The sequence below is a fragment of the Pipistrellus kuhlii genome, unplaced genomic scaffold (genome assembly GCF_014108245.1).
Source record: "Pipistrellus kuhlii isolate mPipKuh1 unplaced genomic scaffold, mPipKuh1.p scaffold_m20_p_4, whole genome shotgun sequence".
Classification (NCBI taxonomy): Eukaryota; Metazoa; Chordata; class Mammalia; order Chiroptera; family Vespertilionidae; genus Pipistrellus; species Pipistrellus kuhlii.
The window spans coordinates 29944609-30497447 of NW_023425540.1; the positions used below are offsets into that span (position 1 = coordinate 29944609).

At 38.1% G+C, this 552839-nt stretch overlaps 8 protein-coding genes, 1 long non-coding RNA gene, 1 other non-coding gene and 2 pseudogenes across 27 annotated transcripts; 6 read left to right on the forward strand and 6 right to left on the reverse strand.

Moving 5' to 3' along the window:
* Positions 1-84570: 84570 nt before the first annotated feature.
* On the reverse strand, positions 84571-277124 carry ADAMTS6 (ADAM metallopeptidase with thrombospondin type 1 motif 6). 2 transcript variants are annotated; one of them, XM_036410424.2, is made up of 25 exons: positions 276518-277120; positions 268323-268461; positions 267030-267394; positions 259026-259194; positions 254515-254714; positions 253897-253980; positions 253011-253156; positions 207715-207758; positions 203520-203625; positions 191898-192044; positions 183205-183346; positions 174189-174296; positions 164512-164657; positions 162315-162378; positions 150846-150948; positions 143997-144130; positions 141633-141759; positions 140366-140446; positions 136151-136314; positions 135685-135823; positions 115439-115568; positions 106366-106570; positions 101360-101536; positions 98189-98345; positions 84571-87062 (listed from the first exon to the last, which is right to left on the reverse strand). In XM_036410424.2, the coding sequence occupies exons 2-25, from the start codon at positions 268417-268419 to the stop codon at positions 86953-86955; spliced, it is 3345 nt and encodes a 1114-aa protein (XP_036266317.1). In that variant the 5' UTR covers positions 268420-268461; positions 276518-277120; the 3' UTR covers positions 84571-86952. The 2 variants fall into 2 exon arrangements, 1 of the variants encoding a protein (XP_036266317.1); XR_004983049.2 differs by lacking the exons at positions 84571-87062; positions 98189-98345; positions 101360-101536; positions 106366-106570; positions 115439-115568 and adding an exon at positions 134963-135017 and having other exon boundaries at positions 135417-135823; positions 276518-277124.
* On the forward strand, positions 272716-273078 carry LOC118703059 (annotated as a pseudogene).
* A 15271-nt stretch (positions 277125-292395) lies between the features above and the next one.
* On the reverse strand, positions 292396-309084 carry CENPK (centromere protein K). 3 transcript variants are annotated; one of them, XM_045571596.1, is made up of 10 exons: positions 309031-309084; positions 305713-305859; positions 303365-303421; positions 302685-302757; positions 301957-302003; positions 297600-297682; positions 297415-297507; positions 296957-297083; positions 295074-295127; positions 292396-293101 (listed from the first exon to the last, which is right to left on the reverse strand). In XM_045571596.1, exons 2-10 carry the CDS (start codon positions 305818-305820, stop codon positions 292943-292945), a joined length of 801 nt encoding a protein of 266 aa, XP_045427552.1. In that variant the 5' UTR covers positions 305821-305859; positions 309031-309084; the 3' UTR covers positions 292396-292942. The 3 variants fall into 3 exon arrangements, with proteins under 3 accessions (XP_045427552.1, XP_036265673.1, XP_045427553.1); XM_036409780.2 differs by lacking the exon at positions 309031-309084 and adding an exon at positions 308358-308501; XM_045571597.1 differs by lacking the exons at positions 295074-295127; positions 309031-309084 and adding an exon at positions 308358-308502.
* A 115-nt stretch (positions 309085-309199) lies between these two features.
* PPWD1 (peptidylprolyl isomerase domain and WD repeat containing 1) lies at positions 309200-330765 on the forward strand. 5 transcript variants are annotated; one of them, XM_036409773.2, is made up of 11 exons: positions 309200-309413; positions 312011-312113; positions 314478-314578; positions 314753-314873; positions 316865-317312; positions 322394-322584; positions 323444-323633; positions 325726-325907; positions 328152-328233; positions 329356-329538; positions 330476-330765. In XM_036409773.2, the coding sequence occupies exons 1-11, from the start codon at positions 309218-309220 to the stop codon at positions 330617-330619; spliced, it is 1941 nt and encodes a 646-aa protein (XP_036265666.1). In that variant the 5' UTR covers positions 309200-309217; the 3' UTR covers positions 330620-330765. The 5 variants fall into 5 exon arrangements, with proteins under 5 accessions (XP_036265666.1, XP_036265667.1, XP_036265670.1 ...); XM_036409774.2 differs by having other exon boundaries at positions 330419-330644; XM_036409775.2 differs by lacking the exon at positions 309200-309413 and adding an exon at positions 311075-311212 and having other exon boundaries at positions 312009-312113.
* A 3924-nt stretch (positions 330766-334689) lies between these two features.
* TRIM23 (tripartite motif containing 23) lies at positions 334690-359712 on the reverse strand. Of its 3 annotated transcripts, XM_036409268.2 has the most exons (12): positions 359558-359712; positions 353987-354149; positions 352840-352961; positions 350312-350590; positions 349415-349597; positions 348333-348548; positions 347673-347807; positions 339448-339577; positions 338529-338639; positions 337239-337363; positions 335585-335690; positions 334690-335255 (listed from the first exon to the last, which is right to left on the reverse strand). In XM_036409268.2, the coding sequence occupies exons 1-12, from the start codon at positions 359636-359638 to the stop codon at positions 335197-335199; spliced, it is 1710 nt and encodes a 569-aa protein (XP_036265161.1). In that variant the 5' UTR covers positions 359639-359712; the 3' UTR covers positions 334690-335196. The 3 variants fall into 3 exon arrangements, with proteins under 3 accessions (XP_036265161.1, XP_036265159.1, XP_036265160.1); XM_036409266.2 differs by having other exon boundaries at positions 334690-335690; XM_036409267.1 differs by lacking the exons at positions 349415-349597; positions 350312-350590; positions 352840-352961; positions 353987-354149; positions 359558-359712 and adding an exon at positions 343072-343102 and having other exon boundaries at positions 334690-335690; positions 348333-348470.
* On the forward strand, positions 338523-339346 carry LOC123651160. The gene is made up of 2 exons (XR_006739669.1): positions 338523-338657; positions 338942-339346. It is a non-coding gene; the product is annotated as an uncharacterized LOC123651160 (long non-coding RNA).
* Positions 359713-360280: 568 nt separating the features above from the next.
* On the forward strand, positions 360281-364376 carry SHLD3 (shieldin complex subunit 3). Of its 2 annotated transcripts, XM_036409275.2 has the most exons (3): positions 360281-360420; positions 362032-362313; positions 362909-364376. In XM_036409275.2, the coding sequence occupies exon 3, from the start codon at positions 363026-363028 to the stop codon at positions 363779-363781; it is 756 nt and encodes a 251-aa protein (XP_036265168.1). In that variant the 5' UTR covers positions 360281-360420; positions 362032-362313; positions 362909-363025; the 3' UTR covers positions 363782-364376. The 2 variants fall into 2 exon arrangements, with proteins under 2 accessions (XP_036265168.1, XP_036265169.1); XM_036409276.2 differs by lacking the exon at positions 362032-362313 and having other exon boundaries at positions 360282-360420.
* Positions 360281-388175, forward strand: TRAPPC13 (trafficking protein particle complex subunit 13). Of its 4 annotated transcripts, none has more exons than XM_036409269.2 (13): positions 360281-360420; positions 367048-367116; positions 367666-367765; positions 369752-369836; positions 373429-373556; positions 375554-375626; positions 376766-376810; positions 379914-379931; positions 382150-382283; positions 383549-383747; positions 385139-385239; positions 387636-387786; positions 387905-388175. In XM_036409269.2, the coding sequence occupies exons 1-13, from the start codon at positions 360375-360377 to the stop codon at positions 388010-388012; spliced, it is 1257 nt and encodes a 418-aa protein (XP_036265162.1). In that variant the 5' UTR covers positions 360281-360374; the 3' UTR covers positions 388013-388175. The 4 variants fall into 4 exon arrangements, with proteins under 4 accessions (XP_036265162.1, XP_036265163.1, XP_036265165.1 ...); XM_036409270.2 differs by having other exon boundaries at positions 387639-387786; XM_036409272.1 differs by lacking the exon at positions 379914-379931.
* A 4017-nt stretch (positions 388176-392192) lies between these two features.
* SGTB (small glutamine rich tetratricopeptide repeat co-chaperone beta) lies at positions 392193-416584 on the reverse strand. 3 transcript variants are annotated; one of them, XM_045571226.1, is made up of 11 exons: positions 416452-416584; positions 415175-415296; positions 411113-411216; positions 409454-409523; positions 406793-406892; positions 402433-402537; positions 398081-398207; positions 397913-397975; positions 395825-395862; positions 395295-395378; positions 392193-393967 (listed from the first exon to the last, which is right to left on the reverse strand). In XM_045571226.1, the coding sequence occupies exons 2-11, from the start codon at positions 415272-415274 to the stop codon at positions 393856-393858; spliced, it is 903 nt and encodes a 300-aa protein (XP_045427182.1). In that variant the 5' UTR covers positions 415275-415296; positions 416452-416584; the 3' UTR covers positions 392193-393855. The 3 variants fall into 3 exon arrangements, with proteins under 3 accessions (XP_045427182.1, XP_045427181.1, XP_036265303.1); XM_045571225.1 differs by having other exon boundaries at positions 398069-398207; XM_036409410.2 differs by having other exon boundaries at positions 398069-398207; positions 415175-415297; positions 416485-416574.
* A 41-nt stretch (positions 416585-416625) lies between these two features.
* Positions 416626-487380, forward strand: NLN (neurolysin). 3 transcript variants are annotated; one of them, XM_036409408.2, is made up of 13 exons: positions 416626-416915; positions 444517-444776; positions 446781-446929; positions 449464-449571; positions 452056-452158; positions 452692-452852; positions 456551-456686; positions 458982-459348; positions 460830-461031; positions 472011-472197; positions 472796-472924; positions 474394-474530; positions 485900-487380. In XM_036409408.2, the coding sequence occupies exons 1-13, from the start codon at positions 416641-416643 to the stop codon at positions 486032-486034; spliced, it is 2349 nt and encodes a 782-aa protein (XP_036265301.2). In that variant the 5' UTR covers positions 416626-416640; the 3' UTR covers positions 486035-487380. The 3 variants fall into 3 exon arrangements, with proteins under 3 accessions (XP_036265301.2, XP_045427179.1, XP_045427180.1); XM_045571223.1 differs by lacking the exon at positions 485900-487380 and adding an exon at positions 481608-481652 and having other exon boundaries at positions 416638-416915; XM_045571224.1 differs by lacking the exon at positions 416626-416915 and adding an exon at positions 417593-417708.
* On the reverse strand, positions 454313-456353 carry LOC118702951 (annotated as a pseudogene).
* Positions 487381-503223: 15843 nt separating the features above from the next.
* Positions 503224-503330, reverse strand: LOC118703985. The gene has a single exon (XR_004983224.1). It is a non-coding gene; the product is annotated as a U6 spliceosomal RNA (small nuclear RNA).
* Between the last annotated feature and the right edge of the window lie 49509 nt (positions 503331-552839).

Consider the following 552839-nt stretch of genomic DNA (forward strand, 5'->3'; position numbering starts at 1 on the left):
TTCTATTTGCCTTAAACTCAACTTATTCTAAATCTTTTCCCAAGGACATAGGAAAGGAAAAACTTGGAAGTGTTCTATTGAGGCCCTTCATGACTTAAGGTGACTCAATTAAAAGACAAACATACTTTCAATGGACTTTGAATGATGCTTTTTGAAACACATCAAGGATTTCATGTGTAAGCCTGGTGGTTTGGGTTGAGTAGTGATTCCTTTCCACTTAACCATTCTCCTGCCACCTTCAAATCCCATCTGGCAACCACCAGAAATGGTCTCTTACCCTAGTGTGAGTCAATTAGGATCAGATAGAACTGGAAAAGAAAACCCTTAAGAATTTTCAGAACATATAAAGTATGTGCATTCCGATACAGGTTAAAACAGAAGGATTCATTTCCAGTGATCTCTTTCTTATCTCCCACATAAAAAATGTTAACCTTCAATGCTTCCATCGTAACCATAGTATCTACGAGGTAAGGAATAAACAGATTCTTCTTTAAAGTATTTCATTCATTCTACTGTTTTAATAGCATTTGTTGCACAGACTGTCTCTGAATATTGAACATTTTTACCCTCAAGGCCATCGCTAGCCACATGGTGCCTTCATGTGAATTAGAAAAAGGCAACCATCCCCCAAGACCCTTTACTTCCATATGTCAGAAAACTGGCAATGTACTGATTTCATTTGAAAAAGACACTAGAGCATCTGCAAGAAAAACTGTCATTAAAATATCAAATCTATGTTGCTCATCATGTGAATCATGTTCTCTCAGACATGGTACCCTTGTGTATGCTCAGTGGCATAACTGTGGGTGATGGCTCTTCTTTTCTCGATTCCTGGTAGGGGGTGTATAGGAAGCAGCTGATTGATGACTCTCATCTTTGATGTTTCTCTCTCCAAACCCTCTCTTTGAAATAAATACAAACATTTTTTTTTAAATAAAGGAAAATTGCTATAGAGTAAAAAATAACTGTGGTGGCCATTGTCCTAACATGAGTCTTGTTAAACCTGAAGGAAACTGCTTCCAATATAAGTATATCTCATTTTATTGTGCTCTGCAAATATTTATTTCTTTTCTTTCTTTTTTTTTTCTCCTCAGTTGGTATGTGTGGGTTTTTGTTGTTGTTGTTGTTTGTTTGTTTGTTTGTTTTTAAATTTATTTTAGAGAGAAAAGAAGGGAGGGAGAGAGAAAGACTGATCAGTTGCTTCCCCCACACACGCTGACTGGAGATAGAACCCAAACCAGGCATGTGCCCTGACTGGGAATTGAATCCACAACCCTTTGATGCATGGATGATGCTTCAACCAACCAAGCCACCAGGCCGGGGCCAGATATTGCTTTTTATGACAAATCGAAGGGTTGTGGCCACCCTGCATCAACCAAGGCCCTTTTCCCAACAACATTGACTTACTTCATGTCTAGGTAATTTTGGTAACCCTCACAATATTTCACACCTTCTCATTATCCTTGTGTTTGGTATGGTCATCTATGGTCAGTGAGCTCTGATGTTAGTGTTGTAACTGTTTTTGGCCCACCAGGAACCCCACCGATACACTAGTAAGACTGTGAACTTCACTGATAAATGTTGCCAGTGTTCTGACGGCTCCACTAACCTGCCATTCCCCATCTCTCGGTCTCTCTCCCTCTCCTCTGTCCTCCCTATTCCCTGGGACATAATATTGAAATCAGGCCAATTAGCAACCCTACAATGGCTTTTCGTGTTTAAGGGAAAGGAAGAGTCCCACATCTACTCTTGGTGAAGATGCCGGGAAGAATATTGAAGTGACAGCAAATGATTGAGAATATTATATAAGCTTCATAGATCCAGCCAGTGGCAGGGTCTGAGAGGACTGACTCCAATTTTTGAAGGAGTTCTATTGTGGGTAAAATAATTTCCATCAGCATCACATGTTTCATGAAAAGAAGCGTCAACTGGTGCAGCAAACTCCATTGTCTTATTTTAAGAAATTGCCACAGCCACCCAGGCCTTTAGCCACCACTATCCTGATCAGTCAGCAGCCATCAACATCAAGGCAAGACCCTCCATCAGCAAACAGGTTACAACTTGCTGAAGGCTCAGATGATGGTTATTATTTCTTGGTAAAAAGTATTTTTTTTTTAAATTAAGGTTTGTACATTGACTTTTTTTTTTTTTTTAGACATAATGCTGTTGCACACTTAATAGACTTGAATATAGTGTAGACATAACTTTTATATGTGCTGGCAAACCCCAAAAGTTTGTGTGACTTGCTTTAATACAATATTTACTTTATTGAGGTGGTCTGGAACTAAACCTGCAGTATCTCTGAGGTATGCTTACATAGGACTTAGAAACTTCAGAATTTGCTGGATTGTGGTCAACAGAAAGAAAAAAAAAAATCAAATCCTGGTTTACTTGCCTGAAGAACCTCCATGAAACAGACTCTATACAGGAAACAAGTCCATCTTCCAGAGTGAATATTCACTCATTTGCTTTTCAAGCCAGGAGTTTGGAAGAAGCCAGCAGGCAATGTAGTCGTTTGGTAATGTCCTTCCCATTGCCAAGATAGATTAATGCTGGGAGATCTTACAACTGGTGAGTAATCTGCAGACCCTCCAAGATCCCCAAGGTGTGATTTATTTTCATACGTAGATTTCTGTCATCATCCTCCAAAGGGTGCTTTGTCATTTTCTTTGCTCTTCCCTCACCGTACTCTCAAGCCCATATTACAAACATGACATGGTTTCAAGTCATTGCCAATCTCCTCAAACCAAGTGGTGAGCACTTCAGAGACACTGCTAAATTGTGAAGGCTATATTAATAAAATCACACCATTTCCTTTTAAGTGATTCTGGGAAGGTATGAATAGTTGTTTATTAAAATAAGATTTAGAACCGAATCATCCTCTGGTTTTTCCAATTTGGTTTATTAGGCTCTTACCTAATCCTCAGGTTGATATTTATGTCATGGACCTGAAATCTCAGACTACAAGTAACCAAGGTATAGCAACTTCAATTATGTGAGATGTGAGTTTTTTAATTAAATACTCTTTGCGTCTTGTAGCATTGACTGTCATTTTTCCCTACACATCACAACTCTTCAACTTGTATTCAAATCCATTTTAGACTGAACAGACCTGTGAAATAAGAAGTCTGAAAAGAGTGCTCACCTTCTGGAGTCGAACAGCCTTAAGACTGAGTGAAGGCTGTTTCTGCCACCCACTACCTGGGAAGCCTTCCATGATTCACGTAAACGTTCTGAGCTTTGGTTTCCTCCTCGGTAAGCTGGACGTATGGCCTCCTCAAAAGATTATCTTTTTGTAAAAATATTTTTTATTGATTTTTTACAGAGAGGGATAGAGAGTTAGAAACATCAATGAGAGAGAAACATCGATCAGCTGCCTCTTGCACACCCCCTACTGAAGGTGTGCCCACAACCAAGGTACATACCCTTGACCAGAATCAAACCTGGGACCTTTCAGTCTGCAGGTCAATCTCTATCCACTAAGCCAAACCAGTTTCAGCTCAAAAGATTATTCTGAGGGGCTAAATGGCCTCATCCTTGTGAAGTGTTTAGCAAGGTGCTCAATAAAGACTAACCACAATAGCATTTGTTTTTGTAATGGTTAATACTCATTATCTCCTTCGGTTAAAGCTTTACTGGTACTACCCTTGTCTAACCCTGAGTTCTAGGCTGCTGTAATTTCTTCCCCCCTCCCCCACCTTTTAATTGAATTTATTGGGGTGACATTGGTTAATAAAACTATATAGTTTTCAGGTGTACAGTTCTGCAAGTCTTCATCTGTATATTGTCTTGTGTGTTCATCACCCCAAGTCAAGCCTCCTTCAGTCACCATTTATCCCCCTTCTACTCTACCTCCCCCCTCACCCTTCTTCCCTCTGGTAATCATCATACTGTTGTCTGTGTCTGTAAGGTGTTTGTTGTGTGTGTGTGTGTGTGTATGTGTGTTTTGCTTAATCCCTTCACCTTTCTCAGTTGGCTACATGGGAACCAAATGGGTGTGTGCTCGGCACATCCCTTCAGCACTGACTCCCAAATCTTAAGGTCATCCCCACAGCGAGGCTATAATTTTGGGAAACAGGGCCAAATGTACTCCTAGGACCTCCTAAGGTCTGGTCAGCAGTCCCACCCCCAGACACTGCGTTGCCTAAGCGGAGTGCTTCCCCTGACTCACAGCAGCCCAAGCCATAAACCAATGGGCCCTGCCTTGGCTGAGGTCAGTCACCCAAGAGCTTTGGAAAACTCAGATGTCTGTCCCACTCCCTGCTGTAGAGGTCTGTATTTTTAAGTTTCCTGGGCGATTCTGATGAAAACCCCTGTCTGAGAAACTCTGATTTTAGCAGCTACCAAACATCCCTGTCTGTTCCTCCCCTGTCTCAGAGCTGGATTCTCTTTTCCAAGCTACATAAACCTGCTGCTGTTCCTCCTAAACGCAGCGAGTTGTTGACTCTGGTTACTATGAGCTCCAAACAGGTCAGAGGGACTCAAGCTGCTGATTATGGCTTAGGAACCCTCCTCCGTCTTCTCAGCTTCTTGGGCCCAAAAGACAGAAAAGACATCGCACTTGAGCCAAAGAAATATAATCAAGAGAGCGCCGGGGTTGAGGAATCGGTAGCAGCTAGTGTGGAACGATGGATGAGTTCAAAAGATTTAAAGGCCCGAGACTCCAACAGTGATCAAAAGCAGATAAAATGCCCTCTCCCTGCCAAGGCAATCTAACATCATGCAGCACTGACTTGTATTTGTGAAGTTCATAAAACAACCCGAGAGAGACCTTTGTTTTGTAAGAGAGAGAAAGAAAATGGAAAAAATTGATTGTGACAAGCCCAGAGGTGACTAAAACAAACCAGCAGGGAAATGAGTGCGTTGGGTGTTTATGGAGGGGTATCAGTTCTGCTCACCGGGACCCCACCTCTGGCTCTATGTCCGTTCATCTCGAGATCCCAGGTACGTCCGTGCCCTCTGCCCCTTGCCCTCTGCCCCTTGCCCTCTGCCCCCTGCCCCCTGCCCCCTTCCTCTGCCCCCTGAGGTCTGCAGCCCACTGTTCAGCATTGGCCTCATAAACTAGACAGCAAGCACAGGAGGAGGGAGCTGAGATCCTGAGCTGCAGGGTCTCCAGGGGGAGCTCCTTCAAAGTCCCCAGAAGTCCATGGTCACGTAAGAAACACTGTGACTGTTAAACCGGTTTGGCTCAGTGGATAGAGCGTCCACCTGCAGACTGAAGGGTCCCGGGTTCCATTCTGGTCAAGGGCATGTACCTTGGTTGTGGGCATATCCCCAGTAGGGGGCGTGCAAGAGGCAGCTGATCCATGATTCTCTCTCATCGATGTTTCTATCTCTCTCCCTTCCTCTCTGTAAAAAAAATCAATAAAATATAATTTAAAAAAGAGAAAAAGAAACAAGAAACACTGTGAAGGTAAGATGGAGGTGTCCCTCACGCCATCCGATCCTGGCCACTCTTGCCAGCGTTTCTGAGCAGAGCCCATTAGCTTCCCACTTCAAATGCTTCCATCCCTCCTCCTGCTTGCCCGGCCTAAACACAATGCATGTGGCCTTGCCCAGAGTTATTCTTAGACGATTTTACAAATTCATTCAGAAGAGCAACATATTTCACTGCCAGGTATCTTTACTGATATCTCAGACACACACACACACACACACACACACACACACACACACACAAACACACACACCCGCATCTTGAGTCTTTTGATCACTCTCTCCTTCAGGGCCCAGACAGCTTTGATGCAAATTCTACTAGTATTTGGGACCAGGGTGAGTGCTTTCTGCAAGGAAAATTGATGGACCCTCGGGTTCCTGAGCCCCCAGAGAGCCTCTCCAGGCATCAACAGCCCCTTCCCCAATGCTGCCGGGTGCCCACTCTCCTTTCCCTGCTGGGGTCCTCGCGGGGCCCGTGGGGAGGGCTGGCCTCCCGCTCAGCCCTGGAGCCCAGAGCCCAGCAGCCATCTCCTGGCAGCGAGCCGACAAAGCCCCGCTTACTCCCCAACGCTGCAGACTGCGGTGTGTTAACAGTGGGATGAGATCGTTAAAATAATTGCAATAAAAATAAAATCATGGATACTATGTGACTGGAAGACAGGGCTGTTTCAAGCAGGCGGCTGGAAACCCCCCTTTCTTTAAAAAACAAGAAGAATGGCCTCCCTCTCGCAGGGTCTTCCAATTGCAGTCCAGGCTCTAATTTACCCTTCTTGGCTCTGCTACTGGAACAGATCCCCGCCAAGCAATTGTCTCACCGCCTGGTGATAGTCATCTTGAAGATACACCATAAAGAGTCCCGGCACAGAGTGAACCTGGCCCGGGTCCGAGCGAGACAAGCCGGGAGCAGGTGGCGGCGGGGGGGGGAGCAGGCGGGCTGCGGGCTGCACGCGCCTCTGGACCCGCTGGAGGGACCGCCGTCCCTGGGGCAGCGCGGGGGGCGCCCCGCGGCGGGTCTGAGCCTGCGACCTTGTCTGGGGCGCCCTGTCGCCTCGCCCCGAACCGAGTTCTGCTCAGGGACGAGTCCTGGCTTCGTGACTCATCAGCATTTTCTGGTTTTCTTGGGGGACATCAGTCCACTCCGGGTTCACACAGGCTCCTCTCCGAAGGCTCCAGCCCAGCGGGGTCCTGGGTCCGAGAGACGGTCGGGACCCTCCTGCCCAGACAGCCCCGCCTAGCCATCCGCAGCCCCGGGCGCTGGGGCCTGGTCACTGAGCCTCTGCGGTTGATTGCTTTTGCTCCCTGGTTACATGCCAAAGCTCAAGGTTTTCTTCTTTTTTCTTTTCTTCTTTTTCTTTTTTTCATAATTATAAAAGTAGGATGTGCCGGATTAAAAGGTGGGAAATTATAAAAAGAAAGGGAATCACCGAGGTCTCATCCTCCGGGCTCAACCTCTGCTCGTTTTAATGCATTTCCCTCCAGTCTTCTTTCTCTCTTTCTTTGCAACAACACTTTACACTTTGAACGCTGGTCAGCTGCAGTCACCCTACATTCTACCATCTTTTCCTCAATATTGTAGCGGAAATGTCTTATGTACTTTTAGCAAATATCACTTTAAAGCTCATAGTCTCCATAGTGAGCATACCATTAGTTACTTAAGTATTATTTCAGTTTATGGGCATCTAGGATGTTTCCAAGTTCTACTAATGCAGTTGACTTTTGATCAGCACTGGAGGCCAAGCAGTTGAAAATTCACATAATTATTGACTCCTCAAAAACTTACGTGCTGGGGGATAGGGGCGACCGGGGAGAGATCAATTGGGGGGGGGGGAGGAGATTTATGTAATACTTTAAACAATAAAGAATTTAAATATATATAAAAAGCAACAATCATCCAGGGTATCCACAGGGATTGCTTCCAGGACCCCACAGATACCGAAATTCTCATTTGCTCAAATCCCCTATATAAAATGGCATAAAACAATGCATACAGCCAGCTGCCCGCATTCACGAGTTCCAGATGCAGGTTAAAAATATTGTTTTCCGACCTAGCCAGATTGGCTCAGTTGGCTAAAGTGTCGTCCAGTGGACTGAAGGGTTGTGAAATCTATTCGGGTCAAAGACAGGAACCTGGGTTGCAGGCTTGACTCCCACTCACATCCAATCAATAAGTCTCTTTCACATCAATTTTTTTCTCTCTCTCTTTCTCTCTCTGACTCTCCCCCTCCCTTCCACTCTCCCTGTAAATAAATAAATAAATAAATAAATAAATAAATATCAATAGGAAAATGCCCTTAGGTGAGGATTAACAAGAAAAAAAGAAAATACTGTTTCCAGCTGAGGTTAGTTGAATCTGTGGGTGCAAAACCTGGAACTATGGAAGGCTGACCATATACTTACTGAAAAAAACAAACAAGCGAAACCCCCGGAATACATGCAGACCGGTGCAATTCAAGCCTGCGTTGTGTAAGGATCACTGGTAAGTAGACCATCTGTAACCTTCCCGATGTTTGCCCCGGGGTTGTTGGTTGGCCAAGTATATAGGAGTTTCACCCTGTCTGTGGTCAAGAGTGAGAACCCTTGGAAGCTTCTGCTCTTTTCCGCGTGCTGATCGTAGAGAACGGGTGAGGGCTGAGTGTGTGCGGAGCAGCAGCATGAGCCTCTGTGCCTGTGAGGCCGGAGGTCACAGGCTTTGCCATGGAGATGGGGCAGAGAGGGCCGCACCTCCCACACGGGTGAGAAAGAGAGGCCAAGAAAAGGCGTCAGCTGGCCCTTACAGGGACGTTAAGTGGCTAATCATTTTAGAACACTGATGATGCACACTCAATTTTAATTCCGTTAGTTACACACTCCAATGTATTATTTAAGAAAAACACTTCTTAATCTTGTTTTCTTATCTAAAATAATCAAAGAAAAACAGGAGACAGGATTGGGCCTGCGTGAAGGAGGAGTACCAGCCATTGGAGCATTTTCCGCCTCGCTGTGATCTGCCCCTCTGCAAAGCTCCTGTCCCTTTTATGAGAGACAGGTGTAATGTCTCTCATATTTAGGATTAGCAGAGCCCATGAGCCACTCGCAACTCCTGTGAGCTCTTACATAAGCCTGCTTCTATTCATCTCCTGGAAGTCACTTTTACTAAACTTGTGATAGTAGAAGGAGGTGGTGGAAGAAAGGTGGTGGTGGGAAAATAAACTCAACCTCCAGAGCAGTTTTTCCAGATCTAACACACTCTCCTGTATTAGTCTGGTTGCTAAAGAGCATGCAATCCTACTGGCTGTGTGAATGCCAGCACTATAGGTCCTGCTGGCGGTAGTGTTGTGACTATCTGTAACCCACAGGATGAGCAGGAATAGCCAGCCCTTGGTGTCTCCCTCTCTGTTTGGTCTGAGAGGAAATGTGGCACTAACCCTGTCTCTGGCTGAGCCAGTTTTCTCTACACCATCTCTGTGAGGGAAGCTAGACTGACCAACTGGTCACCTCCTCGGTCTTGATTTATGCACCACAAAGCAGGTTCTTTGTGTCCCTGGCATATCCTTTGCGTAGTAGCTGCCAATGCTTGAGCCATCTGAGAACTAGCAGTATGGCAGTGATACGACTTCAGAAAGATGGAGACAGGCCATGATGGCGTTCTTTCCCCCACTGAACCCAGAGGTGCCTGCTTTCCCCCCTCCCCCCTCCCCCTGCCCCTTTCCAAAGCAGCCCCCTCTCCTGACAGTGCAGCCAGCCCCTCCTAACCGACTGTCTTCTCTGCACCCTCCACTTGGAAGACAGGTCCTGTGGAGAGCCCCCAAGGGGTATTTGCTCAAGGAGTAGCCTTCTGAGGGCAACACTTCAGACCTGGCTGCCAGCAACCAACCTACCAGCTCCCAAGTCCCACATCTGCTCCTTGATTAGTACCCACGGATTAGTACCCTTTCAGCTGCCATTTCATAGGCCTGGGGGAAAGCCAGCTCCAGTCTCAGCATGGTCAGTGAGGTCAGACCCTCCCAGCCTGGCCTCTCAGCATCTCCTTCTCCAGTACCGCATTCTCCAGGCACTGGCTGACCCTGCTGGGTTCTGCCTGCTGAAAGGTCACCTGCCTTTCAAATTCTTTCCACTCTCCTCCCAGTTGTTTGTGATAGCTTTTTAGAAGCTTAAAAATAACCTTTGCTTCCCCAGTGGTTTTGTAGATTTCCATTTGTCAAATTTCATTTTGTTCCATGTATTTCTAAGGGAACAGAAATTAAAATGGTTTACATCCTACTTCCTATATTGTCCTGTCTGATGTTGTCAGGCAGGAATTGTCCTTCAGCCCAGGGTGGGTACTCGCAACCATAAGCTGGGCCTTGATGCAGTAACTATATAAACTATAGAGACAATGGACATTGTCTGGCTATTGGAAAATCTACTTCATTGTACTTCCTTTAATCAAGCAGAGATTTTTTTCATAGATTCAAGCCATTTGGCATGTATATAATAACACTGATATTGATAATTATATAAAAATGGGTTATACATTGTATACAATGATGCAATGGTACAAACATAGATAATAATATAGAAATGGGTTACATTATAATCATGAGCCAATACACTATGTCCTATTATTAAAATAAAACTGAGGGAAATATAAGAGCCAAATGGATGTCTTGAGTTACTGGAAGGGGTGCTTTGGGGGTCTACTGGGGAAAAAACAGATGCATAAAATGTTCTAGAATGTTGCAGAAAATATGCAGAAAACATTGAAGATCCAGGTGATAGTTCCATAAATATGTCCATTTTGTGAAGATTCATTGAGCTCTATATTTATGATCACATTTTTCTTCATGTATGTTTTACATTAATAAAAAAAAGTTAATTTATAATAAGCAAGTACACTGAGGGGTTTTGTTGAGATAAGCAATGAAGGTAATGAGTCCTTCATTCAACAAATATTGCTTTAAGTGCTCTTTCAGTGCTCATTGGTAAGTATGAACTTTGTACATACTAGCATTATAGAAATGAGTAAGTTAGTGGCCACAGGGCCTGGCTTCAAGGAGTTAAGAGTCAGCTACAATATAAGTTAAAAGTGCTCAATGTGTGTAACAACATTGGACTCTTAGTTGTGGCTAAAGTACCACAATAATGTAAGAGATGAACATTAGGGAAACTAGCTAAGGGGTCTATGGGAATTCTTTATACAATCTTTGCAAATTTTCTGTAAATCTAATTCTATTCTAAATAAGGCAGAGGTTACTTTTGAACTGAAGGAATCAGAGATGATTGTAGAAGAAAAGATGTGTAAACTGGCCCTTAAAGGAAGAATGGGGTCATAATAAAGGGAAGTGGGGAAGAAATTTTCTAGACAGGGGGAAATGATATTAATATAAGGAACTGTGGGCTCAATAGGCAAGATATGGAAACAGCCTAAATGACCATCAATGCATGAGTGGATAAAGACGCTGTGGTGTATGTATACTAAACTGAGATATTATTCAGGCCACAGGGGGGAAAAAAGAAAAGATATCCTGCCATTTTGACAACATGGATGGGACTTGAAGTGAAATAAATCGGATAAAGATAAATACTGTCTTATATCACTTAACTGTGGAATCTAAAAAAGTGAAACTCATAGAAATAGGGAGTAGAATGGTGGCTTCCAGAGGTTTGTGGGCACTAGGTAATCAAGAGGTGGTCAAAGAATACAAATTTCTGTTTCAAAATGAATGAATTCTGGGGATCTAAGCTATAGAATGGTGATTATACTGTAGTTAATAATAATATATTATAGACCTGAAAGTTTCCAAGTAAGTAAATCTTCAATGCTCTCACCACAAAAAAAGAAAAAGAAAAAAAAGAAATGGTAATTATGTGATACAACAGCACGTCAGCTAAGCTATTGTGGTAATCGTCTTGCAGTACATAAGTATATGAAGTCAACCAAAAAACCCTGCCTGAGTGAGTAATTTGATTAGTACAGGGTTCTGTAGACTAGTGGGTTGGGAGCATGAAAGAAGTGGTGTGATGTAGGAACAACCTTAAATTGTAAAACTTAATGCACAAAAAAATTAACTCTGAATTGCTATTAAAATCCATTTTACAGCGAAGGATAAGTCAACTTATAAGTCAACTTAAAACTGATAGAAATTAATGCATTTAAATTGCCTCCCAGGTCTGTGCACATCTACCACAGAGCTAAAGGAATTAAGTTATAAGATTAATTGAATACTTACACTGTACCCAGTACTGTGATAAGCACTTTATGTCTACTATCTTATTTAATCATCTTAAGCCTTATGAAGCAGCTGTTACCATTTTATTTTACAGATAGAAAATCAGGAACTGCTTTCCAGCAAATACAGAAGAGTCATAAATATAAAAAATAGATACAGCCACCTGAGATCATGTTTGTTTCCAACAAGCACAAAAGTCATAAACATCAAAAATAGATAGAGCGCTTAGTGCCAGAATGTGCTTCAGCGGTTGAAATAGAACTCTGAGTTGAAAATCTGTTTACATTCACATTTTATTTAAATTTATTTTTTAACTGCAAGGAAAGTCATCTGGGACTAATTTAAGTTCTTCGAGACCTAATGGTCTTGATAAGTCCATTTATCAAGTGTGTTTTGTGGAATAATTCAGACAAGCAAGTTTGGCAAGCAGTAATTATCACACGGAGTACCAAAGACTGATAAAGTCTGGCCTCCACAGATGAGACTGGACACAGCATGGGAGAGCTGCTTTCCTATTGGGTTGTAAACTCTTGTTCTGTGAAGGCAGAGACAGCACAGCTATGCTATCGAATACATGGGCCACATGATGGACATCCCAGCTCCGAGCTGTGAATGTTTCCAAATGTTCCCGAAGAAAATGGACAGGATTTAACTTTCCTATCTTAGAGTTTCAAGAAGCATTGTGACTTGCCTGCACATTTCTAAGTGTTAGAGTCACTTGACTCCATATTTACGTATGTCGTTTTCTCCCGTCTTATAAGACGCAGTAAGAAACAAAGTAGGTTTTAGTTTGGCTTTTAATAATTCTCCAATCATGAGTTTATCCAAGATCTATAGTTTCCATTGAAACATTCCTTCTTTTGTTTTTTCCTATGACTTCCCTACAAAACACCCCCCCCACCTTTTTTTTTTTTTAATCTATTGCAAGAGACCTAAACTTTTGAGAGGAAATTTTGTTTTCCTTTCATTCCTGACAAACTGTGTCCTATACCTGACCACCAACAAGGTAAGGGAGGCAGCTGAGTTACTCCAAGAAATGTTTTGTTCTTGATCTTGCCATTCAATATCACAGGGTGTGATGAAAACTGGAACAAATATGGAAATCGAGGAGGTGCCAGAACATTACATTTAAAAAATGGAATTATTTGAGTCAATCTGGAATGTCTGGTTCTTTTGGTTTAGGCCTCATGGGTAGCATTGTGCTTCAAAAACAACTTGAATTGGCTACCAAGATTCCAGAAGGGTAACATAATCTTGTACCTTTGTGGAAAGATGCTTATCTTTGTCTACTGTGAGCAGAGAGAGGTTGGATTCTTCTACCTTTTTGCGTTTCAAAATGAAAATTGTCCAAATCAGTTTCAAACTTGAAAGCAATTTGGAAACAAGAGTGGGAGGTGGTAATTTCTCAGGTCTTTTTCAGTTTGTGTTGTTCTTAATTTGAAATAAACACCCCAGCATGAATCAAATCCTCTACAGCTACAGAACTATGAGTGTTGGGGTGGGGGTGGGGGTTCATCATTACCACTTTCCTTCACGTGATTTGGGAATTAAAGAAGAGATCTCAGAGTTTGTAATCCCGAATACAAGACTCAGACCTGCTGCATAGACAGACACTTCTGTGAGACCCAGGCGCAAGCAGGCGGTAGCTCAACTCCCCTCCTGGAAAATGCAGTTTGGAACCTGGGGATCTGCACCCCCTGGGAACCATGCTGTTACAGCCACAAAGGCCCCCACCAAGAGCTGTGAACACAGGACTGGTCTCACTCCTCCCCTGTAACCAACACTCAAAAGTTACAGGGGTGTGTCTGACCTCAGTAAAGCATTGGGGAAAACCAAAGGGAATTACAACATATAAAGGAAGGAATTTTAAGCTGTCATCTAATAAAGAGGGGAAAAAAGCCCCATCGAGTTGAGGGGACCCAACTCCTAATCTTGTTGACGTATTGTCCCATAGTGGGAATGAACCCCCACTGTGGGGCTCTGTTCCTTCTTCCCATGGGGTGAGTCTGACTCCAGCTTTCTCGTTTCAATGCAGTTCACATAGCCATGCTTGGCCAAGCCTGCCTAGAAGACTCCAATGGCTCCAGCAGGACAACACATAGCACTTCACAAGAGTCAAGGGTCTAGCTCCCTTGAAGGTCTCACCTTCAGACATGGCTCTGCATTTTTCCAATGGGAAAGTGTGCACATAACACACACACGCACACGCGCCCACACACACACACATACACACAGGCAACAGTGATGCTATAATCTTGTCCAGTACAGTGCTTCTCAACCTTTAATGTGCATGTAAATCACCTTGAGTGGGAGCTGAAACTGTACTTTTGTTTGTTTGTTTTTAAAACACATATTTTTACTAGAGGCCCTATGCACAAATTTGTAGGAAGGGCTCAGCCCTCACAGCCCCTCGCAGCCCTGGTTTCGTCTGGAAGGTCATCTGGATGGTCTTCTAGAAGGATGTCTAGGTTGTTCTGCTGTTCGGTCTCATTAGCATATTCGCTCTTTATTATATAGGATTGATTTCAGAGAGGAAGGGAAAGGGAGAGAGAAATAGGAATATCAACGAGGAAGAATCATTGACTGGCTGCCTCCTGCATGCCCTCTACTGGGGATCGAGGCCACAACCTGGATATATGCCCTGACAAGGAATGAAACTGTAAACCTCCTGGTTCCTAGTCAACACTCAACTACTGGGCTGCACCGGCCGGGCTGAAACTGTATTTCTAACAAGCTCCCAAGTGGTCCTGCTGCTACATGTCGCATATGCTGAATAGCAAGGATCTAACTAATATACAACCTATAGTCAACATTATTCAGTTGCTTCAAAATATCTTTTCCAATGCAGTTCTTATTCTTTTCCAATGCAGGATCCAGTCAGGAACCACTGCATTACATTTGGCCATCTTGTCCCTTTAGGCAGAGGTTGTGAGCTTTTTATTGACTTCTCACTTAGTTACAGAGACCTAGTGAAAGTGTTATTTCCCCCTCCCCCCGCCAAGAGACCCTCTCCATTAAATATCTGAACAAGGACCACGCTCCTCACAATCGCAGTGAAGAAGAGGCAGAGGACAGAGTGATGTCTTGTCCAGTTACATCTGGAAGGAAGCACCTGGAGATGACACTGTAATAAGTAGGTTCTATTATGTGTGTGTTTTTATGCAAACATACGTAATGACCTGGCAAGTGCAAGGATATGGTGCCTAACTCAGAATAGCAGCACAACATTCAAACACAGCTGCAAAGCTTCTTACTACCCTTAGTCCCAGACTTAAAGATCTTATCCATTCTCTCCAGAGAAAATTAGAATCCAATACTACATATAAGCATGGTAACACCCAGTGGGTGTTCAAACTTCATTTCTGACTTTGCAGAGCTTAGAGTTTGTATCATTTTAATCCCTCCTACAATAACTCTCCCAAGGACTCTGACAGGATGGGCCCTAGGAATATACAACTGTGCAAATCCCACTACAATGTCCAGTGTGGGCTGTACAATCTCCCTCGCTCAGGGTGACCATCCCCACTCAGTGCAACCATCATCTCTGCTTTCTCTTCCCAGTGGCCTCTACTAAAATGCATATATTGCCTAGAAGAGAGGATGATATAATAGACTAATTTTTCTATTGATCTGGCTAGCAAAGACTAAAACCTGAAGAATCAAGAAACAGGATTATTTTTCAAGTTGATGGGGGAGAAGGATTATGTGACTTCATAAAGACTCCTCTACGTAGGAGGAGTGTTGAGGCAGGGAACCTAGATAAACTAGAAGCACAGAAGATCATCTGCACCTGGCATTAGAGTAAGCATCTAAAAAAAGGAGGCATTGAAAGGAGATCAAGAAGTTTCTTGTTCACCAGCCTCACACTTTGTCCTCAAGTCAACACATCATGCTCCCAGGCAACACAGGAGATACTTCATAGAATGGAAAAGAATCCATGATTAGAAAGTTTAAGAGCCAGAACTCCTCCCTAATATGACATTCCCACACAACATTTTTATAGAAGAATTTTAGTCTCTGCTTGAGCTTTCCCTCTGTGATGTCCACACTATGCCCTTACAGAATACATACTAATAATAAGCTCATGATTATTGAGTGCATTCAACATGGGCATCATTCTAAGGGCTTTACCCACATTCATTCAGTCTTTTAATATACACAACAGCCCCAAATTGGTGATTCTATTACAATCCCCATGAGAACACTGAGGAACTGTGATATTCAGTAACTGGACCAGATGACACATGTCTAAATTGGCCCTACACAGTGGGATTCCAAGACCAATGACTTTAACCACTTCTCTAAACTGCCTTCCAAGAAGACTTGCTGCCTTGTGGAAGTTTAAATCCTAAAATATGCATCACATATATACTCACTCAACTCACAATTTTTAAATTCATAATGCAATGATTGTGTCTTGCTTTTCCTATTTTCTATATTTTACTTGTGGTAGGTTCAGCACAGATGTCCCAGAGAAAGTCTTGTGCCAGAGAGGAAAGATAAAGATTCCTTCTATAATTCATCCATGACAGGAAGCTTCCCAAGGCTGCAGGGGAGAATTTGAGAAGGGATTTGGAGGGGAGGGGAGGAAAGAAAAAAATGACTAAATACTATCTCTGAGATAGATGATGACTTCAAATTGATAAACTTTGTCCCAACCTTTCCATTTTGGTGTCTAATAGACATCTCCAACTTAAGTCCAAACCAAAATACTTGATTTCCACCACCACTCTCCAAACCTGCTCTCACCCACCTCATTAAATCATATCACTGGTCACCTAATTTCTTATGTCAAAAACATAGGAGTCATCCTAGATTTCTCTCTAACATTCACAGCAGTTCCACTGACAAGTCCTATTGGTTGTACCTTCTAAAGATACCCAACATCCAACTATTTCTCACCATCTTGCCATCCCTGTCACCTCTGTAGTCTAGGTCACCATCATCTCCTGCCTGGATTACTGCACGAGCCTCCCATTTGGTCTACCTTCTTCTCTTGCTCCCTAAAGACTCTAATCCACTTGGCAGCAGGGATCTTTAAAAACATAAGTCTCATCCTTTTTCTTTATACTCAGGACCCTCTAATGGCTTCTCATGAAACTTATAATAAAATTAAAAATTCTCATAATTGTCAACAATGTAGATGCTATGTGATCTGGTCCCTGGATGTAATAGAATCACCAATTTAGAGCTGTTGTACATATTAAAAGACTGAATGAATGTATATAAAGAGGATTTTGGTCACCTCTCCAAAATCATCTTCCACCACTCTCCCCTTGCTCATTTTACTCTAGCTACATTGCCTTCTTGCTGTTCCTAAAATGCCCTAAGTTTATTTCCCTTTGCATCTACCAGAGTGCTTAAATTGCTTTTCCTTGTTCCAAGATCTTTGTAGGGCTCAGTCCCCGATTGCATTCAAATATCACCTCCTCAGAGATGACTTCTCTGGGCATGCTTTCTAAAATAGCTGTTTGATATTACCTCTAACCATCACTCTTTATCTCTTTAATTTGCCTTATTTTTCTTTGTAGCACTTATCACTCCTGAAATAATATTTTGTATTTATTATTTATTTCTAACTTATCCCTTTACATTATAAATTTTGCGAGACCAAGGATCTTGTCATATTAACACTTGTTTCCCCAGTGCCCAGCTCATTGTAAGTGCTCAATTAATAAAATTTACTTTATAAATATAGTCTAAAAGCCCAAAATGTGTTTTTAGATTTTCTTTCTTGCTGATATCAAGATCCATATTTCTCACTGTCTGTGACATTTATGTTCCAAAGGAAACTCAAACTCAGCATGTTGAAAACTGAGCTCATTATTACTTCCCACCTCTTCCCCAAGCTGTCATTCACAAGCATAATTAACAGCACTAGTCTTCACTCAGGCCCCCAAGACATAAATCCAGGCATCATTCTAGATTTCACTCTCTCCCTCGCCCCTAATCTATTACCAAAGTCTGTCATTTCTACTTGTATCAGAATTGCTCTTAGTTACAGACAGCAGAAGCCACTGTAGCTGTGTTAAGAAAGGAAAAATTATTAGGTAGCACACAGGATCTTTAGGAGAGCCCGAGAGCCCAACTTGGAGGATCTTCAGACAGGAACATTGCCCTTCACCCTGTCCAGTGAAAATACTGCTGCAGCTACTGCTGGTGCAAATCCTTGGATCGCAACAAACTCCGGGTGGAAAGTGACTGCTAGGACCACTGTTTCTCAAGTCGCAGTATCCCACTGCCATCCTTGTCAGAATGGACTTCTAGCTATCTCCTTCACATCTTTCTTTTCTAAAACGAAGTCCTGATGGATATCTGAGAGAAAGAGCCCAGATCACATTCCTGCGCCCCAGCTGACAAGGAGGCTGGGAAAGTGTGGTAATGGCTTCTTCTTTGAGGAGGTGGACTCAAAGTTGGGAAATTCCCCAACCAAGGAAGGGTGTTCAAGAAACACTGGGCAGCCACAGGCATCACCCACTCTGCTATTGCCCAAGTCCGCCTACCACCACTGACTCAGCACAAGTCTTCATAGTTTGTGGTCTTGACTAATATGACAATCTTCCATCCTCTTTTCTCAACTCCACACTCATGCTAGAGCAATATATCTAAAAGCAAATCTTACCACATCACTCCCTTATGTATCATCCATTATTTAAAAAAAAAAAAATTCCTCAAAAACTTCATTGACTAAAAACGAAGACCAAATCCTCTTGATGACATCTAGAGCTTCTTGTGATAGAGGCCTGGTACACGGGTGGGAGCCAGCTGGTTTGCCCTGAATGGTGTCCCAGATCAGGGTGGGGGTTCCCTTGGAGTAGGGGGAAGACTAGATGAGGGGCCTGTGGTGGTTTACAGGCTGGCTACACACCCCTGGCTACCCAAGCATAGGCCAGGGCTGGCTGGAATCAGGTATCTGGGATTTATTTATCTTCTATAATTGAAACTTTATAGCCTTGAGAGGAGGCCAGGGCTGGCCAGGGTAGGTGGGAAGCATGGCTTCCTCCATCACTGGGGGCAACCCAAACCTCCTGCTTGCTCCAGCTTCATGGTGGCTGCCATTTTAATTGGGTTAATTTGCATACTCCCTCTGATTGGCTGGTGGGCATAGCAGAGAGATGGTCAATTTGCATGTTTCTCTTTTATTAGTGTAGACTGTTTGCTTGTGCATCTATCTCCATGAAAGGATGGAGCTTAACTGTGAGTTTCTTGAAGGCAGAAACCATCACCTTATTTTGCATCCCTCACAAGGCTGGCTCATGGCAGAAATGAATGAGTATGTGGAAGAAAGAATAAATAAATGAAAGTGTGAAGCTGTGTATTTTACTATATAGTTAGAATCACTATCTACCCTGCACAGCCAGAAGACTTTCCTTACCTTTTTAAGTTTTTATTATTACTTTACTTATTTCATTCTGCTTGAAATACAACCGCTTCTTTCCATGAATTCAGAGACAGTAAGCTCCTCGAAGGCAGGAAGTTGTATCTTTTTCACTTCTATGTCTGTCTATTTGTACTAGTTTTCTAGGGTTGGCAAAATAAAACCATACAAATTGGGTGGCTGAAACCACAGAAGTGCACTGGAGGCTGGAAGTCTGAGGTCAATGTGCGGGCAGATCTGTGCTCCTTCCGAAGATACTAAGGGAGGGTGTGCTTCAGCCTCTCTCCTCGCTCCTGGTAGTTTTTTGGCCTGTGACAGCAGAACCCTAATCTTCACATGGCGTTCTCCCCGGGTGCCTGGTCTCGGGGTCCAAATTTATCTTCCATAAAGACAGTCACTTTGGATTAGAGCCCACCCTAATGACTTCATCTTAACTTGATCATCTGCAAAGACCCTATTTCCAAATAAGGCCGCATTCACAGAGACTGGGGTGAGGACTTCAACATATCTAGGGGGGGGGGGGGGGGAAGAGCACAATTTAACCCATAAATATCCCATGTCCAGCAAAGTGTCTTACAGTTATCAGGTGTTCAGTTAAGGTTTGTTAAAGACCTTGAGGGCCTGAGTGAGACCTGGCTTCTAGCCAGTGTGTTTGAGACCCTCCACTCACAGGCAGGGATGAGGTGCGTGAGTGTTGTCTGGTGGGCACACCATTCTTTGCTAAATCTCTGCAGGGCTGGTGGGTGGAGAGGGGTTGTAGTGAATACAGGTTATCTTCTCTTCAAAAACAGTATTTTTCTCCCAAGAAGGTTATAATATCCTTGGGCTCATCTGTAGATAAGAAAAAAGGGATTTGGACTGGCTGTTTGTATGGCAGTGGTGTTGGGCCAAGCAGTTGTAAACATGCCATCTTGTGGAATGTGTCTGCCTGCTTCACTTGGCAGATTCCTCAAGGACTGGATGAGCTCCAGCCAATGTCCGAGGAGTCTCTGCCTCCTTACTTGGGGCCCAAAAGAATCTATCCTGCTGTTCAGAGTCCACTCCTCTCTGCCTTCTTATCCTGCCCTCCGTACTGGCCTCAGGGAAGAGTTCTTTTATTCTGTTTTTAAATTTTAGATACATATCTTAGAGACCTGGTACTTTCTGCATCTCATGTCATTTGATCTTTACCATAATACCATGAAGCAGAGTTCTCATTTAATTGCAGAATACATCATATATAAAACGAATGAATTTTATCCGTAGAACTTTAAAAATAGTAATGAAATTGGTAATCACTGCCCAGGATAAGAAACAGAACATTACCAGTATCTTAGAGGCTTCTGTGGACCTCTCTTCAATTATATTGTCCTTCTTCTCTGCAAGAGAAACATCTGAATTTTATTAATAATACCCCTGCTTTTCTTTATAGTTTGCCAACTATGTGTATGCATCTCTTAGAGTATGATACTTAGCTTTGCCAATTTTTGTTCTTTCTATAAATGAAATCATATATAAACAGAATCATACAACTTTTTTCTTTTGGTCATCATTATGGCTTTTTTTCAATTCTTCCATATTAATACCTGCAATAGTAATTCAATTATTTTCTTGGCTGTGTAATTTTCCATTGTATAAATATACCAGCATCTATTTATTCTACTCTTTTTGGACATTAGGAGTGTTACCAATTGGAGCTATTATTAAAAATGTTTTTAGGGACATCTTTCCGCATGTCTGTTAGTGTATAGACAGTTTCTCTAAGCTACATGCTAGGAGGTATGAAGGATGAGGTCAGATTATGAACATTTTAGTTTTACTAGGTAATGCCCAAGTGTTTTTGAAATGCTAATACCAAGTTAAACTTATAACAATAGGTTAGAGGTTTCATTACTTCACAGACTTGCCAATACCTGGAATTATCAGAATTAATATTTTGAACATTCAGTGGGTATGAAATTAAAGTTTAAAAAAAATTTTTTTAAATCTATTTCAGAGAGGAAGGGAGAGGAAGAAAGAGAGAAACATCAATGATGAGAAAGAAGCACCATCGATTGTCTGTCTCCTGTATGCCCCACCACCACCACTGGAGATAAAGTCCACCACCAGGAATTCAATCGTGACTCCTGGTTCATAGGTCAATCTCAACCACTGGGCAACACCAGCCAGGGTAAAATTATAGTTTTAATATGTATTTCCTGGATTACTAAAAAGAATAAGTACTATTGAAGTTTAACTCCTCTCTCATGAAGTGCAATTTTTGTCCATTTTGCTACTGGGTTCTATTGTCATTTTCTTATTGATTTACAAGAATTCTTAATATACTCTGTAACCTTTTAGATTACTAACTGTATGTGTTGAAATATCTTCTTCATATTTTGACTTTTTTATTTTTTTACTCTCTATACGGAGTCTCTTGATGACAGATATTTAACAGAAGTGAATTTATCAATTTTTCTTTTATGTTTTTTTTATCTCTTGCTTAAAGAAATTTTTCTTTACCCTTAAAGTATCATAAAGTTATTCTAATTTATCCACTAAATTTATACCTTTACCTTTCATATTTAAGTCATTATTTCACTTGGACTTAACGTTTAAAGCTTTCATTGCTGCTGCTGAAAAGAGTCAATTGTAACTATTGGTCCTCTGAAGGTGACCTATGTTTTCTCTCTGATTGTTTTTATAACAGCTTTATTGAGATCTAAATTACATACAATAAAATTCACTTTATAAAGTGCATAATTCAGTGTTGTTTTTGTTAGCATATTCATAATCATACAACCTTCACTTCTATCTAACTTTAGGACATTTTCATCAACTCACCCCCACAAACCTTGCATGCATTAGATGTCATTTCCTATGACTTCCTTCTTTCTGCTCCTGACAACCACTAATCTTTCTGTCTCTTTGGATGTTCTGGAAAACATATAAATGAAATTATACACTAGATGTGGCCTTTTATGACTGCATTCTTTCACATAAGCATAATGTTTTTTGTGATTTATCCATGTTTTAGTGTGTATCAGTACTTCATCCCTTTTTATAGCTAAACAATATTCCATTGTGTGGATATACCACATTTTGTCTATTCATTTATCTGTTGATAGACATTAGGGCTGTTTACTTTTGGCTATTATGACTAATCCTACTATGAATGTACAAGTTTTGTGTAGATGTTTTCAATTGTATTCAGTATACATTTAGCAGCTGAATTGCCATAGTAATTCTATGTTTAATATTCTGAGGACCTGCCAAACTGTTTCCCAAAGTGGCTACATTATTTTCTCTGGTAGCTTTTAGTTTATTTCTTTTTCTTCTCTTTTATTGTTTAGAGTATTACATATGTCTCCTTTTTCCCCCATTGACCCCTCCCCAAGATAAGCTCCCACCCACCCCAATGTCCATGTCCATTGGTTATGCTAATATGCATGCATGCAAGTCCTTTGGTCGATCTCTCACACACACCCCTCACCCCTACCCCGCCCGACAGTCCCCTGCCTTCCTTCTGAGGTTTGATGGTCAGTTCACAGTTTCTTTGTCTCTGGATCTATTTTTGTTCATCAGTTTATGTTGTTCATTATATCCCACATATGAGTGAGATCATGTGATATTTATCTTTCTCCAACTGGCTTATTTCACTTAGCATAATGCTCTCCAGGTCCATCCATGCTGCTGTAAATGGTAAAAGTTCCTTCATTTTTATAGCAACATAGTATTTCATTGTACAGATGTACCACAGTTTTTTAATTCATTCATCTGCTAATATGTATTATTTTTTATTCTTTGGTAATCTATAGTTTTACTATTATAGGTGGATTTTTTTTCAAATTCTTCTTCAGAGTCATTGAGATTCCTGAATCTAAAGATTGAAGTATTTAAATTATTCTGAAAAAAAAAATCTCTTCCATCACCTCTTCAAATACCACTTCCTCTGCATTTTTTCTATCATTTTCTCTAATAATTCAAAGTATATTAGACCATAGTCTATTCCCATTTGATTTCTTATAATTTCCATCTCTTTATCATTCTGTGCTGCATCCTGGGTAATTTCTTCACTCTTGTCTTCCAGTTCATCAGTTTTCTCTTCAGTTTCAGTGCCTTATATGGCTCATCCATTCAATTTTAAATTTCAATCAATAATTTTTTATTTCTAGAAGCCCTTTTATGGTTCCTTTTCAAATTCACTCATGTTCCCTGCAAATGTTTGCAAGCTTTTCATTTTTTCTTAAAGCAATTAAACATAATTTTTCAATATTGAGCTTAATTGTTCTGATTCCTGAAAACTGTCGTTTTGCTTCTGCTCCGCGCCCCCCCCCCCCTTTCTCATTCTTAGTGGCCCATTTTCCTAGGGTGCATTTTGTATTATTTTACTGTCAGTTGCTCATTTTCTAAAATTTAGCTGAAAATGTTCTTTAAGGCCTGGATTGAAGTTGAGTTCCTCTCAGAAGATTTGAATTGCTTCTGCCAGTCTCCTGGGGGCACCAGTCTGGTCTTACTTACTTGAATTCTTCACTCAAAGTGTTTTGACCACACAGGTGGCATGAATTTAGGCTGATAAATCCTTATGAAGGCTCCGTCATGATTTCAGTCTTGAGGGAGAAGTTGTTTGGTCCCTCTGCCCAGGAAAAAGGTCAACACAAGCAAGTCCCCAGGTCCTCTCCTTCTATGTGGCAGGTTTTTCTCTTGTTTGTGCCTTTGGGATCTTAATCGGTGCCAGGGTGTCTCATTCCGTCTCCACTTTGGGGAAGCTCTAGGTGCTATTTCCTTCCTCTGGAGTCCTGTACATACATCAAAGTGGAAGTTCAAGTTTCCTGGCCTACGCCAGGGAGAAATTTACCTTGTTTCTCGGTGACCTCTGGGTTCCTGCTGTTTACTTCCCTTTGGGGATTTATAGAATCTTTACTATTAAGCACTTTAACAATGTGCTTATTAAAAACAAACAAACAAAAAACAATGAAAACCAACACACTTTGTTTTCTCTTTCATTTTGTTTGCTTTGGTTGGCAGGATCACTCAAGGGATCCAATTTGTTACACTGCCGAAACCGAAACCCAGGTGGTCTTCTCCAGATGAGGGCCATGAGGATTAGTATCTCCAAGTCCAAAAGCCAGCAAGGGGGTAGTGCCAACACCTGGGCGCAGTCACAGGCAGCCTGACCTCTCACACAGCACTCTCCCTGGTGGACATGAGGGGGACTTGATTTAAAGCTAGAGACTCTCAAGGAACGGAGAGGGAGGCTTCTGTATTCCCTGGGGAAATCGAAGTTGATATTGTGTCAAGGGAGAGTGGCAGCTTCCCTTTGCAGTCCCCTTTTCCATGTCATCTGCCCTTTACTACTAACTTCATTCATGAATCTGGCAAGTTTGTATATTTTGTGACATAGGAAGAGGCAGGGGGGTAGGGACCTTCATAGAACCAGCCAAAGTCAGAACTTTGACCTAAAGGTTATCCTTTTATGTCCTCATTCAATCAATAGACGTTTATTGAGTAGCGTGTTGTTCTGGGAGGATTCACTGAAAGTGAGACCCAGTGTTTGCATTCATGGAGCTTACAGCTGGTGGCAGAGCCAGAGGAGAGGGCCAGACTTGTATGGCTAGCATGGCTGCCTCAAAGAGGTAAGCACTGGGTGCTGTAGCAGCACTAGGAAGTGAAGGGTCAGGGAGAGATTTTTGGAAGAAGTGACATCGAAACTGAGACCTGAGGGCAAGCGGGAATTGGCCAGGCAGAGAGAAGAGGCCACAGGGTTTCACATGCAGGGATCCTGGGCCCAGGAATTAAGGTGAGGGGTGGCAGGAGACAAGGCTGGAAGGCGGGCAAGGGAGATGGAAGGGTCTTGTCTATTGCCTTAAGGAGTTTGGACTCTGTCTGGAGGGAAGGTGGAAGCTATAGAGGATTTTTGCTTTTTTTTTTTAAAAGGAGAATTAATTTAGAGAAATTGCTCTGGCTGCATTTTGGGGAATGGGTTTTAGGGGAGAATACAATCATGGTGGCAGGGGACTGAGACATGGTATTTAGGAAATGGGCTTTGAAGCAGACATCCGAGTTCCAATCCTGACTCTATCACTTTAGGCAAATTACATAACCTCTTTTACCTCAGTATTTTCTTCTATAAAGCAATAGTACAATGGGATCAACCTTATAGAGTTGAGAGACTTAAATGACTTCTCACACGTATAGTACCTTTGACAATACTTAACATACATTAAGAGCTTGAACCTATTGTTACTGGAATATACAGGACTTCGAGGGTGATTAAATAGAACAGGTGGGGGAGATAAGAATCCAAAATGGTTGATAGAGGTTGAAGCCATAAGGAGCCCAGATGGAGGTGAAAGTTAACTCAGTAAAAGGAGCCAGTGGGGCACTCATGGAGAGATGCCTCCTATCAGCTGGTGTCCTTACTTTCTTCTCTTTTACCCCTGAAACAAGAGAAGGACATGAAGAATCGGGGGACGTGATAGTAAGATTCAGTTTCTGCCTTTCAGGGGCTAACAGAACTGGTAATGCTTTGCTAGAAGAAACCACAGGGTGCAGATGGGATGGTTTCTACCTGAGGTTAGGTGGCCAGGAAGAAGTCCCTGCAAGGAGTTGCTGAGCCAAATTGTGAAGGTGATGGGGAGCAGGAAGAGGAATGAGGCAGGAGCTGTTCTAGGGAGTGGAGAAACATGCAAAAGCAGAGCAGCAGAGGACAAAGCAAAGGTTGAGGAGGGCAACAGTGGGAGATAAAACAAGGAAAAGGCCGGGGTCTGGTTCTATAAATGGTGCTATGGAATTCAGAACCTTTCCTCCTCTTCTCAACACCTACAATGAGCCGCTGACTTTTCTTCTTTCTCCTTTACCTTTTCTGGAAAACCTGAATGCCTCCAACATGCAAGATGCTCTTGCCCATTGCAGGCACATAATGAAAATAGTCAATAGCAAGTCTGCTTTATCAATGTGATGGGTCTGTACACCCTGTCTTTTGGGGGCCTGGACTCCTCTGTAACTCTGCATCAAAGGGGTTCACTCCAGGGAGCGGAGTCGAGGCCTGGCTACCTTTCTCTCTGTGGGACCCCCAGGGCGGGCGACAGGCTGTGATGGCAACGAGAAAGCCTCTCTGTTCCTCATCACGTGTTGAGTCTGTGGCAAGGAGCCAGCCAGCACCCTGGACTTCGCTCACTGTCCAACTCACAACATAATTTGTTCTTTCCGCCTTCGAGACTTGGTAGAGCCACCCAAAATTTCAGCCAAAAATGTAGCTGCAGGCCAACGCTGACAGAACATCCTCATGATTTTCCAACATGAGGAGTGCAGGTGTGCTGGTCCCGGCTCTCTGCAGACCTCAGTTATTGTGAGCTGCCTGCAGCAGCCCATAACACCCTCCCCCACCTGCACCCCCAGATTCAGCAGTGAGTCACGGCTGCTCATTCCACGTGCCCAGTGAAATTTCCCCAGAACTTGCATGTTGATGTGTGTCAAATAGTTGGGCAACCTGGAGTGATGGTCAGAGCCAGCCAGGGCACTTCCCAGAGTCGCTGATATTTTCCTGACTCCACCTGCTCACTCAGTATTGGGGAGGCAGCAGGTCTAGTGGAAAGCCAGACCTGGGTCCAAATCCTAGCTCAGCCACTTACTGGCATGACCTCAGACAAGCTAAGCCTCTATGTCCTCACCAGAAAGAGCCCTTATAAAATAGGGATGATAATAACCACTTTGAAGCATTATTAGAAAGATTAGAAATAATTACATAAGAGCCTAAGGTGTAGTGAGTATTCAGAAATTGACAGCTACGTAGCATTTGATATGTTCGTAGCATTTGGTAAGATTTGCACCTTAGGGCATCGGACTGCATGATCTCAGAGTTCCTGAGAGCAGAGCTAGCCATCAGTGCTGGCATGCCCGGTTTCCTGCCCAGCCATGCGATGAGGTAGGTTGGTGGTAGGGAAGTGATCATACCCTAGACTCCAGTGTTTCTCCTAATTCTTAACTCAGGTCCCATCAGACAGCAGGGAAGTTAAAGGGCACATCTTTGTCAGTGGGTCACCCTTTCTTTGGGCAGAGACTCACGATCCCCATGTTCAGAAAACCCTTCTGTCTTCTTTATGAACCACTTTTATAGCTTCCCCAAGGCTAATATTTAATATATAATTTATAATCAGCACTTCCCAGTCACCATCTCCAACTGGTCTGCAACAACCTCAGGAACTTCAATAGGATGGAATCTTTAACACTCCCTTTCCCACCCCACTTCATGCACACACCTTCCCCCCTCATCCTCTCCCTCATCCGGTGGGGGGAGGGGGAGGGAGTTAGAGCAGAATTGGTTGTGAAGGAGGTTGCAGGCTGAATTTGTCCCCTCATTCCTGGTGGATCATTTCCTCACTCACTGTATCTCAATCCAGCTGCAGTCTTCTGGACCGATTCTGGACAGGGGTGTCAGAAGTAATGCACATGTAACTCACCTTTCCGGTCTGCAAACTTACAATCCCCTCCACAGATTTGCCTGAGCGGCCTGCAGGAATGCCAGGAGAAAACAGGATGCTGCAAGGCTCCTCAGGATAATCCTTTGGGATTTGAGCAATCTTCCAAGCCAGACGTTACAATGTGCTAACACCCTTGTGAGTCATGAACTAACTCATGGTCAACTCTGTTTGGAGTACAGGATGAATAATTGAGAGTAACTGGGTGTTTGCCTGCATCTGGACCTAACTCAGTATTTATTCTGTTTTCTTGTCTGTTTTCGCCTAAAACAAACATGTCTAGTTTCCCATCTTCCACATTTTCTGCCTAATCCTTCACTGGCTCTTAGAGGAAAGCCCAACATGTCTCACCCAGTCTAAAGACTCCATTGGGTGGTCCTGCCCACTTCTCCAGCATCTTTCTACTGAGCCAGAAAAACTGGACACGAGGGCAGCCACATCCTTTGGGTGAAGAGAGTGGTATACATGCCTAAAAGCCATAAACTTCATTTTCTTTTACTTTTTCCTTGAGAATAAGTTTAGACTTACAGAGAGGTTGCAAAAATAAAACAAGTTTTCCCACTAACATCCTTTCTTTTTTTTCTGTTCCAGGATCCAATCTGGGATCCCACATTGTATTCCGTCTCAGGCCTTTTTTGTTTCTTTCTATCTGAGACAGTTTCTCAGTCATTTGTTGCCTGTCATGACCTTGACTAATTTGAAGAGTACTAGTCAGTTATTTTGTAGCATGTCTCTCAATTTGGATTTGTCTAATGTTTTCACATGGTTAGATTTTTGGCAAAAATACCGCAGAGGTGATGTTATGTTCTTCTCAGTACATCATATCAAGGGGGACATGATGTCAGTATGTCCTATTTACTGGTGATGTCAACCTGGATTCCTGACTAGAATAATCTTCTTTTTATGCTTAGCTTCTAAACATACTATTCCTCCATTCCTCTTCTCCAATTATCTTTATCCCTTTGGTGAGCTCATCCTTTTCCATGGGTTTGAGTATCATCCATTTATAGCCTAAATATACCAAAATTTTTATATATATATATATATATATATATATATATATATATATATATATATATAAATTGATTTTTTACAGAGAAGAAGAGAGAGTGATAGAGAGTTAGAAACATTGATGAGAGAGAAACATTGATCAGTTGCCCCTGCACACCCCCTACTGGAGAGGTGCTCACAACCAAGGTACATGCCCTTGACCAGAATCGAACCTGGGACCTTTCAGTCTGCAGGCCGATGCTCTATCCACTGAGCCAAACCAGTTTTGGCCCGAAATTTATATTTTTATTCCAGATCTCTTTTTTGAACTTTAAACCATATGTCCAATAGTCTACTCAATCTTTCCACTTGGATATCTAATAAGGATTTCAAGCCTAATATTCAGAACCAAACTGCTGAATTTCTAGTGATTGGGTTGGATCATATATGGCCTGAATTTCTAGCAGTTTTCTACATCTTAGTGAATAGCAACCCATCTTTCCAATAGGGCAAGCCAAAAATCATTTTTACTTGGTATCATCCTTTTTGCCTCTCTTTCTTTCTCACTATATCCAGTTCACCTGAAAATGTTGCTGCTCCTATATTCAAAATTTATCCAGGATCTAACCACTTCTTATCACCTTTTTATTAACCACACTGATTTATACCACCACCACCATTCTTCCACTTGGATTATTATAATTGTCATTATTGATGTCCTTGATGTTGGCCTTGTCCCCCTAGTGTCTTTTCTCATTACAGCCACAGTAATCTTTCAAAAGTGTAAATCAGATTATGTAATTCACCTGCTCAAAACCCTTCAATAGCTTCCTAGCCCACATAGTTAAGAGAAAAAACTTTTTTGCAATGGCCTACCAGGCCATATATGATCCAACCCAATCACAGCTCTATCATTTCATCTCTTACTGCTCTCACCCTTGCTGTCCCTTGAAAATCATCAAGGGTGCTCCTGCTTCATATTTTAAGTCCTCTCTTCACTAATCCCCCACTTAGTAAATGGTAGCTCAGAAAATCCAGTGGTACAAACAAGCCCCATAATAATCCTTAACAATTCCCTCTCCTTCATGTCCAATTCATCATCAAATCCTGTGCTTTTTCCCTCACATAAACCATGCTCGAAATTCTCAACTTCTCATCTCCTCTCCTAAAACCCAGGTTCACATGATCTCTTCTCTCTGATCTCTCTGACCACTGCCAATCGCTTCTTCTACTGCAGCCCAAGAAGACATTTTGAACTGAAAATATAATCAAATTGCAGCCTACCTCCATCCTCCTTCATGGCTTCCCACTGCTGGGAAATGCAAACCACAGTTCTCAACATGGCCGACACAGCCCTCCTGGTGTGGTCCGACCTCTCCATACCTCACCCGTGCTGGCCTTCTCTCCATTCCTCACAAGGCACCCTGCCTCCCTTGCTATGGCCTGCTCCTCTGTTTGGAAAAACACTGCACCCAACCCACCATGGCCCACTCTCAGCCCTAGTTGAGACCAATACACACTCACACTGTAAATAAATCATCATTTTCCCAGAGGAGTCTCCCCAAGTCCTCGGTCCAGAGGAGGTTCCTTTGTTTTACATTATCCAAAACCTCCCTTCTTTCCTGTGGAATGCATAGATAGCTTATAATTGCATGCACACAGTGTTGGGATTACCTATTAGATTGTGAATCTTATTAGAGCAAGGAGCAACATGCTTGACACACAGTTGGCATTCGATAAATATTTATTGAATGAATAAATAAATCAATGGATTAATGAAAATAAAATCATGCTTTTAAAAGATAGGTCTGGCAAAACAATTAATACAAGGAAGAGATGATGAAGGGAAGGTATTCTGCATTATTAGGAGGCTCTCAGAGTTACACTGGCCAAGAAAGAGGAAATTAAGTTTTCATCTAGAGTGCTGAGAGGGGACTGTCTCTGGGGGACTGTGTTGTGCTACTGATATACCAGGTCACCCACAAACAACCCAGCAATGCTGTGCTCAGTGCTGGCTGCTCCGTGGTGGATGGTTACCACATGCCTGGCATGTCAGCAGTCTCAACCCTGAGGGGAGTTCTGTGGCAAGGACAAAAGACACTTTCTAGGACCTCTGGTCTGCTAAAAAGAAAAAGCCATTTGAGTGACAAAGAAATTCTAGCACCATTTTGCCATCCTCTGGACACTGAGGTTTCATAAATAAACCGTTTCCTGTGTGTGTGTGTGTGTGTGTGTGTGTGTGTGTGTGTGTGTGTGTTCTGAACAGCCTCTGATGTAGTTGATTATACTTTTGATTCAAATGATTCCATTACTACAAGAAGCAACTTCATTACCGGGAGGGCCCAGAGCCCAGACTATACTAGCTCCCTGTCATATAATTTAGCCTCAGTCATACCTCAGACAGTATTTATACAAGGTCACTTCTTCAAACCATGTCTAGCCTTCCCAAATGACAATATTATTTATGCCAAATGCTTCTCCGAGGGGATGGAAAACTGCCAGCTCTGGTTTAATAGGCTATACGGACAGGCTAGAAAAACATCATTTGTAGCACACACAGTTTATGCATTTAGTGTATAACTAGGAGCACAGACTGATCATTGGAAACATGGCCGAAAGCTGGCCTCAGGAAAAAAAGCCACAAAAGCACTAAGGTTTGGATCTTTCCTCTCTGATATTAGTTTTGGAAGCCCTACGTTCGGCCAGAATTATGAATGCACAAGAGAGAGCTGCCTCCGTCTTCAGTGGCTACCTGAATATCCAAAATAGGAGGGAAACCTGCAAAAGGAAATTTAACTTGGGCTTCTGTGCCCAGCAGCCATCCTCCTGTGGTTGCAAATTAATGTGACCATCCAGTGGAACAGGCAGCCCAGGGGCCCTCGGTAACAGAGAACAGTCTAACCCATTGATGTTAATTTACCAAATTATTCACATCCCACAATCTGGAATAGAAATCAGCAGCCAAAAAAATGCCTCCTCTACACCTCAGTCAAAACACCTATAAAAATCTAGATACCAGGAGGCAAAGTCTGGAACATAAACTACTCCATCCTGTTGCCAATGAGTTATTAAAATACAGAATGATGGAGCTGCCAGGAGTGTCTGGGCTAGGAACAAGCTCCATTCTTGGTGGTGTCTTTAATAAGACATTTGGTCAAAATATGTTGGTGACAACTCCTTTCTCTTAAAATCTCGTTAACGATGCTAGTCATACATTCCGCGTATTACCTTGTGGACCACTGGGACTTGAAAATTTCTCTGGTAGAGAATTAACGAACTTCAGGATACTTGAGCTTTTAAATAGTGTAACCTGTCTGTCCAGACTCACGTGACTTGTTGATGATGTATATCACCAATAAACAATCTATTCACTGTTGTCCTCCAAATAGATGCTTATTACTCCAACATAAAACAAGGCTACATCTAAGCCCTGACCATTGTGCTTCAGTGTTTAGAGTGTTGGCCCACAGACTGAAGGGTCCCAGGTTCGATTTCTGGTCAAGGGCACATCCCTGGGTTGCAGGTTCAATCCTGGCCACAGTCAGGGTGAGTGGAGGAGGCAACCAATTCATGTGTCTCTCTTGAATTGATGTTTCTCTCTCTCTCTCTCTCTCTCTCTCTCTCTCTCTCTCTCTCTCTCTCTCTTGCTCTTGCTCTACCCCTTCCCTCTCTCTGTCACTCTCTCTAAAAAATAAGTGGGAAAAAATTATTCTCAGGTGAGGATTGACAAAACAACAACAACAACAACAAAAACTGCATCTACTTTAAGTTTTAGAAAACAAAAATGTCAGATTATGAAGATGTTTCAAAAGGACAAACTTGGAGTGGTCTTATTCTTTAAAATGAATTTTAAAGGCTGTTGTATTTTTGTTTTCAAGAGCTATCACCAAAGGAATTATTTCCCATCGGCCTAATATTCATTAGTACTTAATGTCATTATCTACTACTAATCATAACATTAACACTTTGTGATGAACACACCCTTAGCCAACAATTCCATGCCCAAGAATTACTTCAGGACAATAATTAAAGAGCTATCCAAAGGTGTGTGTGCAAAGACATTCACCACAGAATTATTTATTATTGGTATCAAATGTACAATAGAGAACTGGTTAAATAAATTAGCCATGTGATGAATTACCATACAACCATAAAAAAATCATATTACAAAAGTTCACCATATAATAAGTAAAAAAAGGAGACAACAAAAGAATACATACCAAATATATGTCCAGACAAAATGGTATCAAAGTGTTTACCCATGCCCGAGCATCCCGGGCTCCCCCCCATACCCCTCCCCCACCCAAGGATGCGGGTGGTCTCTGAGAAGGAAGCTGAGGAGGTGACATTGATGTGACTTCATTTGTGTCTGCAAACAGGTGAGACTTAGGGACATTTAGACAACAAGAACTACTTCCACTTTTATTGTTGAAGTAATTTGCTTCCTACCTGACAGCATCCAGGCAAGGGAAGGATGGCAGGAGCATTTTTTTTATTTTATTTTTATTTTTATTTATTTTTGCAGGAGCATTTTTGCACTTCCTCTCCCAGTGTGGTTTGCAAAGGCCTGTGTGAGACTTTGCCTGTTCCTCCCTTGGAGTCACTTTCCCTAAGTGAAGAACGAGGAGCCGACTTCAGTCGCATAGGAGATCCCCGTGTCCGCAACAGGAAAGCACTGCCATATGGTTTCAAACATTACAGCACTCATGGGTAACCCCTGAAACCATCTTCATGCCCATAGGTTCCTACAGCATTGAGATTTATTAGAATATTGTAAACAACAGAAGCATGAAGCCGCAGACCCCACAGACTAAAAAAAAAAAAAGGAAGGAAGAAGTTGGAAAAATAGACCTGTTCCATCATCCTCTCTGGCAATTAGATGTGGCCTATGATTTATTAAAACAGGAGCTTTTTCAAGGCATGATTATAGGGAAGAGAACATTGAATAAAGCTTTTGCTTAAGAGCATCTCTGTAGGCAGCTGCTCAACTTTGCTATTTCAATGTCCTGTGGACTCCTCGAGCTCAGGACTTTTGAAGCAGAATCGTTCTCCTCTTCTTGCCTTAGTGTCACTGTTTGGATGGCACCTGAACGGGAAAGATAGGTGGAGCAATAGAGGCGGCTAAGATCTCTGCAGGCAGGAGCATTGGTCAGGAGCATCGTAAGATTGGGGGAGAGTTCCAAGGACAGACCCTTGGGGACAGGCCCCTGTTTGAGGAAGAGGGAGAAAAGGTCATCTGAGAATCAGAGTATGCATGAGTGTCCTCTGTACTAAACCATATAAGCATCACTTGCTTAAAGATGGAGAGTTTAGTCAAAAATACAGCTTGAAGACAACATAGTTTTGTTTTGTTGGGGGTAAAATAACCAGATGTACAGGTAAAACAAAAATATGCTTACATTTTTCAAGAGCTCAACTATTTCACTTGGGAGCAGGGGGTGGGGGTGTGTGTGTGTGACTTTTCAGGCGGTAAGTGAGTAATTCCAGGCTGATAAAGGAGGTCCAAAATGTTGAATGAATGAATGAAGAAAAGCTTTGTAAATGGGTACACCTTGAAAGGCCCCTACAATCTGTGTAGACTGAGTATTTGCATTTTTTAAGGTTAAAGTGACTTTTTTGCTTGAACATGTTATTAAATGGCAGGAGCTAATGAGAGCTCACTTTTGTTTCCTAGGCCTTAGGGCTGTCTGGCTCCCTCTGCTTGGAAATAACCACAGGGCTCCCTCACTCAGCAGCAATGCAAGAGCATCCGACAGGACTGGAGGGAGAAAACTGTTGCCTCTGTGGTTGCGAGGCTGGGATCAGACTGGAGTAATTGTGCAGTCAATTTGGCCCCTCTCGGGGACGTTGGCTCTCGAATGGCAGGGCTGTGCAGACTAAACTAGAGGTTATTTTACAAGGACCATCAAAATCTTCATTTGCATGTGTGAAATTCCTGTGGAAAGGCTGGTTTTGAATCAAGCATGTTGGGCCAGATTACAAATTGAATCTGCCAGTGTGAATGTGACCGGCATCAGCTAGATCTCAGCTCTTCCCACCCCGCCTTTCTCTTCTCTGGCCCAAGGCACTAGCCAGTGGTTTGAATTTCGACACTCTTGACCCACAACTTCTGCCATGTGCATTCCAGGTAACAGGAGGACATGAAGCTTTCTTAGAACCAGAAGTCATCAGCAGCCACCACCACAGCAATGCCGTTCGTTGAGTGCTTGACCTTGTGCCAAGTGCTTTACATGCATTGTCCCTCAGATCCTCACAACAATCCCATGTGGTTTGGTAATATCACCATTTTGCAGGGGAGAGAGCACTGAAGCTCGGAGAGATTAGGAACAACTCATCCCAGCTCACGAGAGCAATGGGTTGAAATGCAGATAGTCTAGCTTTCACATCTATGCTCTCTGTCCTTTTTTGCCTAATGCCATGTCGCTTCCATGTTAGTAGGCTAGCTTCAATTGGCAATTACTGGCAGCAATGAACACCGGGGTCAATACCAGAAGATTCTGAGATATGATTAGAACTCAGTTCCCTTGGTCATTTTTGTCATATAATGGAGCTTTGTGAAATACAGGGAGCCCTCCCATTTGTCAGTGGTTGATTCTAGTTCTTAAAATATGGACATTATGCCCTAACAAGTTTGGCTCTGTGGATAGAGCGTCTGCCTGCGGACTGAAAGGTTCCAAGTTCGATTCCTATCATGGGCATGTACCTTGGTTTCGGGCAAATCCCCAGTGGGGGAATGGGCAGGAGGTAGCTGATCAATGTTTCTCTCTCATCGATGTTTCTGACTCTCTGTCCCTCTCCCTTCCTCTCTGAAAAAAATCAATAAAATATGTATTTAAAAATATGGACATTATAGCAGAGTATCTGCTTCATCCCTCTAACTCCCAATAACAGTTGACTCCGTGACTGCCATCGTTTTTGTCTCTGGAATTTAGAGCTTTCTTGGTAGGAGCTTGGGAAAAAAGAAAGCAGCCCATAAACAAACTCCTAAATTTGACTGTAGGGAGCAGGTGCCCATAGTGTCACAGCCCCCTCGTTAGCTCCTCTTTCGGGGCTCATGTGAAGGATTGTCGGGGAAATGGGACCACTTCTTCTTTGGCTTAGAGAAACCCAGGTTTCTGTCGTGCCTTCCGAGAAACAACGTAGCACAGTAGTGACACATTTCCCAGTGCTTGGTCCCTCCAGACATACGGAGGGAGGTGTTCTGTACTCATCACCTGGACAGCAGTCTGGCAACCAATGGCCAAAGTGGTTTATAACATCTGGGTAACGGTTTCCAGATGTGGCCTTCCGCTGAAATACTTGATTAAAAGTTTCACACTCAGCATCTTGAAATAACTGGCCTATGCACAGAGAGTTTCTATCATCTGGACCCAGAGTGGAAGCAGCAGGACCCTTGCAACTGTGAGAGCAAGAACAGTTCATAGAATCTCAACAGCCCACGAAATCCATGAGGCCACGTGTCCATGAGGGTCCTCATTAAAGTCAAGCCAATGGAACTAGACCTGAGCCTGGAGGTAGTGAAGTGGACTGGGCAAAGCAAGAGCTCTGGAGTCACACAGATGTGCATGCAAACACGGACTCCACCATCACCAGGGAGCCTCAGGTTTCTCTTCTGTAAGATGGGAATGCAGCAGCCCTCAGGGAGGGGTTGGGATGTGCCTGGCACCTAGCAGGCACTCAATACATGGCTGTTTCTCTCTTTTTAAAAATTACTGATTGAGTCTATAAATTGAGTCTAACACCATTTTATTATTATTCCAATTTTACTGTTAGCAAAACACCCGTAGGACTAAAAGTTTCTGTTCACCCTTTCTACAGAACATTAAGATGTTTAAAGCACAAACAATAGCACCCCATGTTTATAATGTGTCCTTTTGAGGAGGAGCTCAAACTATTTCCCATTAAATAAAAAATTTTTAAAAAAATCCCTGAATTTGACTTCAAAACAGATTCAGACCAATCTGCATCCTGCAGTCCCTCACATCTGGAGCTGCACAGCCTTGATGTCACAGAGAAACGGAAGTCCAGCTAGACGGAAGGTTGAGACTCACCAAACCTGTAAATGGACCAGATAAAATTATTCCCATGCAGTAAGTCCAGGGCGGTTAAGGTACATTTTAAGTGTTGGGTTGGAAGTTTAGTCCAAATGAGTAGGCTCGTTTTATTCACGACAGCATTCCCCCCTTTATTCTGAAAACTTTTATCAACCTAATAATGGCTATAATTTATGGAGCATCTGCCCTCCTCCACGGCGGCCATACACACTTTTCCTACACTCTTTCCATCCAATCTTCTTTACGGCCTGCCTGTAAAGCAGGCATTATTATCATCCCCATTTTTCAGGTAAGGAAATTGTAGCCCAGAGACGTTAAATAGCTTACCACAGGTCGTAAAGCCAACCAGCAGCAGACATGGAATTTGAACCCGTTAGTCTAGCTCCAAAGGCTTCTGCCAACAGCTTTGAAACGCCACCTTACCGTGCGGTGAGCAAAAAGCTCGCGAACACGGTTTTCCCTACTCGCCTGAAATCGCTAGAGGAGTTATTCTGGGGTGTCCCTTGTTCACTGTGTCCACAAACTGGGCTCTGTCCACTGTTGCTTGTGGCCTCAAGAGTACCTTTTTTTTTTTTTTTTTTTTTTTTTGTCCCGAGGGCTGGACAGGTGTGCAGTACAATGGCTCCCTTTTCTCCCATCTGCTTCTCCCGGTGCAGCCAGGCCCCAATCCGTCACGGGCGGCTGCTCCCCACATGTGCTTGCAGCCCCATTGATGAGAAATGGCAGAAGCAGGTATTAAAGGTGGAGGTTCTGGCTTACTGCTCTGAATGTATTAAAAACCGTTCCCAGACTCCACATAAAGAGTTTTACACACGCAGCACATACGATGCAAGGGAGACAGAGAAGCAGACATGGGATAACCACAGTGAGACAAGTAACCACAACAGAAGTCTGGAGAGACGGGGGCAAGGAAAAGCTACTTTCACAGACCAGGTGATGGATCGCCTCCTCCGCAGACAGACAGACAGCTAAAGATACTTATTTTTATAAAAAAGTTGACAGAAAGAACTCCAGACATCCAGGCCTGCTCTCTTCTCAGCCCTGGTCCCAGAGCTGACTCAGCCCTCTCTGTTTCCCTTTGCCGGGCGTTGAGTTATTCCATGCATTCATGCTAATTATCCACATCCCGCGCCTTTCTTTTTCTCACAGGTCGTTTAAATGTCTGCCCGTCTGGGTTAGAAGCTGGGCGGGTGCTGAATTCCCTTCTGCAGTCCTCCCCAGCGCCGCAAGTTGTGGGGGAGATGCTTTCCATTTAAAGGTCCTTCAGATGGTTACCCCAAGGAATGTGTTCTGCTGCATTCTTGAAGACAGTGCCTGCTCCATTGATCGAGTGCACAGTAGCCAGATAATGTCCACAAGCTATCTCCTTTCACATTCATAATGATCATACCAGGTGGGGATTAGCCCCATTGCACAGATCAATGGCACATAGGACACACGCAATGAATGCGAGGGACGAGGAAACAACATTGCAATTGACTTCTCAGGGATTCTTCAGCCTCCAGGAGGCAGATTCGGTGCAGGGAGCTACTCCTGGGCCAGGGCACCTGAATTGGTGGCCTGCCTGGACACCAAACAGCTCTGTGATCTGAGCAAGACTCTTTACCTCTATGCATCTCTGCTTATCTCACTAAAAATTAGAGGCTAGACTAGGCGATTTCTATGTACATGTGACTCCTTCTTCCTCTCACTTTCTTTTTTTTCATTTAAAAAAAATATATTTTATTGGCAGAAACCAGTTTGGCTCAGTGAATAGAGCGTCGGCCTATAGACTGAGGGGTCCCAGGTTCGATTCGGGTTAGGGGCGTGTGCCTTGGTTGCTGCACATCCCCAGTAGGGGGGGAAGGGGAGCGCGGGAGGCAGCTGATCAATGTTCCTCTCTCTCATCGATGTTTCTGGCTCTCTATCCCTCTCCCTTCCTCTCTGTAAAAAAATCAATAAAATATATTTAAAAATAAATAAATAAATAAATAAATAAATAAATAAATAAATTTTATCGATTTTTTACAGAGAGGAAGGGAGAGGGATAGAGAACCAGAAACATCAATGAGAGAGAAACATGGATCAGCTGCCTCCCGCACACTTCCTATTGGGGATATGCCTGCAACCAAGGTACATGCCCTTGACCAGAATCGAACCTGGGACCTTTCAGTCTGCAGGCCGGTGCTCTATCCACTGAGCCAAACCGGTTAAGACTCACTTTCTATGGCTACTGACAATTTTCATATTGTCGTGAATATTAACAATGTCAGACTCTCAAAGAATAAAGTTCAAAACATGGCTAGGCCATCTGCCTGGAACTGATGTCCTTCAACCAACAATGTGTTATAGCAGATTCAAGCAGCTGTAACACGTTATCCTTTCCAGAGTAACTTAGCATGTGATCGCTTTTAATGACTAATTAAAGCAAAACATCAAACCCTTTGGCATCATCTCAGATGCAGTTGTGTTGCCTCTTTGGACCTGAGAGGTTTCCTTTTAGAAAATAGATACTTGGTTTTAGTTACTTATTGCAAACCACCCCCAAAACCAGTGGTTGACATTTACTATGATCTTTCATGGGTCTGGGGCTTTTAGGGCTCAGCTGAGTATCCTCTTTTAGGGTTCCTCATATAATTTCGGTTGCATGGAGGCAGAGGCTGGAGTCTTCTAAAGATTTCTTCATTCCCATGTCTGGCATGTGGGCTGGGATGACTGTGGACTTATGGGTCATATCTCTGTCCAAGTGGCTTCTCCCTGTGGCTACCTTGAACTTCCTTGCAGTGAGGTAGTCTTGAGGTACTCAGATTTCTTATGTCTTGTCTGGATTCCCCCAGAGAAAGCATTCCAAGAGAGCCAGGCAAAAGCTGTAAGCTCTCTTATGACCTAGTGGCTAGCCTCACTTATGTATTCTACTGGTCACAGCATCCACAGGTCAGCCCAGTCTCAGAGAAGTGGGGCATAGATTCTGTTGTTCGATGGGAGAATGGTTTGTGCATCCTGAAAGGGATTGATGACAGCTCTCTTGGGGACAAGTTCCTGCAATTGGCCTGTCTCAGAGCAGAATGAACTCTAGATTAAGGTCAGTTTCTCTCTCTCTCTCTCTCTCTCTCTCTCTCTCTCTCTCTCTCTCACACACACACACACACACACACACACACACATACTTTCTCTCTTACAATTTCAAATGATGCTTATAATATTGTGCTTGACCCCAAAAGATGACTCACAAAATGGGACTTGCAGGGACTCCCATAAGGAAGAGTAGGCCATGGAAGGCATTCTTCCACTTCTTTGTGAGATAGCGTTAAGCTCTGTTATTAATGGAGAGGGGGAAACAACTAAATTAAGGGAAATGTCTTCAGGAGAAACAGTAAAGGCATGCTAGTGATCTAGTCACGTCTGTCAGGATAGATGTTGCTGTCCCGGTAATCTTACGACAAATCCAGATATCCATTTGAGATCATCCGTCAGTGAGGGTGAACCCAGCAGGACGCAGTTGCCAGACTCCTTCCCAGACATCCACACCGATAAGCAGGCCTGCTGTGTGGCAGTTTTGACGGGCAGGCTTAAGAACACTAAGAAACAAGCTGAAGATCTGGACAATATCACTCTAAGGGAAACAGATCGTACACCTCAAAGTGAGACATTGTCCCAATAGCAACCCAGAGGCCAACTAACACCCTGGAGATGCTGGAATAGAAAGCAGGTGAGCTACAAGAGCAGCAGTGGTGAACTGAGGAAAGTCTGGATAACACATTGGGGTGCAGGAGGCTGGCATAAGGAATTAGAGACCCTGGAAGGCCTGGGATTACGTGTAAGAAAAACAATGTCTGCGGCTCCTGGGGAGGAAACAGGACTTAGAGGGCCATCGAGGAAGCAGCCCAGGGATCCTCCAGGTTATCGATGCCAGAATAAAGCTAGAATTAATGAGGCTTGGAATGTAAATGTGAAGACGTTTCTTTCTTTTCATGGCTCAAGAGAAAGTCGGGAATGAATTCCCTGAACATGAAACGTAAGGAGGCTTCTGCCTGTATCTGGAACATGTAGGAGTTGTCAGCCTTGCAATCTGATGGGCACGTCAGGAAGCTCCGAGTCTGTGGGGCAGGAGGTAGAACAAAGTTACTTTCCTCTCCGGCTGTGCCTCCACATGGGAATATGAGGCTTGTTTTTTACACTGAAGGACGTTTAACACCAGAGTGACCCAGCAAGTCAATCATAATCCACCAGCCAATGGGGGGCATGAACTGGACCTATATTTAGGTTACACCCACCCCTCTGCCTCTTAAAGCACCCACCTGCAGTTCTGGTCGACATAAAAATCTGTGAGTCATTTGAATTCATAGTCTCATGTCTGGGAATTGAATGCAACTGAATTAACCACAAGCAGGGGAAATATATTAATATGTGCATGAAGATGTTCCCAACAGCATTATTGATAAGTAAAATAACTTGGTGCTTCTCGAACTTTGATGTACTTCACTTGGAGATCTTAAAAGACAGAAACAGTAGGTCTAGGATGGGGCTTGCAACTCTGCATTTTTAACAAACTCTCGGTGATACTCATGCTAGTGGTCTGCAGGCTTACTTTATACACATCTAAAACTTTCAAACACTAGCAAGACATGGCTAAGTAAATCGTAGTTACATCACCTTGAAATACTGAGATAATTGTTAAAATTATTCTGAAAACCAGCAACATGAAAAATTAGGTATAATATTACATTAAGAGAAAAACACAGGGCCCAAAAAATCACATACACATTAGTCTAGCAAACGTAAAAAGAAAAGCACTGGGGAATATTGGAAAAGAATCCAAAATTATTAACAGAGTGAGTGGTTGTTTTAGGATGGTAAGATTATGTTTTTTATACCCAAGTTTTTAAACTTTCCAATGTGTTATTACATTACCCTCATAGTCTTAAATACTGGTAAAATGAGAGAGAGAGAGAGAGAGAGAGAGAGAGAGAGAGAGAGAGAGAGAGAGAGAGAGAGAGAGAAATTGAAAGCTGAACTGAAATGCCTGCGGAGAGGGGGTAAGGCATTTTCTTCTTTAAAAAAAAAAAGCCGAAACCGGTTTGGCTCAGCGGTAGAGTGTTGGTCTGCGGACTGAAAGGTCCCAGGTTTGATTCCGGTCAAGGGCATGTACATTGGTTGCGGGCACATCCCCGGTAGGGGGTGTGTAAGAGGCAGTTCTCTCTCATCGACGTTTCTAGCTCTCTATCTCTCTCCCTTCCTCTCTGTAAAAAAATCAATAAAATATATTAAAAAAACAAAAAAAGTTGTTTTTTAGAACAGTTTAGGCTCACAGCAAAATTGAGAGGAAGTTACAGAGATATCTTATATACCCCGTTTCCACACGTGCACAGCCTTCCCCATTACTATCAGCCTCCACCAAGGAGTGTGCTAGTTATAATTAATGAACCTGCACTGACACATCGTCATCACTCAAAGACCACAGTTAACATTACCACTCACTCTTAGTGTTACACAGCTGATGGGTTTGGACAAATGTACAATGATATATGCCCACTAACTATAATTTCAGATGCAGTCATTTCACTGCCCTAACAATCCTCTTACACATTCTCACTTAAAGGTATATTTAGATTGTGAAATTCAGAAAACACCTGACACAAGCAAGGAAGCTAGAAATTCTAAGACAGAGGGCCGAGGAGGTGTGATCAAACTGCTGGGCTTTTCTAAACTCTTGCTTCTTCCTTAGTCCTTTCTGACCTTTTCTCCTTGCTGCCTGTGAGAAGTCACCTCATCAGATGGTGAGCTGTACATCTTAGGACAATGGTTTTTTCTCCTGCCGCTGCTGATTCTCTCAGGGCTAGACAACGTTTGAAAAAATAAGTAAATAAATAAAACTGATGGTTTAGTTTGATTCCTTTATGCTGCTTTGGGAATATTCCCTTAGGATATTTTTAGAATCTTTGCATTGACATCTTAAACCCAATTAGATCTTTACTTTATGTCTTATCATAAACCTGGCTAGAACTAATTCTACTACTCATCACTTACATTTTTAAAAAAATATATATTTTATTGATATTTTTTACAGAGAGGAAGGGAGAAAGATAGAGAGCTCGAAACGTTGATGAGAAAGAAACATCGACCAGCTGCCTCCTGCACACCCCCCACAGGGGACGTGCCCGCAACCAACGTATATGCCCCTGACCAGAATCGAACCCGAGACCTTTCAGTTCACAAACCGTTGCTCTACCACTGAGCCAAACCGGCTTCGGCTCATCACTTAAATTTTTTTAAAAGTATTATTTAAGAGAAAATTAGAACAACAATTGAATGAATGAAATGCAGACCAAATTTGAAATACAAAGCAAAGCCTAAGGCACTATTCCAATTTCATTGACTTGGAATTTCATTATATTGAGTATTATTTTAAAATATATATGAACTTCAACTGCAACTTGGAAAATATCTGATAAATATAACTTCTGTCATATTATTTTGTTCAAATTGGATTTTTAATTTGCAAGGCCATTTCTCTTGTCTTCTATGAAATTCATCAATTTCCTTTGTTAAACCAGAAATCAATATATATTTCACACACATAGCCTGATGTGAAACACTTAACTCCTGGGCCTGAAATGTTCATTGTGCTGAGTCTTATCTGCTAGTGATTAGGTAGGTGGGAGCTCAGAAAATGATGGTCTTTGTTCTTTCGTTTCCTCTGGCGTATATTCTATTTCACCTGTACAGAGCTAAAATTACACCCCAAAGGACAAATGACACTGGGTGGATGACAATAGGTGACCCTAATCTGAGAACAGCACTTCAGTATGGGTGTAAATTCTGACTGGGGGTGCTTTTATAAACAGAAAAAATAGGAATCCTTGGAGTGGATATTGGACTTCAGCTTTAGGTCACTTTAAATAATGGTGAAAGAAAGATAGAAAGGGAAAGAGATAGGGGCAATAGTGTGCCTTCTACGGAAATAAAGAAATTAAAATAACTTCTTAAAGTATGCACACACACACACATAAAAAAAGGAAGAGTAAAATGGAGTGTTGAACAAACTCAAGAAAAAGCTTTTAATTATTTAATGCTTAGGGGACAAAGTGTTACTAAAGAAAGGAAATTCTAGCTTGTGAGACTGAACTTGAAACAAAAAGATAAAAATCCTTTATACAATCAGCAAACAAAAGCAAGGAAATATAAGTTTTCAAATCCCACGGAAAGCCTGGAAGGGAAGTCGGCGAGACAATGCAGAGCATGTAGTTGGGAGGATAAATCAATTCTCTACCTCTTTCTACACAAAAGGGAGATAACAGATGAGGGTGAGAAAGGTTTTCCAGCAGAAGGGTGAGGAAGTGTTGAAATGTTTTTCCCTTACCACAAAAAGCCATGGAACACCCAATTCAAATGAATAGGATTCTCACAGAACATCAAAGTCCATTTCTATAGTAACATGGGTGTACCTACATGAGTATGGAAGAAAAGAGGCTATCCTCTTTGGCACCAATGAGATATTTGTTTATTCATTGATGAAGGGAGATCAATAAGGACATTAGAATTTGTTGGAGCAGCTTCTCTGAAGAAAGATTTTGGGGTTTGCTGGGGGTGTCCTCAGAGTAATTGGAAAGTTGGATTATTGGAACACTAAGACCATGAGTTTCTCACCCATTACCACAATTTTGAGAGGGAAGTAGAGTTTGTTTAAACAATCAAGTTTATTTAAAAACATTTACTTAAATGATTCAGCATCTACTTAAAAACAACACAAACACAATCCAAAACCCTGGATTCCAAGAAAAAGAAGTCTACCAAGATCTTAGAAATTTAAGGGGAAAAAATGTCCGGCATGATATTGAAGCCAAACATATTTTATCCTGGCCAAAAAACATTTAAAGGTCATTTCTTATAATAAAACACAACACAGAGGAAGTGTTTAGCAAATATATATAATGTTTATTTTCTTTAATAGGTGGAAAAATAGGTAATCAAAGTGTGTAGTGTCGATGATACTTAATTTTCCAGCACCAGAGATATGCAATATGCCAGAAACAATCACATGACTGACATGACTATTCTCACAGCTGGATTTCACAATCTCAAGTAATTCTTGTTTTTAACATATTGTCTGTATTGTCCATCTGAAAAATAGACTGTGTGATATTGATACCATTGCAATTAACTAATCTATACTAATAAAAGAGTTATATGCTAATTAGACTTGGAAACCTTCCAGGAGACCTTCCTGATGTCCTTCAGGACATTCTTTCTGACAAAGCCAGGACCAGAGGGAAGCCAAATGGGGTCCCAGGTGCCTGCGGGTGGCCAGAGAAAAGCCAGTGCCAGCAGCCAGGGGAAGGAAGGCCTACTCTTGCACAAATTTTCTTGCATCTAGTTATTAATAATAATTTTAAAAAAAGAGCAAAGGGGAAAGCAGATATTATAGGCATGTCATTTGGGCAGCTTCATCAGGAAGTTGCAACTTTGCACTCCCCAAGGAACCATCAGCCTACTTTCTGCAAAACACTGGGGAAAGAGATCCCACAAAAAGAAGACTGATGCAGGCCCAGTAGAGTTGAGCGACATGGGGAAGGTACTTGCTGTCAGTTATTTCTTGGTCAAAAGATCATTGGCCAGAATGGGAGTGGCCACAGCAAGCATGGGAAAATTTGAGAATACATAATCTCCTGAACAAAGGAATTCTACCTTGTGTTGCTCTTGTTGTTCTTGTGCTCTTTGCTTGCTTTTGGCTTTCTCACATTCACGGGTGCTTTCTCCATAGCCATGTGGCCCTGTAGACCCACGTGCAATGGACTGATAGATTACAGCGGGAAACAAACTATTCTAATCTGAGGCCGGATTGGACTTTGCTCCAACATGGAAAGGAAATTGTGAACACTGACTCTGACTTTAGTTTTACTGAAGCCCCAACTACACTTTTTTTATGATTGGACAAAGAAAGTGGAACTTTGAAAGCACGGGAATTTAATTCCACAGAAGTAAAAATCACTTGTTTTCCTGTGCAAGTCTCACAAATTTCTTTTTCTCGGGGTATAACAAGAAATCCATCCCCACTAGCGATTGAGGAAACAAGGACCTCTCCCCTCCCTTAATAATAATACCATTTTTATCTACACTGGCTTTTTTTTTTATTTAAAACTTCTGTTTGAATATATTTTTTAATGCTCCCAAAAAGGTCTGAGCTTCTCTAAGAAGTCGTTTTTAATATAACTGGGAGCTTAGGAAGCCAATGTAAATTATTTTATATACAAACTTGATCTTAAATGATATATAGAGAAAAGGGAGTTTAAAAAAATAAATAAACCCTGGCCAGTTTGGCTCAGTAGACTCAAGGGTCCCAGGTTCGATTCCAGTCAAAGGCATGAACCTTGGTTGCGAGCACATACCCAGTAGTGGGTGTGCAGGAGGCAGCTGATAGATGTTTCTCTCTTATCGATGTTTCTAACTTTCTATTCCTCTCCCTTCCTCTCTGTAAAAAAAATCAATAAAATACATTTTAAAAAATTAAAGATTAAAAAACAAATAAAAGTCATTTCTTGAGAATTCTTTTCCAGTTAGAAAGACACCTTCCTGGAGTTTTTACAAGCTATGAGGACTCTTGGCCAAGTTTTCAGCTCCCTGGAAGCAGACTGTAGGATGCCTTAATTGACCTTTGAAGTAGAGGCACAGTGAAAAGGTCACTGCCCTGGTCTCAGAGATGACAAGGGCCTTAGCGAGGGCAACGTCAAAAAGGATGCAGAGGAGTGGGGCAAATGAGAGTCACAAGAAAATGGAGATGAAAGCCAACCCCCAAGCTTGTTGAAATCCTATTTTTTACTCTGCTTGTGTGGGGGTCCCTTGTCTCAAGGGGAGCATACCAGCCTTGGGATTTGTGTTCTCACAAGAACAGAAAGTTTGGCCCGAAGAGAAAGCAAGACAAAGGATGCTCCCTCTCTCTACCTCTTCACCCCTGGGAATCAACCTAGGGGCACATCCTCAGAACTTACTGGTGATATTCAGACCGAGCTGTGGCAGGAGAAACACCCAGCTCTTCTGGGATTCAGATAAAAAAACAAAGAGGAAGAACTTGGATTGAAAGGCAGTCTCTATCTAACCAGAAACTTTAGGAACTGATTTAGAATCTTATCTTCCCCAAACCTTGGAATTGGGCCAGCTCTGAGAGACGGTTATTGGAAGAAAAACACCCAAGTATCAAATGGCTCAAAAGATCTGATAAACATATGTGCTCTCAGAGCGGCCGGGCAGATCTGCAAGCACTGTCGTGGATGTTCGAGCTATGTGTTTGCAAGCCCCCAGTTCTCCACCCAATTAGCTACTGAATACAAGCTGACAGCTTTTGATTGTGGTAAGGCCTACCGGAAAGGAGTGCAGGAAACCTAGAAACTAGATGTAGTTCTCACAGAGTCCTCGTCTGGGCCGACTGACAGGTGAACTTGGAGGGACAAAGAGAAGTGATGCAGCAACTGGAAATGAGACACTTCTCATCATCTCACCCTGATGGCTTAAATTTTTTTTCTGGCCCTGATTGGTTCCACTCAGTGGATAGAGTGTTGGACTGCAGACTGAAAGGTCCCAGATTTGATTCCCATCAAGGGCACATGCCCAACTTATGGGCTCATGCAGGAGGTATGCAGGAGGCAGCCGATCAATGATTCTTTCTCATCATTGATGTTTCTATCTCTCTCTTTCTCTCCCTTCCTCTCTGAAATTAATTTTAAAAATATAGGTTTGTGTTTTTTTTTAATAAAGTAAAATAAATTTTAAAAAATTTTCTGAAAAAAGCCAGATAGTAAATATTTTAGGTTTTGTGGGCCATAAGCAATCTCTTATAGTCTTTGCTTTCAGGTGTGTTTTGTTGTTGATTGTTATTTTGCTTGCTTTTTTGTTTTTAGCAACCCTTTAAAAATGTAAAAATCCCTTTTTATTTGCAGTCTATACAAAATCAGGCCATAGTTTGCTGACTTGATCTAGGCCCATGATGCCAGTCTGTTTTGCTTAATCATGTGAAGACACTTGGGTTTTTTCCACACCTCTTCCCACCAGAGTCTGATTAATTGGACTCCTGCAGTTAGCTGACTTGTTTGAGGGTTCTCCAAAAAGTCAGGAGCAGAGCTTGTGTGGCCTGCCTTCTGAGGAACATACCCTGGGGTCTTAGGTCTGTGGTGATTGATGAGCAGGAAGCAAATGGCCTCTTGTCTTCCACTGACTGTAATAAAGCCATAAGCATTTATTAAGAAAACAAGATCCCTACTGAGGATCAGAAGGGAAAGGCATGCCTCTGAGGTTATACTTCCCAAATAGTCATGGGTTGTTCTTCCACTCTGTTCCAATCTACACAGCGACTCTTGGCCAGTTTACACATGTCAAGTGTTACAGTAGTAACACACATCACACTATCAATGCAACAGACCTGGTGGCTGCTTCCTGACTCATGCACATGATTTCCATGGAATTGCAAGAGGTATCCCCAACAGTGCCCAGCCTGTTTAAGGTACAGACACTTTTAGGAGTATCTGGTTTAAAGCAATGTACAAAACAAAAGTAAATAATCTGAGAAGGATAAATTTGTAAAAGAAAAAAAAAAAAAACATTATGAATGGATCTGAATTCTGAGCCCAGATCTCTACACCAAGACTGTCAGAGGCAGATATAATTATACTTACATTGATACAATGGAATGAATTATACTCATTAGACATTCGCATATACTAATGTACAAATAGGATGATATCGGATATATATCTATGTCCCTTGGTCTGGTAGTATTTATTTTACTCCAGAAGCATTGACAAGGAAGTTGACTTGAGTGATCGTTGGATATTTGTCAAGAAAAAAGAAACCCATTGTGTACTTCTCATGCTGGCGAAAAAAAGTGAACAAACATTTGGGGCATTCTGTTACCTTTTAATCCTCCAGCTCTGCTTAGCGAATTTTTGACACATGAACCTCGACAAAGCCAGTCTGCTCCAGGGCTATGTACATGGGTGATTCCCTCAGAACCCCCTCAAAATGAGCTCGCAATTACGTTGCCCAGAAAAGTATCAGGTGAAAAAAAAAGGCCCACTTCCCTTTTACTGTCCTGCTGGCTTGTTTTATGTCCAGAATATTCTATTTAAATAGGGCCTTGGTAGAACCTAATATAACTTGGAAAATATTCACTCTCATTCCTAAAACATCAACATAAACCTCTTGACTTGAGATGTAAATACACCCAGGAATTATGAAGGGACTGCACAAGTTGAAAATTGTCTACAAAGAAATAAAACTGACCAGTATGGTAGGAATGGACAACAGTACAAATGCTGGAAATTAAGTTGCCTTTTAAATTGTGCTCATTTAATAACTGAAAACAATGTACTGCACAAAAGGGATTTTACAAGCCCTAGCATTTCTGCTGCTGTTTCTAAATACAGCTTCTATCTGTTCCATCTCTTTCTAAAATGCCATAACCCAATGTCCTGCAAGTGTACTTTCTTAAGTACAGATCGGTGAGTTATAATAGTTGTGATGCTGGCTCTTCCATGCACAGCTGCCTTCCTTGGCTGGTACAACCCACTGCCAGGATAAATGGACAGCATTCTTTGGTGGGACTTACTGTCAGAAAAGCTCTGGTCTCACTTCTGCAAGTTTGATTGGTAACAGAAGCCACTCAAGGAAAAAATATGTGATGCCTGCACTCTGCTTAATAATACTGTCTGTGCATGTGTTATTTCAGACCCGGCTTTTCTTAGCAACCACGGAACAGGCAAAACGAATCTCGGGATCCCAGAGTTAATTAACACCAGCTCATTTTGATGAGAAGCATTGTAAACAATCTCTAGACTTGTGTGGGAGCCTGATAATTTTTATCCCTTGGAATTAGGAACAAAGTACAAGTAGACAGATGAGCTCAGGTTGCATTCACCAAAACACGATTGGTAAGAACGGGTGCACACCTATAGGCTACTGGATGGAGGAGCATTTTTATTTGTATCATATCACACGAGCAGCAATATCTCACTTAAAGGCAGACAGATGCCCAGGCCTTCCCTCCATGGAGAAGGGGTAACTATCACAGCTCTTGGGCAGGCTCTTCAGAAGTCCTAACTTCCTTTTGCTAGATTTTCTTCTGCACAGTTCTTCAAGAATAACTACTGCTTCGTTGTTCTCCAAGTGATTGTGCAGTCAGCTGGATTCAACAATTCATTAATTGCTTCCACGTTGTTCATAGTGCCCTGATACTTCGATGGCGCTGCATCTTGCCAAAGATAGACCTCGTGTTCTCCCCCAAGCTACTTACTTCACTGCTATCCACATCATTCCCCAGCGCAGCCCTGTCTGTGGTGCCACAAAAGCACCCGTCTCCCATCTGACAACTGCTCAGTGAGGCTCAACCGCTCAGCAGTGACAGAAACCAGGCAGATTCTAGTCTCAGAAACAAGAGTGGATTCGGTGGATTTTCCTTTTTCCGGAGGTTGAAAGCCCAGGTTGCGGCTCTTCCTCTGGCCGCCTGCCTTTGGCACTCGCTGCCCATTCACACTTCCATCAGAGCCTGGGCAAGAGCAGGGAGTGAGGTTAGGATTGGAATCTGCCCATTTTGTTGCTCCTCACACACCGCCTGGTAAAGGAGTTGGCCCAAAAGAGGGTTGACATGTCTAAACCATTTAAAAATAGAGATGATCTGTTATAGAAAGCATCCATGTTAGGGACTAAAATAATTTTTATGCCTTTTGTAAATGAGTACCTTACTCTAACAACCTAGGAGGGATGTAGACAAGTTGGGATCCAAAGAAAATGAATCGAGAACCAGACGATGAGGAAAGTCTGGAAGCGGTGTCTCTGCATCTGGACAGGGAAAGGTGGATGCTGACTGTTTCCTGACCTGTAATATGAAGGCGTCACACCGGATGGCAGCAGTAGTGCCTTCCAGCTGTAACTTTTTACAATTTTATAGCTATGTATAAGGTGGCGTATTATTTGTTCCCCTATAGGGTGGACATTACAAGGAAAACCTATGCAGTAAGGGCAGAGCTATTCGGCTTTTCTTCTGCCAAGAAACAGCTCTTTCCAAGGTTGCTAAATATATTCTAACTAAAGGTCCGATGCACAAAATTTGTGCAAGAGTAGGCCCTCACAGCCCCAGCGGGCGACCTCGGCCCTAACAGCCCTGGCTTCATCCAGAAGGTTGTCCAGAAGATCATCTGGATGGTCATTCTACTGTTTGGCCACTCGGTCAATTTGCATATTACAATTTTACTATTATATATAGTCACTAAGAATCCACCCGTCCCTACGGAGGGCACACCTACTATGTGCCAGGCACTACTGTTCTAAGAGCCCAGCATACAAAGATGAATAGGACCCAAACTCTGCTGAGGGATGCAAATGTAAACACCACCCCAGTAAAATGGAATAAGTGCTTTGCTAAGCGATGGGGCATGCAGTATGGTGAGTTGCTTGAAAGAGCAAGTAACTCTAAGAGGAATCTAAACAAGTTTCTCCTGACATTTTGGTCAGGTCTTGAGGAATAAGGTGAGTGTGTTTCCAGCAAAGAAAAGGAAGAAAGGGCATTACAGGGATAAATGGTGAGTGAGCAATGGGAGGCACAGGAGCAGCTCGTGTAGGTAACATGGAGTGAGAAGGTGAAAAGAGCAAAGTGACTAGAGAGAAGTCTGGAAACACTAGTCCCAAGAGTTTAAATAGCTCACACATCAGGTTGGATGCTCTCTTTAGGGCAGTGGTTCTGGGCCGGTGGTAAGTAGTGATTGCCAAGATTACAAGAATCCATTCATTGACTATAAACTAAACACATCTATATTTCTGATATATATGATTATTGGTCAAATGTATTCCAGTGCTATATTTATTAACAACAAAATAAATTTAAAACCATTGCCGAATTTTAAGTAGCTTTTGGTTTATGCAATTTCTTCATTAATAGGTACTAAGAGGATAGCTCTCATGTTTCTTGTCAGAAAAAGTCTCCATGCAAAAAGGTTGGGAATTACTATTTGAGTTAATGATAAATAATTATACAATTTATATCAAGAATGTAGGATGGTTTAAATAATTCATTTTTTAGAAATGAATGCATTTTGGAATGGTCACTCTAAAAGCATTTAAGGATGGGTTTGAATAAAGTGAGAGAAAAGCAAGGACATCAGTTAGAAATCTGGCCAAGGTGGATGGTCATTAGGACCTCCAACAGTGACAGGGAGAGACTAAACTAGTGAGATATGTAGAAAGTAGAAATAAAGGATTTGTTGACAGATTGGATGTGGAGGAGAGAAAAGAGGGAGTAAGAACCACTCCCAGGTTTCAAGTTTGGACTGGGAAATGGAAATAGAATATAGGAATAGAATTGTTGCAAAAGATAATACGTTTGATTTGGATATATTCACTTAGAGGTGCCTGAGAGACAGAAAAGTGAAGTCCTCCGATCGAGATGGGAAATGTGAGTGGGACCCCAGGAAGGAGGCAGGGGCCACAGGGAAAGGTCTGGGAATCACTAGAATAATTAGAAAGGGTAACTGGAACCTCAAGAGTAAATGACATTACGCAGTGGTGTTGATTGTAAAAAAGAAGTTCAGAAAAGAAAACATCCTAGTTCTTGTGATAGAGACTAGGGAAAGTGAATAAATGTGGAATAAACTAATTTCCAGTATCTCCCACAAATGAATTGTTTCCCTTCTAAGCCAGCATATCCCAAATTAAAATAAAATTTGCTATAAATTAGATTGCCAACTCTCTTATTTTTCTGCAGAGGCAATACCATTCTTTTTGTCAATCAGAACAACAACAACAACAAAAACTTAAATCCAACTCTTCTCTCTCCATTGACTGTCTCATTTTTTATAATGACTCGATGTTTTGTGTTGTTTTTTACAAGAATGGTTTTGTGGAAATGCACTTGCCAAGTCCCATTGCCTCAGGCTGAGATTGTTCTGATTGCCTCTGAGCCTGTCTACATGCCTCTAAACTCAAACTCTTCCAACACATCTTCTATAAGGTCAGGCATCCTTCATGACTCTAGTGACCTCAACTTCTGGTAAAAAAAAAAATAAATAAAAAATAAAAAATTAATTATTAACAATAGAGGAAAACACGTGGTGTCTGATTAAGCAGCTTTAATATAACCTCTTCCACGAGCTAACAGACCCATGAACTGAGAAAAACTAAAAACCAAGATGTACAGTCCATCTAGTATTTCTAAAAACTGGGAGGAAATGCCGCTAAATACAAAAACCTTTGGAACTGAACAGAGACATTCTATAAAATATGACACATTTCCCACTTAAAATTGAACAAACTAAGGCCTACAAGAAGGCAAAGACATTGATTTTTCCCTCTCACTCTCTGCTCTCTCTCAGACACTCAGGTATGTACCTTAGAGCAGTGTTTCCCAACCTTCTCTCATGATGAGAATCACCTGGTGGAGTTGTTAAAACACAGATTCCCGGATCCCAACTAAGAAGTGCTAAACTAGAATTTTTGGGAACATATAGGTAAAATTGTATACTTAACTAGTGCTCTGAGACAGATTTTATATACAGAGCACTAAGTTAGGTATGCAATTTTACCTATATGTTCTCAAAAATTCTAGTTTAGCACTTCTTAGTTGGGATCCGGGAATCTGTGTTTTAACAACTCCACCAGGTGATTCTCATCATGAGAGAAGGTTGGGAAACACTGCCTTAGAGCATCAGGCAGCTGTCACTGCTCTGTGTGGGCACTGCTTTCTGGAGGAGCACGTTCTACTCCCTCACAGTTGTTTCCCCTCCTGCATCCTTTCATGACCCTCACCTCCAGACTATAATGGAGTGGAGGTACAGGAAAATGGCTGTGGAAGCCACACCTCCCACACTGGAAGGTGCCGAGGGTCAGGTGGACAAGAGATAATAGCTATCACTGTGGCAGAGACTTCTGGTTGTCCTCCTGTGTCTCTTCTGGCCTTCTCTGCATGACGAGTGTTTAACTAGATGGTGGCTTCCAAGAATGAAGACTACATATAACGTCTTCCCCTTCCCCCAGGTATCCTCATGAACTGAGTTCTGACCAGCGGCATAAGGAGAAGATACACAAGTCTCTTTAAGAGGCAGCAGGTGCATTCTCTTTATTCCCTTTGCTTCGTCCCCTTTTCCATTCTATTGCCCAGCATTCTGATGGTCACCGAGCACCCTGAGAATGATAACTAACCCTGGAGATGGAGAAGCAGAAGGCTGGAAAGAGCCCAGGTTGTCAAGGACTTTGAGGAGCAGAACTCTCCTACCAGCCTGGGTTTGCATGTCCTTGGACTCCTATGTGAGAGGGAAAGAAATGTTTATCTTTTGTAAGCAGCTGTATTTTTTTTTCTCTGTTTCATACACTGAACCTAATCCTAGTTAATACATAGTATGTGCTGGGAATTATGCTTTTCAAGCACCATATGTTCAGGGTATCAAGGAATCAGAGCGTTGAGAAAGGAGAGGATAACCATTCAGCCTTCTAGGAAACTGGGCTGGAAAGTGTATCTCTCCAGCTCACTTGGGTAGGACTCTACGGAGGGGAATTCTTCTACCCCTGTGAAAAGGACAAAGGAACCACCAGCCAGTCTGTTGGCCAATATCTCTTGTTTCAGGATACATGAAAAGTAAAATAAAATAATTTCTGGGATCTGCTTATATAAAATTTTTTTAAAATATATTTTATTGATTTTTCACAGAGAGGAAGAGAGAGGGATAGAGAGTTAGAAACATCAATGAGAGAAACATCGATTAGCTGCCTCTTGCACACCCCATACTGGGGATGTGCCCGCAACCAAGGTATATGCCCTTGACCGGAATTGAACCTGGGACCTTTCAGTCCCCAGACCAACCCTCTATCCACTGAGCCAAACTGGTTTCGGCCCTATATAAAGTTTTAAACCACAGGAACTTAATAGATAGTGACAGCAGTGAGAACATGGTTACCTTTGGGGGTGGTGACTGGGACGGGGTATGAGAAGTTCTTCTCAGATATGGGTGCTGTTCTCTCTTTACTCAGGGGGTGGTCTCATGGGGGTGCTCATTTTGAGAAAGTTTAATGGAGCAGCTTGTATATAATTTATGTGCTTTTATGTAGGTAAGTTATTAATCAACAACACATTTTCAGAAATAAGTTTAATAGGAAGAAAATTACTGAAGAATGAGAGGAAGAGAGCTTCTGACTGAAATAGACATCTGAAAACTATCGGATAATCATATGAATACTTGGTAAAGCTGTTTGGTATTATTAATGAGACATAAGGACACATGTGCTTTATGAAACAAGAACAGAAAACTGTGAGTAGCAAACAGGCTGCCATGACAAGGAAACTCCTTGAGATTAAAAAATATCTATAATTTAATAGCAGAAGTGAAATATGCATCACAGCCTAAAAACTGCATAATAGGCATTGCTGAGAATGGAGTAAAAGACATAAAAACAAGCTTAGGGCTTTTTATTCAGTTTTATGATGGCAAACCAGTTAGAAAAAGATGAACCTAACTTGTCATTTTAGGCCATGTGCAAAATTCCTTTAAAGTACACATAAAATGGACAAATATATAAAAATCAATGATAGCTATGAGGACTTGAGCCCAAGATCCAGTCATGTTCCTGAAAATGGACCCAGAACAACCATATAAAATAGACTGTATATATATCTGAACAAAACTTTTCTGAATTGAAAAAGACTTACATTTACAGATAAAAGTCTCGTTATGTTCCAGGCAACACTAATGAAAGGAAACAGAAATATAATCATATCCCAGCAAATGTTTATATGTAAAAAATACATAAAATTAAAAATTAAAGGTTTATTTTTTTAAAAGAGAGAGAGAGATGAGACCATCATTCATGGTGAAAAATAGATTTATGTCAGAACAAAATTCATGCTGGTCCCCAATTCTTTTCTGTGATTCTACAAATGATAGTTCAGCAATCTTTATAAAATTTTGAGGGGAAAATTCAATTTTTAATTAGATTGAAATGACAGTGACAGAAAGACTTAATGCCCTTTATTCATTCCTTTATTTGAGAAACATTTGTTGCACACTTATTATAAGATGGACACTTGGAAGTAATTACTTGAAGGCATACTTCAGTTGTCTGAATGATAAAACAAAATTAAGAACTCAAAAATGACCAATAAGGACCAAGACCAATTTAACACTTAATATTAAAATATAGCTGTAAAAATGACTACTATGAAAATATCTGCAAAATAAAATTGAAGTTAGGCAATGATTTCGTAGGTAAATACAGACACCAAGCCCTGACTGGTGGCTCAGTTAGTTAACGCGTCATTCCAATATGCCAAGATTTTAAGTTCAATCCCTGGTCAGGGGCACGTACAAGAATCAACCAATAAATGCATAAATAAGAGGTCAACCAAAGGACTGTAGGCATGCATAGGAGCAAAACCAATGGACACAGATTGTAGGGGGGTGAGGGCTTGTGTTTGGGAAGTAGGAGGGTGGCAGGGGAGAGGTCAATGGGGGAAAATTAAAACTCATATAATAATTTAAACAATAAATAATTTTTAAAATAAAGAGAACAATGAAATTGATGTTTCTCCACCCTACCTCCTCTCTCTATAAATTTTTTTTTTTAAAGACAAAAAACAAAACACAATACAGATACCAAAACCAAGGATGATAGTATTAATTTTGAACTAAGTGGAGTTAAAGCAAAAAAATTAGTCAAGGGTCAACTTATTATTTTAAAATATGTAATTAAAAAAATAAACAAATTTAAAAGACAAATACTATACTAGAAAAAGTTATAATAAATATGACAGACAAAAAGATAACATCCCTAATATGTAAGGGTCTATTAGAAAAATATATAAAAAATACTAACATTCTATGCCAGTTCTGTCCAGCTGAACACTCTGTGATGGTGGAGATGTTCTAACTCACTGTCCATCATGGCAGCCATGAGCCACAGGAGCACTTAAAATGTGGCTAGTGCCAAGGTTGAAAGGATTGTATTTGGGGTTTATTTGGCTAACTAAATATTAAGATTTTCATTATAAAAGTAATGTTATTGTTAACATTTGTTTTACTTGTTTCTTTTTATTTGCTTAATGTGGCTACTAGAACATTTAAAATTACATACATTACTCTCATTAGGTCTTAATTGGACAGTGCCATTCTAAAATAATGGTCAAGAAAAGAGGAAATTCACAAAGGAGACCTTTGAAAGGTCAATAAACAATGAAAAAAATAGTCCTTCTCACTTTATAGTCTAAGAAATGCGAGTTAAAAACACAACACTATTTTTTCCTATAAAATTGACATGGTTAAAAAGAAAAACTCATTGTTGGCAAGGGCTCCCTTACATGGGCACTCACACACTGCAGAGGGAGTATAAATTAATTCAACCTTTCTGGAAAGCATTTGACAGTATGAATCAAAAGCCCTAAAAACATTCTCTGACCAAGTGTCTCCATTTCAAGGAATGCAACATAAAGAAATGGTATTTATAAAGTTTTTAGGTATGAAGACATTTATCACAATGCAATTTCTAAGAGTGAAAGATTGGAAACAACATAAACAGCCAATAATAGAGGTTCTGTTAGATATATTACTTCTACCTTATTAACAGTCTATAGCCTTAAACACATTTTTTGAAATATTATCTAGTGTTGAGAAAAATGTTCACAACGATGAGTGATAAAAGCAGAGTTTGTTAAACAGTATAATCATAAAAATAATTATTTGAATAGCCAGTACCATTGTTTCTCATGCCAATTCCTGGGCAAACTTTTCCACAACATTTCATGCAAGGAAGCCCTGGATGGTGGTCAGTTGGTCAGTAGATTGGAGCATCATCCAAACAGCAAAAGGTTGCGAGTTCTATTCTCAGTCATGGAACATACCTAGGTTTCAGTTCAATCCCTGAATGGGGCAACTGGCCGATGTTTCTCTCTCTCTCTCTCTCTCTCTCTCTCTCTCTCTCTCTCTCTCTCTCTCTCTCTCGTAATTTTTCTTTAAAATCGATTACAAAGCATATCCCCAAGTGGGGATAAAAAAACAAACAAAAATGTCATGCAGGTGAGCAGCAAGCCATGTGGACTTGATGGCGGTCTCCCAAATACATGTTTTCATGTACCAGCCAAAAATAGAGAAGAGAACCGTCCATCTGACTCAAGCAAACCTAAACTACCCGCAGGCTACGGTGGCATAGATGATACACACGCTGCAGTAATCAGCCATGCTCCCAAGGAATATAAATTTTCTAACAAGTCTCCCTCTTCCCATCCCAACCCCAAGCACCACATGCTGGATTCAGTGAGAGACAGCATCTCAACAAAGAAACTCATGTTAGGGGTTTCTTGGGACAAGCCAGACCTAGCCCTGGGTCAGTGTACACTTGCCCCATCTCCTGCAGGGCCTCTGGCTACAGGACTCCTCACCAGGCAGTCATAATCCAAGATCTAATGTGCTATAAGGTTTATAATCATTCAAGAAAAAAAGCAAAAAAAGAAAAAAACCAGCTTTGTTTAGTGCAGCATTATTAAAGTAGTATTGATAACAGGTATTTGATGAGGTGAAAAAAAGTTTGCTTAGGGATAATAAAAAAATGAATCACCTAGAATATCTCATCCTCAAATAGATTCCACAAATGTTTTCTGAGCATCTGCTCCGTGCCAGGCTTGGTGCTAGACACCAGGCAGACAGCAGCTCCACTGTCGTCAGCTTCTGTGTGCCCCACCCTTGCCATCCCCAGCCTCTTCACCCCCAGCGATGACTCAGAACCCACGTTCACCCTCAGGCCTGCCTCTCTGGACAGCTCAGTGAAGAGGGATGTGGACACAGTAGGAAATCAACAAATATTTGTCCAAGGAATGAAATGGAAAGGAGTCCAAGCCATAAGCACAGGACACACAGAGTGAGAAACATTCCCTGCCCCTCTCCCCACGGGGGGCCGAGGGGAGGCAGGATCACAACCTCACCTGCCCCCGGGGTGCAACCCCTTCCCGGAGGCGCTGCGCACACGTGCACCAGGGGGCAGCGTGAGAAGCACTTCGCGGGTTGACGGAGGGCCTTTTCCACAGGGCCCTCCTGGAGCTGTGTGAGACCTCCCAGTAGAACAACATGTTTTCTGTGCTTCTTGGCACGTTCTTGTTTCCAGTCCGAGCTCTGTCTTCTTCTGTGGAGATGCTTTCTCACTGAAGCCCAGGATGGGGAGGGGAGGAAGGCGGTGATCCTTAGGAAATGTTGATCCTTCATCGTACCCTTTGGTTGGAGAGGCTGAAGAAACAGTGGCTGCTGGGAGATTGTCACGGAATTCCACCATCTCGCGGGGCCTTCCACACCCTGTCTGAATGGCCAGCCCCATGAAGCCTACCCAGTCAGGGGGAGGCATGGCGAGTGTTATAGGCCAAGAGGCATGTGTACCCTGTAGAGGACAGTGAACCCCAGACCCACTGCCCCAGTCCTTCTTCCTTTCTAGGCACGAGGCACCACGCAGGCCCCAGAGGCCTAGCCTTACCAGGAACTCATGCAGAAATGCACACTGAAGGAATTCTGCTGCAAGTGGTATTTATTACTTCAAAAGAGAGAACTGTTTTTTTTCCCTTTTATGGTATTCGAGATATCCATTTTTTTGAAAATGTTTTCCCAGCACAGTACAGATTATTTCAGAGTTGGGAAATGCTCCTTGCTAGCGAGAGGCTGTGTGCTCCGAGGATCCGTCCCGAATCCTGATTGAAAATATTGTTTATTTCAGGCAACTACATTCTTCTGTCAGTGAGGCCTGGGGAGTTTACTATTAATCCCAAATATAAATCCCAGTTAGAGTTGCTTCTGACAAAAGGCAATTACCATTTAACTCTTCACAGCACAGCTCATGAAGGCCTTCGATCAATGAGACCACAGAACTTAACTAGTAACGTTAACTCACGTGGGAGATCCGTTGCTGACTTGGGTGACCTACATTACAGCCCCCTTGATCTCGGCCCTCACCTCAGCTCTCTTCAACTGCCGCAGAAAACACCTGAGCATTTGGCCTAAAGCTAAACTTGCTCCAATTTTCAAGGGAAGAAGGAGGAGGCAGGAAATTACACCTGGTGGCCGCCATGGTGAGAATGGGCCCCCTTCCTGCTTTAAAAGAGTTGCTGTCTGGACAGGAATTGAATTAGAAGAGTCATAAAAACATACTAAGTGGAGGTTGCCAGATTTAAGGAAGCAAGCAAATAAAAAATATTTTGGATGGGACATTTTTATACTAAAAATTACTCCTTGTTTAGCTGACATTCAAAATGGAAGCCTTCAAAATCTCAAAGAGAGAGGTTCTCACAATTTCTTTTCTCTGCCATCCTCATCCTCAAGGACGCAAAGTAGAACTTGGGAGTCTGGGGCTGCTTGGGGGACAAGGGGTGGACTAGTCCATCAGCCTGGCTCATTGAAGGGAGATCCCTTGTTGAAAGAAGAGTTGAGAAAATGGAAAGAACCAGACTTACACCTGCTTCCTCTTCCTCCTCCTTCTCCTCCATGGCCCTCTTTTCTCCTCTTCCCTTGCCCCAACCCACCCCCCCCCCAAAAAAAAAAAAAACAAACAAAAAACTAGGATAACCAAAAACTTTTCACTCTAGTGTCATGTGCCTGAGTGTAGATGCGCCTGAAGCAATTTACATTAAGGTGTGAGTAGCCTGCAAAGCTCCATTTGGATTTGCAGGGCCCCAGCAGGAGGATGGTGCCCACCTGGCCACACACCTGCCTCCCAGGACATCGCCCCTGTCTCTGCCACTCCTGCAGCCTCCTGGCCAGCTGCTGCTGCTGTTTATTAAACTGGCCACATAAAGGGCTTGGGATAAAAAACATCAGCTTTCCAGGCTCAGTGGTGCAGGACCCATGGCCCTGGAAAGTTCTGGACACCTGGGGCCTCCCAGGGCAGCTGCACACACCTAACAGTTGTGCCCTTTCTAGCTTATGATTTCCTTTATAGACAGACTTCTCTTTCTGAGCCCCCAGGCATTTTCTTCCTCAAACCAGATGGGCAGTACCTGCCATCCACCCAGCTGCTCTTCCTCCTGCAGCAGGAACATCCATCTCGGGTTTTATTTCCTCCCGACACACCAGGGGAAGCCTCAGGTGGGTTTCCATGTCAACCTTCACTGAAATCCAAACATGTGGCTCTCTCAAAGGCAGTTTAACCTCTGCCACCACATCCTCAGAGTGGCAGAGGATTTTTTTTCAAAGCATAAAGAAAAAAAAAAAAAAAAGACTAGAGCTTTCAAAGGACTCAGGCTTCTGGGGGATTCTATACACAGAGTGATAACACATCTTGAAACAGGATATTTATAATTTGTTTGGTTTCACGTTTGTCCTCCCAAAGCTAAACAGTGATGGCTGAGAGCTATGAAAATGCTTAGGTAAGGAGAGGGGCCAGCGCAGAGATAAAAAGGATAATTGGAAACAGAGAGGCAGCCTCCCAGTTGCACCTTCTTGAATGCTCACAGCTCTCGGGCCAGAGCTCATGGCAGGCCGAAGCATCCTTCAGTTCTGGGCACTCCACAGCCTCCCCTCTTCCAAGGTTTACATATGCAAGCTTAGCTGCAATTTTCCACAGATCCTCAGCCTGGTCCCGGGCCACCTTCCCAGTAAGAGAGAGACCTCCTGGGATGGGAGCTTGAGGGAGAGCACGTGACCAACTTAGGTTCCAAGCTCCAGAATAGGCCACCTGGAAATGGGAAGATAACCTGTCGAGATATGGGATTTACCAGGGCCAGGGTGCGCTGTGAGGAGAGAGGAGAGCCCTGTGTGTCCAGCCATCAGAAGTTGAAACTGGGAGGTAATATATGGGTTTAGGGAGGCCACACATGGAATACTATGTTCCTCATGGCCTCACAACGAAGATGCACATACTGAGTTGGCCGCCATTCAGGGAAGAGCAATTAGGATGATTAAGAGGCCAGAGGGAGTGACTTAGGGGGAGAGATTAAAAGAATTAAACATGTATACCTTGGCTAAGCTCAAAGCAAAGGGAATGTGGAAACTCTATCAGCATCCTCAGAAAATAAACACAGGGAGAACACGGAATTGTTTCACATGGTCCCTGAGGGATATAACTGGAAGTAATAGGATGGAAGAAAAGAAAACTGAACTACCTGTTGGAGGAAGCTTCTGAGCAGTCCCAGATCAACTTGGACACTCACGGAGTGTCAGAGTCACACTGAATGTTCTTTAAAACAAAGGCAACAAAGAAAGACACAACATAACAAGAGAGAAATAAGTGTATAAGGCAGGGGTGGGTCTGACACGGATACTTTAAAGGGATGGGGGGGGGGGAATAATAACACAGGACAACTGCTTTAAGGGAATATCCAAAGCATTGAAAGTTCTCTACTAACAAAAGTTTATAATCAGATGTCTTAGCTTGACATTCACAGTCCCCTCCATCTGGTCCAAGCTCCCCCTCCTAAAATGATCTTCCATCCATCTTCAACATGAGCATGTCTCCTGAATGGTCCTGATGTGGTTCCTCCTTTGTTCATGAAATCTTCCAACCTGGAATCTAACCCCACACCCCACCACCCCCTCAATGTCTAACTATTCAAGATCTATTTAAATCTTGCTTCCTCGATCTGGCAACCCCATCCACAGTGCTCCTTTCTCTACCCCTCCCTCCCAGAACTCATTATGTCAGCTGGTCTTTATCTTGTTAGAGAGACTACAAGCTTCTCCTGGCCACCAGCTTTTTGATCTTTCTGTGCCAGCTCTTCCAACCATTGTGAATCAGAATGAACACAATAACAGGATTACCTCCCAGTTTCCTCTCCCTCCTTTATTTAGGTCTTCTTTGATTTCTTTCAATTATGCCTTGTAGTTTTCAATATACAAATATTGCACCTTCTTGGTAAAATATATCCCTAAATGTTTTATACTTTTGGTAATATTTATAAATGGAATTGTTCTCTTACTTTTATTTTTTGGTTGTTCATTTCTACAAGCATAGAATTGCATATGAATAACTGGGGCTAGGAAGAAGTCAGGAGTTTTGTTGGCTTAGGACTCTTCCAGTTCTAAAGGACTGTGGAAGCAACCTGAGTTATGAGCTCTGTAACTTGTATTCAAGCCCATTCATATCTGCTGCTTTACATGGAAAGAACTGAAATAAATTTTATATATATATTAAAGGCTATCAGCTCCTACATCATATTGGGAATGACATAAAACTACATAGGATATCAGGTACAAAAGATGTGAGAATCAAGATACAACCAAGATTGAAGGCATCAAGAAAAATGTAATACAGATAAGGAGTATAAATTTTACATTTCCAATAATACAGGAGAGGGGTGACATGGCTCGATACCAGGTCACAAGGAAGAAATTTAATGAGCTCAATAGGAGAAGTGACTGTGAGAAGAGAATTCTATCATTTGGATCACAGAACGTGAACTAATGTATTAGGCACCACATGTTCAAAACATTGATCCTCTGGCCGCGAGGCTATGAAAGGTCTGGAAATCACACCACACGCAGAGAGGTTGGAGGAACAGAATCCAGAGAACAGAGGACAAGTGGCAACATATTTCCTCAAATATTTGAAGACCTTTTAATAAAATAATAATAACTTGTGTTTTGTTCCAAACTACCGAATTGAGACCAAGAGCACTTAGTGACTGATTTCCAATAAACAATCCTCCCCCAGACCTATTCCAGGAGCACTGAGAGAGTAGAATGTAGGACTGGGAGCTGGAGTTTGATGTTTGGATTTTCATATTCTTTGATTCCCTTCTATCAAAATCTGCTCTCACATCCTTCATTCAATCACTTAGGCATAAATAATGAATGATAAATTTGGAGCTTCCTCAATCCCCAGGTACCATATCAAACGGTTAATTGGCTAGCTATGGCATTTTCGTGAACAAGGGAGGGTCTGGCGCCCTGTCCACAGCCTTGAATTCCCATGGACAGAGCAGCTTTCCCCTTGAAGCTCAGGTCACTTTGCTTTCCTGGCACAGGGGAAATTTGTGCAAGAATAATGTATTTGTTGTTAAATCCGCTCTTCCCGCAGAGGCTGTCATTGCTTCCCAGGGAACATCTTTACATCACAAAAGCATTAGTCTCCTTTTTAAAATAAATGAATGAGTGGACAAAAAATGTCAATGCTTTCATTTCCTTTCATCAAAAGCCATGCTTACAAGTAATAAAAGATGCACGGGGCAACGGAATATTATGGTAAGGAGGAGGAAGTACCTAGACACGGGGACATTAGAAACGCTCCCTGGCTGAAAGATTTGCCTGTCTAAATACAACATTGGCATTTCAGAGCCGTATAATTTATGTAAACGGTAGCCACTAAGATAGTTTATCTTGGTCATGTGCATAATCTGCAAAGAGAAAAACTGGGGATCGCCCTGGAGGACCATTTCCTGCTGGAGCTTTCCAAATGATTTATCAAGAGGCTGTGCATGAGGTCACCTCTTTAGGTGGCGGACACTTTAGATGGGATTATTATTGTCATTATCTGAGCAGGGCCCCGAGTCAGCCTGAGGACCCCTCTCCAGCCTCTGCAGGCCGGCTGCCTCCTCCGTAACCATGGCAGACAGCTGTCTGCACACAGCCCTCCAGCACCCAGCTCGCCGCCGGGGACTGGGAACCATTAGCCTGTCTTGACGGAGCTCTTCCCCCCACACAGACTTGCTGGCAACGCTTTCCTTGGGAGATGGCCATGTGTGTTGGCGGCTGTGTCTGCTGATCCCCTCCATGTCTGGGGAGCCTGGACATCTGGGGGTTCTGAGCCATGCTCTAGAGCAGCGTTTTTCAACCGCTGTTCCGCGGCACACTAGTGTGCCGCGAGATGTTGCCTGGTGTGCCGTAGGTGCAGACAAGACAAGAATTTTATAATTTTTCACTATTTTGTTTACTTAATATTTCATAATAAAGTAATTATAAAATACTTTCTTTGTGTTTATTTGATTCCTATTCAAGAGAATTACTTTATATATAGTCAATATAGGCACAGAGTTAAATTTTTTAACATTTTCTAATGGTGGTGTGCCTCGTGATTTTTTTCATGAAACAAGTGTGCCTTTGCCCAAAAAAGGTTGAAAAACACTGCTCTAGAGTAGTAGTCGGCAAACTCATTAGTCAACAGAGCCAAATATCAACAGTACAATGATTGAAATTTCTTTTGAGAGTCACATTTTTTAAACTTAAACTTCTAACGCCACTTCTTCAAAATAGACTCGCCCAGGCCGTGGTATTTTGTGGAAGAGCCACCACACTCAAGGGGCCAAAAAGCTACATGTGGCTCGCTGAGCTGCAGTTGCTGACCACGGTTCTAGAACAAACGTGTTTTTGGAGGGAAGTGTGGGGCATGGGGGCGAGGTGTGTGTGTGTGTGTGGTGTGCGCGCGCGCGAGCACACGCGCGCACTTATTGATGTTGAATATAATTCCATGCAAGAATGAGGAAGCAGTAGATACAGGGAAGTGAGTAGATACAGGGAAGTGGTTGGTAGAGAAGTGAAATGGACCCTGGGCAGTGATATAGCCAGGGTCACCTGGGTCCCATTTCTTTGGTCTTTAGGGAAGTTCAGGTCCTCAAAGGACTTCAGAAGGCCTGCTTAAGAACAGTGTCATTTTAGTTTCCCAGCGGCCTCTGGACAAACTAAGAACAAACTGGGAAGCAAAGGCCACCAGGAAAAGGCCTGGGCAGCACGGGGGATGGTGGCGTGGCCTTGAAACTTGCCCACCTTCAGAGCTACAGGCACTGCGAATGCGTACAGGCAGATAGCCGGGAGCTGCTGGCTAAGTGTCAAAGAGACTAGTAAGATGATCAAGGGCATTTCTACTTAACCAATCATTGCCTTTATTTATTTATTTGTTTATTTATTTATTTATTTATTTATTGAAAGGAAGCCTAGAAATTTCTAGACTATTGTTGGCAATCCTGTGTTTCTGCCAAGAGCTACCCAAACCACTGATTTGCTTAGAAATGGAGAGATCCTGTTTATTGATTCTTTACTTGGGTCTAACAACTCTGGTTCACACTATGGGAGGCCTTTAGCAGTTCCCAGATAGTATCTGAAAGCAAAAGAAACAACCGAAGGGGTGAAAATAATTTGGGAGTAACCTGAGCCTGTCAGAAAGTGATAAGATCCAAAAAGCTTAAATCCCTAATAACATGGAGGGCAGCTTGTTAATTTATTTACTGGCTACAAAATGGTCTCTTATTGGACAGTTCTTCTCTCTCTGTCTCTCTCTCTCTCTCTCTCTCTGTCTTTCTCTCTAGCATAAACTTCTTGACTGTTAGCAACTTGTTTTTAAGTGACATTAAAGTGCCCACTTAATTGGTGAAACACAATATCTTGCATCATGAAGGCTGAGTCATTACAGGGCCCAGACGTCCCCTCAGTATCCAGTTTCCTCCACAAACACTTAGGTAGGAAAGTGGGTCAGAAGAGCCCATCATGCCAGTCATATTTTTTCTCGTATGTTTAATTCACCGTTGTTTTGGACTTATAAGGAATTGTTACACTAATCATCTTTTTGCCAAATTGGCCATAATATAATCCACCTACCACTGACCAACTACAGAAGAAAAATTAAACAAACGTTTTGCTGTTGTTATCCTTTTTTTTTTTTTTTCAGGGGGTTGAGCTTCTGAAGCCAGGAGGTCACTTGGATTATGTATACAACTTTGGTAATTGCATTCCTAGATTCTACGAAATGCTACGGCGCTCACTGGAGCCCAGAGTAGCTGTTGCAAACAATGACAATTACTGCCCAGACATTTTCAAACACAGCAGGTTATTGGCTGAGGCCGTGATGGAAACCCTAAAAATATATGTAAATATTTTGAAATGCTCTGTAAATCAAATTGATGCCCCAGACACAGAGTGGATTGTCTCAGAGAAGCTGAAGTCATTTGGAGGCTGAGAGACTTTGCGGAAGGATGTTGGAAAACTTTGAGCTTGTGAATATTAAGCCCAAATGTCATAATTAAATGATGTTTCAGTGTGTTTTTTTAGATCAAATTTCTGTCTGGTCATCCTCACAACTCACCTGATAAAGGGCCTCTATAACAAACAAACAAACAAACAAACAAACAACGACAAGTCTTCAAATTATTCCCCCACGGCTTCCATATGTCCAGTATTTACAGTGTCCAATGGATGTTATTTGGATGGTGACTGACAGCTGTTTTTGAGGTGGTGAGACCTGAGACCCTTGCCTTGTGGTGATCTGAGAGGCCTCTGGATAGCCAGGTGAGGTCAAAGAACAACAATAATGGCTGCTAACGTGGCTAATGCCACACAAAATCTTGCTTAAACATTTTAACAGTCTTGCTGAGACCGGTTTGGCTCAATGGATAGAGCGTCGGCTTGGGGACTGAAAGGTCCCGGGTTCGATTCCGGTCGGGGGCATGTACCTTGGTTGGGGGCATATCCCCAGTAGGGGGTGTGCAAGAGGCGGCTGATCGATGACTCTCTCTCATCGATGTTTCTAACTCTCTATCTCTCTCCCTTCCTCTCTGTACAAAATCAATAAAAATATATTAAAAAAAAACAACAACATTTTAACAGTCTTGCTGTCCTGGGTCAGCCTGTTGAGGTGCAGCTTGCAGAGTCATGGTGGTTTCTGTTTGGGGGTGGGTGGGGCTAATTTTACCATGGCTGATTTCTGGGCGGAAGCTCACCTGTCTTGTCAAATGTAGGGCTAAGACAGGAAATCTGACACTGATACAATGTCACAGCAGCAGGACAACCTGCCAGGAGAGCCAGTCCCATCCTGGGATTTGAAAGAGCCTGCTTCAAGCGCTCCCACGTGGCAGGCCGCCCTCCACCATCATCAGGGAAGTAGAAAATTAGAACCTCGTCCAGGGGACAGCCTCAGTGAGCTTTCCTCCAAAAGGAATAGTGGAACTGGGGTGAATCCAGAAGATTTTCTTTTTCTAATAAGTGTATACTATAGACTGAATGTTTGTATCCTTCCCCACTTCCCAGTGTCATATGTTGAAGCCCCAAACCAAATGTGATGGCTTTGAGAGGGAATTGGATTTAGATAAAGTCATGATGGGCCCCCATGGTAAGATTAGTGTTCTTAAAAGAAGAGAAGTCGATGTCAGAGCTCTCATTTTCTCTGCCATGTGAGCACACAGTAAGAAGGTGACTGACTGTCTACAAGCTGAGAAAGGGCCCTTGCTAAGAATGGATTCTTCCAGTACCTTGATCTTGAACTTCCCAGCCTCCAGCACTGTGAGAAATAAATATCTGTCATTCAAGCCACCCAACCTATGATATTTGGTTATGGTAGCACATGCTAAGACAGTGCGCTTGGTAGATTAGGTTAATTTAAACTATCAAGTAAGTAATTTCCTTTAAATGCTACAAACTATTAAAATGAAACAAATATCTACCTGTATTTCAATTCTTTAAAAAATGTTTGTGCCAGATCCTGGGATATAGGACAACAACAAATGAGAAAGACATGGGCCCTGTCCTCAAGGAACTTACTGTCCAAGAGTGGAGGTAGATGTTACTGAAGAGTAATACATTTAAGTGATGGTTTGAGGGTTTACTGACTTACTGGCTATGCATTGTCCCTGCTGCTTATGGAATAAAGTCCAAATGTCTTTTTTAAGGCTATCCAAATTGCAAATAATAGAAATGAACTCATTCTAGTGTGAGTGAAAAAAGGAAGATGTCATCTAAGGGTTCAGAGTGTCTGTGAAATAGCAGGGAAGGAGCTGAGCCCCCAAAGGAACCGAAATCAGACCTTGGGACTCTGTCCAGAGCTGAAGCTTCCATATGTACTCGAATCTCTGAATGTGTTTGCTTTCTCTTCTCTCTCCTCAGGCCAACTTTCTCTGCACCTCCATGCATAAGGCATAAGATGTCTGCTCCACAGAGCACAAGTTTCTATATCCCTCAGGTCCAGCCATGCCCAGAGTCTGGATACACCTTGAATTCCAACTCCACATTCCCAGGGAAATTCCACATCAATATTGCCTTTCTTATGCCATCTAAACATTACCAGATGCCAGAATATATAAACATATTCTGAAGATGTGTTACCTACAAGAAATGGAGGCCCCCAGGCACCATTTCCTAAAGAACAGATCATTCAGTGTATTAATTCAGTGTATTGATTCTTCCACACCAAGGTTCCACCTGAGTAGCTATAGCCAAGGAAGCAGGGTCACATGACACAATGATGACTGTGAGGCTCTCACCTCATGGATGAGGAAGCCCTTTTTCAGAAAAGAGAGGCTGAGCAATACCCCAAAATGTATCAATTTTAGCCCTTCACAATATGACTTCAACTCACGATTTCCATGTTTAGTAGTTTTCATGCATTCACAGTGATCATCTCAAACATTGCCTCTCATTAAGTGCTGCATTTCAGTTTTCAGTCTTGGCTTCTCAGTTTTGTCCTCTAATATGGAGAAAATAGTACTGATTCTCAGGATTTGGCAAATGATCTTCTGTAGGATTGATTCTTGGGGGAGGTTTAGGAGACACTAAGCATTGGCAGAATCTTCAGCATCTTTATTTGGATTGGAACCAACACTAGATTCTAACAAACATGTTCTAGGAACAGGGGCATAGGCTGGGGGTCACTGCCATGGCTAGTTATAACCCGTAGAAATATCCAATGATACAGCACACTCACATTCCAAGAATCGAAGGGCAAGTGGTAGGTCAAGCCCCTTGTGTGAGTGAGATTCGGGACAGGACCACCTTAAGATCGACCACATGCCAAGGCACTGATGGAATAGCCTTAGAACACCAATAGTTTGGGACCTTGCATTTTAGAATCACATAGGATATCAGACAGGTGAGAGGCAGAGGTGGCATTCACTCCTTCTGAGCCATCCTGTAGTGCTTTTTCTGATAAGTATTATCTTGTGCCCTTTGGTTGACCTGGGCCTGGGAGATTCTGTCTGTGCTTCTAAGTGGGCAACAGCTAGGTTTCTGAGGCACAGGGCTTGGACTACAATGCTTTTTTAGTATTCCAAGGAACAGATGTAAACAACTGTGATCGGGCCATGACAACACCATCCAAAGCCCTTCTCCCTAGAGGCCCATACCCATCAACAACAATCCTGTCATCTTGGACAGCTGGTCCACCACACTCAGCATGCCAAGTCTCTACCGACTGGCAACTTCTGTTTTGTATTTTATCCTCTTTTGTGATGTCTGGTAAATATTTTAAAAACTAAGCATCTTACCTCTTCGGTTTAGTCATTTGATTTCCATTTCATTCTTTCAGGATAATTCAATGTATTGATTCTTCCCTTTGCTTATAATCAACTTGGCAGCCATGCTTATGGGGAAGCCGTTTGCTTTAACTTGGTTCTAGGCATTTCAAACTGTCTCAAACTAGCTGAATGGAGGCAGCAGCTCCTGTGAACACTCATGGGGGGTTTTGAGCCATGTGCTCAAATCCAGAGATAGGTCTGAGCTGAGCCAGCCTAAGGTGGAGACTGTTATTTGCCAGTTGTGTTCCACAGCATTTCAGATGGCAATCTGAGCACTGGGGGGTGAATCTCTCCTGTTTGGTGTTTGAGGGGCAATGCATAGGGACAGCAGAGGTGTCTGATGTCTGTCTGCTTCCCTCCCGCAGAGGACACTGATCTGAGCCACACTCTCTCCTGCTCTGCTGTTCTCCTGCCCTTTTGGGCAGGTCTCTGTTTCGTGTTGCCAATTCTTTGCCAACTTGAATTCAAAGCCAAAGCCGTGCTGGGCAGTAGAATTTTTTGGATGTTTGGCGAGTGACATTGTATCAGAAGAGTCATGTGAAGGAGGCAAGAGATATAAAAAATGCCTCCTTTGGCTGTGAGGCAGAAAACCTAACTCTGGGACTCTTTGTACCATATGATGTTGGAAAAGCTAACTCACGTCTCCATAACTCAACTTCTCCTTCTCAAAAATGGGCTTCAACCTGACTTTCAAAGGTTTCTGAGACAGGGTCAGGAGCTGTGTTCAAAAGTCTCTGAGTCCTGTGGTATAAAAAAAGCTCCCTGCTCACAGAGATGACTATTTATCATGTTGTTACTATTTCTCAACTAGGCCAGACTTGGATTTCTGGCAGAATCCCATGTCTCTCTTCTTGGACTGAGTGCTTAAACTACTCAGAGAGCCAGTTTGTCCTGCCCTCCTGACAGACTGACTGCCAGCTCATCAAGTAATATGTATTGACCAGCCCCATGCACAGGGCATACCACTGGCAGCGTAGACTGCAAACTCTGAACACAGCCTGTTTCTAACTCCGTGTTCAGGACAGCAACTAGAAATTAGCAATCAAGAATAAGTTGAGAACACCATCTTGGGCTATTTTCTGTCTGGCAAGTGTGTGCATACAGGCTTCTGCCATGGGCCTTCTTAGCAAAAACCCACTCTCATTCATCGGTCTGCTCTGGAGCCCCAGGACAGCAGCCTGCACTCCGTGGGCAGCAGCAGCTCTCATAACTGTACCTATTTTGGGCAGATACTGAGGGAACAGGCAAGAATTCCTGTAGAGTTACATCGGGAAAAGATCTGCCCCAGATTTAGCAACTCACACATCTCCACTAGGAGTAAAACAATGTTGAATATTGGGATAGGGAAAAGAAGCAACAACAGTGGAAGGTGCGTTTATATCAGCTAAGGAGGGAAGTTGAGGCCTGGGCTCTAGTGGAAAACAGTCTCTCCACTCCAGGTTTGAATATTCCTGTCTGTCTGGAGCAATGGCTTTTCTTCTCTGATGCTCTGGCAAGAGCTCCAGGAATTTCCCAGGAGCTCAGAAGGATGGGCTTTTTTCACTTCTCTAAATCCATTTGGAGGAAGACAGATTTCACAAGAGAATCTCAGAATTGTCACCATATTGGGAAGCAGTCTTGTGGCAGAAAAGAACATTCTACCCAGGCCACGATTCCAGGAAGCATTCCTCCCTCTCAGGACGTGAGAGAGAGGATTACGGAGAAAAAAGAAGACAGGGAAAGAGGATTACTTCATTGCTACATGGAATATGTACTCACATGTCAACACTTTCTTCTTATTCTTAGTGCTTCTAATGCACTGATGTGAACATCCAAACTGGACATCATCCAAGCAGTGCCAGTTTTAGACAAGCCAATCTCATGGCAGAAGGGGAGTGGGGGGAAGAGCCAATCAATAATGGCCAGAATATAGAGTATATCACATTTGCTCAGATTCCATAGCCTAACCACAATACGTCATATGGCCAAGCCCAAAATTAAAGGGGCAGATATGTAGACTCTTTTCCATAGCAGGGGTCACTTCAAGTCACATGGCAAAGGGCAAGGATGGGGAAGGGGAAGAGCAGCTGGGAAAGACAAACATTCCCCCACAGTCCTATATCATGACCCTTTTATAAGTGGGATATCCCTTTTTTTGGGCTTGGGATCTTTTTCCCAAATCTGCACAGTGTTTAGGAGATGGCAAGTTCTTGTGAACTTTCTTTGTTTCTTTAATTATGATAAATATATATATATATATATATATATATATATATATATACAATTATATATATATATATAATAAAATTTACCACTTAACTATTTTTAAGCATACAGCTCAGTAGCATTAAATACCTTCGCATTGTCTTACAATCATCACTATCATCCATCTCCAGAACTTAATCAACTTGTCCAACTGAAACTCTGTGCCCATTAAACTCTAATTCTATACCCTCTCTTTTCCTATGACAATCACCCTTCTATTTTCTGTTTCTATGAATTTGACTACTCTAGGTACTTCATAGAAATGAAGTCATCAATATTTGTCTTTTTGTGACTGGCTTCATTTCACTTAGCATAATGTCCTTAAGTTTTATCATTCTTGTAACACATACCAGAATTTTCTTCCTTTTCTAGGCTGAGTAACATTCCATTTTATGTATGTTCCACATTTTTTTATACATTCATTTGCTGCTGGACAATTAGGTTGCTTCCACCTTTGACTATTACAAATAACACTGTGATGAGCAAATATCTTTTCAAATCTTTCCTTTTAATTCTTTGAGGTATATACCCAGACATGGAACTGCTGGAATATATGGATATCCTGTGTTTAATTTTTTTGAGGAACTTCCAACTGGGCATTTTTGGGGAGAAGTGTTATTAATCTTGTCTGGTTTATAAGAACAGGGTAATAAATATACTTCAAAGACTTTTATTTTAGAAGATTGTTCTCCATATTACTTGTGAGTGGTATAAGTATAGAATGAAAAGGAAATATAGTATTGATGCTAGTTGGCTAATGATGATAAATGGATGTTCAACTGGTTGTCCTTCAATTCATGTTAATGTTAGTATATGCTATTAGCAATCAAAATAATCATTGACTAAAGGATTGGAATATTGTATTCAGTTGTTGTGATGTATGAAGTATTGGGATGATAGCTAGAATAGAATGGAGAAAATTAGGCCTAGTATGCTCCCTAATTTCCTGGGAATGGATGGCAGAATTGCATAAGTGAATAGGAAATATCATTCTGGCTTAATGAGTGGATGAATGTTGAAGCAACTGACTGGAATATAACTGTTGGGTCTCCTATAAAAAATAATACCCCAATTAAAAATAAAAGTACATTAGAATATCTTTAATTCTGCATTATAGGTGGAATGCAATTTTATTATGTCAGGTGAAATTTCTGATGGATTGTTAGATCCTGGTTCATGAAGAAATAATAGAAGAATAATTATAAGGACAGAAATAATGAATGAGAGGATGAAGTTGAAGGTGAAGAATCAGGTAAATATAGCATTATCAACTGAGAATCCTTCTCTGATCCATTCAGCGAAGCTGATAGTTGTTAAGGAGATGTGTAAAAGCTGCTATGCCTCAGAAGGACTTTTGACCTCATGATAAAACATAGCCTTTGAATGCTGTGGCTCTCATTATGAACAATAGGCTAATTACAATGTCTCATGTTTCTAGGAAGGTATAGGACCTGTAGTATTAGGCCTCATCCTACATGAATAAATAAGTAGATGAAAAATATAGATGCCTCGTTGGAATATAAAAATTATATAATTCAACCATAGATTTCTAGTAGTTCTCAGAAGATATGGGAGATAAAAGTAAAGGCAATTATTGTGTCTAATATATAGTGTGTAGCTAGAAATAGTCCTTAAGAATTTGTAAAATTAGGCAAATTCTTAAAAGGGAGACAAAATTTATCATAATGAAATAATTGGTGGGGCTAGTAAATTCATAAGTGAATTGTTGATCATTTTGATTTTCAGATGTTGGTCATTAATATTCTTAGTTGAAATCCAATAATGTTTTTCATGCCATTATTCTATGTGGGAATAACGATGATGTATACTGTATCTATTTTAAGTGATTGTTTTTGTGATTGGTTTTATACTAGTAGGAATTTTTTGTGTGTTTGTTTTTCAAAACTTTCACCTATTTATGGTAGGTCAGAGCTCATTGTAAGTGGCGACATTGGCCATGGCATTGTGATGGATTTGGTGGATCTCCTTTAGGTATAAAGGTTTTTAAAATTTATTTGGAAAGAATGTTGGTGGGTTATGGTTATACAATGGCTATGGCTACTGAGCAATATCCTGCGGTTTGAGATTCTAACATAACTGTCTTAGAAATATTTCTTTTGGGGCCTTAATAGAGGTTATGGTAGTTTTATATGTCTTGAAAAATGATGAGGTAGAAATTATTTTTAAGTTAATGGCTGGAAGATTGGGTGATTTATGATACTGAGATTCTGGGTTATTTTTAGTGAAGAGTCTATAGGAATTTCTGCATTATATAGTTATGGGATTTGACTGGTAGTAGTTAGTGGTTGAGTTTTGCTTATTGATATTCTAATATTCTGAAGATTATTTGTGGAAACTAAATAAATTACATATAATTAATGCAATGAATAAAGACAAAAATATAATTTAACTCGGGCTTTTTGGTCAGAAATCAGTGTAAACATTTTCATTTGGAAGTGAGAAATGGATGTTGGTAGCACACTTTCTAGTCAAATTAAGTCTAATTCAGCAATAATGATGCTAATTTTTGGTTTGCTGATAAATTAATGAATGGTGGGTGGTTGTAAAATATCTGAGAAGGTTTGAGAGTATGACTAGGTTTGAAGATAATCAAATTTTTTATTTTGTGTTGCAAGTTTGATTTCAAATACCAAAATAAAACCTAAAGTAGCTGTGACAAGGGCCATTAATTTTAAGTAATAGAACATCTATTACTATGTGGCTTAAGCTGCTGGAATAATATTGTTGGAAATAAAAACTGGAGAAGATGCCCCCAATTAGAAGACAGCGAATGGAATTCATTAGGAGAGGGTGGTTTCATTAATTATAATTAAAGTAGAAAATTGAAGTTGTCTTAGAATTTTGAAGAAAATAATATGGGCACTCTATATGTCAGGGAAGTGGCATTGTGAGTGACCAGTAGGGCTCAGGGGTTGGTGCTGGAGGGTTCCATAGTTTAGAGGTAAGCCTGCAGGGAAAGGCATGCGTGTAAATGCTAAATTTCCAATGATGAGTGAGGTTGTGGCAAAAGGTAATATTTTAAATAGCCCTTGTTCATTTTTAAGGTTATAAATAAAACCCATAACATATAAACAGTATGACTTTAAAGGAGGCATGTATGCAGATGTGAAGAAATGCTAAAATGATTGATTAAGTCAATTAAACTTAATAGTTACTATAATTAAGCCTAATTGACTTGAGGTAGACAAAACAATTTTTTAAACATCATTTTGTGTGCGTGCAGAGATTGCTGTAAATAGTATGGTTATAGCTCTGAAGCAGAGCATTATTGTCTGAATAGTTTTATTATTTTCTATCAGAGGACAGAAACTGATAAATTGAGCAAGAAAACACCTGTTATGACTATTGTACTTGAGTGAAGTAGGACTGAGACAGGATGGGGCTCTCTATGGCTGAGGGAAGCAATGGGTAAAGGCCAAATTGACTAACTGGCCAGTTGCAGCTAGAAGTCCAATTGATAAAAGATGAGTGTGATTGAGGCTAAGTATAAAATTTTTAAGTTTCATGAGCTTGAATTATATACTACCCAAACATGGAAGTGCTGGAACATACGGTAACTCTATGTTTAATTTTTTATTAAAGTCTATATTGTTTTTCATAAAACATGGCCCTTCTTATCTCTAAAGTTGTGCTAGGCAAGGACTTCTGCCCTAGATCTCTTAGTCAGTTTCTTTCTTTCTTTTTTCTTTTCCTTTCCATATTCTTTTTACTATTATTTTTTATTAAGGTATTACATATGTATCCTTATCTCCCCATTGCCTCTCCCCCCCCCCACGCATGTCCTCACCCCCCTGTTGTCTTTGTTAGTTTCTTCCCATATTTGAGTGAAATATGGTGAAAATGTTCAGGATTTTGTTAACTCACCTCCTTTTCTACCATTTATGATGGGTGGGTGAAAAGTTAGAAGCTGTGTCAAATTGTGGGCTGCATAAGATTTTTCTTCTACTACCATTTTTCAATATTGACAGCAGAAAATTATTCTGCTTCTCTTGTTTGTTTGCTGCTGGTGATTTTTGGGGGGGCTTTTTATACTTTGTGTTTTGTTAGAGTGGAGGAAGAGAGATTCTGTTGTTATTGTTTCCTTGTATCATCATGGAAATATTTTCTTTCAGTTTTTGCTTAAAATTGTATTATCTTCTGTACAATTTTAGTGATGGGACATGTCATGAAAGAGACTTTAAAAGGTTTTAAAAGTATTTGAGGGTTATCACATTTTCCATACCTCATCAAGAGAGTAAACAGTTCGTTGTAATTACACTAGCCCTCACCAAGGGCTGCTGCAATTTCCTTTATGTAGTAATGGAAGCCTAGTTCTGTGGTTCTGAATACCTTTGCTTTCATGAATAATTCAATAAGGCAGTTACCAAAGATGAGTAGTTGTTCCTATGCAACTGGGGGTGAAATGATGGGAGATTATTCAAACTTTTTCAGCAGAGCTCTGATATCATTTGGCTAGACGAGACTTTGAGAGTTATTTACACAAATCTCTGCTCTACACTTGGAAGAAACTAAATAAAGCATTTCCTAGACTGTGGATATAGGCTCAGCAGGCAAGGAAGACATCAGCATAGGATTCACCTCACGATTAGCTCCCAAATATCAGCCTTCAAACTCAGGTTAACCCCAGAGGCAGCTTTCAGAGACCCCAATGGGTCCCAAGGTCCTTACAAGAGTGAGTCCCCACCCCTGGTAGCAGAGGCAGCATCCAGAAGAGGAGGAGAATCCTACAGAAGCTCTCAGCCTCCCTGGGGCCAGGCACAGAGTGCGCTCAATCCTGGCCACTGTGTCCTGAGGGCAAATTTGCTGGGGGCTTCTGGGAACACTTCTTCCCTGACAGAAAGTGACGCACCACAGAAACAGCCTCTGCTCTTTGCTGGCTGCTGTCTCTTCTGCATGAGTCCTAGAACTACTGCTGTCATCTCACTATGCAGGAGCCATGGTTACAGGGAACTGGGCAGAGGGGAAGACAAGGAGGAGCCCAGTCCTGCAGAACCTGGGGGGACAGGGGTGTCCACTCTGGAGTGCCCCTGCATTTAGTGTTTAAGTCTCTTAGTTAGCTTTGTATACTTGCAGCTAAAGGCCTTCTGATTAAAAGATGTTAAATAGAAATATTATATAAGGACAGTGTGGTAAACTCTACTAGAGTGAAATGTACTCACTTTGGGGTGTTAACATGTACTTGCTTTTTGAAAGGTACCTTGTATGGTAATAATCAATGGCAACTATTTAAAAATGTCCTTACTTGGCAAAGTAAAAAGTTAGCCTCTCTCTATCAGCCTCCAACGTAGTTTTGAAATTTCACTGGCCCATGAAATGTGAAAGTCTGGAAGCCACTGCTATCACTTGAGAAAAACTCGTTCTTGGACCAGGATTTGGAATTGGTTTATAGCCCAGTTGCTCTCCTTTCTGGCAACTCTGAATGAAAGACCAGTGACTCCAACGCCTGCCCTTCGCTGTTTACAAAGAAGAAAAAAGAAAGAAAAGAGTCATTCCCCAAGTTTTGACTTTTGACTGAGATATAGACACAACATAGCTCATTCTCTCTGTTTTCCTCCCTTTCCCTGCTCCACTTGCACACACACACCTACACACACACACACACACACACACACACACACACTTTCTATGTACCCATTACCTATATTCACCAATTATTAACATTTGTGACATTTGTTTTATTGCTCGCTCTCCACAACCCTCCTCCCCATTAAAAAAAAAATCTGTCCTTTTGAAACCTATTGGCAGACATCTTTGTACTTTCCTACAAAGAAAACTCTTAATTATACACTTTAGTCCACAGTTGAGCCTGGTTACAATTAATTATTCATTACTAATGGTTACAGCTGGAAATTTTGCAGCAGAGTTGGGGACTGCAGGGGGAATTCAAGAGAAGTTCATTTGGGGGTGGGGGGGGCGAGTAGCGTTTGACATGCTGATTGTAAAGAAAGTAAGGATGGAATCATTTGCAGCAAGAAGGCTGTTGTACCAAGCTGTCTTATGTGTCACATCAGCCATGATCCCGGGGGCCAGAGAAGGAGCGTTTGTTACTTGTTTTTACAACACTCTTTTGGGACCAAGAAGCAGAGATCAGTGCAGGGCGGTCCTCTACCTAAATGTGATTTGCAACAGAGGAATCAGACAGTCACTTGGAGAACTGCTTTCTCTTAAAGCCAGGTCTTCAGCAGTCCTGTCAGGCTTGACTTGCTGGTGGGCAAGTGTCTCAATCACTCTCAGCTTCAGTCTCCTCTTCCATGGAATTAATAAAAATGATGATAAGATAATAGAGAGAGACTGCTTACTAGACTGCTTGGAATAGAGTACAAAATAGGAATATACCACATTAACTGGTATATACAATCATTACTACTTTCCCCAAGTTTGATGACAGTATTAGAGCAAACTCAGTTTCACAATGAAAATATAAATATCTTGTGAAGAGGAGTAGAGTCATTTTTTTTAAAAGCACTTTATCTTGAAATCTACCTTTAAAAGATATCTGCTTAATAATCCACAGTACAGGAATATATATGGAAACAAGATTGGCCATGAGTCAATAATTGATAAAGTTGGATGAAGAGAAGAAGGAGTCATTAAATCATTCTTTCAACTTTTGCACGTTTAAAATTTTCCAAAATAAATAAAAACAAAAATTAAAAAGTTTACCATTTACTGCTTAAAGCAAAGGACATTGAATTAATGTACTTATTCAGGGGCAAAAGAAAGTTTACAGTTGTTCAAGTGAAAAATAATACAGCAAATAATTAATAGTAAAATAAGAATAAACTTTGTGTTTTGCTTACTCACAACTGTATACCTACTTTTACCCAACTGTACAACTACTTTTGCCCCCCACTGTATTTTCAACAGTGTAGGAAACAACTTCATTTCTCAGCATCCCTCACTCTTATAAAAAACATTCTATCAAACACATAGGTAATCCTTTCTCTTCTCCATTAGAACTCCATGAAGGAACCCCACCTGTCTTCTCAGGGCACTTCTCCTAGTCAGTTTTCAGGAATTGAATTATTTTAAAGTTGACCAAATAATCAATCTGGTTAGACTAGTTGGGGGAAGAAAATGTAAAAACCTTTAACGTGATGTTTTCTTCTTGATTCAGAGTGACAGTGGACTCCAAGAGTGCCCCAACCATAGCTGTCATTACTAATTTTGGGAAACAATAATTCCTGATCTCCCAAGGAGACTTTGTGAAGCTATTTAGAGAAAGAGGGTATGAGTTTAACATGATTTGGGGTTTTTTTTTGAGGGGGGGGGCCCGGATAATATGTAAATTATGATTTTTTAAGGCACATTCCAACAAAAAAGTTGAGAAATATTTTTTTATTTGTGTCTCGATATATGTTTTATTTTTTTAAAAAAAAACATAATGAAACCCTAGCCAATTTTGCTCAGTGATTAGAGCAGTGACCTTGGACTAAAGGGACTCGGGTTCCATTCTGGTCAAGAACATGTATTATGGCTGTAGGCTCAATCCCAGTCCAGGTAAGAGCACATATAGGAAGCAACCAATAGCTATGTCTCTCTCACATCCATGTTTCTCTTTCTCTGTCTCTTCCTGTCTCTTCCACTTTCTCTAAAAATCAATGGAAAAAAAGATTAACAACAACAAAATTGGTGAAAATCACACTTCAAAGTTAGATAAATAAAGGAGTAAAAAAAAAAAAGATGTTCTACAGAAATTGAACATTCAGGAAGTTGTGGGGCAAAGTAAAAAAAAAAGTGAAGAGAGTAAACAAACAAAAAAAACAAACACAAAACTCATAGACACAAAAAGTATAGTGATTACCAGAGAGGAAGGGGAGTTGGGCAAGGTGAAGGAATGGAGATGGAAGGAGACTTGGCTTGGGGTAGTGAGCACACAATACAATATACAGATAATGCATTATAGAATTGTACACCTGAAACTTATACAATTTTATTAACCAATGTCACCCCAATGAATTCAATAGAAAAGTTACTAAAAAAAAAAAAAAATGGGACACATAATTGTATAAATCTGGGCACATCAATACGGCTGCCAGGCCTCAGTGGTAAGGCAGCCGAGCTCCTGGCCTGGACCACTCAGCAGCAGCCTCGTTAATGTCTCTGAAGGACCTGGATTAATTAGCCCCACTGGAAGGAGCATTTTTACTCGAGATCCCAGGACAGAGAATCCTGTAAGAACAGCTCTTTACCCACGTCTGGGGCCTGGAGAAGTGGTTTGGCTTCCTGGACGTAAGGTTCACTCAATCCTGAAAGGTCAGAACTCTTTTCTCCCTAACAGATAACAGGCCACTTAGGTGGTCCAGGCTCCAGCTAATTTTAGACCTGGAAATAGAAAAGCATGCAGTGAAATGTTAATATTACGTCAATTTTAAGTTGGGTTATAAAGTAATGCCAATCACTTTTAAGCAAAACATTGTACACAAATGAGTGAAATCTAGTAAAGTTGTCACTCAAAGCACATTTGGAGGGTGTTTTTTTTTGTAGTATCACTTGGGGTCAATTGTAAGACATAAGACATTTGCAGCCAAAATGATTATACCCAATTTACTCACCAGATTTGGTTTTAGACTTCTGCAACAATCAAGCCCATCCTATACTGGAAAATAAACAAACAACTTGACACATGTTTTGAATGACGACTTTACTCTGAGAATGAGTACAGAGAGAACCCCAGCACTTACATTTGGAGAGTTAAGTTCTAACATACTGATTTAGAAAGCCAGACATAAGGGGCAGTTGGTGCCTATGGTTTTTGCAACTAAGATTAAATATGGGACAAAGTAAAACAGTGGGTCCCCTACACTTCCTCCAGCAGGAGAGCCCACGTTGTCGGGGGCGTGGACCCTGAGTAAGAATACATTGACATCTTCCTGGCTCAGCAAATACTTTCTCTTTTTAATCTCAAAATAAAATAATTTCTCAATTTTGCTTTTTCCTAAAGTTTAAGACTATGAATCAGATGACTTTTATTGCAATTAATTTACTGTAGCCATGATAACAGTTTTTGCTACTCACTTTAATTCAAATTCATGTTATATTTTAGCTACTTCTGTGGGTATTGTTACAGAATAGCACAGAATATCAAATAATTCTCTCTATTGTCTAGAATCCTAGAATTCCAAGATATTACTATTTTTTTTTTGAAGTTGGAATGTCATCAACCTTTGCCTTTATATTTATATAGATACATAGCATCAGTATACTTTTATTCTAGCAATAATAGACCCAACAAACAGCAGCTAATTTTCTATTAATTTTCATCAGGTTAGTTTGAATGATTGAAATAAAAAGTCAAAATTAATTATATTAAAGGAGACAAGAGCTTTATGCTTTTTGATTGCCTTTGAACCACAAAAGCAATTTTTTAGTGTATTTAAGCTTTGGTTTCCCTTCTGTTCAACCCCTCGAGTGACCTGGCTTGGGGAGGAGTTGGGGCAAAGGGAAAGAGAGACATGAGGTCCATCATGCCAGGCTGGGCCAGGCCAGTGCAGCTGCTGGCCTGGGCACAAGCGTGGGAGGCCACCTGTGGCTCCCAGCACAGCTGTTTGGTAGAGGGCCAACCAAAGCCCCGTCGGTGGGGTGGAGGCAGGTGGCCAGTTGGGCGGCCAATCCATTCTGGCATGAGCTGAAAGAACACCTGGTTCTACTCTGTGGACCCACCACAGAAGGTCAAAGAATGTGCCTGCTGGCAGCAACCTAATGGCCCAAGTTTTCAAGCCCCAGTGGTCCTGCTCTGACTGAAACAGAGGAAAACCCACCTTTCTTTCTCAAAACTTACCCCAAAGCCAACACGGGAATCATCCGGCTCCAGTTGTGTTGAAATAGGTCAGTGAGGCCACCTGGCATGTCTGGAAATGGTGTTTTGTGTGTGTGTGTGTGGGGGGGGGGCGCCTGTCAAGCAGGAACAGGCTCTGTGATTCAAAGCTGGACGTTTCAGGAGGCGAGAGCCTTCGTGTTGTGTTTGGCTGCTAACTGCAGACACAATCCTCCTCCAATGTCTCTGATCTTCCTGCTCCTGCTCTTCCCCTGAACTCTAACTACATGCCTGGGAACCACTGTGGGCCTCCACTAGTCATTTTATCACTGGACATAGAAACTTTCATAGTGAACACCACCGCCTACTGAGACAGGGAACCAAAGTTCTCCCTTTTCGTGACCCCTGAGCTCCCTCCCAAGGCTTTGGGCCCACTGCTTCCCAGGAAGAAGGACTCCATTTCCTCTGGCCTGGGGAGTCAGTGTCTCTCTGATGGAGGAGCATCCTTCTTAACTTCCCTGTCCCAAATGCAGATCAGGCAGCTCCCTTCCGAGTGCCAAAGAGGTGACGTCCCCCTCCTGGTTCTGTGGCCCTAGGCAGCTTAGCCTCTCTGAGCCTCAGTCTGGGTACTTACTAATGGGGATTGATAGCATTGTCCTTACAGTTTCGTTGCCACCCATTCAATGAGAGAACATATATCAAGTACCCAGCACAGGGCTTTGCACAACCAGCACTCAGTAGATATTGGTTGTAGGAATGAATGACCATAGCTGATACCACTTGCAGACACAGAGGCCACTCCTGGCCCTCAACTGGCAATTCCTGCTGCTACATTTGCTTGGCATTTTAGGGGCTTCATCTCACAATTACTGCTTACAATTGCCCTTGCTGGGGGACACAGATCAGGCCCCTCCAAGACTTTTATTGGCCTGGAGCTAGTAGAAGCCACCCCTGCTGAATCATTGACCAGAGGAAGGCATTTTGACTTCTAGGAGGTCTGAAGCTGGTGGGTTAACTTGCCCCTTCTCATGTGCAACTTCTCCGTAAGGCAAGGCATCCAAGTCAAGATCCAAGAAGAGACCTCTTCTTTCTCCTCTCTCTCTCTCTCTCTCTCTCTCTCTCTCTCTCTCTCTCTCTCTCTCTCTCTCTCTTTCTCTCTCCTTCCTTCCCTCCCTCCTTCCCTCCCTCTTTAATTTTAGAGAGAATAAGGGGGAGAGGGGGCGGAGGGAGGGGCAGAGAAAGGCACATTGATTTGTTGTTCCACTTATTTGTGATTCATTGGTTGATTCTTATATGTGCCCTGACTAGAGATTGAACACACAACCTTGGTGTATCAGGGGTGACACTCTGACTGAGCTACCCAGCCAGGGCCAAGAAGAGACTTCTTGATCAAATGTCACAAGCCTTAAGGTCTTGGGCAGTGGATCTGACTGGTCACGATGTTCTATTACCCGGGGAGCTTGTTCCTGCCTGGTGCTCCCAGGCCTTTGTGTAACCACAGTGTCGTTCCAGAGAACACAAGACACTGCCATGGACACTAGCTATCATTACCTGCACAGTTCAAGTGCGCTAAGGAGAGCCATCCACCAAAAGACAATACAGGCCTAATCTTGGTTCCCTCTGAGAGTGAAGCCAGTCCTCAAAACTGTTCCATTTCTGGCCTCAGGTACTATCTATCTGAGAGGGGCAGGGAATGCTAGAAATAACCCCATCAGAAAGAGATGGGAGAAAAGAACATTTTTCTTCTAAGTCCTAGCTTGAGGTTTTCAAGTCTGAGGCATAAAACCATTGTGAAATGGCTTTTCTTTAAAAAAACAAACAAACAAACAAAAAAAACATACATTCTAATCATAGATACTAATGAGACAGAATTTCAAATGCAGCTTCTCTCTCACTTTTTTTTATTCTGTGGTTGATCTTTTCTCTTGCCTGTGACCATTTACTTAGAATCTTCCAGTCCTTGTGGTCTGTGACCATTTTTTTCCCCTTCTTGAATTACACTTTTCACCTTCTTCAATGATTCTCTCTCTTCATTGATGTTTCAATCTTCCTCTCCCTTCCTATCTAAAAATCGATAATAACAAAACAAAAAAATAGGTGCAATCTCTGGGGAAGGTGACAAGAATTCAATAAATTAACTCAATCCTGGCTACTCCCTGGAAAGCTTGGATAATGTAGCTGTGGTATTCCAAGGGATAGCCCCTGCAAGTTTAATGCCAGCTGTTCAAAAAATAGACAACTTCCAACGGAATCATTCTTATAAGCTGAATTTTTATTTTTCCTAAATTATCTATGTTAATAAAGAAATCTGTGCTTGGTGTGGAATTTCACTCCATCAAGTGTTACAATGACTTTTCATTTTCATTACAAGCAGGAGAATGAATGAAGGACAAGTGTTAGGAAACATGGCAATAAATTAGAATATAATTTACAAAAGCAAAAAAAAAAAAAAAGTAACAGTGTACCACATTAATACTGAGTACAAAATAATAAGCAACAACTAATCACAATAATACAAAGGTAATTTCATTCTGTATTATTAAGGATACCTATGTGACATTCACTCAAATAAAAGATTCCTAATGAAATGAACTGATCTAGGAGTCATGTGTGTCTCAAGGGGTTTAATCAGTTGGGGATATTTCCTTTCAGTTTTGGGTAGGCTTTTCTGCCAGTGGCATATACCACTCTCACCCCCGGGGTACCAGCTTCCTTGGGGTTCCCTAAGTAGTCTATAGAGCTCACTATTTTTGGAGGGCCTACCATGGGGGCTCAGCCTCCACCGATGATTCTGCTGTAACCATTTAGGAAAAGAGCATTTGTAGCCACGTGGTTGACTACAGAGCAGCAGCGGTATTGTGATGTGCTGTGGAATGTGACATTTTCCCTCACTTGGATTAACTCAGGGCCTATCTGAAATGTTTAATCCTGTTACGTTCCATGCTTGGTTCCTTCTGAGAAGGTGACCTGATACTCTGCACACCCCAGAGGGCACTGGCTGCCCTCCTCTTCCACAACCAATCAGGGGTGCCTGGTGCCTGGGTGGATGGCCCTTGCAATGTTCGTTTCCAAATGAGGTAAAAAAAAAAAAAAATAGCCCTTAATCAATAATGTAAGAAATCTGTTTAAATAAACATATGAGCTGATATTTATATTGGAGAAAAGCAGATCCTGATGGCAAACCTGTGCCTGAAATGCCACAGAAACCACTCATCTTTTGTCTATTTCACCAGATTAGCACCAAGTTAACCGCTCTTTGCAAAGCACCATGGGAATTCAGTGCTGAGGCCCCTGGCCCTCCCTTTGCTGAATGGCTAAGAAGGCACCTGGGCAGCCATGAACAGTGGCCCTGACAGCAACTCTCAAGTATTGTCAACAGCTCTCCCTGGGAAGCACAGGGACGTGAGCTAGTGGGGTTGAGAAAGCAGGTGATGAGAGACACATGAGCACGACTGAGTGTGCAGAACCCTATCCCCTGTTGGCTCTCCACAGCACGACTAACATCTAGGTTGGTTTTTGGAGCCTGTGAGTCTCTCTTCCTTTCTGAAAGCACCTAATCACCCCCATCAAGTCATGGTCTAGGACTCTAGGTCATACACCTGACGTGGAGTCTCAGAGCATAGTGATGGATTAAGCCAGATTTACTCTTCAACTTGCAAGTAGCACCTTTACAGAGGAGCCATTTGGCTGAAGTGTGAGGTGTCGGTGTAGCATGGTGGACACACGTGTAGGACACAGAGCACATTCAATGGAACCTGCTGCAAGCTACAAGTGTTCAAGTATAACATATTCATATAAACAAGTACCCTCTTTTTCTTTAAATTTCACTGTCATGTATTTTGATGAGCGTGATGTGAAACTTGTGGGTAGGGAATGTGTGAGCTAGTCAATTTAAATCAGGTGGATTTGATTCTAGAATTTGACCTGCTCAAGAAACTGGGTTTCACATTTAGTTGCTGTTCAGAACAACCATTAAAAAAATTATAAAATACTTGGTTGAATGACTATTAAAAATTAGGCTTTATAATCTCTAGTCTTCATGAGTTTTTCTTCTTTGGTTGTTATCCCTTGCCTACTTTAAATCTCAGAGAAATACCACGCTCCTCGACTCACACACTCAAAAGCGCCCACACACACACACACACACTTGCTCCCATATAAATAAATGCCCTTCTGCCATATCAAAGAAGGGACATCTGGAACCCATCGTAACTGTCAGCAACAGGGTCTGCCTGGTTGTTACTGAGCCGGTCTATCCTTTTGGCCTGGTATGGTCTCAGTCAGCATAGTGTGGGTGCAGCCACCCAGTGGGGCAGGAGCCGTTCTGTGGCTGTAAACACAAGTGAGTTGGAGTGACTCCTGTTAAGAGCTGAGGCATCCCTGTGTGATGGCAGCAAAGGATCTGGTAGTACTTCGGTCTCCACCCACTCCCCAGGTCTGGCTTCTGCGTGACATTGAAATGTTTTTCTCTTAAAGTGTTAATGGGAATCTCAGCTTCACTTGCACAATGGCAGGCAGGCCACAGTTTTCAGCACTGAATTTATAGGCTGCACAGCTGCAGTGACTGAGGCACTGCTTTCAACTAAGTCCTTCACTGTCGTTCAGCTTAATGTAGTTTTATGTATGGCTCACAGCAGTGTTCAGAACAGGGGGATTATTCCTAAGGAAATTAAGTAGAAGGAAGAAAAAAAATCATACAAACTTTCATTAGTCTTGATTTATAATTGCTCCTTAAATTACAGGTTAAAAGCCCAGTTTAGAATTTAAAAGATGGTGCTGTTGTAGTGAGATAAAGTACAGTAAATATTTTTTTTAAGCTATGATTTAAGATTTCTGAATCTTCTTTACTTCCATAGTTGACCAAGTCATACCAACTACATCTTAAACAGTTTTAAATACACATGGATTCAGTGTCATTGCTAAGTCTATAATAAAAATTATCTTAATGGTCCAAGGAGGTAAACAGGCTATTGGATTTACTCGAAAGAACACAAACGTTCCACAGTAAGCAAGTCTCCCTGTGTTGTTTGGATCTCTCCAATCTGGCATTCCCTCCCAAAACTGTGTCCAGCACTTTGGATCAATAAATCCTACTTCACAGAAGTTAAAATAATATTGAAATCCTGTCAGCGAGGGCTGACCAGTGGTTACATTTTCCACAGGGTAATGCATCTGCAAGGACATCAATCCTCTTCCTCCGGGTGGCTCCTCTGTGATGGACACATTTCCAGGATGAAATGACAAGCTTTCTCTCCGGCTCTCCATGGGTCACTGTCCTTGGCAGGTCTTACAACATATCTGTCTGAAGTATGCTCGATTGCAGAACTGGAACTTGTGCACCAGCGGGCAGTAAGCCACTTTGCTCACATCTTTGCACTCTAATGAATGGGGGCAGAAAATGGAAAACAATTAGAGGCACATAAACAAGGATATAAACAAGCCAACGAGCCCGGATGCTGGGCAAGGACTCCCTTTGCACCAACCCACCTTGGCTTTCGCATGCATGTGGTTTTTGTTTTTATTTTTAAGCATACCCTGTCTGGGACAGCCTACCAGAAACATTCTTTTGATATATTTTAACACAAATTAAAAAAAAAAATTTTTTTTTTTTGCAAGGCTTTTCTCCCAGACTTTTATAAGTATGGTGCATGCCCACTATGTCTTGAAAGAATTACCATTTGTTTGGATAAGTGATCACTTCAGACAGCTTCGAAACATGAGTCATTTTTCTTACAGCGCTTTTATTGCTTCTTTCTCAAGGGTTATTTTATTCACAGCGCAAGGTTATCCAAAACCAAACATGAGTTGCATTGTTTGATACCAAAGTACACATGTCTCCAGGGAACCTCTGCATCTGTGAGGCGCGGGGCTGGGCCCGGGTGAATGAAAGGGATTGCTGACAGTGGCCTAGATTCAGCAACTACACTAGACAAAGAGGGAAACTCTGAGGGGTTGGCCTCAAATGGCAGCAGTCTGTGGGTTATGGAAACATGTAGAAATGTCTTTTTTTAATTTGGAAGTGAGACATGGCCTTCTTTTTTCCTATGTGTATTTTCTCCTCGGTGCTAGAATTGCCACAGCTGCAGCCTGCACTTCTTGCAGCCAGAAGGTGAATAAATGATTCTTTCTCCGTCTCCCCTCGAGGCTGGTTGCAGAGGATGGGGCTGAGAGCCACCCCATACACACACACACACACACACACACACACACACACACACACACATACACACACAAACACACACACACACACACACACACACACACCACCCCACTGCTGCGAATAATGATATTCCTCTCCAGTCCTCCGGTCACTTTTATCTGGGGATTTTAAAATACTTTGTAAACCTAGTAATTAAATTTCCATATGCCTCCCAGAATCAAAGTTCCACCCTCATTTTTCCAGGTGGTTACACTGAAGCATCCTGGGTAAATTGTTGAAGGTAATTAGAATCAGACAGAACACTGGGTCAGGTTTAGCGGAACAGAACAGTGGCTGGTTGTTGTTGTTTGCTCGTGTTTTTTTTCCTGGCTTCAGAAATTCTCTAACGTTCTAAGAGATTGTGTCTATGGTACAGAGCCACGTGACAAGCCTGGAAAATTAAATGCAAAGGAATGGGCAAGTTTACAGTTGTTATTATTGAAAATCACACTTTCAAGGTTCTTTCAGTGAAAGACTTAACACTTTAAACTGTAAGCCTCTACCCTCTGGAAATGTAAGCTCTGCTACCACTGAGCTCGTAGTCAAGGTTCGATTTCACAGAGAGAATACCAATTAAGACATTCAAATTAAAATTTTCCACCATAGGCTTCTCAGGTAGCACAGGCAGAAAAGCTTTCTGTAAACATTGCACTAGAATAGAGATATCAGTCAATAGTTGGTCTATTGAGTTTGAATTTGAGGTGAAAAGACCCCCATGGGTTTTAATTTGGAGGTCACTTGTTATTTTAGTGGGGGGTTTTTTTTTCTTCTTTTTTTCCTTCCTTTTCCCCTCTGTCATGACCTTCCAGAAATATCCTAAGAAAGTTTGGACTAAGAATATTTTTTGTGTGCCGAGACTGATTTGGCTCAGTGGATAGAGCGTCGGCCTGCGGACTGAAAGGTCCTGGGTTCAATTCTGGTCAAGGGCATGTACCTTGGTTGCAGGCACATCCCCAGTAGGCGGTGTGTGCAGGAAGCAGCTGATTGATGATCCTCTCTCATCGATGTTTCTAACTCTCTATCCCTCTCTCTTCCTCTCCATAAAAAACCAATAAAATATATATATATTTTTTAAAAAGAATGTTTTTGTGGAGCATATTGTCCAGGTAATGCAGTTATTCCAGGGGTGAGGAACGCTGGCACAACTCCCCGCATCGTCAGTTCCAAGTTACCATCCTTGTGGGCAGCCCGCCTCGGAGACTACTGCGCTCACTCTCCGCGACAGGGCTCCGTGAGCTGCTCGAAGTACCAAACACACTTTAGCGTTGGCCTTCCTTGCCAAAATATAAAAATGATTTAGTTGATAATCAGATAGAAGAAGACTGGTTGTTTTAATAGTACAAGGAAATAAAATTAGAAGCCAGACTGCCTGGGTTTAATCCTAGTTTTATCATTTACTAACTTTATGGCTCTGAACAAACCACTTAACCTCTCTGTGCCCAAGGTTCCGCATTGTAAACAGGGGTGACAAGAGTGCCCACCCCCATCTGGAACAGGAAGAACCTGTGCTATTGCCCAGTGCAGGGAAAGCCCTCGGGAAGTGTAGAATATCGGATTACTGTTACTGTGGCCACTGTTAGCTACTATCTCTTACTGCCTGATGACAGTGAGGGGCGCTCAATGAGGATGCAACATTTAGATTGCTACCGAGAAAATGCTGTTCTACTGGCACACGCCAGTTTGCAGACCAAACAAAGAAGATTTCCTGGGAATATATACAACTTTAATGGGAGACTCATTACTCCATTTTTGGAGGAGTGGCTGCACAAGAAACTTCACAGATTTTTTTTCTTTTCTTTTAGATTTAGACTTTGAATTCTGATTCAATAATAAATAATAAATGCCCAGTCAGTGTGGCTCAGCAGTTGAGTTCTGACCCATGAACTAAGAGATTGCCAGGTGGATTTCCAGTCAGGGCACATGAATGGGGTGCAGGCCTAATCCCAAGTAGGGGGTGTGCAGGAGGCAGTCCCTGGGTGATTCTCTTGCATTGATGTTTTTATCTCTCTGTCCCTTTCCTTTCCTCTCGCTCTAAAAGTCAATTTAAAAAAATATATAAAACCAAAAATAGATACAGAGGCAAAGAAGTATTGAACAGACTGTCAAACTGCAGCGGGAAGGCAGGGGAGGGTTGTGGGGTTGGTTTGGAGATCAACCAAGGGATTTGTATACGTGCATATAAGCATAACCAATGGACACAAGACAATGGCAGGGAGAGCGGTGAGGGCAGGGCCAGGGGGTAGGAGAGGCTGCGGGGAGGTCAATGGGGAAAAAGGAGACATATGTACTACTAATGATAAAAATCTATTCACTGAAACTCAGCTATTAACTGGTCTTTTATTATCTCGGCCTTTTCACTCCACAAGAGTTTAACCTTGTAATAATAACATTAAAAATAATTTGCCAAATGCCTCCTAAGTGCCAAGCACTGCCTTAATCCTTTTACATATATAGAACATCAGCTTTGCACAGATGGAAAAACTGAAGCTCAAAAAGGTTAAGAAACTCATGCTGGGTCACACAGCTAGTTGGTCTAAGAACTGGGACCAAAACTCAGGTTTGTCTGATTCTGAAATCATCTATTTTGGCAGCACTCTTAGCATCTAAACGAAAAAAAGGTTTCTGCCTGTCAGTGCTTCTGTGTTCTTGGCTGATACCACCGATGATAAGTAAACCTTTGGGTACACTGTCAGGAGGTCTGTGCTGCCACCTTAGAGAAGGGGAAATGTTTTTGAAAGAGGGTTCTATCACAGGCATTCAGAATAGCCCAATACTTTTCTTCAGCTATTCCTTTATCCCTAACTGTTGTGAAATTATGTGAGTTAAAGGTGATTTGAGACACACCAAGAAGCTGTAAGGTCCCATCATTACAGAAAGCTAAATGTGATCTTAACAATGTTAGTATTTAAATGATATGGGTGTGGTCAGCCCATCTGTCACTTTTGAGCTTAGTGAGAGGATTGATTTGTTGAGCACTTGGAATAACTCATTGACATTTGCTAATTTTGAGAGGCCTTAATTATAAAACTTATTGTTTACTAGTGTGTCACATCATCAAAGCCCACTGAAAATACAAAATAGTCTTTTTACACCAACCCGTGAGCACTACACAGCTTACAATGGTGCTAACACCATTCTGGAAGAGTTAATAAATCACATTTTCCCACTGACCATGAAACAACAGGAAAGTTCTGCTTTAATTTCTAAATGATCTTTAGTTGGCATAGATTTCTAGCTAATATCTAAAAAGTAAAAGTCTCTCTATACCCAAGTAATATATAATCTGAAAATAATTAGACTAGGATATCTGTTTAAAGGAATCCTTTAGTTGACATAGACTCTTTTGTAATAAAATATCTCTGTAATTGATATATTTTGAAGATTGGGTCTTTACTATCCTATTTTCTTCATACAATACACATATGTCAACTGCTTTTTAAGCAGTGGATTCTGAGCCAGGAGGGTCAAGGATGTTAAGATGAAGGAAGGAGCCTGATTTCCTCTGCTACTATCATCATACAGCTAAGTACTTGCCTTTTCTTGTGAGGCTGCTGGAAGGGTGAGAGGTCCTTACTGTGTGGTTTCTACGAAATATTTTGCTGATCTAACTAGTCTCTCCTTTTTTAAAAAAACACAAAACATATAATCTCTCCAATCCAAAAATAAAGTGTCACTTTACCCATGGCCAGAGATTTCTGATGGGAATGACAACTTAAGGAGTATCTCTAGCCCTAACCGGTTTGGCTCAGTGGATAGTGTCAGCCTGAGGACTGAAGTCAAGGGCATGCACCTTGGTTGCGGGCACATCCCCAGTAGGAGGTGTGCAGGAGGCAGCTAATCGATGTTTCTCTCTCTCTATCCCTCTCCCTTCCTCTCTGTAAAAAAAAACAATAGAATATATATATAAAAGAGTATCCCTAAATTCTTCGTAGGGAGGCTTGGGAATATATCCAGGAATAAAAGCCGCCCATTAGGCCCTGCAATGTGAACTAGAACCATTCCTATAATCTTAAGTAACTTGCCAGGTATCCTGGAGTGGGTCTCCATAGTAATCTGGGTTTTGGTAGAGTTGAATAATAAAAATTAGACAACGTGTTTCACAGGCAACACATGACTCTACTTATCATTGATATTCCAGTGGGTTTTTCCCCCCAGGTGCTTTACATTAATCTTTCAAAACCTGGACCTAAAAGACATAGTTTCAAAATACTCATACTGAACAGAGGCTTATGAATTTAGGATGCTGATAGATTCAGATTCATTGTGACTCTGATGGCTTGGCTTTGTCCAAGAAGTACCAGGACAACTCCCAAAATGCAGTACTCTTGTATTTAATTCATAAAACACTGCAATGCCTGCCTAAACTGTATCCTTGGAGTGAGCTGGGATACACAGACACATCCTCCCATGACCCAGTTGGATCATTCAGCATCTTTCTTTGGAGAATGTATGTCCTCTGTACCTGTTAAGTGGTTTATTATATTCAGAGAAAGAACACAGTGAGTAGAGAGTCATGACTTAAGCACCTAGGGATCTATCTTTTGGATATCAACCTGTCCATGGAGATTCAGAGCTCGGCGAGAAGGGAGACAGCAAAGGCATTGCCTGTGCATGTGTGGTATTTGTGGGGATGTGAATTCAGTGTGCTTTTCCTAATAAAATTGTACTTGAGCCCTGGATATTTTACATATTCGGATTGGAAAAGGATGAAATAAGTTGTGCTTGTGAATTTGATATTTATGATGCAATGAAAATGGTGCACTAACTGTATTCTCAAAGCAAGGTAGTATCAACTACAGAACATTCTTCTTATTTCATCCTACCAAACTAAGCCTCTCCTTTCTCTTCGCTTTCTCAGCTTCTTTTCACCCAGTCTCATTCCCTGGTTGCCACCTACATTTAACCTCAAGTTGATATGACCCCAACACAAATCCAGAGTTCTCTCTAAACCAGACAGCCAGGAGTGTGTACCAGAATGTTAAGGGGGGGTTATGAGTTCTTTAAAATGGCAAAGAAAAAAACATGTCTACCTCACCTCCTTGAAACCAAAGTCTTCACTTTCATTATACCTTTCACTGTTTTTAATATATCAGATGCCATTTAAAAAAACCAAATTCAGTAGATGTTTTGTCATAGAAATTTTGTAAGATTTCTGGAGCTTCCCAGGTTTTTCTCAGAGTAATTTCCCTGAGGGAGACTGAAACCCACCAAAGCCACCAATAGACAGCTGGGCTGCTAAAGCAATGCACATTAGCCACACCTTCCCTGGGTTGGTTACCAGCTCACAACGCGCCATAAATCATGACCTGGCAGCAATAAATACTAGATGACAGCGTGCCTTGTGCTACTGAAAAGCTGAAAAGACTCATCATATAAACTACAAGGGAACTTGAAACTGCATCAAGATGAATAAAATGGCATTTGGGATAGAATTTCAGGTGAGCTGGAGTAGGCCAGTCCTAGCTGCCAGATGTACTTTAAAAAATTACTCTGAGTAGTATTTCAAATGCAGTGATACCCAGCATGCCTATAATTCACTCTCGGCAGCACCGCCGTGTTACCCTCGCCAGTGGCAGTCTGTCAAGATCAAGCCTATAGCGCTTTAACTCTCAGCTGAAGGCTTTCAGAAATAGAAAACTAAAGCAGATGTGGAACATGGCAGATTTTGTCTTCCTCTTCCTCCTCCTATTTACTTTTCATTTTTATTTTCTTTCTCTTACTATCTATCTGTCTTTTGTTGCTTAACTTCCTTCCATTTCTTCAACTTCTCTCCATTATTTATTTTTTATTTATTGTTTTTTACTTTTTAATTGAATTTATTAGGGTGACTTTGGTTAATAAAATTATATAGGTTTCAAGTATACAATTCTGCAATACATAATCTGTATATTATATTGTGTGTTCACCACCCCAAGTCTAGTTCTCCTTCCATCACCATTTATCCCCCCTTACCTCTTCAACTCCCTCTACCTCTTTTCCCTCTAGCAATAATCACATTGTTGTGTGTCCATGAGTCTTTCTTTTTTTTCTTAATCCCTTCACCCTTCTCACCCAGCCCCGAACTCCTGCCCCTCAAATTCCATTATTTTATAATAGCTTTGGGATACTATGATGCTTAATTTCCTTATAGATGGCTAAATTCCTTATCATGATTAAAAGTACCATGATTAATGAGTGAATTTGAAACTTGGAAGTCATACTGACCACCTTTGTGTCTACTTGTGTATCTGGTTCTTTTTATTCTCCTTTCTATTCATTTTTCTTATTTTCAATTTGTTACCTTCTTTTTGACCTGTACTCAATCTGCTTTAATGCAAGACTTCATCAACTCTACCCTGGTACCTTAGAACAACTTTCTAACTCTTCTCCCACACAAGGTTGCCCTCTCTCAGCTCCCTGATACTCTTGCCATCCTAAGGATATCATTCCCTAACTTCCTGTACTTGTTTCCTATGACTTGTAGGTAGAGTGTCCTAAATTTCTTCTTCTGCATGCAGGACCCTCCAAAACTAAGTCTCCCTCTCTTTTTGTGACTTCATTTTCACTGCTGCTCATTGGCAACCCATGATAGCAATGTTGAACACACTCCACACCACCATGCCTGCATACTCATCCTCTGCCAAGAATGCCCAGAATCTCAACGGCTTCTCAGCAAACTGTCTCATAACTTCCAATGACCCGCTTTCAAAGTTTATTCTTTATAAGATTATGAACTTATAAAAGTATTTGAATTTTCCATAATGAAATTAGGCAGTAGGCCACAGCAAGCATTCAATAATTAGCTATTGTTAAATAAACAGATAGTTTCAGGTATTTAAATATATTCAATATATGCTAATAAGAATCTAAAGAGATCACAAAACAAGTTATAACAAACATATTGTTTATTGTTTGTACTTTAGTTCTAGTTTTGTAAAAAAGAGTGATCCTCTTTTAAAGAAGTCAACAGCTTTAGCTGAATAACAATTTTGAGATTAGTCATACATTATAGGATTAATAATTTTCTAAAAGTTTCCTCCTTTACTGAAAAAAACTAAAAATATTGTCTTAACTGCTTATTTCACATTAATATAATAAAAGGTTATTTGTCCGGGCAGATTAAATGATTATGAGATGTTTCTCTAAATAATCCGAGTAACATCACATTAATATCTATCCACTTTAAGGTAATTTCTCTAAAACAGAAAGAAGTGAAATTACAAATGATATTCTGCCAACTTATCTAAAAAGAGCATTTCATCTTCAGCTGCAAGGCTTATGTGTAATAATTATTGACTATAGATAAACTTTTGGAGAAATTATTAAAATGGCTGAAAATGAAGGATTAAACATAACCTCAACAGATATTATTGTGGGCATGTTAAAAGCCAGTTCTTTCAGCAACGATTAAGCCTTTATCCATTGAATCAGGTTAATGGTAATGCCAGAAGTATGTCTACTTCATAACCAGAAGCTCTGTGTTCATATTAAATTACCCAATTTTAAAAAGTGAATAACAAATAGCATATAAATGTAGTTGAAACTGACATACCCTTAGACTCTGCCAAATTTGGGTTAAAATACTGACTGTTACTTCTGAATCTTGTGATTTAGGCAAGTCATTACTTTTCTCTGTGCCACAGTTTCCTCATCAGTAATACATACTCTTAGAAGGCTGTTATCATAATTATGTAATATATATACTCTCTCTCACAGGTATTTATGTATGAGATATATAAGATGGGTAATAAATACAAAGGGCCTACCATAATACCCAACAGAAACAAATTTTATATTATAATTATAGCCTCTCTTCCATTTTAATGTTTATTTTCCAACTCTGATAGAAAAACAGATTCCCAAATCCATTTGATTGATCACTAATAATTTATAATGGATAAAAGTTTTATTTGCAAAAAAAAAAAAAGTTACTTGCTGCAGTCCTATAGAAGATATTTTTATTTAGATTATTTAGAGTCAGAGATTTTGCAAATTAACACTGTAACTTTGAACTAATTAAAAATAAGGCTATATTTCTTCAAAAGCGTTATACAAGAGGTATATTGTGTTGAGATTCTGATATAAAAACCAGACAATTTGTAAAGACACAATGTTTCTGTATCCTGTCATGCAAGGTGATTGGTCTTTCTAAAATCAAATTCCTATGGAACCATTAAAAAATAGGACTTAAAGAAAATCCTTCTAATTGAATAAAGCTGGTCAAAAGGAATATATCTCTTTTTAACAGGCTTATGAAAATATAATTTTCATTTGAAAAATATTAATGACTATATTTAGGATAGTTAGTTACTTCTGTTTTACTTTGTTTTTCAAACAGAGCCCTAGCGCTGTGATTCCAACATAACTTAAATTCATGGCTTCAGATGTTCGTGTGTATGTATTTGATCATGCCTTTATTTTCAGATGAGAAGGCAGTCATATTTGTCTCTATACACCCCAGTTTCGGTTATAGTGCCTTGCACAAAGTAGCATTCAGGAAATTTCAAAGAAATATCTAACTGAATAAATCAAGTATAGTTAATTAAAGACAGAAGAAAATTTAGGATTTGGGTGGCTATCTGTTGTTAGTAAAGAAATTTCCCAATATATAACAAAGAAATTTCAAAATCTAAAATTTGCCCTCCTATAAAAACTGCTATGTAATTATCTTTTTTACTTTTCTACAATGAGAAAATTAGCATTTGAAACATTAGTTTCAAACATATGCTTTCATTATAGGTATAACAAGTAGGACTTTTCATCTTCATGATGGCAGAGAGCTATAGTTACATCCACAAAGAAACAGAAGTTTTCACTCTTAAGCATAGCTCATTAGAAATCATGTCTATATTTCTAACACCAAGTGAACATAGAATGCTAGGCTGGATGTGACCTTAGAGATCATTAGTCCAATCTCTCATTATATAGATTAGTGTGGATGAAAAAGAGGCCACGTGCTAACCTGACAAATTTAAGGAAGGCCTGAATGGCAATCTTGCAATCTCAAGGACCTAAAGTAACAAAGAATGGTCTGAAAATAAAAACCTTTAATTAAAAAGCACTTACCGTATTTTTCGGACCATAAGACGCACTTTTTTCCCCCCAGAAGTGGGGGGGAAAAGTCCCTGCGTCTTATGGTCCAAATATAGCCTACACATATACTTTTAAAAAAAAGTTTTTTTACTTGCCCGGCTCTGTGTGGTCTCTGTGTGTTTGCCCAGCTCTAAAATGGTTCTAAATGCTGCTGTTTACTTTACAGGGTTGATTACATGTGTTTATGACTGTGATGTTGGGTTTTAATGCACATAAAATATTTTAGGACACTATTTGTTTCAGAATCTTTTTTTCTTCATTTCCCTTCTCTAAAAACTGGTGCGTCTTAAGGTCCGGAGCGTCTTATGGTCCGAAAAATACGGTATATACTGGCTAGTCACATAGTAGGCCAGTATCTCCCTTGACAAGGATGAACTTCTGATCTTTACCTAAGATAACATACCTTTGAAAAGTCAGGATAATTGGTAGCTTCCCTTTTTCCAGAACCAAATACACCAGGGCACCAGGACAGAAACCACAAATCCCTACACTGTTATTGTTATGCTAACTGTTGAATGTTAACTATCCTGTATGTGTCTATCATTTTATTAATGCCTTGCATCCAATCCCAGGGGACCGCCTCCTCCTATCCAACCCCTCTCCCTTTTGCTTTCTCCGGCCTCCCTAATCTATTACCAATGGATTTCATGTAATCCACTTGGGTCTCCACCTTTGACTGTAATGTATAAAATAAGGTGAAAACTGCCATTCTCTGGAGCATTATTCCAATACATTGAGATCCTGCTTCCCGGAATTGCTGGGTTTGGCTCAAATAAACTCCCAAAAATTTTTTACAAGTGTGAATGCTTTTTACATTAACATTAGTAAAATTAACTCCAGAAAGATTAAATGATTTAACAAGGTCATACAGTTAGGGAAAGTGTCCGAAGACACAGCTCAGCTTTCATAAATGCTCTATACCAGTGGTCGGCAAACTCATTAGTCAACAGAGCCAAATATCCACAGTACAACGATTGAAATTTCTTTTGAGAGCCAAATTTTTTAAACTTAAACTTCTTCTAACGCCACTTCTTAAAAAATAGACTCGCCCGGGCCATGATATTTTGTGGAAGAGCCACACTCAAGGGGCCAAAGAGCCTCATGTGGCTCGCGAGCTGCAGTTTGCTGACCACGGCTCTACACAAACAGTGTTTACATGGGCTCTTCAAACACTGGGAACCAGTATGCGTGCGTCACTAGAGACCACAGGCTTCTTCTTCTTGGGAAACTCACCTTCAGTATTGGAAGTGGGGGTACCGTCACATTTGCTTTCACACTGCTGCATCGATGGAGGCCGCACAGTTTCTGGACAGTCTCTAGATGCCTGCCCAGTGAAGGAGAGACATTGCACGATCCGCATTTGCTGTCCAAGGCCACACTGAGCAGAACACTAAACCCAAAGACAGAGAGAAACAAAACGCCGATCTCAACAATTTTCAGGAGGTAAAAAAGATATTATGTCAATTCAAATATCACATATATTTGCATCACATATATTAAAGCCCATATGTAGTTCATCTTGGAGAGGTGCATGATTAGGTCATTCTACTATAGAACTGGTTTGGCATCTTAAAGGTCATGCCATTACCCTAGAAAATGGAAGCAATATAGTTCCTAGAAGATAAGAGATGAAGGTTCCTTGTACTAGCATTCCATAGTTCCAAGCAGTGCTGGTGAACTCTTAATAGGAGTATAATAAGAAAACTCTCATGATGAAGTAGAATGGCTATCACTACTTATTGCTCACTACTTATTATAGGCTTGTGGGCAAACAACCTAATGGTCTACTTGTGTGCTCTGAATCTGTCCAAAGCATTAGTTCAGTGTAACAGTAGTGACTGCTACGAGGCCTGGTTACACAGCCAGTTAAAAAAAAAAAAAGAGAGAGAGAGAGAGAGAGAGTTTGCCTGGCCAGCATGGCTCAGTGGTTGAGCATCCACCCATGAACCAGGAGGTCATGGTTTGATTCCCAGTCAGAGCACATGCCCAGGATGGGGGCTCGATCCCCAGTGGAGGGCATGCAGAAGGCAATCAATGGCTTTTCTCTCATTGTTGATGTTTCTATCTCTCTCTCTCTCCTGCTCCCTTCCTCTCTGAAATGAATTTAAAATATTTTAAAAAAAAGAAAATTTAAATAAGTTCCACAAATTTTGTAAGGTACTATTAGCCACACAAGCCTGAGAAGCTGTTAGCCAATTAGCAATGTGTCCCTCTCCTTCTTTATCTGCTCAGGGATTTTGTTATTTCAGAATTGAAGTTATTCTCTGAGCGGCTTAGTTTCAGCTGGGACTGATCAGCTGTCCAGGTTAAAGAAGGAGGCTCCATCTATTCTTTGGGCCTGCCACCCAGAATACCGGAAAGCTTGTGAGATCTGAAATCAAAGGAATGAGGAGCTAAAGGGTGCCAAGACAGGCCACGGGGATATTTACAAGGTAAACAAACCAAGGCCTGTAGGTTTTGTTTACAAAAACTCTCAAAAAGCACATAGAGAACTTGCAAGGATATTCACAGACACTTTTACTTTTAAGTTTCTTAACACAGAATGACAAATAACTGCACTGTAGAAATGTAGTAGAGCATCTTTGCTTTTTTTACTGGTTAATTTCAATTTTAGGAAACTGAATTGAAAATATAGATGAGAAGAAAAGGATTCAAAAACATTTAAAAGAATAATCTCAAATTGATAACTGTAAATTTCAGGAAATCACTAACATGCTAAAACTTTCTCTTTTTTTTTAAATATATTTTATTGATTTTATACAGAGAGGAAGGGAGAGAGATAGAGAGTTTGAAACATCGATGAGAGAGAGTCATCGACCAGCTGCCTCTTGCATACCCCCTACTGGGGATATGCCCGCAGCCAAGGTACATGCCCTTGACCGGAATCGAACCCGGGACCCTTCAGTCCCCAAGCCGACGCTCTATCCACTGAGCCAAACCGGTCCGGGCAACATGCTAAAACTTTCAATGGGCCTTTATATAACAGTTCATTGCAATGATGAATATATAAGGAAAGAAATTCCTACCTTGTTTAAATAAAAATGATGAGAGCATGTTTGTACTGATACTTTTTTTTTTTTTGCAAATATTTATTTTTATTTATTTATTTTTTTCTATCACCATTTATCTCCCCTATTCCCCTACTACCCTCCCCCCAGCAATTACCATACTGTTGTCCATGTCCTTGAGCTCACTCTCTCTTCTTTTTTCTTTTTTTTGTTCAATCCATCCATCCCTCCAACCCCCCATTCTGATTCATTAATAGTGTAATATCAATTATATATTGTGACACTGTCTTACTTCTACAATGAAACACTTAATTGCATACAATGCTCATGTGTATTCCACTTGAGTACTTTGTAAATTAAACTAAATACTGTTATAGAAAACCAAATTATTAATTATTTGCTATACAAATGCAAATGTTAATTACTTTATGATCATACTTCCTTTATTGCCTCACAAGGCTGAGCAAGTATATTAATTTGCCTTAATGAACACTGAAAATCTTTGCCTGCTCTCCAATGTGACAGAAGAGGTCTATAGGATACTGCTATACTCTAGCAATACTTTGAATTTTGGAATTTTGGCCAGAATTTTGGTAACAATTTCTATGAAGTGCCATTTTTAATAAGTAACGGTAGAAACAGAGCACAAACAAAATGGTGCCAGTGTAGTTATATGCCATTATAATTTATTTTGGTTTCAGATATTTAAAAAATGATTTACTAGAAGGTTAACCATAAAATCACAGAAAAAGAGCATTGATAGTCTAGTAATTTAATTTCTGGAGTGTCATTTTTAACATAACCTAATAGATTTTCTTTTGTACACTAAAAAACAACAATACTTTAACTTTCCTTCTGTGCAAAAATAACAAGTTGCTTTTAAAGGATTTTAGGTGCCTTTTAATGGGTATAATATAAAAATAGATACCAAAAGCCCTATATACTTGTTTCCCAATTCATAATGTCCATCAGAAAAATCCATAGAAGAATAAGTATTAATGACATCTCAAAGACTGTCAATCAAAACCCTCCTATCTTTTCTGCGAGGTTAAAAGGATTTACTTTGCAAGTAGGAAAATTAAGACACTGGTGTTAACTGACTTGTTCTTAAATTAGTTGAGAAAGTTGGGATTAAAATTCAAATTTTTGGTAGTTTGTTCAAATCTCTGGCCATCTAGACTATTTTGCTTTTAATTTTAAGTTAAAATGTCAGGATCCAAGGAGTTGGTAGAAGTGAGAAGTATGTAGGAATGGAGAAACATAGCTAAGTGTGTCTATGGGTGGATGCTACTGTTTGTGCATTGCTCCACACTCATATCTCACACCTAGATTTCTATATGTTGCTACCTGTGTCTCAGGTGCTGCCTCAGAGGAGTCCACAGTACAACTGCCTTACCTGGCCCCAGTCTCCTGTCACCCAGCGAGCAGGAGGGCAGCGACCCAAACTGCAGCGCATGCGGGTAGGGGGTTTGCTCCCGTATGGACACTGCGCAGCTGACAATGTTTTAGAAAGGTCACTGCTCTTGCACAGAACAATCCGATGCTTGAATCCTGAACCACACTTGGGAGTGCACTGGAAAGAAAACAAATATTAATGAACAACGACAGTTAAAGGGTAGAGGAAAATTCCAAGAGAAAGTGTTTCTTAAAGTAAGTATGTGTTAGGATATACAGTACATGTACACACTAAATCCTAGGCAAAGTCTTTCAGATATGAAAATTCCCTAGGTTTTTAAGCAGAAGTACTTTTACCTTTTTCCACAAGGTCTTGAAGAACTAAACCCAAAGGTTGCTTTTCTTGGCTAACTTAGTTTCTTTTTTTTCCTTTTTTTTTTATTGTGGGTAGGTTTATTCCTCGATTCCTCCCTATCCTTGGCCACATTCAGCTGTGATAAGATTCTGCTAGTTTCTGGAATATGGAATTGTTGGTTTTCTATTTGCTGGGTGTAGTCTTCTGAAGAAAATTCTTATGTTATTAGTAGACCACAAGAACTTATCTGTGTGAAGTGAGGAGTTGCTCACTTCCTTAAAATCTCTACTTTCTCTCAGCCACATGAGAACCTTACCTACAACATTTTGAACCTGTTTACAGACCTTTCACTTAAAAAACCAAAAACATTTTCATATTTTCTATAGTTACTAGACTGAGAAAAGGGGGACATAAAATTGAATGATAGCCTTTTTTAAAACATTTTTTATTGATTTCAGAGAGGAAGGGAGAGAAAGACAGATAGAAAGATCAATGCTGAGAGAGAATCATTGATCAGTTGCCTCCTGCACATCCCACACCAGAAATCGAGCCTTCAATCCGGACATGTGCCCTGCTGGGAATCGAACTGTGACCTCCTGGTTAATAGGCTGACACCCACTGAGCCATGCCAGCCAAGCCATATCTGACACTCACTGAGCCATGCCAGTAAGCCATATCATGAGAACTTAACATTTAAAATCTGACCAGATCATTTTTTTGTCTTGTTTTCATCTCAGTAGGATATAAGAAGTGCTTTTTGTGAGAAATGCATTTATGTTTTTGTTTAATGTTCTATGATTGAGAAAGAAAAACAAATTTTTAAGGAAAAAAAAGTATTTTAAACTACACCAGGGAAAACAATTTGGCTCTCACATGTAAAGGATAGAAATGTTCATATTTTGGGGTTAGACTGAGTTCTCTCTGGAGAGGTGGGTTTCATTTGCTTAGTTATGGGCCAGAGTGGAACCTGGGAGTAAACAAGGTGATATCACAGTTGTCTACAAAGCAAAGCACAGTCCCTTTTGAGTAGATCTCCCCATCCCTCTCCCCGGCCCTCCATCCTTCTTAAGAAATGCAACCCAAAAGTAAGTCCTATAAAGTCAACTGATTATGATGCCGGTCATCACTTGTCCAAGAGTAAGTCTAAGAAACAGAACATTCCCAATGGGTGCTCTGTGAGCATGAAGAAACTATCCTGATGCATCAAAAGAAAGGTTTGGGATTGCTGGAGCACATCCACAGTATGCTGTTAAGTTAGATGCCAAGACAGAGAGAAACAGAAAACTATTTAAGTCCAACATGGCATGGGTGATCCCAAGAGTGAGGCTAGATGATAAGGAATGGGAAAACTGTGGCTTCATTTCACAAAAGGCTTCTGAAGAGCCATTTTCTACTGAGGTCATTTGGCTTTTTTTCTTTTTTTTCTTTTCTTTTGCCATAAGCACTGGCTGGGTTTCACTGACGGAGAAAACAAAGAACGGGTCCTGGCCTGGCAACAACGGAAATTTTATATTAGAACGGCCGGCAATGAAAAGAGAAAGGTCAAAGGGTACATTCCTCTTCCTGCAACATGTTTCCACCAGTCGAACCTCACCCTTGTGATGAGCAGAGCTCAGACAGCTGATAGTTGGACATGGGAGAGGGCAGAAAAAGGAGGGAAGTTTTCATGGGCGTGTCAAAAGAAATATGGTGTGAAATATTTGCAAAAGTTAACTGAAAGAGATTGATTGTCTGCCCTTCTGTTGGCCGAGGCCTCCTTTTTTCTTTCTTTCTTTTTTTTTTAATTGATTATAATATCACATAATTGTCCTCATCCCCCCATTCCCATCCCAAACCCCTCCCTACATATGCCCTTACCCCCCTGTTGTCCATGGCCACTGGCTAGGCCCATATGCATGCACACAGTCCTTTGGTTGATCTCTCCCCCTTACCCCTCCCCTCCCCTACTTTCCCTCTGAGGTTTGAGAGTCTGATTGCTGCTTCTCTTTCTCTGGGTCTGTTTTTGTTCATCAGTTTCCTTTTTTTTTCACTAGTGGGAGGAACAGGCTCCTTGTTTTCACTTTGTTTTCCATTTAATGCTCTTTACTTTCACCTATTTTTTAACCCATCAAGGGAAGAGGTGGGTTTCCTGGTAACTTAAGGAAATGAACGGGAGAGAGTGCATTCCTCTTGTGGAAAATAAACAGGACTGAATAAGGTAAAAAAAAAAAAAAAATCATCTTTCCTCCTGAATAAAGGATGAAGATGATAGTACCAATGAATATTTGAGATAGTAATGAGTAATGGCTGCATTTTTTGACTAGTGCTTACCCTAGGATCATTTTTCTGTATTGTCTATGGAGAGACATCAGCGGCTACCAAGATTCAAGGTGACTGTCCCAACACATACACTTGACACCTTCAGCACAACTTCTTTCCCCTAAACTTTGACTCAGCTATCTTAAAAAAGACAGCAGCAATGTGATTCAAAGCCCCTTTAGTTTACACATACTTCTTCAGGCAGCTCCTAACAGTACCTAAAAGCCTTTAAGACTGGATAGATAAGAATCAAACTTCTAAAAGAGGGTAACTACAACCACTATAGGTTGAATTAGGAAGAAAAGTTTAAAATGCTATTTGGAATGGAAATGTACAGTAATATAAGCAGCTATTTCTCAATGTAATTAAAAATACAATTATATAGAAATAGGTAGGTCAAGAGACAATGTGAAATGAGTCTGCACATGAGAAAGGCTTTGGTGTTTTAGTGGTTGGTACAAATTTTTTTCTAGTGTCTGCATATGAGCTTGTCAACTTTCTCCACTTTCTGTAGAAAAATGATGTGGTATAGAACTTTGTATTCAAGCCTTCTTATAACCTAGCACTACTTTTAGACAATCTTATCATCCATTTATTCTTTAAAACCAACCCTTTTCTCCAACCCTGCATTGTCTTTGTGTTTCTATTGTTTCTCTTCTCAGAAATACCTTCTCTAGTTTCCCAGTTCTCTTTCCTACTTCAAATCCTATATTCCCTCATCATTCAAGCTCAATTCCCAAGAACTGAAAAACCTTCCAATCCTATTTCAGGCCATTCTGACCTTCTCAACTCTGAATTTCTATATCACTTACACATTTATACTATACAATCCACCATTTTATTAAATAGTCCCTTATATTATTCTCCAGTTATTAAATGGGTATTTCTTCTTTTTCCAATCTTATAAATTCTTTTGTATTCTCCATAGTGACTAGACTAGTGTGTTTAATAAAACTCAATAATGCTTGCTGACTTGACCTGAAACCCTCAAACTGCTGCAGTCAATCATCAGGCCTCCCCAGTATGATTCTAGTCTTCAAAACCAAATTTGTCATCATTAATCAAAGACTCTTGATGGACTTCTTGGGTACTGAATTAAAGTACTAATGTGTACAACTCTGCAGAACATCTATTCTTTATCAAGAGATGTTACCTTTCTAATGAATTTAGGAGTTAATTCGGCCACTGTTAGGGAACAGACAAGTTCATACTATTTTTCATAACCACAGAGTGAATAATACCAAGAATATCTCTACATCTGATTGGAACACAACTAAAATTTAGGTGGGCAGAATGTAATTACTAAAGCTGGATTACGGCCAGGAAATTTGGGAAAACACTTCCAAATCCTTGCCAAAGATTGTACATGGATAATCACAACTGGTCAAAATCTCCATTCCCACACCCTTCTGTGAGCCCCATACCTCTAGCAAACTAAGGCCACTCAAGTAGTAAGAGTCACAGGGGGAAAGTTACATCCAGAAGTTTCTAAATAGCAAATCTGTTGTTTATTTTTTAAGAAATTTATGAGGTTTATAGAAAACATCTAAAACAAGTAGATGTTTCCAAGAGGAAATGCATCTTGTTTTGCCAACCAGAAGAATGACTATTAGCCATGTAATCAGGTACTCATCCTTCTTGCCATTAACCGACACTACAGAAGAACTCAGCTTTCCTTTGGGAAATGTGAAGAATGGTGTAGAGTGTATATGTATATGTCTCCTACAGAATAAAGAGTTAAGAATGAACACTACCTCTTACCTCATTTTTCATGAGAGTGTTTTTTTGAGACCTCTAACTTATTTTAGGCTCTTTTCTATTCATGGCTGCCAGAAAAACATTATTTTAGCCAGGTCTTCCCCAATGACCATTTACATGGAGGTACTGATAGAATCTAAATTTGACTTTTTGGTGTGTTACACCTCAGCTCCAGGTTTCTCCTCTTTGTATAATAAGTGATAATAAATTGACAAAGATTCATATCTGAGTTATGTAATTAGGCTAGAAGATTACTTGGGAAAGAAGATACATCACTAATTCTAAGCCTATGAGGCTGTTCAAGAATAGTAAAGAAGAAAAACCATGTAGAGAAGTACTCACTATAATATTCTTTCAAATTCACTTGAGGCTTATTTCGAATCAGACTAGTTTCTCATTGATTTCCCTGACCCCAAAAAACTTACTTCCTGATAAGCAGCAAAAAAATATAACCTGGCCAAATTCACTGTTTAAACCCCTTATTAATTGAGTTCTAAGATGCTCACATGCTCTTAATATTAAGGTGTCCTTAATATGAAATGCTTTGATGTTAATAGTTAAGACATCTCAAAACATACAGCTTCCGATGTCCTTACCTCTGACCAGTCCAAAGCCACCCACTGAGGCGGACATGGCAGGTTGTTGCAGGACTCTATTTCAGCGGGCCTGTGTGTTAAGCAAGCACTGTAGTCCAGTGTCTTCTCCTCAGCAGGCCCCATCTTTCTGATGCAGAGCACTGCTCTTGTACGCAATCCACCGTCACAAGTCTTGCTACACTCCGACCAATCTCCAATGAACCACCTGCAGCAAGAAGTGGGAGAAACCCAGAAAAGAGATTTTCAGCTGACTGAAGGCACTTTTGTCAAATGGACTACATCCTTTTCCTAGAACAGCTGACATTTCAGTGTTGTTGATGTGACAAATAACAAATGGAAGAACTTCTAAGGAAAAAATAACTCACTGTCAGTTGCCTCCTAAACTGTAGTGCATGAGTTTTAGAACAGGCAGAACTATATTCAAGTAAGCAATGCAGTAAGTATTTTTTAACCTCGTTGATTCTTCTCCTTTTTTATTAATTTCTAAAATGAGGATAATGATACAATTATGAAACTGCTTTAAGGATTAAGTAAGGCAATATATGAAGCTGTCAGTCACGTGTTATAAATGTTTAATGACTGGCTCTTCATAGGAGAGAGGGAATTCTGATTTGTTGCATTTGCCCTTTTTTTGTATGACAACTTTGAGTTACCACAAAGATAGTGAACGTGAAAAGAGAAGACATGCTACTAATGGGGTTTCAGGAGACAATGCTAGCTGGCCTAGCACATCACAGAGAGCTTCTAACAGAGGGTCTGGCCTCCGACAGTAGCTGTTATTACTAATACATTGAGGCTGCTTCTCTCACAATTGAGGATTTCATGCTAAAACTTAGAGATTTGTTGTGATTCCCAGACACGAATGTCAGGCTCTATAGGAAACAGAGAGTCTTCCCTTCCTTATTGGGGTAGAGGAGGCTCAGGCATCCACCCTGAAGGCATGACAGTCTTAAACACCTGCAGTAAAAGCAGAGCCCTGAGGCCCTTTACTCCTAAAAATAACTTCCACACAGCTAAAGAGGAAAGAAACTGAAATATCTTAACAAGGTGGACATCTCCCATTTATGGGTATATTACTCCTTTTCCCTAAAGTTCAGGGAATTTTCATACATATAACTTCAGGACTGTGTGTGTGTGTGTGTGTGTGTGTGTGTGTGTGTGTATAAAACTTCCATAGGACTCACTTTTGAGACACATTAATTGGTCCAAGGGTGCAAATCAGACCAATGACAGTTTGGCTTTAGAATTTTTATATTTCAACTAGAGCAAAAGGAGCCCCTTTCCTTTCTGATCACAAAGGTAAGAGCTGCAGGTGGCCTTAAAGAGCAGCAGGTAGCTGGTTTGAAGGAATGCAGAGGAGCGAGGGTCCTAATGGTGTGTGTGCTCTTGATTCTAGCTATGCCTCAAGCTAGGTCCATTCCTGTAGTTCCCCTGAGACTTGTCCTATAAACCAGCAAACCCTCTTATCTGCTAAAGCTAGCTGAAACTGAAGTTGCATTATTTCCAACCAAAATCCTGGCTGACATATTGTTGTATTTAATTTAATAAATATATGCTGAATGCCTACTGTGTTCAAGGCATCGTGCTTTGTTTTAGGGAAGAAGAACATAAAACCCTGTGTTAGGAAAATGGTTCTCCAAAGTCATGAAAAGAACAATGATGGAACTAGGAGATTCCCCATCAGTTGCTATTTCCACTGAATTTCACTTTTAATATAGTTAAATAGTAGAATCTTGGTTACAAGCACGAGGTCACAAGGCATTTTCTTCAATCCATGACTACAAATCATGCAACTATCAATGGATATGCTCATGGTTTTGGGTGGGCAACTACCCAGAGAGGAGTCTGAACGCTTAAGAACAAATTTCTCATTATTTCAGCAACCTTAGATCATTGTGCCAGTTTTATATGCGGAAGATGGTTCCTTAGTGAAGTCCGAGTACCAGCAGCCTAAATTTGAGCCTGCATTTAGCCAAATATGCCACAATGCCCTTTGCTTATTATTATTTGAATTATTTTTATTTATAGAGGGAAACCAGCATTTAGGGGTATCATAATTAAGCAGATTCTCAGCTTCTTGTCAAAATCTAAAAATTTTCAACCTAAAATTGATTTTAAAAATAATTTAATCTTTAATTTAAAAAATCTGACAAAACCTTTTTTTCTAAGTCATTTTCCAGAGAACATTTAAAGTGGTTTTCATCTTTCTGTTTTGTTTTCCACAGATGAGCATGATCCCAAGATATAGTACCATTTTTGGTAAAGAGGAAAATGTGTACTGAGAATAATAACTTGCATGCCAGCCGTAGTGAAACTCTGATTCAATTCGCAACAGTGATTTCATCACCAAGATTAGGGGATAAAACAGAAATGTGTATACTCAGCCACAAAATGTTCAGTCATACCACCTCCAGCCATGATCTCATTAGGTCTCATAATGTAAGAGGGATGGAGGCCCTCAAATTAAACACAGGTGCTCAGAATAACAGCAGTGATTCAGGGGGTGTTGCTGTTCTTTGTTGCACGAGGTCAGGGCCACCTCCGCCTTTTTATTCTTCATCCTCTCCTTTATTGCCAACCATCTCTTAGCAGAGATGTGTCACTCCAGCATTTAACTTGGAATGCACAAAAGTAAAAGTTATAAACCACCCTCCCTATTTCCCTTCTGACTGTAACTCTGATTCACAGTCAATTCCTGTTGCATATTTATTGCTCAGAAAATCATCCCTCCCCAGGTCTCTCTGAAGGATTAAATCAAGTATTTAATACTTGATTTAATACTCCAAGTATTTACATAGTTTTGCAGCTTTGCCACTACATCTATTGATTCAGTGTCTCCACCCCCCTGTCCAGTTGAAGACAGACAGCTTTCTTCACCTGCATTCTCCACGTAGTGGACCCTCTGGTGACATTCCCCCTACTCCTTCTTTTCCTCCTCTAGATTCGGTGGGAGCCATCTAAACACCAAAGTTCTCTCTGGGAATGCCACTCGCTGAATTGTTATAGCCTGAACAACACCGAAGCCGTTTCTCTCTGAGCTGAAGACCCGGTGGTCAAACTGTCTTCATCCTCACAAGCACCCTCATATCCATGAGACACTGACAATTAGTGGATTCGTATTTGAGTGTCTGGAATAAAAGTGTTTGGTGCAGCCTATGTAATTTAATTTGCAGTATCCATACACTAACAGGTCAAACAATAATATGGATGGGAGGAGGAAATAAGAGAGACACTAGAAAAAACTTTGCCCCAACTTTGGTTAATCAGAATATTTTAGAAGAAAGAACTCATCAGAAAATCAGAATATTATTTTTGCTTTTTTAACTTAAAGGGAAATGGCAGAGCACATAAAAATAAATTTATATTAAATATTTGGATTATGAGTGAAAGAGATTGAGAGGTTGAAATGCGTATTAAAGTTTTCCAACCTTTATCCCAGAGTCAAGGGTCTAGTTATCAAAAATTTTTATAAATACCACATCACTAAATGAAAAAGAATCTTCAGAATTTGACCGTAACATCTTTACTCAGAGAGGTTCAAGTATGTAACCTATTAACTACTTGTAAATAGTGAAACTTTCCTAGGTTTTTTGAACAATTTTCAAAACAAAAAGTTGGTTTAAAAAAAAGAAAGAAAGAAAAAGAAAAATTGTTCTTTCCTCAGCTAATTGGCAAGTGAATCTAATATTAAGCAGAAGCCTCTATGCCCTAACCATTTTTCTAAAAAATAATAATAATAATAATAATAATAATCAATGTAATAAACATCTCTGAAATTGTGGCAATTGAGAATGTGTTGATGAAACAAAACTAGAAGTATTAAAATGCCAGCAGACGTTTGATTTGTAACTTAGAAAGTTGGTGATGTCTGGTATAATGGGAAAAACATCGCTAGAGATCAGCTACCTCAACAGTAAAATGATAGGAGTTGGCCTACATGATTTCTATAATTCTTCCCAGGTCTTAAATTTCGGAGTTTTATAGAGGACGCTGATGAATCTTTTTCTAAACTTAACCAATTATAATTGTCTATGGGTGAGGCACAATGAGTCAAATAATTGTTGAACTTTCTACCATAAAAGATACCATTAAATTAAGCCTAGCCCTTTGGTAAAAATCTCTCTCCAGCCACAGAATCCTTTAGCACTTTTGCTTATAACTCTCTAATTGCTCTTTGCATATTTTGTCTTGTACTGTAATTATTTTTATATGAATCCACCCAATTAGATTGTCCTTAGAAAAGGAACCATTTTGCCCAAAGCACCGTGCCTTCCACACTAAATACTGTGACGGAGCATTAGAAGGCAGTTTTGACTTATGTAAAAACTGTCTTCTAATGCTCGGTCACAGTATTTCCACAATGTAGAGCACTCCACTGTTTTCACCTTCCTGATTTTCTCAATTTAAAAACCACAGTTTCATACTGGAATAAGATTCAGTATATAAGGATTCTTCACATGTGGCCATTTATAGAAATATTCTTACTATTAAAAGAAAACATGGTCAAAACTGATCTCTAGGCCTTTCTCTCCCGATTCCAACTCAGCATTATTTCCGATTTTAGGCGGAGTTTCAATCAGTTATGCATCCTATCAATCATATCTTTAATATCAACTCCTCCTTTTCCCTTTTCCAATTATTTCAACCTTTGTCATGAATTCTACCATTTTTCATTCAACGTTTCCTCCTGTCCCATGTCATTTCTTCATTACTATATTCTTTCTTATAAAAGAATTGCTGCTCTGAGCACATTAATTTTCCCCAGCAAAGCTTTCTCTGACCCTTCAAGATCTTCCAAATGAATAATAGTTATTGTTATTAATTCTCTACCAATGTCTCTTTTATCTAGTCTTTCTAGTCCCCTGCATTTTCTTTATACAACAAATCCTACAGCCTTTTATTTTTCAATATTCTACTTATAAACTCTCTAATGTGACTTAAAGACATTTAAAATATTTCATTATTTGAAAAGATTGTTTTTGATTAGAAAAGTACTATTTAGGATTTTAAATTAATGGTATTGAAAAAAACAATAATATGTGAAGATAAATGAGGATCCTTTCCTCAAAGTAGAAAAATATATTTTAGATAGATCAAAGGGTACATTTAAAAAATTTGAAAGTATCTTAGATTGGATAAGGCCTTCCTAAACATTATATTAATGAAAGAAATATTTTTGGGAGCTTTTCCATATAATATTTTAAAACTCATAAATAAAAATAGATCATAACACTATAAATAATATGGAAAACATACGACAAACTAGGAAAATTATTTGGAGCACAGATAAGAGTGAATATTCTTAATCCATTAACAGCTCATACAAATCAATAACAAAATGATAACACTTCAACAGGAAAATGGGATAGGCCATGAAGTAGAAAAAGCAAAAAAGAAGTAATGGCCACTGGTCACAATTTTTTTTTTTTTTTTTTTTTGATGTTCAGCCTCATCAGCAATCTGATATACAAGTGGAACAGCAGTTAGATATCAAGGCTTTTTTCCCTATAAAATAGTCAAAGTTAAGTATTAAAGTAATAATATCCAGGGTTGTTCAGTTTAGGGAAATGACATTCTTATATACTATTAATGGGAGTATGTTTTTTTTTCTAAAGAGCTATTTGACAATGTGTCTAAAGGACTAAATTATATTTCTATTTGAACCAGAAATTCTATTCTTATGCATGTAGCATAAGGGTATACTGACAGAGAGCAAAGTTTTCATAGCAAAAATGCTTAATACTATGGTTTTGTAAAGGATTAAGAGCTAGGACACTACCAAAATTGTTTAATAGTGGGAAGCTAATTTAAATAAACAATGACATATCTACTAAATATTTAGTGGAAGATATTTAATGTTCAAAATAATGGTGAGAACTTACTATAAAGTAAAATAAACATTATTATTATACATTTTGTTATATACTCATGCCTATGCAGACATAGAAAAAAGTCATAAAATATATACATCAAAGTATTAACAGTGATATTATAAGTATTATAGGTGTTTTAATTTTTTTTACTTATCTGCATTTCAAAACCTTTGTTTTAATCTGTGTTAAAAAAAAAAAAAAGCAAATACAATTATCACATCATCTGAAAAAACAAAACACCTATCTTCTTTCTTCCACACTCATTTAAAGTCTTATTGAATTCAGCCCAGCTGGCATGGCATGGCTCAGTGGTTGAGCATCAACCAATATGAACCAGCAGGTCATAGTTCAACTTTTGGTCAGGGCACATGCCCAGGTTGCAGGCTCAATCCACAGTGTGAGGCATGAAGGATCATGCTACTCAATGATTCTCTCATCATTGATGTTTCTAGCTTCTTCTCTCTTTCCCTTCCTCTCTAAAATCAACAAAAATCAACAAAAAAATATTTAAAAATTTTTTTAAAAATAAAGTTTTACTGAATTCAATAGTCTTCCTATGATTTTTATCTCTATAATACAATGTCTACTGAGAATCATATACAACCATTCTGAAGACTTAGAGGTGTGTTTGTTTTTTCCCCGCAATCTGAATTCAAGGAATAAAGAATAAATTTAAAAGGAATTAAGAAAAAAATGAACCAACAAAGAGTAATATTTTAGATGTTCTTTAATTCCCCCCCCTCAAAAAAACTGTCAGCCTAAATTTTCCTCTTCTCATATCCTCTTTACCTTTCTTTTTCAAATCCCATCATCTCAGCTTCAAATTTTAAAGTTAATAAATAACTTTTTTCAGAATTCAAAAAGAGAAAATCTAATTTTAATTATGTATGCCAATTCAAATAAGCCAATTATCCTTAAAGTGTTACACACACACCCCCTCATGTAATAGCCAAGCCTAAAATACATGGGATGGAATGACCAACCACTGAAATCTCAAAGGACATTTGAATAGCATTTAAGCTTTAACAAAATAAAACAGCTGAGGCCAAAATAGAACAGGTGTGACCAGACCCACTCAGATGCCTTAAATGGCTGATCAAATGCCAAACACAATACTTAAAATCCTGAGTGTCAGGGAATTAAGTTGATGGGTTGAGACTCATAATTATATGAAAATATGTTGAAGTTACTGAAAACTTAAAAATTTAGCCCAAGGTGGTTTTTTTTGTTGTTGTTTTTTTTAAATATATTTTATTGATTTTGTACAGAGAGGAAGGGAGAGAGAAAGAGAGTTAGAAACATCTATGAGAGAGAGTCATCGATCAGCTGCCTCTTGCACACCCTCTACTGGGGATATGCCTGCAACCAAGGTACATGCCCTTGACCGGAATCGAACCCGGGACCCTTCAGTCCCCAAGCCGACGCTCTATCCATTGAGCCAAACTGGTCTCAGCTTAGCCCAAGGTTTTTGAGCATCATTTTGTTTTATATAGTTTTTCTTTTTGAAATAAACTTGTAATTGGCAAAAGAGAGGGAAAGTGAGAGAGAAAAAAACACGCAATTAAATATCTTGTCTTTACAATACATCTCATGGGTCATATTTATATATGTTTCCCATGTCTGGATGTTAAGGAAAAAACGACAGTGATCATATTTCATAAAGAAGAGACATAAAAATTTTAAATTCTTAAAATAAAAACTTCTATCACTCTAGAGTCCCGTGTCCTTATTCTGTAGCCACTGCCCTGAATAGTTTCAAGAGATGAGTTGTAGTGAACATCAAATATTCAGGCAAATATTGAGTTTGGATAATGAAAGTTCATAAGGCATTACTGCTTTGAAATAAATATTGAGAAATACATCTTGCTTTAACTATAATGGGACCTGAACTCCTTACTCATTGTAAGTCCCTGTTTTTGTAACTATTGATAATTGTAATCATTTCTAAAAAAAAGAAATTACTTTTATCCTGGGGCATATAAATTCATTTGCTTACTCTCTCCTTCTTTATCAAGTTCATGTTGGAGTAGTTAGTTAACCAGGAGGATATTGGTTACTCTGCAACAAGAATGCAGTGCCATTCACACAGACTTTGTCTTGCAGTTGTCCAACAGGCAAAATCCCTATGAAGATCAGTATTTACATGATCAACTCAGAATCCTTGTCTTTTTTCACACAGTCACTGCCTTTTGCTCAAACAAGAAGCCTTTGTGTTCTTACAGATTATAAAATGTGGCTCACTAACAGGAGATTTCATATTTCTAAGTTTTAATTCTTTAAAAGTAATCGTTAAGATGAATGGTTCTCTCCATGTGCCTCCCTTTACAGTAAGCTCTAATGGCTACATCCATCAGCAGAAAGAGGCTGAAGTTACACCTCAGTGTCCAACTCCAAAGACAAGATGCCTAGGATGACAGAACTTAAAACTGGGCCAGAAATTAAAGCACAGATATTCCAATGCAGAATATTTTTAAAACCACGTTCGAAGTCTTTAGACCTTTAGAATAAATACCTGGAAAATATTGAACTGCACTTTATCTACTATATTTTATTGAATCTCATATTCCATTATTTTATGTACCATTAAGAAAGAAAAAAAAATAGCCCTAGCCGGCTTGGCTCAGTGGATAGAGTTTTGGCCTGTGGACTGAAGGGTCCCAGGTTCGATTCCCATCAAGGGCATATGCCTGGGATGCAGGCTTTATCCCCAGAAGGGGGTGTGCAGGAGGCAGCAGATCAATGATTCTTTCCATCATTGATATTTTTCTCTCTTTATCTCTCTCTTCCTTTCCCTTCCTCTCTGAAATCAATAAAAATATATTTTTTAAAATTATGAAAAAAATGAAAGAAGAAAATGATTATTATTGTAAGACACAATTGGTTGCAAAATAAATCCTAATGTCAGAGATGTTAAAATAGGAAAAGATGTGTGCTTTAGCAATTGATGAAATATGATAGTTTCCAGCACTGTGCCAGGATCAGCCTACTGAAGTTCCTGCATTAGAGGAGTTAACGGAATCCTGTGCGTAAACAGGCATCTTTGCTCATTGAAAGGCTCATCAAAATTCTACCTGCTGTGATGTTTTATCCCCTTTTCTCTGTTTAACTTAATCACATAATATGAGTACATGTTTCCAAATGTGAACACCCAATGTTTTTCTTTTTTCACTTGAAGAAAATAATTATCTTCTTTTACTTACTCAGGTGAGCAGGGCTCAATATTGCAGGCTCTTCGCTTTTCAGGTGGCTTGGTGTCAGGGTCACAGTAATTGTTCTGGACAATAGAGCTGTCATCCAGTCTTTTGCAGACCACCTCCTGTCTTTGGACACCTTGAGAAAAGGAGGACATAATTAATTGAAGAGCAGTTTACCTTCCAATAAGTTAGGTATGCACAGCTCTCCTCGGTGAGGAATTAACCTCACTGGGTCACTGCTGCCTTTTCTGTTCCAAAAGCACTTGACTGCTTCTCTAAAAAGGGAGAGAAGTCCTGGTCATTATACTGCACATTTAGGAAAAAATTATTGTTCTCATGTTTAGTAACATAACTGCTTTCAAGTTCATAACAGAAACTATTGCTGATTTTAAGTAATTAATATTCCCATGTGTATAATCTTCTTCATGCTTTCCTTTAAAAAAAGAGAAAAAAATCTTCATTTTTCCCAAATATCATCAGATAAAATGTGTGAATATCCATTTCAATGAAAAACAATGGTTGTATATCTATTTTAAAACAAAACAATGGGAATGCATTTACTTTTTGATATTTTGTAGGACAAATCCAATTAATTTAGTCTTTGTTAGCAGTGCATCACATTCACACATTTCATTATTTTCTTCTATTTACAGATCTGTTTTTCCAACAGTCCACAAAGTCTATAATTTAAAGATTGCAGAGAACTTCTGGATTACAACCCGTTAATCTACTTTAATGGAGTTGGCCCCATTGATTATACCATTGTCAAACAGATATATACATATCCCACAAAATCTGAACTTACAAAATACTTATCTCATTCTTAAAAACTCTTATAAATGTTTGCCATAGCTAAAACATTCTCATAAAATATATAAATTTCTAAGTATGATTGTTATTTATTGGCAAAGGCATCCACCACAACTTGCTCACATATCACAAAGCACAAAGACACACACAAACACACTGTTATTTGTGAACATCCCTGGTCAATAGACTTCATACAGGCTCAAAAAGAAGAATCAAAAGCAGCAAAGGTAAGTATATCAAAATGTCGGAGAAAAGGTCAAATGACAAGACAAATATTTCAGTTGCTATTGAGGTGGCAGGTTGCTCCTGGAATTGAAACCAAAGCAGACTAACCTATGCCCCTACTCACCACCCTGTCTCAATAACTAGGTAGGCCACATTCCCCAGAAAGAGTTGTAAAAGGAGCATGAGCAGTACCTAGGGAATCACAGCTGCACATTTAGCTAGCCTCACACAAACCTCCAGTTTTGCTTTATTTTTATTACTTTTAGTAGTAGCCTAAAGAAAAGAGTTTAATCCCAAATTAGGAAAACCAGGGTGAAATAGGATCCTTCAGTAAAGAAAACTGTCACTGAAAGAGCTGCACACCAAATGCTCCCACAAGGTCCCTTAAGAGTCATGGACTTGTGAGCTGGGAGTGTCTCCATCATGCTTTGCACACTTTTAACCAAGTTGAATTTAAAGATAAGAAATCCCGATCAGAAAAGCTGGTAAGTGCTGTAGTCTCTGGCAGCGATCAATGGAAGAAGGTGTATTTTATTGCATGCAGTGGCCCACGACTCTCCCTGATGACCTTCAACAAGTTTTTAGGCTCTCCTAAGTTTAAAGGCTTAAATCACAGCCAAATGACTTACTGACAAATGTCTTAGAGTAGTGGTCAGAAAACCACGGCTCGCGAGCCACATGTGGCTCTTTGGCCCCTTGAGTGTTCTAATGCCACTTCTTCAAAACAGACTCGCCCAGGCTTGGACCACGAAGTTTCAATCGCACTGTACACTTGCCCGCATGTGGTATTTTGTGGAAAAGCCACATTCAAGGGCCCAAGAGCCACATGTGGCTCACAAGCCGCAGTCTGCCGACCATTGTCTTAGAGTATGTGTTGTATTCATTCCCTCCCAACTCCTAAAATAGGCCAAACATCTTAGTTTATGGGATAACAGTTTGGAATTTTTTCACTATTAAACTTTAGATTTTTGAGGGAAGAATGATTCACATCCAGGCATAGCTGTGACGCATTCACAGATGTTTCACAATATTCATCAGATATCTCCCTGCTATGTCATTCCAGTGGGCGGATATCTAGGTCTATGTGATCAACCTTGACAAAAATCTCTACCATTAGTCACAGGATTCAACTACCAACTGCTACAGTGGCTCAGAATACCCATACACCGGGGTTCAAGTTCCTATCAGGGAGAGCAAGGGGTTATTTTTATTGGTTAGCATGACTCATTTTAGTTCAATCATTCAAACCGAATGATTATACTTAGAATAACATTTTTACCCAACATTATAAATGTTTGATAATAAAAATAATGTTATTATACTTGCAAGAAGAAAGTTGGCATTCAACTTAGTATCTTGCTTGTTTTTCAGAAAAGGATACTACAAAATGGAAGTGACATTGCTCTATATATTTGGCAGGAACGTTAATTCAGACTCTTCAGGTTAAGATAAAAGTCTACTTCCTTTAAGTTAATCTTAGACACATTGTTTGGCTATAATTACATTAATTTTTAAAGTAGGCTTTAATGTAAAAGCAAGGCCTCTGTAATTTATATCACAGATGAGATATTAGATATGAGAGGTGAAATTTGTATTTCATTTTAAGATAGATTTTAGTCATGTATCTTGAAAATAGTTAGCTATATAACATTTTTGTTAAAAATTTGAAAAATGCACAAAACGAGAAAGAACAAAATAAAAAATTATCCACAATTTCATATCTTTGTTGCGAACCTTTCTTTTTAAGGCTATTTTGCATAAAATACTTTTTGGGGGAAAAAATAAGCATAAAATAGTTTCTGGTGGGAATCCGGTAATTAGTTTAAAATTATATAGTACATAAACCAAAAAAGCCAGTTAAATGTGGACAGCAGGTTATTCACTCATTCATTCATTCATTCGCACAGAATAGTTATTAATATAAGGCCCTGTGTTTCTTGTGAGATACCTGACTAAGTGCTAAGAATTACAAATTGACTTAATTTTAATTTTGGTCATGCCCCTCTGACTTCTTAAAAACTAAGAAGTAGGGGATTTTGAAGTGCATTTCAGTTTCATAATTTTAGAATACTATTTTTTATAAAGCAACAATTTAAGTCCTTGAATAAACAGCTGAAATTACTCCATATTGTCTGAAGGAAGATGCATTTTTCTTCACATTCATCTTTTCTTAATTTTCTTCTAAAATGTTATATTAGACAGTGTGGTATTTCATAGCCAAGAAAGGACTACACTAGCAATCTATGCCAAATATTTCCACAACAATGAACTGTCTTCCTCCAACAGCACAGAAGTCTCCTTCCAATTTTTACCCTCACACTTTGTTGGTGAGTTTACAGAATTTTTCTTCTTGTTAACTGAATAGCAACAGGATAACTCTCTAAACCAATGTGCCTAATTGGACAGATTTTTAATCACATGCTTTTGGATTAAGAAAAAATCGGCATTTAACTTTAGAAAGTAGAAGATTAAAAAAAATAATAAAAAAAAGAAACTAGAAAATACAGATCAACTGGAAATAGTATAAACTAAGTCAACAAGAGAAATTACTGAATTTAGAATCTTTATATTACCAAGCCTCTTATACACAGTTTCTTTTAATCTGTAAAACATTGCTAAGACGTTTATTTAAACCCTGTTGAGTATAATTACATCCAGTTACACAAAGTCACTCTGCTTTTAAATCTGAAGATTTGTAGTTTGGACCCAAAAACATGTCCACATGACCAGTCAATATACGCCTAATTGAAAACAAAATTCTAGTGGCTTTTAGTATCCATATTCTCTCGAGATATTCAGATGTTCTATAGAATTTAATTAGTCAAATTTTAAACTGCCCTAATTATATTTATCCTTAAATACCTAATGGTACTGGCATATAAACTCTATACCTATTCTTTTGTTAAATGCAGTCCCTCTTTCATGCTTAAAAATTTAATGGCTTTATAATATAAAATTTAAGTATAATACAAAAATGCCATTAGCAATACAAGGCATACATTAGCAATACTTGAAGAACTCTAAAATGTAGAGACTTTTACTTTACTTATATTTAAAGAATCAAATATGATGACTCTTAACATGGAAACATAAGCCTTTCTTTTAGTCTGAAATTTTAAATTTGTCAGTTCTTACATTTGCCTTTCTGCCAATAGCTAAAAGGAACAGATGATCCATTTGTCCATCCAAGGTTCTCTTGTCTAATGGGAGAAAGAAGTACTCAACTTGAATCGCTGTTCTGAGCTACACATCAACAAATGACTTTAATATTTTGAAACAACTGAGTCCCCTTCACCTGCTGTACTTGCGCTAGGTTTATACGATGGTTCCTGGGAAGAGCACAGGATCTTTGCTTGGCCGCTACAGTCCTACGGCCAATCCTCAGGGGGCTCTTCAGAGACTACAGGTCCTCTTTATTTCTAACCTCCACTTCTGTCCCTTCTCTTCTCCCCTTGTAAGCTGCTTTATGTCCTCATGTCCCATCTCTCTCGCTCTCTTAATTTTATAAATTCATGTATAATAATTTTAGCAATATGTTGCTTTTCTCAGGGCAGTTTGCCATTTTAAAAGTGGAAAGAGGGTACTCAATACACAGAAATTACCACCTGCATTTTACTAGAAATTGTAAACCACGAATGATGTAGGGAAGGTTAAGGGCAGGAGGAAGATCTGCGTCTTCTCAGATCTACTCATAAGACCCAGATTTCAGTCCCAGACCATTGGATGGGCTTGTAAGTGGACAGTCAATAACCACATATGAGTGAGTCAGTGAGGAAGTAAAAGAGAGCTTTACAGGCATCCTTGGGATGAATGGGCTAACCAACATCTAGATCATTTCACCTAGAGGCATAGCACATCATATCACAGCAGTTTTCTGAAGAGGAAGCGGTGTGGAGAGAAGTTAATAAGTCAGAGTTTAGACTAAAAAAATGTGGTTGGTGGCTAAGGCAACAATTTGCTTAACCACAACACCCAAAGTAGCTAGCAACCAAGACAACACTATATAACCACAGTATACAGGGACTATGACTAGCAATATTAACGTAATCTAAGTCTTCAGGGCAGATATCATCCAAAGAGCAACCAATGCCACGAAAAAAAAGAAGAAAGAAGTCTCTCTCCTCTGCCTTTCACTGCTGGAATCTGGCTGTTGTGCTGTGTGATTGTTGGCCAGACACAAGCATTTTCAGGGCAGAGCAAAGCCCATCTGCCTTGGATCTAACAGCTGGCATCCAGGGTACCAATCAGCTCCACCCATATGCTTCCTGCTTCTGATGAGATTCCTGCTGGTTTTTATTGTTCAAAGGCTTTCTTTCTCTGCCTCTTTAGTGTCTTCCCTTTTGTCCTAGCAAAACTAGGTGTCCAGAGGGAACAGGATTAAGAAAAGAAAAATGCAGCTCTAAAAATACTGTAGTCTTCTAGAGCCCACTGTGTTTACTGATGGTAAGATAGAGTGGAGCACACATTTACTGCATTTATTTGAAAACATACTATTCCTGGAGGGAACTCCTACTACTCATTATATATGAACAGTAATCTTTTCCATGGCAAGTGTCTAGCTTAATTTAACTCACTGGGTTCCTACCATGTTTAAGGCATGGTTTATTCCTTATCATAAGGGGGAAAGTAAGTGAGACAATCTTGACTTCAATGAGATGACATTAAAATGAGAAAAGATTAGGCAAGTACCATTATAATCATGGAAGTCACCTTATCTAAAAAATAAAAAAATAAATGCCCTTTCAGGTCTAATTTTTTAAATTTAATTTTGTTTTATTGCTGTCTGATTTCTCTTACAATTTATATATAGCTTTTAAAATAAAGTCATTTTGCTCAGGTAAAAAAAAAATGGGTATAGTAATATCACAAGGTTCTATAAAATTGGAATGGTGATGCTTACCATTATAAAAGGCTTTCTTTTTTGTCCAAAAGTATTTTATGCATAATAACTTGTAAAGGTACATGTGTTATGGTTGTTAAAAATGATATTTTGGACAAAAATGTTGTCAAGTGTAACGTGATCTGTGACACATACATCATTAATACAATAGAAATGAACTTAAACTTTGGTTTCAGTCTTGCCCAAGTTTTTCAGTGCGTGAATATGTATCTAGGCCCTAATCACATTAGGAAAAAAATATAATCTCTAAAGCAACAGAAATGAGATGAAAGAGGAAAGAAAATGGGAAATGTTTTAGATTAGCAAGAGATTTCTTGCTTTCAGTTATAAATCTTAACATTAAGAGAAAATGCAAGCCACAATATTCAGGGTAAACAGTAAAAAAAATGTCAGGTTATCAGGCACAATGTTCATATGTAAGACTTTTTACAAGACATTAGAAAGCTTAAGTTATATTGAAAATACCCAGGAGAATTCAATGAATTTTTTAAAAAAAGTGTATTATGTAGGGAAAGCCATATGCTTAAGGAAAAATAGAAATAGAAATAATGATTATGAACAAATAAGTGAACAAGCATAATAACTTCCAGAAATGTGAACCAGCCAAGGGCACAAGTGTGCCTAGAGAAGGGTACGTAGCCTGAAAACAGAGCCTGGTGTAATTGATGGCTACAAGAGGGTATGCTTTTAGGAGCTGGGATGTTCACAGATGCCCTATGATAATGCCCGGTACAACTAATTCCTTGTTAAAGGGTTTTCGTCCTTCTCAATGATGAAAACGACTTGAAAGAAGGGGATGTAGGAGAGAGTAAATGGGGGAATGCCACCATCAATGCAATGACAGACTATGGTCCAGTCTTACAAAAACTCTTTTTCAAAGACCAAGAACATAATAGGAAATAATAAATGAAGCTGGATGCAAATCTTTCTTCCCTGAAAATTCAAGTCACTTTTTACAAAGAACTTGTATTATTAAGTAGGTTTTATGCCTACATTTGGAATATATAGGAATCAAATGTAAAAGAACCCTCATAGCTTCAGACAGTGGTCTATTATAAAACCTCACATGAAAATAACTGTCATAGGGTTTTTCTTTCTTAAAAACTAATTACATAATGATTTTTTTCTAAGGGGGAGAATGATGATAAATAAAGGACTTTTAATTATTCAAACTAAAATTTCCATCTCTTATCTTTTACTTGACACTAAAAGTAACTTTCGGATGGTAATTCCTAAATCAAAGAGAAGCAAACTTAATTATAGAATTCAACTTTTTTTTATGTCTTTAACTCTTAATTTCAATCAAGTCTATTTTGAATCTTCAAAAAACAACTGGATTGGTTTTCCTCCATCTGCTTTACTTGGGATCCTCCACTTTGAGTTCCAGTCAAAGTCACATTATAGATGTCTTTTATAAGCTGACAACTATTAGTCATTATTATTGTTATTATGTTTGTAAAAATCAAGTCTCAAAACCCTTCTTTGTTTGAAGCACATTCTTTTATTCACTAATAGTGAATTGGCCACTTTTAGTGATGGTAAATATGTTAGGTACTTATTGGGTCGGCAAGTAAGTAATTGCGGATTTTTTAAAGAAAATCAAAGACAATTTTTTCATAGAACTAAATAACTTTATTCTGTAATGTATTGCCCATTTTGATCAATGACCTTTTGCCATCTTTCAGGCAGCATCATAATCCCACGTTCAAAAAACTTCTGGTTTTTATTAGCAAAAAACTGAATCAGGTACGATTTGACATCATCATCATTATTGAAATTTTTACCATTCAAGGAGTTTTGTAAAGATCAAAACAAAAAGTAATCAGATGGTGCAAGGTCAGGACTATATGGTGGATGTGGCAAAACATCCCAACCAAGCTCCATTAATTTTTGCCGAGTGACCAAAGATGTGTGTGGCCTTGCATTGTCATGATGGAATACAACACCTTTTCGATTTGTCAATTCGGGCCGCTTTTCTTCAACTGCATTGTTTAATTTCATTAGTTGTTCAATGTAGACATCAGAATTGATCGTTCGGTTGGGTGGTAAGAGTTCAAAGTAGACAATTCCTTTGTAATCCCACCAAACTGATAACAAAACCTTCTTTTGATGAATATCAGCTTTTGATGTTGTTTGAGTTGGTTCACCTGGCCTGCTCCACGATCTTTTCCGCTTGATATTGTTGTAAACAACCCATTTTTCATCACCAGTTATCAGTCGTTTTAAAAATGGATCATTTTCATTACTTTTCTTTAGCAAATCGCAGCTGCTAATGCGTTGCGTTAACTGTGATTCTTTCAGTTCGTGAGGAACCCATGTATCGAGTTTTTTAACATAGCCAAGTTGTTTTAAGTGATTTTCAATGCATGTATGTGATACATGAAGCTTCTCTGCAATCTCACATGTTGTACTGTGACAGTCCGAATTGATTATTGCTTTGATTAGGGCGTCATCAACTTCAACTGGACGACCAGAGCGTTTTTCATCTTTGAGTGAAAAATCACCAGAACGAAATTTGGCAAACCAATTTTGACACTGCCGTTCTTTTAAGGCTTCGTCACCGTAAACAGCACATAACTTTTTATGAGCTTGCGATGCGTTTTTCCCTTTGTGGAAATAAAAAATCAAAATATGACGAAAATGTTCCTTTTGATTTTCCATTTTTCAACGAACGCCAAACGAAAAGTACAAAACAGATCAAAAAACTTTTTTTACTGATTAACAGCTGAATAGCCAACTATCAAATAACAAAATGTGTTTTACATTTTTACTACGTCTGCAAACCTAAAAATTCAACTGAAGCCATATATGTGTGAAACCCGCAATTACTTACTTGCCGACCCAATAGAACTAGCAAAGAAATTAAAAGGATGACCTGAAAAGGCAAAGCTTTTGCCTCTGTTTTATCTGGTACTTTGAGATCTGTACTCTTTCAGGCAGATACTAGTAGTGGCCTAAAGGTTGCATTCTATATATATATTTTTTAATAATAATTGCTTTTAAAAAAAAGTTTAAATGTGTTATTTTTAGAATGACTTAGCAATACTTTTAAGTGTATATTATGTTTGTGTTGTATCATTCTTAAGAACAATAAACTATAACATGAACTTATAATGTTTCCATAAAAAACAATGTAGAAATAACCAACATTTTAAAGGGGCTATGGCTATCTGCATGATAGATTCATTAAAATCATTGGAAAAAAACATGTTATTAAAAAATGGATAGTGTAGATTATTACATAAACTTTTTAGGTAGTAAATTGCAGAAAGGAATTTGCTATCAGGGGCTTTTTAAATATATAATTTATTTTCCCTTTCTTCTTTTTTGTTTAAATCACCCACCAATCTTAAACTCTTAAACTGAACTAACAGAGACAAAGGAAGGAAACATATTCAAGAAGGCACATCAGCAGAAATACTTAATACAGATCTGAAAGAGAAATTACATGTTATTTAAGATCTCTAGTTCCTTAATTAAAAGAGACTGATTTTTAAACTCTGAACACCACCAGGACCCTGAAGAAACAAATTATATGCCTTTTTTCCCTCTTATGAAATGAAATTCAATGTCTACTGAAGCGAGGTGACTAATTTTTATCCAACTTTAACAACATTCAGTTTTCTCAACATTAATGACATTCATTTTAACCTAAATTAAGAGTTCTTAAACTTTCTTGGTTCACAGCATCCTTAGTGTCTCAGTAAATTTTTCACAGAAGCAAGGCAGAAAAAAATACTGAAGAGTTTTACTTAATAATTAGTTAGGTCCAAACAACTTAATAGTAATAGTCTGTGGCATACAACTGATGTGACCATATTTGCATTGAAAATGCACAATATTCTGCAGTGTCCTGAAGCTCCATGATGCAGTTTGAAAGATATGGCCCTAAAGCAGAAGAATACAAAATAGCAGTTGTAAAACTATATGAAGCATCTTAAAAGATAAAGATATGGTATATATACAATGGAATATAATTTGGCCATAAAAAAGGGTGAAATCTTGCCATTTGTGACAACATGGTTGGACGTAGAGACCAGTTTCAATATTTATGAGAATACTGATGAGTCAGTAGAGACCAGTTTCAATATTTATGAGAATACTGATGAATCAGGTGAAATCACAAATAGTAAAATAAAAAGAATATGTCTTAAAAACACACACACACACACACACACACACAATGTCTTACTTAGAAAGAAGATACACAGAAAGAATATATTTTAAGTTTATAAGCAATTCACACATATACACACACATACAAGGCTTAAGATGACACCCAGAAGAATAAAAGAATAATAAATGAAAAATCACTTATTTAAAATAAGCATCAAACATACAAGAAAAAATAATTAGTCTAATTAAATATAAAAGTAATGATAATATTTTAAATGGTCAATGACAACTGATCAGAAACATTCTTGAATAACCCATAGTATGTATATATAAGAAAAATCTTTATCTTCAAACAGAATCAAATTGGTTGTTACAGAATAATCATGGGGATAGAAAGTACAGCAGAGGAAATATTGTCAATAATATTCTAATAACTATGTATGGTGTCAGGCAGGTAGAAGATGTATCAGGATGATTACTGAGTAAGTTAAATGCGTCTAATCACTGGAGTGTATAGCTGAAACGAATATAATATTGTATGTCAGCTGTAATTGAAAAATGAAAAATAATTTAAATACAATTTTAAAAGCTAAAACATTAAAAATATAAAATAAAATCTAAAACAAATTGCCTCTAAAAACAAACCTGTCTCCGTCTTCCTCTACCTCAATCTAAGCACAGATGTAACATTTCTTTTTGCCTTAGCTGTCCAGCAACAAATATTTAGCAGAGAAATACTTGTTTGTAAGCAGAAACCTGACCAAATTGAGATGGCTTTAAAAATTTTTTCAATTACAGTTGCCATTTGATATTATTTTATATTAGTGGGTAGACATTTATATAATTTACAAAGTGAGCCCCCAATAAGTCTGGCACTATACAGTATTATTGACTATATTCTCTATGCTGGCTGTACTTTATAACCCCATGACTTAATCCCTTCACCTTTTTCACTCAACTCCCTAAATCCCCTTCTATATAGCCAACCATTAGCTTGTTCTATTTATGAGACTGCTTCTGTTTTGTTTGTTCATTTATTTTGTACTTTAAATTCCACATTTTAGGGAAGTCAGATGGTATTTGTCTGTCTTATTTCACTTAGCGTAATACCCTCTAGATCCAACCATGTTGTCACAAATGGCAAGATTTCATCCTTTTTTATGGCCAAATTATATTCCATTGTATATATACCATATCTTTATCTAATTATTTATTGATGGATACTTAGGTTGCTTCCAGATCTTGACTAATATAAATAACGCTGCAATGAACATAAGAATGCATATTTCTGTTTTGGATTTCTTCAGGTAAATACCCCAAAATAGACTTGCTGGGTTATAAAGTAGCATTATTTTTAATATTTTTAGGAACATATATGTTTTTTCCATAGTTTTTGCATCAATTTGCAATCCTACCAACAAGTGCAGGAGGGTTCCCTTTCCTCCACATTCTCGCCAATATTTGTTGTCTGTTGATTTATTGATAGCCATTCTTTTTGTTGTTGTCAATCCTCACCCAAGGACATTTTTTCATTAATTTTTAGGGAGAGTTGAAGAGGGAAAGACAGAGAAAAACATCATTGTGAAAGAAACACATTGATCAGTTGCCTCCTGCATGAGCCCTGACCAGGGCCTGGGCCAGGGAGGAACCTGCAAACTAAGGTACGTGCCCTTGCCCGGAATTGAACTTGGGACCCTTTGGTCCACAGGTGGGTGTTCTATCCACTGAGCCAAAATGGCCAGGGCATGCTAGCCATTCTGACAGGTCTAAGATGATATCTCATTATTGTTTTAATTTGGTGACTAGTGACAGCTAATGATTATTATAGCATATTTTCACATAACTATTGGCCATCTGTATGTCCTCTTTGGAGAAGTGTATATTCAGGTCCTCTGTCCACTTTTTAATTGGACTGTTTGGGTGTTGTTTTTAGGTGTTAACTTGTAAGAGTTTTTTTCTTGTATGATTTCTTTATAAATTTTGGATATTATTGGATGTATCATTGGTGAATATTGTCTCCAAATTAATAGGCTATCTTTTAGTTTTATTCATGTTTTCCTGTACAGTGCAAAAAATTTTTGGTTTGATATAGTCCCATTTGTTTGTTTTTTCTTGCTTCCCTTGCCCACGGAGATATATCCTTAAAAAAATCACTAATAGCAATGTTAGGGTTTATGTCTGTTTCTTCTAGGAATTTTATAGTTTTAGATCTTATATTTAAGTCTTTAATTCATTTTTTAGTTTATTCTTGTATGTGGTATAAAAAAGTGGCCTAGCTTCTTTCTTTTTTTTTTTTTTTTTTGCATGTATCTGTCCAATTTTCCCAACACCCCAACACCATTTATTGAAGAACCTGTCTTTACCCCACTGTAAATTCTTGCCTCCTTTGTCATATATTAATTGATCATATAGGTGTGGGTTTATTTCTGGGCTCTCTATTCTGTTCATTGATCCTCGTGTCTGTTTTCATGCCAGCAACATACTGTTTGATTACATAGTTATATAGTAAAGTTTGATATCAGGTAGAATGACACTTCCAACAATGTTCTTTCTCAAGATTTGCTGTAGTTATTTTGTAGTTATATTTTGTGATTCCATATAAATTTTGAGTTACTTGTTTTAGTACTATGAAAAATGCCATTGGTATTTTGATAGGAAATGAATTGAAACTATAAATAGCTTTGGGTATCATAAACATTTTAAGATGTTAATTCTTCTTATCCATGAGCATGGTATATGCTTCCATTTATTTATATCTTCAATTTCTTTCTTCAGTGTCTTACAATTTTCCGAGTACAGATCTCTTATCTCCTTGGTTAAATTTATTCTTGGGTATTTTATTCTTTCTGATGCATGTGTACATGGGATTGCTTTCTTACTTTCTCTTTCTCATAGTTCATTATTGGTGTGCAAAATGCAACTAATTTATGAATATTTATTTTTTATCCTGCTACTTTACTAAATTTATTTATCACTTCTAATAGTTTTATAGTGGATCTTTAAGGTTCTCTCTATATATAGTATCATGTCATCTACAAATAATGACAGTTTTACTTCCTTCTTTCCAACTTGGATGCCTTTTATTTCTACTTCTTATCTGATTGATGTGGCTAAAAACTATGTTGAATAAAAGTGGTGATAGTGAACATCCTTGTCTTTTTCCTGATCTTAAGGAAAATGCTTTTAGCTTTTTCCCATTGAGTATGATGGCTGTGGGTTTGTCATATACAGTCTTTATTATGTTGAGGTATATCCATCTTTTCCCACTTTGCTGACAGTTTTTACCATAAATGAATGCTGGATTTTGTCAAATGCTTTTCATGCATCTATTGATATGATCATATAATTTTTATCCTTCACTTTGTTTATATAGTATATCATTTTAACTGATTTTCAGACATTGAATCAAACTTTCATCCCAGGAATAAATCCCACTTCATCATAGTAATATGATCTTTTTAATGTATTGCTGGATCCGGTTTGCTAAAATATTGTTGAGGATTTTTGCATTTATCTTCATCAGGAATATTGGCTTGTAATGTTCCTTTTTTGTAATGTCTCTGTCTGGTTTTGGAATCAGGGTGATAAAATGAGTTTAGGAGTCTTCTCTTGTCTTCAAATTTTTTAATAGTTTGAAAAGGATAGGTATTAATTCTCCTTTAGGTTTGGTAAAATTCATCTGTGAAGACATTCAGGCCAAGACTTATGTTTGTTGAGAGTTTTTTTTTAATTACTGATTCAATTTTATTAGTAGTAATCTGTTCAGATTTTGTTTCTTCTTGATTAAGTCTTGAAAGATTGTATGCTTCAGGAAACTTATCCATTTCTTCCAACTTGTCTTATGTGTTAGGCAATATAGTTGTTCACAGTATTTTCTCATAAATCTTTGTATTTCTGTAGTGTCAGTTGCCACTTTTTATTCATTTGTAATTTTATTTAGTTGGATCCTCTTTTTTTCTTGATGAGTCTGATTAAAGGTTTATCTTTTCAAAGGACCAGCTCTTGATTTCATTGATTTTTTTTGTATTTATTTTAGACTCTCTTTTATTTTTTTCTGTTCTGACCTTTATTATACCCTTCCTGCTAATCACTTTTGGGTTTGTTTGTTGTTATTTTTCTAATTTCTTCAGGTGTAAGACTATATTGAGATTTTTCTTGTTTCTTGAGGTAGGCCTGTGTTACTCTGAATTTCCTCTCAGAACTGTTTCACTGGGTTCCACAGATTCGGGGTCATTGTGTTTTCCTTTTCACTTGTCTCAAGGTATCTTTTTCTTCCTTGATCTTGTTAACCCATTCATTGTTTAGTAGCATGTTATTCAGCCTCCATGCCTTTGTGTGTTTTTCAGGTTTCAAATTGAGTTCTTTGGTATTTAAATTTTGTACTTCTACACAAAGAGGAAGAAAGAAAACCCTAGAAAAAAACAATTTGGGAAAAGTAATCAGAAGTGTCAATAAAGTGAATCGCAGGACAAAGATTGTATATATTTTGAGTATAAATTTAAAACTACTACATACAAAATGAATATGTATTTCTGTTCTTTCTTTGCACCACAAAGGAATTAACCTTAGATTTGTTTAGTGGCAGAACAGGTACAAAGTTAAATGCAACAATTACAGCATCAACTATTAGTTTGTTGATTTGGGGAGGTTTTGCTTTAAGCCTAAAGGCTATATTAAATAAGAGAAGGTGTTAAAGAGGTAGTATGGTTATAAGGGAATAATTTGAATAGTGTGATGTGAGAGTACATTCAGAAAGATAGAAAATTATGATTAATACTGCTGCATTTTACAAGGATTCATCCTCTATCAAAAAAACAAAACAAACAAAACAAAAATGTCCTAAAACAATAGAAGAATTTTTCTGATTAGAACTATAAGTCACAAAGAGAAAATAAGTTTCTTATTAGTTTTCATAAATATTGAGTTAAAACAGGAATCATATGCATCTTATATTCTAACTTATGGATCTAAATTAAAGTTGAATATATGTCCACTTACGCATTTTAGCTCTATAAGTACCACAAAACTTGTAATTAGAAGAACAAGCTTTCAAAATCTGTTTAGCACAGTTTCACTTGATATTAGCCAAAAGGCCAAGAAGTGATATTTAGCACAATTTTAGTGCATTTTAAAAGCACTAACTAGAGGCTTATAAGTGACCCATCCGATAAAATAAGGCATGCAAATAAGCTGAACTATAAAAAATCTTTCCAAATGCATGTCCAAGGCCAATGCCCACTCAAGCAAATTATGAAATTAATTGGCATCCTGCCACCTTTTTCATTCCCTTCTCTGATGATCCTCTATACTTTCTCATTCCAAATACTTATACCCAAACCTCATTAATCAGTATAGTCAACTAGTAGCCAATTAATAACAGAGATGTGAGTTAGTAATGGTTCCAGAGGTATCTGAATCTGAATGTAAATCCTTTGAAAAATAAATAAATTTTCAATCAACCTCAAAGGCAGTACTGCTCAATCTTAACTGTGCATTAGGATTACATAGGGAGCTTTTAAAAATCTGATGCCCATGCCACACTCCTAAGGAATTAAATCAAAATCTTTAAGGGCAATGCCAAACACAGAATTGTTTAAACTTCTCCAATAATTCCAATATGCAGCTACAGGTGAGATCCATTGCTTTGGGAAAAGCATTTGAAGCAATGAAATTTCAAGCTTAGTAAAGAAGCTATTTTTAAATGGGGCTATATCATGTGGCTCTCTTGAGGTTGCCAACTAGAGAAAAAGCTCTGTTCAAGGTAAAGACCATTTTTATTATGAAAGAAAATGCTACATTTTTAAAATCACTAAAGACTCAAGTTCTAAGTCCTAATTTCAGCAAGTTACTTCACTTGAATTTTACCTACAAAATAGAAATAATCATATCAATGTCTACCTCATGGTGCTGCCTAGAATGATAAAATGAAACAGGTAACCAGAAAATGTATTTCAAACTATAAAATTGCATTTATTATTACAGAGCTCAATTGTAGAACCATTTATCATTAAAAAGACTAGTTGTAATGTGGATTACAACTATAATATGGATAATTACCTAAAAGATTTATTACTTTGTGTTAATAGACACTAGCTTTATGAAACCTAGGTGTCTAACCCAATAATTCTCAAAGCCTGGTTTCTGAACCAGTAGCAGCAGCATCACTGGAAACTTGTCAGAAATGCAAATTCTTGGAATCTATGCCAGACCCACCAAATCAGAACCTGGAGGCAGAACCTAACAATCTTGTTTGAACAAACCTTAGGTAATATTGATGCACACTAAAATCTGAGAATTCCATATCTAGCCAAACGTTAGTAAAAGTAGAATATGTATGACTAAAATCAAAGGATAAATGTACAGTATTTGTTATTTGAACATTGAGAAGTCAGAGTGCAAAGGCATACTGGCATAAATTACTAATAGATAAAAATTTAAAAAAAAAAACACTCCTAAATCTTTGTATTTTAAAATAATACAATTCTTACAGTCCAGCTAACCTTTATCAATTGACACATTAATCATGAATACAATGGAGGTATATAAATTTGAAAGTCAGATAAACTACAGGGCATTCAGTAGTTTGGATAAGAAATAAAAAACCAAAAACTCTATTTGAAGTAACAGTGGTTCAGAAAATAGCCAAGTTATAATTTATGGGCTTGGATTTCACTCAGAGGAAGAGTATAACTGTATCTTAAAAATCACATTTATCCTGAAGACAATACCCCGGGTCATGTCAATGTTTTTATGCAGGCTAAAGAAGTGTTTCATCACTGACTCAGAGAAAAGACAATTACTTGAACTTAGTCACCAGCAATGTTTCCTAAAGCATTAGATTTGTCATTGGATCTGCTAAGCAACAGAAAAACAGTCTCAAAACTTCTTATCTTAAAAGATCTCACAAGAAAAAACTACCAATATTGTTCTCAAACACAAAGTCCAAAGGTCTTGCCGTTAATAAAACATGCAGGTTAGCAATAGGTAAAAACATTGAGGAGTCTTATAAGATTGCAATAGGAAGTTCTTTCAGATCTTGTTTTCACTTTTTCCATTTAAAAAAAAAATTGACAGCAAGATACCTAACACCACCCTGGAAAGACTAGAGTGAAGTATGCCAATTGAGAACTAACTTTAGTATTCATCTTTAGTTACTTAGTAAAGACTAGGTAGAACTAACTATTTCCTGGAAGATTCCTTAACAATAGATGAAGTTCCGTTTACTACTACCAAGCAGATAACTGGTTCCCTCTTTGATCAAGATTTCCAAGTCTCAAAAGATTTTCTCAACCATATGCTTCCTGTATTTAAGAAACTTGGGGGTTTAAAGTAGGGGTATGTGGAAAGATAATGACTCCAATAATTGATATCCGTATTCTATAGCCAAGGAAATATTTCCCACCTATTCAGAATAAAGAAAACAAAAGAGAGGAGCTTGGTTTTACTTATCTATGCTAATCAAAATTATATTATGCTTTGTGGCAATCCTTTAGCCTCACCTCATGAGAAAAACAGCATTTCCAAGCTCTCATTTTCCACACAAATATATAATTGCCAAAATAATTCCTTTTGTTCTTTCACTCATCTACAAATACTTATTGAGTAATATGTGCCAGACATTGTTGTAGGTGCAAAAGAGTCTAGGGAGATGCACAGACTTCAGTGATGAGCATGTGGATTCTATTGTGTCTAGAGTGCTAGGTTTTAAATTTCTCTGTCAACCAAGACCAGTGATTCTCAAACTTGACCGAGCATCAGAAGCACCTGGAAGGTTTGCTAAAACACAGATTGCTGTGCTCCATCCAGACAGTTTCTATTCAGTGGGTTTGAGAGAGGATCCCCAAATTAGCATTTCTAATAAATTCTCAAGTGATGTTGATGCTGCTGGTCTAGGGACCACACTTGGAGATCCACTTACCAAGACAAATGGGAGCTCTTCACACTAAGCCTGCCAACTTTCAAGCACTGTACATGTCTCTTCCAAAGAAGGCAATGACCCCATGAATGCTGACACCATCACTTACAAATGAGCAAAATTCCAATTGCCAAAACCACCTCAAATATCTCCAATTAGTAACTTCAGAGAGAAAAGAGAAGTATAAATAATAAAGAAAAGAAAATTCTCTTTCCAGGGACTTTTCGCCTTCCTTTTCTTTTGATTTATCCCTTATCACAAGAAGTTACTTTTCTAATATGATTTCTCAATACAAGTGCTATGGGAAAGAATAACATTCATTTAGATTTTTCATATTTCTTTAAGAAATTCAAGGCTTTTCTTTTAAATTCATTCTTCATGACTTATTTTTTTTCTCTCTTTTTTTGTTTTTTTGTTTTTGTTTGTTGTTGTTGTTGGACTATCCCCTTTTTGAACAAAAGAATCATAGGGTTAGAAGGAACATTGAGAATTCATTTAATCCCTTCTTGGCCTCCGACAAAACTATGTCTAAAGCATCCCCAAATATAGCAATTTTTAGTACAAAGATGAACAGGTACTAAGAATTTGCCATTCAACTTTCTGTCACATACTTGAAGATACACTTTCCCTCAGCCTTCTCTTCTCTAAGTTAATCTATCTCAACACTTAAACTTTCCTCATTAAATTTCCTAAACTTTAAATGATTTTAATTATTCTTAAGTAAGTTATCTCACCTTACCTAGGACCTGAGTTATGTATTTATTGTTAAGGGGAAAGTATCGATTGAATAAAAAAGTAATTTAATTGGAAGAAATCTATATATATAAATGCCACTAATGAATAAATAATACAATGGAACTCACTTGAATAATTCATTTTAAATATCCTTTCTTTTATTAAAAGAAACAGTAATGTCCTATACTTTTTATATCTTTACATTAAAAATCACCAACCATTCCACAAAAAAATGGATGGGAATTAGAAATCTTTTAAAATATGCCATAAATTATACATACCATGTTTCATGATACTTCACACAGAAGGAAACATCATTATTTTTTTTTTTTACTTTAGACAGTGCTTACTACTAAATTTTGGGTTTGTAGTTAATGATTTACTTCTGTATGAGTCCAGAAATACTAAATCTATTATTTGAAAATCATTTCTGTGAAAATAATTTCTCTGATTCAATCCTTGAAAATCAGAGGTATCAGAGATTCACTGAGTGCAGGACAAGATTGGACAAAGTTCACGTTAAGTGATAGGTTTCCAAGAAGTTAAGAAAGGAAAAATTGGTAATACATTGGAATATGGGGTAAAATGGGATCATTCATCTTATTTCAATCTCTCCCATTCTAAATATAACCAAACTTTAGTCTTTGCTTTCAGAATGGTGAGGCACTTTACTCTAGCGTAGGCCTGAAGGATAGGATTGTTTCTCAGCCTATTGCAATCAAGGTGTACGGTGGAGGCGATGCATTTAGTCTCCAGAGAGAATGAAGATGCTGCTTGCACAGCACTTCTACTCACCAGTCCATGCAGCAGCAAAGGTGTTGGCTTTGAAGGAAGCCAACTGTCCTGCTCTCCCAGCCAGAGGTAAAGAATTGCATTGGTGGCCACTAGAGGGAGGAGGATTAGGAATAGAGTAAATTGTGGGGAAAAGGCACCCATGATAAAAGCACATGGGACAACCAACACATCACCAACCACCGCCTAGGAGCTACCTCTCTGAGGGACTATGCTGGGGGTCGGCACACACCATTAACCCAGAGACCTAGACACCAGTAATGATTGTAGTATCCTGGTAAAGAGCCCCTTAACTTGGATAGCAGGAGAAGGGAGACTGAGTACAATAATGGGAAACACACAAGCACACAAACACACAAGCACACAGACATACATCCTCATGCCCCATTACAAGAAGCTGTATCTATGCCGCCTGATTCTTGCCCATTTTCTTGTTTAAAACTCTTGATGTTCTTTACCAAGAATGTGTTCACGAAAAGCAAACAGCCCACCTTCAAGTTAGTCTTGGGAGAAGCATCAGCAGAGACACTCATTGTGCCAAGATGTATTTTACCAACAAATCTGTACAAATTACATGAGGTTAAAAACAAATGGAATATAATATAATTAAAGCAAAGTTTCTTTTGCTAAATTACAGCTTGAAGCAAACCTGCAAGAAATGTTTCCAATTAGCTTCTTTAGCAAACACAAAAGCATAGCTCACAACATGTTTTGCTTTCCATGCTGCCCTCTGGGTGGGCTGCCTAGTGGGTGTCTTACCTCCAGCACAAGTAGCGGAGCATTCTGACCAAGGCTGATGATTCCAGGCAAAGCCAATATCACTGTCTCCACTGCCAGTCCGAGGGATAGGAACATTGAACTTATATGTAATTCCCTCATACTTTTCTTGAAACAGAATCTGCCATTAAGATAATTAAAATACAATGAGCCTTCATTCAGAATATTATTATTTCTTTTGAAGAAGATAATGCCATAAAGTAAGCCTTATGCACTTATATTGAATTTTCTCCTTCCATTTTCATAGGTAATTTAGAGCCATGTCTTTCATCTACCTTGTTTGGTTATAAACATTTTATTCAACCAAGCAATGAAATGGTCATTCATATGGAAGAGCACTCTGGCTTTAACTTTTCAAAGATTTTAAACATTTGGGTAAAGCATTTCACCTTTATTTACCTAATTTAACTATAAAGCAGGGAAAACAAAGAGGCAAAGGCACATTTACCATGACAATGAGATTTGTCGAGGTGGGACCTGGAGCTACCAAGGATTCTGGTTCATCGGTTGGTCTCTTGTAGTTAAAAGTTGTCCCAGCAGCATCAAACTTCTTAGGCCAGTCAATAGTCCAGCCACAATTAAGATAGTGTTCATCTGTTTCAGATTTTAAAGCTAAAAAAAAACAAAAAACAAAACAAAAAACAAAAAAAAGAATCACAGTACACCTAAAAACATGAAACTTCATTTACTACAGTGTCACTGGTAAATAACAAGTATTCAATGAATGTTCATTTCCATTTAGAGATGCCATTCTTGTCTATTTTCTAAAGTAAAAATTAAAATGGCAATTTTCCATGTGAATGCCAATAAGCTATCAAGTATTTATGATGTCATTGATAGAAAGGAATAAAATGTTACCTGGAGAAATAAACATATGGAACTAACAAGGAAAAGTATGACAACAGAAATAACTAGAAATGGGAGATCTGGAGGAAGCAGACTTTCCTGTTGAAATATTAAAGAGTAATTATATGAATTTATGGGTTGGGGAGAAACTATGGTACTGGCACTCAGACAGACAACAACACAACCAAACAGATAGTTAAGAAATAACAATCAATAATAATAATTTTTAAAAATGAAGCATCTTAAAATAGATGACAAAAGAAGCTTCTTAAATTAGTTTTAAAAAAAGATAAGATATGAAACCAAGACAAAAGACTAGCCATTTGGCAAATAATAAATTCAGCATGATGATGATGAATTTGTATTTTGTTTGTTATAAATACCACAATTCCACTCTTAGGTGCATATCCAAAAGTAATGAAAATGGGTACTCAAACAAATATTTGTACAAACATGTTTATAGTAGCTCTAGTCCCAATAACCAAAAGTAGAAACAACTCATTGCCCACCAATGGATAAAAGAATAAACAAATTGTGGTATTTATAATACAAGGAAATATTATTCAACCATAAAAAGAAGTACTAATTAATATATATTTCAATGGATGTGGCATTATCGACAGAGAATCATCAAAGGGAAAAATTTAATGTTACAAATCTTATTTTTGTTTTGAGTCTTGCTGACTCCAAAATTATGATGAAAAAATAAAGGGCTCTTCTAGAATAAATGAAGAGCCTGATTATACTGATGTTCTACCCAAAGATGTATTCGAAATGTCATCTTATTTTTTAAAGACTTATTGAAAAGGCAATGATATGTTAAAGGACAAAAGAACTCATCCAGGCCTCACTAGGGGTCTTGGAGAACCTAAATCTGTTTCAAAAGATCAAACATAAACTAAATAGAATATCCACTTCTTTCCCTGTTGAAATAACTGGTACTAGATTTGCCCATCAATGTAAACAACTAGAAAACTCACAAAACATGAATTAGCTGTTCTTAGACATTGGCCTGGACAGGGCAGGACAGTGATATGTGCAAGAAGGGAAACAAGGAGAATTTGATCTTTTGACTTAAGAAATAATAATCTTTTTCAACAAATGGTGTGATAGTAATTGAATATCTATATGAAAAAAATTTAACCTCAACCCTAACTTTATACCTTATATAAAAACTCAAAATAGACCATATTCCTAAATGTAAAAGCTAAAACTATATTTTCTTAAGGAAATGTTGAAGATAATATATGCAACCTTGAGGTAGGCAAAATTTATAAGGACATGAAAGCCCAAACAATAAAAAACTTAATAACTTAGAGTTCATGCAAATTAAAAGACACCAATAAGGATAGAAAATAGATAAGCCAGTGACTAGGAGAAAGTATTCATAAAACATGTATTTTAACAAAGACTTGTATAGAATACATAAAGAACTCATGATTTAATAAAAAATTTTAAATAGGAAAAATAATTTGTTTAGACACTTTAAACACAAAAATGATATCTATATAGATAAAATTAAGAAGACTGGCAATTTTGAAAAGGATGGGAGTAGGTATTTGGAACTCATCTAAAGTATTGGTGAGAATATAAATAATACAACCATGTTAGAAAACAGTTTAGTAATTTCTTATAAAGTTAAAATAAACATGTACTTATATAACCTTATCATTTCACTCCTAGACTTTTATCTACGAGAAATGAAAATATATGTCCACTCAAAGCTTGTTTATAAATGTTCAAAGAAACTTGATTCATAATGGTCAAAGACTAACAATGACCCAAATATTCATAACAAGTGAGTAAATAAAAATGTTATGATATATCCATACATTGGGATATTATTTAGCAATAAAAAAGAGTGAACTTCAAATACATTCAACAATATAGATGACTCTCAAAAACATTATGCTGAGTAAAAAAAAAAAAAGCCATATAAGTATATAATGTATTATCCCATTATGTTAAATTCCAGACAAATATAATTCTATTAATAATAAAAGAGAAGCATGCAAATTGACCATACTTCCGCTATGCCCACAAGCCAATCAGGAGTGAATATGCAAATTAACCCAACCAAGATGGCCGTTGATTTGCATATCCAGGCTGAGAGTGAAGACTGAAGATAGAAGGAAGCCAAGCACTGCAGAAGGGAGCAAAGCTGCGGAGAAGCAAGCAAGTGGGGCAGTAGGGAAGCAGACAGAGCTGTGGAGAAGGGAGGAAAGCAGGCGGGGCAGGGGAGAAGGGAGGGTAGCAGGCAGGGCAATGGAGACCTCCACAGGAAGCCCTATTGCATGAATCTTCCTGCAACTGGTGACTAGTGAAATACATAAGTCAGATTAAAGATCAATGTTTGCTTGAGGCTAAGGCTAGGGGGATTTAACTGCAAAAGCAAATAAGAGAATGTTTTAGAGTCAGAAATGATCTACATTTTGGCTGTGTTATATATACACACAAATAATTGTCAGTACTCTTTGAACTTTATACTTTTAATGGACTAGAGCAGGCGTCTTCAAACTACGGCCCGCGGGCCACATGTGGCCCGCAGAGGAGTCTGATCCGGCCCGCCAGGTTTTTTGGGCAGTGAGCGCAGCCGAGGTGTTACAGTAGGAATTAGTAGTTCATATAGTCCGGCCCTCCAGCTCTCTGAGGGACCGTGATCTGGCCCCCACTTTAAAAAGTTTGAGGACGCCTGGACTAGAGGTTGGTGCATGAAATTTGTGCACAGTGTGTGTGTGTGTGTGTGTGTGTGTGTGTGTGTGTCCCTCAACCCAGTCTACACCCTCTCCAATCTGGGACCTCTCAAGGGATGTCCAACTACCCATTTAGGCTGAGATCTGGCCTGAATGGGCAGTCGGACATTCCTCTCACAATCCAGGACTGCTGACTCCCAACTGCTTGCCTAACTGCCTGCCTGACTGCCCCTAACCACTCCCCTGCCAGCCTGATTGATGCCTAACTTCTCCTCTGCTGGATGGATTGCCCCTAACTGCCCTCCCCTGCCAGCCTGGTCACCCCTAACTATCCTCCCATGGATGCCTAGTTACCCCCAACTGCCCTCCCCTACAGACCTGGTTCCCCACCAACTTCGCTCTCCTGCTGGCCAGGTCACCCCTAACACCCCTGCCCTGCTGGCCCAGTCACCCCTAACGGCCCTCTCCTGTCAGCCTGATCACCCCTAACTGCCCTCTCCAGCTGGCCTTATCTCCCACAACTATGCTCCATTGCCAGCCATCTTCTAGTGGCTATTTTGTGTCCAAATAGGGGCAGCCATCTTTGACTACATGGGGTGGCCATCTTGTGAGTTGGAGTGATGGTCAATTTGCATATTACTCTTTTATTAGATAGGATGTACTTTATTATATATGTTATTCCCCAATAACATTGGTTTTAAAATCAAATAAGCAACTTAGTGAAGAGTAAGCTATAAACTACTAATTTTTATGTTTAGTTTTCTTACATGTGGTCCTATAAGACTTGGAATTTCATTTTAGCATAAAAGTATTCCACCTCAAAGCAATATGTCTGTTTTTCTTTTTCCATCACCATTTATCCCTTTATGTCCTCTTCCACCTCCATTCACCCACTATTCCCACCCTCAACCACCACACTGTTGTTCATGTCCATGAGTTCTCTATTTTTCCTTCTCTATCCCTCTACACACTGCCCCCGCCCCGCCCCACCCCAACCCCAAACTCCATAGCTGTCTGCCTGCTCTCTGAGTCTGTCTCTAGTTGGCAAAGCACTATGTCTTTTCCTTTAGGATATTGTGCTGTACCTTCTTAATTTTTGAAATCTACCAAAATATGCTACTCACCAATATAGGTAGGTGACACGGCAACTTCTCTGATTTCAATGTTAACAGAACCTCTTGGTATCTGCACAACTGTCAGGTAGCCTGGACCACAGAAGACAGCCAGCGTAAGTAGATTATGCAGCCTCAGTCAGAAAATGAATGTTTAATAACCATTCAGTAACGAGTTTCCTTATTCTACCATGCTTTTGTCAACTTTCCACTATACAAATTATGAAATATGGGCAAATTCCCCTTTTGGTTAATGAATACCTCTAGAGTATTCTTTTTTTCCTCTAAAATACCTCAGGATACTTTTAAAGCCTCAACATGTACAATATTGGTTCATTTTATTTTCTCAACCGTGGCCCACACATCAATCTACTATGGAAATTCGTATTTTAAGGAAACATGGCAAAATGAAGTCAAATTGAAAGGAAATAATATTTACTTAAAATATCTTACATAAGAACACACCTGCATTGGTGGAGAAAATGCAGTCTGGTTCAGCCACTGTGGAAGACTGTATGGAGTTTCCTAAACAGTTAAAAATGGAACTCCCATTTGACCCAGTAATCCCACTCCTAGGAATTTATCCCAAGAAACCAGAAACACCAAGCAGAAAGGATATATGCACCCCTATGTTAATAGTGGCACAATTTACAATAGCTAAGATTTGGAAACAGACTAACTGCCCATCAGCAGATGAGTGGATTAAAAAACTATTATACATCTACACAATGGAATACTATGCCGCTGTAAAAAAGAAGGAGCTTTTACCATTTGCAACAGCATGGATAGAACTGGAGAACATTCTGCTAAGTGAAATAAGCCAATCAGAGAAAGATAAATTTCACATGATCTCACTTTATGTGGGATATAATGATCAACATAATTTGCTGAACAAGAATAGATCCAGAGACAAATGATAGGAGGGGTGAAATGGGTTAGAGAGAAACCAAAGGATTTTTATGCATGCATATTAGCATAACCAATGGACACAGACACAGGGACAGTGGGGACATGCTTGGGGTGGGAATGGCTGCGGGGGCGGGGGGAGGGTAGTCAATTGAGGTCAAAGAAGACATATGTAAAATTTTAGACAATAAAAAAATAAAATAAAAATCTCACATGAAGCCATATTTAATACTTTAAAAGACTGAAAGTAATTTGGGGGGAAAGCAATGTCTGCCTAAAGAAATTTTAAAATAAGGGGTGGTAGTGGTGATCAAATGCGGTGCCTATTCCAAGTACACAGATGCATGAGAAAGAGTTTCCTCTACACACTCACCTCCTCCTCTGGGTGACGTCTCATTGAATAACCCTTCAACGACATCGCAGGTGCTTCCATCCCCTCCACAGACTCGACATTTATCTTCCTTAACATTGGATTCCAAAATATTATCACAACCTACATGCTGCAAACAGGAAGAATATTCAGTGTGTGAAAAAGAAGAATTCCTACTAATCAAATAAATGTAGCGTATTTATTTACTTGTTTTTCCATGAAAGCAAATCAAAACGAGAAATATTTTCCTCTCCACTTTTACCTTCTTCTCCACTAAGTCCTAGCTAACATTTCTCAATACATAACTTTAAAGAAAAAAAATTCTGATTCCCCAGGAATAGATGTCTATATTTCTAACCTAGATTTATTTATTTATAGATACCATGCTTCAATTCTTAAAATATCATCATGTGTTAGCATTGGACTCTTACTTATACCCCAAATCAATACATGTAAGAACTAAAAAAAATGGCTTTTAGTCCTAAACAAAGTTAAAACAGCAAGAGTCCTGACTGAGCATGACAGTTTGCCCTTTCTCAATCACCAGCCCTTTTGGATTATCCAATTGTTAAAGTCAAGGATCAGCTATGAAATTCATGATGGGTAAGTTTTAAAAATGAATACCTGTACCCACTAGCTAAATAAAATTGCCATAAACTTTACCTTTCAGACTTTCATTGAACCATAGAGATGCGGATTCTTATATATTTTTGGTACAAATTTTGGTATTTAAATTTGTATATTTGTCATTTAGCCATTGATACCAGGCATGTAATCTCTGAATATACCAGTAAGCTGTACATGGGTCTTTATCATCTAAAAAGAATTTTAATATTGACACAGAAATAACCTTTTCTTCAGGTAAACACACACACACATACACACACACACACACACACACACACACACACACACACTGGGCTATCATCAGATACATTTGGAGGCCAGCAGCCAGGAGATGTTTGCAAGAAATTATGTAAAACAGACAATGTTTTTGTATCTTCTTTCTTTCTGGGGCTTAGCCTTGTCCTTCACTTTAAGGTAAAAAAAAAAAAAAACAAGAAAAAAAATACTATACAATAAAGCACTAGTATGCAAATGGTCATCACACCCTCATGGTTCAGACACTCAACACTGGGGAGGGAAGAATGGGGACCAGCCAGGCTGTGGTCTGGGAGAAGGATAAGCCGCATGCCCCATGGTCCTGAGGCTGCAGCCCGGGAGAGGGATAAGCCACCTGCCCGTAGTCCCAGGCATCAGTGGCTGCACCTGTGGCTCAGGAGAGGGACAATCTGCACACCCCATGGTCCTCCTGGTCCCAGGTGCCAGTGGCCTGGGAGAGGGACAATCTGCATGACCCATGGTCCCTGTGGTTCCAGGCACCGGCGGCTGCACTTGTGGCCTGGGTGAGAGACAAGCCACACACCCCACAATCCAGGGCGCAAATGATTGCACCTGTGGCTCAGGAGAGGGACAAGCCTGCAACTGTGGCTCAGGCAAAGCCGCCTGACTATGGTCCCCTGCGGCTGTGGCTGGCCCCGGTGAGACCAGCCCAGGTCCTGGGTGCCGGCAGCCAGCCAGAGGGAAGCCCGGGTCCTGGGTGCCTGCAGCCAGCCAGAGGGAAGCCCGGGTCCTGGGTGCCTGCAGCCAGCCAGAGGGAAGCCCGGGTCCTGGGTGCCTGCAGCCAGCCAGAGGGAAGCCCGGGTCCTGGGTGCCTGCAGCCAGCCAGAGGGAAGCCCGGGTCCTGGGTGCCTGCAGCCAGCCAGAGGGAAGCCCGGGTCCTGGGTGCCCGCAGCCAGCCAGAGGGAAGCCCGGGTCCTGGGTGCCCGCAGCCAGCCAGAGGGAAGCCCGGGTCCTGGGTGCCTGCAGCCAGCCAGAGGGAAGCCCGGGTCCTGGGTGCCTGCAGCCAGCCAGAGGGAAGCCCGGGTCCTGGGTGCCTGCAGCCAGCCAGAGGGAAGCCCGGGTCCTGGGTGCCTGCAGCCAGCCAGAGGGAAGCCCGGGTCCTGGGTGCTTGTCTGAAGGAGGGAATCCTGGGTCCTGGGTGTAGGGCAAGGCAGAGGCGGTTAGAGGCGATCAGGCCAGCAGGGGAGCAGTAAAGTGTGATCCAGGACGGTAGGGGAGCAGTTAGGGGCAATCAAGCAAGTAGGCAGAGGTGGTTAGGGTCGATCAGGCAGGTAGACAGAAAGATTAGGGGTGATCAGACAGGCAAGCAGGTGAGTGGTTAGGAGCCAGTGGTCCCTGATTGCGAAGGGCAGTTGGACATCCCCCGAGGGGTCCTGGATTGGAGAGGATGCAGGCCAGGCTGAGGGACCCCACCCCCAGTACACAAATTTCGTGCACTGGGCCTCTAGTGATCATTTAAGCAACCTTGCATTCTCCGTTGATACAGATATCCAGTGAATCCGTATTGCACCGAGTCCCATCAATCACTGCGGGGGCACGTTCAGTGTAGAAGTTGTAGCCTTCAGCCAAGCAGTGTAATGTGCAAGGTTTCACTCCACCTGGAAAAATGCAGTAAAAAAAATAAATAAATAAATGGAGTGGTTCTCCTATGAGACAGTGATCCAATATTACCCATAGCAAATTTACAATTCATATATACATCATTCCCTGACTATAACCTTGGATGTGTAGGTTTCTTTCCTCTTTTGCTAAATTTTCATTGCCTGTGCAACTTAATGAAGGTCCTGCTAAGTAGTTTTCAAGTTTAAAAATTTTAGGTGTTTCTAATATATGTTTACAATATATTTTGGGTCAAAAGGGATCACAGTGGAGGGACCTGCATGTTGAAGCAAATAAATGAAATAAAAACTTTTTAAAAAATGAACCAAGGAAATATAGTTTAAGGAGGCTTGAGACTTTTACCTTATAGAACGAATTGGAATTTCTGCAATTCCTATACAAAAACTAGAATCTGATTTAAAAACTCTCCTTACTTTTGCAGGGACATGGTAGTTGTAAAATAAAACTATTTGTACCTGTTTTAAACATATCATGTTCCGTGAGTATGCTTCAGTGTGGAGATAAATTGCTATCAGATTAGCAAATCAAGGATAAAGTTAATTATATTATAAAATTGAATAGTTAAAACAATATCTAATATTATTTTGTGAACACATATAATAACTTGAGCATTTTCATTTTGTCATTGAAATTTGTATTTTTTAAGGTTGATATAAAAGATAGGTATGAGATTAGCCAATTAAAGCAATAAGCAAATTGCATGTCATAACCTCATAATATATTGAAAAGTAGCAATAAATATGGATATATTTCACTCAAAACAGTGCATGAAAAAGTGACTTACAAATATGTAACTATTGATTAAAAATATGACGTACTAAGCAGAATAATTTATATTGAATCTTCCTTTTTTTGAAGTTTAAAACACTTTGGTCTTATTCTAATTATTCTGATAAAATTTCTCTTTGAAATAAAGCTTGACTACTTCTTATAAAGAAAATAAGGCAGAAGGATTGAACCAGCGTGCCTAGGCCTCAGTGAAGGTAGACCCAGGTTGCTGAAGAGTGAAAGGTATGTAGGGTAAAAGAGAGAAGCCAACTGGCTGGTGAACACAATGATAAGTGAGAGAAAGACCATTCCTTTAAAGGAGATCACTGTTATAATTGACTAGAGGCCCAGTGCATGAAATTTCATGCACTAGGGGGCAGGTGTCCCTCAGTCCAGCTTGCACCCTCTGTCCGTCTGGGAACCCCTCACTCCTTACCACCCGCCTGCAGCAGAGGTGGGAGAGGCTGCCGCACCACCTCTGCGCTCACCAGCCGGGAGCCCAGCTTCTGGCTCCGTGGTGCTCCCCCTGTGGGAGCGCACTGACCACCAGGGCGAAGCTCCTGCACTAAGCAAGCATCTGCTCTCTGGTAGCGCACATCATAGTGACCAGTCGTTCTGCCATTCAGTCAACTTGCATATTAGGGTTTTATTATAGAGGATAGTTATCATGCAAGAAGATGGCCCAAAATATTTTCACACACCCTAATTTTTCAAGAGAAGATTAAAAACCTAGATTTTTAAAATATAACCTGTTCTTGGCAACTCATTCAACATTTTCAAAAATTCTGTGAAGATTAGAACACTTATGTAAGTAAAAACTGTTCTTGAACCACCAGTTTACAACCCCTGGCCCAAGTTCATGTTTTCTTCCATTTTCTTTATCTGTAGGCTATAAAACTCTTATATGACTTATAAGGTTTTATTAAGCTTAGGGTAATGATATATTTTGCTGTCCTGAGCACAGAAATAATAAGTAACCAATAAAATAATTTCTTTCTGAACTGATAATCAAGGTATTTATAATCTATTTTTGTAAGATTCTCATGAATAAAATTGCTCTATATTACTGGAATTGTTTTCATTACTACCTACTATTATTCTTCCCCCATTTATTATTGTAATGTTTTGAAAATTAACGTAGCTTTTTATGTAATGGGCTTTTTAAAGAAAACAGTTGCCTTTTATTTACTCAATTTTAACACTATATTAATTATATAACATAGTATTTGACAGGCAAGACATATAATTGCAATGGTTGTATTCATAGAAATAAATTTCCTCCTTTTTTACTGCTCAAGATGTATTGGGTATATAGCTTTCTCTATTACAATGAGTTTTCAGAAGAGGTACTGCTATTATTTCAAAAAGGAATTTTGGATGAGTCTCTAAATTAGGGGTGTCGAACTCAATCAGAGAAGGGGCCAAAATCTAAAATCCAGCCTAAATTGCAGGCCGAATGGTTTACTGAACAGTCATAAACTGTCATTGTGATGGAAACGCAGCGGAGTGCAGTGATGACAGCGCGGTGCGGGCCACATTGCAAGGCCTGGCGGAACGGATTTGGCCCGCGGGCCTTGTGTTTGACACATGTGCTCTAAATAGAAGGTCACATTACCAATTACCTTCATTTAAAGCATATTATGAATTTAGTGTTAATTTATTCCACTCAATTACCTAGATGGTAATTATTAAATCCTCCTACAATAAGATAAAACAATCCCAAATGTAAATGAACTTAATAAAAGTGATCCAAAATACATGAAACAAAAATTTATAAAAAAGAAAGTCATATAATAGTTCAATATTTTAACACACTTCTCTCAGTAATTAATAGAAGAGCAAGAGCAGAAAAAGAACAAAAACACAGAAAGAATAAAAAATATTTGCATAATACTAGCCAACTTGACCTCATGGATATCCACAGAACACTACTATATCCAACAACTGCAGAAAACACATACTTTTCAAGTATACATAGAACATTCACCAACATGGAGAATAAACTATACCATAAAATAAATTCCAATTAATTTTAAGAATTTAAATCATACAGAGTATTATCTAGGCATATTAGAATTAAACTATAAATTAATAACAAAAAATCTAGAATATATAAAATATTTTGAAATGTCACCAAAAAACTCTAGAACTGATAAATGACTTTAGTAAAGTAGCAGGATACAAAAAGAAATAAAAATGACAGTTATAAATAACCTAAATAACCCATGGGTCAAAGAAAAAAATCACAATGTAAATAGGATAATACTTTGAAATGAAGGAAATAAAAACAGAAAAGTTGTCTCTCTGAAAAGATAATTAAAATTGATAAACCTCAAGTAAGACTGATCAAGTAAAAGAGAGAAATACATATTATAAATATCAGAAATGAAAGAGCATATATACATCACTCCAGATCCTACAGATATTAAACAGGATAATAAGAGAATGTTATGGTCAATTTTCTATCAAAACATAAGTCTATGTTACATAGGTGTAACATAAACTTATCAAAGACACAAATTTGAAAACTTACATAAGAAATTTAAGAATCTGAATAATTCTTTTAACTGTTAAAGGCGCTGAATTTGTAATAATTTTTTATTATCAAATAATAATAATCAATAGAAAATATCAAACATGCATGCTTTTACTATTTTTTCCAAAGAAAAAATACTACTAATGTTACAAACTCTTTCAAAATAAATAAGAATTCTATTTCAGGAAGCCAGAGTAACTCTGATACCAAAACTTGTCAAAGACATGACAAAAATAAAATTTAGAAATCAGTTTCCCTTATGAACATAGACACAAATATACTTAATAAAGTATTAGTTGTTAAAACTAATAACATATAAAAATAATAAATCATTACCACATAGGGTATATCCTGGGAATAAAAGGTTGGTTTGACATTATAAAACCTATCTAGTAATTCATCATATTAATAGAATAAAGAAGAAAATCACATATAATTGCCACATGCACAAATTGTACTGAAGGGCTAAGATAGTGCATTAAGACAAGAAAATAAAATAAAAGGCAAAAAAGATTGAAATAGATCATCTCTATTCCAAATAACATGACTATTTAGCAAGAAAATCCTAAATAACAGAACACAAACTTAATATATAAAAATTAATTGTATTTTATATACTAGAGTTAATAATTCAAAATGAAAATTTTAAAACTTTCACTTATAAATAGTGTCAAAACACATATATTACTCAGAAACAGGTTTAACAAAAGATGTGCAAGATATTATACCTAAAACTACAAAACACAGCTATAGAGACATTTAAAAAAACACAAATACAAAGAGATATATGGTATGTTCATAAATTGGAAAATTCAATATTTTAATTTATCAGTTCTTCCTGTATTGCTCTACAGATTCAACATGATAACAAGCATAAGCCCAGCATGTTTTTCTGTAGCAATTAACAACAAATTTTGTAATTTATATGGAAATGCAAACGATTTAGAATATCCAAATAACTCTTTTTAAAAAGATCAAAGTTGGAGGAACTTACAATAATTAAGTCAGTGTGGTACTAACATGGGGTTGACAAATAGATTGATGAAACAAAATAGAGTCCATAAATATACTATAAATACACACCATATCTCTAAGTTGTTTTAGATTGTACATCTAAATGTGAAAATAAAAAATCTGGCTTTCAGAATAAAAGATTAAAAAATACCATCTATAGTTGAAGTAGATCAAGATTTCTAAGACAGGACACAGAACACAATCATAAAATAAAAAGATAAAAAAAGTTAAAATTCATCAAAATTAAAATCCTATATTCATCTAAAATACCATTTATAAAGTAACAGGAGAGCCACAGGCTGTGGGAAAATATTCTTAAAACTTATCTGATAAACGGCTACCACTAGAGAATCTATAATAATAAAAGCATAATATGCTAATTAGACTGGACAGCCAAATGACCTTCTGGATGTCCTTCCGGACGACCTTTCGGATGAAGCCAGGGCTGCGAGGGCCGAGCCTGTTGCACAAATTTCGTGCATCAAGCCTCTAGTGAAAAGATAAAATACCAATTTGAAAATAAGTAAAGAATGTGAGCCCTTAACAAAAGATACATAAATGGTCAATGAAAATGTGCTCAATATAATAATAATCAGAAATGCAAATTAAAGCCCTAGCTGATTTGGTTCAGTGGATAGAGCATCTGCCTGCGGACTGAAGGGTCCTAGGTTCAATACCAGCCAAGGGCACATGCCCAGGTTGTGGGCTCAATCCCTAGTAGAGGGCGTGCAGAGGCAGCCGTTCAATAATTCTCTCTTATCGTTGATGTTCCTATCTCTCTCTAAAATCAATAAAATTATTTTTAAAAATGCAAACTAAAGCTACAGTAAAACATCATTAAATACCCATAAGAAGAAAACTGAAAACATTAAATGTTGGCAAGGAGATGGAACAAACAGAACTTACATTATTGATGGGAGTTGTGATATGATACAATAACCTTGGGAAAATATCTGGCAGTTTCTTTTAAAATTAAACTCACACCTACCCTATTACTCAGCAATTCTACTCCTAAGCATTTACCCAAGAGAAATGAAAACATATACCCATAAAAAGATGAGTATGCAAATAATCACAGCAGCTGATTCATAACAACTGTAAACTAGAAACATCCCAGGTATCCATCAGTAACAGAATGGAAAAGCAAATGTATTATAATACTGCTTAGCAATAAAAAAGGAACAAACTACTTGTACATGCAATAATGCAGATAGATTTTAAAAATATTGGGCTTAAAGGAGCCTTGCACAAAAGAGTACATATGACATAATTTCATTTATATCAAGTTCTGGGCTAGGCAAAATTAATCTATGGTAAGAAAAAAAATCATAACAGAAGTTGCCTCTTAGAACGAACAGGTAGAGGCAGCTATGGACTGGGAAGGACTATGGAGGTAATGGTAATGCTCTATACCTTAACAGAGTTTTACAAGTATATGCATTTGTTAAAACTTAGGGAAAGTACAGTTAAGACTTATGCATTTCATTGTATCAATACATAATCTAACTTCAAAAAAAAAAGTAAACAGTACTGAACTTGATGTATGCATGCTTAATTACTTACAGAAAAGTATATTAGTAACTATATAATTTACTTTGAAATGCATACAAAAATAACATATCAATAGATTGATGAATGGACAGAGATAACTAGACGTAATGAAACATATAAAATGAAATGTTAATGGTAAAATCTTGGTGGTGGATAAAAAACATCACTGTACAATTATTTCAATATTGTTCTATGTTGAAATTTTTTTCAAAAATGTTAAAGCAAGCAAAAATTTTGAATGTGCATTCAATCTTTCCAAGAGAAAATTTTAACAAAGTTTAGTTTTTTTGGGGGGGAGTGTAAGCAAACTTTTTGTGCTTACTGAACAACTGGTGTTTGATACATGCCCAAATTAAAGAGCAAAAATGCTTCCCAACACTAAAAAAGAATTTTAAAAATAGATGGAAAGATCCTTATCCTTTTCTCAAGAAAGAACACATTTTCCTCCTCTTTGAGTTGATTTATATTGTTATAATTTGTTTTCAGGGTGACAGCTCTAAACACTCCATGATTATAATGTAATGTCCACATACCTTGAGGAAGTCAAGAACTCAAAAATATTTTTTAGTTTTACATAAGTCCTTTGTAAATAGAATTGGATGTTAAAAAATGATTTCTGATCATTTGTACTAACATAAAGCGCATTACAGGGAAACTAAAACACGAGACCTTTATAGTATTATAAGTATTTTCCTGCTTTGATTTACAAACACTAATTTTTACTAGTATGTGTAGAAATGTGTGTGTCTGTGTATTGTCTATATATTCTTTCATGTTTGCAAAGCTCTCAAGCATGATGAATGCTCTGCCAGGTTATACATTACCTCCAGTAAAGGGTTTCCAGTTATAATACTTTCCACGGAAAGGCATATTGTCAAAGTCTGCACACTGTTTCTCTCGAAAATCTCGGGCCCCCAAAGGACATGGCTAAAATAAAATAAAATCATAAATGGTACGATTGTTGAAAAAATTCCAAAACCAAGGGACAGTGTCCCTAAAATTAAAATTGCCTGAACTCCGACACATTAGCTCACTCCTTACTCTCTGGAATATGCTCTACTCTTTTACAACCAGTATTCAGACTGAAGTGTCTGACTTGTAATCTTAGCCACAGAAGAAATAACTGAAGTCATTTAAACAAAGTGAAGTGTTAGACATTTTCCATATAACTTTACTCTCAGATGCATGTCATAGTCCACTTTGCAATCGGTTCATCAGGTATCTCCTTATAAGCACAAATAAAAACCAGGAGAAGAAACCAAAACACAGAATCTTTTTTGGTAGCAGTTGTTTGAGTTCCAGTTGCCACAGCTACTCCCAGCTCTTTATTTTAAGGAATCAAGGGGCAGGTTTGTAACATGCCATTCAGCACTATTAATTGTGGTTTGGATCCCGACTATTATAGCTGTTTACTGTCTAGCTCTGACAAAAACCATATTTTAAGACATGGGATGAACTGGGCAAAATGCTAGGTCTCAAGTTTAAACACCTTCCAATTCAAGGAATGTGGATTTATTAGGATTTACATTTCAACTTTAACATCACAGAAAATAAAATACTAATTTGGTTCAAAACATGTACATGTGTTGAGTGGGGGACAGAGAAGGATGTTGGGAAGGTGAAGAGAGAAGTATTTGTTTTCAAAATTTGGAATGCTGCTTCTACCTGGATTTTTTACAGAGGAAAATCTTGCCAATCTAGTTAGGTCCAGATGCTGAATACCACAGGGCCATTCTATACTTAAGTTCATAAAGAATTAGAAATATAACATCTCACAGTGTTTGAACAATATGATCTAATTTGATGTACCTTTTAGAGTTCTGCAGCTGTTGCACCTAAAACATGAAACTACTGCTTTTGAAATCCTGACCGAGAAACACTCACTTTAAATATGGAAGAATGGAACAAGTCATTAGATAAAATTATTAATTGTGAATAAATAATGAGGATGTTACAAACACTCTCAGATATCATTTTCAGGCTTTTCACCACCTTCCCTGGATCTCTACATTTACTATACTTTATACAGTTTTCTGATGGCAGTCCCTTGAAGCATGTGCAAAAATAATAGACCACAATGTACAAATATCTGCATGGTCACTATATATATACTGTGGTTCAAATTACTAGCATATCAAGTCCAAAGCCTCAGATTCTGGACATACTGAGAGCAGGTCTATATTATGTTATGGGCCCCGCATTTTAAAATATTTTTCTGCACATTAAAATATGACAGTGCAATGCCAAGCTTAATGTTTCTGCCTGCCAAATTACCATTTTTACCTGTCTTTAAAAAAAAAATGCAAACTAAGGATGAACCGTAGGCTACACAGTGCATCATACTGGAAAAATATGCTTCTGGTATCTTGTTTCATAGTGTGATACTGCTTTCCTTTCCTAGCCATTCTCAGGGAACCTCACACACGACTGGGAGTTGTTGGGGGCCTTGCCATGCAGCAAGACTAGCTTTTAAGCAAATATTACCAATTTTTAAAAATACAAATAATTTTAACTATAGGTACAAGTTTTCACATAAAACGTAAGAATTTGTAAAGACCCACTATTTAAAAGTTCTCACGCTTTTAACCTAGTTGGAGAAACAAGATATAAAGAGACAAACCCCAGCACTGTTGCAGGCAGTACTTACAGGACAGCATGATGCAGGTTGCCTATAGGTGCTGTATGAAGGCAAACGTGTCATGTGACTAATGTGTCATGTGACTAATCATAGGGAAACTTTTCCTCTGGAAGCAAACCTTGAGTGCATTATCATTATAATGAAAGTATTATGAAAACTTAATCTCTGTAACATTGTAAGATATTGTAGGAATTGAGCTGGTTAAGCAAAAGGACTTTTGGAGTAGAGAGGAGTTTATTAAGAATAAAGCCATGGGGATAGGAAAGGAAAGGTTATATGTTGGGAATTAGTTGGAAAAAGGCCATCCTAGATGAAACAAACTGTATGGAAGCACAAGAGCAGCATTTCATAGAAAAACACCAGTACATAAAAAAAGCCTCACATTAACAAACTAAGTTTCATGAGGGCTATTCACTTAAGAACAAAAATCCTATTCCTCCTTATCTTGTAATGTCACTCCTAACTAGAAGAGAAAAGGTCCAATAGGAGGATATGGCTGTTTCATGAAGCACTTGGATAATATTTTATAAAATTTTTGATCCATCCTTTTCCTAGAATAACCACTCCAAGGGTCAGCATAATAAAAATATTAACAATGACAACAGCGACTTCGCATTTAGTAAGCACCTACTCTGGGCACCTTGTTCAGAGGTCTCGAGATGTATTATCCATTGAATCTTTGTCTACACTCTTATGAGGTAGTTGTAATTAATAATCCCATTTTATAACCGAGTCCTGGGTATAGAAAGGTTTGCTTAGTAATAGCTTCAGGATGCAAGGACACCTCCTTCACCGGAGTGGCGCCTCCTCTGGACACTGTCTAAATGCTACAACAACGGTGTGCGGCTTTAGCTGTTAAGATACACAGAGACCTAACAGGAGTAACTTGGGCTATGGACCTAGTCTTGTCTTTTCCAGCGGTAAGTTTCTTATCTTTTCCAAACTACTTTTTCCCCCTCATTTGTAGAATAAGAGGGCCAATTCTTTTAAAATAAGAATTTTGGAGTGAGACTATCCTGGTTTCAATTCTAACTTTGTTATTTGTTTAATTCATGGCCTTGAGCAATGTACTTCATTTTCCAATCCTCATCTATAAACTAGTATTTACCTCCCAGTTGAAGGTTGATGTAAAACGTTTAGCTCTGAACTTGGCACATGGTAGTTCTGAATAACTATTGGCAGCAGTGCTGGTGTTGGGTCAGGCATCCATATCCCATCCCTCATCTTCCCTGCTCTGCTCTATAGTTCAGGAGAACAACCTCTGCAAGCTCAATGTTCCAGGCTCCCGCGCCAGCTGACTTCTGGACGCGTGGGAGAAGCCCTCTCTACCTCAGGAAGCATCCAAGGCAGAAGCAGAATCTTTCTGCGGCTCTAACTTCAGGAAACAAAAGCCTCACACCTCCACCCCATACTAGGCTTCCAGCCTCTGGACTCGGATAAAATTACCTCCTTCCTGAGTCTCTTTGGTAGGAGTGGTGACAACTTCCTGCTGACCCTGATCTATGAACTTACAAGCTTCTTTGATTGGCAAGAAACCAATTATTTGCATTAAATTCCCTCTATTTAAATATTCTGAGTGATCTATATTATTATGGTTGTTTCTTTATTGATACATACAACAACCAATAATGATGAAGAAGGAAGAGGAGGAAACTGGTAGGCTGAATACAGATATATTTCCATAGTTAATTGGTTAAGGGTATAGAGGTTGGCAAACTTTCTCTGAAAAGGGCAACATCTTACCTAATAATAGCAAACATGTAAATTGATCGTACCTCTGCTACACAACCAGCCAATCGGGAGTGGTATGCAAATTAACTCAAAAAAAAGATGGTGGTTAATTTGCATACACAGGCTCCAAGTAATGGGAGCAAGCAGGATGCTTTATGATGCAGGCATTCTGCCTTACCCACCCCACCCCACCCCCGACCCGGTCTCTTAGGGCCTGTAGGCAGTGTGGGAAGGTGGGGCTAGAGTAGAAAGAAGTGGCTCCTGGAAGGGAAAGAGGCAGGTCCGAGACCTAAGCAAAGAGGGACTGGGCCGGAGCAGAAAGGCAATGCTGGCAGGCAGGGAAAGGAAAGCCCATTCTAGCACGAATCTTTATGCTCCAGGCTTCTATCAGTAAATATTTTAGCTTTTGTGTTCCATACAGTATTGGTTGTGACTATTCAACTGTGCCATTATAATGTGAAAGAAGCCATAAACATATATGTAAATGGCCATGATTGTGTTCCAACAAAGTTTTATTTATAAAAAGAGGTGAGGGGCCAAGTTTGGCCTAGGAAATAGATTTTGCCAACCCCTGCTTTCGATATTAACAGATACAATCTGTCTGGCAGCACCTTGCAGAAGAAACAAACTTGATTATTAACTTTTGAGTTAATACCAAATTGTACACTTTTAAGAACTGATGTTAGAATAAACTCTAATTTGTGCACTGTGCTTAAATGTCCTCTATAATTATCCCCAAAGTGGTCACACAATCTGAATAAGCATCTACAGAAATACCAAGTACTTTTCAGACAACTATAATTATTATCAGGTTCTTCCTTACATTCAGCCAAAATCTGCCTTGCTCTTTTTCTTCTGGGTCCACACTGAGCAAATCTAACCCCTAACTGAAAGCTATCTAGACCTTAATGGACTTCGTAAGGGCACATCATAATTCATCACAAGCCCCCTTAAAACAAGCACCAAGAACTGGCCTTTGTTTTGTTCAGCATATGTAGGTAAAATGCTTACTATGTGTCACATATGATCTAGGCTCTAGATATGAGGCAATAAACAAAACAGATTAGGTCCTTGCTTTCATGGAGATCATTGTGATGGAGTGAGAAAGAAGAAAAACAAAGCAGGTTAAGGAGATTGATAGTGAGGGAGAGGGAAGTTTTAAATAGTACAGTCAGAGAAATTCTCTCGGATAAGGTGGCATTGGAACAGATTTAAAAGAAGCTAAGGGAATGATTATGTACACATCTGGGACGAGTGCTCCCGGGAAACAGTAAATGCAAAGGCCCCAATGTTCACAGCCGAGCACGGAGGATGGGAGGGTCTAGGGAACTGTAGTAGATGTGGGGGCTTGATCTCATGCTTTCTGGTACTAGAATATATCCAGCTAGTGTTCTATTTTCCCGATTTAATTTTTCCTCCACTGAATGCTCTGAATTAAAGAAGAGTTAATTTCTTAAGAAAAAAAATTACATAAGATATATTTTTTTGTTTTTTGTTTAAAAAGAGTAGAGATTTTAAGGAGTAATGCTTTTTAAATTGCCTAGGGATTATAAGTGCTGACACTATGCAGAAATCCTAACAGAGAACAATGGGCACAGGCAACAAATTCTTTCTGTAAAGCCTGACAGGTTTTCAGCCTCCTAGTGTTCACACTAATCAAGCATCCTCTCCTTTTAAAAAGCAACCAGCAGGGCCCCACATAAATCCAGAGAGCAAAGCTGCAGGTCTCAGCAACTTTTGATCTTAGTATTTTCAAAGAAATTTTTAAAATACTATCACTTTTTATCACCATTTCTCAGAGATCTATGTTAAGTTAGCATATTCTACAGACTATCTTATGTTTCCAATTTTATTGATAGTTTAAAAGCATCTCCTTTTGACTTAATCCTTTTTTTATTGGTAGATAAATGTAAAAAAGAATAATTCATTGGGGGCATAAAAGTTGCTATAGACAGAAATCTTAGCTTATATTCATTTGCAAAACATACCCCAAAAGCCCATACCTTTAAGAGAAGTGCAACCCAAAATATTTTGCAAATGAGGAAAATGCTGAAAACCCTGTACTGTGTCTTATGGGTAATAAAGAGTGAGAAGCAGGCTGAGGATGAAAACTCCTTTTCCCCTTTCCTTTCCTTCTCCTCTTCCTGAAGGAGATGGGCAGGGGGAGGATACCAAGATTCCTATGACTCAGGGGAAATTGCAAAATAAGCAATATTGGCATTTTGTTCTTCTGCATTCTTTATGTCTTTCTCACCTGCTGCCTCTTTTTTCCTTTCTTACTTTCACATCAAATGCAGTTTCACTTCTCCACTGTTACATTGGAACAACCTTCTACACTTCCCAAATTTAATTCTCTTCTTCCTCTCCAGGATAGCAACATACTCTTGGTCAGTAATGCCCCATTAGTTGGGGAAGCATGAGTGGAGTTTGGATTCCAACCCTTGCTCTGTTGAGCAAGCCATGCACCTGACATAGGTCTATGAAGAAGGGACATGGTGTCTACTCACCCAGACAGAAATCTTTTTCTAAGTTATATAGTTTAAGAAGGCCTTGCTTCCACACCCTCTCTTACAAGTTTTCAACAAAATTCCAGATTCCCTAGCTTTCAGGTACTGCCTAATTATCTCATTAAAGTAGTACATAAGGGCATTTCCAATGTTAAATTTTGAGTTCCATGTAAATAGTGAATCACTGCAACCCCAGTTTTGATCCAACTTTCTTATCTCTTGCCCTCATGTAATTTCTGATATATATATATTTTTTGTAGTTTTACCTTTCATTTACCTTTATAAAAAACAAAAAGCCTGATAAACCCACATGGTCCAAACTTGAATCTAGCTGGCATATTTGATACGATAATATCCTATGCAAGTTTTCAAAACTAAAGTTAGGCTGAAACTGGTTTGGCTCAGTGGATAGACCATCGGCCTGTGGACTGAAAGGTCCCAGGTTCGATTCCCGTCCAGGGCATGTACCTTGGTTGCAGGCACATCCCCAGCAGGGGTTGTGCAGGAGGCAGCTGGTCAATGTTTCTCTCTCATCGACGTTTCTAGCTCTCTATCCCTCTTCCTTCCTCTCTGTGGAAAATCAATAAAATATATATTTTTTTAAAAACAACTAAAGTTAATACCTTGCAGAGTCCAAATTTAATTAGGATGCCATCTATCCATAACATAACCCTTCCCCCTAAGCCTATAAATGTTAAGAAACAAACTTTTACTTGATAATTTTTTAAACATCTCTTTTAAGAACAAAATAAACAAGCAAGCTCTCTTTTGTGCTTAAACCTAGTATTATTTTCAAAATTTGATGCACCCCATACAATTTATACTTAAAGAAGAGTAATGACACTGGTCCCGTTATTTTTTTACACATAAAATAGTATATTATGTACAATATTTATGAGGATAAAGTGGCTGATACTAATTCGTTTTTTGATTATAACTTGGGACACAGTTACAAACTGTTAGTTAATGAATCCGCTCTGTTCTCTGGCACCACACCTCTCCCCCGGGGGGCTGGAGGGGAGGTTGGTAGTTTCAGGATGCTCTCAGCTCTGTGATTCAGATGAAGTGTGAGGTTAGACAGTCAGTGTCTAAGGTGACCAAACTCTTTCAGAGAAGCTTCCCTTGCAACACCCACCTCTCAGGGTCTCTTTCTGTTATGGGAGCTCTAGGACAGTACTCAGAAATTCTACCTTACTGAATCCTTCCCATGGCACTGGCCTGTTCCTTCTTTTAAAAGGACGTGTCCTTCCTCTTTAGAAAAGTAATCTGAGGATTTAATGTAGGTAAGTACTTTTTCATCTATAGAACATAAACGTGTACTTAAGACTTAATGTATACTCTGTATTGAGGACACATTAAGTATTAGGAGTAGCACTAGATAGCTTGCAAGTGTTCCTTCTTTAATTCTCAAACAGCCCTGCAAGCTTGATATAATCACACTCCATCCATATAGGTCCTATATTATAGGAGCTCCCTAAAGTTTCCTGAGGTTAGGTTTCATGCCAAGGTGAAACAGCAACAAGTGTTACAGTCAGGATTTCAGCTTCAGTCAATGGAAATACAATGCCCATTCTTTTTCACTACAATCCTACCTCTAAATAAAGACTATGCTTTCTGTGTACACAACCAAGGCAATCATACCACTTAATGACCTTAAGCAATGGACTGAAGAAGAAAACAATTTCAGAACAACATACCCTTTAGCACAGCTTGACTGAGAAGAAACCCAAGTAACCATACAATCTGCTTAAATTCTAGAACAGACCTGGAAAACTCACTTTGATTCTATAAATTTTTGTAGTTTTGATGCATAAAATAAAGGAGGGAAGTGACATGCTTAAGATACATGAATAATATAACTTTCTATCTCAGCCAAAGTGAAACTTGAGTTTTCACCATAAGTTCTATCCTAGTCACATTATCAGCAGATGCATAATGATAAATAATAACAAATAGGACAAATACAAGGAATTTTTTGGTTTTGGGAAATACCTAAGAAACATCAGGAAATTCTTTTTTAAAATGTAGAAAAATCCTTTTCATAATAATAGTTCTTCTTTAGGCTTTGATATAAAATTTGGCTTATAAACTTAACATGGCCATATTTTTCCTTATTACAAAAAAAAAAATCAAGCTATCAAATAATGTATTCATAGCATCTATAAATTCTATTGAAATAGTTATACTATGTCCACCAATATTAGAACATTTTGCATGATAGTTTTAAGTCATTAGAATGAAAAATTGCTCAGGATACAGAAATGCTTGATTAAGAGTCAAAATTTTGTATGCCAGTAAAAAGGAGATTCCATACAAATAATAACAAAAAATAAAATTTTGAGCCAACACCTTTCAGCAGATAATGCACAAATCTGGTGGCTTTATTTCTGTTAGTTCCTACCTTTACACATTTACAGAAATTGCAGGACCTTATCAATCATTTATCTCTATGCCCAAAGAGGGGAACTCTGTCCTTAACCAATGAATTCTTAGCATCTGTGCATCCATAAAATTCTGCTCTACAAACCCAAATATCTTACCTAATAAAAGAGAAACATGCAAATTAACCATCACTCCACTATGCCCACAGCCAATCAGAGAGAGTATGCAAATTAACCCAAAAATATGGAGGTTAATTTGCATATGCAGGTGCGGAGTGACCATGAGGGGCAGGATGCCTGCTATGAGAGGAAGGGGGCCAGTGGAGGGATCTACAGGAGCGGTGTTCTGGACAGAAGTGAGGACTTGCCGGCTCCTGGGTGGGCAGAGAGCTTGGATATGCAGGCTTCCAGGTGGCTTGGAGTGAAGCCAGGGAAGGAAGGCCTATTCTTGCACGAATATCGTGCAATGGGCCTCTAGTCTACCTAATAAAAGAGTAACATGTTAATTAACTGTATTTTAAATTATTAAAGTATTTCTAGATTATGTTGAAAAATTTGAAATTAAAAATGTCTTACCAAGGCAAGTCACTACTGAGGAGAACTGTCAGTATGGGGTGAAAATATGGGTAAAATAATAGGTCTGATAGATACTAAGTACTCAATAAATGTAGCAGCTACTACTATTACTTCTATTGCTACTATCTCTACCAATACAATAGTCCCCCCTTTTCAATGATTTCAGTTACCCAAGGTCAATCATAGTCTGAAAATATTAAATGGAAAATTCCAGAAGTAAACCATTCATAAGTTTTAAATTGCACTTAAATTCCCTTTAAATTTAAATTCTGTTCTGAGTAATGTGATGAAATCTCACACAATCCCAACTCCATCTTTTTGTCCAGCATATCATCTTGCACCATCACAAGAAGGAAGGTGAGTACAGTACAATAAGATATTTTGAGAAAGAGATATTTATGTAATTTTTATTGTAGTATATTGTTATAACTATTCTATTGTATTATTAGTTATTGCTGTGACTCTCATACTGTGCTTAATTTCTAAGTTAAACTTGACTATAGGTATGCACATATGGGAATGGGTGGAAGTATATATAGGGTTTGGTACAATCTGGGGTCTCAGGTGTCCCCTGGGATCTTAGAATGTATCCTGCTCAGATAAGGGGGTACTATGGCAAAGAGAGAAATTTAAAGAGATCTGACACAGACATCTGTGGCATACCAATATCTGTTACTCTTTACTTTCTTGTAAACAGAGTTCTGATTTTTGCTCAGGAATCTACCTCACAGGGAATGTGACCTTAACCCCATTAGAAGCATATCTGGATTAGACTAAACCAATTATAGTAATCTCATTCCTTTTGCCCATGGCTGGTTAAAGAGTAGGCATGTGGTCTCATATCCAATAAAACATGAAGAAAGTTAGTTAGCTAAGAGAGCAGGGGAGGAGCTCTGAGGATATGACATTCAACTCATTTTCAGTTGAATGATGGAGGCAAAAACCTGACAGGAGCAATTTTAGGAGAAAATGAGAAGAGGAATTAGGTTCAGTAAGTACAGACAACATTTTTGAGGGATTTTTGTTACAAAGGAAGATAAGATGTGAGAAAATAATTGGCTGTTTTTTAGTTTTTTCATGATAGGAGAAATAACAATAGGTTTGTATGCTTATGGAAAAATCTAGATGTTGGAAAATTATCTGCATAATTATGGCATAACCAAGAATTAAAATAGATATAGGGTTAGAGAGTGAAGTTAGAGAGTGAAGTTAGAGAGTAATGGTCTGATGACATGAAAGTAAAAGCTGTGGTTTTGTGTTTTTTATTTAATTCATCTTTATTGTTGAAAGTATTACAGATGTCTCCCTTTTGTCCCCTTTGACCCTCTCCACTCACCCTTGCCCCACCCCAGGCATTCATCACACTATTGTCTGTGTCTACGGGCTACGAATATATGTAAATATATCCTTCAGTTAATCTCTTCCTACTCCTCCATCTCTTCTCTCTGAGATTCAAGTGTGTTCCATGCCTCCATGTCTCTGGATCTATTTTGTTCATTAGATTTCACATATAAGTGAGGTCATGTGATATTTGTCCTTCTTTAACTGGTTTATTTCGCTTTTTTTAAATTCTCAATAGAGGATATTTTTCCATTGATTTTTAGAGAGCGTAGAAGAGAGAGGGAAAGACAGAGAGAAACATCGATGTGAGGATGTGAGAGAAAACACATCAATTGGTTGCTTCCTATACAAGTGCCAACCAGGACTCAGGCTGGGAAGAAGCCTGCAACTGTGGTACATGCTTTAAATCAGAACTGAACCTGGGACCCTTCGGTCCACAGGCTGACACTCTATCCACTGAGCCAAACTGCTTAGGGCATCCCTTATTTCGTTTTATCTGGAAGAAGTCATGAAATAACAAGAGAGATTCAACCTACTTTTAGACCCAGTCATTCAAGAGCCCAGGGAGAAAACCAACTTTGAAGAGCTGCAGAAGAAGCAGTATCTCTAGAGGAGAGCCCATTTCCATTAGAACAAGGTGAAAGGAAGGAAAATTCATAGGAATCAAGAATTTTGCTGATGGTGGATCATGAATTCCTGAGGCACAGAGGAGTTTCAACAGCTGGCCAGGAGCAGGAAACAGAAGAGGGGATATGCAGAGCCTATGGGATTAGATGTGGGAGTGTAGGGCTTCTTGCAGTGGCAAATATGAAACAGGATAAAGAGCATAGTAACTGTGCTGGACTCAAGAAACATAATGATGGTAAAGCTGTGAGCGTTTGAGGGACCAGGGAAGCTGGGGGCACAGGGTATTTCCTCCTGGTGCTGGTGCTCTTCCTCTTGGACTCCTGTTGATGGAACTCATAGACCTAGGCTGATTCCCTTCATTATTAACAACTTCATAAGAATGAATGTCATCATCACACATATGGATTTCTGATCAAAAAGCTTACAATTTTTAAAAATCTCCCTGCTCTGGGGGAAAAGTAATTTTTCATAGCAGAGTTTGGTTTTACTTACATCTGTGTTACAGGAGCGATACCGTTTCCTTTCCCCAAGGCAGTACTTTCCACCTCCTGAAGGTCTGAAAATACATTTTATTTAACATGTGAATATACTATATTTATCCACATAGAAAGTACATATATTGAATGATGAAAACATATTAACATTCACTTCAAGAAAATACAAAATTGAACATTTTATTAGTTATTTTAAAAAATCATGCTGGGGACTGTTAGTAATAATGATTATGGTTGTTGTATAATATGTTAAACTTAAGGCAATTTACTATGAGTAACTTTACAAGACTGTTAATTGTCATGATTTACATTAGGAAAATTCAATTAAATCATTGTGTTTTTTAATTATCATAGTAAACAGGTGATTAGTTTAATTTGAGGTTCCAGTTTAAAATTCAGTTATTTATGATGAAAAGCCACTTGAATCATATTCAACAAACCCATCATCCGATGCTATTTGTTCATCAAGTTGGGAATGAAAAGTTTGATTTTTTTCCAGACTGAAAACAGGAGAGGAAACTAAATGACTCTCTGGAAATAGTTTCACTTCCAAGTAAATAATGCAGAAATGAATTTCTCATTTTGAATATACAGTTTTAAAAAGTTAAATCTAAACATCTAATGGGTTTGCATTATATAAATACTTTAAATAATGCTCAAATTAATGAAAACGTGAGATGTCAAGTATTTTATTTTCATCAATTAATTTTTAAAGTATTCAACATTAGGGAGAGCCATGTGCTATTATTTGAATACTACTTTTGAAAGCTAACTTGTTCTTTTAAAAGAGGTCCTGTCATGCTCTTAAATATCTGGGAATATTATTGATTATTATAGAGTTTTATAATTTTGGTTATTATTCTACAGTAGCCTACAGTTGAACTTAGGTTAATTATTCTGTACTTGTTTTAAACGTAGCAAAGTTTAAATCACAACTTTGGCTTACTGAAATCAATGGGATAATTTAAGTGACGATTTTGGATATGTTTCGAATGCCAGTGAATGGCGACTCTAAGCATGGAAAACGAATGGCCCAGCTTGAACCAGCTTGGGAGAAATGGGTGGATCAGACAAAAACGAAGTAATAGGGATGGTGGTAGCATGGCTGCTTTTTGCGCAGGTGACAGCGAGCGAGCTCTGTTTAGCAGGAGGCAAAAAATAGATAGAAAATGGGAGAATGGAAACACAGAACTAACATCCAGGGAAACGACTTCAATCTAAAAAGAGAAGAAAAGAGACAGAGAGAGGAGCCAAAGAGAGGGATCCTGAGTTACAATGAGGGGAAAATAAATAGAGACCATCTTTTACCCCAGAAGGAAGAAAAACAGCAGAAGTGATGTAGCATCACCTGGTTCTGCACCACAAAGGAGGCCATCAACCTGAGCTCTAGACAAGAATGTAAGCCCTGACCTGCTGCAGCCGCTAAGGAGCAGTTCAGTCTCCGGAGGGGCCTGGAAGACCATGCAGAGGAGCTGTCCACCTGCAAGGGGCAGCAGCGGGGGGGGGGGGAGGGGGGAGAAGCACAAGCAAAGCAAAGAATACTGAGGGGGCTGGCCTTCCGCCAGAGGAGCTCCAGCTGGAGGAAAAGATGGAGGGAGAGGAGCAGTCTGACCTGCATAAAACAGCCACGGGGAGAGAAGTGGTGGCAACTCCGGAAGATGATTAATGGGGGCATGTGAAAGGAAACTATTTTAACACATGGGCAGTATTCTTTTCATTGTGATTTGTGATGCGAATCAAGGCATTTCAGCCCTTGAAGGGCTCTCATTGGTCCTTTTAATACTACTGTAGCAGTAATAATTTTATGTGACATGTGAAAAGACCTCAGGTTTCCTGGGAATAATGGTACTATAGCGAAGACCAGACCTGGATTCATCCATAATTCAGTAGTTTTTTGGAAGAGGAAATCTATCTGATTATTAGTAGATTAAGCAGTCTGGCTCTACCTGGGGTAGATACACAATGCTTGTCTTTTTCCCCCGCTTCCTTTTATTTTTAGCCGCCTAGGAAGGGACGAGGAAGAAAAGGAAAGTCTGTCTAACAAGGCTCCTCGGCTCTCCTTGCCTAGCGCTTGTTCTGAAGACAAGCACTTGGCCCGGGAGGGAAACGTTTTTACAGATAACATGTGAAACCACAGCTTTGAATCGTTTCCAACTGTGTCTTTTTGTTGGCTGCGGCTTACTTTAGCTACTTACGCTGGACTGTCACAGCGTCTCAGGGATGAGGAGACGCCTCCCCCGCAGGTCCGGCTGCACTTCCCCCACAGTGACCAGGAACCCCAGCCCCCGTCCACACTCTGGGGCGAAGTGCCAAAGGCAACACAATCTCCATGATAGCACCACTGCAAGATTGCACAGAAAACACAGGATTAGCTTTTTAGGCAGATACAGCTGTTGGGACAGAAATACAACAAAGTTCAGGCAATGACCAATGACAGGCATTAGCATCCTCCCAATATAAGATAGCAGAGTTCTTTAAGGGTGTTTACACATTTGGTGGTGGTGCGTGTGATTTGCAAATTATCTTTAGCGAGGCAGTGATTTCAAAATCTCTCACATGTACCAGGAGTCTAAAAAAAACACGAGTCTACTTCTCTCCCCTTACTGTTTCACCTACTCCAGACTTTTCGTGTTTCTCATTTATGGAGACCTCAGAAGTCTTTTTTTGATAGTCTAGTATTTAAAAAAAAAATTTTCTTCTTTCTTTATATCCCACTCTTGTTAGACTCATGGAATGATAACGCAATATGGAAAGTTCTCGAGTAAGGAATTTTTATGATGGTAATTGCTTTTTCTTTAAGAAAAAAGAAAAGAAAGAAAAAGAACCAAAGAAAGAAAAAGAGAAGGCTGGTTGAGGCTACAATAGTAAAAGAATGTGTTGTGGCATTTCATCTACAAGAGTCCTGCAGACATAATAAAAGCAATGCCAAGACACGAGGGACTGGGTACAAAAAAACCCTTATGCACACCGACCAGCCATGTGCGCAGCCCCTGCACGAACATGTGGATTGGAATTCTTCTCAGCTTTACTCTCTGCAATAAACCACACATACTGCACCTAAGTAGAAAGCCAGGAATAATTTATCGAGATGCAGACATCAAATAATCAGCTCATAACTCTAACATGCAGAATATGGTAAAAAGGAAAGCCATTTAAGCAGCGGCAACAACAACATCAACAAGCATTTCTAGGCTTTTGTCGGAGCATTTTTGTGAATTGCCATCAAACATCGAAAACCATACTGATGCTATGAAAAGTCATTTGTTCGCATGAATAACAACATTAGAGTTGAATAACTGTCAGCAATGTTAGCTAGCTAAATAAAAATTCAGCCTTATATTAAAACATACTGGGATTAGGACATATGATGCTTAAAATAATCATTGTGTAATACTAATTAAATATATCCAGGATTTTTTCACTTTTCACCTTTTTCACTGCTACCAATGGCAAGTGGAATAGCTTCTTAGCTGGTCCCCCTACTTCCACTTTTTCCTACCTATAACCAGTCTGTTCTCCAGTAAGCATTCAGAGAGATCTTTTTAAAAAACATATTATCACATCATGTCTCTTTTTTGCTTAAAAGACTCTGGTCTGCTGTGGCCTATGGGAACCAGCCCTGCCTCCTCTCTCTCTCTCTCTCTCTCTCTCTCTCTCTCTCTCTCTCTCTCTCTCTCTCTCTCTCTCTCCTCTCTCTCTCAGATTGCTTCAGACACACCAGCCTTCCTTCCTTTCCTCAAACACTCAGCCCGTTCCCTCCACAAGGCACCTGCATCTGCTGGTCCTTCTGGGAATACCCTTCTCACAATATAAGGAATTGTATTGCTGTGTTCTCTTCATTCAGTCCCAGGTCAAGTGCCATTTCACCAGAGAGCTCTTTCCTTGATTGGCCACCCTTATCCCAAAGTGCAACCTCCAGGACTTAATAGTTTTAGTTCACACTACTTTAAATTACCCTGTTTATTTTTCAAATTACTCCATTATTGTCTGTCTCCTCTCGTTAGTATGTAAAAACCTTAATGTGACAAGTGTGGCTATTTAAATTTAAATTAATTAAACATCCAGTCCCTCAGACCCACATTCCAGGGCTTCATAGCCACACGTGTGGCTACGATGTTGGGCAGAGCAGATCCAGCACGTCTGTCACCACAGAGCGTTCTATCTCGGACAGTGCTTAGCGTGTAGTAAATAAGCAACAAAAATCCACTGACTGAATGACAAAGTTAGTTCAGTTCTAGAATCCTGTGTTCTGTTTTGGTTGCTACATGTTAGGAAGGAACTGGAACTACTAGAGGGCAAAGAGAGTCAAACTCACCTTTCTTTCCCTGGTAGCCAGCACGGAGCAAATGTTTTAGTAGTTGTGACAACATAAAAGGCTTTTTAGAGAAGTGTTAAGCAATTATCACTTGTCCATTAAAAAAAAATTAGGCAAGAAGAATTCAAATTTTGGTTGGCTATAAGGCAGAACATTCTGAGCCTTAACTTAGTAGATATTAAAGTAAGACATTAAAAAAGATTATGAGTTTTGACAATGAAAATTACCATGAAAAAAAAATACCCATCTGTCCAAAATGATGAAGCAGAGATAATACAATATCAACTGGCTGAACCGATATAATATAATGTACATGGAGAAGGAGAGCATGTGCCAGCTGCCAGCTTATAGCTTACCTAATTGATCTTAAAGACCAATCATTTGTAGAATGATATACCACCAATTGTCTTAGACCTTCACCTATATAAGAGTCACATTAGGCCAAATAATCTCTGTTTTTACATTTTTGTTATTAGAAGTACCTGTGTGTACAAACATCTAAGCCTGTACCTATTTTTTCTCTGAGAATGACTGAACAAAGTAGTATTGACCAGCGATGACTGATTTGGACCATGGTTTCAATTAATGTCAACACTTTTAAAAACTCCAACTCTTAAAATTTGTCTATTTTTTCAAGTTGGAAATCTAGCATTATTGATTTCAAATAACATTAAAGTTTGATTTTTTTTTTTTTATAAAAGCACAGAGCTCTAAAGCTGAAAAGAATTTAAGCATTCATGAGATCTAAGCACCTCATTTTTTCAGAGGAGGAAACCAGAACTCTACAGCAGGTTGACCTGCCCAACATTACTTAGAAAAAAAGGAATTATCTGTCCAAAAATCAGTGTGTGTGTGTGTGTGTGTGTGTGTGTGTGTGTGTGTGTCGAGGGGGAGGGGCAGGGTAGAGGGGAACCTATTGAAGGTGTAGAATTCTATATCTGAAAACATTAAATAACATTCCACTATACTTTACTGAACTGTTTTTACTACATAAAATACAAAATAACACTAGAGACTGAAAATGAAAAAAATCCACTTAGCTATAAGTGAACGGCCACATGTTATTTCAGACCTCCTTGGGTACTCTTATAATTGGCAAAGAAAAAAATCACTTTCTGCATTTTCAGGGGCTAAAGGAATCGTGAAAGACATAAGAGAGATGTAGGTTCCAAAGTATTAAATAACATTGTTATACGTTTCCTGGAGACTCACAAAGTGTAGGACATAGAAAGAAGTCACACAAATGATTTTGTTTTCCTTTTAAAACCTATCCTTAAGGTAAAAGATAAATACAAGATTCAGCTTACAAAATGTTGCTCTATTCTCATGATTATTTAACATTTACATAGTATTTCATAACTGGCTTGCTAGAACCTTGTACTGCATAAATTCATCCTATTGATTAAATCTATTCCATGAAATTATAACATAATAGTCAATATCAGATAATTAAATAACAAATATTAAGAGGTTAAAAAAGAATTCATCTATAATAATAAAAACATAATATGCTAATTAGACTGGATGATCTTCCAGACATCCTTCCTTCCAGACAAAGCCTCAGTGGGTAGGGGCTGCAGCAGAGGCCCCAGCTGTGGCAGTAGTGGGTGTGGGGAGGGGGGAGGGCCAAGGCCCTTGCATGAATTTTATGTATCGGGCCTCTAGTAGTATCTAGTAGTAGTAGTAGTAATAATAATAATAATTTAAGTATCATCTATCTACGAATTGACAAGAGACTACTGTCTAGTTTAATAAGTAATTAACAACTTTGTTAACTAGTCAACAACTTCAGTCTGTACAGGGACAACTTCACTCTGTGTGTAGTCTGTGTTATAGACCTGAGTTCTCTGGTTTAAAGCAAGTCATTTATTTATTTTCTTTAGTTTCCCTAACTATAAAATGGGGACTCATTTTAGTTTTCGATTCCAATATGGCTTGGATTAGGACAACTTTAGACATTACTTCTGTGCAGACATACCTTCAAAGAACTTAAAAACACATCAAAGGACTTGTTTGACTTTTCGTGTTTATAGGAAGGGAGCTCTTTGGAATTCTTGCTACTTCCCTCCTCTGGTAGTAGCAAGTATCTTGATGTAGCACATGCTTTTAAGAGAAGAAACTTATCTAACATAGTAATAACTGCTTTAAGAAATCCATAGGAAACTTCATATGGATAAAGTTATTTGAACTAATTTTCTAGATAATTACATCAATATATACTGATTAAATGTAAGTCACAAGTATAATTAGATTATACTAAGTAAAGCAACCTGAAGTATATAAATCCTATAAGCACATAAGAAATTTTTGAGTGTTGTCTTTTCTATTTTTATTCTTTTTTTTTCTTTGCCTGAAGTTGCCAAACCTTTACAAGCTCTATTTTCAAAATCATGGAATTTTACTTCTTTTCTTAAATGAAAAAGAGTGAAATCTTCATATGGGAATCTTTATTCTCTAAGATTATATCTAATCTAGTGATGTATTCTAAATATCAGTCATATTAATTCAGCCCAAATTATCCAGATAAATAATTTTGCCTTCTTTTTGCTAATTCAAGTGTGTTTAACCAGGTTTAGAAAGGTAAAAGTGAAATTATCACATTCCAAGAATAAGTTCTCAGATTGTTCAAGAATTCCTGCTTTCCACATTCCTTCAAAGTAAAACAAATATATTTAAAAATTATCTAGGAAGACAATATACTCTAGTGAAGCTTTAAAAAAGAAATAATTATTGAACAACATCTCTGCTGAATTTCATAATCCACATCAAGAAATTGTCTTCAAGCAAGATACATTATAAATTAAAAATCTAAATTTGAGAATTTTTCAGAATTCCACAAAAATTTTTCAAGATGAGTATACTTCTAAAACGTTTTTTTTTTATATTGAAAACATACATATTTTTTAACTAGAGTCATTGTAGGATGTGATTATAGATCTGTACCATAGCCAGCTCTGGGTCTAGCCAGCATCTGGAATGAGAGATCTCTAAGGAAATCCTAAGATTTTAAAGCAAAGGATATTGATGATTCAATATAGAATGTTCTTCCCAAGTCAGAAAAGTTAAAGCACAGCACTATTAAAGGCCTTATCTTTCCACTCTCCAGGTGCAGGAATGCTGAAGCTTATTCCAGCCCAAATTCTAAATCAGAACTTATCATCCCATGCTATAGAAATTTCTAGAGCAATTCAAGAGCTAGTTTTGGGACCCAGTTGAAACATGTTATATTCTACTCCAAGATCTAAGGCTGCAAATATCCTATTGTATAGGAATGCTTTAGAAGTGTCTATAATATTCCTGGTCTAAGCCAGCCCTGTGTTTCCCATACAAAGATATTAAGAACCAATGTCATATATATATATATGTAAGTCTAAATGCTGGGCGATATCTCTAACTGGATCTTGTAGAATCATCAAATCAATCTTTTGGAAATAAACCAGATATTCTAAACCTTCTTTGTGGTCAAAATCAGAGCTTGCATTGATATCCTGTTCCATAACAATGCCCATACTGCTATCAAAGTTTTCACAGACTAAATCTTTGTTTACTATTTCATCAAATATGGCATCCCTCCAATGACTGTCCAAAGTGCTACTGCTGATGCCATTTCTAAAGAAAAAATTTTGGGTTAAAGTTATACTGATTTATTTGCAGGCGTTTGACCCGTGGACACACAGTACCAACTAGCGCACTGTCTGGGCTCATCAAATTTCTTCCTTTGGTTAATGCTACTGTCCCTAAGCACATCCATTCAGACCATATGGTTCTTATTCAATCCTTGAATGGCTTATTCAGGCAAACATCCAATGGCTGTAATAGCGATGTCAGACCCCCCAGGACTCATGCAAAGATCAGTTTTTAATTTTTTGGCCATATTTCTTACTCCATCTGCTAAATGTGCATGGAACAGTTCCCATGCTTACATGGAACATTTGTGGAACTGCGCCTCGGGCAGGGATCCCATATCTTTTGCAGCCAGAGTTTGACAAGATCATTGTGGATCCAGTCCTCTGGATTTGTCTATGCTATCACTTAAGCAATCCTTCTCCCCTCACCATTTAAAATAAATTATTCAAAAAACTTTGAGCAGCTTTGTTTTTATCCTGCTGGCTAGACAGGATGTAGGTTCCTTCTTGTTTCTTCTGATGAGAGTAGTTTTGAAATTTAGAGCTAAAATCAGAAGTCGTGGACACTCCATTCATGTTTCTGAGGCACACAAATTTATCCTTATAGTCTCTAATGCTTGATACTGCCAGATAAGATAATCTGACAAAGAATTTTCTGCCCCACAATCACCTAAGGCTGGCAAATAATAAACCAAAGTGGCAAGGATGCTCTAGTAATATATACTAGAACCGTACTTCTCCAGAAAAACCATAAAAAGTTCACTGAGATAGTATCTCATTTCATCCTCACAACATTTCTATGAAATAGGTAGAAATAGGTTACTTCTCATTTTAAAATGGAGATTCATTATTTTGCCAATTGTAACACAATCATATATTCTTAGCTAATGTTCTGCCTACAGTGCCTTCCTACGGTGATTCCTGAGATAAGATGCTGTCACAGGTAAGTAAGTAAAAACCCCACTTAGAATTAAAGGATAGAATACATTGTGATTACCAATCTCAAGCTCAGTGACTCATTTTATTCCCATGACAACAAAATTTTGCTTTTTTTTCTCTACAAAATTTCCGAGCTAAAGGTAAAGTAAAATCAGAGGCAATCAGTTTCCAACTTTGGAATTAGAAAGATCTGGGTTGGAATCTCGCCCTGCTATTAAATTGTTGTGTATTCTCAGGCTTTCAAGTTTAAGTTTCCTCATCTGCAAAATGGAAATAAAACAACTTCTACCTCATAGGACTTTGTCACTATAAGGCACAGAACAAATATGTGCCTGGCACAGTGTAAGTACTTGAAAAATATTCAGTATCACCATCATCATTATTTGTAATGCCAACTATTTTTTAATTTAAAAAAAAAATCTTTATTGTTGCAAGTATTACATAGGGTCTTTCCCCCCTCCCCCACCACCAACCTCTTCCAGACTGCTCCCAATGCTAACTATTTTCAGCTGGCAAGGACACAGACTGGCCGCACAAAGTTGACCTGACCAACCGAAAATTCCACTTTGATTTTTGTCCCTAGCTCTTTTTTGCATGGTTGTTTTGAGTCAAAATGCTGAGCTCTGGTTTAATTTCCAGACAGATATAACCCTAGATGGAAAATCTGCAGTTTGGCAACAATAAACACTTTTCTTTTAAGGAGAAAAATAACTTAAATCACCACCAACAAAAGTTGTAAAAAGATATAACAAATGTAGTTACTAAAAAATAAATTCAGAACTGCTGAGCTCAAATGTCCTTTTTTTTTTTTTTGCTTATAAATGTAGGTGGATCTAGTTCTTTAAAAACATCTTCAAAAAATCAAAGTTAATGGTAGGAAGATATTCAAGGTCTTCTCCTAGAGTGCTGTCCTTTTTCTTTCTAGGAGTCTACATGTGTTTGTTTTTGTTCATTCATTTTAAGACTTAGCACCATTCCTAAAGCTGTCTACTGACCTTTCATAACCCTGGAACAACAGTTAAGATTTTTGTTTGGCAGAATAATTTTAGATGGTGAAATCCAACATGCTGACTTTATCAAACTAAACTCTAATGTTGGGAATATAAAGGACCTCTTGGTACACAAGCTTTGCTACACTTACAAGCTTCTCAAATAGTTTTTTATGGAGTTCAAGATGTTCTGTTGAAGTACATCAGAAGCCGACAGGGTAAGGAGTCAGGTAAGGGATTTTTTTAACCAGATCATTGTCACTTAAAATGTACGCATCAGAATTATGTAGACTTCATTTGAAAAAAAGGGGCTAGGAGTCAAAAAGTGATAACCAACCTAACCTGAAAATGTGAATCTTTAGAAATCAAATATATTTTTTCCATTTTACTCACTTTTTATCTGTGCTCATTCTTATTTATGCTTAGAAAAATAATTCCCTTCTACTTATTCATCTAAATTTAAATTCAGTACATTAGCTTTAATATTATTGTCATCTAAATATTCATCAAAATTATCTGAAATTTTCAAGAAATATATCATGTCTATCACATATACTATACACGTAGTTGTAAAATATGACGTTTGAGAATCCTGCAATTAAGCACAAATGATAAGATATTAAATATGTGTTAATGATTGGCAGGGTTGAACTATGTGTTCTCCAATAACCACTACTTGTGATTTACTCATTTGGAGTGATTATATAATTTATAGAATGCTTTAGGAGAGCTCTGAGGTATTTAAAAGAATGATTTTTTATGCTGTATGTTAAGAAATAAAGTTGGATAAAAAGAACCATCACACCTAGTGACAGTATTATTCCAAGCAAATAAACACTGTGGCCCATGGACTGGATTACAAGAATAATAATCAATGGCAAATAAAGAAACAGATTCTCACTATGACTTACCCCCTTACAGTTGTGTATTTCTTCTAAATACAGATTGATTTAAATTGCTACTTGTCGTTGACAAGAATTGTTGGTTCCAAAATAAACCTAGACTGTTGTTTGAAGAATGTGGTTCCTAATATTTTCTATTACTCCAGTGAAAAAAAGAAGAAGAAGGAATTTTTGGTAGTATGCGAAGGTCTTTGTATTTTTATTGGCTACTTACATAGTTTCAAAAAAAAGATCCTTAATCCTTTAAAAATTACCCAATCAATTCATACATTTAGCATAATTTACCAACATTTCCAAACACAGCATGGAAAAGCCATCAACATGGCACTAGGTCATGGGTCCTGAATGAAGCCGTCAGCAAGGATTAATAAACTGTGACAGCTGCCCAAAAGCTTTCATTCTTTTTATTTAAACATCAGGTTGCAAACTGAAATCCAGTGTAATCTTTGTTGAAACTAGCCCAACCACCATGGAAGAAGTCAGAACTGAGAACAGATGACATTATTGCAAACTCAGTCCATAGCCATAAACTCCAGAATTTGCATAATTAGAAATTTTTAAAGAACTTCAGGAATAGCATAAATGATTCTTATCTGTTTCAATAACTTCTAATAATATTTTTGAAAACTATTCTGATGAAACTAAAATTACTTTGTTCCAATTTCTATGCTCAATAAATTAAGTATTCTTCAACTATTAGCCCTTTCATATTGCAATTTAAAAGTGAATCTAATGAAAACTATAGTTATAAAATATCTTGGGATCACATAATTTTCCTGGGAATTAGTTACCGGGAAAAAAAAGCTGAACACATGACTAAGCATACTCTATTATGTAGAATTGTTATTAGACATTTTCTACACAAATATAACACCTACATATACTTACAGAAAGGTGAAACTGGCCCAGAAAATATTATTCACTGTAATGTTCTAAACAATGATTAGATATAAATCTAATGTTTTGACAATCAACTCACTAGACTAGAAGTGTACTATTTTCTCAAGTACATTTTAATTAATATACACGATTTCCTAACGATAGTAGCAGAATATCAACACAAAACATTTATCAAATAGCTTATAAATCATTTGCGCTTACCCCCTTTTCAATACTCGCACTTTGACAAAATGTCCCCTCAGCTGGAGGAATACTGTTGGTGACACAGCGGTTGCTTTGGCTGAGACACCAGAGCTCTCTACACACTTCCTAGGAAAGAAGGCAAAAGCAAGTTGATCAGAAGTAAAGACTACGATCACGTCCACTCTTCCATAAAATACACCCGCAGACACACAGCATTGTTTGTTTCTTGCTGGTACCGACCCATCAAAGTGAGGATTTTGGAGGAGGCTCTTAAGGAAGGCGGGTTGTCCATTGTCCAGAATTATGTAAATGCTTGTCTTTAAAACTCTCATTTTAGTGGATAAAGTATATCTTAGTTTTTAATATTGATTAAGCTCTTTTAAAAATAATGTGCAGAAATTCCATTAACAGGGAAGAGTAGGGGGAAAGAACGACTATGTACAAAGGGAATATATGCTTAATACTCTCAAGTATAGACAATAGAACAAACTTACCAATTACTAATAGAGTGGTGCTAGGTATTTGACTTCTTAGATCTACTGTAATATTCAAGAAAAGATCATTTTAAGAAGAAAATAGAGACCATAGGCATGGGCAGGGAATAATTTCTAAAATCCAAAGTTGCCTAAAGAACAATCTAGCAATGCTATTTGCAGTTCATCAATGTAGTCCACCACTTTTGTGAAAGGGAAATTTGGTTTTTTAACAAATGCTGCTACTTGTAATTGATATAGTTCAGATGTTATTGGGAGCTGTCTTCTTTATTATGGTTTTTCATTGTCCTACATTATTATGGGAAAATTATAACACTTATTCTAATATCAGCAATATAAAAAAACCTCTTTTGGTTCACACGCTATCAGATCTTAAAACAAGCTGTTCAACATTTACTTGAATAAAGTGTTTTAAATAAAAGCCAAAAAAGCTTACTTTGAAGAAACTGAAAAATGTCAATTTCTCTTTATATATAATCCATCAACTAGCATTATTAATGATATTGCAAGTTTTTCATTTAAACTAGAACTACTGAGTATAAAATATCTTTTGGCAATAAAAAAATATTATTCTGGAATGCAAAGATAAACTTATATATATAACATTCATTTTTATTGTTATTATTCCCCAGCTACCCTTTAAACTCTCAAAACTTAAATCACATATCACAAGACAAAGAAATTTTGTGACCATGTATGGTGATAGATATGAACTAGACAGTGTGAAGATCACAAGATATCCAAATATTGAATCATTATACTGTACACCTGAAACAAACATAGGATGTAGCAATTTTATCTCAATTTTTTAAAAAAAGGTTTAAAAGAACTAGTGTCATGCTAACACAATTCAGAAATAAAGCAGTAACAGTGAATTAACTCAAACGTTTCTAGAAAATGGGAATGTCCCACAGGGTAAACTGAAGGAATCTCTTTGGATCCTTCCCTAGCATGCTCCTCCAAGCCCTCTCACCAGGCATTCCAGATTAATGCATTTTTATTGCTTTCTGCTGAAAGGTGATAAGTGCATTCTGCGAGGAACCTAGCATTCTGCAAAATCATTTATGAACAAAAGAGGGTTTATGGGGGGTGGGGGTGGGAGTTAGAGGAGACCACTTAAAACCTATATAACTTAGTAGCCACTAAACAAACAAAAACACCCACAGTCTAATTAAGCATATGGACACTTAAATCTCTGCTGGCGTTAGTTCCCCAAGCAATTGCTCCTTTGTGGTCTTAACCCTGTGGCTTGGGTTGCTTCCTTCTTAGAGAGATAGGTCTTTGAGGGTAGCTGCCTCTAACAGAGACCACTTTCGTAAAAATTAAGGCTTAGATTCAGAGTATAACTTTTTTTTATTGTAACTATATAAAATGATAGATGTGAATTAAACCCACTGTAGTAGTCATTTCACAATATTCGTAAATCAAACCATTATGCTGTACATCTTAAACATGCACAGAGATATATGCCTGTTATTTCTCAATCGAACTGGGGGGGGAAAAGGAAAATATAAATAAAAGCTAAGAGGGAGCCGATTTCAGGTCAATTTATAAAAATACCTTCTAAAAATCAGAGCTGAACAATGATGAAATAAAATCAAATCTGCCCTCATTGGAGAAGCGCCAGGATATATACTTCATGCCCCATAGCAGGAATGTTTCAGGCAGGAAAATAAGTGAAAGCAGCTAATACTTTATCAGGGAATACTGTCAACTACTGTTGTAGGCATATTTATATTTGTATCTCATTTAATCATCGTGAAAATCTGTTTAGAAAGTGGGAGAAACATTATAGTTTCAGAAAGATTTAGCAACTCCCTTCAATCCTAATTAAATCTAGATCTGAAACAGGCCTGGCTAATATCAATGTCCAAAATACCCCTAAACAACTAAGCTACTTTCTTATTTCTCTTAAATATATCAGAATTACCTGACGTTCAGAAAATAACTGTAAAAAACTGAACTAGAGCTGCTTTGATCAAAACAGAATAATTGAATTATTTTATAGTCAAAGACCCTTTCAAAACAATAAAAGAAATTAGAATTATATTCTCTAGAATTTTCATCCTTTTCATGTAATCATAGCTGTAAATGATACTAATAAGTTAGGGGGGAGACGCCCTTTTATTTACTTGAGAAAACTAAAATAAGCCATTTACATAAGGGGGAGAGAAATATAAACTTATATTTATTATATCATTAAGGAGTAAAATAGAATCTGGAGAGAAAATGACATCTTTATTGCTAGATTTATTTTTTAATTTTTACATTTTAAACAACTGTAGAGATCATAAAAGTGATACAAATTTTCTGCCCTTGGAAACCCTAAACCCTATGCCATTTTGGGTCCTTGACTGTGGATATGACTTTGTCCTCATTACCCAATCAGTAACATCTCTCAACAGCTGTTTGCAATAAAGGGTCTTGATGGCCAAGGGGGAGAGCAGAGCCCTGAAGAGGTCAAGAAGGAGCATCAATGATTAGAAAGGTTACTTATCAATGTATCACACAAAAGAAAATTGAAAACCAACATATGGTGACCCCATGGCCTGGCTCCAGGTGTTTAGTAACCATCTGAAGAAAGAGAATAATGTACCCTTATTTCAACTTTAAATAGGGTAATCTTGTTGTGTGGGTAATTTAACTGCAAGAGAGTTTAGAGGAGCTGTGTGTGTGTGTGTGTGTGTGTGTGTGTGTGTGTGAAACAAAAACTAATTTGGATAAATAACTAATCATCAATTTGAAGGGGTTAAAAATGATTAAACGGTTTAAAAAAAAAAAAAAAATACCTCTAAGAAGCAAACCCAGAGTGAAAACTACTGAGCTTTAAATATACAAGTGATTATGAACCTATCTGGCTTGAATTTTAAGGGGAAAACAGAAATTAAACCAACTTCTTATCTAGTATATGCTTGGTAAATATATCAATACATATTTGGACTCCAAACGAATATTGAGGGGCTAAAATAAGTCCATGTCTTTTTATTCCCTAAATCCATACCAGACCACATGGTAGAATAGTTACACTGTCCTACAATCCTAAAACAAAGTGATTTTACAATCTTCTTCAGTGCAAAATTCCAATTTTAATCACTTGAAATTGTTCCCTCTATCTAACCTACAACCTTCCACCTATAATTATTAAGGCCACTGTGCTTTTTAATGCTCTTGGTAGAGAAGGAGAATGTGTTACCAGCAACCAAACTATAATAAATGTTCTGAAGTCTTAAGATGGTTCTGAGGCCAACATTTAGCTTTCTGTTTTACAGGATACTCAAATTTAATTTCTTTAAACTTCCCTTATATGCACTTCTAAGTATTTCACTGAGATTGAAGAATGAATCAATGTGACCCTTTAAATATCTTCGTATCCTCCCAAACATACAGATGGTTCATACTCCCCTAAAGCAATACCAGCGAGCTGCTCTACAGAGATGGTACCATGGATGACAGATCTTCATAGAGGAAAGCAAACATGATTGAATGTCCGTCATGTGCGGGTAAATAAAAAGCATTTTGCATGCTTGTCATACGCTTTTGCTGTCTGAAGTTTACAACTTGGCTGCTATTCACTGGAAAAAGTCTCTAAATAAAATCTACTGATGGTCAATTAGCTAATCGTAAGGAGTCCTGCTATTAAAAAATATTCCTTCAAAAATTATCTTATTCCATAGTGAAACCATGTGTTAGATCAAATGTTCCCATTTATGCTTCAAAATACATGGTCTATTAATAAAGCATGGTTCAGTTCTACATTGAAGTAAGCAACAACAACCCACTATTTGCATTTATGTGCTAACTCTTAAATTTATGTAAACAGTAACAAACACAAACATCAAAGATGATAATAATTCCTCAAAAATTAAACAAAGCTATGTTGCCTATAAAATTTCTCTGGTTTTGTCCTGGGTCTTACATCTAACTGTGACGAGCACTTTTCTTTCTTTTTAAAACTACTTCATTGAGATATGATTGACATACAAAAAATGTACATATTTAATGGATATAATTTGTCAAGTTGGGAGAGAAAGTATAGAATACACCCATTAAACTATCACTACAAACTAGGCCATAAAGATCTGCCACCTCCAAAAGTTTCTCCCACCTTTACTTATTATTTTATGTGTATGAAAATTGATAAAAATTGTCTCCTGAAAAAAAAATTGTCTCCTGAAATAAAATACACCTGCTATCTTAATAATATATTTAATATATAACCCATTTTTATTGTTTACCTTAAAGTAGGTAAATAATATTCTGTATTTTTAGTTACCTTATCTATAAAACATAAAATAATTACAATTTTAATCAAAGTAATCTGAAGTTCCTCACAAAAAAAGACTATATAAATATCATTTATAAACTATATATCATTTATAAATTACTATATTATACAACTTTGCATATTGTGGTCTTTTGCATTTATAGCCATTACAATCTCCTCATATTTGTTTAAGATTGTAAATGTTAATATCTTTTCATTTTCCAATTTCATATGATATCTATTACAAAAGTTTATAAATGCATAGAGAAGAACTGAAAATACACAATTTCTCAATTACTATTTATCTCACTTCATATCAACTAGTCTGAAATAAATGAGATATACATATATAGAGATAGGCTAATCAGGACAATTTTTTTATTAGTTCATTGAAGAAAAAGTACATCCATATATCCTGTAGAACTGATAATACAAATTATCTAATATGGAAATACTAGAGGCCTGGTGTATGAAATTCATGCATGGGTATGGTCCCTAGGGCCATATTCCACAGCTGCCAGCAGCTGGCCCTGCCTCCCACCACCACCTACTCCCAGTCCCCCATTTGCCATCGGGTGATTGGAGCCAGCTGGGCGAGAAACAGCCCAAGAGATGGTAAGTGTGCCTCATGGTGACTGGTCCAGCGATCATTCTGGTCATTCTGCCGTTTGGGTCAATTTGCATATTACCTTTGTACAATATTATATAGGATATACGTAGTGTTAAAACCCAATTTCCAATTGAAAAACTAAATTAACTATTTCACTTGCTAACACCAAAAAGAGAGACCATAAGTAAGAATAATTAACAAAATCTATAATCTTATTTGATCGTGAATTTCAACTTACTAAACTACAACTATATTCAAAGACTGGGATTAAAGTTTGGCTGACTTTTTTCTGAGAAAAAAGCAACTCAAGAAAAAAAGAAACTAAAACCATAAAGAAATAAGAATAGAAAACTCTACAGCAGAGAGAGACAAGAACGATCAATGTTTTACTAAAGACTATTGCACACAATCTTTAAATCCAGTGCACAAAATGTGCTGTCAAAGCTGACCATGAATCATAATAGGATTTTCACTGAATGGAGATTTTTAAAATCACTTTCCTTTGTACTGTACAAAGAGAAATAATTGGTACAGTACAGCATATATTGTTTCATCTTAACTAGGTGAAAACATAATTCTTTTTATTATTGTTTTTTAAAAGGCATTTTAAAAATTTGCATAAAAATAGAAACCAAGTCTTTAAACTTAATTCTCACAGAGAAGAACCAAGATAGCGGCATAGGGCAGACACCTGAATGCAGCCTACCACAACAAGTTTGAATTTAGAACTGAAAAACAGGGGAAACATCACCCTGAAGCGCCGGATGGCTGGCTGAGGGGAGGCTCTACCATCTGGGAAGGAGAGAGAAGGCCCGCTGAACCTCAGGAACTGTGAAGGTATGGAAAACTGGGCGAGTGAAAAAGCGGCCACAGAGTTCGGTGCCGGTTTGCTTGCGGAGCGCGAAGAGGGCAGGCCGAGTTTGCTACGGGCTTACTCCCTGCGCAGAGAGGGCATACAGCTAATGCGAGGCTGGCTTTCTTATTCGGGAGAAAAACAGAACCACACTATTGCGCTGATAGACGGCCCCAGACAGGAAGAGACCAGACTGTCAGGCAGTGGGCGGGGATCTCTCGGAGGTGTGTGAGGCCAGCGGCCATTACTGTGGGACTCAGAAACCAGACCCTCGTAGAGAGGGGCTGACTAAAGCTTGTCTGCACTACCCGACACTACGCCCCATCCAAGCAGAGCACAGAGGCCCTTCCAGTGGCTAGCTTCCTCATTCGCTGCCAATAGGACTCTCCTAGGGAGGGGCAGACAGGAATCTAAAGCTTGTCTGCGCCTATACCAAAGAGGTGCTCGCGCCCGCAACCAATCGTGCGGGATTCAACAAAGCTCGTCTGTGCCACCCTGAGACTCCGCCCATCCAAGCAGAATACAGAAACCTTCCTAGCTGAGACACTTCTGATCCTCATAGCCAATTGGCTTGGAGATCAACGCTTCCCAGTTATACCAACAACTAGCAAGGCTTAACAAGACTGCACACACATCCCACAAAGGGCTACACCAAGACTGTCCACCTCAGGTAACGCTTATAAGAATTTCCTAGAAAAGGTCGATAAGAATTTCAAGAATTTCCTAGAAAAGGTCGATATGAGGAGATGAAAAGGGATCAACAAGAACTAATAAGAGATCAACAAGAAATAATAAAGGATCAACAAGAAATAAAGAATACATTGTCTGAAATAAAAAATATTATACAGAGTCCTAAAAACAGAATGGATGATCGCAAGAATCAAGTCAAAGATTTGGAACATAAAGAGCCAGAAGACACTCCTCCACAGAAGCAAGAAGACAAGAGAATCCAGAAAGTTGAAGATAATGTAAGAAACCTCTGGGACAACTTCAAGCGAACCAACATCAGAATTATGGGGGTCCCAGAAGATGAGAGAGAGCAAGATATTGAAAACATACTGAAAGAAATAGTGACAGAAAACTTCCCCCACCTGGTGAAAGAATTAGACTTACAAGTCCGGGAAGCGCACAGAACTCCAAACAAAAGGAATCCAAAGAAGACCACACCAAGACATATCATAATTAAAATTCCAAGAGCAAAAGACAAAGAGAGAATATTAAAAGCAGCAAGAGAAAAGCAGGTAGTTACCTATAAAGGAGTACCCATACGATTGTCAGCTGATTTCTCAACAGAAACCGTGCAGGCCAGACGGGAATGGCAAGAAATATTCAAGGTGATGAATAGTAAGAACCTAAAGCCAAAAATAACCTACCCAGCAAAGCTATCACTCAGAATCGAAGGTCAGATAAAGAGCTTCACTAATAAAGAAAAGCTAAAGGAGTTCATCACTGCCAAACCAGAATTATATGAATTGCTGAAGGGGGTTCTTTCGGAAGAGAAAGTAAATAAAGATAAAAACTATGAACAACAAATATCTAACTATCAACAAGTGAATCTAAAAACCAAGAAAATTAAAAAAAAATCTGATGAACAATATTATCTGGTGAATATAATAGAATCAGAGGTATGGAAAAGGAGTGAACTGACGATTCTTGGGGAAAAGGGGAGAGGGGGATGTGGGAAGAGACTGAACATAAACTGTGCACCTATGGATGAGGACAATGGGGGGTGGGGAAAGGGCAGAGGGTGGGGTGGGAACCTGGTGGAGGGGAGCAATGGAAGGGGGGGGGAAATGAGGAATATTTGTAATAAAATGAACAATAAAGATTTATTTTTTAAAATAATAATAATAAATAAAAATATTAAAAAAATAAAATAAATAAACTCCTGAATATTTTTGGACAATTTATTTAAATTTCTATTTTTTTCTTTCAACATGCTTGCCCAGCCAGCATGGCTCAGTGGTTGAGCGTTGACCTAGACCCAGGAGATCAAGGTTCGATTCCCTGGTCAGGGCACATGCCTGAGTTGTGGGCTTGATCCTTGGTGGGAGTGTACAAGAGGCAGCCAATCAATGATTCTCTCTCATCATTGATGTTCCTAGCTCTCTCTCCCTCAACCTTCCTCTTTGAAATCAATACAAATACATTTTTAAAAACATGCTTATAACGTGTACCGACTATAAAAATGTCCTTATCCTAAACAGCGAAATCTTTCTCTATGAAACTCAAGAAGAATTTTGTATTCGTTTTTCTGAGCTAGACAGACTTCTTTAGGCAGTCACGGAGAGTCAATCATAGTATCTTTTTTCCCCACAACAATTTTCCTTGTTTCTCTATTTGGGTTAGCATCATCTTGTCCCACATGGTTGTTGTGTTAGAATATGAGCAATGGACTGAAGCGACTTAAAATGACTCAGTACTAGAATATATTAAATAAAGGCTTCTCCTAGCCAATATAAAAATACCCTTAATGCAGTTATTAGAGTACCAGAAAAGGTGAGGGTGAAGGTGAGGGAGAGTTTTCAAAGCCATAACATTTCTTAAGATAAATTTCAGTTGACATCGTAAATTTAGGACTTAAAGAAGAAATACAATAAAAATTATAAAAGACATTTGAAAATTATTTAATATAGGATTATGCAAACATTTAGAAATGATACACCAATTTCAGAAAAAAAGCAGCATCAAAGGCAATTTTTGCATTAACAATGTTATCAGAGGTAAAGTATATTCATCAAAACTCTATCCTAACATTTGTATCATGAAAGATCACATAGAAACAACTAAACATAAGGATTGAGACTTCTTACCCCAAATTTACATTGGCGGGATCCTTCTCCGTACTGGTACCGACATTGCTCATCAGCATCGTACACCTGACCTGGGGCCACAGTTGGGTAAATAAATTCACGCTTGGGAGGCTCATTATTAAGGCAAGTGCCACGGCCTGAACTGTTCAACACAAAGGATCAAAGAAAATTAGGGACACTATGGACCATTTCAATCACAATTATGAAACCAGGTATTGAGCTCTTTGTTTTAATAACGTGATGCATGAAAAACAATACTTCCTACCAAGAAATAATCACATGGCCAAATAACTTGACTGAAACCTGAACAGGAGTTCCATTCTTTTTTCCAGCACCAAGACATAATAAAAGTATCTTAGACAACAATCCGAAAATGTTGGCCTTAAAACAGATTTAAACTAATTTCTGAAGGAATCAAAACAGAATTTCATGTTGCTGTAAGTTTCTTGTTTGCTTTCAGTGAAAATATAACCACATCTGGTAGTAGAATTAAAAACATAAAATGTGGGGGGGAAATTGTGGTTGTAATCCTTAAAGACTTAATCTATATACTTCCACCTTGGGCAGAACAATATATGACATGTCCAAAGGTTCTTGAAATATTTCAATAATAAACGAGCTGAATGACAGATGAGGCAAAGATCCAAAGTTCTCCTCTCAAGTATATTACAAATGTTTAGTCTCTCAAAAATTTCATATTTCATTTAGGGTCATCAGAGTTAAGAAAGGGAATGTTCTCCTCTCTATATAATTTCTGCTTTTCAAAGTGTGTTTGTACTCAAACATAATATTTTAATTCAGTGGAACAAATAACATAAAGATTGCCAAAACCCAGACAGAATACCTTAGTTTAAAGAGCTTTATACTTTGCTAAATATAATTGTTCATTTTATTCAGTCAGTGTGCATAAAATAGGACAGATGCTTTTGTACTTTCATTTCACATGTAAGTTAGAATTTTTAAAGAATTCCTATGCCAACATTTAAAAATTTTTTCCAACATTCCTGTCAATTGTGCCAGCACTTGTGTTTTTTTTCCCCCAAAATCTTTTCCATCTGCTTTGCCAAAGGAAAATAATTTCACAAGTATAAGTTCTTCAACTATTATTTAGGACAGCACAAACTTTCATTTATAGATAAGTAGAAAAGAGACATGCATTATAGTGAGTTTGATATTTGCTTAAAATTTTATCACAGTCTTAAAATGTAGAAGTTCATTTGCTATATACAAACGTATTTGCACTGCAGCAAATTAATATCTTTTAAAAATTGAAACTTATTATTCATAAGGTGATAGATTAAAAGATCCAAAGCTGGTAATGTGGGGGGATCCAAAGGACAGAATACTTGTTTTCTTTACAAATTTTTCCTTTCATTTATGACCTTTCCTGATTAATTTTTAATCAATAAAATATTTAGATGGAATATTCAATATGGTACTAATACAGAGGGGTTTTACTATTGGCTATTACAATCAATTCACTTGTCACTGCTCAAGGTTTCTATCTAACAGAGAACAACTTTTTTCTTTTTTCACCCAGCTATCCAGTATTCATGACAGAATGCTTTTTATTTCTTGTTTTTTGTACTTTTTAAAAATTGCCGTGTATTTCAGTAAGATAATTATTTCTTATTAATTTTAGAAACAGCAAGTTCTTTTTATGTTATAATATAAAACATCTTTAACCTATATGCATATGCAAATTTTAGGCAAATGTAATTCTACTATTATAGTAAACTCAAATTTTTACACTAAGGTTAATGATAAGGTCAAGGCAAAAAATATAATAAAAGAAGATGTACCATTTTGATAACATGCAATAGTTGTTAGATTATTGGATTAGTTGCTTAATTCCTTAATTTTCTTTAAAAAATGTCTCTGCAACAAAATTATAAAAGTCTCGATGAAAGAGTTAAATATGTAATAAAAATAAGTTATCAAGTTAAGTACTACTCTAGATCAATGGGGAAATTTTAAGTACTGAAGTTCTTAAGTACAGGGTTCTACAGGTAAATACATAAAGCAGAAAGTATAATTAATTATATATTCACTGAAGTATATAATATGTAATCACCTACATGGCACCAATTAAAAATCTATTTAAAAATTTATACATAATTACTTTTAGGAATACAGAAAATTAACCTAAAATATTTATAGGAAAAATTATGTGGACCTCAAAAGTTTAAGCCTAGATAGGATGAGAAAAAAAATTCCTTCTTGCCGAGACCGGTTTGGCTCAATGGATAGAGCGTAGGCTTGGGGACTGAAGGGTCCCGGGTTCGATTCTGGTCAAGGGCATGTACCTTGGTTGCGGGCATATCTCCAGTAGGGGGTGTGCAAGAGGCAGCTGATCGATGACTTTCTCATCGATGTTTCTAACTCTCTATCTCTCTCCCTTCCTCTCTGTACAAAATCAATAAAATATATTTTAAAAAAAATTCCTTCTTGATAGCGTACTGAAAATTGATTTAATCCAGGAGTAAGTGACAATACTTATTCTTTTGAAGTTCTTGGGTATTAATGGTCTTCCAATCACGGTTCCTGCTCTTTAAAAACACCAAATGCAGAGACCATTGCCAGGGCCTCCAGACAATGAAGAATGCCATGCACTGTGGTCACTGTGGCCAAATTCTACTCAGTCAGTGTATCCCAAACTGGATTTGTGTTTCAGTTCTTTGGAATAACCTATTCCTATGTATTAAAGTGGTCTCACTAAATATCTACACAAGTCTTGTTCTCCGTTTCCAGTTATGTTTTACAGAATAAAATAACATGTAAAACAAAATATAAGCAAAAAATCATATAGATTCTTAAGAATGAACATGCATATTTAGGAACATGACATCAACAAGGCCTTTTGAGATGGGTTTGGTGACATTTGCAATATTTGCAAGTCAAGTGTCATACCTATTATTACCGGCTCCAGGAAAGCAGTATGGGACAAGGCTGCTTTAAAGTGTTTCTATATAGTACATGGTTTCCTCCTAGTAACCATACCTGGTATATATTATACAATAAAATCTTGCTCAAAGTATTTGGGGAATGAGTCATTTTCATATTTTAATTTTTAACTGAGGGTTAAGTGGCAAAAATACTTTTGCATAAGGTTACTAACGTTTGTCTGCTACTTTCCTGTGAATTTCAAGTAGAGATTTATATTAACCCTGGAAGTACTTTTCTTTATTTTTAAATTACCCAAGTAGTATATCCCAATTAGACCCCTCATGTCACTCAGGAAGTAACTAATATTCTGATTGTTTAATAACAATTTCCTTCATTGTATTAGTAGTTTTACCTCCCAATATTCAGCTGCCTAATTTTGGAGTCTGTATGATAGGAGTCATATTGTAGGTTTTCCTTTGTGACTTTATTTCACTCACTCAGTACTAAGAATGTGGGACATATCGATATTGATGTGTAGAACTATAGCCTAACCATTCATATTGTTCTTCGACATTCCATTTAAGACTATACCACAGTTATCAAATGAGCATGTGAATTATTTCTAATTTCTGGAAATTGCAAATTATGAGGATAAGAATATTTTTGTACAGGCCTCCTGTGCAAATATTTTCTCTTTAAAATATTACAGATGAGATTTTTGTTTATATTTTATAATTATTTCCTTTTAGCAAAGTGGAAGTTATGAGTAATTTTTATTTAATCCAGGGTTCTAGCTCATCAGTTCAATCATACAATTCTTATGATGATGAATCTAGTATTATTTATGCTACTACTATCAAAATAATAACAGTGGTAATATTACATAAAATATTTTCTCATCAAATAGCACTTTTAAACATTGTTTGTGTTTTAATGACATATGAGAACTTTTCCACTCAGAAAACATAAACCTCACTCACTCATCATTAAAAAAATGAAGGATACTGTTAGTAGTTTCCATCTGGGATGTTAATGCAACTCACTATTGTTAAGTATAATATACAGGTGTCTAGAGCAAAAGAATAAACTTAAAAAGTAAAATTGTGATTATTTCCCTATCTGCATATATTTCATAACTAAAAGCCCAATCCTAGTTAAAATATACAGCAAATATAGATAACTATTGAATTCATAGACTCTGCTTTTGTTATGCTTCTAAGACAAGGCAAAACAAAAAATGTGTATCAGTTTGAAGAACATGCTTTTTCCTTGACTAAGAAATTCTTAGTAAATCAAAGTATATTTACATTTCCAGAAATCCTCGTAGCATGATAGCAAAGTCATATTTTATGTATTCTACTTCTAATTTAGAGAAGTCTTATTTACATAGCTCAAAAGTTAGCCTTGAAAATAGAAACGTGAGCCAGACTTGAGTCTTCAAGTAAAATTTACAGACCCTTACATAAAATATGCACTCTTGGCTTTGTTTCCAGAACACATGAGGACATACCCTTAATTGTAATTGTATATTTATTTTTCACTTCAACAATTATACGATAAAGCAGTGGTTGGCAAACTGCTTTGTCGCTCTGTTGACTAATGAGTTTGCCAACCACTGCAATAAAGTATAGATAGACCTTTAGTCTATAGTACAGTGGGTCAATCTAAAAAATAAATCTTTCTATATAACTCTGTACATATCTTAACAGTCTTTGAACAACAGCAGCAAAAAGTTAACTTAAATAATGCCCTCTGGTATTATTTTCCACAGAATTGTGCTCATAAATCTAAACCAAGTAAAAATGAATTAAGTTGGTATCATCTATTACAAGTGAAGTTTCTTACCTACTGTGTTCTCATAAACTGCACTACCAGTCTTCACAAAACTAACCATACATTCCATCCTAAAATGAGTTTCTTTAAGTCAGATCTTCCTTTCTTATCCTCTGGATGAGAGGGTCCTTGAACAAAACTGAACTTGAAGCTTCCAATATACAAACACAGTATCAATAACGGTTCACTAAGTTATGCTCTCTTTTTCTCCATATGCGATTAAAACTTATCGATGATATTTATGGGTTTAAGTGAAGTCCCCCAAGAGTGTCAGAAACATGGAATGAGGAGAAATCTGTTTTTCTAAGCTGTTCCATGGATTCCACGTTAAAAAAAAAAAAAAAGAGATCCCAACTATAAAACTGCTTTCCGTCTAACAGATCATTGACATTAACCTTCAAAGTAGATACTATAGAAGAAATATGAGTGCCTTAGTCATCCTGTTCATCTGATGTCACTTCTCTTGTGGCTCTGCACTCACCTTTCTTCCTACCTCAATTTCAGCCACAATGTTGCCTTTCCTTTTCATCTTCCATCCTTTCTGTGAAAATGGATCATCTCTATTTAATGTGTAACTATAGGAGATTTTGCTGTGGATCTTTGACAGCTCAAACATATAACAGACTTTAATTAAATAGAGCACACTGATTCACAGAAGCTTCAGGATTTTTAAAAACTATATGAAATTACTCTGTACTACCACTAAGTGGTGGGAAATATATTTGAGGGGGGGACAGAAAAAGAAAAAAAAAACTTAACTAAATGACTTCTGGCTGCCTTCCACTGCCTGGTAACTTAGCCCAGTGTCATCAGTGAGAGTGAGTCATGATACCAGGTTCATCTTTCTCCACTTTCTAAGTCAGTAAATAAATAAATAAGTCCCGCAGGCAGATAGGAAGGACACTACCTGCAAAGCCGTCGGCGAAAACATCAGAAGCTGGCATAACACGTCCATTCTAACGGAAATAGGCTCTTTATTACTTAATCAGGACGGCTTCTGGGCGATTCATGAACCACTTATTGAATCACCGAGTTTAAGAAATCTGAAAAAAAATATTGGGAGTTGGTAAACACCATCTCCTGGTTGATCAGTAGCACGTAGGGTTTGACACAAGAGACTTTTTATTATATTGGCATGTAAAGGCCATGGAATGGTTTTCTGTTGAACATAGTGAATAGTGAATCTATAAATCATAGAAAGCTCATTGTTAAAATCCACCATCTTTGGCCTATACAGTTACTAAGTAGAGAAAGGTATGCATTTTGTTGGCTGGGCTACAGTTCCTAAACAATTCATCTTTACAGATTTCTTTTTCTTGAGAGGAGAAACTGAAATAAAATGTTATGAGTCTTTTTGAGCCAACTATAAAACATAAATGTAACCTCAATCCCTGATCAAAATATCACTGGATTTTAAAAAATATCACACATAGCTGCTAAAGCAATTAAGTGCGCTGCATTAATAAAAAAAGGAACAAAGAAATTCAAGAAAGTTACTATTATGTTTTTGTGCTCCAGTAAACTGACCTTTTTAAAGGGCTTTGTATTTTAAAAATCTTTACTGCTTAGTCAGATTATGATCAAGGTTGTTTAGTTTATTAGGGGTTGGGGGGGCAACTTTCCCCAAATTGCTACTCATTGTCTTTCACATCTGTCTCTCACAAATGGCTTAAATTTTGTGAGTATCCCCAGGAGAATGCAAAACAGAAATATTTTTATAAAATACAGGATAAATAAGCCTATTAGAACCCGGACAATACTAATCATGCTTACACATACAAAATGCAGAGAGATAGAAGACTTAAATAAATGCTCTTTGTATTAATTATTTTAATTAATTCAATGAGACACTTTCTTGTAATTAATAAGAGATTTACATCTCTCACCAAACCAGTGGTGATTTCTTAACTATATTTTATCAGCAATTTTGGGGTTTCCTTTTGGAATGTTTTAATGGCCTTAATATTATTTCAATGGAGTAGGTGCTGGCAAGAAATGAAACATGGTCCTTGTATTTAGTATGCATACAGAGACTGTCTAGCAAAGGGCTGTGCAATAGAAACAGAAAAGAGGAGAAAAAAAAATTGTACTTGAAAAGAACAAGAGGAGGGAAGCCTTTGAAAATGCACAGGAATACTGAGCATGTTATATAATTTGTCTTTCTGGTGACAGATACTAAGATTCCATTAGAAAAACATGAGCCAAGTCAAGGGAGAAATGGCAGATCTGGCTTGATTTCTGGGAAGAGCAGATTTTCAACAATGTTTAAATTTAGGTAATATGATCTCATTTTAAAAAAAATCTTGAAAAATGATATTGCAAGTGCGTTGTGGGGGGAAAAAAAAACTACCAAAAGATGTCCAACAAATTATCTGTGGTCTATGGTCTATCTTTATAACCCTTTACCCAGTTTTGGCACCAGGCAAGCACAGAGCTAAAATTGTCTATTATTACGGTTAAAACTTGTCAGGTTACGCAGCACTACCTTCTAAGTGAATTCCCTCAATTTCATTATTATATTATAATAGTTAATTCAAAAGAGCCCATTTTAAGCATTTATCTTTTGATCTTTGATTGAGTAAAGCACCATAATAGGTATTTTTTAAACCTCTTGTTGAGGCTTTCTAAAAAATAACTATTTATAAGTTTTCAGAATATTATCAGAACATTCCTAGCTATGATCCAAAACTTGAACAAACTTACTAGTAGGTTATCCTACATAACCTATCTGAATTTTTAAAAATGCTGCCCCTATTAGTATGTTAACATAAACTTTGAAGGGAAAGTTTTTAAAAAGAATTTTCAAATTCTGATTAATTAATCACCTGTGCTTTATGTATGACTCACCTTTTCACAGAGTATTTAATCTCTTCTCCCCAAGGGAAAAAAAATGGCACAAAATTATTGAAGGTAATGACAGAGCCATAGAGCTTAAAACCTTGATATCATTTAAAATAGTAATATTTACCACTTGATGAATGTCTTTTAAGTGTTTTAATACATTTTATCATTATACAGAATTATATACAGAATAACTAATGTTGTATATATTATTAACTAAGCTCATTTAAGAAATGAGAATCTGGAGATTAGAAAGCTGAAGTAACATGCCCAAGGTCACACAGTTAGAAAATGAGCCTAAGTCTATTAGTTTACAGAGTTCAATACTGAAGCCCGCTGCGCAGGTAAAATGTGGAAGTGTTCAACACCTGCCTTCCTATTAGCTAGTAATTTATATTCTTCACAAACTCTTGAAATACACAGTAAAAGAAAAGAAAGAAGGTCCCAAACTGTAGGAAAGATGTGTTTCTTAATAAATTGTCAAGCCTGGCCACTGTGGCTCAATGGTTGAGCGTCAGCCTATGAACCAGGAGATCACGTGTTGATCCCAATACGGGTCATGCAGGTGGAAGCCGATCAATGATTCTCTCTATTAGTTTATGTTTCTATCTCTCTCTTCCTCTCTGAAACCCATAAAAATATATTTTAAAACAAATTTTCAAAGACAAATTTTCAATTTTTCATTTTTATTTCCCGGGTGTTTGATTTTTTATTGTTGTTGATTGCTACAATTAGGTCCTATGGCATTCTTATAGAACTCGGGTGTTGTTTTTTTCACCAGTAAATGAAATGTATAACCACTGAATTAAAGCCTGAACTATGCTCTATTAAATTGTATTAGTCTACATTTTTTCTGACATTGCTTCCCATTTAGTGAACATTTCTAACACTGATATCATCAACCCCACTTAAATCCCTGCTTCAGTTCCTCCAATCTATTCTGTAAGTTTTATTTGAGTATGAAGGAAAATATTTGCCACAATGATATACTGAAGTACTTTTGGAACCACCTGAAATATTGCTGGGCCCTATAAAAGGTACTCATTATGCAAAGTTTGAAGCACCATATATTAGGCTTCTAGCAATGGCTTACTTCTAGAGTAATTCATCATCACTCTCCAGAGATTACTTACTCTAGAAAGCTGGTGATGTAGTCTCGACTGCAGGAAGACCAGGAAAAAGGATTGGTATTTGCAGTAATGTGAGCTGCCATAAGTTTTGCTGTTTCATGACCTTTCGTCCCACAAGGATTTCCAAGTCCATCATGGTTCATACCAAAACTGTTTTAACAAGAAAGAAACATAAGAAACATAAAAGAAATAAGAAAAAATAATAAAACAAACCCCAATATATCCTTTATTTTATTATTTGATCATGTATTAGTTTTATTAACATATGCCTTCCATAACGGTAGACTAGATACTATAAGGAAATATAGGCTTAAAGTTAAAGAGACTAAGGAATAAGTCAATAATATGATATATTTCCAAATCTCTTTAAATTTATCATATACAGTAATCTCAAATGTTATTTCTTCTTGAACAGATACAGAATATGTATTAATTCTCACTTTATAGATTAGAAAAACAAATTTAGTAAAAATACAAGACCTATTAATGATCACACAGTGTTGTAATTGTTAGCAGAACCTGCCTATTAAGATGCTAGAGTTCATAATTCACTATGAATCAGAAAGGAATTATAAGAAGATGGTTTTGATCCATTGAGTCCTAGGTTGTAGTCCAAATACAAAGTCCTTTTTCTTACTAATATAAATAAGAGAGAATTAAATACATAGACAATTTAGGCTTGTATGTGTTTTCAAAACACATTTTGAAAAGTCTTGATATATTGAATGATTATGGAGATAAAGTTTTTCTTTATTAACATCTCCCTTTATTTTTCAAAGCTTTTGTTTGTTTGTTTTTGGTGTCCTAAGCCATGTTTAGTGCCATCAATGTGATTTTAAAATATTTAATAATACACCAAAATTTTTCTGTAAAGGATACATAACCACTACATATAAATAAATTTTAGCCTTTCATCACAAGTAGCCAAAAGTTCAGGTTGAGTATTACTAAAAAATAAATATGTCTCCATTGTGACATTCTAATAAATGATGTGTGTTCAAGGAAATAAATGACTTGTGTGACAAGAGTATAAAATAGATGAAGATAGTTGCTAGAGAAAACAATTGGACAGCTAGTTGAGAAGACAATTAATGAAAGTAAATATTAATACATTTGGCAGTGTAGAGACATTGAAGATTTGCAAGAATGGCTGACGATTTCTGAGTAGGAGAATAAGGACTTATCTGTATTTTAGACAGGTCATCATAGTAATTTTGCACTAGAGACATTGGAGTGGGAAGAGAATGGACCCAAGGGGAGCAGATGGAAGGTCATTATCAATAAAAAATGATGTGGGTATGAACTAGAGCATTGGATGGAGAAGTGGGATTAGATTTGAGACATGCATAGAATGAATTGGCCTTTATAAATACGATATAAAAGAGCTATAATGAGGACATATAATATATTCATACATGGGGGGCAGAAAGGAAAACTAGTATTGCAGGCAAAAGAACTATCATAAGCAAAAGAAGAAGTGAAAGAAAAAGTCCAGAAACCCATGTTAAAATACCAGATAACTATCCAAGAACACCAATATTTCATTTTCCCACTTAACATCAACATGCTGGAATCAACCTATTTGAATGCTCTTCGAAGGACATGATGGTGAGATTTACAATTAGTTGAATTAGACATATATTCTGTCAAAATAATCAGCTACAACTTTACATAAAAGACTCTTTTGTTCAAATTCTTAATTCAATAAACTTAATATTCTATATTTCTCTGAATGGTTGGTGCTACTGTATGAGTACTACTACAATTCTTGTCAAATGATAATAACTTTAAAATATTATTTCCCTTTAGCAGCAGTCTCTTAAATATTCCGCAGTCATGCTGAGATAGGTGTAGGTAGGCACAGATGGTTTTAAGAAAGTCATTTTCGAGATCTTCAACTTCCTTATTGTACTCTATTCTTTTAAAAAATCAAGTTTCTTCTTTTGAAATTAAATTTCTTCCACTTACAAAAGAAAACCTTATTTTTCACCCACCCTCAATTTTACAACAGTTCAAAGTCTTGGAGTAGAAAAATATGGATGGGCATCAAGAAAAGAGAGATGGAAAACATTCGGTGTCAGCTTTGAGAAAGAGTATGGTGTTAATGATTGAATAATAAATATATGAGGTAGTTTCTTGCTTTCATCAAATTTATAGGAGGGTATAATCAAATTAACAGCTGATGGGTTGTAAAAATTATTTTTTCATGATAGATCACTATGGTTATGTTTAGACAAATAATTCAAAAGAAGTTCAATGAATTGATTGATATTTCTATAATAAACTCCTTTCATCTCATCTACTGACTTGTGTAAACAAAGCATTCATCATCTACAGAAACAAAATAAAGAACTTGAACTAATGCTGAAATCCTACCTTATTTTATTTATTTGTTTGTTTGTTTGTTTATTATTGATTTCAGAGAGGAAGGGAAAGGGAGTGAGAGATAGAAACATCAATGATGATTGCCGAAACCATTTTGGCTCAGTGGATAGAGCGTCGGTCTGCGGACTGAAAGGTCCCAGGTTCGATTCGGTCAAGGGCATATACATTGGTTGCGGGCACATCACCAGTGGGGGATGTGCAGGAGGCAGCTGATCAATGTTTCTCTCTCATCAATGTTTCTGGCTATTTATCCCTTTCCCTTCCTTTCTGTGAAAAATCAATAAAATATATTTTAAAAAAGAAAAAGAAAAAAAGAAACATCAATGATGAGAGAGAATCATTGATTGGCTGCCTTCTGTACACCCCCTACTGGGGATCGAGCCCACAACCTGGGCATGTGCCCTTGCCTGGAATTGAGCCCGAGACTCCTCAGTCTCTATCCACTGGCCCAAATCAGCTAGGGTCTACCTTATTTTATAGGAATACAAAGATAAATGCAATAATTAAAAAATACATCTAATTAAAGATACATCTTCTCATAAAAACTTTGCTTTCATATTTTATTTACTTTTATATTTTATTATTTTTAAAATCTGTAATGTGGATATGCCCCTCTGACCAATCATTAACTAATAATGATTGCTATTTAAAAAAATAATTCAGGAAAAATTCTTTATGATTATAGGAAATTTTTAATGTAATTGCTATATAGATATATTTTATGGAGATATTTTATATAATTAAACATACTTTTGAGCATAAAATATATGTTTAAATATATTTAAAATATAAAATATATATTAGGGTAATAGCCTGGGAGGGAGAGAAGAAGCAAACATATTTAGTTAAAGGGAAAAAATGATTAAGATTTTAACTATAAAATAAAAATGAGTGTGTATTTTTTTAAAGGCATACGATAGTTTCCAAATTGCTATGGCATTCAGATTCAATTGGATATTTTTAAAAGACATATATAACAATTTTGTTTTCATATGCTAATATATACAGTATTCCAGAAATTCTATCTTTTGTAGTTACTTAGAAAAAAATGAAAATTTTTATACAGCTGAAAAATACACAATAGAGTACATAGTTTTAAAAAATTCAGAAGTGTAAGAGAGAAAAGGTTTTTTTTTCTCTCCTGAGGAAATTATTGAAGAACTTAGAAAGGAAAAAAAAAAGTGAAGCTCATTAGTGATAAGAGAAAATAAATAAGAGACCACTTTAAAACCATCATACTGACAAATATAAGAATGTTACCTAGTACTCAGTGTTGGGAATAATGTAGAGAAACTGGGATCTTAGTTCACGATATTTGTAATGTGGTCAGGGCAGCTGTTCCAGAGAGCAATTCAGCAGGACTTAGTCAGATTAAATAGGCAGATACATTATGACTCAGAAATCCTATTCTTGGATATATATCCCGGAAATATTCCCAAAGAGAATATGCATAAAGATGTTCATGACAGGATTATTTATGATAGCAAGGAGATAAAGACAATCTAGGTGTCTGTCATTAGGGAATGGATAAGTAAACTTTGGCAGATGCATATTATGGAATACTAAACAGAACTTGGAGTCAGCAAACAAGATACATGTCTACACATAAATATGGGTGGACCTTAAAAATAGTGAAAAATTAAGAAAAAGAACAATGTCTATACACTATATCAAACATGTAAACAAAAGTTACATACACACTTTCATATACTAGGTCAAGGAATTGTTCCAAACTAAAGACTAAAGAGACATAACTAAATGCAATGAAAACTGGATTGGAGAAGGAAGGGAGGTTATAAAGAACATTTCTGGGACAACTGATAAAATTTGAATATGATTGTATATTGATGATAGAAGTATACCAATGTTAAATTTTCTAATTTGACAGCTATATTCTCCTATATAATAAAGATATAATATGCAAATAGTCATTACACTGTGAAGCATAACAACAGACTGCATAATGACCAAATCACGGATCAGTAGGAAGGTGGGGCACCGAGCTACAGGAAAGGGCAGGGCAGCAAGCTATGGAGAGGAGAAAAGGAAGGGGAGGGAAGAGCTATTGGGGGGTGGCAGCGAGCTACTGGCAAACTACTGGCACACGGATTCATGCGCAGGGCTATTAGTGGTTATTTAGGAGATTATCTTTTCTCCTTAGGAAATAGATGATAAAATATTTGGGGATAAGAGAAATGTCTACAACTTACTCTCAAATACCTAAGGAAAAAAATTCATGTACATTTACAGAAAGAGATAAAGCAAATATTGCAAAATATTAACAACTGAATCTGAGTGAAGGACACATGAAAAGGCTTTTTATTATATCAATATTTCTATAAGTTTGAAATCATTTCAAACTTAAAAAGTTCAAAATGAATACATACATGCACAAAGCAACCTGCAATATTTTACAAGAATATGCATGTACTCAAATATGCGTATCAAACAAATGGCAGTGGGAATGGAAATAGAGATATAGAGCAGAAGGTCTCTACTGGGACTGATAATGATATTGTGCCCAAGAACTAAGGTTGGCTGGATAGATGGATGTATGGTTGGGTGGGTAGGTAGGTAGGTAGGTAGATGTAGATAGACAGAAATATGTAAAATAAAGTTTGCTCTTTAGCTTCAAAAATACTGTTTTTTTAAAAGAACAAAACAAAGGAGAGAGAGAGAGAGGAGAGAGTTTAGTAAACCTGGGGCCCACCCTGATGAGTGAACAGTAGTAACAAGCGAACACTCCCATGGTTGGTTTTATGTGTTTAATAAAACATTGCAGATTACATAAAAGTAGTGTTTCTGATTTGTGGAGAGTTTTAGGACCAGAGAGAGAGAGAAAGGTGAGGGGGAAGTTAAGAGAGACAGTTTTCTGTGGGCCTCTTATGATTCCTATCTTATGCTGGGTATACCAAGTCTGCAAAGCTTCCTCTTTACCCAGGCTATGTTTCAGGATAGCTTTAAGAAATGAGGTAACATCAACCCTGGATAAAGAGCAGAATTACTTACTAAAGTAGTTCCCCTTATCTGCGGTTTCAGTAATCCACGGTCAACCACAATCCAAAACTCTATACAGTATATATAAAAGCCCAAGAGACTGGATGCCAGGCCAGTAGCTATGACATGCACTGACCACCAGGAGACAGACCCTCAATGCAGGAGTGCCGCTCAGCTGACAGAAGGCCACCAGATTCTGGGCTTATGGCTGGTGAGTGTAGCTGTGGCTGTGTGAGCCTTTCTCATGGACACTCCACCTGTGCGCCCAGGCTGAGGTGGCAGGGGGGCCGGGATGAGCAGGAGTGGCACCCAGCCCAGTCTTGGGCTCCTTCCTGGCCACTTGCTGCTTAGCGCACTACTTCTTGCTGTGCAGGATCAACACGAATAGCAGGCTGGAGCCTGATGAACTGGTAGGTAAGGCCAGGCTGCAGTGGCACAGAAGTCCACTGATCCCTGCAGGCTAGCCCAAGGGACCCCACCGGTGCACAAATCCATACACTGGGCCTCTAGTATTAAATAAAAAATTATTTTTCCTTTAAATATATGTTTAACAAAACAAAATCTCCTTATATACATATGTAGAGATATATAAGGAACAAATTCCTTATGTCATTTATTTTTTTAGGATATATTGGAGGAAGCTCATTGGTGATTATATTTTACATCACTTAATCATATATTATTTAACCGCTTACTTTAAAAGTAACAATGTATTTTGGACCACAAAATAATAGCTTACTCTCAAATTGATACACAATTCTTATTTGTTCTTTTGGAAGATTAGTTTAATAAAAAAAGAGTAAACACAGACTACTGAGTATAAAGTTAATATGCATTCAGTCTGGCGATTCTTTTTAAAATCATAATTGATGTTTTCAAACCAAATAAAGGATCTGTATAGCTAAGAAAAATCTTAAAATGCCTAATACAACTTATCTATCTAAGCAATCTTAATTTTATCATGGTAATATATCAGCATCATTTTTTTCTTAAATTATCCTGTATTTAAACTGTCTTGCATTTCGTTAAATAATCGTTAGCACACAGAGCATGTACTTTTAAAATCAGCCACTAGAGGAAAAAAAATAGATGCTATTCAGTTCTTGAATAAGATAACATATACACAATGATAGAATTAAAGAATAGTTTCTTGCCCAGCTGCCATGGCGCAGTGGTTGAGCGTCAATCTATGAGCCAGAGGTCACGATTCAATTCCTGGTCAGGGCACGTGCCCGGGCTGCAGGCTCAATCCCCAGTGAGGGGTATGATCAATGATTCTCTCTCATCAATGATGTTTCTTTCTATCTTTACCTCTCCCTTCTTCTCTGAAATCAATAAAAAAAAATTTTAATGTATTTTTTAAAAGAATAGTTTCTTAATGTTTTAAAATGAGAAAATTTCCCTTTAAAAAGTACTTTAAAAAGTGATGACATAATTATAGTCTAAATTGTGACAACTATAAAATCTCAAAACTAAGCCTTCCCATTGTAGTAGAAAAACATAAGGGAATAAAGGGACATCTTTCTTAAAAAACTATTTTCCATTTGTAATCTCTTTGATCTGTTCTTATTCATAACTGATCTTGGCTATGAATCACTTGTTACAATAAAGCAAAAGCAAAATTTAATGGATGTACTCAGAGCCTTCTATACCCACATCTGGCAAACATTTTTAGTTTTAATAGTTACCCAATAGGATAGTTATTACAATTTGCTTATGTGTTTTCTAAAACAGAATTTGGAACTCAGTTCTAACTTTGGACTTCATTTTGGACTTACTTAGGAAGTTATTTAATGAGGAGGGATGTGCCTAATGAAATCTCGACTCTTTGCAAACCTATATAAAAGCAAGTTCATATTTAGTATAAACTCTTCCCTTGGTCAAAGGAAACAAAAGAAAAAATAAACAAATGGTATTACATCAAGCTAAAAAGCTTCTACACAGCAAAGAAAACCATCAACAAAATGGAAAGACAACCCACTGAATGGGAGAACATCTTCATCAAAGATACATCTGATCAGGGGTTAGTGTGCAAAATTTACAAAAAACTTATAAAACTCAACACCAAAAGAACCACAAACAATCCAATTAAAATTGGGCAAAAAACCTGAACAGACACTTCTCCAAAGAGAACATACAGATGGCCAATAGACATGTGAAAAGATACTCAAGATCGCTAATCAGCAGAGAAATGCAAATTAAAACCACAATGAGATACCGCCTTGCACCTGCTGGAATGGCTATCATCAATGAATCAACAAACAAGTGTTGGTGAGGATATGGAGAAAAGGAAACGCTTGTACACTGCTGATGGGAATGCATATTGGTGCAGCCACTGTGGTAAGCAGTATGGCGTTACCTCAAAAGTTAAAAATGGAATTGCCTTATGAGCCCATGATTCTACTTTTAAGAATATATCCAAAGAAACCTGACACACTAATTCAAAAGAATATAAGCACCCCTATATTCACTGCAGCATTATTTACAATAGCCACAATTTGAAAACAGCCCAAGTGCCCATCAATCGATGAGTGGATAAAAAAGCTGAATAGGCTAACAGCTGTTGAAGGTTGGGAGTGTGTGTGGAGGGGAGGCTGAGTGGAAAGGTAAAGGGATTAAACAAAAAAGGAAAAACATGGGCACAGACAATAGCATGGTGTTGACACACTACTTTGGTGTATGCTTATTATTAACCTTCTATCATGAGAGCATAGCACTGTTCAAGCATTTAAAGGCAGTTAGGGCCCTGGCCGGTTTGGCTCAGTAGATAGAGCATCCGCCTGCTGACCAAAGAGTCCCAGATTTGATTCTGGTCAAAGGCACGTACCTCGAATGCAGGCTCCTCCCTGGCCTGGGCCCTGGTTTGGGCGTGTGCAGGAGGCAACCTATCAATGTGTTCCTTTCACATCAAATATTTCTTTCTGTCTTTCCCTCTCTCTTACACTCTCTCTCAAAGTTAATAAAAAAAGTATCTTTGGGTGAGGATAAAAAAATAAATATAAATTTAAAAAATAAAGAGAGGTACTTTCACCAGAAGAAGGGAAATCTGGATGGATGAAAACAGTAACTGGAGCTTCCTAACACACATAACTTACTTTACAATTTTATTCTGAAGTCTTGGCACATTTCTCCTTTAAAAAAAAAAATCATCTCCCAGTCAGTCTTCTATAAAAGCATACCCCAATTGGTATAACCAAACAATGATATTGATTTCTGAAAGCAAGACTGATAGACATACCCCTACAGCTTTCAATACAACTTTTGACACTTCTTCACATTTTCTGAAAATCAGGTTTATAGTTCACTCAAATCACTATTAGTTAATAAATGAGTTGTCACATCTAAAAGATTTGTGGCCTAAAGACCTATCGTTATTTGCAAAAGAAAGCAGACATACACAATGGTAGAGGGAGCAGCCTAATGAACTCCCATCCACACATCATGATGAGAATAATATGTAACATGTTGCTCTTCTTGCTTTATCTTTCCCTTTCCCCCCTTTCTTTTAAAAGTAAATATCAGGCATTGTGTCACTTCAGTCCTGCAGACTTCAATGTGCATCCTTTAAAAAGATTAATATTTTAATATCTCTTTTTTAAATTATTTTTGTACAGTAGGAATACATTAGATAGTTTTCTCAGTATAACTAGAGGTCTGGTTGAGTTCTTGCCACCCCTCTTTAACACCATAATTTTTCAACTTCTGAAACTATGGCAACTACATAATTAATGAAAAAAATCTTTCAAAGAACATTCTTTTCTATACAGTTTCATTAAGTGCCTTTGGCTTATAGCCTACATTAGAGGTAGACATGCCATTTAAAAATAGCATAAACCTCAATTTTTCACTTGACAAGAAAACTAACTTCTTGTTTTCACAAAGGTATGGAGAAACATAAAAGTAGTCATTAAGACCAAAGAAAAAAGCTATCCCGTAGCTGTTTAAAATGGGTATTAGCTCCCTACATGAGCAAGCACTGGGTGCAAAACCATATTCTACACAATTTTTTAAAAGGTAGACAGTATTCACACAGTCTAATGACTGAGTAGGGGCAAGTTTCAGTAATCAATGGTCAAATGTTCTTCATTGTGCTGAATCTGCAGACTTCATCATCTCACTTAACATCCACCCTACTAAACAATACAAATTACAAAAAAGTTCATTATACTTTATCTGGAAAGTATACTTGATGTTTATCATGGCTATTGCTTTGTTTCAGAAGAACAGAAAGCACTGTATTTTAATTATATGAATTGTGCCAGACTGACTTGCTGGGTTCCTCAAAGCTAAACCCTAAAATCTTAAAAGCAAGTAAAGGGCTCTTTAGATCCATGAAATAGATCTTTCCTACCTGACCAAATACAATTTGACAAATTTAAAAAGATAACATGTTAATCACATCCTGCCTAATTGTCTGGGGAAAAGGAATAGTCACATAGTAATCAACTGGACATGGAAAGAAAGCTAATTTCTAGTCAGTCAAATAATATTTTTGAATGGAAGCATTTCTTCTGGCTCTCATTAAAAAGCATTTTGTGTATCCCCCCCCTCCCACACACACACACACACACGATTTCTAACAATCGCACTACCAAACAAGAATTAGAAGTAAAAAAAAGTTATTCGAAGGAACATAAATCTTAAGAGGTATATTCTACCTCTTGCACATTCTTCTATAGAAGGTATAAACCATTCATCTTAGGAAAAATTTAAAGGAATTACCCATTAGACCAACAACAACAACAAAAAATCTAGGGGGCCTGAGAGTAGTACAGTTAGAAACTTAATAAGATATACAGAGATAAACCCTCTAATGGGCTATGTAAGTACATATAAGAAAAGGGGACTTACACAGCATATGCTGGCATTGACTAACGTGCAACTGCATGAAGGAGTAGTGCTCCCCTACACACATTACTCATCCATGCTATGTTGCTTGTCCTGACCTTTCGATTTAATTGAATCCACCAGAACCTATTACATTCAGTCTGGTTGCATAAGATTATGACAGTCATTAATGAGCTAAATTTGTAAGTGCACTGAAGATAAACTGCCTGCATAAGAAGGGCTTTTCCCTTTTGTTCCCTTGCTGTTTATTGCAATGGAAACTAGAATACCCATAATTTTAGGACTTTACTAAACGTGTAATGCTGCCTTTTTCCCATATTTGAAGCAATCCAGGTTTGAAGCTTGCCGATTACTTAAGGCTACCCATAAATGAATACTAATTTGGTAAAATTTAAATTGCAATTTTCCAAATAATGCAACAAACTGATCCAATTTTACTCTCCTCTTTCAAGGAAAAAAAAAAAAAAAAAAAAAAAGCTCAACTACAAATTTATCTCAGGAATGATCGCTAAGGCAAGTGTACAATAAACATTCATTTTTATTTGTTCTTTTTCCCCCACCCATTTTTTATAAAAAAAAAAAAAAAAAAAAACCAGACTGTAAAACTTAGATCATACAAATGTCAGGAGCTCTTGCAAATAGATTGCTTGCTTGACATAAAAATGTTTGACTATCCTTTTAAAGTTTCCAAACTCCTCTCCCTTCACATGAGCAGGCTTTTACATTTACTACTGCCTGTGTTTGGAGTAAAGAAAGTAGGGTTTTATAGATGAGAGGTGGATAGGACAGATAGATTTAAAACAAATACTAAAAACTAGATCCTCTTAAAAGGTAGTAAGGATGAAATCTCACTACTCTTGGAACACCATTTCTTTCTTTCTTTCTTTTTTTTAATGTCACAAAGTACACCTGAAAAATATAAGTTACATAGCAATGATTGCACAAACTTTATGCCTGGAAAAGATGCTCACAAGCTGTAGGAAGAGTGAAAACTCAAAGTAAATTTTATGCAACTGGTGTCAATGATAATTTTAAAATATAAAGGTATTGTCACTTGAGGAAAAGAAAGATCATTTCAACAATTTCACTTAGAGGAGCCGGGTGTTGAGTAGACCACGCTAAAACTAAATTACTGCACATGTACATATATCACAAAACTTAAGTGTGATGTATTCGCCACTCGGAGGATACTAGTCATGAATCAGAAAGATTATTTAACAAGTCTCCAGTTCTTAAGATGATTTATCCCAGCACCCTAAATGATAACATTCTCTACTGAAATCAGACAAAAAGGCAGTAAAATGTGGCTGAGCACACATGTTCCGCACAGTAGTTATGAGTTGCTCAAAGGAGTGGAGCTCTAAAATTTATTTTGATTTTCTTAAACTCACTCACTTGTGACCAATCTCATGTGCAATGGTAAAAGCTGAACCCAGGCCAATGTCTTCATTAATGCTGCAGCTCCTTTCAGGCTCACACATTCCAGCCACAGAGGCCAAGCCTGAATAAACAGAAGGAGACACAAAGGGTCAAGCCAAGGTGTTTCAGTCTTAAAAAGCCCATACTTATAAATGCCTGGATTCTTTTTAATAACCTCCATGCACAGAAGGAGCAGTTGGCAAAAGGTTAACTTTCTAGTCATTTGCAAAATCACAGGGGGGAGTTTCACTTTGCCGGCTAGACATTAATATTTTTTGAACTGCAGTCAGTGCTGGAAAATGTCTAGACTAGGGGTTAGATTTATAAATTTTACTTCTGGTAACTTGGGACCACCTAGTAACTTGAGCCAGAAGAGGGAATTCAAGAAAGCATTTCTATTTTAACATTCTTTAGCTGTAGAAAGCAAAATATATCCACATTATTTTTCTAAAGAGATCTGTTTAAGTTTAGTGGGTTCATAAAAATATACAAGCAACTTTTTAGTTACCAAAAAAAAAAAAGGGGAATCCCAAATGGCTTTCTAAAATGACATTTTTATAAAATTAAAAAAAATGAATGATTCAAAAGAGAAAAAGGAGAAATGTTAAAGACAGGAGGTTGTTGAAATTAGTCCTGATACTAATGCAACAATTTCTTTAAGTGTTTTAATGATAGGAAAGTCATTCACATATCCAATTTAGTTCTCCCCTCTCCCATCCCCCTTTGATGTCGTAGAATTATATTAATAAAGAAAAATTACGGTGTTAATTCACTGGTTCTAGTGAAATGTTATGTTACTCAAAGTATTCTTCCTTTAGGGATGTTAGTATGTAAAAGCTTAAATTATTTACTTCCAAATGAATATCAGGCTCTGTGAATTGGTATGCAACTTTAAAACAGTGCTTAGAAAAAGAATCATTTTTGTGTAGAAGATAAAATATCATGGGTTGTAAGAAAACAGATGCCAAATCATACTTACCACACATAGGGGCGAAATTATTTATAAGAACTTGAAGGAAAACCAGGAAAGACTCTTTATATGTTAGTAGTCTACTATCATCAGCCAAATATTAATAATTATCTTCCCAACAAAAGTGATTTGAATCCAATTCAATAAATATTTACCGAGTGCAATAAACAATGTTCTGTGCTGGTATAATTCCCCCAGTTGCTCTGATTTGGAACAGTAAAAGACATTCAATTCATCCTTTTACTGAGGAGAAAGCTCTAGAAATTGTTTCTCTGGATCTTCTAATATGAAATATCCACATAATAACCACATTGGAACAGAGAGGAGGTTAGTGCTGGATTTGCTAATAGACTGTTTACTTTTCCTACTGTTTTATGTGGAAGAGGCAGCAGTTGGGGAAGGGGTTAATTTCTGTTTCACAGAGTTATAAACACTAGTGTTACCCTTGTCCTGCCCTTCCATTCACTTAAAAGTCTTAGGACCTGAAGAAGAGGATGTGAAAAGAGGGACTCCACTGAGAGAAAGAAAAACAGAGAGAGCAAACAAACAAACAAACAAAAAGTTTGCAGTATATTAAATGGCTTCAAGCTATTGGGTTCAACAAGGTCCATGATATGGGATAAAAACACCACTCAAAAACCTGTTTCAAGCTTTATAAAATTAGGTTAAAAAATATGTAATACATAATATAATAAGTATATATTAATAATAAGAAGAATTATTATTAAATTAACATTTCTTACATTTCCCAGAATATATTATTCCATGGGCTAGCTTTTTTGTTGTTGTTGTTGTTTGATATGTGCCATGTGCTGCATTTTTCATTGAGAAGTTTCAGTTACTCCCCGAGGTGTATTTGTAAGCACTGCTCTTTACCTCTGCATCTGATATAAAACCATTAACTCTACTAAAATGACAACTTAAGAAAGAATATATTCTGGAAATAACTACTACTTATTGAAGATATAAAGGTAAATCTTAACTAAAATGAAAGAGTGATTTAAATGCTACTGCATTTTCACAACCCCCCACTATTTTCTGTATTCCTATAAAATCGAAGCTGTCAAAGTTCTTATGTGTGATTGTGTTAATAGGGGTTTGATTACTATTTGGGCCATTTAGATTTCCTTAGTTTGATGGCCACAGTTTGCACCCTTAAATCTACTACTTAGTTAGGTTCAAAAATGGTCATCAAAAGTACTCAGTAAGCAAGAGAATGTACAAGCATCAGCACAAAACCAACATGAAAGTCACTAGCATGGCCATTCAAAAAGAAAAAACCTGCTTACTTCTGTACTGATACTGTATTTCCCACAAAAGGTCAATACATGTGTGTGTGTGTGTATATATACACATATATAGTTTATTCAGTTTTCACTATGAGACAGTATAAAAATAAGTCAGAATGATTTAAATTTTGAAAATTTTATATTGAGCTTGAAAATGCATTGGCCTGTATTGATTCTAGAAATTAGTAAACTATAAAAATTTGAACACATTATTTTGAAAAATATAAAAGGAGAGGGGGTAGGAAAAGACCTCAAATTTACTTTAATAAAAAGGACAATAAAAGTTCTAAGCAGTGTTATTACTGGGACAGTGTTCTCCAATGTCCCAATGAAGAATGTATCTCAATGTAAACAATCTCTCTTCAAAAAGCAGAACAGGATGTGTATACACATACATACATACATTCTGGCTTGTACCTTCTTTGAGGCTTAGTGTCTACTGTACTTAAAGTTGACTAAGCACTTAGTAAATGCTTGCAGAATTTGAAAAATAATAGAAAAGGTAAGTTAAACAGTATAATCTCCACATTAAATAATAACAGCTGTTCATTTTTATACTATTATACTTCTTTACTAAATACCTTTATATTTTCTTACTTAACTGATTTTAAGAACATCCTGTAGCAGAAGGACAGACACTACTTCTACTTTATAGATAAAGAAACTGAGGGACAAAGAGCTAAATAAACTAGAAGAGGCAATGCACTGAAACTATCAAAACCAGGCGTTCATTTCCGGTTCAGAATCCCTTCCATTGGATTACATTGGTCTTGTTAACCTAAACTACTACAAATAAAATCTTTCTGATGAGAGATCTTCCTGTATTATACTTTTTAACTAGAAAACTTCTCCACTGTAATACTCATCCTTCGCTAATTGAGATTTCTTCTTTAGCCATAAATCCCGAGGGAAATGAGGTAGGAGAAGACTGGAAGGCAGGTAAAATCATCAAGAGAGATTTTAATCTCCAAAGAGATGATTCACTGAACACCCCAGGAAGTTGGGTAATACTTTTTTCCCCACTCCTATTTTAATTTGATCTTAAAACATTCTTATGAGGCGCATAGGAGTAGATTTTAAAATTATTCCTTGACAGGTAAAAAGATTGAGATTTGTCATGGAGAAACTAGAGAATTCACCTTCAGTTGCTTAACTTCTGAGTCTGTTAAAGTCTCCTGACACTAAAAAATTATCATAAAAAAGTCCCCATTTCTTAAAATAATTCTATTTGCTTAAAATTTATTTTACTTGAAGTTAATGTAGTTAACTTTTATCAGTATGAAGTTAAGATCTGCAACAAAATGTGATTTTTTTAAATTCTAGGTTATTACAAAAATTATTTTTTAAAAACAAATGATTTGGGGGCACACAAGAAATATAATTGTATCCTCTCTGCTACTATCTGTAATATTTTACAACGTTGCTCTTTTTCGTTCAGATACTAAAAATTTCCAATAATATCTTAATATATGGGGATATACTATTTCCATCAAATTGCACCACCACCCCCCAAAAAAATTAAAAATAAATACTACTCTCAATGCTTCTTCCTTAAGAATCTCCAAAGTGGTTTCTGCCTTTCCTTTCCTCGCCTGAAATTTAAAGATGCTGGTTGCTTTTATTTGCTCTCAAATTCCTTGCTATTATTTTTGGAAAATACGTTACATGAAAATGAGTGGCAACTTCTGATTTATCATTATTGTTTGATGATTTTTAATCATCTCCTAAATTGTTTTTAATCATCACTCTTCTTGTTTCCTAGTAGGTGACATATCCACAAAGATTAGGTTTAACAATTTATAGGAGTCATTTCAGATGTGTCAGAAAGGAAAATGACCAAATTAATAATAAAGAGCAAAGCCCCTGGACCAAAGAGACAATTTGAACTCTCCTCCTTTTATCAAATACTTACCCAGTGTTCCGCAGGGCATATTTTTATAAGTGCAGATATCATATCTATAGAGGAGAAGAAGAAAAAAGATGAAATTTGTAATCTGATCAAATTTTTAAAATAGTTTCATATATTCATCACATTTTTTTTTCTTGGAGCTTTGGTTGTCAGACCACAATCATTGCAATTATGAGCAGCCAGCTGGAGTGTTGGCATTTTCAGCACTCTGGGGGACACCGCTGGCTGCTCTACACTCACAGCCTCTGGCTACCAGCCAGCAGGACACCTGCCAGCAAGAAAGAAAGGTTCAAGTGGATTTTTGTAATTACAAGTTCCGAAAAGGCATCTACCTTACTGTCTTGAAGCTAGAATAGCTTGTCTGCAGATTGCTACTGCTTCTACAAAAAGGGAACAGGTAGTGTTTTTTTTTAATTCCCAATCTTTTTTGAACCTGCTGGAATATTTTCTTATTATAGCCACAGACAGTAGTTCATACTTCTGAGCTGCAAGCACCATTTGGTGTTCATTCAACTTGAAAAGGGGTTCTTATTGAATTAAATAAAAACCAGAGCAAGAAAGCAATGAAAACAAAATAGATATCGCACACTTTTCCTTGTTGTATGCCAGCAATTTTGCGTGGCTAAAATGCAAATACTTTAAGAGATTTTATAAACAGCTAAATAAATAGCTCACTAGGAAGCTTTCCTAATGTCGCTGAGACTTATTCTGATGCTGTGTCGCATTGTAACGCAATACAAATGATGTTCATAAAGTAACATTGCATATTTTTAAAAGGTTACATTTAGAATGCTAAATCAATATTGATGTAAACATTTATTTTTTAAGCATTTTAAAAATATTCTTACAAACTTATTTTTAAAATAAAATACATGTTTCAAAGTGAGAATAAAAACTAAACTTTTAAAAGACTGAATATTTTATATGCCTATATTTTAGGCTAGAAGTACAAAGCTTTTTAGTTAAAAAATAAAATTTCACAAACTGCAGGAAAATCCATGTTGTAAAAAGTTCTTATTTATTGTATATAATGGTTATTAGTCCACACTACTGGGGGAACGTGTTAGTAATTAATCCCTTAGTCACCTCATCTTCATCTTGTTCAAATTCTACAAATGTCTCCTTACATGTGATTTTGTATAACTTTTCTACTTTGACCATTCACACACTCATTGTCTCTCTTCTCTTGTACCCGGTAAACCAATAGGTTGTGGTATCTGGTACACCCTTGACTGTAAGATACAGAGAGGGCACTTGTATGTAGCAAAGCACCAGAAAGTATAATCTGGGTGTTAAAATCCATTTATCTTATGATCATACTGTGTAGATGCCTATGATGTTACATAGACACAACCCATACCAGCAGTCTTCAAGGAAATGCAAACAAAGACTTTTCATAAAGGGTAATGCAGATAAAAGTGTTTGAGCAGAACCTATCTCCAAACCCTCAGCTTCCACTGTGCTTTTCCCAAAACGGAACTGCCTGAGAATGCACCTGTAAGCCATCAATTTACCTTTCGTCTTTTGCCTTTCACAACTGCCCTGATTCTACTTTACAAAAAAAAAAAAAAAAAAAAAAAAAAAAAAAAAAAAAAAAAAAAAAAGCATACTTCTCACCCATCCCAATCCTCATTGTGGTATATTGCTCTTGGGTGTACAAGTCTCCGGAGCATAATGCAAAGGAATAATTCAAGAATTCATGGATCCCAGGGCATAATCTCTTACAAAGCAAGAAAATTGAAGGGTGCAATGTTTATTTCATCTTGGCAAGACTCTATTTATTTATACCTGTCTGTCTGATTGCTTATAAGCCTGTCTATATATCCCTCTCACAATCAGAATTCAGATGCGAAATTATCATGGAGTGTTTTAGCCTATTCATTTGAACTAAAAAATAAAGCCATGCTTGTTATTGACAGACAATAAGTCTGACTTACCTAAGTAGTTTGGCAGTGAGGACTGACTTAGGCAATCAGATTACATGGTGAACATTTTTTTATGATTCAATGAAATAGGCAACTCCAAAGTTGTGACAACATTTATTTAAAGTACATATATATCATATCATATGTTTTTAACTTAGTCTCTGTAGCTACTAAAGCTTATGATTAAATAAGTATTTTTAGATATCAACTTTATAATGTGCAAAGTGGTACATCATTTTTCAAAATTATATTAGGAGTCAAATAAAACAAAATGTTTGAAGATCACAGAAAAATACAACTTGTATTTCCACCTGATAGCAGTCTTCTCACCTCCTCTTATTGCGCTCATGCTGCCTACACCGTTTATGTTACACTTCTGATGAATATTATTTCATTTTGTCATGACTGGCCAAAATACCTACACAAAGGCTAAAGCCATCAACAAATAATGCAGACTAACGTGTCTTAGACTAAAGTAATTCTATTTGCGTTTTCCTCAGTTTTCCCCAATCCTCTGATTTACTTGCAGAATTCTCTACAGGATATTCTATAGGGAAAAGCCAGGCCATTCCTTTTTGGCTTTTGCAAATTCCATTCACTCTGTATCCTTCTGTATTCTATATTACAGAGAAAGCAATTATTGCTTTCTATGCATTACCTTTAATACCAAGCACCGAACAGCAACATTTTTACATTCATTCATTCATACGTGGTTTTGCTGAGCACCTATTGCATGTCCAGGTTTAGAGCCTACATGTAGATGGATAAGTAAGTTGGTTGTGTTCTTTTTGGGAAAAGACATATAAGCAGGTGAGTTACAAAATATTGTGGAAAGATGATTAAATAAATGTAAAAAAGTTAAGCTTACACACAATAGAGTCAATACTCACTAGCTATTATAAAGATGATTGTTGTTTATAGTCAAGTTATATACAAAATGCTATGGAAATACAAAGGAAGGAGTGGTTACACAACAGCAAACTAGGAAACAGATTCATTTATGACATAACATAGATTTTTTTTTTAAGACTCAGATAAAATAAAAAAGGAAGGGTATTCCATGCAGGGAACGGAATAATCGAAGTAGCAGAGTCTGGAAAGGGTAAAGTGTATGCAGGGAATTATGAGAAGTCCAAAGAGGCTGAAACATTGACTATTCAGAGTCAATTATCAGAAAATGAATTGAGAGAGTTGGTGCTGGGGGGACAAATTACTAAGTACTTTGAATGCCAAACCAGATTTGTGTTTTTCTACTGGCAAAAACTTAGGAAATAGTTTGCAAAATAGGGGGAAAAAATGTTTAAGTATATTTATATGAGTGTGTATATAAGTTTGTGAAGTCTGAGAGAATTATGATGGGTACCTACGAAAGAGGTGGGAGAGTAGGGAGAATATAATGGTTTTTATTCTATTGTATACATTTCTATATAACCAGTATTTAGTCAGAATGTGCTTTAGCTATACCTGTCTCTGACTATCAACACACACACAAAATAAATTGACTAAAATTAGACTAATAAATGTTTAATAAATATTGAAAATATGTTTTTCATTAAAGAAAGAAATTAGTGGTTTTCAGACTGGCCAAAAGATTTTAGAGGCATGCCCTCATTCTGCATGAATCAGACAAGGATCCACCAAACTTTGTAGGCTGCACACTTAGGTAAAGCTCCAAGATTGTCTGGTGTGTCTACTCTTTGATTTGGAGAATCCTGGTGCCAGATGACAAATACAAGAGGAACAGAATTCTTTTTTTTCTTTTTTTCCTGCCCACTCTTCACACCCTTGAAGCAAATCAATCTCTAAAAAATCTTGACCCACCCAAATGTGACAGGTGCTCTGAAAATTAGGCTGGCTACAAAGTACAGTGGAGTCTTAAAAAGTGATAGAAAAGCTGAAATATAATTTTAAAAATGTTCTCTGCTTTCTGACTTTTGATAGAAAAACAACCTATCACTATGGTACTTGTTTTGTTTCTTCTACTTGAAAGAATAATAAAGGCCTTCAGGCAGATAAAAAAAGAACTAAGAAACATGATCTTAGGCAATCCACACAAAGATAGGTGCCTAAAGGAAATCAGGGCTCTGCTTTTGGATGAGATGACTACACACATTGCCATTCCCTTACCCTTAATTCATAATGTAGAACTGGCTGACTAAGATCAAAACCACAGAGGTTGGTTGAATATCTGTTACTACAGCACTGGTACACTTTTCTGCTGTACTTTCAGCTCTAATTTCCTAATCATTTTTGGTTAGGCATGACTAACAAAAGAAACTGACCAAAATGTATAATTAAATTCCATTTTAAGGTCTGCAAAATATAGCACTACCTTACAATGATGAAATACCTGGATGGTTTCTTAAAACCTTTTCCAAAAAATACATTCCATTCTTATGTAAGAGAAACAGTCATTACAACGAATCATTCCTTTCAATGATTTAGTTTTAAAACAGAATGAATCAAAAATCTAAACTTTGAGACTCATTGTTTAACAGTGAGTCACAGACTTACTTCCAAACAGAATGTCCTAGGTCCTGTGCTGTCTCATTTGTACTCTTAGAGGTGGTGGTAAAAGCCAAGTGATGTTGACACAGCAATTTTCTGCTTTTCTTTTTTACATGCACTGAGGCACCGGAATTATGAAACTTACATCAGTTATAAAAATAATTGTAATAAAATAATACAGAAAAAAATTATTTAGCCTAACATATGCAAGAGAGCCCGCTTCCTAGCTATCCCCACCTCAAATCCACATCCTTCTTGCATACAAAATACATTCATTCCATCCCAACAACCTTAACTCACCCCAATAAACTTAATTCAACCCACAGAAGTCTTCACTCATTGCAGAATTAACTCTAAAGTCGAGAGTCTCCTCTAAGTATCATCTAAATTAGATATGGGTGATTTAGGTACAGTTCATTATGAGGCAAAATTCTTTTTTTATCAGTGATCCTGTAAAATCAGAAAAGCTATGTACTTCCAAAATACAATGGTGGGACAAACATAGGATGGACGTTCTCATTCCAAAGAGAAGAAATCGAAAAAAGAAAGAGGTAATGGGTCCAAGTAAATCCAAAATCTAGCATAGCAAATTCCACTAGATCTTAGTTCTCTAGAATAATCCTCTTTGGTTGATGCTCTGCCCTTTGGACCGACTGAGGTAGCAGCATCTCCACATGACTTTGTGGGTAGCCCGCTCCTTCAGTGTGGCAGCATACTGTCCACATGGCTCTCCAAGGTGGAGGAAGACTTGTCTCCAAGGACACACTCTCTGGGCTGTGGTGAGAGTAGTAGCCCTGATGATCTCTGAATTGCCTTTGGGGCCCTGCTTTCTTCTACTTGAAAGTATAATGTATGTTCACAGCCTTCCTTTATTCCCTCCTATTTTCTCTCTTCTAGTCCCAGTTGGCTGTGTTTCTCCTGTTATAATTCCATCTCTATGGATGGTTCTGTTCAGATTGCTGATTATTTCTACAGTTCATACCCACACTGATCTCCTTATCAAATACAGTCAATCAGCCACACCCTTAGTGTTCAATTCCAACATACTTCCTCATTTTTTGCAATATGAACAAGGTGAGATTTTCCAACTCTTTAAGTTCCAGTTCTTTAAGCTCAACATTCTCTCTTTCAATACAGTTCTTCTTTTCACACTTTACTATAAGCAGTCAGGAAAAACCAACACTTTGCTTAGAAATCTCCTCAGCTCAATATCCAGTTTCATTGCTCACAAGTTCACTCTTCTACAAAACATTAGAACATGGACATAATTGAGCCAAGTTCTTTGCCAGTTTATAAGAACCACTTTTTCTCCATTTTACAAAAAAATAAGAGAAATATTCCTAGTTTCTAACTGAGACATCACCAACCTGACCTTTATCACCCATATTTCTACCAACATTTTGTTCATGATTACTTGTGTATTCTATACGAAGATGGAAGCTTTCTCTACAGCTCTACTCTTTTCTCTCTGAACTTTCACCAGAATCGCTTTTTAAAAATATATATATTTTTTATTGATTTCAGAGAGGAAGGAAGAGTGAGAGAGGTAGAAACATCAATGATGAGAGAGAATCACTGATCAGCAGCCTCCTGCATGCCCACACTGAGGATTGAGTCTGCAACCCGAGCACATGCCCTGACCAGGAATCAAACCATGACTCCCTGGTTCATAGGTCAGTGCTCAACCATTGAGCTACGCCAGCCCAGTCAGAATATACCTTCATAGAAAGTACCTTCATAGAAATCATGGCTTCCTTCTAGAATGCAGTTCGAAATTCTTCCAGCCTTTACTCCTTATCAAGTTCCAAAACTTCCCATTTTTAAGTACTTTTTACAGCAGTACCCCACTCCTCAGTACCAATTGCTGAATTAGTCAGCTTTGGAATTCTGTAACAAAATACCATAGGTTGGTTGGCTCAAACCACAAACATCTATTTCTTGAGGAAGTCCAAGATCAACATGCTGACAGATTTGGTGTCTGGTAATGGGCCTCTTCCTGAAACAATTTAAAGATTATCATTCATATTGTGGGTATCTCACCCAGCCCACTTGTCTAGCCTTAAGTCTACCTCTGTTTCTCTCTGCAAACTCAAGCCATATTTGCCTTCTTTCAATTCCTGAATGTACCACGTTTCATCTCATGAACTTTGACCTTGCTATTCCCTCCATCTGAAACACTTTTCTACCAACTCCACTCTCTTTGCTGGTTACATACTATTCTTTGTACTGGTCAATGCACTTTCTCAAAGAAGTCTTTTCTGACTCGATGAGGTTCCCCTAAGAAATACTTGTTGAGCTCCCTAACATTTCCCTTCATAGCTCTTATCAGACTGGTAATTTCATGTATATGTCTTTCCCACTAGATTGCAAATTATTTGACATTAGGGACTGGTCTATTTTGTACACTCCTGTATTTCAGGACCCAGTACAATGCCTGAAGCACAGTAGGTGTTCAGTGTCATTTCCCAATACCTCTGTCAACAACAGTAAGAAAGCTATTTTAAAAGCATCAAAACTCAGTTAGATAATGAAGTTCCTGTCCGTCAGGAAAGCAAAAATTATTTAAAGGTAGATTTAATATAGGATTCCCTTGGTATATAGATAATGGAATATGCTGGTTTCATGCAAAATTTATATACTAGCAGATTCATTCTTATTCACAGATTTAAAAATTAAACCAGTTTTTCAGCAATTATTTGCTGAAAGCTTATCATGTGCTGGCATAAGGAATAGCATAAACAAGGCTAACATAACCCCTTATCTTAAGAAGCTTAGAAACTTTTCTAAGATCAGTAAAGGTTTCATCGGGCATTACCAAAAAGAGAAAATGTTTTCACACTTTTACACCACTGGAGTACAATTAATTGGACTGAACTTTGGTCATTTTAGCATTATTTTTGAATCCTCCTTTTCCTTTGTTCTTTCACATGAAGTGGATAATTTTTCTCAGTGTAGATATATTCATCCTCTTAATTTCAACCCTACTTACAACTTCCTAATATATATCCTAAGTATCTCTTGTTGAGATTAATGCAAATAGTATTTATCAACTGTACATTATAGAGAGCGTATTGTTCCTAAGAGGATGAGATAAAGGAGGAAGTGGAGGAGGAGGAAAGCACTGGACAAAAAAACAATGTCTATGAGAGTTTAAATTGGTTTCTGATCCCTGGGGAATTTATATTTCTCATTATAAAATTATTAAATGGCCTTCAGATTATGATTAAGTTTTTCATGTATTTAGCTACAGGGGAAAAAAGTGTTGATTATGCTAACTTGCATACTCATTGTCAGCTATATTTTTCATTGTAAATTAACAATGAGTGGGACATTTTTATTTCTTATTATCAGTTTCAAGAGTTTGGTTTGTTTTTTAAGTGTATCTTTTAAAATAAATGTGCATGCTGACAAAAATAAGGTTTTGAAATCTCCAAGTAAGGGACAGGTTCTAGAGTACATTAAATTCACCTAATTAATCAATCCCAACCTGACAGATATATTTCTCCTTTAGGGAGTAAATAACAAACCATGTATTTTTAATATTAAAATTACAGCACTTAGAACAAAGATACATACAGTTTTTTAATAAAAATAGTTGATTTTTTAAGAAATAAAATAATTAAGTTTGTCTGTTGCTTAAGAAACAAATTACTCCCCTATAAAAAAAATATAACTTTCTCTAGCATTATGTTTAGTGTATATTCTATTTAACATCAACATGTAATGGAAATGCTTTATAAAGAGTGAAAAAAAAATTGTTTTTTTATGTTATTTATAATAAAAGGACAATTTATAGAAGGAACTTTACTACACCTAAAAATTTTTTCTAAATTTTTACTATAGCATCTTTTTAGTTTTACAGAACATGCAGACCACAACAGCTCTTTGCCTTCAAATAAAATACACAGCCTATTTTGTCTTCTTGCTCAAAAACCTCAAAACCAAAGAAGCTATTTAAAGGAAAAGCATAATATACATGTAGAGCATTGCTCAACAAGGAGAAGAATTTTTCTATTGTTAGTATATAGGTCCTTTAAACCTAGCCACAAGCAACCAATGCTATGGCTTTGTTAGGCAAGTATGTTGGTAGCTGATTTGCAAAGATAAATAATTTTTATTTATGGTCAAACAAACTACTTAAGAACATTGATTTTGAAATTTTTGCGTTTTTAAAATGCACATAAAGGAACTACTGTTAAGAGAAAACATCACCACACGACTTTATCATTTGAAGATATAGATGTAAAGCTAAAATCTTAAAATAATATATTTAAACTACAACATAATCATTTCTCTTTTTATTGATATTTTCCACGAAATCAATGAACAAACAACAGCTGTCAATTGTCTTCTAAAATATGGTCTAACTAAGAGAAAGCGGAAAAAGAGGTCATATTGACTCTTCTTCTAATTTAATGGAGCATCACACTATAATGTCTTATTAACAGAATTGACTATAACTCCAATTACATTAACTCTATCAAGTCAACTAGCCACATTTCCATAGGACTGATCATAATCAGAATTTATTAATCAACTGTTAATTTTTCTCAGTCAGAAAAGAAAAGAATTTTTCAATTCTTTAGTACCTAATGAGCTACTAAAGTGATAAATGTCTCAAATGCCTTTTGAGTAGTTTGATGTCACCAACAAGATCTATAGTATTACAAAAGACTTCACATGTCTCATAGTCACTTATTCTAACATTTTAAGTGTAAAATTTTCTTATATCTAATCTAAATCCTTCATGCTACAGGTTAAGTTGATTACTTTTTGTTTGACATTCAGTGAAGATTAAGAACATCTGTTCTCCATTCTTTATGCATAAATTAAATACCTCTCCTCTTCTCTAGAATAATAATAATCTCTACTACTTAACATTTTTTCATTTAGGTTTCTTTTTCAACCCTTTAATCATCTTTGTGGTCCTCCTCTGAACTTTCTCCAAGTTCACCATGTCCTTCTTAGTGGTGGAGCCCAGAACTCAAAACAATGCTTTCATAAGGCTCTGACCAGTGGCAAGTACAATGAGAAAATTATCAAGTTCCCTACATTCTTGATTCTTATTTATGTGACCTTGTGTTGTGTTTGCTTTAACCACAACATTGTACATTGTTAACTCATACTAATCTTATTATTCCCTTACTGCTAAGGGGATTTCCAACTTTACTTAAATATAGTCAGTTACTCATTTTTGGATTTTTGCTATTTTTCCTCCCTAACCATACTGCATTATATTTGTCCCCTACTATACTTCTTCATTATCCTATTTCTACCCAATATTACAATTTGCAAAATTATTTTAGTCTAACAAAAATTATTTGAGCCTGGCTGGTTTGGCTCAGTGTTTGAGCTTCAACCTATGAACCAGGAGTTCATGGTTCAATTCATGGACAAGGTATATGCCCGGGTTACAGGCTCGATCCCCAGTAGGAGGCATTCAGGAGGCGGTCAATCAATGATTCTCTCTGATCATTGATGTTTCTATCTTTCTGTCTCCCTTCTTCTCTCTCTCTAAAATCAATAGAAGCATTTTTTTAAAAAAAATAATAATAAGGTGAGCCCTATATGGTATAGCTCAGTTGGTTGGGGCATTATCCTGTACACCAACCGACTGTGGGTTTGATTACTGGTCAGGGCACAACTTAGATTGAGTATTAGATCTCTGGTCAGGGTGAGACAGGAGGTTATCAATAGATGTTCCTCTCTCACATTGTTAATCCTTTCTCTCTCTCTCTCTCTCTCTCTCTCTCTCTCTCTCTCTTTCTTTCTTTCTCTCTCCCTCCCTCCCTTCCTCCCTCCCTCCCTCCCTCCCTCCCTTCCTCCCTCCCTCCCTCCTTCTCTCCCTCCCTCCCTCCCTCCCTCTCTTTCACACTAAAAAATAAAATCAATAAACATATCCTAGGACAAGGATTAATAATAATGTGATATAAGGCATCGATGCTTCTTATATTTTTCTCCCATTTCAATTGCCAATAATTTATTAAGAATATTAGAACACTTTGTCACTACATGTCTATAAGAAAGATTTAAGTGTTCTAAAAAAAAAAAAACTTGAGTGCCAGAATTTATCACCCTCTGAAAAGGTATGATTATGATTGTGGAGGCCTTGCTAAATTTGCTCCATCACTTTCAGGTCCCAGCCCAACACAAAAAATCTCAAGGTATGAATAACCAAAATGCTTCCAAAACTTCATAGTCTCAAAGAGCTAGATTAAAATTTCTCCAATATATTGACCAGTTTTGGTTTTTTGTGTGTGTGTTTTTTTTTTTTTTTGGGGGGGGGAAGGTTTGCAGAAAACAATGGAAAGCTTGGAGGATCACAGTATATTTTAACTCTTTGGGTTACCTCGCTCTACTAGGTCTTCTATTCTGTTTATAACCAAAGAAGATTTGTTTGAGTAAGTTTACTGATGAATATTTTAAAAAAGCATTTTAATAATAACCTGATTATATGTGGAGCTATACCAGATAAAATACTAAGGATGTTAAAACTGATCTGGTTTTCATTGTGTGGGAAGTAGGTATTTAAACATTATTAACATGGAAGTATATACAGCCAGACAAAATCTATCAAGTCATCTATTGCTATCACACAGACATGAATTGTAGATCATACATAGTTCTTCAAGAGTCAATGCTCTTAAGAGATGGAAGACAAGGATCAGGACTTAACTGCCATGGAGAAAAAAAGTGTTCTATGCTCCCCATGCACAAAACTGTTCCAGCTAGCTTTTAAAAATATCTAGTGACGTCTAATATCGCTCTGTACAAAGTATAGAAGCAAAAGATGTTTGTAAGTTACAAAGTTCTATTGTTTAATGGTATCCAAAAGAGAAATTGAGAATGATTAAATATATTAGAAAGATGGGCATACAGTCAGTGGTTTAAATCAGTGAAATTATTATCCATAAAAGAAGCAAATAAAAGAGAATGTCTAAAGTGGACAAATAAAAAAATTGTCATAAAACCGTATTATTTAGAAATAGAGATGAATTCTAAGAAATAGCATCAGGGAAGGGATGGGGAAAGAGACTGTTGCTTATTACCCTAATAATACATTATTTTGGTGTTTTAAAAAAAAAATCCTGTTCTTTGCAAGGTTGATTAAAACACAATCTATGGCCAAAGGAATTTAGAATAGATTAGATGACAACAATATAAATAAATATTAATATAAAGCAGAGTATTCAATAATCATAGGAAGCTATTAATGGTTTTTCTTAGTTTAAAAATGTACAGGAGTTTCTAGGTACACTATATGTAATTGCTATTCTTTTATAATCCATTTGTGTATATATGAAACTTAGGATCTCTCCTTTTTTATAGTTGGTGTAATTTTTATTACATGGGACATCATGGAAAACAGGATATCATTATATGTTAATAATAGTAACATTGGAAATGGAAAAGCAGTACATATATTTAATAACTACCTATGTTTCTATAGAAATTATACTGGGACATCCTTAACTTGGAGCAGAATATATATAATACAATGGTTCTCCAATTTTATCCTGCATCAGAATTACCCAGAGGACTTGTTAAAACGGATTGCTTAACTCAAACCCCACAGCTTCTGATTCAGCAGGTCTGCAGCAGGGTCCAATAATTTGTATTTCTAATAACTTTCCAGTTAATGCACAGGCTTCTAGTCCAGCAGTCAAACTCTGAGAGGCATTTATAGAGAAATTTTAAAAGTTCAAGTTCACTGCAATATTGTTTTTTGGAATACATAACACGTGTATGTTTAATATACTTATGGTTCTTCAAAAACACCAGTCAGTTTTAACTGAGAGGCCAATTTGTGAACTGAATACATAAAATGTGTATGCTTAATAGATCTATGGTTCTTCAAAAAGACAGTTTTAAATCAGAGGCCAATGTATGAACTGTAAAGAAAGAGATCAAAAGAAATTAGTGCCAGGGAGAAAATAGCAGCAATTCCTTTTATGTAGAAGACTCATCTTTTTTTATTATTATTATTCTTTATTGTTTCAAGTATTACATATGAATCCCTTTTCCCCCATTGACCTCTCCCTGCTCATTTCCACCCCCACCCCCAGCATATGCCCTCACTCCTCCCAGTGACTGCATTGATGGGTTATGCTTAGATATGTATACAAGTCTTTTGGTTGATCTCTCACTGCCCCATACTCCTGTATCCTCTCAGCTCCACCCTACCCCCACCCCACCCCCTGGAAACATAGGATCTCTTATCTTGACTCCACTTCCAATTAAAAAGTAGGGTAACACTGCTATGGTCAGTTGAAGAATGCTTTCAAATAATCTTAGTGATAATAAGTAGTTTGGATTTTACTACTTCTCATAGCCTGAAAGACTCTAAATGATCTGGCTTTGCCTGCCTCTCCAGTACTATGTTCCTTCTCATTCACCATGAACTGACCACAATGACCTACTTTCCCAAACACGCAAGTCTTATTTCAACCTGAGGATTTTTCTCTAGATCTTCAAATGAATGATTGAAACTTACCTCATTGGTATACATCTGCATTCCATAATCAGTGCCATAGTAACAACAGGCTTAACATTATATTTTTATCTGCAATGCATGTAGTGGCCTAAAACATTGTTTGTATTAAAGAAATGGCTTAAAATGCATGACATTTGTATAAAGTGTTAACGGTCCCCATAGAAATTTTCCCAATTAGACCTCAGAACAACCATCATGGTAAGAACCAAAAAGGTATTATTTTCATTCTATGCTTGAGTAAACTAAGATTTACAGAAGTTACATAACTTGACCTAAAACCATATGGTTAGTGAGTGGGATTCTAATCCGCCAGTTTTGAAAAATAGCATATTGCCCTTATCATTTGTTGAAGGTAAGAAAACGAAAACTTTTACTGTTGAAAGGGCGGAAATCTGAAGATTCTTGTCCCCGGTGTTTGAATCACTATGGAGCTCTGTGTAAACATGAACTCTCATTCTTCTTTAGTTACTAGTTAATAAAATGACTATGATGTGTCTCACTGTCCTTTTTGGACTAGTTTCAAATGCAATCTTAATAACCTCTCCCAAAATGTTCTAATTTTCTTGCCCTTTATCTCTTCCACATCTTTCTATACAAATGTGACTAATGCAAGATTCACCTCATCCAGGAAGCATTTTCTGCTGACTCCTCTGTTGATCTCTTTGAACTCCAGCTCCACTTAAACTATTAATTAATTAATTACATATTACTCTATAATTTTTCACTGTTCCTTTTTCCATTTAATTTTATCTTTTCAACTAGTTTGTAAGCCTACTGAAAGCAAAGTCAACGATTTCTACTACTTCTGTATCCTTCTTAACAAGGTTCCAGCACTGATTCTAGTTCTAGAATCATCCCACCCCTCACCTTCTTAAATAACCTATTTTCTCAGCTTTAAAATGGGAAGAATAATAGTAGCTACAGCTCCTAAAATTGTGGATAAATTTGGGTACATCATATATACAGTACATATTAAAATTTTAATAAAATGTTATCAATGCTTTAATTATTATTGCTTTTATTAATATGAATAAATATTGGTGAACTGAGTAGATTAATCCCTCCCAGTAGTTAATGGGAATTGGACTTTTGCAATTATGTTTCATAGTACTAGCAACATCTTTTTCTTTCATCTCTTTATTAAAATTAATCACAAATTCCAAATTGCACATCAGTAAACTGCATAACTTAGAAATAACAATAACTCTTTTACTAAAGATTATGAAGCAATTAACAATATCCTACTTTCTGTAGATTTCCACTTAATTAAAGTCATAAAGCAGACAGTGAAAGATGGCATTTGCAGAATTATAACATAACTGATCGCAAGCTGGGAACCTCCTCACAGTTTATTCAGGATGTTCAACAGGGCTCTCCTTGGAGGTTGCTAACTAAGAAGTTATTAGCCTAATGTAGTTAGGATAAATGAAGTGTCAGGAAAGGTTTTGTGGCAAGTATGAAGGCCTATTTGGCTGGTAAATTTTCCCCATCTGCCAATTTAAAGAGTCCCCAACCTTTCTTCCAAAAACACTATTCTTTTAGTCTTATGAGCACTGTAAAAGTAGTCAACTTTTAAAAAGAATAGTTATAAATCAAATTTGAAATCCCCAAAGTGCTCTTGCTGTTTGTTGGCTAAATCTAGTATATCTTCTAATTTTTTCCTCTAGCTCCTTGCCACTTACATTGCTTCCAAGACTAAAAATTTTTCTAAGCAAAAAGTCTGATGGCCATTCTTGTGGATTCATCATAATCCAAGGGTGTGTAGCAATGTGATGTGGTGATGTTCTGTCACAAACTCATCATAATTGATGTGACTATCAACATGAGAAAAATGTGAAAATGAATCATTGTGCGAATACTTTTAAAATGTGATGACAATAATATGTTAAAACTGTGCAAAGGCAAGGCAATAATCCAAGGTGGAGACTTTTTTTAGACATGATTGTACTCTCACCAAGGAATCATTATGGCAAAAAGAAAATTGAGCTGTGAGACCCACATCTGGTATTACTGAACCAAGAAAAAAAAAAGTTTGACCAAAGTAAAGACAGTCTTTTTCTCACTCAAATCAAATTCCTTCTCCAAATCCATCTTCAGCTGTCATGGCTCTTAGCCACTTAAGTTCCAAAATTGTGACCACTTTCAGATAAAACACAAAGCCACCTTGAATAAATAGAATTGGATTTTACTCTACCCAGGGGAAATGGTAAAACAAAGAGTAAACAAGAGAAATCAAACACCCTCTCTAAAGTTTGGCCAGGGTTCTATTTTAATTCCGTTAATATTATCAGCATCATTTTAATTAAATTTTTAGAGTTTGTGTTAGTATTATAATAGGACTAAGAAAGTGTTTAGTAAAATTAATAATGCACTCTTCAGGTATGACATTATTTCAGAAAATATGTCTAGAATGCATAATTGCTGTCATAACATTGGATTAGATTTCTTAATTGTTTATTTTTTAAATTGCTTCCTTCCACCTCCTAATTTTATTGTTGAGTCCTCACTCCTGCTATAACACAAGAACACACACATTCATATAGTAAACTGATGCGAAAAAATCATTCATAGTAGGGGATTTTTTTTTTATACCAGGGCTCTTCCTTTTAGTAGGTATATTTTTAGCTTACACTTAAGTGATTAAAAATTTACACCATTTCAGGTTTTGTCAATGTATTTCATGCGTTCAAGTCATCAATAGAGTTATTTAGCAAGCTTGACAATCAGAAAAATACAAGGAATCACAAAAATATTTGAAGACACAGATGTACCTAATAATAACCCACTAAAATATTATCAGTCACAAATATTTTATCTTGAAAACAAAACATGTTTGCAGGTCTCTTGCTAACTAGCTATCCTCAAAAGAAGGAGACCGGGTCTCATCAAATAGGAGAACTGCCTGCCTCCCGTTAGTGGTTGTGGTGTATTATAACACTTAAGACTCTACGATCTGATCAGATGAAAACTGCTATTCCTTCCTTCCCTCTTTATGCATCTCCAAAAGCATCTTCCCTGAGAATGGGAGACATGTGATGTGAAAGGAGGAGCCAAACACCAGGACCCCACCTCCCAAGATCCAGACAGCAGCTGGCGAGCCCCAAGGAGCCTTGCTTTTCAGCTCTTGTTTTTGAGAAAATATTTTGCACCTCTTCTTGTTCAGCATTTAATATCTTTTGTTTATATGCGTTTTCATCGCTGCCAAGGAACCCCTCTGCGTATGTCTCTTCAAATTAATTCAAGCCAATGGACACCATAGGAACATTTATCACTTTGTTCAAACTCTATCTTGCTGGGAAAGTGGAATTTATTAGGGATTTTAAGTTCCAACTAAATATTGTTGCAGCTGCTCCCTGAAGTTTTAGGGTATGTTAAAATTGTGTGTTTTGGAGAATGAACATTAAAGGTGTTCGACTTTCTACCTCTGTTTTCCTTCCATATCTCAATTCACTTTTATTTAGCTTTTTATTTTAAATGAAGATACCACCTATTTTTTAGGAGTGATAAGATTCGTAAAGAAATAGCCTCTAGAGCAGACTGACATCCGCGAACTGGTTTTGGCATAGAGTTTGCTGTGGGATGTGAAGGAGTGAAGGTAAAGAAGTTGAGGATCAAACAAATAATAAAAGCATCCTTAATAAAATGCATTGCACTTAAAACTATGTATAAATGATTGCATGTGTTATAATTATTTTGGAATTAATTGGGTAATATGAATTTGTAAAAAATAAATGAAATTGTGAATTTTAAGGCAATATTATATTTGTAATTCAAAAGTGTTCTTATTTCATTCACACATTAAGAGTTTGCCATTACATGCCGAAACTGGTTTGGCTCAGTGGATAGAGCATCGGTCTGCAGACTCTGGGGTCCCGGGTTCAATTCCAGTCAAGGGCATGTATATTGGTTGCAGGCACGACCCCAGTGTAAGTGTGTGTGTGTGGGGGGGGGGGGGGGGGGGGGGTTGCAGGAGGCATCTGGTTGATGTATCTCTCTCATCGATGTTTCTAGCTCTCTATCCTTCTCCCTTCCTCTCTGTAAAAAATCAATAAAATATATATATTTTTTAAAAAGAGTTTGCCATTACAAAGCACTATGACCTAGGTCCCTTAATGGCATTAAGTCCTTTAATCCAGAGACCTAAGAAAAATGGTGAACGTTGTGATAGTTCAGAGAAGAAAATACGCTCTTCAATCAACTCCAAATATATCTATTTCATTTATAGAAATTGCTAAAATATACCCTTAATGCTTTGTCTCTTTTATAAAATGTCTCACCGTTTTAATGTCTCATACTATGCTCTAAATTGAGCTTTTAGAAAGTGTTGATCTTATCATCTCTCTACCATGTAGGCTCTCCTAAGAACTTAGTTAATCCTATGAATCCTCAACAACGACTTGCAACTAAAGAGTATAATGTATTTAACCAAGTACAGTGGTATCAATCTGTTATGGGACCATCTAGAAGTGATTCAGGAGACCCATAAAACATGAATCTCATCGAGAAAAAGTGGAAGCTGGCATCAAAAACAAAAGCTACAGGCTAGAGAGGAAAAAAAATTTAGTAAGAACAAGATGGCTTAAAATAGTTTATACAAACATGAAGTGAGTTTTGTTTGGATTCTAAATTTGCAGTGAATTTACAACCCATCCTGCTCCAACATTCCTCTTTATAAGATGTACAATTATGCCGAATGTCTCCGTATTCCAAAGACACTCAAATAGCCAACTCTACCATCCACCTTAAAGAAAACTGGTTTAAATATATACATAAGTTTGGTACTCAAAGTTCAGTACCAATACCACTTCATAGAACCAGGCACCTCAGTTTCAACCTACAAACTCCCAAATTGTTTCCATCTCTACACCACTGCAACTAACAATCCTGCCAGACTGCACAAAACCATCCAGTGGTTTTGTCTGATGTGGAAAAAAAAATCCATGAGGGACTAGGAGGTACCACCAAATTCATGCCAGGATAAAGATCTAAGTCGGTTGGGCTAGAGATTGGTGCCTTAACCCAATGCATCACCTTACTTCCATGCTCTATCTTTTTGAGTGAGAATGATTTTTACCATGATAATTTTGTATTTGTCACTCTAAACAACTGTTTTGTATGAACTAGGGGTAGTGTGCCTGAAAGAATCGTTCTGGTAGATTTTTTAAAGAACTCGTTTTTATGTTAAAACTTCGGCTGCAGCCCGGCTGGTGTGGCTTAGTGGTTGAGCATCAAACTATGAACCAGGAGATCATGGTTCAATTCCTGGTCAGGGCACATGCCCAGGTTGTGAGTTCAATCCCCAGGAAGGGGGGTGGTGGGTAGGTAGCAGCCAATCAATAATGATCTCTCATCATTGATGTTTCTTTCTCTCTCCCTCTCCCTCTCCCTTCCTCTCTCAAATCAATTTTTTTTTTTAATTTAAAAAAACTCTGGCTGCCTAATAATCAATAGGTTATAAATGAGAGATGTGGTTGGCTGAAGAAACATGAAACTAGCCTGTTAGGAGGTCTGAGTCCTAGTCCTGGTTCTACCAGCAACTAGTTACATTCTCTTTGACAAGTCATCTCACTGTGCTATAATCTTCCCATACTGGCCTCCTCAACTTCACAGCATTGCCAAGAAAGCCAGATGAAATATGAAACATAAACAGAAGAGTATTTAGTGAGCTTAATAATCAAAGTTAATCAAATAACTTATGTTTTGCTTTTTTACCCAGAGAAAATTCTGTCATAAATATTATTAATCCTCTAAAAAATAATTATCTAAGGCTAAGTAGGTACTTTTCCGAGACTATTTCAAAAAAAAAATCAAATTTAGTAAAGTAACCACACTGCTTAAAATCATATTCTATAGATATTTATTATATGAATTCAATAATGGGAAATAGAGATTAAAGAGTACTTCATTCTTTCAGATGAAAATTATAACAACAGGAATTACTGAGCTTAATTCTTTGCATCATAATTTTTTTTCTCTCTTGCTAACCTTTTATTGACTTCAGCAGAGATTTCTGCATTCAGTGAAGGAAGAGACAAACAGAACTCAGTCTACAATTTTTACTTCAGGAGAAAAGCCATTCATAAATGTAATTTTAAAACCAAATGAGCTATCCTATTTCAGTAGAGAGCTTTTTCTTAAAGGAAACTCATAAATCACTGAATAAAAACAATTTGTTTCTGAATATTTGGCATCAAAGAATGTAGCAATATGTAACAAACCCTGTTTATCTAAAATCCAAAAGGTAAAATTAAAACAATTAGCATTTGCCCTGGCCAGGGTGACTCAGTTAGTTGGAGTGTCATCCTATGCACCAAAATGTTGCTGGGTTGATTTCGGATCAGGGCACATACCTAGTCGAGTTTTCTATCCCTGGTGAGAGCACGTACAGGAAGCAACCAATCAATGTTTTTCTCTTCTTCCCCTCTCTCTTTCTCCCTCCCTCCCTCTCTTTAAAATCAGTAAAACACATCATCAGATGATGATTAAAACAACTAGCATTTTTCCATGGTATTATATAACAGATGGAATTTATAAAGATGTATTCAAGACAATGCAAGAGCCTGTCAAGGTTTCTGATTAATCATATATTAAATTATATAAAAAGTAATGCTTATAATAGATAACTTATTGTGCTCTAGTTCTGTGAATACATACTAATACATGGATATAATATTTTAATTCTCATGTAAATAAAGTACATAATTATCCATCTTTTGGGTGGGAAGAATACTACTGTATGTTACTGATATAATTTCAAGAGAAACTCCTTCAAATGCTGGTTTTTCTAATATTTTCTTACTTTTAAGTCAATATGGTGAAACACTAAGATGGCTTAACCTATGGCCAACAGGTTGTAACTAGAGCTTCAACCTCTTTTGTGCATAAATATATATACATACATATACATATACATATACATATACATATACATATACATATACATATACATATACATATATATGTATTCCCCTTATGCCTAGCTTGAAAATAACACAATTTTGGGAAATTTTAAAGTTAGCATTAGCAAAGTTAAAGAAAATTTTAGCTTAAACATCAATATTTAAAAATCTTATCTTTCGCCCCAGAAATGATACTTTCTGGCAAGATTATTTTTAATTTATTTCAGACCAATACTTATTCCTCTCTTTGGCACTGAGTGTTTGAACATCTTGGAAATGCATTTGAGCTTATTTTACTATTATTGACTCCTTTCATCAAATCTAAAAGGGGGTTATACATAATCCGCTAAATGAAAACAGTTTTTGGAAGCATTACTTAGTGGACTTCTAGGCTGTGTAACATATTCAATTAAGGGTAAGAGACTTTTAAATAATCTTCAGGGAAAACTATCTGCCAAGCAACACAGTGTTCACATTAAGAAAATTATCTTTGGGATTTATAATTTCAAGTCAAAATAAATCAGCAACTATTGAGAAAATGATTTTATGTCAAATAGAAATGTTAACATCATGAAAAGCTTGTACCTATCTATGAATCATTTCAAACTCGCCCCAAAATATTTCAGTTTAATCTAAGCCATAACTTAAAGTTCTAAGAGCCAACAGAGAGCTACCTCTACTATCTATTATGAACTCAGCAAAGCTGAAGTACAGAAAGTACATGAAGAGGTGACCAGGACTCTGGTGTACTGAATGCCTGTCGCCTTGCCAAACACAGTTCCCCATCGAAGAAACCAAACTCTCTGTGTTTGGAAGGGGCATAAATAATCCTCAATTTGACTACAGGATATGGTTCTCTCTCTTCAAATATTGATGTGAAAGGCTTTTGGCTCCGTACAAGGACTATTTATCCCTGGAGAAACTGCAGCTGTGAGAGTTGACCTCAGCCTTTTAAGACCAAAAGATTCTGTCTGGGAAAGAGACTTACTGATTATCAGTGTTAGCCAGAATAAAAGGCCTCAGTCTTCAGAGCTTCTTCACTGAAGAACTGCGCTCGTTTAGTGTTCTTAATATCCCCCGGAGTATCGCCATGTTGCACAACTCTGGGGGGTCACACTCAGAGAATAATGGGGTGCCCCTGAAGTCTGGAAATTTAGCCTGCCAGCACCATCATGAAAGCTCTCTTGCTCCCTGGCTACTAGTAAGTTCCTAAAGGTGAAATCCTGACTTATTTTGATACAGTCTATCCTACTATAGATAAGCTGCTCAGATCAGACCACCTTACCAGTTTGTGGTTCTTGCCAGCCTGTGCAAGATCTGTATCTCTTCTAACCTACAACATCTATCCCTATCTTTTAAAAAGTTGGGGTGGGGGGGGGTATAAAAGATCAACCAAAGGACTTAAAGGACTTGTATGCATGCATATGAGCGTAACCAATGGACACAGACAGTAGGGGAGTAAGGGCATGTGGGGAAGGGGGAGGAGAGGGGAGCGAGGAGAGATAAATGGGGGGGGGGGGGGAATGGAGACTTATGTAATACTTTAAACAATAAAGAATTTTTTAAATAAATAAAATGAGGTTTTGCTTGCTCGAGACAGAAATTCTGCTTAACTTCCATTGAAATCAAAATAATTGATCATCCATGGGAAATAATACAATGTGACAGAAAGACCACTGGAACCAGAAGACCGACCATTTATTATATGCCTCAGATCACTCATCTATAGATCAGAGACAATAAAGTAACTGTTTTAACCGTGCCTTAGAATTATTATGATAATCACCAGAAAATATGCTGGAGTGCTTCCTGTCAGCTGAAATACAATATGTAAACATTGTGTGTAAATAAATAAATTTTTAGTAAAAAGGTCTTCTCAATATTAATTGAACACAGCATTGGTAAGCAAGTTTTGTGGAACAGAATTTCTAAGGGTCCATTTGTCCTAAGGACCATATTTGGGTGTCTTTTTATATGATCATAATTTATGTAAAACTAGCTCACATCCAGACAAGCATGCAGTGTAACTTCTTACTACAAGATGAAATAGAGATTATTATATTATAATACACAAGAGTGTATTTGCCTGCCAACTGTTTCACTTAGCTACAGACATTTTAGCACTTTAGAAATTTAATACAATAAATCTCTAGTTTCAGGGAATGAGCATTCCTACACAAACAGACGCTAGCAGGTAAGTTTCTGCTTCTGTTTCTGAACTTCATAGTCGTCAAATGAAACCAAAAACATCTCTTTGGATGCCGTTGGCACAAAGTCATCGACTAAATTTAAAAAAACAAAAATCTGTATGTTCCAGGTTTAATAAACCAAGTAATTTGATCAGATCTCAAATAAACTTATTCTAAAACTAACTTGAAAAAAACACAACTAACTTCATAAATGCAATCTCCCCCTCCCCCCAAAAAAAGGGGGGAGGTGTAACAACACCCTTAGTATTACATAAAGGTAGATGTGAGAATTATTATTCAGAGAACCTTACACCAATTAGTTTAAGTTATTATTGGTAATGTTAAAAGTTCGACAGGCCTTATAAAAATACTATCTCTGCAATTTCTGATTATGTTTTAAAATAGCCAAAGAGGAAGGAGAAGAGTTAAGGAATAAGAAAATACTTACTAGTAATAGAGAAATTCTACCAAAATCTACCAATGATATTTGAATCCATATAAGGAGTACATGAACCAAAAAGTTAGTCACCATATCCCTGACAGCTTAGTAAAATGATGCTTCATCCACTACTGATTTTTTTGGCTTTGTAGATTACACTTCAAAAATTGTAACTCTGCTATGTAAAAACTGTGACACTCTTGTATTATTAAACTAATGTGTCCATTTTAATCTAGTTTAATAAAAACTCATGTTCCTAAAGTTGTATTACTGATCCCATATTCAGACAAGTAGGTCACAGATTTCAGGATCAGATTATTCTAAGTGTTAAATCAGTGCAACCTAAACTCAGCCCATCTGACTGCTGTTCTTACAGTCAATACCAGTTCCTGAGGCTAACACCGCCTGTCCCCAGCCACGTTCAGTAGTAAAGCAGCTCTGTGCTATAAATACTGTCGCTTCTGGATGACTTTCAGGGAAAGGCCAAAGAAAATAAATTATAGTAGTCTATCTCAGAGGCAAAAAAAAAAAAAAAAAAAAAAAAAAAAAAAAAAAAAAAAAAGGGCATGAATAACAACCAAGACAGATTCTCTCCTTTTTAAGATTCTATTCCAAGAAAAAGAATGGGGGTTGGAGGTGGAGGGAGAGGGGGAATCTCTTTTAATATAAACCAGTCAATGTATGAGCCAGGACAAGGGGATGGAGAATTATGCCTGACATAAGAATCCTCCAAAATATTACAAAGATCATCATGGAGCTGTACTAAAATTACTATTTCCATGAACATATTAAATTAATAACTAGAAGCACTGAATGATAACTCGCTATTATTCAACCTTTAGCATATGCAGAATAATGTTATAAATGAGTGATTTAAAAGATTTAACTGTGTCTGAGGAGGTGGGGGAGGCTCAGGTGAAGCTTCCATATTAATCTTAAAAAGTAAGTCTTTTAGTTGGAATAACTTACCTTTAATAGCCTAACTCCAGAGCCTTAAACGAGAACTTTTATCAGTAGGTCTGGCCTTACCATGGGTAATATTGCTAAAAATGTAATGTAAATCGTAAATGTGTGCATTAAGTCTAGCAGTGATGTCCTCCCCACGACATGTGCCTCTCGCTAAGGACCCCCTCCCTCCTTCTCCATAAGAGGAGAGGTGCCTGGTGCAGAGCCCCATTCATATTTCATGGATGTGAAATGGCCAGGACCCTATAAAATCACCACCATCCTGAGCCATGAACAAAGGGTAGTTCTGTGCTCCATGGTCCTCTGTCAATAGACGGAGAAGGGGGGGGAGGGAACGATGCTCCCAGAGGATGCTCCTTCAGAAGGAAGCAGCACTAAAAACACCCCGAGTCAAGGTGAGGAACCACCCCACTAAACACATTTGGAAATAAAATAAAATGTATATAAGTCTAATTTTCCCATAGTTACCATGTTAAATTAGGTTTGGAGAATGTATTTCGGAACTGCTGTCAGGTCTCAGGGGTCAGTCTGAGTTGAATAGATTCCCTTGCCCAAGATCATACCCCCCCTCCTGGGGGCAGTTTACATCAGGAACGTAAGGATATGAAGAACCAGCCCCCTTACTTCCAAAAAGCCTCCCCATGGACTTGGCTGAGGCCTTTATTCTGACTGCATCACAGCCCTATTCCCCTTCTGGCCAGTCCCGCTTCCCTCCCCACCCCCACAAGTATGAATCCCAAAAGGTCTCACAAACATCCCACATATTAATACTGCTTCCTGGGGAACCAACCCGCAATTTGTTCTAGATAAATTAAACAGGAATATATATATTATACTACATTACATATATATGTAGTTTATATATGTAATTAAACTGCATTACATATATACGTTTTATATTTATTTTTTTTTATTTTTTTACATATATAAACTACATATATAACCAACCACAAAAAATTCTATTTAGCATCAAACTGTATCATATCCTACTGCAAACTTTCTTTTTCTTAATTCGGGCTTTATTTTTATTTTTTTTAAACACAATCAAAGGATAAAAGTCTTCTTCTTTAAAGAGCATTTTCAGAGGGAAGGTGAGGGACAGTGTGTGGGTGGGAGGTAATCAACCAGACTTTGTATGCACGGCCCATGGACACTGAGGGGGCGGGCTGGAGGGGGTCAATGGGGGAAATAGGGAACGTACGTAATATCGGGTCTAGTAATACTTAATGTCGTTTTTTAACATTCGTTTAAAATCTTGCTTGGCATTGACTTGTATTGACATAACCTTCAAACACGTGGTATCTACAGAACGTGTGAAGTGCAATTAACAAGTTTTGCTTGAAAAAGTTTGTGTTTGGTTTGGTTTTTGTTGCGAAACTAGGGCTAAGAAGATGGCGGATGAAGAGCATATTCGGCACTCCATGCTTTACGAGTTCCAATTAGGAAGAAAAGCAAGTGAGGCTGCAAAAAACATCTGTAGTGCTCTTGGTCAAGATGCAGTTAGCGCCAGAAAATGCCAGCATTGGTTTGAGAAATTTTGCGAGGGAAATTTTTCATTAGATGACAAGAGTGGTCAAGGCCGTGTGTCCAATTTTGATCAAGAAGCTCTTCAAGCTCTTTTGGTGCAAAATCCTCAAATTACCCAACAAGAGCTTGCGACAACTTTAAATTGTTCACAAAAAACAATTTCCAATCAATTGCGTGCACTTGGCAAAGTCCAAAAGTTTGGAAAATGGGTTCCTCATGAGTTGACCGACAACAACCATAATCAAAGAGTCACAATTTGCAGTTCGCTCCTCTCTCGTCAAAACCGTTTGCCGTTTTTAGAGCAAATTGTTACTGGAGATGAACAATGGGTGCTGTATGTTAATTTGAAAAGGCGGCCTCAATGGTTGGACAAAAACGAGGATCCGCATGCAGCCCACGCCAAAACCTGACTTGCATGCGAAAAAAGTGATGTTGTGTGTTTGGTGGAATTTTAAAGGAATTCTTCATTATGAACTTTTACCATCTACCCAAACCATTACAAGTGCAGTGTATAGTGCCCAACTGGAAAGGTTAGCCCAAGCTTTAAGATAGGGGTGTCGAACTCAATCAGAGAAGGGGCCAAAATCTAAAATCCAGCCTAAATCGCGGGCCGAATGGTTTACTGAACAGTCATAAACTGTCATTGTGATGGAAACGCAGCGGAGTGCAGTGATGACAGCGCGGTGCGGGCCACATTGCAAGGCCTGGCGGGACGGATTTGGCCCGCGGTCCTTGTGTTTGACACATGTGCTTTAAGAGAAAAAGAACCCGCGCTGATTAATCGGAAGGGCGTAATTCTTCACCACGATAACGCATGACTGCATACTGCAAGAATCACTGCTGAAAAACTGCGCCAGTTGGAATGGTAAGTTCTCCCTCAACCTGCATATTCTCCTGATATTGCCCCTTCTGATTACCATTTGTTTCGTTCTTTGCAAAACTTTCTTCTTGGAAAAAAAATTTAATAATGAAGAATGCCCCAAAAATGCATTGACCGAATTTTTTGCATCAAAATCACAAGAATTTTACAACAGAGAGATTAAAATGCTTCCTGAGTGTTGGGCACAAGTAGTAGAAAACAACGGCAACTATATTGTTGATTAAATTTTGTTGTATTATTTAAATAAATTCGATTTTAAAAAGTATTAGAAAACGACATTAATTATTACTAGACCGAATACTTTCAACAATAAAGATTTTTTAAAAATATTTTTAAGGCCATTCTCATTCACCATGAAATTGAAATTCAGAAGGTTTAGAGGGCTGTAATTTTTTTTAATATATTTTATTGATTTTTTACAGAGAGGAAGGGAGAGAGATAGAGAGCTAGAAACGTTGATGAGAGAGAAACACCGACCAGCTGCCTCTTGCACACCCCCTACCAGGGATGTGCCCGCAACCAATGTACATGCCCCTAACCGGAATCGAACCCGGGACCTTTCAGTCCGCAGACTGACGCTCTACCACTGAGCCAAACAGGTTTCGGCTAGAGGGCTGTAATTTAAAGGAAAGAGTTTATGAAGATAAAATGGAAGGTCACTTAACTGTTAACAGTTGGTCCCAGTATGTTGGTCCTTTGCCTCCTTATTCTAATTTCACATTTCCCTATAGTAAATATGGTTATCAGAAATACATTTAAGAGGTGGGCGCCTTTTACCTATCTAAGCTATCATTTCACCAGTAACAGGATTACTTTGGGATTCTGATGTCATTCAAAGCCCACATGCTTTCAGACTGCAAAGACCAACTCAACTGGGCTGGAATGTGTTCATCTTGAATGTTTTATCATTTGTTGCTTCATGGTACCACTCAGTACACTTCACCGCCTCTTTCCCTTGCCTTCCTGTACGAGAGAGACTATACCCTAAGATACTCTCAGGCAGGTCGCACAATTCTAAACAATAAGATGCAGGCAGAAGTCCCCGGTGAGGACTGCCTTTCTTTGTAGGAAGTGGGAGGAGATCTCACAAAAATTCTGTTTTTAATTCTTCTACCTGCCTGGAAAGTACATGTAAATGCAACAGCTGTACTGAGGCTGAAGCCACAAGAAAAAGCATGAAAACCACGTGCTAAGTGTAGCAGAGTGGAGATGTAGAAAGAACCACTGCACCTGCTTTTGGACTGGCAACCTTCAGACTTCTTGCTAAGAAGGAAAAAAATGACTTTAACCAGTAAAGAACTTATTTGTATTTAGTTTTCCATTAAACTTCATTATGTAATCATCGAAGCGTGTCTTTTGTGCTAAGAGAGACTTCTTCTAACATGAAATTATATAAAGAATTTGTCATCAAGGTTTGACATAGAGACACTGAATAGTATTTTCTTTACATGCCTCCCTAAGTTAAACTACGGGTTAATAAAGACCAGGGACTGAATCATATTCACCAACTCCTACTATAAAATGAAAGGAAGAAAGAAGGGAAGAAAATTGAGCTGGGGATAAAATAAGGGGATGCACAGTTATAAATTGGGTCTTTGAAAGCTGTATTACTAAGCTTAGTAATCTAATTTGATGTAAAATAATGGCTATCCTAGAAGAATGGATGGTTAATGTGTCTTTTGGATAATCCTTTCTAAAACTTCAAGGTTGCTAAAAAAAAACATTATTTGTGAAGATCTTAGTGTTGCTGACAAAACAAAAATCTATGTATAGATACTAAAAAAAAAATCAATGTTTTGTCATGAAAATTTAAGCATGATATAGTCTTGTCTAGTTGAAAACTCACCCCACTTATATGGTGATAAATTGCAAAGCTCTTATAAGAAAAAATTATCTTTCAAATCTGAAAATCCATTCTAATTATGTCAAAAGATGAATAAATCAGATGAATTATTATTTATAGTCCATATATTATTATCTTACTGAAGTGGCCAGAGCAGGGTAGACCATGAGTTTTATTATTCTAAGCTAAATAATAGGTTGAACCAATGAAGTTTTCTATTTGACCTACAAAAATGAAGATGTCAGATGGTTCAAACTAAGAAGTATAGTAATTCAGGAAAAAAAAAATTTTGGTTAAGCATTCAAATCTTCTTATGTTGTTAGTCAGCTGAGCCATTAATCATTGTTATTCTTCATTTAAAAAAATAAACACTATCATCTGAATAAAGCAAATATTAACTATGATTACAGCCAGCTCAGATTTTATAGAAAACAACTAATAGTCAAAAAAGCTTAAGACCTTAGTCTTATGATAGCTTATTAAAAATATTAAAATTGTTTCTAATTTTATTTAATACTAGAAAATCTGGCCGGTTTGTTCAGTGATTAGAGCATTGGCCCATAGATTGAAAGGTCATGGGTTCAATTCTGGTCAAGGCATATACCTCACTTGCAGGCTCAATCCTCAGTCACAGTTGGGGTGCATTATGGAGGCAACCAATCCATGAGTCTCTCTCACATTGATGTTTCTCTCTCTCTCTCTCTCTCTCTCTCTCTCTCTCTCTCTCTCTCTCTCTGCCTCTCCCCCTCCCTTCCACTTCCTCTAAAAATCAATGGGGGGGAAATATCCTTGGGTGAGGATTAACAACAACAAACCAAATGTAGAATGGATGGTTAACCTGTCACTCAGATGTCACAGTTGATAATAGAATTAACTTCTTAGGGAAATAAAGACTGCTCTTAACCAACATGTCACTGAAAACAAACAGTTGTATTTATTTATTTATAACTTATTTCTTTCCAAAAAGAATTTGATAGAAACATATTAACAAAACCACAGAAATATGACAATATCATAGATCAGGTCTACTGAAGAGAGAATCTCACTTGGATTTGGTGACTTGCTTAGTCAAGCATTTTTAACCTGTTTAAATTGCTCAGGATTTCTCCCGACTAAATAACTCACAATAGAAACTCTATACATGCATCAAAGACAAAGAGGAGAAAATAACTAAAAAGGGCATTGATAGAACAGGCTGCCGGAGATGTCAGTGAGCTGGTGAAAACTAGATAGATTAGAGGATTAATGAATCTAATTACGTACAGAGGTACAGTGCTGCAGGACAGAAGCAAAGGGAGTTTTCAGAGCAAGATGTGAACAAAGTCATGGATAATATATGAGCGCAGATCAGGCAACAGTTGTCATGAGTTAACAGTATAAATTCATAGTCACTCGAGTCACTGAAAATAATGTATGCTGTTTCTTCTCTAATCCTACACATTAGCAAGAAATTTAGGGATCTTTTTTTAATTGCACAACTAAATATCCCCAAATAATAGAAACAATTAGGACATTGCCAATAAGCTCGTGGATATTTTTGTTTTATCTTTACTATGACTTTTCCTCACAGCTTTGTTTATACCAGATGCCAAAAATCACAGAGAGAAAGAATCATAGACACCACCCATGATTACATCCTGGTATTGTTCACTTTGATGCCTTCATCAAATAATCTGTTTCATGTCTTTATGAGGTATAGTTCCAAATGTCTCAGAGTAATGGATGTCCTGCTAGTTCATTATATAATGCAATTATTCCTTGGGAAGGTTTTGGTTTTGCTTTTTTTTTTTTTTTTTTTTTTTTTTTAATTCTAAGATCAATTGTGTGCTTTCAGGTCCCTTAAAAAAAAAAAAAACTTTCTTATTTAAATATTTCAAATTTACACAAAGTTGCAAATCAAAAGTTGCACAAAGAACACTTATATACCTTTTACCCAGATTCTCTTATTAGCATCTTACTCTCTTTCCCCTGTTGTTTGTACCCATGCTCTCTGCACACATACACATAAAGTTTCCTGAACAATCCGATAGTGAGTTACATACACCATGGCCCTTTAAATCTAAAAGTTCAGTGCAGCCGGGACCGGTTTAGCTCAATGGATAGAGCGTCGGCTTGGGGACTGAAGGGACCCGGGTTCGACCCCGGTCAAGGGCATGTACCTTGGTTGCGGGCATATCCCCAGTAGGGGGTGTGCAAGAGGCAACTGATCGATGACTCTCTCTCATCGATGTTTCTAACTCTCTATCTCTCTCCCTTCCTCTCTGTACAAAATCAATAAAATATATTTTAAAAAAATAAAAAAATAAAAAAAAAATAAAAGTTCAGTGCATTTCCAAGGAAATTCACTTAAGAATATCCTCTTGTATAACTACAAAGGATATCAACTTAGTAAATTTATACTGGTAAAATACTTTTACCTGATCTACTGTCCATATTTTAAGCCTGTCAGCTGACCTAATAATGTCCTTTATAAAATTTATTTTTTCCTCCTCCAGTACAGGAGACCATCGAGGTTCAGGTACTACATTTAGTGATCATATCTCATCAGTCTCTTTAAATGGGAACATTTCCATAGCCTTTCCTTGTCTTTTATGACTGACATTTTTAAAAGACACAGTCCTCCTTCCTTTCTTTTAATAAAGCATTCTTCATTTTGCATTTGTCTACTGTGATAAGGATGAAGGCAGGCATTTTTTAGCAGAATATCACATCAGGAGACATACCAAATCTATCTACCCTTCATTCATTCTGTAAGCAAGCTGTTGCCTTATTTCTCCTCCTCATAATTACTGGGATTTTTTCCTCTCTTGCTTCTTAACAAGCAGACTTAGAGTTGAAGTCAATCCAATATCCTGCTCCTCATCAGAATTCCCCCTCTACTTGTCACTGACCATGTGGTGTGTACCATAAATGTGCCACTCTCCAAGGAACAGACCCAGGCATATAATAAATATTACAGATGGAAAGAGGGAGGGAGGGAGGGAGGGAGGGAGGGAGGGAGGGAGGGAGGGAGGGAGGGAGGGAGGGAGGGAGGGAGGGAGGGAGGGAGGGAGGGAAGGAAAGGAAAGGAAAGACTACAAAAATTGCTCAGAATTGAAGAGCTGGAAGGGGGGGAAAGTATTTAAAGCAAGCAAGCATTAGACTAGGCCTGCTACCCTGACCTGGGAGCCAAGATCTAACTATATGCATAGAACACACATGATAGATTAGACTCTACTTGTCACTGGTCATGTGGTGTGTACCATAAGTGTGCCAATCTCCAAGGAACAAAGACCCAGGCGTATAATAAATATTATACTCTTAAGTGTTATACTGTTTTTCTTTTAAAATACCCTCCTCTGAAAAACTTACATTTTTATTATTCTCTGGATAATCACTAAAGGCTATTCCAAGGACTCGTCTCGGGAGCCTTGTAATTTTTTAAATGTTAAACAAAGTAGGTGCTATTTAAAAGTCCAAAGGTTTGATTTAATGAATGCCAAGCATCTCAAATCCACAGGAAATTTTTTTTCACACAACAGTGCTGGATATCCTCCGAAAGGGGAAGTTAGCACATGGACTCCATGGAATTCTTGTTGAACTCCAAGAACTGCTTATCAGGATAGAAGAGGCTGGTTACTGTTGTGGTTCTTCAGTGTACCCAAACATTGACTATTTATAGAAAAAAAACTAGCTTTTTTTTTTATTTATTCTTTGCCCTGTTCTTTGCCACTAACCACCCCTCCCCAACCACTGGAATAGTTCCATCTCCTTTTAACAACTTCCCATTAAACCTCATGAACCATATCCTGCACTTAATGGGCTGTTAATATTTTAAAGCTTCTGTAGTTTCTACTGTAAATCCTTGGTCCCTTTTGCAACATTAAAAAGATATACCAAAAACAAACTCTTCCCACTAATGGTACAAAGAAACGGCACGGTTTACATTCAGACACTGAAACAACGAGTTGTACTATCACAATAGACACAATCATAACAGTACAGCAGGCGCGTTAATTATGACTGGTGTATATCAGAAAACAACTAAGTATGGTTGGAAACATGCAGACAGTTCACTGGCTTCAAGCCACATACTTGTCACATTAGCCCACCAAAGGCCACCAGTGCACTTGCGTAATCACTGGAATGGCACTCCAGCGCATAAAAAATAAATAAATGCAATTAAGGTAATATGCCAAGGGAGGTTAGCCTGATTATTTATTCCCCTTCAAACAATTTATAGAGACAAAAAAAAATAATAAGGTAAACTAGTTATTGCAAGAAAGTAAACTAGAACTCTATAACCATTTTGTCCCTCCCCCTTTCTTTGGAAAGTGAAGAAACAGTCTCTATCATCGGTCAGCAAGTTCTCCACTCAATAAGACCTCTCCAATTCTTTTGGAAGGTGCTTCAAAAACAGCACTTTTTAACTCCTCTCTACCATAAACCACAGTCTTTACCAATTAATTCATTAAATAACTTCTAATATGCTCAAACATAAAGAATAAAATAATATATTTTTTCATAGGAAAATCTTAATCTTTCATCTACTCTCTCATAGGAACTTTACTTTCTTCTGATGGAAGAAATATTGAACAACAACTTGCTTAAGGTCTCCTCTAGATATATAAAAAAAGAAAAAATACATGCTATTTTTCTGATTTCTTAAAGATATCATGTCTGTGCATTAGAGCAGAATTAATCAGGCATGAACACATATTCCAACCTTTGGGAAAAAAATAGAAAATAACTGCTCAGCTTCCTACACTCAAACATCACTTGGGTACTTAAAATTTTTAAATCAACCCTTATTATATTCTTCTCGAAGACAACCTCAGTACTTCACTTTTCTTCAGGTATTTTTTAATATAAAAATTCATTGCCTCGATCCTTACATCTTACACTTTTCTGTAATCGCTGCAGTATTTAACAAAATGATTTGTCCCCAGGTCACTTCCCAGCATTCTTTCCTCTCCACCTCTTTCTTCATTTTCCATCCCTTCCTGCCTCCCTCCCTTTCTCTGTATCCAAATATCACTTGTCAGAACTCTCAGTGATTTCAATATCATCCCAATACCCTGGCCTCTCATTTACTTAACATCCTAAATTACAGTTGTCTTGTCCTCCCTCTGTCTCAGCCACCTATTCCCATGATCATAACTGAGACCCTGTCACTACTCATTTCAAGCATTCAACTCTCTTGACCAGATCTCCTGTCGTCTCAGTTTCTTACCACTTTTCACTGATCCTCCCCACCTTCATGTAATTATTTCCCTCTTTACTGCCTGGCTTAGATTGCATAGTCAACATTATCATTACCCTGTTGCATGTACCCTCTATGTCCCTTTCCCTTCTCTCCCTGAAATGTACCCACATGCAAAAATCCCAATTCAGGGAAAATCCCAATCTACACCTACCCTACACCTGCACCCAACCAGTTAAGTATGACTGAAGAAAAAAAAAACATAACCATGTTGACTGACTACACTTTAATTGCCACAAGTAACCTCAAGTAAGCCCTTAGCAATTCCCAACAATGCCACCACACTTCACTAGCCATTCTCTTATACTCATCAATGATTATCTCACACTTTTCCTCTCCTCAATCTTCAATTTACCTCCTTCTCCTTATTTACTCCCAGTGCTTGTTTCTTACTTCAGTGAGGAAGTAGAGCCAATTAGAAGAAAACTTCCAGATGCTCCCACACCAAATCTAAGCACTATATCCTGATGCATGGACTCAGCCTTCCCTCCTACTACTACGAATTAATTCTCCAGGCTCCTGTCCAAGGACACTACCTCGTATAGAGTACTGGATCCCATCTCTTTAAGCCTTCTCAAGGGCATTCTAAGATACTTCCAGAAATTATTACTCTTCACAATCACTCTATGAGGTAGCTCATTATGATAATCCCCATTTTAAACATGAGGAAAATTAAGCACAAACAAGTAACTTGCCCAAATAAACACAGGGAAATTATAAAAACAAGGAAATGATCAAGATGTGATATATACTGAAAGAATATATATTTTTAAAGTGAAAACAGGAATATCAAATACTAAAAGCTTTTAAAAAAACAAGAAGTTAAACTGTGAAATTAGAATGACAAACACCAAAATAAAGTCTCACCTATTAATAAAGTTAGCACTTGGAAAAGTGGATTAGGCTTGTAAAGTCATATATAATTACTTTTTCTGTGCAAGCATGTACACATGTGTGTGTGTGTGTGTGTGTGTGTGTGCTTTATGACTATATATCATAAAGCAATGCTCTATAAATATTTTAAGGCAATAATCATTACTTTTTCTTTGACAGTATGTTGCAAGTTATTTACATGTTACCCTTTTGCAGGCACATATCAATAATAATATATCCCTACACAAATAAATTTGGAAAAGAGAGTATACTGTATAGACCTACTTTAGCAATAAGAGAACAGAAGACATATATTTGAGTTATATGATATTTCAGTGATTGGAATATTATAAGTCCAAAACAAACCAAAAAAATTATTCATGCAAAATATATATATATATTAGATAACAAAATAAATTAAATGAAACTAAAACTAACAAGTGAAGTCACTGAAGACCATGATTAATTTAAATAATGCTGATAAAGTATTTTTCTGAAAAATCTCACTCTTTGCAGCTAAAAATGTTTAAGATTAGTTTATAATTTCCTAATCACATGTATCTCATCACTCTATTGCTTAATTTTATGAATATCAAATATTAGTAAAACTTTAAAACTTGCTTAGTAGTGTTCTAATGAACAGACTTAACCTACACATAAAAAAATCAAAGTTTGTGAAACTGCATTTACTTCTCTGTAGCACCAAAGGAAGAATTTGTCTTTTTGATCAATTTGTAACATCTCAAAATGACCTTATAAAATCTAACAATAGGTCTCCATAGCCTCTTAAAAGAATCAGTGACAACAACTATAGGCAGCTCAGTGGGACATCCTCTCCTATGACAATGGTTTTTCTAAAGGAACTCTGTGGTAGGCCTAAGTCTCTCTGTGCTTTCAGGAAAGTGAATAAATGAAAACTTGGCATGATACCTATGCAAGATTGCAAACCTTAACATAAGCTGTCAGTCACGATTTTCCCAGGCAATTTTCTTCAGTAAGGCAATGTATTACTCAGGTTTTCCAGAAACATTTCCAATAGCAAGCACTGCAGGAATTATTTTTAATAAACTTCTTGGACTATTATCTATAAACATCCATTTGTAAAAGAAGGTCAATATTTAAAATAAGCAATATTATTTATCACTCCTAGTTGACCAGTTACATTATATAAAGTTGTATTCCTCTTTATCTCTAAAGAATATTTTTATCTATTATCTTCCATGTCCACTCCCACAAAAACTTGCATTTGTAATTTGATGTCATAAGGTAAAAGTCATTTTACAATAAATAAATTTCCTTTTCTTGCACAGTAGAGGAAAAAATTAATATAGAACCAACAAAGATAGACATTTCACAAATTTAGTGGTCATTGAAGATTGTTATTTTACTGGTGTTTTAGGTTAATCTTATTACTTCATCAAACAATTGTAATTTCCTTTTGCCTCCAATATACCAGGAGTCTAGTATAATAATTCAATCAACAGATATATACTAAATGCTAAACTATGAAAAACAAATCAAACTAAAGTCTGTCTCTAACCAGATTAATTTATTATTTACATCTTCCAAAAACACCATCTGATAATTAAATAAAAAATAAACATACCTAACAGAAGAAAGGCAACTTTACTACAGAAGTTCAATTAGGACAAACAGACACATGAAGAAAATCAAAGTAGATGTAAAATGTTAAAATAAACAAAAAATGGAATAAAATATTTTAAAAGCAAAGAAAAAGATATATCAAAAACAGACGGGGCCCCGACTGGTTTGGCTAAGTGGATAGAGCACTGGCCTGCAGACTGAAGGGTCCCAGGTTCGATTCCAGTCAAGGGCACATACCCAGGCTGTAGGCTCAAACCCAGTAGGAGGAATGCAGAAGGCATTCAATGATTCTTTCTCATCATTGATGTTTCTATCTCTCTCATCTCCCTTCCTCTCTGAAATCAATAAAAATATATTTATATATATATATATATTTAAAAAGTTAGGGACAATTGAGAAAAAAATAGACCATCTAAAAATGTATAATTTTAAAACAAAATCTCAGTGAATGAGTTAAATGGCAGATTATTCACAACAGAAGAGAGAATTAGAATTTGTATATATGAAAAAATTACTCAGACTTCAACACAGAGTGACAAGTAAATGAAGATTATTAATGGGGGGGGGAGGGAGGAAATAAGGACATGAGGTTAAGTAAGGTCAAATAAAACATCTAAAGAAATCCAGGAGAGAATAAAAAGAGTTCAAGAGAGCCTATGTTTGAAAATCTAATGCCTGAGAAACTTCCACAATGATGACAGATATTAATCCACAAATATAAAAGAAACATTCTATACTAAGCAGGATAAATCTGACAAACACAATCCTTAAGAGAAATTCAGGCTGAAACCGGTTTGGCTCAGTGGTAGAGCATCGGTCTGTGGACTAAAAGGTCCCAGGTTTGATTCCGGTCAGGGGCATATACCTTGGTTGCGGGCACATCCCCGGTAGGGGGTGTGCAAGAGGCAACTGGTGGATGATTCTCTCTCATCGACGTTTCTAACTCTCTATCTCTCTCCCTTTCTCTCTGTTAAAAATCAATAAAATATATTTAAAAAGAGAACTTGAAAACAGCTAGAAAGATTAATCACAGAAATGACAATCACACTAACTTCACACAATCACACTAATTTCACACATTATCTTAACAGCAACAAGAGCCAAAGGGAATAAAATATTATTTTCAAAATGTTGAGAGAAAGCAATATCAACCTACAGTTGAGAATCAAGCAAAACTATCTTTCAAAAACTATGTGGAGGAGGAAGATATTGCTAGGTCAACAATAAAGATTACTAAAGACTTTCTATTAAAGAAACTTCTAAAAAATGTTCTTTAGAAAAAAAAGAAAAATGATATGCAAAAAATACAATGAAAAAAAAATTGGTGTATATGTAAATAAATAAAAACAGCTGCTGTTTATATAAAAATTGCAATGATAATGATAGCAGCAATAGAGATGGTGTGATGGTGGTGGTGGTAGTGGTGTCTAGTTTGTGACGTTAAGAAGAATTAGAAATAAAATACAGAACACAATACCAGAGAAGTCAAGAGGAGTAGTAATACAGGTTTTAATGTGCTTGATTTGTTCAGGAAAGTATAATACTGATTAACTTTACTTTTTAAATATCCTTAATAAAATGTTAAGACTAAACATTAACAAGGACAATAGGGTAGGGAGTACCTAGGGGCTGGGAGGAGCGGGTAAAGAAGGGTGGGGAATGGGAGATATCATAAATACTATCAACAATAAAAATATATTTAAAAAATAACCATTAAAAGCGTAAAAATGAAGTTTGTAGAGGAGGGAGGGAAGAATAACAAAAACAAATAAGGATTTGTAGACATGGATACAATTCAATCAATACATTTTGGTGATGGCTGCACAACTCCAAATGTACTAAAAATCACTGAATTGTGTGCTTTAAATGGATGGACTGATGGTCTGTGGATTGTATCTACATAAAATTGTTACAAAAAGACAACACAAAAACAAAAAACCTCAGTCCAAAAAGAAAAAGCCGTTTTAGTTTCCTCTGTAAATGGGACTGATTACAATGTGGCAGAAAGAACTGGCTTACAAAAAGCACAAACACAATAGTGGTGGAAAGAAGAGCTTACTGACAGCACAAATATTTTTCTTGGATACAAACAAAACTCAAAGTTTAAAATAACAATAGATAGGTAACCAAATTCTGATAAATGCAAGTATAAGTCAAAATGCCAGTATGACTCAAAACAATATTTGGGGGGAAAAAATTTTCCTTAATTTAAAGCTATACTTCTAGAAAAAAAAGGGTAAATGTAGAAAGTAAGAAAACATATCTGACCAACATTCCAATCACAATTAAGTTAACGCAAAAGGTTTCATTACAAACATCTCTCCCTAAAAGGCACTGTTTATGAAAAAAGAGAAGTCAGAGAACAGGTTCACTTCAAAAAAAACTCAAAAACCATGATTTGAACGTAGTTTCAACTGCTGCCTCGTCTCACACACTAAGAAAGTGTTGCTATTTTTAGTCACCCTTCATTTAATAAACATTCAGACTCAGGAATATAATCACTATTCTTCTCCAACTTTGTGGAAAATTGAAAGTACTCACATGCCAAAGGAGAAAAGCCGAGCAGACTTAAAGGCCTTCAAGGAGTACTCGCCCACTAAGGACCAACATGGCCCCCTCATTTACATGCTGCACCCAAGTCAGGTATACAGCATGCTTACTTTATTTCTGGAAACGATTTAGCAACCCATTTTACACATTTACTATCTGGCCATTCCGATGATTTCTAGAGAGTTGAGGTGGGAGGAGTCCCAAGGGCAAGCACTGTCTATTCTGAACTGACATTTGCACGAAAAGGAGGAAATCAAAGCCTTCTTCCTAAGATACTAAAGAAAAAATTGAAGATGTGAGGAACTGCCATGGGAAAAAGAGAAAAATAAAGTGAATATGAAATTTAAAATAAACTTACTGTATATAAAATATCATTTACTGCCATACTACTGAATAACTAATCAGAATTAAGTAACAGAATAAGATAAATCATTAAATTGGGCATGTTTGTTCAAACTAATCAGATAGAAAGCTGTTAATACATTTAACTTAGAAAGTGCATAATTCTGTTTCAATAATCAAAAGTTTACATAATAGTTTATGTATTCCAATCCTGTCTGCTGCTAGGGTCCGGGTGATGGGGACTGGGTGAGACCGCCCAGGCACAGACCTACCCGGGCCCCTATCAGTGAGGTCCCCCGGCCTAGCCTGCACCCTCTCCCAACCCGGGACCCCTCGGGATATTGGAGAGCCAGTTTCAGCCCAATCCCCACAGTCCAGGCCAAGGGACCCCACCGGGGCATGAATCCGTGCTCTGGGCCTCTAATGAGGTTATAAGGATCAAATATATGTAAAGCAATTACATATTTGACATATATTAAGCAACTGCATAAATACACTCATAAAACCATTATGAACACTAAACTTATTCCTCCAAGGTAAGTGTTTATTACAATATGTCCTTCTTTGGTTTTACTATTTAATGTTAGAAACAAAGCACAATTTTAAGGCGTGCACAAAGATAGTTACTAAATCCCATGTATTTACTCAACTTTAAGCACTAAAGTATCTTCTTACTCCCATTTGTCATTAAGGTTTAACAAGCTAACATAGATAATATCTGAGATGATCATAATCCTATTTTACCTGGTCCTAGTTTGTGCCTGTTGTATAGATATCATATCCATGGTACTCTCTTTCACTCTTAAAAGTATCCTAGATAGGACAAGAAATTATGGTCACCCAAGTCTGTCATGATCATAGATTGGAATGGAAACATCTAGATAAACGCATCTAGATGGAGCCAGTGACCAAGCAAAAAGAAACCAAAAAAGGAAGAAGGGTGAAGGGAATGGATAAGAATGGCAGAGCCAGAGTGGTAAGAAAATAATAAATGCTCCACAATGTCCAAATACCAAAGTGAATTCACCCACAATCTGAATTCAAGATTCCTCAGTGGCCTGTAAACCTAGCATCTTCTTAAAAGCTTAGTAATAGCTCATAAAATTTTTAACTGGCATTTCCTTAAGGATTAAAAAAAAAAAAAAAAAAACCAAACCATAAATGAATACCATATAAATGTCAATGTACCACATTTAATTTTCCTTTCCTTTGTTTTAATATATAATCATGGAGCCAATATATAATTCTGATACATTTTTTTTAAGTAAGAAAACTTGTTTAAATCTACACATTATAGGCCAAGTTTTAGAAAGAAACCATTTTTTATAGCTATTTTTAATTTCTTACCTGAAAACATTAGTTCACTTTGGAAAGTATAATCCCTTTAAATTCCAGCAGCATCAAAGCAAACAGTCATGATCTCTTAAGAGGATAAATATGCTCATTTTAATTAAATGACTGAATTATGTAAGTTGGTGTGCAATTTTTGCTTCTGTATTTTGAGATGTAGCTACAAGTCCTATATATTTTATTAATGAAAAATTGAAAGGGAAATATAATTATTGCAGAGTATCCTATTAACATATAAATTTCTTAAAGATTTGCATCTTGAATTTCCAATAATTTAGGCTAATAAACAGGAATGAAGGTCTGGTATATGCTACAACCTGAATGAACCTTGAAAACACTATGCAAAGAAGCCAGTCACAAAAGTCTGCATAATATATAATTCCATTCTTAAGTCCAGATTAGGCAAATCTATAGAGATAAAAAGTAAAGTAGTGATTGCCTAAAACTGGAGCTAGGATGGGGAAGAGGAAGGGAAAGGGATGACTTCCTTTGGGCATGATGAAAATGTTCTAAAATTAATTATGTTGATGGGTGCACAACTCTGTGAAAACACTAGTTTCCATTGAATAGTGCACTTTTACTTGGGTAATTTGTATGGCCTGTGAGTTTTATCTCAATAAAGCTATTACAAAAAAAGAATTTAGGTTATAATTCCTATCTGAAATATATACTATTATATATTAGTATCATAAAAATAAAAGACATTTCAATGCTAGGTAGACAAAGCCAGGAAATGTATGCATTAGTGTTTTCATGTTAATTGCTCAACATTGGTGCAAGTACACTTTATGTTACTAAATTCCTACTTATTTTCAGACTATAAATGGATTTCTTTAATATTTTTGCACAAAAATAAATTTTAAAATTGGCTTAACTTTAAATTTGTGGAGGATATTTCCTGAATTCATGTGGAAATATAAATTAAAATAATCTGCCAAATAACAAATTTTTATTCCTAAATAGCTATTTAGTTTCTCAATACAAAGGATAATCTAAAAGTTTTGTATCAAGCGTAACATTTTAAGTGTATACATACAGTCCATGCGTCAGACTCTGTCTCCATAGACACTTTATACATGCCGCATTTCACACACCATCATCAATGCACGTTAACATCTACACCTGCCCCTGGAGCTGCTGTCACACTGCAACCACTGGCACTCTAGACCCAGGCTCCACCACTGCTCCATGTGTGTCTGCAAGCTGGGCCTGGCGCCAAGAGGAATCTCCTCCCCAACTGCATATCACATATCCCATGGGGAGGAAAAGAGACCAGGCGGCCCAACCAACTCTGACTGCTGCTGCAGACAACGCAGCCTGGGCCACGGAGAACCCCTGAAACTTCTCAACACTAACTTCAGCTGATGAAACTGCTGGCAGTTTTGAGTTTCCTCAAAAATTTAAAAGTAGAACTGCCATGTGACTTAGCAATCCCACTTATAGATAACATATCTGGGGGAAGTGAAATCAATAAATTACTACCTGGAAGAGATGTTTGCACATCTGAGTTCATTGCAGCGTTATTCACTACAGCCAAGATATGAAAATAACCTGAGTGTCCATCAACAGCTGAATGGATAAAGAAAATGTGGTATACTTATGACCCAGCAATTCTACTTCTGGGTATAATTCCAAAAAACCCAAAACACTAATTCGAAAAAATATATGCACCTCTATGTTTATTGCAGCATCCTATATAGTAATAAAAGCCTAATATGCTAAGTGTATGACCATTTGACCAGTCGCTATGACACACTCTGACCACCAGGGAGCAGACACTCCGGCCGTTAAGTTAGCTTGCTGCTGGGGTCCGGCTGATGGGGACTGGGCAAGACAGCCCTGATCGGCCCTGACTGGCCCTGATTGGGACTGAGCGAGATGGCAGGAGACGGAATGGTGGTCCTCGGGGGCCTCCCACAGTCCCACCCCAGCCCCTATCATGCACCTGTGGGGTCTCTCAGTCTGGCCTATTCCCTTTCCCAATTCAAGACCCCTCGGGGGATATCAGAGAGCTGGTTTCAGCCCGATCCCCACAGGCCAGGCTGAGGGACTTATTATGTGGAATCTTTAAAAAAAAAAAAAAAAAAAAAAACTCATAGAAACTGAGAGTAGAATGATAGTTGCCCAAGGTTGGAGTTGGGGGAAATGTGAAAATGTTAGTCAAAGGCTACAACTTTTATAGGATAAATAAATTTTGAGGATCTAATTCACACATGACTATAGTGACTATATTTAATAATTCTGTATGTATACTTGAACTTTGCTAAATTAGTAGATGTTAAACAGTCTCACCCCAAAAAAGAAATAAGAAACAAGATAACTATGAGGTGACAGTGTGTTAATTAACTTGATTATGATAATCAGCACAAAATGTATATTTATATCAATTAATCATGTTGCATACTTTAAATATATCCAATTGTATATTGTCAATTATATCTCAATTATTTAAAAAAGATTAAAGTTAGCTGATATATAACATTTTATATATATATACTTATGTATAAAAATAAACATAAATGTATATAAAAATTTAAATATGTATATATAAAGTTTTAATATGCTCTTTGGTGTTAATTCAATATTTTTGATACCATGTAAAACAATTTTTTTATGTTGGTTTCTTTCTGTCTAGTCACAGTGATCTGATAACTTTGTAGCACACAGTTTATTTTACATTTATATCAGTAAAATGAAACAATGAAATTTTATTTGCCAAGAGATAACATCTTGAGCTTTTCTATTCTTTTCAAAAGTAACTAGTATTATTACCTAAGTAACTATCGATATAGTTCCAAATGGTTTTCTGCTTAAAACATTTAAATCCCTAGGACAAAATTAGACCTAGTGGAAATAAACATATTAATTTTTCTTTGGAATTCTCAATAGATACATTATACATTCTCCCTAGTGAGCCGGCATTTCAAGCAAACATAAATCACTATTGCACCTCTAAATGGTGGAGTCTTAGCCCTGAATATGTTAATAAGTGAGTTACATAAAACAGTTTTCAACATTACTATAAAATCATAATTACTTTTACTAAAAGTAGTAGTATGATTTAAACATATTCAATTTCACAAATCAAAAATTTATAAGGGAGAGTCAAGCATTGGTAAAACCTCCCAACGACAAAAAAAACAAAAACAAACAAAAAACCCCTAAATATTAGAGATGACAGCCATTTCCTTTGGCTAAGCACTAATAATTCAAAATTCCTTGTAGACTTTTAAATAAAGTAAAAGTTAGTTTGAGACTTCAATAACAATTCTATACTGCCCAAAGTGACACTTTCTAATCTCCACTACATAACCAATATAAAATGACATGAGATATCAACCCATTAAAATACTGTTCTATTAAATCCTGGGATAATTTCTAGTGCTGGTCTGACCATTGGGAGACAAGTTTACAAAGAAAATTTTAGATTCAAATTTCAGACATCAAAAAAAGCACTAAAAGTTCTTATTGAACCAAAGATCTCTGCAAAGGATCAAAAAATATCTGGACCAATTCAAAGTAACAAGTCAGTCAGCCAAATGTTGTAGTCGGTGCAAAGAAAGAGTGGCTAACTGCCCAGATGTACTTCACTACTCAAATACTTACAAATGTGCACTGCTGGAATAACTCCTGTCACTTGATTCAAAAGTGACAAATCCAAGGCAGATCCTATCTAATAAAAGAGTAATATGCAAATTGAGCATCACTCTAAGATACAAGATGGCCACCACAAGATGGCCTGCAGGGGAGGGCAGTAGTGGGCAGTTAGGGGTGACCAGGCCATCAGAGGAAGACAGCTAGGGTGACCAGGCCAGCAGAGGAGGGGAGTTGGGGGGGACCAGGCTAGCAGAGAAGGGCAGTTGGGGAAGACCAGGTCAGCAGGAGAGGGCAGTTGTGAGGGAGCAGGCCAGCAGGAGAGGGCAGTTAGGGGCAATCAGACCAGCACGGGGGGGGGGGGGGGGGGCAGTTAGGCATTGATCAGGATGGCAGAGGAGCAGTTAGGTACTGATCAGGCTGGCAGGCAGAAGCGGTTAGGGGCAATCAGGCAGGCAGGTGAGCGGTTGGGAGCCAGTAGTCTTGGATGAGAAGGATCCCTCATGGGGTCCCATATTGGAGAGGGTGCAGGTTGGGCTGAGTGACACGGCCCCCCCATGCATGAATTTCGTGCACCAGGCCTCTTGTACAATAATAAAAATGTGAAGCATCAAGAGCCACTGGGTATTATCTTTGTGATGAGGTAGGGCTTTATAAATGTAAATACAGGAGCCAATGTAAATATCTGCAGTCATTTTCCTAACCATATGTAATAGACATTTACCTCTAATAATTTCATTGACATTAATGATATCCATATATATTTTTACACAAAGCTTTCTATATTTGCACAATTTCTATATTTGTACTTCTCAAATATATCTGGGAATCATTCCAGATCACAAGATGCTGAGGAATTGCAGGATTTATCAAACTGGTGTATCAACACATATGAATATAAAACTGTACAATTTTATTTTTATTCAACAAGCATGTCCAAACAAATTTTTCTGGTTTATGATGTCAGGTAGATGAAGGCAATTAAAGTAAGTCTAACTGATAAAAATAAACTCAAACTTTACAACTCAGATAAAAAAAAATTTTTAAGCTAAATTCACTCAAGATTCTGGGTCTAAAGATTCTAATTCTATATTCTTTCTCCTCCCTCCACAGAGTTTGACATAGAGCCATGTGCACACCAGATGAAGTGTATGTAAATACACATTAAAAGAAATTGCATTTAGCAAAGATAGAACAATGCTTCCACTTCGTTTATTGTTCTTAGTTATTACTTATTGTTTTCAATATTAAATGCTGATTAGAGGTAAAAAGATAAACTTATCTTAAAATGATTTAAGCATACTTCTAGCCAATCATACCTAGAGTATAAAAAAATCCAAGACAGAATAATATAATCAAAAAAGAAACCCCAGGGTTTCAGTCCTGTTTTTTCACTTATTAGCTGAATGATCTTGAGCAACTTCAGTATTTTGAACCAGTTTCCTCATCTCTTACCTGAGAAAAATAATAACAATATCTACTTCACAGAGTTGTTGGAAAGTAAGGAATAAAATGGATCTGGAAACAGTTTTGTAAAACTGGTAAGAAATAGATGCATTCATTGGGTTACCACCAAATAATGTTTGCCTAAGAGACAAGCTATTCAACATATAGCATAATAAAGCTATATATATATATATAATATCTTAATTTAAATATTTTTAATTAAGTAAGCATTCATCTAAGTAAACTGTGTAACTACCGATGGCCACTCTTTTAACATTTGGAGGTAAGAATAATTAATATATTTTATAACCAAGAATGATGACTTCTTTAAATATTGCATTTAGTATGTTCAATTCACAAAGCATATATATGCTTCCAATTAAAGCCTATGAACAGACCTTAGTAGAAGGTAAGATATTCATTAAATTTCTACCTCAACTAAATCTTCCTTTTTCTTAGTTGATGCAAACACAATAACAGTGCAATATATTCTTTCTCAGGGTGAACAATAAATTACCATTTTACTTTCTCTACATTCATTGCCTAAATGAGGCTTTAGATAGAACCAAATATAGTTACAATATCAAAGACAACAATCAAAGGTAAAATACTTGCAACAAACCATACCTAGTCATAAGAACCGCATTATCGTGGTGGGGAATCCCATTTTCTGGAATGATGTTTCCATCACTTTGGTGGGAGAGAATGGATTTCTGCCATTTACAGAAGCTATTGAGGGACTTGTCTGCATGGTGGTTTATCTCCAAGTTTGGCTGCAATACAACATGCATACCAGAAATGTTCCAAACAAATTACTAAGGTCAGTTGTTAAAACTTTTGAAGACTAAAGTGGGGCTATAATTAGAAGCAGTGGTTTCTAGGAATACTCTCTTGCCAATTTTTATCTCTGTAATATCTGACCTAGAGCTAATTTAGTGTACTATTAAACAAACATTCTTTCTAGTTCTAGCTTTAAGATAATGTGAATATGTGTGATTATCAGCATATAAAATCAACCAAAATCACTATTAAAAGGTCTGTTGTGCAAATGTTTGTTTTTATACTGAAACATACAGCTAATATACATATATATAGCTCTAACATGACATAAGAGGTATATTCTTAGAAACTTTAAATTTGCTAAATGTGCCCTAGCCGGTTTGGCTCAGTGGATAGAGCGTCAGCCTGGGGACCGGAAGGTCCCAGGTTCGATTCCGGCCAAGGGCACATGCCTGGGTTGTGGGCTTGATCCCCAATGGGAGACTTGCAGGAAGCAGCCAATCCATGATTCTCTCTCATTGTGGATGTTTTTTTTCTCTCTCTCTCCCTCTTCCTTCCTCTCTGAAATCAATAAAAATATTTTATTTTTAAAAAATGCTAAATGCTTAGTGCTAAAAATCATATTCAACTAGAACTTCCTAAGAGGAGCAATAATACAATATGTTATTTTACAATACATAATTCGATAGCCTATCTGTTAAGATTTTAGGTTTATAAACTAACTCATTCTTACCTGATCATCCGTGAGAACAATTAAGCGGGCCACTATAATATTCACAACGTTTCCTAGGCTGGAATCACGGTAAAGTTTGGCAACCTGACCTCCAGAAAATAAGAAAAGACACAAAGTCAGACAAAAATCATATGGTGATTAATATTTTTATAGAGTGGCAAAACAATTTTTCATGAATTTAGCTACTCGGTATTAAAAAAATTTTTCTTTCATCCCATGTCACTTAAAGCAATACCCTCAAGATGCTTCGGTAAAAGGTCCAAGACTACCTCAAGAAATATTTTCTCCTAAAGATGAATGACAACACAGTAATGAAGAGGATGAGCTGATGTGTCAAGTTAAAGAAAAACTCTTAAACAAGATTTAATATGACCTAATTAAAAAGTCATATTATCTGAAAATAATAAGATCACCTTTAAATGCATTTTCTATGGAACTGAAACATTAGTAGATAAAGTCTTTTTCATTTTAGATGAAAAAATTTCTTAAAATCTTTATTTCCCAATAGAAATCTATGGCCTTAGTAAAAAATAAATAAATAAATAAATAAATAAATAAATAAATAAATAAAACCACACACAACAAAACTGTTAAATTATGTAGAGGGATCAAACTTACAATATTCATTACACTCAAAATGTAATGTTCAATGTCTTTGCGGCCGTGATAGGACTCCATCATTTTGTCTGCCACGACTAACGTCTCCACATAGCGCTCAGTGCTTATGGATCTCTTCTGTCTGTGTGTGCCATTAGTTGGTGGTGCAGAAGGAAAAGCAGATGTGGAATTCAGCCACCAAGGGTTGCCATTCATGAGGTCTACAACAGAAACAATTAACTAGTTCAGATAGGCTCATTAATTACATTTATTTATTTATAGGTCTTTCCTTTAGACATGCTTCTCATAAATTCCCTAACATATTGAGATTTTTCAAAGTGAGGGGAAATGTAATAGTGAGAAAATTAAACTCTTTAAAAGTTTTCAAAATAATTATATACAAAAATAAAATATTCAATTGCTTATGAAAACAAAGTACACTTGAGTGGCCAGATTATTATTACCAGCCAGATTATTATGATCACTCCATTAGTACAATGAATTAGTTATGCGAATAATGATAATAATAAAACCTTGAGAGTATTTGCTTAGGAAGTTTTCAATATTTAGTATTTTTGGAAGTGTCAAAGAAGTACTGATGGGATGGTCATAATAATCTGGCCACTAAGTGTAAATCTAATGAATTACTTAATAAAAATGATATTTTTATTATTAACATTCAACTGCTTGTAAGAACAAAATAAGCCTAATGAACTACTAAATAAAAAGAATTTTCAAATAATCATTTCACATTATTCTAGTAAGTGATTACATCATAATACTTTTAAATTTAAAATAGGTATTTAAAAAAACATTTAAAGCTGTTTAAAAAGCAACTAGAGCACTAATTTTCTAAACAGCCTAAGACAGTTCTGATGAAGAACATTAATGTTGCAAAAGTCCATTCCTAAGATGAGCATTTATTTTTAAAGTAAGATGTGTTTATTAAACTATCTTTATTAGAGCAATTCTACTACACAAGCTGTCTCAATTCTAAAAAGCTGTGCATAAATTTTTCACTTAATTTTGCAGTCTACAACTATTTATACTGACAGAGTACCCAAAGTATTCCTTTTCCAAAACCTAGAGGTAGAGGGTATTAGAATGATTCCAGCATGACTACATCTCAATGTGGACTGTGGTTGACCCATGATTTTCTAGACATTTGGTTCTTCAGCACACAGAAAATCCATGAGTGCTATGACATTCGTAAATACTTGCCTCATTTATATTCATCTTCACTTAATAAACTTGAGCAGGTACAGGTCCTCTGTATATCTCACTTATATTTCTTTATATACAGAAAATTTTTTGAACCTCCACTTATTGAAAAATTTAGTCAGAAAAAAAATTAGATGAATTTATATACTTGACAGAAAGTGATACTTTGTCTTTCTAACTTCTCTAACCTTTCCTTTTAAATATGACTTTGGGAGAAGTTATAAATTTTAAGAAATAAGATGAATATGACCATGAGAAGAATCAGTCAAATATTTTTGAAACTCATTCAGTTAGTGTCTTGAACTAAGCTGTTGAAATAGTATCACAAGATCAGTAGTTCTTAACCAGACATTTCCCAAACTTAGTGAATACAAAACACTTTTTCCCACTAACATCTAATGACATTCTCACAAAACTTAGGGGACTACTACCATATTTCCATTATTGGGAAGCCAGTGATGTGTTTGAAGGTATGTAGTACAGCCAGATCTAGGAGACAGAAAGACAAAGCTGGAGACAGGAAGACCAGTTAGAAACAATTACAGTGTACTGGCAAGAAACAATGAGGGTATGAACTAAATCACCTGGTGTTAGGGGAGGTAGAAATGGCTAGTGAATGGAACAGATTAAAAGCAAGAACCATTTATGAAATAGTCTCAGTAATGCAGGGGAAGAGATTGCAGAAGAAAATCTTCCCCAAAAAGGGCAGGATGTTATGATGGCAATTTGACTTATGCCTAAACCATCTATAATAATAAAAGCGTAATATGCTAATTAGACCAGACATCCTACCAGATGACCTTCCAGATAAAGCCAGGGCTGTGAGGGAAGCCCGGGTCGTGGGTGCCAGAGGGAAGCAGTGCTGGCTGCTGAGGGAAGGAAGGCCTACTCTTGCACAAATTTTGTGCATTGGGACTCTAGTTGAAAAATAATAATCTGTCCAAGGAAGATCACTTAACAAGATAGGCACTTCAAAAGGGGATGATTTGCATTGGCCAGTTTGGCTCAGTGAATAAAGCGTCGACCGACCTGCAGACTGAATGCTCCTGGGTTCGATTCTAGTGAAGGGTACTTACCTCAGTTGCACGCTCAATTCCTGGCCATGGTCAGGGCATGTGCAGGAGGCAACCAACCAATGTGTCTCTCACATTGATGTTTCTCTCTCTGTCTCTCCCCCTACCTTCCAATCTCTCTAAAAATCAATGGAAAAATATCCTGGTTGAGGATTAACAACAAAATAAAAGAGGATAATTTGCTACTAAAAAATTATAATAAACAACTAAATATTTTAATCCTCATTTAAAAAAAAACTTATAGAGCCCTAACTGGTTTGGCTCAGTGGATAGAGTGTTGGCCTGTGGACTGAAAGGTCCTGGGTTCAATTCCAGTCAAGGGCATGTACTATGGTTGCAGACACATCCCCAGTAGGGGGTGTGCAGGAGGCAGCTGATGGATGTTTCTCTCCCATCGATGTTTCTAACTATCCCTCTCCCTTTCTCTATAAAATATCAATAAAATATATTTTAAAAAACTTACAGATAGTTGTACTATAAGCCTAACTTTTGTTAAACATAAGATAAATTACTTCCATAATGTTTAGATCCATTACTCAATACAAAGACAAATTAAACACTTTTTATTATTATTCACTCTGAAATTTTATTTCATGCTTTAAATGGATTCTCTTGAAGTGGCCTTTTTCTAGTACTAATTATTCTGACCAACAAAGGACCTCACATAATTACTAGCCTCAGAGATTACTCAAGAAGAGAGAACGCAGAATAAGAACAGTCAGCTGAGAAAAGAAGGTTAAAGAACACTTATACTTGAAGCAGAAAATAAGGAGCCCATGAAGGACCCCAAAAAAAATAAAAGGGTGATGCATTCACTAATGCAAGGCAATCCACTCAGTTTTTTACAAATCTACCTATTGAACCCACCTCATTTTTCACTTAAAGTACTTGTTAGTGAATTCTTCTTTCTGAAATCTGCCTCTGAAATACAATGTCCCTAGTTTTAGCTACTATAACTACACGGAAGAACAAATCTGGTCATGTATATATTTCATTCTTTTAATGCTAGAATCAGTTACCCCAACAATGATAGCTATAATTTAACTAACTAATGTGTGATAAAAGTTCTCATAGAGAGAGGTTGAGTAATTTATCCAAAGCTATACCAAAGTCCATGTTCTTTCTACTATGCTATGCTATTTCCTCTATTTCTCTAAGTTTTCTAATCTTTAGCCTGAACAGGCTCCTATTTCCCTAGCGCCAGGGTCAGCAAACTGCAGCGCGCAAGCCACATGCAGCTCTTTGGCCCCTTGAGTGTGGCTCTTCCACAAAATACCACAGCCTGGGCGAGTCTATTTTGAAGAAGTGACGTTGAAGAAGTTTAAAAAATGTGGCTCTCAAAAGAAATTCCAATTGTTGTACTGTTGATATTTAGCTCTGTTGACTGAGTTTGCAGACCTAGCGCTAGTCTAGTCTCTAGATGGCTGCCAGAGTAATCTTTATGAAATCCAAATCTGTCCATGTGATTCCTACTGCATAAAATCTTTCAAGGCTTTCCAGCACATTTAAGATAAACCAGCTCCTTAACATGGTTTATAAGGCCTTTGTGATTTGATTTGGCCTCTTCTTATTTCTGCAGTTTCATTCCTCACTACCACTCCCCCAACTATCATGAATCTCACCCCTATTTCTCCAACCCCACATTCTACTATCCAGTTATATAAACTATCAGTTCCTGGAAGATGACATTGTCTCTTCAGGTCCAGAACCTTTGTCAATGCTGTTCCCTCTACATGGAACACTACCAACTGCTCCCTCTACCTTTGCCCAGCTACCCTGACTTATCCGTTGGGCCTCAGTTTAGAAGTCACTTCCTCCATGAAGCCTTCCTTGACCAATGACGTTTAGGTTTGTTGCTCCTATATTCAACCTCAAATACTACCTTAAAACTCTTCAAGTCTTATTCAAGTGTCTAGATTCCTGTCACTAGCATGAAAATACCAAACTAAGCACACAGCACCAAGTGCTATGGAACACCCATGCATGAGAACTATAACTATTTCCTGGATAAAATAATGTGGGCTTCTTTCCCCTTCAAAGAAAAAGTAATAGAATTTTACACAGATTTCTATTTCAAAGAGATTCCAAGACTGACTTAAAACTATGGGTAGGTGACATTTTTAAAGAGGACTCTGGACATTATCATCATTTTAATTACTCAAATTATTGTTTACTTTTATTACTAACTTTGACGGAAGAAATGGAATGGCAATGCAATACAATACGTAGCTCACTTACCAGAAACCCCGCAATGAGAGTGATCATACATATGCCGTTGCTGAAGGGTAGACTTTTTGTAAATTACATGGGGATGGCCATTTTCATAACTAAACTGTTTGGAATCCTCTGTGGTGTTCTTTAATGGTTCAATAAAATATTCTTCATCTTCTGTTGCAATAACACCATGCTAACAGAAAAAGAAACAGAGAATTTGCCAAGAAGAAGCATTTGAATGTTGTCATTTCAAAAAGTTAAAAATAAACAGATACCTCTCCAAAAAGGTAAAAACACGCATTAATAAAAATTTAGTAAATTGTCCATACTTAGCAAAACATTATATAAATTTTCATTTCCTTTAAAAAGGATATTTAAGTACCTCTACATGTTATGCCCTGTACAAAGAATGACACATACATTATTTCCTCTAATCCTCCTAACAACTCTATGAGATAGCAGAGATCTCTATGGGCTCACTAAGACTTATTCTCTTTCCAAATTATGCACACTTAACTACGTCCTCTGTGTGTAGGTATAGCTTTGTAAGTCATCTTGGCCAATAGAAAATGGGCAGTGTTGTACATGACCTTCAGGCAAGCCCCTGAAATCTCCCCAGCGGAACTCTCCACTCTTTCTCTGGAAAAAAAAAAAAAAGAAGAAGAAAAAAAAAAAAGACCGAGGGAAGATGGAAACCAAAAGAGAAAGAACCTGGGTCCCTGAATGACCTCATGGAAAGCTGTTGAACACAGACGCCGATATAAGGGAGAAATAAACTTTTAATGTGATAACTGACATTTCAAGGTTTATGTTTCACCAATTAATATGTCCTTAATTAATATACCTGCCATAGGTCACTGTTGTGCCAGTGAGGTAGCAGGCTCAAAGGTTAAGAGCTTGCTCAATATTATACAGAGGCAAGTAAGTGAAGGAGCTGGAAGTCACACAAAACTCTGCTCTTGTTCACAGTATAATTGCCTTACACCTAGTTATTGAGCCAGTCCTTTCTCTAGCCCAACTGGAGTGGCTTCCCCCACCCCCTGGGTTACAACGGAACTTATTATTTATTTTTAATTTATTTATGTTTAATTAATTCCACACTGCTTTGCTACATCTCAACTCCTGTATTTCAATGTATTACAGCTTTTCACCTGCATGTGTTATCTCCCCGAGTATACCAGAGGCTTTCCTAAGGCAAAGGGTTATATCTCCTCTTTCCCTGTATCAGTTACAGCCACAGAAAGTGTCCCACATGTGCTACGTACACCGCGTAGAAAAACTGCTAATTAAAAGAAATGAGATAGTAAAAGTTATCTGCATCAGGAATAAGACGTTCCATCCCTGTCTAATAGTGCTTTCCTAAGTGTGGCACATGAGAGGACTGCTCTTAATCCAACTAATTTGCCCTGTAACACGGGATAAAACACAAACTCCCTGGCATTGCCTCAGCTGGAAAATGAAAGGGTTGGTGTAAATTAGTGGTTTTAAAACAGCACTCTGGGGAGCCCCAAGGGTTCCATGGAAGTGCCCTCGGGGGACTGCCCCAGACAACAAAGAGAGACCTACACAGCTTAGATTCCTGGGTTCAAGAATCAGCTATGCTTTTATTCATCTATATATGAAGTTTCCACATTACATTTCATTTGAGAAAGTGTTTTTGCTTCTTTAAAAAGAAGAAGGGGGGAGCTGAAAGCCTCTTGCCCTGATAATCTCTGAAGCCCCTTTGAATCTCAGCCTCTATGATTCTGTTTTAGGAAATTCATGTTGCGGTACCATATGCTTGGAAAGAAAGATAAGGCATAGTCAGAACTGCTCTAACTTAGAGATGAAGTTGGCAGCCACCTGTACCGAAGTGAGCTAAGGAATGCAAAAAACACACCAAGAAAACAGCCCTTCGTCACTTCAGATTATTTTCACCATTTTACTTTAAAGATAATTATCCTCTAAATTAAATGCAAATACTTACAGGAATGACATAATCTGCCATTAACAAATGCATGAATTACTTTACCAGAGAAGGTTAACAGTGGGACAGTGCACCGAGCATGGCCCCTGTGGGAAGGAGGGGAGGTGTGAGAAGTCTTGGTAAGAGGGAGGGGTAGAAAGTGGGGCCTAGAGTACTGACTGCCCTGAAAGGAAGAGCTCTAACGTCATCCTGGACTGTGGGCAAGTCACTCAAGCCAAGAATCTCAGGTTGCTGGGGGGGGGGCGGGGGGGAGGGGGGGGAGTCAAACGCCTTGTAAACAGATACAATCTCTAATTTCAAGAATGGAAGGACTCCAGAAGAGAATCCAGAGATTTTGTGTGTTGAGTACTCTGTAAGACGTTCACACATATCATCGCATTTCATCGTTGTTGTTGTTTTCATTTCATCTTAGTAGATCTTTGAAGTAAGTACTACTATCAGTTCCTCTGGGCAGATGACAAGTGGAGACTGAGCAAAGTTAAGTAACAAACTCACTTGGCAGACTTTGGAGCTGGACTCAGCCACTGTACTATAATTCCCTTATTCTCTGAGGGTGGTTTGTGACTTTATTCATTCACCGACTATGTTTGAATGCCTATGATAGGGCAGGTACTGTGCTAGATGGTGGGGATACAATAATGAACCCAAAGTTCCAACTCTATCCTGGAGTTTACATTCCAGTGGGAGGAGCTAGAAAAAAAGTAATTCATTCCTTAGATAAATAAATGATCAATCAGGTAGTGATAAATGTTAACACAAAAAATAAAGAAGTGTAAGAGAATAGAAAGTAATTGGAAGTGAGGGAATTACATAAACTATTTAGTATGGTCAGGGTCATCCTCTCCAATAAGGTGACATTGGAACAGAAATGTGAGTAAAGTGAACAGGGTTGTAGTTTAGTCAAATAAATTCCATGAAGGGAGAAAAGGGCAAGGGAATTGAAGGTGTGTTTGGAGGGAAGTGAAGACATGGATTGGGTGGACAATGAGAAGGATGAGTGGGTTCTCTGGGGCATAAAAAGGCTGTCTCTTAGAGTTGAGATACTAGAGAGACAGTACTGGAAAGATAGAAGAAGGGAACCCTTGAAACTGAGACTATGGCAAGTTGCAGATTAAATTCAACGTCGCTACTCTGGGCCTGTACCCTTGCAGCTTCATTCAGCCAGAGGAAAACACAAACAAGATGCCAGCTGATCTCCTTGAACTTCATCATCATAATCTCAACTGTGTCCTTAACGCTTCATGGCAATTATACTGTTTCTCTGGTTTATTCAGTATGCTGCACTTCTGGATAAATATTTCATACTTTCTCCTCTCTTCTTAATCCCCTAACACCTCATTTTTCCATCTCCTGTTCCAATAAGCAACATGGCACAACCTCCTGCAAAGTCCTACAACAAATACCCCACCTACCTGAGTCTCATCCATGTAATCTACTTTATATACTGTTACTATGGATGAGCTGCATATTCTCTTAGCTACGGACAATTATTATGTTTATGCAGATGAGTTCATCTCTTCTGTTCCTATCAAGAACGTCACTCCAGAAACTTCCTTTCTCTCTATAGTAATTCCTATCAAACAAAACAGAACCTCTCACCCCCACTTCTGCTGGCAGCAACTGATCATTGCTTGCTTTTCTAAAATTCCTTATATCATTGTCTATATAGTCCTTTCTCCCATTCCTGCTTAAACCTTTGCCAACAAGTTTTTGTCTATTTTCCAAATCCCACCATGACTTAGTCAAAGTCATCAACAACCTCCTCATTGATAAATTCTGGTTAGGGTTCAGTCCTACTCTTATTTTGACATTTTTCTGTTGAAATACTTTCTTACTTGGCTCCTAGAATGTTTACCTGGTTTTCCTTCAATTTCTTACTCCATTGTTCTTTGCTACTCTCCTCCTTATCTTTCTGATCTCCTTAACCCATTGGAGTGCCCAAAGATTCAGCCCTTGAACCTCTTCTTTGTTCTATCTATTCTCCCCACCAAAGCAATTCCATGTAATCTCCTGTCCCTGTCATCTATATATCGATGACTCCCAAATTTGTAAGTTCATAATTCACATCTCTCTCCTGCATATCCAACATGTTCAATTAAACTTCTGATATATATCACCCCCCAAACTATTCTTTCTATAAACTTTTCCATCTCAATTAATGCCTGAGTCTTTCTCATGCCATTTGATGACTACTATATTTTTCCAATTATTCAGGCCTCAAGCTTGGAGTTATCATTATTTTTATCCTAGTTGTGTCCTCTAAAATCTACCATCTGGCCTCCAGTTCTGTTTCTAACTTCACCTTCCATTATTCTTCCTCTCTTTTACTTAGCTCTAGCGATGGTATTCTTGCTTTTCCTCAACACTCTAACATCAAACCTTTGTACTTAAAAATTTCCACGTGGAAAAATTATCCCTAAGATATCAGCATTCCCTTCCTCATTTCCCTTAAAGTTTTTTTTTTTTTTAATATATTCTTATTGATTTCAGAGAGGAAGAGAGATGGAGAGAAATTTAGAAACATCAATAATGAGAAGGAATCACTGATTGGCTGCCTCCAGCACGCCCCCTACTGGGGATCAAGCCCAAAACCCTGACATGTACCCTAGACCAGAATCAAACCCAAGACCCTTCAGTCCGGAGGCTAACATTCTATCCACTGAGCCAAACCAGCTAGGGCAAAAGTAGGATTTTTTAAAAAGCTTTTACACATATTCATCTGATTAAAAATATAACATGATACAAAATAAGACTGAAGACAAGGGTTACTAAGACTAACAGGATATTTACATAGCCCTCCAGTGTCTGTTCACAGATACCTTATCAGCTGCCAAGAGGTAAATAGTAACTTCAGTGGACAAACATGGCACAGCTAACCTTAATCAAGTATTCAGTCAACATAGACCATGCAGTTTCAATAGGAAGCAAAGTAAAAAGGTATTAATAAAGGCAGGGAAAGAGACCAAGAGACAGAAAGTCTCAGTGAGGATGAAGAATAATCAGGTGGTCCCGGCTGGTGTGGCTCAGTTTGTTGGAGGGTCATCCTGTGCACCAAAAGGTCTAAGGTTTAATTCTCAGTCAGGCTTTGGGTTCCATCCAGATCAGGGAAACTACAGTTGGAACTGATCGATGTTTCTGTCTCTGCCTTTCTCTATTTCAACTTCCTAAAATATTATAAAATATCTACTATATAGTCTTATTAGATGTCAGGGAAGAAAAATTTAATAAAATATCAATCCTCTATTGTCTCACCAAATTTATTTTCTCTTCAAATTTATTCTCAGAGCCATAATTTTGTAAAGGCTTTCATTATTTCCTAAATGTTCTAACTCATCTTCACACCTCCAATCACTCCTATTCCCTCAAATTTCACAATGGAATTAGTGTGTTTTTTTCTAAATCTCAAATTTGTCCCTTTCACCAACCTATTAAAACTACCAATGGCATAATTAATGTTAATGCCAAATTTAGAAGGCTTGATCAATGACTGACAATGGTACTTTTCTATCATATTCAACAGTAAATGTCATTTAAACATATGAAAGCTTTTAAAACAACATATCTACTTTGGAAAATCTATTTTTATTTAAAAAGATAAATCTATTTTGTATATAAAGCCTAACACTTTACAGAGAAACTAATGATAAAAGTACTCAATGTTTCTATTTATAGAAATTAGTCCCAAATCTTAAAATCTAATCATTTGACCCACTAACTATAGAAAATAGACAATCTGAACAAATTCTTATTTATAGCTATAATGAAAATTTTCCTAAACTGTGTGGTTCCTAATACTCCTTTCAAATTTACGACTTATTTAACTCCAACTTTAATTACATATTTTTATATTAACCTAGGAATAAGAATATGAATGTGATAGAGTATGGGGGGGGGGAACATTTCTGAAAGTATGACTTGAGCATCAAAATGTTTGTGCTCTACAGTTTGGCTCCTTGGATACAAGGATCCCAGGTTTAATTCCGGTCAAGGGCAAGTACCTCAGTTGCAGGTTCACAGCCCTGGTCAGAGGGCATGTGGAAGGCAACCAATCTCTCTCACACATTGGTGTTGCTCTCTGACTCTCTTTCTTTCACTCTAAAAATCAATGGGGAAAAAATATTCTTGGTTGAGGGTTAAAAAAAAAAAAAAAAAAAAAAAACTGTGCTCTTGGCAGATCCCTCAGATCTGTCTCTTGCTTCAACAGTGTTTGGCTGGAACCCAGGGACACCCCATCCTCCAGCCTCGGACCAGACACCATCTTCAGAATCTCTTCAAGCCATCCTCAGCCTCTGAGACCAGCCCAATAAATGCCGTTTTTTACCTAAACTTCTTATTTCGGAACAACACAAGCCCCCAAATTCATCAGAATTATTCCACCCAGATGGAGCGGTCCTGAATCGCTTGGCCAACCCGCTCCTTCAGGCCTCCTACACCTACCTACCTCTCTCTGGGCTTCTATTTCCACGGCCGTGTGGCTCTGGAGGGCGGGGCCACTTCTGCGCGTCAGCGGAGAAGACGCGGAGGATGCCCAGCGTCCCTCATGAAAGATGCAAAACCAGCGCGGTGGCCGAGTTTTTCCCCAGGACGTGCTGAAGCAGTCCCATGATGAGTGGGACAAAACTCAGATCGCCATGGAAGCCGCCCTGGCCTTGGAGAGGAACCTGAACCAGGTCCTTCAGGAGCTGCAGGCCCTGAGTCCCCCCTGCACAGACCCTCAGCTCTGTGACTTCCTGCAGAAGCACTTCCGGGGTTAGGAGGTGAAACTCATCCAGAAGATGGGCGACCATCGGACTCATATCCGCAGGCTGGCCGGCCCCAGGCTGGGCTTCCAAAGGCTCACCCTCAAGCTCCGCTAGGAGCCTTTAGAGCTCAGAGTCCTTTGAGGGGCCCCTCTGCATTCCCCTGGTGTCCGGCTTTTCCCTGAGCCTCTCCCTGACACCACTAGCTACCCTTTTAACCACCCTGCAGCCCTTCCCCATGCACCGGACCAAATGGAAACAATAAAGCTTTTTGCAGAAAAAAAAAAAAAAAAAAAAAAAAAAAAAAAGGTGCTCCTTACACAAATAGAGCTTTAATGGAACATCTACATTAGCCTGAATATGGTAAAAGCAGTTCAGGAAATGTGGGAATATGCTTTGTTTTGTAACCTTAAACTGTGTATTTACCATTAGACTAGAATGGAATCAAATGCCTAGGATAGACCCTACACTCAATTAAAATCTAAGTAAAATAAAATTTATAATCAATTTTCAGATAAATGCAGAAAAATTTTGTTTAATAAAGACATATTGGTATAAAAGATTTTGCTTCAAGAATTTATAACCACCTTGGCTGACCTAGTTCACTTAATTGGAGCATTTGTGCCATACACTGAAGGATGGCAGGTTAGATTTTCGGTCAGGATACACGCCCACATTTTGGATTTGCTCCCTGATCAGGGCATATACAAAAAGCAAGAGATCAAAGGCAATCTTTCACATTGATGTTTCCCTCTCTCTCTCTCTCTCTCTCTCTCTCTCTCTCTCTCTCTCTCTCTCTCTCTCTCTCTCCCCCTTCCTCCCTCCCTCCCTCACTCCCTTCCTCCTTCCCTCCCTCCCTCCTCTTTAAAATCAATTTTTTAAAAAAGTTTAAGACTTTATAATCATAAGTAGGTCACACATAATTAAGCTATGTTGACAACCAAAGAACGACATTACAGAAAGAAACCTAAAGAGGCAATCAGTGTCATGGTTTCCTGAAATAATACACACAAATACATGCACACATAACCTTAAATTCTTCACCAATGATTGGATTTTGTTTATGCATAAAAGATATCTTACTTGAACAGAAAAAAACTTAAATCTAAAATTAAATCTGAGGTTTCATTCATTTTTCTACTAACAATATAGGGTTTTTAATATTGCTCTGACTTTGAAAAAAATCAATACTATCAAAAGCAAAGGCAGCAGAAATAAAAAAAAATTAGATGTTGTATATACGTATTTATTAATCTGAGAAAATACATTTACATTGAGAATTTATATCCCCATAAGAAATTTAAAATTATAACATCTACTTACCAACCCAATACAGTTGCTTAAAGCCACTTTGGTTGTACTATGTTGATCTTCCAAGTATCCTGTGTAGTGACAGTTGTCTAAAAAATCATGTTTCCACTGAGGTCCATCTTTTCCCCAGTATTCTACGGTGAAATGTTTGGACACAAAATCCATGTTGAGGGTCAAGTTCAGGTGAAAGTGCTTGCCATAGGCTGAGAGTTTAAAAAATAACTTAGATGCTGCCTGCTGTGGATCGATAGGGTCCATACTCCGTCTTCTCCTCGAGTGTTTGTCATTTTTCACAGTATAGCTGAGGAAAGCTCCATTTTGGTCAACCCTTATTGGAATAGTGAGCTGGTAGTGTTCTAGATAAGTCAGGAATTCCTCTTCATAATCATAAAGCAGAGTATCCAGAAGAAGAAAAAAACACATGGAAGAAAAGAAAATTTAACAGAACAACAAAGTAGCAGTGTGAATAACAATTATATCAGTTAACACTATGAACCTTCAGGGGTGAGTTATGGAAAAATATGTTATAGTATACTAAAGTAAAAGAGTAAAGGTTTCAAATCTAAAGATGAATTAAGTTTCAATTATTTAATTCCTCAAAATAACATTATTTTAAAAGACTATGAATGTGATAGAGTATGCGTCCCCTCAGCCCAGCCTGTGCCCTCTCGCTGTCTGGGAGCCTTTGGGGGATGTCTGACTGATGGACATTCTTAGCACGGCCTAGCCGGCAGGAAAAGCTCCCACCACCACCTTCAGCCAAGCTTCCAGTTGAGTGGCACTCCCTCTGTGGGAGAACACTGACCACCAGAGGGCAGCTTTTGCGTTGAGTGTCTACCCCCTGGTGGTCAGTGCACATCATAGCGACACGTTGTTCTGCCATTTGGTCAATTTGCATATTAGCCTTTTATTATGTAAAATGTGTCTAGTTTCTTGCTCTTCCATAGTAGAAACCTTTGGATTCCATTTGAACATGACTTTACCTGTACACTCTAGCAATGAATGAGCCTATCAATGTTTTGGATTCAGAAGAAGAGGCCTGGTCTGTATCTTTTGAAAAAGACCAGTCAACTCTAAAATCTAATGGCTATTACATACTAGTGGAACAAGTTAAGTAGACTTTTAGAGGCCTTAACATTTATGAAATGTGCACTGAACTGACACTGCTCCTACCACCACATATTCCAAAGAAAATGCTCACCCAAACTAAATATTCAGTCCCTTCAGTAGTTCAGCTGGTAGAGCGCAGGACTGTAGTTGATTAATAGCAATATTTTTTGTCAGTTTCAAAAGCAGGGATCCTACCTTGTGAACTGTATGAGAGCCTGTGGTCACTATGAAATTCCGATGAAGCCATGATGAGGCTCAAAATCCAGGTCAACGTCTTCCACAAAATTTCCATAATTTAGCAAACTGGATGATTTTTTGGAGGGTTACCTATGTGCTAGAGAGTCAATATGATAGCAAATTAGTTATTAGATGGTCCACTGTTTAACAGCTACTTTTCCCCAACATCCTGTACTTTCTTTTATATCTGGATTCATTTTCTCAATCCAAAATGAAAAGAAGTAATGATGGTAAAATTTTCATAAGCAAAAGCATTAGGCTGATTAGTTTCTAAAGTATGACCATTTTTCTAACATAGAAAAAACAGAAAATTTATAAGTTAACTAAAAAATACCCTGAACAGACAGATCTATATTGCCGAATGCTTGCCAAAGGACATGTACTATGAAATAACTTAATATAGTTAAATTAGGCCATTGTTGTTCTTTATAGTCTAAATAAAATTCACAAGACTAAACACAGAGTTAGAAACCAAAATGTTTAGCAGGATAATGTCAAAGCTATTTAATAATCAAAGAACAAATCTGAAGAGAAATAAAAATTCTTTTTAAAAAAAAGATACTTTGAAGATAACAATGTATGGGTACAGTGACTAACCTCCTTTTGATAAAAATAAAAAGTAGGCTGACTTCACAATCAAAGTTCATTTTATGAAAATGTTAAACAGGATGTGATCCCATCCCTTTACATGCTTTTTAGAACACTCAAATCCACAGTTGATTGTTGCTTTATGAGGCACCTATCCTTTTTTTCTTACAGACTAGATTTACAAACACACAGTGACATTTAGCCGCTGTCTGAATGCTCAGACAATAACACAAACTAAACTTCTGAAAAGTTTAACCATATTTACTGCAACCCTTGACTTTATCTGGAAGTCTTGTATGACTTATAAGGCAACACATACAAGTCAACTACAACTACCTAGAATGTAACTGAAAGAAAACGAAATTCATTTTCTGAAAAAAAATCATTTTTAAAAATTCGTTTCAGGTATCACAACAGATTCCATGTCCCATCTCACGGACTTTCTCTTCAACTTATAACTTCACTCAGAGACCATGAATTTACATTTTATACAGAAAACTAGTGTACTTGGCTACCTGATTTCCCAACAAAGGAACCAGAAACTATCTCACTAACAGCACAATAATGACCAAAAAAGGAGAAAAAACTAAAAAGTCGTTTTAGTACTCCTAATCAACACGGTTTGGTGCAGAAACAGGCAGTCCTCACTTACATAGTTTAACAGTTATAACTGTGCATCTAACTGTGCGACAGTCAGTGTCTGATACTCAAAATACTTTGCCTGAGCTAGGAACAAAAGGTTCAATTGGTCTTACTAAGATAGCTTCCTATAGCCTGGCTAGTGTTCAGTGGTTAAGTGTTGACCTATGAACCAGGAAATCACAGTTCAATTCCCCATCAGGGCACATTCCTGAGTTTTGGGATCGGTCCTCAGTATAGATTAAGCTCCCACCCTCTCTAAAATCAATAAAAACATATATATTTTTTAAAACTATAGATTACTATAAATACAGAAAAATACGCAAAAGATGTTAGAGATTTTTCATCCCACATCTCTAATATATGGGCTTATCATAATAAATGCTTACATATTTGTTGGCTTAAAAAAATAAGTAAACAAATGAATAAATAAATGGTTGTTACAATCACTTTAGGCATATAAAAGGATATTTGTAGTTCATTGGAAAATTATGTGCAATACTTTATTCCTTATGATGCTAGAACTATCGGCTTTATAATATATAAAACAATCACAACCATATCAAATTCTTTGTGTCTATCTCTACAAGTTATTAAACTGATTAACTTTGGAAAAAGTAATTCATTATTCAACAAATATTGTCTTACTATATTTTCAAAAGGATGTTATAATCTTTTCCTTTAAAAAGATTAAGACAGAATCATTGCTTATAATCTAAGTAACAAAGAAAAATTTCAAGGCAGACTGACATATGCCCTAATGTAGTTATGAAAAGGTGTTACAAATCAGATTAGAGAGATGACTTCTGAAGCAGAGAAAGCTGAGTCAAGGAACGTTTATTTAAAAAGTAGCCTTTGAGATAGGTCCTAGAAGATGAACAGAATTTCACAAGTCAAATTGCTGATGGCAATCATTATTAAGAAATAGATTCCACAGAGTCCAAATGGTAAGACAAAAAATGGAAAATAGTATTAGTAGTAATTGTAAGTTCGATTCTTATGCAGAAGACTAATAGATAACATCTAGAAAAGCAGTTTGAGGTGAGACCAAAAATAAGGTGAATTTTAAACAGATTGCACTTCTCCGAATATTCACAACAATCATACAGGAGATATTAGTGTCCATGTGAGAGGCACACTCCAATAAGAGCGCTTCCTGATATCCATGCCTTCGTGTAATCCCCTTCCCTTGAGTAATTGGCTCCTAACCAATTAAAGACCTCGATGTGGAGGGGATGTCACTTCCATGATTTGATTACACAAGATTCTAACTTCCACCTTCCTGGTAAACTCTCTCCCTTGTTGAATTGGTGAAGCAAGCTGCCATATGGAGCGGCTCCCATGGCAAGGAACTGAGAGCAGCATTGAGATAACCACTGGCAAGGAAACCAGGTCCTCGGTACAACAGCCTGCAAGAAACTGAATCCTGCCCACTAATATGCAGTAAGCTTAGAAGCACATCCCTTCCCAGCCAAGCCTTCTGCGGTAACCCCAGTCCTTGCCAACACCTTCATTGTGCTTCATGAGATACCCTGAATACAAGGTATATAGATCAGCCATGCCCAGACTCCTGAACCACAGAAACTCTGAGATAATAACTGTGTGCAATTTTAAGCCACTAAGTTTATTGCAGGGTTAGGGGGGAGAGACAGGGTGTTTGTTTTTGTTTGTTTGCAACAATTGATAACTAATACAGCTGTCAATGTACAGATAAGAAGTGAAAGCTCACAGTGGTCACAGAATATAGCTAGAAAAAAGCAGAGCCCAGAGTCATAACACTAGGCTACTTGGAACTAACATCTAAATTCTTTCTATTACATCACACTTCCAGTTTAAGACACCCAAACTTAAATATTCAATAGCAGTTGCATACAACCAGTATCAAATAAGATATTCATAAATGGTATAGGTTAATTCATGAGAACAGTTTTAAGCAGCCTTATACACAATTGTTTCATTTCAAAATTATGTACTTCTACAGTGATTTAGGCAAGACAGCAGACACTACATAGCCTTTCTCAGGCTAACATCTATAAAGAGATTAAGTCAACTATTATTCAATATCAGTAATGAAAATAATCTAATTCTCTTGATTCCCAACCTACTTGAATACAACCTCAAACTCCACAACCATTGTTTCATTAACAACTTCCATTCTTCATTTGTTTCTCTTTTTATAGATTGAGTTCTTCCATAATAATCTCTAACATTAAATGAATCCCTCCTACACTTTAAAAGTAATATTCTTTTAACGTATTAATATATAACTAACACATTTCAATTAGTTTTCTAGTAGTGGTGATAGATTTGTACCGAATCATTCATCCTTTTTTTTCTCCTATTTTCCTGGACTCTAAAACTAATGACAAACTTATACAAACTAATGACAAACAATATAGTTAGCTGGTCTCATTTTTTGTAGTTCACTCCTTTACCCCTTGAGAAATTTCCTGCTCATCACAGTTTTGTAAATTCCACTTTTACCATTACCAACACTGTCCTGTAAACACCCAAGTTAAGTAAGCCATAGCATTGAGAGAAAAAATAATAGGTGACGACTGGGCCAGAAGTAGACTAACATTTGATTTAAGGATTTGTAGTAAAAAGGGCATTGGTGCATGGCAGAAAGAGGTTAAACAAACCAGAGCTACAGTCTTGGTTCCACTAGCTATCTGGCACACGGGCACTCAATAAATTTGGTTTTCTCTCTCCTTTATTCACTCCAGCCCTCGCTCCCCATTTTTTTCCCAAGTCTCTAGTGCCAGTGAAGAAAATTAAAAGTAAGTAAATGAGTTGGCTCAAGCTCAATTCATATAAACCAACAAACACATCTTACCATATTCAGTCAACTCACAATAAACATGAATAGGTTAGGAATGGGGGGATGGGAGAGGAAATCAACAAAGCCCTGGGAGCAGGAAAGAAGCTACAAATCAGGGTGCTTTCTTAGCCTGGATACTCCTCCCAGGCAGGTACTCCTCTGATTCAGGTACTTTACTTGCAGATAATCTCTAGCCCAAGCTGGTCCTCCAACAGAATTCTGTGCCCTGGTACCTGGGGATCTCCTTGGAGACAGGGCTCTTTTGGCCAAGGATAAGGATCACATGTGTCTTCCAGCCACTCCATGAGTGAGACAAGCTAAACAACTGTGGGGCTCTCAGAACTCCCCAATAGCATCAGCCACGACCCCCTGGATCATGCACCAGGCCTGGCATGGCCGGTGCTGATAGGGGTTGTGCTGGTAGGTATGGTCCTTTCTCTCCTCATTGCACTTGCTGCCAAATGCCATCTCTGCCGAAAATACTGCACCAGCTACCAACACTTGCCTCTGCCTGAGACAAGAAGGGGATCTGTCCAGAGATGAGTGAAAATGAGGATGAGGATGGCTTCATCAAGGTCAACTGCATTCAGCCTGGGGCCTGAGGGATGGAGACAGGGTAGCAGGAACCATTTCAATTTCTGGACACCCCTAGCCCCCCATGCCTGACAGCTTAAGAATTATGAAAACTACATGGGAGGCAGGAACCTCAAGGGAGGGGCTAGGGATTGAGCAATCCTTCCTTCCCTAATACTAGGCACCAAAGTGACAGTGACCTTTTCTTGCTCAATAACCCTCAAAGGCTCCCTGCTATTCTCGGGATAAAACTAATCAAGGACCTAAACTATGGATATTAGGCCTCTGTCAACTATGTAGAGGCATTAACAGTTTCCAAAATTCAGACTAATATTAAAACATTACATAATTGTCCAGAAATCATAATGCATTAACTCTACATTGTATAGCAGAAGTACTATCATGGAAAAGCCCAAAGGCTTTGAGTCCTGGCTTGACTCCAAGTTATTTAAACTCTCTGGATCTGTTACCTCATCTATAAAACTGTGATAATGATATCTACCTAACAAAGACTCGTTGAGAGATTAAATTCGATTACATATGATGTGAAGTGTCTGAGCACTTCACTTTAATGGCTAAACAAATATTAGTGCCCACCCCCCACCTCTTCTCCTGGTTATCTGACTCATCACTTTTCAAAGGCCTTCCTTCAAAACTAGTTTTATGTTCCTCCTTCCCTCAAAAATGTGGAATAGTTGGAAATGGTGACGGAATCAATCAACTGCATTGTATTGTCTTTTGAACAGTAAAGAATTTAGGTCATGAAACCAGGCTTACAATACTCTAAATTTGAAACCAAGACTCAAAACTTTTCATTTTACTTATATTTCATAAATGCTTTTTTCCTAATACAAATACACCAGCCAGTGAAGTTAAGGGATCATTTACCTGCATTCATGGATCAAAGCTACTCTAGCCAAACAGAAATAAGAGCAGACAGCGTGCACTATGGTAATTGCCTCAGTAGTCTGCCCTGGTTGGAGGGTACTTACTTGTCTTTTTGCTCTGTCATCTTTATTTCCCACTCAAGTGATCTGGAGTAGCCAAGGTAATAATTTCCTCTCCTGAACTGTTATTATGGAGCTAAAAGAACATGCATGACATCCTTCTCAGCTTCTTTCATCCATCTTAACCCTGACAATTTATTTTAAGGCTGACCTGGTCTTCACAGAGGAAGAAGCAATACTGTGCTCCCTTCAGGTGTTCAGTTTTTGTATGTGAAAATTAACCTCTCACTTCATTTTCCATTTATTCTCCCAACAAATATTTACTATCATATACTATATGCCAAGGACAACACTAGCCTATAAGAACAAAAGTTTCCAGGTCATTTATAAACTTTGCAAGATTGATTTCCAAGGAAAGGTAGAATCAAGATGTATCTATCTAGAAAAGCAAATGAGCTAAAAGCAAAAATACAAAACAGCAGTCTACAAAAAACGGGCCCTAAATTAGGTAATGTCCCAAATTCCTTTTTTTTTTCTTCCCCAAATGCCAAGTTGGATATACATGATCTGTTATAACTTCTCTCCTGAAAACAAACACCTTTGTCTCTTGAGGTTAACTCAAAGTGTTGATAACAAACCATGTCCTTTGGTATAACCAAGAGAGCGATCAACCTCTTGCCTGTTTTCCTCTTCCCCCAAAAAATGCCCCATGGAATGTGCCATTTACTTTCCTAACATGTTAACTCCCTTTATTCACCCACAAGAGTCACACATAGGATAAGATTTGGCATACATACCCATCCTAAACCGCTAGGAGCTACTAGTGGTTGCTAAGGAAATAAAGAGGAAGTGGTAAGAGTAGACAAGAGTAGGAATTAATCTCACACTTACTGGTCCAGACAGGGAAAGTATTAAAATATTTCAGGTTTTGAGGTTAGAGATTTTCCCCCTTGAGAATCATAAAAATATTAATATCAAAACATAGATTTCATTGGCTGCCATTTGTGGCAAATGAATGAGTTTGAAATCAACTATCTACTTCTATACACTGTTCTTCAAAAATCTAAAACACCAATGATCACATTTAAGCACTAAATTAATATAAACCAGAATTGCTGTTACCACTTTGGTGAGACACAGGAAAACAATTATCTCCAAAATTAATTCTCTTAATTTCCTTCAACCACACCAGTTTTGTTTTGCATCTCCTTCCCTGCAATGAATTTGGAGAACTGTCATTCCCACATCTAAGTTTTGAGTCTAATCAACAATAAGCTAAAAAGAGAAAGAAAAACAAAAGAAAGAAAATTGGTCCAAGATATTTAAACATCAAGGAATATGCTGAAAATCACACTCCAGTGTCTTTTTAAAAGTTCCAAGCAATGGTTCAGTTTCTCCTTCCCCTCCCCCCTTCCCTCCCCCCCCCCCCCCCCCCGCCCCCCCGCCCCCCCCCTGCCCTTGCCCAGTTCTGCACACCCGCATGCCCCTTCCCCCAACCCCACTTCGCCCAGACAGAGGGTAACAGTCTGAGCTGCCCTGGTTGAGTTGATCCTAAAGTTAACATTCAGCAGCCCATTTCCAGACAGCAGCGCTAAATCTATTTGGATAAAACGCGTGTGACCCAGACAGTTGGCATTTGGCCCAAACGCGTTGCACCGGCAGCTCAAATAAAAACAAGAGTAAGAAACTCACTCTCTTGTTCCCTCTCAGTGCGCTTTCTCACTCTCTCGCTCTCTTTTCTTCTAGTACAACAAGGAAAGAAATTACCAAAGACAGGAATTACAGTACACATTATCAGAAGGCAGCTTTCCAATAACCCCTCCAGCACTCACCACCCCCCCTCCCCCAAATCCCTAAACTTTGATCCCATGTACCATATAAACAGACATACCCCGATATTCAAGGCTCCGGAGGGATATGAGTCTAGCACGTCCCAAGTGGCCAAAAGTAAATCAAAAACACACGCTTCCATCTCTTTGATTAGCCTATTAAGAGCTTAGCATATCCTAGAGCATCGGGGCTCCAGGGAGCACATTAATTCTGCCCTCTGAGCCCAGGCATAAACTATGCACTTGTCTGGCTACTTAAGACAGTGACATGAAACCATAAAATGCAGGTTTTTTCTTTAAGAAAACTGGAAACCAGCTCCAATACACACCGTGATTACTTTCCTGATTGCTCTTTGGTGATGAGTTAAAAGACCACAATCATCATAATTAAGCCATATTTCACAAAACATATTCTATTCTTATAATAAACGTATATATTTTTGCATCATAAAAATACTTGCAAGACCCAGAATTCTCCAACAACCCCCCCCCCCCGAGTAGTCTGGAGTTAAAAAAAGATTTCTATCTGTAAAATGAATTCAGTCAAGCTCACTCCTTGCCATACACACACACACACAGAGAGAGAGAGAGAGAGAGAGAGAGAGAGAGAGAGAGAGAGAGAGAGAGAGAGAGAGAGAGAGAGAGAGAGAGAGAGAGAAAAGGGTTTTCTACACGTTATTCGGAAGACAAGCAAAGCAACACGCTTTAATTAAAAAAAAAAAAACGGTTTCATTGAATATGTGAAGTCTTCCTTACCGTTTTCATCTTCAAATTCTGATAAAAAGTAAGTTTCAAACAATAGAGATTGCACTGGACGACTCACGTACTCCCTTCTCCTCTCCTAGCTTTTTTTTTTTCTCTCTCTCTCTCTCTCTCCTGCCCCCCTTTGCAAAGCCACAGCAGTCAGTCAGTTATTCTGCAGCCAGAATAAAACCCTATCGTCTGGCTAACCCGGGTTTCAGAGAACGGGCTTTCCGATTTGGCAGGAAAAAAAGAGATGCCTCCCATACAACCAGGTTATCATCCTGAGATGCTGCTGCATTTGCAGACCCCCTTTTTCTCCTGCACGCGCCCCCCACCCGGCCAAAAAAAAAAGAGAGAGAGAGAGAGAGAAAGAAAGGGGGAAAGAAAAAAAAAAAAAAAGAAAGGAAAGGGAAAAAAGAAAGGAAGGGAGAAAAAAAGGCTTATTGGGGGTGGAGAGGGTGCCCTTTCTTCCTGGACAGCTGAGGGCCTTTGCTATGCAAATAACATGTGAAGAGCATCAAAAGGTATCAGGAGAAAAGAAGACAAGAGGAGCAGAGTTTGCTGAAGTAGGTCTCACGGCCGGCCCCCGGCCAACTTAGAATTGCAGCAGAATATTGGCAGCCTCTGCTCGGAGGCCGAGCGCTGACGTCAGTGTGCAGATGTGCCGGCGGCGGGTGCGCATGTGTCCTGGGCCGTCACGTGGGGGGGGAGGGGAGGCGGGGGTACAATCGGGGTAACCGACGACCAGCCATTCAGGAGGGCTCAGACAATGTCAACTTTTCCGCCCCGTGAATGGGAGAGATCCTGGCCCCTCTAACCTCCGTCCCCTGCCCCACTCCGCCTCTTGTGCCTCCTCCTCCTCCTCGAACCCCTTTTAGAAATCCTAGCCTGGGGTGTGATTGTTTCTTGAAAGGGGGAGGGAGAGGATGAATGACTTTAGATGCACTCATGTCACTTGCTAAGATCTCCGGGGTCCTTTGCCTTGTAGTTTTAAGTCCTCGCAACAAAAAAATACTAAAAAAAATAAATAAATAAATAAAAATTTTTTAAAAAGTGCACATAAACACCACCTTGGAGGAAACGCACAGCAACTTTACACCAAGTGACAGATTTCAAGACTCAGTGTAACCACATGTGCACAAAACGCCTCTCTCAAAAAAATACATCTCTAACGGGTAATGGTGCCACTGCAAGGGAGTGTAGACTAAAGTAAACTCAGACCAGCCCATTTTCTATCCGATTACCAACTTCAGGTTATGTGGGGCTTTAAAAGGAAAAAAAAAAAAAAAAAAAAAAAAAAAAAAAAAAAAAAAAAAAAAAAAAAAAAAAAAAAAAAGAAAGAAAGAAAAAGAAAAAAAGTGGGGGAGGAGGGAGCGGGGGAAGAGAAAGAAGCTTGCATTATTTCCAGATGAGGGTGAGAGACTGGATGGTGTTTTCAAGTGCAACCGGGGAAAGCTACAAGTGGAGTGTTTTGTTTTGGGTTTTTTTTTGTTTGTTTGTTTGTTTGTCTTTTTTTAGTAATTCAGGACATTGAATGAAACCTCAATGACTGCCCCAAAGAAAATAAATCCACAGTCAGACCCCCAGAAAAGAGGGAGGTGGGGGGGGGGGGGTAGAAGAGAGGACAGGAACCCTGCTGTGATCTAAAGATAAACAAACAAAACCTCAAAACTGGTTCTTCAAGCTTCCCAGTCCCACCACCATCCCGCCCCCCGCCCCCTCCACCCCAGAAGCCAGTCCTTACTTTAAGGATAAAACACGGCTACAAACGTAGCACTTTCACTTTCATTTGCTGGGAGAAAAGCCACTGGCATCACACTGTGGGGGAAATGCCCAAATAGGTTTTCCATGTCCCAAGCAAGCAAACAAAGTCTGGCACCCCAATCGGAAACGGGAGGGGGGGGGGGGGGGGGTTGGAAAAAAAAAAAGTGAAAATAGCTCAGGACAAATGCTGTCTTTCAGCGGTGGAATCTGCTGCATCATTTATCTGTTCCTGCCCGTTGAGTGCAGGAGAGGAAGAGGTTTAAGAGTTTCCAAGGTTGGGGTTGGGGGTGGTGGAGGAATTGACGCCTTGAAATTCCAGCCGGTAGTTAACGCCAAGTCAATTTCCGATGGCCAGAACCAGAAAAGGGAATTGGACCTGAGGGAAGGGGGTGGGGAGGGAGGACCTTTCTGAAAACAGGCGCTTCAGTTTCAAGCTTCTGCTAACATTATTGCTCATTGGATTTTTTTTTTTTTTCTTCTTCTTCTTCCTACACCGGAGGTAGTAGGTGTAATTCTTCTGGTGAATACATGAATAGTTGGCTAAAAGGAGGCATGAATCAGACCGAGATCGTCCAAGAATTCTTTTCTGAGGGTTGAAAGGGGAAAGCATCTGTCCACAGTTAATAGTCCTCATCGTGACCTTAAATCAGTAGTAGTTGGCTCAATGCCATTTAAAACGCAGAAATTTGGCATTTATTCGGCACTCACAGTCTTAAATAAAGATGGTTCGTATAGAAATGCAAATATTTGCATTAGCACACAAGAGGTGGCTGATCTCCTAGCAATAATTGTAAACGTCAAAAAATGAGAAGAGTGGACACAGAGCTGTTTTTGCGTCAAACCCATCCTTTGAGTTGTTGTGGGCTTTGTCCTTAATTTTTCAAAAACTGGTGGTGGATAAGCACAGCCATCACAGAAAACTAAACTTAAGGTGTGCGTAGTAATCATTTCTATAAGCTACTTGAAATTTTTTTACTCTCAACTGAGACAAACTGCCCTAGGAAGTGGCAATATTGTAAAGGAAAGGAGCTTATCCAGTGAGAAGTGGACTTTGACTAATTACTTATTCAAAGAGTGCCATCCTGTGTCTAAACAGAGTAATGAACATTTCCCAAAAGATTCCTTTTCTCCTCCAAATTTAAAAAACAGTATTAGTAAGGGTGAAAAATTATTAAGGAGAGAAATGGATCCGTGTGTGTGTGTAGGTGTGTGTTTGCATTTTAATTGCATTACAGAGAATTCCAACACATACAAAGTACAAAACTCCGTGTATCCACCATCCAGGTTTAACAAACCAGGTTTGTGGCACACATTCAAGTAAAATAAAAGGACTTAAAAAAAAAATAACCATCACTACATCACTATTACTCTTAGAAAAATAATCCCTTAATTTTATCAGCTATCAGATTTTCTCAATTGCAAAAAAATGCTTTAAAAAAACTTCCTTTTATTGGAATCAGGATCCATATATTGCATTAGGTTGATCTTTTGTGTCTTTTTACAATTTTGATGTTGTTAATCCTCACCCGAGGATATTTTTCCACTGATTTTTAGCGAGCATGGAAGAGAGAGGGAAAGACAGGGAGAAACATTGATGTGAGAAAAACACATCTATTGGTTGCCTCCTGTGTGAGCCCTGACCAGGGTCAGAGCTGGGGAGAAGCCTGCAACCAAGGCACCTGCCCTTGACCATAATCAAACTCTTTGGTCTGCAGGCTCATGCTCTATCCACTGAACCAAACCAGCTAGGGCCCTGGTCTTTAAAAAAAAAAAAAAAAAAAAAAAAACCTTTTTATTGAAGTAGAAAATGCATACAAAAGTGAATAAATATAAAATTTGATGAAAGTGTTCAATCTAATAAATTTTCACAAAGTGAGTGTGCCCATGTAACTATGCCATTCTTTTCATCTATTTCAATCAGTTCTCCCTCATTTCTTCTTTAACCTGAAATATAAATGCTATATTAATAACTTGCCATCTTAATACAATATGTAGCACTCTCATGTGCATGGAAATGTTTTAGTGTAATATCCAGGCATTAGTTCTTAATTTAACCATATGAAACAAATTTAAATTTAATCCTGAATGAATTTTATTTGCATAGAAATTCTTTAAAATTATTTTAACAACCAATCCTTTACTCTTCAAAAACTTTTTCCTGCCGGGACCGGTTTGGCTCAGTGGATAGAGCGTCGGCCTGCGGACTGAAAGGTCCCGGGTTCGATTCCAGTCAAGGGCATGTGCCTTGGTTGCGGGCACATCCCCAGTGGGGGGGGTGCAAGAGGCAGCTGGTCAATGTTTCTCTCTCATTGACGTTTCTAACTCTCTGTCCCTCTCAATTCCACTCTGTGTAAAATCAATAAAATATATATATTTTTTAAAAACTTTTTCCTATAGCTTTCCTTTTCTGTTAAATTAAGAAATGAGGACAGAATAGAGTTGATCACAAACCCCCTATATATACCTACAAAAAGCTATGTGAGCAGTAGTTAGAAGCCTAATAAATCTGTTTCTCTCTCTCTAAAATAAATGTTTAAAAATTAAAATTAAATTAAAAAATAGATTCAACACATTAAAACCAAAGTTTTATACACTTTCTACAAATACATTTTATTCTTTCAGTGAGACTGGATTTGAATTTGATACAGTGAAAACAAATATTTTTTAATATTTTGAAGGATTAGTGTAGCATTTCTTAAGATGCAAAAGCTCAAAGCATAGAAGAAAAAAATGATAAATTTAATTTAAATTAAAAATGTAAAAAACCACTAAAAGTAAAATATAAGCTACAGATTAGGAGAATTTGCAACACATGTAAGTGAAATATAATAAATTTCTAGAATATTGAAAGAACTATCACAAATCTATAAGACTGTCAACATAAGAAACTAAGAAATGTATCCACTTACCTGTAGAGAGTTTTTAAGAGTTTCTTCGAGCCAAACTGACAACAATTGCCAGGAAGCAAAATCTCAACGAATTGAGAAAATGCTCTGGAGAATGGGAGTTTTGCAGCTTATTTTATACACTAAAATAAAAGGAGAAGACGTAAGAAGTGTTATATGAAATCCATTGGTGGTAGATTAGGTAGGCGGGAGAAAGCAAAGCGTGGAAATCTCTGGGATTGGATAAAAAGCAAAATGGAGAAACACGAACTTCTTTTACATTGGTGGATACAGTATTAGTTAATGATTGACCTTTACAGCACATAGAGACGGTATGCGTGGACTGAGATAAAAATGAGTGATTCTGTGGTCTTGTGCTCTAGTGCAGGTCTGGAAAAGAACATTACTCTGACATTTCAGAGGTATGTTGTCTTAGACGCAAAAAGACACCTGATAGGCTCACTTAGGTAAAGATTGACCTTTGTCAAGGAAGCTCCAGGCTTAGGACATGACTACCCACCATATCTGGCCTTTAGCTAGGAATTTTCATGTTCAGACCATTTTATGTGGTTCCTTTTGGTTTCTGAGTTTTTAAGTCCCACTACACAGGCCTCCTCTGAGCTAGTCAGGTTTGGTAGAAGGCCTCTGTTTCATTCCCAAGAGAGATAGGCCAAAAAAAATTAAAAATAGGAAAATGGCATGAATAGAAAAGTCACAGGAGGAAAAAAAAGCTAGTGACCAATAAATGAATAAGGGAATGTTCAATCTTGCTAATAATCATTGAAATGGAAATGCTTCTCTTTCATTAGAGTGCTAATTCTGTGAAAATTTAATAATATCAAGTGTTGCCCTAAACCAGTTTGGCTCAGTGGATAGAGCATCAGCCTGTGGACTGAAGGGTCCCAGGTTTGATTCTGGTCAAGGGGCATGTACCTTGGTTGCGGGCACCTTCCCAGAAGGGAGTGTGCATGAGGCAGCTGATCGATGTTTCTCTCTCATAGATGTGAGTTTCCAACTCTCTACTTTCTCCCTTCCTCTCGGTAAAAACTCAATAAAATATTTTTTTTAAAATATCAAATGTTTGGGAGAATAGAGCAAACTGGACATTGAATATACTATTGATGGAAGTACAAATTAAGTGCAAACACCATGGAGAGCAATTTGGCAATATCTAATAAAGAGGAAGATGTGCTAGTCTTTGGCCTGGTTTTGCATTTTTTAGTATATAACCTAAGAAGTTCTTGCACGTGGGAATCCCCATTAGTAATTATAACAACACAATTTGTATCAGTGAATAATTGGAAACCACCTAAAGTGATTACCAATAGGAAAATAAGTTGTAATCTATTCCTACAATAGAATTATACATGATAGTCAAATGATGAACAATATACAGGTGTCAATGTGGATAAATTATATAACATTGAGTTGAAATGCTACAATGGGACACATTACAATTCATATTGGGGTAGGATGTATATACCATTTATATAAATTTTTAATACCACACTAAATATATATCTCAAACTTACAAAAGTGTGCACAGGAAGAATATGAGATCTTAAAGATCACAGTTACCTGGGGGAGCAAGAGAAACAAATGAGGTTAAGGAGGAACACAATGTGGGCATCAACTAAATTTATAAAATTCTGTTTGAAAAACAGAACCACCAGAATTATTATTTTTAAATATTTAACATCTGCTGATTCAGGGTATTTAGTGTACATGGTGTCAACTTAAGAAACGTCCAAACACGTAGAGAATTTTTATGGGTTTATTTGAGTCCAAACCGATGCCAATTGCTGGGAAGCAAGATCTCTAATGGTCCAGAGAATAACAGTTTTGCAGTTTCAAATTAAGGGGGGAAATAAGGAAGATTACATGAAGGTGGGAGAAAGCAAAGATTAGATTACAGGCTAGTGAACATGATTATGTGCTCTTTTGAGTGTGGTTTCTGAAACATTTTTAAAGAATGTGTCTCGCAGTATAGAAACAATGGACAGGGCTTGCTTGCTTAAGGCAGATAAAACTTTTACTAAAGAAGTTACAGGCCTGGATCATGACTGCCCCATAACCTGCCCAGTTAGGAATTTATGATCACATCATCCTGTGAGTTTAGTTTCCATAGAACCCCTATTTTGTCCCATATTTTAATCTCTATGTAGTTGGAATTAATACAACTTTACAAAAATGAAAAAAAAAAAAAAAAAAAGATTACTGATGCCTTAGCCAGTTTGGCTCAGTGGATAAAGTGTTGGCCTATGTACTAAAGGGTTCAGGGTTCAATTCCAGTCAAGGGCACATTCCCAGGTTGTGGGCTCAATCCTCAGTAGGGGACATGCAGGAGGCAGCCAATCAGTGATTCTCTCTCATCATTGATGTTTCTGTCTCCCTCTCCCTCTCCCTTCCCCTCTGAAATCAATAAAAATATATTTAAAAAAAATAAGATTACTGTTATTTTTTTAATAAATCTTTATTGCTCAGATTATTACACTTGTTTCTCATCTCCCCCTCCCCCATAGCTCCCTTCCACCAGGTTCCTGCCACACCCTCTGCCCTCACCTCCCCCGCCCCTCGCCATTGTCCCCATCCATAGGTTATACGATTTTAATTCAGACTCTTTCTGCACCCCACACCCCTTTCCCCCTGATAATTATCAATCCACTCCATTTTTTTGCCCCTGATTCTATTATATTCACCAGTTTATTCTGGTCTTCAGATTTTTGTTGTTGTTGTTGCTGATGTAAAAACTAAACCACATACGTGTTATTTTCAAAACTTGATTTGTCAAGAGCAAAACTCTGGCTATTAAATAATAACAACAATGCCAATGCAAAACAACAAAATGAGAAATCAGAATTATCGACATATTAATACTTTTAGCTACTAAATGAGACTCTTTTGTTGCTGATGTAGATTTACACAGAGTTCTTGGACTTGCTGCACAAGACTTTGCAGAAGACTGAAAGCTAACAGATGCTAGCATGAGCAGGAACATGATTAAAGAAGTAGCTTCCACTTCAGTCTTTAATTTCTTCAGATGACTCCATGTTGGCACTTCAGTCCCTTGCGTAGCCTTCAGTTTTCTTCTCCCACTTTGCTGTCGTCTGGGCAACTCTCAGTCCTTTTGGATGAAGGGACACAGGAGCTATTCTGAGTCCATTGTGATGATGGACATAACACTCTGGTACCTGAATTGGCTGCATTGCTCCTTCTTTCCTTTCATTTTGAACCCAGGGTTCGACCCCACAACACTCCAGGCCTGGCTGCTCCAGGCCTGGATGCTGCTCCAGGCCTTGCTGCTGCTGCTCCGGGCCTGGCTGCTCTGGGCCTGGCTGCTCAGGGCCTGCCACTCTTCCATTTCTCCAGCTGGTCCCATTTTAAGAGTCCCATCAGTCCATCATTGCTCTTATTATCATGTTAATTATTGACTATTAACTACCCAGTACCTCCTTCCTGTGGTTTTGGATGATAGATGTCCTTCATATTAGTTTTAATTTTTAAATTGTTGTGGGAGCGGTAGACCAGTTGCTCACCTATGCTGCCATCTTGGTTTCTCCTCCAATCAGTACTCTCGTTTGTCTGTTATTTGTTATTACAATTTGTCTGTTATTTGTTATTACAATTTATCTGGAAATTTCATAAAGACTTTCATACTTAAAAAAAAAAACTTTCATACTTTAAATTTGCAATTATCAATATAATGATATATTATGGATGATCAAAACTAACTGAAATTCTGTATATGATTTATCATATTTCAGTCTCTCATTTACCATAGAGAATGACAAAAAATAGTTTCATTTTAACCTCTCTTTCCTTATCTGTTTTTTAAATTTTTCTTTAGAGTATGATATCAATAGCAGTAAAGGGGAGGAAAGGGAGAAGAAAAAGAGTGGGTATAATCAATGGTTTATAACTATATTATAAAACATCTAACATTCAAAAAGAAGGCAGAGAAAAATGAAGTCAGCCAAAACCGGTTTGGCTCAATGGATAGAGCATCAGCTTGGGGACTGAAAGGTCCTGGGTTCGCTTCCGGTCAAGGGCATGTACCTTGGTTGCGGGCATATCCCCAGTAGGGGGTGTACAAGAGGCAGCTGATCGATGACTCTCTCTCATCAATGTTTCTAACTCTCTATCTCTCTCCCTTCCTCTCTGTATAAAATCAATAAAATATATTTTTTTTTAAAAAAGAAAGAAAAATGAAGTCAAAGTTAACAGCAAAGACCTTGATCTAACAGCAAAGACCCAGACATACTACTAATAATCATCTACTCTTTAGCATTGTGCTAAGGGCTAAGAAGTATAAAAAAATAAGACAAAGTTATTTGCCTCAATACATTTATGAATTGGAAACAAGATTAAAGTGTTATAAGGGAAAATGCAACAAGTTATATAATTTAGCCACTTACAATGAAGTTACAATAACAAAGACCTCAGTGAAGTCTAAATGATTTTTCTGACATCCATGTTGTCAATGAGCTCCCGGCAACATTCAATTTAGTTGGTCACTCCCAACTTCTAGGAATGCTGTGTTTTCTTCCCTCGGGTTCTGTGACACTAAACTCTTTCTAGTTCCCCTCCTATCCCAATGTTCCTCCTTCCTTTCTTATTCAATCACTCGGTTGTGTGTTCAATTCCTGGTCAGCACACATACAAAAATCAACCGTTGAATGCACAAATAAGTAGAACAAATCAGTGTTTCTCTCCCCCTTTCTCTCTCTCTAAAATCAATCAATAAAAATAAACTAAAATGAAAATAATAAAATGCCCAGAGGTCCGTTCTGATATCCATTCTATTCTTTGTCCACTGATTTTTCCTTTGATTGCTATATCCTCTTCCTAGCTTTGAAGGAGTCTTTATATGCCAAAACTCCTATATCTAAACATCTGCTTGGGTATGTGTAATATGCAAGATAAACTTCTGTGCTCGCTTCGGCAGCACATATAATATGCAAGATAAACTTCATGTGACCTAAACAGAATTCAACCTGTTTCTCCATCTTTTCCATTTGGTAAATACAATCCCAATTCACCAAGTCCCTAGCCACTTGTACCTTCTTCAGTTCACTTTTTAGTTTTCTTAACATGTGTTTTATATATACTGAGCAAAGTTTTTAGCTGTATGTAGCAGGAGGGAGAAGTGTGTGTATTCCATTTTCAGTTGGAAACTAGAATCCGTCTCTTATGGTCTGAATGTCAGTACCCCCAATTTATATATTAAATTCCTAATGCCTAATGTAATGGGTATTGGAAGGTGGGGCTTTAGAAGGGTGCTTAGGTAAGTAGGTGGAATCCTCATAAACTGGATTACTATTCTTATAAAAGAGACCCCTACAGCCATCCCTCACCCTGTACACGATTGGGGTGAGAAGGCAACAGCTATGAACTGGGAAGAGGGCCCTCACTTGACGATGCTGGCTCCCTGATCTCAGATTTCCAGCCTCCAGAACTGTGAGAAACAAATTCCTGTTGTTTATAACTTACCAAGTTGGAATTGTTTTGTTATAGAAGCCCAAACAGTCTAACAAACTCTCTCTCCTTTATTTTTACATTTTCAAAAAAATTTATTTTTTATTAAGTTTCTCTAAAGTCATTTTATTGATGTAATTTTGAAATGTATATCTTCTTATTAAATTTTTTAGGCACTCTAAATACATTTCATATTTGAGTTCTTAGTTGACTATATATATATATATATATATATATATATATATTAAATACTTTCTCTAATTCTACAGTTTACCTCTCTAAATGTGTTTTTTTTATCAACAGAAATTTTTTTATCAAAAAATTTTTAAAAATATATAGTCCATTTTAACATTTTTCTCTTTTATGTTTAGGGAACTTTGCAGTCTCTTAAAGAGATTTTTTTTTTTTTTTGCTCATTTTTTAAAAATATTTTTCATTGATTTTGAGAGAAAGAAGAGAGAGAGGGGCGGGGGGGAGCGAGACATCAATGTAAGAGAAAAACATGAATTAGTTGACCACTGTATGTATCCTGAACTGGAACCAAACCCAAAACCTTAGCATTACACAGGATGATGTTCAACCAACTGAGCCATACCAGCCAGGACTTTGCTTACTTTTTATAATTTTTTTCCTTACAAAAAAACAAAACCCAAACATACAATAAACCCATTGGTTTCTTTATAATATGTAACTGTCCTAGAGAGAAAACAACCCTTTCCCTGCTGCCATTACACAGTAAGAATGCATATCATGCGCCATAATCAAAACAAACATGTTATATCCTAAAACAAGCACACACAAAAAAATTAGATAGGAAATCCTATCTCATCTTCAAAACACCATAAATATTTCCCACAAGTCAGCTTCCTATCAAATATTTATTCTTTACTTCTGTGATACTGATGCCTAAAGATACATTACAACTTGTATGTGCATATGATAATGATGTGGAAAATAATGGAACCAGAAATGTTAATAGAGATTTACAACCATTAAAAAACACAGGATAAGACTAAACAAGGTCCTATTCAACTGGTTTAAACTTTCAACCAAATAGAGATTTAAATTCTTCTAAATCAATCCATGTGCACACATTAACCAATAAGAAAGTTAAATATGTTTTGTGGCAAGCTAAAACAAATATTTGTTTTTAGGTTAGGCTAACATCACCATCTGGTGTGGGAAAGCTAGAATGTGATATTCCTTTTGGGCATTTTGCATTATCATATTTAAGAACTGGTAAAACAAAAACAAATTCTAAGTCTTAATATGACAAGTGAAAATACATATAGGTCCTCAGAACTTGAAACATTTTCTCCAGCATACTCAAAACCACAAAAAGTTTCAAGGACTGTAAGCTTAGCTGGAGTACAAATCAAGACAAAGTCTACTGCAATTTACTTTGTTTATGATTGAGCTCAAAAGTGGGCAAATCTTGCTATCTAAGAAGCCTGGGTTAATGAATTAAAGTAGGATGAAATAATAGTTTTCTTTAGACCCACAGGTTGAGAACCGCTAGCAGGGTCGCCTAAGATCATCAGAAAACACAGATATTTACATTATGATTCATAACAGCACAAAATTACAATTATGAAGTAGCAACAAAAATAATTTTATGGCCGAAACCGGTTTGGCTCAGCAGTAGAGCGTTAGTCTGTGGACTGAAAGGTCTCAGGTTCGACTCTGGTCAAGGGCATGTACATTGGTTGCGGGCACATCACCGGTAGGGGGTGTGCAAGAGGCAGCTGATCGAAGACTCTCTCCCTTCCTCTCTGTACAAAATCAATAAAATATATTTTAAAAAATAAACAAATGAAATAATTTTATGGTTGGGTGTCACCACAACATGAGGAACAAAAAGGGTCGCTGCGTTAGAAAGGTTGAGAACCACTGCTCTAAAGGACACACTGGATCAGATGGAAGCTGCTGGGGCGCCAGGTCCTCGCGCATTAGCTCACTGTGACTCTGGGCATGGACCACTTCCTCAAGTGAAACCTGTTCTTTCTTTGCTGCAAGCTCCTGTGCATTCTTCCTTTTTTATTAAATTTAGCTTTATTGTTATTACACATGTCCTCCATTGTCCCCCCATTACCCACTTCCCACCCCACCCTAGGCCTGCACCCCACTATTTTCTGTGTCCATGGGTTAAGTATATATGCATACAAGTTCTTTGGTTAATCTCTGCCCTCCCCCCCTTGCCCCTTCCTTCTGAGATCCCTTAGTCCGTGCCATGCTTCTATGGCTCTATTTTGTTCATTAGATTCCACATATAAGTGAGATCATGTGATACTTGTCTTTCTCTGCCTGGCTTATTTTGCTTAGCATAATTCTCTCCAGGTCCCTCCATCATGTGGTCTCAAAGAATAAGAGATCCTTTTTTTAACGGCTGGATAGTATTCCATGGTGTAGATGTACCACAGTTTTTCTTATCCACTAATCTACTGATGGGCACTTTGGCTGTTTCCAGATCTTAGCTATTGTAAACTGTGCTGCTATGAATATAGGGGTGTATATATCCTTTCTGATTGGTGTTTTTGGGATTCTTAAGATATATTCCTAGAAGTGGGATCATTGGGTCTAATGACAGTTCTATTTTTAGTTTTTTGAAGTTATCATACTGTTTTTCATATTGGCTGCAACCTTCTGCATTCCCACCAGAAGTGTACTAGGATTCCCTTTCCTCTATATCCTTGCTAGCACTTACTTGATTTGCTAAGTGATGTTGAGCACTTTTGCATATCTCTCGGTCATCTGTGTATTCTCCTGTGCGTGTCTTATTGGGCTTTGATGTGAGCAGGCAAATTAGTCCTGTGATAATTTTGATGCCCAACCTAGGGCTCCCTTTTGCCTGTAGTTTTGTGGACCCAGGGCTTGCCACCAGGCCACAGTCTAGCATCTGCCTAGACCTATTGTCCTGTAGGCAGAGGCTGGGTGGAAATCCATGACTGAGTGCCCCCAACTTACAATACTTTTTTTAAAAAATATATATTTTTATTGTTTTTTTACAAAGAGGAGGAGAGAGGGATAGAGAGCTAGAAATGTCGATGAGAGAGAAACATTGACCAGCTGCCTCTTGCGCACCCCCTACCGGGGATGTGCCCGCAACCAATATACATGCCCTTGACAGGAATCGAACCTGGGACTTTTCAGTCCCCAGACTGACGCTCTACCACTGAGCCAAACCAGATTTGGCAACCTACAATACTTTCGTTTGCAGAATAAGAAACAAGGGATTGAAAATTGACTAGATTTGGAATTTGCTCTGGTTTGGAAATTGAAGACATATTATAGCAAGGTTTCCCGAGTGACCACCTCAGGAAAACCACCCTATTCTAGGCTCAGGGAAACCAAATGGGAACTGGAATGGGGGAGGGAGTGGTTCCTAAGAAATCTTTGTCTGATCTAGTCTTCTTTTCTCAGACTTGGGGAAACTTGGCGGGAACCAAGAGGTGTGCCAGTCTTTTTGTGACTGTATTCTTTACCCGTGGAGTCTGTATTTTTTTTCTTGTGGAAGAGGGCCAACTCCGACCAAGTTCCAGCAAACCTAGGAGTTGGCGGCAGAAGTTAGTCCAGGCCTACCTAGAGGCAGCTGTTTATCTCATATTGACTAATCTAAGCAGACCTTGTATTCAAGACATAAGGGGAAGTTTGACCACTCAACCCCTCTTCCTGTTTTGTCCTGTCAGATTTGCTGCTATCAAACTTTAGGAAGATATATGTTAGATGTTGTAACTACTTGTTCCCTGTTTGTTCTGTTGTATGAACTGTCTAATCCTAGGACTTAATTAAGATTGCTTGAGCTGAAAATAAACATTACTTTGATTAATAAAGACCTTAGTAACATTGGTAATCCCATCTCTGTACCCCAATGTAGCTCTCTGGACTTTATCTTACAGAACTGGAGTACATTTAGCTACAAACCAATGGAAGAAAAAATGGGGCTAAGACAGACATTAACAGGGTTAAGACAAAGTGTTTAGTCCAGCACTATGAAAGGCTTCTTGGACTTGGTCTGCTCTATTTACCCCAGCATGGGGAAATTGGAAAGATGGAAGAGATGACAATGAGAAACCTAACCAACAATTGCTTGGAGCAATAGTCAGGCTGGTAAAATCAATTTAAAGACTGATAACAGGCCAGGTTACAATTCAACCTGGAGTCCTTCTTCCAACAAAGCAGATTTAAGAGTCCAGCCCTCGCCAGTTTGGCTCAGTGTATACAGCATTGGCCTGTGGACTAAAGGTCCCAAGTTTGACTCCAGTCAAGGGCACAAGCCTAGTAGCGGGTTTTTGGTTCCTAGTGGGGGGCGTGCAGGAGGCAGCCAATCAATGATTCCCTCTCATCACTGATGTTTCTAGCTCTCTCTTCCTCTCTGAAATAAAACAACAACAAAGAGCCTATACTAGGGGTGTCGAACTCAATCAGAGAAGGGGCCAAAATCTAAAATCCAGCCTAAATCGCGGGCCGAATGGTTTACTGAACAGTCATAAACTGTCATTGTGATGGAAACGCAGCGGAGTGCAGTGATGACAGCGCGGTGCGGGCCACATTGCAAGGCCTGGCGGGACGGATTTGGCCCGAGGGCCTTGTGTTTGACACATGTGGATACAGTTTCAGGGACTGATACTGTGTAAGCCACACAGAGAGCTTTCTTGAACTGGTATCAGGACTTGCATCAGGGACGTTCCGGCTGTAGGAATCTGTCAGATTGTCATGGCTTCCCTTCATTCCAACAAAAATGAAGCTCTGAAACTTTCATCCAGGGGTCTGACTGGCAGCCTTATAGACTCAGAGCCTAACTGTGTGGTGTGCTCTTGTTATTACTGAGCACACATATCCTGGCCAACTGCTACATCCACCATTGCTGTGGCTCCTGTTTGTAAATGCAACACCTAGAATGCCCCCCCTAAGATACAGGGAAAATGAGCTAATCCTCCCTCTTGATTAAAACTGGACACATTCTTTCTTTCTTTTCTTTTTTCTTTTACTTAAACTGGACCCGCCCAACACCCTGCTTCCTCCTCCCTACCATGTCTACTCCCTTAATCAATAAGCTCTCAGGAGAAGAGGTTCTAGTTTGTATCAAAGAATCTTAGGAACAAAATCTCGAGTCCGTAGGCCACAGAGACAGTTACATCAAACTAGAGATAACATCTAGGCCTCAGCTGTTTCAGCTCCAGACCCAGAGAAGTGGCGAAACCAGATGAAGCGATGCCATTTTTGACAGTCAAGACTAGATGCACTGGTCAACTTCTCCCTACCCTAGTATCAGTCAGTAGAGACTATGACCCTAACTCCCTTAGTCATACGATTAATAACCATTGATTAGTCGGATCTTTGAGCACTAGCTCACCTGTGACTCCGGGCTGCTTCCTGAACTAATTAACCCTTACTTTTTTTTGCTGCAAACTCCTGTGCATGTCTTATTGGGCTGTGATGTGTTTTGGCAAGTGAACCCATTTAGTAACAAAAGCGAATGAGTTTTGAATTTTATAGTTTAGCTTGCATACAATACTGAATGAGCCCTATATTATCTTCATTTATCTACCTATCAAATAGTGTCTTTATTTTATAAAAATATCATGCCACATCACCAAAAGCTAAATATAAGAGAATTTTATTTACAGAAAAGTCATAAAGATAAACAAAATTTTATTAACACAATTTTGTTAGTAATAACGAACAGAAGAATGGTTTAATATATATCATTTGATATGTGATACACATTTAAAAAGTTTTCTACTTTCATCCATTTTTTTTTTTTACATTTCAATTTTTAACAAATCTAGAAATAAGGCAGTATGTATGGGCATATTTACTAAATACTTTTAAATTATGCTTCCTTCTACATTAGATACAAAGTCAATTTTAAAACCATCTGCATACTAAATGGCCTTTTCATTATTATTCCTAAATTTAATGGAGTTAAGCAACAAACAGAACTCAAAATGAATAAAAGAAACTGTCATAAAATTTTTTTAAAATTATGACTTAAGCAATATCATAAATTAACAAAGACTTTTCCAAATATTGCTGCAAGAGGTACATTAAATGTTTTATAATGAAGTCTAGAATATTTTTATTTGTATCTTTGTCAATCAACTTGAACACACCAAAGCACAGAGCTGAATGTGAAAGGACCCTTTTTAAGCAAATAGTTTAAATGGCAGCACGTGTCATTTTAAGGATAGAAGGAATATGAACTACATGCTTTGATGTGCATATGATTTTCTTTATCCAAGTAACACTCAGTGTTTCCATTTATTCTTGAATGACAAGATTCTGTAAGTACTTGTGAAAAACAGAGCATACTTTACTGATGGAAAGCTTCCAGTCTTATTCGGTTTGGATCTTCTGGGTGTCTCAAGGCAATTCCATTACGCAGGAGCAGCTCAATATAAGGTGGCCAAAAAGAATCACTGATTTTGACATATGGATCATGCGGAACATCAAATAATCTATTTAAAAGAATCTAGGAAAATATGTTATTTTAAGGAATGTGGAAAAGAAAATGTATCATTTATACAAATATTAAGTGCCATAGCAATAAAGTAAAACTATAAAATTCTCATCTCAATCACATTTCATAATAATATCAGTATCTCAATTATTGAAATAAAATTTTCATTTATCATTAACTTTAGCTATTTCAAGTACATATTGTAAGGGGCAAAAATCTTTTGATCTCACTTAAGTATGATGATAATAGAATTAAATATTATTCCTATTTCAAAGCAATTACTTATTTTAACATACTTATTTCTAATTCTAGTAGTTGCCAGAAGTAATTAAATGATAAAAATTCAACTTTAACATGAACATGTATATTGTTTTGTTTTTCGCTAAATTCCAGTTCATATACTATTTATTTTTATCATTGATAATGTAAGTTGGAGACAAAAAATTGTTTTTAATTCTAAATTTTAGATGAGATCTCAGAGTATACTATTGGAAAATTACATATGTTTACCCAGTTAATCACTGCTAATATCAGCCACATATATGACAACTTTTGTTTTTTAAAAAAAGTTAAGTCATCCATAAAAACAGTGGTTAGTTTTAGTATAAACTGGAATTAGAAATATATTAAGATATCCTAATATAATTTGATATAACATACAAATCTAATAAATATTTGTATTTTGCTTTGTTTTCTTTTTTGCCTTTTGCTTTCAGAGCATAATTATCTATTAATATATTAAGATATCTTGAGTCATCAAAACTATATAACTGGATAAAAATAGAGACTTGAGTATCCAATTCATAAAATTACAATGAAACAAATTTAATGATATCACTCTTTCTCCTTAACTTGATAATTAATTTAAAAGGACACAATAGCCGTAATTAGCTCAGTGGATACAGTGTCGGCCTGTGGACCGAAGGGTCTCAGGTTTGATTCAAGGGCACATGCCTGGGTTGCAGGCTTGGTTTCTATCTCTCGCTTCCTCTATGAAATCAATAAAAAAGCATATATATATAAAATAAAGAAAAAGAAACACTAATTGTTAAATATCTCCCTCTTCACAGACTTTTTACCTTCCTTTCTGCCTAATTCGCAATGGATTGTGAGACCAAGATTTCTCAAATATTTAACATACTTGATAAGTGGATGACGTTCAAAAGCATTTCCTTAAAATGTCAAAGAGCCCGGATGGCATGGCTCAGTGGTTGAGTGCCGACCTACGAATCATGAGGACACGGTTCAAATACCAGTCAGAGCATATGCCTGGGTTGTGAGCTCGATCCCCAGTGTGGGGTGTGCAGAAGGCAGCTGATCAATGATTCTCTCTCATCACTGATGCTTTTATCTCTTTTTCCCTCTCCCTTCCTCTCTGAAACAAATTAAAATACTTTTTTAAAATAATAAAATAAAAAGTTGAAGTTATTTATAAAAGAAAAGGTAAATGTTAAGCAGAAAAAGATATTTCTTTACCAATTCTATAATTATTTGAAATTACTTAGTACTCACATTATGAAAAAAAGAGGCTGATGTTAATTAAGGAAATATTATGCATGGATTTCTACAATTTTGTTGAAAGAATCCTTAAACTCACTGTGCACTGTATTTTCAATAGAATGGAGAGTTGCTAACTAAAGATATAAAGTGACAGCATAAGGTTTCATTGTGTAAATATTAAATAATATTAAATATTAAATAATATTATAAAATTTTCTTGAAGTAATAATCTTGAAATATGATTAAGAGTTAGGCTCTAATTTCATGTTCTTTCAAAAAATGACACTATTCTTTCTAATGTTATATAGAAAACACAAACTAATTTTATACCTAAGATAAATTAACATAAGTATATCTAATAAAAATTGGTGTTTACTTTAAGAACTAAAGCAGTATTTTTTCTTTCTTAAGCCTATGAAAAATTATTCACAAATCACTACTTAAGAGACATCTTCAAGACAAAATAACTACACAAAACACTTACCTCTAACATTTCATGTAATGTTATCAGCTGTATAGTTGATTCTTGAGTATTTTTCTTTGAGAGAAACATGAATAACAAAGAATTAACATTATGATTCTGCCAATGGCAGAATATTAAACTATACTTATTACAAAAAATTAATACTTCTTAATTGCAATGATGCAAGGTATACTAAAACCAAACACTTATATTAAGTGATTTAAAAAGAATTCTGAATATAAACAACCTGCTTGTACTAACAATCGTTTTCATTAAAAAAAGTTGGAACAACCTCTAAGACAGTGAAATCGTTTGCGATTACTAGAAGATACAATTCAGACTATCTATAAATATAAAATGGATGCTATATTATATATATTTTATACTTACATATATAAAAGTGTAGTGTTTGAATCTCCCAATCAAAATAACCCAAACAAATGACACTGCAGACTGTATTTATACAGCTTCAGGACAGAAAACTTGCTTCCTAGGGAGCCTTGTTTGCTCATCTTTCTACAGTTCTCGACAGTCCGTAATGTTAACTAACTGGTTCTTTATCCTTGAAATGACAGAGAATCTTTTCCAATTCTATGCAAGAGTTCCTTAAACATTTGAAGCCAGCAATTATGCATCTCATGTCTTTTCCATATTAATCATTATTAGTTCCTTCAATTATTTTTAATAAGCCGTAGCCTTGTAGCCCTTCAGTATTTATGGTTGTTCTTCAAATGTGGTCTAATTTGCCTTTTTTTTTTTTTTAAATCCAATCTCCAAAATGATATTGGTGTGATTTGAACACCAAAAGAAGATTCATTTCCATAGTTATAGATGCTGGAATCCTATTCATTACGTATAAGATTGCATTAGCTTTTGGACATCTATTTCATCCTATTAACCTCTATTTGAACATACTGTCATATTTATATTTTGAATATTCACTCAAGGATTTTTTTTTCTTTGATTTTTAAAGACATTGGACAGGAAGGGAAAGGGAGAAAGAGAGCGAAACATCGATGTGAGAGAGACACACATCTATTGGTTGTCTCCTACACGCACCCTGACAGGGGGCCGGGATCAAACCTTAAACTCAGGTATGGGCCCTTGACCAAGAATCAAGCCTGACACCCTCCAGTGTGGTGGAGAATGATGACACTTTAACCACAGAGCAATGCTGGCCAGGGCACATAAACAGATTTCAAATAATGCTTACCATTTTAAAAGTTACACGTGTTCATGGAAAATATTCAAAACAGTAAAAATGAAAAATCTCTCCTACGATCCTAGCCCCTACACATAAGCACTATTACATCTTTTGATATAAATTAGACATACAATTTAATCATCTATTTTTACTCATTTAACAATAAATTGTGAGCATTTAATTTATTCCTTTGATAGTATTCAATACATTTTTTAAAAATATGTTTTTATTGATTTTTTTTTTAAGAGAGAGGAAGGGAGGAGAAAGAGAAACATTGATGTGAGAGAGAAACATGGATCAGTTGTTCCCTGCTAGTGCCCCACCAGGGATCGAACCTGCAACTTGGGTATGTGTCCTGAGTGGGAATCGAGCCCACTACCTTTTGGTGTACAGGACAACTCTCCAACCAACTGAGCCACTGGACCAGGGCTCAATAAGTTTTTCAAAGCTGCACTTTCCCCATCATATGGATACAATATAAAAATATATATTTAACTCCTCGTATTGTTGAACAAGGTTGCTTCTAATTTTTCAATAAATTGTTAATGTAATGAGGAACTATTTCTCTACATCTGTCTATGTGTATGTGTCTTTGAAATGTATAAAAAACATGCAAATATTTATCAGAAATTTATATTTGATCCTATCGGAAACAATTGCATACATGCATATCCACATGAATGTTTTCTTTAAAACTTACCCTTTTCTTTTTAACGTTTCTATCAGGCAGAGGAAAGTGGTCTTCTAAAAACTCACTCAAGGTAACCAATAGTTTCTCCTTATATTCTTTTACATCATGTAGTTTAGTTTTCAGCTCTTTAAAGGTTCTAATAGATTTTAAAATAATGAAGAGAAATAGTTCACTAACAAGATACATAAGTGTATATAACTGGTTACTCACAAGGTTGATCAAGAACTCAGTTCAAATTTTACTTGCTCAAACCAAATTTTACTAGTTTTACGAAAGTAATATTCTCTATTTAATATATAGGGAAACTAAAAGTCAAGTTATTCATAAAAGATCATGTAATAATATAAATCAAAAGCTGGGATAAGACTCACATTTTTTTGGTAAAATTTACCCCTTTTCATATTAAAAAAAAAAAAGAAAGAAAATACTTTCTCCTAACTTAAAAACATAGGACACAAAAATAATACCTTGATTCTGTCACAGTCTGATGCTTCAATTCATTGTGTAGTACAATGAGAGATTCAAATATCTGTTGCTGTTCATCCAACCATTGTTGCTCCCTTTCAACACAGAAAAATAAAACGAACAGCAGCCAAATAAAACATCAATGCCAATTCAACATATCAATGACTAATAGCAATTACAAATATACCTTTCCAAGTCTTCCTTTAACTTTTCATTCTTTGACTGAACAGTAGATAGTACCAATTCAAGATCATGTCTCAATTTTTGGAACTAGAACAAAATAATTCATATTAATTGCTTATTATTTAATCACACAACTAGTTATATTTCTGAATAATAGTAAAATTTATGTTTAATTCTAAAATTTATACTCAGAAATTTGCAGCAAAAAAGCTGAGCAGAAAGTCTTTAAAATGGACATATAGAGCAGGTGCTAAGTTCTCTGTAATATTCCATTGTCAAATTCAAAAATATAAGATGGGGTTTTTGAGCAATACATTACATATTGAAAGGCAACTTAAGGGTGAGTTTTCAGTAACCATGTAAATTAGGTCTCTTCTTAAGGAGACTATACAAAAACAAACACAAGTAAATACAACTATTATTCGTTCAACAAATACTAATTGACTATCAGGCATTGTTGAAGGGAGTCAGGGATGCAAAGGTGAACGGAACAAAAAGGGGAATCCAGACAAACAAACAAATATGTAATTCCAGTGAGTGGTAAGTTCTATGGAAAAAAGTAAGTCTAGCCCTGGCTGGTGTGGCTTGGTTGGGCATTGTATCATGCACCAAAAGGTCTCCTGTTCAATTTCCATTCAGGGCACATGCCCAGGTTTCAGGTTAAGTTCTGGTCAGGGTGCATATAGGAGGCAACAGATAGATGTTTCTCTCACAATGATGTGTCTCTCTCTCTCCCCATCTCTCTTTCTAAAATCAATAAAACATATTTTCAAAAGTAAATAAATAGATTTAGGGCAACCTCAATCAAAACTCCAGTAAGTTTTTTATGGGATAGAATGACAAGCCAACTCTATATGAAAATATAAAACAATTCTGGTAAAAAACAACAAAGTTAGATAACTCATACTATTTGTTTTCAAGACTTATTACAAAGCTCCAGTAAGTAAAACAATGTGGTATTGGATTAAGATATAATAGAAACACTGAACCAAGAAAGAAACACATCCAAAGCCCAGAATGGAGAACAAATAAAGAATCTAAAAGCAGATCCACTCATACATGGCAATTAAATTTCAGTAAAAGAAAAGTCAAAACAGTTCTTTCAACAATTTGTGTTGGAACAATTTGTATCTATATGCAAAAAATAAACCTTTATCAACAACTCATTTCATGTATAAACATTATTTCAAAATGGATTATAAATCTAAATGTGAATTCTACAACTTTAAAATTTCTAAAAGAAAACATACATGAAAATCTTTGTGACCTTAAATTGGACAAATATTTCCTATATTTGAGCCCAAATTTTAAAAGTTGATAAAATAGAATTAATCCAATTATGAGCTTATGCTCTTCAAAAGATACCGTTAAGAGAGTAAAAAGACAAGTTTCAGTGAGAGGGTTAACTCAGCAGGCCAACGTTGCACAAACTCTGCACATTACCAAGAAAAGCTTTTCTTTAGGACTGGCTTCTGGAGGATTCCTGGAAGAGAAGCTGTGAGCCACTGGAATGTTCTGCCTATTGCGAGTGTTTTGCGTATGCCCGGGGCCTTGGGCCAGTTAGTACCAGTTTGATTACACAGTTTGTTCTATGTCATTCCTGGGAAATGTTCTGGAACTTGGAGTCTGCGTAGCTGAAGTCAGTCACGGAGGCCCAGCATGCATAGTGATGGGACTCCTGATAAAGACCATGGACAACAAATGCTAAAATGCATTTGCCTGGCTTTTTTATTTGAAAAAAAAAAATGTTTTTATAGATTTTAGAGAGAGAGGAGGGGAGATGGATAGTAAGATAGGGACATCGATGAGAGAAAAACTTTGATTGGCTGCCACCTGCACACCCCTTACTGGGGATCAAGCTGGCAACCTGGCATGTGCCACTGCTTTGTTCATGAGCTGATGTTCTACCACTGAGCAACACTGGCCAGGCGAACTTCCCCGTTGAACCACATTTTGACCAAGTTGTCACACATAGTTGCAGGGAGAAGCAAACACATCCACTGGGAAAGAACAGCTATAAGCTTGGCCCACGTGCCTTTTCCCTTCGCTCATTTCAGTCTGTGTCCTCTCACTATAATAAACGCAACCATGACTAGAATTGCTCTTCTGAATGCTGTGAGCCTGTCTAGCTAATCACAGAATCTAAGAGTGGTCTTGGGGAAAACCCTGGCAGTTGGCTCAGAAGTGGACTTTGTGGTCAAAGGAATGGTGGCATCAGAGGTCCCTTGAGGTTTCAACAATTTGAATAGTTATAATTCAACAAAGGATTTCCTGCTCAGCAAACACATCTGGACAGATCCAAGTGTTGAAACAACTGAAGGGGGGCAAGTAGAAGAAAACGGGGGAGATGGGGAGGGAGAAGAGCTGAGATAGTGCCAAGGACGCAGCCTGGATCTCGTAGCCCAGAATTCCCTGTGAGGCTCAGCCTACAGAGGGGCAGAATCAGGTGAGCACTGGTGCTCCCCTCAGCAGGGAGGAGCAGAGCCATGCAGTGAGCATTCCTGAAGGAACTGTTAGTCTGCACCGTGACTGAACCCAGTGACCTGGGTAGGGAGGAGAGGCACGGTCTGTGATTAACCCAGGATTGGATGAAGACACAGAGGGGAGACCACTGAGGTTTGCCAGTCACCAGTCCTGGGAGAACAAAGCAACAAAGGCAGCTGCCAGCTTCCCCTCGCTCACACCACCCCCATCCATCACAGCTGCCTGTGGCCACAGTGGACAGCACTGGGATTTCAGATTGAGAGCACACTGCCCACCACATTCCCCACTGGGTCTGGCCTGTGAGACTGAGGCAACCTGAACACAGAAGAGATGCCCACCTTCCCAGGGAACACAGGACATTCCCATCACCCTGCAGAGCAGTGCAGGAGACTAAACAGCTTGTGCTTCAATGCAAACTACTAAAAAACAATAGAAAAACTTCTTATCAATTTATTAGAGAAATGCCACTCACATACAGACACCTCAGTAGAGAAGGAATCCACCATGAATAACCAAGATAACAGAGCAGCTCAGAAATAAAATAAAGTATCTCCAGAAAATAAACATAAAGACATAGAAATATGTAACTTAAGTAACAGAGAATCCAAGATTACAGTTCTGAAAAAAACCCTCAATGAGTTATAAGAAAATACAGATATGAAGATTAATAAACTCAAAAATAAAATCCATGAACAAAAGGAGTACTTTACTAAAGAGATTGAAACTTTATAAAAATGAACTTGAAAAACTTTTCTAACTTGGCAAAGGAAATAGATAAATCTAGGAATCGCAGATGGTTTCAAACAAGATGAAACCAAAGAGGCCCACACCAAGACACATTATAATTAAAATGCAACAGGTTAAATACAAAGAAAATCTTAAAAGCAGCAAGAGTAAAGCTGTTACTTACCTAAAAGGGAGCTCCCATAAAACTGATTTTTCAATGGAAACTTTGCAGGCCAGAAGGGAGTGGCATGAAATATTTAAAGTGATGAAAAGCAAGGACCTACAACCAAGATTACTCTACCCAGCAAGGCTATCATTTAGAATGAAAGAACAAATAAAGAGCTCCCCTGACAAGAAAAACATAAAGCAGTTCATCACCACCAAGCCAGTTTATAAAAAATGTTAAAGGGTCTTCTTTCAAAAAAAGATTAAAAAAATAAGAATAATAAAATGTCAATAAACATCTATCTTTAAATTACTTTAAATACAAACGGATAAAATGCTCCAATCAAAAGACACAGGATGGTTGAATGGATAAGAGAAAAGACCCGTACATATGCTGCCTACAAGTCTCACTTCAGACTGAAAATCACACAAAGGTATAAAACAAATATTTCATGGGGGGGGGAAAGAAGAAAAAAAGCTTGCCATAGCAATACTTATACCAGACAAAAACATACTTTAAAACAAAGGTATAGCAAGAGACAAAGAAGGACCCAGTAATTCCACTTCGGGTGATTTATCCAAAGAAACCCAAAAGACATATGCATCTGTCTATTCACTGCAGCATTATTTACGATAACCAAGATATGGAAGCAACTTAAATGTCCATCAATAGACAAATGAATAAAGAAGAACTGGTACATATACAATGGAAAATGATCACTTCGAAAGTTATATAAAGGTCTAATCACCAAGTTGTATACCTGAAAGTAATATAACATTGTATGTCAACTGTAATTTTAAAAATTTTTTTTAAATAACAGTAATAAAAATCAGAGGTCCAAAAATTATAAAATATTCTCTTCAAAAGCATAATTAATGTCAAAATAGAAAATATGGTTTTAAAGAGTCTTTATCCTATTCCTTATGGCATGAACTTATCTAAAACATTTACAGTAGGGTTACTAAAAATTCCTTCAGTGACTTACCTCTTCTTTTCCTAATGTTACCAGAACCTCTTCATTTAGTGGAAGTACTATAGAAACAAAATTAACATATGCTTAGTTAACTCTCAAAAGTCAAGAATTTGACTTTGTGGTTTCTCAGATACCCCTTTTCCTTTCCATTTAATGTTACAGAACTTCTTATGAAATATGTAAGTTTATGAAATCATTCTTATTTAGCAGCTTTACATATATATATTATTTTAGATCAATGTGCTATCACGCTTTTTGTTTTCAGTGGCTTTTTCTTTTCTTGTTTTGTTTCCACAATCATTAAAATTTAAAATTAACAACCTCTAGTGCATTCCTTCTGTGCATAGGATCCTATTCATGTATACATATACACATTTATCTGTACATATACATGTAGGAGTTAGTAATATTGTCAATGCTGGTTTTATAAGAATGGGATCATACCAGATAGTTATTATCTTTTTAAAAAAATATATATTGATTGATTTCAGAGAGGAAGGGAAAGCCAGAGAGATAGAAACATCAATGATGGGAGAGAATCATTGATGGACTGCCTCCTGCATGCCTCCCACGGGGGATCGAGCCCACAACCCAGGCATGTGTCCTGACCAGGAATTGAACCATAACCTCCTGGTTCATAGGTCTACGCTCAACCACTGAGCTACACCGGCTGGGCTAGGGATCATTAATTTGCCATTACTTTGTTTACAAAAATATAAACCTAAAAATAAGAATCTTACTTTCAGGAATTTCTTTCTGCCATTGACTGAGTTCAGCAGTTAAACATTTCACTTGCATAATTAATAATGATAGCTATAAAAAAAAGAACAAGAGAATAAAACAAAATCATTTCTTGTATAATATTCATAGCTATTCATGATGAATGTGTAGAGATTCTTTATACATTAATACAAGGTCTTAACATAAATGGCTAACATAATATCTACCTAAATTATAAAAAAAATTATCACTCCAAACAGAATTCTGCTTTAAACCAATTTATAGCTCAGAAATTGCCAGTTATATTAGTGATATTGTATTAAAAAATGATCAATTCTACTTCACCACTCAATCTAAAACAAAAGAATCTAACTACATTAAGTTTATTCCCTAAATTCCTGCGATGCGAGAGGGAGATTTTTATACACGTTTTACTAATTTTCTTTCACATGTGATACTTCTATTATAGAGAAAGGGCAAATAGCAATATTAAATTATTTCCTCTAATTAATTCCCTTTTAATATGCATAAATTTTGTGCAACGGGCCACTAGTTTATTTATAATAGCTTATTTAAGATAGTTTTTAAAATACTTCTCTTAAATCAGAAAGGGTAGAGAATTATCCAAGTGATTAAACACACTTGACAGATAAACTTCTTATCCAAAACAATGAATTCCAAAGAAAAGAAGGTTTCATACCTGAGCATTTGAATCAGTGAGTGTCTCGGTTCCAATAAGTGATAATTTATTCTGATACTTGATTTAAAAAGTAAAAAGAAAAAAAGAAAAAAACAAGTCACACTATAACCGCAAATTTCCTTTCCCTCCCCTTTTATACCAGTCAATGTCATATTATTTTAAAACAATACATAATTACCTGATATAAAACAACAAATTGTTTTCAATTCCTCACTTTCTAAGCAAGAAAGTAAGGAAGGCAGCCAAATTGGTCCCAAGATGAATACATTAAAAGAGTATACTAGACTCTATACAGAGCTTTAAAAATTAATATGGGAAATAAGGAAAAAAGAATGAAAGCGAAAACTAGGTGAGCTAGAAGCTAGATAATGGAAAAATGGGGAACAAGAGAAATCACTATAGGAAAATAACAAAAGCAGTAAGAAGACAGTTACGATTACAAGAAAATAAAGCCTTTAAGAGACATTTTTATCTGTGCCATTAAAAAAAACCCACAACTGTTAATAGCAATTATATCTGAACAAAATTATGATTAATTTAAATTTTATTTGTGCTTATTTCTATTTACAATATCTTTTTTTTTTTTAAATATGTTTATTGATTTCAGAGAGGAAGAAAGAGGAAGAGAGAGAAACATCAATGATGAGAGAGAATCATTGACTGGCTGCCTGCTGCCCACCCCTTAACTGGGGATTGAGCCTACAATCCATCAGGCCTGCTACCTGGGTATGTGCCCTTGATCAGAATCAAACCTAGGACCTTTCAGTCTGCAGGCCAAAACTCTATCCACTGAGCCAAACCAACTAGGGCAACAACATCTTTTTTTAAAATATGAGTTTAGTTGAGCCAAATAATGACATAGGCCATGGAGCAAAATCTCAAATGCTCTAGAGAATAACAGTTTTGTAGCTTCTTTTATGCATTTGAAATTAAGGATAGAATGTATATGGAGGTGGGAGAAGGTAAGGTGGGTATTAGATTACAGGATAGTTAACAAAATTATGTGCTCTCTTAATTTCCAACTAAAAATTTACTGTGAAGAATAAAATGTGAAAAAAATGACTGTGGCCTGCATCATATACTATGATACACTATCATTTGTTATTTCAAGTAGAAATAGGAAATAGAAATAGGAAAGCCTATTAGAAAACTATTGCAATAATCCAAGCAAGATGTGGACCAGGATTAATATTGAGGCCACACCAAATGTCTAATTCGGAATATATTTTTAAGATGGAGCCAATAGGATTTCCTAACAGCTTACATATACTAGTAGTGTCAAATAAAGAGGAGTCAATTATTACTAAATTTTTACCAAAATACTGTAGTGTACCAAAAGTGACTCTGTCTCATGAACTCAAAAAATATATATATTTCAAAAATAACATTTTCTAAAGTAACTCATACTTTTACTCAAACTCCAGAATTGGGTGTCCTCTAACTTCTAATTTCTCTATCTCAGGAAATAACTCCACCAATCATCCAATGGCCCAAGCCAGGAACTGGAAACTATTCATAACCCCTCACCCCCCCACTTCACAACAATTAACCTCCAAGTCCTTTTGGTCCTACCCCCTTAATATCCTTTGAATCCATTCTTCTTTTTGCAATGACAGGATTTAGCCCTTCAGTACTTCTTACCAGGACTACTACTACAGCCTCCTAAATGCTCTTTCTACCTGTAGTCTCACTTTTCTTCAAAACCACCAGAGTAATTTTCTCAAACTACATTATCTCATCATGTCACTTCGTATTTATAACCCTTTCATGGCTCCCCACAGTATACGCTCAACAAAACTGGTCATGTTCTTGCTCTTAATTACCTCTCCAGTCTCACTTCACAAGTCCTCTTTTCCTAATTTACATAAATCATAATATTCTACATGGAGCTCTCTACTAGTAACTCTTTCAACGTTTATATATTTCGTTCCTTCTACTTTGTATACCTCTCCCAATTTCACAGGCTAACTCCTATTAATCCTTTAGAACTGAATTCAGTCACTCTTTTAGGACACTATCCTTGGCCCCTTCAGTCTAGGTTTAGGACTCCTCCTAAGTACATTATTTGTATTTCTACCACAATACTTCTAATATAATGGTTATTGCCTCCATTAGATGATAATCTCCTTGAGGGTAGTAGGGATTGCTGTAATTTTTTTCTCTTTCTACAGTTCATCTAGTATAAACTAGATGAATATTATAGGTCTAAAACTTACATAAATATTTCTCGTTCAATATAATGACTTTCAGGAACCAGCTGAATTATTTCTTTCTCAAGTCTATTATTGAAACAGAATTAAATCGTATAGTAATTAATTGATATATCACTTTAATCTCTTGATACTTACTTCTTGGAGATCTTTCCACATTTCTTCACATTTTTTAATAAGTTCTTCCTTAGCAGCTGTAACATCTTCATCTGTAGTACTATCTGGATCTAGATCTTGGTTACTCATTGATATTGCCTTGTGATTTCCTTAGCCTTATAAGAAAACCTAAAGTAAAAAATATTTGTTGAACACCTATTACTTGCCTGATACTCACCTAGGAGCTAAAAGTGTAACAGTGAGCAAAATAGATAAAAATCCCTCCTATGATGGTGCCTACATTCTAGCTAAGAAAAGCAAAAACAAGCCTAAAAATGTTAAAAATCATACTATAGTACATAAAATGATTTATAAGTGCAATGAAGAAAAGCAAAGCAGGGAAGAAATATAGCGAGTGCTGGGGAAAGGGCAATGTAATTTTACATAAGGAGGCCATCTGAAGTTACTGAGAAATTGAGAACTGAGCAAAAACAGAAAGGAAATAATTGAGAACCGGGAATGACGTGACTAGAGCAGGAGATGTGAGATAGAGAACACAAGATGAGGTCAGAGAGATGATACCATCATGTGGGCTTTAGGCCATTTTAAGGACTTAGGCTGGAAGTAAGTGATTAAAGAGGAATGACATGATTTAAGTAACATTTTAACAGTATAACTCTGGTTAATTACAGCCAAGTAAGGACAGAAGCAGGACAGCCTATTAGAAAGCTATTGCAATAATCCAAGGAAGATGTGGACCAGGATTAATATTGAGGTAGTACCAAATGTCTAATTCTGAATATATTTTTGAGATGGAGCCAATAGGATTTCCTAACAGCTTACATAGGATTGTCAAATAAAGAGAGGAGTCAATTATTACTAAACAGGTTTGGAAAGATGGAGTTGCCAATTACTGAGATGGGGAAGATGATGGAAGAAAAAAATTAAGCAAGATTAAGAATTCAGTTTTGGCCTGGCCAGCGTGGCTCAGCGGTTGAGCATCAACCTATGAACCAGGTCACTGCTCAATCCCCAGTCAGAGATATGCCCAGATTAAGGCTTGATCCCCAGTGAGGGGTGTGCAAGAGACAGCTGATCAATGATTCCCTCATCACTGATCTTCCTATCCCTCTCTCTCTGTCTGAAGTCAATAAAAGTTTGTATATTTTTAAAAAGTGTGTATACATTTTTGGGGACACCCTATATTTGCACAAGTCTACATGGGTATGCTTACTACAGCATTATTCATAAAAAAAAATTTATAAGTGTAACTCAACAGATTGTCTAGGTCTAAAACCTAGCTTCAATACTTACTAGCTGTTGACCTTGGGCAAGACACTTAAACTGACTGTGCATCAGTTTCCTTATCTTTAAAATGAAGATAATATTACTTATACCCTAGGGTTGTTGTTACAATTAAATGTATTAATATATGTAAAGCTCTTAAAACTGTACGCAGCATATAAAGAAGTATATCAATATCAGCTATCAACATTACTATTAGCAATCTGAGTATCAATTAGTAGAAAACTGGTTAAATAACTTGTGCCATATCCAAAAATGTTTTCACTAAATATCTTCCTTGCTATACACAAAAGACATAGTTAAGTTCACAAAACCATAGTCACTAACAATGTTAGAATATTTTTAAGCAAAAAGTAAAAAATATGTTTTAAATATGCCTTAATTTAGAAACTAAGTGTAAACTGATCTTTCCCCACATTGTAGACTACTAAGCAATGCAATACATTATCAGAATGCAAAAGCAATGTGAAACTGTGTGTGCTTGAGCCTGTGGATAGATATTCAACAAATTAGCTGGATTGGCAGCTCAATGTAGTATTAGAATACAATGAGGTATATAAAAACAATAAATAAAAACAACTAAAGATTTAACTCTAGCCCTTTCCTACATTTTGTATCCTTAAATCTATCTTTCTGGAAATTCTTCCAACGTCCTCAGTATCCTAATTCTGAATTATTTATTGATAAACAATACTGGTTAAATGGGGATACCATCCCTATACAAACCTAAAACACCTACTACTAAATTTAAAAAATTCATACTAATATTGGAAAAAGACTAATATACATAAAATACAGAAAGCACCCATACAATTCAAAACTGTAATCATTTCCAACAGATATGCCCTTAATGTGGCAATAGCTGTGTAGGTGAAAAAGTCTCTGTCTTCATGGAGTTTCCATTTTTACTGAGGAGAGACAATATAAACAAATGGATAGGATTTCAGATAGCAAGGAGTGCTATGATTAGGTAAGTTACACAATACAGATTGTACGTAAATGCTTTCAGAATTCAGGCTAGAGAAGAGCAGAGAAATCTACGTACCTAGAAAAATAAAGGGCTTAGTACAGTGCTGAGTACACAGTACCAGCTCCCTACCTTTGTCATTATCAGTCTTATCCTCATTATTTTTGCCATGGGTTTAACCGATGAGAAGCAGTAAAGGTGAAAGCTAGATGCGGTGTGGAGATGCTTTCAAGGCATAAAAACATAAGACTGGAAGGCAAAGATGAGCATGGCAAACTTGTGAGAGACACAAAACAGTGATCTGATTAGAGCAGAAGGCAGAGAAGAAATCAGACTAGCTAGGCAGAATAGGCCAAATAAAGGGAGTCTTTAAAATGAAAAACAAAACAAACAAAAACCCTTGGGAAGTACTTACTACCGGCAGTTCCTTTCCTGTATCTGGGGTCCACATCAAAGCAAAAGTAAAGAAGAGATTCACCTAGTGTGAAATTGAGTAGTTAAGCAGGAGGCTATTAAGCAGGTTTTTGAAAGCAGTGATTTAGGGAGGTCATTTTGACAAGTTGTACTTAATGGATTGAAAAACAAAGGATTAAGATGGTACATGTCCTGTTAGGTGCTTGTCTTTAACCATGGGACATTTCTTTCCTTTTTTGTTCATGAAGAGAGCTGAAGTCCAGAAGGCCACTAAGAAATGGAAGCCTAGACCAGGGTGAAAGCAGAAGAGTGGGTGGTCACGCCAGCCAGGGGCCACTCAGGCATGGCTGGGTCTCTCCCCAGAAAACAGTAGCAAGCGCTCACCCCCTTCTTCAGAGCGTATGGGGGGAGAGGGGGAGGAGGAATCAAGAAACTAGGGGGAGGAGGAATCAAACTTTGGGGAGAAGACCTGTTTGGAGCACTTGAGGGAGCCCAGGGAACCCGTTCCAACTCCCATCCGCTCCGTCATTCTCCTTAACCCGCGGGGTTCTAGAACCGAAGAGCGGGACTCACGGCCCCGCGGGGCTCCCCGGGTTCCCGGAGGTCAGGGTCCCCCTCTCCCGGCCGCAGCCATCCAGCCCCGGCGGGCGCGATCGCCCCGGCCCTTTTCTTACCGCAGCCACCGCCGCCGCCGCCTCCAGCTGTCAACAAGCCTGCGCCCCGATCCGCGCGCGCTGCCTGCTGATTGGCTCCACCCCAGCCAATCCCGAGCCTCCCTCGGCTGCTGACGCGCCGGCTGCGCTGCCTCGGGATTGGCTGTTGAGCTGTGAGCGTCGCGCCTCTTCTGACGCTTCTGACAACATGGCGGCGGAAGGCGGCAATGATTCCCAGCAGAGAAGAAGACGGCGCCGAGACCCGGAGGAGCCGGAGAAGACGGAACCCAAAGAGAGCGAGCTGGCCGCGGCGGCAGCCATGGCCCGAGAGAACGAGGAGGACAGCGAAGAGCGCTGGGTTGGGCCCTTACCTGTAGAGGCAACTCTGGCCAAGAAGAGGAAAGGTAGTGACAGGGAGAGGCAGGCTGCGCGCCCCGAGTGGGGGACCTGAAAGCCAGACCCCAAGATGGTGGTGTGTGTGTGTGTGTGTGAGGTTTTTGTGCCCTCGGAACCGAGGGTCGTTCTTCTCACTTGTGGCCACTCAGTCTGCGCCTGGACGTGCTCCCGAAGTAATGATTTGGAGGCAGTACAGCGTCTTCTTGATCATAGCAAATACTATTAATCTGATAGTATTTGATATGGTATATAGATGCTAATGCTTCTTTATGCCAGTGCGCACTGTGTTCCTGGCGCCTGTCCTTTAGTCCCTGCAGCGGCCTTAGGAGGTTGGAATTTATAACTCCGGTTGGAAGATGTGGAAGAGGACTGGTCCTTCAGGCGTTCAGTTCAGGGGCGGTGTCTATTTAGAATCAAAAAGTGTGTGCGTAAGTAAAGATAAGTTGAACCCTGACTCTTCAACTAATGAGTTTTGTGATCCAGGGGTAAGTGTCCTGGATCACGTATTTTCTTGGAAAACACGAGCTCTGTGGTGGTTTTCAAACCGTACTTCTCACATACCAGGACAGGAAGCAGTTTTGCTGTTAACGTGGAACAGTGACAAAATGTTATCAAACAAAACAAGTGAGTGAAGGAATAGATTACATTTCATTTTCCTTCGAGTTCTATGAAATGTTTCCTTAAACAGGTAAGACCATTAGAAATGTGACCTTTTAAAAATTCAAGTCTTACTTTATCACTTTTCCTTACTTTTTAATTATGTCTCATTGTTTTTAAAATAAAGTCCAAACGCCCTATGATGGCTTACAAGGCCTTATCTAGCCAGTATATTTCCATAATAACCCCTTGTTTCTCCTGTGCACTTGTGCCATACTCTTTCTCCACTGGATGACTGTTGGGGTATCTTGGTGTGTCTCTCTACCTGGAATATTTACCCTCTCACAATCCAGGACTGTTGGCTCCCAACTGCTCACCTGCCTGCCTTCCTGATCGCCCCTAACCACTTCTGCCTGCCAGCCTGATTATCCCCTAACTACTCCATTGCCAGCCTGATTGATGCCTAACTGCTCTCCTGCCAGCCTGATTGCCCCTCCTGCCCTCCCCTGTAGGCCTGGTCACCCCTAACTGCCTTCCCCTGCAGGCTTGATTGTCCTAACTACCCTCCCTTGCAGGTCCTCCCCTGCTGACCATCTTATGGAGGCTATTTTGTGTCCACATGGGGGCAGCGATCTTGTGTGTTGGAGTGATGGTCAATCTGCATATTACTCTTATTAGATAGGATAGAGGCCTGGTGCACAGGTGGTGGCCGGCTGGTTTGCCCTGAGGATGTCACGAATCAGGGTGGGGATTCCCTTGTGGTGTGGGGTGGCTTGGGTGAGGGGGCCTGTGGTGGTTTGCAGGCTGACCACGTCCCTCCCCCCCACCCAAGCAGAGGCCCTGGTATCTGGGATTTATTTGTCTTATATAATTGAAACTTTGTAGCCTTGAGCGGAGGCCAGGGCTGCAGGAGCTTGGCTTCCACCATTGCTGGGGAAACCCAAGCCTTCTGCTCACTCCATGGCCACAGCCGTGGCTTAATTTGCATACTTGCTCATGGTTGGCTAGTGAGTATAGTGGAGGTACAGTGGATTTGCATATTACTCTTTTATTAGATAGGAAGGAGGATATCCCAGTTCCACGTTATAATACTGAGGAAGGGAAGAAGGGTACACCTTTTATTTCTTTTGAAGGAGAGTTCTTGACTGTGTGACACAACATTTCCATTTTACCTCATTGGTGTAATGTTATACTTAACTGTAGGAAGTGAGAAAGATTATCTTATAGCTGGATGTCAGTATGCTCATGTAAAACTGGGGATTTTGTTACTAAAAATGATGGAAAAAGTAATCAATTGGACAGAGTCTGATATACAATAGTTATAAAAACTGAAATAGCTCATTTTACTTGGCAACTTTGTGGACATTTTTGGGTAAATAAAATAGTCGTTGGATTATTTTGGTAAGTACACATATACTATCTTTTAGTAGTAAAATTGCTTATAGCACATATAATGAAATGAATATTATCTCACATTATCACTCTTACAAATGTTGCCCCTGGAAAGTGCTTTGGAAGCAGTCAACTGGATACTCTCTAGGGTTTTCCCAACTTAAAAAAACCAATATCATGCTTCAAAGAGGATTAGTGCCTTAAAGATAAACTGAGACATCTTATAGATGGCTACTGGCCTCTTATTATTTAAATTAGCACTAATAATTGGATCTATATGGTTAGAAAAATGGTTGTGGTATTCATGAAGCTTTTTAAGGTTTTTATTTTTGTTTTTGAATGAAACCTTCATATTAAGCCAGCCATTCAGTGCTTAAGTTCTGGGGACAGTTAAGTATCTATGTATTACTTAAGAACTTGAGACTGGCTAAATATTAGTGCTGTTCAATATTGTGCAATAATGAAAGTTACAACTAACATGAGACACTGGATTTTTGTTTTTATTATATGCGGAATAGATAAAGAAAATCTAGATGAAAATACAACATGGAATTTAGAAATACAAAATAGTATTTAATTCGAGTTGTTAAAAACAATTTTTTTTATTTTTCTTCAGTTCTAGAGTTTGAAAGAGTATATCTTGATAATCTCCCCAGTGCATCTATGTACGAGCGCAGCTATATGCATAGAGATGTTATCACCCATGTAGTGTGCACCAAGTAAGTGTATCATATCTTCTTACATTTTTTGAAAAGATTTTTTTAAGATACTTCCATTTTGACATGGACTAATAGAAGTAACTTTAGGATATTATGGATTTCTATTTAATTTTATAGGTTCTTTGGAAGTTTAACTTAAGGCTGATATGTTCTTTCCTGTATCACACAAGGAATGCATCCTCTAAGACAGAACTCTTCAGTTTGTGTGCATGTCTTTTGGAAATAAATGCCAAAAGAAGATGAACTAGTCTTGAGTTTTCCAGAAAAGAGTATATTAGTTAAATAGATGGAGTAATTGGTAGCTGGCCCCTTCAGTACTAATGGGGAAATGATTAGAACTAGGACAATCTGGAAATGTCACAGAACCTTCAAAATAAATGTATGGGATTTGGAGTAGAATAATCATAATAGTAATATTCTACTGTATGTTAAGTGCATATTATACCCAATACTGTTCTAAAGATTTTTCATAAATTATCTCGTTCATTTTAAGAACAGTCTAATGAGATAATATTATAATCTACATTTTATAGGTGAGAAAGCAGGTTTGGAGAAGTTAAATGGCAGATGAGGCTGGAGCAAAAAATGCAAGGGTTAAGTCCTAGAGAGTTTTCTATTCCTTGTATGGATTTTGAGCCTGTAATCAGGAGAGTAACATCAGGTTTATTTTTTTAAGACCACTCTGGCTGTAATGAGATTAATGATTTAGACAGGGCCAGAATGGATAAAGTAAGAGCAGTTAAGAGATTAGTATAGAAATTAGATGAGATATGATGGTGACTTGGATGATATTGGCAGTGATTATGAAAAGGAGTAGATGAATTACTTTGCTCTTTGAATCAGTTGGAAGCCATTTAAGATATATATGTAATTAAAATATCAGTTTTAATTGTGGTAACAAAATATCCTTATTTTTTCTTTATAGAATAATTCTGATAAACATTAACACTTTTTGTCTGTGTTAAAGCAGCATATTAGACTAGAATTGCTATCACTCTCTCCTCAAGTTTTTTGTTGTTATTGTTAATCCTTACCCGAGGATATTTTTTCCATTAAATTTTGAGAGTGGTGTGGGGTGAGAAACATCAATGTGAGAGACACATTGATTGGTTGCCTCCCACATGTGCCCCAACCAGGCCAGGGAGCGAACCTGCAACCCAGGTACATGCCCTTGATTGGGAATCAAACCCGTGACACCTCAGTGCTTGAGCTGATGTTCTGTTCACTGAGGGACACTGTCCAGGCTCCTCAAGCTTTTTTTTTTTTTTTTGTGTGTGTGTGTGTGTGTGTGTGTGTGTGTGTGTGTTTGTGTTTTGCCCAAAACAGCAGGGTATAAGAGAAAGATTATAGATTTTGAAGTTGTGTGTGTGTGTGTGTGTGTATGTGTATGTTGCCCAAAACAGCAGGGTATAACAGAAAGATTATAGATTTTGAAGTTAGGCAGATCTGACATTGAATGCTGCTCTTCAGTTGTGGACCTAGGGAAAATACATTTAATATTTCAAAACTATTTTCTAACTCAGTGGTTGGTACACCGCAGCTCGCGAGCCACATGCAGCTCTTTGGCCCCTTGAGTGTGGCTCTTCCACAAAATACCAGGGCCTGGGCGAGTCTATTTTGAAGAAGTGGCATTAGAAGAAGTTTAAGTTTAAAAATTTGGCTCTCAAAAGAAATTTCAATCATTGTACCGTTGATATTTGTCTCTGTTGACTAATGAGTTTGCCAACCACTGTTCTAATTCATAAAATAATAAAAAAAATACCTATACTAATAGAGTTCCTGTAAAGATTAAATAAGGTAATGTGTATAAAGTACCTGGCACGTAGTAGGTTTCAATAAATGGTTTCTATTTTTATATACCTGCAGATAAGATTATTCTGTACAAAATATTTTTTCCCCAACTATATTTTTGGTAATTTAAACAACCAAAATACCTTACATAGAATACAAACAAACCTATGTTGAATCTTTCTGTATATGGAAGTAATATGTGGAGATTTAATTTATGAACTTATGAAAAATAGAACCTTTTTCCTGTGAAAAGATAGCCAGTAGGGTAATTTTAACATTAAAATACTCTAGAGTCTAGTGAGATTTATTATCTTTATTTTTTTAATGTCAAGTCCCAACTCAATTCTGAGCCTAGGTCTTAAGATGAAAATTAATTACAATATCCAGAAAAGAACTTCAAAATTTGCAATGTTCTAATATCTATCCTAATATAGTGGCTTGCATAAAGGAAGGTGTTTTTTTTTTTAAACCTATTCTGAAAGAGTCAGAGATTCTCAGTTTGATTGCCTTGGGGATATTGAGTGATTCATAGATTTGTTTTAGATGTTAACTTTTATAATTTCGTATGTGCAGGACAGATTTTATTATCACTGCCAGTCATGATGGACATGTTAAGTTCTGGAAAAAGGTAGAAGAAGGAATTGAATTTGTTAAACATTTTCGCAGTCACCTGGGTAAGAATTTCACTTTTTTTTTTTTTTTTTTTTTTTTTGGCTCTCTTAAACTGTACTAATGTGTGTGTGTTTTAAGTTCCAATATACTTATTATTAAATATAAAGATGTTAGCTGCATAAAGTTTTTTAAACTGTCATTGGTATTTGATATTTTAATTTTGTTTACTTAAACAGGAGTTATTGAAAGTATTGCAGTTAGCTCTGAGGGAGCATTGTTCTGTTCTGTGGGTGATGATAAAGCAATGAAGGTGTTTGATGTAGTGAACTTTGACATGATCAATATGCTGAAGCTTGGGTGAGTCTTTTTTAAATTACAATTTTTTGACTTAGTGAAATCATTTTTTAAAGTATATTTTTATTGATTTCAGAAAGGAAGGGAGAGAGAGAGATAGAAACATCAATGATGAGAGAGGATCATTGATTGGCTACCTCTTGTGAAAATCCCTATCGAGCCTCCAACCTGGGCATGTGCCCTGACCAGGAATCGAAACATATCCTCTTGTTTCATAGGTCGATGCTCAACCACTGAGCCATACCAGCGGGGCATGACATAATTTTTAAACTAAACTTCACCAATAGGTATTTCTAAACCGAATATGTTACCATTCCATTAAAAAAATGTACCTTTGGATTTCGCTTGGGAAATGGTGAATCCTTGTTATGATGCTGTTTGGAGGCTTTTGCTGTGGTTTTTGTCATAATCACTGCAGAAATTTTCAAAATAGCATCATAGCAAGAATTCATTATATCTATTTAACACTGCTTAATGACAAGGGTCCATCATGTATAATTTACTGGTAATTAGAGTTAAACTTGTGGTATTGAGTTCTTAGAAAGCTAATACATATTTTTAGAAGTTAATTGTTGATGATTTTAAACTTTGAAGTATATTGATACCCAAACTTAGTAGTTAAATTGTACAGTAATGAGACTAATACTTTGCTTTAAGCATATCTTTTAAAAGATAACATACACCTGAATTTATATACACCTAAATGAATGTCACCTTGAAGGTTTTAGCATTGTTGTCAGAAATAGTTTTGAGACATGATTTTGTCTGCTCAGACTGCCACAAAAGAAGACCAAAGATTGGGTGGCATAAACAGAAATTTATTTTCTTACAGTTTTGGAGGCTGGAAAGTCCAAGATCAAGGTTGCAGCCGGGTTTGGTTTCTGATGAGAATTCTCTTTGTGTTTCACATTGTATTTTCATTGGGAACGGGGTGAAAGGAGAAATATCTCCCTCTTCTTCTTAGAAGACCACAGGCCTATGGGGATAGGGCCCCACCCATAAGGCCTCATTTAAACTTACCTCCTAAAGACCCTATTGCCAAATACCATTATATTGGCGGTTAGAGCTTCATCATGTGAATTGGGATGGAGAAAAACAGTAGTTCAATACAGAGCAGGACTCTTGGAATTTCCTACTAAACCTGTGTACAAGCCACTAAAGGAAATCAGTCTCATTTATGGTCAGAACTTATTGTTTTATTACAAATAGAAACACCTATTGCTCATTTGTCTTACTCCCCAGCTTTGTTTCCCATGTTAGCTATTTTTAAAAATAAAATCTATACATAAATGTTGAACATTTGCCACCTTTGCAAATATTGACGGAGTATTTTTTTAGGCTTTGATAGAAATTAGAAGAGTCCCAAAAATGTTTTGAGCATCAGCACCATCATTAGAATAATGGTAACTTCTCAGACTGATTACTTTGAAGGAGACAACACCCATTTGAGTGTAAAAGTTTGGTGTGTTGATTAACTCTATATCATTTTTTTAACTCTGGTCATCAGGATGCATGTTCATAGCTTATAGTTTTAATATCAAGTTACCAATAATGATAGTGTGATAAAAGCATGATTTTCTTTTGAACATAGAAAGAAAAGAACTAAAATAATTTGAGTTTTATTATTTTAAGGATGGATTTATAACATACTGTTCAAAAAGCTTTGCCCTAAACTGTCTCAAGTCCCAGGTCTAGTTAGATTTCCTTTTCTACTCAACAGAAGTAAATGGTCTGCTATATAGCAATTCTCTTCTGGTAGATTGTAGATCCTCAGAAGTTATTATCAATGCACTGATGAGGTCAGAATGAGAAAAATCAGTAACTGTCCTTAGTTGTTCATCCCCATTCTGTAACTCTCTGCCTTTTTTGAGCAAGAAATCCAAAACTAGCCAAATCACTGGTCACTGGCCAGGACATTTTTTGGTAGTGGGAGTAGGAAGGGATACTTATTTCTTGTATTGACCTCCCTTTCTCTCAATTCTTTATTATTTCAGCTATTTTCCTGGACAATGCGAATGGATCTATTGCCCAGGAGATGCCATATCATCAGTTGCTGCTTCTGAGAAGAGTACAGGAAAAATTTTTATTTATGATGGTCGAGGAGATAACCAGCCACTTCATGTTTTTGACAAACTCCATACGTCACCTCTTACTCAAATACGGCTAAACCCAGTTTACAAAGCAGTAGTGTCTTCCGACAAATCTGGAATGATGGAATACTGGACTGGGCCTCCCCATGAATATAAATTCCCCAAAAATGTGAGCTGGGAATATAAAACTGACACAGATTTATATGAATTTGCCAAGTGCAAGGCTTATCCAACCAGCATATGTTTTTCACCTGATGGGAAGAAAATAGCTACAATTGGTTCTGATAGAAAAGTTAGAATTTTCAGGTTTTTAACTGGAAAACTCATGAGAGTCTTTGATGAATCACTAAGTGTAAGTGCAATTTAAATTTAATATATATATATATATATATATATATATATTTTTTTTTTTTTCCAGAAAATGTCTTTGTTTTGTGCTATTTCTTTTTTTTTTTTTTTTTTTTTTTTTTTTTTTTTTTTTAAATATATTTTATTGATTTTTGTACAGAGAGGAAGGGAGAGAGACAGAGAGTTAGAAACATCGATGAGAGAGAGTCATCGATCAGTTGCCTCTTGCACACCCCCTACCGGGGATATGCCAGCAACCAAGGTACATGCCCTTGACCGGAATCGAACCCGGGTCCCTTTAGTCCCCAAGCCGACGCTCTATCCATTGAGCTAAACCGGTCCCGGCTGTGCTATTTCTTTAAAAGATATTTTTTCAGGATATTAAATTGATAGTTATTCTCTCGGCATATTATAATATTTGATTGCCTGCTGTCTTGCATTGTTGCTCTTCAAAACACTTTCTTAGGTTTATTTTTTCAGAGCCAATGATCCTTCTAGTATGTATGTTTTTTTCTGTTTTGTTTTGTTTGCAAGCTCATTCTCTTAAGATCTTCAGAACTCATTCTAAGCCACCTTCTCTTCCCACTCTATTCACTCGTGTCTGTCTATGACTATTCCCAAATTTATTTCTCCAGGTTTCTATTATGAACAGACCTGGCACTATCGTTTCCATTTTTTCTTTCTTCCCCTCCCTCCCCATCTTCATGAATGGCATCAACATCCATTAATTGTACAAGCCAGAAACCTGAGTCATCCTTAACTCTGCTTTCTTACATCTCTATTTAACTTATCATGAGTTCTGATAATTTTACTTTCTAAATATACTTTAAATCCACCCATTTCCTTTCAGCACACCTATCACTATCATAGTTCATGATCTTTTGCCTGGCTTATAACAGTCTTCTAGTATCTAATCTGTTATCCATGCTACATGTAGAATAATTTTTTAAAAGCACATGTCTGATCATGTCATCCTTTGAACCTTTCAGTTACTTCCTATTGTTTTTAGGATCAAGACCAAAATAATAGCCTGCCATGTTGTGGTGTCGCCTACTATTACAGCTTAGTGTAACTCACCTTTCTCCCTGCCTCTTACTCTAGCCAGGTAGGCCTTGCTTCAGTTTCTTGAACATTCTGTTCCTTCTACCTGGAGTTACTCCTCCCTCCATTTCTCCCATTGCCTGTTGAACTTACTGTTCAAATCTTAGTGAAAGGGTATCTTCCTCTGGTAGTTTTTCACTATTCATCCAGTCTAGGACAACTTTTCTTAATGTGACTGTATATCACTATTGTCTTTTAGAAAGCATTTTGTGTGGTCCAATTATTTGATTCACATATATCAACCCCCAATAGACTACACTTTATACAATCTATGGTCCTGTATCTGTTTTGGTTCATGATTGTATCTCCAGCGTTAAGAATAGTACCTGACACACAATTACTGCTAACAAGAATTTGTTAGAGCCTATCATTATAGAATAAGAGTACATCCATGCAGAGTTAACTAGTTTTTTGTGGAAACTTGGATCTCATCAGCTGTTTTCATCAAGTATTGAATAGTTCTTTAACTGCTAGTGGTAAGAGTCTGTGTTGAACCTTTATAGCAGTAATATTTACTATATAACAGTGTTGATTCCAGTCTCCGTGGTAACCAATTTACATTATATTCCCTGCATTAAGCTCTTCAAAAATGTTATCACTCTTATTAGTAGCACTGCTGTTTGGTGGCAAGCATAATTTGAAAAACTCTACCAACTTGCAGCTCTTCTAAGCTTCCCTAGGAAAAGAAATATTTAAATCCTAGTTTCTGGATATAAATCACTTTATTTTTTTATTTTATTTTTAAAAATATATATTTTATTGATTTTTTACAGAGAGGAAGGGAGAGAGATAGAGAGTTAGAAACATTGATGAGAGAGAGTCATCGATCAGCTGCCTCTTGCACACTCCCTACTGGGGATGTGCCTGCAACCAAGGTACATGCCCTTGACCGGAATCGAACCCGGGACCCTTCAGTCCCCAAGCCGATGCTCTATCCATTGAGCCAAACCGGCTTTGGCACTGGATATAAATCACTTTAACATACATACTCTGAGCTGTTCAGTCCCCTCTATTTCTTCATTGTTATCTTCAACATTTGTTGAAGTGATAGAACTAAAGTATCAAGAGCTCAGTACTAAAACCTATGTCAGGAGTTGATTCAGAATTTGAAAGTTTGAAGGGGAAAAAAAGGCAAATGCTATTTAAATTAGTTGCAATGCTAGTAACTAGTAAGTCACTGGATTTTCACAGTTACATGTCACAGGGAGAAATTTCTAACCAGTAAGAGTTCTAGTTAAAAAGACAAGAAATTTGATTGGATGGTGTGAAGTATATTCTAGCATTTATTAGCCAGAATCACTGCATATGGCCACATAGTTGTGTATCACAGAGGTCCTGATAGTAAGGCTAGAGTTCTGTAGCAGGATTCTGATGTACTTATCAGATTAGATTAACAAAATAAATATATGGCCCAGCTGGTTTGGCTCAGTGGTTGAGTGTCAACCTATGAACTAGGAGGTCAAGGTTCAATTCCTGGTCAGAGCACACGCCCAGATTACTGGCTTAATCACCAGTAGGGGGAGTGCAGAGGCATCCCATGAATGATTCTCTGTCATCATTGATGTTTCTCTCTCTCTGTCTCCTTTCCTCTCTGAAATCAATGGCAGATGGCCATCTACAAACTGTAAGTCTTGAAACTGAATCCTCTCTCTAACTTCTAAGCTGTTTCTGACATTTGAATATAGAAATCAATAACATATATTAGTCTCACAGATTGGAGAAAAGGAACTCTAATGACTAGGCTTTTTTAGCTGGTCTATAAGACCATTCCCTAACGCACCTACCTCCTTTTGATTTTTGGAGCATATTGTTCATTCCATATATATTTTTTAAAAAATGAAGAGTTCTAGTTAGCACAGACATGAAAAAAAAGTAGATGGAACATAAATCTGGCTTATTTTCATCTACAATGGAGAACTACTTTTGAAATATGCTCTTTGATGCCCTAAATGTCTGGAAAACTAAATGTAAAGATCATATATTCTGGGAAGCCTATCGTGTAATAATAGTAATTGGATGTGACCGCTATTTTTGTGTATTAATTATCTATATATATTAAAAAAAAAAAGTAGCCCTAACTGGTTTGGCTCAGTGGATAGAGAGCATCAGCCTGCGGACTGAAGGGTCCTAGATTCAGTTCTCGTCAGGGGCATGTGCCTGGGTTGTGGGCTTGAATCCCAGTAGGGGATGTGTAGGAGGTGGCCGGTCTATATTTCTCTCTCATCATTGATGTTTCTATCTCTCCCTCTCCCTTCCTCTCTGAAATCTATAAAATAAAATAATTTTTAAAAAAAGTAAACCAAATTCCCAAACCAAAGTATACCCATAAAAGTAAGCATCTATCCTACATCATATTTACTAATAACAGTCTAACTATAAATATTGCTCCATGTCAAAACAACTTGAAATATTTTCAGAAATATCATGAAATTGTTATACATTAGTGAAATAATAAGAGTTTATTCGTTCAACAGGAATTGAGTGCAGCCCTAGCTGGGTGGCTCAGTTGGTTAGAGCAGTGTTTTTCAACCTTTTTTGGGCAAAGGCACACTTGTTTCATGAAAAAAATCACGAGGCACACCACCATTAGAAAATGTTAAAAAATTTAACTCTGTGCCTATATTGACTATATATAAAGTAATTCTCTTGAATAGGAATCAAATAAGCACAAAGAAAGTATTTTATAATTACTTTATTATGAAATATTAAGTAAACAAAATAGTGAAAAATTATAAAATTCTTGTCTTGTCTGCACCTATGGCACACCAGGCAACATAGTGTGCCGCGGAACAGCGGTTGAAAAACGCTGGGTTAGAGCATGATCCCCTGTACCCTGCATATGATCCCAGTTAGGTTGAGCACCCTGGTTGGGGAGTGTCTCATCAATGTCTGTCTGTCTGCCTGCCTGTCTGTCTCTCTGTCTCTCTCTCTCTCTCTCTCTCTCTCTCTCTCTCTCTCTCTCTCTCAATGTTTCTCTCTCTCTCTCTTCTCTTCTTCCTCTTCCTCCTCCCCTTTCCCCTCCTTATCTCTCCTCCATCCTTTCCACTCTCTCTCCCCCCAGTTCCCTTCTCTCACTGTCATTCTCCTTCCTTCTTGCTCCCTCTCCTTCTCCATCTGTCTCTAAAATTAATAAACATATCCTAGGGTGAGGATTAAGAAAAAAAAATTGAGTGCTTAGTATGTTGTCCTTGCCCCCCTCTTCCTCCTCCCTTTCAACCCTCTCTCCCCCCAGTTCCCTTCTCTCACTCTCATTCTCCTTCCCTCTCCCTCCTTTTCCTTCTCCATCTCTCTCTAAATCAATAAACTTATCCTAGGGTGAGGATTAAGAAAAAAATTGAGTGCTTAGTATGTCTCTTCCTTCTCCTCCTCCTCCTTCTCCTCTCCCTCCTTCCCCTCCTCCTCCCACTGAGTGCTTAGTATGTCAGGCCCTGTGATCCTTATATAAGGACTTCATAGTCTAGAGCTACATCATCTAATATAGTAAGCCACATGTGGCTCTTGAGTATGTGGCTACTTCAAATTGAGAGAAACTGAAAGTATAAAATACAATTTCAAAGATTTAACATAAGAAAAAAATGTAATTTTATTGAATTGCTTAATGTTTAAATGTTAATATTTTAGATATGTTGGGTTAAATAAAACATTAATTTTACCTGTTTCATTTTTGTTTAATTTAGCTTCTTAAAGATTTTAAATTACTTATATGGTTCACATTATATGTCTAATAGAAACTGCTAGTCTGTAGCTTATAAGTGACAGCAGTAAAATCCTATAAAGTAGTAATTACATTGACTGGTTTTTTTAATTAGAAGAACCAGTTAGTGTAAATTATTTTTTATGATTGAAATAGTGTTTAGAATCCTCCATGCGACATAACACAAATACACAAACTGTCACTTGCTCTTAATGTGTACTCTGCTTCTATTTGAATTAGCATTCCCTTTATTATGTAGCTTTTTTGTTAATAAATGGGTTGTTTCCTAGATGTTTACTGAACTACAGCAAATGAGGCAACAGCTACCAGACATGGAATTTGGCCGACGAATGGCTGTAGAACGTGAGTTGGAGAAGGTGGATGCAGTGAGATTAATTAATATAGTTTTTGATGAAACTGGACACTTTGTGCTATATGGAACAATGCTGGGCATTAAAGTTATAAATGTAGAAACAAACCGGTAAGCTTTAATATGATGTATGGTTTTTTTTAATGCATTTATTGGGGATCATTTCCTCCTTCAGGGAAACAATGGGAGTTTTGTTTGTTCCAAGACAAGTGGAATGATCCCAAATGTCTAAACTTAACCAAATGTTTTGACTGGATTTTTCTGTGGTCTTTCTGTTGTTTATACTCTTATGTAAAAAGTTTCCACTCATGTTTGTGAAAGAAATGGAAAGAAGATATGCATAGTTTCAAGTTGTTGTTGTTGCTTTTTTTTTTTTGTAACAAGTTATAGTCTGTCTTTTGATTATTGATTTAAATTAGCCTGGTTCATGTTAAATGTTGCCAAATATTTTAACCACAGAATTCGGCATTACATCCTGCTAGACATAAAATCAGAACTTAAAATGCATGAAACCACAATAAGCCTTTGTGCAAACAGTCCATTTGGTTTTAGTTCAGAAAGCTACAATCAGATACTATCACCGAAGGTAAATAAAAAGAACTTAAAAGTATATTTTAAGGAGAAAGAAATATTGTGCTGTACATTCTCACATATAAACAAATTTATTTATATTTAGTTCTTAGCAATACAAAAACCTTTGAAGGTTTGCACATAGACTAAAATAATGGGAATAGGTTAAGACTATATGACTGAATGATTGCATTTTTTTTAACCTGAAAATTATAGCTCCCTACCAATTTTAAATAGCTTTTTTTGGTGATGAGGTGGGTAAAGAAACACTTTTTTAAAATCTTCCACTAGTTATTTTGTACAAAGATAAAGAATAGCTATTCCCAGCTTTTATCTGTAAAGTTGTTATGATTGGAATTAACTCTGAAAATTTTATTGTATAAAACGTTGTGTTTTCCAGGTGTGTGCGGATCTTAGGCAAGCAAGAAAATATTAGGGTGATGCAATTGGCTTTATTCCAGGGGATAGCCAAAAAACATCGTGCTGCAACTACTATAGAAATGAAAGCTTCTGAAAACCCCGTTCTTCAGAATATTCAAGCTGACCCAACAATAGTCTGTACGTCTTTCAAAAAGAATAGATTTTATATGGTATGTGGAAGTACTAAGAGATAGACCTTAATGTTTCTTCCAGTTTGGTTGGAGTTTTATTTCCTTGGCTTGTGCTTTCAACTGAAGAGAATGTTGGCAATAATAGACTTTTTAAAGGACCAGAATACTATCTTGTAACATTAATATTGTAGAATTTTTAAGTAGGACTTGATTGTAAGTATTTCTGTACCATTTTCTATTCTGTTTTGAAAATTTTTCAACCTCGCTTTTATAACTATTTATGTTGTCTAAAATAACAGGAAGTAAGTGGTTATGGTAATAATTGAAGCCAAAATAGTCTTTACTATGGGGTTTTAAAAATTATTCTGTTTATTATTTTACAATTTTTGCTCTTGAACATAATTTATTTCCCCTGAACTTGCACATTTTCTTCTCTAAACACATTTTTTTAACCATTTGACTCCTTTGTAATGTTGCTACTTTAGAACTGTATATTCCTAAGGAATATATTTTCCTAGTGAATTAAAAGTACTTTACATGTTCATTAAAATTGGGCTCAAAATCAAACTACGAAGCTATCTAGAAGTAGCACCGTCTGAACTATTCAACTAAACAGAAAAATCTAGAGAACTCATGTCCTTGTGTTTTGTCCTTCACACTGCAAGTTTAGAGACTTTCTGAGACCCAAATGTGATTACAGCAGGTCCTCAAATATTGTCATTTCCTTTTAACATTGATGAGGGGGAAGGGGGAATTGATTCTCAGCTGGAACCAATGTTAGTGAGGAGTTTGCACATTCTTCCCATGTCTGTGTGGGTTTTCTTTGGGTACTCGTTTCCTCTCAAACATAGAGATGTGCACATTAGTTAATTGCATGTCTGAATTGTCCCAGTCTGAGTGAGTGTAGGAGTGTGTGAGTGTGTCCTGCATGGAGCAGGGTCCTGATCAGGGTGGAGTCCCGCCTTGAGCCCTGGACTGCAGGGATAGGCTCCAGACACCCATCACCCTGCACTGGAATAAGCAGGTTGTGAAATAATTTTATCTAACTGGTTCTTGCTAATCTTTCTTTAATATATGTATAGCTCACATTTATTTCAGTGTTTCATTTCAATGTTTAATATTAGAAGTGTCTTGGATCTTTATTTAGAAGTTGGGGTGATGTTTTTGGGATCAGAAGTAATACCATAGGAACTTAACTCATTTATATCAATTAGCCTGTGGTAAAATTGATTTTGTTATACATTGTTTTGATTAATCACATTTCCAAGGACTTACCAATGACATTAAGTGAGGACTTACTATATTTCTCTGCCTAACTCCCTAGCTGTCTGTATTAGGTGGCCTCCTACATTAAAATTCTTCATTTTTAGGTCATTTGCTACATTAACCATAAAGAACTTGATCTCATTTGTGATAAGTTGGTTATTTTTTTTTCTTTATTGATTAAGGTATTACATATGTGTCCTTATCCCCCATTGCCCTTCCAACCCCCCGCTTGTGCCCTCACCCCCGTGTCTGTGTCCATTGGTTATGCTTATATGCATGCATACAAGTCCTTTGGTTGATCTCTCCCCTTCCGTTTTCCCTCCTCTCCAAATGCTGGTAAACTTAATCTATATGGTAAGCTCTATTCTCTAAGGAGTTTGCATCCTTTCATTTAATCTTCGTGACAGATACCATTTGGGGTAGTTCTTATTATTTTCATTTACAAATGAGGAAATGTGAGAAGTGAATTTACTTCCCCAAAGTCACATAACTCATAAATGACAGAGCTGGTATTGAAACCCAGGGTTTCTAGTGAAAAGTAGGCAACAGGTGGTAGGTTAGGACATGCTAGAAGGCAGAAGTAGAACCCTACGTCAAGAAAACCTGAATCTTGTTAAATGTGTATATGCTCAAAAAATTTCTGCTTAAATCATCCATCTTCACTTATAGATTATGTTCACATAAGTATAAAAATAATTTAACTGCCTTACACACCCTTTGATAGGAAGTGATTCCTGAAATAAGGATTCTGATATGAATTCATACCTTCCTCAAATATTTCATTAGAAATTAAATTTGCTTGTTCATAAACTTTACCACATGAAAATTTTAATTCATTTACTCACTTTTTATTTTCCTCCATTAGTTTACCAAACGAGAACCAGAAGATACAAAAAGTGCAGATTCTGACCGAGATGTTTTTAATGAGAAACCTTCTAAAGAGGAAGTTATGGCAGCTACTCAGGCTGAAGGACCCAAACGAGTTTCAGATAGTGCCATTATCCACACAAGCATGGGAGACATTCATATCAAACTTTTTCCTGTTGAGTATGTATTGTTTTTGTTTGCTCAAACACCATTTTAAATGTGTATATTTGAAGAAACTGTGTAACTTAAATTTTTTTGTTATTTTGATTTAAGGAATTTTGCAGACTTGAAATCCTTGATAGAGCATCAATCCTGAAATTTCTGATAAACTGTTACTTTTTATACATATATGCACACTAGAGGCCTGGTGCATGAAATTTATGTACAGAGAGGGAGGCTTCCTCAACCTAGCCTGTACTCTCTCACAATCTGGGACCGCTGGCTCCTAACTGCTCACCTGCCTGCCTGCCTGCCTGGTCACCCCCAACTGCCCCCCCTCTCATTGCCCTCTTCTGCCAGCCTGTTCACCCCAAACAGCCTTCTGTTCGGTTGTTTGGTTGCCCCTCACTGCCCCCTCCCCCACCAGCCTGGTCTCCCCACACAGCTTGCTGTTCAGTCATTTGGTCGTCCCTCATTAAACCCGCTGCTAGCCTGGTCACCCGACACGGCCTATTGTTCAGTTGTTGCTGTGAGGGCATTCTGACCAATTTGCATATTACCCTTTTATTAGTATAGATACTCAACAGGTTTAAAATACGAGGACAAAACATCTTGGCTATGAACGTGATGAATGAAACTAAAAAGTTATACAAATGTATATTACTATTAACATTAACTGCACATCCCAAGTATTAGATTTGTGGCTCGCTTATTATAACTGGTTTTCCTCTCAAAGCAATCTCTTAAGGGGAGGATACTTTTTCTTCCTGACATTTGCTAGACATCTACTTCCTCTTCCTTACACCCAGTAAAAAGCTGTATTTTTAAAAACAAATTCTAGTAAAACACACAGGGGCTTCCATTGAAAAAGGGAAAATAGTATTTTGGACATTTTTAAAGGTTTGCAAATGAGCATGCAATACCAAATACAGTAGTGTCTCTGACTAGTCGTGATGCAAAAGGTAACATCTTTATTTAAAAGTACTTAGTTATTTTGAATATGAATGTTTTATCATGTCATACGTTGGTACTGAACAAAGAACTAGGTAGTTCTGCCCTAGATGGTTTGACTCAGTGGATAGAATGTTGGCCTGCGGACCATAGGGTCCCGGGTTCAGTTCTGGTCAAGAGCATGTTCTTTGGTTGCAGGCTTCTCCCCAGCCCAGGCCCTGGTCAGGGCTCATGCAGGAGGCAACCAATCAATGTATTTCTCTCACATGGATGTTTCTTTCCATCTTTCCCTCTCTCTTCCACTATCCCTAAAAATCAATGGAAAAATATCCTTGGGTGAGGATTAACACAACAAAAAAGAAGATGAACTAGGTATCTCGACTCCTGGATCATCTCATTTCAAGTATTTAGAACCCATGCACCCATTAAGCCTGTTGCTCCTTGATGTATTATACTTCTTTAAGGATTCTCTTGATTTTTCCCTCCAACTCCAGCTCTAAGGGCTATTACAGGATAATGACACCACATTAAATCACCGTGGGATTAGTTAATATTTAGAATGCTTCATACTCAGTGTGTCTGATTATCACTTTAAGTTAATTAAATTTAGGAGGTAGCATTTTGGTGAATAAGTTATTGTTCAGGAATGTATCACTATAACCATAATACTGTTTTTATGAAAAAATTACCTTTACTGAGAACTTAGCCCATCATATACAGCAAATTGTATATATCTTAAGGTGCTGTGGTGGTTGTTTTTACATTTTGGTTGTTGTTAATTCTTACCAGAGGATATTTTTCTGTTTATTTTTAGAGAGAGTGGAAGGGAGGGGGAGAGATAAAGGGAAAGACCAATGTGAGAGAGACACATAGTGGTTGCTTCCCACTTGCCCAGACTGGGGCAGGGAATCAAACCTGCAACTGAGGTACATACACTTGACTGGAATCAGACCCAGGACCCTTCAGTATGCCAGCCAGTGCTCTATCCACTGAGCCAAACCAGCTAGGGCTATGGTTGTATTTTTTAAACTAAATAACCTTAAAGTCTAAATATTGTTAAACTCAACTATAATAAGCAATCTTGATATAAAGATACTACATTAAACAATAATATGCTACTAAACAGTAATATACTACTGTTTATATGCCCTTTCAACTCTTATTTGTCCTCAGGTTAAAAGAGGTTATGAAAAAAAAGGCTATTCTAAACACATTCAGATGATATTGAAAACACCATTAGGAAGCAGACCTGCAAAGAAATTGTCTTAAATACTCTGAATAAATTTTATATTTTTAATATATGTCTTATTGTAGATGTCCCAAGACAGTGGAAAATTTCTGTGTTCATAGCAGAAATGGTTATTATAATGGACATACTTTTCACCGTATAATTAAGGTAAGTTAGCAAATTTTATCATTTAAGGCTTAAGAGGTTTAAACCTAAAGCATATCATCCTCTCACACTTAGTTTATTAGAAAGGAAGAAGAAAAATGGACTATGGAAGCCAAAAGAATGGTGATGAATATCAAATCCAGAATCAAGGACTGGAATAGTAGCATAATTACCATTTTAGAAACACTGCAACAATATTTTTTCAACAACTGAAAACAAGGTCACATAATGAGTAAAGGGGTCAAGCTGAGATAAAACCAATAGCCACTGTTCTAGTAGTTAAATAAGAAGATAGGATTTTAAGAAATAGAAGAGCCCAGGTGCCACTTAATCTGTGAGAACCACCATGCATTCCTGAAGAGCGGAATGAACCTTGCCAAGGATCTTGTTGGGCAGTATTCCATAAAACATACGTAGTTCTTGCTTACTGACAAGTCAGAAATGATAGGAGGAAAAGTCAGCCTTCAGGGTTCTGGAGGAATTAATGAAATGAAATCCAGAAAATCAAGTGGATAGGAAAAGGGAGGTGAGAAGAATGAGGCAAATATATGATACTATACAGATACTAAAACTTATTTACACTCAATTATAGACTATTGGGCAAGATATAGATGTCTATAGATTTTGTTTTTTGTTGATTTAAAAATATATTTTATTGATTTTTTTACAGAGAGGAAGGGAGAGAGACAGAAAGCTAGAAACATCGATGAGAGAGTAACATCGATCAGCTGCCTCCTGCACACCCCCGACCGGAGATGTGCCCACAACCCAGGTACATGCCCTTGACCAGAATCGAACCCAGGACCCTCGAGTCCACAGGCCAGTGCTCTATCCATTGAGCCAAACCGGTTTTGGCTAGATTTTGTTTTAAATTTGGTAGCAGTTGAGTAATAGAAATAAAATGTAACTTAACTGAGTTTAATTACTTTATAGAGTTACAAAGTTACAATTTTACTGAATACAAAGCACTCTTGACAATCCTAACTCCAGAGTATACATATAGAACAGTGTAATATGCTTGTTTTTAATAATTCTTTATTGTTGAAAGTATTACATATGTTCTTTTTTTCCCCCATTGGCTCCCTCCAGCCCGTTTAATATATTTTTTGTGTACTTTCTGTTAAGGGCTTCATGATTCAGACTGGAGATCCAACAGGTACTGGTATGGGAGGAGAAAGCATATGGGGAGGAGAGTTTGAAGATGAATTTCATTCAACATTACGACATGACAGACCATATACACTCAGCATGGCTAATGCTGGATCGAATACTAACGGATCTCAGTTTTTCATAACAGTAGTACCAACGGTGAGTAGAACAGCATTATCTGTAAGCCAAAGATTCATAAGTTATGATCTAAGAGTAAATTCAATGGATGAGCTGCATTAGTCTCTTCAAAATGAAAATAATTTAGATAAGAAAATATAAAATTACCCAACAAATCAGAAATTGTAAAACAATACTTATGTAATTTAGGACACTTAAGTTTTAGTCATCTTCGCCACTGTTATTGTTTTGTACAGTACAAAACAAAGTATTTCACCTCTGGACCTGTTTCCTCGTCTTTAGAATGGAGGATTAAAATACACGAATTCCTGATTTTAAGACATTTCCCCCACACATATTTATATCTCTAAAAATCAGAATGCAACCTATAGCATTGTAGATTTGAGAGAATACAGTATAACATCTACCTCTATTGCAGTGTAGTTCTACATGATTATAAAAATTATACACTTTATTTTTTGGAAATAAGCACTAAGCAATGAAAGAAAAATATAACTACTATCTGCCAGATACACAGTCTTATGTAATATTCACAATCCCTCTAGTATCACTATACCCAGTTTTAAGTAATAGATGAGGAAACAAATATGACTGACTTGCCAAAGGTCAGGTAGCAGAGCCGGCATTTGAGTGCCCACATCTTTAATGCCAAAGCACATGCTGCAGAAACTATTCCAATTTCCCTTTTAAATTATGCAAAGGAACTTGCCTTTAGCAAACACATTCCAGCTCCCTTTGATCTGAAAGCTGCCCATATTTAAACATTATACTATGCTCTTATATTTTTCTTATAAATATGGAAACTACTCTTAAAATTCTCTAAGTGAAATTACTGTAAATCTTTTTAATTACATAAAAAAGTAAAGCATAAATTTAAATTCTCTTTAATTTGCTCGCCCAGAGGGTGTGAATTAAGAAACCTGGTTTACCAAGATTTTCCATTTGTCCTCCAACACAGCCTTGGCTTGATAATAAGCACACAGTATTTGGACGAGTGATTAAAGGAATGGAAGTTGTACAAAGGATCTCCAACGTCAAAGTCAATCCCAAAACAGATAAGCCCTATGAGGATGTCAGCATCATAAATATTACTGTCAAGTAAATAAGATGTATCGTTTAATGTGTAAGTAAAAATACACATAAACAGGATTATTTTACATTGGGAATCTCTCAAGACTTGCTGAACATACAAATCATGTTTCAAAGATTGCAGAATTGTATTTTTATATTTTTCATTAAAGATCATTTCTAAAGCTTTGCTTTTTTCTTGCAATATTTCTCACTGGTGAAAAATTGAAATGGACTAAACTCAGGCAAAATAGCACTCCTTATCTGTAATTTCTCATGAGACTCACATGTTTCTTTAGACTTATAAAGAAAGGATCTTAGCCCTAGCCGGTTTGGCTCAGTGGATAGAGCGCTGGCCTGTGGACCTAAGGGTCCTGGGTTCAATTGTGGTCAAGGACATGTACCTTGGTTGTAGGCTCCTCCCTGGCCTGGGCCCTAGTTGGGACTCGTACAGGAGACAACCAATCGATGTTTCTGTCTTTCCCTCTCTCTTCCACGTCTCTAAAAATCAATGGAATAATGTCCTCAGGTGAGGATTAAAAAAGAAAGGATCTGATAGTATATACTGTTTCTTTTGAACGGTTTGTGTTCCATGCCAAATAGTTTTGTCTTTTGATCATTAAGTCATAAGTAGTGGTAAATAAAACTTTAGTAAATAAGTAGGAAGTCCCTTTGGTCATACTAAGTTCCTTAATAATTATTAAGTATTCTTTCAAAGGTAAGAATAAGAATACTAAATGAATCTATGAGTTCTTGGTTTTACAGACAGATTGATTTACCAGTTCATTCTTTTTCTAATGCAGCTAAATAATTTTTCTGTCCTCAGTATTTCTTTCCTTACTTTACTAAATATACTATCAAAAAAATACACATTGAGTAAAAATGTTAGTATATAACAAGCGATTAATAGAAATGGTAGTAAAACAATGAGTCCAGTCTTATATTGACTTCCCTTCTTGTTTACTTACCCTGATAACTTCATAACTATTGAGAACTATTGCTTCTAATTTCTGGACAGAACCTGTTCAACAGATCCATTTAGTGATTTCATTCGTATACTTTAAATCTTAGTTTACACTTTTCCTTCTGTTCATCAGCAGGATATTTCCTTTATTCATTTTATACCACAAACTTTTCTTTTAAAAAAATGTTTTTATTGATTTGAGATAGAGAAGAATAGAAACATCAGTGATGATAATCACTGACTGTCTGCCTCCTGCACACCTCCAATTAGGGATCGAGCTTGCAACCCAGGCATGATTGAGAATCAAGAAGGTTACCTCTCATCTCAGTTCATGGGAGGATGCTCAACCACTGAGCAACTCCAGCCGGGCTGTTCCACAAACTTTTAGTGATGGAAGCACATGCCAAATTTTGCTATTTCAAAATTGTATCCTCCTCATAAGATGTAGAATTTGAAGTTGGACATAAAATGTCTTTTCACTGTGACATTAACCAGTTCTTACTAATTTTATATGTTTAGACTTGTCTACCTTTAGATATATTCATTCCTAAAAGCTCAAACCTAAATTTTTGATAATACTGCCACCAGGTGGTGGTGCCTCATTTCCCTCAAAATATTGTTTTGTCTGAGTGAAAATAATATTTAATGGATTTTTCCATTCCATGTTACAAACTTAACATAATCAGTAGACCTAAACAAATTGCCAGATGTTTTTTTAAAGCATGTTTTAAGTTATTAGCAAGAAACCATCTGACATTTATTAGTCCTTTTTACTTACTCATTTAGGAGAAAAGTATAGCTAAGCTATCTTCTTCCCTATTCCTATTTTGCAAACTGAGAAGTATCTCAATGTGACATAAAAAGGTTTTTTAGCAACATCAGTTCATAGCTACAGCTAAGTTTTCCTAGCCATTTTCTAAAAATGGTTACTTAAAATGCTATGTTCTCTTGCAATATTTAGGTCTTACAGAAGCCTACACCTGAAACCTATATGAGCTTGTTGACCAATGTCACCCCAATAAATTGAATTAAAAAACAAAAACAAAACACACACAAAATAAAATGCTATATTTTCAAATGAAACAAGGTAAAGTTTAATATTTAAAAAACAACAGACTTCAATGCAAAATTTTAGTCAAAACACTAGTTATAATAGTCATTAAAATGTGAGGTTGCAAATACAGACTACATTATTTCTAAGCCTTTAATATACTACATTTCAAATTTGACATGTGAATCCCTACCCTATTTTGTTTTATTGTCTTCACTACACAAACATGAATTTTTTTTTTCATTAAATTTTATTGGGGTGACATTAGTCTACATGTGTGGATTACTAACTTAGAAAATCTGTATACGGACCGTGTGCCCACCACCCAAACTCAAATCTTCTCCTTCACCTCATATTAGGATCCTTTTCTTCCCCCACCATCTCCCTCTGGCAACCACCACGTTGCTGTTTATGTACATAGGTTTCAGTTTTATATTAAACATGACTTTTAAAAATAGTTACTACCACTACTATTAGATGGTTCAAGAAACAAGTTTTAGAATAATGATAGGACTTCTTTAAAAGGATTGTAACAGTTTATTGCTGTCTATACTGATCGTATGTGTAATGCAAAAATGGCTTCTGGTGATTATAAAGCATTCCAGAATTACACACCATGGCTACTCACTTGAAAAACCTGCTTTACACAAATCACACAGTAATATGTAGGCTTAATACAGAAACTCAGGGCTAGGAATCAAATCCTAGTAGATTGTATTTAACATGTTTCTCTTTATTATTAAATTTGACAGTTCCCAGAGGGAACTAGCACAATCTTAACTAATCATTAGTGAAAGAATACAATCACGAATAGTAATAATGGCCTAAGAAAAATATTTCTTAAAAAAAAACACAAACATTACTATTATGTACATTATAACCAGGTCTAAGCACAGTTTTAAAAATTGTGTTTAGTAATATGCTAAGAATGTGAATTACAAAGTTTAACAAAATTAGTAAAGTAAAAATAATTTACAAGGAAAGCAAGTTTACATATTAGTGTTAGACATTTTTCTTTCAATTACCTATTAGATAAACAGTTCAAGGGCTCACAGGCAAATGTAACATCTTTATTTTTCACAGTTATTGCAATCAGTCCAATATTAAATAATTTAATTCATAAGTGTTATTTATATGCACAAACTACACAAGTAACAGCATGACCTTTTACTTGAAAAATAAAGGACAATATAATTATATTATTTACACAATGCCCATAATACTAATGGACAGTTTTTTAGTGCTTTGTTTTCTAAAAGTATTAGAAATTAAAATGTATTTTGTTTTTAAACAAAAATATATTTGTAAAGAATGAACTAAAACAGTACCACCAAGTCATATCTTGTCATCAGACATTAATGTCCTCATAGTAGTTCAACTAAGATTATGATTGAACTTCATCCTAAAATATAAAAAGCATTTTAAAAAGCCATGAAATCCGCCTGGCCAGAGTGGCCCAGTTGGTTGAGCGTCATCGCTTGCACCAAAAGGTTGCCAGTTTGATTCCCAGTCAGGACACAATCCTGGGTTGCAGGTCTGATCCCCAGTTAGGAAGCATTCAGAAGGTAATTGATCCATGTTTCTCTTTTCACGTTAATATTTTTCTTTCTCTCTAAGCATGTCCTTGGGTGAGGATTAAAAGAAAAAACACAAGAAATCCAATCTAGCTATGTTCAAACATAATAAATTATACTGCCAAAATAAGAGAACATCCTTAAAATATGAAAACCAGTAAAGAGTACAGAATTTTCTAAACTTTTACAATACTGCATAAGAAATGTGATGTTAACTTTTTCAATATTTCTTCTTTTCTTAGATGTGCTTTTCTCTTAGCTTTTCAAGGTCTTGTCACAAAGAACCTTAATTGTGTTTATTGTCAAGATAAATGCACTTATTTTGGTAAAACATTTCAAATGATGTAAATGCTAAGCATTCCCCCCCCCCCCACACACACACACTGTTTAAATGACTTCTCATAAGGTAAAGGTAATTTTCTACTTAGATGTTTCTTTTATGTAAAGGCAACCCTGGTTCTTTGTGTACTTACTACCTTTTATGTATAGTAGTTCTCACTAAGGATGCAATTAAAAAAAAAAACAATAAGTACTTTAAATATGCTGAAAAGGTAGAAGGGCTAGTTTAGAGTTATAACCTAGGAAATAATACATCCAGGTTCAGCTCTGAAAACTGGTCTTTCATAAGTGAAGATCATCTAGAACATAACTGACTTTCACAGTTTTATTATTATTAATTATTCTTCAGGTTAGTACCAATGTTACAAATCAGGCCTAGTTAGGCAGCATTTCATTTTGACTCACTGGGTTTTATACAAAATGCTTTAGGAGAAAGTCTTAATAAAACACTGTATAAAATATTAATTTTCTATAGCTTATAGTCTTAGCTTTAAAGTTTTTCTGTTACTAAAGGTAAAAGTAATCCTATAACCCAAAGATGCAATTTGTGGATCCTATTTCATTAAGTCATTACCATTCTTACTACTAAATACTGCCAGAATTCAGGAAAGACAAGAAGCCATGTTTCACTTACTGCACTGAGGTCTTTAGGCACTCGGTTGGCTATAAGAATACACTTTCACTTACCCTTTCTCTGTAACTATTTCTTTCTCAATATATGGGTCACATATAATCTTAAAAAATCACTAACAAATGTACATTTTAAAAAATACAAACTAAAGAAGTCCCTATTTAATCCAATTTAATCTCAATAAGATATTTAAATGTTGCCATAGAATAATTTTGGTAAAGCAATATTGTACTGAATTCCCAATCCAAAATTCCTTTCATATACATATCCTAAATTAACTATCTTTGAGATGTAGAATTTCTTACAACATATTATGTGCAAAAGAACTCTTAACCACAAAACTTGAAACAACTGCTGCATTTAAAATCAAGCAACATCCAATACTCCAGCAGCCACAAGCTGCCGTGAGAGCCAGTCCAACCCTTCATATAGTCCCATCCCACTTCGAGCATCACAGCCCTGGATATACCAGCTACGGCCACAGCACAGTTTGTGAAGACTGAGAAGTTCAGTAATTTCTTCTACTGAAAGGGCTCCAGCAACATCCTGAAAGATACATACACATAATATTCTCATATTTTTCCAGAAAATTTTCATGCACATTTGTATGAATAAACACAAACAGAAACATACTCTAATTTTGTTCGTTATTTACTTAACACACATGTTGAATATAGGTAGCTTTCCATTAGCAGGACAAACAGATTTCCACATTAATTTTAACATGTGAATTGCATTCCACTGTGCAGGTGCAACATCATTTTCTTTACCAGTACTATACCAAATGTTCCAATCCTATAGTGAAGCTGTGTGCTTATGTGCTATTACAAATACATACATATTTATACATTTTTTTTTATATAATTTGCAAAAGTATCTGTGGAATAATCTTAGGATATCTGTCTGCAGGATATACCTATTACTCGAGGTATAATTACAGAGTAAGAGGGTATAAGCATTTCTCCCTAAGAAAATGTTTCAGTTTAATAACCACAGCACAGTGTATGTGAGTCTGATGATTCTCAAAGATTTTTGTCTTTCACAATGTGATCATAAGAAAATGATATTTTATTTTGTCTTATTTGTATGTCTTTAATCATAAGTACAGTGAAGCCTATCGGCTTATTTTGGCCAATTTTTAATTAGGGGGATCCTATATTCCTCATCCTATTCCTCCTTATAACATGTAAGTCACTCTGTGGCAGTTAAAACCATTTTGATCCTCCTAGAAACCTTGGTCAAGATCTAGAAATCTTCTGCTATTCCCTGTCCTTCATCCTCCCCTTTCAATCACCAAATTCTAACAATTCTACCATCATAAAATATCTTCAATCTGCTTCCGCCTATCTATTCCCCTAAATAGGGATCTTGTTAAATCGCTCACTTGAATCATTGCAGCAATTTACTGCATCTTCCTGTCTCTAGCCTTTATTAATTCTACATCCTACCACCAGGATTACAGTCTGAAATCAATGATGCGATCTTACAATCAACCAATCCAAAAACCTTTTGATGGTTCTCCTTTCCTCACAGAATAAAACCTAAATATCCCACAATGTGGCCTCATCTGTTTTTCTAGATTTTCTTCATCCTCTACCTGCTCCTCACATATAGGTTCACTGGATGCGCCCTAAAAATACAAATGCTTTTATTTTATCTGCCTACCATATTCTTGCCTTCACATACTATTCAAAGACTTATCCATAATTTCAACCAAAATCCTACTTTTTTTTTTTTATAAATCTTATAAGATGTCACCTATAGAATTACTCTAATTTGCCGTAACACTTTGTTAATATGACTGAAGTTACTTACCAGTTTTCTTTGTATTAGAATGTCATAAATATTCACTTACATGTTTACTTAAATACATTGGAGTTTCCCGAGAACATCAACTGCCTTAACTTCTTTTTGAATACTCCAAGGTATGAAGCACAGAATTTGTACTTTCTACATAGATTGCATTCAGAATATTTAGCAGAAACTTCATAAATATCTACTAATTATTTCTCTTTTGAAATATTTCTAGCTACCTTATGATGTGAAATACACAAAACTACTAAAAATAAGTATTCTGAAATACAAATGTGTTACCTGTTTATTAGCAAAAATCAGAAGCAAAGCATCTCGGAGTTCTTTTTCTGTTAACAACTTTGCAAGCTCACTGTGTGCTTCATTAACTCTGTCTCTATGACTGCTATCGACAACAAATACAACAGCTACCAACAAAATGACAAAAATTTCAGTTAGTCACCTGCTAAGTTTCAGTAAATGGACAAAATATTTAATGTTCTCATTATAATATTATGGGTATTCTACCGTTATTTTTATGAAAAGGCTGCTTATTATAGGAGCAATAATTAATGGCATGATCTCAAATAGGTCACGTAACTTTTCAGCTTTCATTTCCCCACCCATAACAGGATTTACACTTGCTCTACCAATTAATATTTCCTCTTAATGAATGAAAATGTACCTCTCATGATCTACCTATTGGTGCTACTGACTCATTGATTACTACTTCTTTTACAAAGAGAGAATCCTTTACAAATAAATCACCACCTTTATCTCCCCAAAGTACTCTTTCTAGGCACCAAGCACAGCACTTTCCACATAGATTGTATTCAAAATACCCAGCAGTAACTTGATAAATATTTATTGAATGAATACTCTTTAGTATTCAGACAACATATTCAGACATTTAACCATTCCTCATGATCAAAATTCCTTTTTTTCCATTAATCATTGGCTCATACTAAATATAAAAAATCCGAAAATAAACATAATTATCTAATCTCTCTTCTAGGCAGAAAGTAGAATGACGTATGGAAAAGGCAGAAACATAAGCTTCATATTGGGATATAGGAGGCAAAAGTTAGAATGGGGCCCAAATATGAATAAATGCTGGGTGAAATATATGTGACGTATCAGAGTTTGGTCTACAGCAAACCACTATCGGTGGTTCTGCAGATAACTGTGAATGAAAATGGAGCTTTTCAGATATTATAATGGGATAAATGTTTCATTGAATTGAGCAGCATAACCATACACCACAAATTCCATATTCCACAATACTGCCAGGGATAATACTCATGACACTAAGAATTTAACTGTTAACGAGCAGTACTCATAACAGCCCACATATATAAGCTAAGTATTATTTTTATGCTATAATTATGGTTTTTTCATGAACTATACCAAAGTACATATTCCAGCCTTTCCACCTCGTTTCTTAAATAATGTGAGGCTGGCCACCAATATTTAAAGGTATAATCAATATTTAATAAATGCTTAAATATCAGCTTTACTATTTAAGTAAATCAATATACTGAAAACTGGCATCCTAGAAATCTGAAAAAGTAAGATGTCATTTTATTCTCTTACCTTGGGTATTCAGGTAGTAATGTTTCCACAATGGTCTTAATTTGTGTTTTCCACCTACATCCCAAATAGTGAACTTCAGATTTTTATATTCTACAGTTTCCACATTAAAACCTGTATTTAAGAAAAAAAGTTATTTTTTTAATAGGAAAAGGGCCATAAGGACATATTCCTTTTTTAAAAATATTTTATTTATTTTTTTAATATACTTTATTGATTTTTCAGAGAGAGGAAGGGAGAGGGATAGAAAGCTAGAAATATCGATGAGAGAAAAACATCGACCAGCTGCCTCCTGCACACCCCCCACCGGGGATGTGCCCGCAACCAATGTACATGACCCTGACCGGAATCGAACCTGGCACCCTTCAGTCCATAGACCGACGCTCTATCCACTGAGCCAAACTGGTTTCAGCAAGAAAAAACGTTATTTTAATACTGAACTTATATTTATAGTGAGTGACACACCAACACAAGGTATCTCCCCGTTTATCACTGTGACTTACAATTATCTTCAAACAGCAATATCTATTCTGCCCAACCAACTCCACTTCTAATCAACCTATGAGGGTAATGTATACCTTTATCAGTTATTAGTCCCCTATAACTAAAATTGGATCCTTAGGACCTTAAAACACAAATATCTGCGAACTCTGTACCACTACCATCCCCTCACCCTTAACCCTCAACAAGGTCACCACTCATTCCTTCCCACTTGTCCCACCAAAATTCTGTTCCTTCTTATTATCTCACCATCCACATTTCAATCCTACAGCCACTGAATCTTGCATTTTCCCTCTGAAATGCCGGTGTCTTACAGGCAGGAAAAAAAGCCCATCTCCATGAGAGATTGACTATTATAAGAGCCCAAAAACCCAGCTGTAAGCCAAGGTTTGTTAAGGTAAAAAGCAATACTCATACTTACCAATTGTTGGAATAGGTTGCATAAACTCATCCTGTTTTAACTTAAACAAAATAGTAGTTTTTCCAGCACCATCTAATCCCAAGGTAACAACTCGAATTTCCATTTTTGGTCCGATGTGAACTCTATTGTCCTATAATTTTAAAAATATTTTAAGCTTTTAATTTTGACATAGAAAGCATTAAGATTTATACTTTTACTTATAAAATGTCATTGTTAATTATTGTCTTTTCTCCTATTCATTCCTCAATCACTGAAATCTGATCTGAAAGAAAAGAGTAGTATTCCTTAATACCCTATCCTTTACTAAAACTGACTACTACTATATTTTTATATAAATTAAAAATGAATTTAATTTCTCCAAATATTGTGTGTGTGTGTGTGTGTGTGTGTGTGTGTGTGTTGTTTTAAATATATTTTTATTGATTTCAGAGAGGAAGGAAGGATAGATAGAAACATCAATGATGAGAGAGAATCATTGATTGGCTCCCTCCTGCATGCCCCCCATTGGGGATCAAGCCCACAACCCAGGCATGTGCCCTTGGCCAGAATCAAACCTGGAACTCTTCAGTCTGCAGGCTGACGCTCTATCCACTGGGCCAAACCGACTAGGGAATCCAGATATTTTTGGCTCAACTGAATCTTCAAAGGGTTCTTATGCTGTATGTTAATAAATATGTTAATTAAAAATGAAAATTGCTGCTCACTTCCCAGAAATATACAGTTAACAACTGCATATATACTGAGTGGCCAGATTATTATGATCTCTGAATGCATAATAATCTGGCCACTGTGTGTGTGTGTGTGTGTGTGTGTGTGTGTGTGTGTGTATTAGAGGCCCAGTGCATGAATTCGTGCATGGGTGGGGTCCAGCCAGCCTGGGTAGAGGGAGGGGACATAGGTGGCTGGCCGGCCTGCCTGCTGGTCGAATTCCTGGTTGAGGGGACAATTTGCACATTAGCCTTTTATTATATAGGATATACACTGAGTGGCCAGATTATTATGCATTCAGAAATCATAATAACCTGGCCACTCAGTGTTTATACCTCCAGACACTTTCCTATGAACATACTAGTTAATATACACAAACAAAACAAATATACTTTTTGTTTATTTGTTAATCCTCACCTCAAAATATTTGTTCCATTGATTTTTCAGAGAGAGTGGAAGAGAAGGAGGAGAGGAGGTAAAGAGAGAGAGAGAGAACATCAATGTGAAAGAAGCACATCAACCGATTGCCTTCCACACGTGCCCTGATCAGAAATCTACCCTGCAACTTTTCAGTTGCTCTAACCACTTAGAAACATTGGCCAAGGCAAAACAAATATATATTAAAAAAAATGTTTTTTTTAATTGATTTCAGAGAGGAAGAGAGAGGGAGAAACATCAATGATGAAAGAGAACCATTGATCGCTGCCTCATGCATGACCCCCACTGGGGATCAAGCCCACAATCCTGGCATGTGTCCTGATTGGCAACTGAACCATAACCTCCTGGTTCATAGATCTATGCTAAACCACTGAGCCACACCAGCCAAGCCAAGAATACATTTTAAGATTATAAATTAAAAAATATATATATACACTCAACTAACTTATTTTATTTTTTAAATATATTTTATTGATTTTTCACAGAGAGGAAGAGAGAGGGATAGCGAGTTAGAAACATCGATGAGAGAGAATCATTAATCAGCTGCCTCCTGCACACCCCCATTGGAGATGTGCCCACAACCAAGGTACATGCCCTTGACCGGAATCAAACCTGGGATCTTTCAGTCTGCAGGCCGACGCTCTATCCACTGAGCCAAACCTTTTTTGGCTCAACTAACTTTTATACTCAAAAGTATATTATAGAATAATTTCATTTCAAAACATAAAGACCTGCCTTTCTCTTTCAATTACTTGGTTATATTAAGCCAAGATTTAACCAACTGACAGATGTTAGATCATCTCTGAATTTAACATAATGAACAACTTCTTGTAATGAATGTACATATTACTAGCTGCATGACCTCTCTGCTTCACTTCTCTCATCTATAAATTGAGGATTAAAATAGTACCAAACTTACACAAAGGATTTTTTTTAAAACATGTATAAAAGTCTTTACAGCAGCTCCTAAATAATTGTTGGTAACTATTATTTTGCCTCCTCATTTTAGCATGCTTTTCTTTTATGATACAACCCTATCCTAGTTTTTATCCCACCTTTTTGGATGCTCCCTCCCATTTTCCTTTTGTCTACCTTTTAAATATTGATGTACTTGAAAGTCTATATGAGGTCTGTTACTTATCTCATTTCATTATCTCATTTACATATTCTCATTTACTCCATGTGCTTCAGTTACCATCTTTATGATGATGGCTCCTAAATATACACTTCCACACAGTCCTACACTTCAGAAATAAAACAATATATGGACCAGATTATCTTTGTGAGGATTCTAGAGACCAGTTGTGAAGCTAAACATCAGGGCAACAAAAAACGAAAAAGGGATTCCAACAAGAGATAAGAAAATTGTTAGAATTCTGCATACCCACCTATGCCCCTGCCTAACCTGTTATGGCATAATGCAATTAAAAGGAAAACTCCCAATACCAGGACAGAAACATGAGATTTTACTCAGCGTCCCGTGTCTGGCTCATCTGGAGTCTGCCTTAGATAGTGACCGGTTACTGTCTCACCCAACTTGAACCTCTTAGGGACAACAATGGCACAGTTTGAACGCCACTAGAAACAGAGGCAAGGACATGGCACATTAGAACTCCTGCGGTGCAGCGAGGATAAGAGATTACTGGCTTCTGAAAAAATGCAGAGGCAAGCTGCTTCAAGAATTCAAGGCAGCTAAAGCACACACACCAACCCAGAGGCGATAAACCCCAGAAAAGGCTTTAGAATTCTAGAATCTCTAGCTTGGTGAAGGTCTCTCCAGGCTCAAGACCAGTTCATAAAAATTGGGAGAGGTGGTTATTTATTCAAATGCCCAAACCTCAACAAAAAATAAGACAAGGCGTAAAAGAAACAGGAAAACATGAACCAATCAAAGGAATAAATAAAATTCCAGATCTATGAGTTGCCAAAGAACTTGAAATACCTGTAATAGAGATACTTAATAAATTAAAAGAAACTCAGATAATAAATAAAATCAGGAAAACAAAGAATAGGCAAATTAGAATATCAAAGAGATAGAATTTTTTTTCCATTTTTATTTTTTTATTTTTTTAATTAAATTATTATCTGTGTACATATCTTACCATCCCCCCTCTCCCATACATATCCTCCCTCCCCAGAGTTTTGTGTCCATTGGTTGTACTTAAATGCATGTATACAAGTCCTTCGGTTGATCCATTAAAAAGAGATAGAATTTTTTTAAAAGAACTAAAATTCTGGAGATGAAAATATAGTAACTGCACTGAAAAAGTTCACTAGAGGGTTTCAATAACATACTTCATCAGGCAAAAGAGAGAATCACCAAACTTGAAGATAAGTAATTTGAAATCATCAAGTTAGAGGAGAAAAAAAGTGAGTGAAGAAACCCTAAAGGATTTATGGGACACTAGCAAGGAGATCAACACTTATCTTGTGAAAGTCCCAGAAAGAGAAGAGAAAGAAAGGGCATAGAGAGCTTACCTGAAGAAATAATGGTTGAATACTTCCCAATCTGAGGAGAGAAATGGACATAAAAATTCTAACTCAATGCATGCCAACTAGGATAAACCCAAAGAGACCCACACTGAGACACATTATAATCAAACTGTCATAAATCAAAGATAAAGAATCTTAAAAGCAGCAAGAGAAAAAAGACTCATCACATACAAAGGAGCTTCCATAAGATTACCAGCTGTTTTCTCAGCAGAAAGTTTGGAATCCAGAAAGGAGTGGGAGAATATAGTCAAAGTGCTGAAATAAAATAAAATATAACTGTCAGAACAGACTGACAGTTGTCAAAGGGGAGGGGACAGTAGCTGGGTGAAAAAGGTGACGGGATTAAGCAGTACAAATTGGTATTTATGGACTAATCACATACATATAGATTCTACCCTAGGGAATATAGTCAATATCTCGATAAATATCTATGGGGCCAGGTGAGTACCTGAAACATCAGGGTAGGATTACTCTGTAAAGTACATAAGTCTTTAATCACTACACTCTACATCTGAAACTAACACAGAATAATTCTGAATATAAACTGCAATTTAAAAATAATTTTTTAATAGAGAAAAAAGCTGTCAACAATGAATGCTATATATAATATATGCCAAACCTGTCATTCAAAAAGGAAGGAAAAAATGACTTTCTCAGAAAAGCAATAGCTGAGGGAGTCATTATCACTAGCTGTGAACAAATAGTCACCTGTACTGTTGTAATTTGGGTGTATAAATTTAATTTTTATAGACTTGAAATAACAAAAACATTTTATACCCCTGAAATAAATACAAAATGGTGAATGTAAACTGTAATTGAAAATGTTTTAACCGTAAGCCTGTTAATAGGTATACAGTATATAAAAATGTGTTCTGTGACATCAGTAACCAAGTGTGGGGAATAAAACAGGTATGCAATTGAAGTTAAAGTGTTAACGTTTAAAACAGAATATTTATGTAATGACAATGGTAAACACACCAAAAAAAACCTCCATAAAATATTTCAAAAAAAGAAAATTAGAAGATCAAACCATGTCACTACAAAACAATAAAATACAAAAAAAAAAAAAAAGGCAGTAAGGGAGGAAAGGAGAGACAAAAATACAATAGCTACATGATATATAGAAAACATTTAACAAAATGGCAATAGTAAGTCCTTACTTATCAATAATTATTTTAAATATTAATGGATTTAGCTCCCCAATCAAAAGACATAGTTTGACTATATGGATGAAAAAACAAGATTAAAAAAAGGAAGAAAAAACAAAATCCAACAATAGGCTGTCTATAAGTGACTCACTTTACATCTAAGAACATATAGGTTCATAGTCAAAGGATGGAAAAAAATATTCCATGCAAATCATTCCCAAAAGAGGAGGAATGGTTATCCTATCAGACAATAGACTTTTTAAGTCAGAAACCATTATGAGAGATACAGAAGCTCCTTATTTAATGAGTAGAGGCCCCGCATGAAATTCGTGCACCGGTGCAGACCCTAGGCCTGGCTGGCGATCTAAGCACATCTGGCCTGGCCCCCGCGTGCCCCCTCCACCTGAGTCACGGTGTGCGAGTCCCCATGCGGAGACGCAGTAAGCGTGGCCAGAGACACCGCAGGCCAGGGCACAGTGTGGGCCTCTGGGCCGCCCTGCAGTGCTGCATGGAAGCCAGGTGGGCAGCGTGCTCTCTGCCGGCTGGCCTCACAGACCAGCTCCTGTGCGAACCCACAGGGAGCCCGGCGGCCCCTGCAGTCCCTGTGGCCATGGCCGGGCTCACCCGGAAGAGGCTGTGCAGGTGCGCCGGCACCTGAGTGCGGGGCTTCCCTGCAGCGCGAGCCCTGGCGTCCCGGGGGAGGTGAGCAGGCAGAGTGCGAGCAAGCTCAGCAGACACCCAGCATTCTCCCTGCACTTCCAGCCCCATGTCACCCCCACCTCAGGGAGCTGGTGAGCGGTCGAAGCCAGCCACCGGGTGCCACAGAAGGTTGGCCGCCGCGCCCTGGTGGTCAGTGCACGTCACAGCAAACAGTCTAACTCCTGGTCTCCCAGTAGAATGACTACCCGAGGGGACGATTTACATATAGACTTTTATTAATTATATAGAATAAAAGGGTGAATTTAAAAAGAAGATATACAATTATAAAAGTTGGATTATGAATATATAAATTAAAGCCAAAACATGAAATCTAAAACTATAAAACTCCTAAAAGAAAACAGGATAAAAGCTTCATGGCATTGGATTTCAGAATGTATGACACCAAAGTATGGTCAGCAAAAGCAAAAACAGACAAATGGGACTCTATCAATCATAAAAACTTTTATGAATCAAAGAACACAGTTAACAGAATGAAGCAGAAACGTAGGTATTGGAAGGAAATATTTGCAAATCATGTACCTGATAATGGATTCATATCCAGAATATATAAAGAACTCCTACAACTCAACAACAAAATATCAAATTACTCAATTAAAAAACAGGCAAAGGACTTACACAAAATTTCTCCAAAGAAGATATGAGATGGCCAAAAAATATAAAAAGATGCTCAACATTACTAATCATCAGAGAAATGCAAATCAAAGCCACAATGAGATATCACTTCATGCCTATTAGGACGGCTACTATTAAAAAAATAAAAAAATACCAAACCCCCAAACGAAATATCGAAAAGTAACAAGTGGTGGTAAAAATTTAGAGAAATTAGAACCCTATGCATTGCTGGTAGGATTATAATATGGTGCAAACACTGAAAAATAGTACATTTTCTCAGAAAATAAAATACTGATCTACCACACAATCCAGTAATCTCGTGGCTGGATGTATATCCAAAAAAAATTGAAAGCAAGGTCTCAAAGAAATATCTGTACACCCATGTTCATAGTAGTACTATTTACAATAGCTAAGAGGTGGAAGTAACGCTAATGTCTTTCAATGGATAAATGAATAAACAAAAGGTGGTATAAGCAAACAATTCTGTCACATTTTACAACATAGATTTAACTGTGAGGGCATTGTGCTATATAAAATAAGCCAGTCACAAAAAGATAAATAATGTATGATTCCACTTATATGAAGTACTTAGAGTAGTTAAATTCAAACAAAGTTAGCAAGAGCTGGCAAGGTAGGGGGAAAAGGAAGTTGTTTAGAAGGCACAGAGTTTCAGTATTGAAAGATGAAAAATTTCGGGAGATTTGAACCACACAATGTGAATATACTTAACAATACTAAATTGTACATTTAAAAATGGTGAAGATGGTAAATATTTATTATTTTTTTACCACAATAAAAAAAATGTGGTACCTCCTCACAATAAAGTATCTTGCAGCTATTAAAAGAAATAAAAAATGGCACTGTATACTGCCATGAAGTGTTCTCCAGGACATAACACTTAAGTGAAAAGGGCAAGGTAGAGAAATGTACAAGGTATTCTACCTTTAAATGTAGAAAATTTTAAGAATATAAAATTTTCCTCTATTTTTAAAAAATATATTTTATCGATTTTTTTTAACAGTGAAGAAGGGAGAAGGATAGAGTTAGAAACATTGATGAGAGAGAATCATCGATCAGCTGCCTCCTGCACACCCCCACTGGGAATGTGCCCACAACCGAGTTACATGCCCCTGACCGGAATCAAACCTTCAGTCCACAGGCTGATATTCTATCCACTGAGCCAAACTGGTTAGGGCCTCCTCTATTTTTAAATGATGAATAAAACTCAGAAAAAATTCTTAATAGTTTTCTATGGGGAATGGAGGAGAGGGTAGGGGGTCAAGGATAGAAGCTAGACTGCTCTGTGTGAATCTTGCTTTATAGATTTGACTCTGGACATTGGTGTGAGCAACTGAACTACCATACAATTCAGTAATCTCATGGCTGGAGATAAATGTATATGTGTGTGTGTGTGTGTGTGTGTGTGTGTGTGTGTGTGTGTGTATATATATATATATATATATATATATATATATATAAATAAAATGTTTTACACATTATATATAACAATTTTAAATTGTTTTAGAAGTCCCTAAAAAAAGAACGTAAAGTGGAACACATGCATGTTTTTAAATTAGGGGAATCTACTTTAAAAGAGATTAAAATATATCAAACAAGTACAAGATTCTGCCTTAAAAAAACACACATACAAAAAAAAAAAAAAAAAACCTTAAAAAGTTCTTAACAGTCTGGGAGATCTGAATACTCACTGGATAATGAAAGGTATTAAAGATCTATTGTTACATTTTTAGGTGTGATAACAGTTTTTGTTATGTTTAAGACTCCTTACTTTTTAGAAATATATCTGAAAATATTTCATAGATGAAATTATATGGGATAAAGTATGTTGGGGTTCATTTCAAAATAACTTGGGAGCCTGCAGCTAGAAAAGGGAATGGGGAAAGGAGAGATGAAATTTAAAAGTTTTTCACTGTTAAAGTGAGTGTTGGGTACAAGGATTCCTTAAACCCCTTTCTATTTTTCACTAATAGATTTTTTTAATCCTATGATTCATGAATTTCTTAGTTGTCTTTTCAAGCTGATTGTCATGGAATTTAAGCAATGAATCATCAGAAAAGAAACCTAAAGTGCAGTATGGTACATTACCTTCGTAAAAGTGACAGGGATGCTGGCATCCAACTGAATGTGATCTGCTACCTCTGTAAACTGCTGCTGCTGTTTCTGCAATGTTTCCAGTAACCTTGTAATTTCTTGTTTTGCCAAGACAACTCTACAATCATCCTAGGAAAGAGAAGACAGTATTCTTATAAACAAGGTAAAAAAGAGATATTATCAAACCTCAAAAAAAAATCATTTAAGATTATAATATTCAAAGTTAACCTAAATGTAAATTTGACTAGGATAAAAATAATCAGGCACTAATAAAGAATTTGAGAACCTATCAACAGAAGAATGAATAAATTGTGAAATGTAATTCATACACTCAACATTATATACCATTATGAGAATGAGCCATAATTACATGTGCTATGAATTTAAGAATGACAGAGTTAGAAGTTCTAGAACCCCTGGTTTTATGGTGGGGAGGGCACATGAAGAAGAGGACACTGATTTGTTGGTTGGAGCAATTGGAGGTTATAGAGACCATGTCCTAAGAAGAACGTTAATGAATGCAGTAACATATAATAATATAACAATATTTATTAAAGTAATAAAATAGACTAGTGTGTACCTCTGGTAATTATCTACTTAACCTTAAAATTTCTTTTCCTTTAACTATCTCCTTCCTATGTTTAAACTACCTACCTGCTGCAAAGTCTTTTCACAATGGAGACAGGCTGTTGAAACCTGGGACAACAAAATAGTCATATCTTCTTGTTGTTGCCTGAGCCATATTAATTTTTCTCGAACATGAGCATCAACAACACTTAAAGCCATTTCTTCTTGACGACACAGAGTTTCATGTAGATCAGAAAAATAAGCTCGAACACATGACCGGGCATTTTCTGCAGTACCTGGTACCTAAGAAAATAAAAATAAAGTTTAAGCAACTCTAACTATAACAAAGAATGCCCTGACTGGTTTGGCTCAGTGGACAGAGTGTTGGCCTGCGGGCTCAGGGGTCCCGGATTTGATTTTGGTCGGGGGCATGTGCCTTGGTTGCGGACACATCCTGGTGGGGGATGTGCAGGAGGCAGCCGATTGATGTTTCTCTCTCATTGATGTTTCTGATCCTCTCTCCCTCTCCCTTCCTCTCTTAAAAAAAAAAAAAAAAAATCAGTCGAAACCGGTTTGGCTCAATGGATAAAGCGTTGGTCTGCGGACTGAAAGGTCCCAGGTTCAATTCCAGTCAAGGGCATATACCTTGGTTGCCGGCACATCCCCAGTAGGGGGTATGCAAGAGGCAGCTGATCGATGATTCTCTCCCATCGATGTTTCTAACTCTCTATCCCTCTCTCTTCCTCTCTATAAAAAATCAATAAAATATATTTTTTTAAAAATCAATAAAAATTTTTAAATGAAAAAAAGTAACTATAACAAAGATTATGTATGTGAAATAATAAAAATTTAAATACCATCTATATCCTTAAAAATTCTAAAATTTGATTCTTCACATTAGCTCTGTGGGGGAGTGGTCTAGATAGCAAAGGACTTGTATGAATGCATATTAGCATAACCAATGGACACAGACACTGGGGTGGGAATTGCTAGGGGAGAGGGAGTTAAGGGGTGAAAAGGGAGACATATGTAAAACTTTAGACAACAAATAAATAATTTAAAAAAATTATTTCATGATTAGTGCAGTATAATTGCTCAATAAATAATAGAAGGTGAAAGGTAAGAAGGGAAAAGGGTAATAGGTAAAGAACAAATTAAAAAATCCATACATGTTCCGTGTGGGCCATTCCAATTCCATCTTCCACTATTTGTTCTCCTCCTTCAATGTGCTGAACGATTCCAACTAACTTTCTGGAATAATCTGAGATTTCCTCAGTGAAGGTCCGTATACAGTGAGCCATATCTAGAATTGATGCTCGGATCTGGTTAGCTTCTGGTTCCAATACTGAATGCTATAAAATGCAACATTATAGAAAAAACTCATAGTATTTGACCAATGATATAAAAAATTACTTAAATCACTCCTATTAATTAAAAAACTTTCAACCACAAGTGGCTTTTTTACCACATCTACAAAAGCACAGCATACAAAATGCTAATTTGCCTTCACCCAATAACTATTTATCCTGCAAAGCAATAATTTAATTTTTACAAATCCATTTCTCACTAACCAAGAAACCACTAGTATCTAAAATTTTATCACAAGTAGTTCATCAAGAGACATAAATATTATCAAAACAATCCAGTGCATTATGGAGACATGCATTAAAGAAGATAACTTTTGTTTCCTGCTGGAAAGCTATTTTCATTAAAGAAAGAATCATGCCCTGGCCTATTTGGCTCAGTGAATAGAGCGTTGGCCTGTGGACTGAAGGGTCCCAGGTTCGATTCTGTCAAGGGCACATGACTCGGCTGTGGGCTCAATCCCCAGTGCGGGGGCGTGCAGAAAGCAGCTGATCTATGATTCTCTCTCATCGTTGATGCTTCTATCTCTCTCTCCCTCTTTGAAATCAATAAAAATATATTAATAAAAAAAAAAAGAATCATGATGCTTCTCTACTGAAATTTTTGTTATTCAGAAATTAAATCTCATTTCTTTTCAGTCTACCAAACAAACTGTGAGCTGGTAAGCTAAGTAAAATCATCCAGTTTATTTATATTCATACCTTGTGACCTTGGTGTTTCCCATATTCTTTGCAGACACAGCACATAAGTGGGCTAGTTTGACAGCCTTCTTCCAAACAAACAAACTCAATGGCATGCACCTGATGCTGAGAGCACATGGTTTTCTCATGAGGTTTATCGGCGAGAGGCACCCGCCTGTGCTTTGCTAATGTCTTTGTAGAATGAGTAACTTGGGAACACTCTGAGCACAAGTGAGTTGCACATACAGTGCAATATACAGATGCAACGTGAGCTTCGTCTTCATCACAACGAATGATGCTCTGATAAAAACAAATTAATGTCTTAGACTGAACTCCAATCACCATAGCATGACAAATTTTGAAACATAAAAGCCTATGATCTTTTTTTTTTTATAACTAATCAGGCTTTTTATATGAAAATACACTGGTAATTAGTACAAATTGTATTTGTACTCATTCATTACTCATCTTAGAAAGTATTCATTTCTATGGGTGAGAAGCTATACCCAAAATTGGTTATCAATATATGCTAATGTACTTGAGGCCAAAAATAAAACTATTCTCATAGATTCACAGTCAGAGTAAAGTTCACTTCTACAAAATCCCTTCGCTTTACAAGAAAGAAACTGAATAGAGGTTAGAATTCTTTTTTTAAGACTAAAACCACTGATATTAAAAACATACCTACTGCTTTAGCCCTCACTGGTTTGGCTCAATGGATACAGCATTGGCCTGTGAACCAAAGGGTCCCATGTTTGATTCCAGTCAAGGGTATGTACCTTGGGTGCAGGCTCCTCCCCGGCCCAGGGCCTGGTCAGGGCACATGCAGAAGCCAACCAACCAATGTGTTTCTCTCACATCATGTTTTTCTCTGTCTTTCTCTCTCTCTCTTTCTCTCTCTCTCTCTCTCTCAAAAAAAAAAAAAAAAAAATATCCACGGGTGAGGATTAATAAAAAACACACACATATCTACTGCTTTAAGTCATAATGATATGTAGGAAGAAGAGAAGCACAATGCTATTTAGACAGCAAGGGGTGTGCATCAGAATTAGCTATAAAGTTTTTAAAACCATGGTGCCAAAGAGGGCTAATAGGGGGAGGGGGGGTTGGAGGGGGAGCATATGTAATATTTTCAGCAATAAAGATTTGAGAAAAATAAAAATAAAACCATGTTGTCAAGAATCCAACCTGGGAAAGAATTCAATAGGTTCGAGATGAAGTCTGAGTTTGTGTACTTGTTTCTAAAGCTTCACAGGTGAGTCCAATGCACAATTCTAACTGAAAGCCACTGATTCAAGCAAATAAACAATTAACACCTATGCTTTTAAGTATTAAGCTTTTAAGTATTATTTCTTTTTTTAAATTTCTTTATTGATTAAGGTATTACATATGTGTCCTCATCCCCCATTTTAAGTATTATTTCTAATTTTCATTAATTATTAAAAAGCTTCAAGTTGGAAAATTTTACATGTCAGATCACCAAGAAAGCTTTGGAATTTTTTTGCTGAATATTAAAAGGCCATAATTAGAAAGGGAGAGATTTGGTATAAAATTTTTCCAAAAATAAAAATTTTTAAATACATCAATGGTGTCACTCAATATCACAAATTTAAAAAAGAACACGAAGTTAGACAGCTTTGTTTGCAATTATGGGAAATATGTATATGTAAAATAAAAATTCATGTCTTCGCTTTCCAAGATCTGACAAGTAATTTACAAGGTCAACATCAGATAATACTATAATGTCTTTTGAAATAAAGATAATATCTAGAGTGTGTTGAAAGAACTGCAAAAATTTCAGAAAACAATGCTTCAGTTTGAAATTCATTTCAAGGATTTACTTTATATAAAGAAATCATCATGATTTAATAGAAGTGAAATCATTTTTACTTCTTTTACCTTGATGTTGATCACCAAAATCAATAACTGCTAATTACTACAACTATTCTTATATCCAGAACAGCCTATGAGCTATGCAGGCAATTAATTCCATAAGTATTAAAAATGTACTTTAATTTGTGTTCATGGACTTCTAATATATCTGTCTGGAAAAAGAGGATACGCCTACACATAATTTAACCTTCTCATAAAGATATTTAGTAGTAGTAATTCCCTCGGGAGCTAGTGCTATCTTTAAGGCATTTTTTTTCTATATTAAATAGCCTCCTTCATAAAGTTTTCCTCCCTCCCTCCCTTCTTTCCTGTTCACTAGTTCACTTTTGTATCCTCGGCTTTAATGCACATCTTCTTACTCTTCCATAATCTTACTCTTTCACTTTCTGAGATAAAAAGAAATTAGGATAGGGAGACAAGCTTATATACAAGACATAGTTTGGGTATAGTATTGTGAAAGAATTCAGGTTTTAGTGTTACTTTTGTTCTGTTGGAATTATTGTTGCTTTAAGAATTGTAATGTACGAAAAGTTTTATTTCTGGGATCCTACCTGCTGGAATAAGTGAGGTAATATTGTGCTTTTTATGGCAAATGTTTTAAATTAAATGAAAAAATCCATGCTCATAACAAATATTTCACCAAGTTCAATCAATACCTCTCCAGATATCCCAATGGCTTCTTCTGCAGCACCATACTGACCAATATGTCCATTCTGTAGTCGTTCCAAAAGCTCCAATAAAGCAAAATTTTTTTTCAATCCCCAAACACCTGAATCTCCTAGAATAAATATAAAAATAAAAATTAAATCTAATAGAATACAATTATAATCACTTTACCTCAGACCTCAATAGTAATTTCTGTCAAGCAGTTTAGCCATTAATGTCTAAATTTTTAAAATGCAAATTTACCCCATTTTCTATTTATGATAGAACACTTGTCTTAATATCCTCTTTAAAAAACAGAACTCCTCAGCATTCTAAATAAAAACATATTTTCAAGTTTTATTATTTTCCTATCATTTAACTTTATAAATCCTATTCTGTCACTGACTTTTACTATCTATTCTAAAATAAGTGCTTTGAAATATTTTTATAGTAGCCTAAGGTAAGAAATAGTTTTCACTGCAACCCAGGAACACTTCATATATATATATAACTGAAACAAATGTTTCACATACCGTGTTCACTCTTACAGTGTGCAACACACTGTTTTAGGTTTATTTCCTTTTTAAAAAATTCTGTCACAACCAATTGTTTTATTGTATCAATGGCTTCAGGCAAAATAATTTTCTTATTTCTTTTTTTTTTTTAAATATATTTTATTGATTTTTCAGAGAGGAAGAGAGAGGGATAGAGAGTTAGAAACGTCGATGAGAGAGAATCATCGACCAGCTGCCTCTTGCACACCCCCATGGGGGATGTGCCCGCAACCAAGGTACATGCCCTTGACCGGAATCGAACCCGGGACCTTTCAGTCCGCAGGCCGATGCTCTATCCACTGAGCCAAACCGGTGCCGGCAATTTTCTTATTTCTTTGAATAGGTTATGTTCGCAGGTATCTTAAAAAGTTCTTCATATATAAACAAGCATTGAATATAAACATCTCATAACATTAAATAAAATTAGTACTTAAAATTGAGCTAATTTTTACTTAAAAGACTACTGGCCTTAATAGAAACTGAATCCACCTTGTAGTTACTAGTGTACAATTTTAAAAATCAAGTGGGGAAAAAATTTTTCCTATGATGTTTGTATTCCACGGACAATTTTAAACCTTAAATATATACACATATATTTTCCTACCTAGGTCGGTTACTTGTCGATCAAAAGGGCAACGGATTGCTCTTCCGTGAAGAGGCAGGCGGGTGAGACAGTCATGGCAGACGGTGTGACCACAAAGCAGCAGGCGAGGAACTTTGTCTCCTTGCAAAGAAAAGACATCTTCACAAACTCCACACTCCAGCACCTAATATTTGAAAAGGGAGCATGTGGTCTTTAAGTGATTTTTAAAAGCATACATTTTTTTTTTAAAGCTGATCTAGATATATTGAATAAATCTTATTAAATTACTTTATTCCTCCTACGTTGGAAAACTTTAAATCACCTTTTATCATTTCATCTGACAGACCCTACCAAAATTACATCAAAGTGAAATCTTGAAATGTTGTGTTAGGGACTAGGATAATGGTGTAAATTATCATGATCTTTATCTTTTGAAAATTATGCCTTGAGTTGTTACATCTGAATCTGAAACAAAATATAATTCTCCCAAACATGGATTATTAAACAACTCCTCTGCAATTACCTAACCTCCAAAACATCACCATTAAATTGGGCAAAACAATTTGGAATATGTGCTAGGATGACAATTTACCCTTCTAATAAAGAACATGTTAAGACTATAAGTAATTTTGAAGTATCCAGTTTCCACTTATATCACATAATATAAATTTCAATTCCTTGTTCTCAATTAATAAATATGCCACGGGTTAGAGAATATTTTGTCTACCTAGTTCCAATGACAAGTACATGACTTGTCCAAGGCCACGTAGTCAGTCAAAAGGAAGGTGACAAGAATTGACAAATTCTGATTCCCAGGTCCATGAGTTTGTTTTATAATTAGTCAACAAACCACATTTATATCAATGAAGGATTTCTGGTACTTTTATTTCTTAATATATCTGAAGTATTTCACAATTTTTTTTTCACAATTTTCTGTTAATTTAAAAATATACCCACTCTGAACTGTTTAATTGTACCACAAACTCCTATGCCTGCCATCTATGACCTGCTACAATTGATCTGTAGTTCCCAAAACAAGATTGTTTTTGCCACTTTCTTTCTGCTAATCCTGAGGGAATAGCTAAATAAACACTTTTCTAGTGGGTCCTCTTTTACCTGAATAAACCAACAAACTCCTAAACACTGCATCTCACAGGACTGCCTACAGCTCAGTCCAATGAAATGACAGTGTCCCTGGGGCCCCATGTACCATGAATAAGTGTCTATCTTAACACCCAAAACACGGGAATACCTTTATTGGCTTTCCAACTTGTCTTTCCTGTTAGACCAAAAAGCTCGCAGGAACAGGGTATTCCAAATACCAACTAAAGTCCAACAAAATAAAAACAAAGTGTCTAACCACCATCCCCAACAAATACATAACAGGGGGTAAAAATAGAAACCCTAACCCACCACCACCCTCCCAAAAAAAGGAAACCCAGAGTGGAAGTCATACTTACTCCATTAAAATTTTAATCTTAACGCTGAAATTATTTTGGACTGACTACCTGATATAGAAGCATCTTTCACTATAAATAAACAGGTAATTCATAATTGGCTTGCATCCCAGGATGTTTCAATAGGAGTTTAAATGTAACACATACGTCACACACACACACACACACACACACACACACACACACACAAAAGGAAAAGATTGTCTTTTCTTACCACATGTAGTCTTTTCTTTAAACATATAAAAAGATGTTCATTATCACTCAAAACACTTTGAAATGCAATGAAAGCTATATCGGTACACTTTTCCAGATTAGATAAAAAACACTTGTACTGGGCAAGTGTCAGAAAGCATCTCTCTCGTACATTGCTGGTTGCTGTGAATGTTTTATTGACTGATACAGCTTCTCTGGAAGGGAATTGGGCAATAACTATCAAAAGTTATAATAGCTCAACAATTACACTTCGGGAATTTAATCCTACAAATATTTCACACATGTGTAAGAAGACCTATGTGCTTATATGCTAATTCTTAACAGTACCATTTGCATTAGCAAGAGATCAGAAACAAAGTATACACCAATACAAGACTAGAAAAAAAGTTATGGTACATTCATATACTGCAAAACAATGTAGTCTAGTGAGGAAGAGCTAGGAAATAGCTGCACATAAATTGTATATATAATACACACATACACTTCAATTTATCCTGTTTTTGTTTTAAATATATTTATATTGATTTCAGAGAGGAAGGAAGAGGGAGAGACAGAAACATCCAAGATGAGAGAGAATCATGGATCAGCTGCCTCCCGTAAGTCCCCCACTGGGGATCGAGCCCACAACCCGGGCATGTGCCCTTGACCGGAATCGAACCTGGGACCTTTCAGTTTGCAGGCCGATGCTCTATCCTCTGAGCAAACTGGCCAGGGCATATCCTGTTTTCTTTAACGCAGGAAAAAAGTTTCACTTAAATATCAAATTCAATTAAATAGAGAAAAGATATTCACCACAGAATTAGATATTATAAAATAAATGCAACATTTTTTACAAATGTTCTCACTAATGTGACACAATACATTTTACTTGTTTATGATAATAAACTCTAAAGAACCAAATTAAAATTTTACTTAGTTCATTTATATCTTATATTTCTGACCTTATTATTGCACAAGCTAAAAGAACTTATGCTGCTACTATAGGTTTCTTCAAAACGCACTAGAAGTACACTGATTAGTAAACCAAACATGGGTACAAAAATAAAGTTATTAGACTATTTTGCACCAACTCAGTAAAGAACAGAGTAAGAAATTCTTTCTTCAGTATTCATGAATAGGAATTTGGGCTAACAATCTATGTATATAAAACTCTAATATGTAAATAAACCAAATGGCGAAACAACCAAATAACTGGTTCCTATGACATGCACTGACCACCAGGGGGTGTGTAAGGAACATGGCAGGCTTCGGCCATGGCAGGATGGTGGATGTGAGCAGGGGCACCAGACCAAGGCTGGGCACCAGCTGCTGTCATGTGAGTGAACCTCAGGTGGTTACTGAAAAGTCTTTGTTCCTGTGCGCCATGGTCCTGCCTGGTGCTGCTCGCACCTGCTGCTGGCATCCAGCGCCAGCCCCAATCACCCCTCAGGGATTCTCCACCTCCCCCTGATTCTGAAGGGCGATCTGGGCCGCAGCAGCCGCTCACACCAGCTGACAGCACTGGCCCTGCTTGCACCCAAAGCTGGCGCTGGCCCCAATAGCTCCACGCTGTCAGCGGGGGAGCAGAGGCAGGAGCAGGGCTGCTGGCCGCAGCAGGAGGGCCAGGCACAGGCGTGGAGGAGACCCACCCCTGTGCCCACTGCAGCCTTATGGCCCACAGTTCCTTCCAAGGTGCACGAACTCGTGCACTGGGCCCCTAGTAGGTATAAGATAAAGTCCTAGATAGAATAGCTGTTAATTTTATAAACTTTACAAATATGCCAAAGAGGACTTCATTACATGTACTTATTGCATATAAATAAAATTTTAATTAACCAGTCCATATTTTTAAAAGATTAAGAAGGCTCACTTTCTCTCTCTCTCTCTCTCTCTCTCTCTCTCTCTTTAGTGCCCTACACAGGATTTCAACCAGCAATCTTTCAGTGCATGGGGCAATGCCCAACCAACTGAGTCACAGTGGCCAGGGTGAGGGCCATTTTCAAAAGAAACTTTCCTGATTCTTTCCTGAATGTAAATAATATTAACTTTAGATTTTTTTTTCTTTGTTTCTCTAATGATAAAAGCCATGCCATTGTCAATTTGTTCATTAAACAAGAGGCCAGTTTACATAATGGTAGCATTACTATACTTCAATTCTTACCTTCCAAGTAACACTCTTTGCTTTCATCCAGGAAAATTACAAATTTAAAACAATTATACCAACATACTTCTTAGAAATTACATCATGTGGTTCTTGCCAAAAAGGACTGTCCTACTGCACAGCTTAGGCACATATTACCCATAAAGATTAAAATGAGTAAAGTGAGCCTCTAATATTACAAACTGTGTGCTATTACAAACTGGAGTACCATCAGGCTTTGGGATAGTTTTTAGATTTTAAGGTAAACAGGATAACAAAGTAGATACAGCAATAATATTCATGCCCAATACAACTTCTTAATTCATGATAATTCACAAAATAATTTTCAGATATTCTCTACTTAAAAAAAATACAATTCCATAAATAAAATCTCAACCACATAATATACCTTATAATAAGAGGGCTCCTTTGCATCTTGGATATGCTCTGTGTTTTTAGAATAACTTCATCAATATGAGTATATAAAGATCAGATGAATCAACAACCACCAATACTGACTGATAATATATCATAGTTGTGAGCAGAAATGTATCATTTGTTGTCATATAAAACCAACATTAGGTGAAAAATCATTAGAAGGTTATTGAAAATAAAAAATACTTCAGATATTACCTGGTCCAGTGGTTCTCAAACATGGTTGCACATTAAAATCACTTCTGAGAATGTAAAAAAATATACTGATGTCAACTTAATCAGAACTGGGGTGAGGGAAGGCTGCATCAGTTTGTGTTTTTTTAAACGTGCTCAGTGATTTGAATATATAGCCAGTAATGAGCATTATCAATATCTCAGGTTATAAATAAGGGAATCTATAAACCATTATGATCAGTTTCCCTTCCAAATTTTCCATATATACAGTGGAAAGGAAAAATGAATTCCACGTTATTTCAGCTGATTTTTTTAGTAACGGCATCTTGGAGCATTTACACAGGGTAGAATTTCAAACTTCAAGCATAGGGCAATTCATAGACCCTAGTGTTACTGTCCAGCTCTGTTGCTGGTGGAGACTTCTTAAAAGTGTTGACCAAGCCCTAGCTGCTTTGGTTCAGTGGATATAGCGTTGGCCTCGGGACTAAAAGGTTCTGGGTGCGATTCCGGTCAAGAGCACATGCCCGGTTTCCTGGCTCCATCTCCAGCAGGGGACGTGCAGGAGGCAGCCGATCAATGATTCTCTCTCATCATTGATGTTTCTCTTCCTCTACCTTCCTCTCTGAAATCAATACAAATAGATATTTTTAAAAGTGTTGACCAAGAGAGGAAGAGGCAGGTGACCCCATAACTGATGTCTGATCATGGACATAATGCAATAGTAAAAAGCAAACTTTAGAGCCAGTCAACCCTGGCTCTGCCACACACTGTTAACGTAAACCTTTGTTTCCTCGCCTGTAAAACACGAATAAACATCAACCTCCTAAGGAGACACTAGCGATTTAAAAGGCCAACATAATCCCTATAGATAATAATGGCTTGGTTTAATAAAAATAAGCTAATTAATGCCTGTCGAGTTTAATTAAAATTAGAAGACCTGGGGAAGAAAGCCCAGATCACTCTCACAGGCCCATTCGCTTCTTTTCACCAATGCCCCCTAGCTGATGCCAGGCAGAGAACTGGCAAGAACAGAAGACCGGTCGCGGAGGGGAGGGCCTGGCTGGTACGGCCAAGAGGGGCCCAGAGGCCGCGCATCCCGCCCAAAGCAGCCGGGGCCGCGGCGCTGCAGCCCCATCTCGGGGATGCACCCGAGGCAGGCCAATGGTGGAGGACAGAGAACGCAGGGCCCCTCACCTTCACCACGGCCGTGCCCCAGCTGCCCTGACGGCCACCGTCCAGTCCCGATCCAGCCTTGTTTACAACCAGAGAAGCCATCCTTGCAGGAGCGGCGCTGCAGAAGCACCCGAAAGGGCCTCCAGGGGAGGGGCGGGGCAGAGCCACCTACCCAGAAGCCTCGGCGCCCTCCACTGGCGCGCAGGCGCAGTACTGCGCGGGGCGGGGAGATGTTCCCAGGACCGCCTCCTTCCTCCTCCGGCTGCACATCCTTGCGCGTGGCCGCTTTCATTATTATTAAAGAATCTGCCACTGATGGAAGGAATAACGTTAAAAAAAAATTAAAGCTAAAAGAGAAGCAAAATGTTGGGATGCAACTCTCGCTCCAAGAGCAAGATAATATTGTCCCCAATCGGTCGCGAAAGGAAGGGCGGGGGGGGGGGGGGGGGGGTGAGGAGGAACTACATCTCCCAGCATGCAGTGCGGTTTTATATAAAACTACAAGTCCCGGTGCCACCTCTGAATCTTTTACGGCGCAAGGCCGTCATTTCGGAGACCGCGTAGTGTTCCGACGAGTGGCGTCGAGCCGTCGCAAAGTGTGAATGCGGATGGGAAGAGGAGTATTCTCTTTGTAGGTGTTCCACAGGCCGGATGTGGCCTTGGTGAGAAGCTGCCATAGGGTCGTAAAGGACCTGATAGGAAGGGAATTTAAAACACCACCGGGAAGGGACTGTGTTTGACGCGCTGCCTTCCCCAAAGTGCGTTTTTTCTGCTCTCTTCCGGGTTGGATTGAACCTCCTCAACCCCCGTAGGCTCTCGATCGAGAGTGCCTGTCCAAATGGAAGTGAATCCCCCCAAACAGGAGCACCTGCTGGCTCTGAAAGGTAAAGTGAACCTGACTCCCCTTCATCTGTTCTCTCCTCCCCCCCTCCCCCCCTCTAGAGCTCCAAGTCTTGGCCACGCAGCCCTGGCCTGCGGGGTGTAGGCCTCGTTCTTCTTACCCTCCCTGCACGCCCTGTGGCTCTGCCTCTGGCGCCGAAGCGGCGGGAAGCAATTTCAACTCTGATTTTAGGTTTGTTGAGAGCCTCCCTCTAAAACGGGTAGGTAGACCAGTGGCGGAGGGGTGGGGATAGAGGCCAATCACTCAGTTAGGTGCTGTTGCAGTCACCAGATTGGAGTCCCAGAACCTGACGTCCCCACCCTACGCAGGGAGAGCCAGCCCTGTGACCAAGAGGATGACAGGCGACCTCTGAAGTGGTTTTCTTTGGTGTCTTGTCCCTTCATGCGGCTCTGACAAAGAGCCTTCACCTCCATCTGTAGAACAGCAGTGCCAAAGATTTAGAAGTACATAGTACTGACATATAATTCAGTTTTGTTAAAATCTACTGTAGTGTGTACTTCAAAATACCGTATATATGGGAAAATTCACGTCAACTTTCATATTCTGTACCTAGCCATCAATTTGAGTATGTTTGATAATTAGATCATTATTTAGAGAAAAACAGGTAAGAGTTTTTCTTGAATTCCTGTTATTTTCTGGGGGGGGGGGGGACAACAAACTTTTAAATGCTTTCAGCTATGTTTTATCTATTTTTTCCACAAATGCACTTTTTTATTTTTTGTATGCTCTGATATGTGGTTACCAACCCCTTCTTCGACTGAGCTGAGAAAATGCTCAGTAGACTTTCGAACTCAGTTGCATTGCACATCCTTGTGGTATTCATTTTGAGGACCTTCCCTTCCAGAAGCCCCCCAGTCCTATTTGTAACGTAAAATCAAATACCGATAGCTGGGCTTAGCAGGACGGCCTCTGACTGCCTAATTAAGGAAGTGCAATATTAAGTAATATAGCAAAATGCCCAGTAAGCTTAGTTTGAGCAAATGAGCTGGACTGAAGTGGGTTATTCCTGAAGAAAAAGAGGAAAAGGAACTGCCAGGGGCTTTATCTCTCAATCTCACAGCAAGCATGCCCAGTAGGGGTTCCTTAACTCTCAAAAGTTAAGAAACCTTTTCAAGATCACAAAGCTAATTATTGATGGAGGCAGTATTTCAGCACAAGGCCTTCCTCCGTCTTTCCCAAAAACTGAATAAGTTTAGACAATACTGAAAGAATTCTCAATGTCCTTATCTTACAATGTGAAAGTATAAAGGAAAAAATAAAAGCATACATTCTTGAAAGGATGTGCTACCTAATTTAAGAAACATTAAAAATTATGAATACTATGAATTTACAAGTTGTCAAGTCTGTTAATGGACATTAACAGTAGGCTAAAATAATCATGAGATGACTTCTGACTCTTCACGAGGTGGTCATATAAGTGTTGACATCATGCCAGGAGTCCCCACCACTGTTATCCTGATAGTGGGAGAACCCTCATCAAGTAGTTCTTTCAATGATTTTGAGGAGAAGGAATTCAATCTCTCTCTCTTTATTTTTTCTTTTCTTTTTTTTTCTTTTTTTTTTTTTTTTTTTTTTTTTTTTTTTTTTTTTTTAGTGCAAGACATGAAAGAATTTGCAAGTATGGCTTTTGCAGTTTTGTACCTGGTTAGAAAAACTGACTTGCTGATCCTGTAAGGTTCCATTCTTGAGCCTGTGTACTATATGCTGAACTTACTCTCAGTGCTTAATTTGGGGCAACTTGAGGACTTCTGTATTATAAGAAGAAAAAATAAGGGTTTAGCCTTCTTGCTTCCCTCCAAATTGGAATTCAAGAGCCATGGTCTTAAGTGCCTTAATTAGACAGAGGAGGCTGTCACAAAACCAGTCCCTAGCCTGGGTAAAATGCAAACTGAAACCATTTTTATGCTTTTAGTGTTTACTATTGAGAAGTCTAAAAATTTTAAGTAGTAGTATTCTTTAAATGATCTATATATGAATCTAGTATTTTAAGAATCACTAATTTTTCTTTGTTTTGTATATAGTCTTAATATTATTAGTACCTAATATATTAATGTCATTATTTCCAAAATTCTTTATTACCTATTAAATTAAACATGTTGACTACTACCCTGTTTCCCTGAAAATAAGACAGTGTCTTATATTAATTTTTGCTCCCAAAGATGCGCTAGATCTTATATTCAGGGGATGTCTTGTTTTTCCATGCGCTAGCTCTTATTTTCGGAGGATGTCTTATTTTCGTGGGAACACAGTAGCATTTTTAGGCTAGAAGTGAGCTGATAAGGCATCTAATACAGCTCCCTTATTTTCATGAGAGAAAGGATTTCCAGATTCATGGATTACATTCACATTTACCAATAGCACTTTGGTAAAATAGTATATTGGGATTGGTTTTTGTTTTTCCTTTTCTCCCTGACTACTTGTATGTAGGCTATCCCTACCATATCTTATTCTTTGCAATACTTCCACTTTAGGTCCTGTTACCCTCTGGTTTGGAAAGAAACAGTCTTGTAATTTTAAATTACATTCTAGCTCTGAGGAGCTCAGCTAAGAAATTTTATTTTCATTAAGAGTAATTGGACTACTTCAGAATGACCACCGAAATAATATTGCATTATCGAGCATATGAGAGTGATCCCACACAATTGCTGAAAATTGCAGAGAAAGCAATTCAAGACTTTCCTACACGTCCGCTATCAAGATTTATCCCTTGGTTTCCACATGATGGGTCCAAACTTCCCCTCAAACCTAAACGATCACCACCTGTGATTTCTGAAGAGGCAACTGAAGATGTGAAACAACACTTAGCCATCTCAGAACGGGATGTTAAGTCACAGAGTTATGATTGCACAGTAGCTCTATTGGAGTTTCAGCCTAATTTGAAAGAAAAGAAGCACTTAATCCGTTCACACACACTGAATGAACAGACTACGTCTGGAAATCGGGATAAACAATCAGAGAAAGGGAAACAGCACGAGAAGAGGTCTTGGAGTGTTTCACTTTCCAGCAAAAATTGTACTGAAGATATTTTTCCTTTGTCTAAAAATTTGCAAGATAGTATAAAGGCACTAGGTTTACACTTATTTTATAGAGCAAGATGGACAGTAGATCAAACTGTATGTAACAACCAAACTCTGGAAGACATATGGGCAAAACTCAATAGAATTATCAGGCACAATGAACTTCCATCTTGTAATGCTACAATTCAGAGACATTTGGGCCAAATATGGGTGTTTTGTGATATTATGTACTGTGAATATGTGGGAAATCTCCTTAAAGGAAGATTAGCTCTTACAGGGAAAATAAATTTATTTGTGCATAAACATGGTATTATTTTTAGTATGTAATGAATTCCAGTGATTGTCAAAAAGAAGAGTATGTACTGAAATAGATGAGTAAATTTTACTAGTTTTTAAATTTTTATTGACAATTTTTTTTATTTGAATCTTTGTTAGTATAGCCTATTTATTCTTAACATTGTGAAAAATAATTGTGTGGTAATATGTGTTCAGTTTGTGTCTCAGGAATAAATGTCATGTGAATTTGTAGACTTGTCATTTAAGTCAAGAACTTTTTAACAGCCACTGTTTAAATTAATTTTGATAAATTATTTATACTAATGTTAGAGGTAAAATGAGCCATTCCTTTTGTTCTGTTAATTTTCCAATGGTTGAGTTATATATTCCTATGAGTTACAGTGAATAGTTTGGATTTGGGTAAATCCTTAAAATCTAATTTTATACTATTTTTTTCTTTACTCATCTAAAATGTAATAATTTTTTAAAAATTAAACTAAAACCTGTTTCATTTTCAGGGAATGCTATTTAAGTGGGAGACCAACCAAATTGTGTGTGTTCCCAAAGATATGTAATAGATAACAGTTGATGTATTGTCTTGAAACAAAGGTTAAATAATAAAATAAAGAATTTTCCTAAAACCATAGTATATCTTTAAGGCTATATAGCATGTTTTGAAAAGAAGTATTAAATATGATAAGAAATCAAGTTACTTTTTATTCTAATACAAGTAATTCCATATTAATGACTATTAATACTGGTTACTAACCTGCTGGTTCTTGAAGTCATTGTTGGTTTCCCATAACCAAAATGTTATAAAATGGATTTATGCATCACCTCATAGAAATAACCAAAGGACTTACATGGGTATATGCAAAGCCCCTGGACACAGACAATAGTGTGGTGAAGGCCTGGGAGATGGAGTGGGGGCAGGGTGCAGGGGGTCATTGGGGGGAAAAAGGAGGAACATATATAATGCTTTCAACAATAAAAATAATTTTTAAACAAATAACCAAAGTGCCCTGACCGGTTTGGCTCAGTGGATAGAGCATCAGCCTATGGACTGAAGGGTCCCAGGTTCTATTCCGGTCAAGGGCATGTACGTTGGTTGCAGGCACATCCTCAATAGGGGGTGTGCAGGAGGCAGCTGGTCGATGTTTCTAACTCTCTATCCCTCTCCCTTCCTCTCTGTAAAAAAACAATAAAATGTATTTAAAAAAATAAATAACCAAAGTGATTATGGAATAAAAGGTTTATAAAAGGGTGTATTTATTTAATAAATTTAAATGCCTCCTATGAGCTAGATACTAGAATTCAGTAGGGGATGCAAACGTACCCTGCCCTCACAGAGTTTACATGGAGTTACTACTATTAAGTAGTAAAACCAAACTCTTGAAAAAAACCAGTAAGAGTGTATTCATTAGCCAAGTGGAGATATGTTTGCCTAGCGTGGTAGAGGTTTCATAATGCATGATACATGTGCCCTTTGGAGAGATTCTTCACAGGCTGATATTGCTTAAAGTCTGAGGAGTCTACTCATTTTTAATAAAGAGGGAATCTTTTCCAGTTAGATTTTACTCTGTTCAAATTTTGTTTTGTTTTTAACTATTTTTAGTGTCATTTTATTGTCTCAAATGAGACTGCTATCTAGAAAATAAACAGCATGTGCATGAATGCTTCCGGAAGTCTTTAAAAGAAAAATCACCTATTGTAGAGGGAGTTTCCAAAGTAGCTTCTTCAGTAATGACTTCCTCTTTTGTTCATCAATCTTGCTTTTCAACCCAAGACTGTTGGAGAAATGTCAAGAAGCCATTGAGTATTGCTAGTGAGCTTGTGAACAATAGTTGGTTAATATAATTAGGCAAAACTAAATGGTGAAGCTGATTATTGTTCAGGTCTTACTTACTGAGAGGTTGCTAATCAAGGGCTAAAAGTTAGGCACTCATGCCCTGGCCAGTGTGGCTGATGTTTGGGCATTACAGGCCTGTGTCAGGGCACATGCCCTGCTTGCAAGTTCCACTGGGCGGGGAACATGGCCTGAGGTTCCCATCAAGCCTTGCCAGGCAGGGGGTGTGGTCTGAAGTCCCCATAAAACTGCTTGGCCGGGACGTGGCTTGAGGTCCCTCATCAATACCCGCCAAGCAGGGAGCATGGCCTGAGGTCCCCTGTCAAGTCCTGCCAGGCAGAAGACACGGCCTCAGGTTCCCTGCCCCCGCCCAGCACCACGCAGCCTAGGGGGTCCCTGCTGATTGCTCCTTAAGGCTCTGTCAGCCTCCATTGTGGGCGCAGCCATCTTGTGTTACAGGATCCCTGCCTCTGCTGTGGGCACAGCCACCTTATGTTATGGAATCCCTGCCTCCATTGTGTGTGCAGCCATCTTGTTATGGCATGACAGTCAATTTGTATATTCACTCTATAGATAGGGCTAGAGGCCCGGTGCACAAAATTTGTGCATAGGGGTAGTGCCCCTCAGCCCACCTTCACCCTCTCCAATCTGGGAACCCTCGGGGGATGTCTGACTACTGGTTTTGGCATCATACCTGAGATCCTGCATTAAGCCCCACATGGCGGTAGGTGTGGCCTCAGGTCCTCCAGCCTGGCAGGATCTGGCCTAAACCTGTAGTTAGATATCCCTTTCACAATCCAGGACTGCTGGCTCCTGACCACTCGCCTGCCTGATTGCCCCTAACCACTCTCCCTGCCAGTCTGATAGCCCCCTAACCGCTCCCCTGCCAGCCTGATTGACACCTAACTGCTCCCCTGCCAGCATGATTGTCCCTAACTGCCCTTCCATGACAGCCCAATCACCCCCAACTGCCTTCCTCTGTGGGGCTGAGGTGACTGCGAGACTGAGGCTGGAGGAGGCAGGGCTGAGGTGACTGGGGGACTCGGACTGGGTGAGGTGGGACTGAGAGGACTGGGCACTGCCATCTTGTGGCTGTGGGTGCTGCCATCTTTGTGATGGTGTGACGATCAATTAACATATTCCCTCTATTAGATAGGATAAACTCTTTTGTTTTCTAGTTTTTCTGTAATGAGGTGTATTGTATTTACATTTAATTTTTAAAGTTCATTAACTTATAAAAATGTAAAATTATTTTCTTTTTTCATGTATAAAATTGTTTCATATATTAGCATTTAAAATGAATGATTGCTATATAATAATCTTAGGAAGTGTTTAATATTATATTTAGTTTAGGAAGTATATAGTTATATTTTATATTAGTATAAAATGGATGAGTGCCATGCACTGGCTTGGGAATACTAGCCCAAAGCAATATTAATATACCTATTTTTTTTACTGTTGGAATTCACAGTGATGCGGTTGACGAAGCCTACTTTATTCACCAATATTCCAGTAACATGTGAAGAGAAAGACTTACCTGGTATGGCACTTACTTTATTCTACTTGCACTTAGGGAAAAATTGGCATCTTGATTGACTCTGTTACCTTCGAATAAGCCCAGCCTTGCCAATTTTTACTCTTTGCTACATTCTCTGTTCCCTGTTTTTGTAGCATGCAAGTGGTGGCCATCACGTTACAGGTCTCATTATAAGGTACTATTAATATCCAATGGCAACAGGAGATTTTTATTTTAGTTTTAATAATAATACATCCATAGTCATAATGCTATAAAAATTACATTTGTCTTCAAATTGTTCCATCAATGTATGTATTAGCATTCTCTTTTTTTAAAATTACTGGAGCTTACTATAATATATTTTATATCACTTGATCTATATTTACCTTTGTTTCTAATGTTCATTCTCTGTGAAACTAGAATTTATTGGCATGCACTAGTTTCATTGAAGGTTACATATTAGCTTGTTTAAATATAACTTGTGAAGAGGTTGTTTTTTTAAAAACATCTCTCTTTATTTATGTAAGTAAAGTTATTTACAAGGTAGAATTTTATGTTTTTGTCTTTCTATAGGAGATCTCTTTAACCAACTCATGAGAGATGATCCTTCAACTGTAAATGGTGCAGAAATTTTAATGTTGGGAGAAATGTTGACTTTACCACAGAATTTCGGGTAAGAATGATGTAATCATATAAGACATGCAGCAAATACTTTAAAGGCATTACAAATCTAGTTTTCAGAAAAATAACTATGGGTTGGCAAAGTGCTCATGATCCATTTAAGTGATAAAAAAACAGTTCATCAAAATTATACTATATGATACTGGTTTTTAAAAAACCGTAAGAATATATATATATATATATATATATATATATAGTTAGTTAGTTAGTTAGTTAGTTAAGAAAAATAAGATACATACCAAGATATTAATAGTGATTCTTCAAGTGATAGGATTTTAACTTTCTCGATTAGATCTTTCTATTCAGGGTCAGGCAAAAGTCAGTTTATAGTTGTTTGTATGGAAAATAATACAATAATTAATAAATAATACAAGAATGAACTATTTTGCATACTGACAACTGTAACAGTACTTTTTGCTCTACTCTGTATTTTTTAATGCCCATGGATTCCTTTTATTTTAATTTATTTAATACAAATGTCTTTCAGAATCATCTCTTTTATTCAACTTCACAGCCCTCTCAACATAAGTTATCAGACTTGGCAGCTAATTGGGAGCTATAAATTTTTTTTATTTTTCCTCTTTCTCTTAGCTTATTATTATAGATTATTATTGGGGTGGTTGCCCCTGGTTCCATCCTTTTCAACTGAGAGAATTTGACACTAAAATGTATTTTTTAAGTTTTTATGAAAGGTTTACAGAAGATGGTCATTGACTAGTGTCTTCAAAACTTGGAAATATATTCATGTAAAAATGTTTTATAAATATATATTTTTAAATATTTTATATAGTATATAATTACAAATATATTTTTTTATAAAATATATTTTGTAAAAAGTATACAGTAAAGCCACTAGTTACTATTTTTATTAGACTAACTTAGAAAAATCAAATATAAAAAAATACTCTGAAATCAATTACTTGGGTCTCTTCTAGATTCAGGTCATAAGTTAGTTAACAAAAATTGCTTTTTTCTATCCTCTTCAATAACAAATCTTAAGACTCCTAAGACTCTTAACATGGACCTGACTTCAGTGACTTATTCCTAAAGAAACTGGCAGTTGGTGCTGTAGTTGAGGGCCATGATTTATAGCTTGCTTTACAGATTAAACTAGAGGCCCGGTGCATGAAATTCATGTATGATAGGGTCCCTAGGCCTGGCCGGCAATCAGGGCCAATCTGCAGTGCGATCGGGATGCCCCCTGATGGCACCTGCCTTGGCTGGCCTGGCACCGCCTACTTGCCAGCCTTGCCGTCGCCACCAGTCGCCTCCCTTGTGGGGCAACCAGCAGGGCGATTGGGGGGCCCATGCTGGCTGGGCTGGGGTCAGCTCCTGCATTGAGTGTCTGTCCCCTGGTAGTCAGTGTGCATCATAGTGGCCCGTCATTCCACTGGTCATTCTGTTCAGTCAGTTTGCACATTAGGCTTTTATTATGTAGGATGCAATTCAAAATACTTATCCTATATAATAAAAGCCTAATATGCAAATCGAACAGTGGGACGATCAGTCATTGTGATGCACAGTGACCACCAGCTTATTATTATAGACACTCAACACAGGAGCTGTCCCCTGGTGGTCAGTACACTCCCACAGGGGGGGCGGCGCTCAGCCAGAAGGCGGGCTCACAGCTGGCGAACTCAGCAGTGGTGGTCGGAGCCTCTCCTGCCTCTATGGCAGTTCTAAGGATGAGGAGCAGACCCAAGCCGGCAGTCAGACATCCCCCAAGGGCTCTGAGACTGAGAGAAGGTGCAGGCCAGTCTGACGGGGCCACCGCCCCCAAGTGTAAGAATTTTGTGCACTGGGCCTCTATTAATAAAAGAGCAGCCTAATGTAAACAAGGAATGTTGAAGCAGTATTTTTCCTGATCTCTATCCTTTAATAAATTTTTCTACATTTGAAGTTCTCATTGGTGCTCAAATAGAATATTTATGATAAATCTTGAATGAATTTCTATGTAAAATTTTATTTTATTTCACAGGAACATATTTTTGGGAGAGACCTTTTCCAGTTATATCAGCGTTCATAATGATAGTAATCAAGTTGTAAAAGATATATTGGTAAAAGTAAGTGGCATTCTTGTTTGCGATATATTTTTTAAAACAACTTTTCTATTATGTTTTGGAAACTTATAAAAAGCATGTTTGATATGGAAATTTTTGTCATCAACAATAAGCAATAATTAAATACCTAATAGTATAGTAAGCTAAGCACAGGATCATTTCTGTTATTTCCAAAGTTTGTGATAGGTTGGATGAGAAAATGTACCAGTCAACAGTAAACAGCAGAATGTTTTTGTTAGCAATTTCTGATTAACATAATAAAATTTGAAGGAGGAGGAAAGGTGAGGGAGTGAGGGGGGAGAGGGGGAGTTGCCTAAATCAGGAAAGCTTATTAGAAGAAAAGGAGCACAAGAGGGTCTTGAAAGAATGGTAGGATTTAGAGAAAAAGACAAGAGGAACTAGGTAATCGGAAGCAGAGACATAGGGATACAAATTGTGTTCTTATAGCACTGAAGAGTAGACAAGATATGGATGTGCACACAGTGGAGCACCGTGCAAGCTAGGCTAAGGTTGAGATTTTGCCTATTTTGTTTTGTTTTTTGAGACCGTGGGCAGTCAGAGGAGATTTAAAAAAATAAAATAAAAAAATTTATATATATATATATATATATATATATATATTTTTTTTTTTTTTTTTTTTTTTCAAATTGATTTCAGAGAACAAGGGATAGGGAGGGGGAGATAGAAACATCAATGATGAGAATCATTGATCAGCTGCCTCCTACATGCCCCCTAATGGGAATTGAACTCGTAACCCAGGCATATGCCCTGTCAGGGAATTGAACCGTGAGCTCCTGGTTCAATAGGTCGATGCTCAACCACTGAGCAACACTGGCCAGGCTGTCAGTGGAGATTTTGAACAAAGATATTCACACTATTTTGGAAGACTGATGAAAGCATTGTATGGGATGGTTTGTAGGAAATAGACCAGTTAGAAGATTTTTTCAGTCATTTAGAAATTAAGAGAGAGAATATACCAATTCAATTAAACAATCTGAAATCTATTTACATAGAGAAAGTGCATAAAGCAAGTAAAAACTCACTGAATATGAGGGAGAAGTTTTGTAAAAGCTGTCCCAAGTGATGCGTTTAGGTCACTTGAGCATTACCAGAACGGAAGTCCAATTAGGATGTGTTTGAAAATGATCAATTATTAGAATTGAAAAGGACCTCAGAGAGCAAATATACCAAATTTCCTATATGACCTAACTTTCAGAAATTGGATGCAAATTTTTGCATACATGTGCATATGTTTATTATACTATTGATGGGGTTTCTGCCTTTCATTAGGTCAGGAGTTGGCAAACTATAATCTGTAGGCCAAATTTGGTCCATGCCTGTTTTTATGGCTTTTGAGCAAATAATGGTTTTTACATTTTCAAATGATTGGAAAGAAACAGCTTATTTTGTGATGTGAAATTCAAATTTCAGTGTCCATAAAGTTTTATTGACACACAGCCACACTCATTTATTTCTGTATTATCTGTGGCAGATCTCAAGCTACAGTGGCTGAGTTGTAGTTGCAAAAGAGCTCTCCAAAGTCTAAATTATTTGCTGCCTGATCTTTTAAAGTTTGCCAGTCTTTGCATTCGATTATGAAAAGATCTGACTTTTAGAACTTGGAGAATGTATACTTTTTTCCTGGCATTCCGTAAATGTTCTATTTATTTTTATAAGATGAATAAATCAATCAAGGCATCTAATTTAAGGTAAATAAGTATTAAAAAGAGAAAAATAATATAATAGCTTACTTATAAATATGTAAGTTTATATCTTTTGGTTTTATTTAGTTTTAATTTTTATAAAGGCAGTGGTGTTTGAAATATAACATTAGCGAATGTTTATTGAATAGTGTAATACCCATCAAGAATTTTCTTTTTTTTAATTAAATTTATTTAATGTTGAGTATATTACAGATGTCCCCAGTTTTACCTTTACCCCACTCCACCCAGCTCCCACCACACCCCAGTCCTTCCCCTGTCCTTTGTCTGTGTCCATGGAAAGAATCTTCTTCATCTCAAAAAGATATTTAGTTGTATTATGTACACATAAGTCATTTTTTTATATCAGACTCATGATGACATAGGTAGCATAACATGATATTGGCTTATATTTTTCTTTTTTCATGTTTTCTTTTATCAAGTTTTAGGTATCAATATTATGGTTGCTAAAGGACTTGTATGCATGTATAGTAGCATAACCAATAGACACGGGATACTGGGGCAGTGGGGGCTTGTCCTGGGGAGATGGAGTGGTGTGGTGGTGGTGGTGGGGGGGGTCAATAGGGGAAAAAAGTGACATACGTAATACTTTAAACAATAAAAAAATAATATTATGGTAGTTAAATAAAAATTTAGGGAAATTTCCTTTATTTTCAATGCTTTGGAGCAATACATGGAGCATTTAGACTTCTTTTTTTTTTTTTTTTTTCTTTTTTTTTTTTTTTTCTTTTTGACTATCTGATCTTTAAAGGGTTTGTAGAATTCTTTTTGTAGAATTCTCCTGCTAAATCATATGGGCTAGTGCTGTTTCTTGGGGAAGTTATTTGATAGCATTTTCACTTTCGTCCTCTGGAGATTAGTATGTGTAATCTTTCATCTCTAATGGTGTAAATTTTGCAAAACTGTCTTATTACAGGAAATGATCCATTTTATGTAGATTTTTAAAAATTTATTTGTGTATAGGTCTTCATGGTAGTCTCTGAAAATGTCTATCTCAATGCTATTTTTCCCTGGTCATTTTTTATTTTGCATATTTTTGCTTTCTTTTTCTCTTGATTTAGTTTAGGTATCTCTTGGTTTATATATTAGGTTTTTTATCTATTACTTTATATCTAATGCTTTTCTATTCTCTACCTCATTAATATTTGCTTTTAACTATTTCTTTGTGGTTCTGATTATTTATCTTGTCCTTTTTCTACCTTTTTAGCTGGGGATTTAATTTGTTTATTTTTATTCTTCTTACTATTTTTTTATAAAAGCGAATTCTCTTCTGATTCACTGGTTTAGGTGTATCCTACAGATTCTGATATGTAGTTTTTTTAAATAATTTTATAATTTCCTTTATATTTCCCCTTCTACCCAAGAGTAAATAGGTTTTTCAAATAGAAAGGCCTTTTTGTCTTATTAATCATTTGTAATTATATTGCATCATAATCAGACAGTATTATTCTTGTAATTTTTCTGTTTTTCACACTTATTTTGGGGTAGCAGTTTTTATCAGTGACTTGTTTAAATTCTCATTATCTATTTTCTTTTTTTAGTGTTTTTGTATAGATGAACACTATTGGTGGCTTTGCATTCTGTGCAGTTTGAAGATTTTTTAAATACCTAAGTGAAGAATGCCCTGTGTGAGACATTTGTATTTAATTCTGAATTCTCATACTACCTTGTTGATTTTATTTTATTTTTTATGTGCATGTGTATGTGAACCATTGTCATGGTTCTGAGCGTCAGAGCTATACAGAAACACTTACGCAGAGAAGTCTTGCTCCTCCTCCATCCTACTTCTGTGTTCCTATTCTTTGCATCCATACCTGTCCTCACCATGTAGATAACCAGTCTCATTTGACTATTTTTTGCCACTTTCTTTCAAGGCTGATCTTCAGACAAGCTCTCAGCGTTTAAATCTTTCTGCCTCCAATGCTGCAGTGGCTGAACTGAAACCTGATTGTTGTATTGATGATGTCATACACCATGAAGTAAAGGAAATTGGAACACACATGTAAGGATTATTTTTACGAGTTTTAGAAGGCTTTCTTTTATATATGCCTTTATTTGAAACTTTTGCTTTATTTCCAGTTATCATTAAACCTAATGCCTACTTCAGAAAGCATTTTATGTTTCATGTTTACATTTTACTAGAAACAAAGTTTAAACAGAATATTTTGTATGTATTTGAATGTTAAAACTGTATTTTTCTTTCAATCTGAGAAGCAAATATGAACATTTCAGCCATTTAAAGTAATTTTATATTTCTCCACTGCCTTACCACTTAATTAATTCACAAATTCTGTTAGTTCCTATACCCATCTTTCATTACCATCTCTTCTTCATCTCTGCTTACATCACAATTTTTGCCCCTTCTCTTTTTAAAAAAAATATTTGTATTGATTTCAGAGAGGGAGAGAGAGTTAGAAACATCAATTATGAGAGAGAAACATTGATCGGCTGCCTCCTGCACTCCCCCCAACAGGGGAACTAGCCTGTAGCCTGGGCATGTGCCCCTGACCAGAATTGAACCTGGGACCCTTAAGTCCACAGGCTGACACTCTATCCACTGACCCAAACCAGCTGGGGCTCTATTTATATTCTCATCACTTTCTCTCCCTGTCTACACTGCAGTCATACTAGACTTCTTTTACCTCTGAACTCTATGACTTAAAATATATTCTTCCCTTACAAATGAATGCCTATGTCATCTTATTTAGTTCTACTTCTTCATATCTCAGATTTAGCATGACTTCCTCAAAGAGGCTTTCCTGATTTCCTAGACTGAATTAAGTGACCCCTTTTACACATTCCGTAGTATCCACAACTTGTCATTTTTAAAATGTCTTTTGTACTGAAATTACTGAGTGCCTACTGTTGCATTAAAGTATAAATTTCATGAAATCTACTATGTCCCCAGGATCTAGCAAGGAACAGAAGTAAAAATATGTTGCAATTGAATTTATTGAAATATTAAGTGTGTAAAATCCCTATTTTACAGAAAAATGAGACTCTTGGTATAGTTAAATACTTAGTAAATAATGGTGTGGAACTCAACTCTAAATCTGCCTTCAAGACCTGTACCGTGCTATTCTTGTTCCTACAGTGAGCACTTTGAGGAAAGATATTGTGGGGTTTTGTTTGTTTTATGTGTTAATCCTCACCCAAAGATATTTTCTCCATTGATTTTTAGAGAGTAGATGGGAGGGAGTAAGGGGAAAGAGAGAGAAAGAAACATCCATGTGTCTCACATTAATTGGTTGCCTCCCAAACACGCCAGGCCAGGGGTGGAACCTGCAACCCAGGTACATGCTCTGTGACCCTTCATTATGTGGGCCAATAGCCTAAACACTGAGCTATGTTGATCAGGGCCAGATACTGTGTTTTGATCAAAACTATATCACTAGGACCTGGCTTAGTACTAGGCATAAATATAATGGAGAAATTAAATTAGCTACAATGTCATCACCTGGTATAACCAGTCTTAAAATATTGCTGTATTTCTTTTCATTCATTTTTATGTGCATATAGGTAGCAGATATGTATAAATAATTTACGTAATATTTTACAAATTTTACAAATACCATATTACTCATGGTTTTGTCTTCTTCAATTCATGTGAATATTTTCCCTCTTTAGTCAATGATCTTTGAAACACTTTTTTTTTTTTTTTTTTTTTTTTAAGGATAGATTGTTGACTTTTAGAGAGAGAAAAAGGGAGAGGGAGAGAGAGAAACATCTTCTCTAAGAGCATAACATTGGTTAGGCATCATCCTGTGAACTGAAAGGTCCCTGGTTGAATTTCCTGATCAGGACACGTGTCCTTGTTGCCAGCTCAATCCCCAGTAATGATATGTGCAAGAGGCAGCCATGATCTTCCTCTCTCATCAATGTTTCTATCTCTCCTTTTCCCTTCTTTTCTCTCTAAAAATCAATAAAAGCATATATTTTTTTTAAAAAGGAGCACAATTAAAAATGATTCAGAATGATTAAGACATCTTTCTGTTTCAGCTTGGTGTGTGCAGTGAGTTATACAACTCAGGGCGGAGAAAAAATGTATTTTAGAAAATTCTTCAAATTTCAGGTATTGAATATGACAGTGGTAAATGTTTTTATTTGTGTGTGTGTTTTGTATTTATTTGTTTTTTGAAAGTGTAGTTATTTCTATTTTTCTACAGTGAAAACAGGCTCCAAATAAAGCATATAATATTTTTGGACTTTTCATATTACTAGCAATCTGAAGTTAGATGTAATTAAGTTAATTAAAAGCAGAGAAATTATCATTACCAATTTATAATAATAAAAAGGTAATATGCTAATTAGACTGGATGTCCTTCCTGGTGACATTCTGGACAAAGCTCGGGCTGCAAGGACCTAACCTTGCACCTATTTTGTGCATTGGGCCTCTCGCGTACCAATCTGATGTTCTTGTAATGAAACTTGAAGGTTTTTACCCCCAAAATATTTCTGTTATTTTTATAACTTCACAAAGCACACATGAAGAGGGGGAAAATGACTGACAAGTCCAGGTAAAATAAGTATAGATGTTATCAACTTTATAAGGAAATATTTAAATGAGAAATTATTGACTTGGGCTGAGTACACCAAGCTTCATCGGGACTCCAAAATTTTGTATTTATACACAATTTTCAAAGTCAGTAATCAAAAATAGTTTAAAAACCACTGTTTAACGTACATATGTGTGTGTGGACTGGGAGACAAGATTACCATGTATGTCTTTATATAGAGCTAGCTATGATGCTATATATATTTTTTATACCTTTACGTGAAAGAAAAACTATTATCAATAGGAAACATATTTTGCTATTGCTTTGCTACATTGCTAATTTGTTTTAAGATTTTACATGCCTTTTGAAAAAATAAAAGGAATTTTAGTTGCTTAATTTAATAAACATTTTTGGTAAATAAACGTATAGAAAAATACTGAAGTAATGTGTTCAGTTCAGTCAAATGTAATAAAGTAAAACCCACGTAACTATCCCCTAGTCAAGAAACAATGGTTGCCTTTTTAAAGATGCATTTAGGATTATCCATTTAGGGTTTTTTGTTTCTGTAAGAGGATTTCATACCTATTAGAAAAGTCTTTTACAAATAAATTGGAAAGTGGCTTTGACACATGTAAGCCCTGCTATTTAAAACAACCAAACAAAATGAATGGTCAAATGATAAGAAACTCCTGCTTGATATGCTTTATTCAACTAGGTTCTCAAACCACTGGATGTGAAAACCAAATTTTACAATGCAGAGGTAAGTGTTGGGCACGTAATATTTTGGATAAAACATTAAGATCTTATTTGATTAAAATTATGTAGTATTACATTTCTTTTTATATTGAAGTCAATTGCTGATAGTCCTGCAAATTACTTGTGAAAAATGAGCATAAAGTTCAATCAAAAGTGAATAATTTCATTGAAGATCACTTTAATCTGCTGTTTTCAACTTACATGGAATCAGTATGATTTTTATTTTCATTGTTAATTTTGTAAAGCTTTCACCCCTTTCATTAAATGATTGCCCTATCATTCCAATTAATAGTTCTTATTACTGTTTAAAAACATCAGCGATCTGCTGAATATTTACAATGTAATTCTGATATTTCAAAAAGTAAAGTGGTAGCTCTAACCCTGCAAAAAAGATTTAATATTTACATGGGAAATATTGATAAGTAGAGCTCAGCAGTATGAAGTTTGTTGTACAACTGGGCATACCAACATGTCTAAGAGAAGGAGCCTGATCTACAGTAAAGAGCCATGAGGAGGAAAAAAAGACATAAAATAACAAAACCAGCTACTCTAGTATAAAGTGAACCTAAGAGAATGATATTTAAAAAAAGTGTGCTACAGGAACTCTGGGGAGGAGATTTTGAAGTAGTCTGAAGAAGCTTCATGGAAGAAGAGGGGAACTGAGCAGAGTCTGGAAGAAGGGATGTTGGGGAGCCCAAGTGTAAGAGCAGTGAAGGCATTCTAAGCAGAGTTGCCCAGGCACATGGAACCTGTAGTGAAAAGTGTACATATTTGATGGGAGGGTAGAGTCTCATCAAGGAGATTCCTAGATGTCTAGATGCTTGAGGTATGTGTTGTGTGTGTGTGTGTGTGTTTAATATATTTTCATTGATTTCAGGAAGGAAGGGAGAGGGAGAGAGAGAAAGATCAATGATGAGAGAGAATCATTGATCAGCTGCCCCCTGCACACTCCGAACTGGGGATCAAGTCCACAACCTGGGCATGTGCCTTGACTGGGAATTGAACCACGACCTCCTGCTTCATAGATCGATGCTCAACTACTGAGCCACACCAGCTGGCCTACTAGTTTAAAGAGTTGGACATTTATTTTGGGGGTTAGGAGAGTTGGAATACTACATATGTGCTCCACCTTTTTTTGTTATTTAATACTGTAATTTTGATTAATTGCAGCATTTGGCTTGGTGAATTTTATTTTATTTTTATTTATTTTTAAATATATTTTATTGATTTTAGAAAGGAAGGGAGAGAGAGATAGAAACATCAATGATGAGAGAGAATCATTGACTGGCTGCATCCTGCATGCCCCTCACTGGGGATGGAGCCCGCAACCCAGGCATGTGCCCTTGGCTGGAATCGAACCTGGGACCCTTCAGTCCGCAGGCTGATGTTCTATCCACTGAGCCAAACCAGCTAGGGCGACTTGGTGAATTTTAAATAGTCTTATTGGAAAAATTTCATTCCTGGTAGGAGCAGAGATTGTTAACTATTCTGTTAGACTAGATATGTTAGAAAGTTAAAAATAAATAGGGCTATAGTGGGTCTTTTTTTTTCTATAAATGGCTCATTGGAAAGTACATATTAAGATATTTTGGGTTTTCTTTGTTGAAGATATGTTGGTATATTCAGGTACAAGTAGTTTTATAATACTTGTCACTTATTCAGTGATTTTTGAATAGCTTTATGAATTGCTAGTTACTCCATGAAAAATATACAAGTGACATACTCCCCTAAAAACAAACAAATAAATAAATAAACCTCACAATTTCACCACACCAAAAAGTAACTGATTTTTCATTCATCCATATTCTCTTTCAGTCTTTACTCATTTATATATAATATCCTGTTTTTATAATCATAGTAACAATTTTATTTGTTGCCTTTTTCAGCTAACATTATATGTAAATAAACATAAATTTCAAGTTTTTGCCAACTAACTTCAGAACAAAAGTTTTAATAAAATCTGAACTTTTTAAAATAGATATCTCTTTAAAAACAAGATAGGATTGAGGCAGTTTCCTAGGAAATGCAAGGAAATGATAGGAGTTAATAAATCACTCTAGACGGAAGGTGGTATTTTTTATACTCTGACATAGTCCTTACAAACCTAAAATCAGTCCATCATTTGTCACAGACATTTGTAAGCTGTTTCTAAGAATTCTAATAATATATGAGTCTCCTAAAAACAAACAAACAAGTTTTTGTGGAAAATTTTGTCATAGTCTTCTAAAATAGAAAAGCCTCTCAAGAAGTGACATTAGATGCTGGGATTCAGACGTTTGGTCACATGCTGGATGCAGAGCTCCAGGCCAGGTGATGAAGAGAAATATAAATAAACTGGACATCTTCACAATCCTCAAGGAACTTAGGTCTAATGGAGGAGACCAGCATGACAGCTACAGTATAGTATAAGCACCCCTCCCCCACCAGATCATGAAGTGTACTAATACTCTGGGAACACAGAGAAGTGAAATATGATTTCCAGCTATGTATTTGACCAAAAAAAAAGGACATTTGAGATGACCCTTGATAATTGGGTAACTTTAGAAATACATTTTAAAAAGTAAGACTCACTGAAATCTACTAACAAGAATAGAATAAATTCTCAATTGTCTGTGGTCTATCTCACCATTCTCTGAAGTGATCCATAGAACCCTAGTCACACAAGATGCTCCTTGAAAAATGGATTCCATTATTAGATAAATTGAGAAGAATGTCTTCATTGTATGTATTCTGAATGTGGAGGGTAGTGTATGTCCATTTTAAGTAATCTGTGAAGAATTACAGTGCAGTAAAGAATTTATAGAACTAGAAAGGCATGGGATATACTTTTCTCTCCCAAGATGTGCCCTTGAAAATTTGCTTCTATTAAGTACTTACCTGTCATGTTCGTCTCTATTCATTTAACCTTAATAGTTTCACCTGTTTAGAAAAATGATTTGTCATATTCCTTTATGTAGCTTTCTGTTTACTTTCTTATTTTACTAATGCTGTCTTGTATAGTAAATTAAAAAAAATGCAGAAATGCATTTTATTTTAAAGTTAGTTATTCTTTTTCTTTAACATTTAATTCTGATTTTTCTAATTTTTCTTTTTTATTTTTCCATTAGAGTGACCTCAGTTCTGTGGTAATTTGATTTTTTATTATAAATTTCTATGCTTATCTTACTCACCACTTTTTTACTCTAATCTCTCTTTATAAACATATTGGAAAAATAAAGTTAGTATGAATACCAGCTACTTAACTTCAAAAAGATATATATTGAATATAATTTTTTGTACTTTTTAAATTTATATTAATTGTCTTCTGTGAAAAAAATAGATCAGAGATTAAATTGTAATATTGAAACAATTATATTCTCCTTTTTAGTGTTTTTCCCTTAAGTGTTTTTTTAAAAGAGTCATGTTAACCTTGTTTAAAATAGCCTTGGGATTTTCAACATCTTACTAATAAAATATCCTATTAATACTTTAACTCTTAAAAAAACTATCTAGTTTAAATTTATCTTCAAATGCACAAGTGGTTTTAGTTTTAAGTCTGGGTCAGGTAAAGATGGCCCTTTGATAATAGTAAACAGAAGAAAATCAAATTTTCCCAAGTTGGCTAAAATCATATTTTTAAATTTTTATTAACTATAAGCAGTATTTGCTTACACAGTGTTACATTACATACATAATAACAATATCAACTGCCATAGCACTGAATTCTTTTTCAAATGTCAAATTATTTTATACTAACTATTCAAACTAACTTAATTTTCCATTATGCTGCTTGTTTTTCTTTCATTTTATCTAAACTCTTCCTAATTTATGCAGAAAATTGCACTTTTAAAATTGAAATGTAGATCTATGGTTATTTTTAAAGCAATGGATTGATGGGATATATTTAGGATTCTTTTGAGAAAATAGCAGAATAATGCCTTTAAATTAAGGTATATTCTTTTAAACTGATACGTCATTATATTTTTGTTTTCATTTGAGCACATATGCCAAGAAGTAAAGAATCTGTTTTATTATAGATAATAATACATTAGAATATAACCTTATCATTATATTTGCAAATGATTTTCATTTTCTGAACTTAGTATTTAAAGGCTTATAAATGCCAAGATGTTTTGGTTATAGTTTGTGTGTGTGTGTGTATACACACATACTAGTATGTGTGTATACACACACACACATATATATATATATATATCATGTACCTATATAACTACAAAATTTTGAACAAATTAATTCTTGAATATCTTTACTATATTATTTCTCATATAGGTTAGTTTATAAAATAAACCAAATTATCTGTTATCCTTCAATTACACGCACAAAAAATAATAACCAAATAGCATAAAAAGAATGTTTAACATAACTAATCAGAGAATAAAATTTTTTTTATAAAAGTACTTATTTAAATTACCCATTGATTAAAATACTGCTGAATAGCATCACTTTTCAAACATCACTAAGTACAAAATACCTTTTGTTTTATTTAAAAGTTCTAAAATTGTCAAGTGTAATTCACATAATTTTTACCTTAAATTTATATTTTTTTATTTTTATTTTTATTTCTTAAAATATGTTTTATTGATTTTTTACAGAGGGGGATAGAGAGTTAGAAACATCAATGAGAGAGAAATATCGATCAGCTGCCTTTTGCACACCCCCTACTGGGGATGTGCCCACAACCAAGGTACATGCTCTTGACCGGAATTGAACCTGGGACCTTTCAGTCCGCAGGCCGATGCTCTATCCACTGAGCCAAACCAGTTTCGGCTAAATTTATATTTTAAATGAACCAAGAAATTAGTAACGGCCACTAACAAATTGCTTTAATTAAAGTTAAATTCTATAAGACTATATAAAATACATTATTCACTGTATTAGTGGTCTCTATATTATCTAAGTTGAAGCAGTGTGACAATTGTTATATTATGCTCAAATATTATAAAGACTAAATTATCTTAGTGTATCACTGCAATGATAGGTATGCAGGTATATTAATCATACTAAATTTCATTTTAACATATTAATAACTTATACTAGAAGATTTAGGATATTTGTGAATGAAATTTCAGTTAAAAAATACTTTTTATCTTAATACAAAAATATCATAGTTATCCCCCATCCATTGTTTGACAAGTTATCAATTGACTAACACTTGACTTTGCCCCTGTTAATTACGTTAGGATGAAGATTTCTTTTCTTGCATTAATTATGATAACATTGACTTTCAGGCATGAACTAATCACATTGTGGTTAATATTTTTTCTTCATATAGATCAGATATTTTGTTGAGGTTAATATTTTAAATAGCATTACACTTTGGTGGATATTTTTTCATATTTTCAGACCGATGAAGTATTTCTCGAAGCCCAGATTCAGAATATTACGACCTCACCCATGTTTATGGAGAAAGTTTCATTAGAGCCATCTATAATGTATAATGTAGCAGAATTAAATTCAGTCAACCAAGCTGGAGAATGGTAAGTATGAATTATGAAAGTGTTTATTCTTATTTTGAAACGTATGAACTCTTCTGATATCTGTTACTCTTGGATGTTAGTAGAGTTTTTTTATTTTCATAGGAAAGTTGATTCAAAACCAATTTCTCTCTCAGAGCATCCTAGTATTTACATTGTTTTAATGTGGCACGTTTGTTACAATTGATGAACCAATAGTGATACTTAGAATTAACCAAAATCCATAGTTTACAGTAGGGCTTAATTTTTTGTGTTGTACATTCTGTGGGTTTTGAGAAGTGTAATGACAAGTATCCATCATTATATTATTCAAAGTAGTTTTACTGCCCTAAGATGCCCTGTGCTTTACCTACTCATAAAAATAAAGATCCTAGTTATTTGCATTTTATGTCTTACTATTTGAAGCACTTGTTCTTTTAATTTTCATAATAATTCAGTGAGTTAAATGTGAAACCTTCATCTTATCCTGCAAATGATAAAACTGAGGCATCGGAAGGAATGATGAAGAGATTAGAAATGGTGAGTTTTAAGAAAAAATATTCAGTCATCATCAAAAGGAGAGTATATAGGAATAGATGATTGATATTTTTGTGAAAACAAAAACATAAGTCTTTCTATAGGGAATTTTGAAAAATAAATATGTTTGGCATTAATATGAATAGGAAGGTAATAGCTGGAGAAAGTGCCTGACTTTCTTAAACAAGAATGGAAGTTTACTGTTATCTTATTATGTTGGTTAGATACAAAAGAGTTCTTAACCTCTCATACACCCACTGGGGAAAACAATTTTCCATCCTCTTTCTATTATTTTAGTTCATTTCGGAAATAATTACTTAGTTTATGATATTATGTTTCTTCTTTTTTTTTTTTTGTCTTAAGCTTTACATACATTTCCTTTTTCCCTAGTTGACCCCCCTTCTTATTCTTAATCTTTTTTTTTTTTTTTATAATTATAGAGAAGAGGAAAGGGATATTTGAAGTTTTTATCTTTATTGCATTTTTTCAGCTAATTGATACATATCCAATATTTTAGGTAATACATTGCTTTCTATTATAAAGAACCTCAAGATTTTTCATATTAACAAAAATTAAACAAAAATAAATCCTCTTGGTATAAATCCTTTTCATTTGTGTTGAAACAACTCACCTGTTCTGTTCTAGATCTTTGGATGGTAAATCATTCAGTTCCTGTCAAAAGGAACAATCACGTGGTTTTTCTTTTAAATATGCTACAGAAATCTCTCCATCTCTGTCTCCATCCCTCTCAGTGTAACTACGTTTGGGTCAAGAACATATTTGCAGCCAATGGACACACGCCAGTACTTGTATTGCCTAAAGCCCAAGAAGGAGTTTGCAGAAAAAGCCGGCATCATTAAGGGGGTAACAGTAATTGGGAAATTGGATATAGTGTGGAAAACAAATCTAGGTGAAAGGGGAAGATTACAAACCAGCCAACTTCAAAGAATGGTGAGTCTGGGAAAAAACTTCAGGTTTTGGTGTGTGTGTGTGGGGGGGGGGACGGGTAGGTAGATATGACAACTTAAATTTTCCTAGGTCTACACACTAAAAACCAGAGCAATATAAGAGGCATTAATATTACTAGAGAACAAGAGATAAGAGACTAATAATTTTACTGATCTCTAGGGGAAAAAATTGGTATGAGATAAATGGAAAATCTTCAACTGTTCATTTATCCTTTATACGTGATTTTTTCTTTACAAACAAAAATTAAAATAACTGCCGAAACCGGTTTGGCTCAGTGGATGGAGTGTCGGCTTGGGGACTAAAGGGTCCCGGGTTCGATTCCGGTCAAGGGCATGTACCTTGGTTGCGGGCATATCCCCAGTGTGGGGTGTGCAGGAGGCAGCTGATCGATGACTCTCTCTCATCGATGTTTCTGGCTCTCTGTCTCTCTTCCTTCCTCTCTGTACAAAATCAATAAAATATATATATTTTTAAAATTAAAATGACTCCTTATAATTTGTTCCCTCCTAAGGTTTATCATACTCTCTGTTACCTGACTTCCACTATATTAAAATTTTCCTTTTTGCAATGTCCTGAAACTCTTACTACATCACCTACTCAGTTTATACCATTTTTAAGATGTTTAAAATCTGAGTTATCAGCAACCAGTGTGTGAGTCCCACTAATGTGAACTTGTAAGCATTGATTGGATACCTCATTTCTGCTCTGAGAATAGGAATAACTACCACTCTTCCTTTTTTGTGTTAGAATATGCTACAGAATCCTCCATTAGTGCTGAATATTACCTGTTTTGATATATTCTAAAATTAACTGTTCTTTCACTATTTGAAGTAATCACTTCCAAAAAAAAATGTCACTGGCCTATTTTTAATGTAACAGTTAGCTATCGTCCTGCCATGACATTTTTCAAGCTTTCATGTTTCTGCGGCCTATCCTTGCCCATGTGTATTGTGAAAAGACATGATTTTCTTCCTGAAGGTCATTTCAGAGTGATCATCCTCTTTCTGTTTAGGCAGTAATCTTCTCTATTTAGAGCTATGTGTATATGAGCCACAGTATCTTTGGAAAGCATCCCTTTAAGATAAGACCTCCTGAAATGTCTTTACTACAAGATCTATAGACCTTGAGATTCATTATAACTCTTCTTAACATGGAGTAATTACAGCAAAAACAGGCAGGGTCTATAGTGCTGTTCTGCAGGTAGTAGCAGCAAAAGAAGTTAGAATGAAGAATAGAATAACTGAAAAATATTTTCTCCGAACATCATCTTGGAGACCCAGCAACTATTGAATGAATATCCTACTGTGGTACTGTCATAACAATGGAAAGGTTTTGTAATACATATATGTTAACTGTGTTGCTTTTCCTTTTAGGCTCCAGGTTATGGAGATGTTAGATTGTCTTTGGAGGCAATCCCAGATACCGTCATCCTAGAAGAACCTTTTCATATTACCTGTAAAATAACGAACTGCAGGTAATGCCAATGTTTGTGGATGGATGTCCTTCCCTCCTCACCCACCTAAAAGATCATTTTTATTTCCTTTTTTTCTAAGTTACATTTTATTTTTTAATCCCAGTTTACTTTTAATATTATTTTGCATTGGTTTCATGTATACAGCTTAGTGGTTGGACAGTCATATACTTTACAAAGTGTTCCCCCAATATTCGTGGTACCCACCTGGCCCATACCTAGTTATTACAGTATTATGGACTATATTCCCTATGCTGTAATGCTGTACTATTTTATAACTACCACTTTGAACTTCCTAATACTAAAAGAGAATTTTTAAGTCTTTTAAATAGGTTGTCACCTTTTAAGTTCCTGTTGACATGTGGCCTTTTCTGATGTTGATGTTGAATAATGTAGTTGTTCATGTGGTACCTTTATGTTACATATTTTTGAGGTTGTGCTGCATTAGGCAGTTGATGTATTAGATTACATTCATGCATTATATCCTATGAGGTAGGTATTAATTATTCACAGTCTATGCAAGAGAAAATCAACTTAGAGGTTAAGGAACTTTATTTAAGCACAGAGAGCTAGAAAAGATGGGGCCAGAATTTGAAACTGGGTGTATTTGACTTCAGAGTCCAGATTCTTTTCATTGTTTACACTTCCCTCACACTTCACGTCATTCAAGTATGAGATAATAGGTTCTTGAGGAATAATATATTATAGATGTAATGTAACAAGGCAGATTTTTCTGAGCCATACTTATACCTAGGGCTATATCTTTAGTAGTTAGAAAGTAAAAATAGGTTATGAATTTAATATAAGGGATAACCATAGATTGGAAAACAGGACTTTGATAATAAAGGGAAAGAATAATCTAGTTATTAAAAAGCAGAGCCCAGAGCTTTGAAGCCAGAAAAACCTAGAATTAAATCCCAATCCTATCACTTTTGCTACTCCATCTATTAGTACTTGGTATTATTATTTGGGGCATTTTAATAATACTGCAGTGATGAGTCCCAGCCCTCACTGTGTGAATGTATAAACCTTTCTAATCCATTTTCATTTCCACCTTATGGTATTTGTGGGCGATAGGAAAGAGTCATCCCTCAAAACTTCAAAAATACTACTTCCCTTAGGAAGCCACCTTGTCCCTCCCATGCAGAGTTAATCATCCTTTTCTCTCTTACAGCAAAGTTCAATGCAGTTTTTTAGTGACACTCATATATTGCTACAATTGCTAGTCTTTTCCTCACTGGATTGTGAATTATTCACGGGAAGGGCCCATGTCGTGCCCAGAATTGTAAATGCAGTGCTGACCACAGTGGAGGAGCTCAGCGAACAATACACACAGAGCAAAGGCCCTGCGCGTTTACAGTGGGGCTTGGGGTTTTTTGTTTGTTTGTTTGCTTCCTTTGAGTTTTTTGAGGTATAGCAAATCCATTATTGACCAAATGGCCAAGTGCTATCAACATAGTTTCTGGGTTTTTGTGAAATTTAATGCGAAAATTCATGCAGTGCATCTAACCTGGTGTGTGGCACAGTTGACATTTTAAATGTTTATTTAGGAAACAGAGAGACCTATATAAACTAAGTACCATTAAATTGTTATATCTAAAAATCAATAAATTAAATTTTAAATAAATATTTTAAAATATAGAGCCAACTATGGAAAAAAAAAAAAGGTAAGAGTTGAATGTAGTCATGAATGGTGGTAGAGTGTTTTTCATTATGAGCCTTTGGTTTGTGTGTGTTTTTAAACAACATGCATGCTTTCAGTACAACCAATGGACACAAAACTCTGGGGAGGGAGGGTATGTATGGGAGGGGGGGCAATGTTAAAATAAAAATAATAAATAAAAATAAAAAAAGTTTTAATACATTTAAGCTGAACTGATTCTATCAATTGTAACCAGAAGCAAGCTTTTTATGTTAACAGTGAACAAACCTGAATAGTTTTTATTTCTTATAAATCTTGTCAGTCATTTTCTGTGTTATCTCCATGGTAAAGATACATAGATAGGACAAGTACTGGACCAGACTCAGTTTGTCATTGTGTCTCCTGCGGATTACCCAACAGAGATAGGAAGGATGCAAAGCACTAAAATTAGACACAGATACAAGAAGTCTCCCAGAGAAGTGGCAAAGCAGGGAGCCAGGTGCCTAGTAATAGAACCAGAAGGCCAACAACCAGAAAGGCACATTAGTCTCAGTGACACTTTAAACGCTAGGAGATGCTATCTTCCTTCATTTTTAGGACTCTATCATAAGTGAGATAAAAATGATATATTTTCATTTGTTTCTGGCTTTTAATTCTCCTGGACACCTAGAAAACAAACTCACTGGAAGTAATGCAAGAATATCCCATCCCTCTGTGAAAGGAACAAGATTTATTCCTGTTTTTCTGATTCCTCCAGCAGTGAAAGGACTATGGACCTAGTTTTGGAAATGTGCAATACCAATTCTATCCACTGGTGTGGCATTTCAGGAAGACAGCTCGGAAAGCTGCATCCAAGTTCCTCTCTCTGCCTGGCCCTTACTCTACTGTCTTCAGTACAGGGACTGCAAGTATGTCATCTTTTCAATAATTTCAGTATTTGGGAGCTATTAACCCATCAACTGTATCCATACTTTCCTAGTAATTACCATTGAATGAAAACTTAGGCCTGTATTTTTCTCTCAATAGAGCGTCTCCGGCTTAAGACTAACAGACACGTTTTTAAAGAGAACATATGAATATGATGACATCGCACAAGTCTGTGTGGTATCTTCGGCCACTAAAGTGGAAAGCTGAAGAAAATTCCCAATGTTATGCCTTTCACTGAGTTTCACAGAACTTTCTGTATTTTTTTTGTCACCTTTGTATAATGATCAAGCCAGCAGTAAAAGGATGTATATGTTATTTAAATTTCTTTCCTGTAAAACAGTTAAAATATTAAATATTTGTTTTGAAAAGACCATCTACTGGTTTTATCTTGTGAGTTATATTCTCAAGAAACATTTGTATATTTTCTACACATACCCTTTTTGTTTCATTGGACTTGTTCTCTCAAAGCTCTATATTTGAGGCCATTTGTCCCTAGCAAGTATCTACACCAGGCATCAGCAACATTTTTATGTAAAGGGCCAGATAGTAAATATTTTAGGCTTTGCAGGCCATGTGGTTTCTATTGAAGATAATCACTCCACTTTTGTGGTGCAAGAGCAGCCAGTTGGCCAAAAGAGCACAGTGGGTTTTGCAAATCAGGCAGCCAGTCTGCAGGCCATAGTTGGCTGACCTCAACCTAGAACAGTGGTTGGCAAACTCATTAGTCAACAGAGTGGCAAACCGCAGCTCATGAGCTGCATGTGGCTCGAGAGCCGCAATTTGCCAATCACTGACCTAGGAGATAGAACTGTTCCTTAAGACTTAAGAATTTTTATATTTCAGTTAAGTCCAGATTTTTCCTAGCTCCTTAGTCAACAGAAAAAGTTGTTTAAGCCGGGACCGGTTTGGCTCAGTGGATAGAGCGTCGGCCTGCGGACTGAAAGGTCCCGGGTTCGATTCCGGTTAAGGGCATGTACCTTGGTTGCGGGCACATCCCCAGTGGGGGATGTGTAAGAGGCAGCTGATCGATGTTTCTCTCTCATCGATGTTTCTAACTCTCTATCCCTCTCTCTTCCTCTCTGCGAAAAATGAATAAAATATTTAAAAAAAAAAAAAGTTGTTTAAAACAACTGAGATGGTCCTCGAATAACCTTGTATTTATTAACAGAGTATGAATTCTTCCCAATTCGTGTATTGGTGAGTTTCTATGTTTATGTATACATATATTATAAACCCACACGTCTAAGTTTCAGTAAACAACAGCAGATCTTAGATTACTGCTTACTTGGTTAACTTTTAACTAAGAAGCTTGACTCTTTTCTAAGTCCCAAAATCTTGTTGTTGTTTTTTTCCCATTAAAAAAAAAAAAAGCCACTTATTTTCATAGGTATATTTAAAGGATTTCCAGCTTCTGATATTTGACTTTGGATTCTAAATCATGTGTTAATATTAGAAAACTTTCTACCTCTGCCTATAATCACACCAATTTTACTTATGCCTTGAATAAAATAGTGAAAAAGTTAAGATTGAAACAACTTTACAATGGAGTGTAATGTTTCAATATTTTGTCAGGAAAATAAATGGTTATGCTGTTAAGTAAACACTTATTTTGGTAAGTGGAAATGTAAGGATGTCCTATATAATAAAAGCCAAATATGCTAAGTGTCCAGTTAGTTCAACCAATCAAAGCATAATATGCTAATGATATGCTAAGGCCTCTCAACCACTTGCTGTGACATGCACTGACCACCAAGGGGCAGACACTCCGACTGGTAGGTTAGCTTGCTGCTATGGTCCAGCCAATCAGGATTGAGTTAGATGGGCCTGACACACCCTGGAACCCTCCCATGAGTCCTCTCAAACTGGCCAACCTCCCGTGTCCCTTCCCAGCCCTGATTGTGCACTGGTGGGGTCCCTTGGCCTAGCCTGTACCCTCTCACAACCTGGGACCCCCTCGGGGATGCTGGAGAGCTGGTTTTGGCCCAATCCCACAGGCGAGGCCGAGTGACCCCACTGGTGCAAGAATTCATGCCCCGGCCCTCTAGTATATACATATATCTATAACTACAGGCCTGGTGCATGAAAATTTATGCACTGGATGGGGGTAGTCCCTCAGCCCAGCCTGCCCCCTCTCACAGTTTAGGAGCCTTCATGAGTTACAGGTGACACCCCATCATACCTCTGCTGCTGCAACTGCTGGCAGTGCAAGCCTCGGCCAACCCTGGTTACCCGAGCCTCAGGTCGTCCCTGGGCAACATCCGAGGCTTGCCTGCACCTCGAGGTGGCCCTGCTTGCCCGAGCCTCAGTCAGTGGGGGGTGCAGGAGGACCCGAGGCCCCTGGCAGGGCTGAGGAGACTTGTGGCCGGCCCTGGCTGAGGAATGGAGGATACTCTCAAACATGAGCTATAACTTTAAATTTTTTGGACACCACACTCTTCAGCTTCAGGGGAGGGAGGAAGAGAGGGATGGGCAGCTCATTGGAGAAGCCTTGGCAAGCTGTCAGTAAGGTGTACAGGAGTCCCCAAGGGACCCCGGCAGGGCACATGGAGTGGCTGACCCTGCCCCTGCTGTGAGCATCACCATCTTGTGATGGTGTGGTGGTCAATTTGCATATTATCTCTTTATTATATAGGATTGCTTAAATGTAAGAGTACATTAAGTCAAATACAAAAATTATTTTTTCTTAAATGCATAATTATTTATTGCCATGACAAATTGGTCCAAAATGAAAGCTATATTCGAAGTGAGATTTGCCCCTTAAATTGGAGTAATAATTAATGAAATGTCTGTACAAGATAAAGTGTAAGCAGTGTAAAATATCTCTCTCTTCCAAAATGAATAAGGTTAATTAAATGATTAAAAAGACTTTATTGCCACTGCACTGGGTTTTTCAAGCATCTTCTCGTGATCAAACCTTCAGTTTCACTCAGTTTTAAATTTAAAAAGTAGCATATAATGGGTCACTTGGAATCTGCTATATAATTTGATTTAATTACAAAGTCTCTTTTTACAAGCAATAACCTAGACACATATTGTTCATTCTTTAAATAAAAGATAATCTTATTTTAGAAAGGACCTATTTAAACCACATTATAAAAATTAGATAAACAATTTCTTACATTAAATGAAAGGGTCATTTGCATAAAAAAGATATTTTACGTTTTACTTAGCATCATAATAGCTACAGCTACTATAATGAAATGTGATTAATGTAAGTCACTTATTCCTAAGTAGACTGTATATAAAGATTTACCTTAATGTCCTGTTTCAGGTAAGCAAGAATAAAATATTTGGGGCATTTCTTACAATTTTATGAGTAGCTACGCAATCCAACTACACAAAACTTTCTTGAAATGCAGTGATTCCAAAGTGAGGAAGATACTTGAGCAAAAATGGCTTGAATCAGATGGAAATCCAGGTGAGGGAACTATCATTTAGATTGGATTTGGTATGGGTAGTATATTAACAAAGAAACCATCTAGGAGCTAAAAAGGAATAAATACACTAATTCCTATTACTTATTGTAAATAGTAAGTAATCTTCACAGCAGATATTAGCAAATCAAGGCATTGATTTAAAGGGTTCTGCTTACAATTATCTGATTTCGGTATCAGAATAATACGTATGTAAAATGAGTTGTGAGGTACTTCCTCCTTTTCTATTTTCTGGAAAATTGTGTAGCTTGAAATTATTTCTCCCTTAACTTTTTGATAGAATTCCCCATTGAACTTGTTTGGGACTGGAGCTTTCTTTCCTGGAGGATATCTGTTTCTGCAGTGAGCTTTAGCACTTTCTGTCCTACAAGGAATTTTTTTAAGTTAATATTGTTGAATATATAGATCTAAAGTTGGTTGTAGTATTTTCTAATGATCCTGTAGTATTTTCTAATGTCTGCATTGATATCCCCTTCTTACCTCTGACATTGTTGATTTGTATGTTCTCTATTTCACTAGTCAGAGAGCTAGAGGCTTACTAGTTTATCAATCTGAAAGCATTTTTTTAATCCTTACCCAAGAAGTGAAGATATTTTTCCATTGATTTTTTTAGAGAAAGTAGAAGGAGGAAGAAGAGAAACATTGATGTGAGAGAGAGACATCAATTGGTTGCCTCCCATTTGCGCCCGGACTGGGGAGTGGGGATCAAACCCAGGTACGTGCCCTTTAACAGGAATCAAATGCGGGACCCTCTGGCGCAGCTCGCCAACCGGTGGCTCGTGAGGTCCGAAAGGTTGGCATCTGCTGCTTTGGTGCACAAGCTGGTGCTCTAACCACTGAGCACACCAACCAGGGTGAAAGGATTTTTAATGCACTCAAGATAGCTATGCTATTATAGAAACTTTTTCTTAACACTGGATAACAGTGACTGATTTTTAAGGATCGGCTTTGCCTTTTTCATCAATGTCATCACATTTGTGTAATTAGTCCTTCTGTATAATCCTTGGACACTAGGAGATGAATTTATGAAAAATTAAATTGGTTTCGATGGACTAGAGGAGATTTAATTCAGAAGGCCCAAGACTTAAGTCCTTCTCGTCTCTGGACAGAACTGTAGGTTTTTGTAGGTCTTCATTGTGGCCTAAGCCCAGAGTGGGGGTTAGGTATTGCTGTGTAACAGGAGAAATCTCTAACCTAGTATGATTTAAAATGGTGCTTCCTGGGCCTTTCTACAGGACCTATTCAATAAAAATTCAGGTGGTCCTGAATCTGCATTTTCAGCAAATAAACCAGGTGACTCTTAACAGTGAAACTATGGAACCACTACTCTAATGTCACAAAGGGAAAGAGAAAAAGTTGGTTTTTAAACTTTATTCTCTTTTAAGGAGAATAGTTCTAATAAGGCCCTGATTATTATCAGCATTACTAATTTAATATTACATTCCTTTTCTGTTTTTTCTCACAACACTTGCAAAATTATGTGTCTGCCCAACTTTACCTATTTCATAATTAACAAAAGAAATTCCAGTTAGAACAGCTTCCTCCACGATAGAGCCATGCCATTAATACCGAACAATGTCACTTCTCTCCAATAATATGTATTCTAATTTAAATGTAATATTTTAAATTCCCCATTATGTTTAAGTTGCATCAAATTAAGTTAAGCATAAAAGCAACATGCCAAACCAAATCATAGCAGAGGATTTCATGAACAAGCATTGTTAATGACAGAGGCTTTCTGTAATCCATCAAATAACTGAGGTTTAAAAAAAAAAAAAAATTCAGTGTTTATGGGCACATAATTAAATGCCACTTAGAAAGTCCTTAAGAGCCAAGCCATTGGCTTATTTAAATGTAGGCATATTTGAGAGTTTTCATGGTAAGGTCACCACTGGGGAGGTTGTGCTAATTAAACTGAATAGTTTATACAACTGGCTTAACCAGTACCATTAAGGATTTCTAAATGTATTTTATTATGTTATGTACATAATACAATTAGCCATGCTAATGTTATAAATACAACTACAGGCAAGATTAGTTAAAAACTATGCAAAAACCTGAGCATCCTACCTACCTTCACTTCCTATACATTCACAGCATCTATTCTTTCCTTTCAAAACAACCCTTCTACCAGATTCTGCTTTCCACCAGCTCTGATGCCTCCCTGCCACCCATTAAAACAAGCAGCATTGAAGACAGTGCTGGCTCCTATTATATATATTCATCACTGATGGCATTATCGAGACTAAACCTAGATATCAAAGTTCTCTCCAGACGTGCTGCTCATTGGCAAGCACGTTGCTCTTAACCCAGCATGTGAAACCTTTCCCCTCTCAGAAAGTTTGCTGAAGGGAACTGGGAGCCAGAGCACTCTCACCAATAAACAGCCTTACTGCTATTAAGTCTAGCGTACAGATATGACGATGAAGATGTGAAAATGAAACCCTGTTGAGTGACCATTCATTTACAAAGGAGTCACGTTACGTTGAAGTCTGTTTGTGATAAACTTATTGTCTAGACATATTCTGTAGGGTTTTTGTTTTTGTTTTTTGGCCACTACCTACAGCAAACACTTAGAGCAGTAACCATTGGCAGTCTAGAATCCCTGATCTCGAGTCAGGAGTGGTCTTCTGTGCTGCTGCTGAATGACCTGCTCCGGATGTGATTTCTCAGTTGCTCTATGAGTTCAGGATTCTGTTGCTGTATCTGCTGAGCAAACTGCTGTCCCCTGGAAGTGAAAGAGCACAGTGGCATGAATTAGGGAATTCCCAGCCACACAATAACCCATAAAAAAGGACTGCAAAGGATGTGGGTGCTACTCAAAGGGAATTTCTAGAAAGACAAGTTTTAGAATCACAACTGTAGTATCAGCAAATTTACCATTGCCTCCAAATAGCATTATTATTGTAAAAGGCATTGTTCTTTATAAGAAGCAAAATACCCAAGCCAAAAAAGGTCCTGGATTGAGTGTATACACCCCGCTCTACTGCCTAACCACGAATAAACAAAAGGTCCAAAAGTATATGCTTTTATTGTGTATGCTCAAACATATTACAAGGTATTTGCTCCTGTAGTCAAGTGTTAATAGTCTCCTATATGACAGGATGGTACCCCCATGTGGGGATGTGTATAGAAGTCACTGAACAGAACTAATTTTTAAACAGAAATTTAATACGGATTCCTGATGCGTGTCCCTCAATTGGGAGCATTAGACATTGCTATAATTACGCCACTTAAAGATCATCCTAAAAGTGCAATGTTGTGAATGGGGTCACATGGTCATGATTACAAACAGTAAATGATACTTGTGGCTTCGGGTAAAATCTTCAGTGACAGCATCACATAGATTCAAAGAACAGACTATTTTAAGCAACTTGGTTGGAAGTGAAGGAAATGAGGCAATGCAAAGAGTTCCTCTAGTGATGATGTGCACTGAAAAGTGTGGATAAAATTCTGTCCTATTATAGATTGTCTGACCATTGGCATATATGTAAAATTTGATTTTTAAATATATGTGTTTACCTAAGTCAATGCAGATTTTGAGTAGCTACTTGCCTTTAATCTCTGAGTAGTCTGGATTCCTGTCCTTCAGTCTGAAAATTCCAACTTATGAACTCCTTTTAAAGTTAACAACCACTAATACTAACAGTAACTGATAAAATTTCAAAAAGAAAGCCCCTGCCTCCACCAGCTTCTCAGAGGTGAGAGCATCAGCCCGAGGACCAAACTGCTGTGGGTTTGATCCCCGGTCAAGGGCACGTAAGTCTGTTACAAGCTTGATTCCTGGCCCAAGTCATGCTGCATGCAGGAGGCATCTAATCAATGTGTCTCTCTCACATTGGTGTTTCTCTCTCTCCCTCCGCCCTCCCTTCTACTCTCTCTAAAAATCAATGGAAAAATGTCTTAGGGAGAGGATTAAAAATAAAATCCTGATCTCTTCATTTTAGAGCCAAACTATAAAACATAAAATACTTTTTAAAACCATTTCTATTTTAACTACAGAAAAACTGTAAGACCAACACTTTTTTACTATTTCTATTTCCAGTAACACTTACGCTTGGATGAGGCTAGACAGGTCAGTTAGGCCCCCAACTCCAGCAGCAGGTCCCCCAATGGCATTTGTCATCATTCCTGACATTCTAGAGTAGGAAGAGGTATATCACTGGATTGGCATATAGTCTTAACAAGGAGGATACTGGCCAAGGAGAATAATTAAGTATACCCACATCATGTAGAGTAGGGGTGTCGAACTCAATCAGAGAAGGGGCCAAAATCTAAAATCCAGCCTAAATCGCGGGCCGAATGGTTTACTGAACAGTCATAAACTGTCATTGTGATGGAAACGCAGCGGAGTGCAGTGATGACAGCGCGGTGCAGGCCACATTGCAAGGCCTGGCGGGACGGATTTGGCCCGAGGGCCTTGTGTTTGACACATGTGATGTAGAGGGTTAGGCTAAATGTGCGTGACTTTAAGTGCCAATTTCTGGCAGTCTAGGTAGTTTTATCATTTTGGAGCTGATGTGCTCAGATTAGGAGCTTGCAAGAAGAGGGGAGGAAATGTCATATGCTCTTTCTATATACTTACAGCTGTTGAACTTGAGGATTCTGCATTAAACTTGCTGCCTGGAATTCAAAAATGGCATCTCCCATTAAAGACAGTTAATATTTAGGGAATCCTTAACAAAGATTTCTTTTTTTAAAAAAAACAGAAAAATTAAACTATGTGGGTACTAACATTCTGTAGAGTTTTAGTGTGCTATCCAAAGTGAGTGGGAATCTTAAAAAGGCACTTGAAAATGGTGGCATTTAAAATACATTGCAAGATATTAACATGACAACTGCAGAGATTAACAGCAGTATACTTATTACTACTGATCAGATCAACAAAGCCAAATGGAGAAATAGAAACTTGAAAAGTATAAAGCATCTCCTACACTGGAGAGGCTTCCCTTCAAAAGAGTACTGTAAGAGATGTGACCTGATTCCATGGGGTTTAGTAGTTTCCATTCTTATCGTGTTAAGAGTTGTATTTATACACACATACACATTAAAATTACATTTTGAAAGCATAAACAATTTTTTTGCCTCAAATTTTTAGTCAACAATATTCACGTAAATTTTTAATCTAGTCTAAATCTGTGTAGACAATAGTAATTCCAATAGCTGTCTCCCAAAACCCTCTTTTAATCTCTATCAACCTGACCCTGGTTAAGCATGTCACTCGAAGTGTTTTTAAGCCCCACCTTCTGCACCTCCTCTATGACAGTCTCACACCTCACTCCAAGCATTTTGAGGGCTAAACTGAATTGGAAACTAAAATCCATTTTCACATCCTACTACCACAGCATAACCTGAGGCCTAGGTAGGGGTAACAATGCTCAAAAATCTCACAAAACCTATAAAGAAACATACATTTACTGGTTAGGTAGCAAGACCATCTTAAATTTGGCCTCAATCCTGAGACTCAAGAGTTACTGAATTACTTGCAAGTCACTTCAACAAGTATTTCTCTAGTAATAAAAGCAAGTGGTGGCTTTCCCAACACATCATTTAGGATCAGTGATTAAAAGATAACTACTGTTTACAAAGACTTCAACTAACAATTATAAATTACCAATTGCTTCAGACCTACCAATTGTTCAAAAATTTTCTATCTCACTAGGAATGTGCCATCTGTATTTCAATTCAGCTGAAGATGTAGTGGATGCAAGGCATTTTATGAAGGAAACAAAGAAGTATTACTGGCTTCCAAGGGCATAGCGTCTGGTAGACTAGTTCTCAGCCAGAAGTATACAGTCTCCCAAGGAGCTTTATGTACCCAGGTAACGTCCTTGACCCACTAAACCAGGGTTTACACATACCGAACCAGAGCATGTGTATTTTCAAAAGGTCTATAAATAATATTGTTGATTTGAAGGATGGAGTTTATATATGAATTAGAAGCCCGGTGCATGAAATTCATGCATGAGGGGGAGAGGGGTCCCTCAGCCTGGCCTGCACCCTCTCACAATCCGGGACAGCTGGCTCCTAACTGCTTGCCTGCCTGCCTGATAGCCCCTAACCACTTGCCTGCCTGCCTGATCGGCCCTAACTGCCTCTGCCTCAGTCCCTGTTGCCAGGGCTTCATCCAGAAAGATATCCGGAATGTTGTTCAGCTGTCTTGTCTAATTAGCATATTATACTTTTATTATTATAGACTATACTAAAAAGTAAAATTAACTAAATAGAAAGGACGCAGTCTGGTGGAAGGAGAGCATAGGGAACCACAATAACCAAATCCTCAGGCCTCAGTTACTAGATATCTTCCTAGGGCCATTTTCTTGTAAGGGTGGTCTTCAACCTTTTGTAAATTTGCAGATCCCTATGCCAATCTAATGAAAAATATGGTTCTCTCCCTAAAAAAAATGCACAGATCCACATGTACACGAGTTTTTATATACAATTTCGGGGAATCCATTGGTTTCCTAAAGTCTATCCATGGCTTTCTCACAAACAGGTACACAGGCAGGTTAAAAATCTCAGCCATAGCATCATATCAACATCCTGTTACCACCACCGCCGCTGCCACCACCACTACCAAAGCTCCCTTATTTGTTTCTAAAATGTGTTAGAACTACAATATATTGCTTCATGAAAAACAGAGCCAGCAAAGCAGAAAAGAAAATGCACTTACCATACTAATGAAGGCTGGATTATTTATTAAGCTAGTCATGTCAAAGCTAAATCCAGTTCCTGTCTGTAAAAGAATTAAATATGAGGATTATTGTAACCACTGCAATAAACTGTGAATGACAGAAAATATTTCACTCATTCAGCATTAATAACTCACAGGACTGGATACCTCTCTTAACTTCTGTTCTGCTATTTTCAGATTCGACTTATAGGAATCATTTTCAGGGTCAAGATCTAATGCCTTTTGATAACTTGTAACAGCTTCTTCAAATTTATTCATGGCAGTGAGGGCCAGCCTAAAAGTATATGGGTATAAGATACAAGGTTAAATATCAAGATATTGCAAAATAATATGTCTTGGTATTCAACTAGAATCCAAATTACACTTAATTTATTCATTATACTATGGCTCACAGGAGTATCATTAAAATTCCTTCTATTTCCAAGATTCTGTAAGTCTGGACTCTCCATTCTGCTTGCTGACAATCTTGGCTAGCTTATATTGACCATGAAATTAATGCTTAGGAATGGACCTTACCTTCCCCCTTTATATGTGAAATAATTTGTTTTATAAATAATTAATCTGCACATAGATGTTAGCTAACTAACCATCCTGTGGTCATGAAACTCCACGGTATTAAACTCATTTTATGGACTCTGAACTAGATTTGTGCTTCAGAATGCCAACGCTCTTCATATGTCCTAGCAGAGACACTGAGTCACGATAAATATCAATTTTTTATTAAAAAATAAAAATGGGCTGTGGGGCACTCCTGAACAAGACATGTTAGTTGTTACATAGATAAAATTAGCATCCTTTACAACTTAAGACATTACCACAGTCACAGAGTTAGTTATTAAATTTATATTTTCCTCCACCTAGTTAGAATGTATTTATTAGAAAATTTCTTTGATAATGGAGATATAGTATTGAGGTTTTTGTTTGTTTTTAACAAACTAAGTCGGATGGCTTACCTCACAGACTTCCAATCTGGATAAAATACGGTGCCTAACCACAGAAAAATTCTCAGACCCTCATTAGTTTTCTACCAGTCAACCTGAAAGATGCTTTATCAAAGTCCTCAGTTAATCAATAGTCAATAAACTCTTAGATTCCACAATGAAAGAAAGTAAAGTTCTTGAATTTAAGAAAATGTCATTTTACCTGGGGAACACAAGCGATAAATATGCAAAGAAAAGAGTAATAATAAGAGAATGAATAGGGCAGCTGCTCAAAGGCAGTCGCACTAAGAAGATCTGAATGATGAGAAGAAAGCAGGCATATGAAGATCAGGGAGTAGCATGCTAAATAGAAACAGCAGTAGACACAAAGGTCTGGGAACCAAGCCAGCGAGCGAGGTATGCTCCAAGAGCAGGACAAAGGCTGATGAGGAGAGAGCACAGAAAGCCGTGTGGAAAGAGGTGATGTCAGGGAGTAATCAGGTGCCAGATAATATAGGTTTGGAGTCTGGATTTTATTCTAGTTGCAGTGGAGTGACATGATGTGATTTATGCTTTGGAAAGCTCTCTCTAGCTTTTCTGCAGAGGATCAATATGGGGTATTAGTTGGAGGGAGAGGGGAAGGGGGAGGGGAGAAACCAGTTAGGAAGCTGCTGTGGTAGCCTAGGTAAGAGATGGCAATTTGGACTAGTGTTATAAACAAGGTAGCAATCAATGCTTCAATTTAAGATATGTGTATGTGGAAACTAGAATTAACAGGACTTGCTGGTAGATATGTCAAGTATAATAAGAATGAAAGATGACTCCTAGGCTTGACCCAAGCATTGGTAGGTGAATGATGGTAACATTTCTGAGATGGGAAAGACTAAAGAAGGACATAAGAGTCCTGTATGGGACATGTTAAATTTAAAATGCCTATCTATAATAATAAAAGCATAATATGCTAATTAGACTGGAGAGCCAAATGACCTTCCGGACGTCATTCCAGACGTTCTTTGGCAGGGCTGAGGCAGAGGTGTTTAGGGGCGATCAGGAGGCAAGTGAGCAGTCAGGAGCAATGAGGCAGGCAGGCAAGTGGTTAGGGATGATGAGGCAGGCAAGCAGAAGTGGTTAGGGGCAATGAGGCAGGCAGGCAAGTGGATAGGGGCAATCAGGCAGGCAGAGGTGGTTAGGGGCGATTAGGCAGGCAGGTGAGCAGTTAGGGGCAATTAGGCAGGCAGGCAAATGGTTAGGGGCAATCAGGCAGGCAGAGACAGGGCAATCAAGCAGGCAGGCGAGTGGTTAGGGGTGATCGAGCAAGCAGGCGGTCAAGGGGTTAGGAGCCAGTGGTCCAGGATTGCAAGATGGATGTCTAACTGCCAGTTATCCCCTGAGGGGTCCCGAATTGTGAGAAGGTGCAAGCCAGGCTAAGGGAGCTACCCCCTGCAACTCTCTTCCTCATGCATGAATTTTGTGCACTGGGCCTCTAGTTAAACAATAAACAGATGAAAAGAAGTTAATATGATATGGAATTCAGATATTTAACTTAAAATATATAGTAAATTAAGAGATCCATCAACATCTGGAGTTGAAAAAAAATATGGAGTTGATTCTCATTATTCAGAGTAGTTATGCTCTATAAAGTCCCCAAAACACTGTTTTAACAAATACTAAACAATTATTTCTAGGGGAAATACAGGGTTAAGTTCCTGTGAGGTTTTGGTCACAGCATTCTCATCAAATGACCAGTACATAATCTTCTTTTATGTGTGATTCTGCTTAAAGAAACCTTATTTAGTGTATATTATTAATTCATTAGCATCATACTGACAGCCAACAGCATTCACTCATGCCGAACAAAACTTATCTAATGTGTATGTTTTCTGAAAGGCACATTAAAGCCTTCTTGCACTTAAGAACACTAGACAACCCTTCAGTCTATGTTTGGGTCCATGGTAAACTGGGAAATCAACAACAAAAGGCACAAAAATGCAAAAAATATAGCATTAAATAAACTGCAAAAAGAACACTCGTTTACAGCATGAGAATTGAAACAAAAAAGGCACAGTATCACCTTATGCACCTCAGCTGAGACCATGCAACATCGGGTGACTCAAATTTTTTCACTACACTTGGAATGAACACAAAAGCACAGTGACTTGATTTTGGGGTTATCAAACATTTTTTATATACATTTTATTGATTTTTTACGGAGAGGAAGAGAGAGGGATAGAGAGTTAGAAACATCAATGAGAGAGAAACATCGACCAGCTGCCTCCTGCACACTCCCTACTGGGAATGTGCCTGCAACCAATGTACATGCCCTTGACCAGAATCGAACCTGGGACCTTTCAGTCTGAAGACCGATGCTCTTTCTACTGAGCCAAACAGGTTTCAGTGGTTATCAAACATTTTTTAGCAAGTAGGTGAATTCATAAATACAGAACAATCAAATTAATTAATATAGACGTTAAGTGGAATTTAAAGGCAGCAGACAGGATGAAATCAGAAGAGAAAATAGACAACAGCCTCAGAGGAGAGAATGGAGGTGGTAGAAAAGGAAGATGCAGTAAGGGAGACTGGGAAAGAACTTCCAGTAAAGGAAGAGGAAGAAGTCACAGAAGCCTAGAGTATGAGGTGTTTCCAAATAAGTTAATCATGCAATGTATTAAAAGATGGATAGGTGAGGATACAGAACTGCCCTTTGGCCTTAGCACAATATGAACAATTGGTCACCTTGAATAGAGCTCTCTGATGAGTGATATAGAATGAGCTGATGAATAGAGCTCTCTGATGAGTGATATAGAATGAGCTGAAGAGAGCCTGAAAGATGAGGAAGATGAGACAGGAAGTACAGACTGCCATCAGGGGCTTTGTAGAGAAAGGAATTGACAAATGACAGAAACTGTGTGCAAGGATGGCTCCAAAGGAGGATTCTCTGATGATTTCCCATGAAGTCATTATCACTGTTATAGACAGGAAAACTGATGTTGCCAAAGATAAAGCAGATGTTTACAAATGTAAAGCCCTAGAGAAGGTACAAAGTGATGAGATCTAAAGCGTGCATGAAGGCACTAGTCTTAGATAAGAACCCTTCCATTTTCACAGGAGAAAAGGCAGTCTGTGTAGATACAAATGCAGGTAGATCAGTGGATTTGGCAACAGGAAAATGAGCTATTTTTCTTCTAAATGCACCCATTTCCTCAGTGAAGTATAAAGTAATATCATCCACTAAGAGTACCATGGAGGGTGTAGAGGAAATTTGAAGAGAGAAGAGTAAGTGTGAAGCACTCAACTCAAAGTGGTAAGGTGAGCTTAGAAGGAATTATCTATTAGTACTACATGAAGTGAGTCTATTCATTATGGCTATATGATTTTCTCCACCAACCATCCATTCTTCATACAACTAATCTTCTCTCGCCCAAGTCACAGAAACTGCAGTCATTTCCTCATTCAGTGTTATATTTATCTTCTTATTAGTTGAAAAGATGCAATATTAAGCAGGAAATTAAAAATCAAGCCAGTAAGAACAGCATCTCTGACACAACTTGGTGCTACTTTGAACATTCTTCCAGAACTTACCCCATTCTCCCATAGGCCTTGCTGTATTTGGAATCAATTGCAATTGCCTTTTCACAATCCTTTATTGCATCTGTATAGTGACCTAATTTACTCTGAGCAGCAGCCCTAAGGGAAAAGGAAGAGATTTTTTTTGTTATAAGCATCCTTCAAGGCACTAATGTAGATTTTCAGATCCAAATACAACATTTTCCTTGTCTCAATTTATATATCATTCCCAGGAAACATCTAAATCAAACTGTCTTAAGAAAATTCTACAATCAAATGAAAAAAAAATGCAGACACAAAATTCAGAGAAATTATGAAAGTTGCCTTTCACTGTTCGCTTTGCTATAGGAAAAACAAAATATGCAAGCCACACAACCGATCTACTTACTTATTGCCTTTTTAATTTGGCCAAACAGAAAACTGAGAATGCTAGGACATTTGGGATTACTAAGGAGCCACACAGATGACTGACTGCTGTGAATGGCTATTCGGAGTGTTGTGTGTTAAATGATCACTATACTAGAAACATTAAGATCACCGGACAAGTCTAAATTGAAAAACCCAATTTAACCATGTGCCTAAATCTGGCTGTAAATAAGGATGGCAGTGTATTCCATATACTTAGATGGAATATGTATTCCAGAACAAGTAAGGACTTTTTAATCCCTTCCAGTTTATCTCTAGCAGACTTTCTGGAAAAAAGTGTGGGACTTACCAATGTAATGAAGCCCCTCACCAACCCTCCACACAGCTCCTATTAGTTTTTAAAAATTCACAAGTCTATAATTATGCTCAGAAAATTAGGGGAGGGGAATGAGGAAGAAAGTGGAAAAGGGAGAAGGTTAAAAAAGCTCTTTTTTATAGACATATATGAGGAAATAGTGTATCTATACACACACATATATACAACATACTGCCATGTGACTGCTTCACGTTAGAAGTCTTTAAGTTGAGGCAATTCTCCCTTCTAAAATTCACTGAATCAATTCAACTCAAACGTTTAGTGAACATTTACAACATATTAAATCCTGAACTCAAAACCAGATAGATACATAAAAATGAAGAAAATATATCTGTCTTCCTATCTTTCCCTGTTTAATAGAGAAATAGACATGTAAATAAATAATAGTATGAGGAATACAATGGAAGTATCAAAGGAAGAGACAACACAGAAAGGTGTGGTCAACCCTACGCAGAGCTGTCTACTAGAACTCCCATGATAGCAAAGTTCTTTGTCTGTGCTAGCCAGTACAGTAACACCTAGCCACATGTGACTAAAGAGTACTTGAGATAAGCTAGTGCAATTTTATTTTATTAATTTTTACTTTATTACTTTATTAATTTTAATAAATTTAATTTACATTTTAAACATCCACACATGGCTAGGGGCGTAGGGGCATGGTCAGGAGGTTGCCGACAGAGAAATTAAGAAAGCCTTCCCAAGAGAAGCAATCCCTACCAGGGTCTTGAAGGATGACTAGCAGTTGACCAATAAGATAAGGAAGGAAATATTCCAGGCAGAGGAAGGAGTACATAAAAGCATGGAGAGATGTCCTAACATGGTATTTTTTTAGTCAGTAAATTTCATATTACATGTACGTAGAGAATAGAGAGAAGAGTAGCAGGAGAGGAAGAAAAGTAGAGATAATAAAGTTAAAAGAAAAAAGGAGCCCAGATTATAAAAGATCTTATGTATCATGCCAAGGAGCTTAAATTCAATCGTGAAGTTATTTAGAACCAGTGAACCAAGAATTAGATGATTCATTTCACATTTTAGATCCTTTGGACCAGGCGTCTTCAAACTACGGCCCTCGGGCCACATGTGGCCCGCAGAGGAGTCTGATCCGGCCCGCCAGGTTTTTTGGGCAGTGAGCGCAGCCGAGGTGTTACAGTAGGAATTAGTAATTCATATAGTCCGGCCCTCCAGCTCTCTGAGGGACCGTGATCTGGCCCCCACTTTAAAAAGTTTGAGGACCCCTGCCGGGAGTGCAAGTTGAAACTGTAAGCCACTAGCTTAGCAAACATTAAGCACACGGGCTAAGGAGCAGTGGTGCAAAAGGAGGAGGGAACAAATGAGCTGTTGGGGAGGTAAAAGGGAAACAGCAGAAGACGGCTGGCCTCAGACACTGATAATGAAACCAGGACTGAAGCCATAAGAGTCAGACCCAGAAAAAAGAGTTGGTGGAAAAGAGAAGAGGATGACTTTCCATCTTGATAGCTTTAGATCACCAACTGCAAGCTAGGATGAAAGCAGATTTGTGCAGCTCACAAAGGAAAGGCCTCTGAGGCCGGAAAAGGGAATAGAAGTCAGGCTACGTTTGAATCTCTTGTGAGTTGAAGCCAAACATGCCAGTGTCTGAACTGAATAACAATGCGGTCTGGGCTGTCTGCCCCTGCTGTCTGGTTATCAGGGCATAACTAATGGAATTCCAGCAAAACACTACAGTCAAAGTCACCATGTTTTCAGGCAACCTTGCTTTCTTTAGCTTGTTAGAGCAAGAGCATGAATTACTTGCACTCTATTTTTTATGAAAAATTGGGCAGAAAAATCACAGGGTGCCTTACATTTCCCATACTACAGACTAGGGCAAATGTAGGTTTATAGTTGTTTGTATGGAAAATACTACACTAATTAATAAATAATAATACCAGAATAAACTCTTTGTTTTTGGTACAACTGTACACCTACTTTCCCCCCACCCTGAATTTATTATGCATAAATAAATTATACCCAAAACCTGTTCCTACAACTAGGAATTGGATTGTTTCTGAAAGAAAAATATATTGAAAGCCAAGACTATGCTAGGGACTTTATATTACTACTCCTCACAACTATTATCTCTATTTTACAAGAAAATGAGGCTCAAAAAGGTTAAGTGGCTGCCCAAGGTCATGTAGCTAGTAAGTGGCCAAATTGAGATTCAACTCCAAATTTAACAAACCAAGGACAAATCCTAGTGAACCTAATGACTACAAGGTGCTTATGCTCTGTTATATAAAGTTAAGACAGTCATACCAGTAGCACAAGCTGCCATGCTTCTATTCAAATTTAAATTAATTAATTTAAATTTATCTTAACTAAACATTATAAATTTAGTTTCCCAATTGCACTGGCCACATTGTAGGTACTCAAGAGCAACTCTTGGTAGTGGTTACTATATTGGACAATGCAGACAGAGAGCACTGTCATCATTGCAGAAACTTCCATTGGGACTTCAATATTTAAAATAATAATTTAGTGCAGGGAATTCATTCCAGGCTGTGCAGCAATCCAGAGACTACATTAACTGGAAGCCATCACTTCCTATAACAGAGGATGAACGGCAGAGTCCAAAAACCCAACACCACCTGGTGAAAGCTGGGACAGCAGGGATCCTGGGTGGGAGCCATACGTGGGGATGAGAAGCAGCCCCCACTGGATAAACACCCTGATGTCAAGGGAGGGGAAGAAATACCACCATGTCTCCCTTCCTTCTGCCCTCCAGGTCCTGCCAGCACCTCCCATAGTGAATCCAGCCCAAACTCAGGGAACTACGGAGCCTGAAAAAGGCAGCCAATAGGAGTGGGGCCTCTGTTTAAAGGGCAGAACAGGAAAGAAGGAAGTAAGTGGAAGGGCACTCAGGTAAGGTGAGGCACTGGTGCGAAAAGATCATCTAGACTAAAAAGTAAACCACAAATGACCAACATGTGAAAAATGTCCAACCTCAGCAACAATGAAATATAAAATTAGAACAATTATCATGAAAATAGCAACCAAGGTGTAGTAAAAACATGTACACTCATACAACCCTAGGTGAGGAAATTAATTTTCAGAATATTTCCAAGGAACTTGGAATAACTTCGTAATTTGCATCAACAATTTTTCAATGTTTATATTGTCAGACCTGAGTGAATTTTCAAGGATTAAATCCAAAGTCTAAAAAAAATAATAATAATCATTTTAGAAAGATGTTCATTGCAGCTTTATACTATCGGGGGACAGGAAAGAACCACAATGTCTCCCAGTAGGTCAACCATTAAGTAAATTGAGGTACATTATTCCAAAAGAACACAATGTTTGCCACCACAATGATAAAAAAGATGAAGAGGTAATAATACACTAATTTATATCAACTTAAATAATGTTTATGATGGATTTCAATAAAAGAACATGTTTATGATATGCCTAGTGAATGAAGCTGACTCTAAAATTGATAGCACTTACGCCAAACAAAATATGCCGAAAGGTTAGTAACAGAGGTTGCTTTAATGGTAAGTGTATGCATTTGGGGGTTTATTGTTTTCCTTCTTTATCCATAAATTTTATAGCTTTCCTTCAGAGCTATTAATGCAAGTGCTTTAGAGCTGTAAGCCTGTCACAGTTGTGCCAGTTTACCTGTTGCAGTAATAAACCGCATTATTTGGATCCAGTTCTATTGCCTGTGTGTAACAATCCACTGCAGCAGTATAGTTTTCTTCTTTCATGTGGTTATTGCCTAAAAGAAAGTAATCGGTAGGCATAGTAAGACAATATACCGGGAAATGTAAAGTCTGAAAGGTAATTTTAATCATATAATAGAAACTCCAATAACATGAAGGCGATCAACATATTTCAGCAACATATGAGATAAATTTTATATTGTACAATGGAGTTGATATTCCTTAGCCTTCAGGGTGTTTGAATGATTTCAACAATGTGGAGTCTTAATAAAAATAAGGTTTGTATATCTTATAAAATTCAGGCTTCCATAAGTGAGTAAATGCAACCATTATGATTACCTCATGGCAAAATTTAATCTATTCCCGCCTTCTCTATCTTCATCTCTTCCCTTCCTTTTAGAGCCACCACATCTTAATGCAGCACCCTCCTCAACTGTCACCTCAGTCTAGACCTGGCCTTTCGCTCCTTCCCTGTCAAACGACCATCTGCTGAGCAGCCAAGCCCTCACCACTGCTGCGTGGGTAAGCGACAAAGCTTATCATGCTAATATGTTACTGGCAAATAATATTTTTGTATGCTATCTCTTCCAGACACAGATTCTTTTGAAAAGGAGCTTATTAGACATTAATTTCTAGAAAGACAACATTTCAGATACATGGCTAGCCCACAGGGTACTGATTTTCAGGAAGAATGTCTGCAGATACACCAGGAATAATTTAGCTAGGTTAACAATGGGATTTCTTGTGGATATCTTTTGTATGCCATTAAAGGGGAAAAAAGATCTGATTCTTAAAAAATTAAAAACTGTAAAACATTAGAATTAGGAGAGAGGATTTACATCCCCAAAGGCTCTATTATTCCTCCAGCTGTCTCTTAACCGGAAGCTCTCCTATTAGGTTTGTTTTTTAATAGATCGTTAGCTAATTAATGGGAGAAGGAGGAGTAGATTTTTGTTTATTTTTTTGTTTTTGTTTTTTGCAGGAACAGAACTAGGAAGATTAAATTAAATGCAGGTAGGCAAAAGCACGTAAAATCATAAAAATTTACTGCAAATTAAGAGTCAGAAATGAATACAAAGAGTAGCTGTTAACGGGTGCACAGTTTCTTTATAATTATGGTGATGGCTACACAACTCTGTGAATCTGCTAGAAACTATATGCTTTAAAGGAGTAAATTACAATGGTATGTGAATTATAGCTCAATAAGGCTTTTCTTTAGTTAAGGAAATTAATTTTCTCCCCACACCCAAAAACAAATGAATATAATGCTTTTAAATCAACTAAGAAGAATACATAGCTTTTATGATTAAGCAAGACATTGACTACATTAGCTGAGGTACTTAAAGAAATTTTCTTCTTCCATGTAAAAGATTTACATTTTCTGAGTTATTTGGATTTCCTTATTGTCATTAGAACTCTTTGTCTTGGGATGGTGTTTTATTATCATTACATTATTATTATTATTATTAAAACCTATTGTATGTATTTTCCTCTAAACCACCTCAAATGTATAGATACTATTATATATATATATATATATATATATATATATATATATATATACACACACACACACACACACACACACACATACACACACACACACACACACACACACACACACACACTGAGTGGCCAGATTATTATGAACTCTGAACACATAATAATCTGGCCACTCAGTGTGTGTGTGTGTGTGTGTGTGTGTGTGTGTGTGTGTATTAGACGCCCGGTGCATGAATTTGTGCATGGGTGGGGTCCAGCCAGCCTGACCAGGGGGAGGGAACATGGGCAGTTGGCCGGCCTGCCTGCTGGTAGAACTCCTGGTCAAGGGGGCAATTTGCATATTAGCCTTTTAGTATATAGGATATATACTGAGTGGCCAGATTATTATGCATACAAAGATCATAATAACCTGGCCACTCAGTGTATATAGACTACATATATAAATACATTTATACATATTGACGAAAAAACTTCAAGTTACAAAATATTTAATATGCAAAACTTAAGACACAAATGATCAATTCTGTGAAGATAAATATAACTAAACATTGCACAGCACTTTATAGTTACATGGTACTCTCCTATAAAATTGTCTCCTTTAATTGTCAAAATAACCCTATCAGATGTGCCAATATTTCTGTGAGTGGCAGGGAACAACAACAAAGAACTCTTCTTAATTTCATCAGCTCTCTCTGTCGCTCTTCAGAAGCAAAGCACACAAAAAATATTGGAAAGCAATCTTTCTGGAAGGTACTAATTGGCTAGAAGAAAAATTTCAAAGAACTCAAAAACACTAAATATATACAAAAGTTAAAATAATACTGACAATTATTCCATCTCTTTGATTAAGCATAAAGAAGAACTTGGGATCCTAGAGTATACACAGACAGTTACAAGTGATGACCCTTAAGTTATCTGTTCTGCAAGTTTAATACACAACAGGTCTGGTTCTCTTGAAACAAGCCACAATCTGTTCTATACTTTTAGGTTTCTTCTCTATTGCTTCCATTTCTCTTTCACAGTATAAGCCAGGCTCTCATCCATTGATGGAGTCACATAATCCAGAGTTTCAGAAAATTTTACCTAGTAAATGATTTTTCTATGAAATATTTACCTTCATCTTTTAATTGGTCAGCTTTTCCCACATCTCCAGGTACTGAGTTTGAGAGAGGTTGAATGTCATTCTGAAATTATTAAAAATTTAATATACTTCCACTTAGCTACATTAGTAGTCATCCAATAGAACTGTAAGTAATGTAATAATGCATTACCCATTTCACAGTAAATCATCTTTAATTTCACATCATAAAGTCTAACACCTAAATGATAATGTTAGCAAGAACAGGGGAAAGCCTTTACTTCTATTGGGAGAAAGAATATGTGGAATTTTTCTAGAAGATAATGGGCAACTGTGAACTGAAATTTTGTTTTTTAATTGCTTTCCCTATGCCCAGAAATCCTACTTCATGGATATAAAATGGAATCAGTATATGAAAAATAGGAATAGAAATATGTTCAAGGGATTGCTTATATTAGTGAAGATTTTGAAATATAATGTTTAATATCCTAAGAGATATCTTAGTAAGCCAAATTCACAGTTTACCAACAAAAGAATTTATTATAAGATCCTATTACACACACACACATATACACAGTATAAAAAACAAAGTCTGGAAGGGTACACACAAAAAGTTAACAGTTGTAATATTTGGAGATAAAAGTTTCAGTCTCTTCTTTATGTCTTTCCATATTGTCCAATTTTTTAAAAACAATGAGTATATATTAATTTTACCATAAGATAAAACAGTATAAAATCTGTCTGTTTTTAGCACCTACTATCATCCTCAAACTCCCTTTGCATTAAAAAGATTTAAAGCAAAGGCACTTATGAGCTAAATGAAAATTTACAAATATCTTAAGTGAGATTGGAAACACATGCATTTTCCATTTTTAAATGATCTTCAGCTTCTCACCCCAGTTCCCATTCTGTACTGAAGATTGAGCACAGAGCTAGAAAAACAAAAGTTTATGAGGCACCAAAATGTAATGAAAAAATGGGACATCACTGTGGGCCTCAAACTCACTAAACTTAAACTTTTTCAGACAATCTGATGGCCCATGTTTCCTGAAGAGGCCAGAAACCAGACATGCAAACAGTTGTGGGGAGGAGGAATCGGAAAAACTGGGTTTCAATCATAGCTTTGCACATTGACACTAACCCTTTCCCCTGTTTTATTTTATTTATTATTTTACTTTTCCCTGTTTTAAAGAGCCCATCAATGGCTAGACTTGATTACATCTGTTTCAAAATGATAATTCCATTTCTGATGAATCTGTTTCTACGTGGTTACTTCCTAAACATTAAACCTTTTGTTTTTAACTTATAACCCATGTTTTAGGAGAATGTCAATTCAGATGTCAGAAATCTAAAAATGCTCTGGCACTGTAAAGGACTTAAAAAGTCTACTAAAGGGGGGGGGGCATTGGTATATGTACAAAAATAATAATTTAATAAAAATATATATTAAAAAAAGTCTACTAAAATATTTTAAATATAAAAGGAGGCGAGAGGATGAGAGTTACTACGATTTTGAAAATCTAAAGCACATGAAAAGAATTATGCTTTAGGTCACAAGTCCTATCCATGTGGACTGTCTTATACCCCAAAAAAAATTAGTTACTTCTAGGCCTGACCCCTATATGTGAACAAATCCCACGTAATTCTGTCATCGAACTTAACTCAGACACTAATGAGAAGACCATGGCAGCTTACCTTGCAGAAGGAATTTGTGAATATTTCTGTCAGAGGCTGTGAAACTGCTAGATGTGTATCTTCTGGGCTGATCTTAAAAACTGTCTCCAAGCACTGAATTGCAACTTGAGACAAATTTTAACAGTGGGGGGAAAAAAGAAATTAGCAACTTAAAAAAGAAAACCTTTTTTTCCTTTTCTTTTCTTTTTTGGTAGAAATCTGCACTCTATTGCCATCTGTGGTAATTCAGCTTTATGATCACAGAACATAAGGAAAATGGTTGAGCTGAATAGAAATTTCTGTTTATAGACCAGCAATTGAGGGAAGACAACTTGATTTCTTATTCCTCACTTAAGAAAACTGTTACTTAGAATATAATTCTCAATACATCGATTACATCATATTTTGTTGAAGCAAGTCATTATCTACTTTTGGTTTGGGGTACGGACTGGGTGGAGAGACATGGTGGGCACCATTACTAGAAAGGAAGTCTTTGTTGTATGACAAGACACCTTAAATAACATTTGTAAAGGATGTGGACTTAATGCTGTGGGCAAATGCAGAGCTATTAGTGAATTTAGTTAGGAGAACAACATAACTGGATTTGTGTTCAGAACTGATGTCTGGTAAGGAAGGCTGAGAATGGATTAGAGACGGAAGGACGCTCCGAGAAAAAATGAAAGCAGAAAACCAGTGGGTTCCCACTTCAATGGTCTAAACCACATGTGTCAAACACAAGGCCCGCGGGCCAAATCCGTCGCCCCAGGCCTTGCAATGTGGCCCGCACGGCGCTGTCATCACTGCACTCCGCTGCGTTTCCATCACAATGACAGTTTATGACTGTTCAGTAAACCATTCGGCCCACGATTTAGGCTGGATTTTAGATTTTGGCCCCTTCTCTGATTGAGTTTGACACCCCTAGTCTAAACAATCCAGGGGCCTGAACTAGGGCAATCACAGTGAAGAAAGCAGATCCTGTCCTCTCTACAAGCACCCATTGAGGGGAATGGAGGCAGATTCTTATCTTTCTAGTGCTCTTGTTTAAAAGGAATGCTCTCCTGGCTTACCACAATAAGAATGTGGCCAAAATGCCAAGTGTACTTCCAGACAGAGTGGAACAGATTCACTTAGATTTGTGCATGACTTTTAAATGATACATTATGTATTAACTGTGGTCCTGAGAAAATTATCTATCAAGAAAAAAACATTATTACTTTTACCATCCACGGAAACAATTCTCCTTAGAAAAGGGATTCAATAAGCAAGTTATAAGTTACCGAGTACAAAATGTCAACGTGTCTTTTAGGTAGAAAATACTAGTAATTGACTGTTTACCTATCCCTCAATCCCTCCCCCCCCTTTTTTTTACTTCTGCCAAGCAGTTATTCTTTTTGTTTGTTTGTTTGTTTTAAAGAGAGAGGAAAGGAGAGAGAGAAAGAGACATCGATTTGTTATTTGTACATTCATGGGGTGATTCTTGTATGTGCCCGAAATGGGGATGGAACCCACAACCTTGGCATATTGGGACCACATTCTAACCAACTGAGCTACTTGGCCAGGACCCAAGCAGTTGTTCTTACACTTCAGCTGTACTTGCACTAAAAACATTGGGCCATGCCCTAGCCTGTTTGGCTCAGTGATTAGAACATCAGCCCACAGACCAAAGGGTCTTGGGTTAGATTCCCAGTCAAGGACACATGTCTGGGTTGCAGGTTCAGGCTCTGGCCCCAGTCAAGGCACATGCGAGAGGGAACCCATCGATGTGTCTCTCTCACATTGATATGTCTCTCTCTCTTCCTGTTTCTTGTGGTCATGAATTTGAAGTGGGACCAGTCAACAAGGTTGTATTTTGCTCCACTGATATACATTCACATGGATATGGGAAAGAGTAGATGAAGAACTGGATTTAAACAAGGTTGGGTTTTGCAAGGAAGGGAGGGATATACAAGAGTGTGATTATAATGATCAACTATGGAATTTAGATTAGGCAAGAAGAGGGGTGTGAAAAGGTAAGAGGTCAAGAGATCGGAGGCCTTGGTAAGGTGGAAGAATTGTTTGGGGATGGATTCAGGAGGGAGTGAGCTGGCAAGACAAGCAGTAGGGGTCAATGAAATGAGTAAGGTAGAGATTATGGAGGGAACACCACGGTAATAACAAAGTTTAGGGAAGAGTTTCTCAGTCTTGGCACTACTGACATTTTGGACAAGATCATTCTTTGTTGTCAGAGGCCATCCTGTGCATTGTAGCAGCACCCATGGCCTCTATCCGCTCAGTGCCGGTAATACCAGCTCCGCAGGCGTGACAGTAAAAAATATCTCCAGACATTGTAAAATCACCCTGAGTTGAGAACTACTGGTCTAGGGTCTGACCAAGGGAGTGAGTGGTTGAAATCAAATCACTGGAGGAAGGAAGGTCAAGAAACTGAGAGCCAAGGGAACTGTAAGAACCAGCTGTGAGTAGATTGCACCTGCCAAGAATTAAGACAGTAGGGCTAGAGAGAGTGACAGTGAGCAGGAGCCACAACCCTCAAAGCACGAAGCAGTTGTCAGTAGATGGCAACCATCAGAAGGAGTGGGAGACACACGAAGGAGAAGTCTCGGGGCCAATAATGCACCAGCTCACTGTGGTGGTAAAGCTGGTTCCAGAACTTCAGCTTCTTTTCTAAGGCTTTTTTTTAAATGTCTAGAAGGTGGGCAGACATCTCCACATGATTTCATGTTCCATAAAATTAGACTCACGGAGTCAAAAATAGGGGTTGGTCAAAAACAATTGGCACCATTTCTGGGTGCCACATATAAGAAACAGCTGAAGGCACATCATTTTGGCTGAACACCATTCTAAAAATAGGATACAACATCTTGCTGTTCTGTGTGTGTGTTTTTAGACTGAATTCTCCTTCTGGCCCTTAAAAGTATGATATTGCCTTTGATTGGAGAAGAAACATCTTTTATGAAATGACTGCATTTACCTGTTTGCTACAGAGCAGCCATAATCACCACCCTCCTTAGGTAACCAGTCACCTTCCCTCCATATGCTCTTAGCCAACCTTACTATTACATGGACGGATTGCAATGTTCTCCAACGGAGCCACCCGCCTCCTTCACTGCCACCTGGAAAAACATCATCCCCCCGACTGCAAGCAGTTTTAGAGCAAAGGCCCCGTTTTCATCCCCACCTCCTAAAGGCATATTCACAAGGGAAGTGCTTGTTAAAATTAATAGAGGTGTCTGTCCCCTTTACAGGAGAAACAGCTTCCAGATGGGAAATTCAAGCTGTACTGTGATTGATGTTCTCCCCAATGCACTGTCTCGTTGTAATAATTAAGTCTCTAGGCCATCAGGAAGCTGGGCTCACAGGCCCTCCACAAGCCCATGTGCAGAGTTCTGCCTTGTTATGGCTATACTGGATGTACATTTACAACGGAGAAACACGAAGCAGAACAGATGCTGTCAGGGAAGCACGTGATGCTATCCATCACGCAAGTCCTGCTCAACTTAACAGATGCGCGACTCTAGCATTTAAAGCTCACATAGAACAAGGGTGCAATCCTCTCATAACAAGTCCCCAAACAGGAAGTTGTGAGAGCATAATAGTGACATGATTGTTAGACTTTTACATGGTGCCTTCATAATGACGAAGGCATTTCCATATATTGATTCTTAACTGAATGCTTTCCTATTAAGAAGAAGATACAACAAGATCTTGAGAGGAAGAACCGGGATTTAAATCTCAGCTCTGTTACACGTCAGCTGTGCCCTGTTACTTAACCTGGCTTCATTTACTTATCTGTTAACTGGGGATAATACTAACTTAGCAGTCACTGTGAAGAAAAATTCCCTACAGTAGGAACAGCATAGTTTCTGACATGTAATAGCTATTCAGTAACTAAACAAGAGTCCTCTTGGTAATTAAAACAAACAACGCAAACCTCAGAGAATGGAAACTCATGATAACCTTATAGTTAGGTCTCTCTTCTAGAAAGCTAGCAAACTATTTTGATTTTGTTATAATAGGTCACAAAGCCAGCTATTTTAGTTCTTACTTACAAATATGATACAAATGAATATAAAAATAGGTGCCTACCTTCCAAACTTTCCTGTTCATCCGAAGTATAAGCATCCATCTGACTTTGTTCCCGTAAGAAACGAATAACGGCATACACGAGGTGCTTGATAGATGACATTTTTTTAAGTTCCAATACTTTCCTTTGATAAGAAAAAGGAAAACACTGAACTAAGATATTTTAAAGAACCAGTCAGACAGATTATAGATGACAAAGCTTATAAATTACACTGAAAGTAAAAAAAGCAAAAACTAAAATCTGTATCACCTTCACTCCTTTCTATGTTTAAAGAGTCAGGTGTTCCTACGTTCATGCATTATATATTTTCGTTATATCTTGTAAAAGCATAAACCTTGCAAAAGTGAAGTTTTTTTTTTCTTTCCTCAAAACATGTATAACATAAGCTTTGACTCTCCCTGAATTCCTCACTGTATCTTAACAAATGGTACAGAGAGATGTAAGGATTGGGGTAGAGCTACAGGGTAGAAATCCCCCAAAGGCCTCAGGACTAAATTGAAGGTTTCATACTGCTGACTCAGAAGCTGATCCATCCTAAGCATTTTCCTCTATTTCGTGAGGTTTTTAAATGTACACATAATTTACACTCTGCCTTACTTGTGTAGGCTGGGGCAGTTATTTAATGAAGTATATTCACGAGAGGTTTCCCATCACTTGAGTGTCGTTCTTAATAAAAATGGCATTCGTTATCTAATCACCAGACGTGTCAGGAAATCATTACCCACGTCGATAGCTACTAATAGCCGACCAGTGCTCTCGTGGACAAGCTGGAAGCTCTGGGTCACGTTCATTCACATGGAATACTATCGCCTCCAAACAGTGGCGCAGGGCCAGCCGGCCTTCGCGGCTTATGTCCACCAAATCGCACCGTCCATCTGCTCCCAGGTCCCTAATTCACAGCCAGGGTGTGGTACCCACACCGCTAGGCTGTTTATTACATGCGTGTGCTTGTTTTTAAAAGCGAGCCCCGCCTCTAGGCCAATGGGTTGCAAGTACAAAAAGAAAAGAAAAGAAAAAAAAGGCCCCCAGGGCAGAAGATGAGAAGAGAATGAGGGAAAACAGGGGCGCAGAGGGGAATGGAAATGTCTAGCCTCTCCCGGGCTTCTCCTTATCCTCCCTGGAGCACAGGGACCTCCTCCCTTCTCCCTCCGGTACCCGGGCCTGCCTCCGGCCTGACCGATATTGCGGGGTGCGCGGCGCAGGCCCCGTCTGGGCGGCGGGAGATGCACCCCCATTTCCCCCCACCCCCCACCCCCCGCCCCAGACTGCAGCCCCTTACCTGGGAGAGGATGCCACAGAGGATGCCGGAGAGGATGCCGGAGAGGATGCCAGGCGGCGGCAGCGGGCCCGCGGGGGTGTCCGTCTGCGAGTCCGTCCGCCCCCCAGTCCTCAGGGCCGGAGCCCGGCTCCCGATCGCAGCTCCGCGCGCGGTGGCCCCCACTGCCCCGCCGCCCCCGAGCCCCCCGGGATGCGCGCTCCGCGGCGAGCCGCCGGTCTGGCCAGCTCCGCCCCGGGGGCGGCGCCGCAGGACGCGCGGGGCGGGGCGGGGCCGGCGCGGGGCGGCCGCACGTGGGAGGGCTCGGCCGGACCCGCCGCCGCCGCCGCCGCCGCTGCCGTTTCCCCTCCGCTAGGCCGCCTCTGGCCCGGCGCCCCGCCTCTCCGCCCCGCACCGAGGACGCCGCCGCCGCCGCCCTGCGCGCCCATGATCGCCCGGTGCCTCTGGGCGGTGCGAGGCCTCCACAGGTACCCCCGCGCGGTGGCCGTGGCCGTGGCCGTGGCCGTGGCCGTGGCCGTGGCCGTGGGCAGGGCGGGGGCTGGTGCCCCGGCCCCGAGCGCCCCGGCCCGGCGCGTCCCGACCTCACACCCGGGGTAGCGCGCTCCGGGAGCCTCCCTCCGCCCCGGGGACACCTGGCGCGGGAGGTGAGGCCACCTTCCCTCCGCCGCGCCCCCGGGAGGCCGTGCGGGCCCCTTTGTCTGCAGCCGCCTCGGCTGCAGTGGCAGGCGGCCCCGGCCCCCAGTGATGAGGGGGTGAGCTGGTGCGGAGGAGAAAACCATTTCACTTTCGCCCGCACCCAGCCCTGCAGACCCGGCTTTGAAAGTGCCGCAGCTGCAGACCAGGAAGAGCGATTTTCATTTGCCCCCCCCCCCCCCCCCCACACACACACACACACTTAGCATGCACATCATGCAACGTCCACACAGGATGAAACAGCTGTGGTTTTGCTGGTTTCCGTGCATGCTAATTAATATCCTTTTTATTTCCCTCTTCCCCCCGCCCCCTAAAATCATTGGGCCTCTGGCCGGGGCACATGGACTTGGTTGGCTCCAAATGGAGGAGATGATTGCTTGGACACGGTGTGGGGCAGCCTCGGGCTGCGGTGTTTTGGATCGCTTCCTAGCTCCCTCACCCCACCCCTCTGCAGCAGACCGGTAGCAGCGTGGTAAGAGAATGAAATTGTTTGCACGGGTGCGCTGGATGGAGTGGTTTTCAGAAACAATGTCCTACCCCCTCCATTCCCACATCTATCGTTGAACTGTAAGTCTGAATGAAGGTCCAACAGAAAAAAAGGAAATTTGTGTTTCTTGATTCTTCCTAAAACGCCTTGGAACATATCAGTGTTGAAGGCTTTTAACCGTTTGCTACTGTACATTGCCACTCATCTGTGTGTTGCTTAGTCCTTAGGGTTAGGGTGCATCTGGGGACAATAATAATTTAAAAGATGAATTTGACCATAGTTCAGGCTGTCCTTGTAGTCTGCAGGCTGCAAGTGGTAGAGCTGCAAATAAAGCTATACCAACAGAGGAAGATATTCCCATAATGCAGTGTGAGAAGAGAAAATAAATTTCATGTAAGACCGTGGTTTTCAAACTTCTTAGTCTCAAAACTCCTTTACCTCTCAAAAATTACTCAGGGACCTAAGAGCTTTTTGTGTGAGTTGTGTCTTTCCATTTTTACCATATTAGAAATGAAAACAGGGATATTTTTCAAGTATGCATGAGTAAATAACATTATTAATAAAAGTAACTATTTTCCAAAACATGTTTCTTTCTCTCTTTCTCACTATCTCTTTCCATCCTTCCACCCTCCCTCCCTTCCACTCACCAAAAATCAATGAAAAAAAATATCTTTGGGTGAGGATTAACAACAAATTATTTTTTTTTACCTTTTAATCATTTTTTAATTCACAATTTATTGGCGTTAAGTACATTCGCGTTGTTTTGTAACCATTACTATTTTGTTTTTCCTGAGCTGTTTCAGCATCCCAAACTGAAACTATACCCATTAAACAGTAACTTCTCATTATCCCGGCTCCCAGTTCTCGGTAACCACTATGTTTTTTTGTCTATGAATTTGACTATTTTAGGTACCTCTTACAATATTTGTTTATTTGTGACTGACTTAATTCACATAGATTAATGTTTTTTTAAGGTTCACCCCTATTTTAGTATTCATCAGAATTCCCTTCCTTTTTAACACTGAGTAATATTACACTTAATGGACAATTCACATTTTGTTTGTCCATTCATCTGTCCCTGGCCAGTTGGGTTGTTACCCCCTTTTGGCCATTTTGAATAATGCTGCCATGATCCTTGGTGTGTGCATATCTGTTTGAGTCTGTTTTCAATCCCTTGGGATCTATACCTCGGTGTAGAATTACTGGATCATATGTTAATTCTATGTTTAATCTTTTGAGGAGCCACACTACTGTTTTCCATCGCGTCTGTATCATTTTACATTCCCATTGGCAATGCACAAGGATTCTGATTTCTCCGTATCTTCACCAACGTTTGTGGGGGGGTTTTGTGTATGTGTTTTTGTTGGTTTGTTTTTTATAAGAATCATCCTAGGAGTGGTGTCCTTTTGCACTTAGGGCAAAAAAAAAAAAGTGTGACTTAATAGAAAAATAGCTGGATTCTTATATCTGCTTCTGCATTTAATCTGGTGCACTGTTTGTTTTGGCTTAAGAAGATGAAGAAAATCCCACCTTTCACTCATGTGTAGTTGGAAAAAATAATATTTTAACAGCTCTTTTAGATAATCAGATATTTAATACCCGTCAAAGTTTGACAAGTGGTGGTTTTTTAAAGGTTAGTTACAATGTGGAATATGAAACTACCAATGTACTTCTATTACTCTGTTAATATTAAAATCCATGGGTCTGTCTTATATTTTGAATGGATCTTATACTCATGCATGATTTTATAATATCAAGCATTCTCATTTGGAAAATAGTGGCTCATTGCATTAAACAGATCTTCCTAATTTTGACACATTTCATTGTACAGTATCAATCATACTCCTTTTAATGTCATTATCTATCTCATCATAAAAGTCTTAATTATTAGGAATCTGGCAGGCTCACAGTGGCAGATACAATTTTTCAACATTTTCATTTGAAATTATCATTGGTAACATACTGTCAGTTGTCCTTTAAGTGACAGGTTTTTTTATTTCTTTTTATTTTTTAAAAATATATTTTATTGATTTTTTTACAGAGAGGAAGGGGGAAGGGTAGAGAGTTGGAAACATTGATGAGAGAGAAACATTGATCAGCTGCCTTTTGCACACTTCAAACTGGGGATGTGCCCACAACCAAGGTACATGCCCTTGACCGGAATCGAACCTGGGACCTTCCAGTCCGCAGGCCAATGCTCTATCCACTGAGCCAAACGGGTTAGGGCAGTGACAGGTTTTTTAAATAACAGATTTTCTGAATAACCGTAGTTTGTCCATTAGTCCTTTTTTTCAAATACAGACAATGTTTATTGAAAAAAGCAGCTATTTCAGCTCATGATTCAACCAATTGCACAAGTGATTTTGTGGGGTCTTTTGTTTGTTTGTGTTTTGATTTAAGCTACAGAGATTTATTTTCTCACAGTTCTGGGCACTGGATATCTGAGATCAAGATGCCAGCAGGGTTGGCTCCCTGAGGCCTCCCTCCTCGGCTTGCAGATGGCTGTCCTCTCTCTCTGTCCTCAGACGGTCTTCCCTTGCCTTTGATTTCTAAATCCTCTGGACAGCCATTATGTTCAAGAATGCAGACGTGCTTTGTTCATGCTTTGCCACACATACATGGTCAGTGGATAAGCTTTAGTAAAATTAATATTTTTTAACTGTTCTATCAATGACATCTAAAGTGAAATTGAGCCGAAACCGGTTTGGCTCAGTGGTAGAGCGTTGGTCTGCGGACTGAAAGGTCCCAGGTATGATTCCGGTCAAGGGCATGTACATTGGTTGCAGGCACATTCCCTGTGGGGAGTGTGCAGGAGGCAGCTGGTGGATGTTTCTCTCTCATCGATGTTCCTAGCTTTCTTTCCCTGTCCCTTTTTCTCTGTAAAAAATTAATAAATTTTAAAAATAAAAAAATAAAGTGAAGTTGACATTATTTTTTGCATAAGGAAATGTCAGGGAAGAATACAACTGTTAGGGTAGTTTGGTGCCACTGCCTTGATTTGTTCTAAGGTGCCAACAGTTTTCATCATCATTGCCAATATCAACGGAGTGAGAAACGTAAATGCTGCGTTAGTATTCTTACGGAATACTTTTAACCTCATCGACCCTTCCCTATGCCTCCGCCCCCATGGACTGCAGATCACATGTAGAACCACTGATATGTGTTATTCAGAGTCTTTGTTTATGCATGGAAAGAAGTAAATATATGAAAAGCACACAGTTATTACCTTGTTAGAAGTTGGCAGTCTACCATAATATATCAACTATTTTGTTACTTAGGGACATATATTGCATTAATTTACATATACAGGGCTTAATTTACATATTCAGGACTGGTAGTCATTAACCTAGGGCACTTGTGAGCAACTGAATCACAGAATCACCTTGTTTCCCAATCTGTGTCCTCCAAAAGGAATCAGTGCTCAGCGACATGGAAAACCCTCTTTGTTCTCTTGGTACATTTTTCCTGTTTCCTGGCACTTGGGAGTTCACTTTAGTGTTATAAAAGTAAGGAGGTGTATTTGCTTAACTGACTTAATGATTTCTCTTGGGTTTTCCAATTGGCAGGTATGCTATATCCCCTTCCCAAAGCCAGCTTAGCAGGCAGGATCATTGATGGGGACATTAAGCCAGTTTCTTGGGAATATGTGAAACGGGAATCTGGAAATCAGAGGGGTTGCTATACAACTCACCTTGTGACCTTCAGTAAAGGTCACTCTGTAGGATCTCCCTCGGGTCCCTTATTTTATAAAATGAAAAGGGCTAAACTAAATTATATGTAAGATTTCTTTCAACTCTTGTTGCCATAGCAATTAAACCAAGAGAATTTCACCTCCTACCTTAGCCAGATTGCACAGCATGTGAGCCAGGAAAAAAATCTAATGTATATTATAGAGTGAGGGATTGATGGAATGGTTAAAAAAAGAGAGAGAGAGAGACAGAAAGATGATGTAACCTCTTTTAAGCCAAATCATAGCTATAATAGCCCTAGTTTCCTCTCTCAATTGAAAAAAAACAAAAACTTTGGTTTCTAGAATTACAGTAATGTATATTCAGTTACAAAAAAGTTAGAAAAAATTGACAAACAAAAGAAAATACACACCATCCACTTACCCAGAAGAACCAGTTAACAGCTTCCAAGGTCTTTTCTACATGGAGACATATTTTTTTTTACAAATATGAGATTATGCCATACTTATTACAATTTTTATGTAATATAATAACTTTATGTAATATAAACAGCCACAATGCAGTCCATTTATGGGTGTATGATCATTTAATTAATCCCTAATATTGGATACATTAGGTATTTCCAACTTCATGCGATGAGTTATAGGCCTTAAATAAACATTCTGCTATTAAGTCTTTTTCCACATCCTAAGTGTCTTAGTGTAAGTTATTAGCAATGCAGTTTGTATATCAAAGGGCACCCATATTTTTCATGCCTTTGGCACTCGAGAGCCAGGCAGATTTGTCAGTAGTGGGTTGACCAGTCGTAGGTCCACAGGGCCAGACTTTGGGGCCACATAGATACTTTGAAATATGTTTATGAGTGGATGGATAAAAAGATGTCACCAGTGATAATAACTGAAAATTTAGCATTTGCTGCAGATATTTAAAGAGGATAGGCCTCGCCCTAGTCTGGTTGGCTTTGGATAGAGCATGGGCCTGCGGACTGAAGGGTCATGGGTTCAATCCCTATCCTAGGTTGGGGCATGTACAGGAGGCAACTGATCGATGTGTCTCTCTCATATTGATGTTTCTCTCTCTCTCTTTGTCTCCCCCTCCCTTCTAATCTTTCTAAAAATCAATGGAAAAAATATCCTCAAGTGAGGATTAACCAAAACATAAATAAATATAGAGGATAGGCCTAGATTTGGCATTTTGATATTGACAGTGAGAAATGTAATTTTCAGTAGAAAGTATTTCAAACCCTATATGAAATAGCTTGTTGTTTCTTTATGCAAAACAAACAAACAAAACAAAACACGTTACCAGGAATACTTACATACATAGTAAATGCAGAAGTATCTCTCTATATACATAAAAGGCTAAGTGACCAATGGGCCAACCAGCCGGCCAGTACATTTGACGCACATTGGCAATTTAAAAATAAACATTGACTTTCGCATGTGTGATACATGTAAAGCTCTAGCTGGTGCCAATCACACACGTGTTTTAATTTTATAATGCTACTAGAGGCCCAGTGCATGAAATTCGTGCACTCAGGGCGGGCAGGGGGCCCCCTCATCTTGGCCTGTGCCCTCTTGCAGTTTGGTAGCCCTCGGGGGATATCTGACTGATGGCTTAGGGGAGCAGCCTAAGCCAGCAGTTGGACATCCTTAGTGCTGCAGTGGAGGCAGGAGAGGGCAACTCCTGCATTAAGTGTCTGCACCCTGGTGGTCAATGAGCATCATAGTGACTGGTCGGTCCTCCATTGGACTGAAATTGGCTCTCCAACATCCCCCAAGGGATCTTGGATTGTGAGAGGGTGCAGGCCAGGCAAAGGGACCCCACCGGTGTACGATTGGGGCCAGGTAGGGACCATGAGAAGGCTCCAGGGTGTGTTCAGCCCATCTAGCTCAGTCCCAATTAGCTGGACCCCAGCAGCAAGCTAACCTACTGGTTGGAGCATCTGCCCCCTAGTGGTCAGTGCACGTCATAGCAACTCGTCGACCAGTCAACTGTCTGCCCCCTGGTGGTCAGTGCACATCATAGCAAGCAGTTGAGCAGTCTTAGCATATCATTAGCATATTACGCTTTGATTGGTTGAATGGCCTACCAGATGACTGGACACTTAGCATATTAGGCTTAGCATATTCGTGCACCGAGGGATGGAGTCCCTCAGCCTGGCCTGCACCCTCTCCAATCTGGGGTCCCTCTCGTAATCCAGAACCACTGGCTCCTAAGCGCTCACCTGCCTGCCTGCCTGATGCTCCTAACTGCTCCCCTCCTGGCCTGATCCCCCTAACTGCTCTCCCCTGCCAGCCTGATCCCCTTAACTGCTCTCCCCTCCTTGTCTGATCCCCCTAACTGCCTATCTGCTCTCCCCTCCTGGCCTGATACCCCCTAACTGCCTATGTGCTCTCCCTTTCTCTCTGCGCCTTCAGCCCCCGGCACAGGAGTGCTGAGAGCTCTCAGCCAAGGTTCCACCTCATCCTAATGCCCCCCTCCAGGCCAGGCTGTGCCACAAGCCTGTGTACACCTCCACCAGGGGAGTGGGGGGAAACCAGCCTAGGCCTATCCTGTGCCCCCTCCGCCTCATGGCCCAGTCGTGCAAGTCCCCGCCCTCATCCCCACCCAGCTCCTGCCTGCTCCTGCATCCATCTGAAGTGGCCGCCACTTCCGAGGCAGCGTACATCAGCTCCTTCCTGTTGACCAGTCTTGACTGGGACCCGGTTAGGACCATTAGTATATACCTCTTTAGATAGATAGATAGATAGATAGGTAGGTAGTATATGTATAATTTTGACATGTAATTTTTTTTGCAGTAATCTTTCTTCTAATTAATTTTCTTTCAATATGCATGAATCCATGCACTGGGCCACTGCTTTATAGGGGCTATTTCTTATCTGACCTTTCTTAAAATGCCAAGCCAATACAGCCTAGTAAGGGTGATAAGGCACATGCATAAATAATTAGAAGACAAGGGAGCAGCTGATAAGTACCACAGAGAGTAACGGAGAAATTGATATGGGACTTCAGAGGAAGGAGAGCTTACCAGGATTAAAGGGAGAAACAGCCTGACCGGTTTGGCTCAGTGGATAGAGCGTTGGCCTGCGGACTAAAAGGTCCCAGGTTCGATTCCGGTGGAGGGCATGTACCTTGGTTGCGGGCACATCCCCAGTAGGGGTTGCAAGGGGCAGCTGATCGATGATTCTCTCTCATCGATGTTTCTAACTCTCTATCCCTCTCTCTTCCTCTCTGTGAAAAATCAATAAAATATTTTTTTTTTAAAAAGAAAGAAAAAAAAAAAAGGAAGGGACAAGGTCATAATTGGTCCTTGAAGGGTGGTAGGACTTGGACATGTGAAGATCAGGGAGGGTGTTCTCTCCCCCCTCAGACTGTTTACCAGAATTTATAAATAGCCACATGGAGTAAGCTGACTGTCCAAAGCAAACTTGCTAAAAACTAATGAAATGACTTTAAGAAATAGAATATGCTACACTGTAAGTGTATATAACATTATATGTGGATTATATCTCAGTAAAGCTAGAAAAATGCAAATCTCAGAATATGGAGATTGACACAGAGAGGGAGGGAGGGAGGGAGGGAGGGAGGGAGGGAGGGAGGGAGGGAGGGAGGGAGGGAGGGAGATGTGCAAACCACATGGCATTGGAGGTAGACCTGGTGTCAAATGCTTGTGTAATCTCATTAAGCGTGTTTTCTCATCCCTAAAACAGATAACATTAGCTGCCTCTTATAATTTTTATACGGATTGCAGGAACTAATAATGTATGTGAGAACGTCTAGCCCGGTGCTTGATACCAAGTAGATAAATAGTAACTTATAATGTCTTACCTTCCATTCAGAGTAGGAAAAAAGTAGTCTTAGGCACTTGGATAATAAGAACTGACTATAGGTGGATATTGAAAGTCACAAATGCTTCATCGGTGACTTGGGGGACGATATAAATGACCTGAGTAAATATTCAGGTGACTCAGTGTGTTAAGAATGAAGTCCTGGATTAAAGCTGAGCAGATCACCGTGGTGAGAGCAGGATGACACAAGAACAGCACTTAGGACCTTGACTTGTTTCCAGATTCACTGCCATACTGTGGCTGCCAGAGAACAAAACAGGAAGGAGCCGCTAATCAGAGGGCACTTGAAGTCTTGGGTGTCAGTTGCCCAATCCAGTGGATACTTTCCAGTCCTGACTTGACTGGGTCTCTATGTAACCTTTACACTCTTGGCTACACAGTCTTTCTTGACTTTCAGAGAAACAAATTCCAAATGTTCCTTTACTCGGAGCATTCCTCAAATTTCTTTCATGCTTTCTTTTCTGACATCTGACCCTCAAGTGCTGGTTTTTCTCAAATTTCTCTTCTCCACTTATGCAAAGCTCTTGTCTGTCTCCTTTCCTTGAGACTACCTATGTACTGAGTCTCTCCCACACAACCCCTTCTGTGTGAAACCTTCCCTCAATCCAGTCAGTGGGTAGACTTCTTTCCCTGCTTTTCCAGACTCCCCCACTGTTTGTATCTACATATCTCCCTAGATGTTCCAGTCTGTTCTAAGTTACATGTTTGAAGACATCTGTTTCTGTCTCTCACTAGTCTTCAGGTTCAAATCACTACACTTCCACACTCTGTCATATCTCACAGGCATTCAGAAATCAACATCTAAACTTATCCACCAATATTTCCCTAAACCTGATCTTGTTTTTGCATTTTCTATTTTCCAATGGAAAATTTGCTGTGTTTCACCATCTACCATCTACCACATTCTGCCAATCTTACCTCCTGAGCATTTCTTGAATCCATTGTTTTCTCTCCTACGTTTACTTTTAATTCCCATTGTAAATCTGGATTACTGCAGCCTTCAAACTGCCTCCTACACTCAATCTTCCACACTTCCCACCGCTACCAGAGTGCCTAGCTAAAATACAAATCTCACCTGCTCACTTGGAGCTTCCCACTGCCCACAATACAAAGTTTAAGCTCTCTAGCATGGTAATCAAACCATGGAATCTTGCTTCTCAATCTCTCTGCCTCAGTTTCATCCTCCCTAAAAATCTATTATAAAAAACCCATGGCCGTGATGCCATAAGGACCAAAAGGCACCTGCTGAACGTCATATGTTTTCTTCATGGGAACAAGTGTTGATCTGTTGAATTCTCATCTTCCACCGAAGGACAATTTAAGTGCTCCTGAGAAGGAAAGGTGAGGGCAGGAAACTACAATCTCTGTCCACAGCTGTCTTCAAGGTGAGTTCGGCTGATGCACAGATAGGCCCAGGGACTTGACAGCCGAGTCCTGCATCACATAGAGTGAACAGAGTCTGGGTCTCCAGCGATTTCGCGCGGTGGGCCTCTAGTGGGGATAATGATAGTCTACGTCACAGTGTTGTCAGGAGGATTAAGTGAGCCAGTATATGCAACGTACTTAGAACAGTGCCTGTTACAGAAATGGTTGCCATTGTTACTGATGGTGGTGATAGTGATGATTGACAGTGGCCAAGCAGCAGCTAGAGCCTTACTCAGAACTACACTGCATGCCAGCCATCTGAGAGCTATGCTCAGAGTCATCCGTCTCCACTAGGAAGCAGTATCACTTAAATCTTCCCTGATAATCCATTGGTAATGTAACATTCTCTCTATCCTCAGTAAAGTCAAGTGCGTAAGCATAGGCTTCTAGTTAGTTACTCAGGACTTAACATCACCGGGCTTCATCCTGAATTGAAGGATTTCAAAGGGCTGAGTTCTAAGGCCTCTTCCAGCTATGAATTTGTGAATCTTCAATTACGAGTCAATATATATTTATTCTTACCTGCGCTTTAGTTTCCCCTGGAGGTTTTCCTCATTTATTATCCCTTTTAATATGCTTGTCAGCATGAGTGTTGTTTCCATGTTACTTTTATATGTTTTTCAGCCCACATGTCTAGCTAGAATAGCAACTAAAGCTAGGCACATAAAGTTGTTATTTTTACTTTTTACTGTGTATATTTTCAGTTCTGAGCAAAAGCTAAGAAATGTATATAATGAGCCTTCCCATCATCAACCTTCAAAATTGATAGTTCATGGCCAATCTTTTTATATGTGTCTCTTCTTTCTCTAATTATTTTGAAACGTATGCCCAGCATTGTTACTTTAATCATAAATATTTCAGTATATAGCACTAAGAATGAAATATTTTCAAAAATGCATAATCACAATACCATTGTCATATATAAAAACAATAAATTCTTATTTGTGATGAAACAGACTTCTTTTCCTCCTACTCCTCCTCTTCTTCTTTTTCTTGTTCTTCCTCTTGTTCTTCTTTTTTAAAGCAAACAAAACAGGTAATTCGCTAGGCCTAGGATGAGGAATTAGGCATTATCATTCACTCAGCAAAATATCCACGTGTAGTTGACCTCTCTGCCCCCGCACAAAAAGCCCAAATATTGAATAATGTACTGAAGAGAGATCTCTCATGAATAGTTTACTGAGGATTTCGTTTCTGAAAAGTATACCCCAAACACCAATTAAATTGCCAGAAGCAATTTAATCAACCTCTTAGAGAAAAGTAAGTGGAATGTCTTTTTTGAGTTGTGGTTTTCCATGTATGTGGGTAGCCCCTTTGCTAATGAATTATTACGGAAGTCTTGATTTCATTTGTGACACAGCACTTGATTTTTGATGCTCTGTGACTTCAGGTGGGTTTACTTAAGCCAGCTAAAGGATTTAAGAAGAAAAATTATTTCATGCTTATTTATAATAATTTTATTTAAAACCTGTAATGATTAAACCGCTTGTCCTATTTACAAAATTAGGTGAAAATCAATTAGACTGTTAACTTCTGTTTCAGAACCTAAGTTTTAAAATTTTTATTTTGTTCTTTAGAATTTTATAATATGAACTTTTCCAAAAAGTTCTATTTGCCAAGTAGAAATACTATAACTTATTTCTGATGTCATCCACTTCATCATATGATCTTTAACAGTTTCTTGTCTATCATTTCTTATTCCTCTTTCTTGGAAAAGGTGACTTTGAAGAGTCCTTTTTCATTGATTTACTGTGATGTTTGGAAACAAAAACTTATTTCCATTACATTCCAAAATCAAAGATAAAATTGCCTTTTTCTCTTTTTTAATTTAATTTTTAATTAAATTTTATTAATGTGGCATTGGTCAACATGAACATATAGCTTTCTTTTTTCTCTTTTTTAAAATGGATCACTAACATTTTAAGAAAGAGTTGAAAGTAAGTCATCATACAACCCAAGGGAGACTTTGTATAATATAATTGGTTCTAGTACCTTTAAAAAAAAAAACTTTAAATTCTTTTCCCCCCATTAACCTCTCCCGGCCGCTCCCATCCTCCTTGCACATGCCCTCACCCCTCTACTGTTTGTGCCCATTGGTTAGGCTTATATGCATGCATACAAGTCCTTTGGTTGATCTCTTACCCATCCTTTCCCTCCCCAATCTGGTTCTACTACTTTTAAAAAATATACTTTTATTGATTTCAGAGAGGGAGAGAGATATCAAAACATCAATTATGAGAGAATCATTAATCACCTGCCTCCTGCATGCCCCCCACTGGGGACTGAGCCCACAACTGGGTCAATGCTTAACCAATGAGCCACACTGGCAGGGCTGGTTCTACTACTGAACCTTACTGATTGAGGAAGTTATACACAACTGAGGTTGTACGTGACACTGTTTCCAAAATAAATAGCATATTTTTACGGTGTAAGACTAAGTCCATTATATTGTAATGGTCATTTTAGTCATCAAATTTAGATGCTACTTTTGTGAAGACAAATAAGGGACTACAGAATGAAAGAAAATGGGTAATGCTTCCGGTTTTATCAGAACCTGGAGGCTCCTCAGAATAAAGGCTGCTGGAATGTCTCTGTGTTTATGGTAGTTACACTCTGTACTCCAAATATTTGTAGCTGAGTTCATGGTGTACATTTTTGTGAGGGGCTGTTTATAAGACGTGTACTATGTTACCTCGACAAGAGCACTTTGAAAGTTCATTGTTTTATAAAGTTTTTTGTAGTTTTCTAGATCTGCCCAATCTAAAAAATTACTTTCCTATACCAGCAGGTGGAAGCAAGAGCAGTCGAATTGTAGTACTGCCTTCTCCAAGTGGACTGGCATGTTCTGTGGATCATTCACCCATGACTCAAAAATATCTTTACGACATATTGCTCACTCACCTCCTTTTCTTCAACAGCTTTACTGTCTTAGCACCTACTCTTGATTACTTTAATCCTCTTATTTACTTGGTGTCTAGGACAGGATAATTTGGATTTTTCATATTCTTTGATTCAGCAGTTGCAACATACATGCTATGGACCAACACACTCTTCCACATTTGCCAAGAAATACCAAGGTGACTAAGACGTGGACTGTGTTCCCAAAGAGCTTACATTCCATTAGAATCAGGAGGAGACCATCTTCTCCACTTTTCCCCTGGCTTGGGGGAGCAGATCACTCAGCCTTCCTAGTCCATCTCCAGCCAATCCATGGCTGGCTTTCAGTGTTCTCTCAGATTTTAATTTATTCAGCAAGTATTTACTGAGTGTCAGGCACAATATATGGGCTTAATTGAAAATTTTATGCAGTTTTCTTTACAGATTTAAAAAAAAAAAAAAAGACCCAATAGTCGTCAGCAGACGTATCATTTATTTTATTGAATTTATTGGGGTGATAGTGGTTAACAAAAGTTATAGGCTTCAGGTACACAATGCCACAACACATCATCTGTATGTTGTATTATGTGTTTACTCCCCTATACCAATTCTCTTTCCATCTCCATTGATCCTCCCTACACTCTTCTATTTCTCCCCGCCCTCCAAAGTATCATTTCTTTTTAAAACTTTTAATACATAGTGTATAGAGCAAAAAAGCAACTGACATATAGACCCTAAAACATTGAACTGAAGACATTTAGAAGTAGTTGATGTGAGAAACATTTCCTGGGACACATTTAGAAGACCTCCCACAAGTGCTGATTGAAATAAAAGTATGACACTCGGCCAGGGGTGCGGGACGTCCAGCCCTTGGGCTGTATACGGCCCGAGAAATAATTTGGTGTGGCCCTGCCAGGGCATTAGGGGTGAGTTAATTAAATGTTTCATTAAATAGAGCAGGCTGATTTCTAATTTGATAATTTTGTATGGTCCAAGAATATTCAAGTGGCCGTTGGCAGAAAAAAGGTTCCTCACCCCTATATCCAGATCAATTCTGTTAGGTGTTGGGAATAATAATCAATATCTTATACAAAGGATAGAAAAGAGGAAAGCCAAGTTCTCAGGTTGTGTCTGTGTGTAGACAGGGAAATGTAGAACCTCCCCAAACCACAGTTACTTTCTCTGTCCTTTGGATTTCCTACCACTTTATTCATACAGAGTTTGCTCCCTAATAACCTCTCTGTCTCTCCTCTCCGATGGGCAGCTCCTGGGGGCAATAACTCTGTCATATTCATCTCTGTAATCTCAATAAATATTGACTGAAGAATTACTGAATCAACTCATTTTCCTCATGGGAAATCTCTTTATAATGGTAATGAACCTTTAAAAAAAAAAAGAACTAACTTTTTAAATATATATATTTTATTGATTTTTTACAGAAAGGAAGAGAGAGGGATAAAGAGTTAGAAACATCGATGAGAGAGAATCATCGATCAACTGCGTTTTGCACACCCCCTACCGGGTATGTGCCCACAACCAAGGTACATGCCCTCGACTGGAATCGAATCTGGGACCCTTCAGTCCACAGGTCGATGCTCTATCCACTGAACCAAACAGGTTTCGGCAAGAACTAACATTTGATGCATATAAAGTTTTCTTACAATGCCTCACCTGAATCTTATCTATCAGAAATGTAGTTTATGCCCTGGCTGGTGTGACTCAGTTGGTTGAATATCGTACCGTGCACTGAGGGGTCACTAGTTCAATTCCTGATCAGGGCATATCCCCAGGTTGTGTGTTCAATTCCTAGTCGGGGTGCATACTGGAGGCAGCCGATTATATTTCTCACATAGATATTTCTCTCTCTCGTTCCCTTTCTCTCTAAAATCTAAAATCACTTAAAAAAAAAAATAAAAATATATATATATATATATATATATATAAGAAATTAGGTTATTTGTTTGCCTGAGTACTGTAAGAACACCTTTGCAGCTTCTTAGGAGTGCATCTTTTCACATCTCTTCCTGCTTACCGAGAACAGTTAATTAAAGGCTCTGGGAAGGAATGAGACCAGGGTGCCGAGGGGAGCCATCAGGTTGTCCCAGTTTGAGCTGTTTTACTCTTTGGAAACAGGTGACGAAAAGCTGCCCAGGCGTACACGGCCTGTTTTTCAGAAAGAGCCGAATGAAAGCTAACACGGGCACTCCTTCATAGCGCTTGGCAGCAATCCTTTAGGGAGAGGTACAGATAGCAAACCAGACAAGCTGTGCCAATATGTAGTCTCTGACTGCTGTGTTTACCTCTGACTCTCCCTATGACAAGCAGGCGGAAGACCAGAGAGGTGAATTTGTGAAAAATCTGATGTTTTTCTTTTTTAGAATGCAGTCGAAAAGTGAGTATAATATAGTAGTTAAAGAGTATGGGCTCTCTAGTCAGGCCTGAGTTTGAATCCCAATTCCATACCTCCTGTGTGATCTTAAGCAAGCTACTTTACTTTTCTGTGCCCAGTAAAATTGGGTTCATAATACCTGCCTCTTGTCTTATTAAATAAGAAACAAATAAGAAAATGTACGTAAACTCTTTTTTTAAAAAAATATATTTTTATTGATTTTTCACAGAGAGGAAGGGACAGAGATAGACAGAAACATCGATGAGAGAGAGACATTGATCAGCTGCCTCCTGCACACCCCCACTGGGGATGTGCCCACAACCAAGGTACATGCCCTTGACCGGAATCGAACCTGGGACCCTTCAGTCCGCAGGCTGATGCTCTATCCACTGAGCCAAACCGGCTTTGGCAGTATGTAAACTCTTGATATAGTGCCTGGCCCAGTAACTGGCTCACTAATATGTACAACACGTTTCTAGCTTAGGATCCCAGATGAAGAGTGGCAAAAACTAAAACTGCGAATTCATGAGAAAACTCAAGTTTGAACTTGCCGCATTTGAGATGTCTGTGGGTCTGGAGCTTCAGCTAGAAATCTAGCTGGAATTAGAGAAACTGGTCTTTTTTGAAAGGGTACAGGAAGAGAAGCCAGCAAGAGGCTGAGAAGAGATAGTCAGGAAAGGACTAAGAGGAGGTCTAGAACATCAAAAGTAACCATTTTGACTAAGAACGTGTGCCTATGTTTATTGGTAAAAGTTGATTTATCCTAAGGCATTTACCTCTAAAACATTCTGTTCATAAAACAGTTTGATCCTAAGCCAAACGGAAACACTAACTCAAATACCAGATGCTAACCTTCGTTAGAGGGCTGTAAGTATCCAACTGAAGGGCTCAACAACTGTTGGTTTCCCAGTGTAGCCGTCTATTCAGAAGAAAAATTATTGGCAACATTCAGTATCCAGTATATGCCATTACATCCAGTTTGCATCATCCTCCCTAACTGCAGATTAGGGCTTTATATACTCTTCTGTGGAAGCTAAGCACTCTCGGAACTACTTGCATATTGGACATGTAAATAATAGAAGAACAGGATTAAGCAAATAACAAGTGGAATTTTGGGGTAAATTTGTCGTCATTAATACATGTATCACAAACTTTTAAGTTCAGAGTCTACAAATATCACTACAACACAGCCTGTGCTCAAGGGCCGTCAGAGACATAGCTGAATAAATAGGTGACTATTCTTCAGTATGGTAAGTGGTTTGGGCAGTGTACGTGTACACTGTAGGGCAGTGGTCGGCAAACTCATTAGTCCACAGAGCCAGATATCAACAGTACAACAGTTGAAATTTCTTTTGAGAGCCAAATTTTTTAAACTTCTTCTAACGCCACTTCTTCAGAGTAGACTCGCCTGGGCCGTGGTATTTTGTGGAAGAGCCACATTCAAGGGGCCAAAGAGCCACATGTGGCTCGCCAGCTGCAGTTTGCCGACCACGGGTGTAGGGTACTGTAGGAGCACAGTAGAGGAAGAATTCCAAAACCAGCTGGAGGTAGTTAAAGAATGCTTCCTGGAGAAGGTAAAGTCTGATCCACTATCTGAAAGATAAGTAAGAAATGAATATCGTTCATTGAAAGGCAGAGGGAAAACACTGTAAACTTCTTGAGAGAGTTTAACATTTTCAGGGAGACATGAAAGCAATTCATTGTGCTTAGGGCATAGACTTGAGGGCAAAAGGGTGGCATTGAAAACGCTAGAGAAGTAGGGGCAGGTCTGGCAGGGCCTTGAATGTAGCTATGATCCTGAAGTCAGTGGAGCCAGAACTTGATCCTGAACCATGCCACGGAAGGGGACTGCCATGATCAGATTTACCTTTTAGGAAGATTACTCTGTAGGCAATCTGGAGAATAGATTGTAAGGCATCCAGGAAGTCTCCTGGGTTTTTGACTTGGGCAACAGGATGCATACTGGTGATCTTCACCGAGGTATTCTACAGGAAGAAGACAGGCTCGGTTCTGTGGGTAAGGAAGATGGTCAGTCTCATTTCAGACATACTGGATTTGAGGTGGCCACTGACATCCAAGTCAGCTGCCCAGTAGTTTTTAGGAGAGTTGGCTGGAGGCACAGATTTGGAGGTCTCTAGCGATGGCCTGCATATACAGCTACACAAGTGGGCCAGAACACCCCTGGAAGAGTGTAAAGGATAAAGGGAAGAAAAGAGAGCACAGAACTGAATCCCAAGAAACACCAGGGAATCCTAAGGAAGGGAATAAAGAGGTTAGATTATGGAAATTGTGAGGATATAGCCAAAGACATAGAATGAAAAGCATAATCATTATCACAGATGTCAAGAGAGGAAAAAGTTCCAAAAAAAGAGTGAGTGTAAAAAATAAAAAATAAAAATAAAAAGCCCAGCCAGTGTTGCTCAGTGGTTGAGCATCAACCTATGAATGAGGAGGTCACAGTTTGATTCCCTGTCTGGGTATATGACCAGGTTGCAGGCTTGATTCCCAGTCGGGGGCATGCAGGAGGTAGTCAATCAATGATTCTCTCTCATCATTGATGTTTCTATCTCCCTCTCCTTTCCTTTCTGAAATTCATTTAAAAAATTGATTTTTTTTTTAAAGGAAGGACCAAAACAATATCGAATATCACAAAAAGTTAATTTAGGTAAGTACAAAAGATTAGTTGGATTTAGTAAGTGACAGTGGATTTGTAAAAACATTAGGGACCCTGCTGAGAGCAGTTTCCTATTTTTTATGAGGCCAGGACCCAGACTGAAATAGGTTAAAGAGTACTAGTAGCTGTGTTTGTAGGTGGGAATTTCTGTCTGATGCCTAGCAGGGTCAGCTAGTGACAGTGAGAAAATAAGTTTTTAGAAACTGATCACAATTTGAGATCATTGGTGTGGGATTGGGGGGGTGAGGGGGAGAGACAGGAGTTGACCTGGATGGATTTTCCTGAAGTCTTGAGAGTCCAGCTCAAATTAGAGACTATGATAAAACAGCATTAAAGCTCACAGCCCTGGTTGCTGATCTGGATGTACAAATAGAGAAGGTGGCTGTTTAAAATAGTCCTGGGCAGAGGTTTTTTTGGAGGATATAGCAGAAGGACTAGAAGCCGGGCAGTTGGGTTTTTAGTGAAGGATGGTTGTGACTCACTCCTAACATTTGTGCAGCCTGGACAACAGTGTAATTGGGAGATTATTCTGGCCCCTTTCTGCACCATAAGGGGCCCCACATGTGTCTGGATTCCCCCACCTGTAAGTCCAAGCGCCAATCCCAGTCTCCCCTTCTGATGACTATCCTTCAATCCCAGCAGCATGCACACCAGTGGTGCATTTCCCCTCAGGGGGACTGGCCCAGGGAAGAGGCCCCCAGGAGAGAGCCGTTTGAATAAGGAATTCCGGAGTCCAGAGATGTGTGGTAGGGGTAAGGGGGTGAGGATGGGCTCTGCATAGGCACCTCCTCTTACTCTCTTGAGAGGAGTGTAGAAGCAGGAGGGCAAAGGTTGGAGTCATCACCAGGTCTAAGCAGAGCTACAGAAGAAGCCTGCCTGTTAGAGTGAGAAAATAGAGGAATCAGAGAACCAGAGGTCTAAAGGAGCAAGAAAAATAAGAACCGCAGGTGTAGAGAAGTGGGAGTTGAGAAGACAGAAGATCATGGTCAGAGATTGGAATACTATCGGAATTTATTGTCTCTAAGGAGCATCTCCAAGAGGTGATAAGAAGAGTAAATGTGAAGGTTCTTGGAATGAAGTAGGTAAAAAACAAACAAACAACTGAAGTTAAGGGAGTGATGTAGCTCATCCATGTACCCTTAGAAAATCTCCCAGCATAATTCCGAAGCTTAAGATGGAAAGGACTTTAAGACAAAGTGTCTTTTCAGACAGTGTTCTGGGAAGAGGTTGAGGATGCAAGGAAGTTCAGTTCCCAGGAGAGAGACTTGGAGTGTGGGAGAGGCTCACCGGGGGAGATGACTAACATGTGGGACCGTGGCAGGAACGTGAAACCTGCAAGGATGTTCACAGCAGAGAAAACTAGGTTCACCGATGTTTGGTATGTTGAGGGTCTAAGACCAGAAATCTTTAGGTAAAATTTTGTAACTTGGTTAGCACCGCTAATTAGATTAACTCTATTGTATAATAAAAACAAGGATTGGTGAAATTTAAACAGTCCCATAGAAAAGCCACTTTTATATTTTAATCATGTTGTTGGTACCTTTAGCCCTGTTCCTTGTAGAAAGAACTGAAAGGCTGTGGCTCTTGAAAGGCATGCCTAGTCACTATGTCTCTCAGTGTTGGGATGAAATGAGTGTTTTTACACTGCCTGGCCCATAGGAACTGCTCAGCCAATTGTCCCTTCCTCACCTTCCGTCCGTTCTTCCCTCCTAAGGAGACACCAGGGGCTGCGGTAAGAGTGGGCCAGAGGAAGGACACCACGGGCGGGTAAGGGCATACCTCTCCTGTAATGAGATGGTCCACTGAGCACTACCTGGGAGAGCTCTCCTCAGGGATGGAACGTTCCTTATCTGTGCTGTCCAACGGCACAGCCACTTGCCACAGAGGCTGTTGAGCGTTTGAAATGTGGCTAGTGCATCTGAGGAACTGAATTCTTAATTTTACTTATTCTTAATTAACTTGAATTTAACTGCATGTGGCTACTGTGTTGAACAGCACAGATGTGGTGGATCTAGAGCTGGTTGGCCAACAGCTTCAAGGTAGAAGTGGGCTAAGTGCCTGAAGAAACAGCTAAGCCCTGGGAGGAGCCTGGCTGGGCTTCAGCATTGGTGAAATAGGACATTAAGGAGCCCTCTATGCTATGATGAAAGGAGCCTGGACTTGAGGGATGGCCTGATACGTTGTAAGGAGAGGGGTGACTTAGTTAAATCCGTGAGTACAAAAAACAACTATGCGAATAGTAAGTATCAAGATTAGAAGGGGGTGGTTCAGGTGAAATGGAACAAGAGAAATAATTTAAATAAATATAGAGTAGTCACAGTCTGGGGAGTTGATGAAATTCAGCCCTCAACAGGAGCTTGTAGAGAAATATTAATCCCAAAGTAAATACTAGGAATATTTGCAAAGCGTTTTTGAAGAATTGCGGCAAATGTCAGGAAATGCCATGCAAACCATTTGCTACAGCACAGTAACACTACAGGGAAAGCAGGAGAACATGGATAAAATGTAAATTGTGGAGAAAGAGAAGTTAGGACAGTTACATAATGGAGTTTCACTCGAGTCCCGATTTTAATAAGACACATTTATTTCCCTGCATGGATGTTTATTTGTGATGATGAAGGAAGATGCTGTGGCTGTAATGTTTTAGCCATACCCGTCCCATCCCTCTCCTTCCAAATCTATACAATAATACACGTGTGCTATGCTAATTAGACCAGACATCCTTCCAGACGACCTTCCGGTCGAAGACAGGACTGTGAGAGAAGCCAAGGTCCTGGGTGCCTGCCGGTGGCTGGAGGGAAGCCGGGGTCCCAGGTGCCCGAGGGAAGCCAGTGCCAGCAGCCTGGGGAAGGAAGGCCTACTCTTGCATGAATTTCGTACTTCAGGACTCTGGTATATAATGCACGTCTAAAATGTGCTCAGCAATGCAGGGAGCTGGGGTTGGGTTGTGACAAAAGAAATGGGCCAAGGTGATTATGCTTGAGAAAGTCCTAGTCAAGTGCAGAATACAAGGCAAGCCAATGGGACAGGTGGATGACAGTCATTTAAATGAATGGCACAGATGAAAGCTGATAGAAGCCCAGATCTGGATGAACTGGAATGGTCAAAGAAGCCTTGATAAGAGGAAGTAGAGGTCTTTATGTTTCGCAAGGAAATGAATGCAGTATGTCTCAGAGCATTTCTGAAAGTACATTCCATAAGATGTTTTGCAAAAATTCTGAGACAGTGACCTCAAGATAGCTGTGGCATGCTCATTTGTCCAAATGAAGTTCTGCAACCTGGTGATCTCTGTCAAAATCTGTGCCACTTGCTTTCCTTGCCCAAGTGCTTTGTCTGCTTGGTGGACACAGGAGACCACAACTGCACCTTCCTGTCAATCCCAATAAAGTATTCTGTGCTGTTTCTTATTAGAAACTTCTGAGCTGTGTGGTTGAAAGTACGTACTTTAAAGACCAAAGAGACCATGGAGAAGGTGTAGTTGGGACAGAAATAATAAAGAGCCTGCAAATTTGTAGAAAAAAACAACAACACCCCAGTGTTTAATTAGACAGTAGACATCTCAGATGTAATCTAGAGTTTAATTTTCAAATAGAGAAACCCCCATAGAGGAAGACAGGATCACGCTCTGTTACGTGTTTTCAACTTTTATAGCTCTCAGATGCAAAAAAGTCCATTTTAAAAAATCCTCACCAGATTCTCAAGCGAACAAGCACAGTTGCTAGAATGACTCAGGTGCACTCACCGGTTTTCCCAACCGGGTACAGAGGCCCTGAAGAGCAAGAAGAGAGAAATGTACCGACATTCTAAGCATTGAATGAGCGTGAAATCGTGACAGAGGGGGAGGAGGAGGGATGCCCAGCAAAATGATGGTGGAAGAGGAAAAGCAGATACAATGCAGATAGAAAAACTCTCAGTAGATCAAAATGTTTTAATTAGAAGCATAAGGGGATCGTTCTGTCTTCGTTCCTTTTCTGTGATAACAAGAATTCTAAATCCTAAAGGAAATTAAGACAAAATTCCAGAAGGCTAGAAAAGAAGGTATAATATAAAAAAATGCAATGTGTGTTCTGTTGATCCATGAAATCATGATTTCTATCGTCTGTTTCTTTTGACCCCTTCCACATGCAGGGAGTATGACTTTAAGGAGGGTGTAGCTTTTTATTCATTGCAGTAAGCCTGTACAAGGGTGATCCTGGGTGTATTTGTACAGCCAAGTCAGTGGCGCTACAGCTTTATCATTTTAACTGAGTTAAAGTCAGGTGATGCCGTGACCAACCTTTTTGATAAATGTTAGGAAATAAATGAAAACCAGTGGAGGTCATCTGATCAGTGAAATGTGTGGAGTAGTTTTATTTTAAAGCTGTTTAACAATAATGAAAATGTGCCCATAATAATTGGTTTGTACTAAGAAGAGTGGTGAAAAGAGCAGGGTGTTAAGATGCAGAGTCCTGTGTTTTACTCATTAGTCGGCTGCTTGCTATGCATTGCCTGAGGAGCCCCAGGGCCAGCCTCTTCGCCTGTGCGGAACTGCCTTGGGATCCCCATCAATCATGGCCATGGCTGACCCCTTCGAGGCTTAGTTCTGTGTATCTATGAGGAATGGTGGGAATGATTATTTTGGAAATTTTTAGCCTACACCATACACACTGAACTTCACATCCCTGGTATTTTAGGCCACCACCAAGCTTAGAAAACCCTCCAGTCCCTGGTTATTTCTTGTATTCCGACCTTTATAATTCTTTTTCCCTCATGCTCATTCTTTTATCAGTTTTCATTCCTTTATTAGTCAGTGCTCTGTGTGAGCCAAATAACAAAACCACATTCAAACCGGCCTGAACAATAGACTCACATAACTGGAAAGTCTGGCTGTTGGTCAGGCTTCAGAATTAGTTGATCTAGGGGCTTAGTGATGTCAGTAAATATCTGGTTTCCTTCCTTTATTTTTCCATTCACAGTGTTTATTTCATCCTAAATCAGGTCCCATTTTTCTCATAAACTGGATGCTGGCTGCAGCCAAGAACACAAGCTTTCTCATTTATACTCAGTAGGAATAAGACCCCTTCCTCTCCCAGGATCTCTGAGGTAGAGGCAGCTACCTTTAAAGATCATGGACTGTGTGGAAGATGGATGGTATGCAAAGAAAAGGCGAATATAATTGGACAGGGGAGAAGTGAATGGCTGGACGACCAATACCAATGGAGCTATCTGCTCCTAGACGTCTCCCTTGTTACTTCTGAAGTTTTGGTCTCGTAGTAAACATCCTCCTCCACTTTCTCATACTCTGGATTGTCTCTTCTCCTTTTAACCTTTACTGAGATCCCCTCAGCCCTGAGGAAAATACTTGCCCTATACCCGACTTCTCTTCCACATCTCATAGCACAAAGGAAGGAGGAAAATCCATATCTTTTGTTCCCCAGATCCTACTTTGCCCCAGTTACTCTCCCAGGCCACACTCCTTCACCTTTATAAAACCACTGTCGAGGCTCCCCATCTGGTTTTACCATTCTATACCCTGCCCACAATGTCCTCTGCCAACCACCTGGTCAGCTCCTCCTGTGCTTTGAAGATTTCTATCCTTGGTTCTGTCTTCCTTCCTACTCCCAGGCCCAGCTGTCAAGCTGTGGACTCCAGTGTGCATTGGAGACAATTTAGCCAATACAAGGATGTCAGCTCTTTGCATTCTTCAGCTTGTTTTTCTCAACCATCCACTTCCAAGAAAACATGCTGGATTTTGTCAGTCTGTTTAGCCTTTCAATTCCTAAACCCAGACATCTCACATTTTTATTATAATGTAACTACTCCCGTTTCACCCAATTTATCGATCTTACTGAGATTGTAGTCTTCTATCTAAAACAAATTGCTGACCATGCTTTATATGCCATTTGTTCCTATCTCCTTTGACCTTTCTCTAAATGCCATTTAAGAATAAATTGAAAAAGTTAGTTTCAAGTGGAATCATGAAAAATGATAAATTGCTTAAAATATATATTTAGGGTGGGGCTGGGGGATTGGAATGGGGGTTTAAGGACAAATATGTGATACCTTACTCAATAAAGAAATTAATAAAAATATGTATTTAAACCATACATAAATGTATATTTATTTCTAAATATTTTGATGTAAGATGAAGGCCTTTTTAACAAGTATGAATCACTTGTTTGGAATTCCTCACTGTCCTTGCTTAACTACATCTAAAATGTAGCATTTTTAAATTTCCAATTTTTTTTTTAAGTGGAACAAGAACACACCTAAAGGCACATAATTAATCTGAATCAGAAGTCTTCTAAATAATCACAATTCTTTACCTAAACTTCTATTACAGCCGAGTTTTTTGTGTTTTGTTGTTTTGGGGGGGGGGTTTGGTTGACTTTTTAGTCACTGTTTATTAAAAAGTATTTCCAAAAAACAATTTAGCTAAACAATAAATCATTCTGTTTACATACATTTAACTGGTTAAATATTTAAATTGCATAAAAACAAATAGTAATAAACAGGTTTTGGAATTTGACCTTTGGTGAATATATAACCTTCAACTGGTTAAAGGAGGAATGTGAAAATATACTAGAAAATAGTCTGCCAGACATGGGTCCTCCAGCCAGTGTTTCACATACTGTCTGATGTGAACAGACAGTATTTAGATCTCTCTAATTTTCCATTGCCTTAGCCCCTTCCAGCTGCGCACTGAGTTAGCTCCATTTGTTTTCATAGCCAGAGAATTGCTTAGGTGTACTCTCTCCAGTTTTCACCTTCTTCACACCTCTTAACCCTAGCAGTCTGACTTCCACCCATATCACCCCACTGACACTGCTCTTGCCAAAGTAATCAATGGCATTTCTGTTGCTAAGTTCAACAGACTCTTCTTTCTTTATACTGTCATTTGTTCCTTTCCTTTTTAATGCTTACTTTTCACAACTTCCTAGACCAGGGCTGGCTTGGCCTTCCTTCTGCCTCAGTGATTAAACCAGAGTTAGAACTCAGTTCTTCTGTTCTCACTCTGCAAATTCCCGTCTGGTTTCAATTACCATTTAACATTAATAAATTCCACTTAAATGTGCCACAGCCACTTGGCACGTGCAAAGTTGAATTTCTCACCCCCACCCCAAAGAGCCACCTCCTCCCCTTTCTCAGTTCCTTGTTTTAGTGATGGCAGCACCATCCATTTCCAACACAGAAACCTGGGCATCCTCCCTGACTCTCTGACCTCCCCACACATCCATTCAGTATCACCTCGTATTGATTTTTTTTTTAATCACTCCAATTCCCTTTATTTTCTAATTCAGCATGCCAAAATTGTATCCCCAAATACAGTAATAGCTTTCCTCTAGAATGACTTCTCTTTTCCAAACTTTTCAACTCACTATAATTTGAGTGATTTCTCTGAAATGCATACTTTATTTTATCGCTCACCTGATTAAAAGACTTCAATGGCTCTCATTGCCTTCAAAATAAGATTGAACTTTTTTTTTTTTCCAGAGAGGGGAATGGAGAGGGAGATAGGCACAGAAATATCAATGATGAGAAAGAATCATTGGATCAGCTGCCTCCTTCCTGCATGCCCCATACTGGGGCTTGTTCCTGCAACTGATGCATGTGCTCTGACCAGGAATCAAACCATGACTCCTTGGTTCATGGGTTGATGTTCAACCATTGAGCAACACTGGCCTGGGCAAGGTTGAACTTTTTAATGATTTCCAAGGCTTTGCATTCACTACTTCCTACTTAACCTTTGCAGACTTCTCTCTTCTTATAGCCTTTGGCCTTTGGACAGCACATTGTCTAGGTCTTGGCTTGCACATTTCTCCTTTTAGACAATATTCCTAGAAAAGTTCCTTTTGTGGCCTTTCAGAGTTCCTTCTGCTGACCCTATCATAACACTCATCTTAGTCCTATATAATAAAAGGCTGATATGCTAAGTACGTGGTCTTCCATTCAACCAGTCAAAGTGTAATATGTTAATAATATGCTAAGGCCACTCAACTGCTCACTATGATGTGCACAACCTCCAGGGGTCAGACACTCCAACTGGTAGGTTAGCTTGCTACTGTGGTCCAGCTGATCAGAACTGAGCGAGACGGGCCGGACCTACCCATCTGAAGACCTCCTGAGGTCCCTCCCCAGCTGGCCAACCTACCATGTCCCTCCCCGGGACTTTCAGGGGATGTCAGGGAACCGGTTTTGGCCAGATCCTGCAGGCCGGGCTGAGGGACTCCACTGGTGCACAAATTCGTGCACCAGGCCTCTAGTATAGTATAATTGCCTGTTGATCAACTTGTCTTCTTCACTGTATTATAACAGCATGGTCCCAGTCAATTTGCCATTTTATTCTCAGCACCTAAAACAGTGACCAGACACAGTACGGGCTCATAAATACTTGTGAGTGAATGGCCTTGAACAAGTCACTTAGCTTCTCTGAGCCTCAATTGCATCATATATTAAAAGGGAATACTGTCTGAACTACATTATAAGATTGTTTTAAGATGTTATAAAATAATAGGGATGAAGTTTAACATAGCAGTTAAGAGTGTGGAAACTGGGTCTATACTACCTGTTTTTTTCTTTTTAAAATATTTATTGCTGTGACATTGGTCAACATGAACAGAGGTTTCAAGTGTGGGTTTCTGTTATAAGATACATCTAGCTTTTAATCCTAGCTCCCACCATAGTGACCTTGAGCAAGTTACTTAACTTCTCTGTGTTTTAGTTTCCTCTTTGGTAATACAAGAAGCACCAATGTCTGCCAGTACTGTCAGTACTTCCTCACAGGGTTTTTGTGAGAACTGAGTTAATAAATGAAAAGCACTTGGTACAGTGCCTAAACACAATAAATGTTAACTATTCATTATAACATTTTTACTTATAAACTCAAATTATCTATACACAGAAACACATGCATTTGTGGATAGAAGCACACATGGCTGTTCTTAATTTTTTCTTTTAGAATAATTTCATAGCTATACCAGAATTTATTTTCCAAGTTTTAAACTCAAATTTCCATTCTTGATATTTTCGCTAAGATTTTTTTAACTGGTATTCAACCTGAATTTGAATGCTGAATCTCAAACATTTTTGAGTCTTCATACTAGTAGGTGGCCAAGAAAAACATTTAAATAAGAAAAATTACTGGTTTAATTTATAAAGGACAATTATTATGTCTTTGACATATAACTTTATTTTTCTATGATTTAATTACATAAACAATTGTTTGGAAAATACAAATTTCATTAAATCTATATTCAAGAAAAAAATATAAGAGCATTGAGGGGTTTTTTATACATATACTTACTTTTCATTGAATTTGTTTATGTTTCAGAGCTCTTGCATTGCCAAAGCATGCCTAAGAGTTCAGAGAAAGAAATGGCACAATGGACAGCCTATTCACCATTGTACAGTATATTAATACTTGATTCATGTGCATTTTGATAATTTCCCAGTTTTTAAAAAGCTCTAATAAGAGTTGGTGTTAAATCCCCTTCATATTTCTAGTACAGTGTGCCATTAAATAAGTTCCACATATCCATATCAGTTTATTCCTCAATAACATAACCTTCAACAACATTTTGCTGGGTGGGGAGGAGGTACATATTTTCCAGAGAAAACATGTGGCTCAAGGTCCAAGAGATTTAAGATTTTTGGTTCCCAAATGAAGCCTTCAGTTTAACCAGGAGCCCACCCTCTCCGTGGCTTGCTCAGCAACTCACCCAAACACATCTGAAGGCAGGCATCCTGCCTGCCACCTCAAATAGCACCAGCTCTATTGCCCAGAGAAAGTGGGCAGGTCCTGTCAGGAGATCCCATAAGCCCCCAGGCGTCCGATTCCTGAGTTGACACTTTTACAGGAGTGTTGTGCATATGTGTTCAGCGGCAAGAAATTGCGAAATTTTATTACAAAGTTACTTTTGATTTAAATTTAATTAGATAATACCCACTTGTCTATTGACTTTAGATCAACAGAAATGCCTAATTTTTATTCTCTTTCTCTTTAGAACTGGTGGTTGCAGGATTTTATTCAGAATGACTTTAGGGAGAGAAGTGATGTCTCCTCTTCAGGCAATGTCTGCCAGTACTGCCGCTGGCAGGAATGTGTTAAGATGGGATCTTTCACCAGAACAAATTAAAACAAGGACCGAGGAGCTCATTGTCCAGACCAAACAGGTGTACGATGCCATTGGAATGCTTGACCTTGAGGAAGTAACTTATGAGAACTGTTTGCAGGCACTGGCTGATGTAGAGGTGAAATACATAGGTGAGTAGGATGCAAAAGCACAGCAACATTTCGTTTTGTGGGCATCATAAGCCATTTTACGTTTTCTGTCTTAGCAATCCGTTTTCCAATTTTACAAGCTATTGATTTTTACCTAATGATTAATTAATTGCTTGGAATTAAGTTACCTCAGATTAAAATCTCTTATTGTGTTAGCAAAGGTGCTGTAAAATGTATACTCATTACAGCTCCTTTTTGGAAAACATTGACAGTATCTATGAATAATTTTAAGAAGTTCAAACCCTGGCCTAAGTAATGCTACATCTATGCATTTAATTAAGGAAATAACCAGACACAGGAAAAAAATCATCTATAAATTTATGTATTGTATAGACAGTTATTCTCATAACCAAAAGCTTGGAATAACTCCTAAGTGTCAACTAATAGAATGACTAAATAAATTGTGGTATCATGCATGCAGCCTCATATTGTGGAGCCATTAAAATCATGTATAGCCGAAACCGATTTGGCTTAGTGGATTGAGCATCGGCCTGCAGACTGAAGGGTTCCAGGTTCGATTCCGATCAAGGGCATGTACCTTGGTTGCAGGCACATCAGTAGGGAGTGTGCAGGAGGCAGCTGATCGATGTTTCTCTTTCATCGATGTTTCTAACTCTCTATTCCTCTACCTCCTTCTCTGTAAAGAAATCAATACAATATATTTTTTAAAATAAAATCATGTATAACCCTGGGTGGTGGGTGTCAGTTGAGCATCATCCTGTGCACAGAAAGGTCCCCAGTTTGATGCTTAGTCAGGGCGCATACCGAGGTGGCAGGTTCCAACCCCGGACAGGGCACGTACAGGAAGCAGCCAGTCGACGTTCCTCCCCCTCTCTTTCTCTCTCTAAAAATCAATAAAAATATTTTAAACATAATGACAAAATAATGTTTAGAAGCAGTATTTAATGACCTAGAGAAAAGGACATAGAAGGAAAGCCAAAAGAAAATTTTAATAATTTAATAACACAAATTTTAATAATGGTTAGTATCTTAGATGGTGGGCTGATCATTGGATTTTTTTGCTTTTCTCTATTTTCCATTTTCCCTATACTTAAAATACATTATTTTTATTATGTGAGTATTAGGCTTTCTGAGTTATAAGAAATGAAGATTCACAGGAGTTAACTATGGATTGGATAAATTTTGTAGGATAATTATGACTAAGCAATCTTGGCTGTGTATCCAGGCTTTATAAGAACATGAATAATGTAAACATTAGTATGTCTTTTGGAATTTGGAAGGTTGTCCAGAACCCTCTACAGCCCTAGTGCCCTGGTCATCGTTCTACCCTCTCCAACCCCTCAACACCAAGAGTTCCTCACTCTATCCCACCACACTGGGGATTGGCTGATCTCTCTGACCTCTGCTCTTCTGCCTCAACTACCAACTGCATCACTCTCATAAATTTATCTTTGTGGATTAATCATCCAAAGAATAGCCTTTTAAAGACTAACTTTCTCTTATCTGTATGTTCTCATTGTTCATTCTGCCTCCAGCAAGGGCTGTTAAAATCCTCCCTTAAATTGCACCCAAATAGTACTTTAATCAGTGCTCAGTGCACACCCTATTGTTCCTTATAATGCCACTGGGACAGCCAGGCTCTGCATTAAACGCTGTGTTTTTTTTATAGCCTTAGGAACTTTTACAGAAAGTATAAAATGAAAATTTTTTCAGGATAATCATACATCTAGACAGGAGGTATTTTTTTTTTTCTTATATATTTTATTGAATTTTTACAGAGAGGAAGAGAGAGGGATAGAGAGTTAGAAACATCGATGAGAGAGACTCATCGATCACCTGCCTCCTGCATACCCCCCTACTGGGGATGTGCCCGCAACCAAGGTACATGCCCTTGACCGGAATCAAACCTGGGACCTTTGGGTCCGCAGGCCGATGCTCTATCCACTGAGCCAAACCGGCTTCGGAGGAGGTATTTTTCTTAATACTGAGGTGAGGAGTCCTTACAGTTTCCCCCTCTATTGACAGTGGAACGAACCATGCTAGACTTTCCCCAGCACGTCTCCTCTGACAAAGAAGTACGAGCAGCAAGCACAGAAGCGGACAAAAGACTTTCTCGCTTTGATATCGAAATGAGCATGAGAGAAGATATTTTTTTGAGAATTGTTCATTTACAGGTAAATGATGTTATGAATCTCTTTAAAAGAAGGGGAAAAAAAACCTACAATAAAAAAGTAAAAACCTTGACCAGCAATAAGAAGTACTTGAATGCTTCTAGATTTTGTTTCCAATTGCTATAATAATGGGCAGAGCACAGTGTTATATAATGTTATGTTATACCACCTAGTTTTATGTTTAGTAGCTGATTACCTTCACTTACAATTAAAGACCAAATATAAAAGAGTGTACATCTAGCCCTAGTCAGTTTGGCTCATGGATAGAGTGTCGGCCTGCTGACTAAAGGGTCCCATGTTCAATTCCGGTCAAGGGCACATGTCTGGGTTGCAGGCTTGATCCCAGTAGGGGATGTACAGGAGGCAGCCAATCAGTGACTCTCATCATTGATGTATCTGTTTCTCTCCCTCTTCCTTCCTCTGAAATTAATAAAAATATGTTTTTTTAAAAGTATGACACATTAAAAGGGTGTACATCTACAAATCTAAGGCTTCTTAGCCATCATGACCTTGATGGTTCAATGTAGAAACCACTTTGAATTTTCAAAGAATTACAAGACTTTATTAGATCAGATCAACTAGAAGCAAATGGGACTGAGCTGTTTATCTATAAATATCATGTGCTTTTGGCCATCATACCGACACATGTTGATGCTGCATGCCACAGTCATTCCTGTCTATCATCCTCACCTTTTCCAGGACTCAGGGAAATTACGAGTATGTGTAATAAATGTCAAAGGTGAGTCGGCCATGAGTGTTTTGGTCTTTTCATAACCAGTGCTGATTTGCTTTCTAGTATTCTTATCCTCTCTGCTTTGAATTTTTATTTTCATGACACCTCAGCAGTTTGGAAAAACAATCAATGCTTTATATAATTTTAGGCATTTTTGTTTAATTTTACATGTTTCTTTTTGTAAAAAATCTCAAAAATTTTTTGTTCCTTTTAGCAAGTTAACAGAGTTGAAATAAAAACAGCAGTATTATTCAAATAGTATTTTTGTAACTCACTACAGAGTACGTAGTCATGACTTTATTTAGACATATAAGAGTATATGCTGTCTATTCCCTCAGATCAGATGAGCATTTTTCAGCTTGTTATCTATAATCTCTGTGGTTCAGAATTATTCATATTTGGCACTATAAAAATAACATTAATTAAAAGAACTTTATTATTATTCTTTATTAAGTTGTTCACCTTTTTCTTTTTAACTCTATTATTCTATATGATTCAAATCATGTTCTTTATAGATTATTTTTATTTCATTCCCAATAATCAAATTTCCATTCTACCTGTGTATTATACATGGTTTTTGTCTTGTTTTTTTAAACTTTCCTCAGAATTTCTAATTTTCCTTAACTCTGTTTTCATCCCAACTTCTAAGTTCTCATTAGGGATTTTCAAAATCTCATTTCCCAGTCAGGCAAGGCGAGATACAGATAGTTTTATTAAGTAGCACCCTCAGAATACAACTCTACTTACCTTCTACAACAAAATGTAAAAAATTACAGAATTATTGCAGCAAAAGCCTTGCGACAATATAAAATGCAGGCTCTAAAGCGCAGATCTAATTGGGCCTTTTAAAGATCTCATTAGTTGAGAAAATACAAAGCTCATGGATGGACAGTCCCGGTCTTTCATGGAGAGAGAATGAAACCAATGGCAGGGTGCTAATGCTGAGAGGTCTCTCAGGCTCTAAAGACAAAGTCCCTCATTGCCTCTCAACTAGACTGAACCTGTTACTCCTCTCTCTGGAGTCCATTTCCTCCCAGGGACCACAAACTGACCAGCCTTCCAGACGTGCCATGTATGTTCTTGCCACCTGTTTTGAGTAAATATCGGTGTTTTTATACCTTGCTGTGGCTCATCCTTCAGGGCCCTCATTCCTTTGAGTGAGTGCTGTTCGTGTTGCTGCTGGCAGGTTGAAACACACTGTCCCGTGCCCTCCTGTGTGCTGTGCGGACGCATTTTCCCCGCATGCCTGTCCATGTGCAGCTTGCTGCAGCCCCCTGACCTCTCTTGCTAAATGACAAGAAGTCATTTAAAGTGCAAGAGCCTTTATTGGGCTGTACTTTCTTGGTATGTTGGCCAAAGAGCCCCACTCTCCACTGTGTATCATTTGCCCTTTCTTTTTATGCCTGTCCCCCAAGTGGAACCAGGTTAGCAAATGATAGAAAATTAAATCCAGATGACTTGTGATAAGAAATGTGTTTTGTGAGAAAGACCACTGGGTCATAGAGAATGTGATAATGAAAATGCATCTCTGATCACACTCTCAAGTGGTACAGTACAGGCACTCTTGATTCTGATGCAAGGCAGGGTAATTCTGGTTAGCTTTTTGTTTACTTAATGTTTCTGTTTTAGATAAGCAGAGGCTCTTGAAAGCATAAAAGAAATTAGGTCTTCAAAAGGGCCTGCCTCATAATCACCTTTGTGCTACACAGCTCAGCAGAGATGATGGATAAATTTGCTCTGGCCTCTAGTTTGTAATTTACTGACACTGCTGTAACAGAATGGTTGTCACAATCTTTCATTTCAGGAAACCTGTGATCTGGGGAAGATAAAGCCTGAAGCCAGGCGGTACTTGGAAAAGTCAGTTAAAATGGGGAAAAGAAATGGGCTCCATCTTCCAGAACAAGTCCAAAACGTGAGTTCATATTTCCTTTTCTTTGTGGGGAAAAGAAGAGAGTAAATAAAACAAAATGCAACAACAAAACAGTAAATAAGGAAACACATGTTTTTAATGTGGGGAAATAATGCATAATAGAGATCCATTTACAATGTATTGGATAGTCAGTGGTTTTAAATTCCACAACTCCTATCCACCTCATGGTGACTGACAAAACAGCTGATAACTTAATTTTTCTGTAACCCTGTCCAAGTTTTATTTATTTCATGTGTGCTGGGCCTATTTCCTCTGCTCTACCTTACATTCTTTATACCTCGTTCCAGGCCTTAATAGTTGATTTGTGTTTTTATTCCTGTGGTCTTACACAGATAGGGCACTGGTAATAAAATCCTTATGATGGGGAATTTTAAAACCAGCACTTTGAAATGGAAAACTTGCGATTACTATATGCCCCTTAAAGGTGGACAGATCAGCTGCTGAAAAATGCTTCTCAAACTTTTTCTTTTGTCTAACGCCTATCAAATCTTCGAGTTTCAAAAATAACCTCAGCTGTAGAATTAATTCATACTTTGGAAAAGAAAAAATGATTTATTTCCAGGTGATTCTTCTAGGCCAGTGGTCAGCAAACTCATCAGTCAACAGAGCCAAATATCAACAGTACAACGATTGAAATTTCTTTTGAGAGCCAAATTTTTTAAACTTAAACTTCTTCTAATGCCACTTCTTCAAAATAGACTTGCCCAGGCCATGGTATTTTGTGGAAGAGCCACACTTGAGGGGCCAAAGAGACACTTGTGGTTCGCGAGCCGCAGTTTGCCGACCACTGTTCTAGGCAGTAGAACTAGAAACTAGTTTGAAAGGAATGTAGACCATGTGATGTCAGCATGGTAGATAGACCTGAGATACAGGCACCTTTCTGGACCTGAATGCCCTTTGAACACCTTGAATCCTCTTCATCCTAATTACAGGAAAAATGGGACTGATCTCACTTGTCTGACTTGCCCTGGTCAATCATCAGTTCTGTTTGGGGCATGAACACTGTGTTAGTTAAAATGTGTTTGGTTGCAGCTAACAAAACCCCATTGGAACAATTTAAATAATAGAAGAGATTTACTTGCTTGTATAACTGGAAGGTCCAGAGGTAGTTGGGCTTCATGGGTTAGTCTGATCCAGATGCTCAGTGGTGTCACTGGCCACCTGATTTTTCTATTCCTCTACTCTGTCTTCACAGTTAGTGCTATCCAAAGGTAGCTCCTTTTATTTCTAAAAACTAGAGGCCTGGTGCATGAAAATTAATGCACTGGAGGGGGGGGAGGGTCCCTCTCAGCCCAGCCTGTACCCTCTCGCAGTCCGGGAGCCCACAGGTAGGTCGAACTGAAAATGCAGTCTGACCTCCCTCTGTGGAAGGTGACCGGGTGGGCCAATCAGGGGACAGGCACAGGTGGTGAGCAGTTGGCCCTGCCCCCCATTGCGCTGCTGCCACCTATGGCCTCCCTCTGTGGGAGGCCACCAGGCAGGCAATTTGGGAATGGCGTTGCCCTATCACCCCGCTGCTGGTCGCTGCCAGCCCCCTCACCCCTGCACCCATCAGTCTTCTCCTTCTGACCGCTGGCACATGCCTTGGCTGGCCTGGCACCATCTGTTTTCCAGCCCTGTCCCCCACTGGCCCATCATTCCACCATTCAGTTGATTTGCATATTATGCTTTTATTATATAGGTTTATATAGGATGACTACAAATCTAAACACCTCACTAGAACAAATGTGTCAAACACAAGGCCCGCGGGCCAAATCCGTCCCGCCAGGCCTTGCAATGTGGCCCGCACCACGCTGTCATCTCTGCACTCCGCTGCGTTTCCATCACAATGACAGTTTATGACTGTTCAGTAAACCATTCAGCCCGCGATTTAGGCTGGATTTTAGATTTTGGCCCCTTCTCTGATTGAGTTCGACACCCCTAATCTAGAAGGACACAGAGATGCCTCCATCAAACCTCCCCTCATGTCTTAATGGCCCAGACTGGATCATCTGCCTGATCCTGAGTCCCCCATTAGTTGAGTGAATGCCAGGCGTGGGTTACCTGAACCAGTCATTAGTGAAGTACGGGCAGGATTACATAACCAGTGCTGAGATCACACCCCTGGAACTTCAGATGAAATCAGATCCCACTCCAACTCCATCACTGCTGTGGCCTATGGAGGAAGTGGAAGGAACCAGGGAGACAGCCAGAATGTCCAGAAATGACTGTGTCAAATTTAGCATTCATCAAAATTACCTGGAGGGCTTGTTAAAACTCTGAATGCAGGAAACCACCTCTGAGAGTTGTGTTTTAGTAGATTTGGTGTGGGTCTCAAAAATTTGCATTTCTAACAAATTCCCAGGTGAGGTTGATGCTTTTGGTAAGGGCCACGCATGGAGAGCCAGTGTGGTCTACAGAAACTTCATTACCTAGCATTTTCAGAAGATTGAAATTGTTAATGTCCCGTATTTATCTTTGGTTCAGGAAATCAAAGCAATGAAGAAAAGAATGAGTGAGCTGTGCATTGACTTCAACAAAAACCTCAATGAGGATGATACCTTCCTTGTATTTTCCAAGGCTGAACTTGGTAAAATTATGTTATTTTTCTAGATGAAATCATGTAATTTAGGCAGATAATGTCACCTTACAGTGTGACAGGTCAGAGTTAAAAGAATTCTTTAAAAATTCCTTCTACAGAAAAAAACACCAAGCCATTTTTAGGTTATAGACTAATGAGAGTGTATGCTGTTTCTGGAGACAGTCCTGAGAAGATTTCATAATCTTTCTTTGTTTACAGACTTCAGTGCCTTGAAAAATTTTTTGCCCCCAATGTCCCATATATTGCAACTTAAAGTAGACTCTTATTCTGTTCTGGATCTTTCTTGGTTTAATTTTCCTGTTCTCCGTCAAACCAGCACTGAAGCATGTTCATATTTTGGATTAGCATCTCCCGAGACACCTGTTCTCTGACCGCCACCCTCATGAGATTTGAAAATTGTCATTATTTTACTTGAATTTTAATTACTCTGCAAAATTCCTCGAGTTCTTAATGGCACCATGCCAGTGCTAAATTAATCAATAATGAGTGGAAAACTTGATGTATGAGAGAATTTTTTGCAGGTGCTCTTCCTGATGATTTCATTGATAGTTTAGAAAAGACAGATGATGACAAGTACAAAATTACCTTAAAATATCCACACTATTTTCCTGTCATGAAGAAATGTTGTATCCCAGAAACCAGAAGGAAGATGGAATTGGCTTTTAACACAAGGTGCAAAGAGGTACTTATAAATGTTTGTCTTTGTTTGTTTATGTGATGTTCTGGAGGACTTTAAGAAAACGGTTTGCTGCTGAAACCGGTTTGGCTCAATGGATAGGGCGTCGGCTTGGGGATTGAAAGGTACCGGGTTCGATTCCAGTCAAGGGTATGTACCTTGGTTGCGGGCATATCCCCCGTAGCGGGTGTGCAAGAGGCAGCTGATCGATGACTCTCTCTCATCGATGTTTCTAACTCTCTCTCTCTCTCCCTTCCTCTCTGTAAAAATCAATAAAATATATTTTTTTAAAAGAAGAAAAAAAAGAAAACGGTTTGCTTTGTTAACCAATGTTGAAGTCAGCTCTGAGACTAATATTCCTATTTGTGTGAGCATTATGTTTTCTAATTCCGCAGACCTAGAATTTTAGGTTTTTCCTTGCCTATTGACAACCTCCTTTGTCTGGCCACAGGTTAAACTATTCTAATAAAAATAGAATGGATTAAATAAACTAAAAGTTTTATTCTTCTCCTAAGTTGATAGTCCAGGACTGGTGAGGCATCTCTCTCTATCTTTCCTCTCAAAAAATGACTTCCAAGGGCATTTCAGTTGTCATCTTCCCAGTCTGTTGGGAAGAAGGAAAATAAAGTACAGTGAAAGTATCTTTAAGAAAAAGACCTAGAGCCCAGCCATTGTGACTCAGTGGTTGAGCGTCAACCTAACCAGGAGGTCACAGTTCAGTTCCCGGTCAGAGCGCCTGCCTGGTTTGCAGGCTTAATCCCCAGTGTGTGGTGTGCAGGAGGCAGCCCATCAATGATTCTTTCTCATCATAGATATTTCTATCTCTCAGTTCCTCTCCCTTCCTCTCTGAAATCAACAAAAATATATTTTTTAAAAGGAAAAAACCTAAAAATTACATATATCAGTTACATGTACATTGCATTGATCCAAATTCCATTATATAGCTATATCTAGCTATAAGGGAGGCTGAGAAATATAGTCTTCAATTGGTAGCCATTTGCTCATCTGAGTAGATTCTATTACTAAAAGGAAGAATTAGAAATGGATTTTAAGAGTCTGCTAGCCAGTTGCACCCAGTCTACCCAAGTAACATGAGCACATTTCCCCCCATTCGCCAGGTGTCAGATCCCAGCCAGTTACTGCCTTGAGCTCAAAGACTAGGCTCTCTCAGTGATAGACAGTCCTCCCAGTTGTAGCTTCTCATGATGTAGCAGCCAATGAAAAGGAAGACAACTTGACTGGCCCACTCACCCAATACACACACCCAGTGATAGAATAGGAACAGAATAACCACAGTAAAAAAAAAAAACCTCCCACTTGGAAAAGGAGAGAACGGGATACATAGCAGGCATTCCAACAAACAGTTTGGCAAGAATTATAAGGACTCTTAGTCTAGGAAGTTCCTAGGATAGCCCATTGGACTTATTTTGGGTCTTCTTTCTTCTTTCCTTGTTTGTTTTGTTTTGTTTTAGTATATATGCCTTTATTTGGTGAAAACCTACAGGTTCTTCTCAATACCACAGGATCATAAAGACTTACGGTTATCAGTGTTTTTTAACAAGTAAGATAATATTCAAATAATTAAGTTACTTCACTGAAATATTTAAAAGAATATTCTGAGGAGTGTTTGAAAAATCTGTTTATAAATAGTGGTTCATATATTTAGTTAGGTATTTGGTGTTGAAGATAAATACTTCTTATATAAAACATTGTTTTAATACATTGCTCTTCTAATAAGGCTAGTTATTAGATATATTTCTAACGCTAAAAAATAAAGCTTTATCTTCAGATTTATTTTATTCAGAGGACTCATATTAATGAAGAATGCTGTATCCAACAAAAATAAACTGGCATATTGCAAATGGCATTCTGTAGACATGAAAAAGGAGGCTGCAACAAAGAAACTAGATAACTGCATTATACATTCTTTATACAAAAAGCCCGTTCTCAATACAATTAAATGCAGACCAAATGCTTTAAAAGTTTTTATGCCTAGACGGCAATTATAATATTCGCACATGAATGAGAAAAGGAACAATAATGATCATAGCACATTTAAAACCTTCTGCCAGCCACTGGATTCTCAGATCAGATCAGCAACTGAAATTTCACATGCACCTGGGCTTGTGTGGCTAAGTTCACTGTTTCAGAGAGCTTTACAACCATTTAAGCAGCTTCATCCAAGTCGTCACAAGCAAGAACTTTAAGTCCACTGTCAGTTATCAGCGCCTCAGCATCATCTACTCGTGTACCTTGTAACCGTACCACAATGGGTATTTCAATTTCCAAATTCTTTTGCCATGACTGTAGCCTGTGCAATAACATCACACCTCATGATTCCTCCAGAAACGTTGACCAGAATAGCCAGTACCTTTTTATCTGGAGTGATAAGCTTAAATGCTTCTGGTACTTGATGGACTGCGGCACCACCACCAACATCAAGAAAGTTGGCTGGAGTCCCTCCAGGAAGTTTTATTATATCTATTGTTGCCACAGCCAAACCAGCACCGTTTACTAGACAGCCCATATTCCCTTCAAGGCCAGTATCTGCCTTAGCTGCATCTGTGTCCCTTTCATCTTCCTGAGTCCAGTCCTGGAGATCAAAGATTTTCTTCTGGTGATAAGCTGAATTAGAATCAAAATCAGCCTTCGCATCCGTACACAGCACAGCTCCATCTGAACCCTCTACCATAGGACTTATTTCTACCATTGTTGCATCATATTTCATGTAAAGTGTGTAAAGTCGACCATGTTTTCTGCTGCAGAATCCACAACATTAGGTGGAAATCCCATCTTCTGTGCAAGCCGGACAGCTTGTTCCTTTCCGATGCCTTCTGCAATGTCAGGAGGTTCTTTAACTATGGCTTCAGGAGTCTCTGCAGCAACATCTTCAGTGTTGACACCGCCTTGAGAACTTGTATTAATACAGGACCTTGAAATGACCTTCCCATTGTTATCGCAGAGTAGTATTCTCTCCTGGGATATCTTCGCTCACAAAGCAACACTTGATGCAAATTCTGCCCTTTTCTCCTGTTCGCTTGGAAAACAACTTTTCCCCAGTCATTTGTGAGGAAACGGCTTTTGCTTCTTCTGGACAGAAAACTATCTTCACTCCTCCTTCGAGACCACTTTCAAGTGTTCCTTTTCCTCTACCACCAGCTAAAACCTGTGCCTTTTGCCAGGACCGGTTTGGCTCAATGGATAGAGCGTCGGCTTGGGGACTGAAGGGTCCCGGGTTCAATTCCGGTCAAGGGCATGTACCTTGGTTGCGGGCATATCCCCAGTAGGGGGTGTGCAGGAGGCAGCTGATCGATGACTCTCTCTCTCATCGATGTTTCTAACTCTGATCTCTCTCCCTTCCTCTCTGTACAAAATCAATAAAATATATATTAAAAAATAAATAAATAAATAAATAAATAAATAAATAAATAAAACCTGTGCCTTTATTACAACATCTTTTGAACCTAATCTTCTGGCGATTGCATAAGCCTCATCTTTCAGTTTGCAGGCCAACACTCTATCCACTGAGCCAAACCGGCTAGGGCTGAAATGAAATAATTTATTAGAAGTTGAGATGGTCTAAAAATATTTGACAGTTTTACCAACCTGAAAATAAATGTAATAACTTTCAGTGCTTTGGATCCAATTAATTATTTTTATCCAATTATTAATGTTTGGTTTTTGTTGTTATTGTTTATTACTAGGAAAACACGAAAATTCTACAGCAGCTACTCCCACTGCGGGCCAAAGTCGCCAAGCTCCTCGGCTATAGCACACATGCTGACTTTGTCCTTGAAATGAACACTGCGAAGAGCACAAGCCGTGTGACAGCCTTCCTAGGTTAGGTCTTTTTAATTTATTTACGAGCTCTGTATTTCCATTTCTGTGACTGTTTTGCTGCATGATACCCACTTGACAGAGGGCTCTTAGTCTCTAATGTGCTTTTGAGGACATGCTATTCTTTATTCATTCAACAGAAACTTGTTGATCCCCTACTATATATTAGATACTGTGCTTGGTCCTAAGGGTCGCTCATTATCTATATTACTGATAATCCTTGCTTCATTCTGTATTGTGTCTTGATTGGGATTTTTATGTCTAATGTCTAACAAAACATCTAAGGTCCTAACAGCAAGTATTAGCTTATTGGCTTTGTTCACTGCATTTGGTGATGGTAGTTATAGTATAGCTACATATGAATTCATATGAAATAAGCTGACAAATGTGACATAAATGAAAATAGAACATTATAAACAAACAAAAAAAACATTTTATATTCTAGGAGCCACTTACTATATACAAAAGCAATATAAATATGCATCAAAACTATTATCTAATAACTATATTCACATTTATTTAACACAATTTTCACTAATCTTTTTAAAACCATGATTCTTATGTGCATGATATTGAATCACTGGTACTCTATTACTCTCCCCATCTCTATCTCAACCAAAGTGTCACTACTCCAAGAGTCACTCTGTTTCTCTCTCTCATCTTAGTGAAAGTGGTTGAATAACAACCAAGGTATAAACACTGATTTTTATTGTAATCTTTTCTAACTATAAAAATTGGTGCTCATGCCTCTTTAACTTTCCTCATTGACCCCTTTCAGACTTTATTCACCTTTAACAACTAGTCAAAGTATGTAGTCTGTTACTTGGGTATTTTTTTATTAGCTCAGCTGAAGTAGAGATTACTAATAATGTCTTAAAAATCAACCTTCAGCCCAAGATTTACTTCTCTATGTCTTAAATGTCCATACCTAGCATTATTAATGTATATGCTGGCATCAGATATGACATGTAGCAGATGCACCATAAATGGTAGTTATTTGTTAGTACTATATAATTGATTTATTCACTCATTGGACATTTAGGAAATCACTGTTCTGCATTAGTCAGTATTCTAAATGGTAAACCATAAAAAGGAATAAAATGAGGTTCTTTTCTCAGTGAATTTTCCCTGAATGGAAAATATGGAGATGTGAACAGGTAATTTCCATATATTCTGATGCATGTTATATAGAAAATGGCTCAAGGAGTTAACAATTTTGATGAAAATGTTTTCTGTAGTTATAACTGCATATATTTAAAAAATTCCTGATTAACTTAATTTATTTAAAGTCATTTCCCTCTCATTTAAAATTGACATATGCCCATCTGGGTTGTCCTCTTGCTACCTGTACTTTCATATTCTCTGGCGGCCCACTCTGAATTATCTCTCTTATCGGCTAGGACACAGTCAGCAAACTGTGGCTCGCAAGTCACATGCGGCTCTTTGGCCCCTTGAGGTTTTACGAAAGGCCAGCTTAGGAGTACCCTAATTAAGTCAATAACAATGTACCTCCCTATATAGTTTAAGTTAAAAAATTTTGGCTCTCAAAAGAAATTTCAATCGTTGTACTGTTGATATTTGGCTCTGTTGACTAATGAGTTTGCCTACCACTAAAGAAGTTTCCTTCTTTCTCTTCCCCTCATTCCTCAGGTTCTTGCCTTCTCCTCACAATTTCCATGTCCCCTACAGAGCCAAACACATGTTTATCTTATATATGTAACAGATTGTGAGGAATTCATACATAATAAGAGCATATTCATTGAGCCAAATACAGTAAAATAGTCCAAAATAGATCACAGATATAAATTGTGGTATCCATCTAAAAAGTGGAATTACTGTGTCCAAATAGTCTTTCTTCATAGGAATTGGGTAGTGAAACATACTAAACCCATGGCCATCAAAGACATTGAGCAATTTTTAGTAGTACTAGTCACAGGTCATATCTGATTTATTTTCCCTGCCTTTCTGAGAAGCCTAATCTTTTTTAAGAATAATCATATATATGAGTTTAGTTACACTATTCCCTTTTCCCCTGAATTAGAACATTTTTTAGTCAGAGTTCCCTGAAGTAAACTTCAGTTTTGGTGATGCTGTGAGGAAGTCATGGCCTGGTTTGGATGGTGCTAAAAGAAAAAGGGGTGAGGAGATAGTGCTATCATAATAGAGGCTGCTTTCTTTCCCTTCCCTTTTTCCCACTCTTCCTCTATAGAAAGCACCATGCTGATGCACAGGTATGTGTGAACATGCTTGCTCCTAAGAACAATAGATCATTGACTCCCCCCCTCCTTTCCCTCACAGATGACTTAAGCCAGAAATTAAAGCCCTTGGGTGAGGCAGAACGAGAGTTTATTTTGAATTTGAAGAAAAAGGAATGTGAGGAGAGAGGTTTCGAATATGATGGGAAAATCAATGCCTGGGATCTGCATTACTACATGACTCAGACAGAAGAACTCAAGTACTCCATAGACCAGGAGGTCCTCAAGGAATACTTCCCCATTGAGGTGGTCACCGAAGGCTTGCTGAACATATACCAGGAGTTGTTGGGACTCTCGTTCGAGCAAGTGTCGGGCGCTCATGTGTGGAATAAAAATGTTACGCTCTACACTGTGAAGGATAAAGCCACGGGAGAAGTATTGGGACAGTTCTACTTGGACCTCTATCCCAGGTACTGATGACCATATTGTTGGAAGGGACTTAGGGATTCAACTCGTGTCCAGATTATCACTCTTGTCTTCCAAAGATCTCTTGTGTGGTTTTAGTAAAGGGATTAAAGATGTGGGCTCTGAAGCCAGAATGTCTGGTTCCATTCCTTGATGGGGAGGTTCTTGATGTTTCTGTGCCTCAGTTTCATAACCAATATTACAGGCCCTATAAAATGGGGATACTAATCCACGTTTGATTGTTTTTAGTTGCTTGAAGTTTCCGTCCTCTCTTTCCTCGGGGGCATCTTGTCTTAGATTGTATGTTAGTTGATAGCCATTCAACCTCTGCTTTCTGAAGGATTCAAGGAAAGTTGTGATTTGCAGATTGTCCAGCATGTTATTGTTGTAAGGATATGAGCAATAAATGCCCTTTCCAGCAATAAATGCCCTTCATACATTATAACAATAGCTGGAAAAAGATAAATGTGTGTTTTTTAAAACTTCATCAGCAAGAAAAATCCCGAGAGGAATGAGTCACCTAGAAAGATAATACAGAAAAATACATAGAAGTAAAATTAAAAATTTCAGCCAAACCTGAAAGTCCTGTTAGCCTCCTAGCAAAAACAAAAAAGGAGGAAACCTAGTCCTAGAATAAAGTCTAATGGCCATTAGCTTTTGGAAAGGCCCTCACTGATACCTCATTGTCTGAGAATAGTCATCTTTATAGTATAATTCATGCTTTTCCCCAGGCTAACTAAAAGCATTCTATTTCAAAAAGACTTGTGAAGTTTATCAAGAAAGCTCATTTAATTGTGAACACTGATTCTCCCCTCCTTGAATAAAAAGAACAACCTCACTGTATGGAATTTGGTTTTTATCAATTCTATTTTTAAAGGAAAACTACCTCGTGAACCAAACTGTACCTTGTATCTTAGATTTCTTCAACACTATTTAGTGTTTAATGACTCCATTTTTTATTGTATTTATTGGGGTGACATTGGTTAATAAATTGTAACTCCATCTTTGAGGATGAAAAGCAGGACCTCATTAAAATAAGTTGGACATGTAATGAATGCGGTGGTGAACACACAATACCGTAGACAGATGATGTGTTACAGAATTGTTCACCTGAAGCCTATATAAATTTTATTGACCAATGTCACCCCAATGAATTCCACAAAATAAGCAAACAAATAAAATAAGTTGGACATGCAGCCATACATGAGGTGTGGTACATATTCTTAGTTCTGATACTAAGATTTTTCAATAAAAGAAACCTTGGAGTGATAACTCACATGACATGGTAGTTGGGTTTTTTTGTATGTTTAGTTTTAGTCTTTCCATTTTACTACAATGTTGATCTACTTTCTAAGAGGTGAATTGAATATTATGAAGCATCTTCTACCAAATATGTATCAAATAGGACTTAATGACTGAGCAAGGCCAGGGCGATGCTGTTAGAGAAGGGTGTTCATATCTCATAGATGGCGCTTCTGGTTCCCAGGGAAGGGAAGTACAACCACGCAGCCTGCTTCGGTCTCCAGCCCGGCTGCCTCCTCCCGGACGGGAGCCGCATGATGTCGGTGGCAGCCCTCGTGGTGAACTTCTCACAGCCCCTTGCAGGTCGTCCCTCTCTCCTGAGGCACGATGAGGTGAGGACTTACTTCCATGAATTCGGTCATGTCATGCATCAGATTTGTGCCCAGGTGAGTGCCAAATGCCTTTTCGGGGTTTTTTTTTTCCTCACTGCAAGTTGGGTTTTTCCCTTTAACATGTTTTTTCAGACGCTGAACATGTTCAAGAATTTCACAGGCCTCCTGCAAAAATACAACATTTTTCTGATTGGGTTCTGTTTCACAGCATATTTTTACTGGAAGGTGGATTCACTGATGAAAGCGTTCACTGAATACCACCCTCTGGAAAAAGAAAGAAGACTGTCATTAAGGAAGGGTTACAGATACTCTGTGGCTTTCAGCTATCTCAGGCTCTTTGCTCCTTTTTAAATAATAAATATTTTGTAATACCTTTCTTTACTAGCCTCAAATTAAAATCATAGATCATGTAGTATAGTAACCATGGGGATACTTTGCCAGAGAGGAGATGTGTGTGTGTGTGTGTGTGTGTGTGTGTGTAATGGATTGCAACTAACTTCTTTATTTCTAAAAACGAAAATTACCCTTATTCTCAACTTGATAATGCAGTCCAATAACTAGGCCAATACTGTCCTAGCATAAACCATACGAACTTGCTGATAATTTCAGTTATTGGCATATGAAAACATCTAGTTCAGTTGTCCAATCTAACAGTTTAAAAAGCTGATGTTGGAGTATTTGAGATCTTGCTCCCCAGCATAAGTTTTCAGTTTGGCTCAAGTAAACTCATAAAATAACATATTGTAAAAACCGCATGTTAACAGAAATGGAGGGACAGTTTTCCAAATTGCAATCTCCATATAGCTCTAAAGGAAAACTTTAAAAAAAAGATACATATAAAATATTTCAGAGAGGAAGGGAGAGGGAGAGAGAAAGAAACATCAATGAGAGAGAATTATTGATCTGCTGCCTCCTACACGACCCCCAGTGGGAACTGAGCATATGCCCTGATGGAATTGAACTGTGATCTCCAGGTTTACAGGTAGACACGAAACCACTGAGCACACCAGCCAGTCTCTAAAGGAAAACTTTAAAAAATAATCTCTTTATTAGAATAGTTTTAGATCTATAGAAAAGTTGCAAAGATAGTACAACAATTGCCCAAGTGCACTTTATCCTGATTCTCCTAATGTTAACATCTCACCTTACTATATAGTACCTGTGTCACAACCAGGAAGCCAACATTGATACAGTACGCTTAACTAAACTCCACACTTTATTTGGATTTTACTAGTTTTTCTCTAACAGCCTTTCTTCATACAGAGAATTTTTATAATTGATGTAATTAAGTTCCTCATTAAAAGAAAGATTTTTTTAAATGTCAATGCCTTAGCATGGCTATGTACTAAGACATAATGAGGTATTCATGGATGTGCGCTATGTGAATAACCCTGAATCCAACAGCAGAAACTGCGGATTGACATAAGTGGTTTCTCAGCTGGAGTCGAAAAATGGTATTGCCATTGTCTTAGTTCACGTGGCTATAACAACACCATAGACCAGGTAGTTTATAAATAAGAGAAATTTTTCATACTTCTGGAGGCTGCAAGTCCCAACATCATGTTTGGTGAGGACCTGCCATCTGGTTTATGGATGGTGCCTTCTTACTGTGTCCTCACCTGGTGGAAAGGGTGGGGAGTCTCCGTGGGCCTCCTTTATAAAGACGATAGTCCAGGGCATGACACTGGTCCACCTTCATGAGCTGCTCACCTCCCAGAGCCCCACCTGCTGTATTACATTGAGAGTTAGGTTTCAACATCCTGATTTGGGGAGGGAACAAACATTCAGTCAGTAGCACCAAAGGTGACATGATATCCCTAAACGGCGAACACCTCTTAGGAAAATTCCAAATGAAAAAGAAATCTTACTTGGATTTACAGAGTTGATCCCAGTAGTTAGTGCCTTGGAAATTAAAATTATATAAAAAGGACTTGCAAAAATATGTGCAAGGAGTTAGTTTCTAGGTTCTTCATTGTAGATTTTTCATTTATTTGAATTCCAGCAAGAAATATAAAACGTGCAGAGGAGGGGACAATTTTTGTGGTCCTAACATGTGCAGTAACCCCCAGAAGAGCTCCTACTTATTGCAAGAACCAAAAATGTAGCTACTCATTTCTAAAATACTACATGCTGGTGCTTCCATGTTTTATTTAAAAACGAACAAACAGGGGAATAGGGTATGAATCTGTTCAGTTAAATAAATAAGTGCTGACATACTAATATAACCATTTCTATTCTCTGTTTAATCTTAGGAAATTAAATCTTTAAGAATAACCTAAATTTTTTTTCTTAGATACTTTTAGAATCTATTTTCACAGCAAATTCCTGAAATGCTTATTTTCCACCGATGTCCATTCTATAGCTAATGATTTATTTAATTAGGATATATCTAAATTATCCTAATTTAGGAAAGTGAAAGACTTTTCTTAATTTCAGACGTATGGGACATTACTTAGGTTCTTTAACTTCTAGTTATGTTCTTATACAGTGGCCTGCTTTTAGAACAGTGGATTTTAACTTTGGAGACTCTCAAGAACCTATAAAAATCTGATTTAAGCTGCGGATACCTCTTCTGGAAAAATACACTTATACTCATACACTGAAATTTTTACTTGGAATTCCAAAGGGCTCACAGAAACCTAGAAGCCCAGAGCATGATGGATTCCAAGTAAAGAACTCCTGAGTTTATAGAAGCTTCCGCCATATTTGGATGTAATTATCAGCTAATGATCTCACAAGGAAGTAATTTGGTATCCTAATCACATTTATTAAAATAATAGTGACCCTCAAATTGGATTTTCAATGCTGTTGATGCATGTCCTTGTTTTCAGACACAAGCTCTTTCTTATAACCTTAATATCATATGCTTACCACATATTCCTAGTACAGTTCTTCACAGCTCTATTTTCATGACCTATTTTAATTTTGATCCTTTGATATGGCCACATTACTACCAGAAAATATATCTTTATACTTTGTGATCTTAGAGCTGTTTGACTTGTGACTAAAATACTTTGTTTGTTTGTTTGTTTGTTTGTTTATTCCATCAGTTTGGTGTCTCATGAAATAGTAGATATATTCAAGTCTTAAAGAGTTTGCCTTACCGCATTCATGAACACAAAATGTGTCACACAGCTGTTGGTATAATCTCTTGCTTGGTCATCTCCTCACAAGACTATCTTTGACAAATCTCTTATTTGTCTATTAATCCTTTCAAAAGACCTATAACATTTTAAGAACTTTTAAGTTAATCATATTTGGAATCAGTGACCACTGCTTTTGTCTTAAAAGTATCGGCACAGGTCCATGTAGTTGCAGCATTATAATAATTTCAAAAACTTTTATACTGACCTGACCTGGAAATTAGTGAAGGAGTTTAATAGCTTTAATGTTCAGTAAAACACTTCTGACTTATCTAAGAAACATATTGTGAATTAAAAGATGTGCCATACATATTTAATAGATTGGATTTGAGTCTCCACTGTGGCAGTATGCAAGTTTGATGACCAGCCCAGCTCATTGGAGCTTGTCACGGGGATATTTAAATGTGACAGCAGGAACACCCAGTTTCAAACATGTAGACGTACTAGTTCCATCTCTCTGCCATCTCATCATTCAGGACACGAGTTTCACTCCTGTCTTCCTATGTTTACATGGCCTGGGAGGTAATTTTCAAGATAGCAATCAAGAGGTGGTATCTCTCGTGTCTGTTCCTGTTTCACAGCTTTCTTGTGGCTTGGGCTCTCAGTATTCAATGGCCTTTTGAACTTACGAAGAGCAGCCATGCTTCCTACTGCCTTCCTTCCGATGCCCATAAGGGCTTGTGAGTTAAAAGCATTAATCATTTTTGGAACGAGAGATATTTTAAAGCAACACCTCAGAATCACAAAGTCTTGTTAATTAAAAATAAAAGAGGTAGACGGGCAGAAAAACATCAAGTTATGAGATTTTTAAATTGTTAATTTGGTTGAAAGACTAATAGGCATCTTGTCTGCTTTATGTGTATTTAGTTAGACACAGTTGTAAATAAACGAATCCTTAGATTAAAAATCGTCCATGTTAAAAAAGAAATCATCTATGTGTTTTCGGATCTGGCTCTGTGACTTTGGCAAGTTATTCGACCTCCTTGAGCTATCTCATTTTTCTTCTTTATAAAATGAGGACAACAACAATACTCATACCTTCTTCACTGGGGTGCTGGTGACAGATTAAATGAAAAGGTACTTGGGAAAGCATAGAGTGCCATACATGTTTGAAGTATTCTTGTAACTATTGCTTCTGTGTGACTCAGAGCTTTTGGGTCAGTAAGAAGCACACCAGTCATCATTTAAGAGCGGGGACAGGGAGTTGCCATGAAGAAAAGTACAGTCACTTAGGGTTAAAGAGAATTCGCAAATGCTCACCCTCAGTAGTTTGGGGTGAGGATCTATGGAAAGTAATTGGAGACCATTAGGTTTCCGTCTGGTTTTGTTTTGTTCTAATGATTATTGCCTACTTGGAAATTTGATTCCTGAAGCTGGAGTAGAATGGGCAGTTAGAGTTTTGGGAGTGGAAGAAGATTAGCTGAAGAGAAATGTGCATGTATTATCTTCAGCATTAGCACCAGGCATAGAAACCTGGAAGAAGCCCAGGACAAGCTTGGTCAGACCAGCCAAGACCATCCTGATCAGGAAACCTGGGCAGCCTAAGAAGTAGAATAGCAGCCAGGATGTCCTTAGCGCTTTCCATGTGCCAAGCACTGTGTATACTCAGTGCCTTACACCCATTCTTTAATGTTGTCCTTACCTCTGAAGTAAATTGACCAATCTGCTTTTATTGTTATGCCATTATATAATTATTTTTCCCATTTCCAAGTGAGGAAAAACTGAGACTTAGAAGAGTTAAATGATTCATCCAGGATTGGACTGGCCAGCCTCTGCACTCTATTGCCTAGAACCAGCCATTCTCTGTGATCTGAACCCATGTACTGGAGAAGCTGTTATGTCTGAATTTGGTATCCCAACTACGTATTCTGTTGAAAGAACTTTTTCTCCTACATTTCTTGAACGGCGCTTCCTCTAAATCAGTCTCATGTAAGCTTGTATAGAATCAATGAGTTTATCTAATTCCACATATTCCTCTGTGCAAGTTGATCTCTTAGGTTTCAGTCATGGTAACACAGTGAACATCTATCAACAAACTTGTATTCTTTGCTCCCTACCCACAACCTATAGTTTCCAACATCAGTGTTAGAAGTGATTTCTTTCAGGATCTCACTTTTGTTATTTAGTTGTGTGTTCGTTTGTTTATATATATAATACACATTCACATATGTACATAGAATAAATGCTAAAGTCACAAACCAAATGTGATGATCTTTGCATTATTTATTTTGCTTGGAGACAAGCTATTACTGTATTTTTCTGTGTTTCTTTTTAAATAATTAGAAAATGGTTTAAAAGAGAAATGTTTAGTTACCTGAGAGACAAAGTTATTTATTATCTCTTACGTCTGATATAATAGATATGGCAGGATGAGGTTGAAAAGGGGGGGAGAAGTATCTTGAATGTTTAAAATTTTGCTGGAGGACATGTGATGCAACTTTTTTTTTTTTAAATTGACAATATTATTAAATGATGCAAATATTAGGTATTGAAAAAAGACAGATGGGGACATCTGCAGTACTTCCAACAATAAAGATGAAATTTTTTAAAAAGCAAGAAAGAAAACAGAGTAGTGAGATGATGTTATGTTGGAGGCTAAGAGGTCGGGTCAAGCATGAAAATAAGAGAAAGTCTCTGAGAACTGTTTAAATTTGGGTCTTCATACAGAAACATTCCCACAGCTTCATTCACGTCATAAATATTTATTGACCATCAACAACTTTCTGGGCATGTGCTGGATTCTGGAGGTAGAGTGGTGTATAATGTATGCAAGTTCCCCAACCTTCTTAGCGTGTGAGTTTGAATAGTACGTGTATTTGTTTAAATGTAAAAAGAAGCAGTTTCAAGATAAGAATTAGTGGTCATGAAGGTATAGTCAGTTTGGGAGTAAGCCTGTGAATTTAAGATGAAGTTTTTAAGATTCCTGCAGATTATGTGTTGTTTCATATGGTTTTAAAATGATGTAGTAATCCTGAGCTGTTGAACCATGGGCAGTTGTGAGGATTAATAAGAAAATTAACAGCATTGTTCAGGTTCTCTCCATTACTATTATTCCAGTGATTTCTAGGTATACGTGAAGCTTTAACTCTCTTATTTATGGCAAAGCCTAGGAAACAGTAGCACTTTCCTTTTTTAATGTCTTGTTTTATAAACGTCTTCATCATCCCTGGGTTTAGAGGTAGATTAAACAGGATATGGAATGACCACTAAGAACTCATAAGGTATCACCCAGACAGCCAAGGTCAGTTCTCCTGAGGCCTGTTCATTTTCCTAAACACAATACACTTACTGATTTCAACGAACATCTTTTCTTTGAATTGGGGATTACTATCATGAAAATAACACTTTATTTGTAACCATTAAAAGCAGCTGGTCTCTTAATTAGAAAAATCCTATAAGACTTTGGACTTTATTATTAATTTTTAAGTATATATATTTTGAAATATTTTATTGATTTCAGAGAGGAAGTAAGAGGGAGAGATAGAAACATCAATGATGAGAGAGAATTATTGATCAGCTGCCTCCTGCATGTTCCCCTACTGGGGGATCGAGTCCACAATCCAGTCATGTGCCCTGGATCAGAATCTAATATGGGACTCTTCAGTCTGCAGGCCAATGCTCTATCCACTGAACTAAACCAGCTAGGGCAGAACTTTATCTTTAAATATAACAAAAGCTCACATAAGTTTTGGAGCTTTAGTTTATATAATTTTGCTCAAAGCTCTCACAGTGTTTTATAAATTGAGAAGTTACTCTTTTTTTTTAATTGATTGATTTGAGAGAAAGAGAGAAAAAGAGAAGCATCAATTTGCTATTCCATGTATTGATGCATTCTTTGGTTGCTACTTGTATGTAATAAACCTGCAACCTTAATGTATCAGGATGATGTTCTAAGCAACTGAGCTACTCAGCCAGGACAAGAAGTTACTATCTACAGCACCAAGTAATCTATATATATAAAAGCTTGATATGCAAAGAATCCCCTCCGGAATTCGACCAACCAGTCAATCACTCGCTATGACATGCACTTACCACCAGGGGGCGGCATGGAATGAAAGGAGGCCCTGGCCAGCAGCTGGGGAACGGAGACCCCAGCCGGCAGCCACTAAGGACCCTACCTATGCACAAATTTTGTGCAGTAGGCTCTAGTCTATTATAAAAACCTGTTATGGAGTATATTTTAGGCATCTTATTGTATTCTTATAAGGATAATAAAGAAAAATCTTATGAGTTTTTTTCTCAACCTTTTTTTTTTTTCTCTAGCCAAATAGGAGTCTAAGTTTACATTGTTTTTCTAGGTTTTTATCATCAAAATATTTCCTGCAGCAGTAATGCCTTAAACTTTTGGAAATGTCACCTATAAAAATCATTTGTTAACTTGGTGGTTTTGTGTTTATTTTACAATACTCTGCTTTATCTGGGAAGTATATTAGTGTCAGTAGTTGCTATGGCTCATACGTTCATATATCCAACACCTTCAAGTTGTTGATGTTGAAAACTGTGTAAAGTACTTTTTAGGGTGCTTTGGAACCCATAGTCTACAACTGGGAATGGTAGTATTTGCTAGCTCCTCCACAATGAGTAATAACTCAGCACGTCCGGCCCCCATCAGGCTGCTGGATCCTAAGACTTGCCCGCCGTTTCTGTGTGTACCTAGACCGTGTGGATGCCTTTCTCTTTAAGATTTAGTTGTTTGCTAGCAATTGGGCTTTTGAGTTTTGTCGGGTCTTTGTACTCCTCGTTTGAAAAATATTTAAATGATGTTGCCCAAAGGGCACACAGAGAAGCAGCGTGACTGGCTTTCGGGAAATTAGTAAGCAGCTGGGTTATTTTTAGCTTCTACTCTTTGCAAACATTTCCTTTTGTTCTTTAGAAGACATTGTTGATCTGTTCATTTACTTGCTGTGCCCTCTCCCCCACTGCAAGATGGCTTTAGAGAGAATAAGCCTTCTCTTCTCCACTCTGCATGACATAACTGTGTTAATTCTTACTTTATTCAATTTTAACTCATGACTTATTCATTTGCTCATGCTTTTCTAGGCTCTGAAACACCATCACCAACACCAATACACACATGTTTGGGTTTTTTTTGTTGTTATTTGAGGTTGATTTCCCCCCTCATCTGCAAACATTAACTGAAAAATATTCACGCAAGCAGCATGTACAAAATTTATATTTTTATCAAAAAATTGTCTAGTGGTAGCTGATAGTGTGAATTTGTCTTTATTTGCTGTTAGTACTTAGTTTGAAACTGTAATCTTTAAAAAATTATGCAGCTCAGATTACAGATTACCAGTCCAGAATAGAAGCTAACAAAGGCTGGCATTTGCATGTCAGCCTCATGTCTGGTCTTCCAGCACATAGAGGAAGTCAGATTTCTACAGAAGTGCATTGAAACCACACGTACTCTTCACATAAAGGCAAATTTGATACGATTTTTCTACTTTAGATCCATTTCAAGAACACTTATTTATATTATAACATTATAGCTTACCCTCCTATTTTTCCCATTTTCCCCCCTATTAGATGGGAGGCATTAGAGCATTTGTGGTTAAAATTGCGGGTTCTGGAGTTAGACCACATGGTTTCAAATCCTAGTTCTCCTGTTAATCGCGGTATGCCTCAATTTCCTTATCTCAGACATGGCGATTACAGCATTTCCTTCATACACTTGTTTTGGAATCTAAATCAGATACTACATGAAAAGGACCTAGCATAATGCCTGACATGTAAAGTCTCAATAGATGTCATCAATAGATGGTTATAATTATTGTATATGCTTATTTTATCTAAATGTAGGATCAGTTTTTCTTTTCTTTTTTTCTTTTTTAGAATATTATTTACGAAACAGAGGCAAAATACTCAGTTATCTGGAACCCTTTCTCTGTAAGAGTTTTTTATTGGGATGTCCTCTAACACAGGTGGCCCTTTCCAGCAACCCAGTGATTTTAGTCCCTTTGGTCCTGTAGGATTTGCAGCTTTTCATATCCAGGATCAGCACAATTATAATGGGAAGTCAAGCAAAACATTTTTTTGCATAAAGAGAGGGAAGGCAGAATGTGAGTTGGCGTTGACATCTGTGTTTCTGCCCTGGGCCAAAAGCAGAATGGTGATTGCTGCTGATTCGGCATTCCATCTGCTCCCTTCGCCAGTCCCTCTTCCTTTCCCTTCCCTTTAGAGCCGCAGGGATGATGAAGTCAGGGAGTGAAGACTGGGATCTAAAGCTTGTGAAGAGGGAAGCCAGATAGAGTTGCAGGGAAAGACAATAGAAGGATAACTCCCCCCAACCTCCCTCCTACCCTGGTGACCCCACTGGGAAAATGCGGAAACTCCGCTGCCAGTGGCAGTTTTACACAAGTTCTTTGGATGGAGTGAAGGATAAAGAAGACCAGCCTGTTCTAGTCAAGTCCCAGGAGCTTTTCTGACATCAGATTCAACAATTTACTAAACTTGCCCTAAAAAACAACAACAACACAGAAACCTTTATTTTTAACTCTTAGCCAGAGCTTTCAGAAGTACTTTATGTTTACGAGGTGTCATTGCAAGAAACATCCCAACCTGGAGAGAATTTTTATGAGTCTATTTGAGCCAAACTGAAGACTTGCCAGAAAGCAAGGTCTCAAATGTTGCCTGCCAATGACAGTTCTGAAGTTCTTATGTTTGGAACTGAGGGAAGTGAGGGAGATTCCATGAGGGTGGGAAGTCTCTATGATTACATTACAGGGTGGTTAAAAATTGTGTGCTCTCTTGGTGGTGGTTTTCGGAGAAGCCTGAAAAAGAGGCATTTCAAAGGTGCATTAACCTAGATACACAGAAACAATGGACGTGGCTTGCTTAAGGCAAAGAGAACCTTTTACTAGGGAAGTTACAGGCCTGGGGCATGATTACCCACCTTGACCTGCCCAGTTAGGGATCATTCTGTGAGGTTACATCCGGTCACTGACTTATTGTAGCACCCCTTTTTCATTCACAGAAGGGTGCTTTAACTTCTGAGTGTATTCTTTGTTTCTCCTTTCTTCAGCCACATTTACCTCACCCCTCTTGCCAACTAATACACAGCTTAACTCCCACAGAAGTGACACCTCATTTTATTTTTTAAATTTGTTTTAAACGTTTTTTTATTGCCTGGCCAGTGTGGCTCAGTGGTTGAGCATCTTACCTATGAACCCGGAGGTCATGGTTCGATTCCCGGTCAGGGCACCCGTGTGGGTTTTGAGCTCAGTCCCCAGGGAGAGGGGAGTAGGGGGTGCAGGAGGCAGCTGATCAATGACTCTCTTTCATCATTGATGTTTCTGTTCCTCTCTCCCTCTTCCTTCCTCTCTGAAATCAATAAAAAGCAATAAAAATGCCTGGCCAGGGCAATGGGTGGCTTTTTTATTTTAAGGTAACATCTTCTACCTAATCTGAGAGCTACAACTCAGACTTTCTATAAACATGGTTTTCTTAGACACATTCACTTGAAGTTTAGAACATAAAACATCACACATACACAAAGGGTATCTGTCTGTAGTGCTGTAATTTAACTCTTTACTTGATTTTAATTAAAACCTAAGTAGTTAAGTAATAGGGAAAAATCAGTTTAGAAATCAGCAGAAAAATCTTGATTTTTTTTTCTCCCCCGGTTATGATTTCTGGATAATTGTTCCATGTTTGTTTATGATTCAAAATTAATATAGAGTATTAGGGGTTATTTTTTATGCTGCTTGGCTGCCATGTTTTATTTTCATTTGATTTTAAGGTTTTCTAAGCCTTCATTTAAAGGGCCGGTTGACACTGATTCTGACTTAAGTTTTAGAGAATTTTCTTTATAGGTAATTCACCACCTATTTGTTTTTCATCTATTGTTGTTGTTGTTGTTTTTAAAGAAAGACCTCTGTGTTTACTTTCTAGACTGATTTTGCACGGTTTAGTGGAACAAATGTGGAAACTGACTTTGTGGAAGTGCCATCACAAATGCTTGAAAATTGGGTGTGGGACATTGATTCCCTCCGGAGACTGTCAAAGCATTATCAAGATGGGAGACCTATTATGGATGATCTGCTTGAAAATCTTGTTGCTTCCAGATTGGTCAACACAGGTATGACTTGTAATTTTAGAAAAGGAAAACAAATTAGAATTGCTAAATAGGGAATTGCTGGTGTTGTCAATAGAACTGTTTCCCCTTTAAATAATGATAGCAAACCTCCCTCCCCCCCCCCCCCCCCCCCCCCCCCGCCCCAGCTCTAATGTGGGAAGACCACTTACTACGTTGCAATACTGAGCCCTGGGATTATTTCCAAGAAAAAGATACATCTACTTTTCCATCTTTTTTTTATTTTTATTTTTATTTTATTGATTTTTTACAGAGAGGAAGAGAGAGGGATAGAAAGTTAGAAACATCGATGAGAAAGAATCATTGATCAGCTGTCTCCTGCACACTCCCTACTGGGAATGTGCCCGCAATCAAGGTACATGCCCTTGACCGGAATCGAACCTGGGACCTTCCAGTCCTCAGACCAACGTTCTATCTACTGAGCCAACCCGGTTTCGGCTACTTTTCCATCTTAAATGAGAGGTTTTGCTTCCATTTTGTAATGAGTACTACAGGAATCACTTTTGAAATCTATGATCTCGTGCTAGTAGAACACAGAGTTCTCTCTTCTGCAAAACATGCCCAAACATTCTTATGTCATTAGGTCTTCTGACCCTACGCCAGATTGTTCTGAGCAAAGTTGATCAGGCTCTCCACACCAACGCATCGCTGGATGCTGCGAGTGAATATGCCAAATGCTGCACAGAAATCTTAGGGGTTGCGGCTACTCCAGGTACGTAAGTTCTGTCGTTCTGACCTGAGCTCATTTTTCCCCGTGCAGCACAGGGCATGCTCCTCACACTGGCAGGGGAAAAGGGGTCTGTCAGGCAGAATGCCTCGTGCACTTTGTTTCTCCTTTCTGTCATCGGGCCAGGTCTCTCGGACTTTCACATTCTGAGCTGTCCTGTCCAAATGTGCTTGAAGGAAAGGTGGCTCCAGCTTTTGCAGCGTTTTAGGGTAATCAGGCGTGAGCAATTGGCCTCCACCCCAGAGCGCAGAGAGCCATTCACACTTGGCAGCTCCCACCCGGCTCCTCCCTCCCTGACTGTGTGCACCAGGCTGCCCCGTGATTGCAGTAGGAAACGAGGGGGGGTGTGCAGTTTTAGAGAGAAGCACGACTTCTGCGTTGTCTCTGACTCTGACATCAGCTTGACTTAGCACCTCTGACCTAATACCTAAGTGATTCATGCGGGCAGGTGGATAGCTGTACACATGTGTGTGTTTACATTTATATTATGCATATTTAAAGCCAACATGTAATTCTACCTATATGTAGTTGTTGGAAAGGAGTCTTTCCCACCGGTAAGTTGCTATTTATTTATTTATTTATTTATTTTTAATATATTTTATTGATTTTGTTCAGAGAGGAAGGGAGAGAGATAGTTAGAAACATTGATGAGAGTCATTGATCAGCTGCCTCTTGCACACCTCCTACTGGGGATATGCCCACAACCAAGTACATGCCCTTGACCGGAATCGAACCCGGGACCTTTCAGTCCCCAAGCCGACGCTCTATCCATTGAGCCAAACCGGTTTCAGCAGTAAGTTGCTATTTAAATGAATCAGTCATCATTATAGAGATGACGAAGTTCAGAACAGTCAGTAGAATCTAAGCTCCTTGCTTCCTTTTGTGACCTGTTTATAGTTGACCCTACATCGACTCTGTGCCTGGGGCCCCTTGGACAAAATCCTTGTGAATGTATCCCTAGAAGTAAACGGAATTGTTACAAAAAAAAAACAAAAAAAAACAAAAAACCTTTTTAGCTTTTCGAGTAAAGAGTTCATGTTCCATAACTATGAACCTAGTAAGTGCCGTTCTGACACGTTTTAAATATAAAGACGTGACAACGAATAGGCTTCCTAGTAGAGTATTTGTAAGACACGTGTGTGTCTAAGGGAGAGGAAAGGCTGGAGGGATTCTCTGAAACACTGAGCTCTCTGATGGGCGTGGACAAAGCCTCTGAAACTACGGTTAAGCATTCCAGAGCTTAGGGCCGAAAACGGCCCGGAGGTTGAGCCATCCCTGGAGGGAAGTTTGTAAACATCTTGACCCAGGGCACAAGGAAGCCCAGTTCCTATTGGAGGTGAAATCCCATCCCTCCTCCCACAGCGTGGCTCCCCAGGGCAGGAAACCTTAGCCAGCCGATAACCTGGTAATTAACATTGACCATGGCATTGATTGAAATGTATCTTTCCCTAAAGGCACGAACATGCCAGCTACTTTCGGACACTTAGCAGGGGGATATGACGGCCAGTATTATGGATATCTCTGGAGTGAAGTATTTTCCATGGATATGTTTTACAGCTGTTTTAAAAAAGAAGGAATAATGAACCCAGAGGTACAGTACTTTTTTTTTCTCCTTTTGTTAATTTTAGTTGCTTTCTCCCCTTTCATTCCTAGTGTAAAATATGTATTACACCTAGGTCTTAGAGTAAGAGATTTGGTAACAGCTTTTAACTTAAAAGTCTTGCATCTCCTTAAATCATCACACTTCAAGTTGCAGCACACAAGTGATTAACTCTAATTCTATATGTTTAAAAAAAAAAAAAGCCAACTGCACTTTCTTGCTTATTAACATTCCGATATATTGCATAATTAAAATGGAAAGCTTTGTTTGTGCATTTGCACATTTATCGCTGCTAGTTTTGACATGTGCCACAGGGCGCTTTAGCTTTACGGGTGATTGGGAAAGAAAACCAAACTCCTTCCTGATACAAATGGTCTGTTTATGTTTTGATACTCTCTGCGCACTTTCCTTATACATTTTCTGTGGGAGGCGGCCTTTTTCTGCGACCGGCATCCCCCACCTACTGCATAGTTTGTAACCTGAGTGCCTTTAAGTAATTTAAGCTGCCTCATTAACCTGAGCCGCTCCTTTCCGTGTACAACGAGTGGACTGCCAGGTGGCTGCCAGCCAAGCCTTCCTGAGTTACAGTCCCCCGGTCTCCAGTCTTGCCGAAGAGTCAGCTGTCAGATTTGTTCTAGGGCTGATACATTTTCCACTCTTTTTTTTTCCTTTCTTCATTCTGTTTGATCCAGAAATTAGAAGAACAAATTATCAAAATCAGACTCTCTGTGCCTATTTCAGCTAGCTGATTTGTTCCTCAAACGTCCTGTTTCTGGGTTGCATAGTGCCTTACATGTATACACTGAAATACATTGATGTGATTCCTCCCGTCTCCCCCCGCCATCACCACCACTACCACCACCACAAATAATAATAATAATAATAATAATACCCACCTCCTGGATTCCTACATTCTATACACTAGCCTTTCCAATCACTCTGTCTTCCACCCTCCCCTACCCAAGCTGTGAGGTCTCTTTAAGTCTCCTTCATTCCTGAGCCAGCTCGTTTACAGTGGCCGTGGTCAACCATGGATGGCTGTTCTCATAAATGTCCTGACTTCAGTATGACCTTCAGCCAGTGCCCAGCCCTAGATTCCTCGCCGTGTCATTTAGACACAGTGCCCTTGGGGTTCAGAGTGTTCTGGGGAAGATCGGATGACTCCATTAGCATGCCCATCTACACAGTCATGCTGTCCAACCGAACTGGACACCAGTGTCGCTCTGCAGCCCCGCTCTGCTCCCTTGTTGAGTTCTCCTGTCTCCGAAGGGATTCCTCTAACACTAAGCCTTCCTGGTTTGCCATCTTGGAAAATATCTGGGGTTATTGCTGTTAGCTCTGATAAACTCAGGTGTTCTTTCTTGCACAGTCTAACTTCTTAGTGTAAGAAACAGCCTTTGCAAACCTATTTCCAGCTTTTGCCTCCACCCACTGAATTGGAAAGTTATCCTCTCTCCAGAGTTACCAAGGATGACCCAATTGGCAACCTTTAAAGGCCCTTGTCTACCTTTTTGATTTTTGTAACTTCTTGCTTCTTGTTATTCCTCTCTTTGGTCACAGCCCTGAGGTTAGCAATCAAATTCCTTCCTTCCCAGAACCTCCTGAGTTCCTGTAGGTCTTTCCCCCTTCACAAATATATTCATTCTATTTCTTCCACCTAAAGGGTATGCCTTACTTGCCTGTACTTTTCAAAAAACATTCTTAAAGACCCTACTCAAATGCCCACTCACTTATGAAATCTTCTAGATTAGGGGTGTCGAACTCAATCAGAGAAGGGGCCAAAATCTAAAATCCAGCCTAAATCGCGGGCCGAATGGTTTACTGAACAGTCATAAACTGTCATTGTGATGGAAATGCAGCGGAGTGCAGTGATGACAGCGAGGTGCGGGCCACATTGCAAGGCCTGGCGGGACGGATTTGGCCCGCGGGCCTTGTGTTTGACACATGTGTTCTAGATCATCCAAACCAGTGTTTTTTTCATCCTATGAACAGCAGAGTAGACTTGGGCATGAAGGAATAATTTCAATAAGCTTTTTCTTGTGTCTGTATTGTTTAATGTAACTATTATACAAAGTGAAAAATTTGGATTATAAAATATTTTATACCAAAGGGTGCAAATTTTTATTTTAAAATTAAAATTTTTATTTATATTTGGGGGGAAAAGTACTAGGAAATGTTGTCAATTGTTATCTCTGGGTGATACATTTATGAGTGATTGTTAAATAGTTTTCTATACTCTTATGGAACTTTTTCTTTTTTAAAAACTATATTTTTATTGACTTCAGAGAGGAAAGAAGAGGGAAAAAGAGATCAAAACATCAGTGATGAGAGAGAATCATTGATTGAGCTGCCTCCTGCATGCCCCACACTGGGAATTGAGCCCAAATGTGCCCTGACCAATAATCAAATCATTACCTCCTGGTTCATAGGTCCATACTCAACCACTGAGCCACACCAGCTGGGCTGAAGCTTTCTCTTATTTTTCCTTAGAACACAGATGATTGTAGAAACCAGAGGGCAATATTTAAAGAGACATAGGTGCAAATATATAAAGGCACAATTATGACCTCTTACAGGCTCTTTGTTGGTGAGGTTTCCTGACATAAGTGACTGTACCTCTTTCCATTAAGTGTCCTCATTCATCTCCTCTGTGCTTCCTCTCACATGAACACATCCCAGTCCCCTCCACTGTTACCCAGTCTCCTCCACCTGTCAAGGGAGCAGCCAGAGTACAAAGTACTGATCCCAGTGGATCCCAGGGAACTTGCAAGTCCAGCAGAAGCAATCCTGCCCTTAGGTTTCCAAACTTACTCCAGTTCTCAAGCTCCACAGCTTGGCAGGCAGCCAGACTGCTCTCAATTTAAATAAAAGGGCTGGACTGAACTTGGAGAAAGCAAGATTCCCAGCAACTCGGACTTATTTCCTTGTGATGTTAAAAACAAATTTTAGTTTTACTAAAAGTTTGGATTCAACAGTGCTATTATTCCTCGTCTTCTGCCACGAATCTGGATTTAATCCCTTCTTTTTTCCTTTCCTTATAAATGTGACTCCAATGTCCAATAAGATTCCCTTTCACCCCATCCTCACACTCTTTTGTGGGACAGCTTTTTACATGGCCATTTTATTCCTTCCTATAGTGTACTGTTTGTTTGGGTAAGGTTTGTTGTTGTTTTTTTTTTGTTTGTATATGTTTTTTTATAAATGTTTGCTCTAAAATAACACCTGATTTATAAAATTCAAATATCCACCATTCATTAATAGGGTTCTACAAAAAAAAACAAAAAAAAACTTAGGTCATTATTATCACAACCGTGTTGTGATGAAGATACAGAATTTTTATGGGAATCAGAGTAGGCACAGTATATCATGCAGACCTCATTTGCCCCAGGCCCTCGCCCTCCCCCACACATATTTTGATTTTGAGGAGATAGCAGGTTGGCCTTTCAAGCAGTCCATAATACTTGGTCCCCATGCTTATCATGATTTGTTGACCTGATTGGTCACGGTCATTGGTATCAACAAAAGCACGCCTCCGGGTCTTCTCTCCTAACCTCTTGCCATCCCGCAATGCCCAGCTTTGGCTCTGAGAACCATTGCAGTTCTTAGCGAGCAGAACTTCAGAAAGGGCACCACTTCCTGGGAAACCAGCAATAGGAGGATCCATTGTACACCTGGAGTCTCCTGAATACCAGATGGTGGCAGTGGGATATTTTATGGTACAGTCGTCTCTGTTCTATTTTGTGAGCTTCTATCAAAGTGTTGGAACTGGCCGCTTATCTATATTAGACTCTCTCTGTTTGTTTGCTATCTCGGTGTATTTTTTCTCTAGTTTTTGTTTTTGTTTTTTTGTTTTTCATATAAAAAATAGAATATCTTAACTGTTTAACTGGTTTGCTAAATGTTTTCTAAAGTTTTTGTTCCTAGAGAAAAACGGAGAAGTCTCATTATCAGACGTATCTTTTCCTTCCCCAGCTGGCCTCTTAAATAACTGGAAGTGCTTGAGATGGACACTTTTCCCGTCAGCTCTGAGAGCTCTTGAAGGGTATCAGTAAGGTCACCAAATGTAGTTTCAAAATCCGGCAGCTAATCATAAGGTTGGAAATATGGGAGCTTTTAACGAGGGCCATTTCTTTTTTATAAGGCAATTTCACCGTGGGGAAATTTCCCTCAGAAGCCGTAGATTGTGGATTCAAAGGCAATTATATTGTTAAACTGGAATTATCTTCCTCCTCTCTTGCATTCAGAGAAATTGCTAAGCTTTTTTTATTTTTTCCCCAATGAAGAAGAAATGGCAGTGAAGTATCGCTGCAGAAAGGAATACCAAGAAAACCGAGATAAAGTGTAGCTATTACATTTAATGCGTAATGCCCCAAAGAAGCAGCTAGAGCTTGCATCCAGTAATAGACCAGACACAGAAACATGAAGAATCTTGGTGAAACATAAAAAACAAGGACCTGGCAGAAAACGTATGCTGTAAGGCTAAACATCCCAGTGCTTTCCAAATAGAATCCTAAGCCAAATTCCTGCTGTGATGTGTCGCGAAGGGAGAATGGGAAATTTCCTCTCCGCCAGGATTCACCTGTGGATTAATCTCTGCTTTAGCTCTCCTAACCTACCCCCCAAAAACTGATTCTTCTTACAACTCAGCCTTTTCTGAGTTTTGCCCGATTTAAAGGACAAAGGAAGGAAATAGGATTGATTTCCAACCTGCTTCTTGAATATTTACAAGGCCAGGCCTTGTAAGTCCTGAATCTCAAACAGCTAGAAGCAGTTTTTCTTCCTTTGTGTTCTTACAACCCTCCTTTTGTGTTTCTCCGAGAGTCCTAATAATCTGCCTTGTTAATTCGTGGTTTCTTTATTTTACCTTGTAACTGGAGCTGTTCTATTCAGCTGTGCCTTTGTCCTCTGCTTCAAACCTGCTACATTTAATTAGTACTGTCAGGAATGGGCACCTCTTGGGATCTAAGAACCCATAGTTCTTAGCCTATCTGCTTGCATTCCTCTATCCCCCTGACACATACTCCTATCCAGGGGACCTTTTTGCTCCTGGTCTCCTCCCTCCTCTTAAATAAAGATCTATCCTTCTCGCCTCACAAATTGGAACTTTGCTTCAGGTTTCCAGGAGGCCGCTTCTAGTCAAGGAGGGATTCCTGCCACTGTTCTTGTTTTTAATCCCCCTGACTACCAGTACCAATCTTTCACTCTCCCTCCTTTGCTGTTGTCGGAGGTATCCTTTTTCCACCCACAGTCTCCCCACCCTCATAGAAAACAAAGGGTGTACTGTAGGGAAGGAGCTTGCAAGCCGGCTATAGAAAGGAGATTTCAAAGTCCACTTTCAAAGCAGGCCCGTGAGCCTGTTGGGTGCCGGCTCAGCATTCCGTGTCTTTGGGTGGATGCTCTCTGCCCGATGCCTCTTACTCAGTGTAGGAAGGAGCCAACTCTGGCTGCACTCCCCAGAGTCCATCATCATGAGAAGGAGGAAGAGAGGGAGGGAGGTTTGGAAGGCAGTGGGAGCTTACATGTGTTGCTTCAGAGATGCCAGAGGTAGCAGGAGACCCAGTCTATTTCCCATTTATATAGTACTGGAGGCCTGATGCATGAAAATTCATGCACTGGAGCAAGGGGGGAAGGGTCTTCAGCCCAGTATGCCCCCTCTCATAATCCGGGAGCCCTCAGGAGTGGGAGGCGACCCAGCGATCAGAGGAAGGCGACACCTCCATCACACCTCTGCTGCTGCCACTGCCGGCAGTGCAAGCCTCTGCCGGCCCTGGTTACCTGAGTCTCTGGCGGCCCTGGGTGGCTGAGCAGCCACCATCCAAGGTGTGCCTGCTCCTTGGGCCAGCCCTGGACGGCTGGGGGGCTGAAGAGACTGGGGAACTCCAGTCTTTGTCCAGAAGGAGGTCCAGAAGGTCTCTGGAAGGTCTCCTAGTCTAGTTAGCATTTTACTGTTTTATTAGTATATTCTATATATAGTTCTTACTCATAGTGGAGATGAAGTCTGTTATGCTTTTTTTTTTTTTTTTTTCAGGTGTAATAGGACATAGAACTAATTTTAAGGAAATACCAAACTAGGCCTGCATTTGTTTCCCTGAAATTTACATGAGAAACTGAAGTTAGGGCAGGGTCAGAGAGAAGGAAATGAAAAGGGAGGGACAGATGACAACTAAGGTTTATTGAATACTATATGCCAGGTGTTAAAGTAGGGAGTAGGCAATGTACTGAAATCTCTCCTCTGATTCCCATAATTGGTGTGAGGTAGGCATCTCCCATTCGGTAGATAAAGAAAGCAAGGCCCAAGGTTACATAGCTGAGGATGAAGCCAAGACTCAAACCTGGGCCTGGCTCCAAAACTCCTGACCTGGCTTTAGAAAGCACCCCTGTTCCAGAGGACTTGCCAGAGATACCCTCCCAGGATGAAAAACCAGAGAGGTGGCTGGTAGTGCCTCCCCTTCATGGAATAGGTTATAGGCGCTCTTACTATATGCAGATCCTCCCGAAGGATTTTTTTTTTTTATCATAAAAAATGTTAGTGATTGTCTTAGAGCTTCTTTTCCTGCTTTCCTCGCAGTTGAAGTTTGCAAAGACTTCTTCCACCTGTGACATGTGTCCCCAGACCATGTTCTCTCACCCAGAAGGCCTGGTACCTTCCAAAAATTCATTTATCTTTTTTTTTTTTTTTTAATATTTTATTGATTTTTCACAGAGAGGAAGAGAGAGGGATAGAGAGTTAGAAATATTGATGAGAGAGAATCATCAATCAGCTGCCTCTTGCACACCCCCCACTGGGGATGTGCCCGCAACCAAGGTACATGCCCTTGACCAGAATCGAACCCGGGACCTTTCAGTCTGCAGGCCGTTGCTCTACCCACTGAGCTAAACCAGTTTTGGCTTCACTTATCTTTTTCCTTCCTTCCTTCCTTCCTTCCTTCTTTTCTTCCTTCCTTCCTTCCTTCCTTCCTTTTTTATAAGAAAGGTAATATCCTGTTACCAAGACAACTCTTAAACTCTTCTCCAAACTTCATTGCTAAGGAAATGAAACTATTAAAAGGCCATTGCTCTGTAATTCAGGAAATTGAATCAACTTGTTTGGAGCCCTGAGCAAAAAAAAAAGTTCCTATATTTGTACAATGAAATATATCTATTTAATAAATAAAAGATTGTTAGATCATGAGCATCAAAAAGTTCTGCAGGTAAATATTAAAATTATTAAGGTTGGATAATAGTCACATGACAGTTCATGATACTGTTTTCTCTGCTTTTAGTATATATTTTAAATTTTTCTGTAGTAAAAGGATTAAAATACTTTTATTAGACTGCAGATAAATTTAACTCATATTTTCTAACTTCTTCCAATACTGCCAATCCAGGGAATATAGTCTTTCCTTGCCTCTCTTCCCCTCCCAAACTTAATATTAGTCAAATTTAGATACATCAGGCAATGGATGGAAGGGAAGGGGGAGATAAAGTATGGTTAGGCTCCAGAGCTCTGATCTGCTACTTCTTTAACTAGTAAGTTCTAGGAGAATCACTCATATTTTAGGGTCTAGATCACATGTGTCAAACACAAGGCCCGCAGGCCAAATCCGTCCCGCCAGGCCTTGCAATGTGGCCCGCACCGCGCTGTCATCACTGCACTCCGCTGCATTTCCATCACAATGACAGTTTATGACTGTTCAGTAAACCATTCGGCCCGCGATTTAGGCTGGATTTTAGATTTTGGCCCCTTCTCTGATTGAGTTTGACACCCCTAGTCTAGATTGACAGCCACTTGGACTATTGAAATGTGGCTAGTGCCACTGAAGAATTGAATCGAAATGTGCTGTAAATGTAAAAAACATACTTATTTTGAGGACTTAAAACAAAAACATCTCAGTAATTTTTTTATATTGATACTAGAGGCCTGGTGCATGAAATTTATGCATAGTAGGGTTGCTAGACCTGGCCAGCCATCGGGGCCGATTGGGGCCTTTCGGCTGCCGGCCCGGGCCTCCCTTCCCCAGCTAACAGCTGGGGCATTCCTTCATTCCGCACCGCCCCCTGGTGGTCAGTGCACATCATAGTGAGCAATCAAACTCCTGGTCGAACTCCCTAAAGAACACTTTGCATATTAGCCTTTTATATATATAGGTATTTGGAAATAATATTGTAGATATACTGGTTTAAAGAAAATATTTTACTAAAATTAGTTTCACCAATGTTTTTAACTTTTTAAAATGTTTTCATTGGCCTGTATGGTTCAGTGGTTGAGCATCAAACCATGCAACAAGAGGTTGCTGATTTGATTCCTGGTCAAGGCACATGTTGGGGGTTGAAACTCAATCTCCAGTAGGAGTTATGCAGGAGGCAGCTGATCTATGTTTTTATCTCTTCCTTCTCCCTCTCCCTTCCTCTCTCTCTAAAAAAGCTAATAAGATGTCATTATTAGAAAATTTAAAGGTATATATTTCCATTAGATAGTATTGTATTTCCATTAGATGGTATTGCCCTTGAGTTTATGAGAAGATAACTTTATATGACTGAATATTTATTCCCAATTAGGGCCCCAAGACTGTAAAGTTAGATGTTAGACTGTAAATGATTAAAAAGCTGATGGTTTCTGTTTATAAGCAAAAAATAACCCCAAAAGTTTTCATTTTATGTCCCTCTAGGATATTAGTTTTGTATCTATTTGGTAGATTTCATTCATCCATGTTTTATTTTCTTTAATGGTTTGAGTAGATTTATTTCTCATGGTTGTACCAAGCAAAATCCTACGTAATAAAAGAGTAATATGCAAATTAACCACCACTCTGCTACACCCACTAGCCACGCCCACCAACCAATCAGAGCAAGTATGCAAATAAACCCAACCAAGATGGCTACCAAGAGGGAGGCTTGGGTTTCCCCGGCAAAGGAAGAAGCCAAGCTTTCCACACACCCTTGTGGGCCCAGGTCTCCATTCAAGGCTACAAAGTTTTAATTATAGAAGGTAAACAAATCCAGATAGAAACTGCAGCAGCCACGGAGTGAGCAGAAGGCTTGGCTCCACTCCAGGCTACAAAGTTTCAATTGTAAAATGTAAATAAATTCCAGATACCAGGACCTCTGCTTGGGTCGCCAGGGGATGTAGCTGGCCTACAAACCACGACAGACCCCTCGCTCAGGCCGCCCCACGCCCCAAGGGAACCCCCACCCTGATCCAGGACACCCTTCAGGGCAAACCAGCTGGCCCCCACCCATGCATCAGGCCTCTATCCTTTCTAAAAAAAGAGTAATATGCAGATTGACCATCACTGCAACACACAATATGGCTGCCCCCATGTGAACAAAGATCCTGCCCCCATGTGGACACAAGATGGCCACCACAAGATGGCCAGCAGGGGAGGGCAGTTGGGAGGGACCAGGCCTGCAAGGGAGGGCAGTTGAGAGGGACCAGGGCTGCAAGGGAAGGCAGTTGGAGGCAATCAACCCTGCAGAGGAGGGCAGTTAGGGGTGACCAGGCCAGCAGAGGAGGGAAGTTGGGGGCAAACAGGCTAACGGGGGCAGTTAGACATCAATCAGGTTGGCATGGGAATGGTTAGAGGGTGATCAGGCTGGCAGGCAGAAGCGGTTAGGGGCAATCAGAAAGGAAGGCAGGTGATCATTTGGGAGCTAGCAGTCCTGGATTGTGAGAGGAATGTCCGACAGCCCTTTAGGCCCAATCCCACCTAAACAGGCAGTCGGACATCCCTTGAGGGATCCCAGATTGGAGAGGGTGCAAGCTGGGCTGAGGGACACCTCTCCCCACTCCATGCACAAATTTCGTGCACCAGGCCTCTAGTCATTGTTATAAATCAAAAATTAGATTACTTTTGTCTCTGGAAATTGTTTTGGCTATTCTTTTTAAATTTATTTATTATTATTGTCTAACTATTCTTGTATTCAAAAAGACTCTTGGTCCTATTGATCAAATGATATAATGGTTATAAATTTAAGAGTGTTTACTCTGTGAACTATTGTTTAATGTGTCTATTTAGAATTATGCTTCATTGAATTGTCTTGCCTTGCTTCCCTAAAAGGACAGTTAGAAGGAAGTGAAAATATTGAATAACGTGGATATTGAGTTACAGTTCTTTTCTTTCACTTGACCTTCTCATGTGTTTATGTACATAAAGACACAGGAAATGTAATATTTTATGAATTTTTTAAAAAAATTTAATTGTTGCTGAAACCGGTTTGGCTCAGTGGATAGAGCGTCGGTCTGCTGACTGAAAGGTCCCAGGTTCGATTCTGGTCAGGGGCATGTACCTTGGTTGCGGGCACATCCCCAGGAGGGGGTGTGCAAGAGGGAGCTGATCGATGTTTCTTTCACATTGATGTTTCTAGCTCTCTATCCCTCTCCCTTCCTCTGTAAAAAATCAATAAATACACACATATATATATATATATATAAAATTTAATTGCTTTGAGAGAGAAAAATCTCTATTTGTCCTTCTACTTATTTATGCATTCATTGGTTGATTCTTATATTTGCTCTGACGGGCTCAAACCCACAAACATGGTATATCAGTATGACTCTTGAACTGAGCTACACGGCCAGGGCAGAAAGGTGATATATTTTAAAATTGCAGATCTGGTTCCCAAAAATGCCTTTCCAGAGGTCCTCATTGCCAGTGCTGGGCCCACAGAAATGTCTTACCCTGCACCGTGGGACGGGAGCTATTCCCACCCCCTCCTTGTCCACAGGGAATAGAGGTTGTTTATGAGCTTCTCATGAACACAGAGCAGCAAACAGTTGGCAGGAGCTGGGTCACCATTTCCAGGTACACAGAACCTCTGCTTGTGGCCTTCTTGAACACTTGCCTTTGCCAACCCCTTTTGAAATCACATTTGAGGGACAGTAATAAATAGGAACCTGTTATACATTCCATCTGGCAATTTTTTAAATGCTTTATTTACTGATTTTTAAAGAGACCGAGAAAGACAAAGAGTAAGCTGTGAATTTATTGTTCCAGAGATTTATGCATTCGTCGATGGCTTGCTTTTGTGTGTCCTGACCAGTGACCGAAGCCATGGCCTTGGTGCATCAGGACCGGGCTCTAACCAACTGAGCCACCCGCCTGGCTGTTTTCTGTTAGTCTGCCCGTTCACAGTGTCCGTTTACTGCTGAGAATCAAAGGAGACAAGACAGCAATAAAGGGAAGTGTAGAAGGCCAGAGGTCTGCGCTCCAGATCTCTTAGCTACCGAAGTAAATAAATACCGCAGCCCTGCCGCCCAGACAGAACAGAGCTAAAGGTCCCCTTTTACTCTCACTCCTTCCTGCCCCTTTCTCTTTTGTATCTGGAGGTTTGGGAAATCGCTATGACCGTGACTTGTTAGGCATGATGTTTTATTTTATTAGGTTGGAATGAAATACAGAAACCTAATCCTGAAACCCGGGGGATCTCTGGACGGCATGGACATGCTCCAGAATTTCTTACAACGTGAGCCAAACCAAAAAGCGTTCCTAATGAGCAGAGGCCTGCACGCCCCGTAAGCCGGGCCCTCTGGTAGCAGCCCATGTCTGGAGGACAAGCTGACGTCGCCTTGTGTGCTACTGGCCTGGAAACTGAAGGGAGTTTTGCAAAAGAAAATGTGAGATTTCTATTGACTTGCCTTTTGTTTCTTGATTTGAAGAATTACACAGATGTAAAAGGAATTATAAATACGGTGACCTACAAAAAGACCTATTCAAAAGTAATTGTACTATAAAATTTCATAAAAACAGATTTGATTTCTTTTTTTTTTTTATAAAAGTTTCATATGAATGTAATTTGATTTTTTTTTTTTTTACTCTTGTAATCTAAATAATGTAAGAGGGCTCAGAATTCTTAAATCGAATCACATGCATTATACAATTCGATCCTCCTTACAGCTTGCAGTTCTTTACTTGGGATTTCTGGACACAAGTGAGTCACCACATTCCTCCGGTGACCATTTTTCTGGAGCCTCGCATACACTTGGACTCTGTCTCACCGTCAAGTGTGACCTCTTTGCCTGTGTACCTCAGGGCCAGGGGAACATGCCTCAGCGATGCAGTTGTCTTTGCATTTCAGGCCTCGCGATTCCAACCTCCTGCCACACTTAAATGATGTTCCTCTGTTTGGGTTTGTCTTTTCTGTCCAAAGTCCAGTCAAAGAATACCAAAGAGTGACGAACTCTAGCCTCGTGTAGAGATTGCAAATGTCTGTACCTTGTTTGGAGGATTTGGGGATCTTGTGGGAGAGTTTGTTTTTACTTCGGGGTACAAGGTTGGCAGTCTCTTGGCACCGTAGCCAGTGAAAACACTGCAGCAAGGACACCTCTCCCTTGTCACGTTTCTAATACGGGGTGGGGACTCTGCCTCATGTACTGCCCACCTCACCCGCAGTGGCTGGTCCGCCTGCCCCGAGGGGCTCTGTGGAGATGGGAGCTGACGCAGAGGAGGTCAGGAACCGCAGAAGAAGAGCGGCTTCTGGACAGAGCATCCTCGCACGGCTCTCCCAGGTGGCGGGTGCGTGCTCACCCTCAGCCACTCTTCAGGAGTCCGTTTTGTCTGGTGATTTTGTGTGTTTTCTTCAGAGACCCTTGGGATCTCTTTAAACTAAATGGGGGCCTAACTCCCAGTTCTGTAGCAGACCAGTAAACTCTCAGAGCTTATTTTTCCTCTAGGAGTCTACTCCATAAGAAAAACACAACAGGGTAATAAAACTTTTTAAAGGAAAAAAAAAAAAAGCAAACTGAATGTACTCTACCTAAATCTTCCAGGTGCTCCCACTGTGTGCCTGAGGCATGACTTCGCTGGCCAGCCAAACATGAGAACCTTTTTATTGTCTAGTCAAAATGGACTTTGTGATAAGTAAACATATATATAATGCTGCATAATAAAATTATAGACAGCAGGAAAAGTCGACAGCTTTAGAGACACAGAAGAAGAATCCGAGGTTATTACTGCCAAGCAAATACCTTCAACATCCACATGAAACCCTACCCTCCCTCTGGAGACAATTGCCTGGCCCTTCTCACTCCCACACTCAGACAGTGTCACCACCTCTCGTCCCCAAAGCTATTTTTTATGTTCTTAGCAATCTGTGGTACAATTCTATATTTTTTCCCCCCAGACTGTTCAGTTTTCCAGTTTCCGACAAAAACTCTCTTCAGCTTTTTCTGTTGCCCGGTATGTCTCCCTAACAATAACTTTACCATAACTTTTAAATCTCAACGTACTCCACGTGGAAAACTAATACTTGGTGTGAAAAAAAAAAAAAAAAAAGAAAAAAAGCTGCACACAATAAAGTCGCATTTATTATCTACAAGAAAGAGCTCACATTTCTTTCTTACATTCATGTGAAAACCGAAGTGCATAGAAGAAATAAAGCTACGGTGTTCTTTTCACTTAAGGTACACATCTATTACTTAAAATCTGCCAAAGCACAGCAACAAAAACACTCACACAAATGTGTATATTCTCTGGCATAATTTAAAACGAGGGACTTAATTGTTAAAGCTTTTTTGAATTCGACTGTCCATCTGCTTGTTCTTTTTTTCCAGATCTGAGCATAAAGTGTCGACAAGGCACTCCGAAGGGTGGGAAACTATAAAAATTGTACTGGCACAACCTCACTTGAGGTTTGTGGGCTGAGCCATACATAAAGTCTCTCTTGCCCTAGCCAGTTTGGCTCAGTGGATTGAGTATCAGACAAGAGTGTGGACTGAAGGGTCCCAGGGTTGATTCTAGTCAAGGGCACCTACCTTCATTGTAGGCTCAATCTCTGGCCTTGGTCGGGGCGTGTGGGAGGCAACCAATAAATGTGTCTCTCTCTCATCAACATTTCTGTCTTTCTGTTTCCCCCTCCCTTCCTCTCTCTCTAAAAAATCAATGGAAAAATATCCCAGGACAAGGATTAACAACAAAAAGACACTTGAACCCTGCCCCAGATAAGCATCTTCCCTTGCACCAAAAGGTCACAGGTTCAATTCCAGGTCAGGGCACATGCCCAGATCGAGGACTCTATTCCCAATTAGGTGGTGTGCTGGAGCAGTCCATCGATGGTTCTCTCATCAATGTTTCTCCCTCTCTTTAAAATCAATAAAAATAGACACTTGATGTCTCTGTTGACATCTTTATGGCTAAGATGAGGATATGCCTGGATAATCATTAGCCAGGTGAATTCCTAGCTATTAAAACCACTTAAGAGAGTTGGATAATGAAAAGTTTTGGGAAATTTCTAGTCCTTTGGGTGAAGACACAAGAAATTCCATAGACAGTATTATTAAATTTACAGATAACAGGGCAGGAATGGTTAAATCTGATAACATTATTAAGATTTAAATTATTTTAGTGCTGAGACCAATTTGAGATGAAGTAGGACACATTCTATTGCCAAAGTAAAAGGAGGGGAAACCTGACTTGATAGTGGCACTCAGAAAAAGACCTGGCAGTTTTATTTGACCAAATTCCTATCTAAGCTGTCCATACAGCACATGTGGGCAGGGTACCTCTAAGAGTGTATGATGGAAAGAATAAGCCCTCTGGACTCTGATGAAGTAAGATAAATCACAGCTAGAATATCATGTTCTGTTCTGGGTGTCAGGTTTTAAGCAGACTGTGGCCAAGTATTACAGTGCTTGGGAAAGTAAGAAAGGAGGGTGATGACCTTGAACTTCTCAAGAGAAATACATGACAGAATTAGGGAAGTCCCCGCTGGAGATGAATTCAGAAATGTTTTCAAATCCTTGAATGGCATGGGAGAAAGAATAGGATGATTCTGCAATCCTGCAGAAACCAAAGCTTGGAGAAATGGTTGGAAAATATAAGGAGGCTTCAGTTCAGTGTGAGGAAGCAGTTTCTAATCATTGTGGATTACAAACACATTCTGCTAAAGCTAATGAGTATCCACACAAAGCCTGAAGCTGCCAGGAGTGTTACAAAGGGGATTCCTTCTTTGAGTACAGATCAGCTTTGAGTTAGTTTAAGGTGCAACAAATTTGTAATAATCATCCAATTTGTAATATTTCACTCAGGTGAAATATTTTACATGCTGGATCTTAGACATGGCATTTAGATGGGTGCAGCTCCCTTGTACTGCAGGGATATGGTTCAAGCATTTATTGTTTAAGCATTGCTTACTCCTTATCCCTACAGGTTATCAGTCTTCCTGTGAGTAATCTGATAACAGGGTGGGAGGGTAAGAGTTGTATATGACCGTTGTGAAGCCAAAGGCTTTACAAAAAGAAAAAAATCTTTTGCTATAAGGAATCATTTTTTTATAATAATTGCAAAACACCTCATAAGTGAATCTAAAACTACATAGATAAGTTCTTTTTTTAAACTTCGTATAAGAACGGGCCCTTTTCCTTAGTGTACTGGAAGAGTTTGTGTGAGGTAGATGAAAGAAATGTGCTTTTTGTAAAAACAAAAAAACAAAAAACAAAAAAACACAGAAATTTTATTCTTTTTATTGATTGATTGATTTGAGAAAGAGAGAAACAGACTTCTTGTCCTACTTATTTATGCAGATGCCCAACTTTGTAGTACTAGGATGATGCTCTAACCAACTGAGCTAAACTTAGGAATTTCTTAATCTCTCTAGAAGATCTATGGTTCCTTGGAAGGACTAAACTTAGGAATTTCTTAATCTCTCTAGAAGATCTATGGTTCCTTGGAAGATCTATGAAAGGGGAGATGGAGCAGAAGTCCTTGATTGCCCTGAAAGTATATTGAAAATTTTTTGTACCTAGCTTTGTCCATTTCTTGTATGGAAAGAACCCCTAGTGTGCATCAGGAAACTGTAAGAACTGTCTTAAACAATTTGTTTTCAAACTTTTGGTTTTGAATTCAATTTGAAGACTACAGAGTGCTCATGTAGGCACTGTTCTTGCTATTTAAGATACAAGAAGGTCCACCCTAAGCCAAGTTGCTCACAATATCGTGAGGGAGGCAAATACATTATTAATATGCTGAGATAAAGTGCATAAGAAGCTTGTATGTTGTTTTCTTCCACACCCTTGTACAGTTTAACCTTTGAGCCTCAGTGTTTTATGATCATATTCCACCCACCACCACAGACTTACTCCTAACCACCTGGTTGACTCCTTTTTCAGCATTCCACAGCAGGACGAAATGGTGTTCTTCCATCTTTGTTATATCTGGGAGTACCTTAGACCCTGTGGTTAAAGGACTCACAAGAAATAGATGAAAATATTCACTTTAACCATTATTATTCCAAAGAATAGTTTATTAATTTTTAGAGAAAGAGGAAGGGAGAGGGAAAGAGAGAAACATTGATGAGAGCATAACAATCTACCTGAAAGCATAACATCAATCAGCTGCCTCCTGCACGATGCCCAGTGGGTGTTGAGCCTGCAGCCTGGGCATATCCCTTAACCAAGCTAGGATGACACCCAACCTACTGAGCCACACTGGCCAGGGCTCACTAACCATTTTTATGCATTAAGAGCAAATGGTTGTAAACTCTAGCCATTAGAGGAGGGATGTGGGACTCCTGTTGGCCTGGTACGTTTACTATACCCAAGAGGCATTGACATCCTATAAATCTAGAAAACGGGCCACTTACCTATTTGGAAATGGTCTGGAATTAGTCAGGATTCCTATTTCCTTCTCCCATCTGTGTAAATAATTTTGTGTTTCTACTAATGAGAACTGAAGGAAAAGCACTCAACTCTCCAGTCCCTTATAGACTGTGTACCTTCTTCCTATAGCAATGACGAAAGCAGATGAATGAAAGACTGAAAAACTTCAGAGTACCAGGGCTCATGACAGGGACTGGATCTGGACTTTAAACTTACATCCCGTTTACTTGTGCAGATGTACAGTAATTTATGTCACCATCTTCTGGTGGACTTTCAGGTTGTCTTCACTCCTTGAATGTTGCAAACAATGCTGCCATGATTGTCTTTATAAATATGTTATTTTCCACATCTGTCAGTGTATCTGTTAAATAACTCTTAAAAATGGAATTCCTGGTTCAAAGGGTAGAAGCATTTTATTTATTTATTTTATATTTTATTGATTCTTTACAGAGAGGAAGAGAGAGGGATATAGAGTCAGAAACATCGATGAGAGGGAAACATCGATCAGCTGCCTCCTGCACACCCTCCACTGGGGATGTGCCCACAACCAAGGTACATGCCCTTGACCAGAATCGAACCTGGGACCATTCACTCTGCAGGCTGATGGTCTGTCCACTGAGCCAAACCAGTTTTGGCAGGTAGAAGCATTTTAAATGTTGGCAAATATTGTCAACTTAAAGCCATGTTCTTATAAGTATTAACTACAGTTGTTTAACAGGCAGTCACTGAAGATAAATGAGGAAAATTGATGATTAGCAAACAAAGCAAAAACACCTGGCATGGTATCACTTATGCTTTCTCTCCTCATTGGGTGATGGAGAACACAAGGTTACTTCTTTCAGAGAGGAGGAGGGATTCCAGACAGGAATTTTCTTTCTCTATCAAGGGCTGGGTAGGCCCTAAAAGGAACAAAGCAAATCATCAGTCCCTTTGTATTCAGGGCACAGTGGGAAACACCAAAAGATCCATGTTGTCATCCTTGTCCCAGATCAGATGCCTGCCTGTGGTCTCCAACATCTGGGTGACAAGTGGGACTTCTGTTGTAGCTCACAATCCAGTCACTGTTCTAAACTGCACCCGGCCCGCTGCGTCTCAGCCTCGGTGACAAAGTCTTCCACCAGAGGCTGCTGCCCTCTGTGCTGTTCAGGCAGCCGCGCAGCCAGTGAATTTCCAGCCGGGATCAGGCAGCCAGAGGGAAATGTCCCGCACGTCATCTGTCAAGGCCTTCTGCACCCCAGTGTGTTCTCTCCTCTCGTCAGTCCCCGATTGGGAAACCTTTTCTGAGGTCATTTGGGAAGGTGACCCACCTTTCCATGTCCTTTCCTGGTTCTACATTAGTTAAGGATAGGGAAATAGGAGCAGCTTCATGGTGACTCTACATCAGGGGGGGTGAGGGGAGAACATCTGGCCCACAGGCTGTATAAGGCCCGAAAAATCGTGGTCTGGTCCTGCCCAGGCAGTAAGGGTGAGTTAACTGAATGTTTGACCAAATAGAGAAGGGTGGTTTTTAAGCTGATAATTTTATATGGCCCACAAATGATGCTATACATATCCAAATGACCCTTGGCAGAAAAAAAGGTACCCCACGCTTGGTCTAAATGAAGGCAGAACCTCTCGATCCACAGAGCTCAAAGTTGTTTTATTATTTTCATGTCAGTAATTCTTTCGTAGATAAGCTTCGTGCTGTGGCCTAAGCAGCCATAGGCAGCATCTCTTTCTCTCCTGACCTCCCTTCCTTTCATCTTTCTTTCCAAAAGACTAATCAGATGGGTGGGAAATTCTGAGCAAATCCCAGTAGGAGTGCGGCAGAGGTCTGAGTCAGCCAGGCCATGGATAAAGTTCTAGGTGCTTTTTAATTTGGGAGTGGGCCTTTTCTCACAAACCTCTCACTTTAAATTAACAGTCAATATTCTAGTGCCTGCAGGTTAAATAAGAGGCTTGAGAGGATTACAATAAGAGCAAATTATATACAATGACTCCTAAAAGTAAATACCCTTTTTAAAAGGTTTGTGCAGGATACTTAGAAAATTTGGCTTCTTTTATAACTCAACCAAGTTTAATATTAGTAACTTGTTCCAGGAAGTGAGACTGCTACCTAGTTGATAGGTGTCTACTGAAGTTCAGGTTCAGGTGGAAAAGAGAGAGAGAGAGAGAGAGAGAGAGAGAGAGAGAGAGAGAGAGAGAGAGAGAGAGAGAGAGAGAGAGAGAGAGAGAGAGAGAGAGAGAGAGAAAAGCCTTGATTAAACGTGTTAAGCCCTAGTAGTTTAACAGGCCAACTAGTATCGTAAGGATTGTGTCTTTGTATTCATGTCTACCAAGACCTGATAAGTTCCTCTGTGTACCTAATGAGTGTCTCAGGAGCCTATCAGAGGTTAGCCAGGGAGTGTTTGTACAGCAGCACACTGTTTTCTGTGGTGCCCGTAGAGCAATGTCCGCATGCCTGCTGCTTTCCTCTGGGACAGCAGAAATGAAGTCATTGCATTAGAGAATGAATCATGTGCCCAGGACACACGTCTCTCACCCTGAACACACTGACTCTCCCAGGTTCGGCCGCTGATCAGGCCCCTGGGAGGGTTCTAGCAGCCAGGAGAGGGTGAGGCAGAGGTGCCACTTAAGGAACACTGCGGTTTGTAATCTTTGACCAAGGTAATGACCAAGGCTGGTGTGCAGGCTGAAGTTCAAATTCGCCTTTCAGAAGGTGAATGCTGGGAGGTCAGGGTTAGAATGGAGGGCCAAGAACTTGACAGCAGGAAGTGCTGCTATAAACGGGCAATTTCAGGAATGTAAGGCGCGGAGGCACTAATGTTCAAGAGAAGAAAGGTGTTTTTGTTTTTTTTACTTCAAGGATATGCTTGATTAACAAATTACTATCTTAATTCAAGGTGAGTAGGGGAAGTTTTCCTTTTCAAAAATAGTAGAAGAGAAAATCTAACCCATTTGCAAAGCATTTTCAGGTTTTACTAGCCGTTAACAATCAAAGGCATGAGTTAGAAGAAAACTCCTAAAAACTTCCTTATTGCCTCTTACGTATAAAAATGTTTGTAGTCATTTTTAATGGAACATTACCAAAAGTTGACCTTTACTGGGCATGCCAGGAAAATCTACCTGACATCTAGAGACTCCAGAGGAAGTCATAAAAGAAGCTGTTTGAAAAACTTGACAAGTTTATTAAATGTCTAAGCAGCTTAATCAATAAACAAGAGGACAAATTGTTCAGCTCAGCTCTCTGGGAACCTATCATCAACATACATAACTTCCTCATCAGAGGCATCTGGCTTAAGTCTTGGAAATTACTACTTTTATCATGACTTTATTTTGACTATTTCTTTGTTCCCACAAAGCTCACCCTACACCTCACCTCCACCTTCTCAACATACAGTCTCATACCACAATCTTTGAGTAAAGAAAATACAGTTTCAGGCTGGCTGTTTCTTTTTATACTAAGACACATAAAAGGTAAGTATGGAAAAGAGAGATAAATTAATTTTTATTCTTTCCCCATCCAGCTTTTGCAAAGCAAACTACAAGAGAAAACAGTACAGTCTCAATCAGCGTGCACTGGATTTCTGCCTGTCCCTCCCTCCCTCTGCTCAGGATTAAATGTTCCCCTTGTCCTCAACCAGAATGGAAATAGTTTGCTTATTGCGTTGACTTTGTATTTCCTAGGTCATTGGGGTGTACGTTTTGACTTGCTGATGTGACTTGTTCCCACAGGAACTCTTAGGGAGGTTGCTGGAAGCGTATCCCAGGGCCGCGGAACCTCTGAGGTAGACAGTATAAAAATAGAGCGGTGCTTGGAGTTGCTGAAATGGCATCATTGAGCAGTGCCATCTCTAAGCTCCAGGTGCAAGTCCCAGGATTCTGTCAGCAGGGTTGCCAAATACTAACTAAACTAAGTGGTTGTCAATGCTATTCTTAAGTCTTTGATCTTGGGATGTTTCCAGTCAGAAGAAACGGGGGATATATTCCAATTCCTATACAAATTACAAAAATTCAGGTCACATTAAGCAAGAAATTATCAAGAAAAAAATTACTGTATCTCAACCAGTGTCTCTGTGTGTTTTCTCTCATTGTCATTTTTTCTATGAAATAAATAATAAAACATATTTCAAAGGAAAAAGCAGCCTGTTTAAATAAGATACATCGAGATGAAGAGATTCATAATAGCCACTTTACAATTTTCTTTTTTTTTTTTATGTCATCAGTCTTTTTTTGTTACAGTTCTTTTTTAAAATATATATTTTATTGAATTTTCACAGAGAGGAAGGAAGAGGAATAGAGAGCTAGAAATGTCAATAAGAGAGAATCATCAATCAGCTGCCTCCTGCACACCCCTCACCAGGGATGTGCCCGCAACCAATGTACATGCTCCTGACCGGAATCAAACCCAGGACCCTTCAGTCTGCAGGCTGACGCTCTATATCCACTGAGCCAAACTGGTTTCGGCTACAATTTTCAAAAACGTGGCTTTCAAAGATAAATTTTCAACATAGAAAACAGGGTAAGTTTATGAAACTGTAGAGTTTCAAATACATAGAAAACATAAGAGATAAAAAATTATTGTACTCTGAAACCAACAATGCCATTTCACTTCACAGCCATCAGATTGGCAGCAACCTATCTTTGAAGGTTGAAGTTGAACACAACCAGTAATTCCACACTAAGGTAGGCACCACCAGACACACTCTTCTGTCTGTGTGCCAGGAGATACCTGCTAGAATGTTCACAAAGCCTTGTTCGGAATAGTGAAACAGTGAAGAACAACAAACGTGGATGCTGCCTAGGGGTACATTTAAATAACGGGCTGTATTACAATTAGGATGCATGAACTGAAGCTACCTATATCAATATAAATATCACTTAAGAACAAGGTTGAGCAAAAAGTGTCATTGCAGAAAGATATATTCGGGTTATCATATATCAATATATTCAAAGCAATACTATGTGTCTTGGATCTATATATATTATTAAAAGTATAAAATGTTCACAGGAAAATGGACACCGTATTCAGGACTGTGGAGAGGGAGAATGGGGTCTATAAGAGATACTTGGGGGTCTTCAACTATAACTGCAACCTTTTTCTTTTTCTTTAGAAATTCAATGCAAATAGGGAAAAGTGTGAAAATACCTTCTTTCTTTTTTTTTTTTTTTAGGGGAGGGAGTGTCAATTGATCTTTACTTAGAAAATTTTCCTATGTAGTTCTTAACTGGCTGGGCCACACATTGCACCCCTGCTATGTCCTGAGGCTGGCGGGTTGGTGGCCATCAACATTGCAGCCCACAGACCTGGCAGTCCTCAGAATCTCCTTGTGGTTCCAGAGAGTTCTCCAGCTAAAGATGGGTGCTGCCTCGGTCAGGCAATGCTGATGATCTCATAAAAAAATGGTATTTCCACTGAGCTTAACGGTATTGGGGTTTTTTTGTTTTGTTTTTTGGCATTTTGTTTTTATTTGTTTTTGCTTCTTTCTGTCTCTTGGTAGTTCTTTAAGGGCTTCATGATCAGGGCAGAGGCAGAATACTCTACCTCAACCTGTGCCTGTCTGTTCTGAATGGTCAGTTTCACTGTAATCCTCAGACCCTTCCAATCACCCATTGCTTTGGCTATATCACCTATCTCTTTTGGAGACAGACCCAGGGGATCGATCTTGGGGGCAGGACTTCCCCAGTAATGCACCTCAGGTATATGAGTTTGATCTTGTTGGGGTCAAACTTCGGCGGCGCGGTGGGGGTGGCCGGTGTTGGGTGAGCCTGAATTTGAGAAGACCGAAGGAAGTTGCACCTAAGCCTCCTCCAAGCCAGAAGCAAAGTGTAAAGATTTTTCTAAAGCTTGTTTTTTATTGCTTGAAATCTTTTATAATTCAAAGAAAGAATAATATTGTACTTCTGATGCATCTATCAAAACGTGGCTTTCAAAGCAAATTTTTACCAGTCCATCCAATTTCAGTCTTACAAAACCCAGTGATAGGGAATTCCCACACTAAACTTTGTTTAAGAATGTCCCCTGGGTGTCCCCATAAAGCCAAAAATGAGCATCCCAATCTAATGAAAATCTGACTCAGATGAGATTGTTTTATGGAAACTTTGAGACTTAGGGGGTTTGAGTCCTGCTAACTTGGCCTCAGTGATATTCTTGCCTCAGGCTTAACCTAGAAGAGTTGGGTTAGACTCCTGAGTGCTCCTTCCCAGGGTGCATCACTCAGTCAGTATTCAACATCATCCTCTTTTTTCCTCCTTCCTAACAGAGTCCAGATTTTATGGCCCTGCCAGTAACTGACTTAAGAAGAGGCATATGAGTTCATCAGGGCCCATGATGTGGGGTGGGGGGATTTTACTAAGGACTTCTGACGATAGTTTTCTAGTTTTCAAGGTAAAGCTACAGAAAGAAATGGTCTTTTCCTCTGGCATTCCTGTTTATAGCTTTGAGGCCCAGAACTGCTTTAGACTGTAGATGAAGCCAACACACAGTGAAGGACAGAACCAAGAGAATAACAGAAATAGAGTCTGCGCAGTTAGATTATGTCAACTCTGAAGACCAATGGGCATCCAAGTAAGTGAGCCAATATATGTCTCTATTGTGTGTTTTTAAATTTATGTTTATTGATTTTAGAAACAGGAAGGAAGAGGAAGAGAGAGAGAGAGATTGATTTGTTCCACTTATTTACGCATTCATTGGTTGCTTCTTGTATGTCTCCTGACCAAGATCAAACCCAAAATTTTTAGTGTATTGGATGATACTCCAACCAAATTAGCTACCTGGCCAGGCTATTTCTATATTATTTAAACCAGTTATAAAGGGGCTTTCATAACTTGTGGCCAAAGTCATTCTCACTGAAGCATGCATATGTGATTCAGCTTCCTCAAATGTAAGCAGGGAGTGATAATAATGTCTATCCTGCCTTATACCAATTTCACTCATTGGCTTTGGAGATCAGTACGTGGACATGCTCTGTCAACTATAAGTTTGTTATTCAAGGGCAAACTGGTACTATTAATAATTCTGCTATGGAGTTTGAAGTACAAATTTTAGTTCATTATAGGAATTATGTATGTCTTAGAATGTATAGTTACTTAACCCACTTACATTAAAGCTCCATAAACTTTATGAGAGCTTATAAGTAATTCTCTGAATCATATAAAGCAGTTACATATTTATAGTATCAGTTGAGAATATCCTCAGTAATGTGTCTTTGTATACAAATTTAGGACCAGGCATTTCCAATAATAGTTTATGTTAAAAGTGCTAAAAGATCTTTGTCTGTAAAATATGGTGACCCTACTTAACTGTGTGATCTTGGGCATAACCTGTCTATGTCTCAGTATCTGTAGTACCTGTAAGGATTAAGGGAGAAAATACTTGTAAAATAATTAAAGCAGAGCCTGCCACATAGTCACAAGCAAAATAATAACAGCCAAGACTTACTTAGCACTTACTGTGTTCTAGATATGTTCTAAGCACTTTCTATTTATAAACTCATATAGCAGAGCTACAATATATTGTTGAGTTTTAATTTTTAAAATAGCTTTATTTTTTTAGGGAAATTTCTTATTCTTGTTATTTAAATCATCCAAACAGTACAGAAAAGTACAAAAATGAAATGCCTGATCACCCCTAACTGCCTCTGCCTGCCTGCCTGATCACCTTAACTGCCCTCCCCTTCCGGCCTGGTCTTTCCCCCAACTGCTCTCTGGTGCCTGCCTGAGCTTGCTCCCAACTGCCCTCCCTGGCAGGCCTGATCTCGCCCCCAACTACTCTCCCCTGCCAGCCAATTTGGTTCTGATTGGTCGATTTCTATACCAGTTAGCATCAAAAGCTTCACCTCCTAGGCAGCTATTGGCTCCTCACAGTTCACTCAGATTTGGTTGTGATTGGTCAGTTTCTATGCCAGTCAGTGTCTCCGGGCCTATCTCAGGGCTTGATAAGAGAGGTGGGCTAATCAGCAGCCCCCATGGAGACCTGGAGAGAAAGAGAGAGGCAACAACTGATCAACAGCTGCCACAGAAGTTGTGGATCAGACCCTGCCTCTCTCTTCAGGCCTCTTTAAGGGCATGATCCGCAGCCCCCTCAGCAGTCAGTCACAGCAACCCAGCACTGACTGCAGGACTGACTTCCGGCGTTCGATTGAGCCTTCGGTCAGTCGTTATGGACCCTGAATGTTTACATATTAGGACTGCTTGTAAGTGAGTAGGGTCCAGCCAGGCAGCAGACACCTAAATATATATTTCTGTAGGTAGGGTCATACTTTTTTTTAGTAGTCTTAATTTTTAAGTTAAAGTAACCTTTCAGTTATAGCACATCATCATTATTTTTTCATCATAAGTACTTATTTCTACCTAATATTTCTCTTGTTACTTTGTTTTCCCTACAATGGTCATATATATTTTTTTATATATGTAATTAAGCTGAAACCAGTTTGGCTCAGTGGATAGAGTGTCAGCCTGCGGATTGAAGGGTCCCAGATTTGATTACGGTCAAGGGCATGTACCTTGGTTGTGGGCACATCCCTGGTGGGGGGGGGTGTGCAAGAGGCAGCTGATTGATATTTCTCTCTCATTCATGTTTCTGACTCTCTATCCCTCTCCTCCTCTCTATAAAAAACTCAATAAAATATATTTTAAAAAATAAAAATATATAGTAAATATTTTTAAAGTGTAGATTTAAAAAAACACTAACAAAATTTACCATCTTAACCATTTTTTTGTTCTTTTTTTTATTTATTAAATTATTATCTGTGTACATATTTTAACATTGCTTAACCATTTTTTTAAAAAATCTTAACCATTTCTAAGTGTCCAGTCCAGTGAAGTATATTTACATTGTTACAGATTCCCAGGACTTCCCATCTTGCGCAACTGAAACTCTGTACCCACTAAACAGCAACTTTCTAGTTTCCTCTTTACCCCATTCCTTGTACCATTTTTCTTTTTGTTTCTACAAATTTTCAGCAATATATTTTTCAAGTTGATTTTAGAGAGGCAGGAAGAGGGAGAGAATAAAAACATCAATGACAGAGAGAATCATCGATAGGCTGCCTCTTTCACACTCCCCGTTGGCGACTGAGCCCACAACCTGGGGATGTGCTCTGACCAGAATCGAACAACGACCTCCAGGTTCATAGGATGATGCTCAGCCACCGAGCCACACCAGCTGGCAGCTTTATGTTGTTTATTCCCTAGCATCTAGTATAGCCATGCACCACAAATGTTTAAGTAAATGAATTCATATGTATTGGCATATATAGAAACAAAGAAACAAAAAGTTCATAGTCTTATTTGTACTTAGAAATCAATAACTCCCAAAGAGATAAAGTGCATTTACTATGTAGGCACTACATTAATTCTCAAAGAGGCCCCCTACAGTCAATTCCCAACAGAGAGGCCAGACTAATCCTCTTAAGCGGGTCAAGTGATGTCACACCTCTGCCTAAAACCCTGCAACGGCTCCCTATTACACTAAGATTAAAAGGCAGTTTTCACAGGGGCTGTAAGGCCTTATCCTACCTGGACCTTTGTACTTCTCTGATCTTTTCTCCATCTCATCCCTTTACGACAACCACATTGCATTCTTTTCTTTTTCTTTTTTTCTTAAATATATTTTATTGGTTTTTTACAGAGAGGAAGAGAGAGGGATAGAGAGTTAGAAACATTGATGAGGGAGAAACATCAATTAGCTGCCTCCTGTTCACCTCCTACTGGGGATGTGCCTGCAAACAAGGTACATGCCCTTGGCTGGAATCGTACCCGGGACCTTTGAGTCCACAGGCCAACGCTCTATCCACTGAGCCAAACCAGTTAGGGCCACATTCTTTGCAGTCTTTCAAACATTCCAGCAACACTTGCCACCGGGGTCTTTGCACTTGCCGTTCTTCCTTCCTAGAGCATTCTTATCCTACTACCCATATTGCTGGTGCCCGCACCTCCCTCAGATCTTTGCTTAAACATCACCTCACCCATGATAAGATCCCTGACTACCCTACTGAAAAGAGCAGCATGTGCCCACCCCCACCAGGGTCTCCCAATCACTTTCCCTGGTTTTGTGCCGTTATCACCATGTGACCACCCACATATTTTTTCATACATTGTGTTAGCTTTCTAATTCCCTCTATGTAAAATGGCAGCTATTTTTGTCTCTTATTCACTACCATACCCCAGCCACTACAACTATGCCTAACACATAGCAGTTGCTCAATACGTGTTTGTTAAAGATGAGTAAATTAATGAATAGTGACAGAAAGCAGGTCCTGGTTGCCATGGGCCGGTGAGTCCAGGGAATTGACTGGGAAAGGGTCCAAGGAACGTGCTCTGTATCTTGATTGTGTGTATGATACACCCGTGTATAAATTTGTCGAAACTCATTGACATCTACACTTAAATAGGTGCATCATAATGTATATAAGTTATATCTCAATAAAGGGAATTTTTATAAACTAATCATTTGCTTAAGATCTCAGCGTTTGCAAAGCAGTACAGGTATAATTCAAACTCGGGTGTGTCTGATGTCAAAGTCCCTCGTCTTTGTGTGAGGTATGTCACTCCCTAACCTCTGCCCTACCTCTTCCCCAGAAGACTCGGTCTCACTTGTTTTCAGATGTATACATCTCCGAGACAAACAACACCTTTTAGGTTCTGTTTCTCCCACATTTTTAAGACCTTAGAAACATGAATCATATGGATGGCTGCAAGTGATCCAAAGCAAGTAAGACTCAATTTTCCAAATCTGAGACTGGAAATATTTAGTGTGACATGTTGAATTTTGTGACTGATCATTTTCAGAAATTAAATTCTTTGTCAGCTGTCTGTTTTGCTGTGTTATCCATAGTTCTTAACCATTCTGAACATGCAGCTAATTGCAGTATATGCTAAATTCTGTAAACTTACATATCCAGAGTACTTAGCAAATATTGAGTTTTTAAAAACTACTTATTTTAGTGCAGTTGGTGTGGCTTAGGGGTTGAGCATTGACTTATGAACCAGGAGGTCACATTTCAATTCCCCATAGGGGCACATACCTGGGTTGCAGGCTCTATCCGCTGTGTGGGGTGTGCAGGAGGCAGCCAATCAATTACTCTCTCTTAATATTTATGCTTCTCTCTCTTTCTCTCCCTCTTCATTCCTCTCTAAAATCAATAAAAATATACTTAAAAAAATGAAAAGTTAAAAAAAAAACAAAAAACTATTCATGCCGAAACCGGTTTGGCTCAGTGGATAGAGTGTTGACCTGCAGACTCAGAGGTCCCAGGTTTGATTCTGGTCAAGGGCAAGTACCTTGGTTGCAGGCACATCCCCAGGGATGTGCAGGAGGCAGCTGATTGATGTTTCTCTCTCATCAATGTTTCTAACTCTCTATTCATCTCCCTTCCTCTCTGTAAAAAATTAATAATAAAATATTTTTTAAAAAATCTATTCATGTTAGTCATGAATTTCAACTTCCTTCACCACAAAAACCTTACATCCAGGTTGTGAACAAGAATGACTAACTTGAGAATCTTTTTCTTTCTTCACTTCTCCCCTGATGATACGTAAAGCAGGGATTGAAAACAACCAACCAAAAAAGAGAGGTCTTCATTATTTCTAAATTTAATGGTGGAGATTTCTACACCCAATAGACTATATTCTTGGCCAGATCACTTAATGCCCTTGAACTTGATGGAAAAATGAAGGCAACGAGGCTGATATTTTTCAAAGACCCTTCTAGCTCTAAAGTCCGATCCATGAGCCTCTGAGCACTGGCCTTGAAAAATCAAAGATGTGTTTGTATGCCCATTCACCTAAGGAGGGAGGCACAGGCCTGGCCCTCCAGAGTCCTGGTGGCATGTGGCTCTCTATGCTCCACAGGCAGAGGGTAGTGGGTTAATCAGTAAAAATGTGGCCAGTGCAAACGTGAGAGCCCCTTGCATATAACAACACAAAGAATGCCCTTCCTTTCTCTTTCTAGAACAAAGAGGTATTTCAACTGAAGAAGAAAGAGGCTTTGGGCAGTGAAAAGGAGGAGGTGGGGCAGTGTTTGCTTTATTTTTCTCTTGGTGGTGGGAGGGAAATTGTCAGAGAATGGAAGATGCCATAAGGTAGATGTGCTTATTGTCCATTTTTGTATCTTCTTTGGAGAACTGCATATTCAAGTTTTTTTGTCCATTAAAATAATAATAACGCGTCCTTGTGCAGCGGCCATGCTACTCTTTTCTGTGTCATTCCAATTCTGGTATATGTGCTGCCAAAGCGAGCACTCTTTGTCCATTTTTTAATTGGGTTGTTTGTGGTTTTGTTGTTCAGTTGCAAATCTTTATATATTCTGGATATTAATAATGGCTTATTACATATATGATTTATAAATATTTTCTCCTGAAACAATTGTTTTTAAGTTGATATGTTTTAATTTTTTCAAGCCAGAACACACATAATTTATGACTTAAGTGATACATGCTTATGCTATATTTTCAAAAAACATTAAAAAACTAAAAATCACTTGGAACTGCACAGCCCAGGGGTAAAAACATTATTTTGCTACACATTCTTCCAGGCTTTTTCCTATCCATGTAGAAACTTTCTACAACCAGATTCTACATGCTATTTTATAATCTTTCCTTAGCAATAGACATATGTATAGTTGGAGTACCATATCGGTGGATTCAACCAACTGTGGATCAAAAATATTTGGGGGGAAGGAGTTATGTGTTGTGGACCTGTACTGTGTAGTTAGGCCTATGATGGTTGCATTTGTACTGAATATGTACAGACCTTTTTTCCTGTAATTATTTCCAAAATACAGTATAACAACTATTTACATAACATCCTATCTAATAAAAGAGTAATATACAAATAGATCATCACACAAGATGGCTGCCCCCATGTGGACACAAGATGGCCACCACAAGATGGCCTGCAGGAGATGGCAGTTGGGAGGGACCAGGCATGCAAGGGAGGGCAGTTGGGGACAATCAAGCCTGCAGGGGAGAACAGTTAGGAGAGACAAAGCTGGCAGAGGAGGGAAGTTGTAGGTGACCAGGCCTGCAGGGAAGGGCAGTTGGGGGGGACTCAGGCCTGCAGGGGAGAGTAGTTGGGGGCTCGGGGGGAGGACCAGGCCTATAGGGGAAGACAGTTAGAAGCAAACAGGCTGGCAGAGGAGCAGTTAGGCATCAATTGGGCTGGCAGGGGAGTGGTTAGGGACAATCAAGAAGGCAGGCACACAAGTAGTTGGGAGCCAGCAGTCCTGGATTTGAGAGGATGTAGGGTGGGCTGAGGGACACGCCCCATACACGAATTTCGTGCACTGGGCCTCTAGTTTACAATATATTAGGCATTGTAAGTAATCTGGAGGTGACCTAGTATATGGTAGGACATGTGTAGGTTCTATGCACATACTATGCCATATTTTATAAATGGGACTTGAGCATCCAAGGATTTTGTATCCAAAGAAGGTCCTAGAACCAATTGCTTGGATACCAAGAAACCATTATATACATGGCTATTCTAATTTACCACAAAACACTGCACTGAGGGGAGAAGGGCTGGGGGACTCAATGAAAAAGGTAAAGGTCCGAGACCAGTTTGGCTCAGTGGATAGAGCGTCGGTCTGCAGACTATAAGGTTCTGGGTTTATAAATATAATTTATAATTATAAATATTTATAAATCATAAATATTCCAGTCAAGGGCATGCAAATTGGTTGCGGGCACATCCCTGGTGGGGGGTGTGCAGGAGGCAGCTGGTTGATGTTTCTCTCTCATCGATGTTTCTGGCTTTCTATCCCTTTCCCTTCTTCTCTGTAAAAAATCAATAAAATATATTTTTTTAAAAAAAGGTAAAGGGACTTAGAAGTACAAATTAATAGGTATAAAATAGTCACAGGAATGTGAAGTATAGCATAGGGAGTATCTATACTAATAAAAGGGTTATATGCTAATTAGACCAGGTCGACCAGGTATCTTCCGGACATTCTACTTCCTTCTGGACAAAGCCACAGTGGTGGGGGCTGAGGCAGAGTGATTAGAGGTAATCAGGTAGTTAGAGGTAATCAGGCAGGCAGGTGAGCGATTAGGAGCCAGTGGTCCCGGATTGTGAGATGGCAGTTAGACATCCCCTGAGGGATCCTGGATTGGAGAGGGTGGAGGCTGGGCTGAGGGACACCTCCCGTGCATGAATTCCATGCACTGGGCCTCTTGTGGTCAATAATATTGTAATAATTCTGTATGATACCAGATGAATACTTGAAATGTTAGGAGATCACATTGTAAAGTATATGATTATCTAACAACTATAGTGTATTCCTGAAACTAATATAAAATAATACTGAATGTCAACTATCATTGAAAAATAAAAAATAAAAATTAAAAAGCTAAACAAGGGAGATAAGTAGATTGGGAAATGGGGTGGTGAGAAGATCATTTAGAAGGTCCATAGGAATAAACTAAGGGAACTCTAGTTCTTTTCATTTTTAGAACTCAGATTCTGTCTGATTAATTTAAAAGGCAATAACCCAGTTTGAAAAATAAAAGATGACTGATTAAATTGTAATATATATATATATATATATATATATATATATATATATATATATATATATATATATATATATATATATATATATATATATATATAGATACACTATAAGGTATTTAATCAGTCTACTAGCAATAAAATATTTAGCTGGCTTCCAACTCCTCCTTATTGTAAACAATGCTTTGTGGAGGTCCTTTATGTCTTTGCATATTTGTCCAATTCGTCCACTGGGATAAATTCCCAGAAGTTGAATTTTTGGGCCAAAGGATATTCATATTTAAATTTTTTATATCCTCTATATTGCCAATTACCTTCCAGAAAGGCTGGACCAATTTATACTCTTTCTGTGTATGAGAGTGCCCATTGTCCCACCCCCTTGCCAAGTTGGCATACTTTCAACAATGGTAAAAATAGGTTCTTGTCTGCTTTTCTCCCATGAATCTTGCCAAAGTGCATGATGTGAAACTAAATGAGAGGAATATAAAGTTGACAGATGGGAGGTATTTTGGTCACTGTAATGTTTTATCTAAAGCACACAATTTTCCCCTCAGAGCAAATGTGATAGATAAGGCCATTTCATTTTTTACTACAAGTTCTAGGAAGTAATTTCCTAAGTGGATAGATTCCTTAGAGAGAGAATGTCTCTGAGGATGTACAAATTATTCAAACCAAATGTGTTTTGTGTTGATAGTGGATATACATTTTTTCTTACATAACAGTGCCCATCTTTTTTTTTTTTTTAAGTTGCAGTGTTTTACTCTATATTCTCCTAAGTGTCCTAGCACAGCCTTTTCTGAATATACTCACTTATTTGTCTGAAGTTCTCACAAAGGAATTTTCCCCCCAACCTTGTTTTATGTTCTTTACATTTTTAAATTTAGATTACAAATAAATGCAACTATATATATATATATATATATATATATGAATTGATTTTGGAGAGGGAGAGACAGAAACATCAATGATGAGAGAGAATCATTGATTGGCTGCCTTCTGCACAACTCTCCCCTGGGGATTGAGCCCACAACCTGGGCTTGTGCCCTGACCTGGAATTGACCCATGACCTCCTTCATAGGTTGATGCTCAACCACTGAGCCATGCCTGCTTGGGTAAACGTGCATCTCTTACTGTGGGAGTGACTAGGGAGTCTGGTAAGAGCATCTAGACTCAGAAAAGAGGGGGGGAAAGCAGAATTCCTGAGGAAGCAGGCAGCAGAGCCCCAGACCAGTGGCCCTCTTGTGTCTTGGCGCTTGGCCCCACTGCAGCAGTTGAGCTTTCCAGGGATCTAGAACAAGCATGCCCGCTGCCCACGAGTTTGACATGCTTGTTCCAGACCCTCTTTGTCTCTGGTCAGGATCCTAGAAGATTAAATGTACCTGAGTGAAAATAAATAAATAAATAAATAAATAAATAAATAAAAAACAAATCCAGACTGAGGTAAGGAGAGATTCTATTATATTGCAATGAGGAGTAGGGACTACCAATAAGGAGAATTCTCTGATCTGCAAGCATCTCAAAGGTCAGGCAGATGAAGAAGGAGGAAAGAAGGATGGGAAGAGCCAGGTGTGGTGGATTGGGATGAGTAGGTCGGATTAGGAAGCTAAACAAGAAATTTTTCCCCTGAGGTGTGCTAAGAGGTGGTGGTTAAAAAGGGGTTGTTCCTTGTTCTAAAACGGGTGTACCTCGTTTCGTTGCACCTCTATTGCATTCCACAGCTGTTGCTTTTTTTTTTTTTCTTTTAAACAAATTGAAGGCAACACCCTTCACCAGCATAAAGATTATGACTCACTCTATTGACCTTATTACCATAGTCTGGACGTGAACCTGTAGTATCTCCAATGTAACCCTATACTCAAAGGTAGGTCAAGTTCCAGGACCAAGTGTTCGGGAGAATGAAGAAAAGTCTGACTGAAGTTTAACAAGTTAAGTCAGTGGACCTTTTGTTCAGCTTGGTCAGTGGAACAAATGATTCAGCTAATTATTTAGGAGACAAAGGAGGGAAATTTAGAGAGTTTGTGTCTGGTTATCCTAAGTAGACAAGGAATCAGGGAATCACAGGGGTAAGATTCTTTGCAATGAGACATTTCCTGGAACACAAAGGGTGAGGGGAGGTGTGAATGGCAGCAGCGGTATTCCAGTAGCACAGGGCTCAGGTAAATTTCAACATTGTCAGGGTATGGCCTTTGTCACTCCATGTGGTGACATATGCCCCTTGAGGAGAATCCATTCACTTGGTTTGGGTGAGGTTGATCTTACCTTCCTCCAAATATGGATAGGCATGTGGTAGGCTTTGCCTATGACTGACTTCCCAATTTAAATATCTTCTTCTCTCTTTATTAGTAATGGCCCAGCAAAGGGTACATGATCCAAGCAGGACCAATTTGTCCGCGGAGATTTGATTACATGGATGCTGGAAAAGAGAACCCTGGCATTGTTTAAGCCCCTGCACCCAATCACGCCCACCTTAGTTTTACCTCTAGACTTCCCACGTATATGAGTCATTAAGTCCCCTTTTGCTTAACTAAGTTGTTGTTGTTTTCCCCAGGACCTTGGTTGCCTTGGAATGATTGAAGGCCCAAACAACCTCTGATATGAAAGATCCCAAGGATCCTTTTTTAATTCCAAGAGTGGGGATATTGACTACAGACTTCAGGCTATCTGTCAAGCTTGAGTAATTCCATCTGCCCATCCTGAAATTTTTTACTGCAAGAGTATTCTATAGTCTCAACTTCCTTCACTAGACTTCTAAGCATCATTCAGTCTCCTTGATTATTTTTTGCTATTCAAAGGCAAGTCCTGAATTTGGGGGAGAAAATTTGGTTTCCCAATTCCAATTTTATTTATTTGTATTGTTTTTTATTTTGAGAGTACATTTATTAAAGCTGAGGACAGTGACATAGGGAAGGGGCTTGGGCAGAAGAAGCAACAGGAGAGAGACTAGGTGGGACTGCTCTGACTCACTGAGACATAAAAGTCAGAGTGAAAGAAGAGAGCCAAGGCAGGGCTGCTGTCAGCTCACTGGAGAGTCAGAGAAAAGGGGCCTTGTGCACAGGTTGAGGGGGTTAGCCAGGAATGAGCTGCTCCCCTGGTTGCAAGGTTCATGGGCTCCCTTAGAGTTGAGGAGATGCCCGTGGGGGCAGGGACAGGGGCAGGAGTACTCTGAGAAGAAAGAACAGGCCCTGGGTCCTTCCTCCTGAGGTTTTAAGGGCTGGGAGTTTAGGGAAGTATCTCAATAGAATATTCATTAGCTTTTCCAGGTGTGCTCTTTCAGGCTCGTGTAGTCTCTACTTGTTGGTCAGCAGCAGGACAGGGAGTCATTAGTGATTGCAGCTGGTCCTGCCATCAACTGCCTGGCTTTGCTGCTTTTCTGGGCCTGGAGCTGCAATACAGCTGAGGCCTAGAGCACATGTGTCAAACACAAAGCCCGCGGGCCAAATCCGTCCCGCCAGGCCTTGCAATGTGGCCCGCACCGCGCTGTCATCACTGCACTCCGCTGCGTTTCCATCACAATGACAGTTTATGACTGTTCAGTAAACGATTCGGCCCGCGATTTAGGCTGGATTTTAGATTTTGGCCCCTTCTCTGATTGAGTTCGACACCCCTAGCCTAGAGGGAAGGCCTATCTCTAGTGAGGAAAGGCCAGGGGGTCAAACCACAGGATCAGCGATATGCCTGGGGAGGAGAGACCACCTGGGGGCAAGGTCCAGCACCAGTTTTGCCCATAGCTAGACTCCTAGGGCTCTCCACCCTGGTGACCTTCTGTATCTGGCTGTAAACTGCTTGGCCAGTTTGTTCAGCTATCTCTGTTTCCTCATTCCACTTGCCAAGGAATTTCCCTAGTTTCTTACTGCCCTGCCTCAGCTAAACAGCGCCAGAATGTTACCCAAGAGTGAATCTTGGTTCAGCAACCTCAACTTTATTTTTTAAAAAAGTAATAAAAAAATAATAAATAACTATATATATATGTGTGTGTGTGTGTGTGTGTGTGTGTGTGTGTGTGTGTGTGTGATTTTTTACAGAGAGGAAGGGAGGAGGATAGAGAGCTAGAAATATCAATGAGAGAGAAACACCAATCAGCTGCCTCCTGCACACCTCCCACTGGGGATGTGCCCGCAACCAAGATACATGCCCTTGACTGGAATCGAACCTGGGACCTTTCAGTCCGCAGGCCTACGTTCCATCCACTGAGCCAAACCAGTTTCGGTGCAACCTCAACTTTAGTTCTGGCTAAGAATGAATTCAGAGCTAAGACTCAAATATAAGCAAAAGATTATTTAGCCATGGAGGGTGAGACTAAGTTGCTTGAGTGTCGTCCCATGCACCAGAGGCGTATGCTTGGTAGGAGGTGTGCAGAAGGCTGCCAATTTCTCTCATCAATGTTTCACTCTCCCTCTCCCTTCCTCTCTCTCTCTCTCTTTAAAAAAAATAAATAAATAAAAATAAATCAATAAAAACGTATTTAAAAAAAATATCTATCAAGAAACAAAGTTTAAAAAAAAAAAGTTTATTTAGAAAGTCACAATGGTAGAAGTGAGTGGTGGAAGAAGTAGCCAGCTGGGCTGCAGGGTATCAGGGAGCAAGTTACAGATGCAAAAGAGGTCCCCTTGAAACTTGGGAGAAACAAAGCAGGGATATACAGGCCTGGGGGAAGGGGAGGGGGGAAGGCTCAGCTTCAGAGGGAGGGTGTGCTGGGAAAGAAAGGGTGGGGAATGGCAATGCTTCACTCAAGAGCCTCCCCAATTCCAGTTTTAAAAAGAAACCCCAGTTGGTTGGTTTTTTTAAGTATGCTGCAATGCCATCGCTGTTCAGGGAGAGCGCACAGTGAGGCCTCGCAGAAATACAGTGTGACATTAATACAAAGCATGCAGCTTTTGTTTATAATAGACATTTTTACTTAATAAGCAGATTGTTCTGGTAAATTTAAAGTCTTAAAATGGAACAAGAAAAGGATTTTACATGTTTTAATTATGAAGAAATAAATAGGAAGTGGCAGCTAATCTTCGTAAGTAAACTTTAAAAAAATGTTAATTCAACAAATATTTCTGGCACGTCTGTGAAGTGCCAGGCACTGGATACAGCAGTGAACAGCACAGACAAAAAATCTCTGCCCTCTTAAAGCTTCTAGAAGGAAAATGTGCCAGTAAAAGAAAAATGACAAATGTGCAATAATTAACTTGTCTGGCCTAGGCCAGGAGAACCTCTAACCTGCTCTTGTTTAGCTATTCTCCACCTATTAGAAACTCCGTACGGCTGGCCGCAGTGCCCTGACCAGGAATCAAACTTCCTGGTTCATAGGTCAATGGGCAACCACTGAACCATACCGGTTGAGCAGGTGGTTCTTGTCTTCTTGAAAGAAAGATTTCAATCAAGATACAAAGTGCAGTCCTGGCTGGTGTGTTCAGTGTTCAGCATGCCCACATAAGGGTCAAGGTTTTATTCCCAGTCAAGACACATATCCCCGTTGCAGTTTGCTCCCTAACCCTGGTCGGGAGGTAGCCAATTATTGTGTCTCTCTCACATCGATATTTCTTTCCCTCTCCCTCCCTCCCTGCCTCTGAAAAGCAATAGAAAAAAAAAATAATTATATATATATATATATATATATATATATATATATATATATATATCTTTGCGTGAGGATTAACAAAAAGAATATTTAAAAAAACAAAACAAAGCAGAGCTAGCAAGAATTCATTGCCCACAGCAAAAACACATTGAGGACAGTGAAACCAGGAAGATCATGGAAGAAGCAACAGGAGGGCCTAGGCTTGGCTGCTTTGCCTCACTGAGAAATCAGAGGAAAGGGGGCCTTGGAGACGGGTTCAGGGGGTTAGCCCAGGGATTAGCTGCCACTGCCCATTGCTCCCCTGGCTACAATCTCATGGGGTCCCTTAGAAGGAAGAAGTGGGAAGGGAATGGCAAGGTGAGTGTCCCAGGGGGAGAGCTCGTGTTGAGGGTATTTATTTCTCTGGGGCAGGTGGGAAACTTAGGGAAGGGTCTAAACAGAATATTCATCAGCTTTCCAGGTGTGCTCTCTCGGGATCATGGTCTCCACTGATTGGTCAGCTCCAGGATAGGGGGTCATTAGTCAATGCAGCTGGTCCTGCGGCATCCATAGCTCAGTGTCTGGTTTTGCTGCTTTTCTGGGCCTGGAGCTAAAATACAACTAAGACCTAGATGCTATCCCTAGGTAAGAGAAGATCAAAGGGCTAAGCCCCATGACCAGCGATATGAAATGTCAGGGGGTCCAAACCACAGGAAGGAAAGGTTACCCTGGGGTCGAGGTTCTTGTTTTGCCCCTTGCTAGTCATCCAGGACTTTCTGCCCTGGTGAGTGTCTGTACTTGGTCCATCGTCCTTGCTCTGCTCATGTCTGTTTAACTGCCTATAACGTTTACAGTTTTTGGCTATTGTAAGAAATGTTACTATGAAAATTCTTATACATGTTTTTTGCTGGACATATGCATTTCTTTCTCTTTGATCCATGCCAAGGAGTGGGCTTTCTGGGTTATAGAGCAGACATAACTTTAGCTTTAATCAAATTATTGATATGTTTACAAGGCTCAGAATTCCAAGGGCACAAACAAGTATAGAGTGAAAGTCTGTCTCTTACCCCCATTTCCCAAAGGATACAGATGTTACCAGTCCCTGTGTATTTCTCCAGAAACACTGCATACAAAAAAAAAAAAAATACATTTATATGAATAGCGTCCTGTTTTACACCAAAGCTACAACACAATACAAACTCTCTTGTCGACAGCTGTGAATTAATCAGCCCCGGATAGAAGGGTCAAGGTATTTCAGATAGAGGCAATAATTTCTGCCAAGTGGACTGTAAAAATGCAGTTAGGTAATTCAGATAGTTGGATGTGATGAAGTGAAGCCTGTGAGCATACAGGAGCTGGTGAGGGATGATGCAAAAATGATACCCAGAGGCCAGATCCTGGAACGTCTTTGAATGCCATACTCAGAAGTTTGGATCTTACCCTGAAGGAAACAGGGATCCATTGGAGGGCTTGGAGCTTGGGAGGAGGTGAGATGGGGAGTGACAGGATTGCATTTGTAGTTTTAAAGATCACCATGGAGGATTAAGGGGAGGAGGAGAGAACCGTGGCTGAAAAACACTTAGTCCAAACAGCAATTGATGATGTAGCAATATGAAACATTAGGACTTGACTATGAAATGTAAAGAGATATAGTGTAGAATATATAACTATTGTTTAAAGAGGAAGTTAAAGAATTCAGTTCAGACATTCTGTGCCTGAGGCCTGGTGTAGCACCTAAATGTAATTTGAATCAATGCCAATTCCAAGTTTCCTGAGGTAATGATAGTCCATATTGATGTACGTAATTAAAGTTGATCTGGATGATTCCTGAACCTCCAGAAGGTTCCTATGCCTTCCTAATTCCTAAGGCACCCTGGAGAAAATTGGGCCCCCAGATAGGCAGAATATTGTCTAGTTTGAGTCTCACATTTTTTTTCTTTCAGCAGAGTACAGGAGGAGATTAATGGCCAAAATAGAAACAGCAAGGTAGAGTGGTGAGAGTGAAAAAGGGGTTGGATAATTTGAAGCAGAGATAGTTGATCTTTGGATGATTAGAGTTTTTAGGATACTTTGAGCTTATTTGTTTGTATAACATTACCCCAAAAGGGGGAAAATAAAGGAATGAGGGGAAATTATCTATAATCAAGTCACTTCAATAATGCAACCACTTTAATGAAATATTATGCTCCCTCCCATTTCTTTCCTAGCCTACTTTTCACATGGCTATATTTCAAGGTAATCATCAGTAGAACAAAATATATAGTGGTATCCTAGTGGCATAAGATAATTTTTTATTTTATTTAAATTTTTTATTTATTGGGAGAGAGAGAAAAGGAGAGAGAGAAAAGAGGAAGAGAGAGAAAGAGAGAGAGAGAGAGAAAAAAAATAAAAAAAATTTGTAGTTCTACTTATTGACGTATTCATTGGTTGTTTCTTGTATGTGCCCTAACCAGATATCAGACCTTCAACCTTGGCATATGGAGATGACACTAACCAACTGAGCTACCCAACCAGGACCCTGAGATAATTTTGTAAATGGTCTTATAGTACATTGACTATAAAGTGAAGTAATTGTCCTCTTTGTGTGAGTCATGTTCCACTGAGTCAGCTCCAACTCTTGGCGCCCCTATGAATGAGGGACATCCACAACATCCTGTCTATAACAGCCCTGCCCACCTCCGATAGACTCATGTCTGTGACTTCTTTTATGGAGTCAATCCATCTCGTATTGGGTTTTCCTCTTCCTGTTGCCTTCTGTTGTACAGCTTATTTCCTTTTCCAAAGAACCCTGCTTTCTCATGGTTTGCTTAAAATAGGATGATTCCAGTTTTGTCATTTTTGCCTCCAGTGATGTTAATTTGCACTTAAACTTCTTTGTCTTTCTAGCAGTATCTGTAGAGCTCTCCTCCAACACCATTTTCAAATGAATTATTTTTTCCCTATCAGCCTTCTTCACATGCATCCATAGAGATTGGGAGTACAAGGGTATAGATAATTTTAGCCTTGGTCTCTAAAGACATATCTTTACTCTCAGTGTTCTTTCCTAAGTCTCCCATTGCTTAGAAGTCTTAGCCTTCTCTTGATTTATTGGCTAAAGTCCCCATTTAAACCAAAGTAAGCAAAATCTTTAACAATTTTAGTGTCTCCACTGTCTTGTATAGTCATGATCCTTGTCGTCTTCTTTAAAAAAATTTTTTTTATATTCTTGATGTTCAAATATGCTATTCTGCTTTGGCACTTTGTTCTTTCACTTTCATCCATTGCTGCTTTTGTGCCAGTAAGAAGGTATCATCCGTATATCTTAAATTATTGGTATGCCTTCTACCAATTTTCATTCTTCCTTTCTTCGAGTCTAGCCCACCTTTTCATACATGTTCTTTGTACAGGTTAAACAAATGATGAGATAAAATGTGCTCTTGTCTGACAGCTTTGCCTTTAGGAAGCCATTGTCTCTCCTTATTCTGTCTGACAGTGGGTTCCTATCCACCATACAGGTTGCACCTCAGGACAATTAAGTGCTGAGGCATGCCCATTTCTTTCTGAGCAACCCATAGCTTTTCACATCTATACAGTCAAAGGCTTTACTGCAGCCTATAAAACATAGACAAGCCTTCTGAAATCCTTTGGAGCACTCCGGGAGCCAGCAAATGTTCGCAATTAGATCTTGAGCGCCTCTTCCTTTTGTGAATCCAGCTTGAACATCTGGCATTTCTTGCTCCATGTAAGGCATAAGTTTCTGTTGCATCATCTGGAGCATCACTTTACTTGCATGGGAAATTAGAGCAATTATCCTACAGTTACTACACTTCTTGGTATCTCCTTTCTTTTTTTAAAAAAATATATCTTATTGATTTTAGAGAGGAAGGGAGAGGGAGAGAGAGATAGAAACATCAATGATGAGAGGGAATCACTGATCAGCTGCCTCTGGCACACACACACACACACAACACACACAACACACACAACACACACACACACACACACACACACACACACACACACCCCACTGAGGATTGAGCCCGCAACCCAGGCATGTGCCCTTGGCCGGAATCAAACCTGGGACCCTTTAATCCGCAGGCTGAGACTCTATCCATTGAGCCAAACCAGCTAGGGTGATATCTCCTATCTTAAAGATTGGGATGTATATTGAATGTTTCCATTCTGCAGGGCATTATTGTTTTCCATATTTGTTGACATGTGCTTGTTAGTATTTTGGCAGATTTAGTCTCTGTGGCTTGAAATAATTCTATTGGTATCCCATCTACCCCTGGTGATTTATTTCTCCCGCCAGCACTTTCAGGGAAGCTCTCACTTTGCTTTCTAGAATTACAGGTTTTTCCTTATTACTATCAAAGGTATCTTCCATTCTTTTTTCTCTCCTGTATATATTTTTTCAGTACCCTGTTTTCACCTTCCTTTTATTTTCTCCTCATCAAATATTGTACTTTGTTGGTCAATCAGCATTCCTAATCCAGGTTTGGGTTTCCATTTTATTTCTTGAACCTTCTGGTAGAGATCTCTGGTTTTTATTTTTTGTTGCTCTCTTTTATCTCTTACGTTGACTATTGTAATAGTTCTCTTTATCTGACTATTGTAATAGTTCTCTTTATCTCTATGTGATAGCTGTTGAAAATTGTGTTTAGGATTCTAACCTTGCTTTTGTCACCTTTAACTTTTGCTTCTCATCTGCCTTTAACAGTTCTTAAGTATTCCTTTTGTCATCCATCTCCATTTTTCTTTTGTTTTTACTTCTGACATTGTCTTTTTTGCATTCTTCCTTAATAATATTGCTAGTTTCAGTCTACAGTTCTGTCTTTTGCTCAATTAAGTTTCACAGTGCAAATCTGTTTCTTATGTGGACTTTAAATTCATCAGGAATGTTATTTACATTATATTTTGGCACTTTGATTCTTTGAGTGCTTTTCTTCAGCTTTACTCTAATGTTTGATAGTAACAGTTTATGGTCAGTACCACAATCCACTTCTACTCTCTTTTTTGGGGAAAAAAAAATACATTTTCTCTACCTTCTGCTTTCAATTATATAGTTGATTTGGTTTCTATATTGGCCATCTGGTGATGTCCATGTATACAGTCCTCTCCTTACTCTGATATAAATTGTTATTTTCTTCAAGGAAATCAAAGGAAATGTGGGCATATGTTCCAGGTACTTAATATATAAACAGGAAGTAGCATAGACCTTGTGACAGTCTGGCTTATTAGCACAGAAATGAAAACCTCAATTATTTTTAAATTAGTCAGAAATTTTTCCTTATTTATATAGATTATGAGGCATATACATATATGAAAAGTGCATTGGGCTTAGAATATAGCCCTCACTTTGGCATTAACTATGTGGTCTAGGATTTATTTTATCTTCTGTATTAAATTAACTCAGAGCCCACCTCGTGGCCGTCAGTGAACACTTTAATGTGACCTTGTTTGTCTGTGCCTAGTCTATGTCCTCCCCTGGAACTGGGGGTAAGATCAGCCCACTCCAAACAGAAAGATTATGATTCGGGAAGAGTCCCAAAGAAAATTCCATGGTAATAGGTTGTTACCAGAAGGGGAAATGGATTCTGGACAGGGAAAAACATTAGGTGTCCATCACATCCAAGTGTGATCTTAGTTTCTTTATCTATAAAATGACAGGGTTGGTATAAAATTTTCTGTTCCTTAGTCTTTTTAGGGCAGTCCTCACATGATTGAAAATAAAATATTGCCTGAGTTGAAGTAGGAGAAAAACTGTTCTTCTCTTGGTATACTAATTTGTGATATCCATTTCTTGTAACTTCGGGGCAGTCTCATGAGTTCAGACCAAGAGTTTTAAAGCAGGTTCCTGAGTGACTTTCCTGTTTTTGTGAGCTGTCTGTGTATACTTCCTGTAGAGAGACTGTCATATAAATAGCAACATACGCCCTGAAACAACATACTTCTTTGACCCCATCACTGTTTTTTATCTTTGGAAAGGCTATGATGTGTTGTTAGGTGTTAAGAATAGTTACTCCTCAGTGTGCAGTTGCCAAATTAAATTTATTTTTATACAAACTCGATAGGGTCTGACTAATACAATGCCTTCCCAAAATTCAAGTTTTTTTTTTTTTTTTTTTTTTTTTTTTTACAGCATGTCTTCTTATTCTACAATTCTGGGGTTGGGCTAGATTCAAAGGAATGTACACACATGCTTTAGCATAACTTGGCATCAATAGCTATTTTCTCTCCAATCTCTATTTCAATGGTTATTTTTAATAGACCTGGTTTTCACAAGATAATTGTGACATTACCTTTCAATCATATAATTACATAGAGATAATGTCTAATGAAACATTTCCTGCTCTAAAATTCTAACAGCAAATTTGTCTATGTTATCATTATTAGCAAACTGGAATAACAACAACAACAACAATAATAATATTGGCTCCCTATCTCAGAAAGTTGTTGGACTCATGGCAGTGAGATAATGCATGTAAATTACTTGGCACAGTGTCTGCTGCTGCTACTAGTAGGAGAACCTTGTGTTTTTTTTCAAGGAATAGTAGTATTTTTCAAGGTAACAATGTTTACTTTACTCATGAATGAAAAAATTCTTCTAGTTAAAATACCAGTTTTACTGCTATTTCTTAGGTTAGCCCTATTTTGAGTCAGCTGAATAGTGTTATGGTTAATTATATAAACACGTTATATGAAAAGCACATCCCAGCTCTGCCATTTACCAGCTATTCTATCTTGGGCAAATTTCTAAATTTTCTAAATCTTCATTTTTTTATCTTTAAAATGGCTATAATATACTCAACTTACTTCATATGACTATAATAAAAGATCACATGAGATTGGATTAATTAAAGCACTTTACAAAAGATCAGAGGAGAAGAATATAAAATTAATTGATTGATATATTGTGAATCCAGTAAATGCCAAGTCAAGCTTTCTTTATAGTATTTTACTTACTCCTCATAATAACCTCCTGAAATGGGTACTTTTTAAAAAAAATAAATTTTATTGATTTTTTACAGAGAGGAAGGGAGAGAAATAGAGAGTTAGAAACATTGATGAGAAAGAAACATCGGTCAGCTGCCTCTTACACATCTCCTACTGGGGATATGTCCGCAACCAAGGTACATGCCCCTGAATCCAACCTGTGACCCTTCAGTCCACAGGCCAATGCTCTGTCCACTGAGCCAAATTGGTCAGGGCAGTAGGTACTATTTTTATGTCTGTTTTTATAAGTGGGGATGATAATTTGCAAATTGAAGATACAAAGGAAGAGACCAATGAACATCTATTTATTCAGACTCCAGATTACTTTTAATCTGTCTATAAATGCAAGGTGTTAATATTATTTTGTATGGTCATATACTAAAGAACATTTTATGACCTGGTGGTAGAGAAAACACATCCAGGTGACTGTCTCAAAGAGTCATTTACTGACATCTTTCACACATTTTGATGTGTTTAAAGGAACAATGCTAAATAAAAATAATTACTATCTCCTACAAATGTGTATAAAAAAGTGACAATTTCCTAGGAAGATGTAGACTGGTTCATTTTCCAAGTAGGAGCCAGTAAAGTCCAGAAAAACCAACAAGTGCCTCTTTTTATTACAGAAGCTTCCATTTGACAGGCATAGGACTTCACAAGGAAAACAGAGAAATCCTTTCTTCCAAAGAGATTCTGACTCATATTTGGGACAAATAAAATGGGGTCTGAAACAGCTAGCTACTGCTCACTCCTAAAAGAGCATTTGAACTTGATGAGAAGAAAGGAGCATAGTCACACATGCAACCATAGTGCCGATAAGTTGATTTAGTTATTGGATTAAAATATTTTAAGGGTCACCACATCCATGGTCCTAGCCAAACATAATTAATTTTCTTCAGACTATGCTTCTTATAAATATTTTATAAATAAACCTTTTAAAAGTGCCATTAGCTCAGCTTTCATATAGTGAGACTTTGAAAGCAGATGCTGAGAAACTTGTGGTGTAGGTGTGAGTTGGGCTTTGCTGCTCATTAGGCTGAATTTTGAATAATAAAATGGCCTCATTTGTAATAATTGCACTATTATATTAGCTGTCAACCTATAATTACCAACCAGAAAACCAAGACTGTTGATTCTTAGTGAGGTAGAACCGGCAGCATGCTGGAACCAGCGACAGAGCTGGATTTTGAGTGCTGATTCTTAAACCTCAAAAGGCTAGAAGCTGCTATGATGGGAGTATTTACACCACAGAAACTGACAAATGCTGCAAACCAGCCCCCCTTACACCTGGCTCCTGTCCCACAGAGCTGGTTTAGCACCACACTGCTGGGTAGAGCCATCCATCCTGTTTGCAGCGAGATGTCAGGAAATCATTCCCAGGCCTGATGCTGTTGCCAGTAATCAGCACTCTGCTTCCCATAAAACCTAGAGAGTTACCAACCCAGATAAAATGTGAAACTCAGAATACCGATAGTTAGAGCTCAGTTTCCGTCTCTGCAGGGCAGAGGTGTCAGCTGCTGCTTAGCCATGGCAGGTGGACATGCAGCACCAAAATATCTCGAGTTCGGTGGAAAGTGGGTGACTCATTCTTCCGGTCAGCCAAGTTGCGGGGAGGGGAGGGACATTCATCCCTCCCAACATGATGAGGTTTTCCTTTTAATATCATGAATCACAATGACTATGTGTGAAGATTATGCAGCACCAACATAGAAGAAATTAGATCTCAACTGTTGAAATACCTGAAGAACAATTCTCCATTGGACTAGGTCATTCATTATTCTACTAATGTTGCCTTGTATAAATCCTGCCTTCCCTGAGTGTCAGCCAGGCCAGAGCTGTTCTAACTTGTCCGTTTCATCTTCCAGGGAATGTTTGAAGAACCAGGTTTGTTTACTCTGTTTGTTTTCTGCAGATTTACCAGGCTTCTACTTAATTCACCTGAGGCCTAACATAATGTCTGACTAGAGCCCTTGAATACTTATGTTTCTTAATCTTGTGACTCAAGGTATAGAAATGAAGGTGAGCCCTGAAATACAATCTAGTGTCTTTGCCAAGAGAAGAAATAGCAATTTCTTTAGCCTATTATTATGCAGTGCCTGGTTCGAATCCAGCAAGATCTCCCCCAAATGTGGAACCCATATCATACTTTCAAGAGAGCCTCAGAAATAGAAAGCTGTATCATGCATCTTTATGATGAGTGAACAGGCAGTTCAGAAGCTTTTCAATGAGCATTTAAAGCAGAAATCCTCGATCATGGCTTACATTAGAATCATCTCATGGGCTTTAAAAAAAATCTCAGCGCTCAGGCTCAATTAAATGAGAATTTGGGGCATGAGACCCAGACATTGATAGTTTTTAAACTTCTCTGATGATTTCAGTGTGAACCAAGGTTTGAGAACCATTTAATGGATTTTCTGCCAAATGAGATTTACTCCGTTTAGTTACTTTCCTAGTATGTTAGAAATCTTTTTTTTTTTTTTTGGGGGGGGGTGGTAGGGGCATCTGGTTATACCCAGTTGTTGGCTTCACAACTTTAAGTAGGCAATGAATCATGCATTAAGAATAATGTTCTGGAATGGGCCAGCTACCTAACATACCACTGCTATGATTTTGTCACATCCTTGCTCAAAAGCTTCTTTGTTGATAAGATCTGGAACTGCTGAAGGTGCAGAGCAAAAAACATTCAAGCACCTTCTTTGACAGCATAAATGTATATAAATTTTCCAGAGGACAATTTGAAAATATATATCAAATATTAATGTGCCTCTATCCAGCAATTCCACACTTAGGAATTTAGCCTAAAGAAATAATTGGGCAAGTGTCAGGAGATAATCCTACAAAGATATTTATTGCAACACTGGTTATGTTAACATATTTTCCAGATTCTTTCATTTTAGTACATACAAGCTTTGAAATGCTTGAGTGCTTGAGGCTGTTCAAAACATCTTCGTAGCGTGCATGAACATGCGGAGGTGTTCATGATACATTACTGAATGAAAACAAACAAACAAAGAAGCAGTGGCCCCAAACATGTATAGTATGATTCCACTTACATTTTAAAAAATCTGTGTTTTTATGAATTTTTAAAACTTGGAAAGTGGTTACCAAACAATTAACACTGATTATTTCTAGGGAGTAATATTATGGTATGGTGGGAAAGAGGAGAACATTTGCCATTTTCTATACTTCTGTATTGTTTAAATTTTATTTTATTTATTTATTTTTTCAAGCAGAGCAAAAGCTTTTATTTATTTTTTTCTTCTATTTTATTTTATTTTATTTCCTTATTTTTTTATTAAATTATTATCTGTGTACATATCTTACCATTGCCCCCTCCTCCCATACATACCCTCCCTCCCCAGAGTTTTGTGTCCATTGGTTGTACTTATATGCATGTAAACAAGTCCTTCAGTTGATCTCTTATCTCTCCCAGATCTCCCTCCCCTCCCCACTGTAATTTGACAGTCTGCTTGTAGCTTTACTGTCTCTATATCTATCTTTTGGTTCATCAGTTTATAATATTCTTTATTATCCATAAATGAGTGAGGTCATGTGGTATTTTATTGTTTGAATTTTTAAAAATGACATATGTTACTATTATAATTTATTTATTTATTTATTTATTTATTTATTTATTTATTTTAAATATATGTTATTGATTTTTGTACAGAGTGGAAGGGAGAGAGATAGAGAGTTTGAAACATCAATGAGAGAGAGTCATCGATCAGCTGCCTCTTGCACACCCCCTACTGGGGATATGCCCGCAACCAAGGTACATGCCCTTGACTGGAATCGAACCCGGGGCCCTTCAGTCCCCAAGCCGACGCTCTATCCATTGAGCCAGACCGGTCCTGGCTGTTACTATTATAATTTAAAGATGTGTTAAATCATTTTTTACTTAACCACTTTCTGTGGAATAAAGTCTAACCATCTTAGCTTTTATTCTTTTAGACTAAAGCACTCAACAATTTGTCTCCAAACCACTTTTGCCAGTCTTTTAGAAATGTTGGTTGATAGAAATGAGGTTTATCTTCCCTCTCCTACTTATAGTAACTTGTGCCCAACTGATCTCACCAAGTTTGCTTTGGTGTTTTCGACCTTGGGGCATGCCCTTGCTTTGCTTGGCATGCTCTCTTTCCTCCTCCCCATTAGCTAAAATCCAACCAAACATGAAGCTCAGGTCAAGTGCTGCCAAGTACAGCTTTCCCTCCCTTGAATTCCTATGTTATATGATAACTGATACCCAAAAAGTGATCATTATCGAATGAAGGAATGAATTGTCACAATCAAGTTCAGATCCCTATTACATTTTCTCATTTGTAAAATGGAAATGTGCAACCTATCATATTGGTTACTGTGAGGATTCTGATTATTATGAAAATCACTCGGCACAATACCAAAACATAGTAATTCATAATTCAAAAAAGCTGGTGTCATGATTGCTTTTTCATCTATTGACATCTTAGTCAACTTCTAGACAGCAGAAACTGCATGCTGTATATCTCAGTCTCCTTCTCCAAACGCTGTATAGTAGGGCTTTCTAGCTGATACACAATGTGTGTTGTTAGTAATGACAATAAAATATACATACTAATAACTTTCAAAAAATAATACATCACTTAGTTTGGAAAATACTATAACTTCATGTTACCAAGAATAAAATACTAACATGGAATTATAATAGCAAAGCATTGTTGGCATAAAACACTAATAAACAAAACAATATGCTTTTCTTTTTTAGTGAAATCACAGAGGATAGGGTAATTCATTCCTAGAATTTTATTTTCACAAACATCGTCAATATTTACAAGATGCCAGACAATAGTAGTAGATTAGTTACAAAAAAACACCAGATGGATTTGGTTTGTTTAGTATCACTTTGGCAGATAACCATGATGATTCAGAGGAAGACTCCATGTGTTCTTGAGTTTTGATGCAATGGGTCTTTACTGCTGTCATAGAATTAGAATGCTCTACTGCAGAGCCATAGCAAGAAACACCAAGTTTCGCCCTAGCTGGTACGGCTCAGTGTTTAGACTGTAGTGCTGCAGATTGAATGGTTCCAGGTTTGATGCCAATCAAGGGCACATGCCCAAGCTGCGGACTCCATCCCCAGTGGGGGATGTGTAGGAGGCAGCCAATCAATGATTCTCTCTCATCATTGACGTTTTTATCTCTCTCCCTCTCTCCCTTCCTCTCTGAAATCAATGAAAATATATTAAAGAAAAATTAAAAAAGAAGAATGACCAAGTTTTATGTTTAGTTTTTCACAAAGTTCTAGCTTGAAATGACTACTAGATCACAGCTTTAAATCTCAGGAAAGTGTCTGGCAGCTCGATTGGAACAGTGTCTGTTCTCACTTAATCCCACCGGAGAGACAGGATCTTTGCGGCACGGCACAGTGCCATTGAGACAACTGGTGTCACCTGATAGAGTGCATTACCCCAGGACAAATAAAGTTAGATTTGTATTTTACCTTTGGAGGCCTAACGAGTATTTTGCTGAGCACGACTTCTTGTTTGTGTGTCTGCTCACCACTTTATAGTTTAACAGACTTTGTCCCTCAGCAGTTTGTGTCCAACTCTGTGTCCAATAGCTCATAGTTAATAAAAAAAAGTCTAAGTGTGAAATATTACAAAAAGATACATTGATACCTTAAATATCTTCTTAATCTTACAGTTTATATGTGTAATAGTTTAGTAATCTTTTTAAAAATATATTTTTATTGATTTCAGAGAGGAAGGGAGAGGGAGAGAGAGATAGAAACATTAATGATGAGAAAGAATCATTGATCAGCTGCCTCCTGCACGCCCCTCAATGGGGATTGAGCCTGCAAACCAGGCATGGTTCTAACTGGAATCTAACCAGGGACCCTTCAGTCCACAGGCTGATGCTCTATCCACTGAGTCAAATCAGCCAGGGCTTGTTTAGCGAACTTTTGATGGAACATCAAAGACTTTACATGTGGTCTGCTGATTATTAAGAATCACTTTTATTTTAATTTTTTTCACTTTTATTTTTTTTAATTGAATTTATTGATGTGGCATTGATTAATAAAATATCTATAGGTTTCAAGTGTACAGTTCTATAAAACATCAACTGTATATTGTACTCTGTGTTCATCACCCAAGTCAAGTCTCCTTCTATCACCATTTATCACCTTACCCCCTTCCACCTCCCTCCCACTCCTGTTACCTCTGGAATCACCATGCTATTGTCTGTGTTTACTAGTTTTGTGTGTGTGTGGGGGGGGGGGGAGGTTGTGTGTGGGGTTTTTTTTTGTTGTTGTTTTTTTTGCTTGATTCCTTCACTTTTTTCACCCAGCTGCACAACCCTCCTTCCCTCTGATAGCTGTCAGTCTGCCCTCTGTGAGTCTGTTTTTTTTGTTCATAGATTTCCACGTATGAGTGAAATCATATGGTACTTGTCTTTCTCTGACTGGCTTATTTTATGTAGCATAATATTGTCCAGGTTCATCCATGCTATTGCAAAGGGTAAGATCTTCTTTTTATATAGCCAAATAGTATTCCATTGTATAGATGTACCATAGCTTTTTTATCCACTCATCTACTGATAGATACTTGGGCTGCTTCCACATATTGGCTATGTATATAATAAAACCCTAAGCAACGTTTATGATAGCACTCAAACCAACCAAGCAAAAAAACCAACCAGCATATATGAACTGAGCTCATTTGTGTGAAATGGATAAAGATATTAGGTAAAAAGATTGAGTTAGGGAACTTCATGATAATAAGCAACTGAAATAGCAGGTTACAGGGTAGTGTTTATTATAGTGCTATTCCAGTAAAGCAAACTGGCAAAACTGCATATAGATATAAACGGCATGTAGGTATAAACGGTAAACAAGGAGAAAAGTATGGAAGGCTGTTAATACTGGTAAATTCAGAAAGATGAAGACATAGAATGTGGAATGTGGCAGGGGACAAGGGAATGATTAACTTTGTTTTGGACATCTTTGTATTGTAATGAGTTATTGCAGAAATACATGATCAGTATAAGATAATATAAAATATGTATGTTTATTGAAAAATGAAAAAGGATCTACAGAAAAATTATTAGAACTAACTTAAGACTTTAGTAAGGCTGCTAGATAAAAATTAAAATTCATTGTATTTCTAAGCACCGGTAACAAGCTGTTGGAAACTACCATTTACAATAGCAACAAAATATAAAGTAACTGAGAATAAATATAACAGACCTGTATGGAGGTGATTATATACATTATTGAATGACATTAAAGAATACTTTTGTATCCAGAGAGATAAACCATCTTTTTAGATGGAAAGACTCACTATTTTAAGAATATTTTCACATGCTTGTGAGCACCTGTCTGCTTGGTTGGCTAGCCTTCTCAATAAAAGCCTTATATGACTCAAAAAAAAAAAAAAAAAAAAAAAAAAAAAAAAAAAAGAATATTTTCACAAAATTGATTTAGAGCTACAATGCAGAAAAAGTGATTATGTAGAGCAGAATAGAGAGATCAAAAACAAAACAACAAACTATACATTATGAAAGCTTGCGTTATGACTAAGTGTCATAAGCAGCTAAAAAGAATGATCTTTCCAAAGTTATGCACTCTCCCTTGGGGCAGCCTGCACCAATGGCTGGTCGCAAGGGGTTATAAAGGCCTAGAAGATCAGCCCCAAAGAGATCAATCCTGAAGGATCTCGGCTTCAGAGCTTTCCTTGAGGTCGCATCACAGTTCAGGTCCCCTCTCTGTCCAGGCCTGCTTCATTTCCCTTCCCCTCCACAGGTGTTATCCCAAGAGTGCTTCCTCATTAACTTCTTGCACATATCTCTGTCTCAAAGTCTGTTTCCATTGTGGGAATGTAAATTGATATGAGCATTATAAAACAAGCTGGATTAGCCTTGGCCGGCTTGTTCCATGGTTAGGGTGTCAGCCTAAGGGCCAAAGGGTTATAGGTTCACTCCCATGCCCTGTTGACGTGCGTGTGGGAGGCAGCCAATCAATGTGTCTCTCTCACATCAATGTTTCTCTCTCCCTCCCACTCCCACCGTCCTTCCACTCTATCTGCAAGCAATAGAAAAACATCCTCAGATGAAGATTAAAAAGAAAAGCAGGTTGGGTTACCTGGTAAAGTTGAAGATGCACATACAACTCCATTCCTAGGTAAATACTCTAGAAAAACTCTCACGTGAAAATACACAACAGAGTTCTTTATGGGGAGAGATGAGGATATCAGAAAAGTGCCATTGGGGAGTTCTAAGGTCCTGGAAGAGATTAAATTGTCTCAAACAAGAACAGACAACAAAAGACTTTCTATCCAATGAAGAGCTCACTTGCCTGGGAGGGTAAGTGCCGAGGGACTTGAGGACTGAAGGTAGATGGGATGCAGGTCAGGGGCATGTCTGGAGAAGGCAATCTGGCAGCGGACGCTGAAACAAACCTCTTGGCCTGGGAAAGGTGGAAGGGGTGGGCCAGGTAAAGGCTTCCTAATCCAGCCAAACAGTAGGCGTCAGGCAAGAAGTTAGGCATTTTGCCTTATAGAGTGAGGCCAGCTAGTGGAGTACCTTGAGAGCCAATTACAATGATCCATATTTGGTATGTTGATAAGGGAAGTCATGAACAATTGTGAGCAGAGGCGGGACATCCTGGAAGAGGTGTCTGAGGAAGGGGAATCCAGCTGCCGGTCTGTCCCTGGGCGCAGCATTTGGACCTTTATAAACACGTAGCCTTCTCTTGACTGGAAAAAAAAAAAAAAATGCTTCTATTGTAGAAAACAGTGTTGGTGACTAAGATCAGTGGCTTGTGGGCAATAAATTACTGGATTTCTGTTTAACTGCAGTGCCCGGTGCGGCTCTCTGACTAGCAGTGCACTCCTCGCGCCTCACAGCTGTTGTTCTGACCGTGTTGTTGTCTTTGCAGGCTCAAATGGTTAACGTTGTCCTCGAATGACTGCCTGGAGAGCCGCCCTGTCCCGATTACAATAGCATCTATGTCTGCTCTTGGACAAGCCACGCTACAGTCATAAGTCTGCCATTCTGGTATGTGCACTATCCCAGCAACATGGTCTTTCTCAAAGCAGAAAGCCACGCAAATAATAGACAAGGTCTCGTTTCCTGAAAAGGTCCAAAATTGCTTTTGTTCTGAGTGCCTGTTATCTCTTTGGAAGACACTTGATTAAAACACAATGCTGACGGGCTAAGGTTTCAAGAGAATCCCCTGGTGAGAGCTCGTTTCCTCCTTTCCTTTGGCCTCAGATGGTATTTCTAATGAGTGCTCTGGCTCCTTTCACAAAAAAATGGGGCCACCCAACAATCCTTACCTGTAGTGTAATACCACTGCAGAGTCTGGAGCTAATCTAACCACAGAACCTGGGCTATTAACTCCGTGGTATTCAGCAAAATGGCTGCTGGTTCTGGTCCTCTTCTCTTCTTGCACCTTCCAGGCGTGAAAGCCGTCTGGTCTTGCTTTCTGTGGACATGTCTTTTCAGTCCCTCTAAGTACCTGGTTTTATCTCTGTAGATGCCCTTTCCCCAGCTCCAGACTTGTCCACCCCACTCCCAAATTCCAGGAAATGAAGGTCTACTGTACTCAGACTTTTGTCTGGGCCTGTGGCATGTGCTGCTGCATCCCTGGCACCCTTGAACACCAGGGGAAATGCGAGGGGGTGCCCCTCCCTGCACTCTGCTTCCTGAGGAAGAAGAGCTCAGCTGTAAACTGGCCAAAGTACTTGGGCTCTGTAACTTGTGGGTGTGAGTGAGTGAGTATGTGTGTGTGTGGGGGGGGGGGGGTGAGCAGGGGGAATGGTAGAAGGAAGGAGAGCCATGGGATTAAAAATAAGTGTGTTTTTGTACTTCTTTTTGAGGTGTAGCATACATACAGTATTCATATTTTTGATGTATAGTTTAATAAATTCTTATATATTGGATGTACCCAGAACAAAACATGGAACATTTCCAACAGCCCAGGAGAATGTCTTCTATTTTCCCCAGGCAATGTCAAACACCCCCATCAGCCTGGACCCAGAGACAACTGCTAGTCTGACTTTATGGCCATTCTTAGTTTTGCTGTTCTTTAACTTCATAAAATTGAATCATACAGTGTGTTCCTTTTGTGTCTGGCCTCTTTTGCTCATTGTTATGTCTGTGAGATTAATTCTTGTTCTTAGTCTATGTTCTTTTCCTTGGGTATCTCTCCCCTTGACTCATCTCACCATTGCAGTGGTGAAACCAGGATTCAGTCCCAGCCTAGCAGAGAGGTAGACTTTTTTTTTCTTTTCTTTTTTTTTTTTAAGAAGAGAGCCAATTTAGGACAAATCTATTGTTATTCTTCTAAGAGCAAATCCTATGATGGGGATGCTGTGCATCCTTATTGTGGACAAAAGGCAGCATATTAACTGAGTGTAAGATTTATTGTCTCCTGATGTCAGCTCTTGTGCCAGTCTTCCAGGAGATCCATTATTTTTCTGACAATGTGTTCTTTCTCCAGGTGTAAGTTATTAATGGGTATCCTGGTACAAAGTTTTTTATCCCTCCTATCCTATGCATTTAAACACTGCTTTAAACCATTTTAATAGTTTCTCATTTTATAAAACAGGATTATGAGTCACTCTTTCTCCTGTTTACCCCCTGAATCCACATCTCCTCCAGGTGAGGAGAAGAAAGAAAGAATGTGAGATTTCTGGAGTCTCCTGTTCATCCCCCAGTTCATCTTTGATGCAATTTTCCTAGAGCTTCTACACAAACCCTTCATTGTCACCTAATCACTAAATTCCTTTCCCCAGGAAATAACCTTCCCTTTCTGCAACAATCTGCTGCTGCAAAATGTGATTTGCGATTCCTTAGCTACTTATCTATAGGGAAAATGTGTGTGGGGGGGTGATTAAACTCTACTTATTATTGGCTCTTACTGTTTTACTAGAGGCCCGATGCACAAATATCATGCAAGAGTAGGCCTTCCTTCCCCTGGGCTGCTGGCACCAGTTTCCCTCTGACACCTGAGACCCAGGCTTCCCTTGCAACCCTGACTGTTCTGATGTCTGGTCTAATTAGCATATTATGCTTTTATTATTACAGATAACAAACAATCCTTCACATTTTACTCTTATCCTACTATTGATGATGCACAGGTATTGCTAGCTTATCTATCGCCAACTTTTAAATTTACTTTTCTGTCTTCTTCATTAGGTTAGCCTTCTTAAGATAAGACTGTCTTTCTTCCCACTGACCCCTCGGTTTAGCTCTGTGCCTGATGTATATACAGCAGCTTCTCAGTAAATGACAGCTGCCATGTTAGCAGTGGGGCACTGACTTTCAGGATACTGGCCAAATTTACAATAACCCCTGCTTAGAAAATCTATTGCTGCTCTGCTACTGGTATCCATTTACTCCTGACTCATCCTCAGCACAAAGGGGGAATTCTGATGTGATCAGCATGACTTTCCTTGACACAGAGTCAAATATAGAAGACTGTTAAATAAATATCTCTTTTGTTTGTTTCATAAATGGCTTAGAACTTCAAGAAGGATGAAATAAAAGCCTCTTTCATCACTATTCGGCCACATAATTTGAGCATTGATAAGCTATCGGCACTAGGAACATGAAGATTGGTATGGAAAGGATCCCCGGTTTCAAAGAGTGAGACTAACAGTCCAGGAAAGCAGACTGACATGTCAACATGTTGTATTATCATGAAAGGAATAAACTCAGTGCTGTGGTGGCACAGGGAGGAGATAAGAGCCAACCCAGCCTGGGAAATCTACAGACCCCCACATGGATATGAAGACTGAGGAAAATTCACAAAAACAGGATTCTCTGTAACCGATACTCCCAGTTTGTGTACTCTGGGAAGTGAGCTCTGAGACAGAACTTAGTGTTTGAGACATTTACTGAGGAAGGAGAGAAAGCAAGACTAGGCAGAGGGAGAAGTCAAGGTGTGATGCAAGTCAACCAATTCCTGGGGGAGCTCTGGAGCTGAAATTGTCTAAGAGTTGGGCAAAATTGGCCAGGCCTTTCTATCCTCAGCTCTATCATTGGATATAGGCAGGAGGTGATCTTGGGAAGGTCAAGGTCTGCAGCTGAGGCAATTTCTAGCAAACCTAAGGTTGTTGAATGCTGTCTGTCGTTGGCATTCCCAGGCTATTCCTTGTGCTACTCAGATTCACTGCTTCCTTTGTGTCCAGTGGGCCTCTCTTCCTTAGAAGGGAAGGTTAGTAGAATAAGTTACACTCCTGCTACTAAGACCCTCTCCTCCACTAACCACTCTAGAATCCCCTCGCTGTCAGCTAGTGTATCTGCTGGGTTTGGTGGCTTAGCTGCTGCATGACCCAGATTCTCATTCTTAAATGGAATGAGTCCCTCATCTCCATGCCTTTCTCAGGCTAAGGATACTGTTCTCACCTATTTCCATCACAATTTGGCAAGAGTATAACAAGAGGTTCCTAAGTAGATCACCTGAGTTCCACAACATGTTCCTCCATGCCTATGCCCCCATTGTGTAATAGTGGCCCTGCCTCTTCTTGATGATTAGGGTCAAGTATCCCTGCCTAGATAATGACTCCTCTTTTTGTTTGTTGTTTCTTCAACACAAGGAGCTTAAATGCCCAGGAACAGCCTTCTATGGTTCCATGGTATGTTTATTTTGTTCTTTGGGGGAGTGTTCCCTCTCTGGGCATCAGAATCTCTAACCCCACAGAAACTAATGTGATGGGAATGGGCAGCACAAATTCCCAAGGCGTTTTGTTGGGAGTGATGGTTAAGTAGGATCATTCCTGCTTTGACCCCTTTGGTTCCAAGTCCCATGAATTTTTCCTACCAGGGACATTGCAGCCTGGAGGATGGTGCCCCATTCTTGCAAAGTATTGGCTCTGAGTTGGCACTTAAGCATGTCTTCAGCAATTCCTAATCTCTAACTGACCCGCAGCTTGGTGTGGAATGTGATAAAAAGCCAGGGGAATTCCATGGCCATGGGCCCACTCTCACATTTCCCCTGGTCTGATAGCTCTTATGTGGGATCTCATATTGCAGTTCAGACACTCCTAAAGCTCTAGGATAGTGGTCGTGGCAGAGGCTCTGTAGGCAGAAAAAGGTAACATATAACCAAAATGTTTGTCTATCACTGTCAGAAAAAAGTGAGCGGAAGGGGCCCGATGTATTCAACTTCTCACCAAGTGGTTGCTTGCTCTCTTTGGGGGATGGTGTTTCAGTCATGACTCAACATTGGTTTCTGCTACTGACATATTGCCAGTCAGGCAGTAACACTCGTTAGATCAGATTTTGTTAGTGATAGCCCATGCAGTTGGGCTCATGTACACCTTCCATCTTTCTGCATGGCTCTGTTCATATGCCTATCATGCCAGTATTGGGTGGACAATGACATTGGCTAACTGACATCAACCCACCCAGTTGTTTGGTCTGTTTGATAGTTTAGTGCCTCTTTCATGGTAGATTATCCCTGGTGGGCATTAATGTGTGATAAAAAGGTCTTTACACTTCATGTCCACTCTCTTATGTCCATCCACAAATGTATATGTTACTTAATGAGAAATACTGTCAAGACACCCTACATCAATTATTTCTACTTTAGCCTCTGGGATCTCATTCAGATTTTCCCAGTATAACCTTTGGAATAGCTTTCCCCACGACTATCATTGAATTGATAGTAAAACAGTCTCTTAACTGTTTTTAGAAAGAGACTCCATTTAAGCTTGTTCTCTATAAAAGATGAGTCATTTATCCTACCTTGTCTTCAAACAATCTCTAATGTTGTTTATCTTTAAGGAATGTCAGACTGTATTATAAGGTTTGATTTTTTAGAATGTGTAGTTATCAGTTTTACACCTTCAGGAATTATTGAAAAATAGAGCATTCTTACTCTGAAGGATGATTTTTTTTTTACATGAATTTTTGGAGCATTCAAAAAACATTGTCAATTAACCTTTAAAATTTTTGTAAATATCTCTAATATTATGTAAATAGCTTCAATTTTAAAAGATGTTGAAATGTTGGTATACATTTCATTGCTGAAAGCTAGTCTCCTAACCTCATTTTGTGCATGAGCAAAGGGTGAGATTATTTCTGACACATACAATAAAAAAGATATTGTTGCTGAATAAAGGCTTGTCATTAGAAAGAACTTATCCAACCAGTTAGGCCTGTGATAGTTACGTAAACAGGGCCATGTTAATACTAGTATCCAACAAACCCTGTGGGCTCATAGGTAAGCCAAAGTACAATCCACCTTGGCTTATGGACTCATAAGCGTATTTCTCTCTAGTGATCTTTTTAAAAAATTATATATACATACACATATATTCATATATATATGATATATATACATATATGTATATATATGATATATATATATATATAGCATATATATATATATTCCTTAAACAAGGATATGTTTTTATTGATTTAAGAGAGAGAGGAAGTGGTGGGGGGAGAGAGAAACATCAATGTGAGAGAAAAACATCTATCGGTTGCCTCCTAGGAATGTGCCCTGACAGGAATCAAACCCTCAGTCATCTGGTGTACAGGATGATGCTCCAACCAACTGAGCCTCTGGTCAGGGACTCCCTAGTGATCTTGCTCTAATGTACAACCTTAGGACAATTTGAGCATTGCAAGCAATCTTGGTCATCAGCATCTCTCTATTTTAGCTACTATCACTAATTAATTATATAATTATTAAGGCAAAAGACTGATAAAACTCAGTGTGTGTGTCTTGAACTGAGGTATAAAAAACTCTCTGTAGTTGGTTTGTTTCCTTCAAGGCTGGGATGGTGTGGAAATATTTTCTGGTTCCCTTGAAATAAATGTTTATTATATTTCTGTTTTTCAGTATGCTTGGCTTCAAGCCATGAATCACAATTCTCTCTCTCTTGTTTCTACCTGGCCTTTTTTCTTTTCTTTGGTTTCTACATCCCATTTATACTTATAAGGGAGAAGAGGAATGCAAACAAACAAGCATACAAACAACCTTTCCCCCCCCCCCCACACACACACACACAAAAGAAGGATTTGGTTGAGGCAGGAAAGTGGCTTGTATAGGAGAGAGAGAAGTTTTTGTGCTGCTGTTCCATTGCTTTCCTCCAAAACCAATATGTGGTGAGTACTCCACCTGCATTATATTTGTCTATTTACTTTTGTTAGAAGTAAAAATTTAGTGCCTGAATTTGAGTGTCAACATTATGAATGCACTCTAGCCAGTATGGTTCAGTGGATAGAGCATTGGCCTGTGGACTGAAGGGTCCCGAGTTTTATTCCAGTCAAGTGCATGTACCTCCATTGCAGACTCAATCTTCAGCCCTGGTAGGGCATGTGTGGAAGCAACCAATCTATGTGTCTCTTACATTGATGTTTCTCCCCCCTCACCCCCCACTCTCTCTAAAACTCAATGGAGCCAAAACCGGTTTGGCTCAGTGGATAGAGCATCAGCTTGAGGACTGAAAGTCCCGGGTTCAATTCCGGTCAAGGGCATGTACCTTGGTTGCGGGCACATCCCTGGTAGGGGGTGTGCAGGAGGTGGCTGATCAATGTTTCTCTCTTGTCAATGTTTCTGTCTATCCCTCTCCCTTTCTCTCTGTCAAAAAATCAATAAAATATATATTCTTTTTAAATAAAACTCAATGGAAAAATATCCTCAGATGAGGGTTAAAAAATAATTTTAAAAAAAAAGAACCATGAATGCAATTAATTGAAATTCACCTCATTGGACACTGGTGAATGTAACTAGGATACCAATCCCTTGTCAAATAAAGGGAAAAAAAATTAAGCATCAATTCTCTGTTAGGCTTAGTTAAGGAGAAAAAGTTCTTCACAGAAGAATTTCAGCTAATAAATGTGGAACTAATGATAGGGTTAAAAATAATGATTTGAAGCCCCTGCAATAACTGATTCAGGCAAAATTCATCAATGGTTGATACCATTAGTTAAAAGGCCAACAGGGAACTTATAATGGAGGGATCAGGCTGTCACCATATGAACCCTTGATAATCTTAGCATCACAATTGTAGAGCAAGCAAGTATTGTAGGCCATATGAAGCAGTTGGAAGCTCACAGTACTTCCTATGAAGGATTCTTATGGCCACAATTTTTAAAAGTTGAACTTGAATATAACCAAGCTTCTAGAGTTAACTTCCACTCATATTAAATATAGGTGTATAGAAATAAGTTAAGTCCTACAACAAAGAAGCAAACATATCAGAATGTGGGACATTCTTCAGGGCAGTTTCCTGATTTCGGCACGTAGTCAACAGCAATGGGCAGAGAAAAAGGGAGAGAGCTTCTCTAGAGTGCAATAGGCCAACACAACAATTAAATGCCACATGTTTTGGATCCTGATTTGAGTAAATCAATTATGAAAAGATTGTTGTTGTTGTTTAACAACCTGTGATATTTTATTAAAGAATGGATTTTAGCCTTGGCCAGATAGCTCAGTTGCTTAGAGCAGGGGTCGGCAAACTGAGGCTCTTTGGCCCCTTGAGTGTGACTCTTCCACAAAATACCACGGCCTGGGCAAGTCTATTTTGAAGAAGTGGAGTTAGAAGAAGTTTAAGTTTAAAAAATTTGGCTCTCAAAAGAAATTTCAATTGTTGTACTGTTGATATTTGGCTCTATTGACTAAATATACTGTAGTTTGCCGACCAGTAGGTTAGCATCATTCACATAAACCAAGGATGTTGGTTTGATTCCCAGTCAGGACACATAAAAATCAACTAATGAATGACTAAATAAGACGTGGAACAACAAATCAGTTTCTCTCTCTCTCTCTCTCTCTCTCTCTCTCTCTCTCTCTCTCTAATTAAAAATAATGGATTTTAGGTAATGTAAAGGCATTGATAAACTTTCAGTGTGATAATAACATGGCTATGATTTAAAATTTCTTATTTTGGAGTACACTCAGGTTTACAGAGATGAGGTAATGTGAGAGATTTACTTTTGAAAGTACTGCAAAAATAAAAAGACAAATAAAATGTTTCAAAATCTTTGTAATTATGTGATTATAATTATATGTACTTATTATCAGCATGAGGGGTAGGCATGGAGGTTTATTGTACAATTCTGCTATGCTTATGTGTTTTTGGAATTTTTTACAATGAAGATTTAGGCACAGGAGGAAGAAAAAGAGGAGAAGAAGAACATATACTAATATAAAAGGACATATAAACATTCTACAACCTAGACACCAAAGCTTAAACAACTTCAGCCTTTTATAGGTGCTCACAGGTTTCAAATATCCTGTTATGGAGGAAAACATCCATGGGAAAATGATACAATGAAGTGTGTGTGTGTGTGTGTGTGTGTGTGTGTGTGTGTTTATATTTCTAATTGTTTAAATAGCAGGCAACAAATCTCATCTGTAGCAAAATGATAATGGTTCTCAGGCAGAAAATCCACATGCAATGTAAAAGATAAATATTTTAATCTTACTAAATATTTTAAATCCTCCCCCAAATGTCTTCATTTCAGAATAACAGTTAAAAATCATGGCCAATATAAATACCAATATATCACAGAACAGATGTCTTATTAGTTCCACTGTAATTGTATACACAAGGACTCAAGTGTACCAAACCAAACTAGAACTGATTTGGTACCTTGCCCTACATTACAAATGCCAAGTCTCTGGGAATGAGCAGACCTGAGATTCATCCTTCCGCTACCACTGACGTATTATATGACCTTGGGCATGTTCATTCATTTCTCTTGGCCTTGTTCCCCCATCTACTGAATGTGCATAACATTTTCCATCTACTTACCTTAGGGAAATGGAGAGGACAAATGAGAAAACAACAGTAAAGTGATTTGAGCTGCTCAGGAAAAAAATATTTTTCTAATACTATAGTACATTACATTTTTATTTTAACAGAGAACTACACAAAGTTTCTGATTTATAGATAACAAACCAAGCTTTATTATAATCAACAAACACTACATCGATAACATTTTCTAACAAGGAATGCTGTCCAAAATAACTTTTTAATTGCACTCAGATTCAATTCCCCTTTAAGCCCCATAGTTTCACTAAAAAGACTCTGTAAATTGCGATTAAACAGAGAGATTTGCAACATTTCAGCTATATACTTAAAAGTCTAGCTAGACCAAAGGTTTTTTGTTTTTGTTTTAAAGATAAATATCTCATGATCTCACTCATTTGTGGATTATAATGAACAGCATAAACCGATTAACAAAAACAGATCTAGAACAAAAGGTTTTAAAACCCTGACCAGCTGGTTGGCTGTGACTATAATAAATATTGGTTTTAATTTGAAAAATCACACAGGAGCAGAAGAAGTTAAAATTAGTAATTAATTCTAGTTCTTAAAATTACTTACTAATCTATAATATTGTGTAGGAACAGTAAAAATATTAAAATGTGCATGGAATATTGATTTGTCACCTGGAATCACTAATGACAAGGATAAGTCTTCCTTCAATTAAAGAAATTAAATGTATAATAAATGCATTTTAATATGTCAACAAGTCATTCTGAGTCCTGAAATGCTGAAAAAGACAAACACAGTGTTAGTTTAAGTAGGAGATGTTAAAAAAAAACAAAAACAAAAACAAAAAAAAAACCTTCTTTTTTTGCTTTTAACTCCTTCCTCTTCAGTCTATAAATTCAAATGTTTAGGTAAAACCTGTCACCTGCTTAGACCTCTCCAGTGGCTTCCCCAGGGCACTGATTATGAAACGCAAACTCCCCCAGCCCAGGCTCAAGGCCTTGTTCAAGCAGTCTCTGCCCACTGCCTGCCTTTGTCTGCAACCATTCTCTACCTCACACCCCTCCCCCGCCCCTTCACATGGCTCTTTCTTCTGTTCCTGGAACTTGCAAATTTATTCTTTGCACTTCCTATTTCTTCCAACAGAATTATTCATCCTTCATTTATTTACATGCCTGCCTCCTTTTCACCATTCAGGTCTCAGCTCAAAAAGTCCTCATCAAAGAGGCCTTCCCTGACTCCCTATTGTAAGCAGCCACCTCCCCACCCTCACCCTCTACCACATCACTCTGCTTTGACTGCATAGCATTGGTCACTTTCTGATTTTATCTTGGCCGATTTATTTGTTTGCTTATTGTCCCACGCTTCCCTTCTATACAGCAGGGGCATTGTTTCATGTTCACCTCTGTTTCTGGCATAGTTCCATAAAAACATGCTAACTATTCATTTAAAAACTGTGTCTCAGCATTATTCTTCAGCACTCATCTTCATCTTCTTCTGCCTATCTGAGTTTGAAACCATCTCATCCCTCAAACAATGCTCCAGCAAAGAAAGGGATAAGAAACTCATTTTTGCCTAGTTTATTACCCATTTTGCGGCTGACATTGCTTCTATCAGAATCAGGGATTAGGGGCCTTTACAAATCACATGCCTCAGACTGTAAAAAAAAACAAACAAAAAACCTGCTGGTTTTGGACCAGCAGTTTAAGCTAGGCCAGATCCTCCATCAAAACTCAGAGTCCTGATTTTCCCCAATCTGGTTAAATATGAGGGTTTACTTGTTAACTTAAGCAGTCAAAATAACAGGAGCTTTATTTTCAAATGTTCTAGTAGCCAGGGAACATGTTACTTCTATAATGTCATTCCTTGGTTCAAGAAATATTCACTGAGAGCTTAGTAAATTCCAGAATTTTACTAGGTTATTTACAAGACTTTTACAAGATCACTTTACAAGAGATAGAAAAGTAAATGAAACATTACATTTGTCCTTAGGGAGATAACATCTAGTAGGGAGACATAGACAGGCAAATAAAATGTTAAAATACAGAGGGTGAGTATGAAGTATTATGGGAGTATTGAAGGGCATGTTAGTCTAGTGCAGGAGTGATGCTGAGAAGGCTTCCCAGAAAAAGAGTACTTAGACTGAGATCTGAATATAGTTGATAACCAGTCTCAGATGACACAGAGAAGCCAGAGTACCAAGTGCTGAGTATAGTACACATGAAGACCAAGAAATAATAGCACACACAAACAGAAGCTCATTGTAGCTACAGCAAGGTTTGGGGGAAGTGTAAGTGTAAGGGGGTGAAGCTAAGGGAAAAGAGAAGGAATGCCCGGCTGGCATGGCTCAGTGGTTGAGCATCATCCTATGAACCAAGAGGTCAAGGGTTTGATTCCTGACCAGAGCACATGCCCAGCTAAGGGCTCACTCCCCCACTGGGAAAATGCAGAAGGCAGCTAATCAGTGATTCTCTCTCCCTCTCCCTTCCTCTCTAAAATCAATAAAAATATTTTTTTTTAAAAGAAAGAAACAAGAAGGGATAAAAATCATAAAAATCTGATAAAGCCAGGTTGAGAAATTTGCACTTAATTCTGAGGGCAGTGGACAGATATCTAGTATATTATTTGTAGCAGGAAATGGCCCTGGTCGGATAGCTCAGTTGGTTAGAGCATTGTCCTGATAAACCAAGGTTTTGGATTCAATCTTGGTCAGGGCACATATAAGAAACAACCAATGGCCCAGTTGGTGTGGCTCAGAGTTTGGGTGTTGACCTATGAACCAGAAGGTCATGGTTCAATTCCTGGTCAGGTCACATGCCCAGGTTGCACTCTCAATTCCCAATGTGAGGTGTACTGGAGGCAGCCAATCAGTGATTCTCTCTCATCATTGATGTTTCTATCGCTCGCTCCTTCTCCCTTCCTCTCTGAAATCAATAAAAATATATTTTTTTAAAAAGAAGGTACCAATGAATGTATAAATAAAAAAACAAAAACAAAAATCTCTCTCTAAAAAAATCAATAAAAACTGTAGCAGGAGAGTGTCATGATTAGGTTCATGTTCAGAATGATCACAGTGGCTACTACAATGTGTAGATTGGATCTTTAAGGACAGAGATTAAAGGCAAGAAAGTGATTCAGAAGCCTTTTGCAGTAGTGGAGGTAAGAAATGTTAGTGGTGCTGCTAGTGGTGTGGTAATAGAGAGGAATGATTTGCAATGTGTTAAACAATTAGAGTGAACAAGCCTTGGCATTTGAATGTAGGGGGTTATGGACTAGAATGTGTCAAAAATGACAGTGTCCTGGCTTGGGAAACTAGTGTGATGGTGAGGTCACTCACCTAGTACAGTGTTTGGCAAAATCATTAGTCAGCAGAGCCAAATATCAACAGTACAAAGATTGAAATTTCTTTTGAGAGTCAGATTTTTTAAACTTAAACTTCTTCTAACGCCACTTCTTCAAAATAGACTCGCCGAGGCTGTGGTATTTTGTGGAAGAGCCACACTCAAGGGGCCAAAGAGCCGCATGTGGCTCATGAGCCGCAGTTTGCCGACCACGTACCTAGTAGGCTAAAGATGAGAGAATGATAAAATGATACTTTTGTTTGTTTGTTTTTAATTATTATATATATATATATATATATATATATATATATATATATATATTATTGATTTTTCACAGAGAGGAAAGGAGAGGGATAGAGAGCTAGAAACATCGATGAGAAACATCGGCCAGCTGCCTCCTGCACACCCCCTACTGGGATGTGCCCGCAACCAAGGTACAGTGTCCTTCACCGGAATCGAACCTAGGACCTTTCAGTCTGCAGGCTAATGCTCTATCCACTGAGCCAAACCAGTTTCAGCAGATGATACGTTTTGAATACATAGCCCATGTGGTGCTTCTGGTACCTCTTGAGTTACTGGTCTGGTAGTGTTCATCTAGGACTCAGGAGAGGGATCTCGGTAAGGGTCTAGAATCGGAAACCACTGGCATAGTGATGGTAATTGGACTCATGGGAGTGGGTAAGATTTATTGTTCTTTATTTATTGTTCACAGCACATGTTGGGGGAGAAAGTAGTTAATTTTTTAAGAAGCAATTGATTTCTCCAATGAGAATGGCTGATACAGAATAGAAATATGCTATAAAAAAAGACAAAAGAACTTGGGGTGGTGAACACACAATATAATATACAGATGATATATTATAGAATTGTATATCTGAAACCTATATGATTTTATTAACCAACTAGAGGCTCAGTGCACAAAATTCATGCATGGGGGAGAGGGGGAGAGTCTCCTCAGCCCAGCCTGCACCCTTTCACAATCTGGGACCCTTTGGGGGATGTCCAACTGCCAGTTTAGGCCCCATCCCGCATGGATTCAGTCTAAACTGGCAGCCAGACATCCCTCTCACAATCTGGGACTGCTGGCTCCTAACCTCTGACTTGCCTGCCTGCTTGATCCTCTCTAACCACTCTACCTGCCTGCCTGATCACCGCTAATCACCTCTGTCTCAGCCTCTGCTGCCATGACTTCATCCAGAAGGATGTCTGAAATGACATCTGAAAGGTCGTTGGGCTGTCCAATCTAATTAGCATATTACGCTTTTATTATTATAGATGTTCATCCCAATAAATTCAATTAAAAAGTTAAAAAAAACAACAACACTGAAGCAATATATCATTATTGTTATCGGATTTTGGAGGCTTTTAAGGTCAAGGCTAAGTAAGTACCCAACATGGCTCAATAGTTTGAATGACCAAGTAGTGAACAGGTTGGAAAAATTTATTTTTGGAGGGCTCTTCACTACTAGTCAAGGGAGCGCATGCTTCTTCCCAGGTTTCTTCTTCCTAAGGAGCTTTCTGAAAAGCTCTTTGAGATGTACAAATGTCCATTGTACTGGCTATTTCTCCCAAGGTAATACTTTTGTCCTGCTCCTTCCAGGAATTCAATGCCCCTGTGAACCAGTGTAGCGGTTAGCCAGCAAACTGCCAAAAATAAGTTATCTTTGCTTTACTGGAAGTGCCATTTTCCCAAGATGTTTGTTTAAACATTTATAAGAAAAGAAATGCATAAAATCTGGAGACTTTTTGTTTGGGTACAAAGCACTGTTGTCAAAAAAGTGAAGGGAAAGGGGGTGCATCATGAGAAATAGAGAGGAGCATTTACAGAATATCTATTTTCTTCATCATTAACTCATTAGTCAAGTAGTTATAAAATCTAATGCCAACTGCAGGCTCTAAGAACCTGATTTCTGTAATGGCCCATTTGTATTAGAATGTGGCAATGTCAGAGGCCCCAATTCAACCTCTGAATGCCCTAAAACATATGATTCTATATGAAGAGAAAAATTGGCAGCCACACAGGGAATAATGAGCTGAGCATTCTGTAAAAAAATGTCTATGGAATTACATCCAGAAGGAAGAATGGCATTCCTCTGCAAAGAATAAAAACAGACCCAAAATATTAGACTCAAATGGATAAAGTATGTAGCCCAAAGTTAAGACAAGAATGTATTGATTTGTTTCATAAATTGAGAACACAGTGATGTAAGCATCTGGAAGAGAAGCAAAAGACATGTTAAATATATCATGTCTATTTTATGTATATACTAGAGGCCCAGTGTATGAAATTTGTGCACTGATAAGGTCCTTAGCTGCTGCCGGCCACCGGCCCACCAGCCAGATACTCCCTCCCTTCCCTCAGCTGGCTCCGCCCCCTGGTAGAACTCCCGGACAACTCCTGGTAGAGGAGACAATATAAAACAATATTATGTTTTATATAGGATTTTTAATTGAATTTATTGGGGCGACATTGGTTCACAAAATCATACAGGCTTCAAGTGCTCAACTCAACAAAACATCATCTGCACAGTACATCGTGTGCACATTGCCCAAAGCAAAGTCTCCGTCCCCGTTTATCCCCTACTTTGCCCACCTCTGTGTATCCCTACCACCTTTCCCCTCTGGCTGTCACCTACTATTGTCTGTGTCTATATGTTATTTATACATATTTGGGGAAGTTTTTTTCTTCTTAATCCATTCACTTTGTTTTATCCAGCTCCCCAACTCCCCTCCTCTCTGACAGCTGTCAGTCTGTTCCATGTATTCATGCCTCTGTTTCTATTTTGTTTTTGTTTGTTGTTGTTGTTGTTGTTTTATTTTTTTAAATAGCCAAACCAGTTTTGGCTTAAATATATTTTATTAATTTTTTACAGAGAGGAAGGGAGAAGGATAGAAAGTTAGAAACATTTATGAGAGAGAAACATCAATCAGCTGCCTCCTGCACACCCCCACTGGGGATGTGTCTGCAACCAAGGTACATGCCCTTGACTGGAATCGAACCTGGGATCTTTCAGTCCACAGGCCGATGCTCTATCTACTGAGTCAAACCAGTTAGGGTCTCTGTTTCTATTTTGTTCGTTAGCTTACTTTGTTCATTCAATTACACATATAAGTGAGATCATATGGTATTTGCCTTTCTCTGACTGGCTTATTTCACTTAGCATAATGCTCTCCACATCCATCTCTTTTGTCGCTGAGTAGTAGTCCATTGAATAAAAATACTACAGCTTTTTAATCCACTCCTTGTCTTCTGATGGGCAGTTGGGCTGTTTCCATGTTTTGGTTATTATAAATAATGCTGCAATGAACATAGAGGTACATACAGACATTGTTTTTAATTAGTGTTTCAGGTTTCTTCAGATATATTCCCAGAAGTGGGATCACTGGGTCAAAAGTCAGTTCCATTTTTATTTTTTTGAGAAAACTCCATATTGCTTTCCATAGTGGCTACACCAGTGTTTGTAGTACAAGAGTACTAGTACTTTTTTTTTTTTTTTTTTTTTTACTATTTCCCACCAATAGTAAAAGAGTATTAATATTTGTTGACTCTGCAAAAAATACAACCTTCCTTCTTGTAGAACAATGGAAAATATGAAAGAAGAGAACAAAAATTAATCAGTCTCACATCTCTCCAATCTTACTATGTTGCTGTATTTTCTTGCATTCTCTTTTTCTAAATGTATGTATGCTTACGTGTGCATGTGTTTAGTGTAAGACACTGATTCATATTATAATATATCTGAAATCATGGTGAAACTTAAATTGTTGGCTACATTAAATTTCATATTTTTTCCTAAAAATTAGGGAAAAAATCTTTGGTGACTTAAAACTGAGGACCTACAATGAATAATTTTATAAAAATTAAAGTTTATACCACTTAATGCAGAGGTAAAGTCAATGTGCTCATGTTTGGACAAAATAGTATAAACTGGAAAGAGGTTATTTTGGAGTATTTTTGGCAGAGGTAGGAATTATAAGAGAAAGAGTAGTGGCAGGCAAAATGTGACTTTCAGGAAATCTAATAAAGTCCTACTCAAATAAAATAAGATGTCCAGGTATTCTTATACCACTGAATTCTCCAACAGCAGATCCAACCTTATTAGTGTGTGTCCTGAATATAAATATTCCCTCAACCCAGAGGAAACATCCTAATGCCTTCCTTCCAGGAATTCAGTAAAGACAATATTCACAGACGAAACTATCTTAACACAATTTAATAAATTAAACTGACAAGATCCCTCTTTTCTGTGGTTCCTGTCAGATGAGTTTCTGTTACCAAATAGGACAAACTTATTTTTCAACACATAGGAAGGAATACTTCCTTCCTTCTACATACACCTCTAATTGACCAACGTGCTTAATCATTCCAAGACCCGTGCTAAGGTTTGGGGATATGACTGTGAGCACACACGGATGGTCCCTGTCTTCATACAGCCCAGAATCTTGTGTGGGAAGCAGGGGGATCAAGTAAGCACAGTGAGGTGAAATAATAGACAATGGAAGGAAGTTCAGGGTACTCTGCAAGCCTATGGGAGGGTTTCTTAACCCAGATCTGCAGGGCTGAGAGGCCTTCCTGGGATGTTACAGCCCCATGGGTGTGGCTCAGTGGTGGAATGTGGATCTATGAACCAGGAAGTTACACGCCCCGGATAGTGGGCATGATCCCAGTGTGGGATGTGCAGGGGGCAGCCCACTCATGATTCTCTCTCATCATTGATTCTTCTATCTCTCCTTCTTCCTTCCTCCCTGAAATTAATAAAAAAAAGTATATTTTTAAAATAAATAAAAGTAAAGTCCAGTAGGAGAAGCCAGACACAAAATAACACACATTATTCCTCTTGGGTACAAGCTATCTGTGTTGTTAGAAGTCAGTCTAGTGGTTTTCCTTGAGGGAGGTAGTAACCTGAAGGCAGCATGAGAAGGGTTAGCCTGAATTTTGTAGTACTTGTCTTCAGAGCACTAATTATGTATTCACCTGCCTAAGACTTTCTGATAGAAATAAAATTTATGTCCAGAAATCATATACAAAACTTGTAAAGAGGGCTAAAATAAACCTAAATGCATCAGAAACACCATCAAATGTATGTTTGAGTTAGAAGTGCTTTCTTCTTTTTAAAAATCCTTAGTCATCACCTCTGCATCTTCTTGGGCCCAGGATGCTTTCTGAGATTTGGTTGCATGGCCCAAGCCTCTGGCAGCCTTTCCACGGGACCAGCTGTCAATGAATGAAAAATAAGCAAGCTCTCAATTGCGTAACATGTATCAATTTGTGCAGTTCTAGAAAAGGGATATGTGATTTGATCTTCAGTAGCTGGGGTCTGGTGGCAGGAAAGTGGTTATGACTATCTCTGATTTTTATATCAACCACAATCATTCACTGTCTACCAATTGGTTCTAATAAGATGATCACAGCCCTATATTTAATTTCCATAAATTATTTGTTGATTACCTGAATTAAATTTTCTCTGTCCAGCTTCCCCTTGTACTCTCTTAGGCCACTTTCCCTACCATCCAGCTGGTGGGTGCCAGTAGAAATCAGAAACTAATTTTGATTTTGGTATAAATTCGTGGTTTTCAATGGGGACCAATTTTGCCTCCCCAGGGGGCATTTTTTATTGTCACACTGGCATCTAATGATAGAAGCCAGGGTTGCTGGTAACATCCTACAATGCACAGGCAAAGAATTATTAGGTCCAAAATGTCAATAGTCTTGAAGTTGGGAAATTCTGGCCTCCATGAGGATAAAATACAGAAGCAATTCACAATTAACAAATATATTTCAAACGGAAGTATGAGTGATCTGGAGCTTCCCTCTCTCTCAGATTCACTATTCCACAGCTTCCCTCCATGAACAAGGATCACGGACACTGAATATGCACTTCCTTCTCCGTGTGCATGTTTCTCAATGGAAGACACCCCCACTTTTCAAATGGGAATGTCTAATACTGGTCATTCGTACAATGGCTTAGGCATATATATGGGCAGTAGAAATTCAATGAAGAACTTTTCATAGAGTCTTAACTAAGAGTGAGGGAAATATTCTCAATGTCAGATCTTTTGGACTTCAAGAGGGTCAAGCCCCTGGATTTTTGCTTTCTGCATGTTTTCCCAATTTGTATATATTCTTTTGATACCTCAAAGGCCTATTTCATTACCCTCCTTTGGCCCTGATTAACTGAGTTACTTGCATGCTCAGACTTCAGTTCTGCATGACTGGACAAATTCTTGGCATGAACCTTACTTTCCATACTCATGCTGAAAGAATTGTTAATACTGATCATTTTTTAATTGCTTTTCACATTTCTTTCAGAAGAGAGTTTGGAATGTTCTTTAATTTATATCTGTCTCGACAGCACTGGAAACAGCATTTGTTCTTTGAAATGAATAAATTAAATTTTATTTGGGAAAATTAATTCAGCACAATGTAAAGTTGTAAGCAGGGTCCCTGCAGGGACACTTTCAATTTGTGGCTGCTCATCTGCACTTCCAGTCATAGGTAATCTACTGACTGCATCCCAAACTAGAATCTTCAGCATCTGAAGGGTCAGTTGAAAGAACTGTGCTCTTATTAATAGTCCAGCTAGAATGTGGCCACATGTCTGGTTCAAAATTAAAATTTATAATGGCACCTAAGAGAATGGGTTGGTTCCAGGACCTTGTAGGAGCTCTAAGCCACACCAGAAGATTCTAATGAGCCCCAATTCTGCCAACCCTTACCCAGCACTCCTTCCCGAGAACTTTGGGGGATGAGAAAGAAGTAAGGAATAGGTCTGTGGACCGATGTGCTGCCATGGAGTATACTATCAAAGTGTACTTTAAGCTTCTAAATTGGATGAAGAATGTGTGAGGTGACTATGTTTCTTAAACCCAGGCCTAACCCAAACCCTGGTCCTCCCTGGAGACTCTGAAGTCACCTTGTTTAGAAAAATAATTGTGCGATTTTTTTTTCTTTTCTCCAGCATGCTGCTGACCTTACCTTGGAAAAATGTGTATAAAATGTATTCTGAATCGCATCTTCTTGTTGACTCTGTCCCTAGCTGAAATAGAGTAAATGTACAATGATTATCACTATTTGACATGACCATAAACATATGAGAATAATAATCATGGAAATTATTTTCATGGAAGATCAAGTAACCAATTTTTGAACAGCAGAAACACAAAAATTTAAAACTTTTTAGAGTTTTAAAGTAAACATGGCAGACTTTTTAGGTAAACTCATAGCTGGAAAGTTATGAAAAAAATTTTATGACTGCAAAGATACTATATAACAGGTCCCTATAGGGCTAGTGTGGTCAAATGACTATAACAATGTTAAGAGCAATGATTTGGTGTCAAACAGAACCTGCTTTTGCCACTTACTATCTGAGTGGCCTTTGACCAGTGACGTTAATTTAGCTTCAGTTTCTTTATATTCAAATGAAGATAATAATGATACTTATGGACTTGGAGAAATATTAAATGACTTATTGTGTATAAAATGCTTATTCAGTCCTTCAATAAATAGTCATTTATATTTGTTATTCTTACACACCAGGTAATAGTGTACTTAATTCAGTGGCATCAAGTACATTCGCAGTGTTGTGCAACCATTACCATTACCCATTTCTAAAACTTTTTCATCATCCCAAACAAAAATTCTGGACCCATAACAATCATTCGCCATTCGTATAGTCATTTTTATGAGACTGAAGTGCTACCTACTGTGCTAAAGAGGCACCTTGTGTAGTCATTTTTAAATGATAATTTCATTATATTTTTACCTAATTAAAAGCATAATTCCACTTCATATTATAAAATATACCATCACTGTAGAAAATTAGAAAATATAGATAAAAATGAAAGTTCAAACATTTGAAATTTCACTCTTCACAAATCAGTAACATTAAAAATTTGGTATATTGTGTCATTAGTTTTCTTCTTACAAACATATATGTAAAGTGGAATCCTACTTTAAATTTTATTTTTTTAACTACTTCAAAAATCTTTTCCCTAGGTAAGCACATTTCAGTAGAAGTGGTACATAACCACAAAAAAAAAAAAAAAAAAAAAAAAAAAGAGAGGCAGAAAACTACTTCCTCTCTTTAAAAAGGTTTAATGGGGAAGCAGAGAGGAAAGGCCAAAGTGACTTGTTTTTATGGAAACCACTTCAGCTGAAGACTAATTTTCCTTAATATAGAGCTGTCAAGAGCCTAAGAATTACTATAGCAACTTAGCCTAAAGCCTAATTGTCATTCTTCTGAGTCTTTCAGAATAAACAGAAATCTCAAAACATAAGAATCAAGCCCTAGCCAGTTTGGCTCAGTAGATCAAGCATCGGCCTACGGACAGAAGAGTCCCATGTTCGATTCTGGTCAAGGGTACTTACTTCGGATGCATGCTCCTCCCAGGCCACGCCCTGATAGAGGCTTGTGCAGATGGCAACCAATCAAAGCGTTTCTCTCACATTGCTATTTCTCTCTGTCCTTCCCTCTGTCTTCCACTCTCTCAAAAAACATCCTCAGGTGAGGATTAAAAAATAGATGATAGATAGATAGATAGATAGATAGATAGATAGATAGATAAGTATAAATAAAGGGTACCCCCTCAACAGAATATATTCTAAGAATAAATGGAGGTACAAAGAAATCATAATATTCTCTTTTTAAATATATTTTATTGATTTTTTTACAGAGAGGAAGGGAGAGTGATAGAGCTAGAAACGTTGATGAGAGAGAAACATTGACCAGCTGCCTCTTGCACATCCCCTACCGGGGATGTGCCCGCAACCAATGTACATGCCCTTGACCAGAATTGAACCTGGGACCTTTCAGTCCGCAGACCGATCCTCTACCACTGAGCCAAACCGACTTTGGCGAATTATAATATTCTTAAAGGCAATATTGATATTATTATATGGAAGTTATTTAAAATAAACTATAGATTATTGCAAATACTAATCATATTGAGGTTAGTAACAATGATTTTCAGAATAAGAAAAATAAGTAGAAAGTCAAAGAACTTAAGTAAAAATATCCTACAGGATTACATTGTTCAATGTTAAATTTGAATTAGAAATACAATTTCCATCAGCATTTTTCCTAGTATTATCTACTGAAAAGGCCCAAAAGCAATGACAATCCAGTAGTAATGATGATTCAATGATGATTGAATGAAACTTTTGGTTGAAAGGCAGATGGGAACATTATCATGAGGGATCATCAGGCTGCCTGCACATGACAGGTCAATCTTGGCATCTCTAAAAGTGGAAAAACCAGATATCATATGTTTCCTGATGTGATGACGTGCTGCCTCATTGGGTGGAGGGAGCTGACCCTGAATCTACTAAATTCTTTTCATCCAACTTTGATTTACAGGGACAACAGGGTATAAAGGAGCAAGTTAAATGATACCACAAGAAAGCAAACATTCCTCAAACAACTTAACATGGTTTCTTGCCACTTGTTAAAGGTAGGGAGGAAGGGGAAGGGGAGGACTGTTTCAGATGAAAAGAAGCTAAGAGGCACAGCAACCAAATGTTTTGTATAGATGTTGTTTGTATTCTTGTTCTAAGAACTGTAAAAACATTTTTTTGAGACAATCAGGAAATTTGATTATGGTCTTGGATATTAAAGGATGCCGGAGAATTATTATTAATTTTGTTATGTATAATAATGACATTTTGGTTATGTAAGAAAATGTCCATTCTTTTTAGCTATTCATACTGAAGTATCACTGTAATGCTTGACATGACACAATGTCTGGGATTCACTTTAAAACATTTCAGCACAGAAAAAAGAGGAACAGATGAAGCAACTGTGGGAAAAACTTTTGTTGAACTTGGGTAATATCTGTTCTTGTTACTATTGCTGTGTAAGAATGTGATCTCAGGATTTACTGAATTAAATGCAATAATCATTATATCTTGTATTTTCTCTGGGTCAGAAATATGGGAAGGGCTTGGCTGTGCAGTTCTGGTTCTCGAGATTTCTCATGTGATGATGGTTGTTGCTGTAACAGATGGGGGGATGCGGGTGCAGGCAGAGTGGGTGTGTGTAGTCACAGGCCTCTCCCTCTGATCTCTCCATGAGGGTGAAGTTGACCTTTCTTACACATGATGGCTTCAGGGCAGACAGAATGCTTGGTTGGTAGCAGTTGTCATCAAAAGCCAGTGTTCCAGTGAACAAAGTAGAAGCAGGTTGCCTTTTACGCCCTCCTACGTAGAGCCACTTCCTCTGTAGGGTATTGGTTGAAGCAGAAGCAACATAGGTTGCACTTTTGGGGAAAGGATTGTCACAAACATTGTGCACATATTTTAAAACTGCCACATCATCCCACACATCTGGTGACTAGCTCCCAACTCAAAGACCATTAAAGAATTGACAGCCTGTTTATCATGGTTACTCACAAGTGGAGATTTTTATGATTCCCCTGTCCACGGAACAACTGATTCTTTCTGAAATTCCCATAGAGCTTATCTAAAACATCATACATTGGGATCTCTTAAATTACCTTATGAGATAGCACTTGTGAGATGCTTGGCCCAGTACTGGGTCCATAATAAATACTCTGCAAATGTTGGTTCTATCTGATCATTTTTTGTTACTGTTTGAACACACCACCAATAAATCATAGTTGGTATGACATCATGAGTTTCTGAAAGGCCTGGCACAGATACAGTTTGCAAGAGGAATGGAACCCCTGTAGAAACTAAAATTCATTCCCAAAACGTTGCCATTGGACAATTGTTGGAGATAACAAGGAGTAAACTACTATATAGAAAAGAGCCCTTATTTTGTTTTCTAATTTGTTTATGTTTTCTGACAGCTTTCTTTTTTCCCAGATTGCCTTTTTAAAAACTTAACTGAGCAACAGAAAAATAAGAGCATCTCCCTTATGTGAAGTATGAGTACATCGTGCCAAAGCTTTTTATAGAATACTATTGATGCTTAGGATCCCATCTGTTTTAAAATATTTCTGAAGATTAAGCCAAATAGAGACCAGATTTGAATCTATAAGAAACCTCAGATTTTCTTTATAAATCTTAAATGTAAAAGATAACCTTAAAGTCTAATGTTATACACTAAAATTAATTTACAATTTCAATTACTGTGTAATTTCCCAAACTGATAAAAATGTTAATCTGGTAATTACTATAGTGATTCAAGAAAACTTAATATTTTCTTTCTCTCAAAAGAAACTTAATATTTTAACAGTCTAATATTTTCTCTTCCCTAAAAGATCCCTTAAAATTACAAGTCATGTAACAATAGGCTAATTATAAATTATGAATATTTATTTATTAAAATACTTTATTAATTTCATTAATGTTATTTTATTAATAAAATTACATTGTAGTGTTCATACTCTTTACTAATATTGATTGTCAATCTTTCTGACAACTATAAAATTCAGTGCCTTCATTTTTTTCTCTTTAGTGGCCTTTATTACCCAGGGATATTTATGGAATTGATATTTAGCTCCACATACCTTGGCCTAATAACTTTATGAACTCCATATTCCCAATCAGTCAGCTATGCTATATTATAGGGCATATAACTTCAGAGGTTCAAAGGCTATCGACTGAATTCAATTGTGATTTTTATATCACAGGCCCCCCCCAAAAAAATCTCAAGAATTGCAAACAGATGAGTCTAGAATGAGTCTTTACATTCTTAGCAAAATGGCTTATTTACCTTCTAAATCATGTCCTATAAGAAAAATGCTTTTTTCCCCTCTCTGTACAAAGTCAATAAAATATATATATTTTTAAAATGCTTTTTTTGCAAATGACATTTTACTGAAATCAAGAATAAGCCTGGGGAAAAAAAAGAGTACTACATATATTTTCTTTATTACATTCTTTGTGTGATATGTTCTGGCAAAATAATAAGCATTACAGAAACCATTTAACTGAGAAAGAAATTCTACTCCTCACACAACCCTCATTGATGTCAGTGGGAGCTCTGTGAAAGGAACAAATGCTGAACTTCACCCTGCAGTGTTTAAACTGCAGTCCTCCTGCTCTTGGCGGAGCCTGGCTTCCCACTGAAAGGCATTGTAGTCTGTGCGGGGATTACACAGCGGGCTAATAGTCTAGTTTTTTGCTTCTTTTGGAGCAACAGATGAAACATAATACCTTCTGTTAGGGCTATTACGTACTTTTCAACACAGAAGACTTTAAATGAGGTGGTGTGAGAAAGTAAAAGGTAGAGTCTGTGGATGGAAATTTATGTTGGTAATGATTCTTGAACTACCTTCCCTATTAGTCACTCAGAAGTATCCATGAGTCTTATACATGAAAGGCAAAGAGAAATGTTACAAAACATGACACACTGTGTAGCATATCAGTATGGGAGTCATGCTCACTCTATTTTTGCTATACTCCATTAGACATGTGTAAAGAATGATTATCAGCATGATTCCAACACAGATGGTTTTTAGTAAAATAAGATAAAGTGACTAGAAATGAGATGAAGAGAAAACACAATATCATCATTTCAAGGAAAACTTCTGCAATACCAAATTGGAATGGCTTATTTCTCTAAAAAAAAAAAAAAAGAAAAAGTTTTTTATTGATTTCAGAGAGGAATGGAGAGAGAAACATCAATGATGAGAGAGAATCATTGATCATCTTCCTCCCTTATGCCCCAACCAGGGATCGAACCTGGGACCCCTCTGTCCTCAGACCGACCCTGTATCTACTGAGCCAAACTGGCTAGGGCAGATTGGCTTATTTCTTTATATTCAATCCCATGAATACAGAAGATGTGATTCTAGTCATGAATAGCAGCACCATTATCAAGATCCTATTGTTTCTACTTGGTGGAATATTTCCCTTTTATTTGGCATACTTTATAAGTCCTTTATTTTCTACAATGCATACACTTTGCCCTTCTAATAGAGAGAAAAAAAGAAAAAAGAAAAAAAAAAAGAGAGAGACCAGGTTTTGTTTTAAAGGAGTAGAGGAAGAGGAAGACAAAGAAACAGGAAGTGTTTCAAGGTGAAATCAAAACTGCTTTTGTTTTTATTCAATATGAGATGGTGAATTACAAAAAATCCCCAGTGATTAAATGTGAAAATGTTGGCAAAAATATGATGTGGAATATCTATTGATACAGGCAGTGAAAGTAGTCACAGGGCAACATAGAAGTTAATGGCACTTACACTCTGTCTCAGGCTGCTGGGTTCATATTCCAGTTCTACAACTTCCTAGCAAGGTGATCTTGTGCAGGCAGGTTATCTATTAACTGGCATCTGCATTTATTGTTCTGATAAGGATGTATTGAAGAAGAGGAGTGAGTCAGAGGCTTGGGAGAAGTTTATAGAGGCCAAGCTGTGCTGCTTGGATCAGCTGTAAAAGTCAGATACTCGCTTCCAAAGGTGGCTGAGATGAACAGTGGAGAGGAACAGTGCCTCAATGCCTGCAGTCAAGGTTGCCCTCTGTCCCACTTACTTTCTACTCAGAGGCTCTTGGTACAGCAAGATCCTGTGTCCTGGGATATCAGACGCACTCAGAAATGAAATGGCCTTTAGCAGTTTTCTTTCTTTTTAACTAATTCACAACTATTATTTTTTATAGTATAATTTTTTTTTTAGTTTATCTATATTCAATGTCAATGTTATTCATTTTTTTTAAACTTTTCCCTTATATAGTATATTGAAATCAATCTCATTTATGGC

What these genes read in the sequence shown, in the direction of transcription:
- TRAPPC13 (XM_036409269.2), top strand. Translation starts at nt 360,375, where the DNA reads ATGGAAGTGAATCCCCCCAAACAGGAGCACCTGCTGGCTCTGAAAG. An exon ending in TGAAGAGAAAGACTTACCTG is followed by an intron (nt 367,117 to 367,665) that starts GTATGGCACTTA and finishes GTCTTTCTATAG; the next exon opens with GAGATCTCTTTAACCAACTC. An exon ending in AAGGAAATTGGAACACACAT is followed by an intron (nt 373,557 to 375,553) that starts GTAAGGATTATT and finishes TTTCTGTTTCAG; the next exon opens with CTTGGTGTGTGCAGTGAGTT.
- NLN (XM_036409408.2), top strand. Translation starts at nt 416,641, where the DNA reads ATGCGCGCTCCGCGGCGAGCCGCCGGTCTGGCCAGCTCCGCCCCGGGG. An exon ending in GCGGTGCGAGGCCTCCACAG is followed by an intron (nt 416,916 to 444,516) that starts GTACCCCCGCGC and finishes CTTTCTCTTTAG; the next exon opens with AACTGGTGGTTGCAGGATTT. An exon ending in TGTAGAGGTGAAATACATAG is followed by an intron (nt 444,777 to 446,780) that starts GTGAGTAGGATG and finishes CTCTATTGACAG; the next exon opens with TGGAACGAACCATGCTAGAC.
- SHLD3 (XM_036409275.2), top strand. Translation starts at nt 363,026, where the DNA reads ATGACCACCGAAATAATATTGCATTATCGAGCATATGAGAGTGATCCC.
- CENPK (XM_045571596.1), bottom strand. Translation starts at nt 305,820, where the DNA reads ATGAGTAACCAAGATCTAGATCCAGATAGTACTACAGATGAAGATGTT. An exon ending in TTAAAGGAAGACTTGGAAAG is followed by an intron (nt 297,508 to 297,599) that starts GTATATTTGTAA and finishes CTGTGTTGAAAG; the next exon opens with GGAGCAACAATGGTTGGATG. An exon ending in CATTACATGAAATGTTAGAG is followed by an intron (nt 293,102 to 295,073) that starts GTAAGTGTTTTG and finishes ATATTTTCCTAG; the next exon opens with ATTCTTTTAAATAGATTATT.
- SGTB (XM_045571225.1), bottom strand. Translation starts at nt 415,274, where the DNA reads ATGTCATCTATCAAGCACCTCGTGTATGCCGTTATTCGTTTCTTACGG. An exon ending in TGAACAGGAAAGTTTGGAAG is followed by an intron (nt 411,217 to 415,174) that starts GTAGGCACCTAT and finishes ATTTGTCTCAAG; the next exon opens with TTGCAATTCAGTGCTTGGAG. An exon ending in GCGGTTTATTACTGCAACAG is followed by an intron (nt 402,538 to 406,792) that starts GTAAACTGGCAC and finishes CTTTTCCCTTAG; the next exon opens with GGCTGCTGCTCAGAGTAAAT.
- PPWD1 (XM_036409773.2), top strand. Translation starts at nt 309,218, where the DNA reads ATGGCGGCGGAAGGCGGCAATGATTCCCAGCAGAGAAGAAGACGGCGC. An exon ending in TCTTTGATGAATCACTAAGT is followed by an intron (nt 317,313 to 322,393) that starts GTAAGTGCAATT and finishes GTTGTTTCCTAG; the next exon opens with ATGTTTACTGAACTACAGCA. An exon ending in ATAAATGTAGAAACAAACCG is followed by an intron (nt 322,585 to 323,443) that starts GTAAGCTTTAAT and finishes TGTGTTTTCCAG; the next exon opens with GTGTGTGCGGATCTTAGGCA.
- ADAMTS6 (XM_036410424.2), bottom strand. Translation starts at nt 268,419, where the DNA reads ATGGAAATTTTGTGGAAGACGTTGACCTGGATTTTGAGCCTCATCATG. An exon ending in GACGTCACCCAGAGGAGGAG is followed by an intron (nt 140,447 to 141,632) that starts GTGAGTGTGTAG and finishes TCTGTGGTCCAG; the next exon opens with GCTACCTGACAGTTGTGCAG. An exon ending in TGGCTTTGGACTGGTCAGAG is followed by an intron (nt 101,537 to 106,365) that starts GTAAGGACATCG and finishes TTTTCTTTCCAG; the next exon opens with TGCACTCCCAAGTGTGGTTC.
- TRIM23 (XM_036409266.2), bottom strand. Translation starts at nt 359,638, where the DNA reads ATGGCTTCTCTGGTTGTAAACAAGGCTGGATCGGGACTGGACGGTGGC. An exon ending in CCATTGGGATATCTGGAGAG is followed by an intron (nt 350,591 to 352,839) that starts GTATTGATTGAA and finishes TGTTTTTATCAG; the next exon opens with AGCATCATTCGTTGTGATGA. An exon ending in TGATTTTTGCTAATAAACAG is followed by an intron (nt 335,691 to 337,238) that starts GTAACACATTTG and finishes TGTATCTTTCAG; the next exon opens with GATGTTGCTGGAGCCCTTTC.